This window comes from Siphateles boraxobius, unplaced genomic scaffold (genome assembly GCF_051911475.1).
Source record: "Siphateles boraxobius isolate OS27281-9 unplaced genomic scaffold, OSU_SipBor_1 6, whole genome shotgun sequence".
In the NCBI taxonomy this organism is placed as follows: Eukaryota; Metazoa; Chordata; class Actinopteri; order Cypriniformes; family Leuciscidae; genus Siphateles; species Siphateles boraxobius.
Window position 1 is genome coordinate 24,102,814 of NW_027509186.1, and position 535,563 is coordinate 24,638,376.

Sequence of the window (535,563 nt, forward strand, 5' to 3'; positions counted from 1 at the left end):
GTATAAGTCCAAAAAAACAAAAATTGAGATAACCATGTGACTTGAATGTATGTGTGCCACTTTGTATACAGAATCACTTTGGGGGGGTGTTCACGCGACCAAAACTCCGTATTTTAAATTTTAAAATAGTCTCACCCAGAAAAAACTTTTATGTCCACTAACGAAAAATGGAGACGCCGGGTGCTTTCATGTACGCTGCGGACATTAAAAGGCAAAACCTCGGCAAAAAAAGGAGAGCGAACATGAATGATTGGAAGGACAGAGCAAGGAAGTCTTTGAGGGATGTTGGGAAACCATATGTGAACCGGAGAGGAGAGCAAAAACAAGGAAAAAGTCCACCAAAAGAGGTGAGTGAAAGAACCGTATACAAAGTATCTACTTAACGTTAGCTGTTACAGTCAGAGGGGCGTGTAGGCTACTGGGCGTCGTCTACTAGAGTTCATTCAAATAGCTCACTCTTTTTAACGGATCAATTCATGAATGGGTCGAAATGAATGCTGTAGGCTACTCCTTATAACCACGGATAAATTAATCGAAACATTTTAGCTGCGTTTGATGTCTGGCTAGCCAGTTACTTTGTAGCGTAGGTTACAGTTTAGACTTCAATTAGACTTTGATTGCTTTATGTCTTCACTGAAATTGGTAAAAAAAAATATATATAACCTATATATATATAAAAAAGTCATTGACGTGTTTAAAATATTTAGCTATATGTTTTGGATTCCCTGTTACAATTTAATGCAACACTTTGTTTTGTAATATTGTATGCTATGTTTGTTTGTTACTCATTATTCAATAAATAAAATAAATAAATAAATAACTAAAGGTAATAATAAAAAAAATGCATTGATTGCGTAAGCTGTTATATATTCTAGCTAGTAACCTTAATAGCTGTTAATAGCCCTTGTGTTCTATAGCTAAACAAAAAACAACCGCTAATGTGACTTTGTTTTTGTTAAGGGCAATGTGTGCAAGGAGACGTGTCCCAGGCAGTGTTCAAGCCTAACAGAACAAAGAAAACTCCAGCTTTTCACAGAGTTTTATGCTGTCTCTTATGAGAGGCAGCAGGCTATCATTCTCTCTGGTTTGGAGCAGGTAGGCTAACTTAAGCAATTCATGACCATATCATGTCAACAGTATGCAATGCATCACAATGCCACGTGGGCCTGACACTGAGATTACTAACAGGAAGTACACCTTCAAGTACCATGTGCAACAAGGAGGCCAAAGACTTGCTGTTTGTAAGCTCACATTTATGTCAGTCTTTCAACTGACCAACAGTCGCCTACAGGCAAGTTTTATATAGCCTAGCGTTTTCCGTTTGTTAACTTTTTATTACATGCATGATTTTAATTAGATACATTGTCCATAACATATTTATTTAAAGTTACTTATCTTTGAAAAGGTTATTCAGGAAAAGTTAGGCAGTCAGTCTGAGGGAACAGAGCAGGTAGCTAAAGTCAGGTCTCCATTAAAGGACTTCAGAGGAAAACATAAGAACAGGTAAGTAAAAAAAAAAAAATTCTTGAAGGACCTCATGCTCTCGTCCTGTTAGTTTTTAAAGCTGCACCATTGTCAGCATCCATTGCCCCACAACATTCCCTGGTCTAATGGTGCACTGTACGTTGGCATTATAGGGCGTTGGGTGCCTTGCCACCCTATAACGCCAGCGTGCACATACCGTAATGGTTAGGATTCAGCTCACTGTTGTTGTCCAGTCAGGAAACATATTTTTGCACTTTGAGATCGATATCATCAGGTAAAGTGCTATGCAAATGTAATGTATGATTATTCTTTGTATCATTACAACATGTGGATTTTAAAGGGATACTTCAGCTCTGGAAAGATTAATGTGTATTTAAAATGGGTCATTTATGTACAAGAAATGTGAAATTATTGTTTTAATTTTGAGCCTTCTAGACTGAGAAAAGCCAGAAAATGCATTTTTGATTTATGGGGATGAAAGACAACAACTCCCAGATTGCAATGCTAAAACGCACACATCAATCAATCACATGTTTAGCATCCATGTAAACACTACATTCAGATTCACAAATCGGAATAAATTCAGTTAGATTGAAACAAAAGGTGTGAATATAAACAATGACGATTTTTGCGTCATCGGAGGATTTTTTCCAGACAAAAAATACATAAATCTCTCATCTCAGGGGGATATGAGGGAGGAAAGCATGATAATTCGAAAATACTAAAAAGAATTCGGTTTTCTAATGATACAAAGCTTAATGCTAAATCCTGAAGTATCCCTTTAATGACTGTATGTGAAAAACAAAATCCTATAGTTTAGAGGAATGTTTAGAATTATACATTTATGGTCACAGAAACAATGCAATTGTGCAAAAAAGACCAGCATAGTTTATTATATTTCCCTTGTTCATGAGTTGTGTTGTTTATTTTTTAGGCCTCATAGCATTCATCCTGCAGTGAGAGAGGGGATAAGAGAGCATATCTTGAGCTTCCCACGCCAACCGAACCACTACTCACGGATGAAGGGAGATGTGGAGAGGGAGTACCTGAGCCCTGATTTAAACCTGCTCCGCATGTTCCGCCTGTACAAGGAACACAATCCAACATCCACTGCAAAGTTCTGGCTCTATAGGGACCTCTTCAAGCAGCAGAACCTCAGTTTCGGGCAGCCAAGAAGTGACACTTGTGCAAAATGTGACGCCCTGTTCTCAAAATTAACAGCTGCTACAACAGATGGAGAAAGGTTGAAGATCGCAGCCGAGAGTGAGCTTCACCACCGGAAAGCTGAAAAAGCGTACACCCAGTAGCAGGCTGATACAGAGTGGGCCAAACGTACACCCAGTTGCAGGCTGATACAGAGTGGGCCAAAGCCAATGATGACTGCCATGTCATTTGTATCGACATGCAGGGGGTAGTGTTCACACCAAACCTGACACACTCCAACGTGTACTATCAACGGCAGCTGGCCAACTACAACCTCTGTATACAGGAGATGGGCACTGACGATCCTCCTACAATGTGCCTTTGGCATGAGGGCATCGCTCACAGAGGTTCCATCGAGGTGGGAAGCTGTCTTTTGAAGTGGGCAGAAACATCTTTTGCTCCCCCAGTCCAGGCAAAGGAACGGAAGCTCGCCATCTATAGTGACCGATGCTGTGGGCAGAACAACAACTGGCGAGTCCTAAACCTCATTGCCCTGCTCGTATCTAGAGGGTACTTCAGTCAGATAGAGCAGAAGTTCATGGTGTCTGGTCACTCCTTCCTTCCCTGTGACCGTTCCTTTGACACGCTGGACAAGAGGCGTAAGGTGTCCACACTCCACACCCCCAGCGATGTCGCCGAGATGATCCGTGGAGCCAGGCAGCAGCATCCATTCAAAGTCATTGAGATGAAATGTCCGGACTTCAGGCAGCTCCCTGATGCAACATTAAAACGTCCACCTGGCTTGCTAATCACATCCATGATGTGGTTGAAAGTGACAGGTAAAAAACTAAAGAGTTAGTTTTCTGAGATTAACAGTGTTGGGGATATGTGCGTGAAAGAAGAATCTTTATTGAATTTCTTGTTGAATCATGATTTTAGCTGCTGATCCATAGTGTGTCCACACAAAAGGGAGCCACAGCCTCTACGAGGGATGGAAGACCTGGCTGATCACCAAACAGAGGAAGAATCAACCACCTCCAGCTCCCTTGTTCTCCACCACGTATGCTCGTGCTTATGAGGACCCTCTGCCCGTCAAGAAGGAGAAGCACCGGGATCTTATGAAAATGCTAGCCTACATGCCAGCGGAGGCCAAGCATTTTATGGGACATTAGAATGCGAAGAGTAGCCTGGTATTTGTAGGTCATGTGCAGGGTAAGGTGGGGTATATTGTGTATATTGTGTAAAATTAATCATAATTGTAGTTGTAGCTTATCTTGTATGCCTTATCTTATGTTGTATAATAGGAATATATAGTTATTTATTTAGTAAATGAATGAATGGGGTGATTTATGAAATGTATTATAAAATGGTAAACTAGCATATGGAACCATAGCATGGAATGATGATGATGTATGTCTGTATTGTAAATATGTATTGTTTACAGTTATTACTGTTGTTTATTGTTTGTATGTATTGTTGATTGTATTTACGGTTTATTGTTTGTACTGATTTTTTTTTTCTGTACTATAAGTAGGCCTATATATTGTTCATTGTTCTTACTGTATTGTCTGTGTTTCTGTTCTGTGATTAACGTTGGCAAAAAATAAAAGAAATTGAAAGAAAGAAATGCTTAATATTTTCTTTAAGGTTCTTTTGCTGTATTAAAACTAAGATAAATGAATCAAATCTCCAGTGGTTTAAAGTGATATGATGAATTGGACTTATACTGTTATTCCACATTAACTGGACACATACTGTTCTTCCACATTCCAGAAATGTAAATTACTCTAACTTTTTATTTTTAAGATTGATACTAAAAAATCTTATCTCATTAGAATTGTGAAGCTTTTTTTGTCTATCTTCAAGTCAAAAATATAATAATAATACAATATTCAGAGTCCAAATTTAAAAAAAATTATTATTCAAAATTTGAAAATATGGACTTATATGGTTCTTCGTCTCAAGCCCTCAATTGTGGCGGCTGTAGCCCTTCCGTATTTCCTTTCTACTCCGAGCAGTGTGCGACACCTTACCAACCCCAGTCAATTTGCACCGGTGGGGGATGAGGGAGGACCCACTGTGCAGGTTGTGTGGCGGGAAAGGAACAATGGCGCACATTCTGGCCGGGTGTAAGACCGCATTGACACAGGGGAGATACAGTTGGCGCCATGATAAGGTGTTGGCAGTGCTCGCAGACATCCTGGAGCAAGAAAGGAGGAAGAAGCAACCAGCCAAAGCAAGACCACTGCTGACCACCATCGCATTTGTGAAAGAGGGCCAAAGATCTGTCATCCACAGCCAAGCCAGGCAGAATCTCCTGCAGTCAGCCCAGGGATGGGAGATGGAGGATGATCTTGGGAGGAGACTCCACTTCCCCGAAGCGGTATTGTCCACAACTCTAAGGCGTGACATCATCATGTGGTCTCCAGAGGGAAGGAAGATCATTCTGGTGGAGTTGACGGTGCCGTGGGAGGAGGGCTGTGAGGAAGCTGCAGAGAGGAAAAAAGCCAAATACCAGCAACTTGTCCAAGACTGCCGGGACAAGGGGTGGATGGCGTGGCTGATGACGGTGGAAGTCGGATGTCGGGGATTCCCGCCACTTAAGGAAAGCTGCCATTCGTAGGCTGGGAGAAGCGTCAGAAAGAGCCTCCTGTTGGCTCTGGCACAAGAGAGAGGACACAAGCTGGAAGCCTGGAGGAGAGGGGCAGTGACCTGGCCAGTCACTGCTGACCCGCCAACTGGAGGGTGTTGTGGTCAAGGTTCGAAACACCCAGTGAAGGTTGAGGACCACCTGATGACCTCTCTCCCAGGCCAAGGCTTCATCCATTAGAAATGGGTGTATGGTAGCATAGCAGATGTATTATACAACTGCAGTAGCCAAATCAAACACAGAACTATGTTTAGCATGCCTGTAGATAAACAAGCGATAAACAATACATAAAAGCTCTAATCAAAGAATAATTTACTCTAATTCCAAGTTCGCTGTTGAGATTTAAAAAAAGTTTTCTAAAGTTAGGTGTTTGTCGGATAACGTTAAGTATGAATGAGCATTTGCAGAGCCAAACAGCGTTGTCATTTGTTTACTTCCTTGCTACAACGTACAATTAACAATACGAACTATTACAGGAAAACACATCGACGAAAAATAAATCATACTTACAGATTGTGGCCCGTAAACAACAGCTTCTGCTCTTAAAGTTGGAACTGCTCTATCTTTCAGCACAAGCCGTTGTGGGAATCCTGCATTGAACTCTCCAAGATTGTGGAAGCTTTCCTCCGTAAAATGTGCAGCACAGACGGCGAGATTTGGGTAATAATTAACCATTGATCCCTAACTCCCGAGACCCTAGGAAGGCTGAACAAGGTGGACCTGCAATCCGGGCACTGATGAAAATAACAGCGTTTCCACGACATTGCGGCGGCAACAACACTCCTATACCACAATAACTCTTCTCCACAGCTGTATAAAATGGCCTCGCCCTCCTTATTTAGTATTCTCGGAGGAGGGGTTTATTGGGATTTGCTGATGTCAGCATCCCTGGAGGAATGTCATGTAGTCCAAAACCGGCTGTTTGCTATAGTCCTTAGAAATTGATTTCTTTAAAAGCAAATATCTCCGTTTGCTTTGAACTTTGAGCATTGTAACTTTGCAGATGTTGTTTATGCTCAGACAGCAACATTATACACTAACTAAAGTTAGAAAAGTGAAATCGTGTTTTACCACCCCTTTAAAATATGTTCTCCCATCCCAGTTTAATGTGCGGACCAGTAAGTAATCCTATTAAAAAAGATAATAAAGGTAATTACAACTTTGTATATCATAACTGAAACTTTTTTTTTAAAAGTGACTTTACATCTCACAAATTACAAATTTATATCTCATAATTACTTTTCACAATGTGGCTATTTCTTGAAACTGATTTTATATCTCACAAAGTGACTGTTTCTTGTATATATTTATTTTTATTAATTAATGTTATATTTCATTTATTTGGAGTAATTTATCAATTTACTTTTCATTTATTTATTTACTCATTTATTTATTTAACTATTTTTCACTCCTGAGTTGAAACTGGCTTCCATAGTTTGGTGCCACTAGCGGCACATTATTTTGTTTTGTTGCTGTTGTTGTTGTTGTTGTTGTTTTAATTTATTTATTGTTTTATTTAACTTTCCTCTTTTATTTTTAAAGGCAAAACTGAAATTTTATTTTATTTTATTTATTTTATTATTTATTAACTTTCCTCTTCTATTTTTTACTCTAAGGTGGAATGGCGTCCATAGTTTGGTGTCACTGGTGGCATAAAAAGGATGCAAATAGCATCACACAGGTGTTTTGGAAGTGGTTGTCTCTGTTTGTGCGTTCATGTGATTTGACTCTTAAACAGACTGTAAAGCAGCAGTACTGATGATGCCAGTGTTGTAAACCTTTTTCTTCTTAAGTGTAGGAGACTCAGAAGCTAGGACCAGGAGATGTTGGGATATCTTTCAATGCAGAAGTTACTCTTTATTGAAGACTTTGCTGTTGCGATGCTGTAGTCACCAAGTCTAAAATCTTACCCAAGTCTAACTAAAGCAGTATACAGTAGTTCATATACCCTTTAAGGGGGAGGAGTTACATAAAGGTGGGAGAAACTCTGAAACAAAAGCATGTAAATGAGGCATACAGGTTTAGGAGCCTGCCCTATACAGAGAGTTTTACCAATTCCAATCCAATCAGCATCACTATTCAAACAGTGAGACTACCAAAGTTTCAGTACTCTGCTTACAATAGAGAGAAACAGGAATAGCCGGTTAGATAGAGAGAGCAGTATTCTGCCAGATACAGAAAACAGGTTTCGCCGAACTCTCTTGCTGGAAAACTGTTTCACAGCAAATATCATCATCATCATCATCATCATAACCTTAAATGCTGAATTCAGTATACGAAACTGTCTCAGTTTATATACTATTGTATTGGAACCTAAATGAAAACATTTTAATAAATTTGTAATCCTACAGCAGCATGCCAGAGACAAATGCAGAGATAGCTATCAGATGGAAGACCATAATTGTAATGAATGGAGAGGGGAGAACAGTATGTGGGCGTCTCACTTAAGATTCTTGGGCCAGCTGCAGATGCGGAGGCTTGGAGAAGATGAATCAGAGAGAAAGAGAAAGCGGGTGTCAGTAAGACTTAACCAAGGCCTTATAGGTTGAGTAGGGTTTGAGATGCACACATCAACATTGCCGTAGGTAGACAAAACATTCTGCTGTTTTATATTGTCCTGTCCTTTCAATTAGATTTTGAAAATTCCACAGACGTGGTTGGCAGGTGCAAGGCAGATACTTTTTATAATTGTTGAGATAAAAAGAAAACCGTCTGCGTATCCTGTGAAAAAGTGGCTGAGATTGAATTTGTAGATACAAATGACATTGTGACTCCTCTCCTGTTCTCTTCTGTAATTGGATTAGGCTCTAGATAGTGTTTTTGTTTTCTATTGTCAGACACCGGATTACTCAGACGTCTTCTTTCATGCCAATAAATAATACATTTTGGCAGCAATAGTGGTGAGCGTTGTTATTTCCCTGTGCAGCATCTATATCTGTTACACTGGAGCTTTTTTACTCCAAATGTGGATCATTCCTTTTTATTCAGCTTTAGTCTGTAAATCCTTGCGTAAGTGTCAGTGTGTGAAAATAAATAAAATTTCGCAGAGCATCCTTTCCATCCCCACAACCTTTGTGACAATAATTTGAACGTGGATGGAATTTTGTAGCAACAGAGACACAAAACTTTCAAAACTGTGTTCCAACAGCTTATATTTGAAGACACTGAAAATCATTCACCATTTTAAAATGTAATTTATTCATGTGATGGCAAAGCTGAATTTTCAGCTTTAAATAATGTTCATTACATATTTTACAGATTCAATGTTTAATTCAGTCATACAATTGAATTTAAATAGTGCTACAACTGCCCTTAAACACAGGCAAGATAAAGTTAAGTGATCAAAGCAATGCTATGCATTTCTTAAAACTGTAATAAAAATATGGGATACTAAAAGTACTATTTAAATTGAGCTGTTTATATTTTATCTCAAAATGTTGTAAAAGTCTGTATGCATTATCATACAACAGGCTCATGCAATTCAAACAAAAAGGGCTTTGAGGACTTAACATATGTTCATCTGCCTTAAATCCTTGCAGGACTATTAGCATGCATATATCACTGTAATGTATGGATGAGGAGACTGCAGTGAGCAATTTAAAGTGTGCCGCTGTAATGAATGAATATTTAATATCCGCTAAATGGTTACAAAATTATCTGACAGGCCAGAGTTTGAGTTATGAGATCAGCCCAAGAATGATCATTTTTGTTCTGGTCCTCCAGCACTAGACCATGTGACTCAAATTGCAATTCAGTTATCCGAGCTAAACTGACTTGTCCTGAACCGAGAAAAATTGATACAGGGTGCAGTTTATGAGATGGAGACTTATAGAGCCGTTATGAAAAAACACCATATTCTGTTGTTATTTATTGTGTCTGGAGGATGTAGACTGATTTGTGTTTGTCGAAAATGTGCTTGTTAAGAGGTTTTGTTTCTTTGCACTAAGCAAGTGAAGGGTTTGGAAAGTGAGATAAATCATAAAATAAACATTATACAAAGGCAGAACATCAAAGTTGTGTCACATCACCGGCGAGTCTATATTCTCCTTAAAACTAACTTTGAAGTCGTATTTTTGACTACTTTTGAAAAGTAGTCCAACTTTTGATCTCAATAAATCTTTTGATATTTTTAGATGTATGCAGATTTTGTAGATGTGTTTAACTTTTATTTGAGTTTACATGAGCTTTTTTTTCATGGATGTTGAATGAAAGGTAATATCATTGTACAAGATCAACAGTATACTTTTGAAATCAGAAAATATAAGAGTTTTGTTCAGACATAATCTTGCTGGTGGAATAAGAAGAAACAAAATGATCATAAGACAAGGGTTTTCAAACTGGGACTCAAGGAGAAGCTGGAATATTTGAGAGCAAAACTATTTTGTAACAATAAATGTATCAAATTTGATATAAGAAATAAAAAGGTTTACACAACTGACATATAATGAAACAATGACAAGATTAAAGCTTTAAAAATAATAAAATTGATATTAAAAAATATTAAAAGTATGATTGAAATATAATATATAAAATATTTACAGTATATTTATTCATTTATTTAAAAAAAAACTTTTTACAAGAAAATAAAAAGTGGCCTTTTCATATTGACTATTACTGGCAGAATGGAATAAGGCCTAAAATTCACCCAAAATGGTTGAAGATTGTTTGAACCGGAACTGTTCCTTTAACTGAGTCCCAGTGGGGGAATAGTCAACTGCAAAGACGCCTCAGTCTGTGCATATCAATGCAGTCACATTGGTTTGGCTAGTCTTGAGGACTGAAAAGAGAGAGGGAGAGAGAGAGTTCAAGCAAAAAAAGTAGAGCATTTGTTGGGCAATTTGGTTTGAGGTTGCAGTATTTTTTCCACATTAGTTTGATATACTGATGATTCCTGCGTTATTTGTCTGGTGTCATATTGTTATGTAATAATTCCACTGGCTCCATGATAGTTTTTTCCCCTTCAAAAAATCATAAATATGATACAGTCACAAAAGAACATGTCTGAAGTGAAATGAATTCTTACTTTCTGTACTTTTGTCTAATCTTATTATGATATATTGTTTGATCAGTGCAATTTTTCTGCACTCCATCCCTTCGCCGTTAGTTCAGACCACCTCATACACTTGAAAGAAGTGGGCTCATTTACTCTGTCAGTTAAACCTTCTCAAGATGAGTGGGAAAATCTGTCTCTGTCTATATGAATGTTGTGTCTCACTTAAAGCACACTCAGATATCTTTACTCCAGGTCAGTGGGAGAGAATCTGACATTTGATTTTCGATTTTAAAAGCAAAGGGAGATTTGAGAGGATCCCTCCAGTCACTCATGAGTATGGTTGAGAGTGGGCCGGGGAGAAGACAGACAGATGATGACTGAGTTGAAATGTGGAGTACTACAATGACAGAATCCTCTGCAGTGCTATCAGACATTACTCTTATCTCCTCTGTTTCCACTACATCTGTCAGTGAATATATGACACAATTCACGATCCTCTTTGGGTGCCACCAAACATATGTGGAAAAGAAAAACATGACATCATAATGCGCTTTCTAAATAAATGTCAATTTTTTTATTGTGTACAATTTATAAGTGCATGGTTTTCTAACGGAAAAGTTTTATTTAATTACCTTTAATCAACAATCTCTCTACTGCTAAGTTTTTTTCAAGACGAACAGCACAATTGTGATTTATGATATTGCTTTTTAACAGATAATCAAGAGGTAAATATTAATTAACTTACATTTTAGACAGTATTGCCAGATAGCCTATACTTTTGCTTTGCTAAAGAACATACACAGTAAAATCCCCTTTTCTGTCTAGCTTTTGCATATTTGTACTTGCTGTTTAAAAATCATTTGAAACTTAGCTAACTGGGAGCTCCAGTTGTAATAAAAAGATTGATCTTGAACTCTGTCATGGAAACTATATATAAACCTTAATTAAAAATTTAATTATCACTTTTATAAAATTTGAATTGTAGAACAAAACTTTTTCATTATAAAACGATTAGAAAAATCGAAGTGAAGTTCTAGTACGAATTAGACTTCCGGGTTCTGACATCATCTTCTCATCTTCTTTAAGTGAGACACAACATTCATATACACCTGTGTGATATTATGCTGTACCCACATTGGACTAGAAACGCAGCACCAGCAGTTTCAGACCAGCAGCCACAGGACTGAAGTGAGGAAGTGAGCTGTGGTTCTGCAATTGGTTATACTGTATCTCCCATCTTCTGGCGAGACACAGACACATTGTGGTTATTCTCTAACGGTTGAGTTTACATCGTTGTACACTCCTTATTGCGGTGCATTATGAGATTGAATGAGTGCACTCAACAAAATCCCCTGTTTTATGGTATAGGGGGTGATTTCGAACACAGCCCTATTCTTTTCTCTGATAAAATTTTTACTGGTCTGAAGGTGGGACAACCTGTCACTCACATGAGATCACCACAATGATTCAACCATCCAATCAATAGAGTGGTGCAGGTATGATGTCAGAACCCGGAAGTCTAATTTGTACTAGAACTTCACTTCGATTTTTCTAATCGTTTTATAATGAAAAAGTTTTGTTCTACAATGTAAACTGCACACACTCACACCCCAAGCTACCTTCTCTAGTTACTTATTAAAAACGTACGGTTTCAAAAATGAACATAACTGCTTCAAAATTTTTGTTTTCGCTATGGGTGTGTGTAATTTACGGCGTAGAACAAAACGTCAAAGTATAGTCAAGTTAAGTTTACTGTCGGTGGATGCGACTGGCACGTCTTGTCGACATGGTCATTAGTAACACGTTTTTTTTTGGGGGGGGGGTTGACTGGCCCCTCCTTTTTTACCGCCCATGCCCCCAATCCCTTCTGTCATGCAAAATAAATATGGTGGACGGATATCTGGGCTGGATGTGGTGTCTCTGGCTAGGGAGCCAACCAGTGCACACCAGGGTCTAAGCCACAGATTACCAAAAAAAACAAAGGGGCAACCAAACTTGATTTATGTCCTTGATTTATACAACGAGACTAGGTGGTTTGAGACATACCTCACTAGATCGACATATTTATATATAGCTGTTTTTTTGTGTGTGTGTTTATTTTGTGTGTGCTCCGTGTACATTTTTCTTTCTTTCGTATGTGTATATAATTCATTGATCTTTTCCCTTGTAAAAACTACAATGTTTTGTTAACTTGCAATAAAAAAAATTAAAAAAAACTTTCCAATCCCAAATGCAAAAAAAAAAAGAAGAAGTTAAGTTTACCACAGGCTTTATTTTACGCAAAAAAATAAAAACCTCATTATAAAACCCCATAGGAAAATGTTGAAGGAACCAGTGGCTAATTAGTCTTTCAGTTCTGATATCATACCTGCACCAATCTATTTCCAATGGACACTCGGATTTCTCATTCCGAGAAGCCGTTTTACTCAGATATGTGTCACAACAGGGAAGAAAAACGTCTCGGTTACGTATGTAACCCTCGTTCCCTGAGTAGGGAACGGAGACGTTACGTCGGATGACGACGAATGGGGGTTTCGCTTAGAACACCTATCGACTTCGAGTATTACAAAACGAGCCAATGGCGATGAAATGCCATGGGTCTGCGGAATTTGCATAGCGTATCTCCGCCCCACCGCGTAGGTATAAAGGATATAGGTATAAAGGACGCCGGCAACATGCAGGTATGTCTTCGCTGAGGAGCCGAGACTGAACTCAGGCGTCTGCCCAGCGGTACAGCGGAAGTGGCAGGGAGACGTAACCTACTCAGGGAACGAGGGTTACATGCGTAACCGAGACGTTCCCTTTCGTAGTCACTCCGAGTTACGTCGGATGACGACGAATGGGGGTCCCCGTGAAATCACGCCACCTTCACAGCTGTCTTCCAGTGCCCTGCGAAAGTCTGATCCCCCTGTCGTGATACTGGCACGGACTAAGGAGTCCTACTTAACACAGGAATACCAAAGTACACTGGGAAGCATATCTCAGAGGAGATATGCCGCAGCATGCCTACCCATAGGGAGGACTTAAGAAACACATATGGCCGGAGGGCTTCATATGGAGGAACGCTGGAGTGACCAGCCCGAGGGGTGGCAACTTTCAACTCCAGGAGGGCAAGATGGCTTGCCAAGGGAAAGACACATGCTCAAGGAGGCTTACAGTGGAAATACACATGTGGGGGTTACTCAGGGAGGAACCATGCACACGGAGGCACCTAGCCGACGCCCGGGCAATAGACACTGGCGCCAGCGTCAACAGTGCTGGAGGAACTCAGGGCTTCAGAGAGGAAGGCTCACCTGAGGAATAATCGCACGTATCCAGTCCGTGGAGTGGAATGGCGAGCAAGCGAAGACACCTGAGCGGTGTCCAGTACTAGCTAACTGAAGCAAGTACACGAGAGGACACAGGCTCCACTCGGAGATTATAGAATATGGCGAATGTGTTGGGTGTCGCCCAGTCTGCAGCTCTACAAATGTCTGCCAGCGAGGCGCCATGCGCTAGAGCCCAAGAGGAAGCCACACTCCGGGTGGAGTGGGCTGTCACACCAAGGGGGCACGGTCGGCCTTGCTGCTGGTAAGCCAAAGCAATGGCGTCCACTATCCAGTGAGACAACCTCTGCTTTGAGAGAGCCTTTACCTTCAGTCTCCCACCATAACAGACAAAGAGCTGGTCTGAGGTCCTGAAACACTGCGTTCTGTCTACGTAAGCACGGAGAGCGCGTACTGGACAGAGCAGTGCCAAGGCTGGGTCTGCCTCCTCCCGGGGCAGCGCTTGCAGGTTCACCACCTGGTCCCGGAAGGGAGTGGTGGGAACCTTGGGCACATATCCAGGCCGGGGTCTCAGGATCCCGTGAGAGTGACCGGGCCCGAATTCCAGGCACGCTTCGTCAACGGAGAATGCGTGCAGGTCCCCTACCCTCTTGATAGAGGCCAAAGCAACCAGGAGCGCTGTCTTCATAGACAGGACTTAAGCTCAACTGAATGCAGAGGCTCAAAGGGAGCCCTCTGCAGGGCATTTAAGACCACTGAGAGGTCCCAAGAGGGAACGAGAGGAGGACGAGGAGGATTCAGTCTCCTCGCTCCTCTCAGGAACCTGACGATCAGGTCGTGCTTCCCAAGAGACTTACCTTGAACTGCTTCGTGATATGCGGCGATAGCGGCCACATACACCTTCAGGGTGGAGGGAGACAGCCTTCGCTCCAACCCATCTTGCAGGAAGGAAAGCACGACAGAGATCGAGCATCTCCTGGGGTCTTCTCGACGAGAAGAGCACCAGTTGACGAAGAGGTTCCACTTCAACGCATAGACATGTCTCGAGGACGATGCTCTAGCGGAAGTGATGGTAGCCGCCACCGCTGGTGGCAGGGTACTCAAACCTGCCTCGTCCCGTCCAGGAGCCACATGTGGAGCCTCCAGAGATCGGGTCGAGGGTGCCAAAGGGTGCCCCGTCTCTGAGAAAGGAGATCCTTCCTCAGAGGAATAGGCCAAGGAGGTGCTGTCGCGAGGAGTACCAGTTCGGAGAACCAGGTCCGGGTGGGGCCAATACGGCGCAACCAGAATGACCTGCTCCTCGTCCTCCTTGATCTTGCACAAGGTCTGTGCGAGAAGGTTCACTGGGGGAAACGCATATTTGCGTAGGCCCCGCGGCCAGCTGTGCGCCAGTGCATCCGTGCCGAGGTTGCCTCGGTCAGGGAATAGAACAGGGCGCAATGGGTCGAGTCGTGAGAGGCAAACAGATCTATCTGTGCGTCCCCGAACTGGTCCCAAATCAGCTGAACCGACTGGGGATGGAGTCGCCATTCGCCGGAGATGGGCCGAAACCGTGACAGCTCGTCGGCTGTAAAGTTCCGATCTCCCGGAATGTAGATAGCACGAAGGGACCTCAGGTGCTTCTGACTCCATAAGAGGAGGTGGCGTGCGAGTTGCGACATACGGCGCGAGCGTAGACCACCCTGACGGTTGATGTACGCTACAGTCGCGGTATTGTCTGAACGGACTAGTACGTGTTGACCCTTGAGCAACGTGCGAAAACGGTGCAGGGCAAGGCGTACTGCCAGCAACTCAAGGCAATTGACATGCAGAAGGCGCTGGGGTCCTGTCCAGGAGCCCGCGGCAGCATGTCCGTTGCACATGGCACCTCAGCCCGTGGAAGAGGCATCTGTGGAGACAACAACATGCCTGGAAACTCGTTCTAGGGGAACACCGGCCCGTAGAAAACTGAGGTTCCACCACGAGGTGAAGGTCTGACGGCAGGTCGGAGTTACTGTAACTCGGAGCGTGCCATGATGCCATGCCCACCTCGGGACTCGATCGCGAAGCGGTCTCATATGAAGCAATCCGAGCGGCGTTGCCGCGGCTGCAGATGCCATATGCCCCAGGAGCCTCTGAAACAATTTCAGTGGGACCGCACTCTTGTTTAATGGCTGAGTGGAGAAGGCGACCAAGTCCATACAGAGAAAAGAGCTCCTCTGCACGGGGCAAATTTTACTCCTTTCCCAGTTGACCCGAAGGCCCAGACGAGCTAGGTGCCGGAGCACTGGGTCCCTGTATTCGCAAACCTGGTCTCAGGAGTGAGCTTAAGACAGCCAGTCACCGAGATAGTTCAGGATGCGAACCCCGTGTTCCCATGGAGGAACAAGGGCTGCCTCAACAACCTTGTGAAGGCGCGAGGAGACAGGGCTAGCCCGAATGGGAGAACAGCGTACTGATATGCGCGCGCCCTGACAGCAGAACGTAGGTACGATCTGAGTCGAAGGAGAACGGAGACATAAGAGTAGGCGTCCTTCAGGTCGATCGCTGCAAACCAATCCTGTGGCCGCACACATCCAGAAATGCGTTTGGCCAGGAGCATCTTGAACGGCAGCCTGTGAAGGGAGCGGTTCAGATGCACAGGTCCAGGATTGGGGCGTGGACACAGAGTCGGCGCCTTGTTCCAGACCAACACCCTCAGGTCACCCTGTCCACCAGCCGAAGATCGGGTAGTGGATGAGGGGACTCTCACTCTTGCGAGTTCACCTAGTCTCGACCTATATATGACGCGATGATCACGTTTCCAGAGAGAACATGAGTCATCCACGAGCGCTGTTCAAGCATGATCAAAGCCCAAACACACTAGACAGCGCTTGTGCCCATCAGAGTCCGATACCAGTCCGCTGCAACCAGAAATGCACGGGCGAGCCGTCTTTAAAAAGACGTGCCGCGTGCGAGCTCTTTTATGAGAGGAGAAAAAAACTCTGCGATGTTGAAGCGCACAGGGAGACACACACACACTGGCAGATCACTGCACAGATCAGCAGGCACTGTGAGCTCGCTGCAGATCGCCGTCACACCAACACCGGAGAGAGAAGCTCGTCTCGTAGAGCAAAGTCAGAGATGATTGTGGAGTGAAGAAATATTCTTGGCTCCGAAGCGAAAACATACCTGCATGTTGCCGGCGTCCTCCTTTATACCTACGCGGTGGGGCGGAGATACGCTATGCAAATTCCGCAGACCCATGGCATTTCATCGCCATTGCAACACTCGTTTTGTAATACTCGAAGTCGATAGGTGTTCTAAGCGAAACCCCCATTCATCGTCATCCGACGTAACTCGGAGTGACTACGAAAGGGAACTATTGTAACTGTCATGCCAACTTTATGCATTTGCCCTAATTCTGAATTAATGTTAAATTGGTTGTAAATGCCAAGATGTTTTCAAGATGTTTTTGCCATGGCGAGTGCTCCATTTTCCCCTAGTTAGGACTACTGGGCACCACCTAATTCATGTATCAAGCTGTTGCTTTGATTGTAATCCAATCAAATCCCTCCTTGTATATATCTATATTTATTTGCCACTGCATTTCATTTAACACTCAGAAGTGTGCCAAGTTCATAAAGTTCAATTGGTTGTAAATGCCGTTTCATTATGTTTTTTTTCCATTGCTTTCTCTGCACAGAGACAAAAGGCAGTGGCCCAACAAATCCAGAAATCTTTTCAATTATCAATGTAAATGCAGTTTGGCAAATTAGTTTTGGTTTGGCAGATACTTTGCTTGTTGAGGAGCATTATTTACAGACCCGCTTGGCTAAGCAAGCTCACTGCCAAATGAGCTAACAGACCCAGGCTGTGGTGTTGAGAGCAATGGTGTGTTTATTGTGTGTCTTTGCGACAAGCATCAAGGAAGAAAAACCAAGGTTATGCCACTGCATAACTTTGAGTGGATATAATCACTGGAAAGCAACCAATACCAGAAATAGAGGCCTGTAAAATGAGAGATAAGACAGTGAGTAGGCAAGGTCTAACCATTACTGCCAAAGGCGCCACATCTGTAGTAATACTCTCCCATCTTAAACACAGTGTCCTAAATTGTCCCACTTGTGACCCTCTGTTTCCTAGTGTGCAATTGATGTTGTTGGCCGACTGCTGTAAGATCAGAAGCACAGCCTGTCCTGAAGTCTGCTCTGGAACGTGATAGGACTGCACAGACCTGTCAAGAAAGAGATATGTCTGTTTGGAAGCCGCGACAATGTCTTGTTAGCAAAGGTTTACTGTGAGCTCTGCCACGGACAGTGACGCTGTGGGCAGTGTGACGAAGGGCCGACTCTAGGCTTCAAAGCTGTTCTGAGCAGCAGGCGAGCCCTGAACTAAATCCAGCCTTTCAAGCCCACGGTGTTGGTTCTCTTTCCAGGTCTTGTCCCCAGATTCTCCTGTGGCTTCAGGTGGGAAGTCTGGCAGAACATAATGTGAAAAACAAACAGCAGCTATCATTGAAACCTGAATTACACAGATAAAGAGAGGAGGGATATGTTAGGCTAAGGGCAACATCTTTTGGCATCATTAGTGTGTCTCCTTTTATTTTTCTGCCTGTACATAAATATATAAAATTATTGTAGATTGCTTATAATAAAGTTTCTAGTCAAATGAATGATCCTAAACGACCTCAATTATGTCTCTATATAGACTTATATCAATATATAATTTTTTAAAATTATATTAAATATAAATTATATTTACAAACAAATTATAAAAATATATACAAAAGATTTATAAACAAAAATAAATTGAGGAACTTTTACATCCATGGAACATTTCCAGTACACAAACGGTTTCTTTATAGTGGTTTAGATTATTAAAATGTTCTTCACACTAAAATTGATATATTTTTTAAACACTACACTATTTAACTTTTTTTTGTTCAATTTGTTAATTAAAAATTTTGTATACGTTTATTATACGTTTTTATTTTAGATTGGGCGGGATGGATTTCGTCATGTCACTTGCCCATGTGTGTCTCAGACTCTCATCATATCCGCAAATAGAGAAAAGTTGCTCCGGCTACTTTGACGAGTGTGTGGTGTGGGATTAGCATAGGTTAGATATCACAACAAGCGAGAAAGGTTGACATGGACCACACAAAATCTCCAATCTCTGGGGAATCATCTGTTTAAAAAAATGCCGAACAGGAGAGTCTACTGGCAAAAAGATATTGCGACAGAGCTCGTAATAAAACAAGAATCAACATTGGCTTGGCTTTTCAGAGATGGCGAGAACTGAAGAATTTGTAAAAGCGACGCAGAGATGCCGTTTTAAACTGGTAGGTTGGGTGTTTAGTGAACAGATAAAGCAGTTTTGGTTTCATAAAGAACCTTTCAGTGAACAGTTCTGAAAGTAAAAATTTTCTTTGTGTGAAGAACATTTTAAAGGGACAATGTGTAGGAATTTCTCCCATCTAGTGGTGAAATTGTATTTTGCATTCAAACGAATAGCACCCCGCTTTTTCAAATGCGTGTTGCAACTACGGTAGCCGTTATGTACCAAAAAGCTATGACAGGATGTCTTCCAATAGCACTTCATCGAGTTTTCCTTTGGGTGAACAGGTTTGTTATCTCAAACAAACGGATGTTTGATAGAATTGAAAGTTTCCAAATGCAGCGAAGCGACCAAAAAAAGCTTGTAATTTAGACCGTAACATTGACTTAACGTTACCTGTTGAGAAGAAAGCAGGCAAGTTCAGCGTCTCTTGAAAGCTTTCTTCTGCATCAACTCTCTCCACCTGGAAAAAGCTATCCCGACATTAAACCTTGTTTTTTGCAATCTCCGGTCCTGTGGCTCCACATAAGTATGGTCCTCCATTATAAATAACCGTGCAGTGCAGCCTTTTAAACTTGCCAGGGCAGTGACAAGCGTCTCTCAAATTTTCTTGTCTGGTTCAGCTGCTTTCAGTCACGTGACGCTGGCTCTGAACGAAAACGTTGTGGAAACGCGTTGGCCTAGTACTTTTTGTCTCTCTCTGCTATTATAGTTCTTCAAGATGGCGGAACGACATGGAAGCCTCCGTGGACCTACCCGTCACATGTATATAAAGATAATAAATTCTTCATTTATGAGGATAAGTCAGATCATTGGCAGAGGTATTTGTACACGATTGAGGACATATTTATGAATAAAAATATTGATTTTAGATAATAAAATACTTAAAAAACTACACATTGTCCCTTTAATAATTTAAAGAGCGCTTTTCCACTATAAAGAACCTTTTGTGGTTCTTTACAAAAAGGGTCTATGGAGGTTTAAGGTTCTTCAAGGAACCACAGATGCCATTAAAGATTTTTTGAGAATGAAGGGTAATTTTATTATGGGTGTTGTAGCGCTGTGCTGGAATTTATTTTCAAGGAAGTACATGGTCAAGGTATAGAAACAGTAACGCTTTCTGCTAATCAGCATGAGACCCTTTCCATCTAAAGTGGTTATATCTCTTAATCCTAGTAGTGAATGTTTTATGAGCAGTAGGAAAACCATATTCACCTGCACAATCATGCAGAGATGAAGCACAACCAAAAACAGGTGAACAGTTCTTATATGACACCCTTTTGAACCCTTATTTTTTACTAGTGTAGTTCAGATCAGATTCATTACTGTGGTTATCATAAAAACATCACTTCCTTTACCCACAGAACTCAATGTGGAAAAACTTATATTCCTCACCAAAACATGGCGTTTTTATGTTTTTGTGTCAGATTTCATATGAAGAGACTGTCTCATCTCAAGTGACAGTGACCTCGGCTGTTTGTCCCTGAAATGCAAGAAGAAAAAAATCAAGCTACATGTCTTTGGTAAAAGGATAGGACAATGTATATTATTATTATTATTTTTAATTAAAAATGACAATGTAAAATCCAGTTTCAGCATCAGAAAGAAGTATTTGTAGCTCATACTTTTTCAAAAAGTTATTTTTGTACCCTGGTTAGAGCATCAAGTATTTGTGACATTATTCATCATTTTGTGAAAAGAAGGTATTTTCTTTCCTTAAGGTATTTCTTTGACTAATAAAATATCTGTTGCAGACATAAACAATAGATGTGAGTATCCACACAGACCCGTCGCCAGACCTCAGTCTTAAGGGGGGCATATGAAATGTATGGGGGGGCACTATTATTATTAGCCTACAGTATGTATATTTATAATAATCAACTCTAGTCGCACAGCACGTAATCATCACGTTAAACATATAACCTACAGCAATATGACCAGGTAGCCTAGCCTAACGTTACACCACATTGCACAGAAGCAATGTTATGAATATCCATAAAACACTTGACTACACCACATATTAGATTTAAAACTAGAAGCATCTCTCAAACATTGCATTTTAAAGCAGTCAACAGAGGGATATGCATTGCCATGAGTCATGACACACACACACACACACACACACACACACACATACATACACACGCACGCACGCACGCACCCAAATACACTCGCACAGATACTTTGAGTGGAGGCAGCGCTGTCCTCTCTCCAGACTAGTCCCAGTACAGCGTAAAGAAGCGTTTCTCCGAGCAGAACCTCCTCATCAAAGTATCTTTCCACTCGCAAGCATTTTTGGGGGCGGGCCCGGCCACAGGCTTCAGATTTCACTGAATAAAAAGAAGATTTATAACAGCGATTTTCTGAGTCTGTGGTTGGTCCTTTCGCAACCTTTTTTGGAAAAATAACCAAGGCTAGCAGTCTGTTAAGAACAACATAATTTAGTCATCCGCGTGTGTGGACCTTAGAAAAAGTTAGCTTTATATTCACACTAGACACATTGTTCTGTCTACTGAAGAAAAAAGTACCAATTCAGGTGAACAAATGCATTGTTGGCACTCTTGGTCTCCCTGTTTTAAGATTTTTTTTCTTCCAGAAAGGCTTAGTACCGGAAAATTTGCACTGGCTACTAACCTTAAAAACGCCAAGCAATTATCTTACTGACAAGTTAGGCATGTTTCACAAAAACACTCTTCCAAGTTATGAATCACAACGCTTTTCATTAAAATAGCTTCAAATCCCACATTGATAAACATATACAAGGAGTAATAAAGATTACACTCCAACAGAACTGTTTTCGATTACTCTGCATTTGATGGCATGAATTGAAGTGTTTTCGTTACTCGCCAGGAATTTCAAACACTGTGCTAGGGAGCTCTGCAGTTTGTTCTTCATTCGGCATCCACCCTGCCCTGGGCTATGGATGCTGTGGACTTTGAGATTGGAGTAAGTATTTGATTGACAGCTCAATGAGCACTCTGTCACCTCCTGCTCCTCCTAGCCAAGTGTTATTGATTTAGCTGGAATTGATTATGGCTTCAGATGGCTTTTCAATGGACTGTGGCCTAAGTAAGACAGTAAGATTGGGAGGTGGTGTTGAATGAAAGTGCTTCTAGATGAAGCAGAGATGGAAGATGGGAGCCTGATAAAAGGACTGTGAGGGGAAGATAGGATTAGGTCAGAAACTGAGAGTAACAGGTTGTTCGTGGATAATCACATGGCCAGTGGTAGCTTAGAGATTCTGCCCAGTGATCAAAGAATTCGCACACAGAGTCTGACACGGAATCAAGTGATTCCCCGGACACTGCAACCCTTGTTGTCGGTGAAATCGTTTTTTCTAAATGACCTCATGGGTGCTTAGGAAAAAACACGGTTAAAATTCCCTCAGTAGTGAGTAAGACAAGGCCAGGTTACACTGCAATTACAGTCATTCATTCCGTGGCGCTCTTTGTGTATTTAACCCTGCCTGGTCATCGTGAAGTGAATGCTGTGTGGCTGGTTCAGCTGATTAGTGTGTTGATGTGGTGCTGGCTGCTTATTGGCCTTAGCCTCTGTCAGTTAAGTCACATTTAAATTACATGTTCAAGTGACCCAATTCTGTTTTTTTCCCCTCCCATGTTGCACAGATCGGTTATGTCCCACAAACGCAGGAAAAAAGCACATGGATTTTGATAATCTCAGATCGGTTTTAAGCCTCATTCATAAGTGGAAATAAATCTGATATGAATCCGATATGTGCATTTGCATCTGCCATGCATGCGGACAGATTGGATATTCCGCTGTCAATGCGAGTCATACGTCATTAAAAAAGCAACATTGGCGAATGATGTCAACTCTGGTGGACATAAACCGAGATCGCGTGACTCTTTTCAATGCTGCAATGGAGGACGAAGGCTTAAAGGTCCTTAAAGGCATGCGCGTGCGATCTGTGTTTGTGTTTGGAGCTCCGTCGAATTGATTCATTAATCGCTGATTTTCTTCTTTACCACTCATTTATAAACAAGCACTTTCTATTTTTATATCATGTGAACTTATCCTCGACACTATTCCTTATAAAAAACAATCGGATTGCTTTGATATCGCTACTTAGATCCAACTTTCCGAATCTCGGCTACTAGCCTTTAGCCCGCTAGCATTTCACGCGTGGCCTCGCGCCTATCGACCCTCTCATTTTACACCCGTTTGACTGAAAGGATACGTGTTATATCCATCATTTCAGTCCTAAATTAGTAGTGATATTGGTAGTATCACTACTAATTTACTGTTCATCTGTTATAATGGCGAACATATCGGATGTGTGTCTAACGTTACCTCTGAGTGCAGGTGAGGACACATTCGAGCTGGTTTCGGTACGATTGGAGCTGGAGTCGGTGGAGAAACAGATCCGCGTTCTGCTGGTGAAGCAAGCCGAGCTGCGAGATCGGCGATCAACGCTTGAAACATCACGCGCCGATGCTCACAAGTCAGTGGTTAGTAACTTTTTGACTCCGACTTCGTCTACTCCGTGCGTTTCTCTGCCCAGGAGGACGCGATCATCTCTGCCTTCATTCACTCCGGCACCGAGGCAACACCACGGACCCTGGGTGATCCCACAGCGGAAGACACGAGCCAGGACCAGACCAAGGACTTCCCCCCCCCTCCCGGTCTTCGAGATCTCCACCCGGAACCGCTTCTCCCCTCTTCGCGAGCCGGAACGTGACGCCGCCGTGATCATCGGCACTTCCATGGTCCGTCATGTCCGTGCTACCTCAGGTAAGCGTAAGGTGCGCACTCACTGCTTTCCTGGTGCTCGTGTTCTTGATGTCGCTGCACAGATTCCCGAGATCCTGAACGGTGACGAGCGCGTCGGAGCTGTGGTCCTACACGCCGGGACGAACGACATCAGGCTGCGGCAGACGGAGGTTCTGAAGAAGGACTACAGAAGCCTGATCGAGACGGTTCGCAGCACATCGCCTGAAGCAACGATCATCGTGTCTGGACCGCTTCCCACGTACCGACTAGGACAAGAAAGGTTCAGTAGATTATTTGCTCTAAATGAATGGTTAATGTCATGGTGTAATGAACAGAAACTGCTCTTTGTAAATAATTGGAATCTGTTCTGGGAGCGACCTAGGCTCTACCGTGCTGATGGCCTGCACCCCAGCAGAATCGGAGCGGCTGTTCTGTCGGACAACATCTCCAAGACGTTACACACCATATGACTAGTAAGTCAAAGTCCAAATCACAGTCTTTGCTGTCCCAACTTAATTGATATAAGTAGTGTAGAACATTATATAGAAACTGTGTCTATTCCTCGCTTAGTGAGGCCAAACAATAAATCTAGTGTAGGATCTAGCAAAAATCTTATTGTAATTAAACCAGAAAATCTAAATATCAGTGAACAAAAACAATTTCTAAAGCTAGGTCTTCTAAACATTAGATCGCTCACACCTAAGGCGGTTATTGTAAATGAAATGGTCACAGATAATAGTTTCGATGTACTTTGCCTTACTGAAACCTGGCTTAAACCAAATGATTATTTCGGTCTAAATGAGTCCACTCCACCAGGATACTGTTATAAGCATGAGCCCCGTCTGATCGGTCGTGGCGGCGGTGTTGCAACAATCTATAGAGATATTCTTAATGTTACTCAGAAAACAGGTCACAGGTTTAATTCGTTTGAAGTACTTGTGCTAAATGTTACGCTCTTAGATGCAAGAAACAAATCCATATTATCTCTAGCCTTGGCTACCCTATATAGACCTCCAGGGCCCTATGCTGATTTCCTAAAAGAGTTTGCATACTTTCTCTCAGATCTATTGGTCAATGTCGATAAAGCAATAATTGTTGGAGACTTTAACATACACGTAGATAATACAAATGATGCGTTAGGGACTGCGTTTACAGATTTATTAAACTCCTTTGGGGTCACGCAAAACGTCAGTGGTCCCACTCATCGTCTAAATCATACACTAGATTTAATTATATCATATGGAACCAATCCAACTGATATAAATATTATACCGCAAAGTGATGATCTCACTGATCATTACATGGTAACTTGTATAATACGTACTGCTGAAATTTGTCACGTTGCTCAACGTTATCGACCAGGCAGAACAATCCTTCCAACCACTATAGATAGATTCTCAAATAGCTTACCTGATCTATCTCAGCTGCGCAGTGCACCCAAACAAACAGATGAACTAGAGGAAATGACTAGCAGTTTGAGCACCATGTTCTCTAGTACACTAGATATTGTTGCACCAATTAGATTAAAAAAGGTAAGAGAGAAAACTAAAGCACCATGGTACAACAGTGCTACGCATGCAATCAAGAGAGAAACTCGTAACTTAGAGCGTAAATGGAAACAAACTAATTTAGAGGTCTTTAGAATCGCGTGGAAAGACAGTATGTCACGTTATAAAAAGGCTCTAAAAGCAGCAAGGGCTGAGCATCTCCGCAAACTAATAGAAAATAACCAAAATAATCCAAGGTTTTTATTCAACACCGTGGCTAGACTAACAAATAAACAAACATCACCAGAGCAAAATATTCCATTACAATATAGTAGTAATGATTTTATGAATTACTTCAATGAGAAAATAGAAAGCATCCGAAACACAATTGTAAATATACAATCCTCTATGATGTCTTATGATTCAGCCTCAATTATGGCCCCTCTAGAACAACTACACCGCTTTACAACTATAGGACAGGAAGAGCTAAATAAACTTATCATTGCATCGAAACCAACAACATGTTTATTAGATCCAATACCCACTAAACTACTGAAAGAAGTGTTACCTGTAGTCGAAGAGCCTCTTCTTAATATTATTAACTCGTCTTTATTTTTAGGTCATGTTCCAAAAATATTCAAGCTGGCAGTAATAAAACCTCTCATTAAGAAACCGCAATTAGATCCAAATAACTTAGCAAATTACAGACCCATCTCAAATCTTCCATTTATGTCTAAAATACTAGAAAAAATTGTGTCCGCTCAATTGTGCTCTTTCTTACAAGAAAATGATATCTATGAAAAATTCCAGTCGGGATTCAGACCGCATCATAGCACAGAAACTGCGCTAGTTAAAATTACAAATGATTTACTTTTAGCTTCTGATCAAGGCTGTATCTCAATACTAGTTCTACTCGATCTAAGCGCTGCGTTCGACACTATCGATCATAAAATACTCCTGGATCGACTACAAAACTACACTGGTGTTCAGGGACAGGCATTAAGCTGGTTTAGATCTTACTTATCAGACCGTTACCATTTTGTCTGTCTAAATGGGGAAAAATCAAAGATAACGTCAGTAGACTATGGAGTGCCGCAAGGATCGGTGTTAGGCCCTCTGCTATTCTCAATATATATGCTGCCACTTGGTAATATTATAAGAAAACATGGAATTAATTTCCACTGTTATGCTGATGACACTCAATTATATATCTCATCACGACCAGATGAAAACACTAACTTATCTAAATTGACAGAGTGTCTAAATGATATAAAATGCTGGATGACGTGTAATTTCCTGCTATTAAATTCAGATAAAACGGAGGTACTACTTATTGGTCCAAAAAACTACCCACAAAATCCCTTACAATACAACTTTAATTTAGAAGGATGTCCTGTTACTTTATCCACTACAGTAAAAGACCTGGGTGTTATACTAGACCGCAACTTGACTTCCGAAAATCATATTTCATATATTACAAGAACAGCCTTTTTCCACCTTAGAAACATTGCTAAGCTACGCAACATGCTATCTGTTTCTGATGCAGAAAAGTTAGTTCATGCATTCATGACCTCGAGACTAGATTACTGTAATGCTTTATTAGCTGGCTGTCCTACATCCTCAATCAACAAGCTACAGTTAGTGCAAAATGCAGCTGCTAGAGTTCTTACTAGATCAAGAAAATATGATCATATAACACCTATTTTATCATCTCTACACTGGTTACCTATTAAGTTACGTATCAATTACAAAGTATTCCTACTGACCTATAAAGCCCTAAATGGTTTAGCTCCTGTGTATTTAACAGACCTTCTATCGCCATACAATCCATCGCGCTCTTTAAGATCACTAAATTCGAGGCTTCTGGTCATTCCTAGGATATCTAAGTCCACTAAAGGAGGGAGGGCGTTCTCGCATTTAGCTCCTAAACTCTGGAATAGCCTTCCTGATATTGTACGAGACTCAGACTCGCTGTCCCAGTTTAAAACTAGATTAAAGACGCATCTCTTTAACCAAGCATTCACTTAATGCTTAACCTTTGATACTGCTGAATCAGTTCGAATGCATTAACATTATGAACATCAGCTATGCTAATTATTTCCCATCTGCCTTTCTGCTGTTATCTCGGGACGCTAGTCCCGAGGTAAATAGCGTTCGTCAGCTCCAGTTTGTATCCAGCCTCTCACGGAGACTTCAGATGCCCCAACGCCTGTGAAGAGACGACTCGACGCCTGTGAAGAGACGACTCAAAGCCGGCGATATGTTATGCCATAAATTAATACTTGATTAACTAACTGTATTTTTCTATGTACATTTCCGAAATGCAATTTCTGTAAAGCTGCTTTGAGACAATGTGTATTGTGAAAAGCGCTATACAAATAAATTTGAATTGAATTGAATTGAATTAAAGGGATAGTTCACCCAAAAATGAAAATTCAGTCAGTATTTACTTACCCCCATGTTGTTCCAACCCCGTAAGACCTTTGAAAGGCCCACAGAGAAGGAAATGAATAGTTGAAATAAAGTCGTTATTTTTTATTTTTGCGCACAAAAAGTTTTCTCGTCGTTTGATAAATTTAAGATTGAGCCACTGTAGTCTCTTGGAATATTTTAACGATGTCTTTAATGACTTTTCGGGGCTGGCAAGTTTCAATCCCTGAAGATGCCTATGGAGGAGTATGGAGGAGTGATCCAGCTCTCAGATTTCATCAAAAATATCTTAATTCGAGTTCCGAAGATGAACGAAGGTCTTACGGGGTTGGAACAACATGAGGGTGAGTAAATACTGACAGAATTTTCATTTTTGAGTGAACTAACCCTTTAAACCAATGTTTTGTTGACTTTTAAAGATGGTGTGGAAGGCAAAAGATTGTGTTATCGTCTTGTCTGTGTTCATTGCAAATTGTGCTGTTTTTACTTGCTTTTCCGGATCAGTAAGTCTACCTTGGGTTGTTTCATATTTGATATGGGTCACTTTTAAAGGAAGATGTAAACTGGTTGTCAAAAAAATTGGAAATAGTCAACAAATTGAAATTGGGCATCAAGACCTGCTGTGTAAATGGGGCTTTAGTGATGTGTGGTGTCCTGACTAGCGCTATAAATGCCCCCTAATTAAGCACAGTATTTATGGCCTGCTGAAGAAACAGCTTACAAGAGCCTGTATATTTATGTTTAGTGCAAATATCGATCGGTTGATTTGCTTTTTAATGTAGACGCTATTAAAAATATGAATGTGTGTATTCTGGGCTTTTCTCGAGTATTAAAGGAATAAAAGGTTCACCCAAAATGGAAAATTCTATGACCATTTACTCACCCTAATGTCGTACCAAACCAGTATGTATCTGTGGAACATAAAAAAAAGATATTTTGAGAAATTTCTCAATGTTTATTTGTCCAAACTATGGAAGCAATCTTTCTAACAATTTTTAGGTTAGGCATTAAACTCAGGGCCACAATGTGCTTTAGTTGTTTACTGTACAAAATCAAGGTGATTTTCTTGACATAAAATAAGATAAAGTGAACAAAAAGAGGGGAGACTTGAACAGGTCCTTAAATTGAAAACTATTTTACATGTTTTGTCAATTATTGAATAAATCATTACTTTACAAGAGAAAAAATATGATTATAATAAGGTTGGGGACATACTTTGGCAAAACAACTACAGTATATTTGAGAGAATATATTGGCAAAATGCTAAAGGTAGCTTTAAAAAAAAGTCCCTTATGCTCACCAATGCTGCATATATTTGATCAAAAATACAGAATTAATGTGAAATATCATTATAATTTAATTTAACTCTATCAATGTTGAGAACAATTGTGCTGCTTGATATTCTTTTGTGTAAACCATAATGTTTTCCCCAGGATTCTTTGATGAATAAAGAGTTAAAAAGAACAGCATTTATTTGAAATAAACTTTGCTTGTAACAATGTAAAAGTCCATAAAATTCAGTAAAATGTTCTATGGGGTGAAAGTTTAAAAAGTTTAGGGAAAGTAAGCTTGACTTTTTAAAAGAAATTAATTCTTTTATTCAGAATAAAATCATATTTGAATTAAAATTCTGCAATATGTTGACTAGCTTAATTCAAGTTCATGGTCCCCATTTTCATAGAATTACTCTAATAATCTAATAATATAGCCAGTGTGAAGCAGAATAGTGACTTTCTTCCTCACCGTTGTTAATTCTCTCCCCTGCTGCTGCATGGCAGGTTAATCCTTCTTCTTGTGAAGTGCAAGAACCCCCCTTACCCTACCCCCTACCTCCTACCTACTACCTTTCAGGAGGTCAAATGAGAAACATCCTCGACGTCTGACTGCCCTCACAGGCTCTTTGCACATCCTGTCTGACAGCTGGTGGTATTGTTAAGCTCTCCCACCAAGTGACATTAAACCCTCGCAGACGTATCATCTTAAACTAGTCTTTGGCTCTGTCAGGGTGAAGATGATAATGCTCTTACTGTTTAATGTCAGAATCTGCTCTCCTCTGACACCTTTCTGAGCTCAACACTGCTCTCGTTCAGGCTGGATGGAAGTTATGGGATATGGCAGTTCATCAGATTACGTTTAGTCTCTATCCCGATACAAGGTCTGTGCGACCTTCTTGCGTCTGCCCTTATGGGCCCGTTAGAGAATCATTGGTTTAGTGAGTGACGTCGTTGTGGCCTCTCTTCTCGGGGTTCAGCGGGGTCATCAGGGTGCCTTGTAAATGTCGACCTTCTGTCATGTCCAAAGTGCGCCTTGTTGGCAACCTGACAAAATGCTAAGCTAAGTAAAAAGTGGGGAGAGCGGCAGACGTTTGACCTGATCTCTGCCAAAGCACTGGTGATTATTTATCCAAAATGAGGTGTCTTGTATGTGTCATTGCGTCAAGGCTCTCTTGTCCTGGGGGACAAGGTCAGACAAGACATATGAACATCTCAGCAAATAGAAAACTCTAACAGTCCCAACAACATGACGATGTCACTCTCTCATTCAAAGTATTTCTGTGAGGGATATTTTTGAAAGTAAATTCAGTCATTGTTGATGCTGTATATTCCTCTGTGTGTTCCTTTGTGTGATTCAGAGGCAACTGTACAGGTCAGCATCATCATCATGTAATCATTGTAATCATCATCATGGCGTAATAAAGGCGGCACTAAAAGGAACCTGAATTCTCCAGTCATATCAGTATAATGAGAGTCATTATGCACTTCTTTATCACTTATGATGCAAATTAGGCTATCGTGAAAACATTTTTGTGACAGCATTAGGAGAACTTCTAATATTTAAAAGTAATAAAATTTCTGATGAGATTTTGCACTGGAGCTCTGTTAAACAAGTTAAAAGCATTTGTAACATGAGATCTGGATTCATAGAGAATGTCTCTTTTTTATGCTGCTCTAGAAATCGAAGAACAATATCAGACAAGTCTGGAAGTCCATCGTGGTATGTACAATGTGGGATGAGAAATGCCTCCAAAATTGGTGAAAAAAAAGCCCCAGGAATTGTGGAAGGCTGGCAGTGAAAAACTTTAATGAATTAATTTATTTTTTTATTCATAACATTTTAAATAGGCATTAATATTCAGTTCTATGCCTGGTTATGGGATATGGCAGTTCATCAGATTACGTTTAGTCTCTATCCCGTTACATATATACTGTATATAAGTTTAAATTGATTTAATTTATGGATAGGAGTTTATAATTCTCAAGACTGAGAATTTATTTTAAGGAACTGATTTAATTGAAGAATTTTACATGAGGGTGAGATGTTTATTTTATAACGAATGTCATAACGAAAATTGATATCAGTTATATAAAAATGCCCCTGGAAAACAAAACCCTTGGGCAAATATTTCGCTGTAAGAAAAAAGTTGATTTCTGACTCCAAAAAAAAAAAAGCAACGGTAGCAGAAAAGTTCACTCCCGTTTACTCTTTTTTTTTTTGGCAGAGGGAAAATCTATGTAGAAATATTACATATCTAAAATCCTAAAAAAAAAATTGTTTTGCCTCAGTACATGTACAAACTGTGAGTTAGACAAAAGGCCTTTGTCAGCAGTTTGCACTAGTGCCATATTTGTACACATGGAGTCATTTCATTGTTTTCATTCTACTGGAAACTGAGTGTTTTAGCATTATTGAATTGCATTGTAGCACAAATTCATTACCTATAGTGGTATGCTAGATGTTCATTGTAGTATTTCTAATCTCAGTGCTTTCATTCCAGTGTCAGCGGTCTAATAAAACAAGACCTTGTCATCTTGCTGTTGTTGTTTCATTTTTAATTGAATATATCAATTTTGGTTGAATTTTTAATTGGGGGTAGTTTCGGAGGTATGACTTTCAGTTAGTTATGCAATATTTGTGTGATGTTGCTTAATTAGCATATCATCTTGCCACAAAAATTAAATTGTAACTATTAAACTATTTATGTAACTATTTAAATTATGAAATTAATGCAAATAGAAGGGGAGAAGGACCCTCCTTTATAGCTGTGGGCCAAATCAGGGGCTGCATCCTTTGAAGGTCGCGTCCTTCGAAGTGCTGGCCGATGCGGTCTTCAACGGACGCACCGAGACTCGTTTAAAGGGGAAAGTAAAGCCGATTCCGTTACCGCGGCGTGATGAAGGCTGTCCCAATTCGAAGGTCCTTCGAAGGCTCCTTTAATTCCTTTTCCCGTGAATGCAGGATACATCAGAAGAACCTTCAATCTCCTTCTTTTCCCGTGAATGCAGGATACATCAGAAGGACCTTCAATCTCCTTCTTTTCCCGTGAATGCAGGATACATCAGAAGGACCTTTCGCAGCCTTACCTACCCCAGAATTCATTCTGCACCGTAGAGGAAATTGCCAGATTACACTTTTAAATGAAAGTATTGGATTTCAGTAATCTAATCGAGTTAATTGAGTAATCTAATGTATCTAATGATAAAAATTAAAGAAAAAAATATAATAAAGGTTAAAATGTTGACTTATATGTTACCAGCATGTGATACTGGCTGGTTTATACTCTTGTCTTTAGCCTACATAAATTGACCATGGTGAACATTTTTAGATTTTGCTTTTAGGCAGTTATAATTTTAAAAATTCCAGTACAAATGTTACTGCCGCTTGTCACAACGGCTGTCACCAGTTGCTAGGCGACAAAAACCAGACCGTCCCATTGAACAACTCCCAGGACACAGCTAGCAACAATTTGTTAATGTGACAATAAATTTTGTTAGTGTCATTTTCCAAATAACCAGTGGTGGAATTTAACTAAATACATTTCCCCCCTTTATTTAAGTATAAATTTGAAGTTCTTTAGATTGTTATTCAACTCCTTCTTCATCTCAGAGGCAAATATTGTACTTTTTCTGAAAAACTTACTTTTTACACATGTATATTAGATTTTGATATTAGATATTGTTTAAAAAAATATGAATTGTATATAATAGAAACTCTAAAAATATGTCTTCTAGTTCAGGGATAGGGAACGTTCGGTCCTAGAGGGCCTCTGTCTTGCTGAGTTTAGCTCATAGGACAGTTTTGCATGTTAAAATAATTTATGGTTTGATTTTTGAGTATGTGAGATAATTTCATTTATTCTTGCCTCTTTCTGAGAACAGTGATTGGCAGCCCATGCCTGAGTCAGCCCTGCAAACCTGTTGGTAGACAGTGGAAATATGCACTCATCCCAGATGATGTCCAGCCGACAGAGGCTTTACCAGGGTCTCTATTGTTACGCCCCTCCCGGTCCAGCAGCACCACCAGAATCTCCTTACTCATCTCAATAAAAGTCTACAGAAAAATGTTTTCTTCATATCTGTTTTATGTATACTGTTAATTTAAATTTGTATTTTTTTTCCCTTATCTAAACATAACTTATCCTGTAAACACTTGGAAAATTTTCATTTACAAATTAATTTACATGACAAAAATAAATGTAGCCTACAGAATATTTTATTTATTACATTTACAAGTTATAACTTGCATTACAAAAATTAAAAATGCAAAGAAATATTTTTTTGTTTCATTTACATATAACTTTTAAAGGTAATGTTCTATTTTTTTCATTAGAAATTTTAATTCATATAACCAAAAGTTTATTTTTCTACCAATCTGTCCATTCTCTCCTTGCTCTCCTGTGATCTCCTCTCCTCTGTCTCTCTCTGAAACTTCATGTCCTCCCTAAATATCTCGATCAGCTAATCCTCTCTGTCTCGTTTTCTTTTGGCTGGTGCGGCTGGTTCCTCGTTCTATCCTTCGCGGCCCGCGGGGAATGAAGGACGGTAGGCGGGGTCGGGCAGCCGAACTCTCCACATGATTTGTGAATATGAGGGATCTTTTGGGTGTGTTGGAGCGTTGAAATCGTACTTACGGGGGGTGGTAATCAACCTGTGGAAAAAAAGGTTACCTGCGGCAACAACTTAAAAGTAGCCCAATTCCGCGGGAAAATCTCGGACTTGGCAACACTAACGGTAGGCCACATTCGAAAGGTCCTTCGAATTGGGAAAGCCTTCGTGGTGCTGCTGTGACGCTATCGGCCTTCGGAGGATGCAGCCCCTGAATTGGGACGCAGCTGTTTGTGTGTGTGTGTGTGTGTGTGTGTGTGTGTGTGTGTGTGTGTGTGTGTGTGTGTGTGTGTGTGTGTGTGTTCTACAGCATTCATGTGGAGATCGTAGCTTTTTCTTTGGCTCCTCAAGCAGATCAAACGGCCTTACACACCACTTTCCTAATTGAATTGGAGCAGCTGTGAGGGACGTATCGAGCAGCAAATGCATCATGGGATCTCCGCTCGCCTGTCCTCGAACATCAACTTTCTTCTCCTGATCCGTCTCTAGTCGTGAATAAAAGGCAGCACTCTTCAGCCTCTCTGCATTCTTCAGGGGGTTGTTATGTGTGCAAAAGTAAATGGAAGTCTGTTTGATCTGACAAGTCTGATTTTAATTGACTGGGTTTAGACTAAGGAGGGCAGATGGAGGAGAAGGACACAGTGAGGCACTGGAGAACTGAGCTGTATTAATAATTGTCCCTTCTTTCACCTTCTCTACCTTGCTTTGAATGGAGGATCCACAGCCAGGTGAATGCAATTATATAAACTATATAAATATAAACTTTGTTTGCTTTGATTTCTCCCAAAAGTCAATCAAAAAATGTATTTCATTCAGCCGAGGTCATTGTGTTTGGGGGTGTGGTCATACAATTGCACATGAATATTTACTTATATTGGCTGAAGCAAGAAATTGAGCCTTAGTGGTGCAGGGATGACATATATTTGTAGGCTAACCCACAAGTTAGGATCACTCTGCTTCCCTCGACAACCTTCCATTGGCTTTTGTATTATTGCAGTAAATAAGGTCTTTGACTAACAAAATCGGATGTTTCTAACGTGCTTTGTTCATCGTGATAATCTTTACAAATGAACACAATGTTAATGAATTTTGAAGCAAATACAATCTTCAGAAGTAAAAAGCTAATTGTAGGCTATAAACAAAGTAGGGGAGAGCGGGGCACAACCTAACGCTTTTTGACTTTCTCAGTTTGTGTAAATCTACTTAGGGTTCAGAGTATTTCTTTTTTCCTACATTAATTTCACACATGTCTAGTACAATTATGTGGTTTTGTTTTATTAATTCAGTGTATACTTTTTTCTTGATATACCCCAAAAGAATGGAAGTAAAATGTGACAACATGCCCCATATGTGGGGTACATTATAACATGTGAGGGGCACATTGTAACATGACCATATAATGTGAAAACTTAAAATACTATCTGATCTAATCAAAAAAATATACAAGACAAACATCTTGATTACTTATGTAACCCTCGTTCCCTGAGTAGGGAACGGAGACGTTCCGTCGTGACAAGAAAGGGGTTTCGCTTAGAAAGCCTATCAACTTCGAGTATACAAAACGAGCCAATGGCAAGGAAATGCCATGGTTCTGCGGAATTTGCATGGCGCAACTCCACCCCACCTCATGGGTATAAAAGGAGGATGCCGGGCAACATGCTGATATGTTTCTTTGCTGAGGAGCCATGACTGAACGCAGGAAGGACGGAACATCTCCGTTCCCTACTCTGAGAACGAGGGTTACATACGTAACCGAGACGTTCCCTTTCGTTCTCACTACGAGTTCCGTCGAGACAACGAATGGGGTTCCAGTCTAATCATAGTCTGCATATGGAGAACACTGGAGTGTCCAGCCCGCAGGGTGGAATATTTCAAACCCAGGGGTGGCAAAGGCGCTTGCCAAGGGAAAGACACATGCTCAGAGAGTCTTACAGTGGAAATATACATGTGGGGGTCGCTCGGAGGGGGGACCATGCACACAGAGGCACCTAGCCAACGCACAGGCAGTAGACACTGGCGTAGACGTCAGCATTGCTGGAGGAACGGAGGGCTTGACGGGGAAGCTCATCTGAGGAAATATTGCATGTATCCAGTCCGTGGAGTGGAATGGCAAGCAAGGGAAGACACTTGAGCGGGTCCTAGTACTGACTGGTTGAAACGAGCACATGAGAGGACACTGGCTCCACTCGGAGATTGTAGAATCTGGCGAATGTGTTGGGTGTCACCCAGCCTGCAGCTCTGCAGATGTCTGTTAGCGAGGCGCCATGCGTTAGAGCCCAAGAGGAAGCCATACTCCGGGTGGAGTGGGCTGTCACACCAAGGGGGCATGGTCCACCTTGCTGCTGGTATGCCAAAGCAATGGCGTCCACTATCCAGTGAGACAACCTTTGCTTGGAGAGAGCCTTTCCCTTCAGCTTCCCACCATAACAGACAAAGAGCTGGTCTGAGGTCCTGAAACACTGCGATCTGTCTTCATAGTCATGGAGTGCGCGTACTGGACAGAGCAGTGCCAAGGCTGGGTCTGCCTCCTCCAGGGGCAGCGCTTGCAGATTCACCACCCGATCTTGAAAGGGAGTGGTGGGAACCCTGGGCACATATCCGGGCCAGGGTCTCAGGATCACGTGAGAGTAGGCCGGCCCGAATTCCAGGCACGCTTCGTCAACGGAGAATGCGTGCAGGTCCCCAACCCTCTTGATGGAGGCCAATGTAACCAGGACCGCTGTCTTCATCGACAGGAACTTAAGCTCCACTGATTGCAGAGGCTCTAAGGTAGCACTCTGCAGGGCAGTCAGAACCACTGAGAGGTGCCAAGAGGGAACGAGAGGAGGGCTAGGAGGATTCAGTCTCCTCGCTTCCCTCAGGAACCTGACGATCAGGTCGTGCTTTCCTACAGACTTACCCTCGACTGCGTCATGATGTGCGGCGATAGCGGCAAATTATAATTTCGGGGTGGAGGGTGACAGCCTTCACTCCAACCCATGATGCTCTAGCGGAAGTGATGGTAGGGTACTCAAACCTGCCTCGTCCCGTCCAGGAGCGTGAGCATCTTGAACGGCAGCCTGTGAAGGGAGCGGTTCAAGACGCACAGGTCCAGGATTGGCCGTAACCCACCAGATTTCTTCGGGACAATGAAGTAGAGGCTGTAGAACCCAGACCTCATTTTGGTGGGAGGGACAGTCTCGATCGCACCCTGCGCCAGTAGGGAAGAAACCTCTGCTCTCATGATAGGGGCATTGCCACCGACCGTAGTAGAGCGGACTCCCCTGAAGCGGGGAGGAGACCGTGTGAACTGAATCGCATAGCCGAGCCTGATGGTTAGTGCGACCCAGCGGGACAGGTTGGGAAGCTCTAGCCAGGCTCCCAAGAACTGTGCCAGCGGGGTCATGCGAACCACAGACATCCCCTCTGTGGTGCAGCGGAGCGGAATGACCGGCCCGGACGTGGACGGCATAGCGGCCCGGTGTGGGGGCACGGTCATTAACCGCAACCTGACAGAGGAAGCCAGGGAAGGAACAGCGTTCCGCGGGGGCCTGCTCTGCCAGGAGTCTGGCGACAGAGGGGGATGAGAGTGGTGCGGCCCGGGGACGGCACACATTGTCATCCGAGAACTCTGAGACAGAGGGGGACGAGAGTGGCGAGGCCCGTGGGCCGCGCACACTGTCATCTGAGAACTCTGTGTGCCCAGAGACAGGAGAGTCAGTTCTTCCTGAGAATAGAGGATTCTCCCCCGGCGGTGGGCAGAGTGAGGGATTTGAGCCGACGGCGGCAGCAGCGGGCCGTCGGGGCAGAATATATTCGATAGCCTCAGTCTGCTCCTGGGCGGCTGAGAACTGTTAGGTGAAGTCCTCAACCGCACCACCGAAGATGCCGGCCTGGGATATGGGGGTGTCGAGCAGACGAGTCCAGTCAGCACCCCGTACATCAGCCAGGTTCAGCCACAGGTGTCATTCCTGGACCACATTGGTGGACATCACCTGACCCAGGGAGCGTGCGGCCACTTTCGTCACTCGGAGAGCAAGGTCAGTGGCGCAGCTCATTAAAGAGCCCTGGGTCAGTCCTGCCCTTGTGCATGTCCCTGAGCATCTGGGCCTGGTAGACCAACAGAATAGCCATGGCATGCAGTGAGGCGGCTGCCTGTCCTGCGTCTCTTTGGATTTCACCACAAGCGTATACGAAAAACTACAGGCTTCAGACGGGTGTTTAGGGTTGCGCCGAGAAGAAGCGCTCTGAGGACAAAGTAGCATCGCAACAGAGCTTTCAACCGAGGGAACACCAGTGTACCCATGGGCAGCGGCCCCGTCGAGGGGAGGAAAGGCGGAGGAGATCAACGAGGGATCGCAGGAAGACATGGGGGTCTTCCAGGTTTTCGTTCTCTCCCGATGCACATCCGGGAAGAAAGGTATTGGGGTTGGTCGCCGACGGGTGTCAGTGGCCACACCCAAAAACCAATCGTCCAGCAGCGAGCGCTCAGGACAGGGTGGGGGGTTCCACTCTAATCCGATGCTCGCGGCAGCCCGGGAAAGCATGGCCATCATCCCAGGATCCGACTCGACAAATGCTATATGCACACGCGAAGGTGGCAGCACAGTCGAATCTTCACTTCCTGAAGATTCTTGCCGGCCCTGTGATGCTGCGATGGACATCAGATCCGATTCTGGAACATCAAAGGAAACCCGCGGGGGGTCTGAAGACGGGCCCGCGGGCGTCCCGTGATCGCTCACGGATTGCGTCAGTGAAGAGGTGGGTGTGGACCGAGGACGAGCTGTCGGTGTTTTGTTCCACACCATCACCCTCAGGTCACCCTGGCCACCAGCCGAAGTACCACCTCTCGTGGAGGGTGTAGATGAGGGGACTCTCTCTCTAACGAGATCATTGAGTCTCCACCGTAATGACGCGATGGTCATGTTCCCACAGAGAGAACACTCTTGTCATCCACGATAAATGAAATATAAATGAATCTACCGCAACCAGAAGTGCATGGGCAAGATGTGCCATGTGCAAAGCTCTTTTATGCGAGGAAAACCCTGCAGATGTTGAAGCGCCCAGGGAGAAACACACTCACAGGCAGATCACTGCACAGATCAAAAGGCAGTGTGCACTCGCTGGAGATCACCGTAACACCAACACTGGAGAGTCGCTTGTCTCGTAGCTGACAGTTGATCATATGGCTTGTGGAGTGAAGAGATGCTCTTGGCTCCGAAGCTAAAACATATCTGCATGTTGCCGGCGTCCTCCTTTTATACCTAGGAGGTGGGGCGGAGTTGCGCCATGCAAATTCCAGAGACCCATGGGCATTCCTTGCCATTGGCTCGTTTTGTATACTCGAAGTTGATAGGCTTTCTAAGCGAAACCCCATTCGTCGTCACGACGGAACTCGTAGTGACAACCAAAGGCAACTAAAATATTTTCTCAATAAAATACAATTCTTAACCTTTTTATATAAAATAATGGCATTTTTTAATAATTAAAAATAAAATCATTTTTGAGTTTGATAACGAACACACTTGAAAACACAGCAATTCAGCATAGTTATAAAACATAAGAATAATTAATAGTTTCTGATCCTTGATTCTCAGTCTTTATTCACCTTTTTCTATTGTTTTCTCAATAGAATTCATAAAAGTGGAATAGAATAGTTCTGATAGGGGCTCATTGTAACACAGTGTTAGAACGTGCGCCACCTGCAAAACTGCGATTTAAACCCTACAGTGTCTTCTACTAGTTAGCGAAGGATTAAAGAACCATATAAACTGTTAAATGACATGCTGGAGATTAAAATAATATTAGATTTGTCAAATTTAAAATAGACACCATCTATAGAGATGAAAAATGAACACAAGTAAGAAATTTACTTTTGCTATGGTTAAATAAATGTTCAGTTATATCTTCCAAAGATTTATGTATTGTGGCGCAATTTTTTCTCTATATAGTGATGATATGGCAACTAGTAAATACACAAAGTTTTGTCATCCTTGTATGTGTGGAAGTATTAAAACAAGGGTGTTACAATTAGCCCCGTGTTAGGTTGTGCCCCGCTCTCCCCTACACCACGGTTGCATGACTTCAACGCCGCCATCACTTCAACGACAACTCTTTCAGTCTTTGTTAATAAACATTTCCCCTGAAAGTTAGAGTTATAATAGTTCTACCAGAAAGACGGGAGAAAAAATACTGTAACAATTATACATTTATTGACAGCCCAGCAAGCAATAAAGTTCTTTGGCGTAGGCTCCGTCCACAGCTCGCAATCCGAGGGTCCGGACTCTGCATTTCCTGCCTGAAGACGAAGGCATGGGCGCAGCCGACCCCCTAGGAGGTATAGGAAGGGACCATCCTGGTGGTGGTGGGGAGGATGGAGGGGAAGGCACCGTCTTGGTGGTGGTGGGAGGGATGGAGGTAAATGGAAGCATCAGCATCTGCGAACTCAGACATGTGTAAGTACCTATCTTATATACCACGAGTATTAGAAGATGATTGGATAGATGAGAAGGTAATGAGTGACGTAACAATTGAGTCTTCCCGGCAGAACTTGTGCTAGATCTTCATTTTGCAAAAGCATGATTATAAACACAACAAGGCTGTGAAAGTGGACAGGTAAATAGATGAGTTTACCTGTTCGGATGATGACGTTTGATGTCCCCGAGAAACTCTGTAGTCCATTTAGCCACTTTTAGCTAACTCATTTACAAGACAAGTAAAAGCTTTAAAAAAAAAATCAAAAGAGGGTATTACTGTAGTATTTTTATATCATAGAATAAAACGCGAAAATATAGACTTTATTTAAAGCATTAAACCAAAAACCCATTCATAAAACTCATTGACTTCAGGACGATAGAACCGGCAGGTCTAAAATGCAAACTTGTTCCTTGGTTTTGGCCTACAAAAATACGGTGTACACTCTAAGGAACTCATATAGTTGTTTGGTAATTTAAACGGGCTGACATTGTATTTACAGCTCTGTTTAGTGTTATTTATTTATTTTGTTTGTACAGGTTTTCTTGATGAAGCTAAAAATTTAGCAGAAACTAAACTGAATGAGTATGTTTAAATAATAATATATCTGAATTGAATATAGTTACTCCCACCATACTTTCTTTATTTGCTTTATTCTCTTGAGCAACAGCTTCTTTTCTCTTTGTTCACACAATACCAGTTTGGAAGCAGAATTGGAAATTGCCACTCTATGGGGTCCTGTCTGTCTCCCTCTCTCTGCTGAGAAATGTCCTTGGAGGAACGGAGCTCCTATTCCGTATGAGCTGTCAAAGCAAAAAGTCTCTCACCAATATTTTTTCCACCTGTATTTGGGCTGTGTGTGTGAAGAACACTGTTGTGTGCTTCCCAGTGATAGAGTGCCACTCACAGGTCTGTGTTCCTCAGTGCTGTCAGTGATGTGGGGCTCTGTGTCCCCCGGGCAGACCGTCAGAGTGAAATGCCTCCTGACTTATTTTTTACATGTCTATTGGAGCTTTCTCTTCACGCAATTTCACCAAACGCTCAAGCGTTTTTTCCCCCAGATTAAAATTGAGGCATTCCAGACATACCTTTCATCTGTCAAACCTCCCAGTTCTTGAATTCCTTATGTTTTTCTATTCCATATAAAGTAAAAATCACAAATGAAATCTCTATAACATTTCTCCTAGACAGTAAACAGATTAAATTGAAAGCAAATGGAGAAGGCTGCCAGTTTCAGACAGAAAAATGCCAGTTTCAGGAGAATTTCCAACAATATTTTACACTGCACTTAGATTTGCCAAGCTAGTCTGAGAATTCGATATTATGAACAAATATTTTTCATCAAATTCATACAAGACCATAACATCTGAGCATCTGGGTATTATCAAAATATGGTGATAAACTTTGTGAATTCTCACTAGTAAAAATATTTTAATACTGTACATCAAGTAGCCTATATTAAATAATATGAAATGGTTTCTTCAATCTATATTGTTATGCATATTTTTTAAATATTTTAATTTGTCAAGTGCCTGCAAACCTTTTGTCTCCTTCATCTGACATTTACAGTATTTTTTTAGTGCAAGGTCTAACAACTGTGCAATGCTTTCATAAATTCATAATTACAGTTTTTTCCTGAACTGCTAAAACACCCCATTCTCTGAACCAAATTCTCAAGAGTTTAAACCAATTTGTCGAATAAAATAAATCACTCTTTCTGTAAAACATTACAGTTCTTTTCATGTCACACGATTTTTGAAACCTCTCACTCAAAGTGCAAAACTACATGCCAAATCTTCAAAACCATAAGCTATTTCTCAGCCTTTGACTCAGTTTTGAATTGCATAAAACACTTTTTTCAAAACACTACACACAATTCTCTACCTAAAACACAAAGATCTATCAGGAAGTGACTTGCTTTCCTTTTCCAAACACAACCAATCAAAAAAATCACTGCTTTACTTTAGTATAGATAGGCCTATAAATATGTCAAAGGTCAGATTACCTGTTTTGAACAATGGATGCTAACAATGAACAGAGAGCAAGAGTAGTAGGAGGTAGAGGCAGGGGACAACGAGGAGGAGGAAGAGGAGGAGGAGGAAGAAGAAGTAGAAGAGGAGGAGGAGGAGGAAGGGGAAGAGGAGGAGGAAGGAGAAGAGGAGGAGGAAGAGGACGAGGAGAAATAAGAGAAGGAAGGAGAGCCATCTCTGATGAGATTAAGGCAACACTTGTTAATCATGTAATCACCACGGTTTGACCATGAGAGAGGCTGGACTGAGAGTCCAACCCAACTTGAGTCGATTTACAGTGGCGTCCATAATTCGAACCTTCAGAAATGGGAACAGGTATGCAACTATCTAATGTCTATTTTAGCATTATAGTAATGTACTGTAAAATACGTATGACTGCATAGTATTGCATGAACTTTTGCAACTCTAAGCCATCCATTTACTGCACTGCATTGAATGAATGAGGTTGGTTATCATGCTGTACTACAAATTTTTTTTTTTTTAGAAATGGTTTAGAGTTCCTATGCTGCACACATACTGTGTTTGAATTATTTACAGAGTGGAAGACATCATGGAGGACGAGGACGCTTGTTTACAGATGTACAAGAGACTGCAATTATAAATATGGTTTTGGCCAACAATGCAATTAGGATTCCAGAGATAAGAGAGCATATCTTGAATAATGACACCATATTCAACAACATCAATGCTGTAAGCCTGTCGACCATACAACGCATCCTCCAACGGCACCACGTCACGATGAAACAACTTTACAAGGTGCCATTTGATAGAAACTCAAGACAGAGTCAAGAATCTGCGACATTACTTTGTAGAGGTATGTATGCAACACTACTTCCAGTTCTTCAGACATACCATATTTACTCATCTGTATATCATTTTGTCTGTTACAGAGAGTATTGGAGATGGATGCCCTAAGTAATTCGCCACGAATTTATTTATGTGGATGAGGTTGGCTTCAACCTCACTAAAACCAGGCGCCGTGGATGAAATGTAATAGGACAGAGAGCAATTACCAATGTCCCTGGACAGCGTGGGGGTAATATAGCCATGTGTGCTGCCATCACCCAAAACGGGGTCCTCCATCACAATGCCACACTGGGTCCATACAACACCGGCCATATACTCACTTTTCTGGATGCAATTCACACAATGCTTGTCCCTGATCCAGATCAGGCGCCTGCTAGATTTGTGGTTGTGTGGGACAATGTTAGTTTTCACCGGGCTGTTGTGGTCCAAAACTGGTTTGCCACCCATCCACAATTTGTAGTTTTGTACCTACCCCCATATTCACCTTTTCTAAATCCCATTGAGGAATTCTTCTCAGCCTGGTGCTGGAAAGTGTATGATCGCCATCCCTTTCCCTGCATGCCGCTTCTCCAGACAATGGAGGACGCATGTGGGGACATAGAGGTTGCCTCTGTCCAAGGTTGGATACTCCATGCTAGGAGATACTTCCCTCGATGTTTGGCAAGAGAAAAGGTATCTTGTGATGTGGACGAAGTATTGTGGCCAGACCCAGCTCGGAGAAGAGATGAAGCTTAGCACTACCCCCCCCCCCCCCCCCCCCTATTGTATTATACTGTAAAGAATATACTTTTGGTTTACGTAAATGTTTATAGTTTTGTTGTATGCTAATGTATGCAACAGTAATGTTTGGCCTAATAAATATTTTCTGTTTCTACATTGCATTGGCGTTTCCGGTGTACTTGTTACCACTCTCAGCAGATTACTTTCACTGTAGAACATTGTATTGAAATGTAGATATAAGCCTCTGAAAGACAAAAGAGCTTTAGATTTAGAACAGCAGTGTTTACATGGTATATCCAAAAATTAGAGGTGGGCATAGATTAATTTTTTTAATCTAGATTAATCTCACTGTAATCTTGGAATTAATCTAGATTAATCTAGATTAAAATGGCTCATTTGAATTCTGCAGAAGACATTCAGAATATGTGTGCTAACCAAATAATGACTAAAAGTAAGTCTTTGAGAAAAGTTCGTCTCGCGTAGGGATGTGAATCTCTGCCAAAAATGCCATTCGACAATAGAGGAGCAAAAGTCGAATATCGTTCGGGGAAAAAAACTGCACACTCACAATGACAGAAAGGGACGCCAATTTCATCTTTAGCGATTTGTCATCAAACAAACTGTTTATTAATTGAACAAGTACCATGTTTTCGCCGTTTTTTTAACGTAGTAGGCTAATTGGATAATATAAAATAATGTCATATGTCATAATGATTTTATGTGAACCTGCCTTTACCGGCAATAGCCTCCTCCTTTTTAAACAAATTAGTTTTCAATCAATGTAAACTATTCTTTTGACTATGCCCCTGCACAATACACACACATTACCGCGGGATGGCGGGTGTTCAATTCATAAACTGTACACAATGGTATCTTATTTAACCTGTTAACCTTTGCCTGTGCGCCAACGCTCTGAAGTGTTTTTTTGTAGCCTATAAATTAATGTATATGTCCAAAAAACGGATAATGTCATACTTTTTAGTAGTGCTATCGTGGCGTAATAATCTGTTTGGTTGTAAAATTTATTACCTGAATGAAATGAAATCGAATGTATCGTCCTGTGAATCATTCATTCACAGACAGCATACGAAGATGTTCAACTAATAAAGATCTTCATCGCTGGTAAAAATATGGATTTGCTTTCACTAGACTAAACTGTTGATCCACGGCCACTTCATCCAACGCTCTTGATGTTTTTTAAATCTTCCTTTTACGAATCCGAGTCGAGTGTGATTGAAGGCGCTTCAGACGATTCAGTGCGTGAGGAACTGAACAGATCATTCAGACTGATTCGCGAACCGATTTAGACAGATCTGCCTAGTTGTTTGATGAAGTCTTTGAACAGAATCGACTCAAAAGAGTGATTCATTTGTAAATTGAGCATATCGCTCATGCCCATAAAAAGATAGCCTACAGCGCGCTTGGAATAAACTCATTTAACAACATGTAATTGCATTAAAATAAAGTAACGAGAGGAACGTCGCCCAATGTAAAAGTATAGGCTACACCATGTGTCCCTGACAGGAAAATACTCTGCTGCGCGATCTGTGACAGTAGGCGCGGCGTCAATTATGTCAAATATACTAGGCTACACATGTAATTGCGCGAAAATATAATGATTTTCGAAAAAGCTATTTTATGATCCCAACCCAATTTTGAGAATAGATTAACAGCGATATTTTTTTTGTCGCCCGATAAGAGTCTCACGTTAACGCAGCACGTCGATAACGGCCCACCACTACCAAAAATGTATTATTATCAAAGAAATGTTTGCCATTTGTTGCAAATGCTTCATTCTGACATGTGTTTATGACATTTTGAATGCAGTGATGCATTTTGAAGGAGATGTGAGGCATTTTGCATTTTGTGTGTGCAGTTTTGAGAATTGTGTGTAGAGTTTTGAAAAAGGAGACTTAGTTTTGAAAATGTGTGTAAGCAGTTGGTAAAAACTGTTAACAAGTTCAGGTAGTTAAAACACTGTTTGCAAATGTCATGCACTCTTTTTTCAAAACTCTAAACACATTCTCCCTCACTAAAACACATTTTGCACTGTGATGCACTTATGTTTCAAAATGCTAAACACAGGCAGGCGAAAGTTAAACACAACTGCAACACAGTTGTCATCGTTTGCACTCAACCACTCAAAATTTTTCACACTTATTTCTAATGATGTGACCAAACCAACTGTACATAAAGTCAGTTCAGAGTCCCAAAATGTACTCAAAATGTTGCACTGAATGTTGATAGCAACAATGGATGGAAACAATATAAGACGGAGAGAAGGAAGAGGATGAAGACGAGGAAGAGCAAGGTGTGGAGAATGTTGTCAAGGCTGGATCTGCTTCAGGGGTTTTCCCTTTGCCTGCAGAGATGACACTGTCTGAGTGGAGAAACTCCTCCGGCCAGACCCAACATGAAGACATGATGCTGAAGCAGAATAAAATCTCTCTCACTGACCTTGATTCTGCAGTTGCACAACTCCTCTGAGTGTACTTTACTGTAACATGCTTTTCATTTAGTTTTTTTACAGTAACCTTTTTGGGTTTTGCAGTTGGGTCACTTTTCACAGTATGCAAGTGGTGAATATACAGACATAAGATAGGCCTACTATTCAATATTCAGTACAATACTATACGTGCAGTGGATACAGTATAGCCCACAATTTATTCACCTTACTACTGAAAGTTGTCATTACTATACTTTTTACGTAATTGCAAAATTTGTTTACTGCATGCTTTGGATTCTGTGTTCTCCATTTTTTCTATGTAGTGTCTAATGAATGATCTGTAGTGTTTATAATTTTGACTCGCTGTGTGTATGATCTGAGAACATTGTGTTTGATTTTGAGCACAGATAAAATTGTTTTGAGGCAATTGTTTGATTTTGCCAGAAGAGTCAGAGGTTCTGTTAATGTGGTTTGAAAATTTGGTTTTGTGTTTAAGGTTTTGAGGAAGTGAGTGATGGTTTCAAGAAATTTGTTTTTAGCAAAAACTGTAAAATAACTAAGAAAAATGCTTGTCCCTATTGGTGTTAAAAAGTTGTATTTCCAGGGTCAAAGTTCAGAGTTTTAACACCATATTGAAAAAAAGATACATTTAGATTTCAATTGATTTTCTTTTCACAGGGTTAATTTATTTATGTAATTGATGTTACATTGGTCAATATCAATGTGAAAGATTGAACAAAATTGACACCATCTTAAAAATAAATTGTCATTGGTTTTATTGCCACTTGTATTGCAATCCTTTCTTAATTTAATAGATCTATGTTCTTTATACGTTTTGGATAGAGCTGCCTGATCAATTAAATGTTAGCATTTTTAGGCCGATATGCTCTATAGATGTTCAATGATTACGTAAATGCATTACATTAGAGTAAAGTGGGTGAAATGTGCCGTGTTCTGGGGTCAGGGAGAAGTGATTAATGATAGTACAGTGGTATTGTATCTTGTGGTGCCATGTGGGTGGTTTTCCTTTTCAAGCTGAGCAGTTTTGGTGCAATAATTCTGTCCTGCTGGTTTGTGTGTGAGTTTGCATGTACTGTACATAGCTTTATGATAACATGTCTGAAAATGGACAGCTAAGACCACAGACATTTCACATGACCATGTTCTCTATGTGTCACGAACCGTGAGATATTTTGAAGAATGTTTGTAACCAAACAGTTGTGGGGCACCATTGACTTCCATAATATTTTTTCAATGGTGCCCATCAACTGTTGGTTACAAACATTCTTCAAAATTTCTTCCGTTATGTTCAGCAGAACAGAGAAATTTATACAGGTTTGAAACAAATTTAGGGTGATTAAATGATGACAGAATTAAAATTTTTTGGATGAACTATCCCTTTAATAAACATCACATCTGAAAGATCCCACAACATAACATTAATCTAACAGAGTTGCCAGAATTATCATATCATATTTCAAAATGTTCAAACAGAATTGCTCCAGATAATGGTTTTTAAGAGCCCTCTAAAAATCAGCTGCTGGTTTCATAGCAAATAAGGAAATATTTACATTATATAAGTTAGCTGTTTTGTAATGCCTGATCAAAAAGTCTATCATTAAAGGCCATTTGAAAATCATACTTATTAGTCAACCAGTAGGCTTATGGACAACTGAACATCTGAAACTCAAAGCATTTGATATAGAAAAATAAGGAAAGCATAAAATCCTACGAAGTTGTGGCCTGATTATGTGCTGATTGAAAGTTTCTCTGATTAACTGCAAAAGGTATGCAACTAAGCATACTAATCGTTTACCTTGGCTGCGTTTAAACTTTCAGATGCCATTTTTTTGGCTCAACTGTCAAAGGTTTGAATGCATAAGATTGTGAGATATAAGCAAAGGATACATGTAGCCTACGTACAGTATGCTTCCTTCAAAAAACAATCAGATGAGAGTATCTCAGTAAATGTGACACGATCATTGAATTTGTGTGTGCCTTGTTACCTTCCTACTTCCATGTGCTTCCTGCGGAGGCGACATTTTTCAGCTTTCGGATGCAGCACTTTTAGATAGCATGCTAAACATGTTAGTTTAGCATGCTAATTGTTACCTTGCAAAACCGTCAAAGAAATACATCTTAAAGGACATCTCAGTTCTCTAATTGCACTGTGAGGAGGCGAGGAATGAGGAGTGAGGAGGCTTCCAGAGGAGCTATGAGCGAGGATACACAGGTGTATCATATAAATTATCCTCCCCCTTCAGATATGTTCCTATAATTAGAATTTTTGCTTTACCTTTGCAGTTTAAACAAACTATACATATTGCCAAATGTTTTGGCACTTTACATGCACATGAACTTCAGTAACATCCCATTCTTAATCTGTAGGGTTTAATGTGGAGTTGGCCCACCCTTTGCAGCTATAACAGCTTCAGCTCTTCTGGAGAGGCTTTCCACAAGGTTTAGGATTGTGTTTATGGGAATTTTGACCATTCTTCTAGAAGCACATTTGTGAGGTCAGGCACTGATGTTGGACGAGAAGGCCTGGCTCGCAGTCTCCGCTCTAATTCATTCCGAAGGTGTTCAATCGGGTTGAGGTCAGGACTCTGTGCAGGCCAGTCAAGTTCCTCCACACCAAACTCTTCATCCATGTCTTTAAGTACCTTGCTTTGTGCACTGGTGCGCAGTCATGTTGAAACAGGAAGTGACCATCCACAAATTGTTCCCACACAAAGTTGGGAGCATGAAAGTGTCCAAAATGTCTTGGTATCGGGTTGGTATCAGTGAAAGCAACTCATTAAGAGTTGCTTTCACTGTCTGGAACTAAGGGGCCAAGCCCAACCCCTGAAAAACAACCCCACACCATAATACCCCCTCCACCAAACTTTACACTTGGCACAATGCAGTTAGGCAAGTAGCATTCTCCTGGCAACCGCCAAACCCAGATTCATCTATTGGATTGGCAGACAGAGAAGCGGGATTCGTCACTCCAGAGAACACGTCTCCACTGCTCTAGTCCAAAGGCGGCGTGCTTTACACCACTGCATGCGACGCTTTGCATTGCACTTTGGTGATGTAAGGCTTGGATGCAGCTGCTCGGCCATGGAAATCCATTCCATGAAGCTCTCTACACACTGTTCTTTAGCTAATCTGAAGGCCACATGAAGTTTGGAGGTCTGTAGCTATTGACTCTGCAGAAAGTTGCCAACTTCTGCACACTGTGCGCCTCATTATGCGCTGACCCTGCTCTATGATTTTACGTTGCTCTTGCTGTTGTTCCCAATTGCTTCCACTTTGTTATAATACTACTAACAGTTGACCATGGAATATTTTGTAGCGAGGAAAATTCACGAATGGACTTATTGCACAGGTGCCAACCTATCACGGTACCACACTTGAATTTACTGAGCACCCGAGAGCAACCCATTCTTTCACAAATGCTTAAGAAGCAGTCTGCATGCCTAGGTGCTTGATTTTATACTCTGGCCATGGAAGTGATTGGAACACCTGAATTCAATGATTTAGAGGGGTCCAAAATACTTTTGGCAATATAGGGAATATTTCAACAGGGAATCTTACTTTAAATATTTTTTATTATAAATTTCTAAAATAACACAACTTTAACAACATAAGAGCAGATCCCTTTGAGCAAAGCTGATGATGCTGTGAAATGACGCTTGAGTGATCTAGAATATTCCAATGTACAGTGCTTAGCATAAGTGAACACACCCATGTTAAAGTTGACTAAAAAGAGGAATAAAAAAAAATCATCTTTTGGAAATTGATCTTAATGACTTAATTAAAAAAATGAGGAAAAATCCAACCTTTAAGGACACCAATTTTCTCTGTGAATGAATAAATGTTCTTCCTTAAAATACAGGTTGCATAAGTCAGGACACCCCTATGTTAAATTCCCACAGAGGCAGAAAGATTTTTATTTTTAAAAGGCCAGTTGTTTCATGGATCCAGGATACTATGCTTGATAAAGTTCTCTTGGCTTTTGGAATTAAAAAAGTCTCACATCATCACATTCCCTTCACCATACCTAGAGATTGGCATGGGGCACTTTCAATAAGATCATCTCTCAATGCAAATCAAACGAGCTATTAGGCTAACTGAAATAAAACCATGCCAATCTCTAGGAAATCTATTGTGCATTTTCTATCTGTTTGTCAACAAAAAAGTCTCCAGTATGCCATTAAATGTAAAAAAAAAAAAAAGGGAAAAATTGTAAATACGTGAGGGAGGAAAGGATTGCTGCATAAGTTTTCAGGGCAAGGTTTAGCGACGGGTCAATTGATTGTGTTTCCCACTGAGAGTATAAAAACAACAACAACAATGACTGACTGGATCATTTTACTGCACCAGCCAAAAAGGACTATACAATAATCTCCAGGCCAACGCATGCTACCTGGAATGATTAAAACGGTAACTGCATTTTATTAACTGATATTTAAAAAAAGTGTGAATATAGAAAGTTCTCCAGGATTCTTAGCAAAATTCTGTTATTTGTGGTATTATGTTTTATGTGATTTTTTTGATCTAGAGTAGTTGATTTCATCTGGGTCATAGTGGTAATGGGTAATAAGAAGTCAGTTTGGACAGCCTTCAATGGGTCCGTATTACATAACATTTAATTTTACATGTTGTAACTTGTGGCTGCCAACACGGAACATGGAAGATGCAAGGAGTATTCAAAAAAAAAAAAATCTTTATTACACCAAACATAACACACAGGAGATCACAGGAGCCAACATTAGCAACCACACTTAAATTGAACAAGAACTCACAAGGAATAACTGAAACACATGGTTCAAGTGCTTTGTTGTCGGAAAGAACAGGAATCATGAAGTGATAGAAAAATGACAAGTAAAGTGGAACAATGAAAAGAGGGGTAGATTTCTTTACAGCTTAATTAATAACATAAATCAAAAGATAAGATGTATAGGTAAAGCAAGGAAAAAAGAGGTTATTTATGGTATAGAATATTTTTAGGGTATTCCAATTTAAATTATACTTAAAATAGTAGGGAAACTTCCAAATAGGTTATGTGAACAATCTTAAGTTGACGAAACAATGCCTAATCCAATTCTTGAATGAATCAAAAATGAACAAGAAAGGAACAATACGATAGAAGAAATTAAGAAAAATGGAATTCAAGAATTAAATTAAGGTTTTGGTGAAATAAATGGTAAAGCTTTCTTAGATTTTATTAGGGAGACAGGGTTGATAAAAAGAATATAAAACTCTGTTCCACACTCCGGAGCAGAAGGTGGCGGGAATGCACCTAATACGTTGGTAGCAAGCTGTTGTTAAAAATATTTGTTTTAGCCCTATTGTTGATTGACATGAACACACGGCCCTTTGCTGTTGTCTGGGACTCATCGGGATGGTTTGGTGTTTGCATTATAAATGTGATGTGATGTACAAGTCAATGTTTTAATTTGTTACTCAATACCTCATGTGGTTGGAGTAATATATATGTGCATCTTGGGTGCATTTGCATGCACCTGGCTTTAAATGTGATAAAGTGCTCTGATTGTGAGCTGATGCAGAAACGTGTATTAAAAGAATAATTAATGGAAATTCTTTATTATTTACTCATTCTGTCTCAAACCTGCATTTTTCTTCCACAAAAGGAGATGTTAGGTAGAATGCCAGGTGTAAAAAGGACCTAAATGATTGACTGCAGTTACTTGGTCACTGTCATGTAGGTACAAACTGAGAGGAATTAAAAGCTCAAATATCATTACCATGCATTTATATGTGACAGTTATGATGTATAGAGTTGTCGCATATTATATCATTTCTCATTGGGAGATTTTACACATCGTTTTCCACTTGCAGCGTCTCTCAGTATAGGCTGATTCACAAAGTGGAACAAAATGATCGAAATGACACGTTCCGTCATGGGTTTCATGGCTGTTTTAGAAGTAGATCTGTGCTCTGTTCAATCACAGCTAAACAATTGGAGAGAAAGGTGCATTCCCGCATTGTGCAAATGGGTCTGTCTCTCTTTTTTTATCATTCTGATGTCTCATGACATTATGTAATTTTGTGTATTGAGGACATTTATTTCCTGTGAGTGCCTGGTTCTCTGCAGGAAATAAAGACTCACAACTCCAATATAAATCATAATGAGCTGCTTTTTTCCCATTCTTCCAGATTGAATTCTGCTATCTGGACTGATTTATTCAGCACCTGCTTTAAAGACTATAATTTTACTGAAGGATACATGCTCGCCAGAGCAAAACTGTCAGACTGCTTCAGAGCTTGAGAATGAGCAGAGGCAAAGCAGACATATAGCCTACACTTCAAAAATCATTTTCTTAATCACCATTATTTTTTATTTTTTTTAAGTAAACCATCTTAAGGACAAAATATATTTTCTTAAGCAAAATTGTATTTAAAAACCCCCAAGTCCATTATTTGGGGCTGCCAGAAAACTGGACTTTTTTCTTCCTTCAAGTGACTTGAAATTGGTCTCAGCCCATTATATGGGTTGCCTAACTTTTTTGTATCTGTCAAACACGACACTTGTGTTTAGGTATGTGTGTGTTGGCATATGCGTCACCGTATGCCTCGAGAATAGTACGGGTTTGTGTCTGTCTGAGAGAAATGCACACAGTAGCTTCTGTCAGTGTGAGCTCGAAGAGAGCATGTTGCTCCTGGCAAAAAAAGAGGAGAAACCGAGTAAAAAATTAAAAGACAGCAGAAGTTTGAACTCCGTCTCGCAAGCAGCGCAGCCTCCCACGGTGCAGAAGAGCAAGGCGGTGGAGAGAAAGGCTCACCCATCTCTCCTTTGTTTTAAAAGTTGACGCTGTAGTCAAGGAAGAGCTGCAGGGGTGAGAGGCAGAAGGGGCTCCGCAACTGACATCCATCCCCAGATGAGACATATGTGAGTGAGAGAGCAAATCAAGAGATGATGTTCTATAGTGTGTTTTTGGGGTGAGGAACTGTGTCTAAAGTGTCATCCTTGAACTTGACAATGGATCTCAGCGGCTTTGATTATCGTCTGACAGAAACTGCAGAGTTTGTAGTGGTTCGCAACAGACAGGCAAGAAATGTGATGACAGACAAGACGAGAATCCTTGTGTACGCTGACTTAATCTTAAACCTTTTAATTAGGGGCCAAGCTGCGGTAGCACTTGTTATATTAGTTTTCTTCTTCTGACTGGAAGTCTACAGCTTGCAGCCCACCAAATGGGGAGGGTGTGCAAAGCCCCCAGTCCACTTTTGGGGACTGCCAAATGAACCTATTGTGTAACTGTTTTTTTCTAGGATGCACTGATATTATGATTCTGTCATGGCCAGTATTAAACATACAGTACATGTGGTATTTGTAAAAAAATAAAATAAATTAATTTTCATTTCCAGAATAGACCAATACTGATAATCTCATATGTGATTATCTTTCCTATGAGTCTGTTTCTCATGGCCTCTGGACTGCAGCATGTTGAGAAACACTTGTTTACGAAAGCTTCCGTCTGTCACAGATCTTCAAAAGTCATTAGAGTAAGAGTCCTCAGTCCAGTGCACATGTGCATCGCCCTCAGTGTGAACCTCCTTTTGTGGGATGTCCTCCAGCCTGTGATTAATTGGCGGTTCATTATTGAGAATGTTTATTTGATGCCGGGGACACAGGGGACCGAGAATTCAGTGACTCGGTATGGTTGCAACAAGGTGAATAAGCATATGTTATTGGAGGATTATGATGTTCTTCAGTGTCATTTATGTATAACAATACTCAGTGCAAATTGAAACCGAGACTGTGGGCTAATATAACTAAGTAAATGACCTGAAGAAAATGTGAACCTGATGAGACTTTTATATCTTGATGTGGTAATTTAAACTAAAGGATAACAGCCACAATTTTACTTCAAAGGATTGTTTGATTGTTTATTTACTCTCATGTCTTCCAAACCCATGTGCTGTTTTTTTTTCTGTGAAAACCAGTTTTAAACTACCGTTTAAGCCAGTAAGATGTTTTTTAATTGAACTGCTCACTGCTGTGTGTGCACTTGGATGGGTGAAATACAGACCACAAATTCCAAGTCTATAAAGTCTTTTATGCTCACCAAGGCTGCATTTATTTAGTCAAAAATACAATAAAAACGGTATTATTGTGAAATATTATTACAATTTAAAATAAACAAAACACAACGTAAACAGTCTAAGCCTGGTTCTCTCTCGTCCTTGACTGTCGTCACTCTTCCTTTTATCCTTCCGGAGCTCCTCCGTGAGAGACACGTTACCATGGTTCCATTTCCATGGCTCTCGACCCCGCCCTGCTTGCCACATCATTGTTTATCAAGTCTCTCATGATGAAGAGTCCTTTTGATTCTGTATTTTGATATTTGAAGGCTGCAGCTTATGCACATATCGGTTTGGTATGGCATCAGGGGGAGTAAATAATGCCAGGAAATTCCAAAATTCCCTTTGAGATTCATCATGACCATTAGGTTCTGTGGCCTGGTAAACCCTACCTTATGGGGACAAAATGTCCCCATAAGGATGGCAATATCTGAAATCCTTGTTCGTGTGGGGACATTTTTTGGTCCCCATGAGGAAAACAGCTTATAAATCATACTAAGTGATGTTTTTTGAAAATGTAAAAATGCAGAAAGTTTTCTGTGATGGGTAGGTTTAGGGGTAGGGTTAGTGTAAGGGAATAGAATATACAGTTTGTACAGTATAAAAATCATTATGTCTATGGAAAGTCCCCATAAAACATGGAAACACTACATGTGTGTGTGTGTGTGTGTGTGTGTGTGTGTGTGTGTGTGTGTGTGTGTGTCTGTGTGTGTGTGTGTGTGTGTGTGTGTGTGTGTGTGTGTGTGTGTGTGTGTGTGTGTGTGTGTGTGTGTGTGTGTGTGTGTGTGTGTGTGTGTGTGATTAATTGAAAGGCAGAAAGTGCTGTGTATGTCATTAGCCTTGCTGCTCAGGGCCTCATCTCAGCTTGGAATTTGTTCAGGACTGAAGGGGCTACGGGCCATGCAGTTTGAGCCCAACTTTTATTGGGTTGCCCCAGCTGAAATTGATCCGGCCTTTTAATTACAGCCATTGATCAGCTGTTAGCTTGACAGAGACGGTTTCAGTACGCCACTGCTCCCTGAGTGAGTACAGTTGTCTTTTACCAAACGGTAATAAACAGCTACAGTAAATCACAGTAAGTCCCGCGGATACACCAGACTGCATTTGACCGGCGGGCAGCACTTGCTTAAGCGGAGGAGTTTGTGGCAATAACTTTTTTGTGACAGGTTAAAACCGAACTGCTAAAAAACGAGACCAAACTAAATCATCAAGGACTTGAGGAAGTCTCTTTTCATGCATGTTGTATTTTATTCATGCACTTTCTTCAGGTAAAGTACGACTTCCAGAGTCAAGTAGCACCATGTTAGCCATAAAGTAGCTGCTGTTTTATATGCAGTGGAGGCGAGTGAGGTTCAGCAGGGCCTAATGGGACTTTCAGGCTAAATAAATAAACAGTGGAGTGGAGAGAGGAAGGGCTTACAATAGAGGAAGATGATATTAGGTTTGTGATTGATTGGGGAAAAAGGGACTTGCATGGGGAGGAAGGGGAGGTGGTGAGAGGCAGGTGCTATGACGTTTGTGTCATTTCGTTTATTCTGTTAATTATCATGTCTCTCTCTCTCTCTCTGCATTTCTTCTTCCTCACTCACTCTTCCTCGCTCCCTTTCTCTTTTACTTTTTAATTTTCTAAAGGCTTGCTTTTAATTAAACTCAGACAACATTGAAAGCAAGTCAATTAAACCTGTGCATCTCGCTTGCATACTGGATTTCTCACCACAATCTTTTGCCTCTTTTGGTTTCATATACACTCAGTGGCACATTAACACACAAAAATCTATAGATTTTCACATTTGAACCAAAGAGTCAATGTCATAGCTTTAGATACAGTATAAATAATAAAAATAAAACCATGTTGCATCTATTCAGTTATATTATATTCAGTAAAATAACATATAGGGCAAGAATCAAATGGGTCATGAAAAGTGGTCTTTCCATAGCCTCCTAGTATAGTAAATGCAATTGCATTTATTTTAAAGGAACACTCCACCGTTTTTTGTGTCTGTCAACATACCGGCTTGACCTGACCTGCACCGAGTATCTTCGCTTTTGGATTATGTTTAATTTACCAAACATGGTAATTACCTGCATAGCAAAAGGTTGTGAGAACGAGCAAAGGACATACACAGTTTTACAGAATTCCACTGAATGTGGAACTGAGAAATAGATGGCTAGCTGGATATCTGTACTTCAACACCTCACTACAAAATTAGCCAGTATCGTGTTTGCGAAGGCCATTTTGCACCGGAGGACTATGTTGGAAAAATGCTAACGTTATATAGGACCAGAAAGAAGGTTCTACGTCTGAAGGATACGGCCGTCCCATCCATTTTCAAAGTACAGGCAGAAAAAAGTGCACATGTAAGTTGTCTTTTATTACTCTTTCTTACATGAAACCTGTTTAGCATGAAGAGCATGATTGAAAAAAAAAATCCGCTGTTATCGTTACCGGTGAAAAAATTGTCTCTCATCCTCACGTCTTCTGTCTGTTGAGCGATCGCAACCTCCTCCTCCTGTCATTCTATTCCCAAAGCACGCAGCTCCTCTTCTGAAAACTCTGGTTTGTAGATATGGTTCTGGATCTTGACTGTCTGAGAAGTCACCCTCTTCGTCTCGCACAAATCAATTCCCCCATGTCCATGTCCATTCACTATGTCTGCTGTCGGAAAAATAGCCAGCTAATATTCACGCCGGTATGTTGACAGAAGTTGGGGGATTTCAGGTGTTGCGTGATATCTCTGCACCCAAGTAGCAGTGCTTCGCCTGTGATTCACCTTAATATAGTCCCAAGGCAATATCTGCCTAGGAAATCGCCTAGTCTTAATCTGAATTGCTATTTGTACTCGTTGTGAATACGCAGGCCACAAGAAGTAATTCGTTTTTGTTTGTTTGTTTGTTTTTTTATCACTTTTACTCACTACATGCTACCTGACAACGTAGGATTCCATTCTTTATGCTAAGCTAAGCTAGTGTTGGCGCTGCCAAACTAAGAAAATGCCTGCACTGAGACAAAAAATGCTTTTTCCCACCTATCTTAATGTAGGGGAGACGGTGAATAAGCCCTATTTCAAAAAACGGTGGAGTGTTCCTTTAAGGGATGCCCCTGACGTCATACACCATCCAGTTGGAGGTCCATTCTCTCTCAGGGCCATGGTGTCTGTTATTTTGCCTCTTGGTGTTTCTATAGCAGAAGGTTTTTTACAGGGGAGGGGTTGCTGGCCCCTCACCCAAACTTCCTGCTTTCTCATCCCGAGTTGAGTATTTAAAGGGACAGTTCACTCAAAAATTCTGTCATTAATTTCTCACCATCATGTCGTTCCAAACCTGTAAGACTTTCGTTCATCTACGGAACACATCTTTTTTTATTAAATCTGAGAGGTTTCTGTCCGAGAGATTGTAAAACTAATTCACATTAAATGAGCGCTGTAGTCCAAAGTTTCTGAAGATCTTTGATCTACTCGATCACTTTATATGATGAACAGATTTTATTTGGGCTTTTATTCACATATAAACACTGATCTGCAAATATAAACAGAAGTTCAACCAAACCTGCTTGATGCGCGAGAACAAACCTCTTGCTGAAGCTCAAAGCTTGAGCTTGCCTCATTGCTCCTTGCTGAAGCTCAAACGTGCTGCTTAACACGAGAATGAACCTCATTGGTTTTTGCGGGAAGCTTAAACGTTCTGTGTAACATGAGAATGGACCTCATTGGTTCTCCTGGGAAGCTTAAACGTGCTGTCTAACACATGATAATGAACCTCATTGGTTCTTGCTGAAGCTCAAACATGCTGCGTAACACATGAGAATTAACCTTATTGGTTCTCGCACGTCAAGCGAACATGCTTGAGCTTTCTTTTACCACAACTGATGTGTGAGTTGATGAATGTTTACATCTGAATAAAATACCGCTTAATTCATATGGATTCGTTCTACGATCTGATCAAAGTTTCAGTTGTGTAGCTTTCTATGGAAGGACACAAAGCTCTCAGGTTTCATCAAAATATGTTAATTTGTGTTCCGATGATGACGAAAGTCTTACTGGTTTGGAACGACATGAGGGTGAGTAATTGATGACAGAATTTTCATGTTTATGTTAACTATCCATTTAATTTAATTTGACATAATGCTTTCATTGTATTCATTTCATTACTTTAAGCCTACACTTTTAAAATATCTATATAATAGGATTTTGTTCTTAAAATTATTGTGACTGTACGTATGTTTTTAATATATAATACATTGACATATTTTACAGTAACTATACAAGTACTGTACATATAAAATAGATAATTCGTAAAGATACGAATTAATTCATATTTTTGTTCCTAAAGTAATGTACAGTATATATAAATAGTTTTACATTTTAGATGCTGTCTAAAATTTTACTCAAAAAGCTGTCCCTATTATATGTTTCAAAAATTGTGTATGTCGAAACACTACCTATGAAAAAGGGTAAAAAGGTTTTGATTTCATTTTGATTTTAAGTGTGGTATAAGTGTCCAAATCCCTCTTAGGGCACTGTACATTGAAAGCCATAGTGTGTTCAGTACTGTAGTATCATTCACCCTTCGTTCACTCTCTCATTATCTTTCTCCCTCAGCTCCGGTGGTCCTCATCTGCTCCCATTTCCCTTGACTGCTGTAGTTCTCGTACTCCGGTTCTGTCCGTGGCCCGGTGAGCCTCTTCCACTCTTCCCCCCGGCTCACCATCTGTTTTGCATCTGTCTCTTTTATCGCCTCTTCTCCCATCGGTCCCTCCTCACCTCATTCCCCAGCCCGCTGCTCTCCTCTTTCCCTTTAACCCTGTTCCCCTCTCTGCCCTCTCTTCCTCTCACATCCTCTCCTCCTTCATTCAGACGTTTTTTGAAGTTGTGAGGGGACTGAGCTCTGGCTATTTTTAGCAGCTTTGAAGCATCTCCGGCCTTGCAAATAAATGCAAGTAAAACAGAGAGCTGGGAATAGAAATACTGCATGTTTTTTTGTGTCTGGTCCTCATGACTGCTTGGCATAATCACAGTTTAGCTCGCAGGATTTAGCATTTATTCCCTTAGCAAGTGTTTAAAATATTAAATGTTTTGGATTCTAGCATGGATGATCATCAAGACAAAATGTCATCTGCATCGCACACTTTTAAAGTGTCATATCTTATTACTTATAACTACTTCAAACGTTAGAGTTTTTTTTGTGCCAAAATATGACCGTTTTTATAATACATTTTTTTCCTACTGTGAAGAAATTTTGGGTTTGTGGTGGTGTCTTTTTCATCGGTCACTAACAACCTTGTTGCAAAGCCTGCATTAGTAGCTGTTGATATGCTTATAACCCATTAGTAGTTCGATTCTAACAGATAGGTCAATCAGAACAAAAAAGAAATTAAATATATAAATAGGAAAATAATTATGAGATTGAACTTCTTTCCAACTGAAAGTAGAGCTGCGGATCTTAAAAATGCTGTGTTAAATGGAAGAATAATTGCCATGCAAATTATATTTAACATGCATATTATTTTAGTGCGCATCTTTGTCATAGGACTAAAAAATTGCAGATGGTTTGAAAAACCGAGTCTTGTGATACACATCCAAATGGTTAATTTTACTATTGCAGATTTTAGGGTGCATATAAACATAGGTACTGTGATCACCAAACTGCTGCACTCAAATGTACGATACAAACTGTTGAGATCAAACTGGAATAAGGTTCTTGTTAAAAACATACTTCATCGGCTTGTTTCTAACATTGAGATATGATATGAAGTGCGGCAAGTGCCAGGAATTCCATAACATTTCAAATATGTTCCCTGATTTTACTTTTATATCATAAGTTCTTCTGTTGTTTAGGAATAATAGTATCTATTTGACTGTTTCCTTACTACCTGACCATGACTAGCCAGGGTCTCTGATCATCATGCATTGTTGCAGTCATCTATGTGACATCCAAGTTACTGAAATTCTGAACAAATAATCTTTGCATCTTACTTTTAATCAATAGTCTTTTTCTAACTGAGAAAGAAGTTTTGAGTTATGTTTTCATAGTACATCAAGTTATTTTTGTTTATTTCGGAAGCTCAAGGATTGTTTGATTCCTTGTGTTTTGCCCCTTTAAATATTGTGTTTACTTCCTGTAGTGCCTATATTATTGAATATGACTGAGGCTCTCGTGAAATCCTACTTTATCCACTGATGTTGTAAATCTACAGAATGTGGAGGTGAGGATGGTGAAATAGAGCGAGAGCGAGAAAGAAGAGAGATGGAGAGGTGAAGCAAGTGATTGCACGTCAGAGAGAATGAGCCGAGACCTACCATGTTATCACTTTAGAGATGCTCATCAATTCAAATGTATTTCTGCTTCCGTCCTCTGCCATGCAGAAAACTAACTTTTCCCCTCTTTTCATTGAACAGAATAAAAAAAAAAAGTAATTTACACTCTAACGCGGGAATCAATTTCCATCATGGTGGGTGGATAGGATAGAGGGAGAGGAAATGGGATTTATGCTGTGAAGTCCGATTAAAAATCATAATGATAACCATGAATATCTCCAGATTTGCAGTGATACATTCATAAATCCGCAATGCTTCGGAGAGATGATTTATAGAGGGTTAGTTGTATGAGTTTTGCATGTTTCAGTGATCACACACACACACACACACACACACACACACACACACACACACACACACACACACACACACACACACACACACACACACACACACACACACACACACACACACACACACACACACACACACACACACACACACACACACACACACACACACACGCAGAGGTGGGCAAAAATACATCAAAAACTATTTTGTTACAAAATACAAATACTGGCTCATAAAATGTAACAAAATAAAATACAAAATACTGATGTGAAAAATGTATTTAAATAAAATACAAGTAATTAGTATTTTGAAAATACAAAAATACTCCCACAATAATCTTAAGTCTTTTTTTTTTTATTACTGAAAGGTCAATAACACAAATAGTAGCAATAACACAAATATGAGAAATGTGTAAATTCAAAATGGCGAAGAAGCAAAATAAAAAAGTATGGGCATTTCACTAAACCTCTACAGGGCCTGAAATAGCTCCCTCTGACGTAAATGGCAAAAATGGTGTACAAAATTACACCGGTATTTAGGGACAGGCATTGGGGTGTTAGATTGTACCTATTTTGCCGATGACACTCAGTTATATATTTCATCACGACCAGATGAAATCTCTAAATTATCCAAGTTGACAGAGTGTGTTAAGATATAAATTATTGGATGACCAGTAATTTTCTTCTAATAAATTTGGATTAGACAGAGGTATTACTTTTTGGACCAAAAACCTGTACACAAAATCACTTAGAATGCAATTTGCATCTAGAAGGGTGTTATATTTGACATCAACTTGTCTTTTGAAAGTCATATTTTATGTTACAAAAATAGCCTTCTTCCACCTCCGAAAATTGCTAAGCTATGGAACACGTTATCTGTTTCTGATGCAGAAAAGTTCTCTTTCATCATCTCGTGTTCGAGATCCACCTATGGGAAGGGCATCCGACCTCTGCAGAAGCATCCAATTGCACCAAGTCTGGCTAGACAGACAGAAGCGCGCAGCCAATGCCAGGTGAGGCCACACCCCCTTACCTACGGGCATATAACAGCTGGGCCTTTACAGGCTGACGGAACGCCTCCTGGTCTGGGCTCAGCACAACCTGCTTTCACTGAGAGCAGCGCATGTGCCTGGTCGCCTGAATCTGGGACCAGACCGTCTGTCCAGAAACAATGTCCCAGCAGGGGAATGGTCGCTGCACCTGCAGACGATCCAACTGCTGTGGGAGACATTCGGCAGAGTGCAGGTGGACCTGTTCGCGTCCCAAGAAAGCGCTCACTGTCCGAACTTTTTCTCCAAGAGCAGGGATGCGCTGGCCCACGTATGGCCCCGCTGCCCCCTCTATGCTTTTCCCCCCGTCTCGCTCCAGCCTCAAGTGCTGGAACGAATCAGGGAAAACGGATGCCCAGTGCTATTCGTGGCTCTGCTCTGGACAAACCAGAATTGGTTCCCAGTCCTAATGCGGCGGACCAGCACTGCCCCGTGGCCGATACCGGTGAGGAGAGACCTCCTCTCTCAGGCAAAGGGCTCGATTTGGCATCCTCGCCCGGAATTATGGTCCCTACATGCATGGGCCATCAACGGGTACCCGCTAACCTCCCAGAGGGAGTGTTAAATACAATCACGCAGGCTAGAGCCCCGTCTACTAGACGGCTCTATTCCTCAAAGTGGTCAGTGTTCTCTGCCTGGTGTCAAGCTCAGGGCTTTTCACCCGCGGACTGCGGGGTTACGGAAGTGCTCTCCTTCCTTCAGGAGCTGCTGGATAAGGGTAGAACCCCATCCACGCTCAAAGTATACGTAGCGGCCATAGCGGCGTTGCAAAACCGACGTCTGGCCAGTCACTGGGGAAAAACGACCTGGTCGTGCGATTCCTCAAGGGAGCTCGGAGGCTGAATCCTCCCAGACCCCCCTCAGTCCCTGTGTGGGACCTTTCTACGGTTGTGGAAGCCATGAAAGGTGCCCCATTCGAGCCAATCCATTTGTCAGACATGAAACATCTGTCTCTCAAAACGGGGTTCCTTATGGCTCTCGCTTCAGTGAAGCGCGTAGGGGACTTGCAAGCACTTTCGGTAAGCGCGTCATGCATGGAGTTTGAGCCTAATGGCTCAAAAGTCATACTCAAACCAAGGCACGGGTACGTGCTCACATCCCTCAACACACCGTTCAGGGCCCAGGTTATTTCCCTGTGCGCCCTCCCGGTTCGTGATGAGGAGAAGGATGCGAGTCTCCTCTGCCCTGTTAGGGCACTGAGAGCTTATGTGTCCCGCTCGTCTGTCTTCAGACAGACTGAGCAGCTCTTCGTTTTGTTTGGCGGACGCTCCAAGGGACCGGCCGCATCAAAACAGAGCCTATCCAGATGGATAGTCGACGCCATAGCACTAGCTTACACTTCTAAGGGCCTGCAGTGTCCTTTGGGTGTCAGAGCGCACTCCACAAGGGGCGTGGCCTCATCGTGGGCGTGGTATAGTGTATCTTGCGTATCTGGCCGTGTCTACACAGCTCTGGTTCGCTTCGGCGATGAAAACCAGTTGTACCAGCTGTAAGGAACTCAGCTTTTTGGAAATATTAATAATCAATAATATCTTGTTATTATTAATTATAAATATTTGGGTCAGTTAATTGGATTAACTTGATGTGGCTGAATTAATATTACAATCAATTAATCAGTTCTTCCAACGAACTATTTTGATTATTAATTTATTCTAATAAAGGGTATCTTCCATGGCCACCGAAGAATAATTTTTTCTTCGCCTGTACAGTACTTTGAGCCAGTAGCAAAAACCGTGATCGTAAAGTGATTTGTATTGCAAACAAAACAGAACCAAATACATATTATGTACAAGTTTTATTAACTAAATATAGATATTTATATGAATATAAATAAACTAAACAACATACACACATGAATACATAAATAGGTTAGTGATAGGATGAAATTGGAAACCGGAAGAGGGTCTATGAGAAGAACCATCAGAATTTCATTTTCACATTTCATTGAATTGAATACTTGCATTTGTAATGGGAACAATTCTTGAAGTTGTTGAAAATTGGAGTCGTTGATGGTTCCGGCAGGTTGAGTGTTCTCTTTCTCCAGGAACGCATGACTGGTTTGGTGAAGGCCTGGGACTCTGTTGAGGCCACGCCGAGCACCCAGGAGAAGTGAGGAAGTCGGAAGGATGGGTGTTTGGAGTCGTTGTTGGTTGGAGTCTTTGTTGGTTGGAGTCTTTGTTCCAAAACTCCTGAGATTGTCCTTGGTTCTTTGTGAGAGAGTCTTCTCTCTTTTCCATGAGCCCGGATCTGGTTGGAATCGAGGCCTGCTGGGCCCTGGGGCCCCCGTGGAGGGGGAGGGGGCTCCCCAGTCTCACCAGAACAGTGTTGCGGCTGGATGAAAAAACTAAGAGAGGGCGGTCACTGTTGCCTGCCTCTGATATACCCTGAGAAAGAACCAACCCCTAAGGTTTGAATGGACCTATGAGTAAGGTGACATGTCCGAGAGGGGAAGCGGCTCTTAGTTGATTTATGGTCTTTGTCCCCAGCATGCTTAGACTGTTCATTCAAGCTCAAATAGACATAGCAAATTCACATTGCATTCTAAGAGAAGGTGATGTACATCAAAGTGTGTGTCATTAAATGAGGATTAATTTGCTAGGAAGCATGATACAGGTGAGGTTATATTGACCGTTGGGTGGTTGTTCAACCACATACACCCCAATCAAACATACCATGTTGTTATACCTAATAGTACACGAGACAGTAAATCATCACAGTTTCTGTGAGGCATGTTCCTTCATAGATCAGAGTAACACCGCAAAGTTTATTTAATTAAAGATGGTCTCTCTCTCTTAAGCATGTGGCGCATGTGGCCACATTCCTTTGAGGTCGTAAAGTCTGTTATCAGTCTTAAAGTGTTCTGTAACCGGACACCCGGCTGACAAAGTAACTTCATTTGTGAGGTTAGTTTTGGGGGAGAGTTTCATAGACCTTTATATTCATTAAATATAGTGAATATGAATAATTAGTGTGTGTCTGATTGGTCCAGACCCTACACAGCCTAATCGAGCTATGTTTATAGGGCGAGACCACGCCCTTTCTGGCGGGACGTGACGAAATGGGCGCGAAATGCCCCCATTGGATATCCGTCACGCAGAGCCTCTCTCGATAGGCTGCTGCTGTTGCCGCAGGGCTGCCAATAGGCGCGCAAGCCTTCTTGCCTATGTCTGCATGCTGCTGCACAGCGTTTTACATTAATTCAAAATTAAGGATAATTTTTGGCTTCAATATCTCGTGGAAAAGAGGTTTTCCCCGTAGCGTAAGATATTACGCAGTACTCGTTCCCTCTCTAGAGAGAACCGAGGTTATGTTAGTAACCGAGTACGTTTTCATTTCTTGTCTTCAGAGCAGTTACATATAGGCTACATTGATTAAAAAAGAAAATCAAATGTGTTTTTAATGGTAGTATTATTTTATAAGAAAATCAATTATTTACGATTCAGATGAGAATAAAGTTAGGGTTAATTAAAATTAAGGAAAACAAATATATTGATCCGTTCTTAAAGGATAATTCAGGTATTTAGCACGTTGAGTCTATTTTCTAGTTTGTTTTGGATGAACTAAGTTAGAGTGGTAGAATTTTGACGATAGGTCCTGTCTCGAGTTTTTGAATCTTTTAGAATCGCCTCTGACCGGCCTCTGTCTACGAGCATACACCAACATGTCTTCAAAACAACCCATAACGTTCGTTTTCAAAACTGTGCAAGAAGGACTATTGCAGTTTATAACACAGCAGGTAGACGGCATCTTGAACACTGCGTTCTTCACTCCATGCAATCAAGTCTGGCGCCTTCTGTTTGTGCCGCGGATTCCCAAAATGCTTTGCGTTCACCACTGGTAATACGTCACGATGACGTCACATTAGCAATCTCTATTGCTAAATGTACCCAGTCATCATAGTAAACATGCTTGGAAACACTCCCTTGCTAATACCAGTCATAATGCTACACATGGAACACACAAACACACTCTTGTAACTCTAAACATAATAACGCGATGCCAGACTGGGAGAATCTGTTTGGCAGCAAGCGTCTTTTGTGCGTTGGATTGTAATCTGAAATAAAAATGTGCGAATAAATCCAGTGTATCTAAACTACAAATTGAATAGATATTTCAATTAAACCAAACCGTCATACTAACTGTACCTTCTAGATAACTATTGCTAGTAGATGCTAGTAGACGGATAGCATTGTTAATAACTGTTAGCGACAAATTCATAAGGTTAGATTACTTACAGCTTGCGGTAGTTACATCAACATGGTCGGAACAGCCCCTCTTTTCAGAATTAGCCGTGCAGAAAAGCCTTCTTGAAACTGTCCAAGGTTTTCAAAACAGTCTGGGTTTAAATGGTCTGAGGATATTGATAATTTCATATTGAAGCTCACAGGGATCTTGTTGTATAAAAACATCAACCATTCCCGTTGAATGTTTGGTTCCTTGGGAAGACAATGAAAAGTGCCAACATTCCCTGTATAGCTGGGAACACTACAGTAACGACTGTGACTCATTTTGAAGATCCTTTAAAAACGTCCAAACTTTCTTATTTGTAATTCCAGAAGCAGTAAACTTAGCACGCCGGCTAAACTGTGTCTGACTGCACGACCACCATTTATATAACTTGGCCCAGAAAGTGTGCAGTGTTTATGCAAATTTAGGGGCGTAACAAAGGTACAGACCAGGTCCAAATAAGGAAATCCCAAGTGTTACGTCACATCTGAGCTGATTTGAGATCCGGCCGTTTTACAGCTGCAGTTTAAAGTTTTGAGATTTTCATATTAAGGAGGTGACATAGGATTTTGAGATTCTGTGTATGGCCATTTTACCCACAGAGCTGCTGTTATTCAACTATGCCAAGGTAAACTTGGTTTTGCATTCTATCACCCCTTTAAGTTCCGTATCGATGACAAAGTATGGCTACAGACCTGTAAGGCCCTAAATGGCTCCTGTGTATTTAACTGATCTTCTATCGCCTCACAATCCATCACGCTCTTTAAGGTCACAAAACTCTGGAATTTTAGTAGTACCTAGGATATCAAAATCCACTAAAGGAGGGAGAACTTTTTGTTAGAACTATAAATGTTTTATATACAGTGTGGACATTACTCTTTGACACAGTCGCCTCTGATAACAGATCACTCTAAATTGTAATGTAGAGACATGCATTTTTTCAGTAAAGCTGCATTGAAACGATTTGTAGTGTGAAAAGCACTATACAAATAAATGTGAATTGAATTTAATAATGTTCTATTTATTAAAACAAAGAATAAATCTCAGGTTAGTGTTTTTAGGCAGTTTTATATTTATTTAAAAAAATATTCACTAACCCCCCCCCCCCCACAGTTAAAGTGTTTTCAGGCCATTTCAAGTTTGATTTTGACATGACATAAAGCAATGGAGGCACTGCTCCTCTAATGTGACTTTCCTCCATTCATTCTCAATTACCCCCCACAAAACCTTTTTTTTTCAAACCCAAAACATAGGCTTTTGGATTATATATTAAAAAAAAAGCTCTGTGATCAACAAACATTTATGATACAATCTTGTTTTGTCTATCAAGACAATATTCACAAATGAACACAGCTTTTATGAATTTTGAAGCCTGAATACAATTGCCAGAAGTAAAAAGCTAAAGGTATAGGCATCACCACCACTAAGCTTCCGACAACTCATCCAGTTCTTATCTAAAAAAAACACTGTGTTAACCCCAGACCTTATTAAAAAAAAACATTACATTTCAAAACATTGGGACATGGAACCGGAAGTACAAAAATGCATCATCCTTGCAGCACTCTATAGGCTCAGGGGAGGCTAGAGAGATGCAGACTTCTGCTGTAGCTTTACCTGCTGGTGTTGCTATTAGACAGTGGTACACATTTCTTAATGTCCCATTTTTTTATATTTGCATTTTTTTAATTTTTGTAATACAGGTTATTTTCTCATCCAATTTTTTTGAGGAGGCACTGCCTCCCTTGCCACTAATTCTTTTCTTTTCTTTTCCTTTCTTTTCTTTTCTTTATATTCTTGGTTTAAGCATAATATATAAAAAAGAAGGTAACAACGTTTTCTATTTCAAATGAAAATATTTGAAATTATAATTATAATAATATTTGTCAATATTACTGTTTTAGTGTATTTTAACTAAATAAATGCAGTCTTGTAGCATATCTTCACTTCTTGCTAAATCTTTCAAAAATTTTAACGGTATGCTTAAGGCAAGTCAAGTCAAGTCAAATATATTTATATAACGCTTTTCACAATACAGATTGTATCAAAGCTGCTTCACAGTATCAATCAAAACAACTTAACAATGTTTGTTTATTACTGGAAAAAAAAGACATCCAAGTTTGGTAGAGCTAATCAATGGTATGATTGGTTGATTAATTTGAATATCCCCAACTGACCAAGCCAAAGGCAACAGTGGCAAGGAACCGAAAAACTCCATCCAGTGACCTAATGGTGTCCTAACACCCCATCAAATGACCCAATGGAGAAAAAAAAAAAAAAACCTTGGGAGAACCCAGGCTCAGTCGGGGGCCAGTTCTCCTCTGGCGTTTATGAACTAGAGGCCGAATTTACAGTAACTGTAAGATAAAAATTTATATGAATGCCTGGCTAAATAGATACGTCTTCAGTCTAGTTTTAAACTGGGAGAGAGAGTCTGAGCTACGAACAATATCAGGAAGGCTATTCCAGAGCTTCGGAGCTAAATGTGAAAATGCTCTGCCTCCTTTGGTGGATCTGGATATCCTAGGAATGACCAGAAGCCTCGAATCTAGTGATCTTAAAGAGCGCGATGGATTGTAAGGCGATAGAAGATCCGTTAAATAGACTGGAGCTAAACCATTTAGAGCTTTATAAGTCAAAAGCAATATCTTGTATTTAATACGGAACTTTATAGGTAACCAATGAAGTGATGATAAAATCGGTGTTATATGATCATATTTTCTTGATCTAGTAAGAACTCTAGCGGCTGCATTTTGGACTAACTGTAGCTTGTTTATTGAAGATGCAGGAAAACCAGCTAATAAAGCATTATAGTAATCTAGTCTCGAGGTCATGAATGCATGAACTAACTTTTCTGCATCAGAGACTGATAGCATATTACGTAGCTTAGCAATGTTTCTAAGGTGGAAAAAGGCTGTTTTTGTAACATATGAAATATGCTTTTCAAAAGACAGGTTGCGGTCTAGTATAACACCCAGGTCTTTTACTGTAGCGGATAAAGTAACAGGGCATCCTACTATGTTAAAGTCGTGCTGTGAAGGGTTTTGTGGACGGTTTTTAGAACCGATAAGTATTACCTCTGTCTTGTCTGGATTTAATAAAAGAAAATTACGCGTCATCCAATCTTTTATATCATTAACACAATCTGTCAATTTGGATAATTTAGCGTATTCATCTGGCCGTGATGAAATATATATTTGAGTGTCATCAGCATAACAATGGAAACTAATTCCATGTTTCCTTAGAATATTACGAAGTGGCAGCATATATATTGAGAATAATAAAGGGCCTAACACAGATCCCTGCGGCACTCCATAGTTGGCCGAAGTTATAATCGATTTTTCTCCATTTAAGTAGACGAAATGGTAGCGGTCAGATAAGTATGACCTGAACCAGCTTAATGCTTGTCCTTGAACACTAGTGTAATTTTGTAGTCGATCTAAGAGTATTGTGTGATCTATAGTATCGAACGCAGCACTAAGATCAAGTAAAACTAGTACTGAGATACAGCCTTGGTCCGAAGCTAAAAGTAAATCATTTGTGATTCTAACAAGCGCAGTTTCAGTGCTATGATGTGGCCTGAATCCAGACTGAAACTTTTCATAGATGTCGTTTTCTTGCAAGAAAGAGCCGAGTTGAGCAGACACAACTTTTTCTAATATTTTTGACATAAATGGAAGATTCGAAATGGGTCTGTAATTTGCTAGGTTATTTGGATCTAATTGTGGTTTCTTAATAAGAGGTTTTATAACTGCCAGCCTGAACGTTCTTGGAACATGACCTAAAGATAAAGATGAGTTAATAATATTGAGAAGAGGCTCTTCCACTATAGGTAACACTTCTTTCAGTAGTTCAGTTGGTATAGGATCTAATAAACATGTTGTTGTTTTAGATGAAGTGATAAGTTTATTTAACTCTTTTTGTTCTATGGTTGTAAAGCATTGTAATTGTTCTTGCGGGGTGATAATTGCGGCTGAATTATAAGGCGCGAGCAGAGATCGAACGTTTACGATTTTGATTCTGATGCTTTCAATTTTCTCGGTGAAGAAGTTCATGAAATCATTACTACTAAACTGTAACGAGGTATTTTGTTCAGACGACGTCTGTTTATTTGTTAGTCTAGCCACGGTATTAAATAAAAACCTTGGATTATTTCGGTTGTTTTCTATTAATTTGCTGAGGTGCTCCGCCCTGGCCGTTTTAAGGGCCTTTTTATAACGTGACATACTGTCTTTCCACGCGATTCTAAAGACCTCTAAATTAGTTTTTTTCCATTTACGCTCTAAATTACGGGTTTCTCTCTTTAAAACATACGTAGTATTATTGTACCATGGTGCTATACTTTTTTCTCTGACCTTTTTTAATCTAATGGGTGCAACAATATCCAATGTTCTAGAGAGAATGGAGCTCATAGTGCTAGTTAGTTCGTCTAGTTCATCTGTTTGTTTGGGTTCAGGCAGCAGCTGGGACAGATCAGATAAGCTATTTGAGAAATGATCTATGGTGGATGGACGAATTGTTCTACCTGGTAGATAACGTGGCGCAGCATGACATATTATAGCAGTGCGTAATATGCAAGTTACCAAGTAGTGGTCAGTGACATCATCCCTTTGCGGTACAATATCTATATCGGTTGGATCGGTTCCATATGATATAATTAAATCGAGTGTATGATTAAGACGAGGAGTTGGTCCGGTGACGTTTTGCTTGACCCCGAAGGAGTTTAATAAATCTGTAAACGCAACCCCTAACGCATCATTTAAATTATCTACGTGTATGTTAAAATCTCCAACAATGAATGCTTTATCGACGTTGACCAAAAGATCTGATAGAAAGTCAGCAAACTCTTTTAGGAAATTGGCGTAAGGCCCTGGAGGTCTATATACGGTAGCCAATGCTAGAGATAATGTGTTTTTTTTTCTTACATCTAAGAGCGTAACATTTAGCACAAGCACTTCAAACGAATTAAACCTGTGACGAGTTTTCTGAGCAACATTAAGGGTATCTCTGTAAATTGTTGCAACACCGCCGCCACGACCGATCAGACGGGGCTCATGCTTATAACAGTATCCTGGCGGAGTAGACTCATTTAGACCGAAATAATCATTTGGTTTAAGCCAGGTTTCAGTAAGGCACAGAACATCGAAATTATTATCTGTGACCATTTCATTTACAATAACTGCCTTAGGTCTGAGCGATCTAATGTTTAGGAGACCTAGCTTTAGAAATTGTTTTTGTTCACTACTAGCGAGATTTTTTGTTTTAATAACAATTAGATTTTTTCTAGATCCCGCAGTAGATTTATTATTTGATCTTAGTAAACGAGGAATAGACACAGTTTCTATGCAATGTTCTACACTAGTATTAATATCAATTAAATTGGTGCAGTAGAGACTGTGATTTGGATTTTTGGTTACTAGTCAAACGGTATTTAACATCTTGGAGATGTTATCCAACAGAAGATCTGCCCCGATTCTACTTGGGTGTAAGCCATCAGCGCGGAAGAGCCTTGGTCGCTCCCAAAACAGATTCCAGTTATTTACAAAAATCAGTTTCTGCTCATTGCACCATGACAATAACCATTCATTTAGCGCGATTAATCTACTGAACTTTTCATGCCCTCGTCGGTACGTAGGAAGCGGTCCAGACACAATAATCGATGTTTCAGGCGATGTGCTGCGTACCGTATCGATAAGGCTCCTGAAGTCTTTCTTCAGAACCTCCGTCTGTCGCAGCCTATTGTCGTTAGCTCCCACGTGCAGCACAACAGCTCCGACGCGCTCGTCACCGTTCAAGATCTCAGTTACCCGCGCAGTGATATCGAGAACACGAGCACCAGGAAAGCAGTGACTGTGCACCTTACTTTTACCTAACGTAGCGTGGACGTGTCGGACGGTGGAATCGCCGATGATCACAGCATCGCGTTCCGTTTCACGAAGAGGGGAGAATCGGTTCTGAGTGGAGATCTCGAAAACCGGGAGGGGCGGAAAGATTCTTGTCCTGGCTCGCGGCTTCCGCGGAACCACCCAGGCTTCGTGGTGGTGTGTTGGAGCCGGAGTGAATGAAACCATGGCTGATCGTGACCTGGACGCTCGGGACCAATGCTGAGAAACGCACGGAGTAGACGAGGTCAGGGTCAGCGGGTTACTAACGTTAATCACTGATCCGTGGTCTGCACACGCAAGGTCTCTCGCTCGCTTACCTCTGCCGTGCGCGCGGTTTGGAGCACAATATCTTTACTCTAGATTACGGGATATTTAACTAATTTGCGGTATAACTAGTCGATCGCGAGTGGCTCAACAGGTAGATATATAGATAAACTCATCTTTCAGGCATTTTACCTACCGGGTTGACACTTAAGCGTGAGAAATCGGGGGTGTGGCGTGAGAGCGTGAGAATTGGGTCAATTGCGTGTGTCTCACGCTCAATGCGTGAGAGTTGTCAGCCCTGTAGACGGGAAAACAAACAAACTCACAGCAGGCAACGAGGCTGACAAAAGCAGTCGATCGCAGGGCGAGCAGCAGTGAAGCAGTGTCTTGCTCTACGACCAACAACCAATGTTCAAACCGTATTTGCGGTTCCAGCCGTATAATGGCCAACAGTCCGAGTTGTAACAGTGACGCACGATAGACGGGAAAACAAACAAACTCACAGCAGGCAACGAGGCTGACAAAAGCAGTCGATCGCAGGGCGAGCAGCAGTGAAGCAGTGTCTCGCTCTACGACCAACAATCAATGTTCAAACCGTATTTGCGGTTCCAGCCGTATAATGGCCAACAGTCCGAGTTGTAATTATGAGTTAAAGGATGGTTCAGAACAGAATAAAGAGAGAAATACGGAAAAACAGAAGGAAATACGAAGCTAATACGAGGCTTAGACAGCCACGACGCAAACAAACTCACAGCTCACAGCAGGCAGCGAGGCGGACAAAAGCAAGAAGAAAACTATTCACTAATGGTAAAAAACAAAATATGTATATATATATATATATATATATATATATATATATTTTTTTTTTGTTTGTTTTTTTGTTTGTTTTTTTGTTTTTTTGTTTTTTTGTCATGCCCACTACTTTTTGGCACGCCCATTTCTCTGAGCTGCAAATACCCACACTATGAAACTGCACAACCATTGGCGGATTAACTATATGGGCAATTGGGCAAGTTCCCAGGGGCACCACGTCCAGGGGGCACCACACAAATATTTTTTTTCTCTTTTAAAACAAGCAAATTCAAACGTATTTCTAGCCTAGGCAAATATATACCATTTTATCATTACTTTCTACATTTCCTAAATGTTTTGTTGAAAGTTTATTATTTTCATTATTTAAGTTTTTTTTTTCTTGTGGACGTGCAATCTACTGCCAGAATCCCATTACTGCCTGAGCACGCGCTTCATTTTTATTTGAACGCCCATATATTACACTCAGTGGTTAAAGTGGAATTTGCTAGGTGGGGGAACCGTCAAATTTTGTGTAGGTGCAACAGGGAAAAATGACTCACCGTGGGACAACATATTGAGTATCGTGGTATAGCAATACTTTTTGGGACAAGAGTGTCACTGTGGCACCAAGTATGACAATACTTATTTACTTGATATTTTAATGTTTTTATTTTGGTCCATCAACACTGATATGATGACGATACTATTGGCGCTTTTCCACTGCATGGTACGGTACAGTTCGGTACGGCACGCTTTGGCGCTTTTCCACTGCATGGTACGGTACGGCTCACTTGTGGCACTTTTCCACTGCATGGTACGGTACGGTACGTTCCGCTTCGGCTCGCTTTAAATGGTACCACCTCTGTTGAGGTTCCAAGCGTACCGTACAGACACTAAAATGTGACGTGAAAACACTGCAGATCACTGATTGGTCAGACAGACAGAATTGTCACTACCAGCGTCATTATATTTGCAAAACATCAAGCCCGCTAGATTTAAATGGCCAGTAACAGCCACCGCTGTAGCACCTGTTCTCTTACGAGAGTTCCTCTCGTACTGCGCAATATCTTACGCTATGGGAAAAACCTCTTTTCCACGAGATATTGAAGCCAAAAATTATCCTTAATTTTGAATCAATGTAAAACGCGTTGCAGCAGCATGCAGACATAGGCAAGACGGCTTGCGTGCCTATTGGTTGACCTGCGGCAACAGCAGCAGCCTATCGAGAGAGGCTCTGCGTGACGCCATATCCAATTGGGGCGCTTCGAGCCCACTTCGTCAAGTCCCACCGAAATAGGCGTGGCCTTGGTCTAGAAATATAGCTCGATAGGCTGATACAAACTGATTTTTCATCTCTTCAGCGAAACTCACGCATCGCTGGATCCAGAGTGAGAAGCCACGTCGTTGAGAACAAGCCTTCTGCGGTACAAGCCTCTGAATCTTAAGCCGCTGGCCTTCACCTCGCCGCCTTCAGCCGCCGCACCTGCTACGCTTCGCCGCCGCAACTCACATTCTCTCTCTCTCTGAAAGAGCTGCGTCTTTTTCAAGATGCCTAAATCCTGTGGCCCGTGCCGAGCCGCGCTCAGCGACGGGGACCGGCATGTCATCTGTGTTTTTCTGCCTGGGTGAGGATCATGCGGCTCTTGCGCTCGCTGACGGCGGATGCCCTCATTGCGAGCTCATGCCAATGGTGACTCTGAGGACTCGCCTGGCATCTTTCTTGGAGCCTGCACTTCAGCCCGCTGTGGTGCCGCGCCGCAAAAAGCACCATGCTCAGCGCGCCCCTGAGCCTTCTCCTGCCCACCAAAGCTCGCTGGTTCGCCCGCCAGCTTCGCCGGCATCACTCGAGTCGCTCACCGACAGACAACGGCCGCCGTCCACCGCCGCTTCCGCCATTGAGGTCGATGAAACAGCCGAGGCCTGCTGCTCTATCCTGCCATCGGACAGTGAGGATTGGGCGAGCTCTGTGGACCTCCCCCCTCTACCCGCGTGCCGTCAGGAAAACGGGCCAGCATCGAGTCAGAGCTGATGCGTCTGCTCTCTCAGGCCGTCGACAACCTCGGCCTCGAGTGGGAGGCGCCCGCGCAGCCTGCGCGCAACGGCTGGACGGACTTTCTTCCTGAGCTTCATGAAGAAGTCGCGAAATCCAGGAACGCCCCCTTCTCGGCCAGACTGCGTACCTCTGCAGCATTTTCCACGGTGGACGGTGCGAAAGACAGAGGATAGCAGAGGAAGCAACCCTAGCAGCCCATCTTAGCCCGCCCCCCTGCTGGACGGCGTGCTCAGACGGTGTCACCCCCTCAAAAGCCTGCCGTATGACTTCCGCCATGCTCAGCTGCGCTTACACCGCCGCTGGGCAGGCTGCGTCAGCACTGCACACTATGGCCATACTACAGATCTTCCAGGCCGGCCTTCTCCGTAGAATGGACGAGGAAGGACCGGAAGCTGTCAGCGTGCCGGATTTGAGAAGCACTACAGATCTGGCTCTACGCGCTGCGAAATCTGCTGTACAGGCCATTGGACGGAACATGGCTTCTCTCACCGTGGCTGAGAGACACCTTTGGCTGACGTTATCAGAGATGTCGGACTCGGAGCGCTCTGTGTTCCTCGACGTGCCCATTTCCTCAACTGGCCTCTTCGGATCTGCCATCAAGGATTTCGCGGACAGATTCGCTGAGGTTCAGAAAATGTCACAGGCAATGAAGCTCTTCTTGCCGAAGCGCTCTAGTTCCGCAGCAGGTCGCTCAAAACAGACGTCTGCTCGGAGCTCCAAGCCTCCGCCCCCCCCGCCGCTGCTTCTCAGCGCTGCCAGGCCAGGGACCAGAGACCGCGCTCTCGCTCTGCTGGCCGCCGCCCCCCTCCGCGCGGGCCCCGGTCAAAGATTGAGGTAAAGCCAGAGGTCTCAAAAACTTCCTAGCCTCCCTAGGAAAACGACGGTGTTCAGATCTCGCTGCGGCCGGATTTTCACCAAAACTTCTCACTCGTTCAGTTCCAAACAATGCGAATGTTCCAGTGTATTTAGCAGTAAACAAGCCGGTACCACAGCCCGCTTGCCTGCACACAAACGCCGTTTTTACGGCAACCCAGATAAATCTCATAAAGAGTGTATTTTCTGGTATTCCGGCCATGGCCGATGGTATTATGAGTGTAATAAAAATGCCCACGACTCAGTGCTCATTCCTACACACAGACACAGCCCGCAGTGCAGGGCTCGCACAAATAAATTCGACTCATGTCGATTGTGCATTAAATGTAGTGAATGTGCCCACGACACAGTGCCCACAAACACTACACAATGCATGTCCTACGGTTTCTGTAAAAACGAAACCAACACACATACAGTCAGCCCAGGCCGACGGTGTTCTCAGTGCAGCGAGTGTGCCCGCTGTCTCGAACGCTGCAAACACAGTGTTTACTCTTCAGCACACTGGAGCTCTCCAATCGCCACTATGTTGCGGCCAGAGCTCAGATCTCATTCTACCTCTAGCTATTCATGCAAATGCGTGGGCAACGCTTCCCGGGGTATCAGAATGGGTGGGACCGGACAGACTGTCCAGAAACAATGTTCCAGCAGGAGAATGGTCGCTGTATCCGCAGACAATCCAACTGCTATGGGAGACATTCGGCAGAGCGCAGTTGGACCTGTTCGCGTCCCAAGAAAATGCTCACTGTCCGAAGTTTTTTTCCAAAAGCAGGGATGCACTGGCCCACGTCTGGCCCCGCTGCCCTCTCTATGCTTTCCCCCCCGTCTCGCTCCTGCCTCAGCTGTTGGAACGAATCAGGGAAAACGGATGCTCAGTGCTGCTTGTGGCTCTGCTCTGGACAAACCAGGCTTGGTTCCCAGTCCTGATGCAGCTGACCAGCACTGCCCCATGGCCAAAACCGATGAGGAAAGACCTCCTCTCTCAGGCCAAGGGCTCGATTTGGCATCCTCACCAGGAACTATGGTCCCTTCATGCATGGGCCATCAACGGGTACCCGCTAACCTCCCGGAGGGAGTTTTAAACACGATCACGCAGGCTAGAGCCCCGTCTACTAGACGGCTCTATTCCTCAAAATGGTCTGTGTTCTCTGGCTGGTGTCAAGCTCAAGGCTTTTCACCCCTAGACTGCGGGGTTACGGGAGTTCTCTCCTTCCTTCAAGAGCTACTGGATAAGGGCAGAACCCCATCCATGCTCAAAGTTTATGTGGCGGCCATAGCAGCGTTTACTGAACCGGCATCTGGCCAGTCACTGGGGAGGAATGATCTGGTCGTGCGATTCCTCACGAATCGGTGAGAATCCTTCGGTCGGTTGAATCCTCCCAGACCCCCGTCAGTCCCTGTGTGGGACCTTTCTACGGTTTTGGAAGCCATGAAAGGTGCCCCATTCGAGCCGATGCATTTGTCAGACATAAAACATTTGTCTTTCAAGACAGTGTTTCTGATGGCTCTCGCTTCAGTGAAGCGCACTGGGGACTTACAAGTGCCTTTCGGTGAGCGCGACGTGTATGGAATTCGGGCCTAATGACTCGAAAGTCATACTCAAACCAAGGCAAGGGTACGTGCCTAAATCCCTCAACACACCGTTCAGGGCCCAGGTTATTTCCCTGTCCGCCCTTCCGGTTCACAACGAGGAGGAGGACGCGAGTCTCCTTTGCCCTGACAGGGCACTGAGAACTTATGTGTCCCGCTCGTCTGTTTTCAGACAGACTGAGCAGCTCTTTGTTTTGTTTAGCGGGCGTTCTAAGGGACTAGCCGCATTAAAACAGAGCCTATCCAGGTGGATAGTCGATCCAATAGCGCTGGCTTACACTTCTAAGGGCCTGCAGTGTCCTTTGGGTGTCAGAGCACACTCCACGAGAGGCGTGGCCTCGTCATGGGCGTGGTCTAGCGGGATTACCTTCCAGGATATCTGTACGGCGGCAGGCTGGGCCTCGCCGTCCACATTTATAAGGTTTTATAAGCTAGAGGTTCCCGCCTTACAGGCTAAGCTTCTGTCGGTCTAGGAATCAGCACTGTCTGCCCCGTTGTGCCGGCTCAGAATGCTGAATCTTGCGTGTGTATCGCACACTGTTAAAATGGTTTGCTCCCGTGGGATGCTATTTATGGGGAATGACGCTTCTAGCCTCTCTTCCCTGACTCTCTGTGAGTCTATGGTGATTATGCACTATATGAGCCCCGGGCTACTGCCCTTGGGACTTTGGTCTCGGATCCCAGTACGCACGGCGTTTTACACTGTGTTCCCCATAGCGTAACATATAACGCAGTACGAGAGGAACTCTCGTAAGAGGACGTACTCGGTTACTAACGTAACCTCTTTTCTCTCTAGAGAGGGAACCAGTACTGCGTATCTTGCCGTGCTTACAACATGCTCTTGTTCGCTTCGGCGATGAAAAAACAGTTTGTATCAGCCTATCGAGCTATATTTATAGACCAAGGCCACGCCTATTTCGGCGGGACGTGACGAAGTGGGCGTGAAGTGCCCCCATTGGACATGGTGTCACGCAGGGCCTCTCTCGATAGGCTGCTGCTGTCACGCAAAATGTCTTGCCTATGTCTGCATGCTGCTGGAACGCGTTTTACATTGATTCAAAATTAAGGATAATTTTTGACTTCAATATCTTCTGGAAAAGAGGTTTTCCCCATAGCGTAAGATATTATGCAGTACTTGTTCCCTCTCTAGAGAGAACCGAGGTTACGTTAGTAACCGAGTACGTTTTAAAACTACTTGCTTGACTTGCTTGAAGAAAAAAACTTCCATAAAAGAAATGGCTGAATCGTGGTCAGTGGACGAGAAGTGCAGACGTTCCTTTCGTTTTAAGACTTTTGAAAGCAAAAAAAAGGGATAATAAATAGCTTTAAAACCATGACAGTGGGCATTAGAATATTTGTCAATACCTGCTCTCTCATCTTAATCTTTCTTTTTCTCTCAGTCTCCTTATCCTGCCGTATTTCTTCCCCTCCTAAAGCTAAACTTTGACTGTTAGTCTTTTCATTTCCGTCTGTGTCAGTGAAGAAAGTAAACATAGGCTCAACTGATGAGTTTTATGTATAATTTGATAAATTAATTTACTCAATGCTACCAGATCATTATTGCCAATAGGAACCTTTTACAAGCTTTAGAATGTGAAAAGTAATTTTAAATAATACAAATTGTAGGCTACGTTTAATGCAGTTAGTGGAATTGGCAGACGTTACCTTAGGCATGCGTTGTGGAAACGTGTCAAAGCATTCTCAGGTATAAATATGCAGCATTAATGCACGTAGGTGATTTTGAACCCATATTTAATGTCGATAATGGTTACATTAAAACTAATCCTGCTATCTTTGTAAGACTGCCGACCCTATAGAACAGTGGCAAGGGAAAACAAAATGTCCGGGGAAATATATTGAATCTAAAACTACGTGAGTGCATTTCACGCATTTATAATCACTCGCGTTCAGCGGGGAGGAAGGGAGGTTGATCTCGGGACCAGCGAGATTCGTTGAGATTAATGAATCTATTTATTTATTAATTTAACTGAGGTGCCGGAACATAGTTCGGACCGTTCCGGCCCACTTTAACCCCTGATTACACTAGTGTGTCCACTGGCACGGAGCAGAGCGAGTCTTTTCAATTAATTCCAATGAGCTTTAAGTTCGAGCATGAGCTTAAAGCAATGTCAGACTGACATCAACATCCGACGTCGAACAGACCTTGGATTTTGTTTGGAACTTAAAGTTGGGGGGGGGGGGTTCTCAGGCACCAGAGAGTCTTCATCTGCCACTGTGCACACCCTAGCTTTCGATAAATAATTAAGACAAGGAGAGGGGATAATATGAAAAAATGTATCTTATGTCAGGGCTCATCAACACACACACAGGGTAAACACACACACAGAGTAAAAGCAAACAAACACATTTAACATAAGAAGATATAGATTTTAATATCTTTATAAAGTTTTTTAGTTTTTTTGAGAGAGACTCGTTAAACCATCAAATCACTAGGATGGAGAGACACAGAAGAGAGAGAAAGGGAAGGACGAGAGGAGACTGGATTGTGCAGTTTAGTCAGAAAATGGACAGACCAAAAAAATGTTTAAACAAAAACAGAATAATCAAATGAAAGTACTATTAAAAATAATAATTGCATTCTGAAGGGAAGTTCTTCAGAGATTCAGGAACCCTGTTGTAATCAAAAATGTCATTAATGATGTCAGTGTCATAGTACTGATTAATATTTCCATTGCAGATTGTGATGATACAGTTCTCCTTATTTTTACAAAGTGTGTCTTAGAACAGGGGTCGTAGTTCTCCTGTATTCCACAGCATCTGTGAAGGGCAACCTGACGGTCTGTCATCCATAATATCCCGAGTGTTCACATGATTGTCCCTCTCCTGGACTCGTATTTGCATTCACAACAGACACTGTAGAGGCAATCAAGCAGGCCTATGGCTCCAAAAGGCCTTTTTGGTGGCCATGCTAAATTTGCAATTTGTTTTTGTCATCAAGTCTCTTAAAGATACATTTAGTTTTTGTGTGTGTGTTTTTATTTGTTGTTTTCTTTTTTTCTTCTCTGTCTTGTTAAAACAGATGATTTCACACCGCTTTAAGAAAGAGAGGTGTCTATGTTTTCGATGGCGGGCTTAGGCTGAAGGCGCTTTTCAAAATAGAGTTCACTTCAATTAGACCTGTGTCCCCTCCAGAGTCCACACCCCCATCAGTAGTCCATTTCTAAGTCCTCTGAGTCACAGCCAAACAAAACAAACAACACAGAGGACAAGAAACAAACACAACTCTAATTTTTTCATAGCTTTTTATACTGGACACGCACACACACACATACTGAGTTTTTTTTGGAAGCAGATGAGGTAAAATGGATCTCATTTGCTTCTATAAACAATATAGCAGCTAGTATAACCATTGGCTTTTATGTGCTATTGTAAAACAATACAATCCAAAACAAGAATGATTCACCTGAAGTCACTTTTTAGAGCAAAAGTAAAGGAAATATGCAGGAAGGTACTGAAAGGAAACAAAAAGCCGTCTAAAGTGAATATATGTTGTTTTTGGGCCTTACCTTTTCTGAAGTAAAGATAATGTACGTGCTTTTTCACTGGCTATTCTGTTTATAACACTGTGTTTCATTTCACACAATACCTTTGTTTTGTTTCACATCATTCAGTGGAATTAGATAATATTTCAACCACAAAGAAAGCAAGTCCTACAAATGGTTAAAACTCCTGATCTTAGGAGACCTTACACCAATATATTTGTGAATATATTTGGCAATAATGTGATAAATTAAACAAAGGGCAATGTACTTTTACTATGTTTACTATACTTTTCATTTTATGGTATCACACATTCTTTCTACACATTAGGGCTTTTCACACTGCGCTTAACCCTGGGTTATCATCGTTCTAAACACTGCTTTTAACCCAGAGTAAAGAAACGTTTCACACTTGTAATTTAGATGTGGGGTTAGCACCGCTTTTTACCCGAGGAAATGAAACCCTGCTCCGGATCGGTGTTAACCCCACATTGCAGTGCCAAACTTGTACAGTGTGAAACGATGCAGTGTTAGAATGTTAAAGCTGGATGCTTTAAACTTGCAACAGACACCTAATCGTGTACACATGAGCATGCTTTGTACAGTCACGGAAACACTGCACACCGAAGAGACCGTTTCATTCTTACCTTTAGTCAAAAGAATCCATTCAGTATAAACTCGATATTATAGTCAGCAATACAAGGATGCGCAATGCTTGAGCTTTTATGTAAAGAGGTTGTGTGTTGCGTTCATCCAATCAATAGCCCCTTTCCCACATACCGTCTTTACTGGTAAAAAAGAGATCATGTGTGAACAGGACCTTTTCACAAATACAGGGAAATTAGTTCTGACAATTGACCAGTGAGGGAAGTTGTAACATTACCAGTTTGGTAATGTGCTCTGAGTAAACGCAGAATGAAGATTAACGGTATGAAGCACGTACATAGTCAGAACGTGCTGATGTAAGAAGTCTGCTTCGGGCCTATCAGAGTTCTTAATGAGATTATGTGATTACTCCACACTGTTTACAGCTAGTTTTGTAATCGTTTTTCTGTTTAAATATACGCTAGATAATCATCTTCAACTGTTGCGCCTGGTCTCTCAGCTTTTTCAACGTGTTGCGCTCGTGACCCAGCCTTCTTTTCCATTCATCAGTGTTGCGGTTTTGCAGTGGGATACTATTATGCAAGTCTCATGTTTTTAAGAGCAAAAATTTGTTCATCCATTATGCCTGTCACTCAGACATCAAAATATGTTGTCAAATTGAGCAGATAGTGAAACTAAAGTGATTCTCCTCATGCGGTCAAATGAAGACAACGTTTACGATGAGTGATATCACAGAATTTACTGGTATTTTGGTGTGATTTGTGAATGGTCTCTTACCGGAAAAAAGCCAGAACGTTGTTACTTGTGTGAACAGCATATTTGTGTATTTACCGGTAAAGTCATTGAGGTAATTTTACCGTAATTTACCGGGATTGCTGTGTGAAAGGGGCTAATGATACTGACCTGCAAATATGCAAATAAGAACGTTAACCCAGGGTTTGGGAATGTACAATATGAAACGTCAGTTTATGAATACCCAGGATTAATTGTTAACCCGGGGTAAAGTATGAGCAGTGTGAAACGTGAAGCAAGATAACCAGGATTCAGTTTAACCAGAGTTTAGAATGACCCAGGGTTAACTATTTAAAATGTGAAAAGCCCTATTTATTTGGTTATCTGTGCTTTTTCATTTGAATTGTTTTCCATTTAGTAGGAGAGACCAGACCAATAGGAAAGGGGGAAAAAAACAACGGTGGCAGTGCAAGCATGTTCGGTTTGCTTTACTATTCTTCTTGTTCCCCAACCCAAATGTGAGTTTATAACATCCAGTGTTCAGTTTTCATCTATTTCAGTCTAAATGGCAAAGCTCCTTATACAATGTATTACACTTTATCACTCACACATTCACACACAAACATACACACAATAGTAGGTCTGGTAATGCTGGAGCTAGAACTGATCTGAGGACTGCGGCGTATCCATGATAGTCCAGAATTGAGTTCAGCGTAGAATGAGCACAAGCAGTCCCAGAATACTATAGAGAAAGAGATGTGTATGATAAGAGTGTCCACAGTTGTTGGCTTGCTTGACCCCACTAGGGGGACGCACAGAGGTCCGGGGGGTACATTTGTGCTTTCTGCGGGTGTTTGAACCATCGGAAGATGTTTCATCATATTTCCCCGTGAAATCGGGAGAGGAATACTCCTTATCCGCCATCTCTTTTAAGATGTGGACCTCGTTGGGTCCTTTTCCCTTGCTGCCCCGGACACGTTGGCGTGTGCAGTTCCGAGAGCGGCCGGGTCTTTGAGCAGGGTCTGCGCCCGGAGACCCTCCTGGTCCTGCTTGTACACCATTTATGGCAGGGGGTGGCTGGGGCAGGGGAGAGGGAGGAGAAGGGTATTGTTCATTCAGTTGGGGGTGGAGTGGGTGTGTTTGTGAAGGCTGGGCAGGATGGGGCTCCTGCTTCAGTGAAACCTTATCTGTTCCTGCCCAAGTCTTGGTCTTACTCTGGTGCAGAGACTCAGATCCGGAACAGTTCGGGAAGTCCTCTTTCTTCAGTTGTTTCAAATCTTTGCCTGCCAGTTCCGCCGGTGCCAAGCAACCCACTGATGACGTGGACCCCCGGAACTTTTTGAGCCAGTCCCACAGTGATAAAGCCTTACAGTCACACTCCCAAGGGTTGTCATTGAGGCGAAGGTACTCCAGGGCAGGCAGCTGGATCAGACACTCTCCAGCTAACTCCGTCAAGGAGTTGTTGAACAAATAGAGAGTAGTAAGTCGCCGCAGGTCGTGGAATGCCAGACGATCCACCCACTGCAGTTGATTGTGGTGCAGGAGCAGCCTGTCCAAAGCCCCCAGTCCTCTAAATGTGTTCTGGTGCAGGCTCCACAGACGGTTCCCGTGAAGAAACAGGTGGCTCAGGTTGTGCAAGTCCACGAAAAGATCATCCTGCAGATACTCCAAATGGTTGTCCTTCAGACACAGAAACAAAACAGTGGTTATATTTTTACTACAATAATATAAGATAACCTACATTGCTATTTCAAATTTTTTTTTTTTTTTTTTTTTTTTTTACACAAGCAGCTATGTGTGTGTCTCACCTGCAGGTACAGATACTGGAGGCTGCGGAGACCCTGGAAGATGTTATTTGGCAGTGCACTGAGGCCACAGCGGTATAGGTGGAGGGCATGGAGCCGGCCCAGCCCATGAAAGGTTTCTGCAGACAGTGAACGTAGGTGGCGATTGTCTCCCAGGTCCAATTCCTCCAGCAAGGTGAATCCTTGGAAAGTAGATGGCTCGATATATGTGATATTGTTGGAGTAAATCCACAGAGTGACCGTGGTAGGGCTAAAGTGGCCCCGCAGTAGTCGATGGATCTTGTTGTTTTGGAGGAAGATGCGCTCACTGTGTGGAGGAATGCCTTCTGGGACGGACAGGAAGTTGTGGGCTTGGCAGCTGACAGTGCTGGGGGCCATATAGCAAATGCAGTGACGTGGGCAAGACCAGGAGAGCTCCAGCCCGCAGAGTACCAGCAGGAACTCCAGCCCACAGCCTAAAAAAAATGCAGAGAAAAACAGAGAGACTTGGTTTGCTATGTTAAACTTACAATACAGAATTTATGATACAAATTAAAATTAGTTTATGAATAAATTTGCAGTTTGAATTCGCTTAAAATGATTGATAATGTAGAAAGATATCAAGTATGAGTAATTTAAGAGCGGCATATTCCTGGTTCGTTGTTGACAAAGGGGTATTTGAGACTTAATGATGAAAAACTATCATTAAATCATTGACACTCGGAAACTCAAAGGTCTTCACCACAACCTGTCAAAATAAAAGTTTGGTTTAACTTGATAATATATTACTGACTGTTGTAAAGTAGAATTTAGATATCTCAATTTAATATTAATACAAACACTAATAATAATAAATTATTATCCAAAATATATTTTTTAAGGAATAATCACTTTTTCTTCTGTTGTAATTTTAAGCTCAGTAATAAATGTAATAAAGCTCAGTTGTGCCGCATGTTGTTTGACAAAAAAGTTTAATTTAATATAAAGATCAATTAAATGAAGGTTTCATGTCTTCATTTGATTACTAGAAAATTCACAACACAGAATTTGTGGAAAACAACACATTTCATAGAAATTAATTTTTTTCATTACTAAAATGGTTGTTTTTATTAATATTCAAGCATCACAGACAATGGCAGACAGCGACCAAGGCAGCTCTGGCATAACGTCAATAACACTTCTACAAATTACTTACTTTCTTTACAGTTATTGAGGTAAACATGACTAAATTACCGAAAAAAGGTACCGTTGGGTACCGGCACTAATGTCAGATACCGGTACCGGTTAAAATGTGAACGGTACCCAACCCTAGTCTGGATACTAGGTACAAAAAGAGGATAGAGAAACACTGTAATAGAGCTAGATCATGATACAAAAATACTCAGAAGAAAACATTTGAAAGATCCTAGTAAACTTTGTGATGACGAGTGACCAAAATAAAGTTCCTGAAACAAAGTACTGTACCATACTCGTAATTCCAACTTTACTATATATATAACACTGAAACATACTTCAAAATTACTTCATTTGTTTTCAACAGAATAAAGAAATCATACAAGGTTGAAACGACATAAAGGTAGGGGTAAATGGTTGAATTTGGATGAACTTTCCCTTTAATAAACTTAACTACCAAGACTTCCTTGGTCAATCAGCTTCTTCAGAAAGACTATTCCAAGGTTTGTTGAGGTTGGTTTGGTCTAAGATGGTCTTTTCAACAGCAATGGTTGTGACTTAATGAAATAAGGTCTGCCCTATGAAACTAAGCACATTTTGAAAAGGAAATGAACAAAGACAAGAAAATAGAATCGTTTTTGAGATTCTGAGCCCTAGAGGGAAGCTGCAAAATCTGGTATTTTACAAGTATTTATTCTGTCCATGTGTGTATAAATCTGGCTCACTCTGCTTCAGCTGAGACTGATCCCAGAGCCCACCAACAACCTCTCAAGTGCTTAGTTAAACCTGTGTTAAGCCTCTGAGAGGCATACAATACCCCTGCTGCTTTTTGACATGCTTCCTTGGAGCCATTTTGTGTAACTTATCCACCAATTCATCTACACATAGAATGGCAGAGAAGGAGAAAATTTTTCCACGATTATGAGAGTCTCATTTGCTCATGAGCGCCGGCTTTCCCCCGCCCTTCTTTTAAAAGATGCATTATTCAAAGCATCATTCCTGTCATTCACTCAAAATTGATTCGCTTCCGCTGCCTGTTAACATCACCATAATCCTCCAGGTTTCTGCCTTCAAAATACAGAGGCAGGAATTATGCTTTTACAGAAGATGAGCGGATATTTATTGGAATAGCTTTCGACTCCAAATGTGTCTAAGCTATGGCATTCAGTTGCAGACTCTGCTGACCTTTACCAATGATTCCCTGGGCGTCTGATGACAGCGCCAGAGCAGCTTGCCTCACCTGCGAGTGAGTCTCACTCCCAGAGTGGCCGTGTAATCCATTTGTCCTAACAGCATGTTAAAAATAAAATATGTCCTCACCAACCGACTAAATAAGCAACCGGAACCCCTCACAAGCTCCCCCCTTGGGCCTTGAGCATACTTGTGGGATTAACAGAAATTTTTTTGTTTTTCTTGTAATGTCAGTCAGCTATGCTAAACAGTGACCTGGAGAAGAATTAGATAATTTTCTATCGTTGCACAGTTGCTTGTCTGTTTCTTAACAAAAACTTGAAGGATATAAGCCTGGATATGGTTCAAAAGTGGATTTTAGCACTGATAGCAAACATTTCAGAATATGAGATGCTTTACTCAAACCGCCCCGTGAGGATGGGATAGGTCCCTGGGGGTTGGGGGTTCAGGGTACTGACCACGAGGGATTATAGCCGCCTATCTTTCCATACACTATCTCCACTTTAAATCGGACAACAATCTAATGATGTCTGGTTCACAAGCCTCAAACAACCTCAGTGTTGTGTGTTCAGATAGACTGCATGTACAGCTGTGGGTTTGATTACCTAGCTGAGAGGAACAACTCAAAGGATAGATCGCAATAAACTCCTCAATGTTTAAAAGATCTAAAATAATGAGATCTGTGGTAATCCAATATTACATTAGCTGTTATCCATTCAGTAGGCTACTGGATTTTTTTTTCCATTCTTTCACCATGTGTTTTGTTAGTGTGACACTTGTCCTTTGAGTGAATAAGCGAAGGTGTGTGTGCTGTGTTGCTTACGGAAAGTTAAGCTTCTGGGGATTTCAGCCAAATAAATCGGAAAAGACAAGGCAAACAACTCAGCTTTGGCTGGCGGAGCTGCTGAGCCTCTTTCCCCTTTTTTTCTTGCTCGCTGGGTGTTTACGTCGGTTTTCAAACCCCTTCGCATTAAACTTTGCATATCACATATAATGAAATTCTTCCTCAGCACTTTACATAATAGACTTATTCCTTTGGTGTAGCACTGGCTTTTGAGGAGGCGTATCACCTAATCGCACATACCGTGCTTCCCTCTGTTTGTCTCAGCTTTTGTCAAACTGAAGGTGTAATTATTTTCCTCAAACTACTGCTTTTCCTTCCGTTTTTATATAAAACTTCAACAGAACTGGGTATCACCTTGTAGATAACAGCATTTTTTTTTATCATTCTTAGATAAAGAGACTAGTTATCAGTGGCCCACAAGCTAATCATGACCATCTCCCTCATCTCAGTGAAAAACATACAAGTATATTTTACATATTTTACATTACAATGCATTTGCTAGGGTTTCCTGAGTGTCTATAGTGTTCTTAATGTGGTTACTAGGGTGTTCTGGGAGTTTTGTCGTGTTACTATGCAGTTGCTAGGTTGTTTTTAGTGGTTTTTAGCATGTTACTATACAGTTGTTTAATTGGTCTGCGAAACAATCACCCCTGAGACGGGTGACCCCATGGAGGGCCGGGCATCAAATATTTTGAGTCAAAATTCTGTTCCGCCACTGGAGTCACAGTGGTACCCAAATACTCAAAAAAAAAAAAAAAAAGAGCAGTTCCTCTATCTCTGGGTCTGAAAAGGGCCCGGAGAGCAGTGGGAGGAGAGAATTTTCACCACTCTCATCCACCTTTTCTGTTGCCAGCGGGCTGCAGCTCGCAGTTCAAGAACACAACAAAGCCTTCTCCTGTGCCCCTTGCCCCGTGGAACCAGGTAAGTGTTGCACAGCTCACTCAGACACTGCTACAGGCCGCCTCCCAGAGAGAGTCTCCTGAGCCACGTCCCTGTGTTCCACCTCCCTCTGGTCCCGCTTGTACGGCCTCTGCTAGCCTGGTTAGCGCTCCCCAGTCCGTCTCGCTGGCTCATTCAGACCATCAGGCTCAGCTATGCGATTCAGTTTGCCCGGCATCCCCCGAAGTTTTGGGCAATCCACTCCACTACAGTGAGTGGAGTGGATTGATCCACAACCGATCTTGGACCTGCGAGTTTTGAATCGGAGTCTCCACAAACTACCGTTCAAAATGCTCACACAGAGACGCATTTTCGAATGCATCCGTCCCCGAGATTGGTTCACAGCCATCGACCTGAAGGACGCGTACTTTCATGTCTTGATTCCTCCTCGACACAGGCCTTTCTGCACTTTGTGTTTGAGGGTCGAGCATATCAGTACAAGGTACTCCCCTTCGGGCTGTCCCTGTCTGCCTGTGTCACGAAAGTCACGGAGGGGGCCCTTGTTCCCATGAGAGAACAGAGCGTTCGCATCCTCAACTATCTCGACGACTGGCTCATACTAGCACACTCTCCAGATCAGTTATGCAAACAAAGGGACCTCGTGCTCAGGGACCTCAGCCAGTTGGCCAGAGGAATGCAGTTCAGTCTGTGCTGAACTGCTTGAACACGTTCAAAGGCAGGACGACGGTCCCACTGAAATTCTTTCAGAGGCTCCTGGGGCATATGGCAGCTGCAGTAGCGGTAACTCCGCTCAGGCTGTTCCATATGAGACCGCTTCAGCATTGGCTTCACGGCCGAGTCCCGAGATGGGCGTGGCATCACGGCACTCACTGGGTGACAATCACACTGGTGTGCCGCCAGACCTTCAGCCCGTGGTCAGACCCCTCATTCCTGTGGGCAGGAGTGCCCTCGGAACCGGTGTCCAGGCATGCTGTGGTGTTCACAGAAGCCTCTGCCACCGGCTGGGGTGCAAGGTACAATGGATATCCAGTATCAGGGGTGTGGACGGGCTCCCAACTGCTTTGGCACATCAACTGCCTCGAGTTGCTAGCAGTACGTCTCGCTCTGAGCCGCATAAAAAAGCCACAACAGGTGCTGCTCCGTACGGACAACACTGCGACCGTTGCGTACATCAACCGACAAGGTGGTCTATGATCCCATCGCATGTCGCAACTCGCCCGCCATCTCCTCCTCTGGAGTCAGAAGCATCTGAGGTCGCTTTGTGCCATGTATGTCACCGGTGTGCTCAACCGTGTGGCCGATGAGCTGTCACGAGCTGTGCTCCCGGGGGAATGGCGATTCCACCCCCAGGCGGTTCAGCTGATCTAGAGAGAGTTTGGGGAGGCTCAGGTAGACCTGTTTGCATCCTCAGAGGCCTCCCACTGCCTGCTGTTTTACTCCCTCACCAAGGGAACACTCAGCACAGACGCACTGGCACACAGCTGGCCCCGGGTCCTCCGCAAATATGCGTTTCCACCCGTGAGCCTACTTGCACAGACCCTGTGCAAAGTCAGGGAGGACGAGGAGCAGGTCCTTCTGGTGGCTCCCTATTGGCCCGCCCGGACCTGGTTCCCAGAACTCATGCTCCTCATGACAGTCCCTCCCTGGTCCATTCCTCTGAGGATGGACCTTCTGACTCAATGACGGGGCACCCTATGGCACCCGTGTCCGGACCTCTGGAAACTCCATGTGTGGTCCCTAGACGGAACGCGGAGGTTTTAGGTGACTTACCACCAGAGGTACTTAAAACCATAACTTATGCACGGGCGCAGTCTATGAGACGTGCATACACCTTGAAGTGGAACCTGTTTGTCGAGTGGTGTTCTTCTCGCCGAGAGGACCCCCTAAGGGTTCGATAGGGTCCGTGCTTTCCTTCCTGCAGCAAGGGTTGGAGTGAAGGCTGTCTCCCTCCACCCTCAAAGTACATGCTGCCGCTATTTCATCATATTATGACCACATAGATGGCAAAACAGTATGCAAGCACGTCCTGGTTGTCAGGTTTCTTGGGTGGGGGGGGGGGGGGGGGGGGGGGCGGTAAAACTGTCCTCGACCCCCCTCCATACCCTCTTGGGACTTTTCCCTGGTGCTTCAAGCACTCCAGGATGCTCCCTTTTGAGCCTTTGCAATCAGCAAACTTAAAGCTTCTCTCCATGAAGACTTTGCTGCTGGTTGCTCTGGACTCTATCAAGAGGGTAGGGGACCTGCAGGTACTTTCGGTCGACGAATCATGCCTAGAGTTCGGGCCGGGTGACAACCATGTTGAACTGAGACCCTGGCCTGGCTATGTGCACAAGGTTCCTACCAATCCCTTCAGGGACCAGGTGGTGAACCTGCAAGCGCTGCCCCTGGAGGAGATATCTGTATAACAGATATCTGTAGAGCTGCGGGCTGGGCAACACCTAACACGTTCGCTAGATATTATAGCCTACGTGTAGTGCCGGTCTCCTCACGTGTTCTCACCCTAAACGGGTAGAAGCAAAGAGAGGCCCGGCTCTGTCAGATTGCTGCACCCTGCTGTGCACCCTTATTGCTTCAGAGTGAAAAACCTACACCAGTACAACCTTCGGGTTAGTCCATTTGTATATCGCCACCTAACTCCATTGGGGAAGAAATGTGGGTTCCGCAGCGTTCTCATTCCTAACAGAAAGGGCAGGTTTCCCAGTGTTATCCAAAAATCTCACTGTATGGGTTATCACGGAACAACAGTGACAGATGTGTAAGCCCTCTCCTATCGTCCTTCCAGGCAAGAAGGGGCAAGGCTCGCACAGGGCGCTGGATGGGGTCAGCAGTTGTGGTGCTTTGGTAGGGATTCCTATTCGTTGGTCAGGACGTACGCCAAGTGTGACCGACAGATAGGGAACATCTCGGTTACGTATTGTAACCCTCGTTCCCTGAAGGAGGGAACGGAGACGTACGTCCGGTCGCCACATGTGCTGCAACCCGCCTGGGCAGCCAGCTCATCGGCTCGGCTCCTCAGCAAAACACTGAAGAGCAATTGCACCTGCTGCTCACTATACTGTATACCCTCACTGTGGTGCTGAACAGCTGATGCAAATGATTGCACGCAAATGTGTATTGGCTCGTTTAGTTTCACTTGAAGTAGATTGGCCTCTCTAGCGAGATTCCTATTCGTCTGTCATTCCCCTTCAGGGAACGAGGGTTACCATACGTAACTGAGACGTTGTAGGACATGCATTAGCTCAATGTTATTTTGGTGAGGATTTTTTTCTTCTCTTTTTTCCACCTTGCAGTACTAAACTGTGTCCAGAGAGATCTGCTGCCTCACACATGTCACCTCCCTGATCCTGGTCCTCTTTCAGCTCTCTTGGATCCCTTACACACAGCAATTTACACCCTCCTTATCCAGAGACAAGTTGAGAGTAAGAACAGGGGAGGTCGGATATTTTTAGTGCTGTGAAGAATGGCAATAGCGAGATGAGAAGTAATGATGAGAAGGAGTGATGGGACGGGGGCCAAGGGTTTGTCATTTACTGAATATATTGCATAAGGATGAATATTGTCATATTTATTTTGCTCTCAATGAGTCTGTCACAATCTGGTCCAATAATGAGGAAGACCGATCCGAATAAGTTCAATAACAAAGTATTTATTAAATAAAACAGAAACAATACACAGAAGATTATTGTTTTAACCACTCTCCACAGTGCTTCGGTCAATAACACCAATCCCAGCTCCCAAAGCTCAGAGAGGGATTATGGTTGTGGAACAATGGAAGTCATGTTGTTGTGTGTGGCATTTTTCATTGTCTCATGCTATTGTAAGCCACCAATCTCACCCAGAACACTTCCTCAGTTCATTCTTTTATTTTCCCTTTCAATGTCTGTCTTTCTTTTCTCAACCTTTCTATCACTTTTGAAGGCTTGTTAAGCCGAGGTTGATTAAGCAGCCTGCAACTGGGCTCGATGTTTGACCCCGTGACCCCATGGTCACCATGCCTTTTCATGCCATGCAGATTTTAAGTGTGGAAATAAATAAATAAAGGCATAAAACAGAATGGCTTTGGTCCCCAGACAGTCAGCGCAAAGTAAGTGCACGGAATATCAATGAAACATAGTTCACACTAAATTCACCCTCATGAATAACACATGGTTGCTAATAGGAGAGAAATGGTCCGTCTGTTTCCCTCCGTGACTCTGCCCACCATTACACTGGATAAACTCAATTTCCTGTTTCTCTCTAAGGACCCTGATAAGCACTTGGCTGTTTGTTGCCTTGCTCGCACAAGTCCGCAAATGACATGCTTTCACATAATAGGTGTTCATGTTCACCCATACACACAGTGTTTGACAATCAAGCTAATGGCAGTGCAATAAAGCTCTGTATTGATTGGTTTGAGCCTTGTTTGCATAGCCAAAGGGAAATCAAGTGAGTTTTTAGTCATTGCAGACATTATTTTCTAAGTTAAACTGTGGTTATAGATAGACAGACATTAGATGACTTAATCATAGACTGAGAGGTTAAAAACATGATCCCATGCTGTTCATGAACAAAAGTGTAGTATTCTCTGTGTCACAGACAAAAGCAAGATTAATGTACTGCTGACATAATGGCAACTTCATCTCTGTCCTCCTAACACGTTTTGACCTAACCAGGGGTCTTCAACAGGGGGTCCATGACGATACCACAGGGGGTCCGTCAATTATTCTTGTGAAAATATAACAAACGAAAACACCTCAACCAAAGCTAAAATTTAGAAGCTAAAGTTTTAAAAATGAATTTGTAATGTAAAAGTATGACTCATTTATGATGTTTATTGCAAAGCCTACATTTTTTATGCACTAAGTACAGTGTGTATATGCATTAATATTGTACTATATGCATGTTTTTATAGGCCAAGCTTAAAATGCAAAATCCACTGAGAGGTTCTTGGCCTGGAAAAGGTTGAAGGCCGCTGGTCTTTATGTGTCAGGTAATTTGTTAAAGATATAAAGGTCGGGATGAGCTGTTTTAGGGAAAGAAAAGTACCACAATGTCATCATGTCGCAAGGTCGCTTTGGTGGTGTGAAAACCAATTACCTGGAAAGCGAGGCTGATCTCTACAGCACGGCAGACCTTTATCGAAGAAGTGATTGAGGCTTAAGTCTGTGAACAACAAACCACTGTACATTGAATAATCAGATTTCATTATGATCTACATTAATTTACGTGACATTTGTTTGAAGTGGCTATTAGTTTAGTGCAATGATTAATGGCAGCAATTTGACTTAATTATATTTGTGTGATCGACTGCCTTAATATGACATGGTGGTTCTGTTTCCCCAAAACAGCCCGCCCTGAGCTTGCTGGTTAGCGACGAGTTTATGCTAGCTAATGTAACATCTATCTGTCTTAATATGAAATGACAGGCTGTTTATTTGCTTTTCATCACAGCAGCATGCTAGCCTAAGCTAAACCCCCTCATTTGAGAGAGAGAGAGAGAGAGAGAGAGAGAGAGAGAGAGAGAGAGAGAGAGAGAGAGAGAGAGAGAGGTTATTATTTATTAAATAAGATATTGCAGTGGCAACATTCTGTTGTTCTTAATTAATTAAAACAATAATGAAAGGCTGAGATGTCTCATAATTAATGACTGTGTGTTTCACTGTGTGTGTGTGTGCTTTGCTATGTGTGTCAGTTCCAAAAAAAAATATTAATACAATAACACATGGCTGCATTTCTTTATCAATAGAGTAAACCCTTCAAAACCAGCTTACATGTGTCCTAACCATGAAGGAATGATGCAATATATGGGAAAATATCACGTACACACACTCACACACACACGTAAATAAATAATATACATTACCGTACAAACGTTTTTGATTATTTTTTTAGTTTTTAAAAAGGTTTAAGTTGCTCTATTGCCCGTCAAGGCTGCAATTATTTGATAAAAAAATAAATAAAAAATAAAAATAATAATAATAATAATAATATTGTAAATATTATTATCTAAATAACTGTTTTCTATTTTAATATATTTAAATGGAATTTATTATTTTTGTGGAAACCATAGTTTTTTCTCAGGATTTTTGTTTTTATAAATCGAAAGTTTAAAAAAATATAGTTAGAAATTTACATTTTGAAATTTATATTTCGTCACAATGTAAACCTCTTTACTGTCACTTAATTTAATTCCTCTTTGCTGAATAAAATGATTGATATCTTGCAAAAATAAATCAATAAAAACTTTTGTCCTCCATCACCACAATCATTAAAAGTGACAAGCGTTTTGAAAGTTGCTTGTTTTTGGATAAGATATGGCTCTATATATTTTTGATAACTTCATTCTGGTTAACTTATACCTTGGAAGTATTAGCAATTAGGTCATTTGTAAGTATTAGCAATTAGGTAATTATAGCAATTATTTTAATGAAAAATCACAATTTAGATTAAGCTTTGCAAGTGAGTGCATGTGTTGCGGGAACAAATGTCCCCAGGAAAAAACTGGGGTATAATACACAGTGTAGCACATAATACACAGTGGTAATTTAGTGCATTGCATATAATGATTAAACAGACATCAAGTCAGTTTTAAAATAAACAACATTAAAAAAGTATAAAGGCCATTCATTGAATTAAAATAAATTGAGTGATTTACAGTATACAGTATACACACCTGCATGGGCCAACAAAAATTGCTAAATTAATACACTAAATAATATTTTAATTAAAATTGCACAAGTTACTTCAGTAAGCCCTTTAGCTAAATATTTACCTAAACTCTTTAGAGTATATTCTAATATTTAGAATAGAGCGAGGTTAGGCGTGCATGTTCCGTTTGTTTCATTCACTGTTAGCAGGCTGTTGCGGTAGAATTTTTTTTTCTGACAATACCATTCGTGTTAAGGGTCACTCTCTTAATATTTATCCTCAATCAATCACTCCACACTTTTAGGAAAATAAAACAGCAATTATACTGTCTTGGCCCTCTCTTCAGTCAAAACAGCACTTATTTTCTGTGATTGTTTTATAATTTGCAGAGTGATTACAAAGTGGCCATTTGGAGAACTTCAGCCTTGAGAGCGTTTCCTTCCAGATCCTTAAACTCGATGCAGAAGGACAAAATAGAAAATAGCTCTTCATACTGTTATTGATTTTTTTTTTTAAATCATTGTATTTAAAATCATATACATATGTGATGCATATAATGGGTGACTTCTATGCAATGTTAGGATGGACCAGCATAGGCTGATTTTCAGTGTCAATCCTTAATTTCTAGCCAGACAGAGATTTTAGTGCTAAATTGGTAAGTCCCAGTTGCCATATTAACTATTCTCCACCAGGTTGACTAATACGGCAGAGGTTGTGCTGGCACCGATCACCCATGAGGGAAACCCTGTGCTTTGCCAACTCCTGTCTGAGTTAAGTGTCTGAGCTAAGTAGACAGTTTCAATATTGATTTTTTTTTTTGTTGCAGTGCTTGCTTTTTACACTTCTGTTGTGTTTTGCAGTTGAAAAGTCAGTGCATTTAACAAGTTAATTGGTTTGTGAGGCCAGTAGATCTGTCTGAGATCAGAGATAGCCAACTGAATATATATCTAAGAGTGAAAGAATGACTTAGGAAAAATTAATATAGTTACATATATGACCAGTATTCATATAAGACCAGTTAACTTGAAATTTTAAATTGGCCCTTTTACTTTCCTGTATACATTCCTGCTCCTATTGTGCGCAAATCATCAGAGCACATTGCTTCACCTCTGAAATGACTTTCTTTTTTGACTGATGGGTCCTATCATGCTGGCTATTGAATATATTGCTATTTCTAGCCATTGATTTAGGCTATAAGTAATCCAAATATAAATGCAGACTTTCTTAAATCTTGCAATAGTTGCACTGCTAAAAGCATATTTAAATAAACATGAAGAGATTCAAATGCGTTGTCTGTGATAAATCAGGTGTCTCCTAGGTGACCGGCTTCGAAATGACACCATCAGACTGAGATTTGGGAATCAGCCAACAGTCGAAGAAAAAATCCAAAAGCGCAGGCTGCAGTGGTTCGGTTACGGATGCCGAATGAACGGACGATGTCTACTATATCGACTACTTTGGCGGCAGCGGCCTACGAACTGGAAGGTTCAACAAATGGCGCCCAAGAAAACCTGGGCAAAACAGATCGAGGCTGGCCTTAAAAACAAACGACTTAGCCTCCCTGATGCCAAATACAAAGCCCTTAACCGCCAAGACTGGAAAACCATTATACAAAATTTTCATTGGCCAGCGGCGCTTACAGCAGTCAAAACTTTGTCTTTTAACATACAAGATGTCATTAGACTATAAACATATAATGTAATTTTCAGAACTCAAAACTTCTTAGTGAGGCCAAAAACAGCTTTTTATAAAAACCAAGCTCTAAAACGATTTCAGATTTTGTCTTAGTATGACGTCATAGGGCGATGAAAGACCACCCCTGCAGAAGATCAACACCTACTTCTACATCATTGCCTCTTTACCCCCGCCCACCCATTCAGACGTCAAATACGCGAGAAACACAAACACAGGATTACTCCAGCAACAAAACCATAGAGATGCCTCTAAGGATTACAAGACAATTTGCAGTGCCAAGTTGTGGAAAACACAGCCTTTGCATTGCCTTCCCCCAAACCTTTGAACTGTAGTGTATAGTGACTGTATATACTTAAGAATAATTAAATAACAGGACTTTCATTTTTCTGTGAACTATCCCGTGTGCGTGTGTCTGTCTGTCTGTCTGTCTGTGTGTGTGCGTGTGCTTTTACTACTTTTTAAGATACGAGTTGTCAAAAAAAAAAGTAAAAATCCTCTACTGTTCCATTATTTATTGCCTTCAAATCTGGGCCATGCGACTAGCTAACTTGCATGGCATGCAGCATGGGCACGCACATGTGAAGGAGTGCTATTTTCTTTGAAGGCAGTCTCAGAAATGTGTTAAAGGATGCCAATACTAAAACGAAGTGAGCTGGAAAATTGGCCCCTTTGGTTGCAGCAGGACTGGGGTGTGCAGGCCTGCCTTGAGCAAGGTGTGTTCAAGCTGTAAATCATTCATCACAAAAACCTTTTACAGACAGTTAATTCGGTAAGCACGTCGCGTGTCCGCCGGCGCTCAACCAGTAAGAATACAGTGGAGGAAACACGGCACTCTTGAGCAGGCCAATAACAGATGATTCTGTCTGGCTGATCAATGGCTAACATCAAGCTTTAAATTTAAATTAGAGACGACTGGAAAATTAGCTCTTTGAAAACTGCTCTATACATGTCCTTAGGCATTGTATTAGCCAGCCATTGAATAAGGCTGAACATTAAAGGAGGTAAGATGAATTGATGTCAAAGTGAATTGTATTTAGCCCTGATATGAGCCATTAACAAACTACGCAGCCAACAAAGCTTCATAACCTGCAAAACATGTCCTTTTTAAGGATGTTTTACTGCGAGTGTGTCTTAAAGGACAAAAGAACTTGCAAGACAGCCTGTCATTCTGAACAAGGCCAAGTGTTGGGTGTAAAACTCTTTTAGCCTTCAGATGCCTCCTCTGCGCAGCATCCCAAACATTGAGCTCCTTGAGTTATAGCTGAACATAAAGGTCTCAATACGACTGCTCTATTAATTATGTTATACAGTGGGACAAGCTCATGCAGACAACATTGGGCGGATGTGACGGTCTGATTTATACATGGCCGAACTGGGGATGCAGTGATAGACGGATTCTCAAACCTCAGAGTCATCATTCACAGTGTATCTCTCTGATAAAAGAGTGCCATCCAGGGGTTGATTGCTGTGCAAGACCAAAGAGACGTTTTGAAGCCCCCGTCAATTCTTTCTAATGACTTGAAGGTCCCGCATACTAAACAAAGCATAAAACAATAACCCTCCCTCTTCTTTCAACAGAAGTAAATAGAATTAACATCACCATGACATCTATTAAATTCCCATCATTAAAATCCAGGTATTAAACATCTACAGATTCCTCAGCTGTCCGCCTCTCTATTTCTGTTGCCTCCTAAATCCTAGTCTGACAACTAGTATATTCATCTGCACGCGCCGCTCAAATCCCTCTCTTTATTATTTACATGCCCCATATGGCGGCTGTTTGTTTAGACCAATTATTTTTAGCTCCTCAATTTGAAAACTGCTGCTGTCACTTCCAGATCTGCTTTTCTCTTTCCTTCTTTTTCTTACCCCTCCCCCTCTCTGTCTGGATATGTGTGTGCGTATGTTTGTTTGTCGTGTATAATCCATGTCATACAGGCAGGTTTAAAAGTGTTGAAGTAAACATGAATTGACATTCGCAATCGCAGCCCCTCTTTTTCAAATCTATCATAATTTGGTATTATTGCCATAACTTTATTACATTAGCCCTAACGACATAAAAGGGATATTTTTGTCATCATTCCAAACCTGTATGAGATTCTTTCTATTGTGGAACATAAAATAATATTATTTTAAGAATGAATGAATGAACAAACAAACAAATAAATAAATAAATAAAACTATGGGTCATGAACTGCATTTTTTTATTATAATGTTCTTTGAGGTCAAATTTTATGTTAGCAAGAGTTTCACATAATAATAATAATAAAAAAACATCCTAATTTAGACTTTTTTTGACCCTCACTTTGAAACAGTCAATTTTGATAGAGGTGCCGCATTCAAGACTTGGAACTAAAGACCCACTGCTATGATTGAGTTTTGCACATCTATGAACAGTTTTGCATATCAAAATAATTTTCAATGTCCCCACCATAATGGAATTGTTTTGAAAAATTCTGATGTTGAAAAATGGCAACTGGTAGAATTCAGCCATAGATGTTTGAGCCAGAGTCTCATGCAGAATCAGAAGACAATGAACCTACACCTTAAATACCAAGGATACCCCGCAGTCTGCGACAGCATGGTAATTAATCGTCTTTATATTTATTATAGTATTGTATTTTAGGTAACACTATTATTGTCAGGCGTTGTGCAGGATGCAGAAGACGAGGAAGAAAGGAACTCAATTTAGATGCTTTATTTACACATTTAGCTTACAGAGATGAAGGGAAACATACCAGGACTTCAGTTCATACAACTAAACAAAGACGACGACCGACCAAGACAAACTGAACTGAAGCCAACTAAATACAGAGACTGATGAACAATAACAAGGTGAAGACAGGTGAAACAGATGATGATTAACAAGACACAGGTTACAACTATGATGACGGGCAGGTGTGTAAACTTGAGGGCAGCTGGGAAGTGTAGTGCAGAGACAAAGACAGACTGGTGCAGACGAAGACTGTGACAATTATACAGTGCCCGTTACATATGTTTTATGTACATACCATAGTAAAAAACAGTAAATTATTTATACTTACATGCAACTGACCCTAAACCAAACTCTAATCCTATAGTAAATACATGTAGTTAATTCATTTTACTCTGTCGTTAAATATATAATTACACTGTATCACCGACACCTTAAAATAAAGTGTAACCTTATTTTATTAAATTATATTAGTATCGAAACAAAGACGCTACAGAAAGGTGTCTATCTCACATAGTTGAAACATTTGCCAACCGTGAAACATTTATGTGTATTACATATGCTTTAAAAGTCTTGGTTGTGGCAAATAAAGTCCAGAAAACACCTCAGACCCCAGAGGGTTAAGGAACTCTTCTTAAGAGAAGTCAAGCAGTAAATTGCTGATAAAAACAAGATGCATTGTCAGCTCATTAACTCAAGTGTGAAAAATATATCTGTAATAGAAGCTTGTGGGACCCTCACTTGCAGGAGCACAACAGATTAGTCCTGAAAGCAAGCGTAAAGCATGGAGACCCCCGACCTGCTACTCTGACCTCCCCACTGACTGCTGTTAAAACGCTTCCTATTCACACAAACAATTACGCTTATGACACTGTTAAACATTTTTGCTGCCACCTTCTTCCCAATACAAATTCTGCTTGAAGCTCTCTCTGTGTGTGTGTGTGTGTGTGTGTGTGTGTGTGTGTGTGTGTGTGTGTGTGTGTGTGTGTGTGTGTGTGTGTGTGTGTGTGTGTGTGTGTGTGTGTGTGTGTGTGTGTGTGTGTGTGTGTGTGTGTGTGTACATGTCCTTGACCAGCATGAGCTTCTTCATGCCTATTTCCAGATGTCACTGATGGAACTTTATGATCCACAATATTCTTTTCAGGCTTCACCTGCACTACTCTACTGCTGTGGAACTGATGAGGTCATCGATGGTCATCGATACCCAGGGGTCGTGTTTGGTAACCCTCATTCTGTGAAAAGACTGACAAGTCTCACAGCAACAAATGTGAATCTCATAGAAATGTATGTATCCTGCAGTTTTTCTGGAAAGGTATAAGCCTATAGTGAGAAAACAATGACATGCCTTATGTAAATTTATCTATGTTCTGGCTTGTAATCCAGGAGCATCCGTGGTGTAGTTACAAAATAATTTTGGTTCTGCTGGTCCCAGTCTTTATGTTTTCATTAAATGTAAAGTCTCTTTAGGGCAAGTCAGTTCACAAGTATTAGCACTTTTTGAACAGATAAGTGGACTAAGTAACTGTTGTATAATTCATAATGATGGGCCATGTAGCCTATATGCTGAAAAAATACCACTGGTCCTGGGAAAGCAAAAAGAAAGAAAAAGTCTCATCCATTCCACACTTGAGAACTTATTATTGTGTCTAGTAATTTTTTTCCATTTTTGTTTCTACTCTTTTGCCTTCTGCGTGCATCAAATCACTGACGCCAGGAGAGAAGAATGGCTATTGTTGTATAATTATGTACCACCTTTACCCCTGTCTCTTTTTCTTTTAGTCCCCCTCTTTCTCCCTTTTCTTTTTTAACTCTAACCCTGGCCACACCTTTTCCACATCAGTCTCTTCATATAGGGTAGATAAAATGTGACAATACCCCGCTATTGGTCAATGTATGTTCAGTGAACTGTATCTTACTTTTCCACCCTAATAAATAATGGTGGAAATTCTCGTTTGCTTGACTTTCTTTTTTATTTAAATTGGGAAATATTCACATGAGCAAAAAGTGACAACTATCCCTTGTCTCCCCTGTTTACAACCAGCTCTGAAAATTATTTTTGGTTATTTTGTTAAGGCGATATATTCCTTCTCTTATTTGCCAATGACATCAGTCATCAAGCATACATATTAGACAAAACATACTTGCTCCTAATCTTCCTTTTAGCAAAGCAAATCAACACCCACCCTTTTTCTCCATCTCTCGCTGTCTCTCTCACACTCTTCCCCTTGTGTCCTATCATCTGTATTCCTCCTACTCGGCCAGTGTCACTATCCCAGGGTTGTTTTCTCTTTCCGCTCTGTTTTTTTTTTTGGTTGTTTGAGCATGAGAAGCAACACGGGAGGCTCAGCTGGATAAAACACATTCAGTGTACGGCCCTGATTACGGCAAAACCAATCTGGACGTAAGAGATAGTACAGCAGCTTACGGGATTCACTGAGTCATACGGAAGCCACATCATGCTGAACACCAACTTCAAAGTCTTCCATCATGCTAATTTACTTAAATACCTAAACTTAGAACTAACTTTTTTTGTCCGTGAAAAGGGCTTTATGGATTATGAAAGAACATTGTGGGATGCTCTTATGAACAAGACCATAGGTAACATGAGGAGCAACATTAGTTTCTTTCAGTCTTTATACAACCCCTTTTCTCTGCGCACCGGGGGAAAGGTCGCGGATGTCTCCAGTCTTTTCACACGAAACGCAACTAGTAGAGGAAGGTACAGGGGAGGTCACTCCGACGGCACCCTTTAACTTTTGTGGAGGTCACACCTTCAGGGGGTGGTGAGCCAAGGGAAAGTTTACAACCCTTTGTCTTTTGAGCATATGTCTTTGAGCATATGCATTGCATATGTAACTGGATTGGGTGTTAATGTTGAAACTATTAAAATATTCTTGTAATATTAATATGTTGCATGGGTATCAACATATAACAAATGATCTGAAAAGAAAAGAATGAAAATGAAAAGAAATTCATCAAACGTGATATAGCAAGGCAAGGCAAGGCAAGGCAATGATATAGGTGAGGTAACATAAACTAGTGGTTCTATCATAAAGCATGCATAACACAGTATACAATACAAAATGCACTATACAAGACAGAAATAATCATACACGCAATGTCCTGGAGATATGCATGTTCATTCATACAAGGTTTGTCAATGGATTAATGGGTCCTTATAATGGGACTTAAGTGTCTTTTATATGGCCTGTGCCTTCCACATTTTTTGATGTCTTATCTCTCTGGTGTGCCTTTGCTACAATGGTAATCAGGCCAGTTCTATCCTTTTGGGGGGTTGTCACAAGCACCTTGTTTTGTGGTTGAGTGAGGGGGTTTGCTGGACTATTCATTAAATATAATGAAAAAATGTGTCTGATTGGTCCAGATGCTACAGGCAAGGGAATCACATGACATAACAATGAGAAAACTTCAAAATAAACCACATGGAAACTTCAATATGAACCAATACCCAAACCAGACCTGACATAAGAACTATACTGACCAATATTTATTCCTCTTAATTGCCTTTAAATGCTCAGATGTGTGCCTGAGTCACTGTGGCACTGATATATGTGCTAGACAACACTCTGAATACTATAATCACAATATAGCAAGCAACACTATAAATAAAATATGGTTAACTTACAACATATGCATGGGCTAACTGTGCCATACTAACCAGTTCTTGACCCCTTGATTTCTACCAGTAGAACACAAATGACTATAAAGTGTAGAAATATAACCATAAACATCTGTAAAAACAAACTCTTAACTGTGCCATTATGCCTCATTTGAACCTCCTGTTTGTCATGTGGTTTGATAGAAGAGGGAATGAGATACGGCACTTCACATCACTCCCAGACTGTATCTGCTTGTCCTTTCAGAGCCAAACAGGGTACCTGAATGTCAACAAAAATGAACCATCTGTTGTGGATGGCTGTCCTTTGGCTGAGGGGAAATCTATATTCCCATTTTATAGCATATTTCCCAAAGAATCGTAACAATTCACTATCCTTAAAAAATGACCATGAGCGTAAAGGAACACTTTAGTATGAAACATAAAAAAAAAACAGGAAGGAGAGAGAGTAGATGTGCTATGCCAGTCTTCACTCTTTTCACAACAGGCTGGCTTAGTCCTGTAAAATTACATTTGCCCTGCGTATCTCCCCATTGGGGTTATTATCAACACATATTCCTGCCTTGTTCCACTAATGCTGGCCTCTATTGGCCACTCGGCTGGGCTTCCATTTTAGGAAAGGTTGTGGAGAGGAAATGATTGGTTTAGGCCTTTTGCCTCTGGGACTTGGTGTGTAAGGCCTTAATGAAACACTGCAGGCAGCTCCACATCATGCTTTGTGAAGGGACTCTGAGTGGCACCGTTGACAACTGTGGGCTCAGCTGTCTCAGACATGGCCCGTCAGCAGATGTATGAAGAGAGAAATGCAGAAATATGAGGGGGAGAGAGAGAAGTGGCAAACGAAACACTCATGGGAGCAAAGGAGTGGAGAGGAAGACAGGAAATTTAAAGCAGGAGAGCTGAAAGAGAGTAAATCTCTCACCAGCAGAGAGTTCAGAGGGGACCCAGGGTCTGGTGGGACAGATAAAGCGTTTTTGCACCAACATTTGAAATAACTGAATGCATCTGCCTGTCATGTTTCAATATTACAAACCCTCAATGCATGTTCTGATGTTTTGAAGGGGAAGACATGACTCTTAATAGCATCTCTGAATGTAATGCAACAAGGAGAGCTATACTTTTTTCCATCTGATCCTCATACTTGAGTCACAACTCAAAGAATAGCTTATTCGGTTTTACAAGTAGTACCAAAGTGCTACACTAAGCATTTTTCCAGTTAAATTTTTAAATGATACATCCAGACAACTTCTATTTTCTGACTGATTTTTTGTGTGTGCTTATGATTAAATGAAAATGAGCTTTTGCACTGGTATACACTTCACGGTTTTGCTGGTTAGCATGTTACAGTTAGCTCTTCACAGTAGATGCTTTAACTGCGACCTTCTACTACCAAAAAGCATCATTCTCCATTGAAAACCATTCAAAAGTAGCTGTGTATTCAAACAAAATCAAATATTTTGCATAGATATGATTTATTTTAGCATTTTGTCATTTAAAAATAGTTGTCATGTATTATTTCAAAAGGTAAATTATTTTATATTCAATTATATTGTGATTTATTTTATATCATTTATTTTATATTTTATATCTATGTATTTTAGTAGATATTTGACAATACCTGATTATTATTATTATCAGCTGTGTCTTCAGGTGAAAAAATATTTTTAAATGCATATTTAAAATATTAGATTTGTTTTACATTTTATAATTTAAAATTGGTATACAAATCATTTATCATTTCATAATGCCATAATAACAACAATAACAATATAATTTTATATTTTTCGTTCATATTTGTATTGTATTATTATTAAAACACATTTATTATTATTATAATTATTATTATTCTCTCCATTTAAAATAACATTTACAGCTCAGGTTCTGTGGTTGCATGAAGAAAGATTTCAGATTTCAAGTCTCATATCTGGGCATCCTGTGCCAGTCCAACACACTTCACTCTACTTTTAATGAGACCCTTAAATGCCTGTCACTTCAACAGCACACACCCTGTGTGCTCCTTCATTCTCTTTTCATTAAAGAGCTATAGGGCAAAAATGGTCCAAATAGACAGTTAGATGCCATCCTCCAGAAAAATGAGAAGGAGAAGCATGTCTCCTCTGTATACAGTTCTCGATCAATTGTTCATCTCATCTTCGTTCGATACACCCTTTAAAAATTCAGAGCTATGAGAGTATGAGCTACACTTATGAAACAGATATCAGAGAAGAAATTGGCCTTTGCATATAATTGCTTTGGCTTGTTGTTTTTAGCCTGTTCCTTTGAATAACTTAAATAAGCTATTCAGTGATCAAATTAGCCCAGATGAAACAGAGTTGTGTTTGAAGCATCTTCTTTTCTCTTTTCAAGGGTAGGGCTGACTCACTGTTATTGGTGCACTGATTCCAGACAGTTACACAATCGCCTTTAAATGAAAAAAAAAAAATGCTTGTTGTAAATCAGATATGCCTACCCAGTGCCTCCAGCTGCAGGTGGCTTTGCCTCACGTCCCTGACTGTGACTGTGCCTTCAGCTGTTTTCAATGTGTAAATGCCGGGCGAGAAAATACATAGCGGCTCTCACACACCCTGTGCTCGAGGCAAAAATAATATGATTTTTTTTTTTTTTTCACAATCCCTGTCCGTGTTCCCCAGTACGGGACTAATGATTTCAGGGAGGATAGGGTATGGTGGATGAAAAATCCCTGCAAACGCTTTTCATTTTAGGTGAAGAATCTTGCGTTAAGTAAGACAGGCTTCTTTTTTTTCATCTTGACACAAACTTTTTAGCTGTCTGGTGGGAATTGGCTCAGTGGATTTCTCCAGTTAGAAACGACAGAACAAAAATTAGAAACATATCTTTCACAGAAATAAGTGAGCTGTGGGCCCACTGTCAACGTAATACAGTTGATGAGGGAAATCTGAGAAGTGTAGTGATTGAACTTATTACTTATTACTACTTGATGGATAAGACCGGATGCCTGCAAGCTACTCTGAGATATTGCTTGAGGTAACAAATTTTTGCTTAGGATGTGTATACTGTAGACTGAAGTTTCTTAGGAACTACCTTTATACAAGACGATAATTCCATCTGTCTGCTGTGAATTTTGGGCCCATTATGTTCACATTCCCATTAAAAGGCATGCTGTAGGACTGCTCAAACCTCATAAGAACAGCAGAGACTGAGGGCTGTCCTAGTCTGCCAGACTCACTTTTTGGAACCGGAATGATAACAACTCCATATTGAGTAGCTGGCAAAATATTGTGCATATCTCAGCGCTGTTTGTTTTCTTGTTTTTGAAGCGCCTGACAAAGCTGGGTCGTATGACTACCCTCACACCCACACAATCTCTGGAGTGCTCATTATGTCTCTATGCTGATATCTGTAAGCATTTACTATTGGCTGTCTGGAACTACAATAAACCGACTGCATGTAAAATTGCAAAAATGACAGTGCTGATGTACAGTTGAGCACAAAGAAGTGAAAGTAGTACTGGAAACGGGTATAACTCTCAAAATAACTTTAAGAAAGATATGTAAAAAGTTTGGGGTCTGTAAAATGCTTCTAAAAGAAGTATCTTAGGCGTAACCTAGGCTGCATTTATTTGATAAAAAATACAGTTAAAACAGTAATATTGTTAAATATGATTACAATTTAAATAAAATTAGACATTATTTTAAGATGTAATTTACTCCTGTGATGGCAGAGCTGAATTTCCAGCATCATTACTTCAATCATCACTTTCACATGATTTTTCAGAAATTATTCTAATATGTTGATTTGCTGCTCAATATTTTTGTGGAAACAGTGATGCATTTTCAAGGATTCTTTGATGAATAGAAAGTTCAAAAGAACAGCATTTATTTGATATTGAAATCTTTTTAAAAGATTGTTACTCTCACTTTCAATTAATTTAATGCATATTTGCTGAACAAAAGTACCTTGGAGTATGTAAACACTGTGGTAAATAATAATTCAGTATCATGGTATACACTACAGTATAGTACAATTTGACAGCTTTGCCATCTGAAACCATCATTGTACCATGATCCATTTCTGCAAGGGAAATAAAAGCAGTTTGCTTTCACTATAAATTAAATTATGTAATATGTTCAAAATGAGAATTTCGCAGGGCTGCAGTAAGTGAGGAACAAAAAACGGAACAACTGCTATGAAGTGTAAATGAATTGCGCGCACAAACATATTATGTTCGGCACAAATTAATTTTTCAGTGCTTTGTTCACTTGGAATGCTCATCCAAATAAAACACAGCCAATTCTCACAATCTCTCTTTCTACAAGCTGCACAAGCTCTTGCCATCAGAAAGTAACAAAATCCAGGAACAAACCACAAGGGCTCCACACACTGAATTTTCTGGATTGTTCTGTAAGAAGGTGCTTGGCTACTGAACTCTGGCCATGTTGCTGTGGTCAGTAGCCAAGTCAAAACCAGTCAGCCAATTCTTAGTACTTACGTAAAGTTAGCATGAAATTAAAATTTACTGTAGCTTCTTAATAAACAATTGCAGTCTTTATTATCCACAATTCATCAGTGCAAAAAAAAAAAAATGAAAAAATTATTTGCCCCGCAACAACATGGTTTGTCAATGCTGTTTCATGTTGACTCATTAATAAATAGCAGTATAGCACATCATTGGACATTCGTGTATATCCGTACACTGATTAGGGAAGTAATGTTAGGTTTTTTTCAGATCGTTTTTTCAGATTTTTTCGGATTTTTCAGAAATTGGGATCAAATAAATTAAAAAATCTCTCCAAAGATGAAACATTGCAATACTTATGTTATGAAACTGAGAATGTATTACACCCCACCGCAGTGATCATCAGAAGACACAACGGACCCTTTTCTTGCACTTTTCCAGTTTTAAGACTTTGATTCTATTTGAGCAGCATGAGTATTCATGTCAGAGTGCTCTGAAACAAGAGCAGATTTACAGCTTTAAGGAATAGTTTACCCAAAAAAATGAACATTCTGTCATCATTTACTCACCATCATATCATTCCAAACCCGTATGATGTTCTTTCTGCCTTAGACCACAAAAAGAGCCGTTAGACAAGATCTGCTATTATTTACGTACAATGAAAGAGTTTGATAACCAGGGGCTGTCAAGCTCCATATTTCAGTAAAATAGCAATACAAGCATCATAAAAAAACATGATAAAAGTAGTCCATGGACTACACGTGCACTATACTAACTATATTTCATGTTCCTGAAGCTGTACGCCATACGCTAGCTTTATAGCTACTACTGGTGAAAAGGGTGTTTTACGGGTGTTTTATATTTGAAATGTTTTTAAAAGAAGTCTATAATGCTCACCAAGGCTGTAATATTGTGAAATATTATTACAATTGAAATAAATATTTTCTATTTGATGTATTTTAAAATGTAAATTATTTATATATTGCCAAAGCTGAATTTTCAGCAGCCATTACTCTTCAGATCTTCTATTCCAGTGTCACATGATCCTATAAAAGAAAAGCATACAGTTTTTGACAACATGAGGGTGAGTTAACAATGACATTGATTAGTCATGATTTTCATTTCTGTTTGAACATATGAATGGAAACTGAAGGTTATGAGGGCTTGCGGACCAAATACAAAATCTACTGGCCGTGTTGTGTATTTGGTGAGGGTGTTTTTGCCGTTTATGATAATGACTCATCATCTCTCATGCAAGAGATTGATTGACCCCACTGAAGAAGATCTCTCACTTTTTAATTACGAGTAATTGCATGTTTTCCTCTATTATTCCCTTGTTTATGTGTGTTGTGTTTAATTTTGGATTGCTGCGTCAAATGATTCCCAGCCCCTTCCCTTGGCTGTCATCCGCTACGTGAAAGCTGTAGTAATTATGGTGATTTTCACTGCTGCTTAAATGCGGTGAAATGCGAGGTGAAGTTTAATAGTGCATGTGTGTGAGCATATATTTCTAATAACGCCAATGCCACTGACAAGAGAGTGGAAAACCAACGAGCGTCTCTTGAATAATGTTTTAATGGCTTGAAGCAGTGTGTCTGTGTGTGTGCGGATGGCAACATTTCTGATAGAGAAGCCTGTGTGCACAAGATGAGATGTTCCTCCATTCGACTGTGAATGTATTAGTAACTCATTAACACCAGCATGCTGCAGTCAATATGCGTTTGTGTCTGTTTGTGTGCAGTGGGGTGAAAATTGCATCTCAAAGCAAATAAGATGCAGCCTCTTCAATTCAGACCAACTCTAAAAACTTTCTCGGCCTCGTATAAGAAGTCTATCTTGTCGTACTAGAGTTTGAGGGGGCATAGTGCAGTTAGTACGCCATGCACAAATGCTTATTTATTTGTGCTGACAGATAAGGTATGATAATACTGAACGCTCCCTTAGCTTCTTTCCTATGCCAATGTGGGCGCGGTGGCCCAGAGCTGAGCTCTCTCACCAATCCCAGGGAGTCAGAGGTGAATAGGTCATACAAATGGGCTGTGCTGTCAGTTATGCACTCTAGCTAATCCCATACACACACCTGACCGTCCAGGCCCTCAGATTGAAGCTGGCCGCTTCTAACAAACTCCAATTATTTGAGTGTAACGAGATCCTGGAGTGCGGCATTTTGCAGGCCCATCATCATTACCATGGGGGTTGAGTGGCAGCAGAAAGCACCATGTTCCCCCTGACTGACTGCAGCCGGCGCCGCTTTTGACAGCCGGCCACCTTAAACCTCACACACACACACACACACACACACACACACACACACACACACACACACACACACACACACACACACACACACACACACACACACACACACACACACACACACACACACACACACACACACACACACACACAGGGAATAGCAAAACAAAATGCTTAAAATGCACACTCCATCTCTTCATTTCACACATTCATAATAGATAATTCAAGCACTTTAAAACACAGACTATTTATCTCTTGGGGATTTAAGTGTGCACTCGATTCTAGTGATGCACATATATTTTAACTCATATGCAATCTATTTAAGTAGGTATGTTAATGGTAGGGCTATTATAGTTTTCTATTTTCGAGTCATAAGTCCCAGTATTTTTTTTATTATTATTCTTTAATTTTAATTTAATTTAATTTAGTTTCGTTTTTATGTATTATATAATAACTACTTGTTTATTTATTTATTTATTTTAGTCATATATCCCAGTAATGTTCCCCTCGGGCCCCCATTATTTTATATTTATAAAGGTGCTTAATTACTTTGTGCTATGACTACTTACAACTTCCATAGCAATGTTATGCAGATCAGTCTTTCAGTTATAACTAGGACAGAATAGCAAGTAGTGTAAAACAGTCAAGCAGTCAATATTATAGCAGTCAAGTGTAAAACACCTTAAGCTGAGTGTGAGACAAGATCCCTACTTAACCTTTATATATTACATTTTCACACAGAATGTTAGGTGGTAGTTGCTGTTTAAATTTATATATCTAAACTGCAACACTGTTAGTGTAACATAGTAAATCCTTCAGAATGGCTCTGGCACACAGCATGATGGGAAACCCTTCAAAAAGAGCTGCAGAGTTGACACGATGCTCAATGCTGATGAGTAATGTGACTTGTGTAACTTCACAATAGCTTTCACATCCCATTTCACACTATAGATTCTGCTGCTGGCTATAATGTCTAAACTGGGTTTCTGAAAAACTGCCACATATTAGAGGGGGCTGTGATGTTAGTGAGCTTGTCCAATTGAGCCTTCTTTGACATCCACCAACTGAAATACTAAGCTCATAAATTGCACATCTTTCCATGTCCTAATTTGGTCTTTATTGCACTCCCTCTCTTAGCTCTCATTCCCTCACTTTCCTTTTAGTCTCAAAAGGTGCACATTTTCCACCTATTAATCTATTGTAATTCACTCCCACAGTAAAATGTGCAATCAGGACACATTTTACATTAGGGTTCATTTTACAGTTTAATTACATAAGTATGCAGTGATGTACTTTCAAATGTAATTAGTATAAATGTATTCTAAATTATTTTAAAATATAATTTACTCCTGTGATGGCAGAAATGAATTTACAGCATCATTACTCCAATCATCACTTTCACATGATTTTTCAGAAATCATTCTAATATGTTAATTTGCTGCTCAGTAAAAATGTCTTATTATTAATGTTGTAGTTGAGCTGCTTAATATTTTTGTGGAAACAGTGATGCTTTTTCAAGGATTCTTTGATAAATAGAAATGTATAGCTTCTTGTAATTAGTGGTGCTAAGAGGAGCATTAGGGCAATAGTGTTCTTAGAGTTATGAATTTGAACAAACCTCTAACCCTAAATGACATCAGAGGGCAACTTATCCTGCACTCTTTGAGCTACAGAAATGAATCATACATCAAATTGTGCAGCTTGTTGAGAAGAAGTGCGATATTACTTTTTTTAGTAACAGACTTCTTAATTTTGCCAGGCACAGTATAAAATGTGAAACAAAAATCCAGATATGTTTAGCCAAATAATCTATTAGTAATCGGATTGACGTCTCAATCTGATTGAGCTTGATCCAAATGATTGGAAGGTGGTGGTGGAAATAATGGGATCAGTGTCATGATGCGTGTATTTACATATGTTTTACACCTTACAAATGTGTGCATTTATTTAAGTCTTGCATGTTACGGGAGGGACCTGAACCATAACTCGGGGCAAGAATATCTTGGAAATGAACACCCTAGCAACCTCATAGCAATATACTAAAAACAAACAAACAAACAAAAAATTTAGTTACCTTTAAAATAAAAATTGAAGTTTTTTGGCTTTTAGTATGAACATGTTAGCCTTACTGTTATCAATAAGCTAGTGTGCTCCAAAACAATTACAAAATTCATTTTAAATCAAAATCCCTTTAAACATTGTTATTAGTGTATAAGCATAATGTTTTTTTTCTGACAAACATAAAGAGCAATAGCTACGGTGTTTTCATGTTTAATATAGGAACATTCGAGGAGGTTTGAGGCAAGGAGTGTCGATATATACCAGAACTAGCAGTTCCATTCGGTCCATGTTGCCTTGTTTAAGAGCATATGTCTGCCACAAAGAGGCATATTCACACCTCCAACTATGAAACAAACACTTACTAACTCTGAATACATTAGCAAATCGCAGCTCGCTGTAACATGCACACACACACCCGAACCTGAGAGAATCTGTGCTTTTTTAGTTACTTCATTTTAGTTACTTCCTTTAGCAGACGGTTGATTCTTATATTTGTTGCTAACTGAATCCAGAATAGGGGTCATGTTAGCATTGGATTGAGGATGTTTAAGAATTTTTCTTATAGCTTGTCCAAACGTAACATTACATCCTACGTTCATTCATTATGTGCATGCATTTTTATGCCTGGCAAACATTTGGTTTTGTGTGATGCATTGAGTATTGCTATGTATTCTGCTACAATCAATGTGCCATCAAAATAACACAAATTATTAAAATTCTAAGTTCACTCTATGGGTGGTTCTCAATATCCCTCCTCGTTTCCTCGCTCCTCCGTCCTCCGTCCTCCATCCTATGACCCGGAAACCGATCGAGCTCAGCAATTTTGAAGGACATCTCAATCCTTTAATTGCACCGCGAGGAGTCGAGGATCGAGGAGTGAGGATGATTTCTGAGGAGTCATGAGCGAGGATACACAGGTGTATCCTATGCGGAAGTGTTTTATCGACTAAACATGACGCACGTATCAATTTCTCCTCCCCCTTCACATCGATCACTTCACAATCATTTTAATTTATACTTTACCTTTGCAGTTTATATAAACCGCACATCACACATATTTCAACAGGGTATTTTGCTTTATTATTATTTATTATTAATTTCTTAAATTGTGACAGTGAAGAAAATCTGTGCCACTAGTCACAACATTGTTTGTTTTACTTTCACTTTCCTTTTTGCGTGAGTGGGTGGAGTATTTCAATTAACGTTAATTACGGAAGGAAGTTGAATATAAGGAAGTGTGTTGTACCCATAGACTGTAAAAAAATAGGTTGTTGAACCTGAAAAGACGCGTCATCCGTTTGTGTGTGTAGTGTGTGTAGTGTGTAGTGTGTATAGTGTGTGTAGTGTGTGTAGTGTGTGTGTTGAGAAGTTGCCACTTCGGGATCGTGATGGATTAGCGGGGAAAGACGGCCGCTTGTCAATCTGTTGCTTCTGGTGTTTGAAGTCTGCTGCGTCGCGGAATTCGGTGCATTTCCAGACAATGGTTCGGCGTATTTTAATATCCATAGTAGTCTTAACAGTAATATAATATTCTGATATAAGATATAAAGTGACCAGACAAATTATGTGTGATGAAGGATATAATGTATTTTATAAATCACACACTATAAATATAATAAAGAAGCAGAAACAGATAGTTGCAGTAAAGTAAGAACAGAACGCAGCCACCGAACGCAGCCACCTGTAATAAAAATTGAGAAGAAGCTTTTCAACGTGCTTGCATCAGTAATTTCAAAAAATTTAATTCGGACAACATTAAGCCTATACCTTTTTTATTGTATGTGGATGTGGGAGGGGAAAATGTCGAGACTAAAGCCCTATACGGATTAACTTAACTACTGATGCAGTAAACAGCATTTCACAACGATTTCAGTACAGTAATAGCAAATATCCTTGCTCCTTACTTGTGAAAAGCCCTATTTTCGACGGTCCGGCGATTAGAACAGGAAAATGCTCCACAATGCTCTGGCACCTTATCTGCTGCCACGCAACAAAACTAGGAATACGACCGGTTCAAGATGGCGGCCGGATTTCTCGGTTTCCAGCGGCCAATAGGGCATCTAGTCTCTATATGATATCTATGCTGCTACCACTAGAGTTGAACTTTTTTTATTTTTATTATTATTATTATTATTATTATGAACATTATATAATTTACGAATACATATCCCTTGTGAACACTGACTTTTTCTGGGATTATTACTATAATTATGTGGTGTAACAGGTTGCTATATTTTGGCTATCCTGAGTTGATTTAAATTTTGACAGATTTTTATCCTGTCTGGCGCCCGAAGTTTTTTTTATTTGTGTTAGGGCGGCCACCACCGTTACAAAATAACCAAACTTCAACAACATAAGGGCAGATCCTTTGAGCGCTGCTGATGATGACACTGTGAAGTGACCCTCGAGTGATCCTAGTATTCCAATGTATAAAAAAGCTTTCATTCGATTCCTCCATCCTCATTTTCTTTCCTTGCAGCCTTCCCTCATGTCCTACAGGGGGTGGAGCTGAGAGGTGTGGAGCTGAGAGGAACGGAAGCGAGGAACGGAAGCGAGGATGCACAAATAAGAAATGAGAAGCACCCTAGATGGCGCAGGCTTATAGGTCCTTTACTCCATCACAATCACCTGCTTATAATCACATCATTCTCTATAGGGCACCCCTGATTAGTTCCTGCTGTATCAATAGCCTATTAGCTCACTGCTCGACTTGGTTAGCATTTGCTATAGCAGTTGCAGCGCGCTTTCAGAAACCCTCCACCTTCCCCAGCTCCACCTGTATAGATCTGCTACAGGTAATTCATGTACACTATTATTGTACAGCAGCAGCAGCATGTCTACCTTGCCCTGCAGCAGCAGACCTATTCCACCAAGACCAAACAAACATATCAACATTGTCACAACCATTACCATGGCAAACACAGATGTCATGACAGAAATTATGATAATCATGATTTTGATTTCGATATTATAGTATAATTACATTTAAATAATTGCAAATGGGAAAAAATGCATATTTATTTTTTTATTTTATTTTTTTTTGCAAGAGAACAGTGCTAAAAGATAAATAGGTTTTTTTCTGTTTTTCTGCTTTTTTCTGTTGCATAATTTTTTTTTTTTTTTTTTATTTTTTAAATCTTAGGACCAGTTGAAATGTTGACAGGGCAAGTAAAAATCTGAACTACTGAAGCAGAAAACATCCATTGTTGAGGCCTCCATGCATTGTTATATTTCAGAGTTTTCCACACTTGTGCTGTGTTTTTCTCTCCTGGTCACTGTCATAACAAACATATCCCACATGCCAAAAATCAATATAGTTAGAATCAGGGCTTGACATTAACACCCGCCAATCCGCCAAATGCGGGTGGATTTTGCTCGTGGCGGGTAACACAGTCACTCCAACTAGCCACTTTGGCCGGTTCCCGCCTCCTTCTTCCCGGGTTTCGGGACCAGTGTAACGCAGTTCAGATCTTATGGGAAGGAGGCAGGAACCGGCGAACAATCAGATACATTTTATTGACAAAACAAATGACAAATGACATTTTAATGACAAAAACGAAAGTAAAGACGGCAGTCCCTCACGGTCGACTGCCGACAAACACAATAAAACAAAACATCAAATAAAATTCAGGCGTGTCCTCTCTCACTCTTCACAGTCGTCGCTCCTCCTTTTATGCTTCCGCTCCTCCGTGAGAGATAGGAGGCCGGTGCGTTGCGCAGGTGTCGTTCATCATTAATCACGCCACAGGCCTCGTGCCGTTCTCTCACGTCCCTCGGCCTCGTCCTGCTCGCCACAATCACTCTCACATTCAAGTTTTTTTTCAGAATTTGAATTGATGAGCCAAAAATAATTTGTTCTTCTTTAATCATTGTTGTTCTAATGGAGAGAAGTTTTTTCTACTCTATTATTTACTGCTGTTGATGATGATAAGGAGTGTTTACATTTACATTGTATATTTCTATCCATTTCTATCCATTTCTTATCAACCTTACCAGTAGTCATTATTAGGGCCTGAGCACAAAAATGACACAAACTGAAACGTGTTCTTTATGATGAGAGGAACGTTCCCCTCAAATTTTAATGAAAATAAAAGCAACTTTGTCCGAACCATGGCATGCATTTTTTGTGAGGTTTCGAGACTGACCTACTTTCCATTGCAACTTGTAACAAAGAATTTCCCATCGGGGCTCAATAAAGTAATTCTGATATTTAAACAGACAGTGTTTCTAATTCTAAAGGTTTTTTCAGTTTAGTTTATTATTTTTTATTAATCTTCTAGATCCATGCACCACTTTTATTATGCAATAAGAAGCTACTTTTTCATGTCTTTATCTTAATGCATAGTTTTATTTTGAAATAAAAAGGAGCATTACACACAACCTGTATTATTATACATTTATGTAGTCTTGATTTGGGTGTGTACAGTGGTTTTACATTTAAAAGGGTTGTAAATCTAGTTCAAGTCAATTTTAGCACGCCATAGTCAACTTTAATCAGTTAATCTCACAACAACAAAAATTTGGCTAGTAAAAATGCTGTGTGGCTAGTAACTTTGGAAAACCACTAGCCACATTGGCTGGTGAGCAAAAAAGATAATGTCAAGCCCTGGTTAGAATCCTGTGATCTCATTCAATTCTGAAATTGTCCTCACCCTATAGTCATGTGGCATATCCAGAAAAAGAAATGAAAGCCAACCTCGCTAATTAGTTTTCTTTTTTTTTTACACACTTCCAGGAGACATCTACTTCAATACTCCATCCTCCTCCTAATGATTGTCCAACCGTTTCATGTTGTGAGGTGTTTGCAGTAGACCAAGCCGGAACTCACACCTCCCGGTGGGGACTCCAAACACAGAGCACATCTAAGCCGTCCTACTGCCACTGATCCAGATCCAAATAAACTATAAAACACATCTGGTTGTGTGAGCCAGCAAACATCAAGCAGTTGACCTGCAGAGCGAAATAAAAACATGCAGACGGTACGTATGGTCTTTGTGTTTGGGTTAGAGATGTCTCTCTTGAGTGGCAAGCCAATAAAATAATCAATGGCATTGTGGGATCAAGATATCACAAATGAGAAGAAACCGACCAAAACACCTTGGCAATCATCTATAAAAATTATGACAACTGACCAGAATGCATTAGCAGCCACCTAGAAACATCTTAGCAACCAAAAAAAAAAAAAACTTTAGCAAGCATCTAGTAATATCCTTGACCACCCGGAACCCCCAAGCAACCGGCCAAAATATTTTAGCAGCTAACTAGAATCACAACCAGCTAGAACTCTAGCAACTTCCTAGACTAACCGCATATGTCTGTCTTTAGTTCTATCTATCATTCTGTTTGTCCGTCAGTCTCTCTATCTATCATTCTATCGATCTTCTTATAATGGAACTGGTTTTAAATTGGTGTCTTAATATGCTGCTGTGTAAGTATTATTGAGGACGTGTAATGTTCAGGTCTATGGTTTCGTTGTGGCATAAAAAGTCTCGGTTGTGCTAGTCAACTGAGCGTTTTTGTGCAGATTTAATGTTTCTGCTACCTGCCCTCTCATTTTTATACCTACCAGGCTGTCATTTGCTTCCCTGCCATTTGACTGTGGCCCACAGCCTCACTCCATCAACCTATGATTGCTTTTTGATGGCTCTGCCGTTTTATTTCTCTCTCTCTCTCTCTCTCTCTCTCTCTCTCTCTCTCTCTCTCTCTCTCTCTCTCTCTCTCTCTCTCTCTCTCTCTCTCTCTCTCTCTCTCTCTCTCTCTCTCTCTCTCTCTCTCTCTCTCTCTCTCTCTCCTTTCTTGTATCTTGCCATTCTTTTGTCTCCCATCCCACAATTCTCAGTTGCAACCACTTCAACAAGACAGCAAATGAAAACAGAAGAGAACAAAAGCGAAGAGGAAACAGTTTTGTTCCTATTCAATGGTGAGCCAGAAGAGGGGCTGCATTTTTTTTATTTTTATGCATGTATACGACAAATATTAATTCACTGTACCAAGTCATTCTCCCTTCCCACCCATTTTCGGAGCAAAAACCACCTGGAGTTTGCTTAAAATTGTTATTAATTCGCACATCGATTAGGAAGATACCAGAAAGCCTCCTCTTTTATTGTATGAGATGGAGAGTTTAAATTTGAATTTCAATGGAAATACTCTTAAGTCATAAGGCGCTCAGAGCTTCCCTGATAATGCTTCCTGTACTTGAAAGTGGTGAATCATGTATCAGCGAATGGCTGCTTGATGCTTCTGTTTGGGTTTGCAGACTGTGCAGGCTGAGGAACTGCAGCAGTGCAATGGTCTGGATGTCTGCAGCATTAGACTCTGTCTCACACAGCAGAGGAGAGGAGTGTGGTTTGACAAGCTCTGCCTCAGGCTGTAAATCTCCGCTCTTTATGTTCTGGGGGAAAAAAACAAACCTTTTCAGAGCATCTCAGAAAAACCAACACTGTCCATCGGTGTCCATCGAACACATTGTGGGATTTGCTTTGTTCAGTTCAGCACTGCTTCTCTCGCTTTCTCTGGATCCTCAAACTTGAATACTTTTTAGTATGGCTCAGTGGACAGCAAGCCAAATAAGTTCAACCTAATATCTTAAAGATTATATGGGCAAACTTGAGTACTTGAGTATTATTTTAACTTCACTACATTTGAAAGACAAATAGCCCATCATACTTTTTACTTCACTACATAGATGTGTAATTCTTTTGTTGGGGTGGTAGGAGTGTTAAATAAAATAAAAAGAAGATGATTATGGCTGTTCATTAGTCACATTTCTTCCTTTGTTCTGCTTTCCCGCCACTCATTTGTTTCCATGGCAACCCTCATTAGTTCATCTGTCTCAACTGTTACCTCGTTAGTCTTGTCAGCTGTGTCTCATTTCCCTGATCTGTTTCCATATGTATTTAAGCCCTGTGTATTGCCTTGTTCATTGTCTGATCTCTGTTCTACTAAGTGTGTGTGAACGGTCTGCCTCTGTTTAAAAATTATTGTAAAAGTTTGCATTGGAACTTTAGATTCTCCCTCTTTTTCTGCCTGCAACACACCGTGACAGCTTTTTTTTTTTTGGGTCAATTCTTTTGTTTAATTTCCATAGGTTTTATAACCTTCTAAAAGCTCCACAGATACTACTAACTTGTAGGTGTATTCACTAGGTTGCTTCAGAGGCATAATGTACTGTAAGTATTACATACAACAATGCAACAGTAATAAATTAAATTACTTTTGATACTTAACTACTTTTAAAACGATTACTTCTGTACCTATACTTAAGTAAAAATCGGTCTTTACATCTTTTACTTGTAACAGAGTAACATTTGACCAGTAGTATCAGATTCTGTACTTTCACTCAAGTAAGGAAGTTGTGTACTTTGTCCAACTCCGATTAATAGATGTTATTTTGTGGGTTTTAGTGAAAATGGCCAGATTGAAGGAGCTGTCATCTGCAACCGAGGAGGATATTGATGAACTGGCTAAATTTGGAAAATAGGTTTTGGATATTGCTTCTATGCAGGATGTGAATGTTCATCATTTTCACCAGAGGTGGGAGTAAGTCACACATGTGCAACTCACAAGCAAGTCTCAAGTCTTAACCTTCGAGTCTCAAGCAAGTCCAAGTAAATTTTTTATAAAGTCAAGTCACTGCCTTATATCAAGCAAGTCAAGTCGTAGCTTGGGTCACAAGTCACTGGCAAGTCATACACACGTTTGACGATTTCACTGAATTTATACATTAAAATAAGTTAAAACTACAGAAGTTGTGGACTATGGTTTTATTTGCAACATTTTTTTTTTAATATATGCATTTCCAGACGAGAGTTCGAGAGATTTCCACGACGCATGCGCGAGAACTGAACAAGAAGTATTAGAAGAAGAACGTCCTCTTCTCAGTTCTCGCGCATGCGTCGTGGAAATCTCTTGAACTCTCGTCTCAGGCCCACAAGGAAGAAAAGGAATAGTCGAATAAAGTCGTTATTTATGGGGTTTTTTTCGGAAAAAAAGTATTCTCGTCGCTTGATAAACTTATAGTTGAGCCACTGTAGGCACATGGAATATTTAAACATGTTTCTTTAATGACTTTCTGGGCCGTCAAGTTTCATTCCCTTAGGCAGCCTATGTAGCAGTGATCCACCTCTCCGATTTAATCAAAAATATCTTCATTTGTGTTCCGAAGATGAACGAAGGTCTTACGGGGTTGGTACAGCATGGGGGTGAGTAATTAATGACTTCATTTTCATTTTTGGGTGAACTAACCCTTTAATACAAGTTAGATATTTTTAATTATGAAGTTAAAACCGCCAATAGGTGGTGCCAAATTACCATATTACTGTACGAGTCATAGAAGCATTCATTTAACTTATGTTCAAAACGGCAGATTCGTTCTGGAACTAAGCAACTAGGTCACTGAATCACAAATACACATAACTCTTTCTGTGGCTTGTTTGGAACTATTGTCATTGGAGAAATCGAGCAAAAACCGAAAATATTTGGAATATAAGGCTATGTCTATATGTCACATCACAATATTCACTCTTTGTTTACTGAACTGTTTTATAAAATCATTATCACATTTGCAATCGCGTCAATATTCTGGAAATATTTTTAAAATATCATATGTTATAATTATGAAAATAACTCATACTAGGGCACTTTTTTCCACCACATTTTGAATTTTGGGTGCAATATTAATTCTGCTGGCATTTTGATAACATCTAATAGATGTTACCCCTGATAACATCTAACCCCGCTTTAAGAGAAACATAAAACACGACAAAACATTAACATTTTTCTATGTTGTTTTTTTTGTCATTGGAAAGAACGACATATTTTCCTTTAAAGCATGATTTAAAAAGAAATGTGGCAAATGTTATACAAAACATATGACATCATTAATTATCATTTGAATATTGATAACATTAAGCTACATTTGAAAACATAATTGTGTATAAAGAGGCATGCTGTTTTGACCAATATTCTCGATTTAAAGATAGTCAAATAACTATAACAAACAGGTTAAACAAGCCATAGCTTACTTTTAGACGTGGTGAATGAAGTTCGTCTGTTCGAGGTTGTGATGGTCGTCCGATATCCTTTGCCAGTTATTATGCGTACAGCAAATCTTCTTGTATGAATATAGTCAATTTCTAGTGTTTATATCCAAAAAGAAACGATGCTGGGAGATATTTTTGTATTTAGCGCGCTCACAGCGATGTATGTTTTTTCTGGGCTTGTGCAGTGTCACGCAATCGCGCAGAATATGATGACTGGCGTCAATGGTTCCGTTGCTTTCATTTTGTTCATCAATTGATGTTAAATGTATATCAAGTCATTCTCGAGTCATACAGTTCAAGTCAAGTCAAGTCTCAAGTCATTGGATCTCAAGTCAAAGTCAAGTCGAGTCATTTTCTTAATTTAGTCAAGCAAGTCTCAAGTCCTTAAATTTGCGACTCGAGTCTGACTCGAGTCAAGTCATGTGACTCGAGTCCCCCATCTCTGATTTTCATAAAATTATTTCAAAGCACAGTGAGACCACTACCATGCAGAATGTAAAGTGCTGTGCTTTTCAACCCAGACCAGTGAGCGTTTTGACAAAATTTGGATAAATGTATCACCTGAATGTAAGAACACATCAAATCAGCTTCTAAAGACCTGGAGGAGACCTCCAATTTCATCTTGAACTGTAAACCAACAGCTATAAGAGGCTGGATTTAGAGGTTGTGTACCAGTAAAGAAACCATTTATTAGTTTTGTCAAATGTAAAAAACAACTTGCATTTGCCAAAGAAAACAAGTACGGGAGTGTGGAAGATTGGAGTTGTGTTCTGCAGTCCAACAAGTCCAAATTTAACAATCTAGCATTGGTGTATGGTATGTTCATAACTTAAGAGATGACTGGAGTGGTTTAATACCATATATAGGTCCTTCTCAAAAAATTAGCATATTGTGATAAAGTTCATTATTTTCCATAATGTAATGATAAAAATTAAACTTTCATATATTTTAGATTCATTGCACACCAACTAAAATATTTCAGGTCTTTTATTGTTTTAATACTGATGATTTTGGCATACAGCTCATGAAAACCCAAAATTCCTATCTCAAAAAATTAGCATATCATGAAAAGGGTCTCTAAACGAGCTATTAACCTAATCATCTGAATCAACTAATTAACTCTAAACACCTGCAAAAGATTCCTGAGCCTTTTAAAAACTCCCAGCCTGTTTCATTACTCAAAACCGCTTACCTGCCAACCTGACTGCTGTCCAGAAGGCCATCATTGACACCCTCAAGCAAGAGGGTAAGACACAGAAAGACATTTCTGAACAAATAGGCTGTTCCCAGAGTGCTGTATCAAGGCACCTCAGTGGGAAGTCTGTGGGAAGGAAAAAGTGTGGCAAAACACGCTGCACAACGATAAGAGGTGACCGGACCCTTAGGAAGATTGTGGAGAAGGACCGATTCCAGACCTTGGGGGACCTGCGGAAGCAGTGGACTGAGTCTGGAGTAGAAACATCCAGAGCCACCGTGCACAGGCGTGTGCAGGAAATGGGCTACAGGTGCCGCATTTTCCAGGTCAAGCCACTTTTGAACCAGAAACAGCGGCAGAAGCGCCTGACCTGGGCTACAGAGAAGCAGCACTGGACTGTTGCTCAGTGGTCCAAAGTACTTTTTTCGGATGAAAGCAAATTTTGCATGTCATTCGGAAATCAAGGTGCCAGAGTCTGGAGGAAGACCGGGAGAGAAGAAAATGCCAAAATGCCTGAAGTGCAGTGTCAAGTACCCACAGTCAGTGATGGTCTGGATTGCCATGTCAGCTGCTGGTGTTGGTCCACTGTGTTTTATCAAGGGCAGGGTCAATGCAGCTAGCTATCAGGAGATTTTGGAGCACTTCATGCTTCCATCTGCTGAAAAGCTTTATGGAGATGAAGATTTCATTTTTCAGCACGACCTGGCACCTGCTCACAGTGCCAAAACCACTGGTAAATTGTTTACTGACCATGGTATTACTGTGCTCAATTGGCCTGCCATAGAGAATCTGTGGGATATTGTGAAGAGAAAGTTGAGAGGCACAAGACCCAACACTCTGGATGAGCTTAAGGCCGCTATCGAAGCATCCTGGGCCTCCATAACACCTCAGCAGTGCCACAGGCTGATTGCCTCCATGCCACGCCGCATTGAAGCAGTCATTTCTGCAAAAGGATTCCCGACCAAGTATTGAGTGCATAACTGAACATAATTATTTGAAGGTTGTCTTTTTTTTGTATTAAAAACACTTATTTTATTGGTCGGATGAAATATGCTAATTTTTTTAGATAGAAATTTGGGGTTTTCATGAGCTGTATTCCAAAATCATCAGTATTAAAACAATAAAAGACCTGAAATATTTCTGTTGGTGTGCAATGAATCTAAAATATATGAAAGTTTAATTTTTATCATTACATTATGGAAAATAATGAACTTTATCACAATATGCAAATTTTTTGAGAAGGACCTGTACAATAGTGGCACCATTAAGCACGGTAGGGGAAACATTATTATGGTATTGGGGATGCATGTCTGCAGCAGGTATTGGATGGATCTACAAAGTTGATGGCACTTTGAAAATTGACCAATAGGCTACTTGGGAATCCTGCTGAACACAATAAAGCCAAGTACGGAGGATCTATTTGGAGATCAAATGTGTATTTTGTTATGACCAACATGTTATGATCCCAAAAACAACACGCGCACAATGAAAGTCTTTAAGTAAGTCCCCTGACTTAAAACCTTGTGAAGTTATAAACCTGAATTTTAATAAGTCATACAGGTCTTCCAGTGAAGCTCAACTTTGGGAAGAGCTTAAGGAGGAGTTAAGCATGACACTTACACAAGGTTTAGTGAGGCAGTGCCCAGGAGAATAATAATATTGTTTAAAATATCCCCTCTGGGCATCACTTTTTGTCACTACTGTATAGTTCACCAATGCAAAATGAACCAAATTAAATTAGATTTCTGAGTGTAGTTGTTACTGAATTTTGATCTATGTAAAAAGTTTTGAAATGATTCACACCTTCATTGTCATGATCAATCATTGTGGTCACGTCCAAGTATTCGTACCCATCTCTACTTTAAAGTACTGGTTACCGCTTGATTGTGTAATGAAAGCTTATAAAAATTCATTACTTTTTTCTTCTACTTGATTTTCTTACTTCATTGTTTTTCGTGCATTTTATTCCAGTTCAAAAACTGCATATCTCTATGAAAAAATCCCCATTCTGTTTGCATTTTGCTTGACTGAGCAATTAAGGTCTCTCTATTGTTGTTTTCATGAAGTGTATCTCATTGTGGGGCCTCCAGCATCTGTGCATCTGACCACTGTGTCATTGAAATCACCAGGGAGGAAAGAACATCTCTGTCCCCTGCATCTTTCTTTATTTATTCCATGTGCATTTGCTATGAATGCAGATATTTGTAAATGGAATGATATAATGCTGTGCGGTTGTTTGTTGGGACCAGGGCCTGTTTGGCAATGCAGTGTGCGCAGGATCACAAGGCTGAGTGACTCCGGAAGCTAGAGAGAGGGAGGGAGCAGCAAACAAACGAGAAAGAGGAGGAGAAATACGGATGAGGACCTGAAGGCTGATATGCATTAATGCCTCTTGGATGAACATCTCCACAAGTTGCACTAATTACTGTATAGCTTCTGCTTGCGATCAAGGTCATGGAGAGAAACCACGAAGAAAAGAAAAAGAGCTCTGCTTCTGATTGGCTGAAGGATGCATGGGCATTCAGAGGTTGCTTCTTGTTCTCTCCCTCATGTTATCTATTATGCAAACATCACTATTACTACTACTTATAGTTAGAGGCTTGAACAAACATTATTATATGCATAAATTGCAACAAAGATTAGAGAGACTTAACACCTTACCACTGTTTAAAGTTAAAATTCTGTTATCATTCTTTCTTCCGTTGAACACAAAAGAAGATATTTTGAAGAATGTCAGTAACCAAACAGTTGATTGACCCCACTGACTTCCATAATATGAAGAAAAAAAATACCATGGAAGTCAATGGGGTCCATCAACTGTGTGTTCAGCTGAGGAAAGAAATTCATACAGGTTTGGAACAACTTGAGGGTGAGTAAATGATGACAGAATTTTCATTTTTGGGTGAAATATCTCTTTAAACAATAATAATATTTATTTAACTAAAGAACAAGCATGAAATGTAAAATAATCAGTGTAATTGTTAGTCAGTGTGTTAGCATGTTGGTGTTAGTAATACAGATGACATCAATCCGACCAAACACAAACCATTTGGATAGAAATTCAAATCCGAAATGCAGTCACTGGAGGTGGTGTATCAGGCGAGAACTCCAATGCGGCTGAGGTCTCCCATGACCCCCACATCCCGTAAGCTCTCCAGTAGCCTCATGAGCAACTTCAACACCAACCTCATCATGTCTGTTTGCAGAGTCACTTTTAAATTGCCATGATTACATTCACGTGTGAAGCCACACCCTTTCAGCAAGCCACTTGTAACCTAGTAGCCGCGTTTCCACTGTCCGGGCAAAAGCGGGCATGATGTGCCAGGGCCAGTCGCTTTTCCACTGTCACTTCCGGGGCTTGATTGGGCCTTATCGGGGCTTCCTCGGGGCCAACGGCCAGAGTTTTTTGTTCTGACGAACACCTTGGTCCAAAGTGGGCCAACTCGGGCTTGAGGAGTGGTTACGAACAGAAGTGGAGTTTACCTGAGTTGGGAGACGGCAGCGCCGTCGTTTTGCGATCTCACTGTTTCCAGTGATTGCTTTCTGATTACTTTTCTAATAAAACTTCCATTTGTTGGTGAAATTATGGGTTTGTGTGGCGTTGTTCCAGACAGGCGTGTTACGGCCCAGTTTTAGTGAAGTGCTATTTAGCTTCTGGCCGACGTTGGAAACACAGCATGGTTTTGGACTCGATGCTACAGGCCCGAGGCTTTTAACACGCACACCCGATTTGCACTGGCCCGACAGTGGAAACGCGGCTAGTTACACAGATTCTAGCTGAGACTTAACAGTACACAATTCATACTTCAATGTTTCAGCTATGGATATGAATGAAATCTCAAATTGTATAATAGAATGTCTTCATCTAGCAGTGTAAATCGGATGTTGCATTCACTCCAAACAGCTTAGGAATCACCTAGCAACATTCTAGCAACACCCCTGAACATCCGAAAACCATATAGCAACAAGCTGAAGAACACCCTAGCAACTGCATAGCAACACCCTGGCAACCACACACCAGAGTTCGTTTGGGAGTGGACCAAGACCCATCTTTTCAGCGGTCTCTGTCCTCTTGTTTGGTGTGCACCAGGGTTCAGATTACAGCGTTCACACTTATTCAAATAAACTGCACTAACAGAGCAATCGCACAAGGGTTCGTTTTAATTGAACCAAACATGCCAAGTGTGAACGACCTTTGGGGTGGGCTCTTTTTTCATGGGTCAGTTTATACCAACCTTGCAACAACTCTTTAACAAACGCATAGTGACACCTTGGGTGTTTGCCAATATTGTGGGACAACAAACATTTTCTTTAGAAGCTGTAAAAATGCATTTGTATCCTCATTCTCCTCTAGTGTGCTGTCCTACTTTACAGTCTCACATCCCAGTTCTTACACTCAGAGGCTCTAACTTGTTTTGACAGATAAATTAATTCAGACTGTAAAAAGAGCTGACCAAGCCTTGAGCAAATTAGACAAGCAGAGGGGAGCCCAATATGTGCATCATGTCTTGCTTGGGCTTTCAGGAATCACAGTATCAAGGAGGGAATTGTGGCAATAAGAAGTTTGGTCAGGAAAGCAGCATCATCTAAATCCAATTCCACACTCTCCTACTGCCTCGATAAGCATAGGGCAGAATCTGAGGACGTCTGGAGAGTTGCCCCTCAGTGTAAGTTTTCTGTGTTGTTTTAAGAGAGTGGAGGAAGGGGGTGCTATTCACTGCTTTTTCACTGCAGGCTTCTGGTTTTTGACTGCATCTGATCGATATGTATTTTTAGGTGGTCGGTTACCGAGCACAATGGCAGGGCTGGCAAGCGTTTCATATAAGCACAGAGAAAAGGCTTTTAAACATCTCCCCGGGCACCACAATGGACACTCTTTGTGCCCACCAGATTCAGAGGGAGGGGGAAATAAAATGTTCTAGAAAGGAAATTAAAGAAGAGGGAAAGTTTGGCTGTGATGAACAAATGTTTTGTGATAGTTTGATTTGGTGTGTGAAAGTTATCCTCTTTTTGAAAGCTTTAAAAAGAGCTCTTAACTTAAGTAAATACTTAAGTAAATTATATTTTTAAGTGTTCTTTATGTAGTAATTAATATCAATGCACTAGAAGTATACTTGTAAGTGTACTATTTCAATACTAATTGGGACTAAATTGGCCCACTTTTAGCATATATAGGTATACGTTTAAGTATACTTTAAGTGTAAAAGTCAACTTTGAGTACACACATTTTTCATTTGTACTGCAACTATACTACAAGTGAACTTATAGGGATACTAATAGTTTACTAGTCAAATACTTATAGCAGATTTTTTTTGAAATCACACTCTCACTAAACTTTTATATTGCAACTTGTAAGTTTTCTTTAAGACAACATAACATCATACTTATAGTTTACTATATATTATTTTTTTGCACTTTAAAGGTACAATATGAAAGATTTTCATTTGATTTAAAATCACTTGCAGAGTGTGATAATTTTAGAGAAATTCCCATTTTAAATAATGGCTCGCCCCTGGTCATTGTCGCTTGTCAATGACTTAATATCTGCTTTATCCCTGGTTTCCGCTGGTACTGCCATAGTAACCATGGCGACAGACCTGGAAAACTACGTTATGTCTAGTGGTACACTCACGCTGTTGTTGTTTTGTTTAAACATTATGGACCATGGCAAGTAGACTTTGGGACAAAAGAAGAACTAAAACGAGGATCAATATCAGTGTGGCGTTTTCGAGATGCAGAGAGCTCCACGTCCATGACAAACTTCGACTTGACAGAGACTCCACTCTTGCATGTACTTTATTAGATAGGTGAGCAAATGTACATAAAAAAAAAAACAATGTTATATAGCTCAACATGATGAAATGTTAGAATATGATCAGTATGATTCTAATGTTGATCGAGCTTACTGCTAGTCTCATACAGCCAACAAACTAACACAATAACATTATAACTTTCAACACACTCAAATGCAGTTTAGTGTGATAGTGTAACATTAGACCAAGTGAAACAGCGCTGTGTTACCTCACAAGTTTAATTCGTCTAATAAACTGACCGTTGTGTGTAGTAATTCTGCACTTAAATGGGTGGTTTACTGCTTTTTTTTCTTAGCATGATTGTGTTTATGGGGTGCAATATAACATCTCTTCGTGTTTTTTTTTTTTTTTTAAGCCTTACTTTTCATAAATTTCACCTTTATTGTAAGCCGCTTTCTCCTCTGTCATTTGAACGACCGGTTGACTTCCTAATTCTATGAAACCACTCCCTCAGAAACAGGCAATGGGCTCAGACTGGTTAGTTGGGCAATTGGCTAAACTGCGTAGCACATGTTGTCCGGAAACTTCACGCCCATTACCTTTATGGGCGAAAGTTGCATGTGCTCCGGTCACATGTAAATAATGGTGTCAATACTGCCATCTCAGTTTGAGCCAGAATCAGACCCAGCGACAATGAAGAGAGTCAAGCAGAATCTCCCCAAACACGGCTCTTACAAAACGTTTCTGAATGGTACATTTTTGTATTATTATTATTATTATATTCTACTAATATTATAAGAATTTCGATAAGCTCTTACTTGAAAATGCTACTGCTGCTTGTTAGCTTTTGAGATACGGTTTTCTCCTGATTAAATATTTAATATAACTGAATAAATGACTGAGTAATACCGTTTTTTAAAGTTATTGTTTTATTGATATAATGAACAACCGTTTATCTATTCACAAACCTTAGTTTACTCGGTGTATCGTTTTCTTTAGGTGTACATGTGGCAACTGTGTTAAAATGCCAACAGAACGTGAAAACATCTGATAACAGCAGCTGAAGTTTGCTGTTGCGATTACATATAATTTTTTTAAACTTTATACATGTTTGTCTTATACACACAAAATAGCATCAAACTAACTGGCTACTATAAACAAACCGCGTTGGCATAGGTTTACGTTCTTGATCAAATCGAAAAATTACGTCATAAAGTATACATGGAAAATACATTTACAAAATTAGCACATAATTACAAATTCAGGTCCAAAATGTTTGTACGCGTTTGTCATAGACACACAGAATAGCATAACTAAGTGGCTACTATAGCCAGCGCTGGCATTTGTTTACATCCTTGATAAAAAATAAAACATTAAATCTAAAATTGTACATGCAAATACATTTAAAATTATTAAGTCTTACTTACAGGTTGTGGCTCAACAACTGCTGCCTCTGGATTTAAAGTTGGAACTGCTTCATGCTTTAGTAACAGTTTGTTGTTGAATCCGGCATTGAATTTGTGGAGATTCTGGAAGCTGTCTTCCGTAAAATGCGCAGCACAGAGAGTTAAATTACGATTGTAATTTTCTGGAACATAATCAAACATAAATTTTAGCCAATGTTGACGAACTACAGCGTCCGTAGGAAGCTCGAACACAGAAGACCTGACAGCTGGGTGAAAATAACACACTTTCGACGGCATGGCTACTGCTCTCCACTATAACTTTTCCTCTTCGACAAAGCAGCAGAAATATGGCCATGCCCCCTTTTTTGAATATGCCGGAGGGAGGGTTGATTATGGGTTAGTTACGTATAAAACCCGGGAGTATCTCGGTGATTAAACTTCCTGATTTTTAAAAGACGATATCTCTGCTTACGTTGAACTTTCAGCGCAGAAACTTTGCAGATACTGTTCATGCACCAACAGCAACATTACACACTATTTAAAATGAAAAAGTGAAATTGCAATCAACCACCCCTTTAATATAATATATTATTAAACTTAATATAAAGTCTAATAATATAAATATAATTAGATATATAATATAATTAATAATCAAATCAAAAGACTTTTCTGTCATTATGTCAAGTATACGTAAGTGCAAGTACGTAAAAACTAGACTGAAAAGTACTACTTTCTTATTTTTAGTTTAAAAGAAGTATAATAATAGCACACTTGAATAAATGGACTGCATGTATATAGTGCTTTAAAGTAACACTATGTAGTTTTTCAACCTTCATAATATATTTCCAAGAACATTGTAATGGTACATCGACTTACAATAGGTTAAATGAAACGTCTGCCATAGCCTGACGTGGTCTGTATCGCTTTTACTGGCACTATATAACTTCGGGTTTCGGGTAGTAACCGGAGCACAAAAAGAACTACAAAATTTGACTGCTTTCAGCATACATAGTTTTTCTTTGTTTGTGATGTCTTTGATAAAATCATGCATCATACTCTACCTTGTCTGTGGTCATTGTTGATTCCAAAGCCAGTGCTGGATAAACAGCGAGCGTGCGCGTGCGACAATAGGCTGCGGTAGGCTAAATTATTTATGACAGCGGTAATGGACAATTCCGCTTCCAACCTGTAGGGCGACCGCAGAGGAAAAGTTCCTTGGTGTTGCTTTAACAGACCCATTGCCACCAAAGCGCTTTACATATTGCCTCACATTCACCCATTCACACACCGACGGCGGTGTTATCCATGCAAGACACTTGGCCAGATGGAACCGGGGATCGAACCACCAACCTTTCGGTTTGAAGACAACCTAAATGAACCACTGATCCACTGCGGCCCCACATACAAGACTGGAATATGATTCCTGGTGGGGATAATCGACAGGGAATTTGCTGTCAGTTTCGCTGTGTAACGCTCAAAGCAATAGGTTGCAGTTAATTTACTGACTGTCATTCATGTCACAGCTATCATCAACGGGAAACCCATAACCGATAAAATCCATTATCCACATGCGTGATAACCGTGCACGTTTGCTACCCGAGAGACGTTTTTATCTCTAGTGATAAATATGTAATACATATGTTGCATTACACTGTTTTTTGCTGTAAATTGACATTTAGAGTATAGTGAGTGACCCCCCCCCCCCCCCTTCACTCTCTCTCTCACGGTTTATTAAACATTCACCACGAAAACATGCTAAATATTTGCTAAATATCTTGCCTCTTTGACATAACAGTTCATTTACTGTGAAAGCAATAATAATGCAGCGTTTACATAATTCACAGACTGTATCTCAGGTGCCACAGCTAACAAACATGACTTGGACTCTCGTCTGCATATTAAAATTGTACACATTTTTAGTCATCACTTAGACAGTCAGGGAATATTAGCGCAGAAGGACTAGCGTTGCTTTCAATTGTGCCTACAGATGCATGTGGCGGTGCCTAAAAACAATCCCATCGGGGTCAGAGGTAGTTTTGTCGTCTGGATTGATGACTGCCGCTCACTCAGGGGTTTATTCTACCTTTTGTATGTCATTGCTCTGTATTCCCCCTGATGATGGCTACGGGAGCCAGCCGGCTGTCATATTGATTAATGGAACAATAAAATTTACAGCCAGTGTTTACTTTATTCTCCTCATGCGAGTCTGTTTTCGAAGTACTCCTCTTTTTTTTAAGCGCTACAGTAATTCTGCTGTCCTGTTCTATTGTTGTGGTGATATGGGAGAAGTAGTGATTTGTACAAGCTGTTTCCTTTCCCTCGTCCGTATGCTGGAGGAGCAGAGCTGTCTAGACCGAGCTCTGCCATGGTGGGTAGGGACTGTGTTGTGCAAAGCTCAGACGGCACATGCTATGGACCATGTGTTGTGTTCCTCAGCACTGTGACAGCCCTGATGGTGGAGAGTCGAGGAGTAGAACTGTGGTTTGGGAATTTCTGTGCTCATAAAGTAGTACATTTTATTTGAATTCTTTTTCTTACATGGGTTAAAATGAATTATGATATTGCAAAGCATTTTTATCATTCATTTTTCTTTATAGAAATTGTTAAATTACTCTGCAAGGTGATTTAAAAATGCTGAGAATGTGAATTGTCGAATGAAAAGCTGAAAGCCTTATTTGAATGAAATAATGGTTGATCACATTTGCGCAAGTGACCAGAACTGTTCCTACCATTTATTCTACACATTCACTCTTTAGTGAATAATAATAATAAGATGAAATAATAAGAAGAAAAATAATGATTTCTGAGCACTAAATCAGCATACGTATTAGAATGATTTCTGAAGGATCATGTGACACCGAGGATTGGAGTAATGATGCTGAAAGTTTTGCTTTGCATCACAGGAATAAATTACATTTTAAAATATATTAAAATAGAAAACATTATTTATTATTTTACATTTTATTTAAAATAGTAATATTGCACAATATTTATATTTTAAATGTTACTGTATTTTTGTGTCAGATGTTTCAGAGGTCATCACGTTTTAGTTATCATTAGCTGCTTGAAAGGTCTGTTTTCAAAAACACAGTCACATTGGTAAAGGATGCTCCATGATATCTAACATACACACAAATAATACATAGCCTTGACCCATGGCCCATTTAGCAGAGATGCTCTCACATCAAAAGAGTGAGCTCGACATACAGTACTTGTGTTTCTCTTTAAAGGTCAAATGTCATTTTTTCCCCTTTCTATTCTACAGTATTTAAAAAATAACAACAAAAAGATGTGCATTCTACATCCATTTACCCTTTCTGACAGGAAAGATTCATTCAGAGGCAAAAGTACAAGTTCCTCACTCTATTTCTTTTTATCTCCCAGACCTAACCTCTCATTCTAGTGGCACAGCAGAGTCTATTAATCCAGTAACCTATGACTCACTCACTTTCTCTTGTCTTTCAGCTTTGTCCATCATTATACCATGTCTGTCTCTTTCATCTCTCTCCATTCCCCTTTATCTGTCCCTGGATCCCCAGTGTGAGGGCCGCCCATGCAGGTGAGGGGAGTCTGAAAAGAAGCTGCTGGCAGTCTGCTCATTCATTTCCCCATCATCATGGCTACTATTTGGATGGGTGTTTGTCTTTCTCCTCTGGCAGTTCCTCGTGCTAACAGTTGAGTGGGAACAGAAGGAATGCTGATGGAAACTGGAGTGGTTGCTGGCTGTGATGGGAACATTTGAGACACAGGCCAGTAAGATCTGACTCACTCTGGCCAGGCTTCCATTACAGAGCCTGATCCAATCTGATAGCACCCCCCCCCCCCTACCCCCCATCCCCCCCTCTACAGACACACTTCATCGATTGCTGTGTCAGGGGCCATATTATACCTTCCCCTCATGTAACTCTCATCGACAGGCCTTTCTCTTGTGTAGTTAGCCTACAGGATGACATTTATACAGTGTCTGCCTGCATGGGCGCACGCTGACAGCCCTGTTAATGGCTACTTTACAGATGGCATTTACTCCACCAGCCCATTATCATCAGTACAACACAGCTTGATCACATACGGGCATAAATAGAGATATTGCCATTGTTTTTGGCCAGCCATTTGCCTGCCTGTGGATATTTATGCTCTGAAAACCTTCCATTTGTTAAAAGCAAAGGCTTGATACAGCTGTCTTTTTGTCCCACTGTCCATCAGCTTAACTGTAATGAATTATGTGACAGAGCTCTTAAAAAGCTGAAATGGATGCTGAAATAATAATCGGGGGCAGAGACACAGCTGTTGTGTCCAAAACATGAATATCAGCTAATATTCTCTAAATTAAATCAACCGGGCAGACATAGCATAACGCCGCAGCCAATTTTCAGTATTTGAGTATGAAGATTTGACATCCCTACATAATATAATATGCTTGTGGGTGTCGTAAGGCAGAAATTATGCTTATGATTACACTAGACATTTAAATCACATTGGCTTTTATCAACAACAACAAATTAAAAAAAAAACTTAAATATCATAAAGAAGTCTCTGTTCCAAAACCTAGTGAAGCTGCCTTATTGTCTAGTGTCTATCTAAATGTGTATACATATGCAGCATCTCCAATAACTCACACAATTCTCTATGCCTCTTCTATACCTGTTAGGCACTTTATTTCTACTTTTTGAATATTTTCTTAATTTTTTATTTAAAATAAACTCCTTTCCTAACTGATATGTGATGAAAAATGAGAAGAATGGGTTCAGAAAAAAAGGCAGATTTGAACTAAAGCCGGTTGCGTCAAAAGCTAACGCTGCCTGCCTTACTTTCCACACCACTGATCCTGTTATCGACAGGCTCATTTAGAAAATTGGTGGGTGGAGTTAGTGTAAATAGCCTCTGCCAATAAGATGGGCTATTTGGATTTGGTGTAAATAGACACTTTGCATTTAGTTTCATGCTGTTTGGACAAATAACAATTCTTAGCCATCAAACAATAGTTGTTTTGAAGCTTTTTAACAGGGATGCCCAAACTCAGTCCTGGAGGGCCACTGTCCTGAAGAGTTTTGCTCCAACCTCAATTTAACACACCTGGACCACCAGCTAATCAAGGTCTTATAAGCTAGAAACTTCCAGGCAGGTGTGTTGAGTCTGGCTAAAGCTAAACTCTTCAGGACAGTGGCCCTCCAGGACTGAGTTTGGACATCCCTGCTTTTGAATGTGTCTAATGCATATATTTTAGTCACTGCACTAATATAAATGTATTATTATATACATGCATTCATTTATTTGATGTATCATACCTTCTAATTCTGTTCTAAATCATGTCTAAAATTGTCCTAAAATCAATAATCAAAAATCCTACATTTTCTCAATTGCAAATTTTAAATGTTTGGGTGTCGGTTTGGAGTAGAAACATGATACTATCATTAGAAGAGGCTTTCCATTTTACTTTGGTGCATGCATCTCAAAATGTGTTTCTGGCTCTCAGTGAATCAAAATTATGAAGCAGAGCATTTTCAATCAATATTTTCCAGTATTGAATAAAAAATATAATCAAATTTATAATAACATTTCTCATGCCTGCCTTCTTGGATGAACATTTCCCCTGAGCTTTTCGAGGTACATGACATTTGACTTAAAGTAGGTATTCTAGAAGATAGCATAATTTTGCGACCTGCTGTTTGGAACGGCCTTCACGTCAGGGACACGTCTGTGATTATTTAAATTGATGTCTATTTAAGCAGCAGAGTTAAAATGTACATGCTCTTGAATGCACCTAAAGCATAAAATCATCATGCCATTGTAGAAAAATATACCAGTGGAACTGGAATAGAAGCTTTCAACAGCTGTTTTAAAGTAGTATCTGATGATCAGATCAGTTCACAATGTGAAGATTACATACAGTACACATGCTAACAAAACCCTATATGTAGCTAAACACACAGCTGCCGCACAAAATGAGATAAAAAAGGCTTTTCTTTGTTGAGATCAGTGTTGCTCACTCCAGGATGTGCCTTCTATGGCAAATGGATTGCTGAGCCTTTATTGAAAGCAATAGCTGGTTCCTTGTAAATGCTTAGAACAGTAACATTCCCCCTAGTGGTGAGTTCTCAGCAGAAAGATTCAGTAAATTTGAAACTCACAATCCAAATGGTTGCCTCATCTGCCTCTCTCGGTTAGGATGCATTAGTCATAAGGTAGCATTTCTGTCACAAGCGCCGGGTCGCACAAAGAACCACCTTGTTAACTGATGAATTCTGGTTGTTGATTTACTCTGGGCTCCAAAGTGGCGGTTTGACTAGCTTTTATAACTCTAGAATACTCAACGCACCCCGCTGATATTTTAGGAGGGGGATGCCACTTAGGCTGATATTTACAGAGGAGTCCTCTGGCCCTGACGTGTCTCTGCAACCGTCTGGCATTTTACTGCTGACAATTAGGCATGAAGTCTCAGCATGCAACATTGTAAACAAATGCAGCATAATGTCAAAAACAGTGAATCTGTAATAGCCAGCCTCACTCCACTGTTGGAATATTACCTAGCAGACAGTACAGAAAATACAGAGTTCACATTCTAAAGTAGACAAATGAGATCGCATTGCATTACACTGGAGATGTTATGGTGTCATCTCAGGTCAATGTGTTTCTCTCTGTTGGAGGTCAGGTATTATGTACATGCCAAACAGATATTGATTTAACCTCATCTAGTAGGTTATGCATTTGCAAGCATCATAAAGCGTGTTTATTGCAAAAAGCAAATAATTTTCTTAATCATTGTTTTGTCTTGTTTTTTACACATCATATAAACAAGATACATTTACCTGAGAAGCAAAATTGCGCAAGTTAAGACTTTAATAGAATATATATGTATGTTATTTGTACTGCATAGCAAATTGTTTTTAGTAGAACTGGCTAAAGTAAATGTTAACTTTCATGTTACCTAATTTGCATGATCAATAAAGAAAATTAATAAAGTGAAACACTTTCATGTTACCTGATTTGCATAATTCCTGAATCAGACACATTAAAGCAGACTGTGAGTGCAAATAAACATGCATTCTTATCCATTTGAAGTGAATTCTGCTCTATGTGTTTTATGATTCTCTAACATTTCTTTTTCTTTTTCAACTTCAGCTGTTCTGCCATAACTTTAAAGTCAGAGGTCTTCAAAACAAGACCCCTGCTTATCAAAAGGCAAAGGAAGATTACTCAATGTTTAATCCACATATGTGGTTCACTATTAATACCAAGCTGCTTGGACAGTATCTCTATAAAGGATTGCCAACAGGACACTGTATCTCTCAATGGAAAACAGATCATGTTAATCCAAGAAGACATTCACACCCAACTTCCTGGGAGAATGGGAATGGAGGTGTGAGGAGGAGAGATAGAAAAGTAGTTGAGGCTTCATGGGGGATCAATAGTAGGGGGGGAAAGTGGGTTTGTGCCAGAACCCCTGAGAGAGGACGTGCTGACCAGTTAACACTGAAACGTAGTGGCAGCCATCTGGAAAGGGATGCTTGTGACAGGGAAGGGGGCAAATGGGCAGCAGGGAATAGTGAAAGGATTCGTATTTGTGGAGAGAGCGAGAAATGATCTATGCTGAAGCAAACATGAGGAATGGAATATCAATTATGAATCTTGGACTACTGGCTTGCATTCTGCTGCTCTATCCCAGTCTGTTGGACACACACTGCAGCTCTCTCCTCAGCCCTCTTTAATCTCAGCCCTGGAGGTCATTCCTTCCTCCTTCTAGACTGGCAAGTATAATGAGCGGGAATAAGAGGAAGAGTAGAGGAGAACGGGTGGCGAATGAAGAGAGGCCGAAATTAAAAGATGCCCGTTTAACACCTCCTGCCAGGCTACAGCTTTGCTATATTTGATTTTTACCATGTAAGCTCAGAGGTGAGAAGTCAGAGATAATTTTTGTTCACCTCGAGCACATTTAATGTCAAATCAAATATGTTCTCCATAAGAGGCAGGATTGTATTGTGTGTTTTGGGTGTAACAATCTGGCATGGCAAATATAGTTGTCACCATAACAGTAAAAATGTAACCCCTTTAAATCATGTAATGCTTCTAACCATTTCTAGGTTAAGCTTTGGTTTTTGTACAAGCTTGGTGGTTGGGTTGTACAAATACGTATGACCCAAATCTAACTGTAACCATGATTGTAATAGGGGGAAAAAACACCATATGAGTTGTCATTGTAGTATATTTAATGCTTAATTATGGTTCTTCACACATGATGATGGCCCTAACCAAGCTTTTACAAAACCCAGATTCCAACTAAAACTAATTGCAAAACCAGACTAACCAGATAAATGATAACCCGTAATGTAAGCCAACTCCCCCTAATGCCCACAAATAATATATAGAAATTTCTAAACTATATATTGGTTTAACAAACACATTTACATCACTTTTCCTTTTAACTCACAATGTCTACAATGTCTAATAAGAAAAATCTTATTTTAGTTGTTTTAGCTTAATTTAAAGTTTTTCATTTATTTATTAAAATCTCGTTAAATCTTGCACATTTGCTGGAGAACCTCTGTAGGCCCTGGCCTCATAATGAATCATCTACAAATGAGAATTGCCATCATTTACTAGCCCTCATGTTGTTCCAAACCTGTCAACGGGTTCCAATGTTGTTTTGGACTCCACTAACTTCCATTATATAGACAAAAACTGTTTATCAAAATATTTTGTTTTGTTTCCACAGAAGAAACGAAAAAGTAATATTTGATATTGCATACAATATGACTATAGGAACATTACATCTATCCACAGATTTCATCTTGAGATCTCTGTGTGGATAACTGATGAAAACGCAGGGTTTTCATCAGTGTTCATAAATTATTCAATCCTGATGACGACTGATCTGAGCTGATGTTTTGTAGCTCTGAGGGTCACTGATATGCTTTAATCTATGGATGGAAAGCATGTGCTTTAGCTAACTGCTAATGGAACAGTATGGCTGAATGATCAGATGCCAATATGAGTATGTAGCTACACCACCGAGAGCACTCAGAAGTCCTTCAGATGTAACACAAACTTGATTTGATCCAAACTTAAAAAGTACACATGCAACTTTGTGGCTTGATTCCCAAAAAAGCAAGGTGGGAAAATTACGCCGCCTGTTGCTGGAGAGCGGACCACAGTCACGGGGGCTTTCTCTGATGATCCATTAGGCTGCTCTGGAGTCCATTTGCTGTAATCCCACCAAAGGCAGTCACTGACCTTCCCTGTGTCACATCTCTAATTAGGCTAGTTTGGATTGCTGAGCGATGGGCTTTAACGTTAGCTTCTGAGCTCTTGTGATATGTGCCATGTCATTAATGTACAATCAGGCTCTGGGTTAGTAAGAAAAGGAGGAAGCTTCAAAAGAGCTCTTCTCTCAAGTAGATGTGAAAGTGTCATTGGTAATCGGATTGAGGCTGGAGTGAGGCATGCCCTTGAATATCCCACTGCAGGCTTCTGTGCTTTAATAACTCTCTAGTACTAGAATGTTGTAGTAGTACCATTAAAGAAATAGTTCACACACAAATTAACGTTCTGTCCTCATTTGCACTCCCTCATGTTGTTCCAAACCCGAATATGTTTCTCTTTGTTGTGGTTGTGTTGTGTTGTGTTGTGTTGTCAAGCTCTGAAAATTTAGTAGTAGTAGTTCAAACTAAGGTTATTATAGTTTTGTTGAATTCTGAATTTAGTTAAACTATTCCCGTAAGTACTAAAAAATAACTTTAATATTTGAACTACCAATGCCCACAGAACTGACGGCCAGCAACAACAAGTAGGCCTATTTTTAGCTTCCAAGAAATACAAGACATAGGGACAAATAATATGAGACACACTGGCAGTCCTCCACACATCAGAAAGCTAATATGTCTGCTTTGGTTTTTAAGCCTCTAGAGATGTGTAACGCTATCATAGTTTGCATGTTTTTGCAGTGTGTGGTTTCTGAAGCATTTTAGCTGAGGTGGCTGAAAATGAGGCTCTGTCAAGTATTACTGTATGTGGCAAATTTGCTGACTCTTCTGCTTGACATGCCACTGCACTAATATGCTTGACATCGCTCAAGTGCTCATAACAACTGCAGTTTTCTTCTGAAGTTTGTAAAGGAGAGATAGACACACAGGAGAATGGCAACAGAGATGAAGGAGGAGATACACTGCAACTAGCTTTCAGATGCAGTATCTGTGGATGACAGAACATATGAGGTAATGTGTCAAAGATAGGGAGGAGAGACAGAGAGATCACGTTTCTTAGAGTGCAGCTGCTAGCGTAATGAGGGGTGATGAATGCCTCTCTCTAATCACTCTGCTATGTTTCAGAAAAGACGAGGAAAACTACATTAGAGAGTCGTGGTGTTTTTATGCAGCGGCAGATCTTAATCAAATCAATGAGGAGCACTTGAAAAAGCATGCTAAACAACAAGAGGTAAGCAAATAGCTCAAGAGCCATGGCTTTTTAGATGCTGCTTAAAAGCTCATGGAGTCAGGAAATCAGAGAAGTCATTTGTAACCCTCTCTTTCCTAATCTGAATGCTAATGGACAGGGAGGATCTCCCAAGTAGTGATTGAGAAGCTGTAAAGAGCGCATTTGGTAGTTAATGTGAGTAAGAGTGAGCGAATGAGGGTACTGAATGGATGAAAAGGTGGGAGGATGGGGTAGTTTTCCTATTATGAATCAAAGGAAGACAAGGCATCAATAATATATCTTGTTCAATTTCAAGGTGTAGATTAGAGCTCCCTTGGCGTGACTTCAGATAGTCTTTACATAATTAAGTTGCAATGAAGAACTTGAGAGCAGGTCTATTCTCTTATTCCGTCTGATAATGGAGATTTATGTGGAGCATTGTTATATGAATATGAATGATTTACATCAGCCGACCACTTTAAAGCAGGAATGGCAAGAAAGGTGTAGAAAAAGTGAGACTCTATCTATCTATCTATCTATCTATCTATCTATCTATCTATCTATCTACCTATCTACCTATCTACCTATCTACCTATCTACCTATCTATCTATCTATCTATCTATCTATCTATCTATCTATCTATCTATCTATCTATCTATATATAGGGCTGCTTTGCATCCTCTGGCACTGGAAACCTGCAGCAAGTGGAAGGCAAGATGGATTCACTGATGTGTCAGGAAATCCTAGGAGAAAACATAATGCCATCAGTGAGGAAGCTTATGCCTAGCGTCATTGGACCTTCCAGCAGGACAATGATCCCAAGCATACCTTAAATTCCACCAAGGCTTGGTTGAAGAAGTCGTCCTGTAAGATTCTACAGTGGCCATCACAGTCACCTGACCTGAACCCCATAGAAAATCTCTGGTGGAATTTGAAGAAGGCAGTTGCAGCATGCAAACACAAGAATATTACTTTACTTTTATATTACAAGAATATTACTTTATTGCTCATGAGGAATGAGCTAAGATTCCTCAGAAACGCTGCCAGAAGCTGGTGTCTGGTTATACATCTCATTTGCAGCAGGTTATAACAGCAAAAGGGTGTTCTACTAAGTACTAGAGATGCCTGCCATGAAGGGGTTGAATAGTTTTGAGACTATAGTTTTAATCATTAAAGGTTGCATTTTCAGTTGAATTTGAGGAAACCATTTAAAACATTTGGGGCCAGATTTACTAAACAGGGCAATATACTGTAGCGGGACAGCACAATTCAAAAAAGGCTTTGTGGAAAGTTCTGTGCGTGATCTACTGATGACGCGCAAATACAAGTACACAGAATCAGCTGGATCATTTCCATAATGACCAACGCAATATACCAGTTAGCGTCTGGTGTCTTTAGTAAATCCCGACAGTAGTTTTTTTAATGGCAAAAGAGGGATTGCGCTGGCACAGGCTGATAGTAAATCTGGCCCTTGTTGTGTTTAGCTATTTCAATTACTTCTGTTTGATTTGTTTATTGCAAACAGCTGAAAGTCTGTACATTTGCCAATGAACCTGTTTCGCAATGGAGGTTGAACAATTTGGATTACAACTGTGTGTGTGTGTGTGTGTGTGTGTGTGTGTGTGTGTGTGTGTGTGTGTGTGTGTGTGTGTGTGTGTGTGTGTGTGTGTGTGTGTGTGTGTGTGTGTGTGTGTGTGTGTGTGTGTAATATTAATAAGCGATTTAAAAAAACACAAAAAACCCTTTAAATTGCAATTGCATCCTATTTGTTGCCTCAATTCAAATTCACTGAATTAAAAGAGTATTCTCAATTCTCAGGTGGCAAAACCTTGCTGTACTGACCCAGTTGCCAGCTAATTCCCATTCTCATCTTCCTTCTTTGGCCCAGAGAAAATGTCCAATATTGCTCTTGATTTCGGTGAGAGACAGACAGACAAACACAGAAGAAGATGGAAGTGGTGGAAATCAATTATGTCAGCCGTAAGAGAGAGTGGCGTACTCTCAAACCAAGCACAGCCACCGCTGCTCTGAGCAGGTTAGCTTTAATCATCCGCAGACTCTCAGTCCCATTCAGCGTCTCGCCACTCTTAGCTGTAGCCCTTAAAGCTTTTGATATGGACACGTCTGCAGCCTTTCTCACTGCTCTTTTTCAGTTTGCAGTCTCTGGTTTAAGAATTGATTGCTCTTGCTTTGGCCCTCTGAATTGCTGCCTGGGAAGAGGGGTCCCTGCTCATTCAAAAAAAAAAAAAATGAAAGAAAAAGCTTACATCAAATCAAATGGAAATCTGGAGGAAGTAAGGAAGAAAACGGATGGAGCCGACCTTCTGTGATAATGAAGGGCATGGTACACTCTCTCCCAACATGTCTGTGATTCGTTATGAGGTCACAACCAGTAGTGATGGACAGGTGGCTGTTTTAAGGCTGCAACCCATAACAGTTGTGATGTTATTGAAATACTGCAAGCTTTAGAACTTTTTGTTAAGCTTTTTGAATCTGTTTGTTAACTTCAGAAGAAGATTTCCTTGTGCTGTCTGATAAGAGATAGGTCAATGATGTGATGCTCATAGGATCTAATTATTTATTCAAAAATACACTACAATTGCAATGTAACATATATACAATGACTTCAATACACCCATTCTTTGATGAAAATGTTTTATGTATTAAAATGAAATTAAAAAGCCTTTTCTTGAAATTCTTACATTTATTTTTTTATTACAACAGTGTCACTACTTATTAATTACATGAAAAAACTGTAATCAAAATCAAGGCAGTGTTGTTATTGACTAGAACTATTAAAAATTATTTCCTTGAAATAATGCTAATTATGCACATTTCTAATTAAAAATGACAAAAGCATTTATAAAAGTACTAATACTTAAAATTAAAACTTCAAATATAAAAACTAATTCAAAATATTAATAAATACTACATTAGTATACAAATAATGCTAAAATAACATGTGGTGGGACGAAAAAAAACATAAACCATGAAATTATATAATATAGAGTTTTCCTTTTTAAAAGATTTTTCAAGGATATGTGGCACGCAGGTATGTGGATGCCATCCTTAACGTGACTTATTGGCAGACATTTGCATGATAGTGAGGGATAGAAATAGAAAAGAATAAAGTCTTAAGCAGGACTATAGTGTTCAGTCATCCTGTGTCAGCCTAAATGATTTCTAAAGTGAGCAAACTGAGCATTCTGAGATGAATGAACACAATATGTGCTCCCAACCTCCCAACGTCGGCCTGTCTAGACGGCATACAATTGTAACATTACAAATCGATGATTCACCAAGGCTCCACTCACACAGAGGTAGACACCTCTATTTCTAGTAGGCCAGGAGGTTATTGAGTGCCAACCCACTATCATACAGACCCTGAGTCAGCCAGCTCTCTGAACTCTTCAAAATTAAACTTTGTGTAAAATTAGCCCTGTATGCGCCATTAACTTGTATGCGCTTTTATCATTTATCAGAGTGGTGCGCAGCAACATCCATGACAACGTACTGCAGAGAAGTGTGTTTGTGGGAGAAGAAAGGTCATTTGAAGAGTAACACCAGCCTGGAAGAGCAGAAGCTGCCCATGAATTAGTGATGGTGTTGCTCTTCCTGACAGTTGTACTCTCCAGAACACACACACACACACACACACACACACACTCTTGCTCTCAAACTCACTGTCGTTGATGCTTAACCCGTCTTTTCCCAGACCCTGCCAGGATATTCCGTGTAGATGTGGATCATGCGCTGCCCTCCATCCACCCCTAGACACACTCGCTTCCAGTTCTGGCCTCTCCTGCCTGTGTGTTGACATGCAATTAACTGGGGCAGAAATGTAGGTTTAATATTTAATCATTCATGAAAAAATAAAGTTCTAGGAAAGAGGAAGGTGTCTATTTTAGTATGCACATTTCTCTGAGCTGCAGATTCTCTCATGCGCTTTTTCTTTTTCTCTTTTTTTCCCCATTGGCCATCTCTTTTCTGCTCTCTCCGGGTATATGTTTACGTGTGAGAGGTAAAGAACAATTTTTTTCATGTGTATAAAAGTGGAGACAGTTAGAAGCAGAACATTTACAGGGAGACGAGGGGGAGATCTGTTTGTACAAAAGTGTCAAAAAAGATTATCTACATTTCTGTGGTTTGCCCTCCCTGTGAGTTCACTATCTGTCTTAGCTGAGCAGTGTTACAAAAATGTCCTTGAGGAACAAGGACGGGTACATGATAGTTATAGCATTGTCTTTAATTGATGTTTTTAGCTTTGATGAGAAGAAAAGCTAGCACAGTCGGTGGAGATTTTAAATTCATTTTATTTTAAAGTGATTTTAAAGTCACTGACAGTGATTTTAGCACTGGAGGTCACCATATTGTTGGTTGCTAGTAGGTTGCCATCTGCAAATGAGATTATTTGTCCATTCAAAAAATACGATATCATTCTGTTTTGATAAGTTGCTTCCATGAAAGGAAAATGGAAAATGAAAGGAGAAAACCTTTTTTGTCTGTTGCAGCAGTGCATTATGTGTCATAGTTTGAGTATAAATTCCTAAAATGTTCTATCAGCCAAACCCTTTTGACCTAAAATATTTACTTTAAGTAAAGATATTTTAAGTTTAAGTTAATAGATAGCCGAAGTTAATATTTCAATAATATAACAACATATTTCCATGTTCATTGTTCTCTAATGTCAGTTAACAGTGACATGAGATGCAAGTAAATAAATCCAATAGCCTATTTTATATTGTCCAGCAAGTATTTTTTATTTATTTATTTATTATTTTAAAAAATCCTTTATTTTAACTTCATAATTTATATGATTTAAGTAATTATTAGCCTCACGAACCACCAGGAGTTTGCAAACCCCAGTTATACTGTATAGAGGACATGTGCATTTCATGGGGGGAAAAGGCGTTTTGTGGATCTATATATCCATTAAATGGACAGTTTTCATTTTTTTGGCTAAACTATCCCTTTAAGATTGCATTTAAAGTGGTCCAAGCCATTATGTTGCACACTGTCTAGCCAGGGCTGTAGGCAGAGTTTATATTGACCAAGATCCCACATTTGAGCTAGTAAGGGGGGTTCAGGAGCATGATCACCCGAGAAATATTTTATTACTCTGATTTACATATGTGCACTTCAAAACATTTAAAGGCCAAACAAATTGGATAACAAAAGCTTTAAAACCATGTCAGATGGCAGAAGTCCGCTCCTGTTTCTCTCTTGCCCTGTTTCTTCCCCTCCTAAAGCTGAGCTTTGACTAATAGTCTTTTCATTTTCATCTGTGTCAGTGAAGAAAGTAAACATAGAGTCAAATGATATCTATGACCGTGAACTGAAGCGTCGCGCTGCGCTGGAATTCGCACTCAGCAGCTTATGTGAGCATAAAGCCTGCCTATATTTGAATGGGCATCTCAAAAGTAGTGTTAATTCTATATTAGGCAATTATTTTAGCCTAATGCTCTAGTTTATGATCAACGGAGACATAAGACGTCACATTGATGCCACGTGTCTTTAAGCACAGAATCCAGAAAATCACTGGCAGTGTGAATGAGCCAAAATCAAACGATCCCAAGACATATTATCAACGTATTTTCCGGAATCTCTGTATGAAAGGGGTTTAAGTTACTTGCCAACTAACTCTAGGGTTAACCCTAATTAAGTGTTACGGTTCGGGTACTAGGATATTGGCTGTTTATTAGTACTTGCTTGTAAAACCCATATTAATGCCTTATTCTGCATATACATCCCTTAATCTTACCTTATAGCCTACCTAAACTTAACTACTTTACTAACTATTAAAAAGCAGTAATTAGGAGTTTATTGAGGCAAAAGTCATAGTTAATAGTTCGTTAATAGTAAGAAATGTAACATGTTTCCTCCTTAAAAACATGTTATGGTCAAGTGAACCTGAAACTAATTTATTCTATAGGCTTCCAGTTCAGGCTATAAAATCCATATGTCCTCAAAATGTGCTTTGAAATGCATATCGAAATAATAGAAGAAAATTGAGTTTGAAGTTGTAGTGCTGACTTTACAATTCTGTTAGCAAAATATACTTGCATTTTATGGGTTCCTGCATTCCCTGGGAATCAACTCAGTGTTCTTGGTGTTGTTAGCATCATGCTGAGCTGAACAGGCCTGAGTGTGCATGTTCAAAATAAAATGTCATTACTGTATCTCCTCAGAATCAGAGTCACAGGTTGACTCCCTTTGCTCATTTCAAGTAGAATGTTTCTTTCACCTCAGTGGGTTCCTAATATGAGAAGTATGTGTGAGTGTGTATCAGGCTTGTGCAAAATTCAGAATTTCAGAATTGGCCTCCATTCAATTCATGAATTGGAATTTGAATTGGAATGACAGAAAGTGGAATTAAATTCATGGCAATTCAAAGAAATTCTACACAGTCACACACAGGATGACCACCATCAAACAAACCAAATGTGGGACGATGTGGGACATGTTACCAACACTAAAACATAACCTGAAACTGTTATATAATGTCCATTTAACTTAATAAAAACATTTGTATTCTGCATTTCAGCTGATAAAAATACTTTGTTATTTAGGTCCCTTCCAGACAATACAATTACATCACAATGTAACATAACATGTCTTTATTTTACTTGCCATTTAAATTCAACATCACTGAGCAAGGCAGCAGGCATCATGCAGATCACTATTTTTGAAACAGTTCTGACTAAGTCCAACTAAAATCCAACAAAATAAATAATGAACAAATAAAATATAAAACAACATGAAATTAGTTTATTGACAGTTTATTACTTCTGAGGAAGCGCTGTTAAATATAAGTGAATAGCTACGGCGCAAAAATAATAAATAAAAGGCTTTCTTACAAAGGCAAAATAACGCATGCACATTTTCTTAATATGAATATTAAAAACAAACAGACTGATAAAAATGTGGGACATTTTCTCAATATGCGACGTGGGGGACAAGGGGTGAAAATGCTGTGCGGTACAACACAAAGCGTGACGGGTGGTCACCCTAATCGCACAACAGAAAGAAAATGTTGAATCTCACATACATTCAGCGTTAGGAAGGTTACTTTGGAAATGTAATTGCTTACTGTTATAAGTTACCCATTATAAATGTGGTTTGGATTATTTTATTTGGATTACTTTATCAATGTAAATCAATTTCCTTTTAATTTGATTAGTAACTAATTAAATTACACATTTTACCTCAGTAATACAACTAAATACAATTACATTCATTTTGTAATTCAATAACATAATTTCATTACAGTTAACTCACTCCTCAACCCTGCATACATTTTGTTCTAATATATATATATATATATATATATATATATATATATATATATATATATATATATATATATATAAAACAAATGTCCACCTAAAATTGCTTTTTTTTCTTCTAAAGATTTACTAAAGTAATTCTGAGTCATGTTCTATCATGTTCTGAGTCATGTTCTATCATGTTCCACAAAATTATAATAAATCAAACTTAATTATTTGTTCTGTGACTAGAGCTTTTAACATTCATTGCTGGGGGAAAATATTTCCTATCTGTACAAGTAGTTCAAACTAATATAATTTATAGAATATGTAATGCAATCATATCTGACATATACTGTAAAGCTTCATTGTTAAACACTTCACTTAAAATATCTATATAAATTTCTTAGAATTTGTTTTGAATTGCAATTCTGCTTCCTTTAATTCAAATTCGAATTGTAATTCTAGATCCTGTTTTTGACATCAATTCAAATTCAATTCAAATTCAATAATTGAATTGGAATTTAGGATTCATTCTCAATTCAATTCTGAATTGTGCACAAGCCTGGTGTGTATGGATAATTATGTTCATGTTGAGAAGGATGTCTCCTAGAAGTTATATTAAGTCGTTAGCATACAGTTTAATAGAAATATAAAGTCTCCCGGTCTTCATGAGACAGGCCCAGTGATTGAATACGCAAAATAGTAAATATGCTGAGAGGACAATACATCTCTAAACACATTCCGCATTGAAAAAAAATCAATATAATGATACTAAAAAACTCCCTACTTGGCAGAATAATCTTTCTTTGGTAAACATAACCAAATCGTCTATAAACACGAAAGCATAAACATCAGTGAGTATCAATGATCGTCTTTTTATATCAGGATGAATCTGTTTATCGATCTGATCTGGCATCACACAGCAGGAGGCAGTAAGGAGCCCAGCTTATCCCACACTGCTATAACACACTGCTGTCAGGCCTCAAAACATCAGTGATTTAATTCCAAAGAATCTCAGGTAGGAGGACGGAAGCGAGGAAGGCTTTATTTGTTGATGACACTCTTCCTGTTGCCGATGCCAGTAACATGAGGGCTGAGAAAGAATGCCTAACTTGCAAGTGAGCTGTGATTTTCCCAATTCCGACATTCTCATTAATTTCATGTCAACATGTTCACTCTGATTCTAATGGACAGATTCACTTGTGGTCACAGCTGACTTACTGTTTCAGCCAGTTGGGCTTCCTGGGTGAGAAGGAAGGAAGAGTGCTAGATGACCTTGTGGGTGAAAAAGGAAACACTTTTGCCACCCTGCCAACCATCTCAAAGCACACAACCCTGACACCTTCTCCAAAGAGCCTCGTGTCCTTGAAAAAACTTGTCAAATCGTCTAGTCAGAGAGTGTGAGCTGAGTGCCGGTGACAAAGAGCCAATGAACGTTTTAAAGATTACTCAGTCCTGGCAGAACTGGGATTAAACCAGGCCAGGGAAGATCTGTGTATTGGACAAGAAAGCCACAAGAGAGCCATGCAGCTACTGGACACTTGAATGGGGCTCTTTAAACGTTCTTAAATCTTATGGTGGAACCCAAATCAGTTTATACTAATCCAACATTTAGTCCAAAAATAGTAGGAAATAGTCCAAATTAGTCCAAATAGTCTAAATTCCCTTAAGAGGAAATTATTTAAATTTGGAATATTGTGACAAGTATGTTTCTGGAAGAAACTTAAGACATGATGTTTTATTATAATTCGGGAGGAGCACGTTCAGGTATATAGGCTTAATTCCGGGCTCGGAGCCCTCTCCTCGGAGCACGTTCATATATATAGGCTTAATTCCGGGCTCGGAGCCCTCTCCTCGGACAGCACCCCAATACGCATATTCCATACCCTGAATAGACGTTTCAGAGAGTTCAGAAACAGTGCTTTCTGATATAGAAAATGTGTAGTTCTATTTCTGTTTAGTTTAATTGTGTTTTGTTTTTGTTTTCACTGTTCACGTTTTGTCTGTGTTCCTGATCATTGTTATTATTTTACCTTGATTACTCCCCTGTGTATTTTAAGCCCTCAGTATCCTTAGTTTCATTGTCCGGGATCGTCTTTCTTTTATGTGGTTGTGTGTCAGTTTGCTCCTGTCATCTCCTGTATGTTCTTTGTGGATCAATAAAGACGTGTTTGTTTGGATTCTTGGGATTACTACAGCCAATACTCGTGACAATTTGGTCCTCTTTAAATTATTTTGAGCCATCCTGGCTTCCCCTTGGATATTTCCTGAGGACCCCTAGTAGGCCTTGGCCCCCTGGTTGAGAACCACTGAATTAAACTGATTTACTTCAAATAGTTGGTCAGGCAACCCACTGACTAATCAATTTTGAATGTAGATTTGCACATCCCTAATAAAAATGGTACTACTACTAGCAATGCCAAGGTCATGTGCTCAATTCCCATTTGGTGTCAAATGTAACTGTAATAACTGTAAAAATGTTTGTTTTGAATAGTTTAAAAGAAAAAAATGATATGGCAAATATTCAGACACCACCCTTTGGGGGTTCCCAGACATGTTTTAGTCTTGTTTGTGGAGCTATTTAGCTTGGAGTATTGTGTTGTCTCCATTCTCTGTTTACAAAGAGTATTGACACTTTTCAAATGTTTACTTAATCTGTGGTCCATGGGGAGGATTCTGTCTAATACAATTACTTTTGTCTGCTTTGGGTTTGGTCTCTGTCTTCTTATTGAGTGAAGCATTGATGTTAGTTTAATGCGGCCAGTGGTAAACACTGTAGCAGCTCATTGTTTCTTATCTTGTCCATTAGCACTAAACAGCTGGGTCTGTTCCTCTCACCTCCTCCAGTTGACCTAACTGCTCTATGGTTCTTTGCTGTGGTATTTATCTCTGCCCCTGTTAAAGGTAATCAGAAGTAGTGTTAAGAGGACTTAAAGAGGACCAAGGAAAAAAACTAACTTTATTTAGTGTGTAATGTTGCTGTTTGAGCATGAAAAAGGTCATCAAAGTTACAAAGCACAAAGTCCACACAGATAGGAATTTGTTCTCTACACAGTAAGCACTGTTTCTGAACCTTGATTGTAGTCTTGAGTTTTCTTCCAGGAATGTAGGACACAATATTTCTCTTTTAAATACTTCCAGCCCAAGGCATATGCAAAATAAAGGGGCAATGCCTGGTTGAGTTGAATTAGGAACTGACAGTTATGGTAAGAGGTGTGGCATTTCCGAAGCAGTTGACCAATCACAAAACATTGGTCAGACCAATCAGAGCACATTTTGCTTTTCGGAAGGAGGGGCTTATAGAGACCGGAACTTAACACAGTGTTACAGACAGACTGGAAAGAGAGGTGCTGCAGATATTGAAAATATGTGAAAAATAATGTTTTTATCATTCAAGCATGTATAAATATTCTAGTAGAGCCCATAAACAAAATCAAGACTTTGCAAACGGGGATAATATGGCCTCTTTAATTTCAGGGGCGTACTGCCGCGCTCTGTTTTGTGCATCAGAATAGATTAGCGTAGGCACAAGAATGCACCAGGTGTGCACACATATTCATATGAACAGATACATTTTATGTTTTCTTAACATTCCACATGAGGACAAAGTCTAGGCATTGTTTAGCCTGACACAGCAGCTTCCACGCACTGATATCCTAACTGAATTAAAGCTGAAAGGCCTGTGGAACTCAACAGATCCCCAAAGACATTGTGTTAAAAAAGCTGGAACTGAAAAGCTTTTCTTTGGTCAATCAGTGCTGATTTGTTACACTTGCATAGAAGCACCAGTGGAACCCCATAGTTTTAGGCTGGTTGAGACTTTCAGAATAATACATTTTTAATGAAGACCATCGGCGGTGTTCATGGTAGACCCTTTACATGAGTTCTTGCAAATATTTGGAGTTTTGTTGGAGGGTATAGCGTCTGCATACAGTGACATATGACTTTAGTGATATACTTGTGGTTCATTATGCTAATAAGACTGTAGTCGGGATCTGATTCACACTATTCCTACTGTTATGATTTCAACCTGTGTTCCCCTGTCTTGTGTGTTCCTGAACTTTTACGTTATTTCCTGTATTGCTCCATGTTTTTCAGTTCTTTGTAGGTTTAATGTTGATTAGTATCCCCAGGTGTTTCTTATTAGCCACGCCCCCTTGTTATGTTGTGGGGCTTGTCTGCCTGTATATATATATCCCATTGTTTCACTTGTCCACTGTCAGTCGTTGAATGGACTTTCCCTGGTTTAGTGCGTTTCCTCCTGTTCTGTGTTTTCATTTGTTTTCACCAGTTAATTTGTGATCGCACTTTAATAAATCTAACCTGCACGTGGATCCGCTTCCCAGCCTGCTTCTTTGCCTGTCTCAAATGTTACATCTATTCAGCATTCCCTGCTTCCTAAACACTGAAGAGGGGATTTCTGTAGAAGTTCAATTACCTTGACAAAATATATTTTGTCAAAGTATTTAAAGTATTTAAGTATGCATTATTTGTTAAAATAAATCATTGATATATATATATATATATATATATATATATATATATATATATATATATATATATATATAATTAATAACAAATATATAACATTAAAATTACTATATTTACTGCCATTCAGAACTTTTTTTAAAATAAATTAATTATATTTGTCAAGGATGCATTAAACTGATCAAAAGTATCAGTAAAGACATTTATAATGTTACAAAAGGTTTCTGTTTAAAATAAATGCTGTTCTTTTCTAATCAAAGAATCCTGAGAAAGATTGTTGCATGGTTTTTCACAAAAATATTAAGCAACACATCTGTTTTGAACATTGATTTATAAAGTTATTTTATATAAACCCTAAATACAGTGCTCAGATTAAAATTATAATAATGAATATAATGTGGTTTGGTTGATTTTATGATTTTATCTATATCCTGTAAAAGTGATATTCTGGTGTACTCTTGTTCTTTATGTTGTTTGTTATGAGATTAGATGAATTCCCATGTGAAGTCCACTTCACCTCTAATGAGGTGATTTTAACATACCCTTTGTTTATAAGTTTGGCTCCCATTTTAGGGCTGGTGGAAACAAAATGGCAGTCTTTTATAGGCAGTAGTGCGTGCTAGTGGACGAAGTTGACTGAGCTCAGCGATGCTGCCACAGCAGGGGGCTCCGTGCCTGAAACTTCTTCAGGTCATCTGCTGTACTTGCATTTGTGATGAAATATTAAAGGCAGGTTGATCTCTCTCCGTCTGTCTCTCTGTCTGTCAACCTCTTGCAGAAGCTTATAGCCGAGGTGGATTTGTCATCTCAGCAGTTCAAAGCCCAGTCCAGGCAGCCAGCATCCGTCCGGCAGAGGAGAGCTGACATATTTAGTGTCACAGATGCATGAAAAAGCTTTGTTTTGGTAGATTCACAAAGATGAAAGGTATGGAGTGGAAAGAGGAGGGGAAGGGCTGCAGAAAAGGTCAGGGAAAACTTCAGGCCAACCGACACACACGATTGTCACGAATGGAAGTGAAATAGAAAAAATGTGAGCAAGAAGTGCTGTGTGTGGAGTAATGGAAAGGATTGGTGCCAAAAACACCTACACCATCTCCCACAAACCTGTCATATTGCCATAATTATATACTTTCTTTACTCGTGAAAATACTGTAAGTAACTAATGATGTTACGTCATGGCTTGCAGGGGCCAAGAAACAAAGGTTTGAGGCACCCATTGTATCCTTCTTCTTCTTCTTCTTCTTCTTCTTCTTCTTCTTTTTCTTCTTCTTCTTCTTCTTCTTCTATGTGGCAACCCATAGAACGTATGGTATGGAACATATGGTAAAAAGTTGTGAAATTTGGCACACAGATAGAGGACAGTCTGTCAGTCCGTCATGAACATTTTTCGGCCATATTGAATTTTCTAAAAAAAACTACTTTTTCAAACTACTCTAAGGCTGTTACTTTGATTTTCATGAAAATTTTAACAGATCATCTTCAGACCATGCCGACACAGAAACATGGAATTCAAGTTGATTCGCCAAACTGTTCTTGAATAACTCGCCAACAAATTCAACAAAAACCTCGCTAAAATGAATGTGAGGCTATATCTCTGCAACGGTTTAGCATATTCAGACCAAGCTTACTGTGCGTGTTATGACAACCATGACCTGAGGATACCTGCACAGTTTCGGCAGTGTCAGGAGATATGGCTATTTTTGGCCAAAATCACAAAACTGGTCTGTTTTTATTCGTTGAAGCATGCTGAGTTGAACAATTTACAATTTTCCCATATCGGCCATTTTAAATTTTGATGTAAAATGCTATATTTTACGGATATTTTACATTGGCCTATTGTTACAAACTCTGTAATTGTCATCGGTACAATGCCCTGGAGATACTCAAAAACTTTTAAGACATTATTAAACATTATTAAAAAATTTAAAATTAAAAAAATGCAACACTTGTTACTTATAATGCATCACGGCAACACTGTTTGGGAATAGGAAACATCTCATCACATGTTTGCCTCAGCATTTTATTGACATGAAGTGTCTCAGATGCAGCCACGACTTATTAACCACTGGAGCATACAGTTTTAACCCCGAAGCATACAGTATGTGAAACATTTTTCATCTACTTCTCCCCATCTTTCTTTCACTCTGTTCATCATCCCAATCTCCACATTATGAAGTGTTCCTGTCATTATTTCTAATGACTCTTTTCTGCCAGACATCCCAAAGCTCACCTGTTCAGCCCACTCTACACAAGAAAGAGCCAGACCGAGTGATGCATTAGTGGAGAGACGAGAGAGAGAGAGAGAGAGAGAGAGAGAGAGAGAGAGAGAGAGAGAGAGAGAGAGAGAGAGAGAGAGAGAGAGAGAGAGAGAGAGAGAGAGAGAGAGAGAGAGAGAGAGAGAGAGAGAGAGAGAGCACAGAGGAAGAGAATGAGAAGAGAAATCTGATCAAATAAGCCAATCATGTGTGGAGCAGTAATGAAGAGCCTGGAGGAGCAGCCTGCGTCCTCTCTCTCCAGATGTGTGCAAGATATTTTGTGTTGCGATGAGGAGATGAAGGGAGTTTGTGGAACTTTCCATAATTGCTTCTGATAAAGGTTTAAAGCAAACACACTGAGTGAAATGATGGGAGAGAAACTTTTTCCCCTTGCTCGTCTCAATGAACTGAATCCAGGAGGGGGAAACATTAGAATCTCGTCATCTCAGGAATGGCTGCTCAATTTACTGCAGTCTCCAGCCTTCTTTGGGCTCAATTACACTCTATTTTCTCAACGAGCACTTCAATTTCTTTGTTAACGTTTTATATCTGTTCGCACCCTCTGGCCTAATAACACTTGCTAAATTAACTTCTGATGGAACCCGCGTATTTAACAAAAAGCTTGAGCTTCGTTCCGGCATACAATTCTCAAATGTAAAAAAAATTAGCAGCAATAGTCCATATAAACAAACTCACTTTTAGCATTTAATCCTGTCATGTTAATCTGACATGTTCTTTTAACCCTTAACCGATTGTTTAATCCGGCATTGGGGCATCTCATACCTGCTGCATTTTGCATGGATTCTGTCATTTTCTATCATCTGTGACATCCTTTCATTTCCCTATGAAAAACTGAATTGTTATTTACTGTGGTGTTTTGGGGTTGCACCCAGTTAGAGTTGGATAATAATAATAATAATAATAATAATAATAACAAAATTAAAAATAATTTCCCGTTTTACTTATGTCCAAAACAGTGTGATTTAAAGAATGTACCATTACAAGTAGGGATTTGTGTGCTCCAAAATTACAATAAAAGCACCACAAGTCACATTATAGCTCTGTGTGAAGAACAGACCAAAATGTTAGCCTTTGGTCACTGAAAATATTTCAGCCCTCCATTGCCAATGTAAATGAACAAAATATTTATATTTCAAAAACATGCTGATCTTTTGAACTTTCTATTCATTAAATAATTCCTTAGATTCCTTAAAGAACCATGTGGTTTCCACAAAACATATTATGCAGAACAACTGTACAACTTCAACATTTATAATATTAATGTTTCTTGAGGACCAAATCAGCATATTAGGGTGGGTTCACCAAAGCATTCACGTGTTTTTATGACCAGTAAACTATGAATTTTCTGAGAGTTCCAACTTGTACAATGTGATCGCTGTACAACCTTTTAGGTTTTATGTTTCTCCACCTGTGGCTCTATATACTTCATCCAAAGCCCTTAAAAAACGTAAAATCGTCAATGGCATTGGGTACATTAAATGATACCATGAAACACTTGAGCCAATTAAGTAAATGGTTACAATTGACAAAAGGGCTGTAAATCTTGCTCTCCCTGACCCTGAGGCTTTGAGAAAGATCTTTTCAACCTTTATGGAACTCCATACTTTACATCAACCCCTCCGATGTATTGTGAATGACAGGGAGAGGGATAAAGACCAGGAAAAAAGAGGGAGACATGGTACCTTTGGGTATAACTGCAGTGTATCTTGAGTTTTGCACCTTGATGTTTGGCAGATTCTATTTCTCCTACGCATGTCATCAATAGATTCTCTGAGGTTTGTCATCTTCTGGAGTTTATCTTCCTCCAAGCCCTCCTTTTATCATTCTTAGCTTTTTTCATGGCTTCTTCATCCTCACTCCACACCTTTTCTTATAAAAGGCTTAGTCTTTTTATTATCAGCACTCTCTACTTATATGGAGTTAGATGATTATGTTCCCCAAAAGGAATTTCCTGGTGTCACTGTATTTAATTATCCATGCAAATGAAAAACTATCTATTTAAGCTAAGAGATGAAACAAAACCAAATAATTAAACATGTCAGATCTGCAGAAAATACGAAATCTTCCAAGAACAAGAAACATTTTAGGTATAAATGGAGCCCGAAACCAGTTGCATGTATTAAGGTGTAAGATTGTAACTTCTGACCCTGCATTTGCTGGAGAACATCTTGGTTGCAAAGCAATATTTCATGTTCCCTTATCTAGGCAAGAGAGAACAGGTTTGGTCAACAGCTGAACTGAGATGGTACCAACTGCCCAGGAGAGGTGAGATTAATCTTTTTCCCCTCTCGCCGTCTTAAATCTGCTACATTAAATGCATCCATGCAGAGCCAAGCCCCCTGTAATTAGTTCCCTTTCGAGGGAACTCGCGATGCGTCACTTGACGCTTTGGGAACGCCCCCAGCGTGCATGCGTCTGAGCATCAATGTCAACTAGTCCAATGGAAAGAATGAGCGTCACGGGCGGGTGACGTCATGACCAGGAAGGGATAAAGGCTCACCCGGTGAAACGCGGCATTAGCTTCTGTGTCTCAGCAAGCGATCTGTGTCATTTGTCTCTGTCTATTTACTGTTGTCTGTTGCGGAAAAGGATGGAAACTAAGCAAGTGTACAAACAGTGTGTTTCTCCCTGCCCGCGTTATTTAACGGGTGGGGACACACACGAGCTTTGTGTCGTTTGTTTGGGAGTGGAGCATGCGGTCTCAGCCTTCGAGGGGGCTGAGTGCCAGCACTGTGAGATGTTACCGCTTCGCATGCTCCGCTCTCGCCTGTCACTCTTTGATAAAGTGAGTGGGCAGGCTCGCGATCCACAGGGATCAGGACCCGCGTCTGCTGAGGCGGCGCGGAGAATGCATTCCTGGGGATCGCAAAAGGATCTTTCGGAGGGGTTGGAGACGGGTCCGAGGGCTCTTTCTCCTTCCTTACCCGAGAGATCCAGTGCTCTCTCCCCGGTGTCGGAAGCACGCTCTGCGGTTTCTTTCGCCCGGGGAGAGAGCCCTCCACTACTTTGTTGCTCTTCCTCCGAGGAGGTTGATGTGATGAGTGTGGAGAGTGTAAGCACACACATGGGGGAAAGGGATTCACAATTTATTTCCCCAGCATATGATGAGCTGGTGGATGTTATGTCGCGGGCTGTAGAGAAGTTAAATATTGAATGGCCATCTGAGAATAAGGGCGCTCGTCCTAAAAGCAAATTAGATGAGCGCTTTTTATCTTCAACCACATTATCTCCACCACGAGGGCTTCCATTTTTTCCCGATTTACACAATGAGATTTCAAAATCGTGGAATAAACCATACTCATCACGTCTTTTCAGCCCTCATGTTAACACTTATTCGAGAATAAGAGGGCTGAAAGAGTATGGTTATGAGGCGATGCCCCAGGCGGAAGAGAATTTAGCCAGTTATCTTTCCCCTGGTCCCGCATCGTCTCTGAAAGCCTCGGCTTTGCCCACTAGACCGCTTAAAGCCACTTCGGTGTTAGTGGGCAAAGCTTATACGGCAGCAGGTCAAGCTGGAGCATGTCTGCATACTATGGCAGTGCTCCAGGCTTATCAAGCTGACCTGCTGGGGGATCTGGATAGTAGTGAGGGAGTCAGTCATGACGAGATTCGTGAACTTCGTCGGGCTACCGATCTTTCTCTCAGGGCTACTAAGGAGACCGCCAGAGCAATTGGGCGGTCTATGGCAGCCTTGGTAGCTACTGAGAGACATTTATGGTTGAATCTGTCTGAAATCAAAGAAAAAGATCGAGCTTTTTTATTAGATGCTCCGCTTGAACCTTCTGGTCTCTTCGGCGACGCAGTCCACGCGGTCGTCGAGAGATTTCAGGAGTCAAAAAAACAAGCGGACGTTTTTAAAAAGTTTATCCCTCGCCGGGTCCAGCCCCCTGGGGCTGCTGGGCGTGAGCAGCCCCAGCCGTCAAGCTCATCATATCGTGTGCATCAGAAAGAGAGTGTTGCGTCTCGTGCACCTCCACGTAGAGACTGGAGACAGACGCAACCCTCTCAACCGAAGTCTTCTAAGTCGAAGCCGGATCTGAGGACCGTTCTTCAGGCGAAGAAGACTTCGGTTCAAAAAAAAAAAAAGGTCCTGATGTTCACGCATCAGGCCTGTGAGGACAGCCCCGACCGAAGTGGAGCGGTGTACACCTCATTTTACGGTGCCCGTTCCATTTCGGGGTCCTCACGAGACCGTTCTGCCAACCCTGCCACCCTCGGTGCTTCAGGGCGCAGCGGTCTCCAGCGAGTCGCTGATGCTATGCTGCGGCACAGCATCGGTTTCGCGCCCTCTGAGGGGGGCCTTAGAGCGGCCAGTTCAGGTAGTTCCTGCCATTATGTTTCAGGCTCCGGAATTGGCTGTCTCGATAACACCAGAGACCAGCCTCGAGAGGCTGGTTCCCTTAGTAAATTTTCTGGCAGCGTGGAAGCTTCTGCCGAATATTTCTCATTAGGTCCTGCAGATTGTAGAGAAAGGATACAGAATCCAGTTTGGTTCTCGTCCTCCTCGTTACAACGGGGTGCTGCCCACAGTGGTGCATCCCGAGCAGGCTCTGGTAATGGAGCAAGAGGTAAAGGCCCTGTTAGCAAAGGAAGCTATAGAACAGGTGTACTCACCCGACAGAGAGTCGGGTTTTTACAGCCGTTATTTCATTGTTCCAAAAAAGGATGGGGGGTTGCGTCCCATTTTAGATCTTCGTCTGTTGAATCGTTCAGTACAGAAACTCAAGTTCAAGATGCTGACACTCAAACAGATCGCGACTCAAATCAGATCCGAGGACTGGTTTGTCACGATAGATCTGAAGGACGCCTACTTCCATATCTCCATCCTCCCTCAGCACAGGAAGTTCCTAAGGTTTTCTTTCGGGGGCAAAGAATACCAATATCGGGTTCTTCCTTTCGGTCTAGCTTTATCACCCCGCACGTTCACGAAATGCGTGGATGCAGCTCTAGCCCCTCTCAGGCTTCAGGGCATACGTATTCTGAACTACATCGACGACTGGCTGGTTCTGGCGGAATCAGAGCAGTCGGCGTTCGGCACCGAGGTGTCGTTCTCGCTCATATGCAGATGTTGGGGTTGAGGCTCAACGCCAAGAAGAGTGTTCTTTCTCCAGTACAGAGAACCACTTTCCTTGGTGTGGTATGGGATTCAGTGACGATGCGGGCCACTCTATCGCCCGTTCGTGTAGCTGCTATCCTGACAGCCACCAAAGAGCTAAAGCTAGGCCAGTCACGCACTGTGAAACAGTTCGAGAGACTGTTGGGTCTCTTGGCGGCAGCGTCCAACGTGATTCCTTTTGGCCTGCTGTACATGAGACCTTTACAGTGGTGGCTAAGGACCAGAGGGTTCTCCCCGAGGGGAAACCCACTTCGTATGATCAAGGTCACGCGGCGGTGCCTTCGTGCCTTAATTATATGGAGGAAACATTGGTTCTTAACCCAGGGTCCGGTATTGGGAGCTCTTTGCCATCGTGTTACGATCTCGACAGATGCTTCCCTCACCGGCTGGGGAGCGGTAATGGAAGGCCGCTCGGTTCAGGGTCTGTGGAAAAGTCATCATCTTTCGTGGCACATCAATTGCCTGGAGATGATGGCTGTCTTCAATGCGTTGAGACAGTTTCTCCCAGACCTGAGGGGCCATCATGTGCTTGTACGAACAGACAACACATCAGTGGTCTCTTATCTGAACCGTCAGGGGGGTCTGCGGTCGCGTCCGCTCTGCAAACTGGCGCACCAGATCCTCCTGTGGTCTCTGGGGAAGGTACTCTCCCTGAGGGCAGTGTATATTCCTGGGGACCAGAATGTGGGGGCAGACATCCTGTCGAGGCAGGAGCTGAGGCCAGGGGACTGGAGACTCCACCCCGAGGCGGTGGAGAAAATTTGGGAGTTTTACGGCCAAGCAGAGGTGGATCTGTTTGCGTCTCAGCACACGACGCACTGTCCACTTTGGTTCTCCCTTACTCACCCAGCCCCCCTGGGGCTGGATGCTATGGTGCAGACGTGGCCGAGGCTACGTCTGTACGCATTTCCCCCTGTTGCTCTGCTCCCAGGAGTTCTGGAACGAGTCCGCCAGTACGGAATAAGCCTACTGCTTGTAGCACCACGCTGGCCGAGTCGGATCTGGTTTGCGGACCTGATCCATCTCTTAGACGGTCCTCCCTTGGAGATCCCGATCAGGAGAGACCTTCTGTCTCAGGCCGGGGGCACAATATTTCACCCTCGGCCAGAGATTTGGAACCTGTGGGTTTGGCCTCTGAGGGGGCCCAACTCATAGAGAGTGGTCTCTCAGCTGAGGCTGCTGAGACCATCCTAAGCTCCAGAGCTCCAGCTACTAGGAAACTATATGCGCTGAAATGGAAAGTTTTTTCTGTATGGTGTCACTGACATCAGTGGGATCCGGTTAACTGTTCTGTGAACACAGTACTCGAGTTCTTGCAGGAGCGCTTTACGTCAGGTTTATGTCCTTCCACACTTAAGGTTTACGTGGCGGCCATTGCGGCTTACCACGCCCTGGTTGGGGGTACATCGTTGGGTCGAGACCCCCTGATTACACGTTTCCTTCGTGGCACACTGAGGCTGAGGCCTGCAACTCGCACTAGGGTGCCAGCTTGGGATTTGGCATTAGTACTAGAAGGCCTGTCTAGGGCTCCATTCGAGCCCTTAGATTCGGTTTCAGAGAAATTTCTTACCCTTAAGACTATCTTTCTGCTAGCTATTTCGTCCCTTAAGAGAGTTGGAGACCTTCAGGCCCTTTCGGTTTCCCCCACTTGCCTTGAGTTTGCACCGGGGATGGTCAAGGCATTCTTATATCCAAAACAGGGATACGTCCCTAAGGTGCCGACCTTGATTCCGAGGCCTATCGTGCTGCAGGCTTTCTGTCCTCCTCCTTTTACATCTGCGGACCAGGAAAGGCTGAACCTCTTGTGTCCAGTGCGAGCACTGGATACTTATGTTCATCGGACATCTTCTATGAGGAAGTCCGACCAGTTATTTATTTGCTTTGGATCACCTAAGAAGGGTCTTCCTGCTTCTAAACAGACGGTTAGCAAGTGGATAGTCGAGGCTATTTCACTTGCATACGAGTACTCTGACCATCCGTGTCCCTTGGTGGTCAGAGCTCACTCAACGAGGGGTATGGCGGCCTCTAAAGCCTTGTTATTTGGGGTTTCCCTCCAAGACGTTTGTGATGCGGCAGGCTGGTCCTCACCGCTCACATTCGTCAGGTTTTACAGTTTGGACCTGGATGCTGCCCCAGGTTCTCAGGTGCTTAGTGCTTAGTTCCAACAGACTGACACTCAGGTACTTGGAATTCTGGCGTTTTGGGTATTCTCGTTCCCAAAGCGTCAAGTGACGCATCGCGAGTTCCCTCGAAAGGGAACGTCTCAGGTTACTACTGTAACCATAGTTCCCTGAGAAAGGGAACGAGACGATGCGTCACCCTGCCATACTTCCTGCTTCCCTGTGATCGGCTTGCTTCGACTTTTTGAAGCTAATGCCGCGTTTCACCGGGTGAGCCTTTATCCCTTCCTGGTCATGACGTCACCCGCCCGTGACGCTCATTCTTTCCATTGGACTAGTTGACATTGATGCTCAGACGCATGCACGCTGGGGGCGTTCCCAAAGCGTCAAGTGACGCATCGTCTCGTTCCCTTTCTCAGGGAACTATGGTTACAGTAGTAACCTGAGACGTTTTCTGGTGACCTGGTCCTTTCTCCACCTCTTCAATTCTTTCTCAGAATATGTTTTATTCATAGTTTTTGTCTTTTGGTGAAAATATCCTTTAAATAGAATAAGTACAGTATTTCGTGTCATATACATTCATTTTAGTTTGATTTTAGTCAAGTGGTGCCTAATTTCAGATGATAAAAAATTATTTGACAAGAACATGCTGATTGAACTAAATATCAAATTGAACTAAATATTCAAAATATTTCTATATTAACTTAAATATTTAGAAAAATTTGTAAAAACTGTGTTTTTTGTTAACCTGAGCTCCTGAGATAATTATAATGAGCACACTTGAAATGCAATATAGGGGTTTGTTAATGCTTAAGTTGTTTATTGTTTGTGTTTTAGTGCTTTGTTACGGAGAGAACATATTCACAAAGGGAAGTAGGCAGAATGTGTACAGTGCTTAGCATAAGTGAACACACCCATGCTAAAGTTGACTAAGAAGAGAAATAAAAATCATCTTTTGGGAATTGATCTTAATGCCTTAATTAAAAAAATAGGAAAAATCCAACCTTTAAAGGAGCATTGCGTAGGTTCTGAAATTTCTAACCGTTACTGACACCAGTGGCCGTTAGAGAAACTGCAGCCAGTCTCATGCTCGTTCTCGGTGCGCACGCTCGTATGAGCACGACCACAGCAACCAGAGAGTTGTAACTATGTCTTACCTTTGCAGTAAAAAGAAAGCCAGCTCGGGTCTGTTTTTATACCCAGCGCTGACCGGTGCTCCCTCCAAGAATCAAATGCTGCTCCGAGTTTGACTCTTGTCTTGTCTTTGCCCGACGCCGGTCACTCTCTATTTTGGCCGCACTAGATAAGGCTTTTATTTATTTTTTTAAACTTACGAGGAGTTTCCGTGGGTGTCTGGATTGTGCTGGAGGCTGGTCGCTTCTTTCCGTCCGCATAGTCCATTTGAAACACTAACGTTACTTACTGCTAGCGATTGCCGGATGTAAGCCCAAGTAGACGAGAACGCGCATGACGTCACATTTTGTGAATTTTCGCACCAATTCGGACCCGACTCCTCCACACACAATTGAGCCTACAGGCTGATAGAGGCAACCGTGGTGGACATTAATGTGTCCTTTCTATTACATTATGGTTTGCCCATAAATGTACAAATGAAAACTCTATCTTAAAGATTGTTTTAAGTAAAAAGCTACGCAATGCTCCTTTAAGGACACCAATTTTCTTTGTGAATAAATAATGTATCGTAAATAAATATTCTTCCTTAAAATACAGGTTGTATAAGTCAGGACACCCCTATGTTAAATTCCCATAGAGGCAGGCAGATTTTTTTTAAAGGCCATTTATTTCATGGATCCAGGATACTATGCATCCTGATAAAGTTCCCTTGGCCTTTGGAAATAAAATAGCCCCACATCATCACATACCCTTCACCATACCTAGAGATTGGCATGGTTTTATTTCAGTTAGCCTAATTGCTGGTTTGATTTGCATTGAGAGATTATCTTATGGAAAGTACCCCATGCCGATCTCTAGTTATCTCTAGTTCACGGCCAAACGCATCAATGAGTGTGTGCGGCCGCAGGATTGGTTTGCAGCGATCAACCTGAAGGATGCCTACTTCCATGTCTCCATTCTCCCTCGACACAGACCGTTCCTGCGGTTTGCTTTCGAGGGGCAGTACGCAGTTCTCCCATTCGGCTAGCCCTGTCTCCTCGCGTCTTCCCGAAGGTCGTCGAGGCAGCCCTTGTTCCTCTACGGGAACACGGGGTTCGCATCCTGAACCATCTCGACGACTGGCTGATACTAGCTCACTCTCAAGACCAGGTTTGCGAACACAGGGACCTAGTGCTCCGGCACCTAGCTCGTCTGCGCCTTCAGGTCAACTGGGAGAAGAGCAAACTCTGCCCCGTGCAGAGGATCTCTTTTCCTCGGTATGGAAATCGACTCGGTCGCCATGTCCACTCAGCTTACGAGCGAGCGCGCACAGTCACTGCTGACTTGCCTGAGACAATTCGAGGGCAAGAGTGCGGTTCCACTGAAGTTATTTCAGAGGGTCCTGGGAGATATGGCATCTGCAGCCGCGGCAACGCAGCTCGGATTGCTTCATATGAGACCGCTTTAGCTCTGGCTTCGCGACCGTGTCCTGAGGTTGGCATGGTAACATGGCACGCTCCGAGTACCAGTTACTCCGACCTGCCGTCAGACCTTCACCCCGTGGTTGAACCTCAGCTTTCTACGGGCCGGAGTGCCCTTGGAACGAGTTTTCCAGGCATGTTGTTGTCTCAACAGATGCCTCCACCACCGGCTGGGGTGCCATGTGCAATGGACATCCTGCCGCGGGCTCCTGGACAGGACCCCAGCGCCTTTGGCATGTCAATTGCCTCGAGTTGCTGGCAGTACGCCTTGCTCTGCACTGCTTTCTTGCGCTGTTCAAGGGTCAACACGTACTAGTCTGATCAGACAATACCGCCACAGTAGCGTACATCAACCATCAGGATGGTCTACGCTCCCGCCGTATGTCGCAACTCACCCCCCACCTCCTCCTATGGAGTCACAAGCATCTGAGGTCGCTTCGAGCCATTTATATCCCCGGAGCCCTGAATTGTGCAGCCGACGAGCTCTCACGGCTTCAGCCCCTCCTTGAAGAATGGCGACTCCATCCCCAGTCAGTTCAGCTCATTTGGGACCAGTTCGGGGATGCACAGGTAGACCTGTTTGCCTCCCACGACTCGACCAATTGCACCCTGTTTTTCTCCCCGACCGTGGGCACGCTCGCTGCTGGCCGCTGGGCCTCCGCAAATATGCGTTTCCCCCAGTGAGCCTTCTTGCACAGACCCTGTGCAAGATCAGGGAGGACGAGGAGCAGGTAATTTTGGTGGCGCCTCACTGGCCCACCCGGACCTGGTTCTCTGAACTTATAATCCTCGCGACAGCACCTCCCTGGCCAATTCCTCTGAGGAAGGACCTTCTTTCTCAGGGACGGGGTACCCTGTGGCACCCTCGTCCCGTCCAGGAGCCACACGTGGAGGTTCCAAAGATCGGGACGAGGGTGCCACAGGGTGCCCCGTCCCTGAGAAAGAAGGTCCTTCCTCAGTGGAATTGGCCAGGGATGTGCTGTCGCGAGGATTACAAGTTTAGAGAACCAGGTCCGGGTGGGCCAGTGAGGCGCCACCAAAATGACCTGCTCCTCGTCCTCCCTGATCTTGCACAGGGGTCTAGCGCATGGCACCTCGCTAACAGACATCTGCAGAGCTGCAGGCTGGGCAACACGCAACACATTCGCCAGATTCTACAATCTCCGAGTGGAGCCTGTGTCCTCGCGCTTACTCGCTTCAACCAGCCGGTACTAGGACCCACTCAGGTGTCTTCGCTTGCTAGCCATTCCACTCCATGGACTGGATACGTGCGATATTTCCTCAGGTGAGCTTCCCCGTAAAGCCCTGAGTTCCTCCAGCACTGCTGACGTTGACGCCAGTGTCTATTGCCTGCGTGTTGGCTAGGTGCCTCCGTGTGCATGGTCCCCCCTCTTGGCGACCCCCACATGTGTATTTCCACTGTAAGCCTCTCTGAGCATGTTTCTTTCCCTTGGCAAGCCCCCTTGCCACCCCTGGGGTTACGAAAGGGAACATCTCGGTTATGTATGTAACCCTGTCTCCACCCATGTGTGCTGTTGGCTTTCATCAAAATTTCAATGCTGATCCAACACACTTTAAACATTGAAATGTCAATCTGAACCAAAATGATGGTTGGTTTGATTCAAAACTCAACATTGTATCAATGTCACCATGGTATCTGGGTATTCTTTAGCCCTACACTAACTCTACTCTTAAACCTACCATCACAGAAACATTTCTGAAAACTTTAGATTTTTTTAAAAGATAATTCTGTATGATTTAATAAGCTTGTTTCCTCATGGGGACATTAAAAAATGTCCTGGTTTACTGGTATTTACTATACTTGTGTAAACACACACACACGCACACACACACACACACACACACACACACACACACACACACACACACACACACACACACACACACACACTCACACACACACACTATTGTTTAAAAGTTTGAGGTCAGTAAAATATTTTTGTTTTAAAAGAAAATGAATGCTTTTTAAAAATTTAGTTTTACCTCAACAATGTTTAATTAAAGTAATTAGGATTATGGATGTGCATTTCTTGTCTCTTAGTTAACAAATATTTTCGGCAGTAATTTTGTTAACCAAATGAACACTGCCCTTGTCTCTGACACTCTCTCATGCGCTCTCCTGCCACATGGCATTCAGAGCCGCCCCTCTAATCAAAACCATCAGCATGGTGACTCTGCGCTGAATTAAGGCAGACAGATTTCCACACACGGCGTTCATCAGCACTTTTCAGGCCTTTAAACAGCTCACAGACTGTACAGTCACATCCAACTGCTCACATCCCTCCATCCATCAGACGCGCCCATCTGCTTGCATGATTCAAATTCACACTCTCATTACGCACACCGGGGTGAAACGGGGGAAAAAACAGCCACCCTCTCTGCAAAAATTATTCTTTTAATAGTTTTTCATTTGGAGCCCAGGGATTTAATTTCCCTCCACTTTTTTTTAAACCAACTTAGAAAATGATCCCCTCTTGGCCTGATATCTCAGAACTGCCATTTATTCTAATGGAAAAAGATTACATCTTGAATTAAAAACCGCTCATCCTCGGCCAGTGCTCCAAAAAAGGAGTGAAGACAATCAAAAGATTTCGAACTACGTTTTTTAACGTTCACAACTCTGCATGATTTTTAACATCTGCATATGGACACTCGTTCTAATATAATTAATAGTTCAAGTGTGTATTGCTTTTATGCAACAGTTCAATAAACAAAGAAGGTAATACTGAGTACATACATTTTTATTTTATATAATTTACTTTTTTTTCCCCCTCTTTCATTTATTTATTTAGTAATTATTCTCTCTTGTAGCATGCAAGACTGTAGCATGCAAGACAACACTGTGTTTGGATTATTTATTGGTTTGGCTTGGTTGATCATCTGATCTATGTAACCATGTGACTTCATAAATTAAAGGCTTGTTCGACTTCATGCAGCTCTGCGCAGACCAATCGGCGGCTGACTTGAAGCAGTGCATGCCGGTTAGAAATTTTGTCCGGCTTGATACAGCGCCGACGCCACGTGACTGTGACATATGCCATCAAAATACAGCGAGAGCGATTCGAGAGCAGCCGGAGAACTCAGCCAGCGCAGCTTCTCAAGAGCGGCTGCACAAGCTCTGATGACGATACAGCTGTTCCACGATTGCCCAGATTCACCGCATGACAACGATCACCTGTGTTTCGTGTTTATTCTCACACCTATAGTTCCAATAAAGCTCACAAATCAGTTTTTTATAACAGTGAACACTCTTTTCATGTAGTCGCGATGATATATTGTGTCATGTTTATCAAAATAAAACTGATTAAAAAACGTTGACTCCACTTCATTGATAGTAGCAGTAGACTTAATGTTGAACTTTATTCTTGTTCAAACAGACGCTGTATGAAGCAGCACATAAAGTATTGAATGAAAATGTCTCTGAAACATCTGTGCACTTGACAAATATTGCATTTATTTCACTTCAGCTGTGATGTTTGCAAGTATGCAAACATCACGTGAGCGGTCACAACAGGAACCAGAAAGTGTCCAACTTCATTGCCCAGTCCCAAATCGCCAACTTATACTACGACCTAAAAGTATGTACTCTTTTTGTAAAGAAAAAGTACATACTTTTGAGTGTGTAGCAAAAGTGTAGGCAAGCTTTGGGACATACTATCACGTCACCTTTAACGGACAGCTCTGTCGCGTGTTCCTGTCACCGTAAACTGCCCTGTCAATCATCTTGCCACAGTTAAAATCCTCCATTCAATCTAATTTTATTTCCTACCGTTTCGGAGAGCACGTTAATCTCCCAGTCGTTGGTCTTTCATGCGGAGACTCTCCTCATGTGTTTGCAATTTGAATATAATGATGCATTTAAAAGGTAATGGCTAAACGTATCTTTACAAAAGTTCAAAATGCTGCTGCAGATGCAATACAATGTAGACAACGTTGCATAAATACCTTTTCATCAGGTTAGATACGGATAATTAATCACTCAACCATCCCCCTTTATCTAAACCTCTCTACACAACCGCTGGACTCGCACGCGTCCTCCATGTCTGTAGTTTTTAACACTTTTCACTCATGTTTGTAGTTCTAACCGAATCCTCGTCCAACACGCGATGGGTTGTGGGCAATATCTGTTAGAGTGTGCATCGATCTGCACTTCGGATTCTGACCGGATATAGTAGACCATCCGGGTCTCTTTGAAACACTCATTTCAACATACTACTATTTGGGACGTACTAATTCTATTTTCGAATACTATTTAAGACGGATAGTATGCGAATTGGGACTGGGCCCATGTCTCTGTTTGCAGCTCCTCCCGGCCTGCACGTGGCAACTCTCGATGATAGGTTACATCCAGCCACAGCCGATGTCGAACACACCTTCAGGCTCCTGCATAGAGAGCCTAAGTCCCTCCCTTCCGGTGGACCACCATGGGACCTTATTTCGGAAAAATGTTGTATGGTAGTCAATGGCGAGAGACAACAAATATGTCGATCTCGTTTGAATTGTGCCCTGAATTACACATATGATGTTTGTCAATTTAAAAGACACATTTTAAAGTCAAGAAAGTCACAGTTTGATGTAAAACTTTTGAGGTATAAGACTGTGAAAATACGTAATTACAAAGACTACAAACCCAAAAGGCGCGCATGTGACGTCATACCTTTTCTCTCAATTAATGAAGCTAACTTTACTGAACGTTTGTCATTTTTTCTATAGTCTAACGTTATAATCGCAACGTTACGCCGTCATGCCTGTGTGTTTTGTACCAGACTGCACACACACGAGCTTGGTGACGTACATAGAGCGAGACGAGAGATGTAGTTCATTGAGCGATTTTCACATAAAACTAAATGTTACTCTTCTGTTTTATGACAAACTGCGACTTTCTTGACTTTCATAATTATCTTTTAAATTGACGAACATCATATGTGTAATTCAGGGCACAGTTCAGACGAAATAAAAAGATAAGTAGTCACTCGCCATTGACTACCATACACATTTTTTCCGAAATAAGGTCCCATGAGCCGGAAGCGGAGGGGAGAGACTTAGGCTCTCTATTGTAAGCTTGGCATTGAGAAACGTCACGTGAACGAAACGTTTGCCTTTTTTTCAGTAAAAGAATTTAAATTTATCTCGCTTTTGGACGTCTCTTGTCTTTGGTGGAGTGTGCGGACTCTCTTGAAATGCCTCTCTATTACTGAGTACATGAAATTTAAGACACAGTATGCCTATTATTTTGTCTATTGTTTGCTTTGCCAACAAAAATAATTCTAAACATATCCACAGCAGCCTCACATTGTTATTTTAGTATTATTTCTATATATAGTATTTATTCATATTTTAAAATTGCATACCGTTTTTTCCAGTTTTATTTTCAGTTTTCGTTTTAATTTTAGTTCAAAATTTTAGAAATTATGTTAAATGGTTTTGTAATTTTTGTTACTTTTTAAAAAATATTTAAAAAAGCATCTCCGACTTGGGAGGCGGAGCACTAAAAAGACTAGTAGCTAGTGCACCTCTTGAGGCCAAGGGGGTTTGTTTAGTCGCACAGCTCTTATTAGCTGGCCTCTGTTACACTAGGCTTATTATTTCTGCTATTTCTTTATATGACAGAAATAGTAAAGGTATATGCTAATGAAAATTTATCCAGTCACTTGCTTAATTCCTAAATAAATTAATGTATATACCTGTATATGAATCTGTTGAGTGAATCGGTAAATGAATCACTTAAGACTGTCAATTGTCGCCACCTATTGGCTAATCAAAGAGTCACATGCAGAAAGTGTCACTGAAAAATCACCAATACTAACACACAGACTGACAGTAAAACGTGCAACAGACAAGTTGATTGATATAAACAGTAAAAAGTCTCAGTGGTGCTAGACTTAATATTAGGAATGCTGCCCAGTCAGTCAAATTGAAGGATATCTAAGTCTGGGTTTATTAGCCAGCAGTCTGTGGAGGACTTCTTTTGAAGGACATTTTTCACTCTCTGCAAAGCTACTGAGGCTTATTTAAGTGCGTTTGCATTTTTTTGGTCTTGAATGAAAGTCTCTGGAAATTCCTGCGAACAGTCAGCAGTCAGCAGTGGGTTTTTTCTAATGTGTGTGTGTGTGTGTGTATGTGTGTGTGTGCGTGCGCGTGTGTGTGTGTGTGTGTGTGTGTGTGTGTGTGTGTGTGTGTGTGTGTGAAGCGCTCACTGTTTTAGCACAGCAACCGTGGGCACTTACCGGCTTACCTTGCGGCTGTGAAACAAGGTATTTAACAGGGGAAGGTCAGGTGTAAAATAGAGATCCGCCACACTGCGTGACGAACCTCTGATGAGGAAATTCATCAAAACCGTTACCGTGTCTGACAGTTTCTTTTTGCAGTACCTATTTTCTCTCTCTCTTTCTCACTCTTTTTTTCAACACAGACCGTCAATTCTAGATGCCTTTTAAATGAGGAGATTATTAAAATTAGACTTAATGTTGTGTACATACTGGCACGTTGTTGGCTAGTTGCTTCTCAATCAAGATCTTTCATGTCCATCTAACTGTCTAGATCAGTCTAAATGTGTTTTTTTCTGTTCAGCAAAATATTATTCAGGATATCTTTATCTTACAAACTTTATTCTAGTTGATCCTTGCACATGAAGCACTTGTTAGCTTATGCTGCATATTTTAGGGCCCTGCATGGTTGACTTGACAAATGGCATTAATAAGTGAGGAAGACAGGGTGCATTTCTTTGTTTTAGTGGTGTCATGTTTAAGAACTCTGATATTGTTTTTGCTCTGGCAAATGTTTCAAGTTATGAATCAATTACTTGCATGGGTGTCTCTATTGCATTGGAATGTAATATAATGCTGGTTTTAGCATGATGCCGTTATTGCTGAAATATGAAGGCATGTTAGTAAAAGCATGACCATTTCTTTTACATTTCTAGTCTATTACAGCTACAAAAAAGAATCAAAAAGAAGCCATTGAGCATCGTCGAGAGGTTAAAAGGAATTGTATTGGATTAAACCCACCAATAGCGTGCCAGGTGGATAAGCCAGTTTGTGATTGGTCCCGGCAAAATTGTAACGGAAGCAGGATAAAATAATGTACAGGTTTCCAGCCTGAGCTGCAGGGCGAAATCAAATCGCCAGCAGATCAGGCTGGGTTTACCCAGTCTAGCCACCAGGGCCATAAGGCTAAGCAACATACCCCCAGGCCTGCATGAAATCAAACCTCACCTTTTTCAAAATAATGTACTCATGATCAAAAAAAAAAAAAAAAAAAAATGACAGCCAGTCTTAGGTTGCATGCTGATTCCAAGAAAGTTATAATTAGATACTCCTTTTCCCATAAGAATGCACAGCATGATCAAGTTGACAGCCTGATGATGTGAACTTAGTGGTTGTGAATAAGAAAATAAGAAAATGAACAGAAATAACTAGTTCTGTATTTACACTACCATTCAAAAGTTTGGGGAAAACTTATAATACATTTTATTATAAAATGTATAATAAGATGCTTATTGGATTTCAGCATAATATAATGATTTCTGAAGGATCATGTGACACTGAAGACTGGAGTAATGATGCTCAAAATTCAGCTTTGCCATCACAGGAATAAACAACATAACATTTAAAAAAAAGATGGTATTTTAAATTGTACAAATATTTCACAATTTTACTGTATTTTTGTGATCAAATAATGCAGCCTTGGTGAGCTTAAGAGACTTCTTTAAAAAACAACAAAGATTACCAATTTTTTCACAGTAGTGTCGTCACACTGTGGTTATTTCAGGAACGGACTGAGGACTCAAGATTAAGACTAAAGATGCAAACTCAAACTTTAATAATAACTCTCTGGAAAAAGCTGACAAGCAAGGGAAAACAACAGAGAGACCAGACAAAGACTGAAAGCAAGGGTGCATCTTAAATAGCAAACAGAAACGAGGTAATTAATCAGACACAGCTGAGACAAATGAACTCATAATGACAATAACCATAGAAACAAACGAGTGGCGTGGAACAGAACAAAATAACACAGGAACTGATCAAAGATACAAACAGAAAGTCCACATACAAACTGAAACATTGAGCAAAGTTTAACACAGTAATTTTTTAATCAGCTGAGCTTTTATTAAAGCTACACGTAATTATTTAAGTTGATTCTTAGCAACAAAAAAACAAATGTTGTTTCAAAATTATATGTGCTCATTCACGTGTAATTACTTCCACCAACTATTCAAGTATTCTCATAAGTGTAGAATCTGCCATTCAGAATACATACGATTGAGTCACTCGAATGGCGGCAGCCATGTTGCGCCTCCATCTTGAAAATACATTAGCCAAAGAGGGACAAACCTGGAAATTCAAGCTTCGCCTTTCGCGCTTTTACAGTCAGTGGCACCATGACGAGTGCGAGGGGGAGATTACTCGCGACTGCCGGCAGATTTGAAAGCCGGTTGAAGATGGAGGATCACGCCTATTCTCGAGGATAATGTAACAGAGTCGTCAAGTTTACCTTTCCCTCTACCTTTAGCTTTCCCTCGCACCTCCATCGCATCAACTGATCTCTGACTCTGCTCACGGAGAAAATTATATAGCCTACGCTGTAAACATTGCCTTACACTATTAATCTCGTACAATATACAGAATAACGATAGCACTGATACTTTACTAACATTAGCTTGCATTCGTTTGGGAACCTGATAGCTGATGTTAGCAATGAAATGGTACCAAAATAACAAAAACGTAAAACTATTATTCGTTTTACATAGAGGTCATAACCTACATGTTAACTGACTAAATAAAAAAATGCAATTTGTAATAGTTTTCTGAAGTAACCTCATCACTTGAAGGAACACTCATGGACGAATTCGAACTAAAAGCCATGTTAATCTTGGAATAATACGTACACCGTAGAAGGATAGAAAGTAATATTCAGTTGGTAGTCATATACAATTTCACCGCTAGATGGGAGAAAATCTTACTGCAAATTCTGAGGTTGTATAACAGTCATCATTGTAAGGCACATACAATTCTGTAGACATGTAGGCCTATGTTTAACCAATTTATGCATACATTTCTACAAAATATTAATCACTTTACAATAAGGTCTGATTTTTCAACATTATTTAATGTATTACCTAACATGAACTATCAATGAGCAATACATGATTTGTTACAGTAATCATTAATCTTTGTTAATGTTAGTTAATAAAAATACAGTTGTTCATTGTTTGTTCATATTACAGTAGTCAGCATTTAAAGTGTATCAAAAAAGTTAATCAAGGTTGTCCTAAGACAAGAACAGGCATTGTTCAAAATGTATAACTTTGATGAAAGGTTTTGATCCACACCACATCAAATGTTGACTACTTCACATTGCATTGACTAATGTTAACATGCAGATACAACATTTGATTTGAATAAATGTACTGTATTAGTAATGTTGAAATTAACATGAATAAGATCAATAAATGCTGTACAAGTATTGTTCATTCTTATTTCATGTTAACTAATGAAACATTATTGTAAAGTGTTACCAATAATATTATGGTTAACTTATACCACCTCAGAATTTATTTGATTTACTAAATTTAGGTATTCAAGTTACAAATTTAAAAAGCTTTTGAGAGTGACTGGAAGTTTTTACACAGAGAAAAATTAGCTCCACAGATGCAATGATTTTCAAACACATGTACTAACCACTGTGCCACATCCTGGCATCCATGGAAGACTGTAGTAAGTGAACTAAGATGTTGGTCTTCAGACTAGATGAATTCTAGTCATAACAAAGTTACTATAACTATGCAGTCAGTGTGTGACATTAAAAAAAATTGCATTAGAGATTCTTTGCCCCAGCTTTCTGAAATAAATCAATCTTTCAGATGACATACAGAGGGGCTGAGGATAAAGCTGGCACAACGGTCACGGAGGTGCCACCTCCCCAAGTCTACAGCGCTCGTTCACAGTATGAGGGTGGATGGTAGGTTCTCCTTAAGATGCTAAATCAAAAGGGGGGGGGGGGGGGGGCAGCTTGTGTGGGATCGCTCCACAACAACAACAAAAACATCATCAGTGAGCCATGTTCCTTTTTTCCAAACACATGCCACACGCTGGGACAGGGCTGCTTCTCCCTGCCAGTGAAAGCTCTCAGTACTTTAATCCTTCTCTTCCACTCCATCACTTAACCAGCTCGAGCTGGCCGTCAGGACACCTCCCTGATCTATCTATCTATCACAGTCCATCCATCCGTCTGTCAATCTGTCAATCTAAGATCCAAAGTTCTACATCTTTACATTTAAATTTAAAGGGGTCATGAAATGGATTTATTTTTTATTATTTTAATATTTTAAAAACATAATATTTTAATTTTTAAAATATTTTTTCATATTTTTTCAAAGCATTATGAAATCATTTACTTGTGGGTTGTAATGCAATTACAGTACAATTGGCTGCTTCATCTTTCAGCAAAAGTTTCTTTGCAAACTCTTCATTACACTGTGCTGTACAAAATGCTCAGAACAAACATATAATCCTCCGACGTGATCCGGGATGGCATTAAAATAAACCTAGGCCTACTTGTTCCCAACTCTGGGATCCTTATGAAGTGTGTAAAGTCGCAAACGAGCTGTTGAAACTGGATGTGTCAAAGCGAAAAATCTTTCACTTTTCCATTTGTCCTGTTGTCGACGGTCAGAAACTGAACACATATCTGTACTGTATCCAAAGTAGATGGCGTCAATTACTATAAAAGGTTATATTTGTTTTCGACGTAACACTCGCATCCAGTTTAGCAAATGTCAGCTGTTAAATTACTGAATGCCAGTGGGCGGAGCCTATGGTGCGATGATGTATAACTATTTGTCAATGTCTGGCTCTGGAGGCAGTAGGCTATCACAAATAAATATCAAAACAAGCTGTTTTTGGAGCTTGATTAAATAAATGCTTTGTTTATGAGGAGGATTTTTTAAGCTATGAAACTTGCAGGATGTTTTAATGGTACAAAGACCTCTTATATGTCAAAAGATCAAGGCAAATTTGATTTCTCATTTACCTCTCTAAATTGCAATCATGTTTGATACCTCAATTAGATTAAAATTCAAGAAATTTAAACAGACATTTTATTCAATTCTGAATGGCGCACAATACGGATTCAGGATATACCAATCCACTCTTTTATCTCTGTGGGCAGATGAATGCTCCTCACATAATTCAAACCCAAAGACAATGCTGAGAATAAGACAATGAACTGGGAATTTGGGGGGAAAAACCTCAGTATATTTCTCACAGCATGTGGCATCAATTGTTTCACTCTTCTCCTTTCCTTCACTCCAATGATTATTTTGCTGTGAGACCCATCTGCTGTTAAAAATCAATTTATCAATAACTATCTTCCTGACATGGAGTCACTGGATCCTAATTCTGTTATGCAGGTAAGTGAGGACCCAAAAGCGTTTTAACAGGAACAGAATCTTTTAATGACAACACAGGGTAGTACACAGATCTTCTTCTTGAATGATAAAGGAGAAAACAAACAACCCGCAGAGAGGGCGATAACAGGAACATAAAAAGTCTCTCAGGTAACTTCAAAAGCTTTAGACAGCAGTAGAGAATAGCCGAGTAGCGGCGACAGGTTGCAGGTCTCACAGAGAGGTCGCGGGTCGAAGAAAGACTGTGACTACCAGGTCTCTCGTAGCATCAGATGAACTAGACAGAGTAAATAATAAGACGATTAGCTGAGAACAGATTGCACTTGCCAGGCGGATGCCAACAGGACAGGACAGGACAGGACAGGACTGGGCTGGACAATGTAGAAATGAGCGAGACAGAAGTTTGCTTCTAGCATGAGAAACTCAAATGAGAATCTGACAAAGAACGCAGCAAGAACAGAGAGGGAAATAGAGACCTAATCAGAGGAGAAAGGGAACAGGTGGGAAGAGAGTGAACGAGGTAGTTAGAGGAGATAAGGAACAGCTGGGAGAGCAGAGAAAGAGAAAGTAACCTATGATGACCAGCAGAGGGGGACAGAGTAACAAGAACCAGACACAACATGACAAGACATAACAGTACCCCCCCACTCAACGAGCGCCCCCTGGCGCTTCCGAGGAGGGAACCTGGCGGCTACGGAGGAAATCATCGATCAGCGAACGGTCCAGCACGTCCCGAGAGGGAACCCAACTCCTCTCCTCAGGACCGTACCCCTCCCAATCCACCAGAAACTGATGACCACGGCCCCGAGGACGCATGTCTAGAATCCTGCGAACCCTGTAGATAGGAGCGCCTTCGACAAGAATGGGGGAAGAAGGGGGACGAGCGGGGGCGCGGAGGACGGGTTTAACACAAGAGACGTGGAATACCGGGTGGACGCGACGAAGATAACGAGGGAGAAGAAGTCGCACCGCGACAGGACTAATGACCTGAGAAATACGGAACGGACCAATGAACCGCGGGGTCAGTTTACGAGAAGCTGTCTTAAGGGGAAGGTTAAGAGTGGAGAGCCATACTCTTTGACCGCGACAATATCTAGGGCTCTTAGTTCTACGCTTGTTAGCGGCTCTCACAGTCTGAACCCTATAACGGCAAAGTGCAGACCTGACAATACTCCAGGTGCGCTTACAACGTTGGACAAAAGCCTGAGCGGACGGAACGCAGGACTCGGCGATTTGAGACGAGAACAGCGGAGGTTGGTACCCGAGGCTACTCTGAAAAGGCGATAGACCGGTCGCAGACGAAGGAAGCGAGTTGTGTGCGTATTCTGCCCAAGGAAGTTGCTCTGACCAAGACGCAGGGTTACGGAAAGAAAGGCTGCGTAGGATGCGACCGACAGTCTGATTGGCCCGTTCGGCTTGACCGTTAGACTGAGGGTGGAAGCCGGACGAGAGACTGACGGAAGCCCCAATCAAACGACAAAACTCCCTCCAAAATTGAGACGTGAACTGCGGGCCCCTGTCCGAAACGACGTCCGACGGAAGGCCATGAATTCTAAAGACATTCTCGACGATTATTTGTGCCGTCTCTTTAGCCGAAGGGAGCTTAGCGAGGGGAATAAAATGAGCCGCCTTAGAGAAACGATCGATAACCGTAAGAATAACTGTCTTACCCGCCGACGAAGGCAGACCGGTGATAAAGTCTAAGGCGATGTGTGACCACGGTCGAGAGGGAATAGGAAGCGGTCTGAGAAGGCCGGCAGGAGGGGAGTTCCCAGACTTAGTCTGCGCGCAGACCGAGCAAGCGGCCACGAAACGGCGCGTGTCACGTTCCCGAGTGGGCCACCAAAAACGCTGACGGATGGAAGCCAGCGTACCCCGAACACCGGGATGGCCAGCTAACTTGGCAGAGTGAGCCCACTGACGAACGGCCTGACGAGTGGGAACGGGAACGAAAAGAAGATTCCTAGGACAAGCGCGCGGCGACGGAGTGTGAGTGAGCGCTCGTTTTACCTGCCTCTCAATTCCCCAGACAGTCAACCCGACGACACGCCCCTTAGGGAGAATCCCCTCGGGGTCAGTGGAGACTTCTGAAGAATTGAAGAGACGGGATAAAGCATCAGGCTTGGTGTTCTTAGAGCCCGGACGATAAGAAATTACAAATTCGAAACGAGCGAAAAACAGAGCCCAACGAGCCTGACGTGCATTAAGTCGCTTGGCAGAACGAATGTACTCAAGGTTCCTATGGTCAGTCCAAACGACGAAAGGAACGGTTGCCCCCTCTAACCACTGTCGCCACTCACCTAGGGCTAAGCGGATGGCGAGCAATTCGCGGTTACCCACATCGTAGTTACGTTCTGACGGCGACAAGCGGTGGGAAAAATACGCGCAAGGATGGACCTTGTTGTCTGAGAGCGATCGCTGAGAAAGAATGGCACCCACGCCCACCTCTGACGCGTCAACCTCAACAACGAACTGTCTAGAGATGTCAGGTGTAACAAGGATCGGTGCGGATGTAAAACGACTCTTGAGGAGATCAAAAGCCCCCTGGGCGGAAGCAGACCATGTAAAGCGCGTCTTGACAGAAGTAAGAGCTGTGAGGGGAGCAGCCACCTGACTGAAATTACGGATGAATCGACGATAGAAATTCGCGAAGCCGAGAAAGCGCTGAAGCTCGACGCGTGACTTAGGAACGGGCCAATCAATGACAGCTTGGACCTTAGCGGGGTCCATCCTAACGCCTTCAGCGGAAATAACGGAACCAAGAAAGGTGACGGAGGAGGCATGGAAAGTGCACTTCTCAGCTTTCACATAAAGACAATTCTCTAAAAGGCGCTGGAGAACGCGTCGAACGTGCTGAACATGAATCTGGAGTGACGGTGAAAAAATCAATATATCGTCAAGGTAAACGAACACAAAGATGTTCAGCATGTCTCTCAGGACATCATTAATCAACGCCTGAAAGACAGCTGGAGCGTTTACGAGACCGAAAGGAAGAACCCGGTATTCAAAGTGACCTAACGGAGTGTTAAACGCCGTCTTCCACTCGTCCCCTTCCCTAATGCGCACGAGATGGTAAGCGTTACGAAGGTCCAGCTTAGTAAAAAACCTGGCTCCCTGCAGGATCTCGAAGGCTGAAGACATAAGAGGGAGCGGATAACGATTCTTAACTGTTATGTCATTCAGCCCCCGATAATCAATGCAGGGGCGCAGGCCACCGTCCTTCTTCTGAACAAAAAAAAACCCCGCTCCGGCGGGAGAGGAGGAGGGAACTATTGTACCGGCATCGAGAGCTACAGATAAATAATCCTCGAGAGCCTTGCGTTCAGGAGCCGAGAGCGAGTATAGTCTTCCCCGGGGTGGAGTGGTCCCCGGAAGAAGATCTATACAACAATCATACGAACGGTGAGGAGGGAGAGAAGTGGCCCGGGACCGACTGAACACCGTGCGCAGATCGTGATATTCCTCCGGCACCCCCGTCAAATCACCAGGCTCCTCCTGTGAAGAAGAGATAGAAGAAACAGGAGGTACAGCAGACATTAAACATTCCACATGACAAGAGACATTCCAAGAGAGGATAGTATTCCTAGACCAATTAATAGAGGGATTATGACGAACTAGCCAGGGATGGCCCAAAACAACAGGTGAGAAAGGTGACTGAAAAATTGAAAAAGAAATGGTCTCGCTATGATTACCAGAGACAGTGAGGCTTAAAGGTAGCGTCTCTCGCTGAATCCTGGGGAGAGAACTACCGTCCAATGCGAATAAGGCCGTGGAATCCTCTAACTCCTGGAGAGGAATGTCATGTTCCCGAGCCCAGGTCTCGTCCATAAAACAGCCCTCCGCCCCAGAGTCTATCAACGCATTGCAGGTGGCAGACGAGCCGGTCCAGCGGAGATGGACCGAAAAGGTAGTGCAGGATCTTGAAGGAGAGACCCGAGTAGTCGCGCTCACCAGTAGCCCTCCTCTTACTGATGAGCTCTGGCTTTTACTGGACATGAGTTAACAAAATGTGCAGCAGAACCGCAATAGAGACAGAGGCGGTTGGTGATTCTCCGTTCCTTCTCCTTAGCCGAGATGCGGACGCCTCCCAGCTGCATGGGCTCAGAACTCGAACTGGCGGAGGGAGATGGTAGTGATGCGGAGAGGGGAGCAGCGGAGAAAGCGAACTCCTTTCCTCGAACTCGACGGCGAAGGTCGAACCGTCGCTCGATGCGAATAGCGAGTTCAATCAAGGAATCCACCCTGGAAGGAACCTCCCGGGAGAGAACTTCATCTTTAACATCCACGCGGAGACCCTCCAGAAACCGGGCGAGTAAAGCCGGCTCGTTCCAGTCACAGGAGGCAGCAAGAGTGCGAAATTCTATGGAGTAATCTGTTATGGATCGATTACCTTGAGTTAGGGAAGACAAGACCCGGGAAGCTTCTTCACCGAAAACAGAACGGTCAAATACCCGAATCATTTCCTCCTTAAAGTCCTGATACCGGTTAGTGCACTCAGCCTCCGCCTCCCAGACTGCCGTTCCCCACTCTCGAGCCCGTCCAGTAAGGAGAGATATCACGTAGGCGATACGAGCTCTGTTCTTGGAGTAAGTGTTGGGCTGGAGAGAAAAGACAACATCACATTGAGTGAGAAACGGGCGGCATTCTGTGGGCTCACCCGCGTAACACGGTGGGTTATTGACTCGGGGTTCAAGAGATTCGGAAGCCCTGGAAGTGACCGGTGGATCGAGGCGGAGATGATTGATCTGTCTTGTGAGATCGGAGACTTGGGCGGCCAGGGTCTCAACTGCATGTCGAGCAGCAGACAATTCTTCCTCGTGTCTGCCAATCATCGCTCCCTGGATCTCGACGGCTGACTGGAAATGATCCGGAGTCGCTGGGTCCATCTTGGTCAGATTCTTCTGTTATGCAGGTAAGTGAGGACCCAAAAGCGTTTTAACAGGAACAGAATCTTTTAATGACAACACAGGGTAGTACACAGATCTTCTTCTTGAATGATAAAGGAGAAAACAAACAACCCGCAGAGAGGGCGATAACAGGAACATAAAAAGTCTCTCAGGTAACTTCAAAAGCTTTAGACAGCAGTAGAGAATAGCCGAGTAGCGGCGACAGGTTGCAGGTCTCACAGAGAGGTCGCGGGTCGAAGAAAGACTGTGACTACCAGGTCTCTCGTAGCATCAGATGAACTAGACAGAGTAAATAATAAGACGATTAGCTGAGAACAGATTGCACTTGCCAGGCGGATGCCAACAGGACAGGACAGGACAGGACAGGACTGGGCTGGACAATGTAGAAATGAGCGAGACAGAAGTTTGCTTCTAGCATGAGAAACTCAAATGAGAATCTGACAAAGAACGCAGCAAGAACAGAGAGGGAAATAGAGACCTAATCAGAGGAGAAAGGGAACAGGTGGGAAGAGAGTGAACGAGGTAGTTAGAGGAGATAAGGAACAGCTGGGAGAGCAGAGAAAGAGAAAGTAACCTATGATGACCAGCAGAGGGGGACAGAGTAACAAGAACCAGACACAACATGACAAGACATAACAAATTCGTCCAAGAACGTTCTCAGTAAGGAGAATCCTTTGACGTGCACTACATGAAATTCAAACGCACCCATTACCTTTATTATGCACTTCCCAAAGTTGAATTACAGAGTGGAAACATGGCAGAGTCCCGGAATGCTGCACGGTAAGATCAAAAGCTGGCATTCAACAATTTTGATCATTTCATTGTGTCCACTTTGCTTGAAACGGTTATTTCAAACAAACGCATCTAAATAATAGACCTTTGACTGAGTGCCTTCTACATATTTATGCAACAAAGCACTACCCAGATGTAATTTTCAGTGGTAATCGTAGGGAATGAGACCTCATCAACCCAATATATAATTCCACAGTGGTCAGGGTTGACGTTTTGGATGAGAAACTGCAATTAAGGTTAAAGTTATGGGCAGAAGTAGCCCTACAATTAGCGGTTTGCATTAGTGGTGCACATAATAGTAGGCAGTGTTAATGGTCTCTTGTTTTTTTGCCAAGGATGTTGGCCGGAGTATTGGGGAAAAATCTGATTCGTGCTTTAGAATTGAATTGCTTTTTATGGGTGACAGTGGAGGTTGAAATGAACAGCTATGCAACAAGCCGAGAAAATGAGTTCGAAATTCTCCAGCAGCACAACATACCCCTAATGAAGTGAGACAACATCAATTAATACGAGAGGGAGGGGGCCAGGAGAAAGAAAGGGAGGACGGGAAGGAAATGTGTGAAGCAAGAAAGGGAGGAGATCAAGATGTGATAGGGCAACCAAATTGATTTTTACTGATTTCATAGATAGAGCAACTTATGAAATAAAACATGAGTGTTTACTTACTTCTGCTTGCCTGAGGAGGTCAGTTTAACATATCAACAACCTGAATAATTTATCCACATTATTCGACACATAACAAGCTCAACCTACAAAAGTAACATGCTGTATTAGGTCCTACATACTAATTGGTCTTTTGTTGTTATTGTTGTTTTGTTTTAAGTGCTAAAGCATGTTGGCATGCACAAACTAGCTTCACATGCTGCATCAGCTCATGAATGTTTTGTATAGCCTTTCAAGTCGTAGGTTTGATTCCTGACTCATTTGTTGCTAAAATATACCTTGAATGTACCGTAAGTCGTTTTGGATTAAAATGTCTGCCAAATTTCAAAGGCTTAGGTTTGAAAAGAGTAATAATGGATTCATTAATGTCGTCTTTCTTTGTACCTCCACTCGTCTCTCTGCATGCATGGCTGTCAGTAGGTGGCATGGCCAAGTCGAGCATCCTGCGAAGGCATGATTGAATTTTTCATATTAAGCCTGACTGATCACAGCGAGTCACATCTTTGGTCTTCACAAGACGGAGACAAAGAGGAGAAACAGACTGTAGCGCGTGCGCGGTCCAGACCGCGGCTTTCATCCGGCCTCGACTCCATTATGAATGAGCCAAGAGGCCTGGGGAGCCTGCTAACGGAGGTTTTAAAGAAAGGGCGGGAGAAAGTGTGTGTACCTAAGATCAGCAGCATACGGAGACCATTTTGGGAACTTGTTCTGAATGGGGTGTAAGCTACTTCTTTTAAATAGAGTTTGTTGTTTGATGATCCACGCCCTGAAGGATCTGCATTATGGGGTAGCGTTTATAAGGAAGGGCGAATAAGCAGTGCCGGTTGGTGGGTGTGGAACTGTCCAGAGTGCGTAACATGTTGTATGTTGGGGTTGTGTGATCGAAAGTGTGCGGTGAGTTTCGCTGTAAAATCCCCTGTAGCAGTATGTGGTAGATCAAAGAGACTTCCGGGAGACTCTGTCCACAAGCGTGCGCTCCTCTCGCCTCTCAGTGTGTACTCAAACAGACAAGCCCTATGAAAAACAGACCTGGATTTGATGAAACTTTGCTCAATTATTGATCAACCTGCACAATAGCGAGCGAGAGAGAGATGGATAATAAAAGAGGAGATAGCAAGAGTGTTGTTGCTGCGAGTGTGTAGGAAAGTCTCTGTTTCACAGCAGCCAATAAGGTCTGATCTCTGTGTCAGAATTCCTGGTTCTGTGATCGATAGCATACCTTGGAATCATCGTTCTTAATCGAGTTCTTAGTTATTTTTCATTAACATTGCCTCAACGTGTTTCTGCTAAGATTATTTTATAAAAATTAGGCAATCGTTTGCATACAGTGAGGGTATAGAGCTATAACATTCATGTGGATAGCAAAGTTTAGATAATTTGGTCTTGAGTGATTTTGATGAGGAATGTTTAAAAGTGTTTAAGTGTTCATGGTGAAATCTCAAACCTTGTTGATTTGTTATGATACTCTAGAGAAAGTGAAATGACTAGGGTCTAATTCTCAGGAGAAAAGCTGGAGACTTAAAGGGATGGCTAACCCTAAAAGGAAAGTTATGTTCTTATTTAGTCACCCTCATGTCATCCAAACCCACATGGATGACTTTCTTTTGTGGAAGACAAAAAAAAGAAATTGTTAAGAATGTTGCTGACTAAACTGTTTCGATTTCCAATATTGTACGGTCAAGTAGATACGAACCAAAACTATTTGGTTAACAACATTCTTTAAAATATAAAGACATGTTAGCTTTCGATGATGAATTGTCTAAAATATTAATGATTATTCAGTGAAAATCTTGTCATAGTCACATATTACCTCACTTTATTGAAAATAGTGGCTTGGACATGATTCTAAACATCTTATTTTGTGTTCAACCGAAGAAAGAAAGTCATTCTGGTTTGGAACGACATGAGGGTGAGTAAATTACAGAATTTTCATTTGCTTCATGTGCTTTGCATTTATTTCATTGCTGTCTATAGGACAAACATTTGTATGATCTGTGTTTTTTCTTTCAAATATGAACTAAAATGTACATTGGTATAAATAGTTTTTGAATCATTATAGAGTAAAACATGACTCATCATGAGTGTAGATATGAATGGAGCTTATGGAGATTATGGCTTTGTATACTCCTCTCCATAAATATTTCTCTTGATATCAAGAGCATCTCTCATTTTATGTATCTTTGATGAGAGAGTGACATCATGAACTTATGTTTTCTCAGTATACATTTAGTGAACATAAATTTATATATAGCCTTCCTGACACATTCCCAGAACAATGGATGCAGAAAGCCATGCGTAATTAAAGGGCTCTTAACAAATCAATTAGCAAAATATGCCTGTGATATAGCTGATAGAATGAAATGAGTGGGAGAGAGAGAAAGAAAAGAGGAGGAGAAGACCGAGGATAGGAATGGTGATAAGGGAGAGCTGCATCTCGTTTTCTTTCTCATTGCCTCGCTCGAATTAGACAGGCAAGTGAGAAAGAAAGAAAGAAGTAGTACTTCAGTACTGCTTACTATTATGGACAAACATAGTATGTTAAAAACAATGTTTGCATGCAAGCTAGTAATATGTATGTAGCTAGTATCTAGGCAATCTATGTCTTGATAATAAAAATGTATTAAGTACAATTTATTTAGTAACTTTTGGCAGTACAATAAAATGAGAAAAAAAAAGATACTTGATAGCGTTAATTCGTCACCCTAGAAATGAGACCGCAATCAGACCGCAACCAGATCCACACAATCTGCTCTGCATGTATACTGCAAATTTGTGCAAATGTAAAAAGTTGGATATTGCATGCATACCGAAAATTTTGCATAGTATGCATACTTTATAGCATACTGGTAATATGTAATATGGTAGTATGCAATACCTAGCATGATGCTTGTAGTCGTTGTATGTTAATATACAATAACCAACATGTTCACAGGTAGCGAATGGAGGAAAATAAGTCTACCTGAAGAAAGATAGCCATTAGAATGCATGGATGGTCAATTCTTAATCTGTGCTGTAAATGCCATGTTGATAATTACAAGACCCCCCCCCCTCAGTGTAGTTACTGCATCTACCAGCAGGTGCTAACAGGGCCACGCTAACCGGCCAAAACTTGAATGAAGGGATAATGGCAGGGAGAGAAAAAAATAGAGAGAGAAATTGGAAGACCAGTAATGAACAGTAACAGTGAGAAGGCCTAGGGCAATATAGAGATAGAATACCTGACAGCTGCACATGACAACATGGAAGAGAGGAGAAAGAGAGAGCAATGGATAGACAAGAGAGAGAAAAGAGGGAGGGGTGATTGTGAGCACCACATGAAACCTGCTAGGCTGTTTATAAAATGCTAGAGACTAAAAGGCTTATGTCTCATCATGTGAGAGGGCAATCTTAAAGGAGAGCCACGCTGGCTAGTTGGAGGTCTTCTGTCTGCTTAGCAATGGATGCCTTAATCACACACCCTCTCTGCTTAGAGTCACCCACCATGACGCCAACTCTAATTTAAAAAAATAAAGCAACTGGCCTGGGGGCAACAAAGAATTCTGGAGTATATTGCTTGTTAATCTGGAAATATTAGAATGCTAATATTTGGGCTTTTCCATTTGGGACAAACCAGTAACAATAAGGAACTATTGACTTTTTATCGCCATGAGAGACTTTAACTGGAGTGCATATGTATTGTGTTATAGGTTAGGTAAGACTATGTTTGTATTTGTGTTTCTGTTGTTTATATATATATATATATATACCCCATAGGTGATGACAAGTTTTTGTCTTTATGAGTAAGTCTTTAAATTATTCATTATTATCCATTATTCATTCAAATGAAACATTCAGAACTCACTCAGGAACGAAACAAATGAAGTGTATCTATGAGTGAGTCATTGAATCAACAGTTCAACCATTCCAAATACCGATTCAGGAATGAAACAAGTGACTGATTCTATGACTATATTCCACTCATAATCGATTCCATTCAACTGATTCATCCAAAAACACTGATTCATTCAATTACAGTCAAAACTTTACTTCATTTATGACGATGAACAGCACTTCATATACTGTATACATTTTTATTTTTTACACAATATACAAAGCTATAATAAATTGTAAATAAGTCATTTGTTGCCCTTGTACAATACACAAATTAAGAGCGTGACAGTACATATTTTGATTAATATATGTGCCAAAAAGACTAGTTGCATATAGTAACCGTAAACAATAACATGTAGTTTTCATGTAGTCTCTGTATAAATTGAAAATAATTTTAATACATTTAAAATTCGATTTTTTTTAACAAACTCCCTCTCAGAGTTTTAAAATTTGAGCTAAAACTGGGTCAAATTTATAGCTGTTTCAAATTTATAAAATCGTTTTTTAGGTCATTCTTTGGTTTGTGATCAAAAAAGAGGGTGCAAGTAAAAATATAATAAAAATACAAATGTACTATTAAGAATAAAAATGATGAAAGTATGAAGTATAGATAGGGAATATGAAATGGCTTTAAAAAGCACGATTTGCAGACAAAAGAATGTCTCGCTATATTCTTTGCCTGACCTTACCTTGGGAGGTTTGTCGCAACTTTGAGATTCAGACGGATTCTCTGTTTTGAAAAGAAGAATACCCATGTTTCGCAGGCTCAATGTTAGCAATACAATTGGCAGTCTTTTGTAGCCAGAGATGAAAGATTCATCAGACACCGATGGAAGAAGAAGAAAAAAACATTATGAAACATTTCATCATTTATTGAAATCAGAATTAAGGTGAATTTTTCCATTTCTCTCTCTCTCTCTCTCTCTCTCTCTCTCTCTCTCTCTCTCTCTCTCTCTCTCTCTCTCTCTCTCTCTCTCTCTCTCTCTGTGCCCGAGCACCGCACATGAAAGACAGAGGCATAGTTTACGTTTATTTCTTATGAATGTAGCAGTGACCCATTTCCCTCAGTGTACCTGTTCAATGGCACCACTTCAGTGAGAAAAGTGATTAATTATTCAGCACTGTCAGAACAGAAAGGGAAAGTGGAAAGAGCTTTCAAATGAGTCATAATTACTGTGATTGTATTTTTCATCTAAAACTACCACGTGCTAATTTCTCTGCAGCGTTAATAAAGATCTTCCTATACCGTCACAATGCTTTAAGACCCCTTCAAGTTTAACTTACCAGAACCAGAACCAGAACCGTTAGAACCAGTCCTCCAATTTATTGCTGGTGCAGCACAAACATTTAAAAATATGCCTTATTAACATTCAATGGCTTCATTTTTTAGGCTAAACTATGTTCAAATTCATTTTATGATCATGTTTCACTTAGAAAAGCCATCACATTATTCAGAATCTGGCAGAAATGTCTGTGCTGTATTGTCTTTTAGTAGATCACAAATCTGAATTTAATCAGCTTTTCTCATTAGAGAATTTAGAAAGTAATTTTTAATTACTCTAAACTGTGGAATCATTTGGAAGTAGTTTGTCTTATAATTATAGATGTTAGGGATGCAATGTTGAACTTCTGGTAATATATCTATATGATGTGAGTTATATTACATAATATGCGTTCATGCAGTATTATAGATGCTTGACTATAAATGTTATAAATGGCTATATTGCTCTATTACCCCAGATTCAGTGGTAACATATACTTTCCCTAACCTTTGTCTTTTCAGTGGCAAAAAATTAAATACAAATGTGATTCACTGCTTTGCTTGAGGATAAAAAACATGGTATATATTATACTGTCTTCTGCAGATCTGCTCATAGCTAAATTGAACTCATTTCATAATTGAAATTTACGCAGTTATTATACTGAACTGAATCAACATTGAACTGACTTGAGCTGAATAATAACACTGTTGTCTTTTTAGAGCTGATTTATTGCAGAATTTGAATGCGTCTCATATTTGATGAAGTTTGCATCAATCATTGTTTTCCTGTTTAATACTGTGAAGCTGCTTTGAAACAGTTTGTATTGTATAAAGCGCTATATAAAAAATATGAAGTGACGTATATATTATATTGTGCTATTAGCGTCTACTCATGAGGGAAGATATTTATTGCTGGATGAAACTATATTCTATATCCATAGCTCAATATAATAGGCTCTATTTATCATTAAGCACCCTCATTAGATAATATTATGAAATATTAGGGTGACAACAGTCTGCGTCTATGTATATATAATGCAATCTATAATGACACTTAAACAATACAAATGCTCCACATTTTCCACATTATGGACCTCTTAGAAAACTCATCATACTGGCATGATACTGTAACTATGCTCACAAAAAAAAAAAAAAGAAAATCCAACAGCTACTGATTCTCGTGATTAAATTTCCTCGCGACTGGCCGCCACAGCAGGGTGAGTTGGCCCTGGATGGAATTGGAGATCAGAGGAGCGAGACCTCAATAATGGATATCATCCATTTACAGAAAGTGATCGCAATGTTATTATTGTATCTAGAGTATACTGTGTGTTCTAACTGACCTTAAACTTTAGTATATTTCTTGTTCAGGAAATTTTTCGATTGCAATAAAAGTTTACTAATTATCATCATTTTATTTTTTACTTAATTGTATTAACACAACTGTAATCATTGTATTAATACAACTGTAAAAACAATACTTTCTTTTATAATTAGCTAAATAAGGGCTGACAATACTCAGAATAAGGCACTCTCATTTTTTGTATTGTATCTATTATTATTAGTATTATTATTATTATTACCATTACTATTTTATGAGTTATAATAGTAGTACAAATACTTCATATTATATTATATTATATTATATACTTAATGTATTATTTTATATACTTTATTATATTTATATAAAATATTATTTGTATATTATTGCATGAAATAATGACTGTTCAATGATAATTTGTCTTTGTATGATTTTATCCCTCAACTGTTGTACTTTTTGTTGTTGTTGTTTTTGTTTTGTGAGAAGCAAAAGCACCAAAATAAATGTGGGGGGTGGTGGTGGGGGTGGGGGAGGGGGTGGGGTAGAAGATACGGTAGTTGGGGTCCCAGACAACATTGCACTGCACAACATTTCTCCATTTGTGATCCACAGAAGACATAAAGAGTGAGTAAATTAATTTTCTTTTTTGGTTGAACTTTTTCCCATTATTATCACCACACTACAAACAATTAACTGGGATGACAAAAACAGCAGCTAAACAAAGTCAGTAAACAGCACAATAATGAAATGCATTCTATGTAATCTCAAACAAATCAGCAATTATGCAATTTTTAGATCAGACTTCATTAGATTTTTTAATTAGCATTTAAGGATTTTTTTAAAAGTAGATTCAAAGTAATTTGCATTTACTAATATCTGTGAATCAAAACTCCCAGTGTGCAAAATAAAATGTATCAGTTTTTGTTTTTTTTACACAAAGAAAGTAATAACTCAGAGGGAGCAGAGGGCATGATGGGTATTATGTGTATCTGGTGAAATCTGTTGTAGCTACAACCTTTGGCACTGGAGGGCACTTTGTCTTTGCAGGAGCATTTGTGTTGATTCGAGTGACCTTTGTTATAAATAACAATGCCTACTGAGATCTGGCATGGCCCACTGTTTATACAGTGTTCGGACCATGAGAGCAGCATCTGTGAAAAAGGCCAAATGTATCTAATGAGCTCTCGAGCTTGATCAGTCCAGACACTCGGACCACATCGAAAATAACGAGGACTGGGGAACGCAAGTTGACAATGTTAAATGAGCAAGCAAACACAATCACTAAGTAAAACAAAGACAAATAAAGTAGCCTTAGAGAAGAATGCCATGTTGAGTGACTCTATGTGAAAAACGAGGACATGTGTGTTTTTGGATGGATTTGCAAAGGAGGTATGCAGTCATTTGTCCAGGACGAGATAAGATCATATTCTCTTGGATCTCTGGCTCCTCTCCACATTTCTGTGTTGCCTGCGACAGCAGCCGACGCAGAGGTGCTTTATTGTAACCCACCATTGTTTTAACTCATCCATCTGTTATCAATTAATTATCATCCATTTTGCTTTAGGACAGAGAGAAAATTAGATCAGGCTATGGCAGAGAGAGAGAGCCCTGGGGAACGCCGCAGTCAGGCGGTTTGAGAGAATGAATGAAATAGTGTACATACTGGCTGTTTAAGAAGAATCAAATGCACTGTAAACCTCTATAAGTTGGCAAAACTAAAAAAAATTGAGGTAATCAGTTACATCAAAATGATTAAGTTAAGAAATTCAAAGTTTAAGTAAGCAGAACTGGTAGATTTGTATTTTTACATTGTAATTGCTCTAAACTTGAGTAAGCTAATTCATTTATTTTACTTAAAATGATCATGTAATCTCAGCTCAAATAATTTTAGTAGATAAACTAGATAACTAGATTCAGTAAATGCTAACTTCCTAATTGGTGACACAATGCTTTGATAGCATTAGCATAGCATAGCAATTGCTGAATGAGTATGGCAATATAGAACATTTAACATAATCTGTTCTCAAACTATAAGCCCATGCTCCACTCCTCACCATGATGGAAGTTAATACTACTTAAAACGATGAAATAATTCAGATTACTTAAAATGTGTCAGTTTTGTAAAAAAAAAAAAAAAAGAAAGTTCTAAAAACTCATAAAGGTTAATTTGATTGAATTCATTTGTTTTATTTAAGTTTAGCTTACTCAAACCAATTACTCATTATGAGCATTGGGGTTTACAGTGCATACTGACAAGAAGGCAGAACTACAAAAGTGTCTTTGACTCCTGTGTGTGTCTGTATGCCAAGCGGGCAGTGGTATTGGGCTGAAAATCATCTGTAGAAAACACTAGTGGTACGCTTACCAGCCACCAATAAAGAGAACAGAACTCTGAGGGCACTGGGGGCCGATAGGAGGGCAATAACGACTAACATGCTCTGTGCCAACTGCCTTTGAGTCATATGCCAGACATTGAAGTCAGGAGGGAATAAGAAGGAGCAGAGCGAAATGACAGCGAAGAAAAGCACAACTCGGGCGAAATGAGCCGGGTACTTGAGAGAAGGGCTGATTTAAATAGCATGGGCTTTGATGAGATAGGCAGTACCTTGCTCTAGACACTATATCTGAGATGTTTAAGTTACAGCCAGAAAACAGACTTGATGCACTCAGTTCATGGGATGTATAGAAATATTCTACAGTCTTGAAGCCAAATACACTTAGAAAAAAAATCCTAAAATCCAGCCCTTCGAAGAAAGTTCAGTAATGTATGTGTTTGCATGTGATAAAATGTAATTATTTAACTAATTAACAAATTGTGCTGTGCCCAAATATTTTTACATAAACATGATATTAATTTAAAATAATTTTGTAGACTTTTAAAATAAAATACAATAAAAGTTCAGAAGTTCAAAAGTTTGGGGTTGGTAAGTTTTTTTAAGTTTTTGAATGTAAACTTTTTTGCTTAATATTATCAATGTTGAAAACAATTGTGCTGCTTAATATTTTTGTGGAAACCATGCTACTTTTGTCAAGATTATTTGATGAATAGAAAATTCAAAAGAACATCATTAAATTGAGATAGAAATCTTTTGTAACATACTGTCTATACTGTCAAGTTTGATCAATTTAATGCATATTTGCACCTATAATAAAGGTGTTAATATATATTTGTAACTTTTTTAACAACAAACTTTTGAGTAGTGTATTTTCCTTAAAAACAATATTGCATTATTTGTGCATTGATGAAAATGGCAGTTTCTGAATAAATGTTGATGTTTTTGCGGGACATAAAGTAAAATGTTTTGTAATAAAGATTAAGATTTCTAGTCTCATATATATATATATATATTTAAGGCTTAAGGCAGAGATGGAAACTCTTGGAGTATTTAAAAAAAAAAAAACCTGACATTAGACCCTTTAGACCGGTAGGCAATTGACTTGAGAATTGACCGAAGGCTTGTCCTTAAAAGACTCAGAACCCTTTTGTCTGAAACTTTGAGCTGCTGAAACATTTCTGGTGTGAGGAAATTTTTACTTTTTAGTTGATGGCTGTATAATGTTTGATATTTTTTCCTGAATCAAAACTTAACTTGTATTTTTAACTAGATTTTGAAAGGACTTTTCCTTTGCATATTCTTGGATGTTTTTATTTGTCATAGACTCCCAAGTGTGGTAATTTCTAGGGACCCCAGGATAACAGGAGTACACTCTCTCGACCTTTCGTGCAATGCCGTGTCCTTGTATGACTGCATCAGGCAAACGAGGCAGAAGAAATGCCACCATTGACAATGCCTGCTCTGAATGCTATGGTACAGTTGGCCAATGACCTGTGCTTAGCACACTGACCTTGACATCTACTGTATAATAAATGGATTCCATTACATTTACATTTATTCATTTAGCTGACGCTTTTATCCAAAGCGACTTACAATTGCTAGATATGTCAGAGGTCACACGCCTCTGGAGCAACTAGGGGTTAAGTGTCTTGCTCAGGGACACATTGGTGTCTCACATTGGATTCGAACCCGGGTCTCTCACACCAAAGGCATGTGTCTTATCCATTGCGCCATCACCACCCCATTCCATGAAGAAATAAACCCCACTCTGTGACCCCACTGGGAAATTTTCATAGTAACATCTGTAAAGACGAGACTGCAGATCATCACTGCCACTCCACTACCACTACAGTCTATTGACCATGCAGGCACAGGAATGACAACAGAGAAATACATTTATTTCCTTCCTTTCTTAGTGATGATAAACCAGTCTGCTTGCCATACTTTTTTTTCTCTTATATAAAAATAAATACAACAAAAACACATGAAAAACACATTTTCATGCAAACAACTGCAGCTATTAATGAAATCTAAAAGTTATTTACAAAGTTTGGAGTTAGTAAGAGTTTTTTTAAGGAAATTATTCAGCAAGGATGATCATAGGATCACAGGAATAAATTAGATTAAAATATATTTTTTTTAAAAATCTGTCATTTTAAATGTCTATCTATCTATCTATCTATCTATCTATCTATCTATCTATCTATCTATCTATCTATCTATCTATCTATCTATCTATCTATCTATCTATCTATCTATCTATTATATTATAATAAGTAAATGGAAAACTAAATAAGACATAAAAATTCACCTGTAAGCTAAATGCCAAACATAAATGTACATACATGTGCATTGGGCAGAGGACGGTGCATTACACCACAATAACACTTTGGATTATCGGTCTAAATAGCACACTGGATCTGAATGTTCCGTCATTTTATGTTGTCCTTCTCCTAGAAGTGCCTGGAGGATGAGGGAGTAGGTACATGGAAAAAGTATTTAAGCATGACAGAGGACTGGGAATTGCTTAAAGCTGCAAAAATACTGCACTCAGAAACCCTTTTGCTCAGCGCCTCTGTGAGTGAGTGAGTGAGTGAGTGTGTGTGTGTGTGTGTGTGTGTGTGTGTGTGTGTGTGTGTGTGTGTGTGTGTGTGTGTGTGTGTGTGTGTGTGTGTGTGTGTGTGTGTGCGTGCGTGCGTGCGTGCGTGCGTGCGTGCGTGCGTGCGTGTTCGTGTGTGTCTGCGTTGACCTGAGATGAATCCATAAATATTTTTAACCATGTTTTAAATCTGCACATTTACATTTAGACATCGCATTTCCTTGAAGGAATGCTGCTGCATGACTTTTTATGCAAACTTATTATCCCTTAATTATAGGGGTGCGCTATGAGACTACAAGTAGCTGGTTCAAGGGGTGTCGGCAGCCATATGTGGCGAGTTTGCATAGTGCTGCAGGGCTGATTTAGATGCTAATGCTAAATAGACAGGCAGCTGGATGCCTGAAGAAATCTGACATTCAAGAACATAAACTGCTGCATCATTGTCCATCTGTAAGTGTCTTTCTTTTTCTCCAACTATTTTTGCTCCGTCATCCCATTTCCACCGAATGAAATTTCAAATAGACAATTCAAACGCTCACTGTCCGTCTTTGATTGCCTCTCCGACACGCTTCTTTTTCAATCCAGGTCTCTGTCAACGTGTCTGCCTCTCTGTTGCTTCCGTTCTCTAGTTTTCCCACTCTAAACACTGTGTCTAATGGAAAACCAGATGGGTTATTTCTGTCTGAATATCATGCTGGTATTTTTAGTGTCTTGTAAGTACAATTAAAGCAATACAGGCTCATTGAAATAAAATGCCTCTACCTACATTTTTGCAAAGCTCCAAAAACATACCTATATGTACAATTCACTGCGGTTTCCAGTTGAATAAAACACCAACAACTTGTATTCCTTTTCACACAAACTATGATTACATGGGCAGATTATCATTAATAATTACTTATTTTCATGTGGTACAATACTATGTTATGACCTCAAAATGCTTTTACCATAGTGTATGATTTGTAAACTGATACATTTTGACATTTTCATCACACAACCAACTCCATATATGTATGGATTTCCTGGCATAGTAAACTTGAATGTACTAAGTTCCCTTTCGTAGTCACTCCGAGTTACGTCGGATGACGACGAATGGGGGTTTCGCCTAGAAAGCCAATCATCTTCGTGTATTATAAAACGAGCCAATGGCGATGAAATGCCATGGGTCTGCGGAATTTGCATAGCGTAACTCCGCCCCACCTCGTGGGTATAAAAGGAGGACGCTCGGCAACATGCAGATATGTTTTCGCTTCGGAGCCAAGAGCTTCTCTTCACTCCACAAGCCAATCCTGACTTCATCTTCTGTGACGAGCGAACTCTCCGGTGTTGGTGTGACGGCGGTACCCAGCGAGTTCACATTGCCTGCGATCTGAGCAGTGATCTGCCAGTCTGTGTGTTTCTCCCTGGTCGCCTCAGCATCGCTGAGTTTTTTCTCTAAAAGAGCTGCACGTGGCACGTCTTTTTAAAGATGTCTCGCCCGTGTTCTTCTGGGTGCGGTCGTTTCCTGTCTTCCTTTGATGGGCACAATCGCTGCTTTGCGTGTTTGGGCTTAGAGCACGCTAAAGCAGCGCTTGTGGATGACTCATGTTCCTTCTGTGGGAACATGGCCATCGCAACACTGAGGTCTAGACTCAATGATCTCATTCGGGAGAGAGTCCCCTCATCCACACCCCGATCTACATCCTCCACGAGAGGCTGTACTTCGGCTGGTGGACAGGGTGATCTGAGGGTTACGGTGTGGGACAATCCGACGATGCGTCCTCGGACCACGCCCCCCTCTACAGTGTTGCAACCCGCGAGTGCCGCGGTGATTCTACCGGGTTCATCCTTCGATGCCCCGCGTGTTTCATTCGGCGCTCCAGAGGAAGACTGGATGTCGATCGCGGCATCACAAGGCGGGCAAGAGTCATCGGGAAGTGACGATGCGGCTGCGTTGCCTCCTTCTGGAGCTCCAGCGTTGCCCGTATCAGATCCCGAGATGACGGCCATGCTCTCCCGGGCCGCCGCGAGCATCGGGCTTGAGTGGAACCCTCCGCCCTGCCCTGAGCGCTCGCGGTTGGATGATTGGTTTTTGGGTGCGGCTGCCGCCTCACGGCCACAGCCAACCCCAATGCCATTCTTCCCGGAGGTGCATGAGGAGTTGACGAAATCATGGAAGGCTCCCTTGACCTCCCGTGTACGTTCGTCAGCTTTCTCCGCTTTTCCTCCCCTCGATGGGGCAGCCGCCCATGGGTACACTGGGATTCCCCCGGTTGAACGCTCTGTTGCCATGCAACTATGTCCTCAGAGTGCTTCATCTCGTGGTAATCCTAAGCACCCGTCCAAGGCCTGTAGATTCTCGTCCACCTTAGTGGCGAGGTCTCACAGAGCTGCAGGACAGGCGGCTGCCGCTCTGCATGCGATGAGCACCTTGCAGGTCTACCAGGCCCAGCTGCTCAGAGATATGCACGAGGCGGGGACTGACCCAGGGCTCTTCAATGAGCTGCGTGCCGCCACTGACCTCGCTCTCCGAGCGACGAAAGTGGCCTCACGCTCCCTGGGTCAGGTGATGGCCACCTCTGTGGTCCAGGAGCGTCACCTATGGCTGAACCTGGCTGATATGCGGGACGCCGAGCGTACCCGTCTGCTCGACGCCCCCATATCCCAGGCCGGCCTCTTCGGCGGAGCGGTTGAGGACTTTGCCCAGCAGTTCTCAACCGCACAGAAGCAGTCTGAGGCGATTAAACATATTCTGCCCCGACGGCCTGCTGCTGCCTCCACCCAGCCGTCGGTACAGACACCTCAGACTGCTCGCCGCCGAGGGCGCCCTCCTGTGGCTCCCTCCCCTCCCGCACGGCCCCAGCAGCAGCCTTCACCCGGGCCGCGTCGTGGAGGAGGCCGCAGGAAGGCGCCACAGCCCTCTCCAGCCCCGCGCCCCGCTAAACGCCACGCTAAGCGGCGCTCCTGAGACGGGCTGCTCAGTGATGGTGTCGGTTTTTTCCCAGGAGGTGGTTGCAGGCCCCCTCCTTCCCCCGGCGGAGGGCCGGGGGAGAATCTTTTGTTCTCCCGCTGCCCACCCACGGGTGGGCAGTACCCTATTATGGTCAAAGAAAGAATCAATACACCCATCACTGAGCACACAGAGCCGGTTGACAGTGCGCGACGCCCCCGGGCCTCGCCGCTCTCATCCCCCTCTGTCACAGAGTTCTCGGACCGCAGTGTGTGCCGCCTCCGGGCCTCGCCACTCCCGTCCCCCTCTGTCCCGGAGGGTGCGGGCGACAGTGTGTGCCGTCTCCGGACCTCACCACTCTCGTCCCCCTCTATCGCCAGACCCCTGGCAGAGCAGACCCCCGTGGAACGCTGGTCCTTCCCTGGTCTCCTCTGTCAGGACGCGGAGCATGACCGCGCCCCCGCTCCGGGCCGCTTTGCCACCCTCGCCTGGGCTGGTCACTCCGCTTCGCTGCCCCTCCGGGGGGACGCCTGTGGTTCGTATGACCCCGCTGGTTCAGTATCTGACAGCTTGGTTGGAGCTTCCCAGCCTTTCTCGCTGGGTCGCCAGAACTATCAGGCTCGGCTATGCGATTCAGTTCGCACGGTCTCCTCCCCGCTTCAGGGGAGTTCGCTTCACTATGGTCGGTGGCAATGCCCCTATCATGAGAGCGGAGGTTGCTACCCTGCTGGCGAAGGGTGCAATCGAGACTGTCCCTCCAGCCGAGATGAGGTCAGGGTTTTACAGCCCGTACTTCATTGTCCCCAAGAAATCCGGTGGGTTACGGCCGATCCTGGATCTGCGCGTCTTGAACCGCTCCCTTCACAGGCTGCCGTTCAAGATGCTCACGGCCAAACGCATTTTCGAATGTGTGCGGCCACGGGATTGGTTTGCAGCCATAGACCTGAAGGACGCCTACTTTCATGTCTCCATCTTACCTCGACACAGACCGTTCCTACGGTTTGCTTTCGAGGGGCAGGCATACCAGTACGCGGTTCTCCCCTTCGGGCTAGCCCTGTCTCCTCGCGTCTTCACGAAGATCGTCGAGGCTGCCCTTGTTCCCCTTCGGGAACACGGGGTTCGCATCCTGAACTATCTAGACGACTGGCTGATCCTAGCTCACTCTCGAGACCAGGTTTGCGAACACAGGGATCTTGTGCTTCGGCACCTAGCCCGTCTGGGCCTTCGGGTCAACTGGGAGAAGAGCAAACTCTGCCCCGTGCAGAGGATCTCTTTTCTCGGTATGGAGATCGACTCGGTCGCCATGTCCGCGCAGCTTACGAGCGAGCGCGCACACTCGCTGCTGACTTGCCTTCGACAGTTCGATGGCAAGAGTGCGGTCCCACTGAAATTGTTTCAGAGGCTCCTGGGGCATATGGCATCCGCAGCCGCAGCAACGCCGCTCGGATTGCTTCATATGAGACCGCTTCAGCTGTGGCTTCGCGATCGAGTCCCGAGGTGGGCATGGCATCACGGCATGTTCCGAGTCCCAGTGACTCCGACCTGCCGTCAGTCCTTCACTCCGTGGAGGAACCTCAGCTTTCTACGGGCCGGAGTTCCCCTAGAACGAGTTTCCAGGCATGTTGTTGTCTCCACAGATGCCTCTTCCACGGGTTGGGGCGCCATGTGCAACGGACATGCTGCCGCGGGCTCCTGGACAGGACCCCAGCGCCTTTTGCACGTCAATTGCCTCGAGTTGCTGGCAGTACGCCTTGCCCTGCACCGTTTCCTCACGTTGCTCAGGGGTCAACACGTACTAGTCCGTTCAGACAATACCGCGACTGTAGCGTACATCAACCGTCAGGGTGGTCTACGCTCCCGCCGTATGTCGCAACTCGCACGCCACCTCCTCTTATGGAGTCAGAAGCACCTGAGGTCCCTTCGTGCTATCTACATTCCGGGAGATCGGAACTTTGCAGCCGACGAGCTGTCACGGTTTCGGCCCATCTCCGGCGAATGGAGACTCCATCCCCAGTCGGTTCAGCTGATTTGGGACCAGTTCGGGGACGCACAGATAGATCTGTTTGCCTCTCACGACTCGACCCATTGCGCCCTGTTCTATTCCCTGACCGAGGGCTCTCTCGGCACGGATGCACTGGCGCACAGCTGGCCGCGGGGCCTACGCAAGTATGCGTTTCCCCCAGTGAGCCTTCTCGCACAGACCTTGTGCAAGATCAAGGAGGACGAGGAGCAGCTCATTCTGGTTGCGCCGTATTGGCCCACCCGGACCTGGTTCTCCGAACTGGTGCTCCTCGCGACAGCACCTCCTTGGCCAATTCCTCTGAGGAAGGATCTCCTTTCTCAGAGACGGGGCACCCTTTGGCACCCTCGACCCGATCTCTGGAGGCTCCACGTGTGGCTCCTGGACGGGACGAGGCAGGTTTGAGTACCCTGCCACCAGCGGTGGCGGCTACCATCACTTCCGCTAGAGCATCGTCCACGAGGCATGTCTATGCGTTGAAGTGGAACCTCTTCGTCAACTGGTGCTCTTCTCGTCGAGAAGACCCCAGGAGGTGCTCGATCTCTGTCGTGCTTTCCTTCCTGCAAGAGGGGTTGGAGCGAAGGCTGTCTCCCTCCACCCTGAAGGTGTATGTGGCCGCTATCGCCGCATATCACGAAGCAGTTCAAGGTAAGTCTCTGGGGAAGCACGACCTGATCGTCAGGTTCCTGAGAGGAGCGAGGAGACTAAATCCTCCTCGTCCTCCTCTCGTTCCCTCTTGGGACCTCTCAGTGGTCTTAAATGCCCTGCAGAGGGCTCCCTTTGAGCCTCTGCAATCAGTGGAGCTTAAGTTCCTGTCTATGAAGACAGCGCTCCTGGTTGCATTGGCCTCCATCAAGAGGGTAGGGGACCTGCACGCATTCTCCGTTGACGAAGCGTGCCTGGAATTCGGGCCCGGTCACTCTCACGTGATCCTGAGACCCCGGCCTGGATATGTGCCCAAGGTTCCCACCACTCCCTTCCGGGACCAGGTGGTGAACCTGCAAGCGCTGCCCCGGGAGGAGGCAGACCCAGCCTTGGCACTGCTCTGTCCAGTACGCGCTCTCCGCGCTTACGTAGACAGAACGCAGTGTTTCAGGACCTCAGACCAGCTCTTTGTCTGTTATGGTGGGAGACTGAAGGGAAAGGCTCTCTCAAAGCAGAGGTTGTCTCACTGGATAGTGGACGCCATTGCTTTGGCTTACCAACAGCAAGGCCGACCGTGCCCCCTTGGTGTGACAGCCCACTCCACCCGGAGTGTGGCTTCCTCTTGGGCTCTAGCGCATGGCGCCTCGCTGGCAGACATTTGTAGAGCTGCAGGCTGGGCGACACCCAACACATTCGCCAGATTCTATAATCTCCGAGTGGAGCCTGTGTCCTCTCGTGTACTCGCTTCAGTCAGCTAGTACTGGACCCGCTCAGGTGTCTTCGCTTGCTCGCCTTTCCACTCCACGGAATGGATACGTGCGATTATTCCTCAGGTGAGCCTTCCTCTCTGAAGCCCTGAGTTCCTCCAGCACTGTTGATGCTGGCGCCAGTGTCTATTGCCTGGGCGTCGGCTAGGTGCCTCCGTGTGCATGGTTCCTCCCTGAGTAACCCCCACATGTGTATTTCCACTGTAAGCCTCCTTGAGCATGTGTCTTTCCCTTGGCAAGCCATCTTGCCCTCCTGGAGTTGAAAGTTGCCACCCCTCGGGCTGGTCACTCCGGTGTTCCTCCATATGTAGCCCTCCGGCCATATGTGTATCTTAAATCCTCCCTTCGGGTAGGCATGCTGCGGCATATCTCCTCTGAGATATGCTTCCCAGTGTACCTTGGTATTCCTGTGTTAAGTAGGACTCCTTCGTCTGTGCCAGTATCACGACAGGGGGATCAGACTTTTCGCAGGGCACTGGAAGACAGCTGTGAAGGTGGCGTGATTTCACGGGGACCCCCATTCGTCGTCATCCGACGTAACTCGGAGTGACTACGAAAGGGAACGTCTCGGTTACATGTGTAACCCTCGTTCCCTGAGTAGGGAACGGAGACGTTACGTCTCCCTGCCACTTCCGCTGTACCGCTGGGTAGATGCCTGAGTTCAGTCTCGGCTCCTCAGCGAAGACATATCTGCATGTTGCCGAGCGTCCTCCTTTTATACCCACGAGGTGGGGCGGAGTTACGCTATGCAAATTCCGCAGACCCATGGCATTTCATCGCCATTGGCTCGTTTTATAATACACGAAGATGATTGGCTTTCTAGGCGAAACCCCCATTCGTCGTCATCCGACGTAACTTCTCCGTTCCCTACTCAGGTAACGAGGGTTACACATGTAACCGAGACGTTTCTGATTTAGCAGCTAACCATAAGATTTTGGTTTAATTCAGATTTTTTATCATTCTGGGTATCCCATAATTTTTAGTTATTCGTTCATTAGGGACCCGGTGAGTCTTACTTCGGCCTAGTCATGATCTCACAGACACAAAATTGCCAGTTCTGATCTTAGACAGATCTTTACCTTTAAGTCTGCTGCTACATGCTTGCTTATAGCAAAAAGTGTCATTTTCATAGTCCTGTTCATACAACTTGCTAAGTCAGTGATAGACAGCAATCAAAAGGTCCCACACCTGGCAATAGAGAGACACACAGAAACTGTCTGGGAAGATCTGCTTACAGATGCTTACTTGAGTGGTTTTCCAAATCCCTTTAAATGCCCAAATGGAGCAACAACAAAAAAAACCTATAAACATAAATGTTTATATTTCTAAAGAACCCAAATATGTTGGGTTATCAAAGATAACATGAATGGTTATCAAATATCTTTATTTGATCCTCACCCACATCAGAAGAACAAGTTTTTTTTTCTTTATTCTGGCCTGTTCTATTGATGGGGGAGTGAGACCACACACCAAAAATATTTGTATTGACCACACATCAACAAGTTGAGACAGTAGATTCGTGAGATATGCATGACTGATTGCCTGAAGAAAAGGAGAGGGGTGATGGGGGCTTAGCTTGGGAGTAAGAGATAATATTGGGCCAGATGGAGTTCTGTGCTCGCTCTTTGAGATCTCCTCTTCAGATGTTTTATTGCTTTATTACAGTTATTACAAGTTAGGATTCTCGAGTTCAGACTTAGTAGAAGTCCAGTCTTAATCTGGGTGCACACTGTGCGATTAATTATCATCCTTTACATTGTTGCTTGACAGACTGTACGAACATGATCCTCGCTGTAAGCGATGACACACTGTAAGATCTCAGTTGTCATAAATGTCAGACTGTACGACAGTCAAGACGCGTTAAAAACGGACGCACGCAAGAAAACTTGTCCGGAGTTTTACATCATCAATCAATGAGACGTTCAGTGACAGTGAGCTGTACACGCGGGATTGAAATGGTGGCTACAAAGAAATCTCTCATGTTAATTTTGGTCACGGCTTGTCTTTGACGAAGACAATTTGACGGCCGTCTTAGGAGAAGCCACACTGCAGGACTGTGAGTCAAATCTTCTGACACTGCCAGAATTTCGTCGGAGGTCAAATTTAATCACAACGGTCAATTGGCTGTCGGTGAACATGTCAAACTAACGCCGTTTACACTTTTGTTTGTACCGTGAAACACGTGTCACGATTAAAGAACTCAAAGACTTAGCAAGTTAAAAGTTAAAATAAGCAAGTTAAAATGGCATGTTGCTTTAACAAATGTGTTTTTATCTCACATTTGCTTTTGTTAACACTATCCGTTAGGTCTGGAGTAAGATTAAGTGTAGGTGTATGTTGTTTCAAATGCAATAGTGCATTAACCTTTTAGTGCCACTCACCAGACATTTAATTTCTGCCCTGCTGCGATACATACAGTACAACAGGCAACACTGCAGGCTCATTCACATTTATGTGATAAAGAGATAAAGCTGAACGTGCCACTCACTGGAAATTTCACTTTGAATTAAAGTGGACATGACCTTATGCCATGACTTGGTCCTTGTGGCGAGCAGGACGAGGCCGAGGGCCGTGAGAGAGTGGTGCAAGGCCGGAGGCGTCCTTGATAATGAGCGACACCTGCGCGACGCACCGGTCTCGTATCTCTCACGGAGGAGCGGAAGCATAAAAGGAGGAGCGACGACAGTGAAGATCGAGAGAGGACAGGCCTGGACTTGTGTTTTGTTTGTTTTATTACATGTGACAGCAGTCGTCAGTGAGGGGCTGCTGTCTTTTACTTTAGTTTTGTTTTTTGTTTATTTTATTTATTAAAGTTGTTGAATGTTCGCCGGTTCCCGCTTCCTTCTTCCCACAACATCTAATCTTGTTACAGTCCTATACGGTTCCTTGTACAGTCCTCCTAGCATTCCTATTCCCCATCCACTAATCTGTCTTCTCCTTCATCTATACCTATCAACAGCATTAACCTTTCCACAGAAAGACCAGTTCAGCTCTGGGTACCTTTGTAGTCCTCAGCTCTTGGAAAATATGCTTCTAGGAAACTTCTGAGGGCCTCTCTCAACCTGTCACACAACAAGTCCATTAGAGGCTAGGGATGATGGGAGATGTGATCTCTTCTCTAAATGAACCTGTCTCCCTAGGGCTTCCTTAAAAGAACTTTACACTCCAAGAGCCTTCACACACCAGTGAGCGCGTCGAGTGAGTGTACTTGTGCGGGGGCGAGAGTTTATGATCATTACATAGTGTATTGCATGTGGGAGGCCTTTTAGCGGAGCTCCCAGTTAGTAGAGAATACAGTGCCATTTATCTCACTTAGCCGGGACATGTGATGCGAGTCCAGCTGTGGCGTCTACACTCATCCGACAACGTTGTCAAAACCATGCACAGGACCACACACAATCTGCAAAGGTTGCCTTGCTAACATCATTACAACATACTCGGGGCTTTTGCTGGGCATATTAGCCCGTTTCACTGGGACCAGGCTACACCATCTTGCTGTTTAAGCAGGCTCTAAATATAGAAGTGGAAGTGGAGCAAAGCCTCCGGTCAGAGGGGTAGGAGGGCTGGACTGGGTCCAGCTTTAAAGCGATGGGAGACTCTTAGCCTCACTAATGCCTGTTCCCTTTAGAAAGTCTGTACAGACATACTGCCTACAATTAGCCTGAAGACGTTTACTCTCAGCATTAAGATGCTGCTTTTTGAATATGACCAAGTGATGCATCCAGCATGCAAAAGAGCCAATGAGTCATGTCGGACACAACATAGTACAGTATTTAACATCCATTGCGTTTATATGGGTTTCAGAGTCAACTCATGAAGTCCTCTATGTTTTATGGCCCAATTAAATACATTTAACTAATTTCTTTATCGATCGCTTCTTCCATTATGAGACAAATTCAACTGCCCTCTAAAAGACTGGAAACCCTAGGCAAATTGAGGTTTTGGACAATATCTGGACTGGTCTTCAATGATAATTGCAAATTATACATTTTATTAAAACATTTTATATAAAGAAATTCATTCCTTCAGAAACATTTCTTATTATTATCAATGTTGAAAACAGTTGTGCTGCTTAGTATTTTTGTGGAAACTTTGATGACTGGAAAGTTCAACAGAACAGCATTTATTTGTAATAAACACATAACATAAATGTGTTAACTGGTCCTTCTGATCAATTTAATTCATCCTCCTTGCTGAATAAAAGTTCCTATGTGGGCCATGAAGCAGCTCACTATGTTTCAGAATGCAGCAAATTAATGTAAACCACAACTCACCAATAGTTCAGTAGTCAGTTGAACACTTGTGACTAAGAGAGGACTATGCATGCTACTATTCTCAGTGTGTGTCTGACAGCATTAAGGAGGCTGCTCCCTTGTGCTCTATACTGCTGGCTCTGCAGCTGTCTGCTGCTGGAGTCCTCATTACCTCCCTTTATTATCAGCAAGATTGAACTTCCAAAATCTGCTCTCCAGATAACTCAGGAAACAAATAAAGAGAGGAGCACAATACAGCTCTCAGCTGCCAAGCATTACACAGGTGGCACGCTACACTATATCTGTTGATCTGTCTGTGTCTTCATGGCTTTAGCCACTGTTGTCTCTCTCACTTTCTCTCTCTCCATTCCGCCAGTCTCTCTGCTAGCTCCCGCCATAATTTTTCTGCACTTATCTCCTGCTTTCAGGCAGGCAGAGGCGACAGGGTGTCACAACACATATGGTTCTTTCTACCCCTTATCTCACTATCTCAGGTGTGCATATACCGGCTAGCATATACATCGATGAGTTATTGAGCATATGAGCATGCAGACTGCAAATGATCTACATGACTATGTTTGTCAGCTGTAAGTTTATGCTACATTTATTTATGATCTCTGTGCAAGTACTTTAAAAGGGATATAAAGCCATAAATGTACATTCTGTCACAATTATTTATTTTCAAGTTGTTCCAAACCTGTATGACTTTCTTTGTACTGCTGAACACAGAAGATATTTAAAATGTTTCAGCTGTTTTGTCCATACAATGAAAGTCACTGGGTCCAGAAAGCAGTGCACCCCATTGATTTTCGTTATATGTTTTTTTTTTTTTATATCTTCTTTTTGTTTTTCACAAAGGAAGTAACATCATACAGGTTTAGAATGGTGACATAATTTTCGTTTTTGGATGAACTATTCCTTTCAATACTGCTAATTTTTAGAGGCAAAATTCAACATAATAAAGCAGTCAACAAATAGATTTCAAAGTGTTCGTTTAGAGAGTCCTCCATCAAGATGAGTGGCTAGAAGATAAAAGTATGTTGATTATGTTGCCGGTGGAACGTAGCCAGACAGGTGCAGTGCCAGCCTGCCCTTTGAGAGAAGGGTCATGTTTCGAGCTGAAACATAAACACACAGCAAAGACACACATTCACATCTAATGCTCTGAACAGACTGTTTACAATTTGCACTTCTGGAACGGACTGTTCACGTGAAGAATTCTTCTGATGCATGCTATCAATGTCCTCATTTGCTTACAATATTTTCTCTGTTGACTCTCCAATAAGTATATTTGGCATGCACAGAGGTTGATAATGAGCACATCTGGATCCATATGACATTCTCTCCTCATTAGGAGTGTACTACATCACACAAGCTTAAGGAACACAAGTGTGAGTATTCTCTTCATCCAATGGGACTGTGTGGCATTTTGTTTATTTGTACATTCTCCAGGGGATTTTCACAGTTGTTGGTGCAGTGTTGGTGCTCCAATCTAGTTTGTAATTGGTGTGAAAGCAATCAGATATAATTTGTAAAAGTGAACCACTACTGATGACTAATTTATGATCATATTAATTGCTGCTTGTCTCTACAGAAATTGCTTCGGACTGGCAGCTTGTATTATTATTATTATTTATTTTTTTAGCATCATTTGAAATGCAACCATGCTGCAGATGGATGCACGCGCAGTTGTTTTGTGCATTATTTTGTAGTAAAACAAAGGGAACAATAAAACGGGGCAATATCTTGGCTTTTACTTTGAAATGGCTTTTTTAATAGTTTAACCAAACAGCAAATGCTGCCAAGTAGACTTGCCATATTTTTCAAAAAATGAACACAATCAACAATAATATTTCATATGTTTTATAACACACACACACACACACACACACACACACACACACACACACACACACACACACACACACACACACACACACACACACACACACACACACACACACAGTATATATATATAAACACACACAGAATATATTGTGTATATATATATATATATATATATATATATATATATACACATATACATATATATACTGTGTGTGTGTGTGTGTGTGTGTGTGTGTGTGTGTGTGTGTGTGTGTGTGTGTGTGTGTGTGTGTGTGTGTGTGTGTGTGTGTGTGTGCGCGCGCGTTGTTTTGCAGATCATTTTCATATACACATTAATTTATGAGCCACATTATGACCACACACAGGGGAAGTGAAACATTTTGAAAAATACGTCCTAACAAGGTCACATGTCAAGTTCTGAGTAGATTAAAATATTAGTCAACAACCAGTTCCAGTAGTCAATGTGTTGGATGCAGCAGAAATGGGCAGGAGTAAAGACCTGAGCGACTTCAGCAAGGGCCACATTGTTATGGCCAGATGACTGGGGTCAGAGCAACTCTAACAGGGTAAGCCTAGTGGGATGCTCCTGGACAGCGATGGTGAGAACATGGAGGACCATGGTGGTCCGAGGAGCAACAAATCAAAAAACGGTGCCAGGGGTTTGCACAAGGTTTGCACTAATGCACAAGGGTAACAAAGGCTATCCCGTCTGGACCAAACTGATAGAAGGCGTGATTTGGCAAAAGTCAAAGAAAATGTAATGGTTATGGGATGAATGTGTAACAATATCACGCCCTGCTGCTGGACCAACAATTCTGATCCATGGTAGGTCCACCTTGCAACTTACGGAACTTAAAGGATCAGCTGCTATACCACAGGATACCTTCCTGTAGAGTCCTTGCATCGGCAGGTCAGAGCTGTTTGGCAGAACGCGGACCAAAAGAATAGTAGGCGATTCCTCATAATGTTTTGACTTATTTGCCATTGTGTGTGTTAAACATGTTAAACTGATTTGAGGAAATGAATTGAACTTGTGCTGTTTTTATTCCTGAAAATATCAGAGATGCTTTCTGTGGCCACATTAAAATCGATGCAATATTTAAGATTCTGTATATTGCCCAGCCATAGTTTGCAACAGATTCAGATTTATCCATTTTGAGATGCATAGCCACAGTTGTAGGAAGCAGCCGTTAGAACTCATGGTGGTACTTACTGATGATGCAAATGTCATGGATTGAATCCAAATAACACATTGTGATAAGTGACCTGCGGAGGTGGAATTGAATTCAAGTTTGGATCAAGCAATTAAATTGAGTGTGAAAACAGCCTAAAAGCCTGTGATTCACTCTGCTTTAGGGTCAATGACGAATACGGCTTTGGTTAAAACTGATTAATCACAGTCAGCTCCCACCTGCTTTTGCCATGCTTGACATTTCAGAAAGTGCAGCCCTTCACCACAATGATGAATGGCAACATAAAATACTCAATGACATATTGGTTTTTACTCTCCTTTGTTCTAATTTTTTCTACACTTATCTTGCCATAATAATTTTGCCATAATGGAAATTATGCAAAACATTAACGTAATTACAATTTATTATGTTAAATTTCTTTTCCACTTCAAAAAAGGATGCAGGAGACTATGCCTGGCAGTGTTTTTAAGTTGATTTGAACATTCAACCTCTGCTGAATGCTAAAACATCACACCATTAGCGAGTGCTAAAGCGCTAGCCCACTAGTGACCACTAAAACTCTAGACCTGTGATGAGTACTAAAACGGCAGAACATTAGACTACTGCTGAGCAATAAAACATCAGACCTCTAGTAGGTACTAAAATATTAGAGTTCTAATGAACTCTAAAACATTAGACCTCAAGCAAGCACTAAAACATGAATCCACTAGTGTGTACTGCAACATCAAGCCCTAGTGAGTTGTAATGCATGCAGCCACTTTAGAAGCACTGACCGTTGGTGGGTGTTACTGAATGCAATAGCTGGGCCTGCTGTGTTTGTGTACCTCTGTTCTGGGAACAATGCGTCCTTATTTCCCTGAAGGAGACAGGGAATATGGGCTGCATAACCCCTAAGCTCAAGGGCTCATTGATTGATTGTTTGTGGTGGGGCATGACCCTCAACAAAGGCAAGAGGACCTTCCAGCACACGTGTGCACACAGAACAGGAATTTCTGAATGCATAGGCACACGTAGCATACAGAATCCTGTCACGCCGTTTGTGAGTCCCTGGTGAATAGTGGCTTTGACTTTGAGAATACAATCACATTATGTTCATCTGAGCAGGAGAAACGAGGCCTGAAAAGGAGGGAGAATGTGTGTAGATGTAGTCTAGTCACAACATGCAACATGGAATTATATGAGCGAGCTGTCCTTGAGCTTTTATGAATATTTATCTGTTGGCGATGCATAAAAAAAAAATCATAATTCCACTGCACGCATGTCCCCTGTATGTTCTGTTATTTCTATGTTTAAGACACTACTCTTTGGAATACGACTCTCTCTACATATACCTATGTTTTTGAACTTATAACTAACTTTTGAACAGGATGAAGATATCAAAACATTTCTTATTTTGTTTAAATGTCAATTTTTTTCATTTAGTACTGTCTTTTGGAAGCAACAGAAGATACATTATATGCTTCACGGAAATTAAGTACAATTTACCTTGATCTTCAAATTCAAAAAGTTTCCAGTATCAATTTATGTAAATTTTTCACTTTATGCAAAATATCTTCTTCAGTACAGGGCTAAATAAAAAATAACATGCATTTTGTATGATCCCTCTTATCTTGTTAAACTTATTAACATTTCGAACATTATTAACATCATCAAACATTAACATTTATTTGATTATCTGTTTTCTATGTGAATATATAGTAAAGTGTAATTTATTCCTGTGATCAAAGCTGAATTTTCAGCATCATTACTCCAGTCTTCAGTGTCACATGATCCTTCAGAAATCATTATAATATGATGATTTGATGCTCAAGAAACATGTCTCATTATTATCAGTGTTGAAAACAATTATTTACATTTTTATTTCAGGATTATTTGATGAATAGTAAGTTCAAAAGAACAGCATTTATCTGAAATAGAATCTTATGTAACATTAAACACTACAGTTCAAAACTTTGGGGTCAGTAAGAATTTTTGTTTAATTTTTTAGGGAAAATAAATAAAATGAATCAATACTCATCAAGGAGGAATTAAATTGATCAAAAGTGACAGTAAAGACACAAAAGCTTCTATTTCAAATAAATGCTTTTGTTTTTAACTTTCTGTACATCAAAGAATCCTAAAAAACTAAAAACTGTTTTCAACATTGATAATAATCATAAATGTTTCTTGAGCATCAAATCATCATATTACAATGATTTCTGAAGAATCATGTGACACTGAAGACTGGAGTAATGATGCTGAAAATTCAGCTTTGATATTTCATTTTAAGGAATAAATTATATTTTAATATATATTAAAATCGAAAACAGTTATTTTAAATTGTAATAATATTTCATTTCAATATTACAGTTTTTGTTGTATTTTAAATTAAATAAATACAGCATTGGTGAGCATAAGTGACTTCTTTTAAATACATTGAAAATATTATTGACTCCAAACTTTTGAACGGCAGTGTGTATATATATATATATATATATATATATATATATATATATATATATATATATATATATATATATATATATGCATATTATTACGTTTTGTACAAGCATTTATTCTCACATATTTCAACATAAATCATTATTTATTTTTATTTATTTAGTAAGTAGCAGTGTTTTAAGTAAAATAATGTGCAGACAGTCTGACATTATTAAAATTTTTGTTTGTTTTCTGCAAAGATGACTCTTTATCACATTCATACTATTTATCAGTGTCTTCAAAGCTTTGCTCATTTCATGTTTGTGCCTGTTAGAACACACAAAGGCTCTGTATTTTTCTGTATGTCACGTTGATGTGTGTGGTCGTTTGTGCATGTCCCATGAACATCTCTGTTTCCAGGTTACATCCTAATCAGTCTAAGGCTGGGTGACAAAGTACTTAGCGTCACTGTCAACGCACAGACCACCACATGACTACACACACACATGTTCTGCAGGTGAGGGCAGGTGCAGTAGGGGACGAAAGGAGACACTGGAGGAACAGACAGCCACCGAGCAGCTGTTAGACTCTGCCAGCCTGCAGCCGGTTATTTATTGCAGGGTTGGCTGGGAGCTCAGCATGGTGTCTGCAAACTGGGTCAACCACTCTCTCTTTCCTTCTCTGCCTCGCTTCTTTCTCTCTCTCGTCTTCACATTTAGTCTCGTTCTGCATACCACCTCTGTTTATATCCTAGTTATTTGCCTGTTGTTGATAATCAATATATGTTTATGTTTAATGTATGATTTTTCTTGGCCTAGTACTAATCTGCCTGAGAGCAAGCATCTGCACAAGCCTCTATATGAAAACATGGATCCTGCACATTGATCCGCCCATATACAGATCTGTATCATCTCTTTCTCTTTATCTTTATGAAGTACAAAATAATTAATATACATGTAGTCAGAGCGACAGAAAGAGAAGTTGCAACTAATAATCAGCAGGTCGCACTACTGTAGCCCAGGCACCCCGTGTGCTTCATTAGGAGCCTTTCGCTGTGATTCAAGAATCACATTTAGCATAATAAACGTGGCGGGCCTCTCTAGAGGCCACATACACTCGCGCACACAGACGGGTTCCTGCTGAGAACTCTCTCTCAAAGGCGTTTTTCTTTCTCTAGGCTCCCTGGATGGCGCTGAAAGCTAGCACTCGTGAGACAAGAATGCGACACAAGAACCAATGCGGATAGAGAGCATCAAGGTGTGTTTTGTCCCTAAACCTCAGAGAACACTTGCTGCTCTGGCACATCTATGATTTCCACAGCTGACTATAGTCTGTGCTGAGTCCAGCTCTGGCTCTGAATGAGGCAGCACAATCCTTCTCAAACCTCTGGCTCTGATCACAGTCATATGGACCCTTTTCGCCCTCTCTGCTGCCCCATAAGTGCATTAGAAATATTCTAGATTTAATACAGATTAAATTCAACTGAAAGCACTTGTGGCATAGTAGGTTATTTTTTCGACACTAAAATCAGGTTAAATCATGTGCTAATACTTTTAAAGGGATAGCTCAGAGATAAATAAAAGTTCTGTCATAATTTACTCATTACTCTTCATGCTGTTCCATAACTGTATGACTTTTTTTTTATTCTGTACAACACAAAAGACGATTTTGAATGTTTCAACTGTTTTTGTCATTGAAATGAAAGTCAATGTAATTTTCATTGTATAGAAAAAAAGAAAGAAAAGGCTTTGCAACGTTAGCCATTCTGCTAACTTCAGCTAAAATAATCCTCAGTCCAAAATCCCAGCTTTGAATATAAACTACTGTAAGCAGTTACCTGTTTTGCTATAACTTCCTCTAGAATAAGACTGCCTTATGCAAATGAACAATGATGTTAATATAGTAAGAATTGTTTTTGTGTTTGATTAGCATTTTTATTAGCATTGTTTTACTACAGAAATAGCAATGTTAAAATATAGTTACTGAAGTAAAACAATGGTACATTTGTGGTAAATGCTAAAAAATTTTCAGACTTCTTTTAGCTTCAAACTCCACCCTCAAAGGGTATTTCAGCAAATCATAAGAAACATGAACACGAAAATTGATTGACAGGCAGAAAGTGCGGACCAAACCTCTAACTCTCCAAGCTGATTAAGGGATAGTTCACACACACACACACACACACACACACACACACACACACACACACACACACACACACACACACACACACACACACACACACACACACACACACACACACACACACACACACACACACAAAAAAAGACATTATGTTAGGAGTTATAGAGGTAGGGTTAGTGTAAGTGTATAGACTAGTTTGTGTAATATAAAAACCATTACATCTATGGAGAAAATAATACAGGTTAAGAGTGACATGAGGGTGAGTAAATGATGATAGAATTTCTCATTTTTGGTTAAACCAACCATTTAAGAGTCATTTTGTCATTTGTGAGATTCAGATATGCTCAGTGTAATTCATTACATCTTGTTAACATTGTAGAATTCACAAAATTGCATGCAGAGATGTATTCACTGTATCTCCACACACATATACATGTACACTCACACAATTACACTGCCTCCCTCTGTTACTCACACACTCCGTTGTAGTAGGAGTCAGCGAATGAGAGAAGTGAAAGTGAACCGCACAGCTGGGGACTCTCTCTACGGGGGACTGCTACCAATTAATGTGGGGCCTCCATGCTCTGAGAAGCTGTAGTGTACAAAGACAAAGCGTCGTGTTTGTAATCTGGCCCAGTGTCTGGTGGCCAGACCATTCTCATCAATCCTCCTTGCAGCAGGAGGCCAGGAAGCGCATGGAGAGCCAGGCACGCGCAGGGTCAGCCCATCAGCTCTCTACTTTCTAGCCCTGCCCAGCAACACTCTCCCAACACCCTTGTTTTGTTCCTAAATGCCAGTAGTCTTCATGCTCTCTCCACTGCCCGAATAGTGACCTTTAAGTGTGTTTGAAGACAGATACTAAACTCACACTGTACAATGATACAGTCTGTAAATTATAGTTTTAAACCTGCTGCACCCAACAAATACTATTTAGTGTTATCTCAGCATCTAACTGATGCTTTCACTGCAGCTGCCACTGTGAATTCTGGTCAGTGTGACTGCTCGGTTAAATGAGTACTTGGGCGAGATGGTGGGTGATGGAGCGAGTTCTGTCTGCTCTATTGTTTACCTTATTTACCTCTAAAAGGTTCATACGATTACCTTAAGTATTATACCTGTAATACTACTCTTATCTAATCATGTTCCAAAAAAAATTGCACAAATTGGGGTATATAATGAACAAAGCTGTCCCTTAAAGGGTATTGCTCCAGTGACAAGTTGTTGTAATCTTTTTCAGTGTAGCATTTTTCACCACACCATGTTTTAGGAGTGCCTGTCAAGTTAAAAATAGTTAAACCTTTAAAGACCCCTGCGTTCTGTTGCACTCCACTCAATCAGTTGTGCTCTATCTAGATGTTTTTTCAATCTAAAAATGCATTTTCTGTGTTTTCAAAGAGAGTGTTGAGTGCTGTTGCTGCCCCAGACTGAAAGTCCCTGAGTACAACTGTTTGTGCCCTACAAAAATACCAACACTGAGTATTTTGATTAAGTTTTCAACAATGTTCACACCCAATTTTCTCTAAATCTATAGCTCAGCCAAACCTGTGCATTGCAGGACAGATAATAGTTTAAAGCTGCTTTTACATTTGGTTTGATTGACTGCTGTTTGACTCACCTAATGTGAGTACTGCCATGACTCCTAGCGTTTACCACTATAAGTCTCTTTTATTTTATTTTATTTTATTTTATTTTATTTTATTTTATTTTATTTTATTTATTTATTTAGTCACTTTTTGTATGTGCCACTTAAACTTTACAAGTACAGGCACTTGCTTTTTCCTGCTGTGAATGTATTGCAAGAGATGCAAAGAATGCAAGATGCTCTCCAAAGGCTATTTATTATTATAGACAAAACCGGTATGAGAAATGCATCAAAATAATGAGTGTCGCCGTCACCAATAGCAGCAATAGCAGTTTACTTCTGAGATTTAGGACAGGTTACGTTTGTATCAAATGCAAATTATACATGTAGCTTATTATTAAATTAAAAGTGAAGTGTTTCAAAGTAATAAAATCACATAATTAGTGTGTTTTGATTGATAAATCATTGCTGTCACTTCCAACTACTTGGGAAATTGTTTCCCTTCTCTGCTGCTACGCTGACAGTACAAAACTGTTTTACTGTACTATACCAGTAACCATTAGCATAACATTTTATGTCTGGATCCATTTTTTATCTCACCACTTTCTTTGGTCTCCTTGTATGTAGCCAGTCAGGGAGGTAGAGGCTAGATTCTGAGATACGCAATTTGGTTTCGATATAGATACAGAAAGCCGAGATATATAGCGAGAGGGTTCCGTGGTGAGAAGTGGACATTGGTTCCTTCCCTATTCAACTGGCTGTGTAAATCTTACCTCAGCTTATCTTCATCAAACTCCTCTCTGACATTTACTCACTGCATGGCTGTGGCCCACTCTAATAGCTTTAAAGAAAGAGCTTGTCCATCTGTCATTTTTTTCATCTCTCTCTTCTCCCTTGAGGGCCCTGCAGATATTTCTCCTATTTTCTTCCTTTCCTCTGTTCATTTGTCTCCCTCATTCCAGCCCCAAAAATTCCACAATGCCTTGCTTCTGTGAGCACAACCCCCTTTATTTCCCACTTGTTTAAAGCTAAAAGGGAGACAAAATCTTAATTTTAATAAACTTTAAGTAACTCCCCCCAAAAACCTCTTCCTTCTTCCTCTTTTCACTCCATAATTACCCTTCCCAGTTTGTGTGCCTTCTCCTAATTTGATCTGCAATAATGACATGGATAAATCTAACTCATATTCATCTTTCTTTCATAAAGAAAATTGATTGTTTTGTCCCTTCGTCATTATAGAGACATAGCTCATATATTATTCAAAACCGCTGCCCTTTAGTTAGATTTAATATGCAATGCAATTTTTTGCTTGTGAGCTTGCAAGATTTTCACATAGATTGCAGTGTGTACATTTAATAAAGTGAATCTTCAAGACTTTCATCCGGAGGTGACACATGTGCTATATGTATGTCTGCAGGTGCGAGAGAGTGTGCACATTATGTGCAAGCTGTCAGCCTTTGTGAATCGCATCCTTATGACTCTGTCGAGGTCGCAGCCATTTCGATAAGGCAAGCAACTTTGTTTTCCCACCAAATTGATCACATTCTGTCTGAGTGCGTTACCCCAAAGCCTAGTTTTATTACCAGTGACAGTGACAGGTACTGTTGGAGCAACTGAAAGTGAGTGAGAGCCCGGCTATCAACGTCCCCATCAGCGGTGCTCGCAATAGATGCCATCACGGTACAACGGGCTAGTGCTTCAGCTTGGCTGAAGCCCCCTAACAGCTAAAGCTCAGCTTTCATTTGTGTCAGCTGTAGGACAGTTCCCTGCATAGTTCAGGCAGAAGCGTGACTGTCAAGAGCTTACGTGGCAGCTGTGTTCTGTGATGCACAGAAACTAGCAAAATCAACTCAATAGCAGCATGCATTTGATCTCCATCTTATGAAGTTCTGTTTATGCCATTACAATCGACTCTAATGGCGGTCGGGTAATCCACAGGCTGATGGGAAGGAAATGCGTTAAGGCTGCTGTTTTTCCCTCTCTGATCCCTCTGTAGTCTAAACAAACAGTCTCGAAGCCATTACAAATGTCAGGCGAAGCAAACAGCCAAATATGTCTGCACCATGACGCATAGCCATTTATGTGTATAATGCTGGATGCTTTGCTCCTAACCCATCCTGTCGCATTTCCAGTTATATTATCTCCATTCTGGAGTCAGTGGCTCCAACCCCCTGCTCCCTATAGAGCAGCTCTGAGAGACATTTTATAGCTGCCTCGGAAATATATATTTTCCTTCAATGGTTTTACTTCACACTGTTGATGGCACCGTGACAGCTGCTGTACTTTACAGTCTGTATCTTTCCTTCGCATACACATAGACATTATTATGACGGTGGTGCATAACATTTTTTTTACTTGCAATGGGTTCAAAATAGCTATTATCTCAGTTTCATCATTATAAATCTTTGGTACCATAATAAGTTCCACAGAACTCTTGATGTGAGGTGAGAGGAAACAGGTAGGTTAATTTAATTGGCCAGATTGCATTGACATAAAAAAACAACAACTGTGAGGAGACTCATTGCCCTCAACATCCTGCAGTGAACAACATATAACATTGAGATGGGACGGGACTTATGTTCTCTTGATGTTCATGCAGGTGTTAAGAAGTCTTTTACATGAATAGCAGTTGTGCAATTATCACAATGGTGATGTCAACTGCACGCAGTTGCTCAGTAAGAGCAACGTTTCTCTGCCAATCTGAATGTGCAAAGATAAAAATGTGTCATTATTAGCATACAGAGAAACAACAGGAGCGCAGGAAATGCCAAAGTGAAGATGTAGCATCACAGCTGACCAGAGAGCAGCAGCCCGTTCATGCAGATATATTAAAAAAGGACCGTAAAGTTGCTAAAAAGGCTTTAAGGAAGTCATAGGAGCTCTATTCAAAAACCAAGTGTGTTGTTTTCTTGTCTACTTCCTACATAGGCAGCGTTCAAACTGCAATGCAACCTCATGAGTTAGCAATTTACAACAGTCTACATGTGAAACAACTCTGCATACCACAAAAATGCATGGTACTGTAGATATTACTCATAATTTCAATAGAGTTATGTTTAGCATGTCGCTAAGCTAATCATGCAAGATTCTTAAAAGTATAAAATTTGCATAGTATACACAAATATTGTGTAAATAATACATTTTTAGTTACATTTGTATAGATTATTTTCAGTATTTAATAAAATAAAATATTATAAAAGCCATATTTATGTAATACTTTTTATTTATACAATATATTGTTAAATATATATATATATATATATATATATATATACTTTCTCTTGAATCTTGCATCTTGATTTCGCTGCTTTAAAATTTGGATTTAACGAGCTAGCACAAATTAAGATGCCAATCTTTTGGAAAATTGTTCTCATTAAGAGCGAAATTATGCCTTAAAATGCTGCTTCCGTAGGCAGCTCACTAGGTTTTGGAACAGAGCAAGGGTGATATTGTGACAGATGATCTGACAATGTGTTAATCTGGTGTTTTGCAAATGATCTGCAGGGAGACTGATTTATCCCTTAATGGTCACAGCTGACACATCAACAAGCATCTTGATTAGTGCTGTGGATTAATCAAGAATGATCATTTAGGGCTAAAAGAAAGAAAAGCACATTAGACCATCAGAATGCAGGTCACATTGCTTTTTGTTAGTTTCAGGTGAGGCCGGCTGTTAACATGCAATTCACGAGTTCACACTACATATAATCCTTGAGATAGATGAAGGTAAACATATTTGGCTTGCCGTCTGTGATGGAAGGCTTGGGTTGAGTCAAGCTCTAAATCCCCTCCAGACTATTTAATTAAGTTAATATCATATCAAATATGAAGTGGGCTCCAAAATTCTGAGACTACATTGGAAATCTGTGAATCAAAATCTGATTTAAACCTGGAAGTAAACAAGGTTTTAGTATTTTGGAAAATGTACAACGAAGAAACATTGTATGAAACTACTGTAGAAAAAGCATTGCACTAGTGGTCTTGTGGAGCCCACTGTGTAATAGAAATGAATAGAAATAGAGGTGAAGTTGGAAAAGATACCAAATTAACTGTTTTTTAATAGTTTAGAGCTCCATTAACCCAAACATAGTTGTTAGTATCAGTGGGTCAGTAACATATTCATAGATGTTCACAGTAGTAGTTTAGTTGTTAGTAGAAGTTTGGTTGGAGTGGTTAGAGACACCAAAAAAACTTGTAATCTATTCAGTGCAGTGCATTCAGTTAGTAGTTTCTATTAAATATAGCATGTTATCAAGAAACTAGCAAGCACTTTGAAGTTCAAGCATTAAAGAGGAAACAGCATTGAAAGGGATTAGATTTGTGCCAGAAATACTTAATGTAGCTAAAGCATTTTTAAAATATATTATACACATACTGAGACTTGAGAGAGAATGAAACTGCTTAATTTAAAATGACAACTTTGAAAGTATAAATGAAAACTCTAAAATCAGGAAACCTGTTAACAAATGAAGGTTTTTAGATTTGACTTTTTTAAGGTTTGTTTTTCCCCCTTTGAATTGTTTCTTCTTTCTCTTTAAATATATATATATGTATATCATAACACTTCAGTCAATACTAAAGATGTGAAATGCATCAGTTCTTCTATACCAAGTCAAAAGTTAGATACAAAATATAATGCTTTAGTTAAGTATAATATAAATGGTGTCAATTGTCACATATGTGTGAAATATCAGATCTGGATGTTTCATAGACCTGTTGCTGTCTATTACGTCCTTAATAGTAATACATTGCATTATTAATATTAAAAACACTCATTTATTTCTTTATTTCTGGTTGCATAATTATTTGAAACAATGTTTAGTTATTGATATGCTTGAAAGAAACATGTCATCATTTTTAATGTAATTTGTTAGAATGGCCTTCGGAAATATTGGTACCATGCAAATATCTCTGCAAATCTAATCCCATAGCATGCATTAAAGCCACAAACTGCAGTTAGTGGTTAAACCGGCATGAGATGCATATTAGTAGTTAGTGTTATAAGACAGAAGCAGATCATTTGACACATACTGAGCTGAATGGTTAAGATCTATCTAAATCAGTTAAAAGATCAGCAGGATTGACAGAGCAAAGAGAGTGGGCAGCACAGAGAAGAGAGCAGGTATATAAAGAGACTGGAGTGTGTTTGAGGTGAGCACTGAGATAGTAGTGACAGGCTCTCATTGCCTGCCATACTCTGCCTCAGTGCAGACCGGTCTCTTCCCTGTAGCCGGCAGTGGTGGACAGGTGACAGGTGCATAAACACACACACACACACACACACACACACACACACACACACACACACACACACACACACACACACACACACACACACACACACACACACACACACACTGGGAAAGTGCAGTCGCCAGAAAGCTGATCCAAAGTTCTCTTAGCAAAATAAATACACAAGCACAAAGAAAGGCACCCAATAAAACAAAGATACGGCCATTCAGAAGGACACTATGAGGACAAATCGTTTAGTTTTTTTATTTGTTATGAGGCATAAAACAATCTAAAATGCTAATGCTAAAATGCAAAAAAAAAAAAATGTTTTACACTCAGTGGCATCATGCCCATTCAAAGTGAGGGGGCATGTGCCCCCTCAGATTTTTCCTCCCTGATAATTTTTTTGTCACAACTTTATTCCTATTATGTTCCATAATTACCAGAGCCTATAACGACTCAAATGTATTCTCCTGGATGTGTAATAAATCGGTCAGCATCAGCCCGCCCCTTTTTCCCTAATATGGTGTCTGTGTATATCAAATCTAGAGCGCTACGCGCGTAGAATCTTTGCTGTGTATGTTCAAGCAACTCACACTCACTCGTCTCGCACGTTGAGCTGGCAATGTTTTACAGATGGTCATGAAGTGGTAAGTGGTGGGATTATTTGTGGTTGACCTGGAAATTTTAACTTGATCAAAAAGTTATGGATTTGATATTAGCTGCGAATTCAGAGCATTTACTTAAGTTGTGTCAGTGTAACGTTATTGATAGCTAGCCTAGTCTAACCGTAAACTAGTTGGCTAACGTTACTACCTGCAATACAAAGCCAATAAGCCATAGTAGGTTAAATGTACAAGTTACAAGTTACTAGCTTTTCTGTTAGCTCATAAATTATTCTTTACAAGTTCCTTATTTAAAATATTAATGAGCAATGTAACTACAGTATTTCAATGATTTTACTAAAGTAATGTTACATATTACATTTGATTTGATTTCTTTTTTGCATTTCTGTCAAATATTAACCATTTTCAAATAAACGGGGTCGTGTTAACCTTATTCAGCACTGAAATCTGTCAAACTTCTTTCAAAGTCCTTCATCACATATTAAAATAACTTAATTTCAGAGCACCACAAAGTCAGACCTCAACACCTTTATGTACCTTTAATGTAAGATCGTTCTTAGGTCACATACCAATTCAAAATCATAACATAAAAACTGCAATGGTACTGTTTTTAAAATCATGTGTAGTAGGCCTAAGTGTACAGTAAGTGTGTGTGTAAACATGCTTTAATGAAGTAGACTTCAAAAGCTTTTGATTTTGAGCTCACAGTTCTTTCATCAACCTGTCTTTTACTTAAACTTACAAAATAGATACTTTAACTTAGTCTTCAGATAGAGTAGGGTTGCTGCTTGCTCCGTTAAAGTATTTCTGTCCCTCCCAAACTGCATTGAAATGGTATGTTTGGCAGCCAGAATTTAAAAATTTTCAGGGGAAGAAACCCCCTGACCCCTCCTAAGATGATCCATATCACCCGTCAGAAAACAATTGCAACGTCTCAGATTGAGCCCCCCCCCCCCCCAGAATTTTGGCTTGCATGACGCCCCTGTTTACAATAGAAATACAAAAATGGTTTACCAATGAGGTAAGAAAGTAAGAACTTAATTCAAGATGAATTCTCTTAAAATATGTGTATTCTCATTAGCTCATTAAGAATATAACAATACTGCTAAAAAAAACAATTCATTTATGGAAGCCTGTTTCTGCCTTTGAGTAAAAAATAAATGGAGAATTTCTCATACTTGTGGCTTTATATCTTGTAATGTGATTTTACTAAATATAAAATGAGATTATATCTGACAATGTCACGTATTTCTCACATTTGTAACTTTATGGATCCAGTTACAACTTTATTACTATGGGTTTATATCTCACAAAATGACTATATCCTACAATGTGACTATATCACTTTCATTCTCAGTGTTGCAACTTTATTTCTCATAATTATGGATTGAAATCTTGCAATGTGACTTTAAATCTTACAATATATAAATCTACAATTTACATCTGACAATGTGACTGTTTCTTATTTTACACAGGCATCCATATCTACAGTATGACTTCCTGTGTGAATGGTTCTGGTTAAAGCAGCTGGTCTTATTTATTTTGAGTTGGACTCACAGCAAGATCACACTACTAGGCTGCAGAGGCACTTTATGGGGAAAAAGCGGGGAAGGGACTGAAAATACATGCTGGCCCGGACATGGTTGCTGTGGACAGCACTCTCTTTAATCCCAGGAAAGCAAAGGTTAATCTGAGACGTTCTCACCTCCTGTTTTCTCCGCTTCTCTCCCTCTCACTCTCCATCCCTCTCTTTCTCATGCTGCTGAGCCATGCATCTTGCTTTCATAACACACTGGACATGCACTTAATAAAGCCCAGCTTTTTTTTCTCGTGGGTGAGAGCCTTCATTACTCCAGAGATGCATGAGGAATAATGATAGACCTCTTCAGATGGGGATTTCAGAGAAAAGATTCCTAAAGCAGATTCCACCATCAAACAGGGGCTGTATATGCAATAAAAATGATTCATCATCAAGTAAATAATACTGGAAAATAACCAAAGATGTATCCGATTATTATCGTTTTTTCATGCAACTTTCAAAAAGTAATGCATCTTCATGCAGATTTTCTATCACAAAATACTACGTAGCATTTAAGTTCCATTTTCCAGTATGCACTGTAGAATAAATAATTCTACATTGTCTACAATCTGGCCAATTTTTCGTTATTTTATTTTATTTTATACAGTTGATTTTGTTGTAAGATTTAGTCAGTTATCTTGTCAGATGTGATGTCAGTATGCATTTTTTTCTGTACTTGATCAGTTAAATGATCAGATTGCTTTTTACCTTTGCCATGTTACCAAGTGTTGAGTTTTGTAAGTGCCATTTTAATATGTTTTTTTATGTCTTATGAGTGTTCATGTGATGATAATTCTTGTGATTGACAATAGTTTAAGACAGCAAGCACTTTGCTCCCCAGGATATAGGGCATATGCCTACACATTTAACATGATGAAGCATATATTGAATTAACTTAAATTTCAAATTCAAATTGAATTGAATGTAATTTAATTTAAATTAATAGATTAGATTACTTTAAAAAAAAATCAAATTAAGTCATCCGAGAGTTACTTAATGTAATTTAGAGCATTTGTTAAGTTGACATTTTTATAAGTTGTAGTTTACTCGCACAGCTCTTACTAGCTGGCCTTACTAAGGTCATATTTTCTGTGTTCCTATAGTGAAAACACAGAAGTGTTAAGCTTGACAGATGTGAGCTGCAGCAGGGCCACAGGTGCTGGGTTGTTTTAATGAGATGGAGGAAGCTAGGTGGACTGAAGATCTAGCATTTGTTGCCATTGCACACTGATTGGTCATTTAGTGGTCATTACACCATACCCCCCACCAGCGCGGTTGGCACTGTTAATCTGTCCCTCTTATGAATCTTTCACATCGGTGGCTGTCTGAGATATCGGACCAGAGTTGTCTGGGCAGAGTTGTACAGCGAGGCAGGAGAAAAGCAGTCTGCTTTCAGTCGCGCCTACACTGTCGCAGCACATTGACCATCACAGTTTAAATGCATTCACCCCTTGCACCTTAAATAGCTCGAGTCGACTTTGCTGACCCCCTGTGCCTGCCCCTCTGAACGCGAGGAGAGTAATTACTGTTGTCTAAGTGGTAATGGAAAATCTGTGTCACGCGCACACGCTCTTCACATAAACTCGCATGCACTGAATCGCTCAGCTGCAATCGGGAGACCGTAATCAGTTTGGATTTGCCATTATGTACGCTCTGCACTTCAGTGGGGCCTGCTGTGCACCTGTGATATGGATGTTGGTTAACAGCAGTGTCCTTAAAAACAGAAATGTTCTGGTTCTTAGCACTGCTTGCCTCGTTTTATTCCCTCGGTGAGCAGATTGTGCCACCATCCAATCAAATTCTCCCAGTTCCCCTTGTATGCGCCAGAGTGACAAGCACAAGCTCTGTAGTGGGCTTCAAAGTACTAGGGAAAACTGCATGCAAGTTTTTTTTCTCCTGTTTGAAATGCTTCCTGTTTGGCATGGCCAACGTGCTTAGGCTGCAAAACAAATTGACTAAGCCCTGGACTTGTTGCATCATGCACGACTGTGTGTGTAGAAAGATTTGTCTATTCTGTCTGTGAATGCAGATAACACTGATTCTTGGGACTTCACGTTGGTGCCTTGCTAACAGTTCTTGTTTTGTGTTTGTTTTATGTCTAATTAGTCATAAAATGTCAGAACTACATCCTTAACCTACCGAGTTCCCGATCTCTGGCCAATTACCATAAGTGATTTTAAGAGCATGGATGCTAGATGTAGCTGGAACTCAAAATCGTTTACTTGGAGCTGTAACCTGATGGGTGGCAGCATTAGTACAACAATTAGCATATAAACCTGCTGTAGACATTGGGTTGTAGGATTGGGGTTAGTTGTGTAAAGTTAGGAATTTTGGAGGTGGATGATTGTGGTGCAGACATTTTTTTTAGACTTTGTTTTTCATTTTACAAAATAATGACTCATTTCCACAGAGCGGCACAGGACTTTACAGTACAGTACAGTACAGTTCGGAATTAGGGTGCCATTCACAACTTCTGACAATGGAAACGACAAAAATTGCATACCGTACTGAAATGTACTGTACCGCACCGCTTGGTGGAAATTTGATGTTATGAGTTAATTATTTTAGTGAATCTATACCAGAAGGGAAACCATTGTAGCCCAATGGCCGGACTAATGACTCGTATGAGCCATTTTTAAAGTGAATCACAAACATATGGTGCAGCCAGTGAAGGAACGATTGGAGTTAATTTATTAATGTATTTATTTATTAAATCAAGGCCATATATACAACCAGTGTAGTTCAACCAAACTCTGAATGAATGACTCTTAAAATGCTATTTAATAGTACTGTTTATACAGTAATTAAGGCCAACTATTGAACTGTATGTTCAAGGCCAAATTGTGTGTGAACAAATCCGATTCTCTCAAGATTACACTTTTAGGAGAGGCACTTTTATGGCTTAATAGCCACATTTTCAGCCAAAGCCAGAATCACACTCACATTCAGCATTTCATTCTCCCCTTCTATCAGCACCACAAGCCAAACACCTCTGACTCCAACTGGAAGACAATAGTGGAGATCCTGTGAAAGGATTGAGGGGTAAAATTACCGGCTACAAATTGGCAGCGCTCTGACAGTTCTGTCTCCGCTGCTGTGCCGACAGACAGTCACCTATGTCTGCCCGGGCTTATCTTCACAATGAATGGAGATGATAGGAGATCAGAGCCAGTGGTGGAATATCAACAGCAGCTAGTCTGCAGTGCCAGCGCTGTTAATCTTCTAAAGGTCAGACAAAGCCTTCAGGCTGATCACACTGAGAATGGATGGCTCTCTGATCAGCTTCACCACCAGAGAGGGATAGAGAAAGAGAGAGACCACATGCTTATGATGACTATCGGACCCCAGGGGCTCTGTATTGTGTGGGGGGGCTTTCAGTTCAACCTACACTAACAGGTACTGTGGACTTAAATCTCGTTGGGGCTGGACGAAGGACTTGATAAAGTCATAATGACAGAAAGTTGTCCTTAAAGGTTAGATACAATTTGCTGAACGAATCAAGCCCCCAGATGCCCACCTATAGTGTCAGATGTTTTAGCATAAGAAATCATGCAAATAAGTAACTTATTTGGAGGTTTGTGATTAAAATTTGTAAAAAAAGTTGTTGATTGGTGAATTATCCCATGTGTTTATGAGCACACAAACCCATGTGTGTGTTTTGAAATAACCTTGCTGCTGTAACCAAAGGTACAGATGGGCCGTGTTTGCCCCAATGCCCACGGTTCAGGCAGGTACAGCACACACACACACACACACACACACACACACACACACACACACACACACACACACACACACACACACACACACACACACACACACACACACACACACACACTCTTTTGAAAGGCAGAGATAACACTGATGCCACCATTGCCAACATGACAAACTGCTACACACCCATCCATAACAAATACACATCCCTGAAATATATATTTCTGCATGGAAAAATACACTCTGTGCCAATCGCAAGGGCAAAAAAGAGCTTTTAGACGCTCTGAGATATTGGCTATCTGAAATTGTATCTGCGTACGTTTGTATCTGTGTCTATGCCTCAACTACTTTGGCTTTAGATGACCAAAACATGTAGGATGTAAGACAAAAAATAAATAAAATATGATTTGCCCAAAATGAGTGGTTTGTCTATGTATGCGTGTGTTGCATTGATCAAAGTTTAGATTTGATTTTAGAGTGAATAAAGGTTTCAGTTTCAAAGTGGTTGTGTTGCTTCAGAAAAAGTACACTATATCAGTTTAGGTGTATGAATTAATTTTACAAGACTGTTTGTTTTGGGTCTCATTGAGTTAATAATATGGGTAAAAATAGCTGATTCAATAGCTCAGGAAAAAAAAGAAAGCTTTTCGAGTTTGGTACGACATGAATGATCACAATGATTTTAAATGATTTTCATTTTGGGTGATTGATCCCTTTAAAGGAATATTCTGGCTTCATTATAAGTTAATATCATAACTTTGTTGCCATGACAACAGAACATCATAAACCCTAAAACATTATTGATTGAAACAGCTTTTAACAGAACTATTAATGTAAATACTTTTATCAAATTATATATTTTTGCTTTTAATTTATTCAAAAACTGGTCCTATTCAATTTCATTTTAAGGGACTCATCGTAACCTTGATTCTTGCTTTTTTGGGGGAATGGGTCAGAATCATTTTCTTTTGTGGGTATCAACATTATGCCATAAATTCTATCAATTCAGCTTAACTTTTACTGAACCTGGAATATTCCTTTAAATACAAGTGTTGTTCACCACTCAGAAAGATCAATTTAGAGAGATACAGTCAAAACATCCTCTTCACTTTATTAGATAATGGCTACAGATGATTACTCTGTAATTACATAGACCACACACTCGAATGAATACACACACACTTGTGCAGTATTTAAGGGGCAAGGCACTATTTCATAGTGGAGCGCTTTCATTTCTAAATTGATGTCAATAAATCACATTCCAAAAAGTGAAATCATGCACAGTTCATTCTTTCGAATGCATCGTAATTGCATCGTTTTCGTAATAACTTTGCTAGAATAAGAAACGAAAGAGGGTTTATTTTAATAGTGCTGTTGTGTTGACTTGATGCATTTCAAATTGTGTGTGATAAACACACTTTCACCCCCTACTGAAATCCACCCTCCCCACACACACACGGTCTGCCTGACAGCGTTTACCGTCTATCGCAGCAGCATACACTGAAACAGCGCTCAAAGAAAAACAAGTTTTCAGTTGAGCACACTCAGCTGCCAAGTGTACAGGCCCTTGAGCTGCGGCTAACGCCACAAAACTGTAAGCCTCTCTCTGAAACTGAAACAATGACATATAAATTACTTGACTTCAATAGAAATAGAAAAAAAAGAAGAAATTTGAAACCATACAGGACCGAGAAGACAGTCCAGCAGAGCACTCTGACTCCATCCTGTGCAATTATATCACAGTGTGGGTCGAACCTATTAAGCAATAGACTCTATTAGAAGTCCATAGTCAAACTGGACTGTCTAGTTCACGTTATAGCCATTACAGACTCAGCATTCGGTAATTCCTAAGGCAGACGTAATTAACTCTCAAGGCGATGCTACCAACTTGACTATATTTTTCAGTAGCATTACAGGAGTTCAGAATACAGTGGCTTTTCCTCACATTGGACGAGACACACTGGGGGTAAGATTTTCATGTCAACACAAGGGCCAAATGCTCAATCTAGCTTTTGTTTTCTGACAGAAGCTAAACCCACAATAAAGATAAAAAAGACCATTAGCCGAATTTGTTCCGCCTGCCAGCTTACATTCACGAATCCCCCGCCCACTTTCATGAGCACGACAACCCCGTCACCCCTTTGATGTGTGTGCAGAGCAGTCAGGGTGTTGATGGAGAGGAGATCAGTTCAAGCCATCCCAGCACTGCCACTGTTATTAATAGTCTCCAAGCTGACATTCAGCCAAACAAAGGGCACGTGGAGAATAGACTGCTGATGGAGTGGATATAGAGACAGGCTGGTGTCAGCTGCCTTGGCGTTCGTGTTTGAACAAGGTTTGTGTGTGTGTGTGTTGCATGTTAATTCACTCCAAAGTAAAGTGATTCTCATTGTCTTTGAAGATGTCAGGAGGAGATGAAAGAGATCTCTCATGCTCACTCGCTCTCTTTCTATTTGCACATATCCCAACACGGACGTGCTGGCTGCAGCACTGTGTTCTTTATCAAGGGTTTTGCATAAGGGACTGCCTGAACTCACTCTGGCCAGGTGTAGGGAACCACAAAAAGAAAAATATTTACAAATCTTTTTTTATTTTCAGTTCACTTGACACTAATCAGATGCATTTCTTAGGAGGTTTCTTAAAAAATGTGTGTGCATGTGGGGTTAATTTTTACACTGTATGTTTAGGGACCGTTCGGTATTTATGGAATGGACCACCGGAGGAAAATAGGGGAGCGTCATGTCTTTTTATTCTTTGTTGAGGGGAGGGTCATCCAACTTTTTTTAGTCTCTCAGTCTCTCATGTAGCTCTCTCAGTCTCGGCCCCCCATCGCTAGCAGATGGGTCTGACCCAACAAAAATCAGACGCGAAAGATCAGTGGTGCGTTCCAGTCCACTTTTAGACACGCACTTGCGAACTTCCCTAAGCACTTCCCTTCGGGGGAATCCCTGCCGCCATTTTGAAGTGTGTTTCCACTTCGTGAAGTGGACGAGGGAAGTTTATATAGTCCCTCCATCCCTCGATTTTGACTGAGGGAGCGAGTCTACTTCATACACTTCAGGCAGCTTCATATACCACAATGCAACACAATTGTGATGTCACCGCAACATTCGTCGGCTGCATTCCAGTCCAAAACTGTCATGCCCTTCACTCACTAACTTCCCTCTGTCTCATTCACTCGGATGTATGTCATTGCTTACGTTGCATGAATGCCCCATACTGGCGGAAACTGCAATGAGCTGAACTGGAACGTCCTAAGCCAGGGGTAGGCAAGTTCGGCCCTAGAGAGCCGCTGTCCTGCAGAGTTTGGCTCCAACACTGAGAAAAACCTCACCTGCCTATAGCCTTAGTAATCCTGAAGACATTGATTAGCTTGTTCAGGTGTGTTTGATTAGGGTTGGAACTAAATTCTGTAGGACAGTGGCTCTCTAGGACCGAACTTGCCTTCCCCTGTCCTAAGCCCTTGATCACTTGGAATCAGATATGGAGTTGATTTATTATTTACATTTTTTTCCCTTAAGAATTTGATTAATGCAGCATCCAAATGTATATAGGTGTGTTTGGGTTGTTTTATATTAAAAAAATATAATCAATATATCATAGAGTTGTTTTTGGTGGTGGTGATATAGGGTTTCCTCTCGGATTTCATCACAAATATCTTAATTTGTGTTCTGAAGATGAACAAAGGTCTTAGGGGTTTGGAACGACATGAGGTTGAGTAATTAATGACAGAATTTGAATTTTTGGGTGAACGAACCCTTTAAGGTATTTTTGAGGGAATCTTCTCACCTTCTGAGAATCAGTCCACAGGCTTTGCAAAAACCAGCCCACTCTTTTTGTTATCCAAGTAGGCAACACACAGACACCATTCTAGCCCACTTCTCAGCACATAAACAAAGGAAAAAAAATTGAATAGGCCTGTTCTTCGCTTCAAACTGTGTCTTGAGTGCCGCCGGTTGTGTGTGCTTTGTCACTTTCTCTCCTGCACAATCTCTCTCGGGGGCCAAATCTTAATGGGGAGAAAAGGCCGGTTTTGGCATGCTGCCTTGCACTAATGCTGGGCCAGACATTTGAATTCAGAAGCAGTGTCAGTCAGAATGGTGCAATGGAGAGCAATAGATGGAATTAGATTTAAGCCTCTCATCCACTCGCCCAACAAACTGCCCGACCATACGGCATTCTGGACTGACAGAGTACAATTGGCCTGCTCAGTTAAAGCGGATTCTCATTACCAAGTTACTTTAAGGAGATGCAGACTTGACGCATCCCACAGACAGAGCCTACGCTTATTGGAGAGTGTTTAATTCTCTTTTTGCAGTCATGCTGGTCAATACGCTGATATCAGTTCTTCCATTTCTCACTCGCTCCCTTTATTTATCTCACTTATTGGAAAAATGAATATCATGTAACAAAATTGGCTGCAACAATACTGTAGCTACAGTCTCTCTGCGCTCATCTCTATATGTCCTCAAGTTATCAAGAAGGACAGTGTGCTGTGTCTAAGTCCATCAAAACAGAGCTTAATTCGGCAATCTGTCTGCCTTTTGTCAAGTCAAAAAGACGATCATTAACGCCCCTGTCTCACTCACCACACTCCAATGAGGATCTGGTGACTATAGGCGCTGTGATGAGAGACATAGTAGCAGTGGTCATGTTCATTTTGTCTCTTAATAAGCTCTGCTGATCAAACCCTGCACGGAGCTGTGCTGCAACACAATACTTAGAGAAGAACCAAAGGGGACCGCCTCGGGCCTCCCGGGGTAATTTAATGGCTATACCGGATGAACGGATGACAAGGAGGAAGTGCATAGAATGCCATAATGGGCTCCAGCTGCTAAAATGGCTTCTAATTTCTGGCTGGCTGGTTTTCAGAGGCTTTGCTTGTTCTCTAGACCCTACCTGGTGCTTAAATAATTTATTCTTCAACCTACAGAATATTGCTACTCTCTGCATTTGAAATAACCTGGTGTTCCACTGCAGGGTTCATAATGCAGATCCAACAGGAAGATTCTTCCAAGGTCAATTAAAACCAAGAGGCTTCGTACCATAGGAGAGCTAGTTAGCATTAATCATCATATTGCTTTTCAGGCATTTCTGCCCCCATTCCCATACCAATGAGTAGAAAGAGATGCCCAGGGAAATCAGGTGCTGGATACAAAACAGCTATAGATAACCCTGCTGGACAATACAACTCACACTGGCAGCTTTGTTTTTGAACAAGGTAATTTGGACCAGCAACAAACAGACTAGAATCTGGTCATTCAAGGTTGGTCACACTGGTTTTTGGAGATGGCTGACCATCTAATAAGCAGCTTTGACCAGCTGGAAACCAGTTACTACATTCTTAAACACTGCTGAAAGCTTTAGATGGATTTTCCAACAGGGAAAAATAAATTAAAGTTATATGAATGTTCAGTTTCATTTTATTTTAATTCTACTTCTAATTCCATTTCAGGATACAAGTTCAGGATTAAACAGCATTGTTAGTTCAGGTCTGAATGGCGCACCAACCTGCAGGAGAGGGCTGAAAGCTGACAGTGTTCCATGGCGGTATTATACAGCATTGCACCTGTCATAGGATCACGGATTCACAGCTAGCTATCTTAGGTCCTGGTGGTATAACAAAGAAAATTGTTGTTGTGGTTTAGCAGGCCTAGCGGGGAGCTCTGCGAGCGGATGCTGCACCAGCTACTATGGTTTTATGAAACGTCGGTCCTTTCCCTGGAGTCCGTGTGGTGTGAGCAGCAAACACAGTGTTAATTGAGAGGGAACTCACATAGCTGTTGCTCAGCAGGTGTGATGGGGAGAGGAGCTATTGGAAGATGGCTGATATTGTATTTCAGATCTCAGGTTTGTTTTTAAAGTCTTGAAATGGATCCAGCCATGGAGTCTGGGGAAAAATACATATCTTTCTTGATATTTTGTCAATGTTGAATTGGACTCCAAAGCACATTTTTTACAGAGACCATGTCAGAAATACATTAGTGGTTTGTGAGCTGGCAGTACATTTTCAGTGTGTTACCTTTTGAACCGCTTCCAATACAATAAGGAAAAGCAAGTATTTCTGTGGCAAAAATGTCTCTTTTTTTGAAAAACACTTTCTACCCGACTACCCAGTAATTCTATCAGATGCATCTTTGTCCTAGATGGTTTCGATTGAACACATGACGGTGGTTTCGCAAATTCCTCTAAAAGCCCCGGCCATAAAATAGGATAGGAAATAGGAACACTAATCCACATTTAATAGTTCAAAGACTATTAAATCAATTTCTAAACTCAGTGTGCACAAATGTACCTTCAACAAGCCGGTCGCTTCTGTAATAAGGCAGACGTATCTGCGTGTGAAATCAGATAATTACGGCAGAATGGAGTGGTCTCGCTTTAATTAAACACGCCCTGGCTGATGGAGGGGGCAGCTGCAGAGGTCAGGTTGCGCAGGCTTAACAGTTAAACCTGTGTCTTACCCCACACTGATCACAGCGCAGGTGACCTTATCATCAACTTAATTGGAAGCAAGTTTTGATCTCCTCTGAGGATTAATTCAGGGCCGCATTTACAGCTTGTCAAACAACAGGCAATTTTCAATTAAAACAAAATTAATCTTTGATGTCACGGCCCGTGTTTTAGCGATGTGAGCGTGGCATTTTTATGATGTCCTGTTTGTAGTGTGCACTAGAAGAAAAGTAGTAATTATTCCACTACAGCAGTTCCCGACAGAGAGGGAGTGGAAAATACAACTGCATGATGCTGTTCTGAAGTGCTGAGTTAATGCCAGTAGATAACGCTGCGACAGTGACATTATTTAGCATCGCGGGGGGGAAATGATCACATTAAAGGCGTTTTGCACGAGAAGCCTCGATTCATTGAGCATTATGTGAATGAAAACCAGCCATGTGGTCCTCAATTATTAAATGTGTTGTAATAAAATGTTAATATAAATCTGGTGGCGGTTTGCTGCGCTATGATAATGTATCTGTTGCAGGGATGCTCAGCCCCTCTATCAATACTATTCTTTTGGGGAATGCTGGGAGCACACACAAAGAGGTAAATTGTTGTGTTGGTTGAAGAGAGATGACCTTGGACTCTGGAAGGATCTAAGCTGGTCCTGCTGGGTTCACAGAGGAGAGTGTGTGGGTCTGGGTGGAGGCCAGTGCTGCACAATCCAATCCCCATTGAAATGCAAAGTGATACTGTTGTCTAAAAGAACTTAATGAGGAAAACGTAATGAGGAACCTAATAAGTAAAATCCTACAAATTATATGTTGTCTTAACTATGTGAACATGCTAATTAATATCTTAAATGAGGTCACACAGCATACTTAATATCATGAAACTAAATTGCCAAATTAAACATTTTAAGTTCCTTGCTCTTTTTTTAGGTAGCCACTCAGCCACTTAGCACTCGGTATACTGCTAGCTTGCTAGCCTATAACATCGGTCAGGGGTGAATTCAGGCTGTTTGGGACACTTTTTGCCATTGAGATGACTGGGTAAAAAGTGCCCCAATCAACCTGAATTCACCCTCTGTATTTGCAATCACAGCAAAAAGTGTGTTAACCTATATTAGGCAGCACAACAGTTTTTAACATTGATGTTAATAAGTTTCTTGAGCACAAAATCAGCATATTAGAAGGATTTCTGAAGGATCATGTGACTGTAAAGGCTGGAGAAATGATGCTGAAAATTCAGCTTTGCCATCACATGAATATTACTGCTTGATCAAGTAAAGCATCCTTGGTGAGCATAAGGGATTTCTTTCATAAACCATAAAAAATCTAACTGACCACAAACTTTAGAATCGTAGTGCATATAAAGCGTATATAAAATAACCTAAATATTTATTAGTATTATTTATAAATTGTGCCAGGAAAACAAGATCCATATGAAGTCCATATCATAAAATGAAAAACATATTTGTTTCACAAGTATACAGGATATCGGGATAATGTGGCACATTTTTGAGCAGGCATCAGAAGTGGCTACCATGCGGGGTACAAAGGGTTAGAATCTTACTCTACACTGTTGAACATCTTGCTTTCAGTTTTCCATCAAAATCTTTCCATCTTTTTTCTATTTGTCTCTGTCTTTATTTATCTCTCTCTGTGTTCCCTAGTGCGGTTCCTCTAGAGGGTTGGTGGGTTATTAATAGCAGGCCAATGCAGGGAAACTTGGCCCAGCTGAGAGTGACTCTGCCTATGAAGCAGACACTGTGAAGCTTATTGCAGTGCTGTCCTATACAGTTCAAGTGTCTTGCATTCCTCAGGGCCAAGACTACAGGCCGCCCCAATAGAGCTGCCTTTGGCGGTGGGTGTGAATGTAGCAGTGTGCCACTCCAAATCGACCTTGGCCACTTTGACAACCAAACTGGCATTGTATCACTGTTTTAAACCTGTAAACAGTTCAAATATGCACACAAATATGCATTATCAATTAATTGCAATAAACAAAGTGAATTAGAAGCAAATGGATGTAATTCACTACGAGAAAAAAATCCTGTGGCGAGCAGAACGAGGCCGAGGGCCGTGAGAGAATGGTGCGAGGCCAGTGGCGTGATTGATAATGAGCGACACCTGCGCGACGCACCGGTCTCGTATCTCTCATGGAGGAGAGGAAGCATAAAAAAAGCAGGCCTCTCTCGATCTCCACTTTCGCCTCTCTTCCTTTATGCTGCCGCTGGAAGTATACGAGACTGGTGCGTCGCGCAGGTGTCGCTCAGTACCAATCATGTCACCGGCCTCGCACCGTTCTCTTGCGGCCCCCGGCCTCGTCCTGCTCGCCACAAATCCACATATCCATAATGGCTGAGCAATTGCATAACGGCAAGCGATTAGTTCGTCATTATCTGTGCTAAGAGGTTATCATGTCAGAGCATGTTGTGTAGAATACTCTGGTACAAATAATGAAGGGGTTTACTTAAAGTACATGCTGAGGCCAAAAAATAGAGGCATTCTGATTAGAGTTTGCAGATACTCTGGGATCAGCCCACTGTATGCAGTATGTGGTGACTCAGCTTGTGTTTGTGATTCGGTAATTTGGGGAAAAGGATCAAGAACTCTGAGGGCCTGAATGTTGCAGTTTAAAATTAATTGTTTTTTTTTTCTTGTCTATAGACAGAGAAAGGGAGAGAAACAGGAGAGGTTCAGGGGTGTAATTTTTCTTCCACTTAGTGTCACAGGTGACGAGGGGAATGCTGGGTAGAATAATGATGCCCAATGGGCTGAGTGAAAATACAGAGGATAATTTCTCGCAGTGTTTTATTACAGAAATGCATCTGGGGTTATAGAGTTCTGCACAGTGATATAAATGTATAAATGAGTGAGGGAGAGAGCAGAAAATAGTAGCTATCTTTTGGCATATTGTATGTTAACACAGACAAGACACCCTGTACATCTGTTTTTGGTGAAATATGTAAAGAATAATATACTGTCAGAAAGTTATTAGGCATGGATGTGCAACTGACAAGCAACTGTGGGATGCTATCATGTCAATATGGACCAAAATCTCTGAGGAATGTTTCTAGCACCTTGAATATATGCCACAAAGAATTAAGGCAGTTCTGAAGGCAAAAGGGGATCCAACCCGGTACTAGCAAGGTGTACCTAATAAAGTGGCCGGTGAGTTTTTATATTGTGTCAATTATACAACATTTTAGCACAGGATGCCGTGACAAGCCAATCAAAAAGTATCAGAATTCAAATAGAATTCAATGACAATGTGTGTGTGTGTTTAAGGTGGTATGTTATTGAAAGGGACTTAATATGTGTCTCAGCCTTTGGGTCATCTGGTACAAGACACAGAGCGTTCAGTCATTGATCAGGTGGGCTGGGAGATTAGCACAAGAACACTTGCTTGATTAAATGCCAGCAACACCTCCTTCTCCCTGTATCTGTCTGTTTCAGTCTTTCTCACACACACACATTTTCACTCCATCCCTGTGATTCACAATATCCTGTAACTGTCAAATGCAGATCTTTGAGTTACCTGCCTACGCGTATCTCTCCAGTGACATACTGCATTATGAGGTAAACAAAATAAATTATTTAAAACAAATGGCATAGAGAATGCCGCTGATGATTTATAATCCGCCCATTTACTAATAGTCATTAGAAATGAGATTTTCGGGGGTCAAGCTGTGTAATCATTGCTATTTTGTGTGTTGATTGCAGCTGATTACTGTATGAATAGCTGTTACCAATCAAAGGGTTTAGAGAGGGTCTTACCCTACACATTAAGATTTGCCCCTGGCAGCTCCCTGGTGTGACTGGAGGAGCGGTTTCATAGTCATCAGAAATAAAAGACTATGTTGGGAAAATTGCCTTTGGTGATTGAGGCGAATCATTTTTTAATACCCTGCAAGTATCAAACAGATGAAAAGAACCATGCAAATAATAACAAATGTCTTGGCTTGTTTGAAGTGCATGCTTTGATTACCTGTGATTGTATTCATTCTTTGCTCCTGTACCTCTCCCTTGCTTTATTTCTCTCTTGGTTTTGTCCTGCCTTTCACATTCCGCCCACATACTCACTTTTTCTGCAAAAATCTCCCACCGGTGTTCATGCGTGCGTGTTTGCGTGATTGTTGGTGTGTGCATGTTCTTCGCATGGACTTTTTTCATCATCACTGTGGCTCCATATTGCCTGTTTTTATCACCACTGTGGGCAGCTGCACATCCTCTTGCCGCTGCACGCTTCAAAAAATCCATTACGCCGGATCAGGAAGCAGAGGTCCGTGCATTCGGGCCTGGTGCCCAGAAGCTTACAGTGGGGAGGGAATGGGATTTCTATGCATACTGTAACCCTGGTGATTTTGCTGTGCATTGGATGACTACAGCCTAAAATGTAAAGTTCATCTGGCTGAGTCGCTTTTTTGTTCAGTTGCAGTGTATGTGATGTTACACGCAATGGGGAGCTGGCAAAATGTGTGTTCAAGACTTTTCACCCCCTTCCTCTTTTTAGTACTGTCACGTTGCAGATGATCAAGGAAGCGAGTGGATTACAAAGAGAGAGAGAGGGAATGTTTGAAGTGTTCCACATAGACCTGATTAGACAAAATAACCGCACACTCAAGCTGCATGTCTCACTCTTGGAATATGTAACATCCATACTCTGTTTTTTTCCTTAAAAATACTCAGAAGAGGCGATGCACAGTCTGTCTGCACCATTCATTGATTAATAAATCAATCTGATTCACAAGCTCTATTTTCAATTTGATTCTGATTCATTTGTTGTTGTTTTTTGTTCAGTTACAGTGTAGGGTCCATTTTGCTAAAAACATAGGGTATGTATGCTGTAAATTATACAGGGCAGTGTTTCAGAATTACTGAAATCAGTAACTTGGCTTTTGGAGATAGGCTATTCATTAAAAGAGCTCCCTCATAAGAGTAATTTGTTCACCGAAACTAAGCTACAATGTTTTTTATTCACAAAAAATAAATGTTTCAAAAGAGTCATTTGGTTATAAATCAAACTACACTGGTCATACAAAAAAATTTTGATTCACTAAACTGGTTCATAACCATTGTTTGCTTGTGAATCAATCAAACTGCACTGGTCATAATGTATTTTTTGATTTACTGAAAAGAATAGGCTTCAAAAGTGTAATTTGTCTGTGTATAGAACTACAGTGGTTGCATTGTATTCCATGCATCCAGTGTAGCTCATAAAAAAACAAAACAGATCATAACAGTCATTTACATATGTAATCGTGATTTCAACTACACAGGCCATGTATGTTTATGATTCACTAAAAATAACCAGTTCAAAAGAGTCAATAATTCACGAACCAGACTGCACTGGTCAAGCTGTGTGTTTTTGATTCACTAAAAAAAAAAAAAAAAACAGTTATACGTAATTTGTTCATGGATCAGAATACAATTTTCATGCTGTACATCTTTGATTCACTAAAAAAGAATGGGTTCAAAATAGTTGTTACTGAATCTGTCTGGTTGTGCTGTATGTATATTGATTTAATAAAAAGAACTTGCTCATAAGTCATTTGATCGTAAACTGCACTACATGGGTCTCTCTGTGTGTTTGTTTTTGCATGCAGCTTTTTTTAAAACATTACATTCAATACAGTCTGCAAACACTGATACCGAGAACATATGCAATTTTTTATTTTAAAAGTAAACAACAGGGGCCAAAATATGCAGTTCAACAGAAAACCGTGATATTTGAAGGGCAGGAACTGTTTTGTCATGCACCCAGTAAAAGACTGACCTTGGGTTCAAATTGTCTGCAGCACCAACTTTCACTCTTCTATCAGTCATTTCATGTAACCTCTGAGACTTTCATTGTCATTTTAGTAAATTGGCCTTTAAAAAAAGCTAAATATTGGTGGGTTTCCTCCTTGCTCATGAGATTAAGGGTCGAGGGCTTTAAAATGTTTTTTGTTGACAGACCTTAACACACACAGGCAGTGGATGTCCTCTTGTTTTCCCTCACACTGAGGGAAGACATAGATTTGGCAGACCAATTGCACCATCTGCTCCTACACTAAGGTTCTCCTCTCTCTGTATTTATATCCTCTCTCTACCTCTCTCCCTCTCTCATTATGTATTTGTTCCTCCAGGGTCAGCCAGGTACCCACACAGGCGCAAGCACTGTCTGCAACAAGGAGATGCTTCTTGTCATCTAGAGTCTGACCTCTTTACCAAAGAAATGCTTGCTTTCACATCGTTGTGGCTTCTGTCTGAGATTGAATTACGGATAGAAAGTTGGCTAGTGGTCCATCCCACTCACAGTCATGACAGAAGAGAGAGTGGGCCACACGCAGTGACCCTGTCTGAGTTATTGCTCCACCTACGGTCATTTGTAGTTGCATTCAAATTAGCTTGGAAGCACAAGAACACCTTTTTTCAAAGCCATTGAAAGCTCATTTACAGTGCATTGTCCTGTTTGTCACTGGTTATAACGAGTGTTCAATTGTTTATTGTCACAACATCCGGTATCTGCTCAACACATTGCAGGGATTGCATTTAGAAACAGATGGCAACGTGTATTGTTGTCAAAAAACAGTGTTAGGTGGTTCTACAGTCAAACAACAGCATGTACCACGACGAACGAGCCATTACAAACATACATCTTCGGCAAGCATTATTCAGCTAGACCTGAGAATAAAAGCTCTGTTCCAAAATCTAAGAGCCGTCGTTGAGTACACAGGCATATACACTCACCTAAAGGATTATTAGGAACACCATACTAATACTGTGTTTGACGATCCTTGTTCAACAAGGTGTTGAAAGCATTCTTTAGAAATGTTGGCCCATATTGATAGGATAGCATCTTGCAGTTGATGGGAGATTTGTGGGATACACATCCAGGGCACGAAGCTCCCGTTCCACCACATCCCAAAGATTGGGTTGAGATCTGGTGACTGTGGGTGTCATTTTAGTACAGTGAACTCATTGTCATGTTCAAGAAACCAATCTGAAATGATTCAAGCTTTGTGACATGGTGCATTATCCTGCTGGAAGTAGCCATCAGAGGATGGGTACATGGTGGCCATAAAGGGATGGACATGGTCAGAAACAATGCTTGGGTAGGCTGTGGCATTTAAACAATGCCCAATTGGCACTAAGGGGCCCTAAAGTGTGCCAAGAAAACATCCCCCACACCATTACACCACCACCACCAGCCTGCACAGTGGTAACAAGGCATGATGGAGCCATGTTCTCATTCTGTTTACGTCAAATTCTGACTCTACCATCTGAATGTCTCAACAGAAATTGAGACTCATCAGACGAGGCAACATTTTTCCAGTCTTCAACTGTCCAATTTTGGTGAGCTCTTGCAAATTGTAGCCTCTTTTTCCTATTTGTAGTGGAGATGAGTGGTACCCGGTGGGGTCTTCTGCTGTTGTAGCCCATCCGCCTCAAGGTTGTGCGTGTTGTAGCTTCACAAATGCTTTGCTGCCTACCTCGGTTGTAACTAGTGGTTATTTCAGTCAAAGTTGCTCTTCTATCAGCTTGAATCAGTCGGCCCATTCACCTCTGACCTCTAGAATCAACAAGGCATTTTCGCCCACAGGACTGCCGCATACTGGATGTTTTTCCCTTTTCACACCATTCTTTGTAAACCCTAGAAATGGTTGTGCGTGAAAATCCCAGTAACTGAGCAGATTGTGTAATACTCAGACCGGCCCGTCTGGCACCAACAACCATGCCATGCTCAAAATTGCTTAAATGTGACCCTGGATGACAAAACCAGTCATATGGATCCTTTTTTTGAAATTTAGATTTATGCAACGCATGGAAGCTGAATAAATAAGCTTCAATTGATGTATGGTTTGTTAGGATAGGACAATATTTCGCCGAGATACAAATATTTGAAAATATGGAATCTGAGGGTGCAAAAAATCGAAACATTGAGAAAATCGCCTTTAAACTTGTCCATTTATGTTCGCGATTGTGCAGCATTCACTCAGAAAAATAAATGTTTTATACATTTACGGTAGGACATTTACAAAATATCTTCATGGCCCATGATCTTTACTTAATATCCTAATGATTTGTGGCATAAAAGAAAAAATTATAATTTTGACCCATACAATGTATTGTTGGCTATTCCCACAAATATACCCGTGCTACTTAAGATCACAAAGGTTTTGTGATCCAGGGTCACAAATCAACTTTCTTTCCCATTCTGACATTCAGTTTGGAGTTCAGGAGACCAGGACCACACCCCTAAATGCATTGAAGCAACTGCCATGTGCTTGGTTGATTAGATTATTGCATTAATGAGAAATTGAACAGGTGTTCCTAATAATCCTTTAGGTATATAGGCACCATAATGTGACGCTTGGAATGACATGAGGGCAAGTAAAAGAAGTTGTATTTATTAAGTGGGTGGAAATGTAAACTCTTTTATTAATTGTTTGTAGATGCCATTTGACTTAATATTATCTAATGTAATGATATTCAGACATTTTTTAATGTGACATAAGGAAAAAAAAAGGTTTTAGGGCCTCTGTCAGAATACACATAGTGAGGTGTTTTGATTCATTATATGGGCTGAGTCAGGTCATCAACAGATTAATGGTAGTGTAGTGTCGACACGGTTCCCCCACTGCTTCAAGGATATCACCACACACACGGGCACGGCATGCATGAGGGCACCAGCCCCTTTCCACACACGCCGACACTTCATCATGGCATCTGTGTGTCTCTTTCTCACTGCCATTTCACTATTAATAAGCACAACAGAGTCCTGGACATGTTCGCGTGTGCAGGTCGCTGTTTACAATACTTGCATTGTCCCTAGAGGGTTGGCCGTCTTTGTATAACCTTCGGTTTTGTGAAACGCGCTTCCATTGTTCAAGAAAGACCCTGTGCGCTGCTTTGAATCTGAAAAAAATGTGTTTGTTCACTCCCCGTTCTTTTTTGTCTCCCGCTATATCCCTCTTTTCTTTCTTTCTCTGTGACAGCTGCTATTTTTAAACATGTGTCTTCGCAGGGCTAGAGGAAGTGGTTAGAAGCAGCAGCAGAAAAGGCTGCATTGGGTGAATTTGAAAAGGGGCCAAGTTGGGTAAACAAGCAGGACCATGGAGACATTAGCACTGTTCCAAAAACCCTAGTGAGCTGCTCTTTAGGTGTTACAGGTGAGCTCGCAATGTGAAGGCAATTCTAGGTAGGTAAATTATACTGTATCCTAAAATTCCTAATTGTGGCTGAATTCTAAGGCAATTCCAGAATGCATCGTAATAAGCTCTATTAAAGAACTAGTTCAATGAAAACGTATTTACTATGTTTTTCCAAACCTGAATGACTTGCTTTCTTCTGTGGAACACAAAAGAAGTTCTGTCAGGACCACTATCGTCAAATACGATTGACAATTAGCGCTTGGATTGGCGATATGGTTCTGTTCTGGGCAAGAACTCTCTGAGCATCCATGCAGCCTAGCATGTATAAGAGCAGGGACAGCAGCAATACAGAACAGAACCAACATTAATGTATTGCAGATATCATTAATTAATTTTAATGTACAACATAATTAGAGAATTTTAGTCTGATTCAGGGGTAATCATAATGCCAAATCCTGACTGACAAGAGGAGGAGCTGGGAATGGAGGAGGGTAATTAGCTCCTGAGAAACGTGATAGCTGCTGATAATACTGAAGGAGCTTATATATGTATACAGTGATAGGAGTCATATTCCTATAGTTAGACGTGGATCAGCTGAGAGTCAACTGATGCGAGCTTGACTAACATGACCTGCCAGAACTGACGCCACGCTTGATATATTTTCAAGAATATTTTAACTGTTTTTGTATATACAGTGAAAGTCAATGGAGAATATTTATTTTATTCTATAGACAAAAACATGCAAATAAACAAAAACTAGGACATTTTTCAAAATATCATAAAGGTTTGGAATGACATGAGGTAAATGATGGCAGAATTTTCATTTTTGGTTGAACTATCTTTATAAGTGTCCAAATATTTTTGCGTGCCACTATTTCCAATACAATAATAGACATACAAGTCATAAAGAGGTGCTACCTAGCATGCTAATTTATAATGTAAGGTATTTACATTTACTCACTTAGCTGACGCTTTTATCCAAAGCGACTTACAATTGCTAGATATGTCAGAGGTCGCACGCCTCATGAGCAACTACGGGTTAAATTTCTTGCTCAGGGACACATTGGTGTCTCACAGTGGATTCGAACCCGGGTCTCTCACACCAAAGGCATGTGTCTTATCCACTGTGCCATTTCCACCCGATTTGGGCGTATGGGGGAACTGAATAACATTTCACATCCCATCTTATTAATCTTTTCTCTTTTATTAAATAATATAATAATAGTAAATAAATAAATAATACTAAAACAACATACTGTTAATATTAAATGTATGTAGCACAGAGATTTTAGGTAAAATAGTGGGTTTAATTCGTTTAAACTGTGATTATAAGTCACATTTAAAGGGATACTATAGTAAACACTTTTTTCTTTCAACAAGAGTCAATGGGCTCAAAACAGCATTGGATCCCATTTGACTTTGTTTGAGGGAACAAATCTGACAAAAACATGCAAATAAACAAAAATAAGACATTTTTCAAAATATCATATAGGTTTGGAATGACACGAGGTAAATAATGGCAGAATTTGCTTTTTTGGTTGAACTATCCTTATAGAGGTGCTGCCTAGCATGCTAATGTATAATGTAAGGCATTTTGGGGGAACTGAATAATGTATTTCACATCCCATCTTATTAATCTTTTCTCCCAGGAAACATCAAAGAGGCTATTCGGTTCATGTAAGATCTTTGTCAAAAGAGGATCAGAAGAAAGAGTTTTTGTTCTATGATATTTCACTATTGTATATACATGACCGTGAAGACAGTAAAATGATTGCAGGCTTGTGATTTATTTCTATGCGATTGCCATACTGCCCCAAGATAAACTCTTCTACCGCCTCTTTCTCTCCCTCTCTGACTCTCTTGCTCATGCACTCAAAATAAATAACGGTCTTCCCGGGTCTTTTGACATCTTGAATTTTTTCAGTTGTTGTCAGATGTCAAAACAAATGTTTGGATTGTAATGTGTGTGACTGTGAGGAGGAAAAAATGCAGTGTATTTTACAGCAAGACATTCTCTCTTGCTCTCTCTCCTTCACTCCATCAGACAGACCGCTGATGAAGTTTTCAACAGGTGGTCATAGCAACCTCTGCATGCACATCCCATCAACGACAGGCCAATATTTGATCATGTATTTTGCTATTTCTCAGACTAACTCACTCAAAGCCCATTAAATAAGTCAGTTTACTTGTCAGACATCTTGGAAACACCTCAGGGTAGTTATTGTCTAGTCATACAGCACCTATTTACTTTAATAGGACATGTACAAGGAGGTCTATAATGCCTGCAGAAAGCTATCCATTCCCATTTATTTCAATGGCAGATGCTCGGCTGGTCGCTAACCTCTGTACATACACAATTTGATCCACCAGCTTTGCTCATAATGTTTATGACAGCAGACAGAAAAGCCTGATTCAAGATTAAAAAGAGCACTCAAAATGTTGAAATATTTACATATATATATATAAAATCTACCCAATAAATCTTCAATAACAAACTGTTTATAATGTTCCTCATTTGTATGACGCTTTAGATTAAAGTGCTTGTTAAATGAATAAATGTAAATGGAACGATAGAAACAACCAATTGCTGTAGTTACAGCACCTACCAGCAGGTGCTAACATGCCCATGCTAACCTGTCAAACCTTGACAGCTTGGGGAAAGATCAAAACCTTCAAAATAACAAGTCAATTGGCTCTTTTAAAGAAAGACAAACCTTCCATTCTTACAGTTGGTTTACCACTTGACCATCTTGACACTATTGTGACACAGTTTGGACTACCCAGCTCTCAAAGAGTCCCCATTTGCAGAGATGAATAAGACCCACCGCTGTCCAAAAACACTAGAATCACTGAGCAGCACTGAATGAATGGTGAATAGAAGTACACAGGAGTGGGGTTTTTTTGGCGAAAGGAAGAGTAAAGCCTTGTTTTCTTAAATGGGGCTTTTAATCGAGTGCAGATGGGTTCTGAATGGATAGGCTTGGTTAGTAAATGGCGACATAGATGGGTCAAATAAGTCCTAAAAAAGTGAAGGCAGGCCCAGGAGAGGGAATTTATATTGACTGAGCAAAGCAGGATCGTTGACCTTAATGCCTTCGATAGAGCTCAGTGTTTTCATTGCAAATAAGAGGCTGTATACACGGCTCAACACATAATAGCCTGTACAGTGATCAGTGGGGTCTAATAGAAAATTAGGCACCAATTACAAACAAACACTGAGATATTTGTAAAATGATCTTTTTAGTGTTCAACAAAAAAAAATATTTTAGTGTATATCTAGTACAACAGCATACAAAAAATATATAGGTGCTATCTTATTGCCAAGCGCCAGTGTGATATATTTTTATGAAAAAAGTTTAGCTTTTAATGAAATATTTTATAGAAATATAATTATACACTACTGTTCAAAGGTTTGGGGTCAGTAAGATATATTTTTAAAGAAATTAATACTTTTATTCAGCAAGGTTGTATTAAATTGTATAAATATTAAGCAGCACAACAGTTAAATAATATTAAGCAGCACAACAGTTTATAACACTGATGATGATGATGATAATAATAATAAGAAGAAATATTACCTGAGCACCAAATCAGCATATTAGAATGATTTTCTGAAGGATCACATGACACTGAAGGCTGGAGTATGGCTGCTTAAAATTCAGCTTTGCATTCACGGGAATAAATTACATTTTATAATGTAGTCAAATAGAAAACAGTTTATATTAAGTTGTAATAATATTTCACAATATTAAATTTTTTTACCACATTAAAATAAATACAGCTTTGGTAAACAAGGCTGTTACCTTGGTGTTTCCTGTTTCATCTACACTGTCCAATCTAATAAAAGGCCAACATTTGACAAAATATAAAAGGCCCCAAACTTTTGAGCAGTAGTATACAAAAATAAATAAGATGAGGTCAGTGAAAATGTTGGCAGTTCAAGTAAATATCTGACCAGGTCAGCAAAAAATGTTGATCCCTGAATTTGGGATCTCTGGTCATTATTCATAAAATCAACACATGAACTCTTAACTGACATTTTAAAATGCTTATTTCTTCAGGACAACCTGTGTCACTGTGACGTGAAGTCATCGGCTGGACTGTGAATACACCACGCAGCCTCTGTCCCCTTGAGAACCCCTACAGTATACGTGACATATCACTGCCTCATGTTCATGCAATAGTGCGGGCCTCAGGCCATATTTGAGAAATATCAGGAAACGCTACTGCCACCTTCTCATAAAACAACACTGCTGATCAAATCATGTCTTTTTCCTTCCCTATTACATGACAGATGCGTTTAATTTGGCCAGTAAATGAAATTCACTGTCTGCTTGTCAAACGAGTTGCTTTGAGTTCATGATGTATTGAACAAGCAGCTGTGAGTAACAACATTCTGTTATCTATGTTTTACTCTAGCCATTGTAGTGTCTACAGGGATCTTGTTTTATTCCCTGTGCTGACGTGAATACAGCATAAGCATTAAGAGCAGCATACACAACACAAAATAGTATCACTGTGCTCACGGCTTTGATCAGGCTCAAGGCAGCATTCTGCATTAGTGCAGGAAAGATCACAGGACAGGGGTCTCATACTCAAATTACCTGGAGCCACCAGCCAGATGGTGATGTCTACAGGGGCCAATTGCAACAAATCCAAATGTTAAAAAACCCAAATACAATATTTTATCTAGGTTCAGATATTTGCAATTGTGCAGTTAGTAAAATTAATAATAATAATTAATAATAATAATAATAATAATAATGTGTTACATTTATATAGCACTTTTTCTGGGACCTCAAAGCACTTAACATAGAAGGGGAGAATCTCCTCAACAACCACCAATGTGCAGCATCCACCTGGATGATGCGACGGCAGCCATATTGCGCCAGAACACCCACCACACACCAGCTTACTGGTGGAGAGGAGACAGTATTGAAGCCAATCAGTATATATGGGGATGATTAGGAGGCCATGATGGACAGAAGCCAAGGGGCAAATTTGGCCAGGATGGACAGCTTTATCGAAGGACATCCTGGGATTTTTTATGACCACAGAGAGTCAGGACCTTGGTTTAACGTCTCATCCGAAGGACGGTGCTTTTTGACAGTATAGTGTTCCCATCACTATACTGGGGCGTTAGGACCCACACAGACCACAGGGTGAGCACCCCCTACGGGCCTCACTTACACCTCTTCCGGCAGCAACCTGGTTTTCTCTGGAGGTCTCCCATCCAGATACTGACCAGGCTCAACCCTGCTTAGCTTCAGTGGGCAACCAGTCTTGGGCTACAGGGTGATATGGCTGCTGGCTGAACAACACACATGTGTGTGTGTGTAAACAACACACACACATATTTATTTATATATATTTTTGTTGTTGTTGTTGTTGATGTTGTTGATGTTGATGTTGATGGATGCAAGCTTGTTTGTTGTTGTCAAGCTGCACTTGCATATTGACGACTATCAAAATACAATATGTTATTAAAAGTGCACAATAGTAGCCATTAAGAATTGTTAATATGTGACCCTGGATTACAAAACCAGTCGCATAGCACAAGTATATTTGTGGCAATAGCCAACAATACATTGTATGGGTCAAAATGATCGATTTTTCTTTAATGCCAAAAATCATTAGGATATTAAGTAAAGATACATTTAAATTAAGTAAATGTAAATTTCCTACTGTAAATATATAAAACATTCATTTTTTTGAGTGAATGCAGCACGATCACGAACATAAATGGACAACATTAAAGGCAATTTTCTCAATGTTTCGATTTTTTTTTTGCACCCTCAGATTCCAGATTTTCAAATAGTTGAATCTCGACAAATATTGTCCTATCCTAACAAACCATACATCAATGAAAAGCTTATTTATTCAGCTTTCACGTGATGTATACATCACAATAAAAAAATAAAAAAAAATACCCATGTGACTGGTTTTGTGGTCCAGGGTCACATATACATTAGGATCATAATTTCACCCTTTATTTTTTGTTTCTTTGACACCATCAGAAAAATGTTGTCTTTATATGACTACTGACATAAATATGTTGCCGTTAAATTCAATAAAAAATCTTTACCAGAATGAATTTTCTGGCCTTTATTTAGACTTAAGTGAACAAGTACGTACGTACTTACGGACGGACAGACAGACAGACAGACAGACAGACAGACAGACAGACAGACAGACAGACAGACAGACAGACAGACAGACAGACAGACAGACAGACAGACAGACAGACAGACAGACAGATAGATAGATAGATAGATAGATAGATAGATAGATAGATAGATAGATAGATAGATAGATAAAGGAAAGCAAGGAATATTTGACACTGTTTTCCACTCCTATTTTACCGAAAGACAGGGAAGGAGTTTTAAATCCCCAGGGACAGTACTTAAGCATCCTGTGCCATTTTGGAAGCAGTTTGTGCATTCTGGAAATGAAAAGATCTCTCTCCCTTTCACTCCCTGCATTTATTTATTTATTTATTCATTTATTTGTTTTATTTATTTATTTCTCACTATAGGATGACCTGAATGTAGATGTAGAGAAATAGCTCAGCACACAGGCAGGGGGTAGACATCAGGGAAGATCTTTGGAGGGAAAACACCCACCTCACATGACAGACAGCAATTCCCTGAAAAAAAGGGCTGATTCGTGACTGAACAGGGTGTGGAAAACAGGGGTGCTGAAGGAAAACTGAAGAATGAAAAACAAGCAATGCGACTGCGCTGCTGAGATACGCAGCCCCAGATTCACAATCATTCAGTGAATCAAAACACTTTTTAATAATTCAACATGAAGAGAGGAGAGAAGAGAGCGAATCCTGCAGCAAGCCAACAGACAGTGGCAAAAGCACAGATTGAAAACATAGCAATGGAAAAGCATCGAACGTTCTGTATCATCGAGCTGTCTTCAATGCACAGGACACAATAACTGTTCACCTGAACTCTTCGGTGGAACATAGTTTACTCATAACACTTCCACACTCTTTACTGCTCTGATACTGAGTTCCTTTAGTATCTAATGTACACTGCAAGCTATAAGGCCAGATTTTCGTCAAATACATAAAAAAAGCTTAAGCAGTCATAACTTTATGTCTTAATAAAGGCAATTTCTGCCTGGACGTATACTATCAAAGTGTACGATAAAAGCAGAACAGTTTCATTCCCAAATCAACACTAAATTGACCCTAAAGGTGAACACGATTCCACAAGATGTTCCTTGATTCTAAACAAACCCATTTGAGGGACAAATTTATGTTTTTTTTAAGCATACAACCAGGGTTAGGTGCTTCTACGTCATCTCCTTGATTTGTATAGTGCTTTTCACAATACACATCGTTTCAAAACAGCTTTACAGTGAATGCATGAGTCCACATTATAATTTATGACACAATTGATGTTTAGTGTGTAGCACGCTTTTATTTTAATGTTTTTATAATTGCATTACATGTCGATTTTAAAGAGACGATTGCTGAGGTGGAGTGATGCTGTGAATTATACCAGATTGTGATTGTCTGCATCATGCAAATTGCATTTAGCACTGCAAATGACATTTTGTGGGCATTGTTGCACTTTAATTGATTTGCATTATTCCTTTAGTGAATCAGCTGTTAAAAACTAAAATTACATCCAAATAAATGGCACCGTTGATTTTTAGTAAACTCACTCCTTAAAGAATTTTGGGCCTTAGAGTGCTCATTGCTTTTCATCTGTAATTGTTATTTTTCCTCCGAATTCTGAAGGAAGTCTAACATTAATTAAATTTTATCATAAATGGAACAATCTGTCTTGCGTTCCTGTTCCCGTTCCCTTGTCTCAGGTCCATATTTCACATGCCCTCCAATTCAGTTTTTTTTTAAATGCTCTTGCAACAAGGTGAAAAACACTCTCCAATTAGTCAGAGCCTCTGTGATTATTCTGCACTTGCTACCAATTCCCTTTTCTATCAATTATTTATTTCGAGGCCGTGCACGCACACACGCACACTCACCCAATCGCACGCATGCATGCAATATCCCTGCCGGAGCCCTTGAAACGGAGGAAGCTGAAAATGGCGCTGTCTGTGTTTTTATTGTATCTCACTTTTCACGCCTGTTCATTATGAGAGCAACATCTCACTGGAGTGAAGGACACATGTAAATACACGGGTCAAGGGACAAAAGTTTTCATTTCATTTTTCGCATCCCCAGCGTTCTGTTTGTGCAAACCAGCTGGCATCCTCTTGCGTGTGACTGCTTTGTGTTTGCTTGCATGAGTGGGTGCAAATGTTTATAGCACCTCTGCATGTTCATAGAGGTTAGCGTTCACCTACCACACTTTAGAGTGTGTGCGCATGGGTATGCGTGTAGGAGGTCTTCCCCGAAGGTTTACAAGCACGTGGGTCGCATGTTTTGTGGGGGTGCTTCTGTAGTATCATAATTTGTGTTTTATGTTTGTGTTTTTGCTGTAAATTCTGAAAATGAGCAGTTGTTTCCTTTCATGTAAGGAAACACATAATGGCACAACATCCTGGCTGATATAATTGAATTAAGAATACGGAGAAAAGTCACACTTGTGACGGCCATAGGGTCTATAAACATCAGGAAATATTTTTTTTTATATTATACAATAGATAGATAGATAGATACTTTCACTCATTTTGTAAAAATTATAATTGCATCCAAAATAAAAGTTTGTGTTTAAATATGTCTTTGTTTGTCCAGGGAGAGAGAGAGAGAGATAGAGGTAGAGATAGATTTTTACATAATGTGCTATTTATATATAAAATATTTATAACATAAATGCTATGTATATATATATATATATATATATACAAATATACATATACATATATACACATGCAAATATTTCTTAAATATATACATGCATTTGTGTATTTATATATTCACAATAATTATACACATTACACCCGCATATATTATGTAAACACAAACTTTTATTTTGGATGCTATTAATCGTGATTAATCGTTTTCCAGCACTAGTTTTTTTTTTTTTTTTTTTTTTTTTTAAGGCAGCAGTTGCAGTCATTGACATCATGTGCGAAGGTCAGGAACCATTTGTCCAGTCCAGCCCACCAGAGACATGGTCCTCCACCCTCTCAACACTGTCTTTGGATCAGGGGTCCATGAAGACATTGGGCTAATGACAGCAGACAGCAGGATGCAGGAACAGCCCCTCACTGGAGCCAGAGAGAGCCTGTTAGCCATGGATAATGAATGATATTACTCTTTCAGGGTTGGGGCTTTTGTCTCATTACTTCTGAAGACATAAGGGACTCCAGTAGTATTGACACTACCATCAAGACTTTAGGCCTGATGGGCCGTACTGTCCATCTGCTATTATCCCAAACCTCAGCTGGGTATAAAGGCATCAAGTTTAGGATTAATGGGGAGTTCTTCCGTTAGATTGATGTGTCTCTGTACTGCGCTGATTAATGCATCAATCGCATCTCTCCGCTCCCTTTTTATTCTATTTCAGGCCATTTATCATTTTGAATTGCAATGTGTTTACTTGGCGATCGTCTTGTTTTTCTTGATGGAGACATGCTGGCAATCTTTTATGAAGATGACACAGAGTTTCTTACACACCTTCAGGCACGTTCCGACACTAATTAGCTATCCGCAGTGACAGATGTTTTCCGCCAACATGCGTTTTTGGACAGTTTGACATAAACCTCAGTGACACTTAATAAGTGTGTGTAACTTTGCTTAGCACACATTGTTGTACTCACAGGAGAAGTTGACCTTTCTTACTAGTGTGTTAGATCTTCATGGGCAATTTGTTTTAAAAAGTGGAGGGAAGAGTTGTTGGGAGAGTAAGTGCATGTGTGCTGGTTGTGATGTCACAAAATAGGCTTAGTTCATTATTAGGTTATGTTCAAATAATTTAACACACTTGTATGGCTTTGATAAACAAATAATGTAATGTATTTATCAGAAGAACAGATAAAGGAAATCATTTTTCACATTTCCAAGTTTTAAAAACTAAAATTTGAACAATGTAAAATATTATATATTATGCAATAGATAGACAGATAGATAGACAGGCAGACAGACAGACAGACAGACAGACAGACAGACAGACAGATAGATAAAACATTAAAACAATGAATATTAAAAATGATAAGTTACAGCAGTGTCGCCTCTTAACACACTAATGAAAAGATGCTCTTTCTGTATTACAGAAAGAGCATCTTTACATTAGTGTGTTATAAGAGGCGACGCTGCTGTAACTTATTATCATTGTATCATACATCCATGCTGAGGTATTTCGTAAAGTGGTGAGAACATGTGACCCATGATGACATCTATAGTGATGATCATGTATACAAAGTGATTGATTCAATCTAACAAAGAACACTGATCCAGAGCTGCCTAAAATGCCTCGATCGAAGTCCAGATATAACTTCCTCAAACGTCCACGATGCTCAGTGAAATATTAGCATAATGGCCAAAAAGTAAGTACGGTTTTAGTGAATTGAAGTGTTGTCATCAAGTCGTTGTGTGTTTGGATGTGAAAGCAAAACCACTTAAAACTGATGACTTTCTTATTAATCACTGTATGTTTACAAGTGCTTTAGAAGGTGTTTGAGGTGTTTGGCCAATCACAATGCACTGGGTCACCTGGCCAATCAGAGCACTCTGAGCTTTTCGGAAGGAGGGGCTTTGTAGAAATCAACGCGTTTCAGACAGACTGGGAACAGAGGAGCTACAAAAATGTACAGTGCAATGATTTTTTTTTTTTGAACATTGATAATGTTAACCAATTCTATTATTTAAAAGGAACTTTTAAAATAGCATCTTATGACCCCTTTAAAACAGACCAAGGAGTCTAAAGGGAGATTTTAACAAACAAGGCTTTCCAAAGCACACTGTCACAGTGTGACATTCTGAAACAAATCAAATTTCAATGCAATTTCAACTGCCAAAAATAGCCATAAACACCAAATGAGGGTGAGCCACATATGATGGGGTAGGTTAAAGCATTTGTTTACGTTAAACGCTAGCACCTGTCCAACTGGCCTCTTCCCAGAACAGCAGCAGTCTGCGGTGTCTGCTTTGTGATGCTGTTATATTCTGCAGAAGATGCGGCCTGTGGATGGACTCATACCAACGCAGCCACACACATGCAGCTAATACACCTGCTTCACCACAGCTGCGTCTGCATAAAGCCACTGGCCTTGCCAATCAGCAAGATAATTGCATCAGCATTGAGAGACTTCATGTGTGGACCACAGCCTTCTGCTGGGTTTTTGTCTTGGTTGTTATTGTGTTTCCTTTTTGTTTGTGCCGGTATTTATTCATGTGCCGTTCAAAAAGAGTGATATGGGACATGGGGAATTTTAGGGGTTGTGAGAGTTTATTAGCATAACAATATTAGCAGGGTTTGAACAATATCTTAGGAATTATGTAAATTCACTTTAAGGATGATAAACATTACACTCCAATGTTCCAAGAGTGCATTTTCACAGCATTACAAATAAATTAAATTTGGTTCCCCAAAAAATCTTTCAGTGATTAGTTCTTAAAGAACATATATTTTAGTTCCCCAATCACTTTAGAACTAATCATTTTTCCCCCATATGAAGAACATTTTAATAATTCAAAGAACCCTTTTCCACCATAAAGAACGGGTACTCTAGTTAAGCCAAAACTATTGGATCTGCCCAGAGTCCCTCTGGATCTGCCATAACCAATCGCTAACGTTTGGTCGTGACGTATGCCTATAGCATTCGCCTTAGCCAAATCATTCACCACTAACGGAGTGAGCTGGAAAATCAAACTTTTCCCGAACCCCGTGGAGAGGTTCTTGCTCCGGCTATAACTTCTTGATATTCGGCAGCGTTGCCGCAACGGACCGAATGGTTTCGCTCGCATCTTTCTCCGCTGCCATTACTGAACTACATCTCAAAATAACACATGACATCAACATCATCGTTCTCAGCCACTCCCTCTGTTCGCTGATTGGCCCGGTAAAAAATTGATCGGAGAAAACCAAAGTCGACAGCACAATCCCAGACTAGTACTGAAGGAACATGAAAATTGAGCAGAAGTACGTAGGAGGGCGGAGCCAGGCTAAAACCAGCTAGCATTGTAAACTCTTTTTTTGATAGCTTTTTTAGTAGCCTGGCAATGTGGTTCAAAATGTCTTCTAAATAGAGTCATAGCAATCAGATGTCTTTGTCAGTACCATGCTAACTGTAAACTGAAGCTAATTTTGGAAAATAAAGGAAAAGGCCTTGTCACATCTTGGTTCCATTTGTGTGTAAAAGCTTAAACAGCCCACTTCGATGACCCTAACCTGCTGTGAATATTGTATAGTATAGTTTCAGAGTAAGCACAAGGTAGTTCCTCTTCCACTAAAGCGTTGCACATTTTTCTTGAACCCCAAAGGCAGAGAGCAATAGAAGAGAAGCTTAAATAATGAAACTGTTACAGAGAAAAATGTGACCTGGAAAGAACCGGAGGAAAGAAAACACAGCTTTACCTTACGGAGGGAAAACAATCTGCTCAATTCATTGACATGCAGCACAAACCCTGCTATATGTCGTGTGCTCACAGTTGACAAGATGGCAGCCATCTTGAAAGCTGTTTTCTATGCTGCAGGTTTTCAAAAGTTGTGCTTTACACATACATAGCTATAAATGCATTTATTCAATGAACAATACAGTAAAACTGTAATATTGTGAAATATTTTAAAATAACTGTTTATTATATTAAAATGTAATTTATTTTCAGCATCAGTCTTCAGTGTCAAATGATCCTTCACAAATCTTTTTAATGTGCTGATTTGGTGCTCAAGCACCATTTCTTATTAACGTAAAAAAAACCAGTTGTGCTGCTTAATATGATACTTTTTGCACAGCATCTATTTGAAAAGGAAATTGTAACATACACATGTCTTTACTGTCAATTGATCAACTTTAGCAGAGTATTAGAATGATTTTGACCACATTGGCATAAACAGCCTTAACTGACCCTCTGTCCTTGCTTAATCAGCCTCTGCATACTGCAATCAGAACTTCCTCTTCACTTTCCACTAGTCTGATTTTTTAGCAGTTTGCCTTTACATCTTCATTGATGGAAGAGCCTCCAGTGAATCTCATAATTTCTTTGTGCCGCATTCTTTTAAAGAAGGCTCTCAAAGACATGAATTAAACAAAGTAAAATGCAAATACAATCAAAGAGATTGAAAGAAGTTCTCAGCTCCCTTGGTAACGTGAGGTCTGATGTCAAGCCCAAAGATGGGCGCAAAGGCTTCGGTGAATACGGCCCTCTGATTGGCCTGCTGAGGTTGGTTGCTGGGCTTTGCGGTGCTGGCAAATTGTGAGAGGCTACTAACCTCCCGATCTATCACGGGAGAGAGCAACCGTGACAAAGAAAACCAGTTCCCTCCATTAATATCCCGAAATAAGCAAATGTCTGTCCTTGCAGCTGCAGCCTTTGCCTCTATTTCATTTCTCTCTCCATTAAATTTACATGTTATATACATTCTCCTTGTCTCCTCTAAAAATATGTTAATCCACTACAAAATATGCATCTCTGTGGCATCTTTTGTTGCATTTTTTTTCTTTCATTGCATTACACTGCTATCTCTCTAGCTCTGTGGTAAGTTTTTTTTTTTTTTTTGCTGTTTAAATGAAGAGACATAGATGGGGGGATAAAACAGGGTTTATTGTGGCCTAAAAGCACAACATTCATATGGGAATATGGAAGCGTAAATGAGCTGGTTGGCAAAAGCGTTCGCTTGCTCTTTTGTTGTTTGTACTAGATGAATTACTGATATGTCTGTGCTACAAGAGACAAGGGCAAATCTGCTAAACCAATGGCTCTCCCAGAGGTTGTCTTGACACTAAAAGCTTCAATCATACTTGGACTGAAATAGTTTAAAGAGTAACGAAAGTAAATAAAAAGCCTCACTACAGGACAAATCAATTACTGCTGCAATCTAGGTCATGTATTTTTATAGTCTTTAAATCGAATAGTCTCAGCATGCAGTATAGCCTCTTAATAATGAATTCAAATTAATTTTACTATTATTATACATAAAAGTAAATTATATAAAAAAAATGTATGAATCTGGTTTAAAACTATTTTAAAATTTTATTAAAGAGAATTTTTTTAGTTTTTTAGATATTTTATTATCTAAAATCAATATTTTTATTTATCTAACTTATCCTCGTAAACGAAGAATTTATTATCTTTATATACATGTGACGGGTAGGTCCACGGAGGCTTCCATGTCGTTCCGCCATCTTGAAAAACTATAATAGCAGAGAGGGTCAAAAAGTACTAGGCCAACGCGTTTCCATAACGCGTTTTCGTTCAGAGCCAGCGTCACGTAACTGAAATCAGCAGAAACGGAGGAGCAGAGCAGTGAGAGGCGCTTGTCACTGCACCGGCAAGTTTAAAAGGCTGCATTGCACTGTTATTATTCATACTGTAACATTCGTTTGTTCGTTGTGTCAAGTTGCAGTTTGTTTGAAATATCAAACCTGTTCACCCGAAGAATTTGAATACAGGTTTGAATAGTAGTAGTAAAATTAGAAATAGGAGTAGATGAAGTAGTAATAGTAGTAGTAGTGGTGGTGGTGGTGGTGGTGGTGGTAGTAGTAGAAGTATTATTAATAGTAATAGTAGTAGTAGTGGTAGTAGTGGTGGTGGTTCTGGTGGTGGTGGTAGTAGTGGTGGTGGTGGTTGTGGTTGTGGTAGTAGTAGTGGTGGTGGTGGTGGTTGTGGTGGCGGTAGTACTAGTAGTAGCAGCAGCAGCGGCGATGGTGGTGGTAATAGACTAGTCATAGTAGTAGTAAAAGTAGAAAAAGGAGTAGATGAGGTAGTTGTAGTAGTAGTAGTGGTGGTGGTGGTGGTGGTAGTAGTATTATTAGTAGAAGTAGTAGTGGTGGTGGTGGTGGTGGTGGTAATAGTAGTAGTAACAGTAGTAGTAAAAGTAGAAATAGGAGTAGATGAAGTAGTAGTAGTAGTAGTAGTAGGGGTGGTGGTGGTGATAACAGTAGTAGTAGTAGTAGATTTAGATTTAGATTTAGTCATTTAGCAGACGCTTTTATCCAAAGCGACTTACATTTGAGGATTAAACCAAGCGAGTCATCGTGGAGAGGCAAAAACAACGCAAGAGGTGCTCAGAATACAAAGTTCAAACATTGCTCGGAGTAGCATAAACCAGACAAGCGAAGATTTCAAGAGAAAGGTTTTTTTTTTTTTTTTTATTAATATCCCGAAATAAGCAAATGTCTGTCCTTGCAGCTGCAGCCTTTGCCTCATTTTCATTTCTCTCTCCATTAAATGTACTACCCCCTCCGGTGTCTATAGTAGTAGGTGTGATGGTGGTAGTAGTAGTAGTAGTAGTAGTAGTAATAATCAAATGTACACATCTTAATTTAAAAAAAAATCCAACTGCTGCTGCAACTACTACTAATAATAATGATAATAATAAATTAATTATGTAATTCTAGATTATAGCATTTCTGAATTAATACAATGATTTTTTTAAATAGATTTGTACATTTTTTGAAGTAAATATCAGTTGCTTTTCCATTCTGCCCCAATATGTTGTTGCCAGGGTGTTCTGCGGGGCCGGATATAGGCATGGGCAAGGAGGGGCAATGCCCCCCCAAATGCCGTGACTGCCCCCCCAAACGTGATGGCATGCAAAGATCCCAAAATTAAAAAAGATTTAAAGAAAAATGGTCAGAGTAAGCGCTCTCTGCTCTCTATCCCTCATTCAAAGTAGCTACTGATTGGTAGATGCATAGGGAGGGCGTGGCCGCTTCTCCGGCTTGTGGTGAACCTGCTGAGCTTCACGTCTCAGTCAGTCACTGCAGAGCGGAGCACGCAGACACACTGTGACAGTGACAAACTTTCCAATGAGATTCTTGTCGCAAAAATTATGTTGGAAAAATAATTCAAAAAGACTAATGATGATGTGAACGTAGAGTTTGTAGACCTCTCCACCATTTGCACATATCTACACGGGTATAAGAATGCCTTGTGATTGGAATATCATCTGCATCATGCGAGAGCTCTTTCTCCACTTTGTCTCGTGTTCTTACCCCCTTCCGCCGCACTATGCTACATGAGAGAAAAAGAAATTTAGTTATTCTGGCTCACGAGAAGGCCATAACAACAGGTCTAGATATGGACGCATTTGTTAGGACTTTTGCACAGAAAAGCAGACGACTGATGCTATAATGACTGATATAAGCCATGCGGTGTACAGAGCTAAAGAAATGGAAAAAAAAAAAAAAAAAAAAAAAAAAACCAAGATTTAAATAAAAAACGAAAGGACAGACAAGACAGACAGACAGATAAAAAAATTAAAAAAAAGATAAATGCAGCCTCAACAGGGCACAAGGCAGTGTCCTATTTGTGCCGGTCCCAAGCCCGGGTAAATGCAGAGGGTAGTGTCAGGAAGGGCATCCAACATAAAACCTATCAGACAAATCAAATACTGATAGCTGATAGCTTTGAGCTTATAGATTAGAGCTGTGCGATATAGGATTTTTTCATTTAACAATATATTTTTTCATTTCTGGCCATATCGATATATATCACAATATAAATCAAATCTCTACATTTGTCAAATTTAAATGTTCCGTTAAATGACTTGCCCCCCCTGATATTCTACCTGCACCCCCTAGTGGGGCTGGCTGAATCCGGCCCTGGTGTTCTGAGGGATTTTTTTTACATTGCTATGTGGTTGCTTGGTTCTTTCTTACTGGCCCATGTCAAAAGAGCCCATCCACAGGTTTCTAGGATTTTTGTAGTCAGCAGATGTGGATTGCAATTAAGGTTAGTCACATATAGCATAGGGAGGATTGCACTCCCATAGCAATGTATGCAGTGAATGTTTCACACTGTTCCAGAAACTACTGCAGTATCCAATCTCAAGCTGAAGTGGGCTCCGGTGTTAATGAAAAAGCTGATTACATGTCTGTATAGCATTTTCAACTTACTCCATATCCAGGGAAAGAAACATTGTACATGTATGCTTTCATTTGAATGGCCTTTTGTTACGAGAACAATGCAGTTTGGGATGAAAAGATAAGAGCTCCATGGTTTTTCTGTGGATTTTCATTATTGCTGCAAGCTAACACTGCTTTTCTGTATCATCTTTTATTAAAAGGTAACAGGTGTTTAGAGAGAGCATACAAAGATACAGAGATATAGAGATAAAGAGTAAGGGATACAAGATGTGAGATATGCAGATCAAGGCACACAGACTGCAATGCCCTGAAAACCAGTCAAAGTCCAGTTGTAATATGAATTTCAGGTGTCTATAAATATGGAGGAATTCAAGAGGTCTATTTCACATTTGATATACTGTAATGTGTATTTTAGGAGTCAAGAACATGGCTGGAAAAGTAATTGTATGGTTAGTTGTATTTTGAATCTGCTGTTGTAACGGTCACAAGCTGGAGTGCCCTTGAGAGCCACAAGAGAGCACTCCACATCAGACTATTTTCATTCCCTCACAAACTACATTTCCCATAACTCACTACCCAGACTCATCATCCCTGATTGCATCCACCTGTGTCACAGTTGTTAGTCTTAGGCCCAGTCCCAATTCGCATACTCTCCATCCTAAATAGTTTTCGAAAATAGAATTAGTACGTCCCAAATTGTAGTATGTTGAAATGAGTGTTCCAAAGATACCCAGATGGTCTACTATTTCTGGTCAGAATCCGAAGTGCAGATCGATGCACACTCTAACGGCTATTATTGCCCACTACCCATCACGCGTTGGACGAGGATTCGGTTAGAACTACAAACACGAGTGAAAAACTACAGACATGGAGGACACGCAAATCCGCCGGTTAGGTAGAGAGGTTTAGATAAAGGGGTTTGAATGATAAATTATCCGTATCTAACCTGACGAAAATGTATTTATTCAAATGGTGTGTCAACATTAAAACACATCTGCATCAGCATTGTGAACTTTTGTAAAGATACGTAGCCATTACCTTTTAAATGAATCATTGTATTCAAATTGCAAACACATAAGGAGAGTCTCCACTTGACCCATGACTGACAGATGAACGTGCTCCCTGAAACGGTAGGAAATCAAATTAGATTAACTGTGACAAGATGATTGACGGCAGTTTACGGTGACAGGATGCACGCGACAGAAGATGATGTTAAAGATGACGTGATGGTATGTCCCAAAGCTTGCCTACTCTTTTGCTACACACTCAAAAGTATGTACTTTTTCTTCACAAAAAGAGTAGATACTTTTAGGCCGTAGTATAAGTAGGCGAATTGGGACTGGACCTTAGCCTATTTAAACCATGTACACTCATTCATTCCCTGTGAAGTCTTCTATGTTGTCTCACTGCATTTATAAGCGTGTTTGTTTCCTGTTTCTCCCGTGTCCTGGTTCTCTTGATTCTCTGCCTGTTCCCTCAGATTTCGATCTTTGCATCAGCCCTGATCGGTTATTGTTTGGATTGTTTGATTGTGTATGACCCTTGCCTGTTATCTGGATTACGTATTTGGATTCCCCTGTTCAATAAATACTGCATTTGGATCCTCAACCTTTGTGTCTCAGAGCAGTTCGTGACAGTTATATTGAATGTTTTGTATTGCATGCAGGAATATCTCTTGATGTGGCCTTCACACTGCTGTTGAGAGCTTCATTCAGACCTTGACATCATGCACACTGATTCACGGCAGGGTTGTGTATTCAGAATTTAATTGAGAATGTCTTTTAAATTAGCAGAAGCACCAAACAGTATACCGAAATGAATGCAAATAAAGAAATAAAATAAGTAGAACATAAAAGAGGTTGTGTGTGTGTGTGTGTGTGTGTGTGTGTGTGTGTGTGTGTGTGTGTGTGTGTGTGTGTGTGTGTGTGTGTGTGTGTGTGTGTGTGTGTGTGTGTGTGTGTGTGTGTGTGTGTGTGTGTGTGTGTGTGTGTGTGTAAAGGGCACGGAGGTTTCCAGGGTTTGAATTTGAGTGACAATATTTAACTCAGTATGTGTCAACAGATTTAATCTACGGTTTATTTGGACAGGAAGCAGTTTAACATTTTATGACCTGCCCTATTGTCAAAATGGTAACATATGAGACGCGCAAGTATACAGTGGCTTGTGAAGACAATCAATGACTGTATTTTTGCAGCAGTACTGTACCTTTGTTGAAGTCATTTTATTAGTGTTTTTTCTGCCTTTTCAGTTGCAAAGTGTAAGTAAGTAAGTAAAACTTTATTTATATAGCACTTTTCACAGACAAGAAGGGTCACAAAGTGCTTCACAGTAAAAACAAAAATAATAAAACATATAATAACCACAACACACATAACAACAAAACCATATGGCTAGTTAAACGCTTGTCTAAAAAGATGTGTCTTAAGGTGTTTACTAAAAGTTTCTAGAGAGTCCAGGGCTCTCAAGGCTAATGGAAGAGAGTTCCAGAGCCTTGGAGCCACCAAACAGAAAGCATGATCACCTCTTGTTTTAAGACGTGTTTTAGGAACGGTAAAAAGGTCTTGGCCTGAAGACCTCAAAGAGCGACCAGGAGTGTATATGTGCAATAGGTCCTGTATGTAAGAGGGAGCTTGACCATGGAAGGCTCTGTAAGTAATGGTTAAAATTTTAAACTGCACTCTAAAACTAATTGGGAGCCAATGTAGAGCCTTAAGCACAGGTGTGATATGTGATCTCCTGTCGGTCCTTGACAAAAGTCTTGCAGCAGCATTCTGTACAACTTGCAGTTTGTCCATGGAGGATTTGTTTAAGCAAGTGTACAGTACATTGCAATAATCCAGGCGAGAGGAAATAATAGTATGAACAAGCATCTCCATCTCTTCTTTAGAAACAACCGATCTAATCCTAGCAATGTTCCTGAGATGAAAAAAAACAGGAACGAACCACAGATTTAACATGACTGCTAAAACTCATCGATTTATCAAAAATTACACCCAAATTTCGCACCACATTACCGTCCGAGGATGGTAGAGCCCCAATGGCCTGCCTAATCTTTGGAGTCATGTTATTTGGAGCAAAAATCAGCACCTCAGTTTTGTCTGAATTTAGTTGTAAAAAGTTGTCTGCCATCCAATTATTAATGGAGGCTAAGCAATTGTGCAACAAGAACAGTTTATCCAGCCTATCAGGGCTAAAAGATAAATATAGTTGAATATCATCAGCATAACAATGATAAGATATTTCTCCAAAACTAGCAATAATCTCTCCGAGAGGGAGCATATACAGACTGAACAGCAGGGGGCCGAGCACAGAACCTTGGGGCACACCACAGGACAAAGGAGCCGAGTCTGACATATTGTCCTATGGACACAGAGAAACTCCGGTCTGAAAGATAGGAGGGAAACCAATCCAGAGCTGATCCAGTAATGCCCACAGTTGTTTTCAGTCGATCTATTAGAGTGCAGTGATCCACAGTATCAAACGCTGCACTGAGATCTAATAACACCAGCACAGAGCATTTACCCCCATCAGCAGCCATCAAAATATCATTTGAGACCCTAAGGAGGGCAGTCTCAGTTGAATGTTTTTTACGAAACCCAGACTGAAATTTATCAAAAATATCATGTAAATCCAAAACATTATTTAACTGGTTCGCAACAACATTTTCTAGAATTTTAGAAATAAATGGCAATTTAGAAATAGGCCTATAATTTTTCTGAATGAAGCTGCATCAAGATTATTCTTTTTCAAGATAGGCTGAACAACGGCATGCTTAAAACAGCTAGGAACCTGGCCCAGCTGAAGAATCAAGTTTAAAATTGAAACCAAACATGGGCCAAGATGATGTATGGATTTTAAAAGCAAAGATGTAGGTAAAATATCAACAGGGCTTTGAGAAGGTTTCATCGTCCCCACTAATTTAAGGATGTCATTCAGGGTAATGGGGCAGAAGGAGTCCAATATTGAAGGTCTGTGCTGTTTAACTATATGTGGGTTTCCTGATGGAACAATGCCTGCCCTGACAGCTCTAACCTTGTCCACAAAATAAAGCATAAAGTGGTTGCAAAGTGTATCGAGGCCTTGTAAAATCCTGTGATACCGCTTCTAGATACTCAAAGGAAATTGTATTGCTCAAAGATTGTTCTCTAATAACACCAGAAAACTTAAAGTATCAAAACAGATAACTTAGTCTTAAATGTTTCTCTAAAAAATTCCCTTTGACACAATTGTTGATATACAGTAACATTAAATCGCTATAAAATGGAATATGGATTACATAGCTCCAATAATTTGGTTTTGAAAGAATTTGATTAGAAACAATTATTTCAATCTTATAAATCTTCTCAGCTGTAGCTACTGTCATATGCTGCACTGTCTCTTCATGTGACACATTATGTTTGGCACATTAAATGGGTCACTATATCATAACAAGGTAATACAATGTGTAATCAAGGGATGACTGATTAACAGTAATGTAAATGCTAAATGCCCTAATACCTGTTGATACTACAACAATGCAAAGTATATGCTCTTAGCCTTGCAGATTTTCACATCATGTAATACTCAATTTCTCCATTTCTTTGCCATTTAATGGTTTATTTTAAAAAAAAAAATCCCTGGGGGTCCCCGGACCCCTCTAGAGAGAGCACCCCCACATAATAAATCCCAATTTAAACCCTGGATAGAAACTTTCCATTTCAGAAAAGGTTCTATAGTAGAAAAAATGTTATTTAGATTATTAAAGTGTTCTTCACACTTCAAAGGTTTTTTTAAGATCTGTTCATTGAACTGTTCATTTATTTTATTGTGATTCCAGAATAGGTTTCAAGAACACCCTGAAAGAGGGAATGGAGGACGTAGTCTTATGTCGACTGAATGGGGATCGTGTCAGAGAGCCAATGTTGGAATTCACATCACACACTCCGCCCCGCGGCGCGGGTATAAATACGGAAGTGGATGCACGCACTAGTTGCTTTTTCACCGAGGAGCCGAGCTTAATCCGGAGTCAGCGGTGGTCCAGCAGTATTGGCAAGGGGACTACGTCCTCCGTTCCCTGTGGGATGCAGACGCAACCAGGACGTTCCCTTTCAGTTGAGAACGTCAGACGTAGTCTTACATCAACTGAATGGGGACCAACCTTTGAAAGCACCACTAAAGCTGCCACCTTGCAGTGCCTAGACAAAAGCTTCCTGATGCCCCCGCCCTTTTCAGGCAGGGAAGGACAGGGCATAGGCCGGAGTAGTCACTGCTGTTCCACAGACCACTGGGAAAGCGATCCCTGACATGGAAGGAAGGGAAGCTGCGGAAGCCAAACCTACCCGAAGGGAAAAGTGGAGAATACACATATGAACTGGGCGAAGACCGGGCAGTACAACATATGGAAGTCACTGGGGTGGCTCCAGCCCAAGAAGGGGGAGACTCCAGTCCATAGGAGGGGAATGGCACAGCAAGTCGACACTTTGAACCGGGCTCACGGTGAAACTGGCTTCATGAGAAGGAAGCCCACGGGAAGCAGCGGTTCAAGTAAGGGTGTCGCCCAGCCCCCAACTCTAGAATATCTGTCAGCGAAGCACCTTGTCAACAACTAGGAGGGAGCACACACTCATTTAGAGGAGCTCACCACCTAAGTGGACAGGTACGTCTTGGAATTTTCACCAAGATGAAGGTAGCCACCATTCAGTGGGCCAACCTCGCTTGGAAACAGCCTTCTCTCTCTGCTGATTTCCTAAACAGATATAGAGCTGGTCTGAGGACCTAAGGCTTGCGTTCTGTACACGTCTAACCACTATGAAGCGGACAGCCAGAGAAGCCAGGGCTGGGTCTGCCTCCTCCGGGGCAGCACTTGCAGGCTCACCACCTGGTCCCTTTACGGGAGAGCAGAGGTGGGAGTAAGTCACACATGTGCAAGTCACAAGCAAGTCTCAAGTCTTAACCTTCGAGTCTCAAGCAAGTCCAAGTAAATTTTTTATAAAGGCAAGTCAAGTCAAGTCACTGCCTTATGTCAAGCAAGTCAAGTCAAGTCGTAGCTTGGGTCACAAGTCACTGGCAAGTCATACAAACGTTTGACGATTTCACTTAATTTATATATTAAAATAAGTTAAAACTACAGAAGTTGTGGAATATGGTTTTATTTGCAACTTTATTTTTTTTTAATATATGCATTTCCACATATAGCTGAGTGGTTACTACAATAAAAATCTAAATGTAACTGAAATTAGGCCAACATTAAAGCATGAAAAAATAAATATGCCTCAAACATTGCAAAGACCATTAAAAGGTATTAAACAATTCACAATTCAAGTATAATTCCTATGCGACCAAAGGCATTCTTCAAATTGGCATCCCCTTAATACAAGTTATATATTTTTAATTATGAAGTTAACTCCACCAATAGGTGGCGCCAAATTACTGTATTAACGCACGAGTCATAGAAGCATTCATTTAACTTATGTTCAAAACTGCAGATTCATTCTGGAACTAAGCAACTAGGTCACTGAATCACAAATACACATAACTCTTTCTGTGGCTTGTTTGGAACTATTGTCATTGGAGAAATCGAGCAAAAACAGAAAATATTTGGAATATTAGGCGATGTCTAAATTTCACATCACAATATTCACTCTTTGTTTACTGAACTGTTTTATAAAATCATTATCACATTTGCAATCGCGTCAATATTCTGGAAATATTTTTTTAATATCATATGTTATAATTATGAAAATAACTCATACTAGGGCATTTTTTTTCCACCACATTTTGAATTTTGGGTGCAATATTAATTCTGCTGGCATTTTGATAACATCTAATAGATGTAACACCTGATAACATCTAACCCTGCTTTAAGAGAAACATAAAACACGACAAAACATTAACAGTTTTCTATGTTGTTTTTTGTCATTGGAAAGAATGACATATTTGCCTTTAAAGCATGATTTAAAAAGAAATGTGGCAAATGTTATACAAAACATATGACATCATTAATTATCATTTGAATATTGACATCATTAAGCTACATTTGAAAACATAATTGTGTATAAAGAGGCATGCTGTTTTGACCAATATTCTCGATTTAAAAATAGTCAAATTAACTATAACAAACAGGTTAAACAAGCCATAGCTTACTTTTAGACGTGGTGAATGAAGTTCGACTGTTCGAGGTTGTGATGGTCGTCCGATATCCCTTGCCAGTTATTATGCGTACAGCAAATCTTCTTGTATTAATATAGTAAATTTCTAGTGTTTATATCCAAAAAGAAACGATGCTGGGAGATGTTTTTGTATTTAGCGCGCTCACCGCAATGTATGTTTTTTCTGGGCTTGTGCAGTGTCACGCAATCGCGCAGAATCTGATGACTTGCGTCAATGGTTACGTTGCTTTCATTTTGTTAATCAATTGATGTTGGGATGATAAATGTATATCAAGTCATTCTCGAGTCATACAGTTCAAGTCAAGCCAAGTCTCAAGTCATTGGATCTCAAGTCAAAGTCAAGTCGAGTCATTTTCTTAATTTAGTCAAGCAAGTCTGAAGTCCTTAACTTTGCGACTCGAGACTGACTCGAGTCAAGTCATGTGACTCGAGTCCCCCATCTCTGCGGTAGAGTTAGGAACCTTGGGCACAATCCAGGCCGGGGTCTCAGCTCAAGAGAGTTAGCCGGACCGAATTCCAGGGACAACTCGTTGACCGAAAGCGAGCAAGTCCCTACCCTCTAGTAGAGACCATGCGAGCAGGAGAACTTTTATAAACAGAATTTTTAACTCACTGCCTGCAGTGGCTCAGGGCCATTCTTTGCAGTGCAGCTGCACCAGAGATAAGGCCCAAGAGGATAAAGAGGGGCAGAAGGATTTCACCTTTGCTCCCTCAGGAACCTGACGATCCGGACGTGCTTCCCATGCTTCTGCATCGTGATGTGCGTTTAATGGAAAGAGAGGCAACATAATTTTGAGGGTGGAGGAAAACAGCCTACTCCAACCCATCTTGCAGGAAAGAGAGCATTGAAATGAACGAACGCTCTCAGGATCTCCTCATGGAGAGAAGACTCACCAACGAGTAGGCTCAACTTCTATTAAGCGTAAGCACACTGCCTCTTTTTAGGGGGTGCTCGCAGAAGTGATGGTAACTACCACATATTCCTGCGATAGTCACCTAAACCTCCGCATCCAGTGTAGGACCGGCCTGGAATCTCCAGGGGTCAGAACGTGGGTGCCATCATGCCCCGTCCCTGAAAATGTGTTCTGGGGAAGTCAGGAAGGCTGTCGAGGGGAGTTAAGTCTGGTTGGGCCAATTAGAGGCAACTATCAAGACCTGCTCCCTCCTGACCTGGCACAATAGGAGCAAGCGGCAGGCGCAAAAAAAGACAGGAGCACTGCTCAACACTATGCGTGAAGATCACTGAGCTTCAGGAGCATTTCTGCTCAACACCTGAGTGCAATGAACTTCACTGAGGTTCAGGAGCATTTCTGCTCAAAACCTGAGTGTGATGAAATTCACTGAGCTACAGGAGCATTTCTGCTCAACACGTGAGTGTGATGAAATCACTGAACTTGTACAGGCGCCAGGCGACAATGAATCGCATAATCGCTTTTTAGGAGGCTCACTGGGGAACGCATTTATGTGGACTCCCGGGGGCAGCTGAGAGCCAGTGTCTGTCCAAGGGTTGTCTGCTCGGACAGAATCTACGCAACTGGCAAGGGGACGTATCCGGAGAGGCAACAGAATAACTGTGAGGCCCTGGAGTGGTCTTGACCTAGCTGGACCACCAGGGGATGGAGTCTCCACTCACCCTGGCCACAACTGACGGCGACACGATTGAGTAGGCCAGGAAAATTGTGGAAAGAAGCGTCCTCAGAGGCTTCTGACTCCAAGGAGGAGGTGACGGGTGAGTTGCAACGGAAGCTTACGGAAACGGTCACAATGTCAACAACTCGAGGCACAAATGCCCGTGCAGTCGGAGGTCGCCCAGGTCTCCGTTAAAGCACACCCTTTGTACATGGCCCATCAGTCGGTGAGGGTTTGGCAGCAGGCCGGGGTGAACTGTTGTCACACGGTCTTCATATGGAGGAAGCCAGCGGCTGCATCTGCCATATACCCCAGGCAGCCTCTGAAAGTTCTTTCAGTGGGACCCTTTTTCACTTCAATAAAACACCAGCTGAACACACTTTCGTTGGAGAGACGTGTCGGATCAAGTCCACCTCCAAAACTGAAAAAGAGATACTCAACCCGTGGGCTGAGTTATAAGATTGCTCTCTCCCAGTTGACCTAAAGACCCAACTGGCTATGGAGCACTCGAAGGGAAGGACTCTGTACTGATACTTCAAACCCTCACACGCAACGCACAGGATGGCCTGCGGTGCGGAAGGAAGAGATCTGAAGCACATGTCATTCAGGTCAGATGCTGCAGACCATCTTGGGCCAAGATGGTCACGACCCACCACCTAGTAGCATGTAGAACGAGTTTACAACAACTGGCCTTCATAACGGCTGGAGGTAGCAGCTATTTCAAGTCCTTCGCCAGCAGGACAAGATATGCGCGCACAAGTCAAGAACACTGCTCAACACTAGGTGTGATGAATATCACTGAGTTTTCAGTAGCGCGTCTGCTCAACACGTAGTGTGATGATCATGACTTGAGCGGGATGGCCGAGCCTGAGGTTGGGCAGCAAAGTGGAGAGTGTGGTGTTAGTGTGCAGTGCAACACTTGTCTGTCTCCACTAGCGGCAAGGGGCACGTGAGAAGGCGGATGACCAGTCCTCAAACGCACCAAGCTGCCGACCAAGGGGGGCTGAGGGGTGATAGGCTATACAGGGTCACACACCGCCAGACTGGCTCCTTGCGACCCGGAACAGACAAACACACAAACGAAGACTCCACCTGGCTCCACCCGACGGGGGCAGGGAGTGGATCAGTGACCAACTCCAAGAGCATCCTCATCCATCCCTCGGCGGCCTGGTCCGGAATGCTTTTGCTGTCGCTTGCGCCCTGGCTTGGCAGCCCCTGGAGCAGGCTGGGCATCCCAACTGCTGCTGGCTCCATGCTGAGGCCTGGCTGGAGGCTGCTGCGGAGGCCCAGCGGAAGCGGCAGCCGGGGAACGCCCTTGGCGACAAGCAAGTGGAGGAACTGCCACCGGCGGCGGGATGGAGGCAGCAGCGGGCTGCCGGGGGAAGATATGCCAGATGGCCTCCGTCTGCGCTTGGGCGGCAGAGAACTGTTGGACGCGGTTCTTTGCCGTGTCCCCGACCAGCCTAACCTGGGAAATTGGGGAGACCAGGAACCGAACCTTGTCCGTATCAACCAGGTTGAGCCAATGATGGAGCTCCTCGATCGCACATGCCATGACACTCGTGCCCCGGAGGGCGAGGTCGGAGCAGTGCTCCTCACCTATGCACCTCACCTATGAGCGCACGGTCTGGGCTACCCTCGTGCATGTCCATGGGTGCTCTGGCCTGACAGACCTGTAGCAGCACCATGGCATGCAAGAGGAGGCGGCTTGCCCATAGGCTTTGTAAACTCTGCCCGTCGGAACCGACGAAAACTCACAGGCCTTAGGGGGGGACGAGGATCCCTCCAAAAGGCAGCGGCTCCACTGGAGGCACAGCCTCGCAACACTTTACCGCTCCTCCATCAAGAGTAGTGAGGGGGAAAAGCTATTCAGGCAGTTTCTGGCAGAGAAAGGTGCCGTCCAAAACCGGATAAGCTCTCCATGCACATCGGAAAAGAAAAGCAATGGGGCGGCGAGCTGAGAACCAGCACGGCCTGCCCCGAGATACCAATCCTCCAACCGAAACTGAACGGGACACGGTGGAGTTCCACTCGAGCCCGGCAGCCTCAGCAACCCGTTTCAGCATAGCTGACATTTCTGGATCTGGCTCGGGCAATGTTACACTCCAAGAGGGAGATAACACAGCCAAGTCGTTATCTCCAGAGGCCAGCTCACCCTCTGATGCTGCTATCGACATCTTATCCTCTGGGGGAACCCCAATTAAAACGGCTGATCGGTCCATTACAGAGGGACCAGCACGCTAAACCGGAATTCCATCAGCTGCGGTGTGATGGAGGAGTGAGGAGCCCACAGGTAATGGTTACCGGGCGAGACATCCATCACTATCCTACAATCACCCATCCCACACAGCACCCAGGAGTGAGGCATGGTAATGGGGACTCGCACTTCACGCACAAAGGCGAGTCTCGATCTCAACACCGCTACAGTCATATTACAGTAATGAGAACACGAGCTATCCACAAAAGGTGCCTCAGCGTGCTGAACATATAAATATATAAATATATATAAATAAATATATATATATATATATATATATATATATATATATATATATATATATATATATATATGAAGTTCAGATGCAAAAGCCTCTAAGTGCCATCTGAAAATTTCTTCTAGAATGATCATTTTTATCAAGCTCGTATATTTAAGTTAATTAATTTCAATTAAATGTCAATGAAATTGACCTATTAATTGTCATTTAAGTGAAATTACTGAACTTAAATGTAAGAGCTTGATAAAAATTATCATTATAGAAGAAAATTTCAGATGGCACTTAGAGGCTTTTGCATCTGAACTCTTCATATATATATATATATATATATATATACACACATACATATTTATTTACACATAAATATATTGCTCAAACACGTGATGCAACAATTGTGACCGTCAGAGAGGAAAAGGCAACAACCGCATCCAGAAACGCACAGCTGGAATGACATCTTGAAAAAGACGGGGGGAATGACCACGGCAGTGAAGCACTCACTTTTCCGCCATCTAACCAGCCGAAAACACACATAAACCTTTGGAATTTGTTGCTGTTAAAAAAGCAGTTGAGAACTCAAAGCTCGCGATCACCACTGCACTCACGCTGTAGAAACCACCAGCACTGGGAGAGTCTTCCAGAAGAACATGATCAAACGATCGGCTCCGAAGCAAAAAGCAACTAGCGTGTGCATCCACTTCCGTATATTACCCGCGCCGCGGGGGTGGAGTGTGTGATGCGAATCACTCACGCCAATTCCATTGGCTCGTTCAATAGTACTTGAAGAACATTGGCTCTCTGACGCGATCTCCATTCATTCGGCGTAAAGCCTAGTTCACACTACATGATTTTAAGCCCGATTTAAGCCCGATTTGCAAATCGTTGAGCTCGCCGACAGGTCAGGGTGTTATCGCGTGCAAATCGCGGGGGATTAGCGAGCGATGAACGCTCGCCAATCTGTTAGTATGAAAGAGCCAACAACGCATCAAAGACCCTCGCAGACACCTCGCAGACGCGTCGCCGAGCCTAGAAAAATATCTAGCATGCTAGATATCCAGAGCTGTCGCACAACTCAATCTCACTGATGTCATGAGCAACAGCCAATCACAGCAACGCATGAGTTGAAGTCACCGGGTAAATACGTGATTTTTGCCATCAGCTAAACATAAACATGCAGCTACATCTCCGATAGGCTATAAACATGCTGTACTCACCTCCAACTCTCTCTGTAGCACAGACCTGCTCTTCGCGTATGCAGATCCACTCTTTCCCCCATACTCTCTTATTTTTTCTTTTTTTGCGTTTTTTCTCAGAGCAAATCATCGCGCAAACAGTTTGCAGCACTAGTTTCTGTCTGACGTCCATATTCGCGTGTTGTGTTGTTCTTTGCTGTGTATTGGCGCGTGCTGTTTCGCGCCAAGATAGACATTAGACAGATAGATTTGTAGACAAGATAGAATCATTGGGTGACAGAGTTGTTGTCAACTCGTGTAGTGGGTTACCTCCTGTTGCGGATCAATCACGCTGTGTCGTGTGGTGTGAACAGCTCAACAACTTGAACACTCCTGATTTCTCAGAGAGCAAGTCATGTAGTGTGAACCGCACAGTTCAGCCCGACGTTTTAAAATCATGTAGTGTGAACTAGGCTTTAGACTACGTCTGATGTTCTCGACTGAAAGGGAACCACCATTCCAAACTGAGATTACTAAAATTCTCCATTCACATCTCAATGCATTCTTGAAGAAACAATTGAGAGTTTAAATTTATCTCACTTTATTTTTCTTTCATACAACTATTTTCCTCTGTGTATAAGGTTGAACATTGATATGGCCATATTAGCTTTCAACAGGAGATAAAAAAGGCTCATTCTGCCCCCAGGAGGACTGCGTGCTGGCATCCCACTGTAGAGTTATTGATAGAATATTTTGGAGGGAGTGCTGATCTCTGAATTGGCTTCAATCATATAATGAAGATCCTTCAGGCAAGAGAAGGCCTTATAACACAGAGGAATTGCCTCTTATTTGGTGCTTTTTCTCAGGACCTCAATCACTCACTCATTCAATCTGAGAAGCGAGCAAAACGTAAAACAATGCCCAGTGATGACTGAGAACCCTTCTATGGCCTCGATCCAAGATTATGATCAGGTTTGTCTCAACATAAAGAAAGTGACTATTATCCAATTCACATCTCCAGTTTCTATATTATGTCTCATCTCCTAGAAGAAAGCACAGATAGAAGTAGAGACCCAGGATAGAAGCGAGGCGAACAAGAGGGTGCCTAAAAACGACTCCAGAAGATTATGGTCAGTTTATAGAGTTTCTGGCTATTATCAGCTCCATGCTGAGAGTTTTATAATTAAACAAACCCATAAAGGAGACTTCCATCAGAGGCAAAGATTTTACCAAAATGCACTGACCTCTATGCTGAAACTGTTTCCATAATCTGCATTAAGGTCGGCACAGCAGGAACATAAAACCGGCATTATGGATCACGAGAAATGAACAGATTCTGAAGGTCACTTTGAGAACACGTTTATAATAAGAAAAGAGAGCATGACTTGGTCGTGTATGTTCTGTATGTGTGAGTTTATCCTTGCATGTACATTGATTTATGCACTGTACCGTACAGTATATCTTTGCATGGATGCTTCAATTGGCACATGCTCTCTCTGGAATTTATGTGTCTCGCCGATGATTATCCAGTTCCTCAGCCAGCGCCATCCACATGTCATGTGTTAGTAGTGCAGTATGACAGATGCCAGCCAAAGCCTGCAGGGAGGACAGCATCCCTGTCTCAGTACTCACTGGTCATGGCACTATGGGACTGAAAGCATCTCTCGGGCATGTCTGTCAGCAGTGTGTTAGAACGCTTGGGATGACTGTCAACACTGTAGTCCTGTCATAACCTTTCAGGGCATCATGCACCTTTTTTTGAAGGGGCAAACCAGTAGTAATTCTGGCTTACCTAGAGCTGTAGGCCAGATAAGATATGACCAAAGAAAAAAACAACAACTTATCTGTAGTATTTATTTATTTATGTATTTATTAGGGGTGTAACGATACCCTCATGTCACGATTCGAGACATATCACGATACTGATCTCACGATATGATATTATTGCGATACTCCAAGACACGATTAAAGGTTAACAAAAAATGTCTGTTGATTCAAATGCTAAATTTGATATTACATAGTGGGTGTAAATGAATAGGCTTGAACTTGGTGTTGGTAACCCAATATATATATATATATATATATATATATATATATATATTTTTTTTTATTATTATTATTTATTTATGTGGCATTAAATATTAAATAAGTGTATTTTCATGCTGAAAAAAATCATTCAAACCCTAGTTGAAAAGGGATGATATATTTTTCCACCTCCCTTCCTTTCTACACTATACTCATCTCCTAACATCGACGGACCTTACATTGACATTGACCTTTCCACCACAATTAGTACCTTAATCAGAAATTAATTATTAATATTAACAAAACCAACAGGGCTTAGGGTTGTTTGTCTCTCTTACCTCATTATCATCCACTAATGACCAAGCCAGCATCTCATTTCCACTCCAAAGGCAGAGGAGAGATATTTGTGCTGAGATTTCAGGTGTTGGTAAAGGGCACTTAGAGATGCCACATGCTACGCTGGAGACTTCCTCCCTTTTGGACACCACAGCAGCCAGGAAATGTGTATTTAATTATAGTTTGTGTGTGAATTATGAGTTAATGAGAACATTGTTGCAAGACAAAATGTCAGGTACAGGCATCCGGATTGCAAACTCATTCTTATAAATAATAATGTACAGTCATCAGTCTAATGCCAGTGGAAGTCAGCCTTATGGAGAGTAAAAACAAAACACTAGGTTTATTTGTCCATGTGGAAGCAAAAAGAGCAGATAAAATATGCATAAAACATACATCCTAACCAAGTGTGTCCTGTGCCGGGTGTGAACTGGTCAAAAGGTGCATGAAGATGAGGACATAAGAAGAAAATGACACTCATTAAAATACCACTTCCTGTGCTACTAATTACTTATAGTTACCGATAGCTGGAATGATAAGAATTGATGTCCCATGGGATGGGGTAAGATGACAGGCGATGGCGCTTGCTGGCCTCGGCGCTCATCCTTTTATCATTCAGTGAGTGTCCTTCAGGAAATGAGCTGTTTGGCATGCAGAGATGTCTGAGGCATGGTTCATAGCTGTGTGGTAATTGAAGTCCACTAATGTGATCAGAGCATCTGTATTACTACACTACTGACTTGCACTGAGCTGAAAGAAATTACATATTATATATTAAACTTTTATTTTACTTCAGATGGTTGTTTGATCACACAATATCTTTGTTTCTTAGTAAAGAATAATGTGCATATTTGACATACACTGTGGGCTTTAGGTTTAAGGGAGATCATATTGACCTGTGGATGATGGATAGAGGAAATATGAGATTATTAAATTCCGTAATTGACCAATCAGAATCAAGTATTCCAGAGCACCACGTAATAGAGTGCAAGAGTGCCCGTCTTGGTCCCGGAAGTATTTTTCCCATAGTTATTTTTAAAGAAATTTTATAAGATAAAGTGTTAAGCCACAAAACAAATAAACCAGCTACAACATGAATCACATACTTTGATTTGAAGCAAACAAATTGGACAAAAAAGAATATGCTGGCTCTAATGAGGGAACTAACTACAATCCCATGAGGCTTTGTGAATCAATCATTAAAGAAGATGGAGAAATATGAAACTATTGATTTAAAGATGTTGATTACACTATATTCTAACTATATTTAGTGTTCTTGCTGAGATTGTCACGACTGGTGGAGATTTCGTGGCAAAAACATGTGTTTTCACAAGGAACTCCACCGTTCACACACAATTATTTAATAAATTAGTTGAAAAAATGCCGACTAATGGCTTTGGTATTAAAATGAATGGAACTTTAACCCAACTGTTGCACTCTATATCATGCACTCTATATCACGATTATGGCAAATACACTACTGCTATCTCTCTCTTAATATTGAATGACGCTGTTGTGAAAATACTATATGAGAAAATTATGCTGAAAATTGATTGTGGCAAACATTTAAGCGTTATATGTGAAGTGTGTCATTTTTAATGCTAATCTATAGTAGCAGTTACTATAAGTGAACTCTCTAAAGTAACTATCTAAAGTAAACACTCTGTTTAAAGTTTGCCTCTTTGAGTGGTCCAACACATCAACTTCTTATTCAACCAATGTAGTGTGTTTTTGGACCGGACTAATTTTATGCCCAAACAAATGTGAGTCTTTCAGAAAGCTGTTTGATAACAGTCATTATGTTTACGGTTTGGTTGGAGTTGGAAAATTACAAATAATAAGGGGTAGCCCAAATAACAGCTGACCAGGTGCAGGCTGTAAAAGTTGTCTCTAGTTACTTTGTATTTCAGTCTGGGGGTGTTTGTGGTGATGAGTGAAGGTCTGAGAAATGGGGAATATGAGCAGCTGTGCAGGAGAGTGGTGTCAGGCCACAGGTGTTCCCTCTTTTGCTTACCAACCCCCCTCTCCCATCCATCTGCCCATAACAACATTGTCTAGGATCACGCCTGAATACCGACTTTCTCCTCTCCCAGCTGCATAATCATAGCTAATCCAGAAAATAGTTATTTCTCTCATTTCATTGAAGAGGATTTGCAGGGAAAATCTCCTTGGTTTGTTTGCAGGTGTAGGTTATGCCTGATTTTTTTTTTTTCGAGATTAGAAACGAACCGGATCAACTCAAGCATTGAATATATTTGTCACCGGATGTAGATCAGGCTGGATTTCTGAGCCTGACAATGTTTCAAGGCTGAATTTTAAAACGAGGCCATTCTCTATACAGACAACTCAGCACAACAAATCAATTAGTCTGAAGCACTGCCTTCAGATAAGCATCAGAAATCTGAATATACCATGTAGCATCATATATACATGTTTCAATTTAAATAACTGTCAGACATTGTGAAGTGTAAGCGGAATATAGCGAGAAACAGAGACATGCTAAGAGATGGGGAGGCTGCACTGCACTTTTATATTAAACCAACCAAGACCAAAACATGCCTGCGTGTGTTTAAGTTAGATTGGTAGGAAATTGAGGGAAAAATTTCAGAAAATTGGACCTCTTACTAGCAGAAACAGCACAGGCACAGCCCTGCTGAGACTGGCACACAGGGCACTGCCACACAACCAGTTAGGCCTGACATTTCTGGAAAATGTCACACCAGTGCAAGCAATAAATGCACTATTTTCTCACTGTTTTCTATTTATGCGTCATAGGCACAACAGAAAACTGCAGCAGAATTTTTCCGTAATTTTGAATGCACTCTGTTGTGTTGGGTATTAATTGCTCTTTCACTTCAAAGAAACCTCATTACCCTAAAAGCAACTCTTTTGACATTTAAAAACAAATTTTCTTCATAATTATAAGAAAACACAAACCAAATAGAAAAAAAAGAAAAGAAAAACACAGTTACTTCATTGGATGGCCCTTATCATTTGTGCTGCTGTTGACAACACTGTTGCCAGTGGTATCCATTTTGTTGAAACCAATTTACAAGTCTTATTTATTGGGGGAGCCTGAGGACTGTTGTAACACATGGGTGAGATGTAAAACCCTATGTCAGACAAAGATAGTAATACCAGTAATTTTTTACCTTCTGGGGACTTTTTTTTTTTTTTTGGTCCACATAAGGAAAACAGCGAATAAATCATACAGAATTCAAGTTTTCAGTGAGGGTTGTGTTTAGGGGTAGGGTTAGGGGACATAATATACAATTTGTACAGTATAAAAATCATTATGTCTATGGAAAGTCCCCATTAAACATGGAAACCCAACATGAGTATGTGTTTGAAAATTGCAGGTTGATAATATTCACAACTTTTCATTAATACCCAGACATCTAAACAAAAACTCTGCTGACTTCTCAACTGAGATGGTAAAAGAATGATTACAGTGTGTCCCAAAATATTTGGGAACAAATGTCTACAAAAAGATACTCCAAACCTACACTAGAGGTAGCGGTTTACTTTGAGGTAAATGAAAATCAGATCCAAATCAGTTCAAAACCAACCCACTGTTCTCATATCTGCACCACAGGCTCCTCACAGGCATTCATAAGGGGTCTTTAGTGTGCCGGTGAGAGGCTTGATCGGTGTGTTTTGTTCCTACGCCAAGTCTATTGAAATAACAATTGTCTCTGTGTTAAGCTTTGGGCCTCCTCCAAGGAAATTCGTTTTTTCAGACTGACTCGCTACACATTTACAGCAGTCAGCAACTTCAGAGCTTGAGCATATGTGATAGTGCCATGCAAAATATCTAGAGATTAATGAAAGTGGGGACAAGTTAAACCGGGCAAGTGGAATGTCCTAGTAAACTTTAAACAGTAAGATTTAGGATCTGTTAAATCACATTTGATGTAGTGCAGGAGTTGTCAATTCTTACAACTGATCCTGGCACTGCACATTTTAGATGTCCTCTTAATCTGACACACCCTGTTCAGGTCTTGGAGCCTCTACTAAAGAGCCGACGATATACATCAGTTGTGTTAAATAAGGATCAATGCTGGGATACTCCAGGACCAGGACTGACAATCACCGATCTAGTGAAATCAAGCTGACAAGTCTTTGCAATGATCTGCAGGTCATTCAACTGTCTCCCACTGACAGCTTCATCACTAACCAGTTAATCTATCGACTTACGATTGACTCCTTACACTTCATCATTTGATCATAAACAAAGTCCATAAATAATTGTAACAGACTATCTGAGCCAAACCTGTTTAACCCACCAGGAGAAATATATTAGAGCCTGGAGCCAGCCAGACAGCACAATGCTTTCTGATGAAAAACTGGCCATAAACTGCAGTGCGGCACCCACCACTAGCATCTTAAGAAAATATTTCATGACATGATGATGAATATTTTAAACACATCTGCTTTACGCTTAGCTTACCCGGGGGCAGACACACATGATTCTGGAAAGATGATCATGGATGAGAGCTGTAGAACTTAACAGTCTTTTACATAAACTTTCAAAACCTTATATACGGCAACAAGCATCCTTATTTTTATGTATAAAAAAAAAAAATCTATCATTAAATTTATATATTAAAAAAAATACTTAATTGTTTTTGCAAATACTGCAACAAGCATCTTTATCTATAATAAAAAACCTTTATGCCTCAAATAGAAACATAACAATTTTTTTAAAATACATGTATTGTTATATATATATATATATATATATATATATATATATATATATATATATATATATATATATATATATATATATATATATATATAAATTAAAAATGCATGGAGTTATTCCACACAACCTATTCATCATTTTTAATTTAGGAAAAAACAAACAAACAATAGCCTTTTCAAGTATAAATATTCTGAAAATCGAAATTCAACTTGTGTCTATTAAAAACAGCATGGGGATAAAAGTTGTAAATTGCACTTACCACGTTTAAACATGTTGGAAATAGTTAATTATCTGTCTGTCCACTCAGGTTCATTTATTCTTGTATTCCAGACTTCACACTGTCAGTAAGATAGCAAGCGATCTATCAAACGCTGTCTGGTTTAATCAGAATATATAAATGTATGTAGCCTACTCCTATAGCTCAGATGAGACTTCTCGCTGAATTTCAATTAGGCTAATTTATTGCAATGCTAATGTCCGTTTCATCCTGTGTGGTCCCGAGCAAATATTTCACAAGATGCAACTGAGAGCAGTACAAAAGGAGAGGAACACATTCTGCAGTATTAATTGTTGTTATCCAGTGATTAGATTAAGCAGAGGCACTTGGTGGTGTTCAGCTCTCAGCGACCCTCACGAAACAAGCAGTATTGAGGTATGTCATCCAAAATACTCTAAAAGCCGTCTGATATTCGTGTATCCCTCTTAAAACACAGATTGTTGAGTAAATTCAGCAGATGGTCCTCAATCCGAGCCGCGGCAACTCTCGTGCACTCTTCGGAGATACTCTACGCCGAACTATTGGGAGGTGTCCCGCTGCCTCCATACAAAATCTCCAACAATCCACCTTTTTGAAAGCATTTCGTCCAGATATTTCGGGTCTCGGGACACGGACAAATCACATAGTCTGTATGAGCGTTCCACCTTCACACGTCGAGCGCGCGGTGAGAGAGTGGCAGAATGGACAGATGATGCGCTCCTGCTGAGAGATGCGCGTGCCTGATACCTCAGAGCTGATGGAGCTCTCAAAACACTTATGGACTGTTCTTCCTCTCTCCCTCTCCCCAATATAATCTAACATTACCATGTGTTGGTTTAGTTGATATATTCTTGTTTTGAGCTCGACCTCTCTCTCTCTCTCTCTCTCTCTCTCTCTCTCTCTCTCTCTCTCTCTCTCTCTCTCTCTCTCTCTCTCTCTCTCTCTTATTCTATCCCTATTTAGGCTGGCACACCTTGAATATGGGGAACCTTGCATATAAGAAACATTACTCTTTTTAAAGTGTTTGAAAGAAGTCTCTTATGCTTAACAAGGCTGCATTCTTTTGATAAAAGAAGATTGTGAAATATTATTACAATTAGGCCTATTACAGTTTCAAATGTAATTTATTTGTGATGGTAAAGCTGAATTTTCCAAAGTTATTACTCCAGTCTTCAGTGTCACACGATCTTTCAGATATCATTTAATGATTTATTATCAATGTTGGAAACAGTTGTGCTGCTTCATTTTTATTTTTATTTTTTGGAACCTATGATACTTTTTTAATTCTTTGATGAATAAAAAGTTAAATAGAACAGCATTTATTTAAGATAGAAATCTTTTTAACAATACAATCTTCATTATCACTTTTTATAAATTTAACACATCCTTGCTGAATAAACGTATTAATTTATTTCAAAAAAGAAAGAAAAAGAATGACTGACCCCCAAACGTTCGAACGGTATTACAAAATATTTTTATTTTAAATAAATGCTGTTCTTTTTCAACTTTTTATTCATCAAAAAATCCTGAAAAAAGTATCACGGGTTATAAAAAAACATTAACAACTGTTTCCAACATTGATAATAAATCAATGATTTCTGAAGGATCATGTGACACTGAAGACTGGAGTAATGGCGGATGAAAATTCAGCTTTGCATCACAGAGATAAATTGTATTTTAAAGTAGCCTATATTCAAATAGAAAACCATTATTTTAAATTGTAATAATATTTCAAAATATTACTGTTTTTTTCTGCATTTTTGATAAAATAAATGCCGGCTTGATAAGAGATTTCTTTCAAAAACATTTTTAAAAAATTGTCATGTTTCCAAACTTTAGACCAGTACTCTTATAGGCCTAAACCAAATGTATTTCATATTATAATATGTTAATTAATTCAATTCTGTTAAAATAGCCTGCTACAAAAAAGGCTACATAACATGCTACTGTAAATGGCCAGATGTCTTTTGAAAAAGTGTTTTTTAAATAACCCATTAAAATAAATTGTATGTAAATGTGCATAATAATCGTCACCTTTATCCAAGATGATAAATGCAAGTGTTATTTTTATGTAGGCTTTTGCCCTTGCACCTCAGTGTGTAGTTTGTATCTGAGACACAGGAACACTTGAAACCACTGATTCAGTCACTGTGAAGGAGACTGGTGACTCAAGCTATAGCACTTCTGTCTCAATTCACAGGCAGACACACCAGGCGAGAGAGCACAGATGGAGATGAGAAGTCATGAAAGACTCTTTATAAATTTGATTAATGAGACTGCAGGCTGTGAGAATGTCAACACCGACCCAGTTTGTGTTTAGAAAGCTTGATTTTGTTAAGTGCTGACATTTTTCTGGAGGATATGCAGGGATTCCCAACCGGCTACTGTGCCTATTTGAATAAAATTTAGAAATGTATATTATAAAATAATATTAATTTTGCTTTCCTAATCCTATAAACTTAGTAAGTTTTACAAAGTAATTGAATTGAAAACGTGTCTCTTCAAGTTTTTACATCTTTTTTTCAGATAGGCCTACTTCTTCAATCATTCTTTAAACTTTTTTACAATGAAAATACAAAAGCAATTTACTTTCTTTTGATTTTAATAAATGTGAATATGTAGTCGCATTTTTATGTGAGGAAAGGGGTCCTTTCTAAACTTTTTCCCTGCATTGTAGGCTATCTATTGTATCGACACTTGATTTGTTCACATCAGTTCTGTGTTTGATGAGTAATGCCTGTTTCACTGCACCACACGTGCACTTGTTTGGGGAAAAATGGCGGCTCCCACAAGCGAGATTGAAGTGCTCACTGTGAAAAAACCTAATGGTGAGTTTTATTAGTTTATTTATTAATAGTTATTCGTGTTGCGGTGGCGATTGCGTTGTCTGTCACCTGTAAAAATCCTGACCTGTCTTTTAATGTAACGTACGCTTGTAGTCGCTTATTCTGTCTAATGCTATGTGAAATATATATTGTGTCTTATAGGATATATTACTGTCATTATGTGGCATATTCTTTCATAAATGTTCTTATGTGATCTGTAGTAGCTAAAGTATGTGTTACCGGGGCTTGTTGTCACAAAGGCTATGTCTTTTAGTCAAATAGCAAAAATGTGTTGTTCTTTTAGCAGTAGCCTAAGTAGTTTTTATTTTGGTAACGACTCAAACAACTAATTATATAAATTGTAGTTTATGTTGGTCAAAAACAATTATTTTTTTCATGCTTCCCTATCCATTTTACTGTTTCATGAATTCATTTCATTTTTATGATAGTTGTTCTGTTTACATGAAATAAGGCATAGGACATTAAATAGCTACGTTTTGGAAGGCGTTTTCTTTGGACATCAGTACTGTTTTTGTCTGTAAATTAAAGAGAACTTCAGTGTTTCTTTAGCTACCGTTTCACTCCTGACCATTATCACCGCAGTGTGCTTGTGAGAAATGATCATGTTTTCACGTGTATTACGATCTGTTATGATGCTCTCACTCTCAGATAGATCACATGTCTGTCCTCTTATTGCAACCCCTCTTCCCATCCTCAGTGTTTTCAAAACCACTGCAGGTAGGCCTATATAAAGAAGTAGGCTATTCACTGAATATTTTTTAGTTTTTTTTACTCCGTGTAGTCTAGTTTTTTGTAGTGAGTATACTGTTATATACCAGCCCAAGCCCCCCGTACCCCCTCGCCCCCCCTCCATCCAACCCCCCCCCCCCCCGCACCGCCAACACCACCCATTTTCTACTGTTTAGTGTTCATCGCCATCTAACTCAGCCAGTAAAGAGCTACATTTAGCCTTAGATGTGATATGAATATGGTCCCTGAAGCAAAGGTTTTATCAGCTGACAATTAAAAGACTTAAACATTATAAGTACAAATAGAAATTTACTTTTTAAAAACTTGTGTGATATTCCTTGAAAATTATGTTTTAATAGATTTGATTATTATTATTTTAAAAAGTAGCCTACATCTTACTGTGCAATTTCTTTCATAATTCCCTCGAGTTACTTTATTTATCTCTACAAACTTTTATTTTGGTGGGTTGTAAATTAAAGACATTTGAGCTTCTGTGTGTTTAAATAAACTATTATTAGTATTATTATTAGGCCTAGGCCTACTTGAAGTATACTCTACTGTGCAATAGTAATATATATCTGTTATATTTTCTTCAAGTTATACAAAACTTTGATTTTCCCATGTTGTAATGAAGACTTTAAAGTTTGTGAGTGTGTGTATATGATACGAATGAATGACGATAGTTTTATCAAATGAAATGGTAAAATTCTTGTGAAGTGACTCATAAAAGCTCTGCAATGAAGTTCAAATGTGTGCATGTCCTCCTCATAGACGCTGAAAACACCACGAGTGTCACGCGCGCGTCAGTGTGTAGTAGAGCACACATTGAGCGCTCATTCACAGAAACACGCAGAACATTCAGAGTTTATTTCAATAGCAGTCTTTTTGAGCTTTAATATTCATAGACACTTAGTACATATCGATATTTGATTCATTGTATCATTACTTTTGATTTATTAATTCAAAAATGGCCAAATTGCGTGACGTTCCGCTTTACAGAAGTTACATTTGTTGCTGGATTCCGCGATTCGATCCGTGTCGCTGCGCAAACACAAACGCCCCGGCGGGGTGAATTTATGAATGAAAGTTCTTTCACAAAATGATGTTGTTATGTTTACGAATCCTCACGCTTTTTAAAGTGGGTATACGGAGATCTTTGACATTTCCTAGTGGGCATACGGAAATCCTTGACATTTTCTAGTGGGTATACGGCGTATACCTGCGTATCACGTAGACTACACCACTGTTTTTACTACTTTGCTACTTTTTTTACTTTTTTACTAGCCAATGAATAGTAAATTGAACGATATCAGTCTCTTGTCATTTAGTTAGAGGCAAAAAAAAAAAAAAAAAAAAAGCTTGAACCCTTATTCAGTAGTTTTACATAATTATTTCCATTACACGAGAGTAGATGTTAAAACTTCATGCTGATTTGTACTCGGCTTTCGCCAAGATAATCACCAACTAAGATGTAGCTTTACAGTAACCTATGCTTCTCCATCCATTTACGCTTCTTTCCATCTAGTGACGTGAATCTTCTGTCTGGTGTTAATACAGTGTATTGCGCGTCAGCACACACAACGGCTGCAACCACAGTGCGGTCCCCCATAACAACCCTCTGGTTGATTGAGCGGAGTAGGGAACATCTCTAGGGTCTTCAAGTGGGCACCTTCCGTCCTCAGTGTTTCGTCGACTAGCCCACGACACCTCAAGAGGGCTCGACAGTGACTCTGGCGTCCCAGAGTCACCCCCCTCCGTCCCCCACTCAACTCAGCCCAGGTTACTGACCTCTACTTCCCTCTTGCTGCTGAGACCTAACCACAATCTCACAATCTCTCCGCAACCCAACCATACGCGCCAACCCGTTTGACTAAGGCTGTCGAGCCCCACTGGTGCGTTAATATGCAGTTTCAGTGGCAACGGTTCCGTATGGCATACCACCTACCACAAAACACAATATCTGCCCAACCACCCGTCATTCACGCAATATACACAGGAACGTAATGACTGTAAATACTATACAACCTATACAAATAAACCAACAGTTGCTGCTGAGACCTAACCACAATCTCACCGCAACCCAACCATACGCGCCAACCCGTTTGACTAAGGCTGTCGAGCCCCACTGGTGCGTTAATATGCAGTTTCAGTGGCAACGGTTCCGTATGGCATACCACCTACCACAAAACACAATATCTGCCCAACCACCCGTCATTCACGCAATATATACAGGAACGTAATGACTGTAAATACTATACAACCTATACAAATAAACCAACAGTTGCTGCTGAGACCTAACCACAATCTCACAATCTCTCCGCAACCCAACCATACGAGCCAACCCGTTTGACTAAGGCTGTCGAGCCCCACTGGTGCGTTAATATGCAGTTTCAGTGGCAACGGTTCCGTATGGCATACCACCTACCGCAAAACACAATATCTGCCCAACCACCCGTCATTCACGCAATATACACAGGAACGTAATGACTGTAAATACTATACAACCTATACAAATAAACCAACAGACCTTTCAAGTTTTCAAGAATTCTACGAAACCGTAGCATGGCGGCCTGTACACAGCCAGCTAGAATCTTTCCGTCTCAACCACAGCCAGTTGCTGCTCCTTTCTGCTGCTTCAGATAAGTTCTTTACTGTACGACGCAACTCTTGGCCACTGAATCCGACGTCTCTGAGGAACCGGGTTGTAGAGTGTGCCACAAAACCACGACAACCCACTTCCACTGGATAAACCTGGACTCTCCATCCTCGCTGTTCTGCTTCAGTGGCCAGATGAGCATACCGCAGTTTCTTCCTCTCATATGCCTCATCTACCGCATCCTCCCATGGCACTGTTAACTCTATCAGTTGAACAATGCGTGCTGATCCAGACCACAAAACAATATCTGGCCGTAGGTTAGTGGTGGCAATCTCAGGTGGAAAAATAAGCCGTTGATCAAGATCAACCAGCATCTTCCAGTCCCTAGCAACTTCCAGTTGTCCTGGGCGAGAATTGGTGTTAGCACCTTTTCTTGGTGGTTGCTCGCCTGGGCGGAGGAATCTTGTCTTCTGCGTGTAATGTTTTGCTAGAACAGGCGGCAATTTATTGGTCATACTACGCTTGCCTTCCAATGCTAAAGCCAAACATCGCAATACTTGGTCATGGCGCCAAGTAAACCGACCCTGGCTAAGAGCCACCTTACATCCTGTCAAAATGTGCCTTAATGTGGCAGGTGATGAACACAAAGGACAAGATGGATCCTCTCCTACCCAGAGGTTTAGGTTCTGCGGTGATGGGAGAACATCATATGTTGACCTAATAAGGAAACTGATCCTACTCTCTTCCATTGACCAAAGGTCTTGCCAGCCCATTTTGCGTTGTTCCACACTCTCCCATCTCATCCACTCTCCCTGCTTGGCCTGGGAAATGGCCTTTATACATCTCATCCTCTCCTCCTGCTTTCGCACCTCGTTGACTACCAGCTTCCTCCTTTGGGCTGGGCCTGCCTTGTGCCATTTAGGAGGAGCTAAACTGAGCCCAAAACCCCCTCTTCCATGCTGTACCTGTCCCACGATATCCCCAATTTGAAGGTCAGCCTTTGCCTCTACTACAGATTTCTTTGCTGACCACTTTCTACCAGTTTTTACCACAGGGGCTGTCTCCCTTACACATTTGTCACGTGACTCTGCTAAAGTCATTTCCAGTCTGACCTTGGCACACTTAAACTCCTCGGTTAAAGCAGAGACTGGCAGCTGCAATACTCCTTTACTATAAAGTCCCACTCTGCTGAGGCAGCGTGGAACTCCCAACCATTTCCTGATGTATGAACTTATTAACGCTTCCAGCTTATCCACTGTTGTCAAAGAAACCTCATACACAGTCAGTGGCCACAGCAACCTTGGCAGTAGACCAAACTGAAAGCACCAGAGTTTCAGTTTGCCTGGTAGAGCACAGCTGTCTATGCTCTTCAACCCTTCCACTGCTTGTCGTCTAACTTCTCCCACTCGAACTGTGTCCTTTAGATCCCCATCGTACCATCTCCCTAGACTCTTCACTGGCTTCTGAGAAACTGTTGGTATTGCCTCACCATTAATGAAGAATGTTTTATCTACTACCTTGCCTTTAATTATGGAGATGCTCCTTGATTTAGAGGGCTTAAATTGCATTCGTGCCCATTCAATATTATCTGTTAACTTCCCCAATAACCGATTAGTGCAGGCTACCGTTGTAGTCATGGTTGTCATGTCATCCATGTATGCTCTGATTGGTGGTAGTCGCATCCCAGAAGCCAAGCGCTCTCCTCCTACTACCCATTTTGATGCCCTAATGATTACTTCCATTGCCATGGTAAAAGCCAGTGGAGAAATGGTGCATCCTGCCATTATTCCAACCTCTAAGCATTGCCATGTAGTGCTGAATTCTGGAGTTGAGAAACTAAATTGCAAGTCTCCAAAATAGGCTTTCACTAAATTTGTTATCGACATCGGTACCCTGAAAAAATCAAATGATGCCCAAAGAAGCTCATGTGGCACTGAACCATATGCATTAGCCAAATCCAGGAATGTCACGTGGAGCTCCTTCCTCTCCTTTTTAGCTGATTGAATTCGTTGCCAGATAACACTGATGTGTTCTAAGCATCCTGAGAATCCTGGAATGCCCGCTTTTTGAACTGAAGTGTCAATGAAGCCATTCTTTAATAGGTAAGTTGACAATCTCTGAGCAATAATGCTGAAGAAAATCTTTCCTTCGACGTTTAATAGTGAAATAGGGCGAAACTGACTGATGCTTGTAGCATCTTTTTTTTTTGGGTATAAAGACTCCCCCTGCTCTGCGCTATGCTCTAGGTACAACCTGCTTTTCCCAAGCCACTTTTATCAATTTCCACAGAATTCGTAGAACTCCTGAAGCACTCTTGTACACTCTGTACGGAACTCCATTAGGCCCTGGAGATGATGAAGCCCTTGCCTTTCTCACAACCTGCTCTATCTCTTTCCACTTAGGTGCACAGACCTCCATTTGGTATTCGGGTGGATTGACAGGTGGGATGTCTGACGGAATAGACATAGGCTTATGCCTTTTTGCATCTGTATGTGTTTCCTCCAAATATCTCTCTAGCTCAACCCTAGATGCTTTTAAAGTGCCATTCTTCTCACTGGTGAATAACTTCTTTGCGAATTTGAATGGATCTTTATAGAAATTAGCCCTCGCACGCTCCTTCTTTTTGTAGCGTTTCCGTAGGCGCTCAGCTCTGCGTAATGTAGAGGCAAAAAAAAAAAAAAAAAAAAAGCTTGAACCCTTATTCAGTAGTTTTACATATGTACATATTGTGGTTTCAACACTCAACGTGAGAGAAAGAGAGAGACTTTCACACATAATTGACTCTCTAGATCTAAATGCAGTGCTCGATTGGACTGCCCGATGGCCAAAAGTTGACAGAACTGTCACTGTCCTAATCGGGCCAGTGCATCGTCATGAAAGTTTACCGTTTGAACGTGCTCTTTAGCCTTGACAATTTAAACATTAAAGCGCAAGAACATGCAAAATATAACTCATTCGCGCCTGACAGAAAGCCCACAAAGTTACATCTGACTGGACACGATTACTGATTTGAGCTCTTTCACGTCATCTTGTGCTTGAACAGACATTTTCACACAAAATTATGCCAAAATGCCCGTCTTGGCAGGTATCCTAGTAAACACAGTCTGTTATGTCTTAAGTAGGGTGACCACCCGTCCCGCGTAGCGCGTGCGCGCACAGCGTTTGAAGCCCAATTCATGCATCCCGCAAATTGAGACCGTGTCACGCATAATCAATGCTTGCTCAAAAAAAAAGTCGGTCGCTCTATATCCTCGAGCCCCAGGCACCCAAACGAACATTACTTGACAGTTCAGCACGCTACTGTTGCCACACCCACGTGACCTCAGTTGAATTGCTGACTAGGTTGTTGTCAACTTTTTCAATGTTGTCATGACAGCGCAGTGACTTCTCGTTCCGTGAACCTCTGGAGTTGTGAGTTAAGAATTTTTTTTAACTGTTCCTGTGATGTTGAGCAACTACAATAGGTTGTTTGCAGTCACGTGACTGTGTTGACGCGCGAAATTCAGATGGAGGGCAGGAAGTGAAGAACGCAATGGACGTGATGGAGGAAAGTCCGTACTGTACTACTTTAGACGCTATTACAAGAGAAATATATAAACAAAAAATCTAAACATATGTTGGACGTGATCCATACGTTATGAAGAGGACCGATTTTCAACTGAATTGAAAGATTTGCCTGCCATTGAGGTGGTAGATATCAGCAACTACCTCGTCTCACAGACATACTTTGACTTTACAAAGTTCAAAAACTGGTACGTTACACAAACAGACACATAAGCTGTATTAACCCAGCTTTGACGAAGTGATCACTGACACACACGGGCATTTTCCCATTCGGCTCCTCCCGACCGGGATTTTTTTCCCGATGTTTTTCTGTCAATTTCTTGTATTTTCCCCCCTTATGAACAACAAATTTTGGCACACGATAAAAACTCCTCGAGGTTTGATCGATTTGCGCAACCATAAACGACGCAAAACATAGGCATTTTGAGTTTGTTATAGTGAGTCCTAAATATAGAAAATCACTTCTTGCCCTCCATCTGTATGTATCGCTATGGCAACGCAGTGACGTGACGTCATGTGAAAACAAGCTATTCTTGTTAATCCTATAATTTTATATTATTATTTATTTAAGGTGAATAAATTGTAATGAAAAATAAATAAAATTAAATAGCTAAAGTAAATCGTAAGTGGAAGTGCATCTGTCAATTCATTGAATGTTCAAAATATTATGAATCTTTATTTAGAAAAAAATACACATTGGTTGGCCTATTCATGAGCATACATCAGCAATTACACATGTTTAGGGGAATAGGGCATTATTAATATACCATGTAAGGTGGTATGTGCTAGAAATGGGTAAACCACTATCAGTGAGTCTGTCCGTGGGGTGGGGGCACCGCCGCGCCAGGCAGTGTCCCACATTGTCCCTCAGAAACATACCCCTTGTCCCACCTTGGGCTTATTAGCAGGTGGTCACCCTAGTCTTAAGTGAACAGTCGAGATAGAAAACGCATGTGTACAGTATCAGTATACAGGATCCGTGCATTATCTTATCCTAATATTCCTGCTGCTGTCTGTTTTTAATGTTAATCAAACAAAACAAAACAAACACTCAATGCCCTTGACTGAATAACTTTTGTAATTAAATTAATCTATTTTTTTATTTATACAGTGAAGATTATGCAGTGTTATTTTACATTTCATTAGTTTATTCAATTTCTGTACCTAATCTACCTAATCTGTATCTAACTGCTGATAGATCTATCTGAAAAACACAGTTTATTTAATTTGTATCTTTGTTCTATTGTGTTTTTATAAGCGCTATTGCTTGTAGTTTGATTATTTGTTCTTATTTTATTACAGACTGTTTACTTATCTTTAATAGAGTTTGAAATTTATATTTTTTATATTGTATTTATGTTTTTTTTTTTTTTTAATTTGCATTGTTCTTGCATTCCATGTAAATATTCTGGCGAGTTAAATAAAAATAAAAATTACTAGCCAATGGCAACTTGAGTTGTTTTTTACCCTTTGACTTTGAGGGCCTGCTGTGGAGAAATATCCACACAGCATAACCAACATTGTGTTTCTGCATAGTGTTTGGTTTATGATGAACATGATGTTACTCTGAAGGTCACTTTTGGCAATCTGTTGAGATTTGATTTTTTTTCAAACATTGACTTTGTCTTTGCCAGTCTCCCATAAACTGAACCACCATTGTTCCCTAACTATCACTTTCTTGCATGGTGTAAGGGGATTTACAGTCAAAGAACCCAGAACCAGGAATTTTGAATTAAGACAAAGTCAGAATTATAATAAATTAAAGTTTTACTGTAGATAGTTTGCAGTTTCATCAGCAGAAGTCAGCTTCAAGACTCAATGGAGTTCGTAGGCCGCCCCTCTTACAGTTATACAGATCACAGCAATTATCCAACAATTACCCTTCACCAAGGTCTAAGATACGTCCTTGCTTCAGGTTGAATGATTCTCATTGGGTAAGAAATAGATAAACATAGTAATTTTTCACACATATCAATAGACTTAAGCATATCTCCATCGATTATGCAGCTGACACTCAGACCCTGAAGTTAGGCTTGTCGTGACCTTCCAGGTCACAGATTTGGTTTGCTGGGCGCCAGCATGTCCAGAACAACAACTCAGTCAATCTCCAATAATGCCACTTGTAACCAAAAAGACTAGCAAACACACCGACACACAGCTTTTCCAAGGTTGGATTTGGCCAGGCTCTAACTATAAACAGGAGAGTCGTCTCAAAACATCAAGATAATACGTTCTTTCTCTCAAGGAGAGCTACACTAGTCTAAGTAAAAAGTAAGGCTTTAACTGAGAAAAGTTTCCCTTAAACTATATATTTCACTGACCCATGTGAATTATAAAAATCAGGGTACCCTAGAAAAACAGATATATTTATTGACACATGTTGAAGACTTTTCTCAAACACAAAATGAGTATATATTTCATTTCTGGAAGCCGGGCTAAATAAAGCAAGCACTGTTACTGCTGACATCAAATACAGACATTAGAGAATACATGAAAATAATATTTCAGTAATCACACTGTAAACTTCTATAACAAAGTAAAATCTGCAAATAAAACACTGTAACACCAAATACTGCAGCAAGCCTACACACAGGTTTACTTTTTATATGACTTCTAAAACCAATTGACTGCACTAGTGTTCATTTTGTTCCATCATAATACATTATAATTTGTTTTTTTTTTCCCTGTTGATCAGTGGCAACAATGCTAAGTCTACTGTAATTTTAATGCTGTAAAACAACTAAACATGATTTTATGGGTACTGTATATAAGAATATCAATTTAATGTCCATTTAAACTGGCCAGAGCTTACATAACAGATGGTATGTCTGTTGTAGACTTCAAAAATAAATAAATGTCACTGACAGACTCATTCTACTAATGGCTGACCTCTCAGTTCAGCTGCTGTCCTGATAGTGTGCTGATTGATTTGTGAAGATTAATTTTGGATCTGAGAAATGATTGCATGGTCTTTCCTTGTCGTCTTATAGGCTAGAGCCCAATCAATTTCTCATAAAAATTAAACGAGATTTTTTTGTGGTACTTCGCAATTGCACATATTGTAAATTACACAACAGTGTCTTAAGGCACTTGAGTTCAGTGATGCATACAACAAATCCAGTCTCAGTTTCTCTAAAGCAAATTAGGTGAATTAACTCTCATATTGTTTTTTTAATGTAGTGCGAGGACCGAGGAGAGTGGCAAATCAGATTCCTGATGAGATCCTCAAAGATCCAGAGCTCAACGAGGCCATTAAGGCTTTGCCAGCTAACTACAATTTTGAGATCCACAAAACAATATGGAGGGTACGACAAGCCAAAGCCAAGAGGGGTGAGCACATTTAACATTGTTTTGTTCAAAAAGGTTAAAGGTTATGCGTTTAAGGTTACATTGAGCTATTAGGTAAAGGTTATTTATTTAATATTATATTGAGCTATTTACTTTAAATATAACATTGATTTCCTCTAATTGTGCAAATAAACTTTTGTTTGCTGTCTACTTCAACAAAAGAGGCAATATATTGTAAGTAGTTTGAGCGTGTTGTCATGTGTTGTATTTTATGTTATTAGGCTTACAGTTTCAGTTCCAGAGCATTAGTTATTCAGTTTGTCTGTCTATAGAGAATTAAATTGCCTTAAAGTTCATCTCTGTTTGCAGGATAATGCAGCAGCATTATATAAGGTATGTCTCAAGCTTATTGCTTTTATGAGAGCATACATGCTGCATTATATAGATTAATGTTCTTCACTATTGTTTTTTTAGTTATATGGACAGAGTCAAGTAAACTAAAAAACATAATTCCCTTGGAGGTTTCCAGAGGCATAAATTAAGATGTGGTTCTCTGGAACAAAGTGCAAGCTTCAAATTACTGCAGAGGGTTGCTTTAAGCCAGCTTGGAAAATTGGTGAAATTCCTGACATTTAGAGGCATAATTACCTAATTTTGTCAGAACTTTGCTTCAGCAAAATGTGAAGCAAAATATGGTCATTAGCTTATTAACTATCAACCGATTCTGCTGAATACCAAGGGTGCATTTTCAACAGTCAGAATGACCTTTAATCTTCAGAGCACAGCAGCTTGAAATATTATCTTTACATTTGATTTTTATTCATATTTCTGTAACACTTTACAATAAGGTTAAACGTTGTTAATTCATGATACCCCAATGGCTGTAAGTAATTAACTTTATATTTTACAGAATTTATCTTGACTAATGTTAAATTCTACATATTCCAAAACAATTTTTTTTAACATTGTAAGCTGTATAAATAGTTCATGTATTATGAATGAACATGAATTAACAAAGAATAATATAATATATAAACATAATACATAAACATTAATAAATTATGTTAAAAAGTGTAGTTTGTAATTAGTTTATGATGCCTAATGCAATTTAAAAAGTTTGTATAATTTATTATTTAGACTGATTGTAAAGTGTTACCTAGATTTCAACCATTGTTTAAGAATCTCAGTAAGTCTTAAATTAAATTAATAAAAAAAGTCTTAAAGAACAGTCCATAAGTGTCTTATTTTTTGAAAGAATATGTGACAAAATGAACATTTCTTTTTGTTTTGTTGTTGTGTTTTAATCTGTATACAGCAGCCAGTGTTTAGTCTCATACGGTCGAAAACTGAAGGTCTTGATGGGCTGTTTTGCATCAAAATATGATATATCCTTGGTTGTGACTTCCATAAGTGTTTTTTTTTTTTTTTTCAAAGATTTTGGCAGATTGGTGTGAAATTATTCTCCTCGGAAAGCAACACTCATGGCTTGTTTGAAACTGCTCTAATGAGATGTCGTACAGTTTCTTTTTTTCAGCAATTCTAAGTGGTCAAGTTTTTTCCAGGGTCGGCCCAAGCTGTCTCACTATAGCATTATACTTTAGAATATTTATTTTATTGGAAGTAATTACATCTTATTATAATGTACTTGCTTTATCTCCTTAAGCTAACCTCAGAGAATTTCATCATCGCATAAAAAACTTGGTGAAATCACGGCTAGCAGCACGCTAATCCTATTATTTGTGCCGTATCATTTATCGTTATGCAAATGTAATCCTCATTTAGTTTGATGCGTCCAATCAAGAGCTGTTTATCTCTGTGTTGATGATGAATTGACTCAGCTTGAAGGTCTTGTCGTGGGTGCCGCGTCTTAGACTATTGCGTCTTGATCCAGCAACCCTTTGGCTCTTACTTGGCTTTGATTGTTTAGCCTGCGTTCTTAAACTGTCATAACCGTTGTAATGCCCGAGCACTGCAAGCCAAATGTGTTATACCAATGACACTGTCCCTAACATGTTAGTACAGCCGAGTCAAAATAGGCCAGTAGTGCAGTTGTACTAACAAACAGTTTTGTTTCAAGAAATGTCATTGCTATGTGACCTTCCATGTTTTTTGGTTTTCTAATTGGGATTTTTGTCACTTTTACCCGACTGACCTCGTATCCCCTCCCTATGGTTATGCATCACTGTCTGACAGAAATTCGTCTTGAAGCCCTGTTGTAGCATGTCCTCCATCATTCTAGTACAGGTGTAAAAGAGCCTTCAGGATGGGCCTTTACACAGCAAGACGAGGGAAAAAGATGAATCAGAACAAGGCTTTAGTTGATTTCATTACATTCGGATGCATGTTTACAATAAAGTACTTGTCTGTAGAGTTCAGATCTACATCGATGACCAATCTTTAATCACAAAAAGTCCTAATAATGCACCGTAGCCGCAGAAATGGCCAATTTCAAGCCTCTATTGATGTGAATGACAACAGACAAGTGTTTGATGTGCTGAATGTGTTAGCAGGTGGCTTCTGCTGAGTACTTTCATGGGGATTGGAGAGAATGCTACAGTCTGCTGGGCTCTTTGTTGTGAAGGTTTTCATTTTTAAAGGCCCCCTCTATTTCTGGACTCAATGGGCAAAGATAATTTTTGACCATATTGTCTCTCTCTTTTTAAGGGTTTCCTCTATCTTCTGCAATTTTTTCACCATTATTTTCTCAAATAGTATTCTGAGAAATATTTAAATACGTAAAAATTCCCTAAAACGACAAATTATTTCACTCATAATTTTTATAGTCCGATTCTGTTCCCTGGCCAGTCGATTGGTGCATCTCTAATTTGTATATAGTTTTCACAGCATTCTAGGGGTGTAAAGGATCGTAGTTGATAGTTAGGACCAGGCCCCACGGTCCGTCACACATGTGATTCGTGGATTAATTCGATAACCATAGATAAAGTGAAAGATTATCATTTGAACATATTTTGTCTTTCCAATTTACACATTCAAGCGCAAGAAGAGGCGAAAGAAAAACTCAGTTCGGTACTCGTGCGCTGTTATCTGTGCATACAGCGAGCATACAGAGACCCGCGTTTCCGAATCCGAACCCCGAATTGATTCCTCTTTTGCGTCTCCTTTTGCTTGAACGGACACACATGCACTAAGTGATGTCTTTTAAAATTATACATCTTCTGATCCTAAGCTAGGGCACATCATCAATTATGTTCCTGATCTCATTGGGTGTTTCGGGTCTTTCGAAAAATCAGACACCCTCCTTAAGGAGACCCAGCTGAGGTTGATCAGGCCTCAGCTTGTGCCCTAGCAGCATTTAACCATGGATCTACTCTTTTGATCCAGAGCCACTTCAAAGCCTTCTCTGCAGCCTCTGTGCTATTGCCAAAAGCCCTTCTCCTTCTCTCACCTGTGATGCCGAGTGCAGTGTAGAACCTTAGAGGGACTTCCCTGCAAAGCCTCTGCACCCCACCTCCACAGGTAACCACCTTGCCTTCCAGCCTTGGTTGTGGCAGTCGCTGACGAGGCCATTATATTTCTCCCTCATTCTCTCAAAGGCTTCCTCCATTCGGTCTTCCTATGGCACAGTGAGCTCCAACATGACTAGGTTCTTTGTTGTCTCAGATACCAAGACTAACAGGGCACATCCTGGTGTATCGACCATACCCCAAGTGTGCAGGTTGGACTGGCTGGGGAGGACGTCTTAGACTGCCTGGACCAGGAACTTGATGCGGTGTGGCTCTGCCCGCCAGAGGTCAGTCCACATGATCTTCCTCTCCACAGCTTGTTCCCATCTAGTTCCCATCTCATCTCTTCGATGGATTTTAGTGGGAGCTGCAGCTTGCAGGTGTTTCCATAAAGGGTGATACCGCTTAAGCTCCTCGGGAATCCCAGCCATCTCCTTAGGTAGCGGCTGACTCTCCTTTCAAGTTCTGAGATAGTGGAAATCGGAAACTCATACAGAAGCAGAGGCCACAGTATCCTTGGCAGAATCCCATGTTGGTACACCCATGCCTTAAATTTTCCAGTGAGCCCAGTTTTGTCGACATTCTTTAGCCACCTCTCAGCTCCTCGCAGTTGTTTTTGATGGATGATGTATCCCTGAGGCTGCTGTCGAAGATCTTTCCCAGGCTTTTTACTGTTTTTTCAGACAAGGTCGGGATTTGACTTCCTGAGATGATAAAATGAAACTTCTCCACCATCCTGCCCTTCTTTAGCACTAAAGATCTGGATTTGGTTGGCTTGAATGACATCCTGGCCATTCAATCACCCTCTCAAGACCCTTTAGGATCCATCTGGCTCCAGGCACTGACTCCGTTGTCAGCGTGAGGTCATCCATAAAGGCACGGATTGATGGTTGCCGCGTTCCAATCTAGTGTTGTCAAAAGACCCGGTACTTCGGTACCAAGTCGGTACTAAAAAAAATTAACTTACGGTACCAGCTTTTCTTAAGTACCGGTGGTACCGAAGTACCAGGTTAATCCGGTTCTTGATGCGCTGTCCGAAAGGTGCACAGTTGCGTCCTCTTCATAAAAAACACTGAGACATGGCGACTGGCGGCGCTGCTAATGGGGTGACTCAGAATCCACTTGTTGACAAGAAAGGAGGAAAGAGCCACACATGGAAATATTTTGGATTAGGCTAATGTCACGTTGCCATAAGGGGCCGTTCACATGTAAATTCGCAGTTTCAAATGTAGGCGCGAGGCAAGCACACTCATAATAGAAGCGACGTGGCGCGGCACTCTCGTTTTTCCAGCCGCTCCTCTGTTCATTGTTGCATAGCAACAACAGATGCCACGGGAGAGCTTGTGGAATGAAGGAGAAAGCGGTGCGAACTGCGCTCTCCATGATGACGAGGAAGTCTCAGCAAAGAATTAATTGATTTCTAGCCCTTCTAGGAAAAGTTGAAGCTGATTGGTTGTTTTTTGTCACATGACCTGTTGAGATGAGATGTTGAGATGTTTTCATCTCGCCACGGCATAGCCTACATTTGAAATAACGAATTTGCACGTGATAAAAAATATTTGCAAAAAATGCGATATGTGTACGGCCTCTAAAGTGATATCGGGTGCGGTTGTATCGGGGTAGTTTTACGAGTACATGAGCACAGTATCAGACCGACACCCGAGTTCTGGTATCAGTATCGGTGCGTGTCACAGTGTTGGGTCAGTGTTTCCCTGGGTTGTCACTAGAGGTCCTCGTTCTCACGGTGTCTTTCACATTTGACTTCTGTCACGATCCACACTCACGAAGACAAGGTAAAATCCAATAGTGCAGTATTTATTAAGGGAAATCCAGAAATCCATCAAACAGTCCAGGCAGGGGTCATAAACCAAATTCACGATCCAAAAACATAAAACAATAAACAAACGAGCACAAAGCAGAAACAGACCTCAGATGTGGTGTGATGATTAACAAGGACTCCGTGACGAACACTAACACCGACAGGGAATATATACACACAGATCTAACAAGGTGATGGGAAACAGCTGAGTGCAATGAACTGATGAGTGACAGACAGAATGCTGGGAATTGAAGTCAAATGTGAAAGACACCGTGAGAACGAGGACCTCTAGTGACAACCCAGGGAAACACTAACCCAACACTGTGACAGTGCCACTCTGATGTTGTTGAACTAGATTTAGACTCTCAGCTTGAAATCACGGTAGTAATCCTGGATAAGGTCTCTCACTATGGCAGGAACATGGTGCCTCTCCAGAGCCTCCTGTACCAGTTTGTGGGGCATAGAGCCATAGGCGTTGGCCAGGTCTAACAACAGCACCACCACGTCACCCCTATTTTCTTTTCCTTCTCTGAGGAGCTGTGTAACCACGCCTGTGTGCTCTAGCTTTTTACTTCCAGCTTGGAACACCTGGGGCCTGTTTCAGAAAGGAGGTGAAGTTAAAACTCTGAGTATGTTAACCCTGAAATGAGGGAAACTCTGGGTTTTCTGTTTCAGAATGGGAGGTAAGTCAAACCTGAGAAAGCAGGGTAAGTCAAGCCCGTTTCTGAAAGAGAGGTAACAGTTACCATGGTTACCATGGTAACTTACTCTGTGAACCTAACCTGGTCGGGAGCAGGTTTACTTCCGTAAACCCAGAGTTTATTTCGGTCTCCTCCCCTTTTTTAAGAGGAAGCGGTGTTTAAACACCTCATTCATTCTTTCGGTACATTTATTCATTGCTGTTTTTTCCCCAATTTTTTTAATAAGATGAAGTCTATATAATTTCTTAACTGGCAACTGAAAATACAGTAGATTAGAGTTACATCATGTAGTTCTAAACAAATTCTACAGAATTAAACTGTGGCATTCACTGAAAATCACTGAACTGTGTTCATCTGTGCACCAGAAGTTGATGGGCCTTCCTCCTGCTGTTCTTCCACACTCTGGGGACGGGGGAGAGATAAGAATATCCCTTTATACTTAGATATAAACTTAGATTATATAGGTTACTCCACATAAATAATGTGAAGAAATGTGAATGTGTAGATTGTTTGATGTGTAGACGCATAATATTAACATTTCCTCTGTAGTCCTCTCTGTGGCAGCAGAAACTGTTTCTTCATCCCCATCGTCCTGTGAAGATGAGCATTTGGTTGAGTACATTTTATAATATTATTTGTCATAATTTCTGGTTTATTGAGTAGGCTACTTACAACTGTCTGGGGTTCTGTTGGGACAGGAGGCTCCAAAAGACAGATATTACCATCAGAATCTGTTGGGAGCAACAAAAAACCCAACCCAAAGTAAAATATATGGAAATATCAAAAAGAGCCTATATAAAAAATAACACATATTGTTATTATCACAATCACATACACCTCTTACATTTTATGAAGGCACTTGAATCTTCGGGAGTGACTGGCTCTGATGAAGTCCCTCCAGGAATTCCCTCAGCCATTGGCCTTCCAGCATTCAGGCTCAGGGCCATCTCTATCTCCTCTGCATCTCCATCTCCTCTGCATCTCCGTCTCCATCTCCATCTCCTCTGCATCTCCATCTCCATCTCTATCTCCATCTCCATCTCCATCTCCTCTGCATCTCCATCTCCTCTGCATCTCCATCTCCTCTGCATCTCCATCTCCTCTGCATCTCCATCTCCATCTCCTCTGCATCGCCATCTTCATCTCCATCTTTGCGAGCATCTTCCTTCTTTCTGTTGGCTGAGTAGAAGTCAAATGAGAATGAACAATTAATTGTGTTAATTACACCTATGTCAAAAATCCTGCTGCACTGCAAGACACTGGATGCTATTTAGTTATTTAATATGTCAATTGTTTGTAAAGTCAAGTAGCCTACATCCATGATATGCTCAAGCCTTACCTGACTGAATTATGTTTTTATATTTCATTTTCAGCTGCTATTTTCTTTTAATGCCTGCAGGATTGCACCTACATGAAAATTAAAATTAGGTTGAATAACATACTGTTCTTCCAGTTTCACCTCTGATATTATAACAGTTGGGTAAGTTACTCTAAAATAGTTATTAATTACTAACTACAAATGACATCTTCAACAGTGTAAATAGATTAATGTAATAATTACTATCTCTAGAAAATATTGGTCTACTTATTACTAATTACTTTATAAATCCCATATCAACCTCAACCACTGCATGAATTATTCTTGAATTGACCAAAGTGTGTAGAGAGAGAAGGTTACATTAAAAATATATCTTTAAAAAATGTTATGTTAAATCCACTGTTGTTTTATACAGAATTGTTCTACAGTCTATGCAGTATTTAATGCAATGACATCATATTTTACTTTATATTACAGAAGAATTAAGAGTAATCCCTTTAATTAAATTACAGTATTTAGATTACTTGGTAATTAAACCCAGCACTGTATAACAGTAATTAAAATGTAAACTTACACATTGACTCAAGCAACTATTTTCTCCCAAACTAACTCTCTCGATCGCCGCTGCTGCCCTGTTGCTTAAAAAGAAAATGTTTGCGTACTGCTGGTGAGAAATATGCAGACCTTTTTTTGTCTGGCGCTGTTACCATGGTGACTCATAATATCTGCGCTCCATTGATAATGGCTTTTTATAGTTGTGGTGCACGCGCTTAACTCAGAGTCAGTCAACTTAGAGTTGATTGAACTTACTCATTTCAGCTGTTCTGAAACCGAAAACTCAGAGTTTCCCATCTCAGGGTAAGTCAGAGTTGGTTGAAACTCCTTATTGAAACGGGCCCCAGGTATGCCACCTTTCTGCACAGAGGAGTCTATGTATCCATTTTTGAGGAAGAACTCTGCCAACCACTTCGCAATTATGCTGAAGAAGATCTTTCCTTCACTTAAAATCGAGATGATTCTGAACTGGCTGATGGTTTTGGGAGTCGTCATCTTTTGGGATCCACACTCCCTCTGCACACCTCCACTGTTTTAGAGTTTTTCCTTTCCTCCAGATGACTCTTAGGATCCTCCACAGACGATGTAGCAGCTTGAGGCAGTACTTATACACCTTGTACGATGTTCCACTTGGTCCTGTTGCAGACCTAGACCCTGCCTTCCTTACAACTTCCTGTACTTCTTTCAGCAGTGGCTCCCTCAGGTTGAATGCTTCTACAGGCTCTGGTGGCGTTATCAAGGCATCACACTGCCCTATCTCTTGTTCTCTGGAGGGGTCACTAAAGGTATCTGAAAGGTATACCTCAAATATACCTTTCCCTGCAAGCATTCTCATAAACGCAGTCGGTTGATGTCTTAAGGGAACGGTAACAGTTGAGAAAGAAAGCGGATGTGTAACGGAATGTCGGATCTGTGCATTTAGTCTTAAAGTGACAGTATTAAAGAATTATTCAAACAACAAAACCGCTTTAACAATGATTAATTTGTATTTAATTTTTATAGTGAACACTATAATGCTATTTTAAATTTGAATTATTACGTGTCTTTACCTGAATAATACTGTAAGTCCTTACTTTATTTGTAACTTTGTTCTATTATATTAATCATACAATTGTAAGTTCTGTATTTGTTCTTATTTTATAACTGACTTTTCATTTGTCTAACAATGTTTGAACTTTATTTGTTATGCTAGTAGTTTTACCTCTGGTGCTGAAGTACTTAAAATGTGCTTTAAGTAATAAATGTAAAGCCAAGGTACATTTGCCCATTTTTTTTTAAATAATTTTGCTGATCTTAAAAATTGTCCAATCCGTGACTCAAAAACTGTATGAACCAAACCGTGTTTTGTGATCTGTTGCACCACTACTTTATTTAAACAGATGATTAAAAAAAAAAAAAAACACATCTATGTTAGCCAGCCATACATTCCATTGATCGTACGTGTCTGCATTTGGTTTAGTTTGATGTATTGACCAAATTATAAAGTAACGATTTGCTCTATGTTTTATTGTTTATTGTTGAGAGCTGCAGGGCCTTGTCTTTTTCACTTGTGTGTAGTCAAGTTGATGTATTTATTGTAGGCTAAATTGTGTTTGTATTTATTACCTGTGCCTGCCTGGTCACTGTGTATTCTATGTCAAATTAGATTTGTATCAAATATTATTGTGCTGTGGCATCAGCACAAACTTCATCTAATTTAATTTCCTGCTATGAAGAGGAGGACTTTATGTATTGATAAGAATACTGCTATTACAGTCAGATGTCTTTTAAATGTACTGTAATGTGTTTTTTTGTAATGTTCTCATGACACTAGTGTACAGCATGAAATCAGTGAGCCTGATATGCTTTCCACACAACTTTTCCACACTTTTATACATGTACAGAGTATATATAACATTGTTTTGTTGCACATGATGTAGTCATAGCCAAGAGTTCAGAGTAACAGCACTTTTCAGAGATATATTTCCTGTCTGAAATGAGAGGTTCTTCTGAATGTTTTTAATGTTTTGACTTGCATAGTACTAACATTGAAAACTAAACTGGTTTTGCATAAACATGATTCATTCAGGGGGCATCGCTATACATAGACAACATATATTAGTGCCTCATCATAATGCAAATATCATAAATTGTCTATTAATACTAAAAAATATATTTAAGTAAATGGTCTACTGAAACAAAGGATCAGAGTTCCAGAGAAAAGATGCAATTAAATTAAACTATACTACAAATAAATAAATAAAAATCTGTGATGTCGCGCAGCTCATTATTTTGCTAAAGGTTTCGAGTTCAAATATGCACTTTTTTTAAAAAGACCAAGTAAAATTACAATTTTATTTCAGAGGATAAATATTAGAAGCCAAGGTGCATTTCATTCTGCAATTTAATTAACTTTACTTGAACTGTATGTCAGTAACATGGCTTCTAGAAGGTCAAGAGGTTTCTTTCTATGGGCAGACAGATGGAAAGCATCAGCAGTGAGATGGGGTGGTACAAGAGCTGCTCAGCAAAAGATAATTGCGAAGATGATTTTAGGCAAAATGGCTGAATAATCATATATACAGTAACTAAAAGTATGATGTAATAGATTATCAAGACACATACCGAGTTTTGTAATGGTATACCAATGCATTCGTAAAGTGTTGCATTTAATATCATGATGTTATATTGTAATTAATGGCAATGCCCTTGTTTTGTTCTATTATAGCGCCACCAAGTTCAAGTTCACTTTATTTGTATAGCACATTTACTACAGCCACTAGGCTGACCAAAGTGCTTTACAAAACAACCAGATTAATATATAGTAAGACCTGCATAACAACACATAAAACACAAATAAGAGCAGCAAACCTAAGCGAAACCTTAAAACCGGAGTGACAAAACGGTATCAGTCTCAAATATAAAATATTAAAGGAGTAGCAAAGCAGTATCAGACTCAAATATAGAATGTAAAAAACAGGAGTAGCAAAACGGTATCAGATTCAAATATAAAGTAGTTAAACAGGAGTAGCAAAGTAGTATCAGACTCAAATATAGAATGGAAATACAGGAGTGGCAAAACAGTATGAAACTCAAATATAAAATAGTAGAACCAACAATTAGAGAAGAGATCAATATACTAAAGAAAACAGATAGGTTTTTAACAGAGACTTGAAAACAGACAGAGTAGGGTCCGTTCTAATCTCAAGGGGCAGGGTCTGTTTTTGCAAGCACTACGTAAAATTAGTTTGCGCGGTATTCAAGAACGGTTTGACGAATCAACTTGAATTCCGTAACTTTTTGTCAGCATGGTCTGAAGATGATCTGGTTCAATTTTCGTGAAAATCAGAGCAACCATCTAGGACGAGAGAGAAAAATCAAATCATCTTGAGCCAAGGAACATTTTGTTTCATAAACATGAGTGAAACTTTGGACAGTTGGTGGCGCTAGAGGGATTGAGTCAGAGACCCCAAATTTGCTATGGTGACTGTTCAGACTGTCCTCTATCAGTGTGCCAAATTTCATAACTTTCCCGCAAGCGGTTCTATGGGCTGCCAGAGACTTCAATACGGAAGAAGAAGCGGAAGAATAAATATAGCTGCAAGCAGCAATTATCAGGGCCAAGCGCAAAGTAGACAAAAAGACATGCCAACATGGCTGGGAATGTCAGACCAAATGCAGCAAGCAGCAATTAAAGACATTTAAAGATGATTTTAGTCAAAATGGCTGAAAAATCATATATACAGTAACTAAAAATATGATTTAAATGAGTGGTAAAACACATTTTTTTGAAGGCTTGATTGTGTTTGTGGGGTGCACTGTAACGTGTTCATGCTTCGTTTTTAAAAAATTGCATTATTTTTCAATAGTTTACCTTTATTCTACACTGCTCTGTCCCTCCTTATACAAACAATCGGATGGTTTCCGGGTTCTATGAAGCCATTCCCTCAAAAATACGCAATGGGCTCAGATTGGTTAGCTGGCCCAGTGTGTTGTGATTCGCCAAGTGCACGTTTTCCGGAAACGTCACGCCCCTTACCTTTACCGGTAGTTTGTGCTTTGGTGTATTATAAACAATGGCGTCAGTCGGACCCAGAGAATGTTAGTGAAGATGATCGAGCAGAACCTGTTCAAGAACGGCTGTTAAACGACGTTTCAGAAAGGTTTGTTTTTTGTTGTTGTTTCGGTCTCATTACTTTTTAGATACGCTGTAATTAAATTGTACTAATTATTATAGTATTACAAAAAATAAGCTTCATATTCATAAACAAGAATTTCATATAATCGTTCCAACCAATTATACTAATGTTACAGTCCTCAAAGGGATTTTTTTTTAGTAAAGACTGCGGATCTATAGTGATCGTTTCTGACTGTATGGCACCGTTACTTTTGTATTTATAGAACGATTGTAGCCAAATATCTGTCGCCAGAACTATCAACCCAAAACGAACACTAAACATTGGCTTTAACGTTACTACAGTAAGTTAGCCAAATCAAACACAGAACCATGTTTAGCATGCCTGTAGATAAACAATACATACAATCTCTAATCAAAGAATAATTTACACTAATTCCAAGTTCGCTGTTGAGATTTAAAAAATAGTTTTTAACGTTAGGTATGAATGAGCATTTAACAAGCTGGTTGGCAGAGCCAAACAGCGTTGTCATTTGTTTACTTCCTTGCTGCAACGTAGGCTACAATTAACAATACAAACTATTGCAGGAAAACACATAGACGAAAAATAAATCATACTTGCAGGTTGTGGCCCGTAAACAACAGCTTCTGTTCTTAAAGTTGGAACTGCTCCATCTTTCAGGACAAGCCGTTGTGAGAATCCTGCATTGAGCTCACAAAGATTGTGGAAGCTTTCCTACGTAAAATGTTCAGCACAGAGAGCGAGATTTGGGTAATAATTATGAGGGACCGAGTTAAAAATAAATTTTAACCATTGATCCCTAACTTCCCCGTCCCTAGGAAGGCTGAACAAAGTGGATCTGCAATCCAGATGAAAATAACCGCGTTTTGACGACATTGCGGCAACACTCCAGCCTACTAACGTTATACCACAACAACTCTTCTCCAAAGCAAAAATGGCCTCGCCCCCCTTATTTAGTATTCTCAGAGGAGGGCTTTAGTGGGGTTAGTGATGTCAGCAACCCTGGAGGAATGTCGTGTAGTCCCTAATGGCCGTTTGCTGTAGTCCTTAGAAATTGATTTCTTTAAAAGCAAATATCTCCCTTTGCTTTGAACTTTGAGCGTTGTAACTTTGCAGATGTTGTTTATGCTCAAACAGCAACATTGCACACTCGCTAAAGTTAGAAAAGTGAAACTGTGTTTAACCACCCCTTTAATAGATTATCACTTTCGACCAATAGGTGGTGCAGTTACGAAATTGATGTGTTATGGTCAGAGTGAGGTGACAATGACACTTACAAAGTTTGGTATTGTAGAGTATGAGCGCAGAATCATGAAGTCAGCATTCCTTAACACAATAAACAAGGGTTAACAAGGGTTTCTAAAGCCCCAACCTATGACTCTTCCAATTCTAAATCTTCCGTTAGCGCCAGCCAGTCTGGAGGGTAGATTATTTTGTGACACCTTTACAGCGTAATGAGTCCCCACAGAGATCCTCGCGCGATCCTGATTTGTTCGCGAGCCAACATCCAAGAAGACCGTTATCTCCAAACCCCCCCCCCCCAGCGAGGGAGGAATGCCAGATGCGCAAATGGACAACACACACACACACACACATATATGCATCTCTAACATTAAAACCCAGAAATGAGTGATTATGAAATGTAAACATGATGTATTCCTGTATGTTTGAAGCTTATACTGTATCGAGTCTATCTAGGACTGTTAGTTATGTAGTTGAACCTTGCGGACTTCTATAAAGGTCTAAGAGTTTATATATATCCTTGTATGCGTAACAAACACAGAGTGATTGGTATTAAACGAAATCGCTCAACTTGCTCGAGCAAAATATATGTAAGAAGTTAATGAAAAAAATATTCTACTATGTTTTTCCCATCTTTGTAAGTGAAAGGCCAAATGCTCGTCCTCATAAAACACGCGAATGAGGTCATCAGATTAAGACAAAGGGAATATCTGGCGCCAAAATCTGTGAGTTGCTATTGGACTGTGCTTCCACAGAAAGGGGCATTTAGTTTCACTTTAAAAGATCGCGACACGGCTCAGCTCTCTCTCTTCTTCATGCTACTCTTCCTGTGTATGTCCTGCGACCTAGTCGCCTTATTTTATCTTTGGTTTTATTTTACGTTTAACTCAGTCTTTTATTTGATGCTCAGTTCTTGTCGGCAGACCGAACACAGCATTTTACGTTTTGATAGAAGTCCTATATCCTCCGGATGAAAGGACTCCTCCACAGCATACCTTTAAGACTTTCGAATTTCCCGCGAGCAAACACGCCCTCAAAACACCGAAAGGACGCTTCCAGCTCACCAACTACGAGGACATCCACACCCACACACGCCGGCTTGTCTAGCGACATAAAGGTCCAGTGCAAGTATAATTCAATCCAGATTCCAGCGCGTTAAAGTGTGTATTTTCGTTGTTGGTTCTTAAGGTTCAACTGTGGTAACAATCTTTGTTTTCCTGTCTTCTACTTTTCTTTCTTACTGTTTTGGTTTTATTATTCGATATATTCATTGTTAAATGTAGTTATATTGTCTAGTTCATTTTTATTAAACCCATTATACTCTCAATTGTCTCTGTTTGTTGGCCACGGAACAAAGCCTCTTTAATGTACGATCTAAAGCTACGAGCTGATACTGTTAAAGTTAACTAATTTGATTAGTAAACTTATACTAAAGATAAACCTTTTTGAGAATTGATAACGAACATCAAACAAGCAGCTCGGTGGACGAACTGATTGGATGGGATAACAGTTGCAGTTGACTCTAAGGTATTCTAAAAATTCATATAGCCCGCCTACCTATGAATTATATACTTAATTAATTACAATTCGTTGTGTTAATTACCTATATATATCCGAAGCAGACGCGTGAGCTATATAATCCCTATTTGGGTGATTTTTATGTATGATGATCTAATTCAGGCCCGTATTCAATCACTGTTGATTCTAAATTAATAATTGTTGAATATCTGTTCCCCAAACCTGAGCTAGATTCCTTACAGTATCAATATGTCAAGGCATTGCAGAGATAAAGCCTGAATAGTCCTTTTGACATCATCCCTCAAATTTGCTGCTGCGGTATACGAAAACGGTTTCATCTATCAACACGAAATCCATACATTTTAGTCGGCACCGTCTGGAGATGATACGATTCGATTTTGGTGAAAATCGGACAAACGGTCTAGGAGGAGTTTGAAAAAGTAGGTATGAATGAAAATCAAGATGGCGTTTGACCAAATACTGCAAACCTGGTATCTATGTCCTCAGCGTGACCCAAGGAATCTATTAAGACCATTGTCATTACAATAGGCACATTTATTCAAAAGTTATTAGCATTTTTGAAAAAAAATTTATTTTTTTAAAATAAAATTTCAGAACTGAGCCCATACATGTGTGTCAAATTTGGTGAAATATCTCATTTCGTTTTGGAGTTATAGACATCTATATGTATAAACGCATTTATGTCACTTACTATTAATATTCTGATATTTGGGCATTTTGCGATTTGCCAACGACCTATGTTTCTAAACTTCTGACGGTGGCTTCGTCTCGATCGGTCTAACGGTTTAGAAGATATTGGCAAGTGTTTTTTAAGCGCTTAATCATAACACTACACAAGCCATAAGGCGATACCTAGCATGTTTGGTATCGTTGGACTTGGCAAGGATTCAGGAGCCTAATGAGATGACTCCCGTGAAAATCAGTCAACCACACCCAGAGTTATAAGCATTTGAAAATTACATTTTACCACTAGGTGGCACTGGTTCGAAACTTCTCAGGCTCCTTCAGGGCATCGTACTGATGACCCATACCGAGTTTCGTAACGATACGATCATGCATTCATAAAATACAGCATTTTGGTACAAAATTCAAAATGGCTGACGGCTAAAATGGTCGATATGGAGCAATTTGATATCAGTCAACTCGGCATGACACCTTGAATCTAACGAGACCACTTTTATGATTTTTGGACCACGCGTTCAGAAGTTATAAGCAAAAATAGCCATTTTTCGTATCTCCAGACCAGTAGGTGGCGCTGCGCCGGAACGCAGCATGTACCCTTAAGTCTTGCTTCCCTCATCCCTCATTAGCTCATGCTTGTGATGACATGTCCAAAGTTTGGTCTGAATAAGATAAAGCCTTATGTCTGTTTTCGCAAGCGCTTCGTAGAATTAGTTTGCGCGATATTCGAAAACGGTTTGACGAATCAACATGACTTCCATATCTTTTTGTCGGCATGGTCTGGATATGATCTGGTCCAATTTTCGTGAAAATCTGAGCAACGGCCTAGGAGGACTTCGAAAAAGTAGGTTTTTCAGAGAATTCAAAATGGCGGACAAATTTTCATGATGGAAAATTACGTCATATGGTGCAATCGAATCGTTTGTGTTTTGTGTCTAGCCATGATGATTCAAAAGTTATTAGCATAAACATGAGTATATCTTTGGACAGCTAGGCATTGAGTTAGAGATTCCAAATTTCCTGTGGTGACAGTTCAGACTGTCCTCTATATGTGTGCTTTCCCGTAACTTTCATAACCTTCCCGCAAGCGGTGCTATGGGCTGCCATAGACTCCCAGAGAGGAATAATAATAATAATAATATTATGAACGCCAACAGATACAATAGGTGCCTCTGCACGTTCGGTGCTTTGCCCCTAATAAGAACTCCAATGATTCAAAGAGGTGCCTGAGCACTTTCGGTGCTTGGCCCCTAATAATTTTTTTCTTGAGTACCAAATCAGCATATCAGAATAATTTCTGAAGGATCATGTGACACTAAAGACTAAATTACTTATGCTGAAAAATCTGCTGTGTCATTATATAAATCTTTTTTTTTTTAACTATATTTTTGATTGAATAAATGCAGCCTTCTGAAGATTCTGAGCTACAGCCCATTCTGCCAAGGTCTAGCGTCACTCCTGTGTCTTTATTGTCACTCCTGTGTCTCTGTTGTTCTTATCTGGCTCAGTAGGCTTCATCAGAGCTGCACAAACATCCGTTTGTATGATCATTTGATTCACATAATGAGGAAGCAGTGGTTGCCTGACTGATTATTTGTGAGTTTTTCTGGCCTAAGGTTGGCGATTATGAATGCAGACGATTGTAGAGATGACTTACCTCCCAGATTAATTCATTCTTGTGTTTGAATAATTAGTCCACGGTATCTTGAAATAAATGTAATCATAATGCAAACTCTATCTGCAGGGCTGTCTGTTTGTATTTTTGACAACACACCGATTGGAAGTACAAGAAGGAATGAAGATGTGATGTTCATTCAGAGCTAAACCTCTCTCAAGAACCGCCTAGAAATATTATATTTAGGCAAGGGGCCGCACTGTATTGCAAATATACTGTTTTTTTTTTTTTAGCTGAAGTCTGTTTTCTGTTCCAATAATGGCTGTTTCCGAATGGGTTTCCCAGAACTCCCCCTATCTGTTATTGGCTGGCCAAACAGGTTGTCAACTTTTCAGTTTTGCATGATAGCTTTTACTGTATGGTCTGTTTAGAAGGGCTGGAAATCAGTGTTAACCAATCATAATTGACAATAATTTACCTAATTATAACGTACCTCATACTATATATGATTAGTTTTTATTGTAGCAGGTGTGCTCTTTCAGTCATTCAGAGAGTTTGATGAGGGCTAACATTTTGTTTGTCAGTCCTTGTGGCGTGGTAACAGGTGCAGCTTAACAGACTAAGCACATTTTCTCTGTGTGTAGTCCACGGGTTCTGGCATTTTGGCATTTCTTTGAGCTTCTATGACATTTCTGGATATGCAGTGTACAAATGTGTGCTCACTTAGCCCTGGGCCAGCGCCCGGCCTTCTTAGCAAGATGGAGCTCGTCAACGGCCGGCCGAGGATGGATGAATGGAGGGATTTGTCAGGCAAGGCTGTACTGAGCTGAATAACCTTTTACTGTTAATAAACTCGCCCTTTCTCAGGTAATGACCTGTCTGTGTCTGTCCGGACTGAAGGGTGCCAGTCTTTTAACCTTTCATCAGAGATTTGCTCATCCCAGCTGTATTCCCCCTTCTTCCTTTCATCCATCACTCTTCCTGGCTGCTCTTTAGCTTGTCTGCACTCAAAACAAATTGCTTATATTCTTTTTTTCTATACTTTTCTCCACTATCATTTACTATTGTTCGTTTCTTCCCAGCTGAGCCATATTCATGTAATTTCACAGTTTCTTAAAAGAGGGTGTAGATTCTAAGTAGAACACATGCTCCTGAGCTCACACTGATGCATGTGTCTTTAATAGCAGGTGTAGCATTGGTTTGTGCCAATGTTAAGTCTATGTTACATTTTTCACCCAGTTTTCCACCTGCTGGGCGAACACTGTACGCCCGATCGCTTCTAAAAGTCAGAGCCCACCTCTCCTCAGTAAGCCACAGTATTTGACTCCTCATTCATGGGTCTACTAGAAATGGTGCAGGACAAGTGAAGTGCTGAAGTTTTAACCCAAAAACAAAAAAAAAGATTTTGTAGTAGTATGAGGGTAACACTTTACATGAAGGTTCGTTAGTTAACATTAGTTAACTACATTAGTTAGCATGAACTAATAATGAACTGCACTTATACAGCATTTATTAATATTTGTTAATGTTAATTTCAACATTTACTAATACTTTATTCGAATCTTGTTAACATTAGTTAATCCACCGTGAACTAACATGAACAAACAATGAACATCTACAAATGTTTTGCTCATGGTTAGTTCATGTTAGTTAATACATTAACTAATGAACCTTATTGTAAAGTGTTACCAGTATGAGAGATAGTGATGCTTTGCTTCACAAGCACCACTAATAATAGCTCATAGCTAACTTTGTCCGCTATAAATTCATTGGCACCGTTTTGCTGGAAAGTGATGACATATATGGTGCAAAACACTACTCATTATCCCACAAAAACAACTTCAGTTAAAACCATTTTACAGATGCTTCCATGGCTTTCACAGTCATTTGCGTGATTTGCACTGCACTATCTTTGTTTTTTATACATATATATTTATATATTAGATGATATATATACAGTTGTAATCAAAATTATTCAACCCCCATTGCAAATCAGGTTTATTGGCAAAATTTAGACTTTTTTAGCTGTCAAAGTAATTGAACTGGCTCAACACAACAAATGTTTCAAGTGTTTCCCCCAAATTCAACTGAAAATGCAACTTTTAATGACTTTTTAAAATGCAGTCTCAAAATTATTCAACCCCTGAATAGAATCCCTCACATCAGCACAAATCTGCAAAACAAGTGTTGTATCTAACACACCTGATGCAACTAATCAAGGGGCTTCATCAGTTACACCAGGTCAAAAGAATGGTCCAAAAAATTTAAGAGAAGATATCATCGCCCTTCACAAACAAGGAACAGGATACAAAAAGATAGCGAAGGCAATAAAATGTTCCATTGGAAGCATAGTTTGCAAGTTTAAAGTTAAAGGAACAGTGGTTACAATACCTGGACGTGGCAGAAAAAGGAAGCTATCAACGTCTGCAACCAGATTTCTAAGAAGGTCGTTTCAGAAAAACACTTGAGTGACTGCAAAAGACCTGTAACAAGACTTGGTGGCAACAGGCAAGTTTTGGGATTCTGTTCTGGAGTGATGAAACAAAACTGGAACTTTTTGGCCCTATGGATCAGCAGTATGTCTGGAGGAAGAAGAATGAAGTATATGCTGAAAAGAAAGCTGCCTACAGTTAAGCATGGTGGTGGTTCGGTGATGCTCTGGGGCTGCTTTGGATCCTCTGGCACATGAAACCTGCAGTGTGTGGAAGGCAAGATGGATTCATTGAAGTATCATTCATGCCATCAGTGAGGAAGCTGAAGCTTGGGCGTCATTGGACCTTCCAACAGTACAATGATCCCAAGCCATATGTCAAACTCCACCAAGCAGAGAAGTTGCAGAAGAAGTCCTGGAAGATTATACAGTGGCCATCACAGTCACCTGACTTGAAGCCCATAGGAAATCTGGTGGAATTTGAAGAAGGCGTATGCAGCACGCAAACCCAAGAATATTACTAAACTGGAGGCCATTGCTCATGAGGAACGGGCTAAGATTCCTCAGAAATGCTGCCAGAAGCTGGCGTCTGGTTATACATCTCGTTTGCAGAAGATCATGACAGGAAAATAATGTTCTACTAAGTACTAAAGATGCTTGTCATTCAATTTAAGTCAATTCAATTCACAGTTATTTGTATAGTGCTTTTCACAATACATATTGTTTCAAAGCAGCTTTACAGAAAATGCATGTTTATTTTCACTTGAATTTGGGGAAACCACTTTAAACATTTTGTTTTGTTGAGTGATTTCAATTACCCCTGATTTGCAATGGGGGTTGAATAATTTCTATTAAAACTATATCAGATGTGTCAAACTGCCCAGAAACACTCTCGCGCTGGACGGAATGCCATGTTTTGATGCAATGGTTATGGTTGTAATTGATTTTACTGCAATGATGCAGCATATTTTAATAATTCTTACAGCAGACTACACTGCTGACAGTAGGCCACTATGTATTTCAGTACTAAGAGGCCAGAAATATGGCATTTGTAATGTAAAATGATGAAAATATTCATCAATAAATCAATATTGACTTGATTTAAAATATCTTATATTTAATTTAGCAGAGTCAGAAGTTGAAGAATTAGATGAGATGAGATGGAGTAGAAATTTTGGTATGTTTCATTCTCATTTATTGACTGACAGGAAAGGCTCCTAGCTGGATAAGGTCACACTTGTATGACATCAATATGAACTGATAGACATGAACAATGGTGATAATTGAATATCACTCATCCTTTATTTCACTGTTCATTTGCTAGTCTGTATAGTACATGTAACAGATCCAATTTTAGGGCATGAGTCTGTTTCCAGGACAACAGGGCAGCATATCTACGCATGATGCTGGCGTCCAATGAGGAAGAAAAAAAATACATGTCTAATGTTATGAAGTTCATCAACCACATAATTGTGAGAGTCGATGATACAATGATTTCAGGAAAAAAGCACAGCACAAGACTATGATCTCCAATTTCACAGCATTAACGACTAGTGCTAGAATAGGCTGATCTCACTTTAACTGTTGTTTTAGTTATTTTTCTATATTAATTATTCAGGTAAAGTTAATTCATCACCTTCTTAGAAAAGTGATTTTATGCAAGATAAGATAGATATCTCCAAAATTGGGTATAATAGAGTATTATGTCGTCATGTTTTAATTTTGTGATGTAATATGTTTAGATTTCCATCACTATTAGTATGTTGAAGTTAACAGCTTTGCATGTTTTAGGAATATGTAGTCACTTATTGAATTGTTATCATTTAATTGAATTTAACAGTGTGGATATGCTTTGTATGACACTGTCTACAGGTCAATGTCTTCAATAAGGGATGATGTATTGGTTTTTCTTAGTTTTAAGAGATAGTTCACCCAAAAATTAAAATTAGACCTTTATTTACTCACCCTGAAGCCATCCTAGGTGTATATGAAATTGTTCTTTCAGACGAATACAATATGAGTTATATTAAAGGGTACATATCATGAAAATCTGACTTTTTCCATGTTTAAGTGCTTTAATCGGGTCCCCAGTGCATCTACCAACCCAGAAACCGTGAAAAGTGACAACTCAGTAACTTTGTTTTGGTAAGCCTTTCTCTGCAAGCAGGTAAAAAATAAGCAGATCAGATTTTGCTCCCCTTCTGACGTAGGAAGGGGATCTTATTATAATATTACCACCCCTTAATCTGCATGTTTACACCCACGGCGCAGTCATTTGGTTTTCTCAAGCGACAAGAATGTAACCACTTCTAGTGCAATGGCTAAAGTTTGAGTATAGCATGCAAACTGTTCTTTCGTTGGCTGCACAGACAAGCACAGAACATAGTCTCAGCCTCAGATGAGACAAGAGAGCAGTTGATTAATTTTATTTTTAATGGAAATCCGCCAGAAACAGATGAATCAATGTAACTCCACCACAACTACATAAATGTATCCACTAACCATTCAGAAACGTCCAGGTATAGTCTAAAATTTGCAACCTCTTCCTGAGTCTCTCCATAATGCTGCTGTCCACTACTGGTTGTTTCTGAGATTTTGAGCTGAACTTTCACATACACATTCTGGGGACAACATAGATTTATATTACATCTTGTGAACAGGGGCATAATATGTCACCTTTTAAAAAATGTCCTGGCTCTTCCAAGCTTTATAATGACGGTGAATGGCCGTTTCTGTTTTGAAGTCCATATAAGTGCATCTGTCCATCATAAAAGTGCTCCACATGGGGGGTTAATAAAGGCCTTCTGAAGTGAAGCCAAGGGTTTGTGTAAGGAAAATACCAAAATTTAAAACTTTATAAACTGTAAATACCAGCTTCTGACAGACGACCGTACGCTCGATTTACGGTGGAAGACTAACCCTTGACCCGATGCACAACGTAATGAAGAACGTGGAAGCTCAGAGGAAAGAGCAAAACAAAACACTGGTCGCAAATTAGAAATTTTGAAGAGAAATGTCAGAGTATCTCTATATAATAGAAGAGGAGCTTCAGTTTGTTGCACAGCCATATTTTTTTATGCGTATGTGTCTAAGCTTATGATACTCCTACATCCTACGTCATACATGCGTCACAGGTTACTCTTGTGACGCAAGTCGAATTGAGTTGTATGAGTACGGTCGTCTGGTGGAAGCTAGTTATTTTAGATTATAAAGTTATAAATATGGGTATTTTTCTTTCAAAAAACCATGGCGTTCTTCGGAAGGCCTTTAGCAACCCACTCGAGCCGTGTGGAGCACTTTTATGGATGACAGATGCACTTTTATGGACTTAAAAACAGAAACGCCCATTCACTGCCATTATATAGCTTGGAATAGCCAGGACTTTTTTTAATAACTCCGATTGTATTCATCTGAAGGAAGAATGTCATATACACCTAGAGTGGCTTGAGGGTGAGTAAATCATGGGCTAATTTTCATTTTTGGGTGAACTATCCCTTTAAGACATTGTAATGGGTCCAACAATTGTATACCACTCAGCTTTTATATTTACATGTATTTCCACCCTAAGTGACAGTTTTTTTTAAAATTTATTTATTAATTATTTTTTATCGAGTTCTCTCGATAAATATAAAGTGTATTTGTCACTGTTTTTAGGTATGGTGTAAATTTAGTGTGACAAGAAAGTTATTGCAGCTGTTAAAATGGTTAGCTTGTCTGAAACTGTGCCAACTTTGCATTTATGCTTCATGCCAACTTTGCCAGCTGCTTAGAGTGATTTATATTCAGTGTACCTTGAATGTGTGCATATACATTTACCTGACCACCACTTATCTCAGAACATGAAGCTCATTATTCTATATTATATTATATTTTATTATATTGTATTATTTTTTATATAATTAATTATATTACATTATATTATATTATAGATAGTACTACTTGTATAAAATAATTAAAATAAAAATTACACAAAAAGTGAAGAAAACAGCACAGTAATAATACAAATGTTCCAGATTTTCATTATGTACCAGTGCAGAAATAAGCAGAACAATGTTTTCCCACAGAGACAATAACATTTTTTAGGTTTGTGTTCAACCTTAGCAATATGCCAGATAGAAATAGCCAGTGCTCTGTTTCTTTGAACCAATTCATTTCTCTGTACAATTTGTTGGCTGCATTTCATGATTGAAACTGGTTGCTTATAACGAGGAATGACTTTTGTGTTTTGGCATTGTGAAAGTGTGAGACAGAGGCCAACTGCATGTCTCGCACCAAATGCGTGAGAGTTGACAACCCTGTCTAAAGTATTTTACTTTGGTTTCCTTAAATAATTAGTTGCTGTAGTGCTCTACTCAGATGTTCTCTTTCATCATCTCGTGTTCGAGATCCACCTATGGGAAGGGCATCTGTACCTGACCTCTGCAGAAGCATCCAATTGCACTAAGTCTGGCTAGACAGAGAGAAGCGCGCAGCTAATGCCAGGTAAGTCCCCACCCTCTTACCTTAGGGCATATAACGCCTGCAAGTGCTTCTATTCACCAGTTGACATTCGCTTCTCACGCACTTACCTAGTTCGGGGTAAGTGCGTCATCTTACAGCCCATCACGGGCCTGCCCGGCCGTGTGTTGTGCGCTGATCGCCGCTAAGGACCTTCACTCCTTCTGCGTGGTCTGCTTTGGCCTCAAACACGCTCAAGAAGCCTTGGAGAACCTGGAGATTTGCAGTCAGTGCCTTATCCTGCCCAAGAAGCTTTTGCGACACCGTCTTAAAGTCACAGCGACCCAGTGCACCAAGCTCTGCCTTTCTGACTCAGATTGGGGACACGGTGACAACGACACGCTACCGGGGGCCTCCCGGGAGGCTACTTCACTTATTTGGGCTGACCAGCCCAATCCTGCGTTCCCCGAAGAGGACACCTTCACGGGCAACCTCCCGCTCGTCGACGAACCGGCCGGTCCCGGCGATGATGATGACACGACCCTTCTTGGGGTCTCAGAGTACGAGGAAGCGATCCCGCCATCTGGCATTCCCCAGGCCTACGCCCCCGTGGCCTTGCCTCAGTCTATCCTCCTGGAAGTCTGTGAGCGCTCTCCTCAACATTGAGTAGCCGGCTCAACAGAGCGCCACCGACCAGGAAAGAGACATTTACGACGGGAAAGTGCTGGAACCCCCTCCCAGTACGAGGAAACAACTCTTCCCCGTCCTTCCAGCGTGCGTGAAGCACATGAGGCACAACTGGAGCGACCCGCATGGATCCACGGGACTTGAGGTGAAGGATATGGCGGCTCTTGGCATGGGTGACCCCCCCCCCCCCCCCCATCAAGGCCCCCATCGCCAGGCACGGTCACCCTGCCCAGGACGATCTGCTCGCCTACCCCCACCGAATCAAAACGCAAGCGACCTGACTGATGTTCGACCGATGTGGGCATCGAGTCTGGGTTCACGGGCCACGAGCCCCTAGGACTTCCTGCCCCAGAACCCCTGTCCAAAAGACGGAGGGTCTCCCGCGGATGGGTCGGTTCCTCCCCTCCCGAATCTAATGAATTCGTTACGGAGAGAGGATTTTTCTCTGCAGAGAGAAATCGTCTCCCTGCAGAGAGAGAAAATCTCTTTGAACCCCTGCATGTCACCACTAGTTTGTCCACAAGGGGGCGCCATTGCATCATAAATGAGCCAGCTGGGCTTACACAGCGCAGCTCCGGCTCGGGTGGGAATACTCGCAAGTCCTGAATTGGCTTGGCAAACTGTTTTGGCTTCCGAGTGGGTGACGTGTACAATAATGCAGGGCTACAGGCTGCAGTTTGCAATAAAACCCCCGCATTTCAACGGCGTTCTCTCTTCACACACAGAGGAGAGCACTGCACAAATTCTGAAAGAGGAAATATCTTCCCTTATAAACAAGGGAGCGATTCAGGTTGTGCCCCCCAATCTGATGAATCAGAGATTTTATTCTCGTTATTTCCTGGTCCCAAAGAAGGACGGATCTCTCTGCCCAATCTTGGACTTCCGTGTCTTGACCAAACATTTGAGGAAATACAATTTCAAAATGTTAACTTATTGCTCGCTCGCTGTCTGTCGTAGTTTAGAGAGGGGGTAAAAGTACTATATCGCACATGCCTCAGGCTGCAGGATCTTATGGCTTCATCTATCCAGGTTTTGCCACTGGGACTCCTGAGAATGAGAGCGTTCATGAAATGGGTTTTGTCACTACATTTCAGCCCGATACGCGATCTTTGCTGCTCTGTTACAGTGACGCGCACCTGCTCGGCAGCTTTGCGCCAATGGAAAAGCGCAGACTTTTAAGCACAGAGAACCCCTTTGGGGACAGTTATGATACTGAAAGTTTGTGATGACAGATGCGTCCTTAACAGGCTGGGTTACCACCTAGGAGGGCAGAACGGTGAACTGTTTGTGGCCGAGCAGACTAAGTTCAGCGCACATAAATTATTTAGAGCTTATGACCATATGGAAAGCTCTGAATCATTTTCTGCCTCGCCTGCAGGGACATCATGTGCTCGTACACTCCATCAACCGTCAGGGCGGCATGCGCAACGAGTTTTCCTGCCGTTACACTCGACTCATGTTCCGGAAGAGCGACCAGCTCTTTGTTTCATGGGCGCCGCCTCACAGAGGGAGTCCCATATCTAAGCAACGCCTCTCACATTGGCTTGTGGATGCTATAGCTTTGGCATATGAATCAAAGGGAGTGCAGCCCCCAGGGGACATCAGAGCTCATTCCACGAGGGGATTAGCCGCTTCTTGTTTAAGGGAGTGTAGGACATCTGCTCCACTGCCAGTTGGGCTTATCCTCATACCTTTGTGCGTTATTACCGGCTGGATGTCACCAGAATTTTGGTAGTACATTCTGTTTTAGGGGTGGGGTCTTCTTAGCCCCTCCCTGCAACCCCATTGGAAGTAAAAGAATAGAAGGTGAATGAGCCGGCAGGCCATGCACATTCCTGTCACCAAGCATGCATTCCTTCCTGGGTATATATGTATACACATATATGTTGCTGGGGTTATTATCGTGTGTGTGCCACATAAATGTTTCATGTCCTGTATGTGCACAGCAGTTATTTGTGTGCATCAGGATTGCAGGTTCATGATTATGGGAAGTGTCAGGCACCGCCTCCCTGGGGTGACCGTCCTTCTCTGGCTTACAGAACCTCACTGTGAGTGTATTGGGCAATCGCGGAGCTGTCAATGTCTCTCCCATAGGTGGATCTCAAACACTAGATGATGAATGAGAACAATAGGGTACTATCGTAACCCTGGTTCTCTGAAACATCAAGTGGAGAGATCCACCAGCTTTGCCCCGCTTGCCGCACAAGAAAAACGAATATAATTACTGGAGAACAGCAGCGCTTGCAGGCGTTATATGCCCTCAGGTAAGTGGGTTGGGCCTTACCTGGCATTGGCTGCGCGTTTCTGTCTGTCTAGCCAAACTTGGTACAATTGGATGCTTCTGCAGAGGTCAGGTACGGATGCCCTTCCCATAGGTGGATGTCTCCACTCGATGTTTCAGAGAACCGGATTTACGATAGTAACCTATTGTTTCTTTTGATATAGCTCAGTACACATAAAATCATTATTAACTGCTTAACAGAAGGTAAGGTATTGTGTTTTTATCTAAACAAATATTTTATTTGTTTTAAGGCACTTTTTGAGTGAGTGACATCTGTCGAACTTAATTCAAGTTCACACTTCACAGACACTTTTTTTTGAGTAAATTTGACAGAATGCCGATTATAATAGGGATGCTTGTTGTATTGGTGGCTGTATTGGTAAATGTTTGTTCTTGTATCAGTTCGATAACATTTGTGAGCTGATGTGGCTTCTTATCATAGAATGAGGCAGACAGTATGTTACATTATTTTATAGTATACAATGATAAAGGATATGTCGATTAGCATTGCATATAAATATACTTTAGTATGAAAATACCCGAGAAGGCTTGAAGCGCTTAAATACACCATATATTGCGACCGTCGTGTGTTTATTGCCTTCACGTTTAATCAAAGCATTTCTATCTTCTTTTTATTCAGCTACAGCGATAGCTTGATGCTTTTGTCCACATTATGGGTTTCCTAGAACGTCATAAGTTCTTACTTCTGTGAGGCATATGTGGAGTTTCTCTATGAGGGCGCCCTCTGGCTTCCAGTATGTATGAAACAGACGTGTGTTTAGCACTCAGTATGCTCACTCCATCCTATTTTGGGTAAAAAATAGGAAAAAATATACTTCTGTCTAAAAATTTTATATGATAATTCATGTTTTTCTCCAGTGTACAGGAGTTTTTTTTTTCCACAGTGAATGCATAAGAGGCTCATATTTCATATTAAACGCATGGACTTTTTTATTTTGCATACCTCCTGACAAAAAAAATGTTATAATTCTCAGATTTGTATCATGATAATATAATATTTTATAATAAATCCTTAGACCTTTCTATTGAAGAGTCTTGAAGATGTTGCCACAGTTCTTCTGGATTTAGTCTGTCTCGTTTTTTTCTGTTTCTTCATGTAATCCCAGATGGACTCAATGATGGTGAGATCAGATCTGTGTGTGGTGCATACCGGCTGTTGTCAGATATTTCTTGTGCATACAAAAAATCTTAATTATTGAAATTAATGGCAAAAAGAATGTTTGGAAATGAAAACTGACATTTCCTATTGACACACACTATAGCAAAATATATAAATAACTGGTTTAAAACTTTTTTTTTGGTGAAAATACTAATATGCCTAAGAGTTTTGCGCAGTACACGCGCACACACACACACACACACACACACACACACACACACACACACACACACACACACAGACACACACACACTTATTTATTTATGCATTTATTTATTTATATCTTTTTCGCAATTAGATTTTTTCTCCAAATTGTGTAGCCCAATATGGGTGATTCTCACGAAAGCTTGGTTTTAAAAATTTCACACATGAAAATTTAAAAAATGCTTGAATTAACAAACAAAAAAATTCAGACATTAGAAACAAAGTCTGGGGAATTTGTGAACATTAATTTTTAAAAATGTATTATTAACAGTCATGCACAGTTACTTAGAAATTTATTTTTAAATTAACATTATTTAAATTTTTTGTTTAATTTCTCTCATTACCGCAACACCTTCCACAATTTACAACCTTTTTATATATATATATTTTAAAGAAACCGGACACATTTTCAAAATGATGTGACAAACCTGAAAGAACATAATGTGTAGATACTGTACATGCATGTAAAAGCAAACTACAAATTTTATATTAATTAAATTAACATTTAATGATCATCTGTTGCGGTAATGAAACATAGGTTTTGGAAATGAGGTTGATTATTTCGGTAATGATAAGTTTACTATGACCAGATTTAATGTAGAAAAATGTATAATATCTGCAAAATCATGGATACAGTGACTGTACTCTCTGTCTTTGACCTGCAGTGGCCTTGCAGTTGCCCGAGGGTCTCCAGATGTTTGCCTGTGTGATCGCTGACATCATTGAGAGGTGGGTACCACATACACTCACACGCACCTCAGGACTGTGGACCGGCCTGGGTAGACGTCCTTGGTTAAAAAAGGCAGTGTGTTTGAATCTGCAAAAGACCTCTGCACTCATTAAAAAACGTATCATTATTCCCCTCCATAGCCCGTATCTGGGGCTCAGCAGAAAAATTAGACACAATTGCAGACACAAGCTAGCTATTACAGTCTCGCTAGTTAATAACATGAAGTGCACAACCATTATTCTTCTCAATTACATCTTATTACAGTCTGCACAGGCCATGCAGCATACAAACGTACAAATCGTGGTCCAGTGTAGGTTAAGAACGAGTCTGACCACATCTACCACTTCGACAGGGTATAATGTTATTGCTAATGAACGCTAGCAGCTCTATTTAATGACCACCAATTTGCTGTGACAACAAAAAGCCCTGCAAAAAAAAAAAACTGCTAAAAACCGGCCTAATGCAGTTTGCTGGTTATGGTTGGTCTTCCAGCCTCGTCATAGCTCGTTTAGCAGGCCGGATTTAGAGGTTTTTTAATATGGTCAGGCTGGGAGACTAGCTAGCCCACCAGCTTAACACCAGTTAGGCCAGGCTGGGAGACTAGCTAACAAGCTAAGACCAGTTAACAAGTTTAGACTGGTTTTGACATGAAGACATAAAGGGGCTTCACACAGCGCGTTGATCCCGGAAAATTGCCAGAACGCCTTCTGTGTGAACGCAAAGACGACCCGGGATTGATGCCGGGATTGATCCCGGGTTGGGGACCTAGTAACATTGCGGGGATCAGTCTCGGAACGCGCGCTGTGTGAACAAAAGCCGTAATCAATGCCATGTCATAATGATGACGCTGAAGTGAAGTGAAAGCAGGAGTGAAACGGTACGTAATGCGCTAGTTTATGATCGAATCAGAGAAAAAAATGCGCAATCGTGGTTTCTCGAGAGAGATATTGCAGCTCATAAGCAAACTATAGACGCTGCTGAGACATTACATGTCACATCGATGTCACGTATCATTACGGGATTTTTACGGATTGTGTGTGAACGCACTCTCTGATTCCGGAAAATCACTGGCAGTGTGAATGAACTAAAATCTAGCGCACCCGGGTCAAATCCCGGGTCACTTTATCCGTGTATTTTCCGGAATCTCTGTGTGAAAGGGGCTATAGACATCATGATTCAATTTGATTCACAAGCTTGAGACTTGATACAATTTCGAAATTACTATAATATTAAAATTTATAGTATTATTTAAATTAACTGATTTGTAGGCTACTTGCATTTAAATTACAAAGATGTTTTTATAATAACAACGTCATGATTATACATTTTTTATGACTTGTTTCTACATGTTTTTTTAAATATAAATATTTCAATGGTGGCTATCATAAAAACATGATAGATTTACTCAAACACCAAATATTGAAGTACAAGTAAAGTAAAATAACAATGAATATGCAATATAGTGCATATATTTATCCAAATGCTCCTCTCTAGAGTTTCTAGATTAAATTTTTCTAGCTGACTAATTAGTATATGGACATGATATAAGAATAGTTTTTCTGAGGTTAATGTAGCATTACGTGAAATATTGTTCTCAAGCTTTTTAATTGACATCGTTCTGCAGTTGAAACACTGATTGAGCAAGTGCATGAGACATGATATGGATTTCGGCAAGTTCTACTGCATCTTTCAACATGCATACCTTCTGCTGATCATTCACCTTTATTTCATGCTAGAACTAATAGTAAAGTGGAAGAGATGAACAGTTCACGTGCCACTTGAACTGAGGTGTAACAGCGATCTGTTACATTAAAGAGCGGCAAAATACTATTGTTTGAATTTCATAATAAAATTGGCAAAATTGGAAAGCCAAGGCTTTGTTTCATATAAGAAGTAACATTGCTTATTGAGATATATTGGATGGGAGGCGCACCACAATGTTGTTCATTCATCAGCTGAAAACAGCATAGACTAAAAGAAAAATTCTTGGGATTTAAGAATTGATATTGGTTTATCAAAATGTGAATGAGAAAGATTATTACAGCCCTAACTGTAATAATCTGATTCATGAGATCAGAGGGGTCTTGTGAACCAGATCACTTTATTCCTTGAAAATTTCGACTCAAAAGAATGATTTGTTCAAGAATTGGACTTGGCTACTTCTCTCAAGCAAAGATTAATGTAAAGATTTTAATTTAATGATGTAGATTCAGCCCTTTTCTCACACAAAGCTACATAAAACATTGAATGAACATAGGCATAGAATATTGCGTACAAGTCATAATGGCAAATTCTATGATACTTTTATTGTGCTTTTGCGTCTTTATTGAAGCCTGAGAGCACATTCATTGTCATTGCATGGAACAGAGCATGCACTTTACTTTGCTAGAGAAAGAATGTTATACAGGTTTAGAACAATATGAGGATGAGTAAATAATGACAGAAATTTCATTCTTGGCTCAGCTATTTCTTTAAGAGCCTTGTCTTACTTTGTACAAAACATTTCATTTCTCTCCAACCATCTCCTGGGATGAATGTTCCACCTTCTTTAAAGTATGTTCCCACTTTCCTCAGAATAAGCAGAGTCCTATTCCGGATGTCTGCTCAATAATAATGAGGGACATTCTCAGCTGTGGAGAGATGGGTGAGCATTTCCATTGAGAGATATGTTTAGCCCCGGGAACCACACTCAAAGTGTCACTCTCCCAGAGGATTCATCTGTATTACGGAAACATTATGAGACTAAAATGTTTCTATCTCACTCAGGGCCGCTAGTTCGATTTGGAGGTGAGCATAGAGTGAGTTGAAGCTTTTGGCTTTGGATGTTTTGATTGGGTCGTGTGAAAGTCTCACTGCCTGATGACTCCTGGTTAACACAAATGTGTGTGTGTGTATATATATGTATATATATATATACACACACACATTTCTATGTATTTTATATATCTTTCTCTGTGTGTGTATACTGTATATTACGTTACTTTTACGTTAGATGCGATTAATCGCCATTAATCGATTTTACAACCCTAGTTTGTATACAAGTCATGACATGTTGATCCATTTGTCAAAAGTAATTTAATTTTTTAAGATCAATTAGTAAGATAATTTTGATCAAAGTAATCGGGAAATAGGCAGACAACATTCTGTCATCAAATACAATCTCGTTTACATGCTCCACAGTGCCACTCAGTGCATTTAGTTAAAACTGTGAGTTTTAGTTTGCATGCTTAGGATTTATAATAGATTCACTGCATTTACGGCCAGTAATGTAGCAAAACTAGAATAGTATTTTTATTTTTCGAACAATTTATTACAGATCAAAATTTAAATATTCAACTATTTGTGCACACCACTAGTTTTTGAAATAAGTCTCATGCTCACCAAGGCTGCAATTATTTAATCAGAAATACAGTAAAATAGGAATATTATGAAATAGTAAAATTTCAACAAAAAAAAATTTTGTGACATTATAATATGTTGTTACTATCGCTCTTGTTCAATTTAAAGTGTCCATGGAGAATAGTATTATATATATATTTTTTTTAAGTCTAACTGACCCCAAATTGTTTTACGCAAATGTATGTTTGAATTAATATATAAAATATTTTAATTATTTGGTATAACTGAAATATTTTCATCAACTAAAATTGTACATTTAATTAATATGAATGAATATAACATGATGAAATACTCATTAAAAGACATTTTCATTAAACTGACAAAAAAAAAAAAAAAACTGTAGAAATCAACTATGGCCATATCTCCTTTTTTTCTATATCTTTCCAGGTTTTCTTCTTTGAATATTTTTCTACATGTTGTATTAAAATGGTATTCAAATGTACGTTAATCAATACCATGGTATTATCTTCAATACAGTGTTCCATAAACTGCAGTAATATCATGGTATGAGGGTTTTGACCCCTCTCTCGCTGTCTCCGTGTCCACTTAAATGTGTGAAAAGTGCTTTGAGTGTGTAATTTGTATCAGACGGCCGTAGTGCTCTCAGCTAAAGAGCTACCTCTTTCTCATCGTAGCAGGGCTTAGCACCACAAATGTCCAGACACTCGGAAACCTGTTAAAACCAGTCAGTATTTAATGAGTGCAATTAGTGTCCATTAATTAACTTTGCGAAAGCCCTCATCTCCTCCTGACATCAGCCACAGCTTTCCATCCCTCTTCTGCATGCTCTTCCCCTCATTCCCGCATCCACATCTTTGGATCTCATCCAGCAGGATTTCTTTGATCTGTTTCTCTGAGGGCCTTTAGCTTGGCTTGCATAGGACATTTATTCCTCGTTGATATTTCAGGCTCCGGCTGTTTAGGCGTGAAGCACTTGTTGGGAAAAAATGCTCATTATTAGCCTTTGCTGCTGTTCAGCATACAAACCTGAGCAGGTGCTCACAGACCACAGAAACCGGTATTAAATAAGGATGCACCGATCATAGTGTTTTTCATTTCTGATTCCGTTTGACGGCAAGCAAATTGGCCAGTTCCGATACCGGTTGCTGAATAAATTTTTTTTAAGCAAATTTATTGGTTTATTATTTGTTACATTACAGGCTGGAACCACTGGATTTTAAAGCTGCAGTAGGGAGTTTTGAGAAAACGTTGACTTAGCCTGAAAATTTGAACAAGCACAACTTACAGGTCCAACCCCCTTGCTCTCTGCTGCGCTACAGCCCTCCCTCCACAGCTCCTCCCCCACAGCGGAGCCTGCTGTGAACGCGCAGGCTAGTAAGCAGGACCACCGATGACGGCGGATTATAAACCGTAATGGAACATTCACTAATAGGGACAAAACATCAACAATATGCTTTACATTGACGATGGCCTGCCCATACTTTGACTACAAACTTGGTCCTCAAATCATTATGTATTTTGCAATGCATGTAATTTTATAACGTTGCACTCTTTCTATAAGTTATAAGTAGCTAGTAAGATAACGTTAATATAACGGTAACTAACGTTACAGTATGTAAGTAATTATTCTAACGATATGTAATGCTAGATATGGTTTGCTAGTACATTATTTCAGCAACATGACAAGCCAGTGAATTAGCAGGTTTCAATTGTTGCTTGCTGCTAGAGTTTTGACACCGAGTCAATGGGCTCTGTCTAATTCTTTCTTTTTCACTTGTTTATCGTCATCGGTCTTTTTTTTTTTACCTCCTTGTTTTATGAGCAGGTGCCACTCGAGAAATTGGCAGTTTAGGTTGTTTCTCCGCCATTAGCACAGCTGCAGCACACCGGCAATCTTGAGTTTGAACGACGGTACGCGCTCGCGCTGTGCAAGAGAGGGGTGATCAGCGCATACACGAGCGTGATTGACACTGCTAAGACATTCCTCCTGGCTCTGATTAGTTGTTTCTTACCGGGAGCGGTATATTTCTGCAAATGGCACTAGGACCACTGGGAGGACCAGAGGAGCTTGATTTTTTTCACAGATTATCTCTCATATATTCTACTGTCAGGATATAATGACAGTTTTAACAAATATTTGTTTACAAAAGTTACCTACTGCAGCTTTAATCACTATCCAAACAAAGATGCTACACACATTGCATTGAAAGTCTTTAGTGTCATTGTATATCTCTGTATACAACGAAATTAAGAACACTGCTCCTGACTGGTGTTAGAAAAACAAACATATAACATTAGACAATAAATAAGGCTAAAGTAGCGCAAGTGACTACCACAAGTCATAATATTGCACATTGGAAAAAGTCTAGATATAAATGGAATAAGTGATCGCAGTTGAGTAAGTGAGCAGTGATAGTAATTGCAAAAGCATTTAGTTTAGAGTTTAAACTCCTGATAAGTAAAGTGACCAAGTGGTAGTATTGCACATTGACATTCTACATAAGATATAGTCAGCAATATGGGCAAAAGTAGAGATTGAATGAAAGTCATTGAAGTTGAATAAAGTCACCAGAGATAGTGTTGTACTTTGAAATTCCCCATTTAGTTCATATGTGAGTTTATAGTCCTGATAGCATTTGGGAAAAAACTGTCCTTAAAGCGATTGGTTCTTAAGTTCCTTGTTCTTAAGGATCTGCCTGAGGGCAGGAGCTCAAACAGGTGGTGTCCTGGGTGTGATGTGTCCTTGATGATATTTTTGGCCCTAGAGAGATAGCAGGAGCAAGCAATGCCTTCAGGGAGGGTATTCAGCCAGTGATTTTGGGCTGTATTGATTACCTTTGAAGGGCTCTCTTGTCTGCTGTAGTGCAACTGGAGTACCATACAAAATAATGGTTTATGAGAACAGCACATGTAGCATGAGCAATTGATTTTGATTTAAATTAGTTTGTATAATTTAAAGATTTAAAGCAAAAACATCATGGTCTGACTTTAGCTTTGTGATATAATGCAACATAAAACATACCTGCACAAAACAAAAAAAGCAGACGTACTGAATGAAAATGCGTGTTTTAGTCTCTGACAGTAGATGGCACTTATGGAACAGCGTTTTCTGGTTTACCGCTGTAAACAAAGCTGTGCTGTGCTCATAAACACTACCTTAATTGGCATTACACAGAGGTAAGAGGAAAAGAAAATTTCATAAAAACTTTACTGAAGACCGCTAGTTCCCTTCAGAGATACATTCATATAAATCCCCACCCCAATTCAGTATTTATATTTTTCTTCCAATATTTTGAGCATTGCAAACCATAAGCTTGCTGTGCCTGGTACAGTATTTTATCTATTCTCTTCTATTTGTGACCATCTTCTGCGTGCTCAATCTCTGGCCTTTGTTAAGGTCTTGTTTTCAGACTTGAAAATATTTCCACACAAATACAAAAACATTGCAATGCATTTTGTGTACAAGTCCGGGACCGACCGGTGCATCTAGTATTAATATGTCTCGGGTGATTTGATCACAAGCGGTAAGTCATCTTAGATGCATTGCTGTTTACACCTGGTTATAATGTGGCATTTAAAATTATTTATCTCAGTTTTTAGTGTTTTATTTTTAATTTTATTTTAGTCAAAAACAATATAGTGTTTTAATATCTGCCAGAAATATACCCTACTGATCACACTACCGGACTGGTTTACCTCAGAATGTAGTTTCAAATGATCTGATGGCAAAAGTTTTGGGAATCATTTACATTTTTGCTTAGCTGTTCTCTCGAACATATATGTTTTAATCTGGGGTCACAACATACACACAAATCATCTGGCACTGTTTACCTGGTATTAACATGTTAATATCAGGTAAACAGTGCCAGATGTTTTATGTGTTTGTTGTGACCCCAGATTACAGTTTTTCAGGGTCATACTGGTCTGCCCTAGGGCCATTGGAAAGGATTAGTTTTTACATGACACTATAGACATCAATAGGCACAGCTCCCAAACATGAGATATAATAAAAATCATATTAGACAGAGACTGAGAAACAGAAACAGAATGGATAAGAAATAACGTTACATACTGGAATCAGCTAGAATGATCTTAATGGGACTGAGAAGAATGCTAGAGATTAGAGACTCCACTGTCATGTGCTCTATGATAGAATATGAGCTCCATGTTAATGTGCGGAAAAGAGGTCGTGTAAATCTAGTCAAAGTATAAGCTGATTAAACAAGATGAGGTTTTAAGCTCTAACGAGAGCAAGCTGCTATGCATTACAGCAAAAGCTGCAAGTTGATTCACACATACACACACACACACTCACAATCAGCCCCACTTCCAAATGAGCAAATGTTATATTTCCACATCTGAGACACACAAACTTGTAGGTATTCTCACACAGTGTCTTTAAATTTCCTCGAATGCTGCTGAAAACACCTACACAGGCTAAAGGTGCATATACCTCCTTAGAGGTGGATTCCCACACACGTCATGGCTTTAATGTATAACATATGTCTTTCGTTCACTCGCACCTACAAACTACTACTTGTGAAATGGAAATACAGGTTGGCTGGCTATTGATAAATCAAGGGTTCTGTTAGTATTTTCTATATACTGTATATCCCATCCTTTAAATCTCGAACAGTTGGAAAATTCATGTAAATTCATTGGTTGAAAATAATTTGATCATTGAAGTTCATTCAGCTGGAAACCCAATATGTAATTTTGGGCTTTTGAATATTATTTGTGGACAATGGGTGCCTTGGATTTTTTTTATTTTACTCTAATTTCTACCCGATAAAATATATTTTAGAGCTTGGCATAGCTACAAAAATGTATACTCTTTATTAAAAAAATACATTTTTTTCTAGACAGTTTGCAGTGATTCTTCGAAGAAGAAAAAAAACAGTGAATTAGAATTATTGATTTTAGTTGGTTTAGTTTATTTTAAAGGGATAGTTCCCCAAAAAATGATATTTACCCAACTCACCCTAGGGGTGTATATGACATTCTTCTTTCAGACGAACACAATCTGAGTTATTTTAAAAAATGTCTTGGCTCTTCCAAGCTTTTTAATAGCAGTGAATGGCCGTTTCTGTTTTGAAGTCCATCAAAGTGCATCCATCCATGATAAAAGTGCTCCACACAGCTCTGGGGGTTTAATAATGGCCTTCTGAAGTGAAGCGATGTGTTTGTGTAAGAAAAATATCCATATTTTAAACTTTATAGTTTAAAATAACTAGCTTCTGGCAGGACTTCAAAACAGAAACGGCCATTCACTGCCATTATAAAGCTTGGAAGAGCCAGGACATTTTCTAATATAACTCCGATTGTGTTCGTCTGAAAGAAGAATGTCATATACACCAAGGATGGCTTGAGGGTGAGTAAATCATGGGGTTATTTTAATTTTAGGATTAACTAACCCTTTAACGCTCGTTTTGTTTCAGTTAAATAATCTTATGGTATTTTGAGGCCATTTTTGAAGTTTGCTGAGGCCCCATGGTTGAGAATCAATGCTCTGAATAATAGGGATGCACCGATATAAAAATTCTTGCACATATGATAAGTAAATTGCTGCACCTGGCAGATCAACGCAATACTTATTTTCTCTCCAATACGACAGGAAGAATTGAGTAGAGTAAATTAAATTAAATGAATGCTGGAGTGTGTATTTAAGGTCGTTAACGGTAGCACTTTGATTGACAGGCCAATTTCTTGCGGCAGCAATTATGACGTGGAATTATGTCCCAAAATTTGCATACTCTTCTGCTTCACACTCGTGTACTTTTTCTTCACAAAAAAAGCACTTACTTTTAGAGCATAGTATAAGTAGGCGAATTGGGATTCAGTAAATGCTTATTTTCATGTAACAGCCAGCCGCAATAACCCATAAATAAACAATTAAAATTCTATAATTTTTCTAAATAAGAATCTATAAGTGAGTTTAGTAATCACAACATAATATTGTACATTAAATATGAAATTGGGTATTCACTTTGAGAGTTGCTAAATATTACATTTAATAGTTAGTAAATTATTAGTGTTTTAAATATGAACCTTACAAAAGATAATTTAAATTAAAGGTAATCTAAATGTATTTATTTTTAAATAGAGGAAATTAATCAACTGAATTCTGTCACTTATTTGTTTGATAGGTTTTTGAATTCTCTGAGATTTCCAGGGTTGACACTAAACAGGGAAAACTAGCTCCAAACAAAACAAAAGATGATACACAGAGCTAAATATAGTCATGCTACCAGGATGTTAAATAAAAAATCACTTAGCTCTGTGGTACCGAGTTGCTTTTTAACTCGTTTAGAAGAACATCTTCATCTGGTGTTCTGCTTTGAGTTTTGGCTTGTTAAGAGACACTGCGACAAACCACGAGAGTCAAGCATATGTCAGTCTGACTTTGATACACCGACAGCTAATTCAGAAAGCATGAAAGGATCTCGTGTGAACCACATTAAACATATACGCAACACTGGGCCAAGACTCCTGCCGTTTTCGTCATGTTTGAGGCCCTTAAGAAGCACAGAGAAACCTCCTCCTGTGCTGTCTGTCACTAAGTGTTATGTTCTTCAAAATGCCGCCTTCACAGCTAAGACATCTCAGAATAGCAACAGGCTTTTCATCGAGTTTCCTGTTTAAAGGTCTAGGCTTTTTATTTTATCGATCGTTGCTCATAATGTTTCATAAAAATGTTGGCATATAGTCGCAACTGTAGCCTTTCAGCGCATTCGTATTGAACATGGTGATTTTCATCCATCTAGCCCACAACATTTATGCAAATGTTTGCGCTACTCTTTTAAAATAATATGCCTGATGTTTTTCTATACAGGGCAATGCATTACTACAAGTTTAAGATAATTTCTTTTGCCAGGTTCATCGGAGTGCATCAGCATAATGGAGTTGAGTATAAAGGGATATATTCAAATATATCTTCTAAATATATCCCTATTTGAATATATAGGGATTTATTTAGCAGAATATACAGGCTGCTCCTGTCATATTTCATTCACACTTCTGAAAGTTCAAGCATTTACAATACAGAGAGGAACCAAGTGTTTTGCTGTGGTGATTTTGTTCATAGTTTGCGTGTAGTATTTGAATGCTACAACTTAAATCAAAAAATCATTCTTTCTCATGTGTTTTTTTTTCTTCAGCCCCCCAGAAATATTTTCCAGTCCAAAAAATGTCTGGGAAGCCAGGTTTAGGATTTTATATTTGTAAACTTGGGGTTGCTGGCCTCCCATGAATTGGGAGATAAATAGAAAGTAAACGCTTGTTCTCTTCAAGTCCAAATGGTTCAGAGTCTCCTCAAGGTACAAATAGTACAAATATTTTCCTCATTTGGCACCTAAATTTGTGAAAAAGTATTGGGTATTGAGGGCTCATTAAAAAGACCAAGTTCCCTAGCAGTTCTCAGAGAATCTCCCTAGAAGAAGCAAGGCCGGTGAATCTCTGACAAATTCCATTGAGAATCCCACCAGTAAACACGAATACAACAGTTTTTATAATGCAACATGATACATCACCACGAGTTCTCAAACCCAGTCATCTCAAAACAGAATCATGATTAACATATCACGCTCTCCATCATCACGATTGGTTACATTGTCAAAGCAAGTCCCACCTTTCATTACCCTTTGTTAGTAATATCAGCAAAAATATCCTGTATCATCAAAAACATTGTGAGGGGTTAATATTTCAATCAATCATTTCACAATATATCGGATAGTCCAAATTCAAAGTTCCTTTTACCAAAGTTATATTAAGTCAAAAGTTTGGAGGTTAGAGTTGTTCTGCTACATCGTCTGCTAGAATGTAGAATTCTCTACAGAATTCTCACATTGCATTAAACTTTCCCTTTTAAAAGGCTGTGAATGTTTCACATCAACACAGCCAGTCGACGTGGATGGGCAAAGATGCCTCCTCGTGCTCTTTATCCGACAATGTTGTTTTGCTCTGCCGTTAGTGCCTCCTATCTGACGCCTGGCCCCATTTTTGCTTTCTTTGATTCATATCTCCAGGCTGTGGCCCACAGCCCCTGTAGGGGAAATGTCAGAGTTAGTGTGGTGGAAAGATCCTGGCATGGGGCCGACAATCCCCATTCCCGACTCATACTGCACAGCTGAGCTGTAGGTGGCAAGAGAAGGGCTATGATTTTGTGTGTGTGTGTATTTGTGATTCCCAGCTGTCTGTCTTCCTCAGTTCTTACATAAGGAGCTCATACTTGGAGGAGAGATCACTAAGCTCACAGCCACTGGAAGAACAAGCCAATTCTCTCTCTCCCCTTTCTCAGTTTCACTCTGTGTCTTTCTTACTCTGTCTGTATTGATGACTAATGAGCTGCTGTACCTTTCCATGCAATGAGTTACCTGCCTACACGTCCAGTGTGTTGACTTGTCTCACTGGCATGAAGTACTGCGGGGGAAAGGGTGACATAAATAGAGAGGTATGTGGAGTGGATGGACGACTAGCTGAGTAGTTGATGTTGAGGAGGTCTCAAGGCTCAGTATGAGAGTGTTTCAGGCCCTCTAATTCACCTAGATGTTTTTTAGGTTTGATATTTTAAACTTCTTAGAGAGGGTTTTAGCGTGCTGTTTGTGTTTGAGCCATCAAAAGACAGGCTTTAACAATATTGCCACCTTGAACAGTTTAATTCAAGAATGTCTGCCTCTTCTGTGGGCTGTGTTATTATACTCAGTCTGAAAGCATTTGCTTGTTGAATGTCTGTCAGTTAAACTATGGAAGGGCAGCGCTTTCTTAAGGTCTGTTTGTGAAGTATTTATTTTTCTTCGAAAGCACTTAGTGCAACTTCCCAAATTTTCTACCCACTTTGTATTGTTACAGTGTCTGTAGTATATGTAAATGAACATTGTTTTCTCTTTCTCCATGTTTCCTGGAACAAAAAAATCCTATTTATTTGTCAGCAAAAGTCCATGGGATGATGCAAAATGCATCATCCAGTGGACTTTTGACAGCTCCAAGGTTTGCGTGAAAACAACGGATTATACTTCTGTTCTTTTATATACCTAAGGACAGTCGAATTGACAGAGGGTTAACCCCCTGTGTTAAAAAATGTTTTTTATGTTGTTTATGTGGTGTTTTTAATATGCTTTAAATTCATGACAAAACCACTGCTGAGTGTTTTCTCCTTAAAACGGCAGTGAACCAAAGAGAGTCTCAAAAACGCTCGCAAACTAACTTGAAACCAATCACATAAACATGCGGGCCGGCTTTAGCATAATACTGTTGTAAAGCAGTGGAGTAACATTTACTCTTTGAATTCTTGCACCCAGTAACAATACAAGTCGTCACCATTATGACTCAGGGGACCTTCACACAGGGCACATTTTCTGCGGTGCGAGTCCGAGTGCGATTTGATCCCGGCAGCCTTCACAGTGTTGGTCTGTTTTCACTTCTGTAATACTTCTGTTTTTCTTTGTTTTTGACCATATACATGCAGCCTTGGTGAGCATAATAGACTACAATCAAAAACCATTTAAATATCTGACCACAAACCATTGAGCGGTAGTGTATAGAATCTAACCTATTTTAATAAATGCTATTTATGCTATTGCCTTACTGTAAAGTGATACCAATAAATGATTTAAAATCAAGCTTAAGGATTTGGATTTTCTAGCTTGTCAGACTTTGGTTAAATGTATTTGCAAAAATAACTCAGAAAAGTGCATTTTAGACAAAAGCTCTAGCATAATTTGTTTGCAAATGCCACTTTGGCTTGATATTGAATGCATTGTATTGAATGCATTGACATTCAGAGATTTTTGTGACCAAAAGTGTGCAGAGGCATTATATGGCCACTTTATGTAATTCTGTATGTAATAAGGAAGTAGATGCTAAGGAACAAAGTCTGCCACCTCTTCTTGTTGTCTTTAATATTGTAAAAACCATACGTAAAAATTGTTTCAGCCATTTTGAGATGATTTAAACCAGATGGCCAGCAGTCATCTGCTCTTAGTCAGTGGTGGTAAGTAACGAAGTAGAAATACTTCGTTACTTTACTTAAGTATTTTTTTCGGGGATCTGTACTTTACTTGAGTATGTGTTATTTGCATCTACTTTTACTCTTACTCCACTACAATATTAAAGACAAAGTTTACTTTTTACTCCGTTACATTTCCCCATGCCTGCTCCAAGTATTTATTACACTGGCTTTCCAAACCAATGAAAAACTTGGTTTTATTTTGAAAAAAAGAATGCGCAAGCTCTTTGCCAGCATACGCTCACATAGCAGTCAGTTCGCCATTGTGGAAGATGACCGCAGAAACAGGTGAAGGTGCAGCTCTGCCCAGCAATGATCCCGAGATTTCCGCTTACCTTGAATCTTGCACATCTTCTGTTTGATACAGCTAATGTTATGGAACATGTCTATTGTAGAGCTGCCAACTCTCACTCATTCAGTGTGAGACTCACGCAATTGACACTTTCCACACGCTCTCACGACACGCATCCATTTTCTCACGCAGAGAAAAATCGCGAAGCAAAGAGGACATTGGCACCGACAGACAAGACAGATTAGGTTACTTTTGATATGAAACAAATTCTCAGCTCTCAGATTCTGTCAATTTTATTACGAAATTGAAACAATAAATACCGTTTTGGAGCTTTTAAATGTGACGTGACAGATAGCTAGCGCCTGCTATATGGGGTGCCGTTAATCTCTTTACTACTAGTTAATTGTAAATAAACACAAATGAACAATAATAGGTAGCCTATGTTGAAATATACAGTACAACTTACCGAAATGTATATACCTTATACATAATATCAATAAATCAGTGTTTTTCAACCGCGGAAAGAGGTCAATAAAACAGCTGGAGAACAATATGTCATATAACGTTACATTTACCTCAGGGAAAAAAAAAAAAAAACATTTAATGACCATAGCATGTTAGTTGGCTAGAAAAATTAGTATTTTATAATATATTTAATATTAGTATAAATTAGTATTTTGTTAAATGTACACTATATATTTATTATATTTTTAATTATATCATTAAGATATTATAAAGTTGTTATTATAATAAAAATCACATGTATTTTTAACATGTAATAATACCAGCTGACAGAGCTCTCTGTAGCCTATGTTTACAGAATTAGGTGAGATTTTCTTAATTTAAAAATTAAGCATAATATGCTGTCACTAAAGTTAATGAAATTGTTTAGAATTGATGCGAGGTGCTTCATTGTCTCTTATGATTGCAAATCTAACAAATTCTTAATTGCAGTATCTAATAATTTGTTCAATTAAAACATTGCATATCACTCCCAAAACTATTGATCTGTTTAATTATTTATATTTACAGTTAGAATATTTACTTTTTACTTTTCGGTACTTAAGTACGTTTTAAATCGGATACTTTTGTACTTTTACTCAAGTGATGTTTGAATGGAGGACTTTCTACTTTTACTGGAGTCATTTTTTATTTAGGTATATATACTTTTACTCGAGTATAATTTTTGAGTACTTTTATCACCCCTGCTCTTAGTTTTGATTTGAAGGATGTGTGATTTCTCAAAGACCTTTCGCCTGAGATCCTCTGTAGTCACAGTCACTTTTACAGATGGCCATAACAGCTCTTACAGATGTTAGCGGGGAAGCTGTCATGTAATTTTCGCCTCAAATATTCTCTCTGTAAACTTTGCTCAATTCTTTTTGCCGGCCACTCTGTTGGGTCTGTCACTGGAGGAGTAAGCAGGTGGGCAAATTTTGATGCACTTTTTTTTCCTCGAGTGCTTGGAATGGAGCCTTTTAAATCCATGCTGTGAACATCACACTGAGGTGCAAAAAGGAGAACCCACACCTGCCGGTTGCACCTGAACATCACCTTACTACAGGAGCATCCCAGGGAGCCTCTATCTACTAAATAAAGACTCAAGTGAGAATGCACCTGACTCTTTTCACAGGTCTATCAAAGGAAACTCCACATCTGTTCTGATAAAGACAAAAGACTGGACTAAGTTTGGTAGCAAACACATATAGAAGTCACAAGAATCAATATAGATTGAAGGAAAAATGCTAAAATAATGAAGACAGAAACCTGGAGGAAAACAGCAAAAGTTTCATTCGATCAGTCTTGTCAGTATGGCAAATTGCAGGTTGAGAAACTCGTTGGGCCCCAGAGCCATCACACAGGCTGCAAAAGCAGACGGTACATTGGGAATCGGTTCCCAATCTTCTTGACATCACTGTCGTCATAGAGACAGGCCGACCCTTTTCAAATTTTGTCTACGCGTTTGGTTATGTTATTTAGTGTGTTTGTGAGAGTGTACATGGTTATGAAATTTAAAGATGCCAAGTAGTAGGACTTGGCTAATTAAACACAGAGAACACCTCACCGGCATGGTCCTCTGTGTTGGTTTTTTATTATTTATGAAACCATAAAATAAACATTATGTGCCTCTGCACAGCAGTGTTGCAAGGTATGGTTGCAAATTCAGTACAATTCACATTGCAACTTTGAATCTCACTGCTTAATTATTCACTTAACAAATCTTGTATGCATAATTTAGGAGTAGAAAACATACCCTACTGTTAAAAAAATTGTCTGGGGTGAATTTTTAATCAATTTAATGCATTCTTGCTGAATAAAAGTATTATATTATTTTTTCTTCTTTTTTTAAGTCATTCTGGCTGCAAACTTCTGAACAGTAGTTCAACTTTAAAATAGTTCAGATTGAATTTGTTGTTCTTTTAGAATCAGTTCTCCAAATATAAGAAACATTGAACAATCTACTATAAAGATTAAGAAATTTAGATCAGAAGTTACAGAGGTTGTTTAATTTAAATACAAAACATAATGTAAACTGCTATTGTATCTGGATTCCACCAGTATGGGGTCATTTGTAACAAAAGTGCTTTTGTAATTTAACCAATTTATGGGAAATTTGCAGATTTTAATTTGTTCTTTAATTTGTAGCAAATAAGGTTGAAAAAAAAAATGAGTTACAGCCATCAAATAAAGAAGTGTTACAGTGTTACATCCTCCCCTGTATGTGGATATGTCTGTATTTATTATGGAAAAAATTATATATTATGGGATATTTGCTGGTTGTGAGTACAAATCAACAACATGGTCTCTTAGCTCACCTTCTCTCCTCAATGTTACTCACACATACACCTTCCTGCTAATCGTATTTGGTTTAATTGAGGAATAAATGTCCAGACAAGTATCTAACCATAGTTTTCTCTAATGTTTGTGACTTTACGAATGCAATTAGCATATTTTCCTCATCCTCTTACCACCATGATCTCTGTGCCTGTGGTGCTTGACAACAAATGTCTTCAGATTAATTTTCATGCTAATGATGTGAAATTATATAGCAGGGCTTTAAAAGCAAAGTTGAGTGTTGATTTAATTTGTTATAGAAGGCAGCCAAACTTGGGTTTACACTGCACTGCCTTCTTTCCTTGTGCTGTCCTCAGAAAACCTTGTTCTCTGTTACGGGATTAGCCTCACAGACTCGCTGACGGTAATGGAGGTGCAGAGCACACAAGGCACCTCAAATCAAAGAACCGTGAGGAACCTCTCTGAGACTGAGGGGGGTGAGAAGGTGCCTCCGGATTGGAATTGGATGTGTGGGCCAGTCGCTTCTATTTCCTCTAGCACATCAGTCAGTCACTCTCTTCCTGTGAAAGATAGAAATGTTTAGCATCTTCTAACATTATACCACAGTGGTCAGTTGCATAAATATAACCACTAAGTTAACACTTGGATCTTAAAGGGGTCAATAACTGCATTGTTTTATAATGTCTCCTGTGGTGCACTTAAAATGTTAATATGATTTTTACCTCAAAAAGTGTCATAATTTTGAAATAAAAGGCATTTTTCCTACCCTGATTTTAGCCCTCTGATTTGAACGCTCTGTTTAAAGGCGTGTGTCTGGTGTGAGACTTTAGTGTAAATCCCCACTGCTGTGATTGGCTAACATCTTTGTAGCCAATCACTAGTATTACATGTTTAACTCTCTCAGAAACTTTTTGCACATTTTTACTATTACAGCTCTCATGGTTAAAATCAATAATTTTTAATCTTTGATCAGCAAAATTACATATTTAAATGTTTTTCCTTAAAAAAAAATGTTTGCCATGCCTTAAAATAGCTTGAGTGTAACTACAGCCTTGCTTCATTTAGTGTACGCGGCTCTATTATGTAAAGTAGCCCCATCTCCACTCACTTGTACCAGCTAAGGGATTCACTCGTTGACGATCACACGTTGTCGTAATTGGTTACAAGGCAGTTTGTGACGTCAGAAACACCTGCGATTTCAAACCGGGTTTTTGAGACTGTCTTTGGTACACTGCAGTTTTAAGGAGAAAACACTCAGCAATAGTGTTGACATGAATTTGCACATGGTTTGTCTTAAAGAATATTAAAAACACCACATAGACATATAAACAACATTAAAGGCTTGATTTTCACCGCATGACTAATAACTTTAACTAATCATGATAAGTGTTGATTATAGCATTATATGTAGATCTATGGCAGTATATTAAGATTGTGGAATGAAAGGTTGCAGTGATGAGTATTCTAGCAGATCACAGACAGGTTGAGCGATCTCCTCATAGCAACTCGATTTCTGCACACTAACGAATGCTTTCATTATAACTAACACTGCAAACACGATTTAAATGAGATTTGTTGATTATTACGAGAGTTTTGGCACCAGAGGTCCACAACTTAGTCACTGATAAATTCGTGCTGTTTGATTGACAGCTCCAGCAATTGCAAATGAAGCGTTCTTTGATCGCTTTCTATATAAGAAGTAATTTTATTTATATAGCGCCTTTCCGTAGCTCAAGGTCACTTTACATTATACATTTACACACCCGCACACACATTACAATCACATAAGGACACATAGTCACATTATCCAAAACACATGTTAAATAGATATGTTTTTAGCTGAGTCTTGAATGTAGCCACAGATGAGATATTACAAAGTGTAAGGGGCATTTACTTTAGGAGCATTAACACTAAATGACCTTCCATCTACAGTAGACAACCGGAAACGAGGGATGGACAATAAAACAAGTTGAGGTGATCTAAGGGACCAAGCAGGGTGGAAAGAGTGAAGTAGATCAGACAGGTAGGGAGGTGCAAGACCATTTAATGCCTTAAACGTTAGAAGTAATACCTTAAAGTAAAGACGTGATGCCACGGGTAGCCAGTGAAGGTCATGAACCAGAGGAGTAATGTGAGCAGAACGCCTGGTGGAGGTGAGAACCCTTGCTGCTGAGTTTTGAACTTACTGTAATTTTGCAATAAGTATTTTAGGCAGACCAAGAAATAGAGCATTGCAATAATCCAGACGTGATGTGATTAATGCATGAATTAAGGTTTTAGCATCAGCTAAAGTGAGAGAAGATCGAAGACGTGCAATATTGTTTTTTAACAAGAGAAGAAATATGAGAGCCAAAAGATAGTTGAGCCGATTAAGACACCAAGGTTACGAATAGATGACGAAGGCTTAACATGAACTCCATCAATATCAAAGGACAGGTCCATCCTTTTGACTGAGGCAGCAGAGCCAATCACCAATATCTCAGTTTTTTTTTATTTTATTATTTAATATTAGGAAATTCAGGGACATCCAATGGTTGATGTCCCTGATACATGCAGTTAGTGAGTCAGACAGGGATTGCCTATCGGAGCTGGTGGTAAGATAAATTTGAATGTCATCAGCATAGCAGTGAAATTAAAGTCCATGCCTGCGTATGATGTCACCAAGTGGATATATATAGATGATGAACAATAGTGGGCCAAGAACCGAACCTTGAGGAACACCCTGTGTAAGCAAAGCAGTGGCAGATCTAAACCCTTGTATGGTGATATAGTACTTTCTGTTGCTGATGTAAGAAACAGCAGAACCAGTGACGCCGATATCAGACAGCTGAAATATCAGAATTTCATGGTAGACTGTGTCAAATGCAGCACTTAGATCGAGAAGCATCAAGATGTTTATTAACCCTGAATCCACGGACAAAAGAATGTCTTTAACCACCTGAAGAAGAGCAGTTTCAGTGCTATGAGGTGGGTGAAATCGTGACTGAAAAGGTTCAAAAAGACCATTAACATCTAAATAAGATCGCAATTGCTAAGCCACAACCTTTTTAAGGATTTTGCTTAAGAATGTTAAATTAGATATTGGCCTCTAATTGTCGATGTTTAGATGGTCAAGGCCTGTTTTTAAGAATGGGGGTCACCGCAGTCATTTTTAATTCTGCTGGGACAATGGCGGAAGCCAAACTGCAGTTTATCATAATGTGTTATGAAGGGTGCAACCTCGAGGACACACATCTTAAGCAGAACAGTAGGTGTAGGATCAACCCAGCAGGATGTGGAATTAGACTACACAATTAGATCACTTATGGCAACAGTTGTAGTCAGAGTAAAAACAGAGAGAGTTTGTTGAGTGAGCTGAATCAGATAACATCAAATAAACATTTGAATCACTTGTATGAGGGGTGTCTTAGGTGATGGATTCAGTGATTGACTTTGTGATTGACTGGAAAAGCTATTCACACGCACCCCAGAGCTCGAAATAATATGTTGTGGTGGATTAGTGAGATTGTTAACCATAGCAAAGAGTGATTTGGGCCTGCACTTGGAATTCCTAATGGAAGAGGAGAAATAAGAGGATCTTGCATTGTTGAGGGCTGTACGGTAGTTGAGCAAATGTTCTTTAAAAGCCAGAGAGTGCACAATGAGTCCAGTTTTTCTGTATAGTCTTTCTAGGAGGCGATCCTCAGTTTTCATCGTTCGAAGTTCAGGAGTGAACCAGGGTGAGGCACAAGTGAATGGAACCAGTCTAGTTTTAACAGGAGCATGCCTCTCAAGTATTTGAGAAAAAGCATTATTGTAAATACAGCATATTTCTGATGGGAAGTTCGATAGTAAACATTCTGACAAGGTAGAAGCCCTTATTGAAACAGAGAAAGAAGATGGATTCACAGAATTGATTTTACGATAGGTAAGCATTTTCTTCAGCTGTGATATAGATATTGGAAAACTAAAACTGAAGTTTGTGATCTGAGAAAGCAAAATCAGAGCCACTAACAAAAATATTATATAAGCCAGATGTACATATGAGATCCAGTATATGACCCCTGGAGTGAGTAGCAAAAGTTACATGTTGAGTTAAGGTGAAACAGTCCAGCACAGACATCGATTCTTTGCATTGTGCAGTGTTTTAATGTATATTAAAATCATCAAGCAAAATAAAAGATAAATGACTAGAGTAAGTAACTCACTAATCTCTGAGAAAAAGTCAGATGGAAATTTTGGAGGTCGGTAAAGCCAGTGACGTTTGACCAGTCATTTTCACCGCTGGGTACTTAAATGCTGCAACATCATGAAACTCAATCTTGAATATTTTCTCATGGGGAACTACAGCCAGCCCTCTACCTCTATGATGAAGAAGCAGTTGAGAGAAATAGATGTACCCAGGTGGTGTTAAAAGGTTAAAATTGAAAAGGTCATTAGGCACCTGCCAGGTTACCGTCAAAAGTAGCATGTAGGTTTGTGTCAATGATTGTCATTCAACATTGATGCTTTATCAGTTAAAGAGCGAGTGTTCAACAGCGCACATCGCAAGTCTGAAGATGCGCGTCTGCAGGTTCCGAGGTCGGGACCAAAACGCAATGATCTTAGATTTCCAAAGTTGATAAGTCGATTTTCCTGCTGTGTTTTACCCGAAACACGGTTGTTGGTACAGACAATCGGAATATTATTTTAAGACGAGCAGTGATAAATCTGAAGTTTCTTCCGCGAACGGTGTATGTAGTGAGGTATCGGTAAAACTCCAAATTGTTCACACCATTTATAAGTGTCCGGAGCCAAGCGGAAAGATCCTTTTAATGTTATGAGTTGAGCAGCAGAAAATTGTAAAGCCATCTCGGGAAAAGTAATTTGATTAACGTCATCCAACAACAGCACAAAAAGACCAGAAAGCATAACCTGCAAGTGGATACGCAACGACATTACCAGTGATGACCAATGTGACCCACACAACAATTGTGCATTGTTGTATATAGTAATTATATATTACTATATATATAATTTAATCACTGTTAAAATAACTTATATAACTCATAATAAAGTAGTTTTTCATCTGAAGAGAAACAATGTGAAGTTGAAGTTTAGTCACTAGTTTGATTTACTGACACATAGACAAAGAACATCTGACTGTACATGAATCATATCAGATATCATTGGTCACAGATCAGGCATTAGAATTAACACGGTTACTTTCATGTTGTTGCATTACTGTCGAGTCCATATCGTATAAGTCTGTTTGCAAAGTCTGCGCCGAAATTGAGACTGATTTACCAAAGAATCGACAGTTAAATGTACCGCATGCAAATTAATTATGCTCAACTGAGACAATCACATTGTTTAAAATAAAATAAAATAAAAATGTACTTATTGTCCTGATTTTTTATTTATTTATTTAAACAGTTATTATGTTGTGATATTATTTATGGTTTGATTTATTGAAAGTTATTGTCTGACCTTTTGTTTTCAATTATTTACTGTTTCATTGTTTTTTCAGAGAATTACAATTTCTGCAGCTGCGGAAAAGGTTATTTGGTGCAAAAGTTTTGTGGCTTATGCAAATATACTTTTTTAGTTTTGTTGAGTTGAACTCCATATGAAAAATAAAGCCTTTAAAGGGGAAGGGGGGGGGGGGATGCACTTGATGCTTGGGGAGTGCAGAGGAAGAAATGACAAAATTGGAGAAATTTCTGAAAGATTTGGTAAAAAAAAAAAAAGGAAGGAGAAGAAAGGAGCAAAATGACTTTACAGAGCAGAGGAGCAACTGAGAATAGAAAAATAAATAGATTTCTGTGATCAGAATTAGGGGTGTCACGATTCTCCAAATCCTCGATTCGATTACATTTTCGATTCTAAGGTCACGGTTTGATTCGATTCTCGATTTTTACTTTTTTTTTTATTTAAGCACAGGTTGCTGTTGCTCCTAAAAAGCTGACATCAGTTCATCGCAATCTCACACATCTCTGTTATTATCAATGAAGGTGACTGCACAATGAATCTTTCATAATATATAGCCTACACTTTGTTATAATTAGAAGATTTGCCAGCTTACAGAATTCAGCACTGAACAAAAAGTCGGTTTTGAGCGGTGAGGAGAATCCCTATCTTAAATGCTTCTGATTGGCCATTGCGTTCAAGAAATCAACACATATGTCTGTGATTGGCTAAATCGCTCAACGCTGCAAATATGTCATGAATAGAAACTCTGGCCTGTAAATCGTTTCTATTTTGTTTTAGTTGTTCTTGTTGCTTTTCTTTAACAGATAAATAAAAATGTATTAGTTTTTATGTTTTATTCATATATATTTCTAGTTTGCGCGAATCCCGCGAATCGTTTTATTCTCCCGCACACACGGAATGAGTGAATTACCGCCCGCGCTCGCACTCGGCCATCAAATCTAGTCCCGCACCGCACTCTATTGCGTTGGGAGTGCACGTCTATAGATCAAGAGCCCGGCCCGAGGATAGTGACGGGAAATATAGCCCCGGGTCGGGCCAAGTTTGGGCTCGGACATAGAATCTAAGTTAGAGGACTCACAGCCTTTCAACACGTGTGTTTTTTTTCCGCGCCGTGATGAGTCGTTCATGAACGATCCGTTCATTGCCTCTGTCATGCCACAAATGAACAAAAGACTCGGAAGGTCAATTAATTATTAATGTTCCCTGTAAATTATTTTTGACTGCATAATGATTTCTTAATTCAGAATATGATCAAGATTGCGTAGGTGGATGTGTTCGGGGAATTTGCCTGTTAAAAGTATAACATTTAAAGCTGAAATGACTAGAAAAAAGATTAGTTAATTTTGATGAACGAGATTGAACAATAGAGTCAGTAAAACGATCCGAACTTTCCATCACGGGCGCGACATGGGGGCGTGGCAGCATCGACGATTCCATTTTTTATTTCGATTTTTGAGATTGTGAATTAATTTCGATCGATTTCGATTTAAAATCGAGATCGTGACACCCTTAATCAGAATGACACGACTGACATATTGCATCAACCAAAATGTAGATAAAGACGGTCATTTACTTCCACTGTGATAGGGCTTTGAAATCAGGCGGCTTAATGAATGAACTTGAACCTCATTATTTCTCTGATATGTCTGAATGCAAGGCTTCTCTGTAGAGTGTTTTTTTTCTGTAGAGAAAAAAAACTGTCTGTCTGAATGTGTTTGTATAATTATTATATAAAGAGATAGTAATGTCATTTTAAACCTGTATGACTTACTTTCTTCAATAGCAAAAAGTAATATATTTTGAATTTTTTCTTTCTTTTTTTTAAGTACAATGAATGTCAGCTCTTCAAAATATTCTTTCAAATCTCACAGCCGACCTTTCAAGCCCTACACGCACCACTAGACGTATGTTATCCCTTTCCTGCCTTTATGCCATGATCATTTGCGATAAGCCCCCTCAATTAAGCCTAGAAATTTAGTTTACCTCACTTGCAGTTCATTTTAACATTCATTAAAATATTTATAGTTGCATGATATACAGTAGACATATATGACCAAATTGAGTTGTCTTAGCCTGTGTGCTTGTGTGGGTGTCTGTGTAAGAACCATCAATTTGCATAATGGCAAACCCATTGGAGGCTAAAAGCATGTCAGGTCCAATGGCTGAGATCCAGCGTGTGGAATAGCTGTAATGATCTTGTTTTTCAGGGGGTTAAGGGATTATCCAGCAGCATTAGAAAAAACATCTGTCTACATGTTCTGGAAACGGGTTCTGTTTACTTTACTTATTGCATGCCTCATTGCTCAACCAATCATTAGTGGAGGCGCTAGGTCGTGCCTCGAATCCTCTTTCGATCTTGGTTTGTGTAAGGTGTGTGGGTATGGAGACTTTTTGGTCTGGCAGGACAGGAAGACTGCTTTCACAGGACAAAAAAACTCCTCAGAGGCTGAAGTGGAGAACGTTTGATCTTTGCAGTGTCATGACCCCCTGCTGGTTCTCATTGTGCTGGTGTAGAAGTGTTTTTTACCATTTTTTTTAATAAGATTTTTTTTAGTTTTTTTTATGAAATTAATACTTTTATTCAGTACGGATGCATTCAATTGTTAAAAGGTAACAGTAAAGGCTTTTACATTTGAAAAAAAAAAAAAATATATATATATCAAATAAATTATGTTCTTTTGAACTTTCTATTCATTAAAGAATCCTGATAAAATGCATCATGTTTTCACAATAATAATTAAGCAGCACAACTGTTTTCAACATTAATAATAATAAATGTTTCTTGAGCATCAAATCAGCATTAGAATTTTAAATTGTAATAATATTTCACAAATATTTATATTATACTTTATTTTTTGTCAATAAAATGCAATCTTGGTGAGCATATGAGACATCTTTAAAAACATCTAAAAAATATATTACCAACCCCAACTTTTGGATCGTAATGTATGTGCAGATAAAGAAACCACACAGCAAAAATACATTTTATGTTTATTTTTATATAAAAATGCCTGGAACATGTATGCTTTTCTCTGATGGTCTTTGATATTTGATTCTGTCATGCAAAGCGCATATGACATTTGTTAGTCATCCCTTCTGGATTTCATTTATAGATAAATTACAGAATGAGACATTATGAATTATAAGTTAAAACCACAGTTAAATAACCAAACTGTGCTGTATAGCACATTGTCATCCAGATCTGGTACCGAAATCTACAAAATGATTTACCGAATGCTTTGTTAATATAGCAAACCTTACAACATACACCTCATCTCCTTAACTCTGTCTCATATTTTCCCACTGCTTCTTTCATTTTTTTCTTACTTGCTCTCTCTCAATCTTTCCTGTCTTCCTCTCTCAATCGGTTTAAAGAGGAAATAATGAGGCTGTAGAGTTGCTGGGATATCAAGGGAAGAGCCTCTCCATCTTGGAGGTAATATCTCCTCTCCTCATGTACTCGCGCCAGGCGCGTCTGCCAGCAAGAGAAGGAATGAGCCCACGCGCAACAGAACCAAATGAAATATGAGGCATCAGCAGGTGCGGCATATAAATATTTCACATCCCTAACCTGATTTGTTGTGCACTGGGCCGGACCTGTGTGAGACTGTATTCAGGGATTACTTAAAGTGTTTTTGTTTATGGATGCTTACATTTGAGTTTGTGTACCTTTAAAGCAGAGCCTCTATTTACAGAGCATTTAGTAAAACTTTAGAGAAATAGTGATGATTTAAAAAGCTTAGTGTAATTTTGACAAATAAAAGATCTGTCTCCTTACTTTGGAAACATTCCCACGGTAGAGGATGCTAATAGGGATTAGAAGTGAAGAGGAAGTTGGCGCTATAGTCTTGTGGGCAGCGCTCTGACATAGCGCAAGAGCGCTTCGAGCAACCCAAGTTTGAGTCTGGCTCATGACCCTATTGATTCCTTTCTCTCCTTGACTGTCCTATCCAATAGGGGTGTAAGAAAATATCGATACACGTAATATTGCTATATGTTTGCCGATATTGTATCGATTCTTAAAAACACTATCGACCCCTAAATGGCAGTGTTATCTCAGAAGATGAACTGTGATGGGAAGAAGCTCAAGGCTGCATCGCTAGCGTTAGCATTAGCAAACCCAGCTCACAAGACAATAGAGTCAGAGAATGTCTAATATGGACGGCTTTGATAGAATTATACCAGCTCCCGCCGCGATGTTCAGAGCTGAAGTGTGGTTTCATTTTGGCTTTCACTATAAAGAAACCACTAAGGAGACCAACAAGAGTCATGTTGTTTGTAAAAATAAGCCATGCTAAAATACAATAAGAGCTCACTTAACATCCCGATGCCATCCGGGCAGTTGAGCGTGTAGATTTAAATTTGTCTTGCACACTTCCTCTCAATAACATCAAAAAGGATCGCGGTTAGAAAACTATTAAGAAAGCATCAGATCATAGTGATGATATGTTTGCACGAGCTCTGCAATTCAGCTCTGCAGTCATGTTACATTTATTTACATAGCACTTTATGCTTTAAAGCAAGCAGCTTTAATTTATTTATACACCTAAAGAATCCTGCAAACACTTTAATATTTTTCCTTTACTTAGATTGCACAACAATTTGTGATATAAATGCAGATGCTGTTTAGTGTTTTGATTAAATTAGATACAATTTTTAAATGAGATCATCTTCCTAAAAAAACAAGAAATGTTGCAATATGTCGCCTTTCTTACAGAATTGCAATATATGTCAATATATTGTATTGGAACCCCTGTATCGTTATATGTGTAGACGTAGTGTCGCCAGATTATTGGTGATGCACAGCCCTGTATCTAATAATGGCAAAAATGCCCAAAAATATAACTTTAAATTAAAAAAAAGAGGTGAAGAAGATAAATTAAAGTTTTAAAGCACCCCTTCGAAACAAACAGGGTTGGGAGAGATGTGAGTGGGGAGGATTTGGGCAGAGAAATGTAAGATTTTTAGTGTAGCTCAGTAGAATAATTCATGGTATATTTTTCATTATACTGGGTGACCAGATCGCAGTGTCTCTTGTCTTTCTTACACTTTAAAAGCAGAACAGAAAAGGAGCCAAGAGCTGGTAATACTTAAAAGAGCTCTTGTTACTGAAGTTGTAATATCAGTATCACATTAAAAATAATTACAATATTTTATTAAACAATAACATGGTAGTTTGCATTTTAGATGTACAGTAGTGGCTTAAAATCACTTTCATTTTGCAGTATTTATTATGATGATTTATCAGTGCACATCTTTTTTTTTTTATTGTGCCCTGATAATCTTTAATCAAAATACCTTCCGTCCCTCTTGCAACAACATCCCTTCTCTGAAGACGTGTTTATTGGCGCGAGGGCAGGACAATCTGTCACTCACATGAGATCACAGGAATAGCAATTTTGGATGACAATCCAATCATTCAATAAATTCCTGATGGACAAATCCATGCCCCATCCTACATTTTTTTTCTTGTTCGAGAAGCTGTTTTACTCGGATAATAGGGATAGACAATAGACAATACAGAAGAAAAGAATATCGCAGCTCCTGTTTCCTGAAGATTTCAACTTTTGACGTTTTAAATACAAATTTTGAATAGTGTAAAATCCAATTAGTTTACCACCAAAGTAGATATGACATACCATATGTTATATGATAACTAACTGGGTTACATATTAAATTCTGTCTTCATTTACTCACTCTGATGATGTTCCAAATTTTGACTTTAATTAAATGGATACAGATTTGATACCACATTGAGGTTGAGTAAATGATGACTACATTTTCATTTCTCTGTAAGAGATTTATTGTATAATGGCTGTTCATATATATACATATCCATCAAGTCTGTTTGCATGTGATTGTATGTGTGTGTCTATACAGAATGTAGTGACAGCTCCTCATGTACTGATGCACCAGCGCACTTCTGTTCTACTATGCTCACCTGCCTCTCTCTTACTGCTCTCATGAGATGATGCATCACTTTTACTGTCTCTGAGAAAGCGAGAGAGACTGAGAGCTCAAATATGCGATGTGTGTCATAGACCTGGCTGGAATCCTGTAGTGGTAACAGCTGAACACTGTGCTTGCCCTATCAACAGGTTTGGGGTGATGGAAAAAAAAAACAGGCAATGTAATAAAAATGACACCACATCGTTTTGCAGCCCCGAGTTTAGATGCGCACTGGCTCGACTGAATTAGATCAAGTAAAAAGGCTGTGTTCATGTCTTATTACATTAGAAAAATAGTCAGATTCGTGCTGCAAATGCATTGAACTCTAGTACTCATCTCGGTGCCATGAGTTCGATTCTAACCTGTAAAGTTTTCAAAATAACTAGATTTTTGCATGGTTTACCATATCAAACTGCGTGGTTCCTAGGACAATACTAGCTGGTTACTAAGGATCTCTCGATGGTTGCTAGGTGGTTACCTACTGACAGAAGTCAAAAGAGTGTCTTTATTTCAAGTCTTACATGAATCTGGTCTCCCCGTCAGTGCAAGCAAGGTTGTAGGTTTTTTTCACCCATTTTGTTGTCCGCTAGATGAAAGTTGTCAGATTGCTTAGAAAATGAATAGCTCACTATGTGATTTGAGATATTATTTATGTGGTGCGAGATGAGTTAGTTATGGTTCATTGTTGTATTGAACAGACACATGCTATGAGCGATAGCAATAGTAATTTTTCAATCAGAAAGAAAAAGAAAAATATGTGTACAAATTAAAATAAATTTATGGCAAGACAATACAGGCAAAAACATTGTTTTTTCATGCACTGGTCCATTTTGTGATATTTGGCTAATGTGTCACATTATTATCACAATGTGTTGTTTCAGACTAGTGGAAAGAAAACATCCAAGATACACTTTTTTTTTTTTTTAAGTGTTTATTTTATTGCACTTTCTCTATCTGTAGAGTTCAATTACAATACATACCTTAAAGGGTTAGTTCACCCAAAAATTAAATTTCTATCTTTAATTACTCACCTTATTGGTTTGGAACGACATGGGGGGGGGAGTAATTAATGACAGAATTTTCATTTTAGGGTGAACTAACCCTTAAAGGCTGTTTTCTCAAAATTAGTTTTTCCTCTATTTAGTAGTTTATCTCCATTTTAGTAGCACATGCATACACCGAATTTCAAAATATTTTCCTATGTATATTCTTATGGTTTTTGTTCATATATCATTTGGTGTTGCATAACAACATTTTATTTACTGTATAAAAACATGGTGAATTTTGAATCTGGCTTTATCAGTTGTTCAGATTTCAGAAAAAGGGTGATATGTTTTTGTCAGATTTTTTTCCACCTGGAGTTCCTTAAACTGTTCACCGTTGCCAGAGCGCCGGCGCACTGAAGCGTTGTTTTGTTTAAATAGTTCAAAGTTACTATCAGATTTAAAGTTATTAACTTGACAAATAAATGTAATTAATTATTAAATACTTAATAGTTAATTAATAAATTCTAAATTTAACATATCAGTTAAAGGCACTCTGAAATACTACCTCGGAAACAGTTCAATTCAGGTCATGCCTCCATATCAGGAGTGTGTGTGGGAGACCTGAGGGTGTAGTGGGACGGGCATCCTGGCATCCTCAACAGAACGTCTCTCTCACCTGGGCTGATTTCTGCCCTGAAGTGGCACTAACAGGATTTCATAGACGGTGTCACACAGCCAATGATGCATCCCCTCCAGACACTGAGACCTGCTCACACAGGAAAGAAAACCACGAAGCGGTTTTGAGGCCAGCTTTTCAGGCTTTTCATCAAATGAGCAAAACACATACCCGCTCATCTTGTACACCCTCGCACATTATCCCTGCCCCTGAGCTAGTCTGAGAAAACCTCAGTCCACAGAGGCACACAGCTGGTCAATTTGAATATTTTTGCTTTCATAAATCACACTGGCACTGGTCGTTTCGTATCATGTCGAAAAGGAGAAATAAGCACAGTGGCTTTGCTAATAAGGATTTTTATGTCTTTGCAGACCAGATTTAGGGCAGTTTTTTCTGTTGTGTGGGTTGAGAAGGTACAGGTAATGTGATTTGTGTGGGCTGGTGTGTATTGTGCTCTGCTAAGTGGTTCAGGAGTAGTTTGTAGACTGGGGGAACAGGGCTGGGATATCGAAAGTCCAAAGGGACGGTTTTCTGTGACAACCCCTCTTCGCTGATCTAATATTAGTCTTTGTGTTAACTGAGCTCAGTGATGTGAGGGGCTAAACACACAAGCACACACAATCCGAGTTATTGAAACAGGGCAGAGGGCTCGTGTTCTGGGCTCGCTTTCATCCACAACCTTACACAACACAAGGGCTTTCATTCTTATTTTATGTGTTTTTAAAGATCTGCACATTGGCATCAAAAATGTTTGGACACTTCAGTCACAAGAAAATATAATTGTTAATGTTGTTTATACAGTATGTCTATGGAGCGTTTTTAACCCCCTGGAGTCGGCGGTCGCGCAGGCGGGGTTCACCTCGCTTTTTTTCTTATCAGTGTAAAAGACAAGCAAGTTTTATACATCATTCCAAACTGTTAAATGTCTACTTTTATTTGTGTACACTCATAATAAAAACTAAATGTTCTGCTTTTCGTAAAATGCATATTTATTATAATGATTATCCATATATGGCTGACTTAAACCAATATCTCCACTTGCCATTGTGTAGCATTTACTACAGTTGAGCGAGTGGATCAGGTAGTCCCAGCTGGTTTCGAGTGAGAGGGGACCAGAGATGGGACTATTTAGCATATTCATGGCTCCACATATACAGTATTAAATTTAGCAAGGGTGTAGAGTTACATCAAGCTATTCTAAGGCATGAAAAAAATATTTTCACAGGATTTTTTTTCTAAATATGCCATTTTGACTATCAAATATTAGTTTTAAGGGATACAATTTATGACTGTAGGGGTGCTTTAAAAATCAACAAATATCATTGCATTAGTAGAGGCATCTACAAACAATGATGATAGACTTTTTCTCTGAGCCATTTTTGACTTATTTTTTAGCTGTATTAAGTTACTTCCCCTTAAGTTCACACAGGGTCACCTCTGCTTTTGTTACAGTAGGTTATTTCTGTTTTGTTTTGTTTTGTTTTGTTTTATTGTGTTTTAAAAGCTATTTCATTATGTTCATCGAAAAGTGTACTTGTGCTATCTTTTCATAAAACAAATTTCACATTGTTAAAGAAAATTGCAAATGCCAATACATATATGTTTAAGTTTGAAAATACTTTATGGGTCCGATGTCTAATATTTGGGATGGATTTGGATATCTAGCTGTTTTTTGTAAATATGGTGATGAGTCTGTGTTGGAAACGTAAAATTTGTATATGTTTGACAGTGATATAAATAGGCGGGAAGTAATTTGACGGTTCTAGAATGGAGCTCGGTTCCAAAAGCTTTCATTCACAGCATAAAGCAGCTGGACTGGCAAATGCCTCTACTGCGTCTTTATACCACTGATGCGTCATGTGTGCGGCCTGTTCACACTATTCAATAATCAACATTTGAGCTTCGCATGTTTCATGATAAGGGATTATGATTCAAGCATTAAAGATTTAAGATCTTAAAGTCATAACTTGGCTCTATTTCTCATGTCTTCCGAAAATATCCACTTATAATGATAATTATCACTTCTCTAGCTCTGTTTGGCTGATATACTCTAGACAATTACTGGTCATAAAAAGGCACATTTTATTTGAAATCATTTGCTTTTGAAGGCTTTAAGTAGCCAAAGAAAATAAATCTGTTTTCTTCCAGCGTTCACAAACAGGAGAGCCTTGAGCCAGCAGCCCCTCGCTTACACTGAGCTTTGATGAAAGTCCTGTCAATGCCAAGTAAAGATTTCACCTCTGAGAGACAGGAGGAAAAGCTTGAAACGGATGTAACTGCTTCTAGAACCAGCACACCCTAATGTTCATTAACTGAGAGAGTGAGAGACACACAGAGACGCTGACCGGTCCTGCAGGAGCATGACTCTGAGACATGAGGAAGGGAGAAATGACAGAGAGACAGACACATGAACTGTTTGTAGAGTTTATGAGAATGTGTCGCATTGACAGGGAGTCCCAGGCCTTAGGGGAGTCCAAATGTCTGAAAATCTAGGATTTAAAGCACAAATTAAACTCTTTTATGATTATGGCATGTATTTTTTCAATACATCATTTATTACTTTTGTTATACATTTTATTATTTACTTTGTTTCATTATGATCCGTTCTGTGTGAGTCTGTCGATGGCTGACTGTTTTGTGTGCAAACTGGCTGCTACAGAGACACTAATTAACAAGCCATGTTATTGAGATCACAGACATTTCTACATCTTAATTGCATCTTAATGACATTTCAGCTCAGATGTTGTAGCTGGAGCCAGATAACATGATGGAAAGAGGGAGACAGTGAATTTGATTTCGATGGCAGAATAGCAGAGCTTCGGGGCCCATATCTGACAGTGACTCTTCTATCCTGCGGTCAGCATTTGGAGGGGCGTGCGAAGCACTGATCACGACTAAAACCCCTCATCTTACTCGCTCTGAGCCTCAGTCCCAGCGGGAGCACGAACTTGATCCACACTCCTGCTCCAATAATTACAGCGTCATTCCCAGGTAGCAAGCACTATATCTCGCTCTTGCACGAGCTCTGGTAATCTGACACTCGGAGTTTATATTAATGTATTTCCGTTTTTCATCCGCAAGCCCCCTTAGTCTGTTAATCGGATACATTGCACAAATAAGGAAACCTGACAATGAGGTTTTGCACGTATTTTATTGCTGGAAGGCTGGGGTAGTCATCGTTACCAGCGACAGATTTGCCAGAATTTATATTTGGGTCCTGCTTATGTGTGGTGTGTGCATGGCATTGCAGTGGAAAACGGAATTCAATGTTGTGATTATAATTTGCATTTAATTAAGTAGATTAAAATCACTTTAAATTTGAAGATAAATAACTGCGGTAAGTGTCGTTTTTAACTAGAAACATAAAGTTTTTCAAGGCTAACTCAATAAAAAAAAATCTGAAGCTGTCTGAAGGATGGATAAACAGAATTTATGTATATTTCATTATATTTAAACAAATCTAAAATTAATCATGGTAGGGGGTATTGGTCTTTTTATTGTAAAGGAATTAAATAATTATAGGATTAAAAGGGATTTAAGGAAATATAGAAATATTAACAGTACATAAAATTATTTTTAGGCCTCATTGCGAAGTAATTGATTTAAATTATTTGCAAATAAATTTTTATTAAAAAATATGCACATTCACTCGTCAGAAACGCACTCAGAAACATTTCTAGTCTCGTCACATTCAGGCATGAAATTTATAGCATATTTTCAATTCAAAACGACGAAATTTCATAGAAGAGTTGAGTAGTTTGCTTCACTACATATTTCTGTTGGTTGTTGAACTTTTCTGTCATAAAACATTTGTCAGATATTAAATGTTTTGCTACTTATGGCTTACCATGGCCTCTTTTGCTGTTAAAACGAAAGTGTTCTGAACATCCACAGTCAACCTCTCCTTATTCATGTCTTATGTTCAACATGAGGAATGGGATTTTGATTCTGTGAGTTTTCAGTCTGGCTTCTCTGTGCAGTGCTACAGTTTGATTTTTTTTATGTGATGCATTGACATTCATACATTTTTAAGTGTGATTTAGGCACTGTATATGTATTGTTATGAACCATCTAATTCATGTGCATCTTATCGTTTTGGGCTGGTGATGATTCCACCCACTCATGAATGTGTATGCGCAAACATGCAGCAGATGGGCAGAAAGAGAGGGGGACCTTGATGAGAGAAAGGATGAGCGAATCAAATTTACCACAGCAAATATTTATTTACCAGATGAGCTCTCCTCATCCATCACTCTCTGCTTTACAAGCAACTGCTACTTGCCTGCGTCCTTCACATGAGAATAACTATGTGTGAAGAGAGAGGGTGTGTTTGGGGGCACTGGGTTACCGAAGTAAGCCATGCATGAGACACAAACGCAGGCAGTGTGTTATGAAGAGACGACAGGTGTGTGTTTGTGTGGCATGGTGGCACAGTTTGTTTTATAGTATACACATTATACATTGCATACACACACACACACACACACACACACACACACACACACACACACACACACACACACACACACACACACACACATACATATATATATGTGTGTGTGTGTGTGTGTGTGTGTGTGTGTGTGTGTGTGTGTGTGTGTGTGTGTGTGTGTGTGTGTGTGTGTGTGTGTGTGTGTGTATGCAATGTAAAAATGAAGGAAAATAAAAATGTATAATGTGTATAATATATAAAACATTGATTTTATTTTCATGACAATAAAACACTTAAGCATTATCTCATTACCGTAATGCATTTTTTGTTTTTAGTTGTTTGTAAGTCTCATTATTTTCAGTGGTTATTCTCATTATATTCATGTATTTGTTAAATCTATTGCAGTAAAAAATGTGTGTAATCAGTTCTGCAAACCAAATGCCTTTTGGCAAAATTCACAGTTTTGATTGCAAAAAAAATGTCACTTATGTTATTTGTGCAGAAGGAAGATTTTTTGGATGGACTGCAAGACCACCAAAGAGTTTTTTTTTTCATCATTTAACTAGATATTTATTAGCCTATAAATGCACACAAACATTTTTTATTTCTCGGTTGATCATGTGCTTGATTACAGTGGCACAAGCATAGGCACTCAAAGACCAGAGGATCGCATAGAATAAATGCAAGTCTAATATATATTCAGATACATCTATCTAGAAATAAATTTGCTATTGACCCTTTTTGGTGAAATATAACCAGGACATGTTTCACCCACCAAGCAGTTAGCTTGAGCAAAAAAATCTTCGCAAAATTTTTTTAGCAATGGCCAAAAAAGTCAACTTCAGATGGGGTGCTTGGCTCGCAACAGAGGTAAACGACTACATAGATTGAGAAACTGAGGAAAAAGGCCCAGACAGGAAGTAGAAAAAAATATGTCTAGTGAACAGTCCAGACAGAGCTATCAGTACAGACTGTACTATTTGCCATGGTGTTGTACTGGCCACTTTAGAGAGCTCAGTCTGAATGAGAGTTTAGAAGGTGAATCGTGTGTGTGCGTGTGCATGCGTGCGTGTGTGTGTGTGCGTGTGTGTGTGTGCGCGTGCGCTCAACAAAAAAAAAGATAGAAAATGTGCCTGTGTTCTATTAATAATTCCTGTCCTAAATGTGTCAGCCAGCTTCCCATACAACAGCCTCTACTCTCTTTTTCCCTCCTTTCTTCTCCTCGCATATTCATTCTCTCTCGTTCTTCTCACTCATAATTTATGTGCCCCTGTCTCATGTTTATCCTGCATTTAAATTTCACACAGAGGAGAGGCGGCAGCAGTGAGCCAGTCAATAGATGTGCTAACACTTAACACGACCCCTGCCGAAGCAAACAAAAACAGATCGTTGGCTCTTCAAACAGCTCCTCAGAGATCCACCTTTCTGGAATGCTTGTCATTGTCCTACAAAGTGAAGGAAGGAAGCCAAGGACAATTTGTTGCAGCATTTCTTACGAGTGGGCTTTACTGGACACGGAGGCTCAGTAATGTCCTTCAGTCACTTTTTTAGGAAGTTACATTGTAAAAAGTAATTTAGCAGGCACTTAAATTCTTGCATTCAGAGTCTAATGTTTTACACATCAGCCAGTGACCGGTGAATTAATAAATATTTATTAAATATTTCTTGCTGGCTATGAAACTATTTTGTATGATATTAAATTATATATTTAGATATAATTAGTACATAGTATTTGTACTTGGCTGTTGTTTTTTGCATATCGGTAACAAACACCACAAGTTATAGCGTCACTTGCAGCACTACAATTAACTGGATAGAGTCATATCTATCAGATAGATTCCAATGTGTTAGACTACACAATCATCTATCTAATGATATAGGTATATCAACTGGTGTTCCGCAAGGATCTATTTTGGGTCCAATGCTTTTTGCTATGTATATAACACAAGTTGCAAATGAACTTACGAATTCTATGGTTAATGTGTCGGCATGGCTAAAAGAGAATTGCTTGCAACTAAATTGTATGTTTTTCTCTAAGTCTAACAGTACTAATAAAGAACCTGATGTTTACGTGTCAGGGGTGAGGCTGCAGGTAGTGCCACAATATAAATATCTGGGAATACTGATTGATACTAAACTTACATTTAAAGCTCACGTAAAAAAGGTTTGTAAGCAGGTTAAGTATACTCTCTTTAATTTTAAGCTTACTAGAGATAACATGTCATTAGAAGCAGCTAAGATGTTTATGTATTCTATGGTTATTTCTCACATGACTTTCTGTTTAACCACCTGGTCTCAGGCGAGTTCAGTGACTCTAAAAAAACCTTATACAAGTCCTTATACAAACGCACACGTAAGGTCTTTGATAAGAAATCTGTACATTCTCATCATTGTCCAATAGTGGAAAAATGTAATTTATTAAGTTGGGAAAACATGATTAAGTATGCAAATGTATGCTTGATGTATAAAATTATTTATGGTTTATCTTCTCCCACCTCTTGGTCAGCTAGATCGTATTAGAACAACCGGTTATCACTTTACAAGAGGTGCATCAAGACGAGACTGTGTCATACCACTTAGACGAAGTAAATTTAGTCAGTCTGCTTTTTCTGTCAAAGCTGCACAGGAATGGAATATTATTCCGACAACTATAAGAGATCTAGACACATGTGTTTTATTTAGGGTTCCAGACTTGTCAACTTTGGAATCTTATATCTGCTAGCCATCCTATTACTGTATTTGCTGCATTGTTTTTAATTGATCCAAAATTGTCTAAATAGATTTTTATTGTATTGTGTAATTATTAAATGTTCCATTATGTATTCTTAATCAAAAAATGTTTTCATTAGGTTGACTTGTAACATCTTGTCCAGGGACTACGGATGAAAAATAGCCTTTGGCTAATTCTGGTACATTTACAGGAATGTTTTTATTAATGTACAATGTCCCTGTCAAACTAAATAAAAAAATTAATATGCAAGTCTCCTCTCAAGCTGCGTCTGAATATCTGTATTTTTCATAGTATACTTATTCAACTCTTAACATATGTATTTTTAAGAATGCGGGCCAGTGTGAGAGTTTTGGGTTACTGGCCTTATTGGGTCAGTGGCAGTGCTTTATCTCACATTTTCCAATCATGTACATGCATTTTATTTTTATGCTTTGCTGATTTAAACATTTTCTATGATACTTGGTTGTGAATTCTGTGAAACATGTATACTTGTAAGCTAGATCATCTAATTGGTCCATAATATTGCTCCACATATAAACATTTGGATATTTGGATAATTGGGAGGGCTAACATGCTAACAGACAGCTTTTTCCAGATTTTCTTAGACACCATTGGTTATGGCACAGTGTTAATTAACCAGGCACAAGTTTAGTGGCTTTCTCAATGGTGCTAGCTTATGAATAGCACCACTTGCAATCTCTTGGTTACCAGCTTACTACTTACTAAACCATAGCTATTAACCTTAGCGTGGAACTTGACCCTCTACCATCAGTTACGTTTTTATGTTAATCGTTGTCCAGTGCTTTGTTGTCTCTGAAGGTTATTCTAGATGGGGTTTTTTCCAGACTGCACAGAGTGCATCAGTTTACAGCTAGCGGGAGCCCACTTAACTGGAGACATGGATGTCTGAGTGACATTTCCGCTTGAGAGTGATTGATCTGCCAACTGTGTGGACCCGTCATTTTACTTGAGGCCTGAAAGATTTGAATTGCAATAGGGTGGTGATCAAGGTCATTGATTGGTTGATTGTGTTGTTTGTCAGATTCACAGAGGCGGACACTCTGGTGATGGGAGATGTGACATATGGGGCCTGCTGCGTGGACGACTTCACTGCTCGTGCTCTGGGAGCCGACTTCATGGTGCATTATGGGCACAGTTGTCTGAGTGAGTATGCGTACACAGACACACACACACATAATCATTATTCTTGTGCGAATTAAAGGGGTAGTTAACCTAAAATGTTACATTCTGACATAATTTTCTCACCCTCTTGCCAAACTCTTATGAGTTGCTTTCTTCTGTTGAATGCAAACTTTTATGATACTTATTTTGGTGAATTTTTGTTATTCTTGACAGGCCCTGGTCAACATTCACTTTTCACTGTATAAAACTATATTGCTATTGTTAACTAAAACTACTAAAATAGTTTTCAGTAAGTGACTTATGTCAGTTAGTTGTCAAGGCAACATTTCTAATTTTCAAGCGCTATAATTACTATAACAAATAAATATGAACTGAAGCTATATAGAAAAAAATTACTAAAAATGGCAAACGCACATAACATAATTACTCAAATTTAAACAAAAATGAAAAATAAAAATAAAAGCTAATTCAAAATATTTAAAAAATTATATAATGCTATATGTGTAATACTTAAATATCACTGGTATGGATTGAAAAGTGTGGTGTTCCACAGAAGAAAGAAAATTAATCTGCCTTGGATTATTCATAGTTGTGTATTATAACTCTTCCTTTAACATATGTATAGACTACACACCCTCAAATTAAATTTCATAAAGGAAGATGTCTCATGTTCCCCTTCCTATGGTTTCTCGTGAGCATGTTTCAAGGTCTTTCATTGACGGTTAACTGCTTGTTTAAAAAAAAAAAAATGAAAAAGAGACCAAGAAAGCTCCAGGGGTGTCTCTAAGAGCAAAGGTTGGAGACAGTCAGCCGTGGTAAGGAGAAGTTGAGATGTATGGATTTTACTCTTGAAGTGCTTTGCAAAGCTGCTCTCAATAGCTCAGTGCGGTAGCCAGTCTGGGTCGTGATGTGTAAGGGATAGCAGATGTTTTGAATGGGCTGCCTGCACATGTACTCAGCAGATCAATAGTGAACATGCATTATAGGTGTCCTTTGAAAGGCCTGGATGTGCCAGTTTAGAGGAGGCCGCCTCACCCCACGCTGCCCGTCAGCAGCACAACATACAGTAGAGGAAATGCTAAATCAATAGGGCCAATATATCTCCAGCAGAACAATCACACCTCTCCCATATACCAGAGCCGGCCACGGGAATATTAATCCTGCATCTGAGGGCCGAAGCCTTGAATTAAAAAAAAAAAAAAAATATATATATATATATATATATTAGTGATGTAGTACTCGAGTCCGGACTCGAGACCGATTTCTGCTTTCTCGTACTCGTCTCGGACTCGTCTCGGACTAGTTCCTTCAAAAAATTCGGTCTTGACTCGGACTCGACCCTTCATAGACTCGGTCTTGACTCGGACTCGGCATAGGCGGTCTCGTCCCCATCACTAGTTATGGGGGAATAAAGTTTTAAAAGATACTGAATTCGAGTGTATTGTCAAAATATTTAAAATTGGGAAATATTGGAAAATGTTATAAAGTTGCTAAGCCTACTAATTTAGACATGCCACTAGAAAATTTTAATTTGCTCTGCATGTCTTAACTATGATTAAAAAAGTCAGGATGGGCTTAACATGTTGATGTCAGAGCAGCACTGTTGAAGCATTTTAGAAAAATAGGCAGAAGATGATGCATGTGGTAGGGGTTATTTTTAATGATAGTAAAAGCATAGTCTATATTAAGACATTAAGACTGCTCCTCTAAACAATTCCCTATCTAGCTTAGTCTGTAGGCCTAACTTTTGATTATTAACTGGGGTGATATTAAATCATGAATATCAAAACTGACATGTCGAGACAAAATCTCGACTCGGACTTGCTTCCTCAAAGACTCGGTCTTGACTCGGACTCGACTGTATTTGAAAAACAACGGACTCGGTCTCGACTCGGACTCGACCCTTCAAAGACTCGGTCTTGACTCGGACTCGGCATAGGCGGTCTCGTCCTCATCACTAATATATATATATATATATATATATATATATATAGAATTGTATATTAAGTACATTATTTACACTTTTTTTCTTACTATACTGCGACAGTATACAGTATGTCACAGATGCAAAAATCTTATATTTTTTGTATTTGTTTTTTTTTATATATTTATTTTATTTTTATGTATGTGTATATTTGGGTAAGAATTGCTTGCCAGTTTCTTTTCAGTGATATCCTTGAGACCAACAATATTAAAATATCAAAGGTTAATTGGAATGACTGGGACAGTTTTGAAAGCAGGTGCAGAACGCTTATATTTTTCTGTGGTTACTTTTTTTACCAGCAAAAAAAAAAAGCTGGCGAAGCAGGAAAAAAGCGAGTGTTCATTCTGTCACTGTGAAGATGTTGTCAATGATTACAGTTTACCTACTGGTTGATTCAATTGCATCTATATTCTTTATATGATAGAATGAAAGTTGCTCCTTGTCTCTTTTAATGGATATTCACAGACTGATGTTAATTGTATATATGTATATATACATATATGTATACACTTTTTATAGTGTATATTGAAAGCAATTGCTGTACATTTTATAAACACACAAGGCCGCAGACCTTTGGCATTTTGAACATTATTGATACAGTGTATTTCTCCATGCCACTGGGAACGTGCATGCCTGTGCATTCTTTCATTTTTTTTCCCAACTTTATGAAGCTCCTCAATCATATCTGCTTATATGTTAGCCCTTAAACAAAAACATAGATAAGTGAAGGAGATGAAGGGATGGAGCGTCTCTGAATCCATGACTCTTATTGACAAAAGCTGTAATTGCAGTGAGTAAGTGCTCTCAGTCTGCCGTGCTAATTGGATAAGAGAAATGGATCGATTCCACTTAACTTCAACCCTCCGGCCCTCACATCTTTTTACTTTGTTTTCTAGCACCTGCGGAAAGAGGTTATTGCCACTTGTGTGTTTCATGTGTGTATGAAAATAGCCGTGTATATATGTGCATTTTGACAGTGCCCCACTTAAATGCAAAACTTTGCAAGCATAACACTTTATTGCCACTGTCAGTAAAATCTCTCTTCCACCTCTCTGTCTCTCTTTCTTTCTCTCTCTCTGTACATCACTTCCTCTAGTTACTAACCATGAACTTGGTTCATGACGTTTGTTTTGTAGCTCTGTTTTAAAAGCCTTTTTAGCAGCCTCACTGTGTATTGCCTAAATAGGCTGGCTGCTGCCTTCTAAGGGATCATCCTAACGACCTTTGAAACTCATGATTGTCAGATTTGGACACTCTACATGGTTAACAAGGTTACAACCTGCAAGCAAGAAGTTTGACATCCAATTCAGTAGTGTTTGATGTTAGCATGTTGCTAAGCTAACAGCGCAGGACTCTAAAGCCTCGTTCAGACTGTCAGTAATCCAATTTTTGTGCATATCCGATTGAAATCCGATCAGATTTAGATTTAGTGTGAACAGCAAAAGAATCATATGAAATGTATTTGTAAAAATCATGTTTTGAGACTGGTGGAGATGGCAACACGGAATAATGTCATACCAGTCTCCAATATATATGCCGCTGCTACGGAAGACGTAGTTCAGTGTGGCGGCTATACATTGTCATGTTGTAAATAAGAAAACATCTGTATTGCAAACCCATTTGTTGTTGTTGTTTTTGACGTATGCCAATACCTACGCAACATCATTGCCATTTAAACCAATGCAAACATTCCTACACTGGACACACAAAACAGATCTGAACAGTTGTGATACACTGTGTGGACAGTCAATAATTAGATCAGATTCCAATCAAATACACAAATAATCTGATTTGGACTGACAAGTTTGAATGTAGCCTAAAAGTATAACACAACACACTAACATATTTTTAAATAAGTTTATAATCAACATTTGTCTCACCTCTTTTCCTGGGCATTTCACAGTGCTTTCTGGGGTTGCCCTCCTCTCAAACAGACATGTGATACTGTCTAAGAATAATTAATAAGTGACAGTATAATTGTTTCGGTAACACTTTACAAAAAGGTTCATTGGTTAATGTATTTGCTAAGATTAACTAACAATGAGCAATACATTTGTTACAGTATTTATTAATCTGAGTTAATGTTAGTTAATAAAAATACAGCTGTTCATTGTTTATTCATGTTAGTTCACAGTGCATTAACTAATGTTAACAAATACAACCTTTGATTTTAATGACGTATTAGTAAATGTTGAAATTAATATTAACTAAGATTAAGAAGTATTGTTCATTATTTGTTCATTTTAACTAAAGTAGTTAACTAATGAACCTTATAGTAAAGTGTTACCATTGTTTCTAACATGTTTCCTGTCTGATGTTAGAACAACACTCAGCAAATGTTTGTTACGTTTGTGATTTTAAATCTTGGCCAATTGTCCTTTTTAAAATGTTTGTATAAAGGTATGACAAAGATTTGAAAATCCTGTTATAATTTTTTACCCTGATTATGACTTTATTTCTACTGCAAAACACAAAAAAGATCATTTGAAGAATGTTGGTAACCTAACTGTTTTGGTTACCATTGACTTTTATTGCATGGACAAAAAAAAAAAACACACACACACAGATAGAATGTTAATTTTTGAGTGAACTATTCCATTAAAAAAATGCAATGCTTTCCGGAGTATGTGCTCTTTCATAGACGTCTTATCAAAGTGTGCTTACTGAGAAGCCTCTGTTGATCTTTCTTTGAGCAATATTTTTTTTTTCCTCTCTTCCCACTTTCTTTACGATCTTGTCGTCTGTTCTTACATAGTTAAATGGGCTCCATGTTTAAAACACTCCCTAAAGGTGGCATTTGCCTAATAGCAGTGAAATGGCCATTGGAGCATTGGCTTTAAAGAGAATGCTACAAGAAGAACAGCAATTATGACCATCAGCAGTAAATAATGTAGATGGAAGAAGACTGAAACCCGCCTCCCTCTTTCAGCTCTGCTCATAGGTTGTGAAATGAATGACATTAATAGCAATTGTGCGATTTTCTCTTTTCTTTAGTTACTGTCATAGATCTGAGGTAGGCTGAGTAACACAAACTTTTCTGAGTTTTCAAGATATTTACAACAATTCAGTGTTTTAGTATTTCCAAGTTAAATAAACCTACTGTAGCTAAAAAAAAATGTTTTTATTTAATTTGTCCTACTTTTGGTAATTTGCTTTTTGTTATTTTTTTATATATATATAAGAAAAAAAATGTAAATAAAAATAGCTGTATTAAGATATATCCTTATCATGAAGTAAAATTTCTCATACCATGAAAAAGGATTTTGGTCATATCGCCCACCCCTATATGCTAATGTTGTTTGTGTCTTCAGTCCCTATAGACTCGACTGAAGGCATCAAGATGCTGTACGTGTTTGTGGACATCCAGATTGACACAGCCCACTTCCTGGAGACGCTCAGGTTTAACTTCCCTCCTGGCCAATCGCTCGCCCTCGTCAGCACCATCCAGTTTGTGGCTGCTTTGCAGGTGACCTTTGAACCTCCCGATCCTTACTCAATGATAACCATTCCCTGCGGTTAAAAATGTTCTCTGATTCGTTTACTGTCTCTTTCTCACCATCACTTACCTTCCTGCTTTAAGGTCTCTAACAGCACATACGGCTGCCCTTGTGTGTGTTTTTGCTCCTGTAACAGTGTGTTTGTGTAAGGTGGGTGTGAAATGCAGTTAAAGTTATTTTGAACTGCGCAAGAGGAATTATCAGAAGGCATGTTGCACTCAGCACTGCACCTTACATAAGTGTGTGATTTTCTTCCCTTCCTCTTTTTTTTTCCTGTTTTGCTCTCCTCTTCGCTGTCGGTTTCACCCTCCTGCCTAAAAATGACCCGTTATATCTGGAAATAGCACGGCCTGGGTGTTGTGTGTGTGTGGGCCCGTTCCCGTGCTCTGGGTGGGTGCTTGGGGCCAGAGGGGTGTGAATGCATGCGTTTTATGTGTTTTTGTTATTCTCTTTCCTCATCAAAAACAAAAGCTTAACTGTAATGTCTCCACCCCCGTTGCATTACTGCAGCTTTCTTGCCTTAATTTTTTTGGCACTATTTCTTTGCTTCATTTTTGTTGGAAAGGAAAGCCTGTAGGTGTTGGGAGATGTGCTGGATGACGGTCTCTCTGATCTGTCTCTCCTACCACGTTTTTATCGAAAAAGGTGTCGTTGCAACTTCCGGAGCCGGTGCTCAGCTAGAGCTGCAAACTTCTCTAGGAACCAGACCATGTTACAACTTTACTATATTACAACATAACCTGTCCAGAGATTTTGATGCAAGTTTTAGGAGTTTTTGTATGTATACAATGAATACAATTCAAAACAATTAGTTCACATATAGTGTTCAAAATAATTTTTTATTAATTCTACTTCAATTTATATGCATTAAAATGATTAAAAGTGACAGTAAAGACATTGTTACAAAAGATTTCTATTTTAAATAAATGTTGTTTTTATTCTTTTGGACTTTCCATTCATCAAAAGAATCCTGAAAAAATAAATCATGATTTCCAAATAAATGCTGCACAACTGTTTTCTAAATGTATAATAATAAAAAAAGATGCTTAAGGAGCAAATTAGCATATTAGAATGTATTTTCGATTTCGAAATAAATGCAGCCTTGGTGAGCATAAGATACTTTTAAAAACATTTAAACAAATCTTACCTACCCTGAAATTTTGAATGGTAGTGCATATAATATTTTACGGCAGCTCTGACATTCACTAATATGCCGTAAATTTAGCATGATTATGATATTGCTGTTATACAACCGTTAGATAAAAAAAGAAGTTAAATACTGAGTTCCTTAGGTTTCCAAAATCTGTCCAGTTTGTAGGCCTAAGACTTCATTTCATTCATTAACTTCATTTGGTGCGAATATTTTCCTGCCTTTGGGCCTCTGACATTAGTGGTTCCTGGTTCAATACCTACAGTACAGGAATTAGGGAGTTGACGTGGATCTTTTTTTTTTGCAGCCCTGAACTGCCTTATCAGGAAAGGAGAAAACATGTAGAGCTTTTCCAGATTGGACACATCTTGTTGGTGGAAAAGTTGCTTCCTTGGTCTCAGCATCCCTTTTCTTTTCTCTTCTCAGGCAGCCAGTGCAGAGCTAAAGCCAGATTATGAGGTGTTGGTACCTCAGTGTCGACCACTCTCTCCAGGGGAGATCCTCGGGTGCACCTCACCTCGTCTGGACAAGCACGTCAATGCTGTCATGTAAGGAAAAAAACTCTAGCCCGTATTGAGTATGTGTAGTACTAGTAACAATATGTTAGAATGAGAATTTGTGTGCGTGTGTGTCTACTACTCACTATTCCTAATGTGCGTGCACTAACTTGGATGGGTTAAATGCAGAGGACAAATTCCAAGAATGAGTCACATTCATTGATGAATGTTGGTGTGTGTTTGAAGAGAGAGGCAGAGCATTGATGTGTGTTTTCTTTCATTTTCACCCATAACCTTTTCATCAGGGGGTCTGTCAACTTTAGACAGACAAAAGTGGCCCTGTCACTGACCCCCAAAATGACACGGCTATTATGCAGATAGCCTTTCATAGATCATTTACTTTTTGCCCTCACCCTCTGCAAATTAAAAACTTTCCCTGACACCCGCGGTGTAGTAATGTGATGTTATATTGCAAAGCCAAATTGCCACCATATAATTAACAGCTTATTAACCTTATACAGAAACTGACTTTCTCACAAGAAGTAATATTTTGGCCGGGGGTCTGAATAAAGTCCCACGGAGAAGATGATTACAGCTTTGTGTTGAAAAATTACACAGGTCTGTGGCTGATTGGCACCTTCATAAAGTCTCTGTTGAGTTGGGCGGATCATAAAGCGCTCTGTATTTAATAAAATGTGACATATGCTACAGGTCTTCACACAGACCTCTGGTTCCATTTGCGAATTTTTTTTTCTGAAACAAGAGGCAACACAATCTCACTGCTAAAGGCATAATGAACTGAACTGTGGGTGAATGGGTTGGTGCTGTGAAGAGCAGTTTTTAGAACTGCAAATTGGGCCATTTCTAATCTTGTATTCTCAGTAGTGCCATCTCTGTGAAATGCATCAATTTGTGGCCGTTTAAGTTATACCATTAAAAGCTGAGCCGGGGAACCTCTTAGAGTTTAATGCCTCCGCAATAAATGCAATATTTGTAATAAAGGCCCTTGAAAGAGAGACTGCGGTAATCCGGGAAAACTGGTGTGTTTAATTACAGCAACATATAAAGTGAAAAATATGTGGAGGGGGAATTTATTGGTGAATGACTGTGTCCAACAGCTAAAAAATGCTGCCTTTGCAAGTAGTACAGTATAAGGACATAGGAAGGCATCAGTTTTTGAAGGTGACATGGATATATATTTCACTGCGATATCACATATTTGTTTCCATGGTGGGGGGACAGAATTAAAATGGCAACTGATAGAAGGAATCAACATATAATTCCAATGCTACATAGAAATGAGCTTTGTAGTAATGAAATATTCCGTATAATAAGCTCACTTGAACTTGTGGTTCTTAGCCAGGGGGTCAGATTCAGGACCCACTAGGGGGCCTCAGCACACATCCAAATGAGCTGCAAAATGGCTAACAATTTTTTTTTTTTAAATAAGACAAATCAAGATTTAAAACAATCTAAAAAGATCAAAATTGACACTTTCCACCGTGTCTACACCAGACGCGTTACGATCAGTAATGCAGTAATGCTGTGTCTATACTGGATGCGGCACGACAAATTCCCAACAGTAAACTGACGTCAAATTCCCAACAGTAAACTAATGCCTATTTCTGACGTGCTTAAAGTAATTGCGCTACTTCTGATACAAAGAATAAATGGATTTGCAATGGTCACTTTGTCGCGTCCAGTGTAGACAGCTTCTAGCTGTTGCGGCGAGATGTAACATTCAGTCCTTGAAGTGCCTGGAATTATGGAATTTAGTTATTTATTTCGTCATCTCAATATATTGCCACTCCTAATTTCTGTAAATAAGTATGAAAAAAGCAGCTTTATCAGTACAGCAGAAATATATTATAGCTTTCAAATATTGTATTAGGGTTCAACAAGGTTGGAAACCACTGTTTTTGATTATGTGTTGTGTAATGCTAAGATATTATGAAAATAGGGATGCATACATATTCAAATTCAGGTCGATACAGAAAGACAATATTTATTATGATTTTAATGCTGTTAACCACTAAAAAACTTAAATGCTGTTCTTGTTTGTCTTAAAAAAGTCAATCTTTTTGAATTTAACAGTGTCGATAAACAATTAGTGTTTTTGAAAAATAACTTCTTTGAGTGTCAGATAATGGCAAAGATCATCTAAATGGAAAAACTTCTAGATATACCATCTCTAACAATAAGTAAATAAAGAAAATTCAATATCAGCGGATAACTTATAATATATCAGTGCATTCTGTCTGAATCCACTTTCCTTAGCAGGTTCAAGACAGTGTGGCAGTAAAACAGGATTTTTATGTTTGAGGGACAAGGAGAATGAACGCTTAAGAGTGTTTTTCTGTCACTGTGTGTGTGTGAGAGTGAAGTATGGCAGGTTTAGCCTTTGCTCCAGTGGGCCCAGGGGGATCCCACCCACAGTATGTTCCATAGGGTTTTATAAACGTGTCTTAATTAGCCTTTCTAATTGTGACTGCGTTCCCCAAGGCATTCATCATGTTTCCCAGGTTAATCTATACTCCCATTTTCTATGGCAGGTCCTCTCACTTCAGCACAGCCGAGGATAATTAGTGTGTTGAGTTGTGTTTGTGTGCTCTCCGCATCATGACCTAATCATATCACACAGGTTTATTTGTGGAGTTTCTGGATTGTCGCCCATCATCCTCCGTGTCTATGACTCGCTCTCCGGCTGGTTAATGTTGCCGTGACTTCGAAGTGAGTAGGTCTTGCCCTGAATGCTTGCTGAATGTTAGAAGGGTGCTGCTCTGGAGTCCTCTAGGCCGAGACCCATTGGCCTTTATATTTTCCTAGACAAATCGCAGAGGGAGAATGGAGTTAGCAGAGTTTTATTCTTTCTGCCCACTCAAACTTTCTCTCTGATAGAGTTGTGTTTCTGTCTATAGCTATCTTGGGGATGGAAGGTTTCATTTGGAATCCATCATGATTTCCAACCCAGAGATACCTGCCTACAGGTAAACCAATGTGCAATTGTTTTTTTATTGTTTTTTATTTTTATTTATTTTATTATATAAAAATATTTATTTTTATTGTTTTGCTAAAGCAAGCGTCATGACTACAGCTTATTGTCTTAAGGCTTTGATCTACAAATCCAGCAAAGAAGAAATAAATAAGTTAATTGACCCAATTCAGCCATTTTGATAATATACTCCTTGGATGCAGAGGACAACTCCTTCCTTTGGCCATTTTTATTTATTTATATATTATTATTATTATGATTCATTATTATTTATTTTCTCAAAACTGCACAAGGGTCATTCTGTGTCAACTCAACCAGAGGTCTCCAGCTAATAATTTTGGTTCAAATAATTGAACCAAATAATTTGGTCTGGTGAAAGAAATACATAAATGAAGAAGACAGCCAAAATATAAAATTGTCATGGATATATATTTACTGAGTAATACCCTATTTTGTCAAAAGGACAATTTTCACCTGAGATTTGGAGCCAACTTACAGGGGGTAAAAATGACTTTAAAAAGATGGCAGGATGATTGTTTTATTTTTTCCTACACAGAGATTGGTAGGTATTTTAGTGGGAAATGGGAAAAATAGTAATGGGGAAAAGTTCATTTTGTTTTTTTGCCCCAAGTTTACATGTCTGTCACTCAAGAATTATTAAACATACCGTAATATCCTTTTAGATTATGGTTCTTAATAAACTTTTCTTTTGGTATCTTCGTTTTAAAGGCCCTGTATGGTTAATTCCCAGAGACATAAAGATCTTAATGCAGCTCAATGAGTAAATTGGTCAATTGTTCACATTTTCAGTGGTCAAAAACCAAATGCTTTGCATACAGTTGATTTTTTTTACTTTTAAATAGGAATGTCTGAACAACAAATAATTTTGAAACTAGAAATGTACTGTATCTTGTTTTTTTCTATCAGCACAATTGCATTGACCATACCAGTCTGAGTGCCATAAATATTATTTTTCCAAAGTTGTCATGCCTGCAACTCTAAAAGTATTAAAGATATCTTAATATCCTTAATAGATAATTGATTCTAATTCTTAATAAACTTTTCTTTTGGAATCTTCATTGTCAAGGCCCTATATGGTTCATTCCCATAGATATTGGGATCTCAATGCGTCTCCATGTTCAATTTATTGTATTTTACCCATTTTCAATGGTCAAAAACCAAATGTGGTTCAACATGGCACACAGGCCATACTTATTGCATTTAGAGGGAATGTCTGAAGAATAAATAATGTTGGAAAAAGAAATGTATCTCGTTTCCCTCTTATCAAAACAATTGTATATAACATACCTATCAATCTAAAAGGATGTTAAGGTATCTTTAATGATTCTTGAGTTACAGACATGCAAACTTGGGGCAAAAAAGTAGTAGTATTTTTAGTAGTATTTTTTTCCAATTTTATAACTTTCACCGTTGGCATATAATGAAACAAAGACTGCTGAAGTCAACATATTTAACTAACAGACCAATCTCTGTGTGAAAATAAAATCATGATGCTGCCATCAAGTCATTTTTACCCCCTGTAAGTTGGCTCCAAATCTCAGGTCATTTTGACACCCCTCTACAAAATAGTGTATTACTCAGTAAATATACTTCTGTGACATTTAATATTTTGAGTTTCATCACTATTTTATTTGTCTTTCTTCAGAAAAAATATTACCAAAATAAAATATTTGAGCCTGGGAAGTTTCCCGAAATTGTGTTGATTTGACACGGAATGACCCCACAATATAGTCTCAGCTGGGAAACAAAAATATAATATATAATACAATTTTTACAATGATATAATTGTTATTGATGTTGAATCAAATTGTTTTATGTTAAAGTTTAATTTGAATGAATATTTTTTAATGTGGAAGGATAATGGAACATTTAGCTGAACTTTACATTTAGCTTAAGTTACAGTTAACTTAATATTGTATTTATTTTTTTTATTTTTTTTTATTGCTCGTTCACCTGGCGGACGATAAAATGGGAAATAAATCCCATAGACTTACATTGAATGAAGAATCCAAGGCCAAAATGTCATACCAACTACCTAGCAACATACAACTCTCATGGTGGAAAGTTTTGAAACATTCTTCAGAAAATTTAAGAATCTAGTTTTTCTTTTTTCTTTTTTTTTCTTTTTTTGTTTGTAAATAATGTGGTGTCCTCCATATCTGCAGGTATGACCCATACAGTAAAGTGTTTTCTCGAGAGTATTATGACCATGAGGCAATGCGGGCCACCAGACTGCAAGCGATAGAGAGAGCTCGCTCTGCCCAGAGATGGGGCCTCATCCTAGGCACCCTTGGCAGACAGGGAAACCCCAAAATTTTGGAGGTAAGACCATCTGCTACCCTTCTGTCATACAATATGTTTTCCGTTAGTGTAAAAATGTCTATCTTCCTTGCTCAGTTCAATCTTACACCTGCGCTGAAAGAAACGCATACATAGCCTGTGGCATTTGGCCGAGAGGAGAGTTCACCAGGGGCATTAATCGATTGTTTTGGGAGGGGCAGGTCGCCTCCCTCTCTTCTTCCTCCTCTTCTTCTCCTTCAAATCCTCCTCTCTTTGTTCTCTGCCTCTTTTCATCTGTTCATTTGTATGTATTTGTATTTCGCTTTGTTTTGGCAGCTTTTTCTCCCTTTCTTGTCTCATCCTTTTTTAATTGGTATGCATAGAGAAGACGAGTGAGATGAATTCCACACCTAGACAAACAGATAGTGGATGGTGATTCTGGCGGCGATGTCTGAAGCTCTAATCAAATGTTTTTTGGTTTTTTTTAAATCCTGACGCTCATGCCTTTTTCCTGTTGGAGTGCCTTTTAGATCAGTGGTTCTCAACTGGGGAGTCTTAACCTAAAATAAGCCGTAGGTCTGTTCTGACAGAGTTGTACACACTGCTTAAACGATGCTAAATTGAAATAATTAAATGCAAGTAAACCTATAATTGTGCTTCAAGTGAATTTATCCAAGAAATGTCTCTGGGTTTATGTAACACATCCCTGCATATTCTGTATTTGTCATATAAAACATACTAGATTAACTTTGAAGTAATTTTATAAAATGTTTTTGAGAAGAGGAGGGGGAAGTCTACTTCCCCTCCCTCCCTTCCTTTTTTTTATTTATTTTTTCCTGGTTGTGCTTTGAAGCCGCCCGTTCACCTGAATGCCTCCTCACTGATGTCTGGAGGTTTTTGCTGGTAATATCTGTGGTCCACTGGGTTTCACACTTCAAAGTGTGTGGGGAGAGTCTGGTAATGCATCACTTTATCCTGAAGGAGGCAAGAATTGTGTTATTATTCATGTTCCTTCTGCCTATCTCTGGGGAATGAATAATTAGCATTGATGGTTAATGAACAAATGAAAGGTGTATTAGAATGTCTTTATATATACACTCAGATTGTATTAATATTGTATTTTAGACCTCCTATGACTTCTGTTTTTCTAAAATTAGAGGTGAAGTGTTTACTTTTTTTGCCACTCTTTGTACTTATCAGTAATTTACACCATTTAGAAACAAGTTGTCCTATGAACTCATAGACTTACAATGCAGGTAAAATTATACCATAAGACATCGGTGAAAGTGTAAATTATTCACACGGAATAAATTTTATTATATTCTTGTGACTTTTTTCACGCTTAGACTTTTGACACTTTTTTTTAGACTTTAGACCTTTGGCTTCAAACTGGCAATGAAAGGCTGTCAAAAACGTGCATATATGAAAAACACTCAAATGCTGCATTCTATTTTACCTTAATTATATAGCTGAGAAAAATAAGAATATTATATAGAAAATCACTATATATTGGGGCTACTTTAGGTAATTTGATACTAGTTTTTTATAATATTTTGATATTGGATTTATCAAAATGAATAGTTATATTTCATACTGTATATTTTCAGTTTTGCCATGACAAAAAATATATATATGATTATTCTAATTTTGGTGAAAATTTTCATTGGCTTTCTATATATGCCAAATTAAGCATTAACATTTTATCCCATTCATCTCTTTTTCTTATGAGTGCTCCATCTCGCCCCAGTCTTTAGTTCAGCTGTGACATTATCTTAGTGACGCCAAAGTAGGAATTGAACTGACATGGGAAAATGTCTTTGCGTGACAAACTGCAAGACAGTCAATCATCTCAATATCATTTTTAGCAGAGAGTCCGATAAGACTGATCTTTTAAACAGGACAGCAGTGCTCTGTACAGGCGTAGGCTAAAATTGAGCTGGATCATGATGAGATGATATGAGCTATGATAAATGTACAATGATAAATCACCTCAAAGTGTCCTACTGTCTTTGAAATGTCATAAATGTTTATTTTTTAATGACTAGGAGAGGCAGAAAACTCTCATAATACACTCAATTTCGAGATGCATCAATATTAGAATTCTGTCTGATACTGATAATATATTGATTTCTGTCAGGACCACTATCGTCAAATACGATTAACAATTAGCATACAGTTAGGATTGGCGGTATGGTTCCGTGTCGCTGCGCATCCATGTAGCCTGGCATGTATAAGAGCAGGGAGAGCAGCAATTAGGGTAAACAGAACAGAACCAACATGAATGTATGCAGATATTATTAATTAAAGATTTTAAAGTACTACATAATTCGAGAATTTATTCTGATTCAAGGGGAATCAGAATGCCAAATCCTGACTGGGCGAGAGGAGCTGGGAATGGAGGAGGCTAATTAGCTCCTGAGAAACACGATAGTTGCTGATAATACTGAAGGAGCTTATATATGTATACAGTGATAGGCGTCGTATTCCTATAGGTAGACGTGGATCAGCTGAGAGTCAGCTGATGCGAGCTTGACTAACGTGACCTGCCAGAACTAACGTTACGCTTGATAATTAAAATTTTAGTTATTACTGATAAAATTCTATTACTATTTTGTCTAAATAAATTTAAAATACATTGTTTTAAACTCTTCAAGTGAATTTAGATATCACAAAGTTATAATTCAGTACAGTATTAAAAATAAATATTCATTTTGAGATTACATTTAATGGTGTTAATTATAAGTGTTCTAAAGATAAACTTTAAGCAAGTGTTAGATGATTTAAATGTAAAAATAGAAGTGAGCATGAAATGTTAAATATACAATCCTATATAAATAAATAAAATGGTTGATAACTAATATGATATACCAGTATAATGTGCATTTCTAATTCCGATTCATCTTAAATGTGTTCAGTGGAGTTCAGGTCTTTGCGCGGACCAAATAAATAAGTATAAATCAATCACTAATAAATCAAGGCAGCAAAACAAGGCCCCACATTATTAATGGAAAAAATTCAAGCTAAACTGGCTATTGATGTTAGCAACAAAGAACTGATGGTGCTTACTAAAGGGTTTACACAAGCCGTTTACACACGTTCAGCATCAGCGGTCCTGTGCAGATTTCTCATTAGGTGATAGGAAGTGGTTTTCTTGTTTTTCAGTAAACTTGGCAATACTTGGTTGTAATGATTCGCCGTCTCTTTCCTCCTCCAATGTTTGATGTGGGCTGTTCTCGCTGACCTTGAGCTCTGTCCATAAAATTGTGTTGTTTTTATGTAAATATGTGTAACAATCAGTATTCAACCTCTCTCTCTCTCTCTCTCTCTCTCTCTCTCTCTCTCTCTCTCTCTCTCTCTCTCTCTCTCTCTCTCTCTCTCTCTCTCTCTCTCTCTCTCTCTCAAAATTGCTTTATTGGCATGACTGTACATCATACAATATTGGCAAAGCTTGGAATACATAGAATAATTATAAAGACATCAAAATAGTAAAATATTATAACATACTTAAATCTAAATGTACAAATTAAATTAATTGTACAAATTAAAAAAATAACAGTTTATGAATATTTCAAAATGTAAAGAATTTAGAATTCAGTGTGTAAGTGTTTTCGTGTTAGTGTGTACGAGTGTGTTTGTGTGTGAGCGCATCACTGATTAGTCGTCGACTCTCTCTTTTTGTGACAAGCATCAATGCATCTGGCTGCTAGTATGATACAATCTCTTTTTTCACCTAATAGATGTTTAAATTGTGTTTTGTTGTTTAATTTAATGAAGTTAGCGCAAAGTATTTCAAATTTTGTTTAAAAAGTCCCCCTAATGTCCTCATAGTTGGGGCAGCTGGTGAGAAAGTGTTGCTCTGTCTCTACTTGTCCCTGGTCACAGTACGGGCAGATACGTCTCTCTCTGGGCAGCCAGTTCTATCTGTGTCTGCCCGTCTCTACAGTCAGAGTGTGATTGCTCAGTCTGTACCCCGTCATCCTTCTTCTTAATTTACAGTCTTTCACTGTACTCAGGTATTCTGCGGTTGTGTAGTTTCTATTTAGGGCCAAATAACATTCAAGTTTGCTTTGTTTTCAAACTTTTTCGTTTCAGTCCAATGTTTCGGTCCTCTTGTTGTGCTTTTATAATGTGGTTGGGCCGGATTGTGTGGATGATGGTGTCAGTGTCCTGAGGCAGATTATTGTTAGTCGTGTTAGTCTGTTTGTGGAGCCTCAGGACCAGCTGAAGGAGGGGGCTCTTCTCAGTGTCCATTTCATTGTTTTTAAGAGCTTTAAAATGATAAAAGTTGGGGTCACTCTGCTTTAGATGTTTCCAAAATGTGATGGCGTGTTTCTCAACGAGTATTAATAGAGGGTATTGGCCTAATTCTGCCCTGCATGCATTGTTCAGTGTGTTCCTCTGTACTCTTAGGATACTCTTACAGAACTCAGCATGCAGGGTTTCAATTGGATTTTTGTCCTATTTGACAAATTCGTGATTTAGGAGAGGACCACAAACTTCACTGCCATATAATGCAATTGGCTCTATGACTGATTGGAATATTTTGAGCCATATTCTGATTGGTATTTCAATTTGGATAGATTTTTTGATGGTATAGAAGGCCCTTCTTGTTGTCTCTTTCAGTTCATTCAGGGCCAAATTTAGGTTTCCAGTTGCACTTATTTTAAGCCCGAGGTATGTGTAACTTGTGGTATGATCAATTTTGGTCATACCAAGGTTGAAATTGTGGTTCTTTCCCTGACATCTGAGTCTTTTCTGAAACGTTAGTACTTTTGTTTTAGTCGGGTTAATGGTCAGGGCCCAGGTCTGACAGAACTGATACAGGGTGTTGAGGTTCTGCTGTAGACCCTCTTCTGTTGGAGACAGCAGGACCAGATCATCTGCATACAGCAGAAACTTTATAGTGGAGTCATGTAGTGTGAGGCCAGGAGCTGCTGATTCTTCTAGGAGTTTAACCAATTCATTAATGTAAATATTGAAGATTGTCGGTGATAGTGGGCAGCCCTGTCTCACACCCCGCTCTTGAGTGAAGAACTCAGTTTGTTTATTGCCAATTTTAATAGCACATTGATTGTTTGAGTACATTGTTTTTTGTATGTTTTGCCCCGATACCTGATTCTAGAAGTTTAAAAGAAGGCCTTCATGCCAAATCGAATCAAAGGCCTTCTGGAAATCTACAAAGCAAGCGAATACTTTTGTTTTTTTTGGCTGATGTATTTATCAATCAGGGTTTGTAGGGTGAAGATATGATCTGATGTTCTAAAATTTGGTAAGAATCCAATCTGACTTTTTTCATGCGGTCAATAAACAATTTTAACATTCCTCTAGAATAGAACCAACTCAACTTGAATTCGTTCAAAAATCTATGTGCACTATGTAAACATACATACATTTACCTATTTGTATTATTGTTAGAATTTAAATGTTTTTTTTTTTTTTTGGAGTCTTTTACTCACGACTAGTCCATCAGCCGTGTGCAGATTTAGTTGAGCATTTCCTTGATCTCTCTCAGACTGGTGCTGTGGGTGTCGTTTGGGCCTCTTAGGGCTGCAGCGTAGCTCAGCTGCTCCTGCTCAGGTCTGTGGACGTTTGGCTGTGGGGCTGATGACTTCTGCGCTGTCGAGGTGTTGTTACCCATCGCCAGGGCTTCTTTGGGTCCTGGCTGTTTCTTCTGCTGGTATGGTGGCATCAGGTCTTGGCGTTGCTGATGCTGACGGTGATGTTCGTGTATGGGATGTGGGTGTGGAGGCCAGAAGCATGGGCTTTTGGAGTTCAGGGTGTTGGTACATCGGGGCAGGGCGATGGAGTCTCCAGGGCTCAGATGGATGCGGCGGGAAGACGCTGTGTGCTGATGCTGGGATGAAGCGTCTCGTTGGTTGAGGGTTGTTAGATTCTCTCTGACTCTTTGAGGGACTGCAAGGGGTTCGGCCAAGGGCAACATCTTTAAGATTTTTAGCAAACACATTCACACTGTCTCTACGTAGGTGGACGTGGTCATGGATATTGTAAATGTCCAGTGTAGGGTGATGTGCCAGATGAACATTTGGCATTCCAGCACATCCACGTGAGATGTCTGTGTTGACTCTCTGTATAGTGCGGGGGTGGATATCGGTTCTGGGTAGGATGGTGGAGATGATTATTTTTGATGTTGGGAAAGTCTGTCTTGCTTTAATTGCCACTTGTGTAACTGACTGTGCCACTCATTCCTGTTCTCTCTCTCTCTCTCTCTCTCTCTCTCTCTCTCTCTTTCTCACTAGCACTTAGAGTCTCGTTTGGAGTCTTTAGGCCGTTCATTCACGCGTGTGCTCCTGTCTGAGATCTTCCCCGGCAAGCTGGAGCTCCTGGCAGATGTGGACACGTGAGTCTCTTACCCCATCTATATGCACACTCACGCTCTCCATTTCACACAATTAAACATTAGCTCCTGTGCATCAGATGAAGAAGCTCCATAAGGTGCACATTCATCTGAGTTTCAGCATATCCTGAGGACAAGGCGAGGGCCAGTAGAAATCTCACTGACAAACATGTCTGACAGGGTCACAGGTTTTGTTAGTGAGGAGCTCCTCTGTGGCATATGTCTTATTGCTGTGTGTGGTGGGCTATGAAATTATTGAAGTTCTGTGGAACAAAGGAGTTTTGAATGAGACTTCTGTTTCAGTATATGTACAAAATGCTGTAAGTCATTTTTGTTGATGTTTCACAGACCAGTGCGATAGAGGTTACCCATGGTCATGGAAAACCTGGAAAATATCAGAGAATTCTAAAACTGTCATTTGCAGGTTTTAAAATGTAGTGGGAATGAATTCAATCTTAATAAACATACGTTTTTATAAATCATTAATATATACATTTAATTTATTAAATTATAATAATCTAACACTGCTAATATAAAATAACAAAATTAATTAAAATATTCCTTTATTTTTTCTTCTGTGGAACTTTTTTTGTCTGTATAATGAAAGTCAATGGGGTCCAAAACAGAATTGGACGCCATTGACATTTATTAAATAGACATAAAAATAAAAATAAACTTTTTCAGAATGTCTTCTTTTGTGTTGCACAGAAGAAATCTTTTAATTAATTAAATTTATAAAAATGTTATTTATAAAACTGATCCCAAGGAATATACTGATCACCTTGCAATGGATCCCATTCATAAAATATAAAAACAGTATATTTGTATTCTACAGTATACATTTTTATGTATAGAGGAGCATTTATTTTGTATGTGAGAAATAGATGGCATGATATTATAAAGACTCCATAAATGTTTTCAAAACTGAATTATTAGCTTTTATTTGTACGGAAGCCAAATCGAACTTTAGGGAATCAGAACCACTTTACTCTAAAAAAAATTTAGACATTGTTTTTTTGTAGATGTAAAACTTTGATTGTTTGAACATGGAACGTGCCCATATTGACTCTTTTTTCGAGGAAGCCCTGCATTGTACACACTCCCCCACTGCCTACCCACTGCCTCTGGGAATTGGAGAGGGGCAAGATAGCCCCCCTAAAATGAAGGAGTGGGTGAACGAGGGACAGAAAGGTCTGAGAGAGAATGAGGATGTGGTGGAGGAAGGCGTTGAGACTGTTAAAAAGGAAACAAGAGTGAAAAAACTCCTAGAAAGAGAAAAGATCAACCACCCCCATCAGTCGTGCCGCTCTCACGCCACATGAGTGACACCCCATATGTAATCGAAGCATAACCATGACCAGAGGAAAGTTGCACCTCTATCTCTCCTCCTCTCATTTCCTCCATTAATATCAGTCACTTGTGCCATGACTGCTGCGGATTGATGTCATCTTGGCAGAAACATGAGGATCTGAGCAGAGGAAGACATTTCAGAACGTAACGTGAGTGTTGATTAATGCTCCACTGATGATGTATATGGCGTCCTGAAGATGATAAGAATGAAGCTCCAGTCTGCCAGCAGTCATCACTGTGTAATGAGAAGGTTAATCGAAATCTCCAGCATTGATTTACCAGACCAGACAGAAGTGGACCTAAATATGATGCCTGGTAGGGCTGCACAATTAATTGACAAATTAATGAATCACACATATGCCCACTGTGCGCTCTGACAAGAAGTAAAAATTAACAAGAGTTTTTCACTTCTGTTTGTGGTGGCACGCGAAAATGAATGCTAGACAGTCAAAAAGCTATGAAGCAAAGCAGTAATCGTCATCAAAATATTTTTGTAAATAATTCACTACATTCAGTCTGCATGTTTACAGCACAATATACACAAAAAGTGAATGATGCAACAAAACTAGAATGCCGCCATTATAATCAGCAAAGCGTTGACTGTGTCTAGACAGCTTTGTTGATTACAATGAGATGGGAAAAAAAGTAATTTTAATGTCAATTCCATTCATCAATTAGAATATCAAGGGAAATAATCAACAGCTATGATTGTTGTCAGACTGTGCAGCAGTAATACCTAATTCAAGGCAGTCGGAGGTTTTCTAGCGTGGAGGAGGCCGTTTGTGGTGCCGTTGAGCCTGGAAATGTGGAGGCTAAACCAGCAGACCACAGCACTTGAAAATATAATTCAACTTTAATACTCTGAGGTATTTGTGGATGTTTTGGCTGGTGTGAAGTGTTTGACGTCTGCTAGGAGAGTAATTCCTGTTATGCAGTGCCTTTTGAAATATTGAACTTTTGAAAAATGACTATGCCTGTATTGTAATATGTGGAAGTATATTAAATGGTAGACCAGATATTTAGAAACACAGTGTGCTCTTGACACGATGATACACTTAAAATGTATTAATTCACTTATTTACACATTGACAAGAAATTTAGCAGGATGCCTGACAGGATGGAAATAAAGAGCTTGTTAATAAAGACATTACATTAGGATTGTCTTACGAGATTTTGATGGTATACTTTGAATACTGACATTTTTACAGGATAGAATGTTGAGACAGACTGATACCTCAGGAAAACCCTACATTTTTTATATTTAAGTTTTGATAGAGAACATATTTTACTTGTGATAGTGATAAAAATAGAGATTCCTTTTTTTTTATAAAAAAAAGAGATTTCATATTTTTGACATGAGTTACAAGACATACACTACCATTTAAAAGTTTGGGGTCATGAAGGTTTTTTAAACGTTTTTCAAAGAAGTCTCTTAAAGGGATACTCCACCAGTTTTTCTTATTAAACTATGTTATTCCCTTAACTAAGACGAGTTGATACATACCTCTCTCGTCTCAGTGCGTGCACTATATCGCTCTGTATTGCCGCAAAACTATGTTAGCACTTAGCTTAGCCCATGCATTAAATATGGGCCAAGCAGAGAAGCGACCAAACACTTCCACGTTTTCCCTATGTAAACACAGTTACTCGAGTAGTGTAACTTGACCTGGGCTGGTGACACAAAATAAACCGTTGCGCTTTTCTAAGCGTTTAAAATTGATGACTATATTGTATGGCGGAATACCATAACAAGTGCTTTTGAGCACTTCGACTTGGCGCAATAATATCTTCACTAGTGAAAAGTCCTCTTGCCGGCTCCCGCTTCCTCTCCCTCTGACATTTCCGTCAATACAACGAGAGGAAGCGGGAGCCGGTAAGAGGACTTTTCACGAGTGAAGATATTATTGCGCCAAGTCGAAGTGCTCAAAAGCACTTGTTATGGTATTCCGCCATACAATATAGTCATCAATTTTAAACGCTTAGAAAAGCGCAACGGTTTATTTTGTGTCACCAGCCCAGGTCAAGTTACACTACTCGAGTAACTGTGTTTACATAGGTAAAACGTGGAAGTGTTTGGTCGCTTCTCTGCTTGGCCCATATTTAATGCATGGGCTAAGCTAAGTGCTAACATAGTTTTGCGGCAATACAGAGCGATATAGTGCACGCACTGAGACGAGAGAGGTATGTATCAACTCGTCTTAGTTAAGGGAATAACATAGTTTAATAAGAAAAACTGGTGGAGTATCCCTTTAAGCTACATTTATTCGTGGGGATCTTGGCATGGGCAGGGGTGGGCTGAGCCCACCCACTCGTCTGTCTTACCCAATCAGAATTTAGTCACAGATAGTGTTACTCTGTTGTTGTTTTTTTATGATTTGTCTTTTGATTAAAAACAGTCTGAGGTGGGCTGTGTTGAGAAGTTTGAAGGGCTGTAGAATGCCCCACCCAATCAAAAAATAACACCAGAAAATTGCAATATTTTTCTTTTATTAGCTGAAAGGAATGATGTGGCACAGCATATACTTAAGGGGCAGCATCAGTCTGTATCAGAAAAGCAGAAAATGTTCTGCATAACAGGATTGGCCCAAAGGCCTGAAGGTGTATCTCAATAGAAACCCTTACGAAAATAAACCATGGTTTTACTACATTAACCATAGTTATTAACCATGGTATTTGTAGTAAAACTTTGGTTATAGAAATGATAATCATTCCGCCAAAAAATCATGGTTACATTTTGTAAGGGAATGCTAGAAAGAAATGTTGGGAGAGTGACCTGTTTGCTCTATCTCTCTCACAATTCAGATCAGCATCTTACATCCATCATTTTGTTTGAGAGTAGACAACCTCTGGGCAGAGATATACATTCAGGGAGGTCGTTCCAGACAGGGCAAGATACCTACATAAAATCTGTGATCTTACCAGTGGTTCAAAACACACTGTGAGCATGGATTTTAGCTCAGAAACTGTGAGAGCTTGTGTGAGCCAGCCCACACTAAAGAATCGTGTTTCCACGCAAGCACAGACACGATACCTCATCAAAATTATACTATATCAGGGCTCTCAAGTTTTATCAAAAGTTTAGAGTGAGATTTAGAGGAGGAGCCACCCAAATATTTGCAGCAGCGGTCCCTCGACCCAACCAAATTCGCTTCAATTTTTGCTAGCAGTTCAATTTTGCCTATTGTTCATAAGTGACCAGCACAAATGGAAATTATAACAATTGTTAAATCTGATAAAAAGACAAATTCATCCAAATAAAATAAACCGTTATATTTAAAAAATACAAATTTATTGAAAAATAAAAATAAATTTGACCGCAAACAAGCCAACTGAACATCAGTGCTCAATGTACATAACATTGTGTCATAACAACTTGCCCTGAGCATGTATGTCAAGACCCAAACCGGTCACCTTTACAGGGGTCATCGGATGCCCATTTTCCACAAGTTGGTATGATTATTTTGGGTCTTCATGTAAAGTTTGTAACATACTTTGGTTAAAATTTCTCAATGGTTGTGTAAAACAACACCCTTTTTACCTCTTCAAAAACAGCTCTGTTCACAGTGACCCGTTTCGGTGCATGTCTCTTTAAATGATAATGAGCAACAACGTTTTGGCTTTTTGAGGATTAAAAAAAAGTGAATGGATTTTTTTCATTGCATGGTGATTGTGTCCACACACTGCAAAGACACATTTATTTGCAAATACCATATAAAAGTGTATTTTGCATCCGATGACCCCTTTAAAAGCAGTTGGAGAGTTTTTGAATGCATCAAAAATAATTTAGCACGAATTTGGCTATACTCCTCAACATCAGCTCTCACTGTCTTTTGATCACAGGCAAGAGATATCGTCCAGGAATTGTAAAATCAAAATGCTAAAAACAATAAAAATAAATGAAGATGTCCGCAAACCGCATTCATCAGATCGTGCTCTTTCCGCGTGTGCGCGTGTTGTTTAGTAACGAACTTGCTTGCAGCGGGAACACATAATTTACCCGAAAACAACTAATTCTAATTTCTGATTGGCTGGTAGCTAGCATTTAACTCTGTATAACTCGAGACAGATGCTATGAACTCGGCAGAGAACTTCCCTCCGTTTGCCTGCGTCTCGTCCATTAATTGTATAGCGGGACAAGTTCCCTTACTCCTCAGCGTGAGAAATACAAGGTGTGGCGTGTGAGCGTGTGAACGGGTTGAAATGCGTGTGTCTCACGCCCAATGCGGGAGACTTGAGAGCCCTGCTATATTACATATCACATTATGTGACTGAAGCTATAAATGTTCAACCTAAACATTTCTAAACTTTGCCTTTTCAGCTTGCAGTTAGCTGACAAAGTATCCTGATAGCTTAGCAAAATGCTAACAAGAAAAACATTTTGATTAGCTAAATATAATAATAATGTTGTAGTGTGACAGGTTCAGATTTTACAAACAGTTACTTTTTAGGATCCAAGGGAGTAGTATTTTGGACGGCACACTACAACGGATTAGCTTTTACACTATTTTTAGCTGTTAGCTGTTGAGGATTAGGGCAAAAAAACTTTGATTATAATAGAAGAGATTTGAGATATCGCACTTTATCATGGCTAGTTAGGACAAGGTTTAACAGTTAACAGCGACTGATTGAAAGTTATAACCCTTTGAAGCCTACTGAATCATAATGGATTTTGAATTTCTATTGCCTTTAAGTTATCAACATGATCAAAACTTTGTACACCATCTACTAAATGCCTTCTGTTGTCAGATTAATAGTTTATAATTTTTTATTAGCAAGTAAAAGACCTTTTTACGTATAATTCTAAAATTGGTTCTAGTGTTTAGTAAAATTGGGAATATTTTTGTTTTGTTAGTAATATATTTTATGATGAACATTTACTGGACTGAATCTTTTTAGGTTTATTTGATTATACATTATTTGTAAATATGATACAACAGCAACAGGCTTTTGATGAATGCTTATCTCATCTCTCAATCATTGTGATATTACATTTCATTATATGTTTTACCCCCACAATCAAAAATACATAAATTATGTATTTAGAAAGTATTTAAATATCATCTTGCTGACACATTATTGGGAGATTTAGAGTGACAACTGATGCATGTCAACTGATCTCATTGATTACATTAAAAGCTGCAATGGCTAATTATCGGCATTGCACCAAATTTTTATCGGCATTGCATTTTTTTCTCAGTTTGGGCCTAAAAGTGCCTAAAAGCCTAAACGTGTTTCAAATATAATACTCAACAGAAAAAAAAACACGTTTGAAAGAATTCAATAAACTGTTCCATTTCAAAAAATGCTATTTTTCTCACTGTCAAATGCCAGGCTTAACAAGACTATTAGCTACATGTCTACTTGCTCGCACATCTAAACCAAAGCCAGAGGTTGTCTTTAGAAACACTTCAGAAAACGTTTCCTTGCAGCGTTCACCGGCATATATATGTGCCCTTTATTGTAAGCCTAATGTAATTACACATCTCTGTCGGCTTTAAGTGATGTTTGGAGGCACTGGTGCCTATTTCCCTGTGGATCGGAAAGGTTAATTGTGCTATTGTATGCTGCAGGTCGAGTGGCTAATTAAAATCCATTATTTCCACTCCGAGCGAGGAGAGGTGGCTAGGGCTTCTTCTCCCACCAGCATGAGGAAAACCCCCCTGCAGTCATCGCAGACCTCCCGTTCCTCTTCCTCCTCCAATTAGACTCTTTGATGTGAAGTCTCACCCCCCCCCCACCTTCAGGCGACAGTTAGGGGATCAGCAGGAATGTGCCCTCATCAGATCTGCCTTCACATGCTGATAGGGCCATTTCAGAGGAAGCAAAACAGGCATCATTACAAGTCTTTGACCTCTCCTCTCATCCACGGAGCTGAAGTGGATTTGGAGAATGGGCTTGATGCGGCCAGACGGAGGAGTGTGTCTCTGCCCGTATGGCTCCCTGCAGCGAGGGCTGTCTCAGGCGAGGGGACAGATGCTGGCTCTGAAAAGCCTGTAAATTGAATTTGGTGGCGTGCTGAGGTTCCCGATGCAGCCTCAACCCTCCTGCATATTTGAAATCTGATTCTGATACAGATACTAAGTTGATATTTGCATTTACCATCCATTCTTTATTTCTGTCTCTATTTCTCTGTCTGTCTTGAACTATACTTCTAAGAAAGACTCCCGTTGCCTTCAGCTCTCTTCCTTTGCTTTCTGCTGCTTTGTGTTTTGTATGATATTTGCTTGGGATTTCTGTAAAAATAAACACAACTCCTGACTGGATATTATAGTGTTAACCAAGAAGCTGTTAATTAAAAGAATACTGTATATAAATTCATTTGACACTTTTTGAGAGCCCCTGTAGCACTCCCTAGGATAGCGACCCACTCACCAACCACCCAGAACAATTTTGCAACCTTTCAGATCAACCTAAAATTGCCCTAGCAACACCCCTGCAACCACTTACATTAGCTAACACCAGCAACAACTAGCAACACCCCATCCGTCTATCCATCCATACATCTATCCATCCATCTGTTTTCAAATTTCAGAAAAGGTCTTGACAAACTCTCCCGCTATTATAATGAATTATGAAGTAAATTGTGTTCTGTCAGAATCCATAGTGTGTTTTGATTTGTTGTCAATGAAAAAAAAATTTTTTTAGTACATATTATTAAGTCCAGCAGGAGTTAACAGGGTCGTGCTAATCAGCCAAACTTTGACCCCTTGGTGTTGCCACACAAATGCATCCGGTAGCTAAGGCTACATTTACACAAGTGCGTTTTTGTTGCTATGGTTACACCTGGCATCAACACTTCTATGGAGTTTGTGACCCTTGAAAGACTTTTGGAAACGCTGCAGACCCCGTTTTAATTTGAAAGCTCCGGGGTTGCATTTCAGTGTATATACAGACCAAAACGTGGACTTTTAAAAACAAAGGTGTGGCTGCCCAAATTCACTCCGTGACTGGTTATTCTGGGTCATTGCGTATCCTTCCCTGAATTGTCAAGCCCCTATCATATGACCATTACAGCAATAACAAATCAGCCTCGAAGACCGTGTAAACAATAACATGGAGATGGAACTGCAAGCTTTGCTGACTTTGTTGTCCTTTTTAGCAGCCATTGTGGAGTTAAACTCTTCATTTTATAATACTGCAGCTGCCTACATATGCAAGAGGCAAGTTATTATTAGAGCAATCTGCAACAAATCTCATCAAGCGGTGCAAGCCCTACATGGAACGCTCATGCCTGGTGTGCATGATGGTCATGGGATATCTTTGAAAGCAGAAGTTACTCTTTATTGAGGACTTTGCTGTTGCAATCCTGTAGTCATCATCCAAGTCTGACTCAATAGCTAAAACACAGTGTTTATATATTTTCAAGGGGGAGGGATTTACATATAGATGGGGGACAATCTGAAACCAAGCATGTAAATGAGGTATACAGGTTTAGGGACCTTACTGGAAATTCCCCAGCCCTGATCTCAGCAGCATAACAATGTCATGTATAGATGGTAATCCAATTAGCCTGATTGTATCACCCATACCTTGACATTATCATAGAGCTTAATGGCCAGGCAGTGCATAAAGACAAAAGGTGATAGTCTCAGTGCTCTGATCAGTTTAACTTACAATAGAGAGATCAGGACAGACAGGAACAGGCAGGTTTGTGACATCATTTACCTTAGGTACAAAATTCACACTAATAAACTTTCTCAGTTTATATACTATTGTATTGGAACATTTAATAAATTTAAACATTTAATACATTTGTAACACTACACTATGTTAAAACGAAAACTCACTAGTGTGGACGTAGCCTAAGACTAATGTCTAGTGTCAGATGGCCTTCTTATAGCCTGGCCAGCCAGACCTACATCAAGATGTTAGGTCTGGGAACTCCCAATTGGCATACCCCAATCCGAGGGGCGGGATAACCGGTTGTCTTTCAAATTCCCTCTGCACACCATAGGACAGCGCTACAACAAACCAGAGCAACGAACGGCTGTGGCTGAGTGAGTCCCATGCGTTTTTCCACCAGCGGAGCTAGTTGATATATTAAACTTTTGCCGTATACGGTCGTCAAAACTGCGAACACAGCTTCCTCCTTTAAGAATGACTTAAGTGACGTTCTCTTAACTCCAAATCATCCAGAGTCGCGGCCAAAGCCGATTCGAAAGACCACTGTTCGCCAGCAGCATCTTCTTTGTTTTCAAGTAGCAGGGAATTCAAATCACCTATGGAAATCACGCGGGGGAACCTTCACAACTCTGCCGTCATTATGTTAAGCCCGCCCACCAACTCTATACACAATGTGATTGGCCTGACCAGAGTTTGGTTTTTCCAGCTTGAATGCCAACGGAGAGTTGCTAGACCACACTTTGCTGCAAAATAATTTTATGCTGCCGCTAGGGTGCGTCTAGATTTCTAGGCTAGCCTTCTTATGCTTGCAACTGTCAACTGCCAAACATGATGTCAAAAACTGTGATGAAACTTGGTCTTGTACAGCCCCTTCCTGTGGGTGATTTTTGGCCAGAGTTAACAATATGGGGCAGACTTTATACCGATCAAATGTCTGACACTGTGAGTCTAACCAAATTCCCTCACACAGTAGTCAAATAAGGCAGCTGTTGCTTGAGTCTGTTTAACTAAAACAAACTTGTGCCTATCGCTTAATCTTAATCTTCAAGGAAAGGGTTTCAATAATGTACTGTCATTCATTTACTTACCTTTGGGGGTGTGTGGATCATTTGGCAACGGGCATACCATGATGCAACCCCTGGAGCAACTAAGGATTAAGAGTCACGCTCAAGGCTGAGATTAGAGGGGTCATGAGAACCAGTGGCAGTTGCAAATATCTGTGGATTCACTAACAAGATTCAAACCAGCGACATGATTTGCATTATGGATCTATTACTCATTAAAACATTTTTAACCCAATTATAAGTGTTCGAAGTGAAGCTACAGTCAGTCCTGCCATTTGTTTAGATGTGTTTACACCTGGTATTAAGATGTTTTGGTCGATCCAACCACAAGCAATTACACCTTAGAGGTAGTTCACTCACAGCTCTTCCTTGATTCCTTCTGCGCTTCTTGGTGTATTTTATTTGTTTAAGTCTTTGTCTTTGCTCATGCATCAGTCATATTTTATAATGTCACAACCTCTTTATAGTGACTCGACAGCAAACCTGCTGCTAATGAAAGAATTTGTTGAAGACAGTAACAAACACACACAAATAAATATAATTATAAAATATGTTAATATTTATATTATGATATTTAAATACATATATTTATATACCTGTATGAGATTTATTTCTATTTTTTAATGCAAGAGTGCATCCTTTGTTAAAGCTTACTTTGTAGTACATGTATATGTGGTCTTGTCAGTTTCCCAAGTGTGGAGTTTAGCTGCAGGTGTGCAGAGTCCAGGGAATGTTCTCTTACATTAGGCATCCGAATACCCACAATTCCTGCTCCAGTGCTTCTGTATTCATAACACACATTCTAAAGACAAATACACTTTCTTTAGTCACTCTTTCGATTTGCCTGCCAACGATCACTCATACTGTTCCTCATGTGACTCTCTGAGCCCTCCCTTACCTCTAATGTCACTGTTATTCGTTTCTGTCCTTCCTTCCTTCTCTCTCTCTCTCTCCCTCTCTCTCTCTCTCTCTCTGTATCTCTCTTCTTCTCTCTCTCTCTCTGCTGCCCAGTCTGGCTGCTATGTAGGGTAGCTCCGTGGAGACTAGGGCATTGCAGTGCTGTTGTTTTTGCTCACCTAACCTTTCTTATCGCTGTCTCTTTCTCACCTCAACCCTCTTTCCCTTTTTTTTCCTCCTCTCCCCACTCTTTCTTTATTTTATTTGACTCCATGCTTGTCTAAATAATAATGCTTTGCAGGGAAGCTTTAGGGGAGTGCAGATTTACTCTCATATTTACAGAAGAGAGCATCAGCACTGCACATCAATGCAGTTCATATTCACATTCACATTCTCCTTGCGAGCTGAGCTGTGCTCTGCTTGCCCAAGTGTGTGTGTTTCTTGCTTTTCCTCCACATGTATCTTACATAGTATGAGGCAATTTGATGATGTTTAAAAACTTAAAGGGATACTTCACCCAAAAATAAAAATTCTGTCAGTATTTACTCAACCTCATGTTGTTTCAACCCCGTAAGACCTTCGTTCATCTTCGGAACACGAATTAAGATATTTTTGATGAAATCTGAGAGCTGGATCACTCCTCCATACTCCTCCATAGGCTTCTTGAGGGATTGAACTTATAGGCCCCGAAAAGTCATTAAAAACATCGTTAAAATAGTCCAAGTGACTACTTTGGCTCAATCTTAAGTTTATCAAGCGACGAGAATACTTTTTGTGCGCAAAAACAAACAAAAACAACAACTTTATTTTAACTATTAATTTCCTTCTCTGTTGGCCTCTTGTCAGTTAACTTGATTGCGTAGAGCTACGTAACACGTAGGCTCAGTATTGGCCGACGCTGGTCATGTGTGTGATGTGTGTGACGTACAACAACAGAAGCTTCCGCTATTGCACTATTGCAAGTTAACTGACTCGAGGCCCAGAGAGAAGGAAATGAATAGTTGAAATAAAGTCGTTATTGTTTTATTCTTTTTTTGCGCACAAAAAGTATTCTCGTCGCTTGATAAACTTAAGATTGAGCCAAAGTAGTCACTTGGACTTTTTTAACGATGTCTTTAATTACTTTTCGAGGCCGGCAAGTTTCAATCCCTCAAGAAGCCTATGGAGGAGTATGGAGGAGTGATCCAGCTCTCAGATTTCATCAGAAATATCTTAATTCGTGTTCCGAAGATGAACGAAGGTCTTACGGGGTTGGAACAACATGAGGGCGAGTACTGACAGAATTTTCATTTTTGGGTGAACTATCCCTTTAACATTTGTTTTCAGTGATTAAAATTAAAGTTGAACTTTACTATATATTTAGTTCTCCAACTACTAACTCAAATAGATATACTAAAACTTTAATAATAAATTAATTCTGTAGAAATAAAAATAAAATAAAAAGATCAATTACCATAAAAAAATACTATACTAAAATACCACTTTTGATTTCATTTCGAAATATTACATTTATTTGTTATCAATTGGTCTCATAATCTAGATTATCTATATGTTTTTTTATAAACTAGTTTATTTTTGCATATTCATAAATAATGGTTACAATATGCAGATTACAGTGAACATGAAATCATAAATGTATTTGCTTTCTTAAACACGTTCCTGGTCTTATTGTGATCAATTCATCAGTGCATATATATTTACACTTATGTTTTCATCTCCAAAATGACTTCTGATGTTATTTTTGAACACTGTCTTCGACCGATCAGTGAGGAGACCACACCCCCTTTCAGTTATAACAAAATTCCCCAAGGACACTTTATATTTCATTCTTTATAACAAACCCACTGTGTCACTCTGTATTTGCTCACCCTGCCAAGACAAGTTTTGGTTGTTGTTGAATGAAAAGCCCTGCATTTTGTACGCACTCTGAAATAATCACATAACACAAGTAAAATAGTTTGCAAAAATTTTAATTTTGACTACTCTGTTTAACTACCCCTCTCTCTATATATATATATGCATAGGTGGGTGCAGATCGCTTGTCCTCGCCTCTCCATCGACTGGGGAACGGCTTTCTCCAAACCCCTGCTGTCTCCATATGAGGTACTCGAGACTTGCATGCATGCACACAGCACAATCCTCCATCTACTGTAAGACAAAGACCTATACTGATTAATCTCCCTTAACACAAGGCACATATAGCTGCACATCCACTGCAGGTGTTCACTTCTGCCCCGTCAGTCGATATGCTGCCAGCCATGTTTGTGATGCGTGTTTCTGGACATTTCTGAGTGCCTTTGGGACATAAAGGCTCTGAATGCATTTGTGTGTACAACGTGTGTATGTGTTTGCGCTGGCAAACAAACATCTATGCACAAACCTTTGTGCTATGTGAAGGAACAGGGTTTGTTTACTCACCATCTCTGCTCCTCAGAGACAGGCGGGATGAGTCGGCCAGCTCAGGGTGGAACAGTAGCTCCTCCCACTGGCCGACTGGCTGCAGCGCCTCTCCAAACATGTCTTTCTCTCTCACATCACCAGAAGCTTGTGCGCATCTTGATTCATGTCATGCCAAAACAGGACTTAGCCAGATTCACACACCAAGCGTTTTTCCTGGGATAGGTGTCTCAGTTAAATCCCTATTCCCCATTCCCAGATGCAAAACAAGAACATCTGGCGGGTTTTATCTGCAGATAGACCTCATTAGGATTCCTGTTTCTCTTTTGGCTTAGTCCACCAGGAATATCACAAGCATAATGTAGTAGTGGTCGACTGATATGGGATTTTCTGTGGCTGATACCAAAATCTATACTGATATCTTGAGATCGAGGTGTCCGATAGCCGATATAATGCTAATGTGCGTGATATTTTTATTCACCAAGGATTTTTTGTTTACAGTGATTTTTTGATAATATAATTTACATGTAACATAAAAGTAATGTTACAAATTACTTTACTTATTTTAATTAATGCAAAATAGCACATGTGAAATTGTAGTCATTACTAAAATATATACTTTAATTTCTAAAATTAATTATACATTAAGTAAATATGAATTTTATGAATAAATAAATTCAGCTATAAATTGGAATAACTTCTGTGTTTCTTTCTATTTATCAATAGGTTTCCAAAAAAATATTAAGCAGCACAACTGTTTCCAAATAAGGAGTCCATGAGGAGTAATGGCTGATGAAAATTCTGCTTTTAATCACAGAAATTAATTATATTTTAAAGTAAATTTAAAATAGAAAACCATTATTTTAAATTGTAATAATATGTTACAATATTAATGATTTGTATGAATTTTTGATCAAATAAATACAGCATTGATGAGCATAAGAGACTTCCAAAAACATTAAAAATAGTAATGTTTACAAACTTTTGACCGGTACTGTAGGCTATATCACTATAGCCACTGTAGCACTTCCCATGAGTTTGATTGAATTCCAATCAAACAATTTCCACAACACCTCAACATCTCAATCTTAGATTCAGCCATCTGTAGTAATTGTTTGCCATGTGTTATCTCTATGTTCTTTATCCTGTTCTAAAGCCCTTTTCTGCTTATTTGCCAGATCAAATGTGACTCTTTCTTTGAAACTCTGCCTAAAGGTCTGAAGCTAGTGTTTAGTGTGAACTGTTAAATGAAGCTGCCAGCTGAGACTATACTTGAGGCTCTGGTGTGCTTGTCCTCTTCTTGTTGTGCATCTGGGCCATTCATTTCTCTCTCTGTCCTGGTTAGAACCAGTTTGCTGTCTTTGTTCAAGACAGTAGTGCATGAAAGAAACATACTGTTGAGTTTCTTGAAATGTGTTGGTTTTGGTCAGTTTTAAACTAAAATGCGAAATTGTGCAGTGACTTGAAAGAAATGAGACGATGTTTGGCTGTTTCCACATTTAACCATTCGCAAACTCTGCCTATAAAAAGGTTCCTTAATTGACAATCAGCACATTAAAAGGATTATTTAATACAATGTTTACTTAGCAGACGGAAGTAATGACAACTAAAAATTGTCATGTGAAAAAGAAAGGACACCCTATTGAATTCTATGGTTTTACATATCAGGACATAATAAAAAACCATCTGGTCCTAGGCAGGTCTTAAAATGAGATAAATACAACCTCAGATAAACAGCAACACATGACATATTTACACCTATACATTATATTTACTTAAATTCACTATGTGCACTATCCAGTGACAATGCTGTTGACTTCATTCTGCCACAAGAAGAATCTTCCACTTCTGTAAATCGGCCAAGCAGAAATGGTTATCTGCCATTTCCTCTCAAAATGACTAAGGGTGTATTCACACCAGGAAAGTCCGATAGTTCACTTGCTTTGGTCCGGACCAAATAAAAAATGTTTTTTTTTTTTTTTGGTACCGTTCGCTTTCACACTGCTCTTTTTGCAAGTGAACCAAAATTTGTAAACAAAACCACACGTGTGTCATGCCGACGCGGTGTCATTGGTTGTTGCGTTAAATCTTACCCAGATACAATTGTGCTATTTTCTGATTGGCTAACAACACCAGAGGAGACGCGCTTGATTCCTGCCGGTTCCACAGTGAGAGCGGCGCGGCCAGAGTTTTGGGCGGTGCGGCATATTAAATATATTACAAATAGTTTTTCAGCGTGAGAAATACAATGTGTGGTGGGAGAGCGTGACGAAAGACCGAAATGAGTCACTGTCACGCTCAATGCGTGACACTTGAGAGCCCTGTCACTCATTCATTCCATTCCAATGATGCACACACGATGCGCAGAAAGACGCGCAACAGTATCGTGTGGCCAGACAGCGCGCCGGAATGGAATGTAGTAGGCTACAACAGATCACTTTCCCATAACGCAACTCCGTCTACGGAAGCCTGTTAACTCAAAGGCGCAGTGCTTTCTTGCAATTGGGCCGGTTCATGCTCACACCGTAAACGAACCGTACCAGAGTTCGTTTGGAACCGTACCGAGACCACCTCTTCAGCTGGGTCTCGGTTCGGTTGTTTGGTCCGCATCGGAGTTCGATTGCTGTATTCACACCTGCCCAAAAGGTCCGCACCAAGGGGGTAAACGAACTACAGTTCGATTCAATCGAACCAAACAAGGCAGGTGTGAATACACCCTAAATATCAGCCTATTAATCATCCGGGCCAATATATCGGTCTATAGCCACAATGTACCCACTGTACCAGTAGAAGATCATTTATTTTGAGTTTATGGCATCATATCTCTTTGTGAAAAATGACAATGCTCAGTAGAGCCATATTGTAGCACTGCATAATCATATGTGCTTCTGATATTGTGCGTCACCATAATCCATTTTCATTGCCACTTGGCCCACGCTGGAGCTCAGTGCATTTGCGTGTAGAAACGTAGCGCAAATATGACATTATGAGAATACATTAGAATGCAGCAATAACATGCTGATGTGTTGTAGTGTAACAGCGTATCTGCCCAGCCTGGTTGCTTAAATATCTGAACATAGTGAAGCTTTTCTCAGACACTGCCACCTTAATGCATCTCTGCTCGTGTTTGCTCTTTCTGTGGAGTCAGAAAGAAATGAGAGGACTTTAGGGAGTGTAAAAGTGAAGTATGAAGAAAGAGAGAGAATGCAGTGACTTTCAGTGTGTGTCATGTTATATTTATAGTCAATGACACACTTGCCTCTCATGTCAGTGTAGGGATTAGAAGGTATAGCTTATGCACAGCACTGGTGAAAAGCCAGTGAAAGAGGGATGGATGTGCCATGGTTAATAAGGACAGGATGGGTGGAGGAAGAGAGAATGAAAGACTGATGTTATCAGCACATCCAGAGTAAGTAAAATGCTCATCCTAGATCTTTTTTATCTCATAATCATACTTTTTCACCATTTTACATTTCTAGATCACTAATTGACTATTTTCACACAAAAATTCATATATTTGTTGTTTTGTATTTAATATTATTATAATGTTTTTTTAAATAAGAATATAATTAATACAATATATTAATATAATAATGTTTATTTGTATTAATATTTTATTTTATTATTTTTATTTCATTAGGATATATGGTATTAATATAATATTATATTATTTCATGATATTCAATATTATAAAATTTGTATTTAAAATGATTAGTTTAGTTAGTTTTATAAACAAATATAAATAGTAAAATGATGTTGTATAAGTCTTCTTGACTTTTTGGTCCGTATATAATTCCTTTAATTCCATTTGTTTTGTTTTATAGTTTGATGGCTTTAACTATTAATATAATATTATATAATTTTTAATTTGTTTATTTTATATATTTTATTATTCATTTATTTGTTATTAATACAACATTTAAAATATTTTTTATATCATTTTAAAAATAGTTAAAATTATTAAAATTTACTTTTGTTTGTTTGTTTGGGGTCTCTACATGATTCCCTTACTTCCATTTGTGTTATTTCCTTGTTTGATTGCTTTAACTATTATTCTAAAATATTAATAAAAAATAAAGTGTGAGTAGGTCTAAACTTCTAACTGGTAGTTTGATCAAAGTTCTGACAGTTCTGCAATCTCTTTCTAGAATATTTTTATTTTATCAAATAAAAAAAATAAAAAAATTATATGTTAGGTTAAGAGTCTTTTATAAAATGCATTATATATTTCAGAAGCCTCAATTTTCACAGAAAAACATTCAGGCCAGAACTTCTCTACTGTGTCGCTTTTCCAGTCAACGAAAGCAATGTAGTTTTAGATTTTGAAGGCTATTTAAGAGAGATTTATGAAGATTAATTCGTTTGTGAGGTATTGTGGTACTATCAGTGGAGAGAGACAGTCCTTCACCGGAGGCAGGGGCGCTTGTCATTTCTCCCACGGTATTAGAGCCGTACGTTACAGCGTGCCTCGCTTGTGAAGTGGGTATACGTGCCCACAGGCGTAGACAAACACGGCTCATTGATTATTCATATAAGCAGCTCAATCGGAGTGGTGAAATCCTGCTGGAGTTTATGTAATGTAGCCACATGCACGAGGAAGTCCTGCATTCCCCCAGAGGCCCTCTAATGTATTCGTCTGCATTTGTAGGTCACATGGAACAGCACGGATCTCACCTCGACTCAAGAGTCTCTGCTTGGTGCATATCGCCAGTGGGGGAGATCTTTGCGCATCGGTAATACAAGAAGCCATCCGGGAGATTTTTATTATTTTTTTTTGCGGTATGAGAGTCGTGACTTTCCCTCTTAGATGAGAAGCGTCGTGTTTGACTAGATCTCCCTTGATAGTCGACTGCGCTCATAGCGTATGCGTGTATCGACCCGTCAGCTGTTGGCAGCACTGCCATGTTGTTTTCTCAAGATTCTCTCCGTTCCTCTGGCTTGTACAGTAGCTACAGTGTTTGATGCTGCAGTCAGCTGTCTTTAATTAAAGATCTCTCTCCGTTTCAGGCAGCAGTAGCGCTGCAGCAGGTGGGATGGCAGGAAGTGTATCCTATGGACTTCTATTCCAATCAGAGCCTGGGGTCTTGGACTCCTAATCACCCAGACAACCAACCAAAAAGACCTTCACGCAAACCCACCCAGGTGTGTGTGTGTGTGTGTGTGTGTGTGTGTGTGTGTGTGTGTGTGTGTGTGTGTGTGTGTGTGTGTGTGTGTGTGTGTGTGTGTGTGTGTGTGTGTGTGTGTGTGTGTGTGTGTGTGTGTGTGTGTGTGTGTGTGTGTGTGTGTGTGTGTGTGTGTGTGTGTGTGTGTGTGTGGTGAATGTGATTTCACCAAGTACAACATGTTCCTGGACCAACAAAATTACAGGTGTGTGTGTGTGTATCTTGAGGTTTTTGGGGTAATAAGCTTGTTTGATTTGCTTTTATGTGTGATAATATATGCAGTTATGCAAGTATATTGAAATTTACTTTCAGAAATTACTGTTAATTACAGTAGTATTAGAAATAAAACATTAAAAACGATTTATTTTTAGAGTTGCATCTTTATTAATGTTTGTATGTAAAAAATGTATTAATGTTTTACTATTTTATTATAGTATTTTTTATATTTTATTAATATAAAATAATATACGATTAAGTCAAATTCAATATTGAAATTATATTTAAAATGATAAAAAATTTGTTAATTTTATAAATAAATATAAATAGTGAAATAATGCTTATCTCGACCTCGTCCTGCTCGGCCCCACGGTCACACCACGAAAATACTATTAAAACCTAATTTTAGAAAAATACTTTTATTACAATCTTTATATTAACTGGCTTTCTAGTAATGCAATACAGTGAATAACAGCTGTCTGCAATCTCCCGGTGGCTTTACATTATTGGCAGTTTAGTGTTCGTGATTAATTTACAGCAAAACAAAAGTTAACATCTATGCTTTTATATCCGAAAACATTATTTTTATCTAACATTTCATAATAAACTAAGACTATCTCAATACCGACCTCTGGGGAATCACCCCTTTGTAAAAAAACAGCGAACAGAGGCTGCTGGCAAAAGGGAATGCAACAGAGCTTGTATTAAAACGAGAATCAACATTGGCTTTTTTTTTTTTAACTTTTTTTTTTTAGAGATGACAAGAACTGAGAGATTTGTCAATGAAAGTGACTGTCTCTAACAGAGTTCTTTGTAAAGCGTTACATATTGTGAAGGGTCATATTCATCCGCACAGTCACGCAGAGACAAAGCACAACCAAAACAAGGTTCTTCCGCAAAATGCAGTTTTGTGTTTTTAACCGCTAGTGGGCCAAAAGTTACATAGTGTAGTTATATTATACAGGTCCTTCTAAAAAAATTAGCATATTGTGATAGTTAATTATTTTCCATAATGTAATGATAAAAATGTAACTTTCATATATTTTAGATTCATTGCACACCAACTGAAATATTTCAGGTCTTTTATTGTTTTAATACTGATGATTTTGGCATACAGCTCATGAAAACCCAAAATTCCTACCTCAAAAAATTAGCATATTTCATCCGACCAATAAAAAAGTGTTTTTAATACAAAAAAAGTCAACCTTCAAATAATTATGTTCAGTTATGCACTCAATACTTGTTCAGGAATCCTTTTGCAGAAATGACTGCTTCAATGCGTCGTGGCATGAAGGCAATCAGCCTGTGGCACTGCTGAGGTGTTATGGAGGCCCAGGATGCTTCGATAGCGGCCCTAAGCTCATCCAGAGTGTTGGGTCTTGCGTCTCTCAACTTTCTCTTCACAATATCCCACAGATTCTCTATGGGGTTCAGGTCAGGAGAGTTGGCAGGCCAATTGAGCACAGTAATACCATGGTCAGTAAACCATTTACCAGTGGTTTTGGCACTGTGAGCAGGTGCCAGGTCGTGCTGAAAAATGAAATCTTCATCTCCATAAAGCTTTTCAGCAGATGGAAGCATGAAGTGCTCCAAAATCTCCTGATAGCTAGCTGCATTGACCCTGCCCTTGATAAAACACAGTGGACCAACACCAGCAGCTGACATGGCACCCCAGACCATCACTGACTGTGGGTACTTGACACTGGACTACAGGCATTTTGGTATTTCCTTCTCCCCAGTCTTCCTCCAGACTCTGGCACCTTGATTTCCGAATGACATGCAAAATTTGCTTTCATCCGAAAAAAGTTTTTGGACCACTGAGCAACAGTCCAGTGCTGCTTCTCTGTAGCCCAGTTCAGGCGCTTCTGCCACTGTTTCTGGTTCAAAAGTGGCTTGACCTGGGAAATGCGGCACCTGTAGCCCATTTCCTGCACACGCCTGTGCACGGTGACTCTGGATGTTTCTACTCCAGACTCAGTCCACTGCTTCCGCAGGTCCCCCAAGGTCTGGAATCGGTCCTTCTCCACAATCTTCCTCAGGGTCCGGTCACCTCTTCTCGTTGTGCAGCGTTTTTTGCCACACTTTTTCCGTCCCACAGACTTCCCACTGAGGTGCCTTGATACAGCACTCTGGGAACAGCCTATTTGTTCAGAAATTTCTTTCTGTGTCTTACCCTCTTGCTTGAGGGTGTCAATGATGGCCTTCTGGACAGCAGTCAGGCCGGCAGTCTTACCCATGATTGCGGTTTTGAGGAATGAAACAGGCTGGGAGTTTTTAAAAGCCTCAGGAATCTTTTGCAGGTGTTTAGAGTTAATTAGTTGATTCAGATGATTAGGTTAATAGCTCGTTTAGAGAACCTTTTCATGATATGCTAATTTTTTGAGATGGGAATTTTGGGTTTTCATGAGCTGTATGCCAAAATCATCAGTATTAAAACAATAAAAGACCTGAAATATTTCAGTTGGTGTGCATTGAATCTAAAATATATGAAAGTTTAATTTTTATCATTACATTATGGAAAATAATGAACTTTATCACAATATGCTAATTTTTTGAGAAGGACCTGTATATTATATTAAATTTATGTAGTCCATTAATATATTTCAAATATTTAATCTGATTAAAATTATAGTTAAAAGTAATTACATTTTTGTTAATTTTGTAAACAAATATAAATATTGAACTTGTGCCTATGTGTTAATTTTATTTATATTTTTTACTTTTTGTTCTCTACATAATTCCTTTACTTCAGTTTGTGTTATTTACTAGTTTGGTGGCTTTAACTATAATTCTAAAACATTAATAATAAAGAATTACTTCTGACTGGTAGTTTGGTCACCACTCAGAGTACTCAATATTCAGAGTTTAATCTACATATGAAAGAAATAGAGTTTGAGAACCACAGTCTCTGGTTGTATGCTATAATGAATACGGTATTATATAACAGTGCCACCTAGTGATGAAGTACTGCCAGGGTATCCAGGCATCTGTTTCTGCACTAAAACACACATCAGAAGATTCTTATGGGAGTGTTGTTCGTGTCATGTTTATCAAGCTTTGTATGGCTCATCGTTGAAAAGCATCAGCATGAAAAAAAAAACTGTTTTTTTACCTTCACATTGTATGTAGAGCACATCGCCGTCTTCTCAGCATGATGCTATCCAGTATACACAGGAATCAGCTGCAGGTTTGAGGTTCAAGTATCTCTGGTGTCTCTACGCGCAATAAGTGGGCGGGCAATATGCTAATGTTTCGTCTTGACGTCACAACGAAACGGCTTATGACTCGTTTGAAAAACGATTAATTTCATTGACTCAAGAGTCGACAATAACTTTATATACGGTGCACTTTCAGATTTAAAACTTTGCAGGATGTTTTCATTCACTTAGAGCTATGTTACACACTACATGAAAGGTAATTTTCAAAAATCCATAATAGGGGCCCTTTAAGCTAAGCACACAAGACTGAAACTCAGTTTCATTGCTACAATAGCAACCATTGCAAGAGCAAGGAAACCGATTGAATAAGTATTATAAAAACATAAAATGACAAAAAGGAATAATAATAATTAAATGATGATTAAGTGATAAAGATATTAATCAAATAATCATATGAATAAATGATTAAATGATCAATCAAATGAGAACTACATAGATGACTAATGATTATTGAATTAAATTGAATAAAAAAACAAATAATATAAAACATGACAGATGTATGGCTGCACTCTTGATGTAACAGTTTTCTGTTGAGGTCCTTCATTATTTAAAACTTGTGTTTTGCACATGTTTTTGTGATGGATAGGTTTGGGATTTTTTTTATCATAAAACTGTGTGATATATCATCGACTGTTTTTGTGTGATATCATATCACAAATATCATTGTGTGTGTGTGTGTGTGTGTGTGTGTGTGTGTGTGTGTGTGTGTGTGTGTGTGTGTGTGTGTGTGTGTGTGTGTGTGTGTGTGTGTGTGTGTGTGTGTGTGTGTGTGTGTGTGTGTGTGTGTGTGTGTGTGTGTGTGTGTGTGTGTGTGTGTGTGTGTGTGTGTTTTGCAAACTGACATAAGTAGTTTAAGACTCATCCTTCATCTTGTTTCTCTTTGTTACGCAGAAACAACTTTAGTCAGAAAGGAGCAATATCTTGTAATTGCTGCACTTAGCGTGTGGTTAAATGTGTAAAGTGCACCAATACAACAGAAACAAGAATCGACCTTCTGTCTTGTTGTAGTTTGCCTAAGCTTAATAATCTCTCGTCCTCTTCCCACAGAAGACGGGTTCAGATGCCGGTCAGCAGGTGAGGAGCTGTGGCCGTGAGCAGAGCGCCTCCTGTGGCTGCCAGGCCGAATAAACACAGCCAACCACAGAAGGAGACAAGCAAGCCAATCAGATCTCACTATGGACATCAAAGCTCTGTATCCACAACACACTTCATCAAATCAGCAGTCTGAGTGAAAGACACAAAAACACAAGTGAGAGGGAGAATGATTGAGTCTGTGAGAGGAACACACAAAAATGAAGAAAGTCTGTACGCGTCTGTCTGACATGTCGCTGGTGTGTGAGAGAGAGATAATCCGTTGAAAAGAGCGCTGACCCTGAATGCACTAGTTTCGTCTTACGGCGTGTGGGTGGCTTTAGTTACATGTAATCATCTTGTCTCTCACTTAGAAAGGAGCAGCCAGCCACTTTGCATTGGTGACCTTCATCCTTTCAAAATTACAGCGGGAAGCGAGAGCGCATTCAGAATTATTCCTCTGCAAAGAAAGATAATACTCATTCTAAATTCAGACTCTGGCTTTATTATTTCCTATTATGTTGGGATGAGTGGTTCTCCAACAGAAAGGAGCTCTTTGAATGTTTTTTACAGGATGTGTTCTAGTTCAAATTAAAATAAAATTAAATGTTTACAATTTGCTGTCAGACTTTGATTAACTGCTGTTACATGGATGCCAGTATATATTCTGTCTTTTGTAATCACTGAACAGTGAAACCCAGGATGGATCAGCGGTCAGCTCAAACACACAGAGCCAATAAAGCGGATTAGGCAAAGTCTTGGATGAACTTTCGCTGTCAGTAGTGATTATTCTTGGTGAAATCTTTCATAGTCTGAGACCAAATGCAGTCCATTTACCATCTACGTCCAGGAAAGCTGTCATGTTTCTGTGATTTTGGCTCTGAAGATGCTGACTCTAAGTCTATCATCACAGGCCTCTGTCAAACTAGCTTAACTCCTTTAGTTGTGTTCTCTTAGGATTGAATATATATTGTGCCCATAATTGTTCATTGATCTACTAGATTATTTTTAAGTAAAAATTAGCAATAAAGACTATATGTGATGTTTTTGTTGAGTGTGTGTTAAACATTTCCAAAACGTTGCAGTGTGTTAATAAATAATTCATAAGAATTAATAAAATATAAGTATTATTTTTTCTATTTATTGGTTACTATTATATGATAAAAAATAATAATAGTTATTGTTATAAATTAGTCCAACATTTATGGAATAATAATTATTAGTAATTTAATTAGGAGTAAGTGTTGTTTTGCTATTTTATTATTTTGAAAATAGACTATTAGTATTATTAATTAGTCCAACATTTTAAAATAAGATTTGTTATTTGGAGTATGTGTATACAATAAAAATAATTTAGTAAGTTATTCCAACATTTACGGTATGATAATTATTATTAATATAATTAGGAATAATAATTTTTACTATTTATTTGTTACTATTTTATAAAAATAAGTATTATTATTATTAGAAGTAGTAATATAAACTACATTATTAATTATAAACTAATTGTTCTTTATTTTACTATTTAATATTTTGAAAATAATAATAATTATTATTATTATTAAATTAAAAGAATATGCAAGGGCAGAGAATTGCATAGACCACTGTGAATGAGATGATGTTCAATAGTCTGCAGTGATCTATGGAGTTTCTGCTGAGTTTGCAGCTGGACCTGGTCGTACATTATTGCCACTCTCTCTTATATAACACTTGTATCCGTTTATTGATGTTACTGCATTTTAATTGATTGCCTGTGTATTAAATAGAGGTGATCTTATTTCATCAGGTTAGGTATGCCTATGTATCAATGTCCACTAGGTGATGCTGTCTGCCTGATCATGCAGTAAAGTCTTACCTGAGAGTTCAGCCGTTGCTGTTTGCTGTTGGTGATTGATTTACTGCTTTATTTTGCATGGCAGTGTACAACAACGCATGCTTTAGTTATTGGTGTGGCAATTACTTTCAGATGTGATGAGGATGTTGGTGTTTGCCTCTGTCTCTCCTCCGCACACTCACACATGTCTGTGGCTGTACTAGGCATTCATTTCCTTTTTCATGGGAAGGGCACGCAAATTGACAGGAAGAGCCGAGAGATGCTCGAATTTCTCTCTGTCTCTGCCAATGCATGCATGCTGAGCTCATGAGGAGTAGCAAAAGTTCATCACCAACCTCATGATGTTTACCATATGTGAATCTGTTCCTCAGAACACGAGACTTCTTGAGTAAATTTGCACCGATTGTCTACTTTTGTCATTTCAGCATTGTTAAAATGTTGAATTCTTTTTGGTTTTTTCTTCTTTAATTATTTAACATGTATTTTTCATCATGTTTTACCTTAAGGTATTTTTTTCTTGTAGGACGACTCCCAAAGAAAAGTATTGTATTGGTATACGATGAAAGGTTCATGTGGTCATACCATGCCACTATAATCCATGCAATGGAAAACATTTCCAGGTGGTTAAACTAAGAAATAAAAAATGTACTTGCTGCCTTGAAAATATGATGAAACTCATATGAGTTGTATACTGATAATAAACTTTATTAATATTAGTATTACCTTATTGTCTTTAAATGTAAAATAAAATGAAGCATGTAAAAACAAAATCCCTGTATATAGTTACAGTTGTAATCGAATTATTCAACCTCCATTGCAAATCAGTTGTATTGGCAAAATTTACAGACCTCATTTGTAAGTCGCTTTGGATAAAAAAAGCAATGAACAGATCAAACAAAAGTAATTGAAATAGCTCAACATAACAAAAGTGGTTTCCCCAAATTCAACTGAAAATGTAACTTTTAATAACTTATGCAGTCTCAAAATTATTCAACCCTACTTGGCAAGCATCTTTAGTACTTTAGTATGCTTGGTATCCTTGTCTTGTTGGAAGGTCCAATGACGCCCAAGCTTCAGCTTCCTCACTGATGGCATGAATGATATGAATCCATCTTGCCTTCCACACACTGCAGGTTTCAAGTGCCAGAGGATGACCAAGAGACCGAACCATCACTATGCTTAACTGTAGGCAGATTCGTCATATACAACGCTTTTGCCAAAGCGTATATACATGGCACCCTTCAGCGTAAATATGAGACGCAGATATATATGGGGCAGAAGGCGCCTCCTTATGGAACGCGATCGGGGCCAATAGTCTTTAAACGAAACGCGTGAAATTTGACCGCGTCAACACGCACTGTTTGTTCGCGTTAACGCGGCAATTTTTTACGTGTTTCTTTTGAACGCGTAGACACGCTCATTCTGGTCGTGTTAAGGCGTCAGTTGTCGTCGCGTTACTTTAGTGCGTGTAAAGACGCACAGTTTTACCATGTTAAGACGTCCAATTTGAACGTTTGTCTTAACGCGCACATTCTGTACGTATTGAAGTGTAAAATTTTTAAAAAAGCAGTCTTACCTTTATATGTACCTAAATAAATCCTTTAGTTTATTGTGGCATTGCTTTACTGACTACTGTGCTAGAGTAAAGTAATGTTACAATGTATAGATAAGTCAAGTGCTAATTATCCATATTATTCAATTATTATAATGTATATATTATTTGTTTTTGTTTTAAGTTATAATTTCCAAATGTATTATAGGCTAACTTACACAGCACATATTTATAACTAAACACACACACACAAACACACACACACAAACACAAATTTATTCACTTTCACATAGCCTAATAATGTTTTGTAATTTGGTGTTTAGTTGGTTGTATAGTTTGTTTCTGCTGTTCTGTCTGTATTGTTTCCAGGAACATCATCTTGGCTGCTGCAGGCTGATGAGTGCTATAATAAAAGTACTACATTATATTTAACTTAATCAGTGTTCAAAAAGGATAACGTTTAGGTTGTTTGGGGTTGAATAGACCCCAATCTTTTAAAGAGCGATTGCATAAGGAAATATAGCTCCCTTTCGAGAGGTCTCTCCTATTGCGTAAGTAGCTTACGCTATGGGAAAACTCCTTTTCTCGAGAATATTGAAGTCTTTATGTAAAACGCATTGCAGCATGGGCGTAGGTTTGGTCTCAGCTTTGGTGGGGACATCCACCCCCCCCCCCTTCCCCCCATTCTATTCTTAAAAAAAAAAGTCCATTAGATTAAACTGGGAAGGGTCATAAAACTTGCATATTGTTATCCTAGGTTTACTGCTTCTATTGTTCTCAATTGTAAGTCGCTTTGGATAAAAAGTGTCTGCTAAATGAATAAATGTAAATCTGTTGTGGTTTAATGCGGTCTTTCCTGCATACAAAATGGTTAATTAATTTTGTAGTCTATCCTATGGCTAGCAAGTTTAACCCTCCTACCAGATATTGTTATTTGGATATTATCAATCAAGTAATGATTCATTATATTTGAATAACCAACAGTGTTAACTTTCGCCTTTTTAACATTGCCAACATGTTTTTCCAGCACATGTGTCTAGCAAGTAGGCTACCTTCACAAATACATTACATAAACAGAATGTAGAAACGAAAAATGTCTCAGATGATCCATTGTTTATGACTGCAAGATTCTAAGTTAAGGTAGGCTAATTAACATTCAGTGACTTCGTAGCATTCTATCATGATAGCGCGACTTCTATGAGTCTATCCGTGCTGCACACCCCTAATTAATGCTCCTAACCTTGAAAGATTGCAGAAGCTAGGTTTAACTGTAACATTATCCTGGGTAACCAGGATCACCAGTTAATACTATTTTCCACAGTAGAATCTGCATTTGAAAGCCTGGTCAGTCACTGCTACTGCTAGTTATTTGTGTGGCTAGTTATTTTTGCCTACTTACACTCTGCTTTATGAAAAAGCTTCGTATGTCCCCTTTCTTCTTCTTGGGTGACATAGCTGATCTACAAAGTACAAAAAGGGGCAAAAAACGGAATATTAAAATGTTTTACTCTGGACTTTGTATATGGCAGGCAGAGAGACAGCCCTGGTAACTTACCATCGGCGTCGTCACGCGCGCACACACGCATAAACCACCCGCTCGCTGCCAGTGAGTGCAAGCACAAAAAGTAGTCCCGGCCCGCGCGTGTAGCCTGCCTGTAAGATACCCCGCCGCCAATCAAATTACGGCGTATCTTGTACTGTCGTCGTCCTGGCCGTTGGAATCGATCCAAATGCAGCACAAATATCAAACTGACAGTTCAAAGGAGCTTGCTAAATATTGGTGGGGACAAATTTGTCATCTCAAAATATTGATTGGGACTAGTACCCAGCGTCCCCCCCTAAACCTACGCCCTTGCATTGCAGCTGCACAGCTGACAGCAATGAACGAAGGCAGCTCGGTCATTGGCTGTGCTGCGGCAACTTGCTCGAACCAATGACGGGGCGACTCTGAATGCGCGACCAATGAGCGCGCTTCGCGCCCGCGCGCGTCAGAGCCCGCCAAGATGGGCGTGGACAAGAGCTATATATTGGGCGCCCCGTCATGAGAGTTCTTTAGATTTAATCTCCTTCAGCGAACACCTTCTTCGCTGGATCCTCCGGATTATTGAAGCTTCGCCGTCGAAAAGCATACCAGCGGGATTTTGCTACGAGGACGTCGGCACCTTCAGCCGCCTTCTAACGCGAGCTTACTGAGCCATCCGGCGTACTGCTCACGCAAGTATTTACATCTGTTCGCTCTGCGTCACTTGTAAAAGAGCAAATTTTCCAAGGCGTTGTTTCAAATGCCTTCCTGCGCGTCGTGCAGAGACCTTCTCCCGGACGGGGATCGTCACATCATCTGCGCTCGCTGCCTGGGCCGGGACCACGCAGAAGCTGCTTTGACCAAGGGCGGATGCCCCGAATGTGACGACCTGGGTCTCTCCGCACTGCGGGCTCGCCTCGCCGCTTTCGCCGTGAGCGAGCCCATCGCCGCCATCCCTCTGTTCGAGCCGCGCACTAAGAAAAAGCGCCGCTCACAGAGGCTTCCTGAACCTGAGCTCAGTGACGTCACGCCGAGCCAGTCTCCGCGTGCTTCACCGCCGCTCTTGCCTTCCCCACCGCCGGTTCAGTTCACCCAGCCGGACCCACACCCCTCTAGCAGAGCGGTGGGCCTTGTGACTTTCGGCGCGTCCGAGGACGACGGGGGAATGGATGACAGCTTGTCAATCGACGCTGCATCGGACGACTGGCCGGGCTCCACTCTCGACCCCGCCCCGTCGACGCTAGCTAGCGCGAGCGGGGGCTCCACCATGGATAGCGAGATTATCCGTGTTCTCTCTAAGGCCGTGGAGACCTCGGGCTCGATTGGTCTTCTCCCGAAGAACCAACCCGGAGCCGACTGGATGAGTGGTTTCTGCAGGGGCGCCAGCAGGTCCCTCGGCAAAGGCCTTCTCCCTTCTTCCCGGAAGTTCACGACGAACTCACCAAGTCGTGGAAAGCCCCCCACTCTGCGCGCCTAAAGCCTTCTTTTTCTTCCTCGCTCTCCTCTGTGGACGGCGCGAAGGAAAGAGGCTACGAGGGAACACCGCCCCTCGAGGAGGCCGTGGCCAATCATCTCTGCCCGCCCTCCACCACCGGATGGAAAGCCAAAGCTTCCCACCCCTCGAAGCCCTGCCGCACTACTTCAGCTCTCGCCGGTCGCGCCTACACCGCCGCCGGCCAAGCTGCATCAGCGCTTCACTCTATGGCGGTACTTCAAGTGTTCCAAGCCAAGCTTCTCCGCTCTATGGACGAGTCTGGCCCCGAACCCGAAGCCTTTAAGGACCTACGCAGCGCGACTGACATAGCCCTGCGAGCCACGAAGGCCACCGCCCAGTCTATCGGCCGTGCCATGGCTAATTTGACTGTTCTCGAGCGCCATCTGTGGTTGACTCTGACTGAGATGAAGGACGCGGATAAGGCGCCATTTCTCGACGCGCCTATCTCCACCAGCTGGCTGTTTGGACCGGCGGTTAAGGGTTTCGCCGAACGCTTCACTGAGGCCCAGAATGCTTCACAAGCTATGCGGCATTTCCTGCCCAAGCGCTCCAGCTCATCGCAGAGCAGACAGAGGCCGCCGCAGCCGCAGCGGGCTAGAACAGCCCCCACCGCCTCTCAGCCCGCGCCTCAGGCTGACGCTCGACGCCGCTCGCGCTCTCACAACCGCAAGCCGCCTTCTGAGCAACGGGGTCCTCGGCCCAAGATTGTGCTGAACCCCGAGCCTCGAAAGCCGTCCTAGCCACAAGAATGAAAAGAGAGAGTGCGTGTCTCGCAAAAGCCGGACCACTCTCTCTGCAAAAGCTCAAGCATTACCCAGTCCCCTTACAGGCGGCTGGATATGTTCATACAGCAGTCAATGGGCCAGTCACAGAGCTCGCTCACCTGCAAACAAACGCCGTTTTTACGGCGACGCACAGAAAACACAAAAAGAGTCTTTTTCTGTCTGTGTCACTAAGGGTTCACATGTCCACAAAGTGTGCATTCCCAGATACTGTCAAAACAGTGCCAAATTCATTCCCAGCTCAAGCTGCGCACCCCATGAATGTAGATCACGTGCCTACGGTCATGTACGCACCACTACACACAAGCACTGTTCACACAGTTATAAATTCATCCCCAGTAAAAGCGGGAAACATTATAAAAGTGACGCGTGTGCCTACCACTGTTTATGCACCCCCACTTATAAACACTGTCCTTACAGTGTCAAACACAACCCCAGCCCAGGCTGCGAGTTTTACAGACACAGCGCGCGCTGCTGTAATCACACACGCGCCCATTCACTCAGCTGCTCAGCGCGCGCCCGCGCCTCTGAGAGCTATGAGCTCAGGCGATTCGCTGGCCGGGTCCCTGCGTCACAGCGGCCCGCCCCTAGCCTGTATTCAGCCCATATCTGTACACGCAGCGGCATGGGAAAATATTCCAGATATGCCGAAATGGGTATTGAATATAGTAAAGCACGGATACTCGCTCCAGTTCGCTCGCAGACCACCACGTTTTACGACTGTGGTCGAGACGAAAGTGAGAAAAGAGTGCTCACATGTTCTACGCACCGAGGTGCGCAAACTAATAGAAAAGGGCGCTGTGGAAACTGTTCCCCCCTCTCTGAGCGAGGCAGGTTTTTACAGCCGCTATTTTCTCGTCCCGAAAAAGGATGGCGGTCTCCGCCCCATCCTAGATCTCAGACACCTGAACAAAGCACTAATGATTCGCTCGTTCAGAATGTTAACAACCAAGCATATCCTCGCGCAAGTACGCCCAGGAGATTGGTTTCTCTCAGTGGATCTGAAAGATGCTTACTTTCACATTCCAATAGCGCCTCATCACAGGCCGTTTCTGAGATTCGCTTTCGAGGGACAGTCGTACCAGTACACAGTACTTCCGTTCGGCCTGTCCCTGGCTCCCCGTACATTCACGAAATGTATGGATGCAGCACTTTCCCCCCTAAGGCGAAGGGGAGTGCGAATACTGAATTATCTCGACGATTGGCTGATTCTAGCACAATCAGAGAGTCAGTTAATAACACACAGATCTTGGATTATCAGCCATTTAGAATGCCTGGGTCTAAGAATCAATTTTGCAAAAAGCATACTATCTCCCAGCCAGAGGATTTCTTTCCTGGGAATAGTTCTAGACTCGATGCAAATGACAGCGCGTCTCTCATCAGAGCGCGCGCTCACCATCCGGCGCCTTGCAACATCATTCAGGGCGGGCGCGCTCGCCCCCGTCAAGCGGTTTCAGAGGATGCTCGGTCTCATGGCCTCAGCATCGGCCGTACTCCAGCTAGGATTGTTGCATATGCGCCCTCTCCAACGCTGGCTCAAGAGCCGCGTCCCTACTCACGCGTGGCGTTCGGGCCACCTTTTAATCAGAGTGAACCACGGCTGTATAAAAGCCCTGACGCACTGGAAAGCCGCCGACTGGTACCAGTCAGGCGTGAGTCTGGGTGTGAACACAAGGAGAAAGATGATAACGACAGATGCCTCCAAAATAGGTTGGGGGGCCCTTTACGAGGGCAGGCCTGTCTCCGGCTTTTGGTCAAACCCGGAGAAGCGCCTACACATAAACTGTCTGGAAATGAAAGCGGTCGCTTTGGCTCTCAGAGCCCTGCTCCCACAGCTGAGAAACGAACACGTCTTGGTCCGAACGGACAACATGACGGTAGTATCGTACGTAAATCGCCAGGGTGGACTCAGGTCGAGCTCCATGCATTCAATGGCCAGGAGACTCATTTTATGGTCCCAGCACAACTTGCGCTCGCTGAGAGCAGCGCATGTGCCAGGTGCCCTGAACCAGGGGGCGGACATGCTATCCAGAGACAAAATTCTCCCAGGAGAATGGGCTCTCAACCCGCTGACGATTCACTGGTTATGGAAAACCTTTGGCAAAGCGGAGATCGACCTCTTCGCCTCCAAGGAGAACGCGCACTGCCCTCTTTTCTTCACGAAAAGCATGGATGCGCTCGCCCAGAGCTGGCCGAGCCGTCCCTTATATGCCTTTCCCCCGATCGCGATGCTACCGCAGGTCATCAGTCGGGTCAGAGAGGAGAAAAACGCAGTGCTGCTGATAGCCCCACTCTGGAAGAACCAAACATGGTTTCCAGATCTGATGCAAATGCAATCTGCACCACGGCCGATTCCACTGAGGCTAGACCTCCTCAGTCAGGCCAACGGGATGATATTTCATCCCCGCCCCGATCTGTGGGCCCTTCATGCATGGCCCCTCAACGGGTTCCCAGGAACCTCACGAGCGGAGCACTAAAAACCATCGCTGAGGCGCGGGCGCCCTCCACGAGACGCTTATATGCCCAGAAATGGAAAGTGTTCAGTGTCTGGTGTAATGCCAAGGGCCTGAACCCTGAAACATGCGAGATTACGAACGTACTCGCTTTTCTACAAGGGCTTCTGGAGGCGGGCCGCGCCCCCTCCACGCTCAAAGTATATGTGGCGGCCATCACAGCATCACACGACCCTGTAATGGAATGTCCATTGGGAAGAAACGACCTAATTATTCGTTTCCTAAGGGGCGCTAGGAGGATGAACCCTTCACGCCCCCCCTCAGTGCCGATCTGGGACCTAGCTACTGTCCTAGACGCTCTTAAAGGGCCTCCGTTCGAACCGCTCCGAACCGTGCACCTTAAACAGCTCTCGCTCAAGACTGCGCTCTTGCTGGCACTCGCCTCGGTCAAGAGAGTGGGCGACCTGCACGCGCTTTCGACAAGCGCTGCCTGCCTAGAATTCGGACCTAACGACTGCAGGGTCGTCCTTAGACCGAAACATGGGTATATTCCTAAAGTGCTCACCACTCCCTTCAGAGCACAGGTTATCTCCCTAACTGCGCTATCGTCCCCAGCAGACGAACACGACGCTAATCTACTCTGCCCCGTTAGGGCTCTCAGAGTGTATTTGGAGCGTTCTGCCCTATTCAGACAGACAGAACAACTGTTTGTATGCTTTGGCGGCCGTAAGAAAGGTTCCGCCGTTTCAAAGCAGAGAATCTCTCACTGGATAGTTGAAGCTATAGCGCTGGCTTATGAAGCTAAGGGACTTCAATGCCCCTGGGGAGTCAAAGCACACTCCACCAGGAGTGTGGCTTCTTCCTGGCATGGTCGAGCGGGATACCGATCGAGGATATTTGTGCGGCGGCAGGCTGGGCCTCACCGTCCACATTTATCAGGTTCTACAACCTACAGGTCCCGACACTGCATTCCAATGTACTATCAGCATGATGCTAGTTGAACTACGAGTTCGTATCTAGATTATGTATGTGCTTGTGTCACACTGAGCGCCTTCTAGCCGCTCTGTATTCTTCCCCACATATAAAGTTCGCCTCTGCCGGCTAGTTGGATGATAACTTTGCTTTTTTAGCTCAGGCACCTGCCTCTGGCTATCATAAGGCGAAGTTCAGCACGCACGGCGTTTTGCATGGTGTTCCCATAGCGTAAGCTACTTACGCAATAGGAGAGACCTCTCGAAAGGGAACGACTCGGTTACTAACGTAACCTCGGTTCCCTGAGAGGAGGGAACGAGTATTGCGTAAGCTGCCGTGCTTGTGCTTGGTTAGTTCGCTTCAGTCGTTTTAACCTAAAGAACTCTCATGACGGGGCGCCCAATATATAGCTCTTGGCCACGCCCATCTTGGCGGGCTCTGACGCGCGCGGGCGCGAAGCGCGCTCATTGGTCGCGCATTCAGAGTCGCCCCGTCATTGGTTCGAGCAAGTTGCCGCAGCACAGCCAATGACCGAGCTGCCTTCGTTCATTGCTGTCAGCTGTGCAGCTGCAATGCGTTTTACATAAAGACTTCAATATTCTCGAGAAAAGGAGTTTTCCCATAGCGTAAGCTACTTACGCAATACTCGTTCCCTCCTCTCAGGGAACCGAGGTTACGTTAGTAACCGAGTCGTTTTTTTTATATGGAAAACTATGTCATTTTTTTATTTACTTCTCAACTATACATTTATGCTGTGTTTTTGTGGAAATTTGGAAGTTGTTTACCTATTTACTGCACAATTACTTAACTAGGCTATAAATTGGCTCATGAAAATGTATTTTTTAAAGAAAAAATCACTTAAATGACGATCTTAATTAAATCAAAATTGTTTTTGGACATTGCTCTATGTGTTAGGGATAGAATACTGACATCTGCTGGTTTGTGGAAAAACTTTAGAAATTAGCCTATAATTAAAGTGAGAAAGTGCAATGGCCACATATTTCCAATAGATAAATATAGGACTTTTTCACTTCATTTTTCTTGATGCTTCAACTTCTCCTCACAACTTTATGATATATATTTTGTGAATATTTATTTAAACATTCTGAAATACATAGAAAAATCAATTTTTTGTCAAAGTTAGAATTTGTTGTCGTCTGATATATTTTGAATTATCTGCTTTTGCAAATTATTATAAATACATTTGCAGAAACATAACAAGTCACATTTTCCCTCTCTTTCTCTTTCTCTCTCTCTCTCTCTCTCTCTCTCTCTCTCTCTCTCTCTCTCTCTCTCTCTCTCTCTCTCTCTGTGTGCGTGCGTGCGTGCGTGCGTGCGTGCGTGTGAGTGAGTGAGTGAACATGCTTGTTCCATGTTGCATTTCTGAAATTTTTTCAGATTTATGCCAGTTTAGTTGATTTTTTTCAATTTCTATATAATGCTCTCTGTTGCAGTCACAAACATGTGTGTTTTTGTGTGTGTATGAGATAGAAAGTTCGTTCCACTTTGTCTTTATGCTCTAGGACCAGACCTTGATTTAAATGTAATTTTTTTTAGATTTATGCCAGTTTTGTTTATTTTATTTTATTTGCCAATTTCTGTAAACACGCTCTGTTGCAGTCACATACATTTGTACTGGTGTGTGTGTGTGTGTGTGTGTGTGTGTGTGTGTGTGTGTGTGTGTGTGTGTGTGTGTGTGTGTGTGTGTGTGTGTGTGTGTGTGTGTGTGTGTGTGTGTGTGTGTGTGTGTGTGTATGAGATGAAAAAAATTCGTTCCACTTTTTATTTATGCTCTAGGACCATTCCTTGGTTTATATGTAGACATTTTCAGATTTATAATGGATTTACTTTTATTTTTTTTGACAAACAAAATGAAAAAAAGTATTTTTTTTCATTTTCCCATTCATTTTTAATGTGGGGTAATTTTGACCCCAAATACCTCAAACGGTAAAAAAAAAATGTACATACCTTTAGAACAACCAAATCAAGCCCAGTTTTTTTGTGCATGTTTAGATAGATTATTTAGGAAAAGTCGCTGAGTTTCATGCCCTTCAGATGAAGGTAACGCTTTTAAAAAATGAAGGAAAAGTCCAGTGGGGTCCCCTGGTACCCCAAACACCGATTAAGAGTTAACATGTGTTTTGATATTCATTACACTTTTATTATTAATATGTTATTTACCCATAAACTTGTCTTTAGGAATCCATAAGTTATAGTGGCAAGAATAACTTTGTTAAACCTTTAAGGGCGGTTTCCCAGACAGGGTTTATATTAAGACAGGAGTAGGCCTTAATCTCCTTAATCATGTTTTAAAAACACAGATTAAGTACAGATTACTAACAAACAGACTTCCAGATTCCTTTTCTTTTTATTCCAAAGCTGATGTGTGCAATTTTTTTTTTTTGCTTGCATTAAAATAATTGTCTCTTGTTTTTGTTTTTTTATTGCAGTCTTTTTTGTTGCTTCCATTCATGCTTCTCAGTTCCATGCAATTTTAAGATTTTCTTGTTCATTCCATACGCGACCTCTGTCAGTTTGTTTTACAGTTTTTTTTAAATTGCTAAGACACTAAAAGTGGAATTTGAGGCTCACTCGGTGAAACCACTCATGTACCCATTCTTTGGACCAAGTCTGCAAAAAATACAAGGACATTATATGCTTTGGACTCAGTTTGCATTTGAAAAACAAACTTTTTGCAAAACTCTAAACACATTTCTCTACATTACACACATAATTCAAAACTAACAGCTCTTGTGTTTCATTTGGGAAACACTGCCATTTACATTAATTTACTGATGACCTACAGCCAATAATCATGTGGGAAAACACATGTAGGCCTACATAAATTGATCACTTAGAAATCAAAACTCAGTTTTGAGAAAGAAAGAAATTATTTTTACTATTATTATTTATTATTAAATTATTTATTATTATTTTCAAGACATTGTGGACAATTTCATGCTTCCAACTTTGTGGGAACAGTTTGTAGATGGCCGTTTCTGTTCTAACATGACTGCGCACCTGTCCTGACTCGACCCGCTAGAAGTAGAGCGGAGACTGCGAGTCATCAGTAAGCTGGTGTGTGGTGTGTGTTCTGGCACAATATGGCTGCCATCGCATCATCCAGGTAGATGCTGCACATTGGAGTCAATTTGGTGACTTTGGGTGTTCCTGTGCACCCAGGAACCCTGCATCTTCCCTTCTTGTAACACATTATTTGCCATTGTGAGGTATTGTCCAATACATCCTTGAAAAGTACCCTTTATCACACAACGTTTCCCTGAGGCAACAAAAAGAAAAACTACTTTTGTGAACATGTAAAATAAAATAAAAAACTGCCAAATGGCTTCTCTACACCTTCATACACTCACAAATATTTGTATACACAGTTCGTGTTAATTTAAATAAGATTGCTAAAGCAAATAATTTTGCTTTCTTCTCACACTATATGCTCCTGTGACCATGTGTCAGAAAAGGACGTCCCACCTTCAAATGGTGCTTGATAGTGACTCCCAAACCTTATTGTACTTTTTCAAACATTCTAATTGGTTGCAATCATTTTAAATTTTTATACTGAAAATAGCCTACTGTAGGGCTTAAGAAAACTTCCCGTTGCCTGAGGGCGATGCTGTGCTGTAGAGGGTTAATATTTAACCTTTAAACATTCCCCCCCCCCCCCCCCCCCAAACTCTTATATCAATGAATTATGTTTAAAATATAGATATCATTATATTAATACAGTTTATTTCATCAATTATGATGATGGTAAATAAACCTGATTTCTGATCGCGTTTCATACTGAGAGAGAACGTAGGACAACTTAAAAGGGCATGACAAATCATGACATAAGGCTGACATCACACAACGTACCAATGCATTATCCCTCATGAACAATTATAAAGTCTGATGTTTGCATACGTGTACCATTACGACATCCTTCATGAATAAACATGACTTCTGATGTTTGCATACCTATATGCAATCAGAGACATACGTACCATCTTGTCACATATGCAAATATAGTCTCAAATACAGCAATTTCATTGGCTACTGTGCTTTTTGATGCGTTAACGCGAACAAACAGTGCGTGTTGACGCGGTCAAATTTCACGCGTTTCGTTTAATATTGGCCCCGATTGCGTTCCATACCTCCTAGTGGTCTAACCCTAACCCTACCCCAGACCTAAACCTACCCATACTCTGTGCGTGTTATATTTACGCTAAAGGGTGCCATGTGCGTAGGATATGTACGCTTTGGCAAAAGCGTCGTATATGACGCATTGGGATGAGAACGCGTTGTTCATTCTTCTTCCTCCAGACATACCGCTGATCCATAGGGCAGAAAAGTTCCAGTTTTGTTTATTCGCTCCACAGAACAGAATCCCAAAGCCTCGATCTGTGGCTTATTTGTATGATTTTCTTTTGCAGTCACTCGAGGGTTTTTTCGAGTGTCTTCTCAGAAATCTGGTTAACTCAAGCAAACGTGGTGCAACTAATGATGCTCTTGATTAGTTGCATCTGGTGTGTTAGAGAAAATACCTGTTTTGCAGATTTGTGCTGTTGTGAGGGAGAGTTGAATCATTTTGAGACTGCATAAGTCAAAAAAAGTTGCGTTTTCAGTGGAATTTGGGGAAACCACTTCACGCTATTTCAATTACTTTTGTTTGATTGGTTCATTGCAAACAGCTGAAAGTCTGTAAATTTTGAGTTGCCACTTTTGTTGCCAGCTATTTTGACAATAATGGCTGTATGTGGAGTTATTTTCAGAGGACAGTAAATATATACTGCTATACAAGCATCACATCACATTGACTACTCTGAAATATATCCAACTTTCATTTTTTATAGTATTGACTAAGAAGATATACTAAAATGTTTGCTGAAATGTGATGGGTGTAGGCTACTCACTTTTGTGAGATAGGCCTACTGTGTGTATATATATATATATATATATATATATAGAGAGAGAGAGAGAGAGAGAGAGAGAGAGAGAGAGAGAGAGAGAGGTGTGTGTGTGTGTGTGTGTGTGTGTGTGTGTGTGTGTGTGTGTGTGTGTGTGTGTGTGTGTGTGTGTGTGTGTGTGTGAGTGTGAGTGTGAGTGTGTGTGTATGAACTGACATGAGTAGTTTAAGTTTCTCTCCGTTACGCAGAATCAACTTTAGTCAGAAAGGAGCAATATCTTGTAATTGTAAAGGACAACTCTGCGTGACATGTCATTTGATCATCTTTTGAACCAATAGTTGTTTTTATTACAAGTTATTATTACAGCTATTACATTATTACATTATGGTGTTTTACTGTATGTTTTATGTTTTTTATATTATTTTACAGTATATTGTATATTACCCTGGTGCATTTTATCTATGTGTGAGTTGCACTGCAGTCAATACATATTTATTTGCCAATATTCAGTCAAATGTGATAAATTAAAACTAGGCTTACAGTATATCAGTTAATGGAAGGCTTATAATGAGCTACAAATTATATGATGCTGTAATACCTGAAATTGTCACCTTAATTTTTTACAGTGCTTAATGAGAAAAAAAAATACCCAATATAGTAAAAGGACCAAAATGACGGTCCATTTCATGACCAGTGTTGAAATAAAATGTGAGATTGGATTTTGTGATCTGAAGCATCAGGTGAAGACTAACCACTAATATCAGAGAAACTGTAATTACTAAAGTGAACCATGCAGAGCTGAAACCAGAGGGAAGTTGGAGATTTACAGAAAAGAAGATTGTCTGTGAAAGTGAGGAGAAATATCAACTGTTAAAAGGAGATGAGTAATTATGTGTGGGAGGTCAGTCTGTCCTGTATGATACAGCCAAAAACACCTCTACAAAAATCCAACATACACTGCAAATGAATTTTACCACTGGTGGCTTTTTCTTTCCTCTATGGCATCTTACTTTATTTTATAAATGGCTGTTACTGAGTGGTTGTTTGGAGATGAATCACGCACATTTCTAAAAACAGTTCTTCTCAAAACTCTTTGGTTTTGAAGGACAGTCCGATTAAGAGCGGCCCTGTTTGGAAAGACAGGAAGTCGTGATTTGTCTGTTTTCTCTCAGACACTTTGAAAATCTGGCCATTGATGTGTGACGATGGCTGTGTCTGAACAAGCAAAACCTATTCCATATAGACAGAATTATGTCCTTGTTTTAGAAAAGCTGCAAGGCAATAACAAAGGCAATTTGTATATGTTTATATAATGATTTGATTGACATTACATGTGAAAGTTGATGACTAATTTACATTACATTTTAATTATAACAACTCATTTGAGTAGCCTAAGTTCAACCACATCTAATCATGTTCATTCTACTTCAATGAAATGTTCCTTTGAGGGTGGAAGATATAATTCTAAAAATCATCTAAATGTAAAGAATAATAGAGTCCACACAGCAACTATAACGAAGGCGGCACAGAGAAACAACATCGTTGGAATCATTTACAGAATTGTATTTTTTTTTTTTTTTTTTTTGCTGATGAACGGTAAAAACATTGACAGCCAATCAGAAGCCATTCTGATTGAAAGAGCTCGCGCATTTAAATTGGCAGACAAAACAGTTATAGTCCGGCGGACGCTAGGCCTAGTTATTGTCATGGTTATCTTTATAGTTAGCGTTCGTGTTGTGAACGGGCCTTAACTTTCAGTAATAATAGTAATCTCAAACTATTTTTAATTTCAATTAAATAAAATAGCCTACTTTTTACTTAAATTAGTAAAAATTAAGTAAAACTATAGCCTACTTAATTAAATATTTGGATGAAGGAGACTATGACCTCTCTCTCTGCACTCTTATGCAGATTCGCAGACTCATAAACTCGGTCTGATGATTGACTTTAATTAATTGAGTTACACAGAGAATAACCGTGTGTGCGCATGCGAGGAAACAGTTGTGTATATAATGCCATTGGTATCACAATGAAAAAATGTTTCTTCCTGTGTCCTTAAACCAAATTGCTTAAACAAATAATTTTCAGTTCAAAAAATGACAAAAGGTTTCTGTGAGGGTTATGTTTAGCAGTTGGGTTAGAGAAAATTTGATTAGCTCAGTATAAAAATCATCACGTCGATTAAGAGTCCCTGTTAACGTGTGTGTGTGTGTGTGTGTGTCTTCTGCAGCATCATGTCGACATTTGCTCCACGTCATTATTACTTACAAATCGTGTACTTACCTGTACTAATTGATCACTTTTGCTATAACAGAAAAGATTGTCCTTGAATGAAATGAATATACTTTATTTAAGTTTTACATAAATGTCTTAGTTACAGAACCATGTAACATATTACATTGCATTGTGTTACAAACATTATATATATAGTCCATGTGAAAACAACAATTGTAGATTGTGTAGTTATGGGCAATATTAATATCCCAATATTGTATACAGTATGTAATTGTATTTTTTTTTTTAAATAGAGGTCTGAAAACCGGTCTGATATAATTCATCAGACAGTTATAAGTTCTGTTAACAACAACGCAAGCAACCTTAATCAAATTTACCTGCATGAAATAATTTTTTCAATCTTCGATTAGATTGTTCAAGTGAGTTTGATGCAAGATGGTGGTCCTTATAGTATAAATATGATTCGGTGTCATGAAAAGTAAGTTAGGTGGTAAGATACACCTTTAATTAACAAAGTACTACCTGAACTGTGAACAGATTTGATTACAATTTTGGCCATTTAATTCTGAAACATTCTTAAAATTCAGACACACATTTTACACTTGCACTTTTACATTTAACAGCTGACAAACAAATAGCATTTTATTATGATACTCTAAAAGTAGTGATACTGTGAGCTATATGGTTTCCAGAACGTAACATAAAAAAAATATGGTGACCAAATTTGTTAGTTATAACTAACAAATGCCATATAAGGCATTTGGGTTAACAAACATTTTACTGTAACCAAACCTTCTGACAAAAATATTGCTTTATTTGAACCCTAAACCTATAGTAAGTAACCTGGTTGGCTTAATTTTAAGTTCATTGAAATAAAAAAATTTTAGTTAAGTGGAGGTTGGTTTAATCAGCAGAAACTTAAAATATTGTTATCTGAACCACATACATTATCTAAGTTGATTTGACAGAAGAAACAATGTTGTGATAACAAATCATGAAAAAGTTTAAAAATGAAAAAGAGCAGTGTACTTGCATAAGAAAGTCATGGGTAATATAAGGTAACTACGTGGGTTATGGATAGGTTTAGGGGTAGGTTCAGCGTTAGTACCTGGTTATTACCCATTTTTTTAACTAATAAGTACAGTACATGCAGAACAGGACTGTAAAATAAAGTGCTAAATCTTTATCTGATTTTTACAGCACAATATACCACCGCTACAGGTAGAAGATAAACTGATGACTCTCTCACTACCTATGCTAATAAATATGCAAGATTAAATTTAGGGCAAAGTGTATAAAAAAAATATGGGATGTCAAAAGTCTGGGCAATGTACTATTTCCACAGAAGGTTGTTTTTTTTATGCATGAACCTAAAACTTATTGCATAATGAACTTTAAGTGGTAGCACTTTATTTTAAGGTGACATAATCACAAGTTACTACATTACTAAAGTGATAACAGTAAATTATGCATAATTACAACTAACCATAAACCAAACCCTAACCATAACTCTATAGTAAGTACTTAACTAAGTACAATGTAACTACGTCACCTTAAAATAAAGTGTAACCCAATTAGATTGCATGGTGTGGCCAAATAATAGGACACTGTTTTTATATGTATACCCTGGAGTACGTACCTACTTATCACTAAGTTTCAGTACACATTCATACACTTTCAGTGTATATGCAAATTGGAACACAGTGTCCAAGTTCATCAAAAGAGGCATTTCAAACTAATGTACTAAATACAAAAAAATAACATCTGTATCATGACTGAAACTAATTGTGGGAACCAGATTTAGAGAGAGGATGATGTATCAGATGCAGAAGTTTCTGCCCCCTAGCGACCATGGCTGTAGACTGTTACCAGAAGTGTTGTTGCTACAGTAACAATCTAATGCCACGGTCGCCATGGAGACAGCAAGAGAAGGATTTTCAATGGAAACTGTAGATAAGCTAACCTGATTGGTTGGTCGACTACAACACGGCCCACATATTCAGCACAGGGGTTTCCAGGGCAGATGACACAGATTCCTGCTCGCCGTTCTTAAAGCTGTACTAACCAGGCCCACGTGGACTTGACAAGATTCTGTCAGTGGTTGAATTCTCTGTGGATGGTTGCCAGACGTCAGTAGCCATGACTGTAGACTGTTACTGTACTTTCAGGCACATTTAGCAGTAAGCAGTCTAGAGCCAAGGTATTGATGCACTGACCTTGGACTCTTTCCCACTTTTTTCGAGTGCATTTTTCTGTTACGCATCTTGTTTTTCTTAGCCTTAAAAAACATTCTTTAGAATATTAATTTTATTGTTAAAAAAATAATGTTAATGTAAAAAAAAATGCAATTTCTTTACATTTTAAGAAGCATATAAGTCTATTTTAAATGTAAAATGCTCTAAATAATAGTATTTTGATACACAAAAGACCTTATTTTGCACATTTAAATCATCTAGAAATCTGTCTAAACAATAAGCAAGCATCTCAGATGGCTGCTATAAATAGGAAAGCAGTTTTCCTGGCCTAGAATGATACCATCAAGAGTCCATAATGGCATGGCCCGCTTCCACAACTCTGTATTGATTGTGGTGGAGATTTTCGGACTGACTCACTCCAGGATATTAGCTGCTGGTGGTTGTGATGGAAGGGGAGTTATGCAAGCCTAATTCAGTAACATGCTCTGACGTCCGTGCTGTTGATGTTATGTGTACTGAGTGACATCATAAACTGATGCCCCTGTAGCCGAGAGGATAAACTAAAGTATCACTTGTTGTGACCCTGCAGTCATTACACATTATATTTGTTCCTGCTGCTGATGTGTTGCTTCTGTTTGTGCAGTTTATTTCAGTGCTCAAACGATGACTAACTCTGTGAGCTTTTCATTTGCATTGACTGATTTAAGGTGCAGTCAAATCACAAAACACTTTTTCGTTGCAGTGATGAGATAAAGCCGTGCTTTTCACGATTGCAGTTACACAAACTTGCAAAACACATTGAAAATAACAGACATTTTAGATATGCTGACTAAATCTGTTTTTAAAGGAATAGTCACCCAGTAATTAACATTTTTGTCATAATTTACTCATCCCTCGGGTTTCTTCAAATCAAACGCGTTTGGCTTCCTTTCTTTTGTGAAACACAAAAGGATATGTTTGGTAGAATACCCTTAGTCTCCATTAACTTTCTTTGTATGAAAAATAACTGTTTCTTTACAGAAGAAAGGCATACAGGTTTAAAACAACATGAGTGTAAATGCTTATTTTTGGGTGAACTGTCCCTTTAAGTTATGGTTGGTTTTCTGCTTGAATCCATGTGCACTATCCATGGTGCTGACAAGGATTCATTTTTTTCCATTGATTGATTTGTACAACTTCAAAATAGTTATATGTATTGAAAACAAATAAATAATTTATGATTTACGTTTTAAAGGAATAGTTCACTCAATGTTTTCCTACTGCAGAAGTCAATAGCTACTGTCAACTGTTTGGTTATTAACTTTCTTTAAAATATCATCGTTTGTGTTCAACGGAAGAAAGAAACTCATACAGGTTTGGAACAACTTAAGGGTGAGTAGGTAGCTAATGACAATTTCATTTATGGGTGAACTATCCCTTAAAGTAGCTACATGTAATAGTCATAATGGTAAAGAAGAAGAATTCATAAAGAAGAAATAGGTTAAATGTTAATGTTTTGTACCCCCACGCTTTTATTTTATTATCTGAAGGCAAAGTGAGTTTACAGGATTTGTTCATGCTTTCAATACATATAACTGTGCATTAGCCTGCTAAAACCCATCCGAAAATTTCATTTTAACCTTTCCCTCACACAATCTCCTGTTCGTCTAGAATAAGAGGGGTAATCCCTCGATTATGTCAATGAGGATATAACGACAATAGTGTGAATTCCATGCCGAATTATTCTGGATGTTCTCCACGTTGTTTCCACCCCCTCAGAAAACCCCCACCTCCCGCATTGCGAACCCTCATGGGGCGCAAGGTGGACGGCTGCGCACGCGCCGCACGCGCGCTGCCTCTTTAAATGATCCCGACGGGCTGTTGGAAATCGTCGGCGTGTGCGCAGGAATGACGCAGGATTGACTTCATCAGAAAGTACGTCACGATATTGTTACTTCAAAATTAAGCAGCTCGAGAGAGGCATAGAGCGACATTGTAGGCTCGTTTTTTTCCCCCTGTGTGAATCGGAAATGGCAAGTGACAATTGTTAGATAACATGAATAATGTCTCGCGGAGAGCGAAAAAAGAACAGCTGGATACATGCATATGCGTAATATGAACGCGTTTTAGGTTTAAGGGCTTCATTTGAGTGCATTTCATATTAAATCTGAGCGCTTCGCCGATCAGTTGCGCTTATTTAACGTCTAAGTTATTTATCAAAATAGGTCTGTCTGTATACCGGACAAAGCTTGAGAGATGCTTCTAGAACGCTAGCAAAATAGAATACTAGAAATGTGACATTTATTAAATATAGCTGCCACATTCATTTCTAGCACAGCAACCTTGAAGATCTACTTTTTGAATAGCGACTCAAATCCTACATTTAACACATCCAGCTTGCATGTAACAAAATATATCTGTGCTAGTGGGGTACTAAAACACATGAAACAAAATGGTCTTTACAGTTTAAATTGTCTTGTAAGGGCCGAAGGAGAGTTATAACCCCTTTTTTAAAGAATGAAAAAAAAATGCATGCAATTTTGCAAATAAAATGATAAGGTTGATCACATATGTGTCTTTGACTTTCCAAGAGACACCCTGGTTTCTGATATGTCACTGCACATGTGCGCAAAAGTGACTCACACTGCAGTAACTTTAAGTCGCTCACATCTACGAAATATAACCGGGAAAGCCATTGACACCACAAATCACAAATGTATTCCATTTTCTATTATATCCGGATTTAGTTTGTTTTATAAGGGGGTAATAATAATTATAACGTTTTGTTTATTTATCCCTGTTTTGTCCAGCATTTATAACCATAAATTCACTTACCTCGTATTAAAGCAGCCCAAATTAAATTCAAGAAACTTCTCAGCTGGCATCACCAAAGTATCTATCAACTTCAGTGCATTGTTGGTTACCTCTGCTGATGAGAAATATGCTGAATGGCATGTGTAGGCTAATGTGTTCCGCTGCATGTATCCACTCACTCTTTTGCCGTCGATCACACTTGTGAAATTTAACGGGTTCTCCCATCGTTCGCAATTTATAGACAGTCTGTAGTGATAGTAATGCGGATGGGAGGGGGATCTCATTCATTGAAAAACATCAGCAGCATCGCGCCTCGGACGTGCTGTATGACGTCACCGAGGACATGCAGTCAACGGGCTACGCGCGCTGGATAGAGAGGGTCACGCAGAAAATGCGTAAAGACCTTCACGACTCGAGTTCAGAGATTAGGCTATACGGGGAATATTCTTTTTATTTCTATTAGGCTATTCTCAGCGCTGGCCGTGTGGGATTAGGGCATCTGGAATTGTTTTAGACAAAAAATATATATATAATTTACTTACCTTCATGTCCTTCCAAACCTTTATGAATTACTTTCTTCTTTGAAACACAAGAATATATTTTGGAAGAATATTGGTAAGTAAACCATTTAGGTGACCATTGTCTTCCAATGTGGACAAAAAAGGAGACATTTCTCAAAATGTCTTCTTATAGCCTATAAAATATATTACACTGAAGAAAGTCAGTCACACAGGTTCAGAATGACATGAATGAAAATTGAGATTTTTTTCAAATGTTGTGTAAACTATTTCTTTAATAAGTTTGATTTCTGAGCAGTCTAATGCACGAGGTTGTTCAGCAGTGTATCTGTATAGTGTATCACTTCATGATGAAAACGTATTCATTCATATTCTTGAATTAAAATTAGGTGTAATATATTGTGCAGGTTTTAAAGTAACTGCGTAACTGTCCAGAGATTGTAAAAGAAAAAAAGATAACTTTAATTGAAACAAAAGTGTTGAATTTTTACCATGTTGGGATCATTTATTATTATTTCTTTGAAAGAAAAAAAAAAACAGAAAAGCAGTTCTGGAATAGACATTTTAAGCATTTTTTTTTTTAAATGGAGGGAGAATTTAAGAACTTTTGTCCACCAAATGAAAGTCGTTGTGTGTTGCAACCTGTTGGAAACCATTTTCTCCTCATGTGCCAAGTAAACAACACAGAATATTCAGGAAAGTATTTTAGTACTTTTGGTTACACACTCGACATATACTGGACTTGGGACTCACACACACACGTGTCACCAATGGGTTTTTACCAATTAGGAGCTTTTCAAACCAAATGCGTTATTAGACAGATTTTTAAATGATTTCTCAATTTCTATCATCCTGGACATTCTGCTTTGTCATTGAGTTGTCCTATAGCAGCAACCAGAAGTCAAAATGAGTAATCCTTCTCATTCAGCTGTGAACATTTATGTCATTTCAATAGAGTTTAACAGCAACTAGGCATTCAGAGAATGGGAATTGGGACTGGGACATGTTTGCACAACATGCAGCCTGTCGTCGTGTAGTTTTGCTCACTATGATTCACCTCACACCGATTGGCTGTCAGCTCTCGCTGGCATTGCCAATCCCTCGTACTTCCCCTGTCACTTTCTCTCCTCTCTTGTCACTTCCACCCACACTCCCCTGATCCACTCTCTGCTAAACATGATCACCCACACATACAACCACCTCATTCACCTCTTCCCTGACACTTGGATTTATTTGCTCTCATTTGTGTCCACGTACCTTAGATCGGAGTTTTACGTTCATATTCTGCATGTGTCCCTGATGAATCACCTGTGATTTGCATTGCTTTCTCCACCTAATCCTGACATTAGGCCTCCTTTAGTTCACATTCAGGTATACATGTAGATACAAAGTTAGATTCAACTTCTGCTCAATTCTTGTGTAGCCATTGCAAAACAGTAGAACTATATTTTTATTGACCTATTATACATATTATTACTTTTTAATTGGCTTTTAAAGTTAATTTGTTGGTTTAGAATGGTTATAATCAGCTTCAGCTGTGGCTATGAACTACATGTTCAGCCAGTGGCAATCCAGAATTTAAAATAACTTGAAACGCTCTTTCAACATTATTTATAGTCATAATATGTATACACACCAGACCTGTTTTTTTTCTTATCATTCTTATTTCAATGTCAAAGAGGACATTACTTATATAGTTTATACCATTTAGTTTGTTCGAAAAACCCAGCGATCTTTAGTCCTCATTCTCTGCAGTCTTCGCAGAGTTCTTCAAAGATGAGTCTCCCGTAGCTGCGAACTGATCGTGTTGGAAAACAAGGCAGAAACACAGCTTGAGCTGTGCAAACTTATGAGAGAGTCATTAATAAAAGATGTGCACTCTGAAGCAATCATGGTCATGCTGATCCAGAGGCAGCCATTGATTCCCGGCATCACAAGTGGGGCATAATTAGTCTTGTGAATTAAATATGAAATGGTAGTACGTCATTGAGCGCTCCTCTGAGCCTTACCTCCATCCCTCCTGATCTCCCTCACTTTGCCCCAGTCTCTGCCCTACTTAAACAGCATGTCCCTTTGCCTTGGTCTCTGTACCCTCTCTCTTTATGTTTTTTGTGGGTTGCTATCTCCAAAAGCACCCCGAGCAGGCTTGCCCGGTTCCCCTCCATGCAGCAACAGCATCTGTCAGAGAGGCTCCACGGGGTTCAGCATCCACCTGCAGTTCTGCCTCATCCTCCCCTAACAGTCAGTCATCAGTATTCTCTCTCCATCTCTCCCTCTCACGCTCTGTCATTCCCCCTCTTTCACTTCTGCTCAGCCGTGGCGTACATTGAGCCGCACTGAGGCATTCCTCTGACAGATATGGTGCAATCTGCCTTCTGGTGCAGAACATCCCCTCTCTATCTGAAATGTGTTGACAACATGCGTGACAACTGTTGAATCGTTTGATATTGTTCAATGGTGATGCTTTGTTAAACTTACAAGACTAAAAATTACACTGACACTATTTGATTTGTGCTGGGAAACCTGCTAAATAATGATGTTATTCAAAGCAAAAATCGGTTATCATATTCATAAATAATGGATAATTGTATCTAAATATTATGTTAACACAATGAGTTGATAGCTGTAATCAGTCTATTCTTGTGCCTTATCTGTTCTGTACTTGCTTTTAGTGTCTCAATTACATAATAGTGCTTTTATTATTTCCTAATAGTGCTTTTATTAGGAATAATCCAGTGGTTCAATGGCAAAATGTTGATTACCACAATAAAAAACAAATATTTTTTACACCAAAATTTCAGGTAAATACAGTAAAAGTAAATGGAGCCAGTTTGACGGAATTAAAAGCAGAAATGTAAAGCTTTTAAGTATATTAAAGTACTTGCGTTAATTTTTCTGTTAAAACTTGTGTATTATTTAAACTGAAATTCGTTTTAGGCTTTATTACACTCTATGGCGATAAAGTCGTAAAATCAGATATAACACAAAACAGGTAAGTAAGTGATTTTTACATTTAAAATCTTTCTAATGCATATTGTTTACATCTTGTTGTACTATTGAAACAGAATGTATTTTAACATTGACATTGTATATTTAATTAAATCATAAGCACCTAAACATTTCGAGATTTCTTAAGTTCAAAAGTTTGCAGAACCAAGTGATATTAATGTTGATATTAGAAGCCTTCTTATCTATTGATAACAAAACGAAATAGATCTCTTAGCTGCACTTACCATTGGAAAGCCAGTGGATATTCTCATTCACTGCAAGGAACTGGAGGAGTTAACCAACCATTTATATATGAAAACACATTACACGTGCCTCCAGAAGTGACAAACATCTTCCAGTAACTAATGGCCCTTAATTCAGACTTCGATTTTTCATCAGTCATCATGTTTTCTGTGTATAAGGGATTCTGGAAAGGATGTCATCATGGGCTGGTGTAGGTGTTATTGGCTTGTCTCATGAAACACTCAGAGCCTTCCAAAAAACTATTAAAAAAAACATTTTCTAATTACTCACTACCTTGACTACAAAAACCGACTGACTCATTTAGTGAGTGGTGAAATAGTAGCATTAAAGCACATTAACTCACTATATACATCAGTCTAAATACTACTCTGGTTAAATACAATTTTAAAAAAAAGCAGAATGCGTTACTGGCGACGTGCTCTATCCAGAAAAAAAAAAGTTAAGGAGAATAAAACAGAGGTAGATGCAAAGCCACATCTCAGGCTTCAGGGAAACACGTCAGTCTTTCATCTTAACCTGTTCTCCAGGGGCCAGCACACAGAGAAACAGGCCGGGAAAACGAGACTTACTCCACCATGAAAATCACTTTTATCATCTAAATTAAAATAGATGCTCTGTTTTAAAGCAGCTAGCCATAAATATTCATTAAACTTTACTGTTAGATACCAAAATCAATGTTTTATGTCATACTTTACCATATATTAAGTCATGCATGGTTACTGTATATAGGTTTATCAGTGAGTTTAGGAATAATATATTATATATATATATAGATGTATATCATGTTTAAATGGATATGAGGTTCATGAATATCAGGTTTTGTCTGTGTGTGTTTTCTTGTTTAACCTACATTGAAAGTAAAATGTGAACATTTTGATGTTGTGGGGCCATTTGGTTAGGCTCCAAGAGGAAAACAGCTCATAAATCATAACAAGTATTGTTTTTTGTTGTTTTTTTAAAGTATAAATATAGAAAGTTTTCTGTGTTTTAGGGGTAGGTTAAGTGTTAGTGTTGGGGATAGAATATACAGATTGTACAGCATAAAAACCATTACTCGTATGAAGAGACACTGTACACCACATATAGTGTGTGTGTGTGTGTGTGTGTGTGTGTGTGTGTGTGTGTGTGTGTGTGTGTGTGTGTGTGTGTGTGTGTGTGTGTGTGTGTGTGTGTGTGTGTGTGTGTGTGTGTGTGTGTGTGTGTGTGTGTGTGTGTGTGTGTGTGTGTGTGTGTGTTCTGAATAAACTTGTAAAGCTCTCATCCATAATTCAAATTCGAGATCCTACATTCTTCATAGATAGATAGATAGATACAGTAGATAGATAGATAGTGTAAGACTCACAAGACAACTGATTTCAAACAAATAAAATTGAATAGATTTATTTTAACTGATTTTTAAGCAGTTGTCAGTATTAATTGTGCCACAATTCTATTGGTTAGAAATGCTGGTGCGTTGTGGGTTTACGTATGCTGAGGTCTCTGAATGCAGCAGCAGGTTTGTGAGTCATGAATGTGCTGGAACAAACGTTTTCTTACGTAGGCAGGGAAGATATACCGGTGCAGTGCTTGTTTGATTCTGCTTCTGCCATTATATGGCAAATCAATTCTTCAAATAAGAAGACCGTGGCCATAGCATGAAAAAAACACCCACCACACGGGCTGGTGTGTTAGGGTCTTTGTCTTTCCTCCACTTGTTGACTTTTTGTCACTCCAAAAATGTTTAATGATGCTCTAAGTCTGCATCTTCTCTCGATTTCATATCTAATTCACAGTCGTGTCTGAATTATGGATGACAGCTTTACAAGTTTCTCCAGAATTAATTTGTATTGCCACACTGTAGGTTATTTTGTATGGGTCCAGATTTCTCATCCTGATTTAAAATCACAGTTTTAATTAAACCATCCTGATTTACTAATTGCTTGTTCCAAATCATAAATGAATATGTCACATAACATATGGAAATCACATAATGTTTGTCGCAAACACTTTATGCTGTCTAAAATCAGGAAGTCTATTTAGGTCCCTGATCAGCTGTGCATCCCTGCATCTTAAATTTATCTCTCCCCCTCTAGAACACACACACACACACACACACACTGATTGTGCTGCTGCTGCTTTCCCCACAGAACTAATGACTCACAGGAGTGACTCATCCCCTTTCCTGCCTCCATCACAAACACTCTACACATCATTGTATTATCTCCATGTTTAACCTGAGCAAAGATGGAGAAAGCCTGAGATTTTTTTTCCTTCTATCGCGTATTTGATTTTAAAAATGAATCTCTTTCTCTGTGCTGTTGTGTTGATGAAATAAGGCTAAATGTGTTCTGACAGGTAGGAATAAGAACAACTGATTTTTGATCAATACTAAGGATTAATGTGTGTATTTTAATGTTTTTAAATACTTTTTTGAATTAGCGTAAAACCCAATATGGCAAAAGTAAATCAGTAAAGAATCATTCCTGTCAATTTTTCTGTTTTTCTGTGTCCTAAGGGACAATCGAGGATGGCTATAAACTGTCAGTGACCCGGGGGCATTAGTAGACTCTTGTTTGGGTGTTGCAAGAAATTTTAGGTGCTCGAAAAAAAACAACCCCACATGCATCTGGAATGAATTGTCCATGCTGTTGTTGACAAGTGCTCACACTCTCTCGCCAACAGTGATTTTCAAGAAATCCAGAGGAAAAACCAAGGACAGTGATATGAAGACTTGGATGTCCAGGTAAGATCTACATTCTACAGAGATGCCGCAATCCGAATAGGCTACCCTGCTGTCCCTGAAATAATGGATTGAGGCCTATTTTGTTTCACCGAAATGGGATAATTGCTGACCTGTCAAAACTTTACAGGAAAAAACCTATCCGCTTTGTAGTCCTAAAACCTGGAAGAGAATTGCCATTTTTGGGTTCCTCTGCGAATTTCCTATTTCCTTATCATTTCAATTTATATACCGTTTATAAGTAAAATGTTGGCCTGTAAAACAAGGCCTGCATGTGGTTTACATTAGCCTACTTGAAGGAATTTTGTTCACATAATTTATAGTCATATCTTAAAAATGGATTTTGAAGCCACTGTTTTGTTTAAAATGTAGGTTGCTACCAAATTGCTAAAGGATGTGTTTACACGCTTGACAAATTTGAAATTCGACTTAGTCGAAGGCCTAGTCCATTTTATTAGCAACTTTATACAGCTTTACTTAAAACTCCAGTCCGTAACTTTTTTGGGTTAAAAATGATCCAAAATAAATTTTTAAGCAAGTACATAACCAACCAGTGTTCACAACTATCTGCTTGCAGTAGCTTCAAAACGGTAAGCATGTAATAATGTTTTTAATTCCAGTGATACTGGCGGATTTCCGCTTGAAATTCGAGCATATCCTTGCGTCATTACTTCACATCTGTGCACATAAAGAAGGTGTCTCAGCTAGTAGGCTATATTGCGTGTGAGGATGTTGGAGGTGGAGATTTATAGCCTTTTCTCAGAGCACTTGATATAATTAAACTTGTTCATTTGATGGCGTATCCAGAAAGGTTGAAATGACAATCACCAGTGACAACTGGAGATTCACCCGTTGTAAAATGCAAAAGACTTTGGACTTCGGAGTGACTACAGAAAAAAAGATTCTGCAACCGGGCCCATGCGAAAACAAGGATAAATATCGGAAGGGCATAACATGTAGTCACGCAATGCTGATGTTAACATTACCAACTTGAGAACAAAGTATAATTTGCACGATTTGACGTGATATGATAAGCAATCGTTAGATTTAAAGGGTTAGTTCACCCAAAAATTAAAATTCTGTCAGTTAATACTCACCCTCATGTTGTTCCAAACCTGTAAGACTTTCGTTCATCTTTGGAACACAAATTAAGATATTTTTGATTAAATCTGAGAGCTGTCTCACTCCTCCATAGGCTTCTATGTAATTGAAACTTTCCGGCCCAGAAAAGTTAGTAAAAACATTGTTAAAATACTCCAAGTGACTACAGTGGCTCAACCTTAAGTTTATCAAGCGACGAGAATACTTTTCATGCACAAAAAACAAACAAAAATAATGACTTTATTCAACTATTCATTTTCTTCTGTGTGGGCCTCTGAGTGAGTTTACGTAGTGTAACACCGTAGCGCTTCTGTGTTGTACGTCACACGCATCACACACTTGACCAGCATCAGCCAATAGTGAGCCTACATTCTGACGTACAACACAGAAGCGCTGCGCTGTTACAGCAAAGAGTATAGAAGTACCAAGAGGCGAAACTCAATAGAACGTTCCATTGCAACAAACGCGCCCATGCGCAGAGCTGCAGTTCCGCCATTTTGGACTGAACGCAACACAGCTGTCATAGAATTGAACGATACCGGTTCCAATTCAAAAGCGGGTAAGGGAACTAAATAGTAGTTTCTAGTTTTTAATATCTCCATAGCCTAAACTAAAACGGCGTGTTGAATAATGTACAACAAAATAATGCTTATGGATCGGGTTATAATTAAACAATTTCGTCATAGAGCACGAGCTGTCAAATAGGCTAATAACTTTTGGGGATTTTCATACACTTCACAATTTTACAACACCTAACAACAGCCCATGTGTTCCTCATGAAATGATTAACAAATTCATTGAACAAGCCAAAACACAATGAACAGTGACTTAGGTTTAAGGGACAACACATTAGTCAAGAGAGAATATTTGATAGTAATAGAAGACCATCACAAAATGAACAGTAATAAAATTGTTGACGGTAAGTAGATCACATCATTTCTGGCTGCATTAACTTACACACAACAAATCAAACATTGTGCAAGTAAAGTGCACACATTTACTACAAATAGAATGGCAATGGTAAGTATATTAGCCTAGCTGTTATGTTTTAGTCTTTAGTTTTATTATAATTTAATTTATCTTGACTGATAAAAAAAAACTTTGTACAACACATTTTAGGCTACATTTGATACAGAAAGAGAGAGTTAATGTGCAGATTTACAGAGTACTTAGCTTTAAAAGAAAATTCCGTTGCGCTTCTGTTTGGGCTGTAACGTTAAAGGAGAACTCCGGCGCAAAATGAACCTGGGGTGTAATAACACATTGGTACCGAGTCGACTGTTCTCTGGGATTTGTGTTCATGATAATCGAGTGTAAAGAGTTTTATCTCTAAAAACTGTTTAGCTTGAATCATAGTGAATCATAGTGAGCAAAACTACACGACGACTGTCTTTTAAAGTATATTATTATTAAACTGTCTGTAGACTTACAAAGTTCTCAGTGCTTCGGTTTGTATGTAAAGACCCTCATTAAGCTACCGTGTTAGTGTGGGGCTATTTTGAGCCTTGTTAGTGCTATTAACTAGCGATTTCTTTTTACTTATTATATGCCCCCATATACTAGCGTTATAAGCTAAACAGTTTTTAGAGATACAACTCTTTACACTCGATTATCTTGAAAACAAATCCCTGAGAACAGTCGACTCGGTACCAATGTGTTATTACACCCCAGGTTCATTTTGCGCCGGAGTTCTCCTTTAAGAGTTGTCGATTTTGGGTCCGTAATATATGATGGATTCTGACTCTATTGAATAGTTTCACAATGTATACAAGAGAGTTTTTGCATTTTTCCTTGTCACACAACTTCCCTGCACTCATGTTGTACATCCATATGCCGCTATTTACGTATGGAGACGTACGTACGCTGCTCACTTTAACTTTAATAAAAACCTTTTCTACTTTACCTCTCTGGATCTTTGGGGAATCTATGAAATGCTAGTTGATTGGTTGTACACTGGTAGTTGTTGCAGTTGATGGCAGAACACTGTTTTCTTTGTTTACAATTATTTCCAGACATAATGCTGTACAGTTGTGCTAACGGTAAACCCGTTGGTTCAGTCCAAAATGGCGTCAGCGGGTCAGCAGCGCCATCTAATGATTTTTACCAAAATTGCAACGGAGTTTCGCCTCTTGATACTTCTATATTTTTTGGTTACACTATGGGAACTCACTTAGAGGCCCACACAGAAGAAAATGAATCGTTGAATAAAGTCATTATTTTTGTTTGTTTTTTGCGCACGAAAAGTATTCTCGTCGCTTGATAAACTTATGGTTGAGCCACTGTAGTCACTAGGACTATTTTAACGATGTCTTTAATAACTTTTCTGGGCCGGAAAGTTTCAATTGACAGAGACAGCTCTCAGATTTAATCAAAAATATCTTAATTTGTGTTCCGAAGATGAACAAAAGTCTTACGGGGTTGGAACAACATGAGGGTGAGTAATTACTGAGAGAATTTTTATTTTTGGGTGAACTAACCCTTTAATCAGCACGATTTACTGCAATGGTTTTTTTCCTAGTTGGTCAGAACAAAAGTGGATGTTACTTACTGGTTCAGATGACATTTTTCGGTGAAAATTCTTATGTTGGTCATACTAAAAATTAGAATCGGAGAATGACAGTATCCGCACCGTGTGGTGACTGAAGGCCGCACATTCTCCTCAAAACACTCATCCGTGCAGTGCTGTGTCGAGGCACAACCCACCTAAAGTTGATAATTCCGCGAATATCTGCAATTGCAGATTTCGAACAGAGATGGCGACAAAGAGGAAAAACTACAGACTGCGGCTTTAAAAAAGACACTCCATAGACTTCTATTGTTTTTCTTTACAGCTAGTAAATATATAACCTATTTTACCTACAAATGTGTCCCGAAAAGTGGGCACACACACACACACACGTTTGGTTTTCCATATCTCATGGGGATTTTCCATAGACATAATGATTTTTATAGGCTTACTGTACTACTATATTGCAAACCCCAACCCTACCCTTAAACCTATAGCTACCCATCTAGAAACCGTTCAGCATTTTTACATTTTCAAAAAACATCACTTAGCATGATTTAGCCGTTTTCCTCATGGGGAGTAAAATGTTTTGTCTCCATATTATAGGACCACACACAAACTTCACAATACATATTTGAGGTATCGTAGCTATATGAATGTGAGTATGCTGTAGAACAAAACGTGACATAATGACGGAACATTTCTATTTCTGAGCATTAGATTCTAAAATGTTACGTTCAAAGCATTTTATAATCCTTCCATGCGTGTATTTTTTATACTAATGTCAATTATATTTATTTTTACTGTGATTCCAAAGAAAGATGATTAGGCAATTGATAATGATGTGTGTTGGGTATAACGTTAGGCTATTTGCACAGACCTTGCGTTTTAAATAAAAAATATTGGTAACACTTCACAATAAGGTTCGTTAGATAACATTAGTTAATTACATTAGTTAACATGAACTAATAATAAACTGCACGTATAGGCCTACAGCATTTATTAATCTTTGTTAATTTCAACATTTACTAATAGGCTACTTTATTTAAATATTATTTAAATATTACTTTATTTAAATATTATTAACATTAGTTAATGCACTGTGAACTAACCTGAACTAGCAATGAACAGCTGTATTTATATTAACTAACGTCAACAAAGATAAACAAATACAGTAACAAATGGATTGCTCATGGTTAATTCATGTTAGTTAGTACATTAACCAATGTAAACTAATGAACCTTATTGTAAAGTGTTACCAATAGGCTACATTAGGTTATTACTAAGCAGGAAGAACTTTATTTTTTTATCGGTCCACTAGTATTTAATAATGTTGATTAAACTAGCCATTACACAAAGTCTTTTAGTCAAATTGTGTTTTTCTTTTGTTGCGTAAGAGGTCTTGGTGTAAGTTTTACACTAGTAATGACGTTCTGCGCCACAAGATGGCACTGTAAGCGCGGGAAAGGGAAAAGGACGTCCTTTTTGAGACATTTACGGGTCCAAGAGTTTCTTTTCTCTATTTTTGTTTGTTTGTTTGTTTGTTTGTTTGTTTTTTGTTGTTCCTTAGTGATTCGAGTTACTGTCTGCTAAAGTGGAGTGTTACTTCAACTCATGGGCCCAGTGTCCTACAGAATTAACACAGCTTTCTAAACCTATCATCATTTTTACACCTGTGGAAAAAAGTGGACATTAAGAGTGCTAACTGCACACTTGGCTATCACAGAGGCAAGTGGGATATATGTGTGTAAATAAATTTGATGAAAATTAATATGTCTGCCCTTGGAGACCCTGTTAATCACGGGGTAGTACAGGGGGAATATTAATTGAAATAGAAATTACATTCCAGAGATATTATAATAATATAATGGTCTAAACTGCCATTGGCTGACAGTCACACCTCAAAGAACTCATTGTTAAGTCATTGGAGCATGTCCAATCCATGGCCAATCTCATACTGATCAAATCCAGATGATCTGTTTTAGATATTGGCCTCAGCAGAGCTGATATTGATCTACATGTAATAATTTCCAAGCTTATATTAGTCACCACTAATTGTGTGTAGATCATGCATGCACAGCCTCAAACATTCTTCGTGTCCACTCTCATAAATCTGGAGTTGGCTGAGAAAATCATAGCTTGGCCTTGGTCATACTAATGTGATTTCAGCTATTTGAGGGTCACATTTTTCCAACATTATTGTCATTTTCTTTTGGTTGGAGCAGCTGGACTGACGTTGTTCCGAAAGTTGAGCAGGCTCAGGTTGGTTTCGTTGAGTCTGAGGGTCGCCGTTCTGCAGGCGTAGTAAGGTGAGAGATTCAAGCGTGGGATTGGTCCTGTGAAAGAAGTGAGCAGTCTTGACCGTTGAGACCCAACAGCTTATTAACAGCATCATCTGAGTCATACTGTGGGGGTACATTAATGATGCAGCAGGGGTCAGCATCCATGCTTGACTGTTTATGATTCAGCAGATGCCCACCTTCTGATAGACCCCTGAGAGAATGCTGCTCTGTTTAAAGGGGTAGTTCACCCAAAATGAAAGTTCTGTCATCATTTACACACCCTCATGCTGTTCTAAAACCATATGCTGTTACTTAACATATAAAGATAAATGTAAGAATATTTACAGTGCTCGTTTCTGTACAAGGATAGTTTATTTTTTATTTTTTGGAGTATCAATTTACAAAAAGGGACAAAACACACCAAAGCCTAATTTAAGTAGTTCATATGAATTAGTAGTGCACTGGATTGCACTTTTTCTTTTAATGTGAATAGCATCTTAAATTTTATTTATTTATTTTTCCTCACACAAAAGTATTACATGATTTCAGAAGACTTGGAATGTAGCTCACAATTTTTATGGACTACTTTTATGTTTCTTTTATGGTGTTTCTTTGGATTTTTTGGAAGTTTGACAGATGTGGAAATGAACCAGATCACATATGCCAGATTGGCACCACCACCCGACAAAGTATCATGTAGTGACATTATTGTGTAATACTAGTTTATTTCACAATTTGGCCAATTATTGCAAAAGTGGTTCCATCTGCATGTTAATCGTTTTTTTTATTGTCTGATAAACTAAGCTATTCACTCGATTTGTTGATTCATTGTTAACCATCAGAAAGCTGATTATGAAAGCACAAGTCAGTCAAAATACCAAATAAATGCACAGAGTGAAAAAAACAAGCATGTGAGTTTTTGTGTGTGACCTTAAGTGAGCTGTGGTTTGGCTGCAGCTCCGGCATGGCTAGAGTCACGTCCCTCGGCTGAAGGACGGTGGGAATGTGGTGAGTTCGGTCGAGACCAGCTCGTAAAACTTTGCACCCTGGCACTTTCCCGCTTCCCCTGTAGACAAGGAACCAAGAGTAAGAGGGAAGCCACACAAGCACATCGTGTAGGGTGGGGGTTTCTGATACATTTTTCAGTCATACACACAGTGCGGCTCAGCTGACCCTGAGGTCGTGACCTATCGCAGCTTCCTTCTGTGGTTTGATGGCCTTAACAAGTTTCAGTTCATCCACGGCATGTTTAGACTGCGACTTCACTTAACCCCCTCGACCTTTCTCAGCTGATGTGATCACTCATGTTTACTGATTGTGAAATGTCCTCTAAGCAAGAGCGTAAACACACTCATATTGACTCCAAAATGTATTTGAACACATATTCATCTCACATATTCAAAATTGCAAAGCAATTAGCAAATTGTTTTTCTGCTTCACTTTTTCTTGCTGATTTGGACATTTTTGACGTTTATTTTGAGCCAAGTGATTATACTGCTTGTGTGTGTGTGTGTGTGTGTGTGTGTGTGTGTGTGTGTGTGTGTGTGTGTGTGTGTGTGTGTGTGTGTGTGTGTGTGTGTGTGTGTGTGTGTGTGTGTGTGTGAGAGAGAGTGAGTGTGAGTGAATGTACCTATGAACAACAGTAAATAACCTGACGTTATTCTCTCTAATTTAAGTATCACAGTATCACTAACACACACTTGGCCCCGCCCCATGCTTAGGACACCCCTAGTAACAATTCACGGTTCATTTCGAATAGAACATTACTGAAAAATGACTGTTCTAAACTATTAGTAATTCAAACCACTAACTGACCAGCGTGTTCAGGCTGTTGTAAATCTGTTTAACTGATACATTTTAAGGAACAGTCTCATAAGAGTAATTTGTTTGTGCTGTGTTCATTGTTACAGTACGCGAAAACGCGAATATGCATGGACACAGTTTTCAAATATTGTAATTTATATTGTAGATTTTTGTCACATTTGCAGCCATTTTAGTTGTAGTCTGAAGCCCCGTTCAGATCTAACAAACTTTGTCTTTGTACTGAATATCTTTATAACAAAAGCTACTTGTTTTTGGTATCTAGTACAATGAGATTCTTACATTTTCAATTGTGACATAAGTCATTTTTGGGAGTTGGGTCACTATATTTGTAATATAATATAGATATAAATATTTGAGTCAAAATCTTCTAAGGGGTTATTAAATGTAACAAATCGTGTAAAAATGTATAATTCATTGGAAAATTAAACAACATTTGATCAAACTTTGATAATTGCCTTAATCTTTTAAACAACAGAGAAGATCAAAGACCAGAAGATCAGATGATCATACTACATTTTTAAAAAATCACCTGTCTAGTTTATAATAATATATGACATAAGTATATGATAGTCAAATTGGACGATTACAGGGACTCATGTCATTGTCAAGATCACTAATTTAAAGGGATAGTTCACCTAAAAATGAAAATGATGTCATCAATTACTCACCCTCAATATATTGTTCTGAGCCCGTAAATGTTTCATTCATCTTTGGAACACAAATGAAGATCTTTTTGATGAAATCTGAGAGCTGTCTGTCCCTCCATTGACAGTCTATGCAACTACCACTTTGACTCTTCAAAAAGGTCATAAAGAGATCGTAAAACTAATCCATATGAATTGAGCGGTTTAGTCAAAACTTTTTTAAGCGAATAAACGTTGTTGGAAGCTTAGTGATGTTGACGTTGAAGTTGTGGGACCGTAGAGTAGTTTGTTTAAAGCCTACCTTTTGCTTTTTACTTCTGGTGACTGCATTTAGGCTGTGAAAATTATATTGATGACCAATATGTGTAAGTATCATAAACTTTTGTTGATCACAGAGCATATATTTTTTGCGATAATCCAAAAGCCTATGGAAATATTCTATTTGGTTTTGTTGATGCGAACTACCGATTGGCCTAAAAGTGATGTCATACCTGCACCACTTTATTAATTACCCCTTAGCAGATTTTTTGATAAACCATTACTCCTTTACAAAGAAGGGCACTTATAAAAGGTGAATTCTGACGAATTTGCCCAGCAAACCTACGTACCCTTCTCTTTTGAGTGCATTTTTAAATGCCAGTTTGCCCGTATAATTTTGTGACAAAAGTGAAGTGAAAATGCTCCAGCTGATGAAACTGGTGAGCACAGACCGTAATTACAAAAAAGGCCACCCAGATTTCACTAACTCTCTCTGTTCCTCCTGCTTCCGCTTACCAGTTACTGCTGGACAGAATTAACCTGATTTAGGTTACAAAAGTTATTTCTCATGCAAAATGCGCTGGGCTAAAAATATTCAGGGAAGCATACTTTATGCACGCATCACCTTATTTCAGACATCTACCCCATTGATTGTTCCTATTTGTCTCTAGTTCTTCTCACCACATTTAACTTAAACCTCTGGTTTAGGGGATGTTGAAGCTTTATGTGTGAGATCTGCGGTTTGCTGTATTGCATGTCGAAATATCCTTGTCCTTTCAGCTGTAGGCAGAGCAAGGCATTTGTCATTATCAGAGTTTTAACAGTCGCTATACCAACAACAATAAACAGTTTCTTTAGATCGTCTGTTGTAATCACCTGAATTAGCCATGTAGCACGCACACAGACAAGTCTCGCACTAAAGACATTTTATATTCTTGAATGCTGTCTGTTTTATCAATTGAAGAAATATAAAGATGACCATTTTAATGACACGTTACCTATGAAACCAAACTCCATTTCCTTAATCATCACATGTAATAAAGTTACATTTTTTCTTTGCTTTGAAAGGGTGATTAATGTATTAATAACTTAGTCTTCAAACCGAATGCGTGTCTCTGTGTAACCCTTTACGTCTTGTGAAAGCAAAAAAACTTGCATGGTTCCAGGGCGGCGTACCAATTCCCACTCACTCTCTGCCATGCCCGCAAACCTTTGGAAGGCCTCCTTCCTGCAGTAAATGTCACAGCACTCTTTAAGAAAATATATGAACGCATAGAGCTAAATGATATGATCTAATAGAGGCAGTGCCACTCTTTTCATGTGTCCTATCTCTGCTTTGGAGAGGAACGTTTTGGAGCAGGCACAGCGCTAATCATATCTTTCAAGAAAAGAAGTGTCATTTGTATATAATTAACTCGCTCTGCCTCTATGTTTCCACGTCTGAATGATTGAAATTATGACTTGGTTGAAGAGATATGGTTGCCGTTTACAAGAAACTAAATAGCAGGCCATTTAGAGTTTAAAATAGTTTTCTAAAATATGATTTTCATTACATATCAAATTATTAAATCAGCTTTATTCAAGCACATAGACTTTTGGTATGTTCACAGAAAAATAAATCACTCAACAGATTTTTGATGGTTTGAGTCAGGAATTTTTTTTATATTTATTATTTAAATGTATTTATATTACTTGTGACTTTCCACTATAGTGTACATTTACTTAATCTATGTCTTAATTTATTCTATTTATTTCTAAAACAGGAAGAGCAGCTGCAGCTGTACGGTTATGTGAGAATATGAAATTATTTATTATTAAAAATATATATTAACAATAAGGATTTAATTATTGATTTAATCTAGTCTGAGTTAAAATAAAATACTTAGCCCTGATGAAATATTTCCCTTAATCATGTTTTAAAATTTTCAGTGAAATTTTCACAATAATATTTAAAAAAATCATTTTCACATAATATAATCGAATAGATAATACAAAAAAAATGATTAAAGCAATTAATGGGTCTTTAAATAAAATGTTCATGTACAAAAAGATGTGTGTACAGAGTCATTGGAACTGACCGTTTGTAGTTTTGAACAGTTCAGAAAATATTTATTGCTTTATGTGGCCATGTTTTTTAATTGTAATGTTTACTGAATCCAGACTTAATAATTATAACTGAATTATTTTAAGCTGCATTCTCACTTAACTGAGTAGTATTTACAAGTGTCTGGGTGTAAGAGAGAGAACATGCAAGTTATTGTGTGTGTGTGTGTGTGTGTGTGTGTGTGTGTGTGTGTGTGTGTGTGTGTGTGTGTGTGTGTGTGTGTGTGTGTGTGTGTGTGTGTGTGTGTGTGTGTGTGTGTGTGTGTGTGTGTGTGTGTGTGTGTGTGTGTGTGTGTGTGTGTGTGTGTGTGTGTGTGTGTGTGTGTGTGTGTGTGTGTGTGTGTGTGTGTGTGTGTGTGTGTGTGTGTGTGTGTTTGACTAGCAGGATCACAGACACTCAGTGTATCCATGTATAAAGAAAAATTCTTCATAATGCTTATGATTATCAGTTCCTCTTCTATGTTTGTGTACAACCCGATCCCATGAGAAAATGCAACTATTTTGAGGTGGTGGTTTTGTATGCATTTGTATAATTCATTCATACGGAAATTTTTAAGGGGAAAATATGAGCATGAAGGTCCATCCCTAAACTTAACCGTCAGTAAGTTAATTGTACAAAAATGTACGACTGAGATTGTACAGATTCTTATGAAACTTTGAACCAAAACGTTAAAATATTTTGTCTTTGATCTGATGTTCTGAAGTTCATGATGTTATAGAATGGTTCAAGGGCAGTTGCACTTGCTCATTGCTTATTCTGTATAAAGCTTTGTTTTATATGTGTGACGTTTGCATCCGCTGAAAAACGGCAGAGTTCTGCAAAGCTCTTGTGCAGTGTATTATCAGCAAAAATGAACCGGTATCTCAGTCACCACTAATGTACGTCATGGTCTACTATCTGTCCCTTTATTGGAGCAATTGAGAAGTGTGGCTGGTTGTTTTGCCCAAATCAGAGTGTGTGATCTTGTCTTGAGATAACCCATGATAACTCATGTTTACTTGAAAGTGTCATACAGGCAGTCGGCAGTGGAGTCTCTGAGTGGTTGAGTGGTTGAGTTGGTTCGAAGTGTTATCTTTTCTAAGCATTTATCTAAGCATATTTTATATTTTTTTTATATACAGTATACATTGCCAGCAGTACATGTCTTTGAATATGCATTAGTGTAAATCCAGTGATCTTTCTCGATGTTGATCAGTTATATAAATTGCCAAATTTCCATTATTAAAGCAACAGCTTTAATGAGATGAGAGCAATGCTTTGAATGTACTAGAGTAGATTAAATACATTTTCACAAATACATTTTTACATTTTCCCGTGAAAATGTATGTGGCATTTGTCTGTGTAAAATTCACCACGGTGGGAATGTGTAATGAGTGTGTTTAAGGACATTTTTTCATTCAGAAAATTAGTTATGTTAAATGATGAAGAAATGTGTTAAATAGGTCTGCCAATTATTGATCTTGGACTATCTTTTGTGAAATAATCTACATAATTTTTTTAAGAAATTCCAAATTATTTACTTTTTTGTTTAACTACAATCATTAGTTTAAAAAGATTATAACAATAAAAGTAATGAATTAATCAAAAATAAAAATTTTAGGTAGGCCTAACTTCAACCAAATCTAAAAAGGCTAATATTCAGTTAAATGTTTCATTAAAAAAAATTAACTATATGACTTTACATCAACAATGATTATTTTAATAGGTGTTATTTACTAATATGGCCACACATGCAGGTTATTATACATTAGAATAGGCTTAATATTCAGTTTTGAAGAGCCCTGTTAGGTGGATGAGGCCTGGATCCTTCATTCTGAGGCTACTGTACAGAATAGAACACGAGAAATAGGGTTGGGTGTTGTTTGAAATATAGCAATTCCGATTCTTATTGATTTCCAGTTTTGATTCCAATAAAATAAAATAAAAATTAAGTCAAACATTTAGATATCCAACATATTTATTCTGTGTCTTTTTGCAAAACATTCTGTTGCAGCTGAATACCATGAACAAAAATCACCTAAAGAACACTTTCGAGGAACTTTTGCTTGGTTTTAACAAAAATACCACAGCAAACACAACTAGATTCACTACTATAAATTTCAAGTAAACAGTCAGTAATACAATAAGAACAATTAAACAAATTATCAATAGCACAAATAAATACATAAAAACTGAACAAAGTTCAGATACCGAAATTTAAATCAAATCTAAATTAGCATTGCAGTTTTCTTTTTATAAAAAAAATAGTCCTTATTAAAACTATAAAAGTTATTCAGTCAAGATCAGTGAGTGATTTTCTTTTTTTGTTGTTTGATTAACATTAATGACAGAGACGGCAGCAGGTTTATTAGGCTGCTGTCACTAAGACCTAATGCACAGATCCAATATACTGTTGGAACTGGTTCTAAAATGAAACTGGTTCTCGATCGAGTAATCTAAATAAAATTTTGTAGCCCTGTCTCACACCTCCTCCAGTGTGACTTTGTTTGTCTGACCATGTCTTTGTCTTTCTGTCACACTGTCTGCTGGGGCCTCCCCTGATGTTATTTTCTACCACAGAAGTTCACACAGAATAAGGACCTGAAAATACACACACCGGTGCAAATAGAGATGTTCTCAACCCTCAAATCCATTTATTCAGCAACAACAGACACCTGTAGATATTTCATCCCGAACAAAATGACTTTCACAAAATCATGTGGATGTTTTCATGTACAATGTCACATTGCTGTTTGTAACCATGAAACAGTAAGTGTAGCATTACAGTACGCCAACTTCAATTAAACTCTTTTTTCAGTCTTGAAGGTCTTTAGGACTGGGTATTGTTACAGATTTCCCCATTCTAATATGGTTCACAGGCTTTCAAACATTTGATTCAGATTCATTTTGGTAGCTATGTTTAGAGATTTCCTGATTTTATTACATTTACAATCTCTCAATTCGATTTCGATTGTGATTTTTTTTTGGTAGCTACAGTATATTTCAGAATTTCCATTTTGCTTACATATGTAAGAAATGTCTGTTAATGTAGGCCTATCTTTCTGTAAACTATACAGTGTAGGGTTTGAAATCGGTATTCACTAAAAAGAACCATCTCATAAAGTCATTTGTTTGTGAACCGAACTGTTCATGCTGTATGTTTTTGTGTCAAAGACTTCATATGTTGAAAGATGGCGCACTTAGGACATTCAATACAGACTCTGCTCTCACATTCACAACTCCATGAATGCTGTGGTGCTGTAGGTTCTGTGTCTAAACACCTACTAGGCAGCCTACATTATGAAAAGATTAATTAAAAGAAATTAACAACATGGCCCAAACTATGTAGTTCTTTAGAATGAAATTATATAGGACAGAAAATAGGCAAATACAAATCATTCTGCCACAGAAAATAAGCATAGAGTAAAAGATCGATCTTGGAATTTAAAAAGAATTTATATCTAAATTCTTAGCTTTTAGTTGTTGTTTTTTACCCAGTGTTCAAAAAGACAAAATATGATACCATATTTAACAGACACAGGAAAAGAAAGTCTGGGCGGAGGTCAGGAAGAGTTTCTGCACAGGAAACAGTGAATGCATCATCATGACTCACTCCAACTGCTGGAGATGAAAGCAAGAGAGATGGGTATCGGTGGGCAGGGAGTTATCATCACTCTGTTGCTGTGGTTACCGCTGCTCGTCAGCGCTTGCAACATGCGCACACACGAGCGCACGCACTTACACACATGCAGCCCCCGTGTGGGAAAGGTTCTGGTAGAACAAAGCCGGTATGCTTTTTGAGGTGTGTGGTGTCCTCAGCTATGTTGAGCAAATTTTCTTAGAAAGGTCTGTGAGATGACGTGCTTGCATTCGTATTTGCTTCATTCAGACCATTTAGAAGAACCATTGTATTGTGTGGCGGCCGTCCTTTTCTCACCGTTGTACTGGGCTCTGAGCTCTGCTGGGAGGATAAAATTACTTGTTTGCTTTTGGTTATCAGACGGTTCTCAGAAAAAAAAAAAGATTGCTCCTAAAATGGATGTAAATGCATTTAAAAAAATATCATGTCCAAATCACAACCAGATGATTCCTATGAATCTGGTCTTGTTACTAGTCAGTAAAGAATTTTCAGGACACCTCTTCGAATTTGGTCGAGTTTGCCGTTTGAGTCGGCTTGCTCATTCAAATCTTCCAAATCGGTTATTGTCTAACAGCTGTGTCCCAATTCAGACTGCATCCTTCGAAGGGCGTATTCGATGGCCGATTGTGTCACGGCGGCTAAGCGAAGGTTGTCCCAATTCAAAGGCTACTTCAAATGTGGCCTCCAAATGTGTCCTTCGTTTCTCGTGCAGTGAAGGATACAACAGATGGATCCTTCGCAGCCTTGCCTACCCCAGAATTGATTTTGCGCCCGTGACAACAGGATTTTTTGAGAGAAATTGGCGTCAGCTTGAACTTTACAACCCTGGTTTGATTTGGGTAGTGCTAGTGGACTCATTTGTTAACATGCACGCCGAAAAAATGCTGTCCAATTTAACAACATTTGGTCCTACTTTCGTGGCCTTTGAAGGATACAGCCTCCCGAACTGGGCAGCACGATCTCCTAGTACTGAATATAGTATTTAACGTGCTATTTATATACATATATTACTTTCTGTTAACCCCTTGGGTAGGATTAGAGGTGTGGGTTAAGTGTGTATTACACATCATAAAGTGTATTATATGTACGCTAACAATGCGTATAATATGCACGTAAAAAGTCATTTCTGCGTATAAATTGCACGCCAAACATAAATTTGTGCTTTTGATGCATCCTTTCATGAGATCAGGCTCAATTCACACAACTTACAACTGACTCCCACACTGAACAGGGAGTTATTTTCAGTTATGTCTGATTCGAAATGTACTGGGAACCGTTACTGACTGTAATGTTGTGCAACTTTAGTTTATGAGACTGACATCATACTTTTTACTGACTGGTTGTTCATGTGACAACATATATTTTACGGTAGACCTACATATAGTTTTGTTTGGCTGCAGAAATCCCATTACAGGAATTAGCAGGTGATTCGTTTGATAAACAACCTGGAGTTCGTTATTAACAAAGGGCTTATGTATACAGATCACTTATGTGTGTATAATATGGAGAACCACTCTTATCTCTTTGTTAGTACTTGAGGTGATTTATGACTGATGAGTAGGTGCTACTGTACCCAGCCAGAACACTTACCGCACTGTAATCATCTGTTCTGGGTCACAGCCATTAAAAACCTGTATTTATATGCGAGGGACACATTCGCTGAGGTACCTGACTACTGTCTTGTAAAGCTTCAAAGTTTTTGGCAAGGGTTCAGTGCCTACTTCTTCTCTCTGGTTTATATAAAGTAAGCCTGACACTGATGAGGATCGTGAGGGTGGTCCGATCGTTAAACGGAGCTCAAACAGCACCCAGAGACTCTGCTTCCTTTCATCAGACTCACGATATACTACTGAGAAGCACACTTATGCTTCATTTCAGTTATTAGGGCGATTTATTAACGTACCATATTCTTATTTTTATGACGCTTTACATTTGTATGTATTTGTTTTGGCTTTATTTACGTGGCAGTTGCTTATAGAGTAGACAGAGGGAGAACAGGATATGGATATGGGTACTTGTTGGTTTTGTTTGTTTTGTTTGTTTTGTTTTTGTTTTTGTTTTTTTTAATGGACAAATAGTTTTTTGGGTTGTTTATAATATTTGCTGAGTGATTTTAACACATACTGCTGTTTTATTTACATTTCAAAATTAGTAGTCAGTTGATACAGTTTTTTTAGCCTATAGGCTATATATATATATATATATATATATATGAATTTAAATAAGTATGAATTTAAATAAGAAGTTAGAAAATAGTCGATTTAATTAATTAAATGAATATTACAATTTTAAAAAGCAGAAAATGCTTACTATCCTATGAGAATAGCCACACTTTCCTGTTTACTCATATACTGTCCTGTAAATTAAGCCAAAAACTCAGGAATAAAAATTTCATAAAAAACATTGTAAAAAATAAGAGCATACCTGTACATTATAAACTTGCCCTAATAACTCCATGTGTAATATAGCATAAATGTGCTTTGAGTCATATTAAATTAAATGTACACAAAATGTTATGAATTTATATCTGAAATTAGGGCCCAAGTGCAGATGGTGTGAGGACCTATTGCTGTGTTTATTATGAATAGTCATTTTACTTTTTTGTAAAACAGAAAATGATTATAATCTTTCGAGGATGGTAAATGGTAGATTTTGAAGCTGGCATTTTTTTTTACAGGTCAAGCTGGCACTGTTATCAACCGATGCAATATTTTCATAATGGCAGAACCACAGCCTTTCAAATTCAAGCTTTCAAGTCATTACAACTCAGTATATAATATGCAACTTTTTTATTGTAATGCTGAGGTCGTGAGATTACGTGAAAAAACAAAAATGAGCTCAAAACTGTTTTTTTTTTTTTTTTTTTTTTTAGTTCGTCCTTGTATTAGTGCTGCAGGTTTGGTCTCCACCAGCAGAGGGCAGACTCCTCCTTTAGCAGAACAGCCTGGCAGAACTGCGTCTGTCTTCACCACGGACCTCCATGCTTCAGCGCTCTACTGGCTGGCTAAGTCACTGGTGCATGAGTTTCTGACACTTTCATTTAACACTGTACACTGACACTCAACATCTCTCTCTCTCTCTCTCTCTCTCTCTCTCTCTCTCTCTCTCTCTCTCTCTCTCTCCTCCAGCGTGCCTGAACGCCTGTGTGGCCACTGTCTCGGGTGTGTGGTGGTGACTGTGTCACAGAGCTCCTCCGACCAATGGCAGGACTGAATTAAAGGCCAGCACGGGCCGAGAGGCCATGAGAAAGACTCAACCCCACTCACCCTCAAACCCAGCTGCCTTCTGCTGCTCTCGCTCTGAGCGCCGCTCTGACACACACAGCAATAACATTTAAATGGTAGATTCTTGATATGGACCTTCTCCTTTCTGGGTCACCAAAGTGGTTGTTTTTGGTTTTTCTTTATCAAATTCTCTTTAAATCCTACACATACACATTAAATACAGAAAATGCCGCGTCTTATCACTTTCTTTTAACTGCTGGCTTCTGTTACCACTCATTTACACTGGAAGTCCCTTTTCCCTATGACTCAGCAGGCCTACAATTCAGTTCAATTCAATTCCAGCCAGTTTAAACCAATGCCAGAACTTCAACTAAAGTGAAATTAATGTGTGCATGTGCATTTCTTACATTTGTTATGTGTCAAGAAGGTTTCTTTCTGAGTGTAACTCTTTCTAGTTGTCTGTGTTTTTGCGTGGCTTTGCCATGACCTCCGTGTGAACTTTTCACCCGGTGTTTGCATTGTGAACTTGTTGCCACAGCAGGCAGAAGTGAAACCTGTGTGTGGGTTTCTGGGCTGCCTGTTGTACCCACGTTAAATAGTGCGCCACACGACAAATACTGTGATGCTGTTTTCGCTCTATCTCTCTTTCTTTTTCTTTTTCTCTCTCTTTCTCAGAGTCGTATGATGTACTGCGGTCACACACGTATCGGGCCAACCGCACCATCAGGCTCACACACTTTAACACGGGCAGGTCGGCACGTACGCGCCCGTCTTTAAACACGTACCACACAGCACCCAGCTACCTGCCTCCAGCCACTCACACATATACACACACGTTTGCAGCCTAGCTTGTACTGTAAACACTCAGCTCAGAATACAACCGTGAGAAAACTGCTCAGCTCACATTTGTATTTATAGCGTAGCAGGAAGCGTGTTCGCGATGTTGTGCCCTGTGCAACATTTGGGCATGGTTTAACTTTTATCTCCAAGCTCTTCTCTGAAATATTTGTCACTATTTGGGTCATATTTTTTTGTTAATGCTGATTGTCTTAGAGGAATTTAAAAAAATCATTCAGGTTTTGTGAACCGCATAAACTGATACTTTGGAAATGTCCAATTCAAAAGAACAATTGTTCATGAATTTGACAAGGATGGCTTGAGTGGATGTCAAGATTTTCAATAAAAAACAATTTAATGTGTTCCAACACAAACCTGTTGTATGACTTCAGATTCAAAAGACTTGGAATAAAGTGCATGGATCAGGTGAAACACTTTTACGAATCTTTTTGGGTGTTTGTTTTTTTGTTTGTTTTTTTGTTGTTGGAGCTTTACACCTCAAGTCCCCATTTACTTTCAATACCAAAATAGAGACAGATTTTAAACAACATGAGGGTGAGTAAATGATGACAGAATGTTCATTTTTGGGTGAATAATCCCTTTAACTTTCACATCAGCAAGTGACATTTAGCAGTGTTTTTTTTCCTTTGGGGGGGGGGGGGGTGCTTTCCGTTCATACTTGCTGCATTGGTTCCCATCTTCAGACGTGATCGTTTTCATTGTGTCAGCATTCAGCTTTCACTGGGCCTCTTCTTACAGTTGAGAATATCAGAGTGTGAGAAAGAGAGAACTTGAGAGTACTAGAGTGAGTAAGCAAGGGTATTTTTTGTTGTGGCAGAACTTTTTTCCCCCTTAAGTATTTTTCTTTTTAAGTGAGAACTTTGATGCGAAGGACACCAGATTGTGAGTGTCTGTGAAAGAGAGATAGGGAGGAAGTTCACTGCTGTCCTTTCTCTTTCTCTCTGAGCATGATTCACTGATGAAGTTTCCAGTGTGGGGCCATTACAGAGCTGCTGCCAATATCAACTCACCCCCCCCCCCCCTCACCCCTCCCTCTCCTCCTGACTGTGGGAGTGAAGCATGCTGGGAGACAGCAGGACTGTTTATGTGGGTGGCAGTGCCCAGGGGCCAGCTCTGTGAGATCTAATGCATGTTATTCAGATCAGTGTCATAAGGGAGTTTCGGGGTAGGGCCGTGAGTGTGCGTGTGAATGTGTGCTGAGGGGGCTGCGGTGGTCTGCGATCCGTATACAAAGGCAGCAGATCCTCTCTGACAGATGCCACAGTCCAGGCCCTCATCACAGGAAGTCATTCATATTGCTATTTGCTTATCACAGGCACTCTGTGGGCTCCTATGGGCTGGAGTTAACCTCCTGCTTGACAGGACACAAGCAGCACTTCCTCTCGTGTTGCAGCTGTACCTACCTCTCCTTTCCCAGAATCCAGAGCCCTAAACCTCTCATAACTCAGCCGCTCTAATTGGTTGTCAATGTTTTCCCTTAACCCAACCCACCCCTCATGAACACCACTCAAGTTTAACGCGTTCTAACAGACTTTGAGTGTCATATGTAGTAAAAGATGAATGTAATATCTTTATCTAATAAAATGAATGTAAAAGACATTTGATATTGCATAGGTTCTTGTTACTGAGCATTTCACAATCCCTAACTATTAGTTTTGAACTTTTGTGTGTAATTTATCTCACTTTTTTGTGCAGTGGATATTAATGATACCTCAAATCATGCGACTTGAAGTGTGCTCTTGTTTTCTAGCCAGCCATAGTTAAGATTTTTGTCTGGTGGAACATAAAACAAAGCATAAGAACCAGAATATCAGTGACACTTTTGTTTTTTTTTAGCTTGGGCCAGTAAGCAGCTAGCATGCAACACCCTTGCAACAACTCAGAACATGCTGAAAAATACTTTGAAGTTTTAGAAAACCGTAGCAACTGCATAGCAGCTCCCTAGCGACTAGCCAGAACACCAAAGTAACTGCATGCTGAAAAGCACTTCAAAGACCTTATCAACTGCATAGCAATGCCCTAAAAACCTCACATACCCCTTTTCCACCAAAAAAGAACTGGTTCGGAACTGGTGCTGGTTCAAAGTTGGTTCGGAGTTGGTTCAACTTGCGAGCCTTCTCAGAACCTGTTTGTTTTTCCATAGAGCGCCCAGCGAACGACGTCGTTACGTCACTGTGTACGTCGCTATAATTCTTGGCTAGAAAGGCTTGCAAGTACAACATTACTTTAGGATTATCTCTAACTCGTGTACCAAGAAGACTTTAAAAACAATTGAAATATGTTAGTCTTTTAATCTTTTCCTTTGATATGTAATCTTTTCTGATTAGTTATGTACCCCTGTCTTGTGTCTTTTTTTTCTTTCCTTTTATTTGTTCTATATTGTGACTGTTTTCTTATATGCTTACATAATGTTTTCAATAAAAAAAAATTAAAAATTAAAAAAGCTAGAAACGCTTGCGCCAACTTCAAGCATAACAATTACAATGGCGGACTACATCGTGTTTCTGCAAATGTTTCTCCTGGCTTTGCGGTCAGAAAAGATGTTTAGAACACATCTAAACCCGCCCCCAGCCCCCGCCGTAAGCATGAAGTGGTAAAAGAACAGTTCTCTGGTTCTAGTCCAGCAAAGAGTTGGTGCCGCTCTGGAACCAGTTTTTCTGGCCGAGAACCGGTTCTTTGGCTGTCGAAACACAAAGAACTGGTTCGCGAGTAGGCACCGGCTCTGAACCAGCTCTCAAAATGCTTTGGTGGAAAAGGGGTAACAGTGATTTTTCAGCATATTGCTAGGATGTTCACTCTAGCAACCGCATGACAATATGCTGAAAAACACTAAGAAGACCTAGGCAAATCCATAGCATCGCATTAGCAACCACCCAGTGTTTTTTAGCATGTTGCTGCACAATTACAAGGGCCTTCCCCTTAGAAAAAACATGACAACATGCTTAAAAACTCTTTGAAGATGTAGAACACCAGCCGCATAGCAATTCCGTATTACTACCCAGAATACCCTAACAATCACATAGCATTGCCCTTGCAACCACCTAGAACACCTCAGCAAGCTTAACAGCACTTAACCTCTACAACACCCTACAACAAAAGACGGTAACACTTTATATTACGACCCGCAAACAACTGCGTAAGTAAACCGAAATTACGGTGTACGTTTCTGTAATTATAGTGTACTTCCGTGTAGGTATAAGGGAACAATATGTTAAGTTTTGGGTAATAAAGGGGTGCAACCAGATATACAAGCAAATTATTTATAATGTAATTATTTTAAAACTAACAGGTACCTATTCTGTTCATATATTCCAGGCAAAAATTGTACATCTGTTGTATATAAAAGTTTTTATCACATTTCTGGCAAAATATGTTTTTGTGCAATGTAGTTACAGGGTAATTTTGACATCTATTGGTTGTAAATTAAACGTATATATATATATATGGCTGTATGTAAGCACAGTATGATAAAAATTTAATTGATTGGCTTTTCTTACTAAATTACTTAACGTTAAGCCAAAAAAATTTGTTTCTCCTATGATTTTAATTTAGAACGTACCATGTAGTACTTAGTACTTACCTAATCACATTGTATTGCAATGACACTTAAATGTCAGGGCAAATATACTGTGTAATTAAAATGTTTTTTTGTTTTGTTTTCTTAGTACCTTTCTCTGTAATTACTGTGCAAATAGTGTTGTTTCGTATTGTTACATAGTAAGTAGTGTTTGTTACCCGTTTCAACTGTGTATTTACAAGGTAAGTGTAACTCCTGCGGGCTGTAAATTAAAGTGGCGCTTGTTACCCCCTTTTTCTGTGTAGTTACAGGGTGAATACAACAGTAAACCAGTATGCTGAAACAGACAAACCTAGCTTCAACATTAGCATTATCAACAAATTTCTAAATTAGTCCTTGTAAAAAAACAGTAGCACAATTAAACCAAAAACATTTATTAAAACAAGTTTAACAATAAACAATCACAATGTTGAAATGACATTAACACTGTACAAACTGTAAACAGAACAGAAATAATCTTGAAATCACACTGTACAAAGTGTATAAATAACAATAAACCTTTATTACCCAAAACTTAAAACATTGTTCCCATATACCTACACGGAGGTAGACTATAATTACAGAAACGTACACCGTAATTTCGGTTTACTTACGAAGTTCTTTGCAGGTTGTATATCTGCTTGTTACCCCTTTATTACCCAAAACTTCACATATTGTTCCCTTATACCTACACGGAAGTACACTATAATTACGGAAACGTACACCGTAATTTCGGTTTACTTACGCAGTTGTTTGTGGGTCGTAATATAAAAGTGTTACCCAAAAGACTTTTGCATCCAAATAGCAACATCCTGGCAACAACTCACAATGATCACATCAATGTCAACATAGCAGGTATAGTATATCCTGTTTCACTCTACACAGTGCATGCTTATAACATACTTTAATAATGGTTGAGACATTGTTCATCAAATGCTGTGAAATATTATCGGACCCAGTAATTTCCTTCACAACTCTATTATATATATATATATATATATTTTTTTTTTTTTAAGTTGTACTGTCAAGTCACCCTTACACCCTCCTACATTCACACATTCAGTCTGGCCCCTCTGAAGCCCATTTCCTCTTCACAGGGCATGGGAACCCTGATCTCTCTCCTCCCACAGTCCCTCTCTCTTCTTCCTCTTCTCCCCACTGCCCTTGTCCTTTCTCTCACCTCCTCCTTATCCTCTCCCACCTCCTCTTTATCCTCTCCATCACATCCCGGCTCTGTGGTACTCCACTGTCCTCCTCTTAACCACGTCTTTCTCTTTCTCTCACTCAATCTTGTGTTCTTTCTCCCTCTCTTGATTTCCTGCCTCCCTTTGTCCATCTGTGCCCAATTTACCCTGATCTGGGTCTGTTTTTTTCTCGATAATTTGTTTTTGATTCCCCAGAATTAGAAAACCATTGTGTGCTTGCTGCCTCTTGCTCACGTGCGCGCGCAGACACACACAAACACACACACCGCAGTTGAACTCACATACACACACACCACGTACACACACATTTTTATTGTATTATTCTATAAAAGTTCCTATAAATCACTGGTTATTAATCGGCCCCAGACGGCCCTACCTCCCTCTTTCCCCCCTCTTCTCTTGCGCACAAACACAGACCAGATGCATAGGAAATGGGATGGCAAGAAGGGCACCCAGGAGACAAACTGTGCTTTTTCTCTGTTTTTTTTCTCTCTTCTCCTATTTTCTCTGTCTCTCCTCATCCTTTTTTTTCAGAGAAGCTTCATTTATGTATAAATGCCCAAACCCAAAACTCACTGAGGGACTAAAGTTTAAATTAAGGTTTAGGAGGAAAAAAGAGATTAAAAAATAAATATAAATCTTCTTTTCCTGCCAAAGATACCGGTGTGTGGGATAAGGGTTAAACGTCCATCCTCTTTTGTTGGAAACAAATGGGGGTCTGATTTCTGTTTGCCCTGAGTACCGTTTAATGAACACACAAACAGACTCAATACAAACACATATTGCTTTTTTTTACTTCACATAAACTTTGACATTGATACTTATATTGCTGTTAGATGAATGGGGCTGTTGTGCGTCAGTATGATTTTGTGTAAACTTTGTGTATCTTTAGTATCTTTACCAGACTATACTATAAGGATTCAGCAGGTTGGCTTCGAGACAACTTTACCATTTCCTTTCCATCTGCTCCAGCTCTCTGATCGCTCCCTGATTGAGACATCGAGAGGCACACCTGTTGGCTGCGGCCGCGTTTCTATCAGGGCAAAAGGTTTGTAAACCGCCACAGAGGGAAAGGATACGAGTGGAACTGGACACATTCGTCCCAACCCCCGGTTTGTCAGTTTGAAGCGGGCCTGCGCACTCCCAGTGTGCTGTTCGCCGAGAGCACGAGAAAATGTGAGAAATGTGCGCCTTGGCCGAGGGGACTGTGGGGGGAGTGCTGGTTTTCAGGCACGCAGGGACAGCCTGCAGAGTTCTGCCAAAAGCAACATGGTGCTATGCTCATGGAACTTGAGGGGATGAAGGGAGGCTGGGCTGCAGGGCTCGCCGGGGTTCCTCAGGGCTCTACCTTAGGCCCTTGCCCAGAGATAAATGGGGTGTGGAAGAACTCTTTCCCATACAGTGCAATTCAGTTAAAGTCAGGAAGAGATCATTCCTCAAACACTCACAGCGCAACCCACAAAATCCACATGACTGTTTATTGTGTTTGGGCTTGTTTGGAAAATTGACTTGTCATCCAACAAACGGCAATTTATTATTGAGGTTTATTTATATTTATATTTGGTAGTTTTGTTTTTTTAGACAAGAGTTGTCCAATCCTGATCCTAGAGGGCCAATATCCAGCAGAGTTTAGCTCCAGCACTAAGTTTCTAGTAATCCCAAAGACCTTGATTTGCTGGTTCAGGTGTATTTAATGAGGATTGGAGCTAAAATCGGCAGGATAGTGGCCCTACAGCAGCAGGAATGGACACCCCTGTCCTAGACAGTTTTAAACAGTCGGCACGGTAAAGCCCTCACGGAACGTTGCATGCTCAAATGTCCCCCTGTAGGAGCCCTGTAGTACCTACATCCATACACAGTAAGACGGATGTCTTTGGCCAGATGGCTTCCAACTTTTCATTCTTCTTGAGACCACTGTAGTCTGTTCTATCCCATTCTGCTCCATTTACACTCTCAGAAAGAACTGTACAAAAATGGTAACTTTAGGTACAACTGCTTGTCAATAGGGTAGTATCATTAAAGGGACATCTTTGTATTATTTACCCATAAAAGGTTAATTGTATTACCTTAATGGTATGCAATACGACAAAAATGTACTAATATTCACCTTTTAGAGATAGTTAATATACAAAGTTGTTCTTTTAAGGGTGCTGCCCCAGAAGCAAGCTGTTGTACCCCCAAAGTTATAATTATTGCACAGTTTTTTTTTCTGACTGTGTTGCTGTCCCAAATTGCGTAATATTGCAGGGCATTCAGGTATTAGTTGTCCAATTATTCAGGCTTACTATGGAAATATATAGTTTTGCACATCCCTAATTGTTTTGATATACAACATTTCAAAGGGATCTGAATCCTGGATCTCATCTATTGTTGATTTTCCAATAAGGGTAGAATTTGGTCAGGGAAGATGAAGCAAATTGGTAGACTCAAATGATGAATGCATGCGACCCTGTCTAGTAGTTATACTGAAAACAATCTTGCCAGCGAATAGTCCTGTAAATAGGAGGTCTTGCAAGGATCATCTTTTCTACTCGAAACATGCAATGCTTACTAGCACAAGGGATTGAAGGAGGAGAGAAAACAACCCAAGGACTCCATATAAGGTCCTGTTTGGGCTCTGGCACCATTCTCCTTGTCAGTTTCTTGTGCTAGGTCAGTCCCCTTTTAATCGGGACCTACAACATGCTTTACACCCGTCTGTAGTGCAACTAAACAGATCTCACACTTGCTGTACCATATCACTGATCATCTCACACAAACAAACATAATTGGCACACGCAACCACCAGAGGCTTATCGATTTCAAAGCAGACCTGCTGACACTCAGATCATTTAGTGAAAATCATCACCTCTTCCTGCGGTGTGTGTGGCTGGCTCATATCTGTAGTTCCCTGCCCACTACCCGACAGTGCCCCAGCTGAACTCTGCATGCCCTCTTATGAGGTGATGATAAAAAGAAGGAAATACTGCAGAAAAAGCAGAAACCTCACTACTTCTCATTTTCCATGGCGCTACCTCCCTCTTCGGTATGTGTGGTTGTTCGTGTGTGTGTGTGTGTGTGTGTGTGTGTGTGTGTGTGTGTGTGTGTGTGTGTGTGTGTGTGTGTGTGTGTGTGTGTGTGTGTGTGTGTGTGTGTGTGTGTGTGTGTGTGTGTGTGTGTGTGTGTGTGTGTGTGTGTGTGTGTGTGTTAATGGTTATTAGTCCAGGGTTGGTTGGTTTGTGGGTACTGGCCTGTGGTTTCGTTCTGAGCAGAGACAGAGTGTAAAGATGGCTGTAGACTTCTTAGCTGCCACACTGAGACATACTGGCACCAGTAGGGCAGAGTTGATTGCTCTTGCCATGCAAAACAAGGAACCAAGACTTTCTCTGTGTGCGTGTGCGTGTGTTTGTGTGTGTGTGCGTGTGTGTGTGTGTGTGTGTGTGTGTGTGTGTGTGTGTGTGTGTGTGTGTGTGTGTGTGTGTGTGTGTGTGTGTGTGTCAGTGTGGGTTAACTTACTTTTGTCCTTTTGACCACTGCCTGAACATTTGCTGCAGTCGAGAGCCGTGCTGTTCATTAACCAGATTAAATCTAGAACGTTAGGATTTTTTCAGCCTATTGGCTTTTGTGATTCTGATTGTGATGAATTGGAAATGTGTAATAAATTCAAGCCTATTTGCACATAATCTAATGTAACAAGACCTTTAACTAGACTGCAAAAGTTCTGGTCAATAATGCGAATTGTTCTGGTCAAGAAATGCCCGCTTAGCCATCTGACTCACGTCAAGCAATCACTGATCATTCTGTTCATACGTTTTGGATGGTTATTATATTGATTTATTGTATGCACATAAATTAAGAATAAGTGTGTGTAATGCATATATATATATAAATATATATATATATATATATATATATATATATATATATATATATATATATATATATATATATATATATATATATATGTAGAAATTAATATTATATATACAGTATTATTATATTTATTATTTTACATTTTAAGATATCAAAAGTGGGCATGACATCTCAGGCTAAGACTAGTCTAACTAACATATGTTGCCTGCTGGTAAGATGGTGTCCCCAACAATCTTCTTTAACCAGCAGGACATGGTCAACCAGTTTCACCAAAAGGATTTGCACCTGCATTTTTTGGTCCACAAGCTAGACTAGTCTGAACCAGCATGGAAATTCATTAGGGCCTGTTAGAGAATAGTCCGCCATGCTGCCCTCTGGCCCAGATGTGAGGAGGATGCCAGCAGGATGAGCTGGCTTTGAGGAGGAAACTTTGTCAAATTTCTGGTTCTTCAGGATGAGGAGGAGGGTTCACTTCCTCCCCCTGCCTCCCTGCAGCTGGTATTGTTCTCCGGGCACTTTAACCCCCCGCTCCTCCAGTCCCAGTCGGCTCTCCATCTTCCATCCTTCCCTGGAGCTGGCAGCAGAGTCTGGGCACTCTCCACAGCATTGGCCTCAACCCCAACAGGATGTGGAGCTCAGCATTTGTGTGTGTATGCATGTGTGTGTGGATTTCTGTTCTTTTTTTCCCCTTCTCATTTTTTTTTTCACTGATTTTGTGTCTTGGCTGACTTTTTTACCTCTCGAAGAATTTGGAAAGGCCATGAGATTTATTTTTTTCGCCATGACTTTCAGCACAGCTCTTTCTCTCTCACTCTGTGCCTGCTGCGGCTTCGCAGTAATAGATTTCATATGTTGCTGCAGTTGACATCAGTCTTAAACTATTTTACATGTGATCTGCAATATTTCCTGAGGAAATCTGTCAGATGTTTATTAAGGGCTAATAAAATAAACCTCTCTTGTTCTCTCTCTTTCTCTTGTCCCTTTTCTTTCATTTGTTACCTTGTCCCTTCCTCTTGTAGTATGTCTGGAAGGCGGAGTGATTGTATTATTGGAGTTACTCATGCATTCATAAAGCTTCTTTTTTAGGAAACAATTTCCTTCCATTCATAAGATCAGCTGTAGGTCAGGCCTAGGGTAAGTTTAAATGTGTCTGGGTGAGGGCATGTCCATATCTCACTTCTATTCCCCTCTCTTCGGTCATCTTTTCCCTCCTCTTTCCATAGCACTCTGTTGCATTCTCTGACCGCGAAAGTGCCTGACTCTGCTGCGTCTTTCTGCATCGAACATAACACATTAATGTTGGACTGTGGCAGTGAGTCATACCATGTGATGCTTATGCACAGAGAACTAGTATTTTTTTACCATATAAAGACATTGTACATTTTCATAGAGCAGCTACAGTACAAGTATTTATTGAAAATACAGTGTAAAGACAGTATTTTCTTTGAACGAGATGCAAGACTCATTCTAAAAGTTGGTGCTGAATAATAACTATGACAAACCATTTTCAATTTACTGGTGTTCATACTGATTTGTCTTTGTAGGGTATTTCATATTTAAATCTGTGTACTTCATGACATTTATATTAATTATAAAATTAACAGTGCTGGGTAGATTATTTATAAATTGTAGTTGGTTACTGATTCCATGACAAAAATGGTCATGTCATCCTTGTCATTGTCATGCCAAAATTGTCATCCTTTACATTACACATTTAATGTAACTTTTTGATTACTTTTAAATCACTTTTGAACTAATTTGTTTATCAGATTGATTTGAATAGTATAATCTTGTACCATATTGATATAAAAATACAAAGAGAAATAAAATTACATTACGATCCCAAACTGGGATTTGTGATGGAACTGCATGTGTGTTTGTGAGTTTAATGAAAAGTTTATAATTCAATCATGAAAATGTAACACTTAATGAAACACTTTATTATTGACCTAACTTATTAATTTAAAATATATGGGGGTACTTCAAGTAAATATATTAGGTCAAAGAGGTACAGCTGACTAAAAAAGGGGAATCCCTGCATTGCAAGAAAATATGAAATGATGTGTATTTGTACCTTTTAATGTGTTTGAAAGACGAAAGCCTTCCAATGACAGTAATACATGCACTGAGTGATAATTCAAATACTAATTAATGTGTTCATCAGGAGCTGATTAGCTATGCAATGTTGAGAAAACACTTCTTAAAAGAGAAACGATTTCTGTAAATCCATTAATCAAATTCTGTGTGGGTTTCAGTTTTCAGTGATAGTCACGTGGCTAGTGGCTGGTCTGTGTGTGCGATTGCACCAACCTGGGAGACCTTCTGAAAATAAATAAGAAGTGGACTTTCTTTTGTTCTTTTTTTTAGAAAGGTACATTTAAAGGGTAACTCAACTCCTGGTCAGAGCCTGACTCCACCCACTGGCAATATTTGAAAAATGCTGGAAAATTGGTTAGAGCAGAGTGTCTCTCTGTAGGCAAGGGTGTGGTTAGCTGGAGCCTGCTTATGTCACACAGTACCACAACATCCAATAGGAAAATTCAACTGCAGTAGCCACCGTTCAACCTGAAGAGGGCAGCACTCAGACGTTTTTACACCATATATTGTAGAATTAACACACTTTATACCCAAATGTCAAAAAATGTAGTCTAATCAATGAACCGCATTAATAATAATAATGTGGCGAGCAGGACGAGGCCGAAGGCCGTGAGAGAGCAACACAGTCTCATCCCAAGGCGTCATCTAACTGACGCTTTTGACCATGCGTCAACATGCCGACGCACATGCATGGCACCCTTTAAACGTCAATATGAGACGCTCATCCTCGGGCGTCATCTAACTGACGCTTTTGACCATGCGTCTAAATCCGACGCACATGGCACCCTTTAGCGTCAGTTACATGACGCTTCCGTTATGGGTAGGTTTAGGTCTGGGGTAGGGTTAGGGTTAGACCACTAGGAGGCGCGTCTCATATTGACGCTTAAAGGGTGCCATGTGCGTCGGCATGTTGACGCATGGTCAAACATGGTCAAAAGCTTCACTTAGATGACGCCTTGGGATGAGACTGGGCTGGAGAGAGCGGCACGAGGCCAGTAGCGTGATTACTGATGAGCGCCTCCTGTGCGACGCACCGGTCTCATATCTCTCATGGAGGAGCGACGACAGTGGAGATTGAGAGAGGCCAGGCTTGGATTTTATTTGATGTTTTGTTTTATTATGTGTGGCGGCAGTCGACCGTGAGGGACGTATTTACTTTCGTTTTTGTATTTGTTTTATTTGAGAATTAAAGTTTATTGAAAGTTAAAAAATAAAACAAATACAAAAATGAAAGTAAAAGACAGCAGCCCCTCACGGACGACTGCTGTCACATAAAACAAACACAACACAAGTCCAGGCCTGTCCTCTCTTGATCTCCTCTGTCGTCGCTCCTCCTTTTATGCTTCCGCTCCTCCGTGAGAGATACGAGACCGGTGCGTCGCGCAGGTGGCACTCATCAGTAATCACGCCACCGGCCTCGTGCCGCTCTCTCACGGCCCTCAGCCTCGTCCTGCTCGCCACAAATAATAATTAATAATTCGTTACAGTTATATAGTGCTTTTCTGGGTACTCAAAGCACCTTTACATGGAAGGGGGAATCTCCTCAACCACCACTAATGTGCAGAATCCACCTGTATGATGCGACGGCAGCCATATTGCGCCAGAACACACACCACACACCAGCTTACTGGTGGAGAGGAGACAGTGATGAAGCCAATCGTGACATGGGGATGATTAGGAGGCCATGATGGATTGAGACCAAGGGGCAAATTTGGCCAGTATGCCGGGGTTACACACCTACTCTTTTTCGAAGGACATCCTGGGATTTTTAATGACCACAGAGAGTCAGGACCTCAGTTTAACGTCTCATCCGAAGGACGAATTAATAAAGCCCCAGTCTTACAGATCATTAACTAAAAAAAGTTGTTTTAGGGTTTAGTCACACTTTAAAAGAAATAAAAAAGTAAAAGGGAGAATCAATAAATTATGAATAATTTATGCCCTTGTGAGAAAAACATGTTATCAATAAAAAAACTAATTGTATTCTGATTACAAGTATTTTACAATGTAATTTAATCTAATTACTAGTACCTATTTTTGGGAATTATGTAATCCATATTTCATGTAATCAGCTACTAGCCAGCACTAAACATGAATATTAATAGAAGTTTTAAAAAATCATAAAGCTTATCAGATGTTCTGTCTGATCCTGACCACATAAAATCTGTCTCCAACCATGGACTTTCATCTGTCATACTTTTTTGTCTGTTTTATTTTGACCTAATCCTTTTTGATCATTTATAATATATTGTTTTATCATATCTATAAATTATAAATATATGTTAAATATATATTATATAATATACTTCATAGTTAAGCACTCACTAACAATTTCGTGCAGAATTCTTTTATTTTTATTATACAGTTGTGGTCAGAATTATTGGCACCCCTGGTAAATATGATCAAAGATGGCTGTAAAAAATAAATCGGCATTGTTTATCCTTTTGATCTTTCATTAAAAGAATCGCTAAAATCTAACCTTTCATTAAAGTGAAAGATTGGCACCCTTTAATTGAATACTTTTCGCAACCTCCTTTTCCTAAATGAACAGCTCTGAGTTTTCTCCTATAATGCCTGATGAGTTTGGAGAACACCTGACAAGAGATCAGAGACCATTACTCCATACAGAATCTCTCCAGATCCTTCAGATTCCCAGATCCATGGTGGCGCTTCTTCTCTTCAGTTCAGCCCACTCATTTTCTATAGGGTTCAGGTCAGGGACTGGGACGGCCATGGCAGAAGCTTCGTTTTGTGTTCAGTGACACATTTTTGTGTTGATTTTGATGTTTGTTTTGGACCGTTGTCCTGATGGAAGATCCAAACATGGCCCATTATAAGATTTCTAGCAGAAGGCGTCAGGTTTTGATTTTTTATCTGTTGATATTTGCTAGAATCCATGATACCATGTATCTGAACAAGATGTCCTATTTTATTACATATACTTTCTATTTTGTGAAGCTCAACACTCTTTTGCTGCATATCAAACTATATTCTTTGGTTTTACTCATTGTGATGGACGATTAAGGGTATTTGGCCTTTGTGTTTATACATATTTCATATTTATACTTGCTAGACAATTCATGTTAATAGAAATATACTACCGAGATATATTACTCAAAAAAGAAAATGCCAATGCCAATAATTGTGGTCACCGTGTTTTGAAGAAAACATTTATTTCATAATGTTACTTTCCCCCCACTTTCAATTCTTTAACTTCAATGAAAGGTTCGATTTTAGCAATTTTTTTAAATGAAAGATCAAAAGGATAAACAATGCAGATTAGTTTTACAGCCATCTTTGATCATATTCACCAGGAGTGCCAAAAAATCTGACCACAACTGTAAATCTCTACACTTTTAATAGTTATTGTGGATAATCTATCAATCGATCTACAGTACTTATCTTGCATTCTCACCCATACACTCACCTCCTCAAACTCTTATATATATCCACTTGTCACAATATGTTTTTAGAATCAAAAACAAATGTGGATGATAAAAAATGTAATAAACTGAACAACAGCCAGAGGTCTGCATTATCCTTTATGATAAATAATCAATCAAAATAGAAATCCTCCCAGTGGGTTTTTAGGTGATAATTCATCCATTTTCATAGTGAAGTTATTGCCCTTCTTTTGCACATGAACATACAGTATGTCATAAATCACATCCGTTATTTGTTTTTCATGTTATTTTTTTCCCCTCCTCATTGCCCGGAACAGCAGTGATGGAAAACAAACACATCACTACTTGGCATTATGAACCTTGGAATTGCCCTCTCTCTCCTCTCCTCGCTCTCTCCTTCCCTTTCATCCTGCTTCCAGCTGCACACCCATCTCGCTCTTTCTGGGGTCCCCTGGCTGCAGTACCTATAATTCACTAGAAGACACAACACCCACACCAAGCCCTCGCTAACCTTTATAGCTCAGCCAAGGCACAGCGAGAGGAGGAGAGGGGCAGGGGACTGGTGATGGGGCAAATACTTTCTCACTGTCTCTTCGGGCCCCTGACCAAGAGCAAGGCCAAGAGGCCCCCTCCAAGAGGGTGAGAGAGATCGAAAGATCTCACAACAGAGAGAAGAGAGAACAGCAGAGAGAAGATCTCACAGACTGATAAAGCCAGCCATGGCCAACAAAGCAATTGGTGATGTCATTTAGAACAAAATCAAGCTAAAATGAAGTTCGTTTTGTGTTCGTTTCGGAAGATCGAAACTGTTTTCAAACTTTCCAGAAAAGTTCGCTCTGGCTGCTAAACACCTTCAAACTATCATTGGTTATTCAAACTGCTGTTTTCTCACCACTGTCTTTTTTGTTGATTGTTTATTTTGTTATTGAAAGGAAAGCACGCAGCACATATATCACTTATATCGCTTTTCACGTATTTCGAACATCTTTTTACCCCAAAGTGAAGAACGAAAATGAACTTCGCGGTGAGTATATCGTGGCCTTTATAAGTGAATTGTTTTGAACATTCTACATGTGCAGGAGCTCTTAACCAGTGAATTTTGGGCAAAAGTAAAAAATTTGTTAATTGTTTTGAACTTCAATCACTATAGTTATGTCACTATAATTAACATTTTTCACGCATTGTCTGCCATTATACTTGCCTTATCTGAGCTTATGTTTAAATTATATTAAACGTATATATAATAATTGTCCTTATATTTTTTGTTATTTGCTGTAATATTATAATTATATTTAGTTAAAATTTTATTTTAATTAAATTACACTACTGTTCAAAAGTTTGGGGTCGTTAAGATTTTTAAAATGTTTTTAAAAGAAGTCTCTTGCTCAGCAAAGCTCTATTTAATGATAAACAATATTGTTAAATATTATTACAACTTAAAATAAATATTTTCTATTTGTCATCATTATTCCAGTCTTCAGTGTCACATGATCCTCCAGAAATCATTCTAATATGCTGATTTGCTGCTTAAGAAACGTTTCTTATAATTATCAATGTTGAAAACAGTTTAATATTTTTTATAAAAGCTGTGATACATTTTGTTCAAGATTCATTGAGGAATACAAAAGAGTAAAAGATCAGCATTTATTGGAAGTAGACATTTTCAAGTTTTTACTGTCTCTTATGATCAATTTACTGTATTGCATCCATGCTAAATAAACTTTCTTTAAAAAAATGACTAGATTTTTGAGTGGTAGTATATACTTTAAAAAAATACATTATTAGATTGCCTTTGCCTCTGCAAAGCTGTTTCACTTGCTTTTGTAAACATCCACTACACATCTACAACGCCTTTAAATTATGCCTATGTAGGCATCTTGCTTGGTTTTGGAACAGAGCTGCGTTGAATACATGGAGTGTAGAGAGAGAGAAACATTGGAGTTAGGGCACAGGGGTGCCTGTTTGTCTGGCGGAGCGTCTGTGTGTCAGTCTACGGGGATTTATGTGTTTGTTTGTATCTATGTCCTGACTCTGTCACTTCCGTAATGCGTTCCACATTTTCAGCTGTCATACAGGCTGGATCGCACAGCACCCATAGGAAAGATTACCCCACCCCTCCCCTCCTCTGCTCCTCCTCTTCTTTGTGCTTCTCTAGATTCCTTCCTACTACGCAGGGCCAAGTTTAAAGTCTCCCTGTGCATCTTTGCGTGTCATTTGAGTTAAGGTGTAGGCTGACGGGCCACCTTGCTGACCTGAGGTCTTCGGAATAGTAATTGGACGGGGTCTTCCAAAAGACCTCAGCTATTGGCCACAGCCGCATCGCGTGAGATCTGGGCCGGTAATGAAACTGTCCATTTGCTGGACTATGGGATTTTTGGGCTATAATGGCTTACATGCATCTCTACATCCGTATATGCGATTCACAATTTTTTGGGTTATGTTTTAGTTGTCCGTTCGAAATCCGCCGGGGGGAAATATTTACAAATATTTTCGCACCGTTGCTTATCGGCCGACTCACATGAATGCAAATAGCACCGTTTCAATGTGTCAGGGTTTGACAAATGCGGCCCCAGGCTCTCTCGGTGCAGATTGTGTTAGTGAGCATTCTTCTTTGAACTGCTCACAGACTGTGGTCTAAGGTGGGAGAGTGAACTTGGGAACATGTTTGTCCTATCGAGAGAAAGGGCATGTGTTGTTATTAAAAACGATAGATCTTGGCCCCGGTTCTTCTCTAGCTTGGGGAATGGGCACAGCCCTGTGCCTCTGAGGTCTGAAAGTGCATCGTGTGGAGGATTAGAAGAATGAATTAAGTCATTCGGGCTTCACTACGAGTCACACCCCGGTTCAAGTAGAAGGCAAAGCGTGCTGCAATGTAACCCAGAGCCCCTTCCAAATCAATACTGCAAAAAACAACACTGCCTAAATCAACCTCCATCCCGTCCTCCCTCTCTCATTATTTTCTCCCACCCCGGGGTATTCTGTTTTCTTGGCAGCACTCAGGAATAAGCCACCTGCAGCCCACCGCCACCCCCCTTCTGCACTTCTTCGCAGTAAGCAATGGCTTTCAGACGCTAGCTGGGCTTCACATGCGTGGACACACGCTCTCAGGCTGCCCAAACACTCGTAATGATACGTCCGCAGAGAGGGTGTGGGTTTCAGATGCGGCTGCAACCTCTTTCCCTGTCTCTCACCCTTCCAACAGGACAGAAAGTCCCATGGCACTCCTCAGCCTAAATCGGAGAAAAGAAAGGGATTTTCCATTCTGAATATCTCCTGAAGAGTCTCCTCATTCTATTGAACTTCCACTCCCTTCTTTCTGTCCCACTCTACCTCCTCCTCACCCTGTCTAGCTTTATTGTGTACTTGCTCTCAAGATGTCACTGTGTTTAAATTCTCCACTGCATTTCTCTATTATGTATTCCTGTTTATTTAGGACTGTGAACGACATAAAGTGAGGTGCCAATAAATCTAAGACTGCAGAAAATCTCCAATGGGCAAGGTAGCTTTTAGTACAGTACATATATTTGTTAACTTTGAAACCTTTTGTTTGCTAGTGTACACCTAGTCTTCTTGTCTTGTTTGCAATTTTACAGTGTTTTTCTTAATATTTTGTTTACTAGTGAAATGTGGGAATTATAAAGAATGTAATAATTCCAGTTCAGATCTGATTCCTCCTAACTATTCTGCTTCCTTAAAGGTAAACAATAGTTCATCAAAATTGAACATTGTCATCATTATCATAATGGAACAACATGAGGTTGAGTAAATTATGACAGAATCTTTATTTTTGGCTTAGTAAATTATGACAGAATCTTTATTTTTGGCTGAACTATCCCATTAAATTATTCTTCTAATGAATGATTTTAGTACCTTTGAAAAATAAATATTTTGAAATAATGCAATTTCAGTAAAACAGAACCAATTATATTTAATATTTCAACATTTAAAAATTTAAATAAAAAAGCTCTTCGTAAAATAATATTTAAAAATATGATTATTTTTTAAAAAGACTCATAAGAGTCTCTTGTTAAGGAATCACATTACACTGTATGTATTGATTCACTAAAAAGAACCAACTCATAAGTAATTTGTTAAGAAATCAGTCACCACTGGTTGTGCTCAATGTTTCTCATTATAGATTTAGTAATGGTACTGTTTTTTACTGCAGTGTTCTGTTTACTTCAGTGGCAGAATGTAATATCTGAGAACTGTTAATGTAACCAACAATATTCAACACTGACCCTACATCCAAATAATCTCTGGATCAAGTATATGCCTATACTGCCTACAAATGACTAGTAGCGTCATGGCACAATCTCTTCGACAAACTTCTAATGGGAAATACATCAACACAGGACAGAAAACGTCCTCCAGATTGTTGTTAATGAGAGAGACCTCAGCCCGTCACCTTCACACACCTAAAGTTTGTCTCTGTGTGTGCGTGTGTGTTTGCTATTCTTATAAAGAAGTAGATCGTGAGACCCATGACCAGTCTGTGGAGTTTGAAGGATTGTAAACCAGCAGTACCTGGCTAGTTTCAGCATGGCGTACTCAGTGCAGAAGCGTGCGTAGGCAGCGCGTTAATGTGTGTTGATGGACAATGGATTCTCTCTGTGTCGCAGGACACGCTCATTTGTCACTACACGACTGCTCCGTCTGAAGCTCCTCCAGGCTAAGCAATGTGTTTATAGTGCAGGGGAACACATTTATTGCATTTACATGGATTTATGCAAGGTGTGTTTTTATGTGAGTGACTTTTGTGTGAAAGCGTTTAGTGTGTATGTATGTCTGTAAGTGTTACGTGAATACACATTTTTTTTAAATGTTAAGTGTTCTTGACTAGTTGGTCATTTGTTGTATGACGTGGCAGACGTGTGTGTACATGGACAACTCTTGTATTCTGACAGTGACAATGATACAATGCAGGAGAATTCTGGGTCTTCGTCCACAGACTCCAGAGAGGGATGCCTCACAATATCAGCAATGGAGTAACTTGACTTCACTGAAGCCTGTTGAAAAGACTATAGCTTAGACATGCTGGTCTAGCTGGTGGACCATCATATTGTTCGCCATCCAAATGTAGCTAGTGAAAGCTGGTCAACTAGCATGTTCTTTCTGGTGAAGCTGGTTGAGCTCGTTTGTTAAGCTCATCAAGATGCAGAAAATCAAATAAACAAACTGATTAAGCAGATATATGATTGTGCAAAGTATGTTCTTTTGTTCAACGTGAGCTTCAATTGTTGGTCCTGGAACATCATTCCTGTCAATTAAATATAGTTCTAGACATCACAACATTATGACAAATGGATAGTCATTTTAGGATTTGCTAAAGAGTTATTAAACTATTAGTGTTTTTAAACTTGAAGTGAGCGTTTGATGACCCCGTATGATACCAATATATCATACATTCTTATCTTGTCGCAAGGCTTACCCAAAAATTTGGTTGGTTGATTGGAACATTGTTCCAAGCCAACACAGGTTTTGATCCAGGAATGTGTGAAATCACAGCGAGAGATCAGCTTTGCTGTTCGTCTCAGCAGGGCAGTGACTCTATATGTAGAGCAAAATATGTTCACTCAGCATAGAATACAATACAGATGTCATAAATATGGTTATGTTTCCACACAGTTTGGTTATTAACAAAGCTGACTATCATATTTTATAACTAAATCCCTACATTTTCAGGACTCAAACTGTATTTTCAGTAAACGTGGGCTGTGTGAATCTTTCACACCGTACAATGTGAGATACTGCTCATGCATATCTTGTGTGTTGAGATTTTTTTCATGTGGGGTTCCAGTAACTCACAGAGATGGAGTTTTGTGGTCGGTGCATGACCCAAATGCTGCACCTTATACTCAGGTAATAATAAAACAACTGATTTCCTGAATGTGTTCATTGTTCAGATTTTGATTTGATTCAGATTAATTTTGGTATATTTTGGTTAATGTCTATTGTTTGCATGTTTCTTTATGTTTCTGATTCACTAAAAAGAATCAGTTCACAAGAGTCATGATGAATCAGACTACACTGGTCGCGTTGTAGGCTACTGTATGTTTTCTTTTTATGTGCAGCCAAGGACTTTCAATGGAAAGACATATTGTAATTATTTCACAGTTCATCTTTTCATTTTCATAGCTGTTCATCTATATAGTTGTGAACATAGTCATTGTGATTATAGAGATAAAGCGAAAGATGGGAGACAGCGAACTGATTGAATTGAAAAAGAGATAGGGAGAACAATGTGGCTGCAGTTAAGCATCCCAGCCATCACATCTGCAAAGCCCATTCTTACAGACTACAATCTTTAACCTTGATTTGGAATCTCCAAAAAAAAATTCCTGGAAGCGGCCTGCTTTTAGTGTGACATTATTAACAATTCCATGCGTCAGCAATGGCTGACAGTCCCCCAAAACCTTAATCTTAAATTAATGTTAAATGTTGATTTTTTAAAGGTTTGACCGTCTTTGTTCTGATAAGGCAATCAGCTGATCGGTGCTTGAGCTCGGGAACTGAGCTGTAGACAGCCACACACCAAGAATCCGCACAGTGCATTTTTGCAAAACTATAAAGCAGAGAAAGTGTGTCAAAGGAAGAACATGTTGGTGTGTCTGGGAACTTGATTGCGAGTTTTTAAGAGGAAATATGTACAAGCGATTTCCACACCATATAGCAGAGACGTTGTAGATGTGCTGACACTCATATTCAGCCTGTGTCGACTTTTTGACGGTGACATTTTTTTATGTGTATGTGAGTAACAATAATGGATATTTTGTGAGTATATTGAGCATTTGCTTTTGTGTCACCTTCTCACTTCATGTGAAATGATAATGATGAAGTACGTCTGTTTGATGACAGTAATAATGCCATCTTTTGTTTATCACAGAGCGTGTCTTTGCGGTCGGTGTTGATGCTGTTCACAGGCATTGCAGCTGTATCATGGTGCTGTTCCAGGAAGAGCTGGACGTGCATGTGTTTACTGGCAGGGAGTTGTGTGTCAAGGCCTGTTTGTGTGTCCATGTGCTCGGGTGGGTCCATTCCTTCTCCATATGGCCAGTGTGTCAATCTAGGCTGAACTGCATTGTGTGTTGGGCAGCAGGAATGGCATCGTCTAAGAGTCCTTCACACTCCCATTTGTATTCTTTGTTATTTTATTTTTGGCCTTTTTATTCCTCTTTTTTGACAGAACCAGGGCTGCATAATGGGCCTGACCAGTTCCCCAGGGCCTCGGGCCTCCACAGCCTCAGGGTGAGGGAAGCCCAAACACCAGGGTATGAATAAGGCAACTGTTCTGGTCAAACACTGGCTTTTTCTTTGCCATGTAATAAGGCCCATTCCGTTACTTTTACACATTTGTGTAGCTCTACATCTCATATGTTTGATCCTTTCTGAGATCAAACTTTTTTTGAATGCTATTAGGATTTTCATAAGATTGCATCAATAAACATAAAGACTACAATTGTTATCCTAACAAAATGGACAATTGCTATTTTTTTAAAGCCAAGTCACCCTTGTCACATAGGATAAAGAGATTAGGAATATGTTTTATTTAATTTCGTTGTATTTTATAGAAATAAACAATTTCTTTATGGAAATAAAAGTATATTTAGATTTAATCATTCAGCAGACACTTTTATCCAAAATGACATATATATATAAATATTTTTAAATCATTAAGTTTTTTATAAACTTTGGAAATGGAAATGGCATAATAGAATTATAAATTCGTATTTGTATAGAAACAAAATGTCTATTTTTATATACATTTTTGTATAAACATTTTGTTTAAAAAATTTTTTTTATATATAAATACAATTTAATTACTTTAACACAAACAAAAAGTTGTGTGGGAAAGTAAGGGGGAATGAGCCTCATTGTACCAAAATACCAATGTTTATATTCTTAATACTTCTTTTCACTAAAATGACTTGCAGGACAGTGCTAAAAAATCTCTCAGTCTCTCTCTCTGAGTGCCGTGTAATGGATCCTCTCTGAAAAGAGATGCGCGGTGACAGTCTCGCTCTTCACACACTTGCTGCTCATGGGACTTATCACCACCAGACAGACTAAACATGCATAGACTGGTCTTTTTCCATCTTTACCCGAATTAGAGGTGTCTGCACACACTTGTCTAAGAGACAAATGGTCTGAGTCTCTGCAGGCCTCCTCTACAGAACCCGTCACGGTCGGCGACATATATCATTTCATTACACTCGATGAGACAACTGCACGATAACCTGCCATACTGTACCTTAATAAACATATGTTCCTTTGGTTAGTAATTGCAAACTTAGACCTAGAAAATATGGTTGCCACCATATAGTGGTCCCAAAACATATTTTGAACACTTAAAGGAATAGTTCTCCCAAAAATTATAATTTCTTGTGACGTTCCACACCTGTATGACTTTCTTTATTTTCTGTGGAACGCAAAATTTCATTATTACTTGTCATTACATTAAAAAGTCAGTCGGTTCATTGTTGTTTTGGACCCCATTGACGTACAAATATGGAAATAAGAGTGAGATAAAATAATGGCAATATAATTTTTTGGGTGAACTTTTTTGTTAAGCCACACTTAAAATGTATGAATGCCATTGCATTAAATAACGAAGTATCAAACCAAATGGCATAAAAATAAATTTTTTCATTTACAAAACTTACTCGGTTACTAATGTAACCCTGGTTCCCTAAGATAATGGAAACAAGTATTGCGTCTTTAGACACGATCGGGAAAAAATCCTTTTTCCTCGAATGTTGAAGCCTTTTTATAAAATAACGCTGCACAAGCCATAGCAGTGCATGAATCCGGCGAGTCTATTCGTCAAGTCAAGTCACCTTTATTTATATAGGGCTTTTTTACAATAGAGATTGTTTCAAAGCAGCTTTACAGAGATAACAGGAAAATAATGTTGTAATAGTATTGTTAAATACAAAATGAAATGTCCCCAACTAAGCAAGTCGAAAACCAATGGCGACAAAGACGAAGAAAGGCGAAAAGACAACAGTGGCAAGGATCCAAAACTTCATCAGGTGACAGAATGGAGAAAAAAAAACTCCCGAGAACCCAGGCTCAGTCAGGGGGCCAGTCCTCCTTTGGCCAATGAACGAACAGTGTATGATTATGATTCAGGCATAATCAGGTCAGAAGTCAGATGAGATCAGAACTTTCACAATATTTATCCAGTTCTATATTCCACAATATTCATCTGGTTTGGGTCGGAGTCATCACACCGGTATCGAGACGAGTTTGTTGAGGTGTCCATGAGGCCTTCACAGGGTTGATGAGTCTGGCACTTCAGGGATGTGTTTTCGTCGTGGCTGAGCAGTGGCTGAGCAGTGACAACTGCACAACCTATGGAGACGCAGCGTATGTGCGCCAATTGGCGGGTCAGCCTGCTGAGTGTGAGGAGCATCTGTCTATAAAACGGGGCTCATTTCGCCATAGGATTCAGATTAACTCGACTGAAGCGACGAATGCCTATCGTGTAGCATAGTAGCACAGTAAGCTACACAATACTCGTTCCCATTATCTCAGGGAACTGAGGTTACGTAAGTAACCTAGTACGTTCCCTATCGATACGGTTCACTCTTATTGCGTCGCTAGACGCGATGGGGAATCCAATCCAATCACGCCGTGTTATGATTGCAGAATGACAATCGTTCTAAGGCCCCAGCCTAAGACACTTGACAAGAGTGCAGTAGGGCTAAACAAGTGCAGAGTATTCGCCCGACAGAGAAGGGGCTCAGGCCCTAGGAATCGCTCTGGTGTAAGTAGAAAACTGCCCCCTGGAAAGCGATCCGCTGGCTGGGAAACAGAGAGCTCTGGATTCCAGGCATTTCAAATGGCTGAGGAGCACATATCTGTGAGTATTTAACTCGGCTTCCGACTGGCCTAAGACGAGCCAGTCATCGAGGTAATTCATGATGCACATTCCCCACTGTCTCTATGCACTTGGTGACAGTGTGCGGTGCCAGAGACAGTCCCAATGGAAGGACAGTATACTGCAAGGACTTCTGTGCTGCAGTGAAGCACTCAACGAAGATTTCTACTGCACGGCCGAAAAGACCATTGGTGGAGACTGGAGAGTCGAGGAAGGCAGCCTTGTCTGCGTCCTTCATCTCTTTTAAGTTGAGCCATAAATGGCGCACCACTACCACTGGGCTGGCCATGGCTCTGCTGATGGCCTGGTGGTTTTAGTGTCTCACAGGGCCAGGTCTGTAGCACTGAGCAGGTCCTTGAATGCGGCTCGGTCTGGTCCAGACTCGTCCATAGACCGGAGGAGTTTGGCCAGAAACATGATGTAAAAGGCAGAGCCATCTTGGCCAGTGGAGGTGTAGGATCGGCCAGCTAGAGCTGAAGTGGTCATGCAGGGTTTGGATGGGTGGACAGAGGTGCACGGCCACAGCTTCGTCGAGAGGAAGCAGCTTATCGTACCCTTTTTCCACAGTGCCGTCGATAGTAGTGAGGGCAGTGGAGGTAGTAGTGTGTTGGTGGTTCGAGTAGTGGGCGTGCCATGACTTGGTGAGTTAGTCGTGAACTTCAGGGAAGAACGGTGCTGCTAGCTGGCGAGGGGACTGTTGGCGCCCCGGCAGGAACCATTCGTCTAAGCGGCTGCGTGTGGGCTTCTCTGGGGCAGACCACTCCAGTCCGAGCTCTTCGACAGCTTTGGAGAGGACACAGAATAATTTGGCATCCAGCCCAGCTCTAATGTCACTGAAAAGGAGTTTTTCCCCATCACTTCTAGTGATGCAATACGAGTGAACAGGTTTTATAGGGAACCAGCTATAGGTCCTCAGGTTCACACAGGTGTTCTAGCAGATACATTAACTATGGAAATGTTCCTCTAAGTTTGACAACAATGCAAGCACTAAGTTTGAACAGTAAATATTTTGTTTTATCCTTAAAGCCTAACAAACGTTTTTTTGTGAAATGTTTTTCTTGAAAAGTGCACCTGTGCTGTCTTTCTTAAAATAAATGCAGGTTGGTCTGATATTTAATGTAGTGACGTTCCTACATTTTAAGTGTGGATTAAGTACACTGTATTAGATGCTATTCCTCAGCATGAGATGATTTATACAAATAAAAAAAACAGAATTAAAAATTGAGTTCTAAATGAAATGGGGTCTCCTGTGACAGGCGGACATGGGTCATCTATACGCTCAGATTTAAAGGAAACGTGTGGGAAATTATTTCGTATGAGTCGAGTTAAATCAGAAAAACTTTTATAGTTGCAGTGTTGGTGTTGTTTTTGCATTTTTGCCTTTGTAGGTAAAATACTTATTTATTCATTTATTTATTTAGGTAGGTAGTTAAAAAAAGGGATGTATCAAAAAAATAAAAAAGGCTAATAATAGTTATCATTATCACGTTTGCCTAAATGTCCTTTTTGGTTTTCTTTTTTTTTTTTTAAGAGGCCTCTTAAAAAAATGCTGGCTGGACCAGCATGGTTCCTGCTGGTTTAAGAATTTTTCTTCAGAATAAGACAGATCTTTCAACATAAATTTGGAGTTTTTTAATAATTTATAATTTCCCATCTGTATGTTGGCCGTTCTTTTCTCTTTTAAAGCATCATGGTGTGTTGCCACCCTGCTGATGCACTTGTGTAGTGATTGTGTAAATTCACTGGAATTGTGTAAATTCACTGGCCCCGTTCCACTTCCTTTATCTCTCATCAAGATGACAAGTTTGAAGAAATGAACTGTGACCCGTGTGGGTGGGTGTGCGTGTGGGAGCGAGTGAGAGTGTGTGTGCATAAGTGTGTTTGTTTGTTAGTGAGATCACATCTAGATACGCTTATTACTTTTGGCCTCTAGAGCCCAGCTTGGGAGAGAGAGAGAGAGAGAGAGAGAGAGAGAGAGAGAGAGAGAGAGAGAGAGAGAGAGAGAGAGAGAGAGAGAGAGAGAGAGAGAGAGAAGGAGAGGGAGGAAATTGCTACAGAGCGGCTAGTCAGCTGTGTATATACTCCGCAATGATTTGAAAGTGACCGTGTACCCATCCTCCCTCTATCTCTCTCTCTTTCAGGCGGCTGGGGGCAGGTTTCTCCCACAGTCATGAGCGCTGGGCTGTGTGGCTGCATGTTTATATTGGAGCCCGGACTTCCTAGTGGCAGCCTGCACCTATCTAAACATCCCTCCGGCCGCTGCTCTGTGTTCCCGGCCTCGCACGGCCTCCCTCTCTCTTTCTCCTTGCGCCATGCTCTGCTTCGGGCTGGAATGCATCGGAGAAGATGACTGAGAAGGAATGGATGGAAAAAGAGGGAGAGTTTTCACATGCGGACATTCCAGTCTTTTTTTGTATTACATGTTGCATCCCTCTGTTTCTGAATGGAGGGTTCCTAAAATTCTCAGAACTCTGACTTCAGCAGAATCTTATTCCACACACGTTTAGTTATGTAAATGGGGACATTGCGTACTGTCCTATGAAAGCAAGATGCATTAACTACACGTAAGTGAAATTGGGCCTCCAGACAATTCTGTAACAGACAATTTTTCGGTCAGCTACACTCAGATTCACTCTAAACGTCCTTAAAAAAAGATAAATTTACTTGATAAACAACATTGCAAGTACTTTTTAAAAATTATTTATTTGTCTTTTTTTAGCTTAGAATTTCTTTTTCTTTTCTTTTTTTGGTAACATTTTTATTTTAAGGTGACGTTAGTACACGTTGCTACATGTACTTACTATATTAATAACAGTAATTTATGCATACTTACAAGTAACTAACCCTAAACCAAACCCTAACGGTAACTACATGTAGTTAATTAATATTACTTATATATTAATATAACTATATCACCTTAAAGTAAAGTTTAACCTTTTTTTCTATATACGTTTGGCTATTTAAACCCACATACATAGTACTCAGAGTAACCCATACAAACATGCCAGCATATGTCATTGTACACAATCACACATGTTTTATAGGATTGTCTGGTTTTATAGATCAGAGTGATGCAGTATCATGTGTGTAAAGGGCTTGGCATGCTGTTTGGAGGGAAAGTGAGTGTTTAGTGATGTTTAGTAATGGAAGCTCCTCAGTCAACTCCAGAAAGAGAGAGAAAGAGTCTTGAAATCAGTACGTGACATTGATCGATAAGTGAATGATCAGAGCAAACACATTTACTGCTTTGTGTTCCAACTACATGGAGTTTGATTAAAATGCCATTCAAGCATTGGATGAATGTAAATACAACGTGTGTAAGGAACAATACCTGTCAGAGCCTTTTTAGCTCAAGCAAAGTGTCCTGGAACATACAACCCGAATTCCGGAAAAGTTGGGACGTTTTTTAAATTTGAATAAAATGAAAACTATACGACTTTCAAATCACATGAGCCAATATTTTATTCACAATAGAACATAGATAACATAACAAATGTTTAAACTTATAAAATTTACACTTTTATCCAATAAATGAGCCCATTTCAAATTTGATGCCTGCTACAGGTCTCAAAATAGTTTGGACGGGGGCACGTTTACCATGGTGTAACATCTCCTCTTCTTTTCAAAACAGTTTGAAGAAGTCTGGGCATCGAGTTTATGAGTGTCTGGAGTTTTGGTGTTGGAATTTGGTCCCATTCTTGCCTTATATAGGTTTCCAGCTGCTGAAGTGTTCGTGGTCATCTTTGACGGATTTTTCGTTTAATGATGCGCCAAATGTTCTCTATAGGTGAAAGATCTGGACTGCAGGCAGGCCAATTCAACACCCGGACTCTTCTACGATGTAGCCCTGCAGTTGTAATAGCTGCAGTATGTGGTTTTGCATTGTCCTGCTGAAATACACAAGGCCTTCCCTGAAATAAACGTCGTCTGGAGGGGAGTATATGTTGCTCTAAAACCTTTATATAGCTTTCAGCATTCATAGTGCCTTCCAAAACATGCAAGCTTCCCATACCATATGCACTTATGCACCCCCATACCATCAGAGATGCTGGCTTTTGAACTGAACGCTTATAACACGATGGAAAGTCTCCCTCTTCTTTTGCCCGGAGGACACGGCGTCCGTGATTTCCAACAAGAATGTCAAATTTGGACTCGTCGGACCATAGAATACTTTTCCACTTTGAAATAGTCCATTTTAAATGAGCCTTGGCCCACAGGACACGACGGCGCTTCTGGACCATGTTCACATATGGCTTCCTTTTTGCATGATAGAGCTTTAGTTGGCATCTCCAGATGGCACGGCGGATTGTGTTTACCGACAGTGGTTTCTGGAAGTATTCCTGGGCCCATTTAGTAATGTCATTCACACAATCATGCCGATGAGTGATGCAGTGTCGTCTGAGGGCCCGAAGACCACGGGCATCCAATAAAGGTCTTCGACCTTTACGCACAGAGATTTCTCCAGTTTCTCTGAATCTTTTGATGATGTTGTGCACTGTAGATGATGAGATTTGCAAATCCTTTGCAATTTGACGTTGAGGAACATTGTTTTTAAAGTGTTCCACAATCTTTTTACGCACTCTTTTACAGATTGGAGAGCCTCTGCCCATCTTTACTTCTGAGAGACTCTACCTCTCTAAGACATCCCTTTTATAGCTAATCATGTAACAGACACGACACGTGTCTTTTTTTGCTTTTTCAACCATTTGTTGCCCCCGTCCCAACTATTTTGAGACCTGTAGCAGGCATCAAATTTGAAATGAGCTCATTTAGTGGATAAAAGTATAAAATTTCTCAGTTTAAACATTTGTTATGTTATCTATGTTCTATTGTGAATAAAATATTGGCTCATGTGATTTGAAAGTCTTATAGTTTTCATTTTATTCAAATTTAAAAAACGTCCCAACTTTTCCGGAATTCAGGTTGTACAAAGCTTTACGCACAGTGATTTATGTGCATATGTGAGCATATATAATGATCATAGTCTAGGAATTATTTGGGTGTAGGAATTATTGGTAACACTTTATTTTACAGTGTCCTTGTTACATATGTTACATGTAATTACCATGGTAATAACAGTAAATTATGGCTAATTACATGCAATTAACCCTCAACCAAATCCTAATCCTACCCTAACTGTATAGTAAGTACATGTAGTTAATTAATATTAGACTGTAGTTAAATGTTTAATTACACTGTAACAATGACACCTTGAAATAAAGTGTAGCCAAATTATTTAATTATTATATAATTATAATTTGTTAAGAATTATGGAGGGGTTTTGGGGTCTCATCCCTCTAATTAAAGGGGTCATATAATGGTACATGCACTTTTTCAAGTTGATTGTACTGAAATGTGTGTTGGCAGTGCCTGTACACAACCATCATATAATGATAAAAATCTATCCAGTGTTTTTGTTTTAATCTCCTTATATGTTTTCCCCATAGACTGTAAAAAAATATGGACGTAGTGTCCATGACGTCACCCGTAGGTTTCTGAAGAGCGCTTTTGAAGCCTAAAGTGTGCGGAGTCGCTCGTCGCCATCTTGGAAGCGCGTCACAGTGCGTCACTCCCGGATAAACGAAAATGGGCAAAAAGGCGGGACGTGGGTGGAGTTGAGGTGCCTGGATGCTGAAACTACGCCCGCCTTGCTCGAGTTTGCTCAGGCTGAGCTAATGTGCTACTGGCCTCGCGCTAAAGTGACAGCTGACTTGAAGAAGTAGACCTAAAGCCAATAGTTAAAGTTCATGTTTTTGCCCTTTGAAATACTATAATAGTTAAAAGACATAACTAACCGTGAGACTATGTGTATTGTGATGCATTATTATTCGCATGTAGTAACTTACAATATTTGCTCTGAGCGTGTGTGTGACAGTGATGCGCATACGTACATCTCAGTCAGCGCGGCACCGCACGTCAAGTTCGTAGAGAGCTTTATTCAGTCCATTTTAAATTATGATAGATATTACCAAAGAAGTTCAAGTAAATGCACTATAAATACGCGCTCATTTAAGGGACGAATAGAAAGCACTGACACCTGCAGGATTTAATCTGACGATACTTTTTATTTGAACACTAAACAGTGAAATAAGCATATTATAGTCTATATGCTCCGTAAGATCAACGGTACAGCAGAACGAGTGTGGCCTCTATATCTTAGACGTTTTTAAATCTGAACTCCAAAACGATATTGATCACGATATTGTCAGACATCCATGAGTGCATGTTCACAGAGGAAAGCAACTGAAGAACAGCGCTGGTTGTTCACTCGACAACGACGGAATCCAACGGCGTGGGCGAAGGTAAGGGCGGCGTGTAATAAACTGTATGAAATAATCCCGAAAAAAGTACAAACACGGCAGAGATGACAAGTTCAGCAGCTGGAATCAGCTGAGGTGACATGATGGCTAACAGAGAGCAGACAAACGGCTAGTAACAGCAGCGGTAATCCACCTGTCACTCAAGTGGCCACGCCCTTGATTATGCAGCATTTTAAGGCTTAATATAATTAAAAGGGATGAGTTCTAAAAAAAAATCACCCCCCTCACAGTTGTCATGAAGGGTAAAATTAGCTGTATAGACCAAAACAACTTAAGACACCAGGCTGTAAACTTTTTTTTTTCTGCGGTAAAGTTGGGCATTTTAACATGGGGGAGATACAGATTTGGCTCACTTTTGCAGTCAGCCTCAAGCGGCCAGGCGATGAAATGCAGTTTAATTCACTTCCGTGTTGGTTTCAAGAGAGAGACAGGGAGGTTGCCGCTTGGTTTTCCCCTGCCTCAAATTGAGACGTTCGATTTTGTGACGTCACTAAATCGGACGCCACTCCCACGATTGTTGATTGACAGCAGCGTTTCAACAGATCCCTGCCCTGAGCGAGCTGTCAGTCATCATAGTCCGTCATTGTTGATACGCTGGAGCAGAATGGCATCTAAGCGATTGTGGTGTTCTGTTCTTGGGTGTAATAACGAACACAGCAGAAATTTTGATGTTCCTAAATCCGAACCGCTGAAGACACATTGGCTGAGTTTTGTTTTCGAAGGGAATATTCCCCACGAGCAACGTCAATGCTTTCATGTTTGCGCGATTCGCAAATCTTTTCTCACCAGACTGCTTTATTAACGAAGGAAGTAACTTATAAAGCTGATTTTGATAAGAAGCTGCTCCTGAAAAAAGAATCGTTACCAACTATTCATGTCTCCCTGCTGAACCTCCAGAAAAAGTAAGTGTAAAATTGTATTAACCTTTATATTAATCTTTGCATATCGCTTCACGATGAAGGTGGCTAAGGTTTACACTCAGGGTACATACGGCATGTTTTCAACGACGTTCTCAATACAATTCATAATCCCACGTTTATAATGAACAACGCGTAATGGTTATTGTGTTATTACAAACTGAGTACGTATAACTTACATCAGTAAACACATGTGTATATGTGTAGCTATGTATAGCGTTCGTACATCTCACTAAGTTACTCTACCCTGCCAGTACACAAAGATAGATCAAAGTGATCGTCATCTTGTTCCGACTCCGGTTCAAACTGATACGGTTGCACAGATGTGTCCTCCTCAGAGACTCCCACTGCCATTTTTTTACTGTACCCTCAACTGTTGTCAAGGAAACACTCAACGTGCGGTGTGGTCATAACGCTGTTATGAACGCCCGCAGAACAGAGGGGCGGAGTGAGCGAAGCTCATTATCATTTAAAGGCATATGCACTGAAATGGCGTGCTGAAAACAGAGCTGTTTTTGACCAGGTAAAATTCGTGTTTTCTTACAATACTAACGAACATTTTTTATTAAAGTATATTACAAACTTTTCATTTAGACCCTAAAGAATCAAATTAACTTGTATGAAAATGGCATTATATGACCCCTTTAAGACTTGAACCCACCTAAGGAAGTCAAATTAAAATATATAGTGGTTTTACAATTGCTCTTTTTTTATACATTACCGTTCAAAAGTTTGGGACAAGAATGCTTTGATTAAAAAAATACAGTAAAAACAGCAATATTATGTGAGATCATTACAATTCAAAATAACCCATTACTCCAGTCTTCAGTGTCACGTGATCCTTCAGAAATCATTAGCGCTATTAGCACCTGTTTAAACTAGATTGTGAGTAGCAAATAAATAAGACATTTTTTGCATGAAAAGCAGAAAAGCTGTTTAGCTAATTCCCCACTTAGTGTTTTCTTTAAAAACTACAGACAGTTGACGTTTTGGCTAACTGCACTAAAAGCGCCAAAGACAACCTCAACAGGTTGCACCCCAAAATTACAGCAAAAGTCGACCCCCCTGAAAGCCGTTGTGTAATTTGCACACTGATTGAGTGTTTTAGTCACAGGCTGTGATAGGTGTAACAGCAGCTGTGGAGCGTGTGGTCAGTGCAGGAGTGTCGAGGGTCTGCTAGGGCAGCCAGTGAAAGCTTAGCATCGCTGACAGATGAATTGCTCTAATTAGAAGTCCATAACATCCTGCCACATGGCTGCCTTATCCCCAACACACTTCCTGCTTCAGCCTGGCCCGCATTGTTGCCAGCCTGACACGTTCACAAAGAACGCAGATATATACTGGGAATACTGTGTGTGTGTGTGTGTGTGTGTGTGTGTGTGTGTGTGTGTGTGTGTGTGTGTGTGTGTGTGTGTGTGTGTGTGTGTGTGTGTGTGTGTGTGTGTGTGTGTGTGTGTGTGTGTGTGTGTGTGTGTGTGTGTGTGTGTGTGTGTGTGTGTGTGTGTGTGTGTGTGTGTGTGTGTGTGTGTCACCTCAGCCCTTTGTGTCTGCTTCTCTCTGGCTCTGTCTATATGACTTCCTTTGTTTTTTCTACCCCACTCTCTCATCCCCTTGATAACTAGCATATCGCTCCCTCTCTTTCACTGTCTCGTTCCCATCTTCTTCTCACGCGAATCTTCCCTTCCCCTTGTTCATGGGAGAGAGATTAATCAGTACTGTTGTGGAATATTATCAATTCTAGATAACTGTTTTATATTGGATTATATTTAAATTAATTCCTGTGATGCCAAAGCATATTTTTCAACAGCCATTTCTCAAGTCTTCAGTCACATAATCCTTCAGGAACCATTCTAATATGGTAATTTGCTGCTCAAGAACTTAAGTTTTTAAGACAGCATAAGAAATTAAAAACAGTTCAGCCAGAACCTCTGCATTCTGTTTTGTTCCACTGCACTCCATCCAGCTGTTTTTGAAAGCAAGAATGTGTCTTATATAAACAACCTATAAGAAACACGTCTGATCAGTTAACCCGAAACCAATCTAATTATACAGACTTGCTTACATTGAATATTTAATTAGTAATTCAGGCAACCCGATTTTGTTTCTTGCTTTTAGCTGTCACGGTCATGTTTATTTTCATTGTCTTGTTCTGGGTTGCATTTCCAGTACAGCGATGTACCTCACTTCCTAACTACCATAGTACGATGTATCATTAAAGAAATCAACTATAGTCACAACTGTTTCCCAAAACTGTATTTTCGCAAATGTGTCATTCAACCACGTTGGTTAAGGATGTCATGCAGATGTTGAAGTAATAACTTCTTTTCATGAATCCGTTTGAGATCAAATGAATGGCAGATATTTTGCTTTAAATTACCTACTTGGCATCTGAGGACTAATTCTCATTTTTCTTAGTTATTTTGTTTTATTTACAAATTCAATCGTATCCTCTTTCTACTAGAGCATGTACTTTTGTATGCACATTCAAAAACAGTGCTTTAAATCTCTTGACAAACTAAAAGACAAAACGTATATTGAAATAAAAGCTATAGATTATACTGAATGTCAACTTGCTTATTTTGCTAAAAAAAATTCTAGCATTTTTTTGCTCAAGGATTGTCATGTAAATGTAAGAATTGATAAATTAGGAAATTCCAGACAGTCTTTCAGGGGTGACCAGACACTGAGAGGACAAAAGGACCTCTCTGGAGATTACCTTTTGAACTGGCCTTCATACACCATTGAGACGAAAGTCTCACCTCCGGACCGACTTCATCTACATCTCCCCTCACCCCCACCTGAATGCACCCAAGAAAATGTTTTAATGTGAAGGATTATCACAGAGTATTTTCATGTTTGGTATTATTTAAAATGTCACAGTGCGACTGGTACAAATGTCCTATTTCCAAATACGTAAAACAAAGGGTAATAAAGTTTTTGAGATTTTATGGATAACTAGCACACAAGGAGGTGTTGGCCTCTAGACAAAGGGTCTCCCTACACCCAGAGGTGCTACCTCTGAATGCAAATTACTTTTGTTAGCACATGTTTCCATATGAAAGAGGTCTGACTATTTAATGCAATGCAGCAGGGAGATCGGGGCCTTTCTGTATCTCAGATCAGCCCGTGAATGCTGAGGGTCGCAGAGACTCAGCATTCATGTATGTCTCATGTGTGACATTCATGTATGCATGAATCTTCTCTCTATTCAAGAAATTTTGATGTTTTGTATCGATTATCTTTGAATTGATTATGAAATTGGCATGATACATTTACCTGACATAATAAATTGTTACATTTGATTATTTTAATTGACTCTGACATTGTTTTGATTGAAGAGTTAAACGGAATAATCAAACATTCGCTCACCTTTAATGATGCACAGATATCATTAAAGCCTTTTTTCATTTATGGAGTCAGATGAAATAACGAGTTGAAATGTATTGCATTTAACCAAAAATGCTTTGCCGCGAGAAAAGACAGTAACACGCAAAGACCTTCACCGCTAATTCGAATACCGCCATTGGATCGAGTTAGACGGCCTTACAATGTAAACAAGAAACTCTGCTTCTATACACAGGTCGAGAGCTTGTCACTGTTTTGCCTACATTCTATTACTGTAGTTGTTTGAGTTGGGTTTCTAATTAGTTCGCACCCGTTCCCTTTTCCGTTCATGATCTTCCTCTGTGTATTTAAGCCCTCTGTTCCTTCTGTTCATTGGCTTGCGTTAGAGTTATGGTGGTTATGTTCTCTTCTGTGTTTATTAAAGTTATTCCTGATCGTCCATTCTGCATCACACATCGTCTGCTTGATTATCTATACAGCTCTACCGTTAAATTAGCATAGGATCTTTGAAATTTAAGATCAAATCTGATTTTGTACATGCGTTTAATAAATGTTACTAAATAACTAAACTCTGAATTGTTTATATTAGGTTTTTTATCACACGTATTTCTGTACAGTTGAGTTTTTGAGTCCTGACTCAAAAAGTGCACAATTATGAGGTATTCAAAACTATATTATTAGCATTGAGTATTTTGTTAATAATTCTTGATAACAGTGGTTACCCTCTCTCTCTCTATCTCTCTCTCATTCTCTCTTAATGTGTGTGGGGAGATGCCGTCTGCCTGGCTGCTTGCTCAACCTTGCGTCTGTCTCCGCTAAATTACTATGTGGATACGCTTCGGGATTCATTGCATGTGCACTCTGTCATGGCCCACTCACTTTCACTCAACTCAACGCTGCTGTGGTCACTTTCCGTGTCAGGTCACAGGCTCTTCTGGCCTACAGTGGGGTTAACATGCTGCACACTTTTAGAGGTCATGGCAACCCAGAGGTTTAAACATCGCTCACTGTCAACCCTCAAAGCTGAGAGTGTGAGTTAATGATGAGTGAGGGGTGTTTGTGAGAAGGTGCTCGTGTAAATGACCCCAGTTGGCCAGCAGAGAGGTCACGTATGGGTAAATGCTTAGACTAAGTAGAGGGCTTCTAAAGGTGCATTCACACTGACAGGGATTGTATTGCTTTAGGTTTTCAAATAACTATAGGAAGCAGGAGTGCTGGTGGACCAGCAGTTTTGCTTGAGAACATGCTGCTGGTCCACTGCATAGACCAGCCCTATTCCAGCTCTGATCAGCATAAACCAGCCTGAACCAATCATGCTGGGTTTTTTAGCAGGGTCTCCTCTGCACAGTATCATTACTACAAGTGAGAGATGCAACAAAAATGTAACACTCCTGCAGTGTTCCCCCGAAATCTATGTCTTCAGCACCATGGCGAAATAATCATATTTTTTTTCGAGTTGTGATTGTGAGTTTTCAGTGTGTATTGGACTGCTGCATTAAAACAACATCAGAAAGTCCAGGCTTGGTCCTCTCTCGTCTTTCACTGTCGTCACTCCTCCTTTTATCGTTCCAGAGCTCCTCCGTGAGACTCAAGACCAGTGTGGCCTACTAGTGGCGCTCTTTCTTCAGACCGAGTAGAGAGAGGAAAAAAACCTCTTGATCCGGTTCCACAAATGCACTGCCATCCAGCCCTCCGCCAGCTGGGTGAACTCTTACGCGATGCCTGTCGGTGGTGCTGGAAAGGGCCCTCTAGCGGCGACGGCTCCTCCAGCGTCAGACAGCCGACGAGAGAGTCCCGCGTTCTCTGCTCCTTCCCATCATGGCAGACTGCATCAGGCTCTGGCCTATGGCAAACAGTGGCAGCAACGCCCTCTCCAAAACCAAAACATCAACATAAAGTCCAGGCCTGGTCCTCTCTCATCTTTCAAAAATCAATCAAAAATGTACAAAACAACCAGTGTAGCATGATTCATGAACTACTGGCTGATGGAAAAAAATATAGCATCATTAGTGCATCTCGATTCACCTGATTGTGACAGGTTGGGGTTTGGGGGTTAGTATTTGTGTCAGCAGTACAGTATGTAGGCAATCAGCTTTGTGATTGACATGACTAATGAGATCTTTCGAATCGGCTGAGTGGTGGGGTTCGCACTGAACTGGTTTTTGGGGGAAATCTCGTGCATAACAAATGTAACCCAATTCCTGTAGCAAAATTACTCTTTTCGAGCTGTTTTCTTAATAAATAGTTCAAAAGGATGAATATTACTGACATCAGTCTTATAACAGAAAACACCAGAATAAAGAGAATTTACATTGAGAGTTTATGAACTGGAATCAAACCAGATTGGGAAATCCTACCGATTTCAATGTAGTGGGGTTCGGTCATTACAAGCAACCAGACACACACTTTTATAATTAAATTCACAGTAGTGGATGTTTTCTGCTATCCACCAGAAAGCCATAAGAAGACATTAACGTTATTACGGTGTCTGACAGCGAGCACACAGACCCCTGAAACATAATCGGTGGTCAGACATACACAGTGTACCATTCACTGTGGTTTATGCAGATTGTAGTGCTATTTTTCTTTTCCATTTTGTCTTCCTCCTGACCTCGCACACACACATATACACAAACACAAGTTCTAGCATATACATATGCACACGGCTAGCTTCCTGTTAAAAGTTTGCTGTTTTTGCCTATTGTGTTGGCTGAGGGAGAGCAAGACAAGGGGAAAAACAATAGAGAGTGATAGAGAGAGAGAGAGAGAGAGAGAGAGAGAGAGAGAGAGAGAGAGAGAGAGAGAGAGAGAGAGAGAGAAAAGAAAAGAGGGAAGAAGAGAGAGTTGAGCCACAGAGCAGCACCGCGCGGAGCAGCTGTGGCACTCCCAGATTTCCCCCTGATTGCTTTCAGCTGGTACTTGAACCCTGGGCCTTTTGGGTTTTGGAGGCCAGCCCAGACCCCACAATCCCCCCAGCGCCCCATCCAGCTGCCTGACCCTTCTCTGACCCCGCGCCAAGGATAGGAAAATACGAGCCGTGCCAAGCCAGAGAGACTCTTTTATTTTGCCTGCTGGCATGCTGCCGGTGACCATGGCTTACATAATGGGAAACATAGCAGGACCCAGGAGAGACCAGTACCCCCCCCCCTCACTTTTTTTCCTCACCAATCTATCCTTCTCTCTGCCCCCCTTCCCTCCCCGCTGCACTTTCTCTGCTCTCCCTCCGCCTGTGATATATCTTTCGGGCCCTCGCGCTCGGGCACATTTATTACACACGCCCTCGACACAATCTTGAAGCCCAGCCACACACAAACACACACACGTGCATGCGCGGGATCCATCGTGCACAGCCGTTTTCACACACGCACATGCAGGCGGCAATGCACGCGTACTCGAACAGATGCTCTCGCACAGATGTGGCCGATCTTGATGCTCCGCTCTGTTGCACACACATATAGGTGTGTGGATGTTCATAATAAATGTGTACTTTTTGTACGTACATGCCAGATGCTTACTTCCAAATTGGAAATATGAGTATTTCAGATGCATGTGTGCGTGTGAGAGTGGTTAACCAGGATCAGATAAATCCGGCCGTGTACTTACTGATCCCCAGTGCCACCCTGGCCTCCTCCGATCACTCCTCCACAGTGCGAGTAGTTTTATTCACAAACAAATACAGTTTGACCAGTGTAGCTTGATTCACAAACAAATTAATCATGTTGAGTCTGTAATTTTGTGTGAATAAAAAACTTACATTGCGATCAGTGTAGCTTAGTTGTTCACTAATAAATGTCTCTTATGACCCGGATATTTTTAGTGAATCGAAAACACACAGCACGACCTAGCTTGATTCACAAACAAATTACTGTTATGGGCCAGTTCTTTTTAGTGCATCAAAAATGCACAGCTTAACCAGTGTAGCTCGATTCACAAACAAATGACTCTTATGAGCCTGTGCTTTTTTTAGTAAATCAAAAATGCACAGATCAATCAGTGTAGCTTGATTCACAAACAAATGAATCTTATGAGCTGGTTCTTTTTAGTGAATCAAAACTATACAGCACGACCAGTCAAGCTAGATTCACGAACAAATGTCGGCCACCCTGACCTCCTCCGATTGCTGCTGTTGTGAAATCATACAAGCCTCTGCATCCCTTCTAATTTGTGTGTGTGTGTGTGTGTGTGTGTGTGTGTGTGTGTGTGTGTGTGTGTGTGTGTGTGTGTGTGTGTGTGTTTTTGTGTGTGTGTGTGTGTGTGTGTGTGTGTGTGTGTGTGTGTGTGTGTGTGTGTGTGTGTGTGTGTGTGTGTGTGTGTGTGTGTGTGTGTGTGTGTGTGTGTGTGTGTGTGTGTGTGTGTGTGCGTGCGTGTGCGTGTGTGTGTGTGTGTCTGACTCCCTTTGCCAGAAACCTGGGAGGCAGGAGGGTCAGAGTGTGTGTGGGTGGTGAGATATGACCTGGGATTGTGTGTGTGCATCTGGCAGTGAGTCTCTGTACATGTGGCAGTGAGTGGTTGGCTAACCCTCTCTTGAGTGCCAGCTCACTGAGAGCAATCCATCAATCACACATCCTCTCTGTAATCTGGCTCTGCCCAACATCCAACCAGCCTGTTGGGACTCTCTGCATATCATAAAACATTCTTGAGCTGTTTTTCCGGTGCTTTACGTGCTTTTCTGCCAGGCTCTTTCTCCCAGAAAGTGCCCTGTGTGTCTTCACTCAATCAGCCTCCCCGTTCCCACCAGCTGTGGAGTGAAACCAGCTGACTCTGCAAAGGAGTGGGCACCCAGGGGTATGATGGGAGAGGAATACCAACTCCAGTCGCACCATATTATACAAGACCCACTGCCAGAGCCTGCTATCAGTACCCTGAGACATAGATTTTTACCCATCTCCGGAAAAGTGATGCCAATTAATTCTGTTGATATTCACAGCAGGAGCCTGAGGGCTGGCTCACCTGCCGATGTGCTGCGACACCAACCATTAGGTGCTCAAAAGTGCCAATGGCTTATTCAGCTGATTTTGAAATGCTCCAGTATAATTAGTGGTGCTTGCTAAGGCTCATTTGGATTTGAACTCTAAGTATTAAACTTTGATGCATAACTCATCCTGGATCAAAGTCAAATCATTCAGCTTGTTGAGGACAGGTGTGCTATTACTTCATGACAGTGTCCACAACTGTTGACAAAATTCTAATTATTATTTATTTATTCATGTATGTTTACATTTAATTTAGAATAAAAACAATTAAAATAAAGCACACTAAACATTTAATGTTTTATTTGTTTGCCTGCATGTCATATGATCATTAACCAACATCAGAGAACTGTGAATATGCAAATGTTTGTTCAATTATTACAAAAAATTAACAAAAAAAGTTTTCACTCTTTAAGTAGTCATATTTACATATTTAAAAAACAAAGGGTTGATTGATGATAAAAAAGGTGGGGGGGTAGGAATCACATAATTTGCCATTAAAGTAGGGATCAAAGTAGGGCACCAGAATATCATAGAGACTTGGGAGTTTGCTCTTTTGACTGTAAAAAACTGCTTAGCAATGCAGTAATAACTACTAAGAATGTATTGGCAACCATAGCAACTCCTTAGCAACCACATAGCAAAGCCCTGAAAATCAACCTGGCAACATTTCTTCAAAAAATGGTTTAGTGTTTTATTCTGCTGTATTGGGGTATGTGTGAATATACCGTATAATGCAAGCAATCTATTATTTTCTGGGCTTTTTGCCACTTTACTGAGAATGCACAGGAAATTGGTGGAGAGAATGGGGGAAGGGGTTCAGGATTCAGGGCCAGGTCAGATTTGAACTTGCATCTTTTGTATGTCTTTTCAATATGTTGATGTGCATGTTGGTGCATGTGCACTTACTGCTTAGCCATGACAATTTAGTGCATTCAAGAGTGGGGTTTAGATATTGAGACAAGGGAAAGAGATGATCATGAAATGTTTAATAATTTTATTATGTATAAAAGACAATAATATTACATATAAATATCTGATAAATAAATATATGAATGAATATTGTATATATATATATATCAAAACTAAAAATGCTTTTTGAACACCTTTTATTAGACTTGAAGTTGTAGTCATGGTACATTGTATATTTTGCATAGTGTATTCATTCTTGCAATTGCCACTTAATTTCTCATTTTGCCAGATCATTTCTCATTACATCTAATTGTAACAAAAGGGGACCTCCAAAGAGGCTGGTGCCCCGGGGCCTTTTTCTTCCTCTCTCTCATCCTCCCCTGTCGTAGCGCGGTCGTGTCCCTGGGAAGGTCTCCGTCTCAGAACTCTATAAGATTAAGTCATGGACGGATGTTGAGGGAAAACGCTGACCTCTCATCCTCCCTTGTGCTCCGTCTTGTAGTTTTCGGTCTCATCTTCTTCTTCGACGTTTCCCTGATCCCCTTGTGCTCCTTTATCCCTGCCCTCATGTTTGCCCCTAAGCCTCATAGATTGTAATAAAAGGAACAACGATAATAGCAGCGGCGGTGGCCTCAGTGGTGATGTAAAGAAACACAATCTAACAATAACAAACACACTCCTCAGCCAATGGCCAGCGACTGACCTCAGCACTGATAGTGTGTATGCGCGCGTTTAGGGGGAGAGCGAGGTTGCTGGCATGCTGTATATACGGTCACTTCCTCCCCAGTTTAAACAGAGCAGGCTGTGCTGGCAGCCTCCTCTCTCTCCTCCAAATGGTTTGCATCATGTTTGAACCCCCTTGCCACCGCGCCCCCTCCCTTTCTCCATTTCTTTCTTTTCCTCTCTTCCTCTCCCCATAAATCATCAAATATCTCAGACTTTATGTGAATCTGAAAAAGGGTGAAAGAGAGAAGAGGGAGAGACCTTTTTTCTCTCTCCGCTGAAAGGGCATAAGAAAAAGTCATAAAGTGACCTGCGGATCTCATCCGTCCCCCGTCTCTCTATCACTCTGCTCTGGTCCTTTTCAACCCTCAGCACATACGCATTTACATAGTACACCATTTAGGACATGAGATCCATTTGTGTTTCGAACATAATTATCTACTTTTTCTGTTTTGTAGACTTTCTGGATACAGTGGAGAGAGACAGGAAATGGAAAGGAAAGATGAGTGGATCAGAACATGTTGCAGGCAAAACTCAGACCTATGAACTGTACTAACTACTGCACCACAGATCTGACATACTGTACTTACATTTACCACACTTAAACCACATCCAGGTGCAACACAACAAGCTAGCATCTGGAAGTAGTTTGTCAGTTTACACTGAAAGCAAAAATGTTACGTCAACTAAAATAACAGCCAATCCGAAGATATGGCTGCGTCTGAAATCGTATATTCTCTGAGTAGGTACTTCTTTTGAATGAGTACTTGCTTCTTACTGCTTAATAGTGTGGTCAGATTTACGATTTTTCTTTGATGAATGATAAAAAGGTGGGGAAAAGATCCCAACCCTTACGAAAAGAAGTTTTTTCACGTGTGCTATTAGTATGCATCTTTTAAACAAAAAAATAAGAAAGTATACTTTCAGTCTACTATTTATATACTTCTCAGAACTATACTTTATGTACTTTTCAGAAATACTTGACTTATACTGACAGAAAGATCAAAGTATATTTTGCCGACTTGTACCTATCTTTTGATCGAGATATACTTTAAGCATAATTAAGTATTCTAAGTATACTTGGCTTGTAGTTGTGTTTAATCTTTAGATTGAGTAGCCTATTAAAGGGGCATTCGGCAACCCTAGCTATTTCTTCGCTGATTTTCACTTTTGTTGTCGCATGTTTTCTCAACGAGTTCCCCCTACAGCTGTGAGGCATATTTTCACAACAATGTTGTAAAAAAAAACTCACTTGCGGCACCCTCCTCCCCCTTTCTACCACTGCTCATGTGCATTTGTCATTATCGGAGCCGGCCAACTTTATCGTGTGGAGCTATTTCTACCGAGGTGGTTAAAACATACATTGAAGGCGGCGTGTGTGTTTATGTCGAATTGCCATAAAGCAGTTTGTGTTTCTCGCTCGTTCTCACTTCTCACAAAACTTCCTTTTTCTAATATACCGGGACGTTAATCCTCATGTTGCAAGGTTGGTTTTGCGCCTAGGAACGTTGGGGGGAGCGGGGAAAGTCACCATTCTTACCAGAACAGGTTATTAAACCATCCAAATGATTTCTGAACGGTTTTATTAAGCTGAAATAGTTGCCGAATGCCCCTTTAAACACTTTTTTCACATAGTTTTACATACTTATACATAAGTATAAACTTACATTTGTCTTTGACAAAAATGCAAATTTCTCCGCTTTTTGTTTTATGTGTTGACTTTTTTGTCATGATCCTGGTCATTTCTCTCACATTACGCTATTTTTTCATTATCTCACACACCCCCTCGTTATCCTCATCAGCTGTTACTCGTTTACTAGTTGGGGCTCTTTCCTCCTTTCACCTGAATCCTTTTCTCTAGATTAGCGTCTCTATTTCTCCCCTCTCTTCCTTCCTGTCTTTGCCTGAGTATTCCATTACTGTGTGTATGCTATGTGCCATCTAACATTTTGTCTTCTGTCCTGTCTCAGTCCTGTCGTATCGGAGGGCTGATTGTTATAGAGAGCCTTTTGATCTGAGCCGGAGAATCGCCGCTTGCCTCAAGTCTCCCTCGAGCGCCTTCAGCCTGTGCCTCTACTCACTTGACGGAGACCTCTTCTAACTATCGTCTTCTATGCTGTTTGCTGTGTTAGTTGTTTCTTCAAGCAGAGACTTTATTTGAATGTTACCCTTCTTCAAGAAGCCCTAAGTTCTTATTGAGAATATTTGTGTTTATCGATCTCCTGGCAAGCTCTCTCATTAAATTATACTATTTCTCCTCACCTGTTGTCTGGCTCTCTTACCTCATGACAGAATACTCAGGCCAACACGATCCAGCTGCGGAGAATCCTGTCCGGTCAGCTATAGAGATCCAAGGAGTTGTCCTGGGAAGACACGAGGAGGGACTCGCTGCTGCGCGGCGCACCGTTGATTCCATAGCCGCTGAAGTTAATGATCTCACGCTACAGCTTCACCGGGTCCGCCATGATCCATCTGCTACTCACGCTTCGCAGGCCCTCTCTGAACCTCGCGTCAATAATCCTCCCTGTTATTCCGGTGAGCCGACTCAATGCCGTTCATTTACGACTCAATGCAAGGTTGTGTTCTCTCTCCAGCCCTCCACGTATTCCGAGGACTCCACTCGTGTGGCATTCGTCATCTCACTTCTCTCTGGAAGGGCTCGCGAATGGGGAACAGCAGTTTGGGAGTCGGACGCCGAGTGTGTAAGGTGTTTCCCTCGTTTTAAGGAAGAGATGATCAAGGTGTTCGACCGTTCTGTTTATGGGGAAGGAAGCCTCTCGCCTTCTCTCTTCACTGCGCCAGGGTAAGCGCTCAGTTGCTGACTTTTCCATAGAATTTCGTACCCTGGCCACCACCAGCGGATGGAACGAACCTTCACTGTTGGCTCGCTTTCTCGAGGGTCTTAACGCTCAAGTCAAGGATGAGATACTGGCGCGTGAGGTTCTGACTCGCCTCGATCCTCTCATTGAGCTGGCCATACGGATTGAGAAGCGATTCAACCTCGGCCGTAGGGCTCGTGGAATGGAATCGGCCCTTCTCTCCTCTGCGCCAGCTGCCTTGCCCTTTTCTCCCTCTGTTCCATCTGGCTCTGAACCCATGCAGCTGGGTGGTATCCGTATCACTCCATCGGAACGGGAACGAAGAATTGTAAATCGTCTCTGTCTCTACTGTGCCTCCGCCGCCCATTTTGTCTCATCATGCCCATTAAAAGCCAGGGCTCGCCAGTGAGAGGAGGGCTACTGGCGAGAGCGATTTCTCTGGACTCTCCACCTATCTCCTGTACCACCTTTGAGGTTCACCTTCGCTGGCCCGGTTCCTCTGTTCTCTGCAGGGCGCTCATCGACTCGGGCGCGGAGGGAAACTTCGTTGATGAGGGCTGGGCGCGTGAACAGGGTATTCCCCTGAAGGAGTTAGAAGAAGCCACTCCCCTTTTTGCCCTTTATGGAAGTTCCCTACCGAGGGTCAGACGAGAGACTTCTCCTTTGACTCTCACGGTTTCTGGTAACCACAATGAGACCATTACCTTTTAGATTTGTTGTTCCCCCTATTACCCTTTAGTCTTAGGTCATCCTTGGCTTACTAAACACAATCCTCAGATTAATTGGGTGGAGGGATCTGTTGTGTCGTGGAATGTTTCCTGTCATGTTTTGTGTCTAACTTCTGCCCTTCCTCCTGTTTCCTCTGTCTCTGTGTTGCAAGAAGAGCCAGGGGATTTGTCTGGCGTACCGAAGGAATATCACGATCTTAGTATGGTTTTTAGTCGATCGCCGGCGGCCTCGCTCCCTCCTCACCGTCCATATGACTGTAGCATTGATCTCCTCCCCGATACCACGCCCCCTCGCGGACGCTTTTATTCTTTATCCGCTCCAGAACGTGAGGCTCTCAAGAAGTATTTGTCTGAATGCTTAAACGCAGGTACCATAGTTGCCTCCACGTACCCGGCCGGTGCAGGGTTTTTCTTTGTGAAAAAGAAGGATGGATCGCTGCGTCCGTGCATTGATATAACCATAAAGAATCGTTATCCTTTACCGCTTATGTCATCGGCCTTTGAGATTTTACAGGGAGCCAAGTTCTTTTCCAAGCTCGATCTCCGCAACGCTTATCACCTAATCCGTATTAAGCAAGGGGATGAATGGAAAACTGCGTTCAATACTCCCCTGGGGCACTTTGAATATCGCGTTCTTCCGTTCGGGTTGGTCAACGCCCCCACAGTTTTTCAGGCTTTGGTCAATGATGTCCTTCGGGACATGCTGAACGTTTTTCATTTTCGTTTATCTCGATGATATCCTTATTTTTTCTTCATCTCTCCAGGTGCACGTTCAGCACGTTCGACGGGTCCTTCAACGTCTTCTTGAGAATAAACTGTTTGTTAAGGCTGAGAAGTGCAAGTTTCACGCCCAATCAGTTTCCTTTCTGGGCTCGGTAATCTCGCCAGAGGGGGTTAGTATGGACCCTGACAAGGTAAAAGCAGTCACTGATTGGCCAGTTCCAGATTCTCGAAACTCTCGGTTTTGCCAATTTTTATCGGCGTTTTATTTGTAACTTCAGTCGGATTGTCGCTCCCTTGACTTCATTGACGTCTTCCAAGTCCCGCTTTTTTTGGTCCGAGTCCGCCCAGAACGCGTTTGATCGTCTGAAATCCTTATTCACCTCAGCTCCAATCCTGTTATTCCGCGACGTTACCAAGCAATTTATCGTTGAGGTGGACGCGTCCGAATCGGGTGTCGGAGCCATTCTCTCCCAACGCTCACCCGTCGATAATAAGGTCCATCTCTGCACGTTTTTTTCACACAAGTTGTCTCTCTCCGAGTGCAACTATGATGTGGGAAACCGCGAGCTACTTGCCATTCGTCTTGCCCTTGAAGAGTGGCGTCAATGGCTAGAGGGTGCGTCTGTTCCGTTTGTCGTGTGGACCGACCACAAGAACCTCGAATTTATTCGATCGGCTAAGAGACTTAATGCCCGTCAGACGCGTTGGGCTTTATTTTTTACCCGTTTCGACTTTACGATTTCTTTTCGCCCTGGAACAAGGAACGTAAAGCCAGACGCATTGTCACGTCTATTTGGTCCCTCGGAGGCTGAGGATTCCGTCACCCCTATTGTCCCTGAGAAGCGCGTTATTGGGGCGGTTGTCTGGGGAATTGAAAGAATTGTTAGACGCGCTCTCTCACGAACGACTTCCCCGCAGTCGTGTCCTAGTAACTTACTTTTTGTATCAGCCTCTGTGCGTCGTGCCGTTCTTCAGTGGGCTCACTCGTCTAGACTCGCTACCCATCCCGGTGTAAAGGGAACTCTAGCGTCCCTTCGCCAGCGTTTTTGGTGGCCCTCTTGCGAACGTGATACTCGTCGGTTTGTTGCCTCTTGTTCTGAGTGCGCTCAGACTAAGACTAGCAACAGTCCACCTGCCGGAATTTTGAGACCTTTACCTATTCCTTCACGCCCCTGGTCTCATGTAGCACTTGATTTTATTACTGGGCTCCCTACATCGTTAGGCAACACCGTCATTTAAAAGCTCCCCTCTGCCAAGGAGACCGCCCAGATCATTATCGAACATGTTTTCAAGCTCCATGGACTCCCCTCTGACATTGTGTCAGATAGGGGTCCTCAGTTTGCGTCACAGTTTTGGAAACGGTTTTGCCGGTCGATCGGTGCATCCGCCAGTCTCTCGTCTGGCTTTCACCCTCAGACAAACGGTAAAGCCGAACGGGCCAATCAGACTGTTGGTCGAATTTTACGTTCTCTTGCCTTTCGTAACCCCTCTTCTTGGGCTGAACAGCTTCCCTGGGTTGAGTACGCTCATAATTAGCTCACCTCCTCCGCTACCGGTCTCTCGCCATTTCAGGCCAGCCTCAGTTATCAGCCTCCCCTCTTTCCGTCTCAGGGTCCTGTTTCGAACGTCCCCTCTGTTCAGAAATTCGTTCAATGCTGCAAGCGCACCTGGTTGAGAGTTCGAACCGCTCTTTGCCGTTCCCGTAGACGCACTCGTAGGGCTGCAAACCGTCGTCGTGTCGAGAGCCCTAGATACATTTGCGGGCAGAGGGTCTGGTTATCAACTTCTAATCTACCTCTCCAATCTGTCTCTCGCAAGCTCGCACCTCGTTTTATTGGACCTTTTCGTGTGTCTAAGATCATAGGTCCTGTCACGGTCCAACTAAAGCTCCCCAATCATCTTCGTCGCATCCATCCTGTCTTTCACGTTTCATGTATTAAACCGGTTATTCGTTCCCCTCTGCGCTACTCTTCTCCTCCTGTTCGTGTCGAGGGTACTCCTGTTTACAGAGTCCGTAAACTATAAGACATTCGCCGCCGGGGTCGGGGTCAACAGTTCCTTGTGGACTGGGAGGGTTATGGTCCTGAGGAGAGGAGTTGGGTCCCCTCTCGTGACATCCTAGATCAGTCCCTCATTCACGATTTCTTTCGGCCCCGTCAGCTCTCCCCCTCGGGGGCGCCAGGGGGCGCTCGTTGAGGGGGGGGGGCACTGTCATGATCCTGGTCATTTCTCTCACATTACGCTATTTTTTCATTATCACACACATGACATTTTTATTATTAAACTTACCCACGTTCAAGTGTTGATAAAAAAGAATGCTTAATGATTTTTTTTTAATTAGTTAAAGTGCAGTTAAAGTATACCTAAATAGGAACATAGTATACTTAAAGTGCAAAAATAACATAAATATTAGTCAACTATAAATATGATGTAATGTTCACTTAAAGGAAACTTACAAGTATACTTGCAGTATAAAACTACTGAACTAGTTGTTTACTGAGTGTATAGCCGACTTCAAAGTGTACTTTTATAAACTAAAATGTACTACTAGTATAAACAGTAAATTATTACAAAAATAATAGTAATAGTAAACCACTAGTATACTTATAAGTTCACTTGTAGTACAGATGCAGGTCAAATGAAAAACGTAGTTGTGAAATAGTTCTGCACTTAAAGTTTACTACTGTTACACTTATAGTACACTTAAACGTTTACTTTTATATGTACTAAAAGTGGGCCAATTTAGTCCCAAGCAGTATTGAAAAAGGACACTTACAAGGTTACTACAAGTACATTGACATTTGCATACTTACTACATGAAGTAGGCCTATACTTAAAAATATACTTGAACATTACTGAAGTATACTTCATAAAATGAACTTGAAGTATACTTCTTTTTCATAAGGGAAAGCTTTCCATTAAAGTCATATGTAGGCGCCTGATTATCATAGAGACTTGAGAGTTTGCTATTTTGACCATAAGAAACCTCTTAGAAACACACTAAAAACCACTAGGAATCCCTTAGCAACTCCATAGCAACTCGCTGACAACCAACCTGCCAACATTTTCACAAAAAAAATTCTGGTACTTCATGATCACTAAAAACTTATGTTCTAGATAGTATGAATGTGTATTGGATGAATTTAGTCTGGACGTTCTATATTTGTCATGTTCTCATTGTCATGTGACCACCTATAGCGTCACTTCACTGCCATTCACAAATCCTCTCCTGTGGCCTCATTGGATAGAAAAGTGTCCATTGGATGTACACTTAAGAATCTCACTAGAAATAATAGGTCAGGATACTTTTTGATAACATTTTATTTTGATGATCGCCATTTATACTTTCTGTTGACAAAGTAAGATTATTAGAATTAATAAGCATATTAGTAGACTGTCTGCTTCATATCTTGTGATGGTCCCCCAACAGACATTCTACTGACAATAAGTAACTTTGCAACTGCATGTCAACTTAATCTATAGAATACTAACCCAAACCCTTTATTCTACTAACCCTTACCGTCTACTAATACTCAACTAAAACTGTAATGAGAATTAAATGACATGTAGGTGCAACGTTACTGTAGTCAACAGAATGTCTAAACGGGACCATAAAAATAAAGTGTAACCACCTTTTTGTATTCATTGTTACCAAAAAAAAAGTATTCTGACCTGAGCTTTTCTGTAGCCCAAATGGTAGAGCATGGTGCTAGCAAAGCCAAGGTCATGGGTTCCATTACCAGGAAAATCAGGAACTGATCAAATGTAAACATTAGAAAGATGTTTTAACACTAAAATGTAAACCTGATGATAATTTGACGCAATCTAAAGCAATTACATTAATGCCTTGTAAGTGTAGCTAAATAGGCTACTGTAACTGCAAATTGTGCCAGACGCAGATATTTCTCTGTTAGAGACAGGAACAGTGAGCTCAGTGAGAGGATGAGTTGTGCCTGTTGTCATTTGCCCTGGGTTAGCTGTCACTCTTCTCCCTCTGGTCCAAGCCCCACTGTTTATTCATTAAGGGGAATCACTGTAAATCCAGAGGAGGTCGTAATAAATCAGACCACAGTTAACTGTGATCCTCAGCCAGGCTGGTAGTGCATGTGTGTAACTGTGTGCAGCTACATGGGTGGGCATACATTACTGTCAGCTACTCTGATTAAAAGACTCTGGCTTTATGAACAGAGAGAGGGGTAAAGTGGGGACATCCCCACACCCTGCAGCCTTTGGCTTTTTTCCCCCCATTTAGATCATATCAGTTCACCTCAAAGCAGCATCCAGATCCATTTAAAGTGATTTAAGTGTTTTTGAACAGCAAACAGGTGTGTGCAGGTATCACTTTCAGAGATTATCAGCTACACATTTGCATTTGTGCGCCTCCCACACCGATCGCTGGCTTCACGGCAAATATTAAAGACTTTACAGGAGGCCTGGGATACATTTGAAATTTTATATGAGCGAAGCATGTTATAGTAATTACTGACTCCATTTATTAGCATTTCCACTAATATGACTAATTTGTTTTTCTTCCTTTTTTTCTGTCAATTTCTTCTGCTCGCTTTACGCCCGGTGAATGAATGCTTGTGTTTCTTGCAAATGTACCTTGAATATACCTGCTCATTTGTATTTCAAAGGAAGTCTGCTGCTCCAAGCATTTGCCCCGGCTGACTTAACTTGTTCCTTTCTGGAGATGGATCAGACAGGAGTTTTTTATGAGACCTGGAGAAGGAGACACAGCCATATCACCTCACTAACCCCAGGGCCTGGCTCAGGTGGGACTTACAGACGAAAGATTTCTTTCAGGTGAGAGGCAGATGACTCAGAATCAACCGATCAGAGAAAATGTGGGTTAACTGGTTGCTATTTTAGAACTCCACCTCCTCGTGTGAATCTATGAACCCTTCTTCAGTTATTACTCTAGATTTCCATCATGCATGAATGTGTGAAACGCTCTTTTCATTAGTGCCCCTCCCCTTTCGTACCATCATTTTCATTTCTGCCTCAACGGATCTTGCGGTTCCCACACTACTGTGTTCTGGTAGTGAGTGGCTTCTCTGACAGTATTTGTCCCATCCTGCTCCATTACTGTCATACTATGCTTTAATGGTCCATGTCTGTTTTTGGTTATAATATAGCAGCATAACTGTGGTCAGTGGTTTTTTATGATAATTGTGTGTTCGCTAAAATGGCAAGTCAATCGTCAGGCATGTTTTAATTAAGAGAGCAAAAATGTCTGTGAGACTGTGTACTCACAAGTCTTTAGGGTAATTAACGGGAATTACTTGGAAAATCATTAGATTAGTTGTGAGAAAGAGTTTTGCATGAAATGGATTGGGGTCATCTTACGATAAGATTCTGAGAAATTTTATGTTTCATGAATAAAAAAAATAAGCCTTGTTTGCACATAGCAGCGCTGACGGCTTGTAATTTTTGTTAAATATGTCAGAAATTCTAAAAACCTCATGTCATAATATTTTATAGTGCCTCATTTTCAATCCAAAGTGTTTTTTGTTGTTTTTTCATTGTAGCGGTAAATATTTATTCATGCAATTGTTGAGGCAAGCTTCAGTATTAGTATTGTATTAGTAAGCTCATTGCTGAGCTTGTGGCTTTTTTCAAAAACATGTAAATATGTATTTGAAATTTCGTCTCTTTCCCCATTCAAGTAGATGTAGCTGTGTACTTGACTGGAAGGAGCTGCCCAGGGGTTTTGAAAAATGGCCGTTGAGTGAAGTAACTTGTCTTTAAGAACTTTGATGATGCCTCAAATCATGCAGCTTGTTGAAGAGAGGTGTGCTATTACATTCTGCCAGATGGAAAACAAATCCCATAAAAGAAGCCACACAGATCTAGTTACAAGAATATGTAACTTTAGGTGGTTCCCTTTCAAGGGAACTTCGAGCTGCGTCAAACGCTGCGGGAACGCCCCTGCGTTGTGCGTCATGAAGCACGTATGGAATCAGCCCAATGGAGAGATGAAACGTCATAGGCGGGTGACGTCATCGACCAGGAAACTATAAAGCACCCCAAAAACACAAGCGCATAAGCTTCTGTGCTTTCAGTCGCGCTACATGTGAATCTGTCCCTGTGTGATATTGTCTGTCTTACATACCCTGCACCACACAAACAATTTATCCCTATATATATATATATATTGAGAGATTATGGCGGACGAACAGCAGTTTAGAAAGTGTGTTCCTCCTTGCTCGCGTTATTTAACGAGCGGGGATACACATGATCTTTGTGTTGTTTGTTTGGGAGTTCAGCATGCCCAGTTTGCTCTCGAGGGAGCAGACTGTGAGCATTGCGAGCGTTTGCCGTTAAGGACGCTCCGCTCCCGCCGATCGCTCTTTGAGGAGAGCGGTTCGGTGCGCGCTCCCCGCGGTTCGGGTCCCGCTTCTGCCGAGGCAGAGCGGCGGCGCTTATCGTGGGGATCGCAGATGGATCTCACAGCGGGGTTTGAGATGGGCTCTGCCTTATCTCTCCCTTCACCTGTGAGATCCAGTGCCTCAGTCCCGGGTTCGGAAGCACGCGCTGCGGTTTCTTCCGCTCGGGCTGAGGCACCAATGCTGCAGCTATCCAGTTCTGAGGAACTTGATGTTGTTAGTGTTGAGGGAGATGTGGAGGATTCGCCACCCCACACTCCTGAGAGTGATGAGCTTATGGAGGTGTTAACAAGAGCTGTTGAAAAACTTAATATTGAATGGCCAGTGACTAGACAGGAGTCTGTTTCTAAATCAAAGTTGGATGAGAGATTTTTGCCGTCACGTGTGCAGCCTCCACGCCGGTGCCTGCCGTTTTTCCATGATCTCCACACCGAGGTGTCGAAATCATGGAGAAAACCGGTGTCATATAGAGTGTTTAGTCCCCAGACTTCAACATACGCTAATATTATGGGAGCCAAGGCTCATGGTTATGGTGCTTTGCCTCGTGTGGAAGAGACGCTTGCGAGCCATCTCTCCCCCGAAGCAGCACCATCTTTTAAGGCACCGGCATTACCCACCAAGCCTTTAAGAAACACTTCGGCTTTGGTGGGTAAAGCATATTCGGCAGCAGGTCAGGCTGTGTCATGTCTGCATACTATGTCAATCTTGCAGGCATACCAGGCTGATCTGCTAAGGGACATGAGTGAGAGTGAGGAGGTCAGTACTGACGTAGTTCGCGAACTGCGTCAGGCTGCTGATTTATCCCTGCATGCCACCAGAGAATCGGCCAAATTAATGGGTCGTTCTATGGCAGCTCTGGTGGCCGCAGAAAGACATTTGTGGTTAAATCAGACTAATATTAAAGAGAGAGAAAAAGCTTTTCTTTTAGATGCTCCTCTTTCTCCCATGGGGTTGTTTGGTGATGCTGTGAATTCAGTTATCGATAAATTCCAAGAAGAAAAGAAACAAACTGCAGCTTTTAAAAAGTTTCTTCCCCTTAAAGTTCATGTCCCTGGGGCTGCTGGGCGGGAGCAGCCCCGGCCGTCTTCGAGCTCATCACATAGAGCGCAGCAGAGGCAGAGTGTCGCGTCTCGTGCTCCCCCTGCTGGACAGTGGGCTCAGCCGCGACACTCTCAGCCGAAGCCTTCTCCCAGTAGAACTGATCTGAGGACAGTTATATTGGCTAAGAAGGCTTCGGCTAAGAAGAAGTCCTGACGCCAAGCCGTTCAGGATGCTGAGGGTGGTCCCCACCGAGGCGGAAAGGTGTTCACCTCTTTTTACGGTGCCCATTCCTCCTCGGTGCCCTCAGGGGCTCGTTCTGCCAACCCCGCCTTTATGCCGGGGCACAGACGATCCCAGCGAGCGCTTTCCCGAGGGACGCTCGCTCCCTCTGAGGAGGGTCTCAGAGCGGTCAGACCAGTTGTTCCCTGCCGGTGCGCCGTTACAGGGCGCTGCGTCTGCTGCTCAAGTTACACCAGAGGCCAGTCTCGAGAGGCTGGTACCCTTAGTAGAATTTCTGGCAGAGTGGAAAAGCCTTCCAAAAATATCTCATTGGGTCCTGCAGACAGTAGAAAAGGGTTATGCTATCCAGTTCAGGTGTCGTCCACCAAAATTCAGAGGGGTTCTGCACACAGTGGTGGGCCCCGAGCAGGCTCTGGTATTGGAACAAGAGGTGAAAACGCTCCTTCAAAAAGAGGCTATAGAACGGGTTCCTCCTCCCAGTTTGGAGTCAGGTTATTACAGCCGATATTTCATCGTTCCAAAGAAGGATGGGGGGTTGCGTCCAATTTTAGACCTGCGCATATTGAATCGCTCGGTAGGGAAGCTAAAATTCAAGATTCTCACTATCAAGCAGATCGTGTCTCAAATCAGGTCCGAGGACTGGTTTGTCACGATAGATCTGAAGGACGCATACTTCCATGTGTCCATCCTTCCACAACACAGGAAGTTCCTGAGGTTCGCCTTCGGGGGCGAGGCGTACCAGTACAGGGTTCTTCCGTTTGGCCTAGCTTTATCTCCCCGCACTTTCACGAAATGCATGGATGCAGCACTAGTGCCTCTGAGGCTTCAGGGCATTCGTATTCTCAATTACATCGACGATTGGTTGATTTTAGCTCAGACCGAGCAGATGGCGGTTCGGCATCGAGATGTCGTCCTCGCTCATATCAGAAAGTTGGGGTTGAGGCTGAACGCAAAGAAAAGTGTATTATCTCCTTCCCAGAAGACCACTTTTCTGGGTGTCGTTTGGGATTCGGTATCGATGCGGGCGCGACTCTCTCCGACCCGCATCGCTTCGATTCTCTCAGCTGTGAAACAAGTGAAGCTAGGCCAGCTACTCACTGTCAAGCAGTTTCAGAGACTGTTGGGTCTGATGGCAGCAGCGTCCAACGTTATACCTTGCGGCCTGTTGTACATGAGACCGCTACAGTGGTGGCTCAGGACCAAGGGATTCTCCCCGAGGGGAAATCCGCTCCGCACGTTCAAAGTCACGCGGCGCTGCCTTCGTGCTCTGGTCATGTGGAGAGAAACTTGGTTCCTATCCAAAGGTCCTGTGCTGGGGGCTCTTTGTCGTCGCATAACGCTAACGACGGATGCTTCCCTCACAGGGTGGGGGGCGGTCATGAGTGGTCGCCCAGCCCAAGGTCTGTGGCAGGATCATCATCTTTCGTGGCACATAAATTGTCTAGAGATGTTGGCTGTGTTTCAGGCTCTGAAACACTTCCTAACAGACCTGAGAGGCCATCATGTGTTAGTTCAATCAGACAACACGTCGGTGGTCTCTTATATAAATCATCAGGGGGGCCTGCGGTCTCGCCGGCTTTACAAGTTGGCCCGTCAGACCTGTGGTCCCAAGGGAAGCTACTATCTCTGAGAGCAATGTATCTCCCTGGGTATTTGAATGTGGTAGCAGACTCCCTGTCGAGGCAGGGGCCGAGGCCAGGGGAATGGAGACTCCACCCCGAGGTGGTGGAGCTCCTTTGGTTGAGTTTCGGTCGCGCCGAGGTGGACCTATTCGCTTCCAAGGAGACCACTCATTGTCATCGGTGGTTCTCCATCACTCTTCCAGCCCCCCTGGGGTTGGATGCTATGGTGCAGCCGTGGCCGAGGTCACGTCTGTACGCCTTTCCCCCGATTGCTCTGTTACCAGGAGTTCTGGAGAGGGTCCGCCGGGACGGGGTCAGTCTACTACTAGTAGCCCCGTTCTGGCCGGCCCGAGTATGGTTTGCGGACCTGATTTCTCTCCTGGACGGTTCTCCTTTGGAGCTCCCGGTCAGGAGGGATCTACTCTCCCAGGCGGGGGGCACGATACTTCACCCCCGCCCAGAATTGTGGAAACTGTGGGCTTGGCCTCTGAGGGGGCCCAGCTCATAGACTCCGGTCTCTCAACCGAGGTTGTTGAGACCATTCTTAACTCCAGAGCTCCATCCACGAGGAAGCTTTATGCCTTGAAGTGGAAACTTTTCACTTCTTGGTGTGGAGAACACCTGCAGGACCCAGTTAACTGCCCAGTGGGTGCAGTGCTGGAATTCCTGCAGGAGCGCTTCTCCACAGGGTTATCCCCCTCCACACTAAAGGTGTATGTGGCGGCACTAGCTGCTTACCACGTCCCTTTCAGTGGAGTTTCTCTTGGGAGACACCCGCTTATAACTCGTTTCCTCCGTGGCACTTTGAGGCTGAGGCCAGCAGTTCGTACGAGGGTGCCGACTTGGGATCTGGCCATTGTATTAGAAGGTCTTTCCCTAGCTCCTTTTGAACCTATCGAAGAAGTTCCCGAGAAGTTTCTCACTTTTAAGACTATCTTTTTGCTTGCTATCTCTTCACTAAAAAGAATCGGAGATTTGCAGGCTCTGTCGGTTTCACCCTCGTGCCTGGAATTTGCACCTGGCATGGTTAAAGCTTTTCTGCATCCTAGACCAGGTTATGTTCCTAAGGTTCCTACTAATATTGTTAGACCTACGGTTCTGCAGGCTTTCTGTCCTCCTCCATTTATGTCATCGGACCAGGAGAAACTTAATTCACTCTGCCCTGTTAGGGCATTAGACGCTTATGTCCACAGAGCTGCCCTGTGGAGGAAATCAGAACAACTTTTTGTATGTTTCGGGCCACCCAGGAAAGGGTGTCCGGCGTCTAAACAGAGAATGAGCAAGTGGGTGGTTGAGGCTATCTCACTTGCTTATGAGTCGGCTGGCCAGCCTTCACCTTTGGTTGTCCGAGCTCACTCTACCAGGAGTATGGCTGCTTCTAAAGCTCTTTTGTCGGGGGTTTCCCTGAGTGATGTTTGTGATGCGGCTGGATGGTCTTCACCGCATACTTTTATTAAGTTCTATGACCTAGACTTAAGCTCTACCCCTGGGGCACAGGTGCTCTCGTCCTCTGTGCGCTAGTCTCACATGACGGTCATTTGGTCCTATGGCGACGTGGGTATTCGCGTTCCCGCAGCGTTTGACGCAGCTCGAAGTTCCCTTGAAAGGGAACGTCTCGGTTACGTATGTAACCCTAGTTCCCTGATAGGGAACGAGACGCTGCGTCGCTCCGCCATACTCCCGGCACTCCCGTTAGCGCTTCCTTCAAGCCTATCAGAAGCTAATGCGCTTGTGTTTTTGGGGTGCTTTATAGTTTCCTGGTCGATGACGTCACCCGCCTATGACGTTTCATCTCTCCATTGGGCTGATTCCATACGTGCTTCATGACGCACAACGCAGGGGCGTTCCCGCAGCGTTTGACGCAGCGTCTCGTTCCCTATCAGGGAACTAGGGTTACATACGTAACCGAGACGTTCTTTTGACTTGTAAAAGTAACCAACCACCTAGCAATTTGCAACCATTCAGAAAACCTTAGCAATGGCCTAGAAATCACACAAACCACCTTGTCAGTAACTAAATTTTCAATGGCAAGCACCGTTAACGTTTACTTTTTTGCAAACAAAATCTTTTTTGAAAGAAATTAATGATTTTATTCAGCAGGATATATTAGAGTTACATAAAGTGGCAATAAAGACATTTAGAAAAAATCCTGAAAAAAATATTTGAATCACGTTTCCCTCAAAAATATTAAGTAGCACAATTGTTTTCAACATTGATAATAATAATAACAAAAATATTTCTTGAGCACCAAATCAGCATTTTTCTGAAGCTTCATATAACACCGAAGACTGGAATAATGACTGCTGAAAATTCATCACAGGAATTAAATTACATAAAAAAAATATTAAAATAGAAAACATTTATTTTAAATTGAAATAATATTTCACAATATTGCATTTTATTTACTGCATTTAAGTAAAAATAAACACAACTTGTATGAACATAAGAAACTACTTTCAAAAACATTACGAAAATCTTACAGACAGCACACTTTTGAAAGGTAGTGCATATGGATGTTTTTTTAAGTATTTTGCTTTTTAAGTATTTAAGTTCTAGTTTAGTAGACATTTTAATAGATGTTTAAATGAAGAAAGGTTTTTGTTTGGGGTTATGTTTGGATGTTGTGTACAGAAACAAATATCATTAGCTCAGTATGAAATCAACCAATAAAGTCAGTTGAAATCAAGGTAAGTTCCTATGAAAAAAAAATTGTGTCTGCCTATGTTTCCATATTCTCATGTGTGTGAGTGATCAAGGTGGGCTTAAACCTATGTACTGGTACTAACACAAACACCCAGTTAACCTTATGGCTAATGGAAGGCTCATGACCCTGAAACCTAATCTAAAAGAGCTCTCACGATGCTTAATAAACCACTGTTTTTATTGTAGGCAGAGTGCTGGGCATTACATGTGGTCTTAATATAGAACAGTGGTCCACCCACACCGTGAGATGAAAAGAAACCAACCCTCCATTTAACACGGGTGATAAAGGGCTGTGATATTTCACATGCTTTTATTTACTCATCTGCATGTGCATTAAAGCAGGGTTGTAAAATATTTCGATTGTCGTTTCCTGTTATAACAAAAGTCCAAAAATGCACAGGAAATAACATATTGGCCAACAGATTTACGGAGAGAAATAGCCCTGACTAAAACAATTACGCCAAACACGGCCCTGTAATTAATTATTATGTCTGTGTTTTTGGCATTACACCAGGTCAGCTGGTTTCATTGCAGGATCTCATAAACACAGCTTGAAATCAAACACAGGTTATCACAGGTAACATTGTAAATGTGCACACAAGCCTGCATAGAAATGCTGGACTGATATGGAGATGGTGATCGGCCATAACTTCCTGATTCTCTGCCGTTATCTATTGGACATTTGCTGAAGTGCATTTTCTCTATCTAATAACAGATGAAGGAGATAGGAGGTTCTGAGGAGGACTGTTTCTTCTGTGGTGGAGGCTGTGAAGGGTGATGACTGTGGCGGTGTGTCTTCTCGGCGGTTTGTACTCCTCTCAGTCTAACTCCCTTGTGACCGGCAGCACGGCACTCCCAGTGCACTCACTGTTAAGTCATGAGGTTAGGTCATGTCCCCACACACCAGCTGGTTATTATTCTGCTTTTACTCACTCGGGGGGGAATTCACTAATGATGAACTGCACCCATCGAAAGTGGCGTTTGTCTGCCCAAAATGCAGTGTTTTAGCTCACGTTTTCTTTAAATATAAAAAAATAACGCAAATGAACGGTGCAAACAATAAAGCAAAATTCTGTTTACCATGTGCTTTCCATTGAAATAGCACTTTTGCAAAAGAAGGCCTGACAGGCCTAGAGTAGTTTACATAAAAATACATGTTTTTGCAAAAAAATAATGACAATTACTTTCATTTAAATTAGTGAAATTACAATTAATCAATATTACCGGTAATAAATTGAAATATCAGTAATTCATAATACAATCTTTTTTAGATATTCAAATAATAGTACATTATTACTATTTATCATTATCATTTAATTATTTTCACTTAATTATTTAATTGAATAAAACACAAACGTGGCACATCATTGTGAAGTCTCCTTACGCGCTCTCTTTCAATTATAATTTTCAGTTATAATTTTTATTCCCATGACACAGACTTAAAATAAAAAAACATTATTGCAAATAATTAGGTAATATTAACGAGTCAATTAAATAATTAATTGTTATTATTATTTACAAATATGCAAATATTTTATTTGATTGATTTTAATAATAATAATAATACTAAAATATAGCTGCAAGCAGCAATTACCAGGGCCAAGCGCAAAAGCAGCCGACAAGACATGCCAACATGGCTGGGAGTTTCAGACCAACTACAGCAAGGAGCAGTTAAAGACATTTTAAGATGAATTTAGGCAAAATGGCTGAAAAATCACATACAGTAACTAAAAATATGATTTAATGGATTATCACTTTCGACCAATTGGCGGCGCAGTTACAAAAATGATGTGATCAGAGTGAGGTGACAATGACACATACAAAGTTTGGTGTCAAAATGTGAAAGCAATCCATAGATAAAGCCTGAATAGTAATTTTGGCAGCATGCCTCAACTTTGATGCTGTGGTATAAAAAACGGTTTTGTCTATCATCACGAAATCCATAACTTTTAGTCGGCACGGTCTGGAGATGATACGATTCGATTTTGGTGAAAATCGGACAAACGGTCTAGGAGGAGTGTGAAAAAGTAGGTATTGAATAAAAATCAAGATGGCGGACAGGAAGTTCAGCCAAATACGGCAAACTTGGTATCTATGTTCTCGGAGTGACCCAAGGAATCTATTAAGACCAGTGCATTTTAATAGGCAGATTTATTCAAAGGTTATTAGCATTTTTGTACATTTTATTATAACTTTTGACCAACAGGTGGCGCTGTCTCGAAATCTTTTGAATACCTTCAGGGAATTTTGCTGGTGGCAAATTCTGAGTTTCATAATGTTACAGCTATGCAGTTGTTAAGTATAGCATTTAACATCACAAAACTGTATTGAAGTCAATGGGAATTCCATGTTTTGTTCTATTATAGCGCCACCAAGAGGCAAAATCTCACAACTGTTTTCATGTGTCCTCAGAATGAGCCCATACATGTGTGTGCCTAATTTGGTGAAAATATCTCAGTTAGCTTTGGAGTTATAGACATTTATATGAAAAAAACATGTAAAAAATGACTGACACGTGACTTTGATTGAATTTTACTACCCCTTACTATCAATATTTTGTCATTTGGACTTAAGTATATTGCTAACAACCTATGGTTCCAAACTTCTGACGGTGGTTTCGTCTCGATCGGACTAACGGTTTCAAAGATATCAGCAAATGTTTTTTAAGCGCTACCGTAAAACGAAACATAGCATGTTTGGTATGTGTGGACTCGGCAAGGATTCAGGAACCCAAGTAGATGACTCCTGTGAAAATCAGTCAACCACAGCCAGAGTTATGAGCATTTGGAAAATTAATTTTACCACTAGGTGGCGCTGTTTCGAAACTTCTCAGGGTCCTTAAGAGCATCGTACTGATGACCCATACCGAGTTTTGTAACAATTGGTTCATGCGTTCAGAAAATACAGCATTTTAGCACATAATTCAAAATGGCCGACAGCCAAAATGGTCAATATGGGAAAGTGGATATCAGTCGACTCGACATGATGCCCTGAATCTAACGAGACCAATTTTATGATTTTTGGACAAATCTTTCAGTGGTTATAAGCAAAAATAGCAACTTTTCGTATCTCCGGACCAGTACGTGGCGCTGAACCGAAACGCAGCATGTAGCCTCAGGTCATGTTTGTGATGACATGGACCAAGTTTGGTCTGAATATAATAAAAAGGTTGCGGAGATACAGCCTTATGTCTGTTTTTTCAAGCGCTACGTAAAATTAATTTCCGTGGTATTCGAGAACGGTTAAGCGAATCAACTTGAATTCCATAACTTTTTGTCAGCACTGCCTAGAGATGATCTGGTTCAATTTTGGTGCAAATCGGACTAACCGTCTAGGACGAGTTCGAAAAAGTAGGTTTTTTGGACAATTCAAAATGGCGGACATATTCGTATGACGTAAAATGACGTCATGTGATCCAATCGAATCGGCATTAGCTCAGGAATCCGAGGAAAAAAGACTTTTGTTTCTACCTATTATGGTTCAAAAGTTATTAGACTAAATATGAGTTAAACTTTGGACAGGTGGTGATGAGATGTCAAATTTGCTCTAGTGACTTTTTAGACTGTCCTCTATCAGTGTGCCAAATTTCATAACTTTCCCGCAAGCGGTTCTATGGGCTGCCATAGACTTCAACGGTGGAAGAATAATAAAAATAAGAACGCCAACGCACCTTTGGTGCTCGGCCCCTAATAATGAATATCACTGAGTGAAATAACAGTTTGGAGTACACTAAGAAAGCTGTAACAAAAAAAAAAAAAAAAAAAAGGAATACATTAAAAGAGCTAATATTATTTGAACTTGCAATTAAGAAAGATAAACTAAAGATGAAGAATCAGTCCAGTGATTTTAAATGAGCGAAATATGATCAAATTAATCTTAAGTTTAGTGATGAAGGGACAAACTCAAGTCATACTACTCACATACCGTACGACTATACTTTTGTAGATGTAGTGGCGGCCTGCTGACATAGAGTTATTATACCACTTAGTTTTCCTACTGTACGGCCTGCAGCGCATGTATATCTGTATTTGTTGGTGTTTGTGTACGTATGTGCATGTTTATGCGTGTGTAGGGCGATGTGGGGTTCAGGTCACAGACAGCCTCCTGCGGTCCTGGTCTGGCTTCAGTGTGGTTACAGGTGCTTCACATTACTGCTCGTAAAACTCAGTGAGAGGGAAAAATTACTGCCACTATTTGTTTGGGAGGGAAAGAGTGAGCAGGGATCTGGGGAGTTCTCTGTATATGGATGGAGTATTGACATTTTAATTCACGATCTCTCTCTCTCTCTCTCTCTCTCTCTCTCTCTCTCTCTCTCTCTCTCTCTCTCTCTCTCTCTCTCTCTCTGTATCTGTTGAATGCTTTAGCCATGCATTCCAGAGCAGTGCCCATACTGTTTTTGAATCAGAATAAGGTAACGCTTCAAAAGGAAAGAATGTAACTGTTTTTAGTGTGTTTGTGTCGGTGTGTTTTTTTATGCCCGCTGGACCCGTGCCATTCTTCTTCAGGGTAAAGGTCACAAGGTCTGCGGGTCGTGGAGAGGTGAGAGCGGAGAGAGGAAGCAGGCTTAATCTGAAAGAGACTGGCAGTTTCCTGTCTGGAGAGCATGGCACAGAGAGCCCTCTGTCCCGTCTGACGGCCCCACACTCTCCCTGCCTGCGCTCCGAGCGTAATTCAATAAGAACCTGACATCTTCCTCTGACCTCCATGAGTCAAACTCCAACTGCACCCACCAGCCCATGAAGCACCAGCACAAGAACACTGACTCACACCTTCTCACCAGGCCTGCTTGCAACAGAACCACTGATTCCTGTTCAAATCTGCATGACTGGGGAGAACACTAAGATGAGCTAAAGATGTTTAAGGTCTCAGTCTTTACATCACAGACATTCGTATCATTAAGAAAAACTAAGGCCACTTATTAAGAAGGAGGTCCAAGTACTTTACTGTCTTATTATAGTTTAAAAAAATTTTAATTTGAATATTTTTTTGTTTCTATTTTTTATAGTATTTTGGTAACACTTTTACAATAAGGTTGCATTACTTTAGTTAACATTAACTAAGAATGAATAATACTTCTACAGCATTTATTAATCTTAGTTAGTTAATTTTAACATTTACTATACTAATACATTAATAAAATCGAATGTTGTATTTGTTAACATTAGTTAATGCACTGTAAACAAATATGAACAAACAATGAACAGCTGGACTTTTATTACCTAACATTAACAAAGATTAATAAAACTGTAAAAAAAATGTATTGCTCATGGTTAGTTCATGTTAGTTAATGCATTAACTAATGTTAATAAATTAGACCTGTAAAGTGTCACCTGGATTTTAGTGCCGCCAAAGTTAATCCAGTAATTTGTGTAATTTAAAAATGTTTGATAGCATTAACTACTATGGCATTTTAATGCAGGTGTTTTGTAAAAGTTTTATAATATGCCATATATCTAAAAAAAAAAAATAGTTTAAGCGAATTTTTTTTTTTAATTAATTTTAGTTTGTTTTTACGATAACACTGGTCTAATTGCTATCTCAGTCCCATCTTTGTTTCATTTCTGCCTGTATCATCATCTCTATCTCAGTGCCAGCCTCAACTCAGTCTTGGTCTCATTTCTTTCTCAGTCCCATGTATCTCAAACTCATCTCTATTATAGCCCCAGTGCCAGTCTCATCTGTTTTTTTTTTTTTTTTAAATCAATATAGACTAAAGCACAAGCAAAACAACTCCTAACTCTTTAAACTAGACTGAATACAGCATGAACATCTATATGCTGAAAGCAGGCTTTACATAAGACACCTGCTCATCCTCGCTGGTTCAGCAAAGATCTCAGCTGTAAATAAAATCTTTGTTCTCCAGTCTACACTGCACTGGTTTCCTTGTGTGTTTATTTCAAAAGCTCTGGTCTGAAGGAATATATAACCACAGTCAACACCAGCACAGGGCAGCTGATAACACATCTCAGGAGGTTAGGATTTGAATTACTGAATCATAATTTGCTTTATGTAAAAATTATGTCTATATATTGTCCTTATTTAAATACCTAAGTGAGCATGTGTTTGTGTGTGTAGATGTCTCCAGGTTCCCTGTGCCTGCTGCAGGTGACTGGTGAACTGAGCTGGTTTCTTGCAGGCCTGTGTGGACAGGAGGAGCCGCTGCTGGCCTTCAGGCCTGGAAAGTATGCGCTCTGTGGCCACAGTCCCACCTCTCAGCCTGGGAACGGAAGCAGGGAGTCGCAAGGGAAAACAAGCAGACAATCAGGTAGAGGAGAGAAAGAAAAAAAGAGAGACAAATAGTTGTCTTGTCATATTTTGTTTATTGTACTTTTATTTTATTGTTTTATTTATTTCCTATACCTGTTTCACAACCACAGCTAGACCTGTAAAACCTGGTTGACTTCCACTCTTAAAGAGATGGAGAAAGAGAATTTTATTGACAGGAAGTCAGGAAGAGGAATACACATTTATATATGTATTGGAAGTCGCTGTGCATCATCAACATAAATTGACATTCGTAATCCGTTTTGCTTCTGACATATTTCATACGTGAAACTGGGTATTGAACTAGAAAAACATTTTTTTTATTGGAATCTATTTTATGCAAGAGGAATTGATTGGGCGATGAAAAGTTGCGAAGGACTGCAATGATTTTTTTTGTTGTTTGATCCTTCAAAAATCCATCTGATGTGCTGATTTGGTGCTCAAGAAACATTTCTTATTATTATCAACGTTGAAAACAGTTGTGCTGCTTATTATCTTTGATCAATAGAAAGTTCAAAAGAACTGCATTTATTTGAAAAAAAAATCTTTTGTATAATTATAAATGTCACTTTTGATCAATTTAATGCATCCTTGCTGAATCAAAGTAACAATTTCGGTAACACTTTATATTACGACCCGCAAACAACTGCGTAAGTAAACCGATATTACGGTGTACGTTTCTGTAATTATAGTGTACTTCCGTGTAGGTATAAGGGAACAATATGTGAAGTTTCGGGTAATAAAGGGGTAACAAGCAGATATACAACCTGCAAAGAACTTCGTAAGTAAACCGAAATTACGGTGTACGTTTCTGTAATTATAGTCTACCTCCGTGTAGGTATATGGGAACAATGTTTTAAGTTTTGGGTAATAAAGGGGTAACAAGCAGATATACAACCTGCAAAGAACTTCGTAAGTAAACCGAAATTTCGGTGTACGTTTCTGTAATTATAGTGTACCTCCGTGTAGGTATTTTGGGAACAATATGTTAAGTTTTGGGTAATAAAGTAGTTTACCCTGTAACTACACTGAACAAGGGGGTAACAAGCGCCACTTTAATTTACAGCCCGCAGGAGTTACACTTACCCTGTAAATACACAGTTGAAACGGGTAACAAACACTACTTACTATGTAACAAACAACACTATTTGCACAGTAATTACAGAGAAAGGTACTCTTATTAAGAAAACAAAACAAAAAAACGTTTAATTTACAACCCACAGATGTCAAAATTACACTGTAACTACATTGCACAAGAACATATTTTGCCAGAAATGTGATAAAAAATGTACAACAGATGTACAATTTTTGCCTGGAATATATTAACAGAATAGGTACCTGTTAGTTTTAAAATAATTACATTATAAATAATTTGCTTGTATGGTTGTACCCCTTTATTACCCAAAACTTAACATATTGTTCCCTTATACCTACACGGAGGTACACTATAATTACAGAAACGTACACCGTAATTTCGGTTGCGGGTCGTAATATAAAGTGCTACCACAATTTCTTTCTTTTTTTTACTGACCTCAAACATTTGTATACTATATATATATAGAATGTGTTTTGGTAAAGACAGTGGCCAGCAGGGGACAGGGTGGGTTCAGTGCAGGGGAAGAGCGAGGAGACAGAGATCAGGGTATTCATTTTCAACGAGGGGTGTCCTGCTGTCCTGCACGTACAGTGTGTGTAGGTGGCGGGCACAGACCCCATACCCTTCTCCTTTGCACTTTCTTTCCTTCATTCCCTTTTGAATACACACACACACTTACACACATACATGGACAAACACACCCCTTTTCTCCTCAGCGCTCTCTCTCCTCCCACCTCTCTCATTCTTTCAGCAGGAGAATGAATGGTTTTTAGAGTGAATTATGTGTGGCTAAGAGATGATGGTGAATGAATGGAGTTGTGGGAGTGTGAGAGTTGAGCGAGGAGCTGGAAATCATATCGGAGTTTAACATCAGATCAGGGGACAGCTGTTTCTAATGAGTCTCTCCTAGTTATTTTGTCACGGTCTGCTGAACAATTATGAGGTGAGGAAGGCAGGACAGGAACAGGAGTGTGGGCAGTGGTTTGTACTTTCTCTGGTTGCAGGTTTATGAGAGTAATTTGTTTATAAATAAACAAGTTGGCAAGTCGGTAAGTACTTAGACACTGTGACAGTGAGGTAAGATGCAGGAGAGTGTTTGTTCTTTTTCAACTCCTGTCTTAGTGTCAATCTCACTGTCTTGGGCCCAGTTTCATCTCTTTCTCAGTTTCATCTCTGTCTCTGCCCCATTTGGAGTTTCTGTCTCAGTGCCAGTCCTATTTCTGTCAGATAGTCTCTCTCACTTGATGCCAGTTTCATCTGACTCATTTCTGCTTCGGTGCAAGTCTCATGCCTGTCAAAGTGTTACTTTCATTTCGTTCTCAATGCTCGCACCATCATCTCATTGTTAGTATCGTTTTTGTCTTAGGGACACTTTCATTTCACTCAATCTCAGTGCCATGCAGCACCATCTTTATCTCAGTGCAAGTCTCATTTCTCTCACACTGCCAGTCTCATTTTTGTATCACCTTCTTTATCTCAGTGCTAGTCTCGTTTTTGTCTCGGTATTGGTCTCATTTTGTCTCAGTGGAGAAAGATAATCTTATAGTCCAAAGTAAGGAAGAGAAATACACATTTATATATGTACTGGAATAAGCCTCATTTTTGTCTCAGTGCCAGCCCATTCTCTATCTCAGTCCAAAACTCATCTTTGTGTAGAAGCTAGTCTTTCTAATTTCAGTCTCTTTTTCATCTCATTCTTTCCCTCATAGTCTTGTCTCAGTCCCAGCGGTGAGGAGTTCACTGTCACTCAGCTCCAATGAGCAAAGCAAACATGCCACTTCTGATCAAACTCAGAGAGAGACTGAAATTCTCAAATTCTCTTGTCATGCTCTTTGCTGGAACTGACGGAGCGTTTGAACGCCATTAAAATGAGCCTCATAAAGTGTGGCCGAGACAGTATGTACAGTAAGGACAAACACTGCAGCTATTGTGTCCTCAAGCCCACCTCAGATGTTTGGTCAAGCTGCCATTGACAGAATGGACTGAACATCAGAGAAATGCCCATTTTGATGACATCAGATTATTATGATTATTCTGATGGGTAGGGTTAAAATAAGGGGATAGAATAGTTTGTAGTTGTACAGTATAAAAATCATGATGTGTATGGAAAGTGCCCATAAAACATGGAAGCCCAATTGCCCCCCCTTCAAATCACAAATTGGATTTAAATTAAATTGACTTGAAATTTAAATTGGAAGCACAAGAAAAGAAATGTACTGATTAAATAAATTAAAAAAGAAGAACAGTCACACAACAGGGAATTTTCATTCGTCCAACAATGTGTCAGAACTAATCATATCTTAGGTGTTCTGTTTTCATCTTCTAATCTAAATCATGGTGTTTTGGCTCCGTTTTGAATGTAAATTAAAGGACTCTGGGAAATCAACTCTCTTGTTCTATATGGTCCACAAAATGGGTTTGAACATTACATACATTCCTTTTAATTAATTTCATTAACATGAATGTTTATATTTCTATTTGATTACATTCTATTTCAATTCAGTGCTATTTCATTAATTTATATCATGTTGTGTTTCTGGAAATACGATGTTCATGGGCATTTCATACAAAAAAATAATTATTACAAATGTTATTGTTAATTATTGTTTATTTAACTATTCATTGTATGTATTAATTCTACATCCTAAATTCAAGTTCAAATTACAATTGTGCATCCTGTTTTTTACTTTACTACTCAATTCAGAAATTGTAATCCAATCGACTTGGCATCCTTGATCAAATTTTGAATGAAGGTGTGTGTGTGTGTGTGTGTGTGTGTGTGTGTGTGTGTGTGTGTGTGTGTGTGTGTGTGTGTGTGTGTGTGTGTGTGTGTGTGTGTGTGTGTGTGTGTGTGTGTGTGTGTGTGTGTGTGTGTGTGTGTGTGTGTGTGTACGTGCTTCTGCAACAGTCTCTGGTCTCATAGGAATTGAACTGATTGAAGAATGGAAGAAAGACAGAGAGAGATGGGGGGGGGGGGGGCATGACACCCAGCTGTCCTGTGACATCACTGCACTGGGGACAGGAAGTGCAGGAGTTATTGGGCAGGCCAGGAAAACATGGGGTGACATCAGAACTCTGTCTGGGTCTCATAGCTATCCATCTGGATAAAGCAGAGTGAGACCCCCTCTATTATTGTCTCTCACTCTCCACTCAGTCTGTTTTTTCTCTTCTTATGTAATTAGAGATATAATGCTCTCAATGCCATGTGTTTCCTCATCTCATCTCCTGTCAGATTACTCACAGCTCATTCTTTCAGTCTGCCCGCTTCAGGGGCTCTCTCACACACACACACACACACACACACACCGCTATCTGCCCACCGTCCACCCACACTGCCCACACACACACATACTATGGCCTTCACACTGTCTGTCATGCATTATGTACAGCACGCATAGGAAAACAGCCGCTCATTTACTCAGACGTGTGACCTCATTCTAAATCAGACACATCTTTGCACTGACCACACATAGAGACAGATAAGTACACACACGTTTACACTCTATATTTCCCATAACATTAGCACATTTGCACATCCAGTCTGTCAGTGATAGAGAAATGTATACCAGAGCTGTTCAAGATGTAGGGAGTTTGTCGGCTGAAGCTGAACTGAAGACTTTTGGACAGAAGATGTTTGTTGATGTTAGACAGCACAAGGACAAAAAAGCTACATCAGTTACTAAGTCAGTTACTACTAAGTCAGTTCCACCGCGAGGCCCTAAAGTCAACATGAAACAGCTTTCACAAACCTTTTACTTATATAATGTCATATCTGAGGGAAGATATTCAATGAGGAAAAAATAGAGTCAAACTAGATTTTTATTAGTCAGAATTGACTTGCATTGTGGAAAGTGGTCTCTATAAGAGGAAAATAAAAGGGCTTGTCAGTCGAAAAGAGACGGAGACTGAGAGTTATTACATTACATACAAGGTATAAAAAAAAAATTTTCTTCTGAATAACACTGGCTGATAACTTGCACAGTTAAACCAGGAACAAACTAATTTTGGTCAATTTATATTTCATATTATATTGAATATCTATATTCGATATTCATCTTACACTCATAAGGTTTATCTTTAAAAACATACACATTACTTATGTAATCTTCAACTAATCTCAAAATATATATTTATTTTCATACTATACATGATACTTCATTTGTAGCATTTATTTATTTTATTTTTTTATTTTAATTTGTTTAGACAAAATTATTATATTCTTAAACATTATTATTATATAATAATGTATATTATATACATTATATAATTTGAAATATTTCATACAATTAAATAATAGATATATTAGTGCAATCTAGTCTATTCTTCGCTGTATTTTCTGTTAAAATGACAAAAAGGCCATAAACTGAAATAAGGTGAGTGACAAAAAAAACCTGATAAACCAGTTAAAATGCAGCCTGTAAGATTACACTAACTCACTTCAATCTCACCTGATTAGTCCCTTCAGATTTAGACTGCTTGTTATATGAACTCCTGTGTTTCTGCCATTACAATGATTAGTCTGTGACCGCACAGTTGTGTGTGGCAGAGCAGTGGTCATCCAGTGTAAAAACATCAATTCCGAGCTGACACACTATCCTTTATTAACGTGTGTGTGTGTGTGTGTGTGTGTGTGTGTGTGTGTGTGTGTGTGTGTGTGTGTGTGTGTGTGTGTGTGTGTGTGTGTGTGTGTGTGTGTGTGTGTGTGTGTGTGTGTGTGTGTGAGAGAGAGTGTGAGTGGTGGCTAGAGATTTCCACATGGCCTATCTGAATGTGAAACACATGTTGATGTGTGGGTGGGAGAGTGAGGAGAGTGAGGGTATCCATGTCTCAGTGTGTGAGAACACCCCTCTCTACCATCTGCAGGAATAGTTAATAACGTGTGTGTGTGTGTGTGTGAGTGTGTGTGTGAGTGTGTTGTGTGTGTGTGTGTGTGTGTGTGTGTGTGTGTGTGTGTGTGTGTGTGTGTGTGTGTGTGTGTGTGTGTGTGTGTGTGTGTGTGTGTGTGTGTGTGTGTGTGTGTGTGTGTGTGTGTGTGTGTGTGTGTGTGTGTGTGTGTGTGTGTGTGAGCAAGAGAGAGAGAGTGAGTGTGTGTCACAGACCTTTTCTCCATCTACATCTTTTCCATCTTCTCACATACTTTGATCCCCATCCGGCTATTCTCGATGCAAATGGTGTTAGGCACCTCATCTATGGGGGTTGACATCATATATGGCCCATAATGCAAAGGATTTTGTGGATTTGACCCTGAATCTTTTGTTCTGAAAGATATGGATCGTGTGCATCAAAGTTTCTATGTTATACCTGAGTGTGTGTTGTCATTTGTTCCGGTTTGTTGTGGGACGAACACTGGGAATGTGCGATATGCATGTGTAGGATGAATGTGAAGTGTGTGTGTGTGCAGTCTGTGACTGTTGCGTGGGCTTACGGTGTCTGGCAGAGAGTGGTGGTGCTGCAGATGGCAGGAGGTAAGGAGAGGTGTGTGGTTGCATTAATACAGCCTGCAATTCTCGTTAGCACTAATCAAGGGCTTCCTGTACTGAAAGAAGCCTGGGTTCACCTTCCCAAGCCCTGCGAACACTCTCTGCCTCTCCTTTATACACAAACACGCACACACCCACTCTCGCTCTCCCCATGTTACACAGAAACATATGCTATGTTCAGGATAACATGCTAGCGTACTAGTCTTACTATTCTGCAGTGTAGTGTATACTGAGCATGCAGAAAATCTGTTTGCAGTGAATTACCAACTACATTTGCCAAAGTTTGCAGTTTAAAACAGCTCATATTGAATTGAATAATATATCACACAATGCATTGCACATAAAATGAAAATAATTATAGATATTAAAATAAAGTTTTAGTCTCTTTTTATATGATTGATCAAATTACTGCTAACACATCTTTACATACAATTTTATTTAAAAAGGCTTAATAACCATTTAAAGATAATTACATACTCACATGCAGTGCAATGAGGTCATGTGACAGCATTTTTCAACAGGCAAATTAAATGCTCCTAAATACAGTTGTCAATAACAATAACTGAGTGTGAATGCAGACTATATCTGTTCATCTAGGGATGCATTTGGTTGAGTTAATTAACCCACTAGCTAATAAATTTAATTCAGATTTATTTATTAAAATAAATGAAAAAAAAAACATTTTCTTCTGTAAAGCCCAGAGTATACTTCAGTTGTGACGCAAACGCTTAGCTTATGCATACAGCTCTGTCTCTGTGTTCCACAAAATGAGTTGGAAAATGCAAAATTGTGAGAGAAATCTTTCCCATATTCATGCAAGCTCCCTACCCACTCCAAGTCTGCTGGCCAAGACGATGTCTGATCGGGTTGTCCCTGTCTGAACTACAGCAGAGGTCGTGACCTTTAGTCAGAATGGAGAAAATGGACCACAGAGCGCTAATTGAAACAAAAGACCTCTTTACGGTCATCCTGGCACAACAGGGAGGTGCAACTTATAGCCAGTGCAGTGCACACATCCTGCACTTTCCCACACAATGACTTGGACTCACTTATAACTGTGACGTCAAGGCAACCATCTATATCAAAATAATAGTTCCAAAGTAAAGAAGAGGGCATGCATCATTAATGCAGCACAGATATAGACGGAAGGGTGATAAAGCATACCTCTTAGGATGTAAAACAATGACCGTGAGACTGTGAAGTATGTTATTCCAACCTACTCCACGTTCATATTTTTCTTCCCCACGCTTATCCCCACGTCGGTTTATCTCTTCCTCTGCTGAGCTCTAAAGAAGCGCTCAAATTAAATATATGCTTATAAGATGTGGAAATTAGGGTTGTGCACCAGTCAGAACTGATTAACAATGCCTTTTAAATTCTAATTGAATTCCTGAATTTGAATTGGGGCTTCAAACATCACGGCAAATTGCAATTTCAAATCAGGGTTTTACTTATTTTTATGTTTATTAGTGTATTTGAAGAAGAATTTCTTAAGTATTTGAGAACACTAAACATATGGTAACTAATAAGCTATGTACATATATATAATTTAAAAATATTTCCCTTTTTATTTTGAGGAACTAGATTTAAAATCAATTGAAATTCAAATATTTTTTTATAGAGGTCCGGTTCATAGGTCAGATAGATAGATGGATGGATGGATGGATGGATGGATGGATAGATAGATAGATAGATAGATAGATAGATAGATAGATAGATAGATAGATAGATAGATAGATAGATAGATAGATAGATAGATAGATAGATGGATGGATGGATGGATGGATGGATGGATGGATGGATGGATGGATGGATGGATGGATGGATGGATGGATGGATGGATGGATGGATGGATGGATGGATGGATGGATGGATAGATAGATAGATAGATAGATAGATAAATAGATAGATAGATAGATAGATAGATAGATAGATAGATAGATAGATAGATAGATAGATAGATAGATAGATAGATAGATAGATAGATAGATAGATAGATAGATTGATTGCCCTCACCAAACCTTCTCCAGCTTAGCTTGCTTCTCACTCGCTTTTTTTCTCCTTCACTAACTTCCTTTCCTTTTCCTTTAATGCACTTTAATAGTGTGTTGGGAGACACTTTGATAAATAGGCTGAGAAAGACATAAGAGATTTAGTTTAACTTTTTTTTTAACTCACACTTTTGGCTGTACACTGCATGTGTGTATGTGTGAAATCCTTTATTTTTTGTAAGCTATCCCCTTTTTTACAGTGCCCTGGGCTTTGCAATGGATAGCTTTCCCCCTCCCTCCTGCTCCAATCGGCCACCCCCACCCCCAGCGCTGAAACCGGGCCAGCCCCAGCTGCCTGTCCAGATGTGGGAGAGAAGGAGAGGCAAGGTCCAACAGGGGATGAGGGCCTGAAACAGAAAAGGGGCTCTACAGAGAATGGAGCATAAAAGAAAATCAAGACATTCAGAGAGAGAGGGAGATGTAGAGATGTCAAGGGGATGTCTGAATTTGTTCCCAGGGTCTTTAAGTGAAATTCGCACATGGAATGGAAAGGTGTCACTGTGGCTTCCAATTCATCTCTGGACGGTTCCAAATTAGAGGATCAATGACACCAGATTGTACCTTCTCTGAATAGTCACTGCAATCAAGTCTGATCTCATGATCTCAGTGGACTAGAACATGTCCTATCCCAGAGAATGCAGACTTGGCATAGTCGTATCCATACAATTGTTCCTGCTTGCCTGTGCAAGTCCTTCCAGGCCGGTCCTGATTTATGAACACCCCCTGAGCTCTCACTCCATCCTGGTGGGGCTCTCTGATTAGAGATGGAGAAGAGAGGGCGAGTGCAAACACTCATGCATCCACTCGCACACCCCAGCATTTGGTTCTAATTACACACAGGGCGACTCCAGGGCCGGGTGTCATCTAGAACACAGAGCTAGATTTACACTTGACATGTTTTATTCACACAGGTTGGTCCTGGCCTGGTAATTGCAACATATTATCTGGGCCGATTCATCAAAGAGAACAGCCTGCTACAGTAAACTCTTAAATGAACGACTCATATGAGTCACAGTCGTGAAAAGTGGAGGGTTTTATTTGCCCAAAAAAAAGAGTGAACCAACAAGTATGGTCCAAATGCTTTTGTGGAGGTGTTTGTGGAATATTTATGCCTTTTTTGAGGAATACTTGGAAGTGGCCTCTGTTCCTGCAGAACAAGTTTGCAATTTGATCAGCCATAGTTTGGTGGCAGTATATTAATTGTCTAAAAGCCAAAATGTGCCACATCAGATGAGGGTATCCCCTCTGTTATGGTTGTTATCCAAAGGCTACCCCTTGCTGCTTTAACAGAAAACTAATTTTCACGTATAAATTGCACGATAAACACAATGCGTGCTTTAGAGACACATTTTCATGAGATCAGGCTGGACAGACAGACAGACAGTTTATGCAGAACTCTAAAGCTATTTTATGAGGGTGAAAGGAAGAGTTCTCCATGCACTTTGTGTTTAAATAGACCCCCTCTTACAGTCTAATCCTGTTGCAATGAGCTTGATTGCATTATATCTAGTGTCCGCCACCCACGGCATTTTGCTCAAACCCCCCACAGAGCATGACATCAGAGTACAAGCCAAGGCCGGAAATGCGACAGGTCCCGCCAAACGCAACATGCGAGATGCACCCTTCGACACGTACGGTACGATACACACCATGCCGCCGGGAAACACAGGGACACAACGGCACAGGCTTGATGGACAAACCAGACCGCCGCACACAAATAGTACACATGTACATTCTTTCAAGAGGAAAATGGTAACAGTTAGTCCTGTGCAGTAAAATAGAATGGTGCACCTTCATTGTTCTGGCCTCTGGGCTCTGGCCTCGCTTCCTGACACCTTCCGTTTGGGCTCGCACACAGATGGCCATGGATGTGCAGGAGCAAGTGCGCCCACTCCGCCTGTACAGACCCAAATAGAGAGGCATAGACAATCCTATGTAGCCAAGGAGAGGTAAAGGACTTCTTATTGACCTGGTGTGTACGTGGCTATTTGTGTAATACTGTCCCTAGCCTCGGAACAGATGAGTCCCATGTTATCCCATGCAGGGAGCTGTCTATATCAGGGAACTCATGGAGACATTTAATGCGTGTGTTTTTATGTAAGTTTCTGAGGAGTCGTGGGGGTGTCACTGTCTGACAGGATGCTTGGGTCAACTGTCTACGTGTGAGTGCAGCCGGGCCTGGGCCAGCAGGTCAGGGTTGGGCAGCCCACAGGAAACGGCCAAGACATTCTGGCCCAGTGCTGGGGGACTTAACCCTTGCACTGCCAGCCTGGTATAGCGCTCTCAATGTTGCCGGAACTGAGACTCCTGTATACAACTTTTTCCAACTGAACTTACGGTGCATATGCTATGTTTTGTTTCTGACAAATGCTCTGTTAAAGGGATAGTTCAACCAAATATGAAAATTCTCTCATCATTTACCCACCCTCATGCTGTTCCAAATCTGTGACATTCTTTCTGTCGTTCAAAAGTTTGGAATCATATGATGTTGTTAAAATGTTTTTGAAAGAAGTCTCTTATGCAAAGCTGCAAATAGTAATATTGTGAAATATTTACATTCAGTGTTATTTTAGTATCATTAATATAGTCTTATAGTTAATGTTAATATTTTGAATTAGATTTTTTTCACTGTAATTTTAGCTGCAGTCTGTAACTTTTTTGTGTGTTCAAAATGTAATAACTTTATATTATACTTATATTATAAGCGAGTACATCATGAATCCATTTTCCAAACCATGTTTTTGTCTTGTCCTGAATCACTATGGTACACCTATAATAAGTGTTTATATTCGGATTTTAGAACTGGTACGGGTAGTACCACAGCGGAGTAACCCGGTACCTGCATGACTCATCATAGATATAAACAGAGAGAAGTAACTCCGGCTACAATGTTCTTCTGCATGCAGTTCCAGTGGCGTCATGCCCGTTCAAAGTGAGGGGGCACATGCCCCCTCAGATTTTCCTCCCTGATAACTTTTTGTCACAACTTTATTCCTATTATGCTCCATAATTACCAGAGCCTATAACGACTCAAATGTATTCTTCTGGATGTGTAATAAATCGGTCAGCATCAGCCCACCCCTTTTTCCTAATATGGTGTCTGTGTATATCAAGTCTAGAGCGCTACGCGCGTAGCGCTCTAGAATCTTTGCTGTGTATGTTCAACCAACTCGCTCGTCTCGTTCGTTGAGCTGGCAATGTTTTACAGATGGTCTTGAAGTTGTAATTAGGCAAAGCAACAAATCGGCATTGAATTAGTTATCGGATGATATTAAAAGATAGTGGGATTATTTGTGGTTGACCTGGAAATTTTAACTTGATCAAAAAGTTATGGATTTATTAGCTGCGAATTCAGAGCATTAACTTAAGTTGTGTCAGTGTAACGTTATCGATAGCTAACCTAGTCTAACCGTTAACTAGTTGGCTAACGTTACTGCCTGCCATACAATTTGTACTCTTTACAAGTTCCTTATTTAAAATATAATAATGAGCAGTGTAACTACAGTATTGTATGATTTTACCAAAGTAATGTCAGCGTACATATTACATTTGATTTGATTACTTTTTTACATTTCTGTCAAATATTAACCATTTTCAAATAAACAGGGTAGTGTTAACCTTATTCAGCACTGAAATCTGTCAAACTTCTTTCAAAGTCCTTCATCATATTAATATTAAAATAACTTAATTTCAGAGTACCACAAAGTCAGACCTCAGCACCTTTATGTACCTTTAATGTAAGATCGTTCTTCGGTCACATACCAATTCAAAATCATAACATAAAAACTGCAATGGTACTGTTTTTAAAATAATGTGTAGTAGGCCTAAGTGTACAGTAACTGTGTGTGTGTAAACTTGCTTTAATGAAGTAGACTTCAAAAGCTTTTGATTTTGAGCTCACAGTTCTTTCATCAACCTGTCTTTTGCATAAACTTACAAAATAGATACTTTAACTTAGTCTTCAGATAGAGTAGGGTTGCTGCTAGCTCCGTTAAGGTATTTCTGTCTCTCCCAAACTGCATTGAAATGCATATGTTTAGCAGCCAGAATTTAAAAATTTTCAGGGGGAGAAACCCCCTGACCCCTCCTAACATTATCCTTACTCGTCAGAAAACAATTGCAACATCTCAGATTGTCTCTTATTTTAAGTATTTTAGTTTTAGGTAATGATAATAACCCTGATTACATTTTAAAGTAACGGTTCTGAATGTATTTTAAAATGTAATGGAAAAATTCAAAGCATTATCTTTTGTAACATTATAAATGTCTTAACTCTCTTTTTACCCCTTGCTGAATAAAAGTATTTAAACAAAAAATCTACTGACCGCAAACTTTTGAACAGTAGTGTGTTATGCAATATCATATTATATCATTCATTTATCCGTAATCACAGGAAGAAACCTCATAAGAATGTTTGGTATTTCTTTCTAAATTTAGTCTCTTCTAGTGCTCCTCCTCACCCTGGGTGTGACAGTTCAGCCTTTCAGACTGGAAACAATGTGAAGCAACACCTTCATCATGTAACGCAGCACCCCTGTGTTCCCTGCCATAATGGCTCCTTCTTCGTTCCTCGACCGATGGCGTCTCTAGAGTGCAGTAAGGAAGGGGGACTTCAGCGCTCCTCTGGCCACGAGGACACTGCGCACTGGAATAAGTGGACAGGAAGTGACTCTAAGAGTGAAGGAATTCTCAGACGGCGGGGGTCCATGAGGAAAGGTTGACGTTTTTGGAAAGCCAATGATGTTGTGATGTGCCATCAACAGCCGGCAGGAAGTGGTGGTCTGTACTGGGCCACGTCTATGTTCAGCAGCGTAATGGATTTATATAAATAGGTCATTGATGGATCATTCACGTCAAGCCCCCTAAAAATTATTTTTTTGTGTGTGTGTTTTTTGACTACTTTATATATAAACTCACCGGCCACTTTATTAGGTACACCTTGCTAGTACCGGGTTCGACCCCCTTTTGCCTTCAGAATTGCCTTAATACTTCGTGGCATAGATTCAACAAGGTGCTGGAAAAATTCCTCAGAGATTTTGGTCCATATTGACATGATAGTATCACACAGTTGCTTGAGATTTGTTGGGGGCACATGATGTGAATCTCCCGTTTCACCACATCCCAACGGTGCTCTGTTGAACTAAGATCTGGTGACTGTGGAGGCCATTTGAGTTTAGTGAATTCAATGACATGTTCAAGAAACCAGTTTAAGATGATTTGAGCTTTGTGACATGATGCGTTTTCCTGCTTGAAGTAGCCATCAGAGGATGGTCAGCAACGCCACTCAGCTTTTAAACGATGCTCGATTGGTCCTAAGAGGCCTAAAGTGTGTGAATAAAATATCCCACACAATTACACCACCAGCAGCAGCTTCTGACCCTACCATCTGAATGTCGCAGCAGAAATCGAAACTCATCAGACCCGGCAACGTTTTTCCAACATTCTGAAATACTTAGACAAGCACGTCTTGCACCGACAACCATGCCATGTTCAAAGTCACTTAAATCATCTTTCCTCCCCATTCTGATGCTCAGTTTGAACTTCAGCAGATCATCTTGATCATGTCTACATGCCTAAATTCATTTTTATATTGGTGCCATGTGATTGGCTGATTAGACGTTTGCGTTAACGAGCAGTTAAACAGATGTACCTAATAAAGTGTCCAGTGAGTGAATATATATAAATATGTTACATTATAGATTATATTTAATTAATAATGTATATATATATATATATATATGTATATATATATATATATTACTCATTAAATATAAGTACAATTTTTATAAATAGGTCATGGATGAGTCACTCACACCGAGCCCCCTCAGAATTTCAGGACAGACGTCTGTTTACTTCCTGGTGCCAAACAGAGGGCATCGCTGCTAAGAGCCCCCTAGATAGCGGGCTAAACTTAAGCAAGGCCCATCCTGTTTTGGGATTCTGCTGTAACCTTGAGCGTTTTGACTTTCCTGAATCTCGCTCGAAAACAGTCAGCTGTTATCATTCCCGCGTCATGTTTGTACCCCACACTACGATGTTAGCAGGTCGCTCTTATACTTTACACCGCATCTGTTTGTTTCTGAGGGAGACGCTCTTGACCGTTATAATTTGTGTGTTCATGTCCATCTTACCGATGGCTGTGTTCCAACTCTCAGCTTAGCCAGCAGGGCTTTCTTGGTTTCACATCCCTCTTCAGCCAAACACAAACACACACGTCCGGCCAGCCTGACCCAAGCTATCTCTCCGCCTGCGAGTGCCAGACGCACACACATACACACATGCCCTGGACCCTCCTGCTCTTCCCACGTTCCTCCTCTCCCTCTCTTCTCTGTTCTTCTCTCTTCTCTGCTTGCATTTCCTTCTCTCCTTTCCTCTGCCTCAGCACCCTTGTACATCTCATTGTCTCTGGTCTCTTCATCTTTCTCCACTTCCTGTGTCTTGCACCCCATGCCCTCTCACGCCCCCTCTTTCAACCTCCCTCTCTTTCTCCACATCTCTCTCTCTTCGCGACGTGACTTTTAGCACAGACATTGGGGCTGTTGCCAATAATCTGGGGCAGAGAGGCGAGAGATGAGCGCACACACACACACACAGACACATGTAGATGTAATAGGGTACACACTAATGTACTGTCTCTTCCCTAAACACTGGTTAGGTATTTCACATCAACTAACAAGAGTACTAGGATTTTGTTTTAAAGAAATATTCTAGATTAGTCTTTGGTCTAATGTTGATTACTTCTGAATATTATGGTAACCATTACACTCAGTGAAAACAAGTGTTATGGTTATGCATTTGAAACAACCATGGCCATTGTAAGTATGTTTTACAAACTGTTTTAGACATGTTTTACAAACTGAGGGATGAGTCATCTTTACTTTCTAGTAATTGACAACAGCCTACAGATTTACCCTTGAAAATTCATTTATATTCATATTCTGTATACTTTTTGTATACTGTAACTGTAACTTTGTATACTTGTTGTATACTCACACTCTCATGCTTTCCATCCATCTCTCAGCCATAATCTGACACACAGACACTTAATGTCAATGAGCCATGTGCTCAGGTTTAATGAGAGAGAGATAAAGGGACATTAAGTTATGTCACTTAACAGGCTTCTGAAGCGCTGAATCTAGAATTACTTTGTTGTGATGTTTTTCTGAGTTGCATGGATCAAAAGACAGACATGTGATCTTGGGAACAGAGAAGTGAGAGAGAACGTTTGTGAGAATGAAAGGGAAAGAAGGGATCAAGCCATAGCTGGCAAAGTCATTCACACAGAAGAATGCATGAGATTACAGCGTCTCTTTTGGGTTCAAGAGAAAAAGTGAATGTGTATCGATCCCAGTGTATTAGTTCAACAGATCTGATTTCTCTTAAAAAAAGACATTTTAATTAAATGATAGCCTAAATAAACATATTCTTAAGGGTAAGGTAGTCAATAGCTGAAGTACATAGTATGGAATTTATAACCTATGAGTCTTTTTTGGAGAAATTATGGCAGAAAATGTCTAGATATCATTGACTAAATCCCAGGTCATCATATCATTAGATACTTTCTGTATACCTTCATACTAGTTATAGCCCTCTATAGCCTAAGTATTAACCTATTCCTGCAAATATAATATAAACATAAAGAGTATGTCCACAATAATGTACAAATGTGCAGATAAGTTGTGTATACCAGAATGTCTGTAGAAATTAAAGAAAAGTAATTTCTATGCTATACAAAACCTCACTAGTACAATCATAGGTTCACAGCTCTACCTGTATCTGATCTCATATCTCTGCTTTTCTTTCAGATAACTTCATGGCCTGAGAGAACAAATGTCACCTTCAGCTCAACCTTGCCAACCTGCCAGTCAACAACACAATTTAATGTAGTTGTGAGTAGGAGAATTAACACATGCATGCATGAGGGCACTATGTATGAGGGAACTGGTTTCATTAGGTTTGGGTTCAAATTTGTAATTGTTATTTTATGAAATCAGGAAAATATTCAGTGTTTAATGCATATATTCTAGACATGGTCCTCATGCAGAAAACACATGTTCAATTTTGGCCTCAGTTCTGTCCCATTCCCCCTTCTTTTTCCCTATATAATATCTTGTCCTTTCTTTACTGTCCTTATCAACAAAAAGAAAGAAAGACTAGTTCAGGTCTTCCCTGTAGTGTCTGTGCAGTCATTCTCTGTGTTAATATGTCGAGGATGAACCCACAGTGGAACTCAGTCATCTGTGTTTACCATTCACCAAAACACAGGGCAGTTAGTATTACTAATGTGAGTGCTAATCTCCATTTCCACCACACACATCTCTCCCCCACTCCCTGTCCTCCTTTTTTGATGCATGTTCACAGAGACACATGTTCTTGAAGTCTGTGATCATTTTACCCACGGTTGTACTGACACTACACCACATCATCCTGAATACATTCAACACGTCTCAGAATTATTATAATAGAACATTGCACTCCTCCATGAGGTTTCAGCACCGCACCCGTCTTTGTCAGATCTTGGTGAGATAGCATAAATCTCATGATCTCATACAATAGTTCAATATATCATACACATGTGATCCTTCAACTTTTCAATCCTCTGGGATGCTTAAAAAATAAATTATCATAGATTTAAACTTTTTTATTAGACTTTTTAATATTGTTTTCTTCATAAGTTTTTTTAAATGTTAAATTTGGAGTGTTGCACTTTTTTTCTAAGAACTTTAGGCTTTTATATATAATTATTGTATTATTAATATTATCTTTTAACAATCAGTAGATTTTTTTGTTTAAAAAATCACTTTCAGTTTATTTTCATACATTCAAAGTTAATTGCCAGCAAGCTAACTTGTTGGGTTAGTAAGTAAAAAAAAAAAAAAAAAAAAAAAAAAACATTTGTAAATACATACATAAACATTATACCAAAGGGTATCTGAAAGTTCATCAAGGTCATGATCAGATCTCCTGGACATGACACTTGAAAATGTTCTTAACACCCATATATGATTACAACAAAGTCCCTTATTCTGTGCCCGTGTAATGTGGCGAACGGATGTGCGTGTGTTTGTTAAAAGTGTGTGACTATGTTGCCTAAATATGTAACACCCAAGTCGAGAGCTTTCACACATCTCTTTGTACATACACCAACACCCTTCCAGCACAGATACAGGCAGTGAAAGTGATAGTGGAGCTGATAGCCCATCATTAACTCCATAAGCTCTGAGATCACTGCGCTTCACTAACTGTCTGAGCCCCGTTTGGACCCAAACTCACCTGATCTAACAGTACCAAAGGCTATCTTCAGCCCAGTATATATATTCTTTATATCCCTTAGATATTCTTTTTGGTTAAGATGTAAATTATCTTACATTCTGAAACACACTCACTCACTCTGTTCAATAAGTGCACTGGTAGTCTCCCTCACCTCCGGGCATGAGCAGTATGGCAGAGGAGATCTGAAGGTGATTTCATAATGGTGTGTGTGTGTGTGTGTGTGTGTGTGTGTGTGTGTGTGTGTGTGTGTGTGTGTGTGTGTGTGTGTGTGTGTGTGTGTGTGTGTGTGTGTGTGTGTGTGTGTGTGTGTGTGTGTGTGTGTGTGTGTGTGTGCGCGCGCTCTGCACTCCGAAGCAGGGGCTCCCCTGTGTTTACTGGCCTCAGGCCCCTTAGTACTCCACAGTCTGGACTTAGACCTCAGGCAGTTCATCATAATTCTCTTTTTCACCATCTCAGTGTTACAGCATTAGCTATTCACTATTCTCTCTCTTCTACAGTCTCTTTATGAAACTTTGATTCTGTGTAAAAACAAATACAGGTAAACGTGTTTGCATATCAGCATGAAGGTGTTTTTGTAAGTTTTTGTGTGAATGTTAAAAAACGCTGATCTCTCTCACTTGTTTTGACACAACTCCTCTGGTAATGTCACAGGATGGGTGGTTCTGTTTGGGTAGGTACCCACAGATGTGTGTCAATCATAAGACAGGAAGTGGCACTGAAAGTTTACAGCCTCACACTCACACACCCTTTAATATAAAAAGCTTAGATTGCACACATGTTGCTGTGTGTGGCACATATGTATTTAGCCTACTGCAGGTGCAAACCTGTTATGCTTATTTAGATCCTAGACTTTTTAAAGTGTATAGCCTATTTGAGTAGTTAATGCATTTACGTTGATCAACATCAATATTTCAGGTTAAAATCTACGTATGAAATGTGTAGCCTAACGGGAAAGTGTTTGAGTCTGTATTTGTTCTAAACATTGTAAACATTGTAAGTTCTAAACATTGTATAATTAACATTGTATAATAACATATTTTTACCTTCTTTAGTTAAAAATGGTCCTACATTTTATAAGTTCAAATATTCAATGTAGTCTCCCAATTTACATTAGGCCATAAAAGTTGCAAGCATTCTGCCGTTTTGTTGTAGCCTAGGCTACATGCCTGCTAAAGATGCTAGAGATTAGCCTACTTTTCAAAGCCGACTGCTTTTATGCAGTCAACAACATAATGGGCCGTTAATACAGAATGCATTTTTGCATGCCTTGCGTTTTTTTATTCCACTACCCTGCATCTCGCATTTTTAAAAGCAAAAGCACATTCTGTGTGGAGAAAAAAAAGTATCTAGGCTAATCTATAGAATAATCGGTGCTGTTTACTCAAATGTCAAATGAAATATGAAAAAAGCACACATTTACAAATCCTAAATAAGTCAGAACACCTAAACTTAAATAGGCTACATGTCATTTTCTTCATTCATTTTGTTAGTTTTGTTAGCTTTTATCTGCTATTATTGGCTTAGATGCAGGATTGCGAACGATATTGTTCATCACAGCAACTGTGCGCTTATTCACCTTCCAAACAGCTTGTAGTTCGGTTCTCTTGGTCTCTCAGGGCCCAAAAAAAAAAATCAGGCCTTGCCGGCTTAGCATTGGCATTTTAACACCGAACCTAAAGATACAGAATATAAAGGCATAGAGATATATCTTATCAACCTGATTGATCGGCTTTTATGACATTCGCGACAGACCTTAACGAACATCCAAAACAACTGTGTGTTGGGCTAATTGCACTCATTGTATGTGTGTAGCATATGATGGTATTTTGACCAGCTGAGAACTCGTGAAGAGGATATAAAATGTGAAAAGGAGTCAAAGCGCAGGAATCCCACCATCACACACTCAAACGAAGATCTTCTGCTGCGGTTCTGATGAGTGTCTACCGAACTGTGATGGGCAACATCGTGACTATGACAAGAAAAAACTACTTTGGTTACTAACGTAACCTCAGTTCCTTGAGAGGTGGTCTCTCGTATTGCGCAAGCTAGCTAGCTTACACTATGGGAAAACTCCTTTTCTCGAGAATACTGAAGCAAAACTTTAAAACGCAGTGAAGCTGCACAGCAGACACAGATGAGCGCGAGTGTGGTCATTGGCTGTGCTGCGGCAAACTGCTTGAACCTATGGCAAGGCAGCTTGGCACCAAAATGGGCGTGGTCCGAGTCTATAAAGGGCCAGGTCTCGCCTAGGGAGCTCGGGTTTAATCAACTGAAGCGATACACAAACACAGTACAGTACCACGGCAGGTTACGCAATACTTCGTTCCCTCCACTCAGGGAACTGAGGTTACGTCAGTAACCAAAGTAGTTCCCTTTCGAGAGGTCACTCGTATTGCATAAGCTAGCTTTCAGCTCAGCAACTATGCTCCAGTCAGCTCCAGTTTGTATCCAGCCTTTCACGGAGACTTCAGATACCCCAATCACAAAGCCTGTGAAGAGACGACTCAACACCGGCGATATGGACCCTCTATGGTGGACGGCACTGATCCTCAACAACTCGTCTCAACACCGGCGTGATTACTTGGACTTACAAAAGATGGAAATGGATAAATATTCTAAATGTTCCGATCCAATCTGACTGTAATGCTGCCCGAATCATATATCATGCACTGTTCCTTCGTTGGCCAGAGGAGAACTGGCCCTCCGACTGAGTCTGGTTTCTCCCAAGGTTTTTTTCTCCATTCTGTCACCTGATGGAGTTTTGGTTCCTTGCCACTGTTGCCTTGTCTTTTGGCTTGCTTAGTTGGGGACATTTAATATTCAATAATATTATTGATCTGCCTTACTTAAGGTGGACGTTGACGCAATTTTCTTTTAGAAACAAACTCTGTTATATTATTTTCATGTTATCACTGTGAAGCTGCTTTGATACAATCTGTATTGTAAAAAGCGCTATATAAATAAAGGTGACTTGACTTGACTTGACGCTTTGGGAACCCCTTTCAAAGCGCCGTGTGTACTAACTTCGTCCTACTATAGCCCGAGGCAACTGCCTGAGACTTAACAGAGTGAATATATGAGCCTAATATAAGCCAGTCAAAGACGAGCTTCATATAGGGAATGTGTATAAGAACCTTTTGTTCAATGGCCAACCAGACATGTGACGAGCCTTATGGCTGGGGAAATGTGTTTACATTTATACTGAAAGAACCTTCGCTTGCAAAGCTGGCACTTCTAGATTATAAAATTTTAGAAATGTGGACGGCGAGGCCCAGCCGGCCGCCGCACAGATATCTTGAATAGGTATTCCACTCGACCAAGCCCAAGACGAGGCCATACCTCTTGTGGAATGAGCTCTGACGCCTAAGGGGCAATGAAGGCCCTTAGACTCATAAACCAGCGCGATAGCATCCACTATCCAGCGCGATAATCTCTGCTTTGAAAAGGCAAGCCCTTTAGTGTGGCCGCCAAAGCAGATAAAGAGCTGTTCTGACTGTCTGAACGGGGCAGAACGCTCCATATAAATTCTGAGAGCCCTGACAGGGCAGAGTAAGTTCGCGTCTCCTTCATCATCCGGCGAGGAAAGAGCAACCAACGAAATAACCTGTGCTCTGAACGGAGTCGAGAGCACTTTAGGAACATAACCATGTCTTGGTTTGAGGACGACTCTGGAGTCGTTTGGGCCAAACTCAAGGCAGGAAGCGTTCACTGACAGCGCTTGCAAATCACCTACTCTTTTGACTGACCCGAGCGCCAGCAGAAAAGCAGTTTTGAGAGAGAGATGTCTAACACTATGCCCAGAAAATAATTTTTTTGGCTGGGAAACAGTGTGATTTTGGAAGTGTTGATCCTGAGACCCAGGCACTCTAGGTGGCTGAGGAGCCAGGATCTGTGCATTATTAACTGCGCTTTCGACTGAACTATGATTAGCCAATCGTCGAGGTAGTTTTACACCCGCACTCCCCACTGTCTCAGGGGAGTAAGTGCCGCGTCCATTCACTTCGTAAATGTACGGGGTGCTAAAGATAGGCCGAAGGGTAGTACTGTATACTGGTCGGCCTGCCCTTCGAATGAGAATCTCAGGAATGGCCTGTGATGGGGCGAGATCTGAATGTGAAAGTATGCATCCATCAGATTCACTGAGAAAAAACAATCTCCCGGGCAGACCCGTCGCTATGGGCGGGCCATAGGGGGCCGTGCCCCCCACTTGAGGCACAGATAATTAAATTTTAATATTATCATAGTTGCTAATTTTGTGTTGCATTAATGTTGCATTCTTTATCATTAAAATATTAAAAATATAAAGAAACAATGGTGTGATTTAGACTGATTGATGGGAATCTACACTGCAACCGCCTATCACGGCCTTACAAAAGAACGTTAGGCTACGTACGGGACTTTGGCTACAACTTAAGCCGCTCAACAGTTACCGTGAATTTTTGAAAGCTGTTTCAAAACGAGTTTTCGCCGGCTTACTCGCTTCAGTTCCTTCCGAGTGAAATGATCCTTTGATGAGGAGGTTCTGCTCGAGAGAAACGCTGCCTCCCGCTGTACTGGGACTGGAGAGAGGACAGCGCTGCCTCCACTCAAAGTATCTGTGCGAGACGAGTGTATTTGCGTGCGTGTGTATGTGTGTGTGTGTCATGGCAACGCATATCCCTCTGTTGACTGCTTTAAAATGCAATGTTTGAGAGATGTTTCTTGTGTTACAGCTAATATTTTGTATAGTCAAGTGTTTTATGGATATTCATAACATTGCTTCTGTGTAATGTGGTGTAGGCTATAGGCTACCCGGTCATATTGCGTTAAACGTGATGATTACGTGCTGTGCGACTAGAGTTGAGTATTATAAATATACATACTGTAGGCTAATAATAAATGTGCCCCCCCATACATTTCATATGCCCCCCTTAAGACTGAGGTCTGGCGACGGGTCTGCTCCCGGGCAGATATGCGCAAGTATTTGTTTGGTTTTCAGCATCCTGAACGGGTGCGTCATCAGCGCTTTGTTCAGGTGTCTGAGGTCTAGAATGTGCCTGAGACCGGCATCCTTCTTTGGATCGAGGACGTAGCGACTGTAAAAACCTGACTCGCTTTCTGAAAGGGGAACTGGTTCCACAGCACCCTTTTCTAACAGTTTCGCCACTTTTGAGTGGAGAACGTGAGCCACGCCCCCCTCTACCGTCATCATGACCACGGCTGAAAAGCGCGGGGGTCTGCAAGCGAACTGTAGCGAGTAGCCTCGTTTTATTATGTTCAAAACCAATTCTGATATACCGGGGATAGCCTTCCAGGCCTTGGCCCGCATAGCTAGGGGTTGAATCGAGACCTGAGGGGGGCCGCTGTGATAAAGGGACCCGGCCGCCCAGTTGTTCTGTGTGTTTTGTGCTGCATGAACAGGGCTTATGCTTAGGGGTGCGCACATTCCCGCGGGCGCCTCCATTATCACATTTCTCGCTAAAACACAGTGGGGAACTAACACTATGGGGACAGCTTCACAGCGGGCGCGTGACCTACATATGACACAGACAGAAAATAGCTCTTTTTGTGCTTTATTTGCGTCGCTTAAAAACGGCGTTTGTTTGCAGGTGTGCGTGTTTTATAACAGACCCATTTACTGCAGTATTTACATTTCCAGTAGCCTGAGAAGAGGGAACTGGGAAATGTTTGAGAAGTCTTTTGGAGCTTGGTCCGGCCTCGGCAGGACTCAAGCTCTGTTTCTTTCTTCCTCCGGCCAGGAAGGCTTGCGAGACTCTGGGTTCAACACAATCTTGGGTCGGGGACCACGCCTCTCTGGGAACTGTTGGCGCTTTGCTGAGCGTGAGCGGTGACAGACTTCAGCCACTGGTCGGGGCTGAGAGACCGGTGGCGCTGACATTGTTTGGCGAGGAGGTGGCGCCCTCTTGTGGTGGCTCGTGGCAGAGCTGGAGCGCTTTGGAAGGAAGTGGCGCATCGCTTGAGACGCCTTCTGAGCTCCATGTAGCACTCTGCAAATCCCTTGACAGCTGGGCCAAACAAACCAGAGGTGGAGATAGGGGAGTCCAAGAACGCTGTTCTTCCAAAGTTCAGCCACAAGTGGCGCTCGAGTACCATCAAACTCGCCATGTTACGGCCGATCGCCTGGGCTGTAGATTTAGTGGCTCGCAGGGCCAGGTTGGTGGCGCTGCGCAGGTCCCTGAAAGCCTCTGGATCAGGGCCAGACTAGTTTGCCTGAAAAACTTGGAGGACAGCCATGGTGTGGAGTGCTGAGGCAGCTTGAGCAGCGGCGGCATATGCGCGACTGGACAGAGCTGACGTGGCGTGGCAAGGTTTAGAAGGATGCACAGCCTTAGCTTTCCATCCCGTGGCCGTGGGTGGGCAGAGGTGAGCGGCCACCGCCTCTTCAAGGGGGGGAACCGCCTGATAGCTCTTTTCACCTGCGCCGTCGACGGAGGAGAGCGCTGAGGAGAAGGAAGGTTTCAGATGAGCCGAGTACGGCGCCTTCCATGACTTGGTTAGTACGTCATGTACCTCTGGGAAGGATGGGGCGGGTCTCTGTTGAGGGGCCTGCCGGCACCCCTGCAGAAACCACTCGTCCAGTCTGCTGCGCGCGGGCTCCTCAGGCGAAGACCACTCGAGCCCGAGGTCTTCGACGGCCCTGGTGAGAACGCGGAGAAGCTCAGCGTCGATGCTCGTGCTCGCGCTGACTTGCATCGAGGGCGCGGTACCACAAACAGAGCCTGCCTGCGTGAACAGGACCGGGGGGACTGGGCCGGCGTGGGCTCACTTATTTCAATCCGCTTTTCTTGCGCGGCTCGAGCAAAGGGAAAGAGGGAGCGGGTTGAGGGTCGTCGTCGTCAAAGATGGCTAGACGTTCCCGAAGAGATGTGAGGTCCATCCTGTCGCACTCAGGGCAGCCGCCCTTGGTGAGCGCGGTCTCCGCGTGGTCATGGCCTAAGCAGGGCAGGCACAGGATGTGCCGATCTCCGTCGACGAGCGGGCCTCTACACGAGGCACAGGTGGTGCGAGGCATTTGCAACAACGCCTCGGAAAATCTCTTTTAGAAAATGTGAACGCAGCAGCGAACACACAAGCGTTAAAAAGGATATGCCCGCTGGATGGCACAGTAAAACGGGACCTGAAGCCGGCGAAGGAAGCCGACGTCTTTGAACTGCGATGCAGCTGCTCGTCCCGCTGGAGGCTCTTCAACGGCGGCAGATGCTTGAATCCAGAGGTCAGCGAAGTGGAGATTCACTGAAGGAGATAAATCTGAGCTCCCTAGGCGAGACCTGGCCTTTATAGACTCGGACCACGCCCATTTAGGCGGACTCTGACGTGCCAGGGCGCGAAATGCCCTGATTGGTTCGAGTGTCAGAGCTGCCTCACCATAGGTTCAAGCAGTTTGCCGCAGCACAGCCAATGACCACACTCGCGCTCATCTGTGTCTGCTGTGCAGCTTCACTGCGTTTTTAAGTTTTGCTTCAGTATTCTCGAGAAAAGGAGTTTTCCCATAGCGTAAGCTAGCTTACGCAATATGAGAGACCTCTCGAAAGGGAACAGCTATGCTCAAGCATTCTGTCCTTTTTTGGGTCGCATTTTGTCCTGTTTTTGGTTATTAGTCTTTGGTCTGTGTTGTGTTCATATTGTAGCCTATGACTGATATTGATATATGATAGCCTATTATATTCTATGACCAAATTTTTAAAAGGTCTCTGTCCGCTTGTTTGTTGCGCACCAGGGTTCAGATGGTAGCGTTCACATTTTTTCAAATGAACCACATAAACAGAGCAATCGCACCAGGGTTTGTTTCATAAGAACCAAACATGCCAAGTGTGAACACACCCTTAAAGAGATAGTTCACCCTAATATGTCATCATTAGGTCATCATTAAGGATGTGTTCACACTTCAAACAGACTACCTATATTACCTACCTATATTACCTCTCATTCTCATCCTCGATCCCTCGGTCTTCCTCATAATGACAGCTTGGCTAAGAGAACGTCTGCGATAGAAAGCACTTCTTATTCATTACAATCAGAGAGTTGCCTTTTTTTCAAACATGGAGAGCTGAATTTCCCACCTCATGGGGGGGAAATAGTGAGAAAAGTATTGGGCAGAGAGAATTTTTAAAGCTGAAAATGATAGTCTACAGAGCAAGATTTACATCTGTATATTAATGTGTGTTGTATAAGTGTATTAGCATTTTGCTGGATGGCCAATGAGAGTGAGGTTAAATGTCATATTTCACCTTTACATTTCACTTTTTTCACTTTTTTCCATTTTAATTCAGACCAAGGAAGGGCAGAGTGCATACACTTATATAATGCATAACAAGAAACACTTTAAGAGTACAGTACTTTGAAAGTCAGGCAATGCAGGGTCAGCAATTTTTGTTTTTTGCCCCACATTCGATATTCTTCTAAACTGCCCTCTATTTTATTTTATTATATTGATAGCCTTTATTTAGTCTCAAAGTTCAATGTTTAATGGATCGTGGTTACAAAAAAAAGCAAATATCATATAAAAATAAAATCATAACAAAATTATTTTAAATATAAGAGATAAAGTCATATTAATTTTGAGCTCTTGAGGCTGTCAACATTTTCTGAAAGAGAGTTTCAGACAATGTTTGTGCGATGAACACACCCTGTCTCTGTCTGCCAGCATCTTTCAGCTGTTTTGTGAAGCATGCTGTGTTGGCAGAGTTTATTCAGCCCAGGTTCTTGCTGTGTGAGATGTGTTTCCATCAGCGCAATACGCCCCTGTGCCCTTTACCCTCATCCGCCACACAAGTCCCTGGACATTTCCTCCAATGGACTAAGAAAGAAAACAAAAACCGCAGATGTGTTTTTAATTGAAAATATCAATGATGTTTGTTTTCTTCCAAAATGGACAGTTTTAGATGAAACCGTTGTTGATATTCATAATGAATGAAGAGCTCATCTATGATTCTCTTTTTTTGCAGGCATGTGAATCTGCCGTTAGGTTTTGTTTACTGTGTTGATGCACTGCTATGTTCAGACTTTGTATGTTGATGTAAAAATGTCAGAAATCTGCGCCCTATGAAATTATCTGACATGGGCATGGAGCACCAGTCATTACACGACACCAGATACTTCAGACCTCTGGCATTTGAGCTGTGATGACACCCAGCGGCAGAAGGCAAGGGGATTATACCAAAGAATCCAGCCTGCTT

General features: G+C 40.2%; 2 protein-coding genes and 2 long non-coding RNA genes across 6 annotated transcripts; 2 read left to right on the forward strand and 2 right to left on the reverse strand.

Moving 5' to 3' along the window:
• Positions 1–79,613: 79,613 nt before the first annotated feature.
• rtn4rl1b (reticulon 4 receptor-like 1b) lies at positions 79,614–276,391 on the reverse strand. Of its 2 annotated transcripts, XM_077208314.1 has the most exons (4): positions 275,499–276,171; positions 142,891–143,012; positions 83,893–84,344; positions 79,614–83,764 (listed from the first exon to the last, which is right to left on the reverse strand). In XM_077208314.1, exons 3-4 carry the CDS (start codon positions 84,265–84,267, stop codon positions 82,793–82,795), a joined length of 1,347 nt encoding a protein of 448 aa, XP_077064429.1. In that variant the 5' UTR covers positions 84,268–84,344; positions 142,891–143,012; positions 275,499–276,171; the 3' UTR covers positions 79,614–82,792. The 2 variants fall into 2 exon arrangements, with proteins under 2 accessions (XP_077064429.1, XP_077064428.1); XM_077208313.1 differs by lacking the exon at positions 142,891–143,012 and having other exon boundaries at positions 275,499–276,391.
• LOC143715643 (uncharacterized) lies at positions 139,104–141,896 on the forward strand. Its single transcript, XR_013195845.1, has 2 exons — positions 139,104–139,226; positions 141,025–141,896. It is a non-coding gene; the product is annotated as an uncharacterized LOC143715643 (long non-coding RNA).
• A 1,804-nt stretch (positions 276,392–278,195) lies between the features above and the next one.
• On the forward strand, positions 278,196–397,747 carry dph1 (diphthamide biosynthesis 1). Of its 2 annotated transcripts, none has more exons than XM_077208316.1 (12): positions 278,196–278,323; positions 288,411–288,560; positions 317,474–317,537; positions 355,257–355,378; positions 360,653–360,807; positions 362,415–362,536; positions 365,404–365,472; positions 367,664–367,820; positions 374,036–374,136; positions 387,092–387,170; positions 392,472–392,606; positions 397,111–397,747. In XM_077208316.1, exons 1-12 carry the CDS (start codon positions 278,272–278,274, stop codon positions 397,186–397,188), a joined length of 1,284 nt encoding a protein of 427 aa, XP_077064431.1. In that variant the 5' UTR covers positions 278,196–278,271; the 3' UTR covers positions 397,189–397,747. The 2 variants fall into 2 exon arrangements, with proteins under 2 accessions (XP_077064431.1, XP_077064430.1); XM_077208315.1 differs by having other exon boundaries at positions 278,198–278,323; positions 397,108–397,747.
• LOC143716126 (uncharacterized) lies at positions 294,570–295,490 on the reverse strand. The gene is made up of 4 exons (XR_013195950.1): positions 295,347–295,490; positions 295,175–295,233; positions 295,039–295,094; positions 294,570–294,904 (listed from the first exon to the last, which is right to left on the reverse strand). It is a non-coding gene; the product is annotated as an uncharacterized LOC143716126 (long non-coding RNA).
• Positions 397,748–535,563: the final 137,816 nt, after the last annotated feature.

Excerpts from the sequence above, each read along its gene's own strand:
- rtn4rl1b (XM_077208313.1), bottom strand. Across the intron at positions 83,765-83,892 it reads TCCAGTATCTGTACCTGCAG|GACAACCATTTGGAGTATCT; the intron begins GTGAGACACACA and ends CTGTGTCTGAAG.
- dph1 (XM_077208315.1), top strand. The coding sequence starts at position 278,272 with ATGGCGGCTCCCACAAGCGAGATTGAAGTGCTCACTGTGAAAAAACCT. Across the intron at positions 365,473-367,663 it reads CCAGAGATACCTGCCTACAG|GTATGACCCATACAGTAAAG; the intron begins GTAAACCAATGT and ends CCATATCTGCAG. Across the intron at positions 374,137-387,091 it reads CTCCTGGCAGATGTGGACAC|GTGGGTGCAGATCGCTTGTC; the intron begins GTGAGTCTCTTA and ends ATATATGCATAG.